The following is a 576716-nucleotide window of genomic DNA, read 5'->3' as shown; positions in this document are numbered from 1 at the left end:
AAACGGCTGCAATATAAAAAAAAAAGAGTGCAAATTTTCAGGGGTTCTGAATCCTTTCCGTACCCGCTGTATGTCATTATATGAGACAATATTTTATGGGTTCACAGTCATAACGGCCCTCCGAGGGAAGCCATAACTACAATGTGGCCCGCGACAAAATACAAAATTACTTTATTTCTCGACTGTTCTGGAATTTCGATTGTGTCATTTTGTTGGCGCTTTTTTCGATCTTTTGTCTGGCTTGATTTTATTGGGGCAGATTCTGTTAGATTGTTTTTTCATGGAACAGCTCTGGAGGTAATTAACCAAAAATTGTGATTGGCCTCAATTAATTATTTAACAAAGGAGGTAATTACTACTATCACACAGGGCCAGGTAACATTGAATAGTTTTTTTTCCCTTAACCATTTAAAAACAGCATTTTAAGTTCAATTGGGTCATATTTATCTATTTTCATTTGTTTGATAATCTTCAACATTTAAGTGGGGGAAACTATGCAAAAATCTAAGAATTTGAAAGCGGGGCAATACTTTTTCACGGCGCTGTATTTTGTCAGGAACGACAAAACGACCAATGATTTGGCCCTACAACGGCAAAATGAAACATCTCACATGATTATTTTTGTTCTTATGTGTAGTGTGACATATGAAGAAGTCTGTCAACCAGTATGATTACATCTTGAAACGGTGCATTACCTGCCTTGCTCGCCGTTGTCAACCTTTATTCGCGCGCACAAACCAATGTTTCCCAAAACGTTAGAGCATAAATCGACAGAATGGCAGTACGTCGACGTACAAACGTGAGCGCTAGCACTAGCTAGCAAGTTTTGTTCCCTGCTTGCGAGCCATATGAAATGTACCTGAACATTACCTCAAGCTCCCCTTGAAGAACGGATACTCCAAATGTCCGCCGAAGAACCCTGCGATGACACCAAACCTCTGGGCTGCTCCATGTGTTGTTTGAAGGGTTATCATTTCCCGAAACATCGGTGCTAATCTTATTAGCATGTCTAGTTTTTCTTATCACTGTATGCGAGCACTTAGCTTAGCAGACATTCATTGTTCAATTATTTCTGTTACGTGTCAGATTTACAGGAAACTCCAGCTTGGAGTGACAAACACCTTGAAGCAAGAACATTGTGCCTCTGACTTGGAAAACGTTTTTCGAGTTTAAACTATTCACAGTACGATTGTGATGGGTGGAATGAGGTGCGCAGTGCACGTTGGCTACCAGAGTTCTTTTGCCCGATACATCACCAGTACCTTTGTGATGTGACTATTGCGCATGTACACATCGCAATGAAAATGATCAAACAATACTGTATATCGTACAGGCCTAGTTTGTCTACTTTGTTTACCTCAATGCTGCAAATCAGGAGATGCCTAACAGATTTTCATTGTTCCTGTGACAGTAACAATAAAGCTTCTATTCTCTTCTATTCTATTCTATTCTATTCTCGCAATACAATGACCCTCAACATAAAGCCGGAACTACAACGGAATGGTTTAGATGAAAGAATATTCATGTGTTACAATGGCCCGGTCAAAGCCCATCTGTGGCGAGACTTGAAACTAGCTGTTCACAGTCGCTCGCCATCCAATCTGGCCGAGTTTGAGCTATTTTGGAAAGAAGGAAGGGCAACAATTTCAGCGTCTAGATGTGCAAAGCTGGTTGAGACATTCAACAAAAGACACAGCTGTAATAGTAGCGAAGGGTGGCTCTGTTAAGTATTGATGCAGAGGGGCTGAATAAAAATGTACACCACTTTTTTCAGATTTTTATTTATTACATTTTGAAAACTATGTACAATTTCAGGTCTACTTTACAATTATGTGCTACTTTTGTGTTGGTCAATCAGATAAAATATTAAATTTGTTGTTGTAAGGGCGCAAAATGTGACAAAGTTCTCGGGGTATTTTTCAAGGCACTGTTGTTTTGTTATTTGGTCAGTAATTAGACATACTTGTGAACGGTCTGCACACTTAAATCGACCAGTGTAAGTGGTTAATGTAGACATATGTCTCATGAAAAAGTATTTTTGATCACTTGTTGTTAATTGCTGAATACTGCTTAATCTGGGTAGTCACAAATTTGAGCATTGTCGCTACCTCGCAATCAGAGTCGGCAAAGGTCCGATCCGGGGCCGTCTCCAAAAGATTATCGTGACCCGGTATCCTGTGTTGTGGGCTATGTTAAATGATTCCAGTTGATCCAACCTGTTCAGTATTTCCATTCACAAATCCTTGCATATTGTCAACAGTTGGCTGAGCAAGTAACTGGATTATAAATGACAATAGCACTGCTAATTTAGCAGCGATGTGGAAAGCAACTGAGTGACATTTGTGCATATTTAGTGTGAACGTCAACGTCGTGCTAATAGCTAATGCTATGTTGTTACTTCTGTAGGGCTGATGAGTGGGTTTTGAAGGGAATCTCAGGCTATATCTTTGGCCTTTATCTGAAGAAGACGTTCGGAGTGAATGAATACCGGCACTGGATCAAAAAGGTATCCGCTTTGTTTGCATTTTGTCGTGTTTGAATTTTATACTGTTGATATTGTTTCACAAACTTGGACACATTTCTAATAATATTTGGATATTCGAGCAATCTGATGCTGATTAAGTTCTACTGTGTTATTGTAAAATGTAATTCCCTCCAAAATATACTGAGAATAAGGTAACGATGTAATGTAATAACGAAGCCTGTCTGGTCACAGTGGATTATCGACGGGTGTACCTTTTCAAGTCTCGCTGCGATGGCTTTCGAGACAATCTTGATATCTACATTAATCAGTGATAGGGGCCAATAATTAGCCGGGAATAACTTTATCCATCCGTCCATTCATTTTCTGAGCCGCTTATCCTCACGCGGGTCGCGGGCGTGCTGGAGCCTATCCCGGCTATCTTAGAATTCTGTGATGTTTAAAGGAACATCAAGGCTGTCTTTAATTTGTGTATATAATTGAGGAATGTTTCGAGCCTTAAAGTTTCAATTTATTTTTGGTCTGGCTTGTTCGAAGATTTGTATAAGCTGCTATAATAATTGTATGTAAGATATTTCCTTTATTTTTAGCGGTGACAGTTGCCGTTTGAATCTTGAATGGCTGTAATTCATGACTTTTCTTTATTGTGCTGAAGTTGGTTCGCAAGAGGTTTTCCTGATTTATTATTGTACTCAAAGTTAGTGTATCTTCACTGTTGTTGTAGAAAATCAATTAGATAACGTCTAATTGATGTTTTGCCTTTTGAAGTTGGTTTCTAAGCGTATCTGTCGGATTAATTGCATATTCTTCTTTGAGGTGTTATATTGTTTTATAGTGTATAGTAATTTTAAATCAATTGGGCACTATGTATTCTTCGTTGTTTTTTGGGGCTTTTTTCGGGAGATGTTTTTGGTATTGTGTTGAAAATTGTCTTTCGAGAGGGTGATAGGGATGCTATATTGAAGTCCAGCAAAGCCAGGGTACATAGAAGGGTAACGGACAAACACTGAACATAGAAAACAAGGGGATAATATGGTGTGTGTGTGTGTGTGGTGGTTGTTTGTAGTGCACAAGAAGAGTTTTGAGCGACCTGTGTGTTTCGTGTGTGTGGAAACAAGCAGCGCAGGAAAGCAGACAGATAGGAGTGAGAATTCATGCGTGATTCTGTTTTTTTGCTTGTCTAAGCAAAAGTGGAAAGAATGAAACAAAATACAATACGCTATAAAATATGACTGCTATAAAAGGGGAAAAATAGGTCAAACTGTGAAAGTAAACCAAAAATGGCGGGCTTTCTGTTGGGTTTAGGCTATGACTCCAAGATACTTTTTGTTTTTTTTCTTTTTGTCTTGGGCTGTCACATCTATCCATCCGTTTTCCTTACCGCTTACTCGCACTTGGGTCGTGTGTTGCTCAGGTGACCCAAGGCGAGAGGCGGAGTACACCCTGAACTGGTCGCCACCCAATCGCAGAGCACATATAGACAAACAATCATTCGCATTCATGGTCATCAATCAACCTAGCGTGCATTTTTTTCGGAGGAAACCGGAGTACCCGGAGAAAACCCACACAGGCATGGGGGTGAACATATTTGAATTTGAACATCCGCCTTCCAGTTTTAGTAGGACTAGGTGAAACATACAGACGGGGTTGCGTCATTGAAAATTTGTAGGGGGCGCTACTGAGCCATTTATTTATTTTTTAAATTGCACTAAAAGAAAAATGTAAATGTTTGCCAGGCTTCATGTGTTTGCAAAGTTTGTATGCATGTTATAAGCCTCCAAACTGTTGGTTTCTTGGCGAACAGCGCGGCGAACAGCACGTCGCTACGGCAACAGCATTTGTCGAAAACTCACAAACTTTGTATTGTGACATCATGAAGGCCTTAACAGTCTTCTGAGCAAATGTTCGGTAGATTGGATAAATTGGATTAGGTAGATTGGATATTTTTATTAATTCATTTTTTTACCAGAGCTGCCTTTAAGTTGTGGACTGTGTTATGTGTGTGAAATTTAGACAAGATAGCATCTGAAGTCTACTTCCAACAGCTTTTGATGTCACAGCGAATCATCAAAATACGGCACACCACCTCAACCACGCCTTCTGTTGCAACGTCAGTTCATTTTTTTTTACGAAGCATGATTGTCTTGAGGCGGCACGGTGTACGACTGGTTAGAGCGTCTGCCTCACAGTTCTGAGGACCCGGGTTCAATCCCCGGCCCCGCCTGTGTGGAGTTTGCATGTTCTCCCCGTGCCTGCGTGGGTTTTCTCCGGGCACTCCGCTTTCCTCCCACATCCCTAAAACATGCATAGTAGGTTAATTGAAGTCTCTAAATTGCCCCTAGCTGTGAATGTGAGTGTGGACGGTTGTTTGTTTGTATGTGCCCTGCGATTGGCTGGCAGCCAGTTCAGGGTGTTTCCCGCCTCCTGCCCGAAGATAGCTGGGATAGGCTCCAGCACTCCCGCGACCCTTGTGAGGATAAGCGGCTCAGAAAATGGATGGATGGATGGATGGATGATTGTCTTGAGGCTTTACTGGCAAAATTTCAGGTGGATGTGGTCAACATGCTGGGAGCAGAAAATTACATTTGTCGCCACCAGGTGGTGCTATATGTATGCAGGAAGTGATTTATGAAACTTGACATTTGGGATTTTTTTTGGTGCATGTACAGGGGAGTTATTAAGCATTTGCTGTTTTGTGGGGAAAGCTATTTGATATGCAAAATGTTATGCCCCGCCCCATCATACAGTATGCCGAAATGAAAAGCTTTTCACACCTTTTAATGTCACAGGTCTTGAGATGCCATTGACCAAGTTTTAAGTCAATCAAATGAAACCTCTCGGACAAGTTAGCCAAGGTGAGACCAAAGTTAATGTACAAAAATATGGCAAGATTACACATTCGGGGGGTTCCTACGCAAGTATGGAAAGTATGAAAAAGTATGGAATTTCATAAATATCCCGTTCTCGAAACGTATGGAAAATGGAAACTGTTTTCTGTAAAAAATATTTGTTTCCAATACTGCTCAATAGCTCTACAATGTTTGTGTGAGACCACATAGTATTAGACGATGGTCTTGGTGAATAATCAGAATCATCTTTATTTGCCAAGTATGTCCAAAAAACACACAAGGAATTTGTCTCCGGTCGTCGGAGCCGCTCTAGTACGACAACAGACGGTCAATTGACAGAGAACAATTTTGAGACATAAAGACATTGACACAAAAAAACAAAAACAAAAAGTCACTGAGCAGGAAAGGGTTGGTAGTTATCTGGTAATGCTGGTACATTTTTTTTTCTTTTTTTTTTTGACAATTGTGCAAAAAGATGGAGTCCTCTAGCACTTAGAGCAGTTCGAAAGACGAAGATTGCAATACTCCGGTGCAATGACCATTGTGCAAAGTCCCTGTCAAAACATCATGAAATTATTCCAAATTATTGATGATACGTGCAAACATAGCAACCTGACACAGTCAGATTTTCTGGTAAGTAAACGTGACGTACTCTGAGGACAGAAATTAGCGCATTTAAAAACAATGAGTGATTTAAAATTGTTTTTATTTTTTGGTTATTAAAACACCTTTGATGACTGGGATGCGCTTGTCGGCACGGCGAGGAAGGTTTAATGCGTCTCCGCCACCTCGTGGTGAAAGGTAGGGCTCCCTCGCCGTGCGCCAGTGTCTTCGGCAAGCAGGAGAAACAAGAGCGGGGGGAACAAAGGGGGCTCTGGCCTTTTTACGCCCAGGAGAACACGGCTGGCCCAGGGAGACCGCAGGAAGACAGACTGCGTTTCTTAGTATTGAATTTCATCCTAGGATTATTTGTGGTTTTAAACCAGTGGCCAGCTCTTGCATTGTCTCACACACACACACACACACCCGCGCACACACACCCTGGTTAATCTATGCAATGAGTGTTTCAGCCCTATGTGGTGGCTAAGAGCAGTTAAAATTTGTGTTGTGTGAGGTAAAACATCTGATTCAGTTGACAAACAGATTTGACAGCAAAATCATCAGTGGCATTGGCATCATGGTATACACTTGGGCATTTGTGCAGGGTTCGTAAAATATCAAAACAGACATTTAAATTCGGTGAAAACTGGGCACAGTTCGGGGTTTGCAGTATCCTAAGTCCTCGCCACATCGGGTGAGGTGGGCGTGCTGCCTGGCCCGGTCGTCGGCAAGTTGGTCGGGGTGAGACGAAAGGAAAAACTTCTCCAAAACCGATCCCAGCTCAGGCCCCTTTTATGGCCGGAGCGGGACAAAAAGGGGGGGGATTTACACCACCACCCGCCACCCCTTTCTACCACCTTCACGACCACAGAGGGGGATGGACTTCCTTTTGAAGTTATTTTTCCATTTTAGTATTATTTTGTGGTTTAAAACCAGTGGAATAAAATATTAATTATTGGATTTGAGATGAGACCATTTCCTCACCTTGCATTGTTCGACACTCATCCTCTTTCATACCTGTAATGAATGCTTCAACTGTTGTGTGGTGTGGAGAACATTACTATTTTCCATGTGACATTTGTGGTGTGGGGTGAAACATTTCATCTGGTTCAGTTAACAACAGATTCGACATTAGACATTCAAGTTTGCAGCAATACAGTCACTAGTGGCGTTCATGTAAAGTTCTTAAAATATTAACTCCCAGTCGAGTCACAGACTGTCTGTAATGTCGTTCCGTCGCCCGTGGGTATCGCTGTTGCCTGGTAAAACTCCCAAGTAGCGTACTCAACAGGGTGGATTGCCTTTGTTGGTGCAATCCTTCGACTGGCTGGAAGCTAATTAACTTAGTGTCCGGGGGCGAACTTGGCATCCTTGGGTCTCCGCTTTGACGCACCAGGCAGCCGTAATTCACTTGGCGTCGGCATGGCAACGCAAATATCTGTGTCTTGTTTTTGATGGTTTATGGCTGTTGATTCATTCAGCGTCTGCATGTGAAGCCTATATTTGCCTACCTCGGCAGGGAGCGGCGGTAGTGCAAGGCTGGGGTGCAGGGTGGCATCTTTGCGTGGCGTGTCCGCTACATATCCCCCCTTCGGCGGCTTGATCCGGCTCGATGGCGGATGTAGGCGACGTCTCGTTGAAAGATGGCACAGGTTGTGTTAAATAAATTGTAGAAGTTATCATTTATTTGCTAAGCTTGCATTAGTATTATGGACGATTTTGAGAAAGGAAGATGTCTCGCCTTCAAGAAGATGACTCAGCAGTAAGCATCAGAGAGAAGGACGTCTTGACCAAGGACGTGGCAGGTGTTGGTCTCATGTCTTCACCTTGAAACCCTCCTCTTAGTGTGTTGTGTCTTGTAAATCAGAAACCTCCCTATTTCAAATAAATACAGGAGCGACGGGAGAGATTGTTTAGAGCGTGATGAGAGGCTGTAATCTGAACAATCTCCCATATGCCCTCCTCATGAGTAAAAGAAACCAGCGTCTTCATTCCTTTTTATAGGTGTTGGGTGAGATAGATCCAACAGGTTGGCAGGAACACACACAACAATGCAGTTACCAAAGTACAACCTTAGTGCATATCACCCCCCTTATGGCTATAACAGTTGTTCATGCCAACTTCCAACATAAGATCAGCCTCTATGGGTGTTGGGGTCAGGATTGACGTGTGTGGATGGATGTGTGTAGGTGTAACTATTGGGATGGCAGTGAGACCAGTAATACGGGGCATTGGCGAAGCTAAAACTAAGGGTAAACATTAACTAGCTGTAGAGTTCTCAGTAAAAGTCTCACAAAAAAAAAAAAACGAGGAGAAACTCAACACTGCTCTACGGAGGAGAAAGTAAGACAGAGAAAAGTTAGCTAGCTTCAACTTGGCACATAGGGGGCACAGCGGTCAGGTGTAGAATCATGTCCCCTATTTGGAGTTCGTCCTGTGAGGTTTTCTGGTCATAATACGCCTTCTGGCCTTCCGCACTTCTCCCCAAGTGTCGCTGGGCAAAGGCGAATGTGGCCTTTAAATGGGCGTGTCGGTCGGTCATGTGTTGGTGAGTTGTATAGGTGGTGGCTATGTTGGCCTCACCAAGTTGGTATAGCAAGTGCAGAGGCAGTGCCATGCACCTTCCGGTCATCATTTAAAAATGGGACACTCCTGTGGACTCGTGTGGGGTGACCCTGATGGTCATCAATATCAACGGGAGTTTCATGTCCCAGTCTCTGTGATTTGAGGTCACAATTTTTTTAAGAGACTCACCACTGTGCGGTTAGCGCGCTCGACCTGCCCCGATGACATTGGGTGGTGGCTGATGTGCAGCTGGGACTTGATCCCAAGGAGCCGCCACAGTTCTTGTACCACCTCGCTGGTGAAGTGGGTTCCCCTGTCTGAGTTGATCCGAAAGGGTAACCCATATCTGGAGAACACGTGGTTCATCAGCAGGTAGGCGGTAGTTTGTGCCGTGTCGTTTGGTGTGGGCAAGCATTCTATTCATTTGGTGAATGCGCATTTGACTGTGAGAAAGTATTTCCTTGTGTGGTCTTGACCATTGGTCCCACCCAGTCAATCTGTAGGTCAGACCACGGGAATACAACTCCTCTTTGTTGGAGAGGTGCTCTTTGGTTGGGGTTGGTTGGATGAAATTGGCCGCATATGAAGCAGCCTTTGATGTAGGCTGCTACATCTTTGTGCATGTGTGGCCAGTATACTGCTTCCCACAGGACTGTGGTTGTTGCTTTGACGGGGCGGTGTCCTGCACAAGGTGCGTCGTGGGCGTAGGTCCACATCACCCCCTTTTGGCCCTAATGGACCACAAACCTGGGCAGGGAGTGGTCCCTGGGGACATAAACAAGTAGGACCTTGACGAGACGCATCTTGTCCCGTATTAGCCGCAAGGTGTTGGTCGGCGGTTATGTCGTCAGCAGAGACTGGGTTTGTGTCAGGTTCGGAGAGCCAATTGGAGAGCTTGGCGAGTGCCGGGTCTCCGGATTGTTGGGCGGTCAAGTCAAAGTCAAGAGTTGCAGAGGCACCAGGCATTGGGTTGACGGAGTCATACGAAGTGTCATCGTGCGGTGGCTGGTGCAGCGGAGGCGGTTTGACAGTGCATGATTACCGACACTGATGGGTTGGGTGGGGGGGGGGGAGCCAGGAGGCATCAAACTGCTACGGGGTACCATGAATGACGCCTTGCTTCGCCAAAGAGTAAGTCAAGTCGTTATAAATATTATCCGGTTCCTGAACACGAGAGTGGCCTCGGACTTTCTTCCAGTAGACGTGCATGTTGTTCGAATTGACTAGATGGTCGGACGTAATGAAGAGATTGCGGTGTTCGACCGGTTTTCGCCCCGACGTGCAGAACTCATTACGTTGCCAGGTCTGTAAGTGGCAGGTGAATGCGAGATGTGCGTAGTTTGAGTCGGTACAGATAACCAAGGAGGTGGTTTTGTGTTGGTTTGCACAGGACTGTGGTTGTTGCTTTGACTAAAAATAAAATAAAGGCTAAAAATAAACTAGCTTTTGGATTCATTCACGTCGTCGACGCGTGGTTAAATGTCTTGACGTCATTGATCGGATCGTCGAATTATGACATGAAAGCCGATTAGCCGATCAGCATAAAATGCTGCTATCGGCCGATACCGATAATACCGATCAGATGGGCGTAAAGTCTAATTTATTCTCTTACACTAGGACCCTTGCAGCGGTCGCTGCTCGTGCTCTAATTATACTGTAGCGTCAGGAATTCCCAACATGCTAAGCTGCGTTATAAGAATGCTTTGTTCTTGTTAATTATTCCCTAATAGCATTAGTTATCCCCTTGTAGTGTTATTAGAGTTGTGTTCATTTTACCTTTTTTTGACGTTTGACTATTTAGCACCGTGAAAGAGTGTCGCATTGGGACCATTGACTCTGTGCCTTATTATAGCAGCTTAATGGCTAGTGTCTGTAATGACAGGTTGAAATAAAGCTTAATGTGGAATGTAACATTCAGCTTGGCCATATGGCTCGACCATATGTGGCATGGAGGCAAATAATTGCAAGTGGCAATTTTAGGATGACCTGGGCTGATGTAATTGAGAAAAGCAATTTTTGGTTTTGAAACAAAATCGTTACAGCCCTAATATTTATTTTGTCACAGGAGCTGGACAAGATTGTGGAATATGAACTGAAGATGGGAGGCGTTCTTTTGCACCCAACATTTAGTGGAGGCAAAGAAAAGGACAAGTAATACATTTGTATTTGATTGCAATCACTATGAATTGTTTGACTGATGGAAGTGTAATGAAAGTGTTTGATGTAGAATGCTGAAACCAGTCCTCTTTCTCCAGCCAAACCCCTCACCTTCACTTCTCCTTGAAGCACCCACACACATTGTCGTGGGAGTACTACAAAATGTTCCAATGTAAGGCTCATTTGGTGATGAGGCTGATTGAAAACAGGATCAGCATGGAGTTCATGTTGCAGGTGAGTTACCTTCTATTTAACTTAGGTATTGTATATATCGGTACGCTCTGCATGGGACAGTGTGCCCTTTAAGACCGCGATTTTCCAGTTTAGTACTTGAGCTATGCACTCGGGGCGAGTTGAATAAAACCACACATGGGTTTTATGCGGTGTCTGGCCTCCTCTAAATTATCGGAGTGATCGATTCATTTTCTTCACCTCAGTATTATGTTGTGTTTGTTTTCCTGTTCCACTAACCAAGCGCAAAACCCCCTTTTAAATATAGGATCTGAGCTGTTGGTATGTTAGGTATGCAAAACCATGAAGATGACAAACTGAACTCCGGTCCTCCTCGCTATCCCTTATCAAGTGGCAAACCCTTGCGGATACAAATTTCTCACCACTTGAAGGAGCACAGAAAAACAACAGAACATTGTAGTGTGCCTCCATCCGGGTGCTGGTCACCACTGGCGCCAGACTGGATGTGTGAAGTCTTCACATTTCAACCACAAATACGACTTAACGGTGACAAATGATGTCTAATAAGTCTCTGGGAAGTTATTGGCGTGGATTAGATATTTCAGGAAAGCATTATGATGATGATGTCACGTCATACAACTTCCGCTTTTGAGGATGGTCGTGTTGGTTGGGTGAACGCAAGTAATCAGCACGAAGGCTACCGAATACAGAGCGACTTGGTCAATCCTTTCTCTCTGTTGTGTATATTTGTACATGCAAAAATAAAAAATTGTAATGGACAAACTTTTTTTTTCCCCAAAAAAACACAGGCCATGCAAAAACATTTACAGATAAATACTAAACACTGTATGTAAAAACTCAAGAGGTGTTCATGAAGTCATGTATTTTTTAATTTTTTTATTGAACTTTTATTCATCCAGGTAATGCCGACCTGGCTGCAGACAGCAGAGTAAAACAAAGCATAATAAAAGTAAATACATATACAAATTTATAGGAATGAGTTCCATATTACATTACAGTCCGTCATAGTACATGGTGAATAAAAGATCCATAAAAGGCATTTGAGCGGGTATTATCTGAAGCTTGATTACTTTTATGACATAAAAAAAACTTAATCTCCTGAATGACAAGACATTGGAAGAACTTGTCTTTTTTAATAAAGATTTGTCGACAAAGGGCTGTGAAAAAGTATTAGCCTTTGCATAGTTTCCCCACATTAAGATCATCAAACAAATGTAAAAAATGGACAAATATAACCCAAGTGAAGTTAAATGCTGTTTTTAAATGGTGATTTCATTTCCATCCATCCATTTTCTTCCACTTATCCGAGGTCAGGTCGCGGGGGCAGTCGGTTTAGCAGGGAAGCCCAGAGATCCCTCTCCACAGCCTCCAGTTCTTCCGAGGGGATCCCGAGGTGTTCCCAGGTAAGCCGAGAGACGTAATCTCTCCAGCGTATCCTGGGTCGTCCCCGGGGTCTCCTCCCGGTGGGACGTGCCCGGAACACCTCACCAGGGAGAGACGTCTTGGAGGCATCCGAAACAGATGCCCGAGGCACCTCATCTGGCTCCTCCACTTGGGGCAGGATCTCATCCCTGACCTGGAGAGGGCACTCCACTCTTTTCTGACTGAGGACCATGGTCTCCGACAAGTCCGACTTACTGCCTGCAATGTGGACCAAACACTGGTCGTACAGGGACTGGACAGCTCGTATCAGGGGGTTCGACACCCCATACTCCCGAAGCACCTCCCGAGGGACACGGTCAAATGCCTTCTCCAAGTCCACAAAACACATGTAGACTGTTTGGCGAACTCCCTTGCACCCTCGAGGCCCCTGCCGAGGGTGTAGAGCTGGTCCCACTGTTCCACAGCCAGGACGAAAACCACACTGCTTCTCCTGAATCTGAGATTCAACTTCCCAACGGACCCTCCTTTCCAGGACCCCTGAATAGACCTTACCAGAGAGCCTGAGGAGTGTGATGCCCCTGTAGTTGGAACACACCCTGCGGTCCCCTTTTTTTAAAAGGAGGACCACCACCCCAATCTGCCAATCCAGAGGCACTGTCCCCGATGTCCACGCAATGTTGCAGAGGCGTGTCAACCAGGACAGCCACCTCGGTAACCTCAACCTCAGAGATTGGAGAGCCCGCCTCAGAGACCCCTGACTCTGCTTCCTCATGGGAAGGCGTGTCGGTGGACTTGAGGAGGTCTTCGAAGTATTCTCCCCACCGACTCACAACGTCCAGAGTTGAGGTCGGCAGCGCCATCCCCACTATACACAGTGTTGATGGTGCACTGCTCTCCCCCTCCTGAGACACCGGATGGTGGACCAGAATTTCCTCGAAGCCGTCCGGAAGTCGTTCTCCATGACCTCACCAAACTCCTCCCATGTCCGAGTTTTTGCCTCAGCGACCACCAAAGCTCCATTCCACTTGGCAAGCCGGTACCCATCCGCTGCCTCAGGAGTCCCACAGGCCAAAAAGGCTCCTTCTTCAGCTTGACGAAGAATGTACATTGAATGTATGTGCGGAACATGGTCCACTCGGACTCAATGTCCCCCGCCTCCCCCGAGACATGGGTGAAGTTCTGCCGGAGGTGGGAGTTGAAATTCCTTCTGACTGGATTCTGGCAGGCGTTCCCAGCAGACCCTCACAATAGGTTTGGGCCTGCCAGATCGGACCGGCATCTTTCGCCACCATTGGAGCCAACTCACCACCAGGTGGTGATCAGTTGACAGCGCCGCCCCTCTCTTCACCCAAGTGTCCAAGACATGCAGCTGCAAATCCAATGACACGACCACAAAGTCAATCATCAAACTGCGACCTATGGTGTCCTGGTGCCAAGTGCACGTGTGGGCACCCATATGCTTGATCATGGTGTTCGTTATGGACAATCCGTGGTGAGCACAGAACTCCAATAACAGAACACCACTCGGGTTCTGATCGGGGGGGCCGTTCCTCCCAATCACCCCCTTCCATGTCTCACTGTCATTGGCTACGTGAGCATCGAAGTCTCCCAGCAGAACAATGGAGTCTAGAGCCAGTTTCTGTAGCCGGGGATCGGATCGCCAAGGTCCCCGTCGTGGGCCACCGCCCAGCTCGCACTGCACCCGACCCCTATGGCCCCTCCCACAGGTGGTGAGCCCACGGGAAGGGGGACCCACCTTACCCTTTCGGGCTGTACCTGGCCGGGTCCCATGGGTGCAGGCCCGGCCACCAGGCACTCTCCTTCAAGCCCCACCTCCAGGCCTAGCTCCAGAGTGGGGCTCCGGTGAATCCCGGACGCGGGAAACCTAAATCCATTAATTTTGTTCGTCATTGGGGTTTTTCGAACCGTGCTTTGTCTGCTCCCGCAACGAGGACCTGTTTGCCATGGGTAACCCTACCAGGGGCGTGAAGCCCCAGACAGCTTAGCTCCTAGGATCACTGGGACACACAAATCCCTCCACCACGTTAAGGTGATGGCTCATGGAGGGAGTGATTTCATTTATTAAGCAAAAAAAAATATTCAAAGTTACCTGGCCCTGTGTGGAAAAAAAGACATCATTCAGATGTCTTTTTGCAAATGTAAGACACGCCTTTGTCCTTTTTGGTCAGCAGTGGTTTTCGATCACTCATCGGTCCGTTAACAACAAAAAAAACAGATCCACCCCCGGGGCCTTGCCACCAAGGAGCTTTTTAACCACCTCGGTGACCTCAACCCCAGAGATAGGAGAGCCCGCCTCAGAGAACCCAGACTCTGCTCCCTCATGGGAAGGCGTGTCGGTGGAATTGAGGAGGTCTTCGAAGTATTCTCCCCACCGACTCACAACGTCCCGAGTCGAGGTCAGCAGTGCCCCATGCCCACTATACACAGTGTTGATGGTGCACTGCTTCCCTCTCCTGAGACGCCGGATGGTGGACCAGAATTTCCTCGAAGCCGTCCGGAAGTCTTTCTCCATGGCCTCACCAAACTCCTCCCATGCCCGAGTTTTTGCTTCAGCGACCACAAAAGCTGCATTCCGCTTGGCCAGCCGGTACCCATCAGCTGCCTCAGGAGTCCCACAGGCCAAAAAGGCCCGAGAGGACTCCTTCTTCAGCTTGACGGCATCCCTCGGGGATTGCCGCCACGACAGACACCAACCACCTTACGGCCACAGCTCCGGTCGGCCGCCTCAGCAATGGAGGCGCGGAACATTGTCCACTCAGACTCCATGTCCCCCGCCTCCCCTGGAACATGAGCAAAGTTCTGTCGGAGGTGGGAGTTGAAACTCCTTCCGCCAGTACCTCACAATACGTTTGGGCCTGCCACGTCGGACCGGCATCTTCCCCCACCATCGGAGCCAACTCACCACCAGGTGGTGATCAGTTGACAGCTCCGCCCCTCTCTTCAACTGAGTGTCCAAGACATGCGGCCGCAAGTCCGATGACACGGCCACAAAGTCGATCATCGAACTGGGACCTAGAGTTTCCTGGTGGCAAGTGCACGTGTGGACACCCTTATGCTTGAACATGGTGTTCGTTATGGACAATCTGTGATGAGCACAGAAGTCCAATAACAGAACACCGCTCGGGTTCTTATCGGGGGGTCGTTCCTCCCAATCACGCCCTTCCAGGTCTCACTCTCATTGCCCACGTGAGCATTGAAGTCCCCCAGCAGAACGATGGAGCGCTCTCCAGCACCCCCTCCATGGACTCCAAAAAGGGTGGGTACTCTGAACTGCTGCTTGGTGCATAGGCACAAACAACAGTCAGGACCCGTCCCCCCACCCGAAGGCGGAGGGAGGCTACCCTCTCGTCCACCGGGGTGAACCCCAAAAATAACGCGTGACGGCACACATTATCTAAATTTAACGGAAATTGACCATGGGTCCGCATGAGACCATAACTCGGTCCGGACCGAGGTCCGCGATTTGAAGACACCTGCTTTTGATGCTTGGGTATGAGGTGGACAGCCAGGCCACAGTCTTGTCATCAACTGCTGCCAGATCACATGGCCCATTTGAAGACTTTAAAGGAGGCAAGCTGGTGCGATGTAGTTAGCCGTTTGTTGTTCTGTGCCATACCCCTGACTGCTGTAGGAGCCATACCCCATTTCTGCGTTGTTCTGCGGAATAGGCCATGTGTCTGAAACTAATCCAATTGACTTAATGTTCATCGTTATTTGAGACTGTTTTATCATGTCAAATGGTTTATATGTGCAAGTGTTAACTTAACTTCCTGTTTTAAGCTTGTAGCATTTTATTTTGACGGGGACACAACGGAACTCAGCATTTTGGCACGAAAAGTAATTTCACATGGCACCGGTGATTTGTTTTGTTTTGTTTTTTAATGCATGGAACAAAATGCTATAAAACGTTGATTCCTTTCCTTACCCACCGATGAGGCACAACGTTAGTCTTTTTGATACTGTGAGATGTTTATGTGAATTTTGTCCCAATTCATTGTGATGTAAAGTTGCTACGGTGAAGTTTTAGCTCAATGTGAAGCTTTTTTTTTTTTTTTGTCCTCGGCTCTTAAGTTGGTTTGAAGACTAAAATAAACACTAAAAACCATCAGTGCAAAAGTGCAACCAACCGTTTACCTTGTTATCTGTCTCAATGTTAGCGCAGACATTTCGTTTCACTCACCCAATTGACCGAGAGTTGACTTCACTGAAGCTCCGCGCGGCGTTGGCTGAGGCTCGCAGTACGTCAGACGCTGCACATCGTGAAAGCCTCGTTTGCACAATGTAATCTTATTCCAAATGTTGCACTGAGGCGACTGGTCATTCATTTGAACAATGTTAAGACACCCTTTTGTTCGCCGACACCGTTGGGCACAAGCACATCTTAGTGTTCTTCTTCGTTGGTTTTTGCCGCTTCTTCGTTGGTTTTCGCCACTTCTTCTTCGGGGTTGGCGGACCAGGCATCAAAACTGGACCGCAATTTTTTTAATTTGAACGATTCCGTGAGAACTGTAACATTAGTCCCGGTTCCAATTGATTCTCAATGCCCAACCCTAGTTAAGCATGACTTAGGCTATCCAACATTCAACATTTTTCTGCACACAAAAGGTATCTGAACCTTCACAGGGGGAAAAAAAGTATCCTAATTCCCCTATTGTACACAGACTGCACAAGAGGCGAATTCTACACAGATGTTGGTCCTGTAGTGCAGGTTGTTGTCTCATCACCTTTGCATGGAAACGAGTTGTGTTGTTGTCCGAGTTCTCCTAGCTCTCAATAGTAGCTGCGACCAGGATACTAGTGTATTATGGTCACAAAGTTGTTTAGACATAGTCTCCCTTGATTCTTAAACAACCTCACCAACAGTGAATTCATCAGAAAATGCATAACAAAAAATGGCAGCTCACTTTTGTTTCTGTCTTTCCTTAAGGTTTTCAACAAACTATTGAGTCTGGCCAGCACAGCCTCGTCACAGAGATACCAGTCTCACATGTGGAGCCAGATGCTTCTTTCTACTCATGCCTTCTTGAAATCCATCTCTAATGTCTCCGGCAAAGATATTTCCCCTCTTATCAAACAATGGGTGTATCCTTTAATTCACAGAAGTCAAATTCATGGTCCGCAGCCCAAATCTGCCTTGCCATGTCATTTTCTGTGATCTGCGAAAGCCTGAAAATGATGCGCTTTCATGATTTATTTATTTTTCTTGCTCGGTTAAATAATTTGCATTGTTTTCTTTACTTTTAATGTCATTTTCCTTGACTTTTAAAATCATTTTCATTACTTGTTTTTATTTTATTTTTTTATGCACGACAAGCATTTTTTTATGACTGAAAAATATTTGGCAGGAAATACTAACAATTAATAATAAAATCTAATAATAATTATTATTTTTTTGTTCTTAACTTGTTCATAACCAGAGATCAGAGTGCTGTAGTAAAGTTCTATGGCAGCTTTGTATTCAACAGAAAGAGGAATGTTTTGGAGCTGGAGATCCGCCAAGACTACACATCCTCTGGAACTCAGAAATATGTTGTGAGTATTTTTTCATACTGAACATGGAAATATTTTGTTCTCGGGATAAATCAAAATCTTCTAAAAGCTCCCGCACACGGTGCAATGCGCTGAAACCAGATTGAATGGATCATTGGAAAAATGAAATTTGCCAACTCACCCTCGCACAGTGTACAATAGGATATACAGTGGGTACGGAAAGTATTCAGACCCCCTAAAATTTTTCACTCTTTGTTATATTGCAGCCATTTGCTAAAATCATTTAAGTTAATAGTTTTCCTAATTAATTTACACACAGCACCCCATCTTGACAGAAAAAAATTTAATATTGGAAACTTTTGCCGATTTATTAAAAAAGAAAAACTGAAATATAAGGTAGGCATACGCCTCATGCATATATATATATATATATATAAATGTATGTATGTCCATCCATCCATCCATTTTCTGAGCCGCTTATCCTCACAAGGGTCGCGGGCGTGCTGGAGCCTATCCCAGCTATTTTCGGGCAGGAGGCGGCGTACACCCTGAACTGGTGGCCAGCCAATCGCAGGGCACACATAAACAAACAACCATTCGCACTCACAGTCACACCAACGGGCAATTTAGAGTCTCCAATTCATGCATGTTTTTGGGATGTGGGAGGAAACCGGAGTGCCCGGAGAAAACCCATGCAGGCACGGGGAGAACATGCAAACTCCACACAGGCGGGGCCGGGGATTGACATATACATACATACACATATACATACATACATACATACATATATACATATATATATATATATATATATATATATATATATATATATATATATATATATATATATATATATATATATATATACATATATATATATATATATATATACATATACATATACATATATATATATATATATATATATATATATATATATATACATATATATATATATATATATGTATGTATATATATATACATATATATATATATATATATGTATGTATATATATATATATATATATATGTATGTATATATATATATATATATATATATGTATGTATATATATATATATATATGTATATATATGTATATATGTATATATATATGTATATATATATATATATGTATGTATATATATATATATATATATATATATATATATGTATGTATGTATGTGTATGTATGTATATATATATATGTATGTATGTCAGTGCATGTCAGAGCAAATGAGAATCATGAGGTCAAAGGAACTGCCTGAAGAGCTCAGAGACAGAATTGTGGCAAGGCACAGATCTGGCCAAGGTTACAAAAAGACCACAGTTCCTAAGACCACAGTGGCCTCCATAATCCTGAAATTGAAGACGTTTGGGACGATCAGAACCCTTCCTAGAGCTCGCCGTCCGGCCAAACTCAGCAATTGGGGGAGAAGAGCCTTGGTTAGAGAGGTAAAGAAGAACCCAAAGATCACTGTGGCTGAGCTTCAGAGATGCAGTCGGGAGATGGGAGAAGGTTCTCGAAAGTCGACCATGACTGCAGCCCTCCACCAGTAGGGGCTTTATGACAGAGTGGCCCGACGGAAGCCACTGTCATGTCAAAGCTCGTTTAAAGTTTGCTGAACAACATTTGGACAAGTCAGTTAAATACTGGAAAATGTAGTCTGGTCTGATGAGAGCAAAATGTAACTGTTTGGATTCCATAATTCACACCACGTTTGGAGGAGACATGGCACTGCACATCACCCTAAAAACACCATACCAATAGTGAAGTTCGGAGATGGGAACATGATGGTGTGGGGCTGCTGATCAGAAAATGGTACTGGTAAACTTCACATTATTGAAAGAAGGATGAATGGGCAAATGTACCGAGACATTCTTGACAAAGGTCTGCTGCCATCTACGAGGATGATGAAAATGAAACGACAGTGAACATTTCATCAGGATAATGATCCAAAACATACTGCCAAAGAAACGCTCAATGGGTTTCAAAGAAAAAAAATAAAGTTGCTAGAATGGCCCAGTCAATCACCTGACTTGAATCCAATCGAAAATCGATGGAAAGAACTCAAGGTCCATAAAAGAAGTCCAGTATTGGTACCTTGTACCCTGTACCTGGTACAACACTGCTATGTATCATTTTATAGTGTTAATGAAATGACCTTTAACAAATAGTGTGTTGATTCATACAGTACACTGTCTTCTCAAATGTTTGTCTATCCTGCAGGGTCCCATCAAGGTGACGGTGCAGGAACTAGATGGATCATTCAACCATACCTTGCAGATAGAGGAGAGCAGCCTCAAACATGATATTCCATGTCACTCCAAGAGCCGAAGGTGCTGTAAAACATCAACCAAAAATAACCAGAGTAACAATGAAATTGTTCGTTATCATTTTTCATTTTAACTATAGAACGTTTGATTTTGGAAACGACAGCATGGCAATATAACGGCTTCCTGACAGTCAGGCTAGGTTGAAGTCTCAGTTGGAAATTCCCTGTGTGTATTTTGCAATTTACTGTGACCTCCCGCAATAGGTGAAATCCGCTATGTGGCAGCTCTTTAGTTATTTATCAGAATCATCAGAATCAGAAAAACACAAGGAATTTGTCTCCGGTAGTTGGAGCCGCTCTAGTAAGACAACAGACAGTCAATTGACAGAGAATGCTTTTGAGACATAAAGACATTGACAAAAAAGAAACAGTCACTGAGCAATAAAGGGTTGCTCGTTATCTGGTAATGCCGGTACATTTATTTATTTATTTTTGACATTTGTGCAAAAAGATGCAGAGTCCTCTAGCACTTAGAGCAGTTCGAAAGACTAATATTACAATAGTCCGGTGCAATGACCATTGTGCAAAGGGCGCCGAGACTTCAAGCGAGTTGTGCGATAATCTGGGAAAATGTTGATTGTGCAAATCTTGCAGATACTACTCAATCAGTGTGCAAATGGAGCAGATGCTACTCTGCATGAGTTGGTCAACAACAGATATGCAAATAGTGCAGCGTGGTGAGACTACTACAGTGAGTGCATGAGTAATATATAATTGGCTCCACAGAAATGTGACAACACACTCATGTTGGAATGGAATTGTGGGTTAGGTGTTTAAGAAGTTGATTGCAAGAGGGAAGAAGCTGTTGGAATGTCTGCTAGTTCTAGTTTGCATTGATTGGTAGCGCCTACCTGAGGGAAGGAGCTGGAAGAGCTGGTGACCGGGATGTGGAGGGTCTGAGAGGATTTTGCACGCCCTTGTCTTAGTTCTGGCAGCGTGCAAGTCCTCAAGGTTGGGTAGGGGGGTACCGACAATCCTTTCAGCAGTTTTGATTGTCCGTTGCAGTCGGAGTTTGTCCTTTTTTGTAGCAGCACCAAACCAGACTGTGATGGAAGACCACAGGACTGATTCGATGACCGCTGTGTAGAACTGCCTCAGCAGCGCCTGTGGCAGGCCGTGCTTTCTCAAAATCCACAGGAAGCACATCCTCTGCTGGGCCTTTTGAGGACGGAGTTGATGTTGGGTGCCCACTTCATGTCCTGAGAGAATGTAATTCCCAGGAACTTGAAGGTCTTGACGGTTGACACAAGGCAGCTGGACAACGTGAGGGGCAGCTGTGGCGAAGGATGCCTCCTGAAGTCCATGATCATCTCTACAGTCTTGAGCGTGTTCAGCTCCAGGTTGTGTTGGCCGCACCACAGCTCCAGCCGCTCCACTTCTTGTCGATATGCAGACTCGTCACAGTCCTTGATGAGGCCGATGACAGTGGTGTCATCTACAAACTTCAGGAGTTTGACAGCCGGGTGCGTTGAGGTGCAGTCGTTCGTGTCGAGAGAAGAGCAGCAGAGAGAGGACACAACCTTGGAGTGCCCCAGTGCTGATGCTGCGTGTGGCTGAGGTGGCCTGCCCCAGCCTCACCTGCTGTGTCCTGCCCGTCAGGAAGCTGTAAATCCACTGGCAGATGGAAGGTGAGACAGTGAGCTGGAGAAGCTTGGATGAAAGGAGTTCAGGGATGATGGTGTTGAACGCTGAGCTGAAGTACACGAACAGGATCCTCGTGTAGGTCCTTGCACTGTTGAGGTGTTCTAGGATGAAGTGCAGTGCCATGTTGACTGCATCATCCGCAGACCTGTTCGCTCGGTAGGCAAACTGCAGTGCATAGTATAGCAGTGGTCCAAAATGTTATTTTCCCTGGTGGGACAGTCGATGTGCTGCTTGTATTTAGGGAGTTCATGGTTGAGTTTAGCTTTGTTAAAGTCCCTGAGAATAATGAGGGGTGAGTCCGGGTGTTTTTTTTCAATTTCGTACACTTGTTCGGCGAGCGTTAGCAGTGCGGCGTTCGTGTTAGCTTGAGGCGGGATGTAAACGGCAGCCAGGATGAATGATGCAAATTCACGCGCCAAGTTGAATGGTTTACAGTTCAAAAACAGCGACTCCAAATGCGGGCTGCAGTGTTTGCTGAGCTCCGTGACGTCCGTACACCATTTTTCGTTGATATCGAAGCATATCCCGCCGCCTTTTGTTTTCCCCGATGATGCGGTCTGCTCGGTGAAAATGAAAACCCGGAAGCATGACGGCGCCATCGGGTACAGCCTCACAAAGCCAAGTCTCCGTAAAGCACATGGCGGCGGAACGTCCGAAGTCTTTACTGGTCTTTATCAGAAGATGAAGCTCGTCCATTTTGTTGGGTAGGGAGTGTAGATTCGCGAGGTGGATGGACGGAAACGCCAATCTGTACCTTCTCTTGCGGAGTTTCACCTGGATGCCGGCTCGCTTCCCTCTGTGGCGTCGCCTCCGTTTCCATGCGCCGAGGACCGCGGTCGCTGCTTCGGTGAGTAACTGAGCGGATTTGCGAAAGTTGGTGAAAGAAAGTCCGGAGTAGCCTCCTTTATGGTTAGCAAGTCTCCCGTTGTGTAAGTGAGTCGTGTAATGTCTCCAAAGACGAACAAAAAACACAAAAACAATACTAGAGAGCTCGTAACCGAGACGACCACAATGGTAGGCGCCATCTTGTAAATCTATTTATTTATTTATAAGACGTATGAATCTCCCCAATCCCGCATTTATTAATCTTGCCCACACACTTAACCTCGACCATACTCATAAACATTTCCTGTACTCTTAAACATACGTAATAAATAAATGACATTTCAAATAAAGGTACTCACCTTTTAAGTTGTGTATTTTGAATGTACTGCACAGCTGGGAAGAACATTACATCGGTCACCCTGGTATTTTTTACGTTCTTCTTTATGTACCGGACCAAAGATTCAACTCAATTCTAATTGCAAAACATCTCCCTTATTTGAACAGGTCAAGAAGTTCCATATTTTCTGCTCGTTACCTGCGACTGGTCACATCTTCCTCTGCCACTAATTGCCTGATACCCTGTTTGGGTGGCATCGTAGGAAATAAAGTATTGTCATGTCTTCCAATGATGCAATGATCTCACATTTATTGAAAAAGAAACTAAACGTTACTGTGAGACGTACACCGTCAATAAACTCTCTCTCAGCGTGCCCCCACCCACGCGGAGAAGGTATGCATTCCAAGAGACTCAGAAATCTCAGTGCGCAGCTGACTAAGCTTTTGTACTGTTTAGGTATATTATTCTTTGTAATGTTTTCATGAATTTTCATGTTTTTGTTTTTTTTTGGGGATAGAAAATGCTTATTGTTCCATGACGATTAAAGTATTTTAATAAATAAATCCCGTGCTAAGGCGAATTATCAACAATATGATTTAAAAAATCTGCATTCGATGGACTGATAGGTGATAGGTGAGGGATGACTGTATCCCTCTTCCACCTTTTGTGTTTTTTTCTGGGTACTCAGAGTCCCTCCCGCTTCAGACAAAAAAATGTTGGGGTTAATTAAAGAGTCTAAATTGCCCACATGAATGGTTCTCTATATGTGCCTGTAATTGATTGCCGACCAGTCAGGCGGGATACGCTCCGAATGTATTGGAACGGCAAGGTCAAGGCCTCCCCATCCACCTCTCGCTCACCTGAAGGATATCTACACAGGACTCAAACGCCATTAAATCAAACTGCACTTAAGCACATGTACTTATTCCCATTACCTTTGCACTAGTTGTTGTTCTCACCGTCACATTTTGTCTGCACTATATGTATGTCTGAAAAGAGACATACAGTCCCCTCCAAAAGTGTTGGAACGGAAAGGTCAATTCCTTTGTTTTTGTTGGATACTGAAGACATTTGGGTTTCAGATCAAAAGATGAACGAGACAAAAGAATTCCAGCTGTCATTTCATGGTATTTACATCTAGCTGTGTTAAACAGCTCAAGACAGAGCACCTTTTGTTTTTCAAGTGAGCAAAAGTATTGGACCAGACATTATTGAATTAACTTAAAGTGAATAACGTTTTATATTTGGTGGCATAACCCTTACTTGGAATAACTGCATCAAGCCTGTGACCCATTGACTTCACCAGACTTGCATTCATTTGAAATGCTTTTCCAGGCCTTTCCTGCAGCCTCTTTCAGTTTTTGTTTCTTTCTGGGGGTTTCTCCCTTCAGTCTCCTCTTCAGGATGTAAAATGCATGCTCTATTGGGTTAAGGTCCGGTAATTGACTTGGCCAGTCTAAGACCTTCCACTTTTTCCCCCAGATGAAGTCCTTTGTTGTGTTGGCAGTGTGTTTTAGGTCATTGTCTTGTTGCATGATGAAGCTTCTCCCCATTAGTTTGGATGCATTTTTCTGTAAATTGACAAACAAAATGGTTTTGTGGACTTCAGAATTCATTCTGCTGCGACTATCATGGGTTAAATCATCAATAAAGATGAGTGCGCTCATTCCAGAAGGAGCCATGCAAGCCCAAGCCATGGCATTACCTTCACAGATGAGCTTGTGTTTTGGATCGTCAGCAGATCGTTTCTTTTCTCTGTCACCCTGGGATCCGTATTTTCCTATTATTGCGATATTTTGAAAAAATTATTATTTATTTTTTATTTTTCTTTTTTTAGAAAATGGCCTCTGAAAACATGTACAGTATATTGTATTTTTTAAACGCCATTAGTTGTACATACTGCCAAAAGCGAGCCAGAAGCTGAGTTGCAATACAGTACTAACCCTAAACCCATACAGTTAACTAGTGACTAGAGCAAAAGTCAGTAGCATTTCCTGTCCCTTACCTAATATGTTCCATGTGGGAATTTAGTACACCTCTGTACTGTACCAAAAAAAATAAAATAAATCAGAATAGGAATACATGTAATTTTGTACGAGGTGTCTGCGACCCACCCAAAATGGATCCGCGACCCACCAGTTGGGAATCACTGTATCGGTAACAGATAACTTTGTCAACAAAATTCAACCACCATTCAACCATTGGCTTGAATTCCCAATGGTCTAATCACCTGGTTTCCTTATCACAAATATGTTTTTTTGGTTTGTTTTCTGGAGCTCATTGCATATTGCACTTGTCAACTGATTCAATTCGCAACTTTATTTGTATTTATTTTTGTATTATTTGTGTTTTGAATTCAACGGACTCACCGCTAACTGATTTCCCTCACTTGTCATCAGTGATGACTCTGGGAATCTGACGGTCGGATTGACAATATCACAGCTCTGTTTTTCCTGTCTGGGTCATTTACAGATCAGTTATAACGAGACAGGCAGTGTTCGGTGTAAAAATAAACAAATCCAGCAGTCGCTTTGGCAGATGGAAAACTGTAATCTGTGTGAATAAAGGAGTTAGAACCTTGTCAAGGGATGTCAAATGTGTCTTATTTGGTGGTCAATTAAAATGTTTTATGTTTTTTCCATAGAAACAAGAAAAAGAAGATTCCTCTGATGAATGGAGAGGAAGTGGACATGGATTTATCAGCCATGGAGTAAGACAATTTATACAGAAATTGCCGTTTGCTTTTCCAAAATAGTGAAGTGCAAGAGAAAAGACTGACAGACGCATCTAGAGAGGTTTCTTGTCAACTCAAGCCAATTCTCAACGAAATTTCTTCTGACGTTCAAATGAAAGGGTCGCAGCTTGAAGCTGTTTCACCTTTTCAAACTCTGCCGGTGAGGACTTTGCTGCTCAAACTTGTCCTTCTAGCACTCGTGTTGTTCAGCTGCTGAAAAAAAAAACATTTCCATCCGAAGTAAACTGAATATTCTTATTTACCCATAAAACGTAAACCTCAGGATGAATGGTTCGCTTAAGTGCGCTGTGATTATCTGGCATATTAGGGCTTTGTGAGGGTCACTCTGAAACATTTGTGCTTTAATCGTGCGTCCGCGCGTGTGACGCACAAATCTGTGATTCATCACTATGTTCGTACTTGTTTTTATTTGTTCTCTGCAAACAAATTTAGCTCCTCAGACAATGCGTACGGACAAATAATCCGTGATCAACTTTTGTGAAAAAGTCAAACTGACATCTTTTACCCAAAATGCACAGCGTATTGGAACTACAGTAATTTATAATAATAATAATAATAACCTTAATGATAACTTGAACCAGGACTTTGCCAATGAATTGACTTTCCTAAATAACTGTGAAAATGACACCTCTCATCACTTTTAGCCTTGTTCCGTTCCAGTGATTGTAACGTGCATGAATGTGTGTGTCCATCGCTGCAGCTCTCTGCGTGCAGTCGATGTCACTCAACGAGCAGAAAATGTGATCAGACCGCTCGCATTTCGTAGTTTTTCCAGGGCCATCATTATTCTGATTTATATATTTTTGTGATGTTTATGTGATGTAAATTGATTGATTTGCAGACACACATTGCCACAATATATTTTGTGCCACATTCTCCAATTCAACTAAGGAATTAATTAAAAACGATGAACATCATTTCTATATGTTTTCGGTTTCTGTGTTTAGCAAGCTTTCCGATGATACCAACATTTTAAGAAAGTTGAGAAAGTTTTGGAGCCATAATTGTGACTAAACCGCCACGCACTGGCTGAGATGCGTCAAACGAATGCCTTTTTACGGGGAAATAGGGGCACGGCTTATGGAGATTGCAGCCTGCGGGCATAAAATGCTCATTTAAAATCAGTTCTCATTTACTCACATAAGCACGGTGGTGTGAGGGAAATTGGCCAGGACGCACGTGTCATGAATCTGACCATGATTTTGCTTTACGTTCAACTTGTGTGCAGAGTGAGAACATTTCTATGCATTCAATTAGTGAATGAGGCTCATTGACTTTATTATCCTTAAGTCAATTTGTAACCTGGTTGATAGTATTGTAGCGTATATGGGTCAAATAAAAATGTAATTGATTTAGGAGAAAAGAATGAGCTGGAAGCAACGCCTGCGTTACTTCCGGTTTATCGTAATTAAAAAATGTTTTAGCTTGAAAGGGCACCATGTCGCTTTTTATGTGGATGAAATTTAGGAAAAGCGACGAGAAACCTTGTTATCAGTCTCATAATCTGAAGGTTGCTAAATTTTGATAAGAGTTCTATACTGGATGAACTTTTGATAAGAGTTCTAGACGGCCAGAGGTTTCTTTCCTCGAACCCAAACACACACAACAATGCAGGTAGTGAATTTTATGGAAAATGTTATGATCTAACATGGGGAATCTACAGGGAAACGACACAGAAAAACACAAAACAAACAAAGGAAACTGACTTGTGATGTGAGATTGGTAGAATGAGCGTGTAGTGAATGCATATAGTTGGGGATTCCTTAATTTCATTTGTTTAATTTAAACCCAAATATGCACTAATCTGTACTTTTAGTAGATCGCCTGGGCCAGTCTTCGGCAAGTTGGTTGGGAGAGACGAGCTGACACAGAGAGCAGAGTTCCGGCCCTTTTATGGCCGAAGCGAGCCAAAAGGGGGTGGTTTACCCCTCCCTCCTTCCTTTCCCACCACCTTCGGGACCGCCTCTGAGTGTTAATTTTCCATTTTGGGATTATTTCGTGGTTTAAAACCAGTGGAATAAAATATTAATTATTGGATTTAAGATAACGAGACCATTTTCCCGCTTTGCATTGTCCCACGCCCATCCGCTTCAATACCTGTAATGAATGTTTCAAATATTAGGTGATTGTTGATAACACTAATATTTGCAATCTGGTGTGGAGTGAAAACATTTCATCTGGTTCAGCTGACAACAGATTCGACATCCGACATACAAGTTTGCAGAAATACAGTCACTAGTGGCGTTCATGTAAAGTTCTTAAAACATTAACTCCCAGCCAAGTCCAGGAGAGACTGTGTTTAATTAGCCCGCGTCTGCAGTGCCGTTCCCTCGCCTGTCGGTGTTACTGTTGCTCTGTCCAAACTCCCAGCCTGGATGACAAATGTCTTGTGGCACGCAGCAGGGAGGAACTGCCTTTGTTGGTGAGGCTCTGCAAGATGGCTGGGGGTGGAAGTTAATTAATTTAGCGTTCTAGTGCGAACTAGGTATCTTTGGTCTCTGCTTTGATGCTCCGGGTGCTGGTAATTCACTTAGCGCCGGCATGCCAAAGCAAATGTCTGTGTCTGATGATTATGGCTGGTGATTCACTTAGCGTCTGTATGTGAAGTTGAGTCTCGCCACTCCGTGGTTGTCTATCTCGGTGGGAAGAGCGAGTCTCATCGGAGACTGGGGTGCTGGGTGTCATCTTTTCATGGCGTGTCCGCTACAGTATGCATTTGCTCATTGTCCATTTGGAAGATCCATTTGCGCCCAAGCTTTAAATTCCTGGCTAATGTCTTGAGATGTTGCGTCAGTATTTCAACAGAATCCTCTTTCCCCATGATGCCGTCTATTTTGTGACGTGCAAAAATGCCTTCTGTAGAAAGCAACCCCACAACATGATGCTGCCAACCCTGTATTTCACAGTTGGGATGGTATTCTGAGGCTTGAAAGCCTCCCTCTTTTTTCTCCAAACGTACCAATGCTCATTATGGCCAAAGAGTTAAATTTTTGTTTTGTCAGACCACAGGACTTGTTTCCACAAATGAAGTTTGCAAACAGTAATCTGGCTTTATTTATTTTGAATAATCGCTTCTTCCTGGCAGAGTGGCCTTTCAGCCCATGTCAGTACAGTACTCGTTTCACTGTGACACAGAACCTGTCTCCTTCGTGAGTGATACGATGGCTGGACATTCCTATGGTGTTGATAGTTGCTTACAGTTGTTTGAACAGATGAATGTGGCAAGATGAATCTGGAAATTCCACCCAAGGATGAACTCTCTTTCTGAAGTCTTGGCTTGGGAAAGTCTTCCCATGATAATTCACATAGAAGCAGTGTGTTTCAGGTGTGCCTTCAAATACATCCGCAGTATCTCTAATTCTCTCAAATGTTGTCAATAAACCTGTCGGAAGGTTCCAAAGAAAGAGGATGACAGTGGGTAATCATAGAATCCTTTCTTTTTTTTTTTGGTTCACAAACATAAGATGTTTTATGAATGTAACGTCACAAAACTGGAATAATGGTGAAGTTAAACATATAACCTGAAATTTTAAAACCACTACTTAAATGCTTTGTGTCCATTTCTCTTCTTTTGGATGAAGTGCTGACTCTCCTCTTCTCTGGATACGGATTGACCCAGACATGTCAATTTTGAGGAAGGTAGAATTGGAGCAAGCCGACTTCATGTGGCAATACCAGCTGCGTTATGAAAGGGATGTGGTTGCACAGGTAAGTTAATATAATATACTCACAGGTAATGGTTTTAGTTTTATATTTTGCAAATAGTGTTTAACAGTAGATTAGATCAAAACACAAGTTAAAAAAGTCTTTCAAAAGCGAGTTTCATTTGAGTTGTACTGTAGGTGAAGGGATTAAAAAATAGTATTGAGGTACTAGCGACAGGACTGAAAGGTTACTGTTACGAGCGTTGGGCATCATTAGAATTTGAGCGATTCCGGTCCCAATTCCGATTCCTCATTTCGATTGCAAACGATTGTCAATTCTGATTATTTTAGGGGGCTGGGTCAAAAAGACTTGCATGGTTTAAATAATGGTTGTCCAAATTATGAATATCCATTTTCTTGGCAGCCTGCAGCATAGACTAAGATGAACATTTGACTCAGGGTTCTTGAAAACCAGTATCAATATCAAACCTATGAACCAAAAGACAATGTGTGTGGAACTAACCCAATTGACTTAATATTAATTTATTAAATATAGCATTGTTAAAATATAGCATTGTTAAAATAGTTATTTGCAACTGTTTTATCACTTGAATTGGTTGATATGAGCAAGCGTTGCAACGGAACTCAGCATTTTGGCACGAAAAGTAACTTCACCGGACACCGGTGAATTTTGAAAAAGAAAGTAAACCTACAGCCATAAATAGAGTAAGACAGTGTTCATGGACAGTATTCAAACCCCCTTAAATGTTTCACCCTTTGTTATATTGCAGCCATTTGCTAAAATCATTTAAGTTCATTTTTTCCATTAATGTACACACAGCACCTCATATTGACAGAAAAAAACTGAATTGTTTAAATTTTTATTAAAAAAGCAAAACTGAAATATCACACAGCCATAAGTATTCACACCCTTTGCTGTGACACTCATATATTTAACTCGAGTGCTGTCCATTTCTTGTGATCATCCTTGAGATGGTTCGACACCTTCACTGGAGTCCAGCTGTGTTTGATTATACTGATTGGACTTGATTAGGAAAGCCACACTTGTGTCTATATAAGACCTCACAGCTCACAGTGCCTGTCAGAGCAAATGAGAATCATGAGGTCAAAGGAACTGCCTGAAGAGCTCAGAGACAGAATTGTGGCAAGGCACAGATATGGGCAAGGTTACAAAAAAATTCTGCTCCACTTAAGGTTCCTAAGACCACAGTGGCCTCCATAATCCTTAAATGGAAGACGTTTGGGACGACCAGAATCCTTCCTAGAGCTGGCTGTCCGGCAAAACTGAGCAATTGGGGGAGAAGAGCCTTGGTGAGAGAGGTCAAGAAGAACCCAAAGATCACTGTGGCTGAGCTTCAGAGATGCAGTCGGGAGATGGGAGAAGGTTCTCGAAAGTCGACCATCACTGCAGCCCTCCACCAGTAGGGGCTTTATGGCAGAGTGGCCCGACGGAAGCCTCTCCTCAGTGCGAGACACATGAAAGCCTGCATGGAGTTTGCTAAAAAAAACACCTGAAGGACTCCAGGATGGTGAGAAATAAGATTCTCTTGTCTGATGAGACCAAGATAGAACCTTTTGGCCTTAATTCTAAGCGGTATGTGTGGAGAAAACCAGGCACTGCTCATCACCTGTCCAATACACTCCCAACAGTGATGCATGGTGGTGACCGCATCATGCTGTGGGGGTGTTTTTCAGCTGCAGGGACAGGACGACAGGAAAGATGAATGTTTCCAAGTACAGGGATCTCCTGGACGTAAACCTTCTCCAGAGTGCTCAGGACCTCAGACTGAGCTGAAGGTTCACCTTCCAACAAAACAATGACCCAAAGCACACAGGTAAAATAACGGAGTGGCTTCAGAACAACTCTGTGACTGTTCTTGAATGGCCCAGCCAGTGCCCTGACTTAAACCCAGTTGAGCATCTCTGGAGAGACCTGAAAATGGCTGTCCACAAACGTTCACCATCCAACCTGACAAACTGGAGAGGATCTGGAAGGAGAAAGGACAAAGGATCCCCAAATCCAGGTGTGAAAAACTCATTCCCAAAAAGGCTCATGGCTGTATTGGCTCAAAAGGGTGCTACTACTAAATACGAGCAAAGGGTCTGATACTTATGGCTGTGTGATATTTCAGTTTTTCAATAAATCGAGAGGGCGCTCGTCTAGAAATGGTGAAAGCCTCCTTTGCACAATATAATCTTATTCCAAGTGTTGCACGGAGGCGACCACCGCCACCGCCGTTGGGCAGAAGCACGTCTTCGTGCGCGTTCTTCATTGGTTTTCGCCGCTTTCTTGTTCGGAGTCGGCGGACTGTAGGCATCGAAACAAATTTTTTAATTTGAATAATTCCTGGAGAACCGGAATGTTAGTCCCGGTTCCAATCAATTCTCGATGCCCAACTCTCACTAGTAAGAAATGAAAAGGCTAAAAATATATTTCAGGGCTTAAAAGGATGGATAGAGTGGTACCGGGTAGCCACAATAAATATTGTTTTATTATATTATCATGTGATTAAATGAGAAGATTCAAGTGTGAAGTTTATTGAAACATTCATCATGGACATGAATGCAAGTCGTTTTGGGTTTTTTTTTACTTTTTCCGACTTCACCAAAACCAGGAGGCAGGAGCACATTACACTCGGATTGGGGGGGAAAAAGTCTTAATCGTATGAGTATACTTGAAAAATAGGTCGACACAGATGTCTCTGCCTCGAAGCACTGCCGCCGCCATACAAGCCACATTCCATACAGACATCCACATACACTATATTGATAAAATCATTCTCTTACCTGCCTTGACCATGGCTTGGATGCAACTGCTCAGCCATGGAAACCCACTCCATGAAGCCTCTCTGCAGTGTTCTTGAGCTAATCTTAAGGCCACAAAAGGTTTGGAGGTCTGTATCGATTGATTCGGCAGAAAGTTGGCAACCTCTTCACACTATGCGCCTCATCATCGGCTGACCCCGCTCCGTCAGTTTACGGAGTTTACAGTTTTCAGCTCTGAGCCCTTCCCAAATGCCGGAACTTCTCACTGTATCGCCAAGGGAGAGCCGGACACCCTGCGGAGTAAACTCATTTTGGCCGCTTGTCTGTTATCTTCTTCTTTTCTTATGGTCAGCTTGTGACCATAAGGGAGGGAGGGAAGCTCGATCGACTGGGCGGGAATATAGATCGACTGGTAGATTAAGAGCTTTGTCTTGCATTCTATGACAGACCAATGCAGTGTCTGCATCATTGCAGATGGTGCACTATTCTGCCTGTTTTTTCCTGTCCTTTTCAGCTGCGTGGCCATGCAGAATGGTGGATCTGTATGCCTTTTGTGCTGGAACAGCGTGTTCTTATTTGTGGACCCACTGAGGACATGTAACAACTAACCAATAGGACAAGATGAGAAAGCACAGAAGAAGGTTAGCGTAGGCCAGGATGTGGGGAAATAAGGCAATGCTACTGATGAGTGGTGTGGTGGAGTGCTTTTATAGTGTCTAAACACCTGTAAGAACCTGTGAGTTGATATCCTGATAACAACCTGTGTTGTTAGTGGTCCCAGCACAAGCAATTAAAGCCTATAGCGTGTCTATGGAACTTATTAGTGAATGAACACCATATCACATGCATGTTAGTGAACTGGTGTATCCAGGAAGGGCCGGCCCGGCCTCTCCACCCGCAAGGGGGGTCCGAGTCATCGCACCCATTCCGTGGGGGACCGAGTCAGGGGGACGCCACCCACTCCCCGGGACCCAGGGCAATACCCCAGCCCAACAAAGCGCCCTGACCAGTCCCCAAGCGGATCAGACCACCACCTGCCGCTGCCACCACCCCCGGAGAGCAGAGGTGCCAAAACCACCAACAGGGCCGAACGCAGGAGCCAGCTATCTCCCGAAAAGGCCGCAGCCCACCAACACCGAGCCTATGTCACTCGTCGTGGTGCCATGATACCAAAAATTTGATTTCGATACTATACATGGATAAAAAATAGCTTGATAGATACTAGGACTGAAACGATACCACAACAAAAATCTAAAACATCAGTTAAAGCAGTAGAATGAAAACTGACAGAACAACATGAAATACTTAATATACGAATTATTACTAATTAATATTCATATAATATGATATATAATATAATATAGGGTGGCACGGTGAACAACTGGTTAGCACATCTGCCTCACAGTTCTGAGGACGCGGGTTCAAATCCGGCCTCGCCTGTGTGGAGTTTGCATGTTCTTCCCCATGCCTGCGTGGGTTTTCTCCGGGTACTCCGTTTTCCTCCCACATCCCCAAAACATGCATGGTAGGTTAATTGAAGAATATTATTGCTACAAAAAATTATTTCTTTCATTGCTAATGTTTAGCTTCATTTTTCCTATTTGCTAGGAGGAGGCCATATCTGCTCTTGAAACGTTCCCAACTCCTGCTTCCAGACTGGCTCTCACTGACATCCTTGAACAAGAACAGTGTTTCTACGAAGTCCGCATGCAGGCCTGCTTCTGTTTGGCGAAGGTATCTGATACTCTACCTTATATCACTGTCATCTAAAACATTTTGAGATTCCATCCATCCATCCATCCATTTTCTACCGTCCATTTTATCCGAGTTCGGGTCGCGGGGGCAGTAGCTTCAACAGGGAAGCCCAGATTTCCCTCTCCACACCCACTTCCTCCACCTCTTCCGAGGGGATCCTGAGGCGTTCCCAGGCAAGCCGAGAGACTTACTCGCTCCAGCGTGTCCTGGGGCGTCCCCGGGGTCTCCTGCCAGTGGGACGTGCCCGGAAGACCTCACTGGGGAGGCGTGCGGAAAGCATCCTAAACAGATGCCCGAGCACCTCATCTGGCTCCTCTCAATGCGGAGGAGCAGCGGCTCTACTCTGAGCCCCTCCCAGATGACCGAGCTTCTCACCCTATCTCTAAGGGAGAGCCCGGACACCGTGCGGAGGAAACTCATTTCGGCCGCTCGTATCCGGGATCTTGTTCTTTCCCACCCACAGCTCGTGACCATAGGTGAGGGTAGGAACGTAGATCGACCGGTAAATAGAGAGCTTTCGGCTGAGCTCCTTCTTCTCTTCTTCGCCTTTCGGCTTAGCGCCTTCCTCACCTCAACGGACCGATACAAAGTCCCCATCACTGCAGACGCTGCACCGATCCGCCTGTCTATCTCGCGTTCCATTCTTCCCTCACTCGTGAACAAGACCCCAAGATATTTAACTCCTCCACTTGGGGAAGGATCTCATCCCCGACCTGGAGAGGGCACTCCACCCTTTTCCAACTGAGGACCATGGTTTCAGATTTAGAGGTGCTGATTCTCATCCCAGCCGCGTCACACTCTGCTGTGAGTTGGTGATCACGGCTTGATGAAGCCAACAGAACCACATCATCGGAGTCCAACCTTCACTGGAAACAAGCCCGACTTACTGCCGGCAATGCGGACCAAACTCTGACACCGGTCGTACGGGGAACGAACAGCCCGTATCAGAGGGTTTGGTACCCCATACTCCTGAAGCCCCCCCCCCACAGGACTCCACGAGGGACACGGTCGAGCGCCTTCTCCAAGTCCACAAAACACGGCGGATGGTGGACCAGAATTTCCTCGAAGCCGTCCGGAAGTCGTTCTCCATGGCCTCACCGAACTCCTCCGAGTCTTTGCCTCAACAACCACCAAAGCTGCATTGTGTTAAACATAAATAAAAACAGAATATAATGATTTGCAAATCATGTTCAACCTACATTTAATTGAATACATTACAAAGACAAGATATTTAATATTCAAACTGATCAACTTTATTGTTTTTAGCAAATAATCATTAACTTGGAATTTTATGGCTGCAACACGTTCCAAAAAAGCTGAGGCACGTGGCAAAAAGGACTGAGAAAGTTGAGGAATGCTCATCAAACACCTGTTTGGAACAGCCCACAGGTGAACAGCCTCATTGGGAACAGGCGGGGGCCACGAGTGGGTAGAAAAGGAGCTTCCCTGAATTGCTCAGTCATTCACAAGCAAAGATGGGGCGAGGTTCACCTCTTTGTGAACAATAATTTATAATTTATTCATATGTTGTAATATTTTTCTCAATTATTTTGTGTATGTTCCATGATTAAATGAGCAAGTCAGTTCTACCAAACCAACGACTTTGGAAGAACTTGAAGGGCGAATACGAAACGTTGGGTCTTCCATCCCACAAGAGTTCCTTGTGAAATCAGTTAATGCGGTTCTCAGGCGCCTTGAGAAACTGGCGGCTAATGCTGGCGCCCATATCGAATTTTAAATAAATCTCCATGCAATACACTTTCTTCTCATGTTAATTTCTTGTAAGAATTATAGTTCAGAAATAAAGTACTTAAAAAAAATAGGGAGTTACTTTTCAATCACCCTGTATATGTATTTTGCGTATGTGTGTGTGTGTGTCTGTGTTGACTGGTGCCAGGTGTGTGCTGAATAGATGGAAAGAATACTTTGAGGAGTTGAAGAATGAGGAAAATGAGAGAGAAGGAAGAGTAGAAGAGGCAAGTGTGGTGGACCAGGAAGTGGCAATGATTAGTAAGGGGGAAGCTAGAAAGGCATTAAAGAGGATGGAAATGGAAAGGCAGGTGGTCCTGATGACATTCCTGTGGACGTATGGAAGCATCTAGGAGAGGTGCCTATGGAGTTTTTGACCAGCTTGTTCAACAGAGTTCTAGCGGGTGAGAAGATGCCTGAGGAATGGAGGAAAACTATCCTGGTGCCCATTTTTAACAACAAGATGGATGTGCTTCTATATAAACACTGATCACTAGTGAATGTGAACTCTAAATGCTTCAGCAAACTCAGAGATTTTGGACAGTCAAACAGTTTGGGCATTACCCCTTCCTGTTCCAACATGCCTGTGCACCAGTCCACCCTAGATTCACTGAGCTCCTGAGAGCGACCCATCCTTTCACAAATGTCAGTCTGCATGCCTAGGTGCTTGATTTTATACACCTTTGGCCCTGGCAGTGATTGGACTGGGGAGCTGATAATAGAGCAGGCCACATATCGTCAGAATATTTAAAGGTCCTGTATTTTTGGCTAATTAGACTTCGAGTGACTTTGTAAGTAGAAATGTGTCAATTTCATTAAAAAAAACTAAAAAAAACACGGTGTTGAATTATTAATGCCCAGAAAAGGCCACTACTTCAGCTACCGTATTTTCCGCACCATAAGGCGCACCGGATTGTGAGGCGCAGTCTCAATTACGGGGTCTATTTCTGTACTTAAGCCATACATAAGGCACACAAAGAAGGTAATGGAAGCAAAACAGTGAGTTTGGTTGAACTTTATTCGACTACGTATTTAAAAATACACTCATGGGAGCACTGTGAGTCTGCGCGCGGGAACTTGCAGCGCTTCTGTCTGGATGAACTCGAAGTGTCGGTTTCCTCTTCGAAGAGCACAACCCATCGCCCAGGTGTGAGGGAACCGGCCGGCGCGGCGGACCTTTTGGCGAGGCAGCGAAGTCCGCCGGTGTGAAACGCGTCCTCCTCTTTCTACTCGGCTAACCTCGCTAGCCGCCGAGCTAACGTGCCGCCAGCTAGCTGGTCACAACGCGGCGGAGGGAGCTCCTCGTCGGCGGCGCACGAAGGACGAAGTGACTGAATCTGCCGGCTCCGTCGAAGACTAAGCCCAGCCGCGCACAGAGCACAACCCATCGCCCAGGTGTGAGGGAACCGGCCGGCGCGGCGGACCTTTTGGCGAGGCAGCGAAGTCCGCCGGTGTGAAACGCGTCCTCCTCTTTCTACTCGGCTAACCTCGCTAGCCGCCGAGCTAACGTGCCGCCAGCTAGCTGGTCACAACGCGGCGGAGGAAGCTCCTCGTCGGCGGCGCACGAAGGACGAAGTGACTGAATCTGCCGGCTCCGTCGAAGACTAAGCCCAGCCGCGCACAGGCAAGTGTTATCATGTGTGCCAATGGGCCTCCACCTCTGACGGCTGGGCCTACTCCACCACCGACGGCTGGGTCTCCTCCACCACCAAAGACGGCTGGGCCTCCACCACCACCAACGACGGCTGGGCCTCCACCACCACCAAAGACGGCTGGGCCTCCACCACCACCAACGACGGCTGGGCCTCCACCACCACCACCACCGACGGCTGAGCCTCCACCACCACCACCGACGGCTGGGCCTCCACCACCACCACCGACGGCTGGGCCTCCACCACCACCACCGACGGCTGGGCCTCCACCACCACCGACGGCTGGGCCTCCACCACCACCGACGGCTGGGCCTCCACCACCACCACCACCGACGGCTGGGCCTCCACCACCACCACCACCGACGGCTGATGCGGAAGCTGGCAGCGTAAAGCTATATGCAAACATTGCCAATAAAAGAAACAGGGGGCTGCCAAACCCCGCAATACTAAAGCACCGGAAATGGAGGGCGTTCCAAACCGTTAATAACTCTAAATTAATATGGGACTCAACACGTAAACCAAAAGGCATTCTTTGTGCACATTTAAATATACGAAGCATTTTAACGAAAAGTGATCAGGTCAATCACCTTCTCACTGACTCAAATATTGACTTCCTCTGCCTATCTGAGACATGGCTCCATGAATCTTCGCCCTCAGCGATACTATCTGTACCTGGTTATAGAATGTTTAGAAACGACAGACAGGGTTCTAAGGGAGGAGGTGTTATGATTTATGCCAAGGACACTTTTAATTGTAATGAAATACATGTTACAGATGAGAATGGATTAGAATTTCTTGGACTAACTGTTTCTTTGTCACAGCAAATGTCTTTTATTCTTGTAGTTATTTATAGGCCTCCCTCATCAAATGCCGCTTTCTATGAAAAGCTGGAAATGTTACTGAAACAACTCAATCTTGCAAAAGAGGTGATAATAATGGGTGACCTAAATGTTAATTGGGAAGTTAACAAAGTTAGGAAAAAATTGAAAAGGGTTATGGATGATATGGATATGACTCAGGTTATTAATGGCCCTACGAGAATTACAAACTCCACCCGAACTCAGATTGATCTAGCCTTTACTAATAGGCCAGAAAGGATCTTGAAGCCATACAATATGCTCACAGGATTGTCTGATCACAATCTTATAATGGTTTCAAGAAAATTAAATAAAAAGCGCTTCAAACCCTTGGCCACCACTGAATCCAATAGGATACCAAAACATGAACAACAAAATTTCCAAGATTCCATCCAAGAAGTACACTGGGATGTATTACTCGCTGGTAAAAATTTAGATGAGGATTGTTCTAAATTTGCCAACAAAATACAAGAAATTATTATACAATTTACACGGATAATTAAACTAAAAGCTAGAAAGAATGGCCTGCCTTGGTTAAACACATTTATTCTGAAACTGATGAAAGAACGCGATCATTCCTTGAAGTTGTCGGTCAAATCAGGATACAATAGACAGCACTTTATCTCACTGAGAAATAGGGTAGTGAAAGAAATAAGAAAATCTAAAGCTGACTTTTTCATTACTGCTCTGAATAGTGCGAAGGGAAATTCAAAAATAACCTGGAATTATATTAAAAAACTATTGGGTGTCACACAAAATAACAAAACAAAACTAATGCAAATTCAATTAAATGGAAACATCCTGACGGAACCTCTAGTGATGGCTGATGCTTTTAACAACTACTTCATTGAATCTGTGTCAGAAATCTCTTCTAAGTTTGCAGTAAAACAAATGAAGGAATACCCTGCATTGTCTACAACGCAGTTCTTTACTATTACAAATATTACTGAGACCAAAGTTATCGATTTAATTCATTCACTCAAACCATCTAAGGCAAAGGATGTTTTTGGAATGGACACGAGCATGCTCAAAGATCTAGGTTCAACTCTTGCTCCTCCTATTGCCTCAATCATTAATCTTTCAATTTCATCTGGTCACTTTCCAAAGGCCTGGAAATCTGCTATTGTTACCCCTGTCTTTAAATCCGGTGACTCAACTTCTCTGAATAACTACCGACCTATAAGCATTCTTCCGGCCATTTCCAAAGTTGCAGAAAAATGGGTGTCAGAGCAGATTGTCCATTATTTAATCAGCAGCTCCCCCTCTCTCCACGCCATGCAGTTTGGTTTCAGATCCAAGCATTCCACTGAAATGGCTACATGCCTCTTCATTGAGAAAATAAAATCTTCTCTCGACAAGGGTGGAGTTGTAGGGGCGGTGTTCTTGGACCTCAGGAAAGCTTTTGATACAGTAAATCACTCTGTTCTTCTTACCAAGCTCTCAAAATTTAACTTCTCTCGCAAAGCTGTGAGCTGGATTGAATCATATCTGCATGACCGAACACAATCTGTATCAGTTAACAACTGCAGATCAGAGTCTCTTAGGCTAACCTCTGGAGTCCCTCAGGGATCAATATTGGGCCCCCTTTTATTTAGTCTTTATATCAACGATTTGCCCACTGTTTGCTCTGAAGCAGAGTGCGTAATGTATGCAGACGACACAGTTTTCTTTGTTCATGGTCGCTCCAAAGATACTGTTGCTGCTAAACTCACTAATACAATGTCCTGTGTCACAACTTGGTTGCAGGAGTGCTGTCTACAGCTAAACGTTTCTAAAACTGTAGGCATGTATCTCACTAAAACAAATAGAGTATCACCTGACCCCGACATACTTGTTAATGGAGAAAAAATGCAAATTGTCAGCCAATACAAATATCTTGGGTTAATAATTGATTCACAGCTTTCCTTTAAAGCCCATATTGACAAATTGTGTAAAAATATCAAATTAAACCTCGCAAATTTTCGTGCAATTCGGAATGAAATGTCAACTGAAGCTGCAAAAATTTACCTGCATTCGATGATTCTTAGTCACTTTAACTATTGCATAACCAGTTGGTCCCAGGCTGGTCAGAATGCAAAAAAACCATTGGAAGTTTTGTACAAACAAGTAATTAAAGTGATGGATAAAAAACCAAGGCACTATCATCACTGTGCAATTTTAAAAAAATACAGTCTTTTAAACTGGGACCGTCTTCACATATTTGCAGATTTAAATTTGATTTATAAAGTACTGCATGATCTGGCCCCAGCTCCTCTGGCTGAGTTCATCAGCCAAAGAAACAGCTCTGAGCGTGTCACTCGAGGCTCTGTCAGAGGTGACTGTCTCATTCCTCTGCGCAGGAGCACTTTCAGTAAGTCAGCCTGGTCAGTGAGGAGCGCTGGTGAGTGGAACTCAGTACCTAAGGAGGTTAAACTGCTTACAACATACAAGGCCTTCACAAAAAAACTGAAAATGTGGCTAGTTAACACCTATAGCTGCCAACACTAAAAGACAAGTATGTTATGTTGTCTTTTTGTTATGATCAAAAAAATTATGGTTTTATTCTCTCTTAATAGTATAGTTTGATTATGTATCCTGTATTATAATGTCTTGTAGATGTATTTTACTGCTTTTTTACATCATGGCCAGGGGACTACAGATGAAAACTAGCCTTCTGGCTAATTCTGGCTTTTTTAACCATGTGTACTTCATGTGTTTTATGAAATTGCATTGTCCCCTTTCAAAAATAAACTGAACTGAACTCACATTATTATTTGAAAATCCATCGAAGTCCTCATCTTCTGTATCTGAATTGAAGAGCTGGGCAATTTTACCATCGAACATGCCGGGTTCCCTCTCGTCAAGGTTGGAGTCGGTCTCGTTGCCGGGTGGGCTGTTCCGCAATGATGCCGGCTTTCGCGAAAGCTCGGACAATCGTCAAAACGGATACCTTAGCCCAGGCATCCACAATCCATTCGCATATGGTGGCGTAACTCTCCTGGCGCTGCCTCCCCGTCTTAGTAAAGGAAGGCAGCTTCTATGTTCACCCTTGTTTTGTCTCGGGGTCTGTCATTTCCTTCTTTTTTAACTTTTGTTGCTAACCTCAGCCTTTTGGGGGGTTTACTCTGACAGTAGTTAACTCTTATGACCAAAAGTTATTATCATTACGTTTGCCATATATCGCCTGATATGGCTGTTTTTGTTTTTTTCCTCGCCTCCTTAACAAATGAAATCATCATTTAAAAACTGCAGTTTGTATTTACTTGGGTTGTGTTGGTGTTGACTATATGATGAATATGCAAAGAAATCAGGAAGGAGGCAAATATCTTTTCATGGCATTGTATGCATGTATATGTAAATCCAGTTTGAATGGACATTGTTGTTCTGCGCGTGTAATACTTACAGATAGCCAATGCTATGGTGAGCACATGGCAGGGCCCGCCAGCGATGAAGAGTCTGTTTACCAGAATGTTCTGCTGTAAGAGCTGCCCCAATATCGTAAAGACCAACAACTTCATCAACTTCCAGAGCTATTTCCTGCAAAAGGTAGTGTGTCCCTATTAAAAGGGGACTCAAATATTTTAATGTTTGGGTATTATACTCACTGGTAATATGTTAGGTTTAGAGCAAACAGAGTGGAAATGTTATGTTAAAAGAGACTGTTGATATAAGCGACAGCTTTTATGTATTTCTTAGTTTCTGTGATTTATCTGGTGGCAGTAGATTTTATGTGGCTGCACCAACTAAATTTAGAAAAACATAAATTGCTTTGAAACATTTACAACGGTACCACATGCAACTTCAGTCTCATTTGTAGATTTTCACCAGGCCAGATTTTATTCAAAGCAAATAAACAACAACAATACAACACATCAGTATGCCTGGTAAAGTAGAGGCATTGCCATTTATTAATAGTGGAACATAAGGTCTCATTGTTGCATACATGAATTATGATTGGCTATTACGACTCCCTATCTATCTTTGAACAATATTTATAATTTTTTATTTATCATTTATCACCAAATGTACCCTCTTTCTGTGTTCCTTGCAAGACGATGCCTGTTGCCATGGCATTACTCAGAGATGTCCAGAACCTCTGTCCCAAAGATGTCCTCAACTTCATACTTGACCTTATCAAGTACAACGACAACAGGAAGAACAAAGTACGGACACCGCAACACACCCTGTTACCGAAATTCTCAATACAGCCAAAACCTTCCTTACTTTTCAGGATTTTACATTTTGTAGTAAGATAAGATAATCCTTTAATGATCCCCAGGGGGGGAAATCAGGTGTTATAGCAGCAAATAGCAGTTTGTTGTAAAAAAATAAATAAAATAAATCAATAAAATACGGAATAAATAAAAAAATAATATGAAATTTATATACATATCTAGTCTGAACTTCTCGACCTCACACAGCAGCTCGGGCTCCTTCCCTGCCAGTGAGGTGACATTCCACGTCCCTAGAGCCAGTTTCTGTAGCCGGGGATCGGATCGCCAAAGTCCCCGCCTTGGGCCACCGCCCAGCTCGCACTGCACCCGACCCCTATGGCCCCTCCCACAGGTGGTGAGCCCACGGGAAGGGGGACCCACGTTACCCTTTCGGGCTGTGCCCGGCCGGGCCCCGTGGACGCAGGCCCGGCCGCCAGGCGCTCTCCTTCGAGCCCCACCTCCGGGCCTGGGAAACCCGAGTCCATATTTTGTCTTCGTCATAAGGGGTCTTTGAGCCGTGCTTTGTCTGGTCCCTCACCTAGGACCTGTTTGCCATGGGTGACCCTACCAGGGGCGTGAAGCCCCAGACAACTTAGCTCCTAGGATCATTGGGACACGCAAACCCCTCCACCACTATAAGGTGACGGCTCAAGGAGGGGGAGTCTACTCTGTGTCTTCCTAAATAGGGAATCTGTATTTTGGGTTATCATAATGTGGAATTACTTTACATGTTGACAGCTGGCTGAAGGAAATGTGTAGTGTGTATCACATGCCAATGTGATTTTTTTTGAATTTAAAATTTGTGTTTCCTACTAACACTCTCATCTTTTTGATCTTTTTCCAGTTCTCTGATAATTACTACCGTGCAGATCTGCTTGAAGCACTGACCAACTCTTTGACCCCGGCCATTAGCATCAACAATGAGACGCGCACAGTGGACAATTTAAATGCTGATGTGCGTCTAATCTTGGAGGAGATAACCAGATTTCTTAACATGGAAAAACTATTGCCAAGCTACAGAAGCACGATTACTATCAGGTAGGTGCTGCCTCATGCATTTGTGTGTTTGCGTACATGGGTGCTTATGTCGGGGCTGTACGATATATTGTTTGAGCATCATCATCTCAATTTGTGTGTGCGCAATAGTCACTGCGATGTTGGTGGACTTAATTAATATGCATTGAATCAACTGTAATATTAAAAAAGACCAGCAGAGAGACTTGTTTGGACACGCAAATAGGATTAGCGCTGACGTTACAGTAAATTATAACCCTTCAAGCAGCGCGGAGCAGCCCAGGCTGTTGTACTGTATACTAATCTCCTTGTATGATAACTATGAATGAGGACACGGGAAACAATGTCCACCAGCTGTGTTTCCTGTATCCCTCTTCTGTGCTACTCTATGCTTTGGCTGCTCTGAAGAGACAACTAAACTACACTTTCTTGACAATCAATTTTGTTTGACACTCAAATCTGTTTTAGCATAATATGCATTCATGTTTCTTTATTTGAGTGTCAAACAAAATTGATTGTCAAGAAAGTGGTCATGACAATACAGTATAACTGGGCATGAAAAGTAATTATTTCAACTTCATGTCTGTGGTGTTAGCTACTCAATGCTACAGTGCATTTACATATTGGTAGACTTCACACACAAATGACTCGGTATACTTTTTTTGCATCATTTCATTTCTACTTAAACTACTATAAACTGCCCAAACGACATCATCGTCAACCCAAGCAATCATATACGGTTGCACTTGCGCTCCCACATAAACACAACAGCTATAATACCCCAAAATTATGTTCAATGGCCAATGTGCTGAAAAATCGCTAAATTTATTAGGGTGGGTGTCATCGATTAACACGGTGGAGAAGGCTGCAAGATGTCCTCGTCACTCGCTCAAGCCAAGCAATCATAAAGTTGCACTTTCTCACATGAACACAACAACTATAGCAGCCAAAAATGATATGCAATTGTTATTTCATATGCTACAAGATTGGGAATGAATTATGCGGTCATTGATTAAAATGGTATGACCACGTCGTGATGACCATCTGTGTTGCAGTTGCAGTCAGCTGAGCCTCATGACAAAAAGCCTTGAATACATCACAAAATCAAATGCCAAATCAGTTGGGCTTCTGGCACTGACGTCACGAGATAATGAGAGTGTTTCTTTTTTAGTTTACTTTCATTTTGTATTGAAGTTCATTTCTTGGTTTACGTAATTTTGCTTGTTGGATTTTTGTTTAAATAATGGTATTTATACTAGATTTATTGTCACAAAGAAAATAAGCTCCAAGGGTTGTTGTTTTTTACCGCTGCACGCACAGATAGGCAATATGGTATGGTATGCTTTATTGTCAATCTCCATTATGTGTCTAACATACAGAGGGCTGACATTTCTTTCTCAAGACCCTCTGTCACAAACAAAAACAAAACAAAACAATAATTTCTTTCTTCTCCATATATTGCTTATCTAGTTCAAGTTTTTTCCAACTGTTACTCTTTTTTCCTAGTTGTCTTAAAGCCATTCGCCAACTTCAAAAAAATGGTCACATCCCGAGTGAAGCATCACTCTTCAGGTCTTATGCAGAGTATGGACACTTTGTTGATGTTCGTGTTGCTGCATTAGAGGCTCTGGTGGACTACACGAGAGGTAAGATATCAACACATTGAGAGCAGTTATCATTTGATCAGCTTTGGAAAACGAGTGGAAAATGCAAATTTGACAAAGTATGAGTTAAGAATAGGCTCTTGGCTTCGACAATAAATTCCCCATTTCGGGAGCAAAATTAGTACAATAAATAGTGAAGAAAAGAACAAAAAATCCACTCAACAAGGAAAGCGGTATTGTTATCATGTATTTTTTTACGACCAGTTGAGCCTGAGGTCTCGTTTGCAGTGGTTACCTGGCCAAGCAGTCAGCAGCATTTTTGTTTTATATTTGGGTTTCAGATCAAAAGATGACTATGACACAAAAGTTCAGAATTCAAGCTTTTATTTTATGATATTTACATCTCGATGTGTTAAACAACTCAGGACAGCGCACCTTTAGTTTGAAGCGACCAAAAGTATTGGAACATAAATGATTCAAGTGAATAACATGTAATATTAACATATTAATATATATATATAATAGTAACACAACCCTAACATGCAATAACTGCATCAAGCTTGCCACCAAATGACTTCACCAGACTGATGCATTCTTCATTTGAAATGTTTTTCCAGGCCTCTACTGCAGCCTCTTTCAGTTCTTGTTTGTTTCTGGGGTTTCTCCCTTCAGTCTCCTCTTCAGGAGGTAAAATGCATGCTCTCTTGGGTTAAGGTCCAGTGACTGACTTGGCCAGTCTAAGACCTTCCACTTTTTCACCCTGATGAAGTCCTTTGTTGTGTTAGCAGTGTGTTTTGGTTCATCATGCAACATTGTCTTGTTGCATGATGAAGCTTCTCCAGATTAGTTTGGATGCATTTTTCTGTAAACTGCCAGAAAAGATTGTTTTGTACACTTCAAAATTCATTCTGCTGCTACCATCATGAGGTACATCATCAATAATGACGAGTGAGCCCGTTCCAGAAGCAGCTATGCAAGCCCATTACCTCCACCGTGCTTCACAGATGAGTTTGTGTGTTTTGGATCATAAGCAGATCCTTTCTTTCTCCATACTTTGGCAGAGGTTAATCTTGGTCTCATCAGTCCATAAAACTTTGTTCCAAAACCTTTATGGCTCATCACTGGACTTTGCAAAAGCCAATCTGGCCTTCTGATTCTTTTTGCTGATGAGTGGTTTGCATCTTGTGGTACGGCCTGTATATTTCTTCTCTCGAAGTCTTCTTCGAACAGTGAATTGTGATACCTTCAACCCTGCCCTGTGGAGCTCGGCAGTGATGAACACCGACTGGTGTCTTTGGATGTTTCTTCACAGCTCTCACAATGTTTCTGTCATCAACTGCTGTTGATACCCTTGGCCGACTTGTTCGATGTCTGTTGCTCGGTACACCAGTAGTTTCTTTCTTTTTCAGGACATTCTGGATTGTTGTATTGGCTATGCCCAATGTTTGTGCAATAGCTCTGATCTATTTTCCCTCTTCTGTCAGCTTCAAAATGGTTTGCTTTTCTCACATAGATAGCTCTCTGGTCTTTGTGTTTGCTTAACAGCAAATGCAGTTTTCACAGGTGAAACCCAAAGCCTAAAATAAGCACTATCTAATGTTTGGGCAGCCGTGGCCCAATGGTTAAGATCATCGCCTTCCACCGTGGGGGACCTAGGTTCAAGACCCCGACTCGACCGTGCGCCGACATCCCCCGGACTCACGGCTGTGGTGTCTTTGAGCAAGACACTGATACCCCGAAATGCTCCCCGGGCGCTTCAACTGCCCCCTGCTCCAGTGTGTTCCAGTACCTAACTCTGTGTATGTGTTCACAATGCAGAGAACAAATTTTGTGTGCATGCATGCATGTTCATCACAATAAAGATGATTGTGTTTTGAGGAGCGAGGAACAGTTGTGGGAATAAACAGAAACCACGCCACATCAGTTGACCCATTATTTATGGCATATTCAAAGGGTGAGTTAAATAAAAAGGTTCGCTATTTTAAAAATCACTAAGCAAACAAAGCAAATCGCAGATCACTACAAATCACTACAATCTGAATCCAGTAACAATAATTTTAAGGAGAAATGGGAATTGCTACGGTGCCCTGGAAGTGCAAAACAATATCACAAACTGTGAAACACTTTTACATTTCAGAAAACAAATTTACAAAAGCAGAAACACTTTTACATTTCAGGAAACAAATTTACAAAAAAAAACGGAACATTTTTACATTTTAGAATTTTTTTTTACAAAAGCCAAAACAATTCTACATTTCAGAAAACAATGTAACAACACACGTTAAGAGATGCTAAACTGGATTAATACTTGTCCAATATCCACTGCCCTGCCATATATGAAAATGACTGCCACGGGGTAATCAGAACAAACATTAGCCTTGACCCAATAACTAGATTCATTTCAAATGTATTCAGAAATAAGGGTAGCATATTTGATGATTTTAGTACTAAAAGAACAAGCGTCACCCCACGATAAATACAAAGTGTGTTTACATATGATCAAAGTGAATTGAACTGTTATGGTGTCCAGTGGTCTGTCATTTTTTTGGGGGTCAATTTTTGCTTGTACAGTGCACCCCCCCCAAATACTCGTGGATCGGTACCTGCGGTTTCGCTGATCTGAAGATTTTTGTTTGTTTGTTTTGTTTTTTTGTGTGGGTGGGGGTCAACAACCCTGAAAACGCTGAGTGCCGGTTTATCTCCTCTTATTCAAGAATGTTTTTGGGTTCAAGAAAAACAAATTGGGGATTTTTTTCTTTTCTCTTTTGCAATGCAGTTGTAATGCGGCAATTATCTGTGGTCCGGTCTTATTCTCTGCAAATACCGAGGTTCCGCTGTATAGTCATTTGTTCATGTTGTCATTTATTTTGCAGTTGAAAAGAGTTCAGTTGAGCTCCAGTGGCTTCTCAACCTGGTTCAGAACGACCCAGCTCCTTATGTCAGGTTCGTAAGCATACAGGCTCTCTGGATATACTGATACTGTGGGACTGGGGGTCCTCGGTTTACAAAAGTACGTTGTAGGTGGATGGAAGTTGTAACATGCCATGGTCGTTCACTAACCTACTGTAACGCAGTAGTAAATTCATGTTAGTGATTTGTCCCCTCGCTTTTTGTAAAATAATGAACATGGGCTTTGTGTTATATAAGGTTACTCCTAATCAGAATACCTTTGCTTTGCCTCCATGTCCTGTCTTAAATCCACTTCAGTGTTCCACTTATTTCATGAGGCTTACTGCTTTCAGACCTGACAAACTAGCGCAACTTATCAATGACATGAATCCTAACTTTTGACTTCATCTCTGTAATTATCCGCGCAGTTTCACCTGCACTCATGACTCTCCTCGTCGCCACCTCGCCTTGAAAGAAATCCTGCTGATTTTAGAAGTCGTCTCTGAAAAGCCAAAAAACATTTACGGTGTAATGCTTATGACACTTTTTTTCTGAGAAATCAGCTTGGTTTAAAAGTAAACGAGATTTACTTTTTTGACGATCTTCAAAATTACCTGACACACAGAAAATCCTTCCATTGCAGCTTATCCCTTCTTCGGCCTCAGAGCAACTTCCCACTTTTCTGATACAGCGCCGCCCTGACGAATAACCCAAGTGCATTTCAAGATGACACCCTGCTCGTGCAACACTGTTTCAATAACACTTTTCTTAATGTCAGAAATTTTAGCGCCAGAAGTGGCCCAAAATTAGACCGAGGCGGCTGCCTTTAAATATTCCATTAATCCGTCGCTATAGAGTGGTTCACTTATTGCGGATTGAGTGCATCACAGATTTTTTTCATGTCAATGTAGTGCATTTACTCACCTGCGCATCTCTGATACAGTTAGCCTAATTGGCTAAATGATTTGGATGTAGCAGCAATGACTCATGTAAGGACAATTTGGCATCTTATTCTTAGCAGAAAAAGATGGTAATCTCAACTCATACATTTGGTAAATCACCAAATAGCTTGAGGATACAAAGAACATGCCTAAAAAGCCACTGTTGAAAAGACAACCCACAGTCAGAGTTTTATGAAATAAATTCACAAATACCAACCAGCCTGTCTCATCCAAAAAAAAAAAAAATCATATGCCAGATTTCCAGCACCACGCCGGAGCAATAAGCCATGCGTTCGAAGACGCAGATTGATTGTACTTTATGTGGCCCTGCTAATTTTGTGTCTGAGAGGCGGGACGCACATCAAACGAGATCCCTGTATATATTATGTATATAGTTTATCTCTCTCTCTCTCTCTCTCTCTCTCTCTCTCTCTCTCTCTCTCTCTCTCTCTCTCTCTCTCTCTCTCTATATATATATATATATATATAAAAATATATAAATGTGTGTGTGTAATTTAATATGCTATGCGAATGTGGGGTTTTGTGTTTTTACGCTGCATTAGTAACCAAAGACTATGTTTTATGTAGATTTGAACCTTTTTACCATTTGTTGTTCTGTCAGACATAAGATCCTAGCCATGCTTTGTAAGAATCCACCCTTCACCAAGACAACAGAATCAACTATATGCAATGAAGCTCTGGTGGACCAGCTTTGGAAGCTTATGAACTCAGGTGAGACCTGCTCGTCTGTCAAAAGACTTTCTCCACTTCATGCATTCATATACATCAGAGGAATGAACAGAGGCAGAAATTGAGCAGCGGCTGTTTTTTTACAGCATGAGTTGAGTTGAGAGGAGGCAGGGAAACAAGAATTAAGAGTGCAAGGGTACACTCGCAAAGGAATGTAAGGAATACTAGTAAAGAAAATGAGTGAAAGCAGGGAAAGAAGTAAAATTTTGACATATTTCAATTTTATTGACAATTCAAAGGCAAAGTGGAGGGGTCACCAACGCGGTGCGATGTGTCTTAATTGCTATTCTAAATTTATATTTTAAAAAAAATAAAATAATAAATGCTCTTTTGCTATTTTTAATTTGGTGTAAATTTGGAAATGACAATATTAAAAAGTTCAAAGGTCATATTGTTGTAGTGCGTGACCAAACCGTAGTGTTGGTAGAAAGAAGCTAGTAGGCACAACAACGTTGAGCTAATTTAAATCCTTCATGTCTCATTTATGGAGCGACTATGGTGACGCCAAAGCAGCACAATGTGGAGAGACATTTCAGAAAGTGCCACACAAGCTTCCATGCTTACTACCCATTAGGCAGCGCACTACCAGCTGGAAAAAGTCAGGGAGTTGATGGCAGCTTTTTTTCACGCCCAAAAAGTAACAAAAGCCTCACTTCTTGATGAAGAAAAGAAGGCACTTTCAGACGGGGAGTTTTTCAAAGAAGCCATGATGATAATTGCAAAAACAGTACTTAAAGACAATCAGTCTGGAACCGATGTCATCTCCTCTCTCGCCGATGTCCAATTGGGGGCAACTACGATGGTTAGACGAGTGTTGGCTATTTCTGAGAACTTGCCTGATCAGCTGGACCGGGATCTGGCGAAGTGGAGGTGGTTTAGCATCCAGTGTGATGAGTCTGTGGACAGCAGCAGTACAGCACAGCTAATGGCGTTTATCCGGATGGTGTTTGATTTCTCCACAAAAGAACTTTTGACAGTACTGCCCTTAAAGACAACTACAAGGGTAGTTGAAATCTACAAGCCAGTGAAGGATTTTTTTTTCGTAGAAAAGAGGTACCGTTGGAAAAACCGGTATCGGTGACTACAGGCGGGCCTCCTGCTATGATCGGCCGACATACAGGATTCATTGATCGCTGTAAAGGTGACACACACAGTCCCCAAAGTTTCTGCATTACCACTGCACCGTTCACCAGTAGGCGTTCTGTCCAACAGTGATCGGGCTTTGAGCAATTGATGATTTCCGTCGTGAAGATCATAAACAGTATTCGCTCCAGAGCTCAACAGCACAGAACATTCAAGGTGCTTTTGGAGGATCTGTCAGCTGAATATGTGACCTGTTACTACACACGGAAATCTGATGGCTCAGCATGAGATGATTTTATTTTATGATTATTTACTTAATTTTTTCCCACTTTTGAGAGAAATCAAAGTTGTCGTGCAATCCAAAGGCGAAGACACTTTGCTGCTGGAGGATACTGAGTGGACACTTGACCTCACATTTTTAACAGGCATTACTGTGAAACTGAACCATTTGAACTGTGATCTGCAAGGCAAACGAAAGACCTTTTACTGATATGATAAGTGCTATTAATGCATTTAAAGATTTCCCGAGGGGAAAAAACAGGAGCTGCACTTTCCTTGTGTGCAGATGGTGCTGAAAGACAATGCTTATGCATCTGAGACTTTTGACAAAGATGTCATAAAACACACTTGGGCATGAATTCGACAACAGGTTTAGTGAGCTTTGTGTAGTGACTCTGATCCAGTTGCCAGAATCCCCCCCCCTCCCCCGCACAACTTGATAAACTGCAGCCTTCCAAGCATCCCTGCTGTGAGACTGCCCCAAGGAGACGCCTCGTGGACCCAAAAGTAATTAACATCTACCCTCGAAGTCTGAACTGCCAAGCATCAAAGGCCTTCAGATGTTTCCACCGGACCATCTGTCTGTGAATAGGAAGAATTGTTGGGACAAGGCAAGACCCGCTGGCGTCGAGAGGAACTGCAAAGTCGAACCGGGGGGACTCTTATTTGATGTTTAACCAAGGATAAATGTCTGTTTTGATATTTCACGAACTCTGCAGAAATTTTCCAAATGTATGCCTTGATGTCTGTGTCACTGTGTCAACTTTACAAGTGCAATTGCGAGATTTTGAGAATTGTCTTGATTTGACTCCAATCAGCATAAAATGGGATTTGAACCATAAGCAGTTGATTTTCCAAGACTAAAGTATAAACAGTCAGTCCGATATGCTTGACCTCTGATGGGTGTGGTCTTCTCCGTCTCTCTTGCACACGACCCCCCCCCCCCCCCCCCCCCAGTGTATTTACCTCTCTCCCTCTCTCTGGTGTTTTTGCTCTGGTGTTTTTTTTCTCTCCTCTGGCTTGGTGGCATCTCGCACTCAAGCATGCTTATTTTAGTTCTCTGGTTTCATCTGTGAACCAAGGGGTAAATTTCTTTGGACGCGTTTTAGTTCTGAATGGCACTACGGTGTCGAGAGTGTTACACAAAGCCACATTAAAAGTGCTAGTGTTGTTAGCACCACGCTGGTGTCTAGGCCTGATGCGGGTCAGCTGTCTAAAGCTAGCTTCAATGTCGGGGGTTCTGGCCCCAGGAATTCACATTACACTAGCTGGGTTTTTTAAGCTCGACATTACGAGTGATGGAGTCACCTATGACTAATGTGTGGGAGCCAATAGACTGAGCAGGAATGGGACTCCACAAAGGAGTAAATCTGTTGTGCATCTGAACAGGCTCGCCGCGGTTAGCGACACGCTTTGGGCTAATGCTAACTCCCGGAACTGTTCAAATTTAAGAATTTCGGTTCCCAGTTTCGGCGCCCTAGTCCTCCAGCTGCGAATAAGAAGTGGCGAAAAACAACAAAGAAGCGGCATAAACCAACGAATAAGAACGCGCACGATGACGTGCTCGTGCCCAACCGCGGCTGCGCCGAACAAAAGGGTGTCTTAACTTTGTTAAAATGAATGACCAGTCGCCTCAGTGCAACACTTGGAATAAGATTATATTGTGCAAAGGAGACACGCCGCGCCTCAGCCTACACCGCCCGGAGCTTCAGTGAAGTCAACTCTCTCAACTGGGTGAATGAAACAATGAGATGTCTATGCGACATTATTGAGACAGCTAAAACGGTAAACGGTTGCTTGCACTTTTGCACTGATCGTATTTAGCATTTATTTTAGTCTTCAAACCAACGTAAGCACCGATGACAAAAAAAAAAAAAAGTTTAATTTCACATTGGGCTAAAACGTCACCGTAGGACCTTTACATCACAATGAATTGGGACAAAATTCACATAAACGTTGCCGCACAGGATCACAACCACTAACCTTGTGCCTCATCGTTGGGGAGGGAAAGGAATCACCAGCATTTTATAGCATTTGGTTCCATCCATGAAATAAATAAATCAATCACCGGTGCCGTGAGTAGTTACTTTTTGTGCCAATATGCTGAGTGCGTACCCTTCAAAATAAAAGTTCAAAACAGGAAGTCAAGTTAAAACTTGCACATATAAACATTTGACGTGATAAAACTCCCAAATAACTATTTTAACAAGGCTATATTTAACTTTTAGCTGAAACAATTAATGAATATTAAGTCAATTAGACTCGTTCCACACGCATTGCCTTTTAGTTCATAGGTTTGATATTGATACTGGTCATAAAGAACCTCGAGTCAAATGTTCATTTTAGTCTATGCTGCGGACTGCTAAGAAAATGGATGTTCATAATTTGGACACCTTTTCTTTACACCATGCAAAGTTTTTTGACCCAGCCCCCTAAATTGTCAATTATTTCAATAAGTATTAGAATTAAATGGCTGCTTTTATTTTCTGATTAATTGGCCATTCTGGTGTTACAGAGAACTGAATAATTTTCCATGATACGTGTTACACAAAAATTGAACACCAAGCAAAATATTTTCATATCTGACTCACACACGGTCCCCGGGAGCACAAGTGCTTCTGGTTATTTCTTTTTCTTTGTGAACACGCTTTGAAGAATGAGAACGGTGCCGCCCACTACTGACACAGAGGCAGTGGAGAGCACTCTTTGAATTACCAATACTTAAAACACCGATACATGATACTACACCTGGTATCATTTCATTTGGGATGGCAAGTTATCCCGATACTTAGCACCAGTGTACTGTGTAACCCTAGTGCACTGTGACATATTCACTTTGTGTTCAGTTAAACCATGTCAGATCCTTGACCTATATAATCGGGTGACTACTTTGCAGTCAACATTTGCTCATTTTTACCAATCATCGTCAATTGGCAGGTATGTGATTTTAGCCTATATTGGCGTTTGGATTTATTCAAGAAATTAATTTGTCCAACCAGCGAAGCTTGCGTTTCTTCCGGTTTAGCGTGATTTGACTCTTAACGTTATAAATCAGGCTATTTTGTCTCGTAAAGGGCACCACGTCACTTTTTGTTTGTATAAAAAAGCCAAAGTGAAAAACCTTTTATCAGTCTCATCTAAATCCTAGATTACAGAGGTCTCCTTATTAAACTCAAAACACACACAAAACACAACAAAGAGTGGAATTTTATAGAACATTTAATGAAATCTATTGGGAAACACACAGAGGCTAACTACCGGCAGAAAATACAAATAATGGTGCAAAAAAAAAAAATAATTGGCGCACGAAAAGGTAAATAGAACACTGTGTTGTGGGACTAAAGTTGAAAACGTGAGCATTTAAAGCGTTCAGTCCGGACGAGAGAGACAGCGAACCAAGTTGGGATTTTGTGGGAAGCTAGTAATTTCCCGAAGTTATTAGGCACTAATGCTGTACATCCTAGCAACGCTTATTGTGCGGTACTCACCACCGTAGATCAGCTGGTCGGTGGGGGTGGTCGTCAGGAGGAAAATGAAGCAGGTTTAGTTGTAGAAAAATGTGGAGAAAAATAAAACAAAAGAGGCGGAAGAAGAAAAATTGTTGTCCACTCGGGGTGCACCCATAACTTTCCTGCCGATTGAACTGGTGGTGGGCCAAGCTCCTGCTCTCATCAGTGTGCGTGCGTGACCGTTACGGGATGCAGGTAGTTGCTCGCTGAGGCTCCACCAACCGATCGTGGCTAGGGGCTTACTCAATCGAAAAACGCTGCTGGCTAAATTGAGGTGGGCGTTCGCGCACATGGTGACGCCGGAGGACAAAAGAAAATAAAGGGGGGGGGGGGGGGGGACACACAGAGGAAAAACAAGAGAGCCAGATACAAAAAAAGCTAGACAAGAAAGAGAGGAGAAAAAAAACGAGGAGGCGAGAGTCAGGGGTTAAATATCCAGGGGACATGTCTAAGAGGACATAGGACCAGACAAGACCACGCCCATCGACTTGAATTGAGTCAACAAATTTTGCCAAAAAGGTGGTGTAAAAATCATATCTTAATATAAAATACTCGCAACTTTGTACTCTTTATTCATAGATCAAGCATATAGAATGACGGTTTCGTCTTGGCAAATCAACTGCTTATGGTTCAATCACATTTTATGCTGCTTGGCTTCAAACCAACACAAACAGTTCTCAAAGTCTCGCAGCCACACCTGTGAAGTTGACACACAGACATCAAGGCATACATTTGGAATATTTCTGCAGAGTTCGTGAAATATCAAAACGGACATTTTCTCTTCAGTTAAAAACAGCTTTGAATCGAGGTTCACGTGTTGCAATACTCTCAAACGCCAGTGGGTGGTGCCTTGCATGCATGTTTGAATATTAAGCAAATAGTTCATTGCTGTATTTTGCATTCCCTGATCGGTCCCAGAGAGAGGTTCCCCCCTTTTGGCTGCTGTCAGTTCAAAGAAAATGATCCCTTGATGACTGCAAACCAAGATTTCGAGGGGGCCTGCTCATTACTTTAGGGTCCACTTGACATAAGCCCAGCCTTCCTCCCAGTGGCTTTCTCACAGCAGGGCCGCAGGGAAGAATGCAGCTTATCAAGTTGTGGGGGAGGTTTTGGCAACTGGGTCAGAGTCACTACAGTGATCTTTCAATTAATTTTCTTGTCTTCTCCACAGGTACCTCTCATGATTGGCGCCTGCGTTGTGACGCTGTGAACCTCTACTACACATTGTTTGGTTTGACTCGGCCTTCCTGCCTGCCCCTCCCTGAGCTTGGTCTTGTGTTGAACCTAAAGGAGAAGAAAGCTGTACTAAACCCCACCATCAAGCCTGAATTGATGGTGGGTGCTGTTATCGACACACCTGCCAGTATAGGAATCCATGGCGTTGGCTTAAATTACCCACCTGTAAGTACTATGCGAAAATCAACTTGATGACACAAAATGGTGAAGGCAAAATAGACTGTTTATGCAGGACAGATGACAATTTACTTGTTCTTATTGAGGGATTACAATATATAAATACAGTAAATATAAGGTCTACACACCCTTGTTCAAATGCCAGTTTTTTGGTGATTTATGACAATGAGACCGTATCAGTCATTGAGTCACTTTTTTTAATCGTGTCACCTAGAACCTGTACAGCTCAATTAAAAATAAGAAAGCTTTTCGAGAGGGGAAGTAAAAGTTGGCAACTGAGCTAATGTGGGAGCAAAAGGTTGCACACCCTCTTACCAGTAGGGATTAGCTGTGCTTGGAATGAACCAATCACTCTCAAATTCATATTAAATGGGAGGAACCCGACAACAACACGCCCAGCGCCAGACTCACACCACCACCTGATGATACGCCTCTCCGTTTAACAGCGTCAAATGTGAGGAAGACCCTGTAAAGGCTGCATGTCCTGACAACATCCCAGGGTGGATACTGAATGACTTGTGTCCACCGGCTGGCAGAGGTGCTGTAGTACAGAAGCGTATTGCTGCCACACCAAAAAAAAAAAACATTATTTCACTATCACGTTATAACGTGATATGGTTCACGTTCTAATGTGATAACTTACACGTTATAACGTGAATAATTTCATGGTATAATGTGAAAAGTTTCATGTTATAACATGAAATGAATCACATGAATGAATCACATAACGTGAAAAATATCATGTTAAAACAGAATAAGTTCTACGTTCTAAAGTGCAAAAGTTGGCCTCGCAGAGGACGTCAAGTTGTGGTCACTCACATTCTTCCAAGGTGGCGTGAAGGAAACAGGAGCACACAGCTAGAAGTGGCCTCTACCATTGAGTGTTGCGCAAAACATGGATTTGCTGAGCTTTTTACAAAGTCGTGGTGTACCTGAAGATTTCCTCTTACGCAAGGAGCAAGAACATGTAAGTTTATTCTTAGTGTCCTATTGTTTTTCACTCTTGTATGCTAGCTAGGCAACTCATGTTAGCACAAGTTAGCTGAAGGAAACTCCGGTGTGAAATTAATTGGAGTGTGTTTCCAAATTCATTGTTTGTCCGCTGAAGTAGGCATCCTCGAGTCTTTGGCATGGCTTCTCAACTGGTGGGTGGGTCAAGAACCAAGAGTGGTCCACGGACTCGCAGTCACCTAAAAATAACACGGAGTCCTCGGTTTACGACAGTGCCGAACGACGCTCAATGAATTAGTTTGCGTACGAATTCACTATGTCGTAACATGGCACAATAACACTACTGTTTTTTGTTTGATTCTTATGGCCTAGAAGTGTTTTTCGTCAAAATATTTACTGTAATTACTTTACTACTGGGTGTGAGTGATAGACAAAATCAGGTCACGTCGCCGCCGTTGAAACGGAATTATGTCGTAAAGCAACCACGTAAGCCCCCCGTCCAATGAGCTATTTCACGCGCATCCCAGTTTGGAAAACAAGTACGAATGCATCAGAAATGCGATGACTGAGGGTATTACGGTAATGGAATTGTATTGTGATTTTTTTTTTGTACTGGTCAGTTGTATGGGGCGAGAAGCATATCTGCCTGATCCTCTATGAACGAACCCTAACGCTCTAATTGACTATGTTAACAAATACAGGCTCGTGGAGGTCGCGGCTAGCAATATGCTTTCGGTGGTATGTCAAACTCATTTGAAACGACGTCTTGGGAATGTGAATATCACCACAGCATGAAACAAAGCATACTATAGTTATGTTTAAAAATGAAAGGCTATTTTGAAACAATACCTTTTCAATTTGACTCTGCAACAATGGGGAATTGTGAGTCCCTGGGTGAAGACAGAGGACCACTCGCAGCTCAGTTGGGGAAGGGGGATCCATTCAGTATAACATCCATCAGATAATTTTGTGTGGCAATATTATATAAATTAAAGATAGCCATATAATTATATAATGTTAGCCTATAATGCATGTACTCTATATCTATCTTGTTTGTCTATCCATCTATCTGTACATATACAGTATATATACTGACAGATAGTTGTTGGTACCCCTCTGTTAATGAAAGGAAAAATAAATTGCATGATAAATTAAAATGGAAATTATATATTGCAAAATATCACAATAGTATAGCAATACGAGCATATCACAATAATCGAATTGTGACTCAATTATCGTGATAGAATCGTATCATCGGGCAAATGCTGATCCCCGCTCCGGGTGTCCTCAGTATTTGATATGACTTGTAACATTTTTAGATTGCAACACAATTGCATTACACAATGGTATCAGTCTACATGATGTAAGTGTGCATATGTCAATGAATGTGCATACATTTGTTTCTGTTTTGATAGATTGATGCCGCAGTCATTGCCTTCATCGATGACAACAGTCTGGCTGGCTACATCCCAACATATGGAGATCGCATAGCAGCAAGACGCTTCTGTTTGGAAAACAGAGGTGCAAATGAAGGAACAAGAGAATCCCCCCCAAAAAATTCACTGCTTGAAAAACTAAAGAAAAACATGGGTGTTGGAAATGAGGATAATGGAAGTGATCATGAGGAGACTACAACTGAAAAGCGGAAAAGAACCTACACAAAAAACAACAAATGGCCTGAAAAGCCGACCAGAAATGTTGTGTTGGGGTGGATTCATGAAGGTAAACAAATAAGGAAACGCAAAGGAGGGGGAACGAGGACGCTTGATGTGTCCAAAGAGTCCAAAAAAGCTGACATATTACAGTACATTTTCATTCCAAATGTAAAAAGTAGATTTGGAAGATGTGACATATTAGACTATCAAGAGGAAGCTGTACTTGATGAAGATATCACAATTGGAGACCTCTACAAAGTGCGAAGAATGGGCGTGTTAAGATTTGACCTTTTCACTAATAGACTGAGACCGAAAGCTCTGATGCAAATATTGATGGACAGCTGAGAGACACACATGAAGATGATCTTTAAGCCATCGTCATTCAGTCGGCTGATTTGAAGGAGTTAGATGCAGATGTAATTTCTGACATATCTGAGGCGATGAACTGGCCATCCCATCAGTCACTCTTACCGCATGAAGCACAGCAACATTCAACACTCCAGACACAGCATATACAGGTGATCAAGCAAGCAAGTGATTCTACAGCTCCATATGATCGTGACTGTGTCATCACCATAAAACTTCACAGAGTCCATCTTCTGGAGGAGATGATTAACCAGTTTAAGGATGCAGCACTGCTCAAACACCACTTGAAGTACACTTACATCGATGAAAAAGGAGCTAATGCAGATGGTGTTTCAAGGGATTTCGATGCTGCATTTTGGACAGAGTTAATGGACCACACAGCTGAGGGGGAGGACGTTAGAGTTCCATCAATGTCTCCTAGAGGGCAGGAAGAAAAGTGGAAATCCATTGGCCGAATTCTGCTGAAAGGATATGAAGGCCATGGATGCTTTCCTTGTCGCCTTGTCCCTGTTTTCACGGTGGCAGATGATATGCTCTTTGAAAGTATCCTCCTGTACACAAGTCAATCAGGTAGAGATCTGATAACCATTGCCTTAAAAGATGATCTTTAAGATGAGGACAAAGATGAACTATTAGATCTTCTGGACCGCTCGGATGTAATAACTCTTCCGACAAAAGAGAATTTGAAAGGCATCCTTCTAAAAGTGGCACACAAGCAGTTGATCCAAAAATCAAGATATGCAGCAGACAATTGTTAGCACCCCCCTAAAAGAAGCCTTTGTGAACCCACAAGATCTCTTACAAATCTATCAGGATAAAAAGCTCTTGAAGCTGCTGACAGCATCTCCGACTACTCAAGCAGAGAATCAAAGCTTGCGTTTTCTGGAACAATACATCAGAGGACTGGATGATGCAGGACTTAGAAAATTGTGAAGGTTTGTCACAGGGTCAGATGTTATCTCTGTTGACAAGGTTGAGATCCTGTTCACACAAGCAGATGGACGAGCAAGACGTCCAGTAGCTCATACCTGTGAGCCGGTTCTGGAGCTGCCATGAACACACACTTCTTACCCAGAATTACGTACTGAAATGGATAGAATACTTGTTGCTGAAAACTCCTTTCAGTTCCGCGTAATTTAGGTCAGTAATAAATTCCTCTTTCAGGGCCCAAGCCACAGTGAGAATGTTTACAATACACAAAGCTGTTTATCTGCCGTGTTCATACAGAACATACTTGTTCCTTTGAAAGTTGTTACCTGTTGATTACCAGAGAGCAATAAGTACAAGGGGATAATTTTGTCATGTTGAAGTTAAACCTCACCAACAGTCTGGTGTTACACTGTTTTGTGGAGACGCAATTTGTGATTGCTGTTGGGCATGTTTTGACCAAAATCCAAATGTAATTGGAAATAAATACACAGCTGCAAATGTGGAACTGAATATTAATTCTTGCTTTATTTTGTTTGTAATCATGATGGGTGAGGCATGAAGACTTATCTCGTTGGTTCTTTAGAAATGAGAAATGTTGAAAAACAAGTACAGTAACCCTATCTCAAAAATGTTTACATTTCTAATTAACGGTGTACCCGTCCGTCTCTTGCCCAGAGTCATCTGAGATAGGCTCCAGCGAGGCTGCGACCCTTGTGAGGGTAAGCGGTACGGCAAATGGATGGAGGATTTCTTAGACATCCGATGATTTAAAATGTCTGAGCCAGAATTCATTTGGGATCACCATGGCATCATCATACCCCAACAATAAAGTGGACAGTGTGCAATTCAAATATAAATGTCACCATTTGATACACTGTATCAGATTACAGTGTTCTCTGGTTTTTCACGGTTAATGGGGACCAGCCTGACCCCCTGCGAAAGGTGAAAACCCGCCAAGTAGGATTAGCCCCCACCCGCCCTCCCCAGGAACTTTCGTGGATGTGTATGTGGGTACCAGAATGTTTAAAATATGTCAACGGTATTTATACTTTACATATTTGAGACAAAGATTACAACAGTACACGTTTTTACTTAAATCTTTAATTATAAAACCTTTTCCAGTAATTAACATTCATTGTACAGTAATTTTGTCCTGATATTATTAGTGTCCAAACTCACTGTCTTTTCCCTGCAATCAGAATCATCTTTATTTGCCAAGTATGTCCAGTATCAGTACTGATACCAGTATCAATATCAGCAATCCACAATGTCAATGCAGCTTCCCTTTTCACAATTCTCTTATTACGCGGAGTTACCACACATTTGAAGGTTATTGAAGCGGTTTTGCGGATGTTTGCTTCCTCTTTCTTGATGGACCGACCGCACTGTAGATTCATTCACGCCGTAATGGCGTGCCACAGATGCATAACTTCTGCCCTCTTTGATCAAATCTAAAAATCTCACTTTTTCGCTGATGGTCATCATCTTCTTCCTCTTGGGCGCCCCGGAGGAAGCTTTCACAGGGGCACTGCGCTTAGGCAGGCATTGTAAGGGCTTAACTCATCAAAAACGTTATCGTTTAAACAAAAAAAAGTTATCACGAACACAACTCTTAAGACACAGTATGCGAGACAGTCAACAGCGTGGACGAGAATGGCGAGACACAACAAGGGAAGATGCTGGGTGAGGCTGCGATGATGCCTAGCCAATCAGCTCACGGGATAAATCCACTCGTGCTCTCATTGGTCGATGTCGCGCCGGGAACCGATCACGCGCCTTGTATGAGTGCCCTTACAGTACAGGCATGTACAAAGCCTCTGAGTCAACTCATCTCTTTGTTTGGCATGCATGGAAACCTCTCGCGCGCATCAACATGAAACAACGCGTCTTTCCGCAATATGGTTGCCGATATGGCTGTATTTTTTTTAATGAATATTTTGGAAAAACCCGCGAAGCACTGAAGCCGCAAAGCGTGAAGCGCGAAGTGTCGAGGGAACACTGTATACTGTAGTTTCAAGCACATTCTCGACAGTCTCTTTTGCCAGACAAACGGGAACCAAACAACAGGACCCCAGTCTTCATGTTTTATTTCTTCTTGGTGGATCAGCAGGTTCAGCGCAGACGAGGACCTCTTATGTTTATGAGAAGGACAAATGGTGTAGCATTTCAGGCGTCTGGCAGATTTAGCAAAATATTTGTAAAGCCGCAGACACTATTTGTGCTCAGAACTAAGGACAGGAAGTAAAAATCCATCCATCCATTTTCTGATCTGCTTCTCACTCGGGTCGCGGGCGTGCTGGAGCCTATCCCAGCTGTCATCGGGCAGGAGGCGGGGTACGCCCTGAACTGGTTGCCAGCCAATCGCAGGGCACATACAAAACAAACAAACAACAATTCACACTCACATTCACACGTAATGGCGATTTAGAGTCTTCAATCAACCTAGCATGCATGTTTTTGGGATGTGGGAGGAAACCGGAGTGCCCAGAGAAAAGCCACGCAGGCACGGGGAGAACATGCAAACTCCACACAGGCGGGGCCGGGGATTGAACCTCAGAACTGTGAGGCTGACGCTCTAACCAGTCGGCCACCGTGCCGCTGAAGTAAAAATGAACAGAAAAAAATGAATTATAGTGATTAACCTCATAAATAGAAATGTATAGGTTTTTAAGTATGTCTGCTCTCAGGAAGAGATACAGCTCTATGGCCTCATCTGCTGTGGTGGGTGAGTGTAAGATATTTTCTGTCCTTATAAGGCAGCACAAGTTGAATACAGTCTCATCACAAGGATATGGTCCTCTCTGTTGGCGTTCTTGTTTATAGGCCTGCACGGCCTTATGAGAGAGGGGAGTCCCGGGCGGGCTTGAGCAGGCTGACGTGAAATGCAGGGTGGACCCGCATCGGCCATGGGACCCTAAGCTTCATAGTGACAGGGTTGATGACCTTTGTGATGGGGAAGGGCCCGACAAACCTGGGAGCAAGCTTCCTGGACTCCACCCGGAGTGCAATATGCTTGGTGGAGAGCCACACTCATTGACTCACTTTGTAGTTCGGGGCCGGTGTCCTCCTACGGTCAGCTGCGGTTTTGTAGGACCGTCCTTGGCGGAGCAGCATCTGGTGGGCTCGCTCTCAGGTCCTCCTGGAGCATCTCACCAAGGTCAATGGAGCTGGAACCGTGGATTCTGGGGCTATGGCAGGAAACAGAGATGGTTGGTAACCATGCACAATGTGAAAAGGCGATAGACCAGTGGATGCAGAGGGGATAGTGTTGTGAGAGAACTCAACCCAAACCAGTTTCTGAGACCAGGATTGTGGCTCCTGTGAAGCGAGACATCGGAGCCCAGTCTCCAGGTCCTGGTTCAGCCTCTCGACGGAAATGCCAATCTGTATCCTCTCTTTCGGAGCTTCACCTGGATGCCGGCTCGCTTCCTTCTGTGGCAGCGCCTCCGTCTCCATGCGCCAAAGACCGCGGTCGCTGCTCCGGTGAGTAATTCAGGGGGAAAAAAACTGAGCAGATTTGCAAAGGTTGGTGAAAGAAAGTCAGGAGTAGCCTCGTTGATGGTTAGCAAGTCTCCCCTTGTGTAAGTGAGTCGTGTAATGTCTCCAAAGACGAACAAAAAACTCGAAAACAATACTAGAGAGCACGTGACCGAGGCGTCCACGCACGTAGGCGCCATCTGTCGTTGCCGCCTACCCGTCTTTTCACACTGTCCCAGGTCAGTGTCAGCACTTGGTCATCAGGAGGGGGTGGAGTCTTGTGTGCAAGGGTGCTGTTGTGTGCCTCAAAGCGAGCAAAGAAGTCATTCAGCTCATTTAGTAGAGAGGTGGAGCTGTCGCAGTTCTGTGGTAAGGCTTTATAGTCCGTAATCGTCTGAATACCTCGCCACAGACTCATTATACAATCTAACTTGTGTGATACGAATTACCCCCCACAACCAATTCTATCAAATTCCACAATCTTACTCTCCCTCAATTCAATTGCCACATTAACACACCCCACTAACACACCTCTATAAACTCCCAAATGAACATCATAATACAACCTACTTACATACTAACACCTACCCCATTTAACATCTACCCCCCCGTCCCCCTCTACATCCTTAATTCCTAATATTATTATCTCACCCACCCATTCAATCATATACTTCCCTAACCCCTAAACTATACCACCTCCCCTTACATATCATTCCAATCCCAACCTTATTCCCTCCATAAATCCCACCTCTGCCACTTACCCCCCCATATTATTTCCCCCCCTACCAAACCTATCCCACCCCCCACATCGTTCCCCCTTCTTCCCCACTTACGTACCGTTTTTCCTAACCTGCCCGTCCCCTGCCTGAGACTAAACACCCACGATGTAAATAGCATAACGGTGAGATGGTCTGAGGCGCTGAGGTGGGGGAAGCGCCTTGTACGCCCTCTCAGGGGGGTAAAAACATTGTCCAGAGTGTTATTACCCTGTGTTGGAAAGTCAATGTTTGTGTCGAGTTTAGGAAACACAGCCTTGGTGTCAGCATTGTTAAAGTCCCTAGCTAGGATGAGGAAAGCATCTGGGTGGGCCGTCAGCTGTTCACTGATATGATGGTATAGCTCATTTAGCGCCTCACTCCTGTTATTGCTGGAGTTTGGAGGAATATTTACTGCCACAAGCAGTATGGCAGTGAATTCCCTCGGTAAATAAAACGTCCGGCACTTCAGAGCCATAAACTCCAGTAACCGGTGTGCAGTGTTGACTGACCAAGATGGCGTCCTGGCATCCGGCGTCGTCGATGTAAACACACAGTCCGCTGCCGCGCGTCTTACCTCCCACAACAGTTCTGTCCGCTCGGTAGCATGCTAGCCTGTCGACCTGAATGCCGCTGTCTGGAACGCTGCTGTTAAGCCATGTTTCCACAAACACAAAAACACAGCACTCTCCCACAGTCTTACGGGTAGAGCGGAGCAGTCGAATGTAATCCAGCTTGTTGTCCAGAGAGCGTATGTTGGCTAACATGATGGAGGGAATAGCCTACCTCCGCGCTTGTCCCGTTTCCCCATCCTCCTTCGCCGTTCATGGCGCCTCCACACTGGGCGTGACGCAGGAGTGGGGGTCGCAGCTGTTGTAGTCACCCGGAGCAACCCAAAGTTCTGTTGCTCCTCAGTGAGAGTAGAGTTTAACTCCGTGAAGGTAGTTCTGCTGATGTCGAGCAGAAGCTTGCGACTGTATCTGCATCTTGGAACATCTAGACATGATGAAGATGGACTAAAACATGAAAACACCGTTTGTTTGGGACCGAGATCAGCCGCTACGTATGCTCGCACCGCAACCTTGGGAAAATCATAAATAAAATAAAAATAATAATAATTAACCCAAAAACATTCCAATTGAGCATCTCTGGAGAGACCTGAAATGGCTGTCCACCAACATTCACCATCCAACCTGACAGAACTGGAGAGGATCTGCAAGGAGGAATGGCAGTGGACCCCCAAATCCAGGTGTGAAAAACTGCATCATTCCCAAAAAGACTCATGACTGTATTAGCTCAAAAGGGTGCTTCTGCTAAATACTGAGCAAAGTGTCTGAATACTTATGGCTGTGTGATATTTCATCCATCCAGCCATCCATTTTCCGTACCGCTTCCTCCACACCAGGGTCACGGCCGTGCTGGAGCCTATCCCTGCTATCTTCAGGCGAGAGGCAGGATACACCCTGAACTGGTCGCCAGCCCATCGCAGGCACATATAAACAAACAACCATTCGCACTCACATTCACACCTACGGCCAATTTAGAGTCTTCAATCAACCTAGCATGCATGTTTTGGGGACGTGGGTAGTGGAAAGTTGTGTCTGAGCCAGTCTCGAAACACAGTAACCCATAGAATATACAGTGTTGATGTCTTTTGGAGGAGCATAACGATGACAAAACAGGAGGAGTTGATGAAAAAAGTAATGCGCAGGAAAGCACCATTTATCAACGCAGTTTATGGCTAGTCCGCTCATGGATGATATTAGTTGGGTGATGAGTGGTGCCTTTTCTTTTTTTTTTTTTTTTTGCAAAAATATCAAAAACAATAAAATTTTTCCAACGTTGTAATTATGAGGTGTTGTATGTAGAATTTTCAGGATAAAATCCATTTTGGAATAAGGCTGCAACATAAAAAAAAATGTGCTCAAAGTGAAACACTGTGTTCCAGACGCAATGGAGAAATCGAGGTCTCATAATGAGCGACTAAGTCAGCCGAAGATGCGTTTTCAAGTGTCCCATACAATTTGTTTGTGTTGCTACCTGAATGCACAGCATTGAGAACTGTTGAGAGTTGCAAAACCCACAAAAACAGCTACAGTCTCTTTCAAAAAAAAAACACTACTCCTTAAGACTTTTTTGTTTTAATGCGGGGTATACACATACAATACAATCATATACAATTGGGTTTACGCCCGATTCTCGGATGTCTCTAAAAGATGATCCTGAGCGAAGCGATTATCCTGTGGTCTGGGATGTGGTAAGACTGATCGTTTGGAAGGTACAGAATACACTGTAGCTGCTTTGTTTCTTTCTTTTGGTAGGAGGAGGAAGAGCCTGATCCCATTTCACTGGGGGTGTGTGGGGTAGGACAGCCTCCTCAGGGCATCAAGAGAAAGGCCGAGACTCAGTTGGGCTCCCCTCCAGAGCCCGGACAAGCAGTGCAGCATCAAGATGATGATGGTCGAGTCGGGCGCTACAAGATCAGAGTGAGGATGGCGGCGGTGGTGATGGGGATTTATTTGTGTTTTTTTTCATAGATTGCACAGTCACTAATGTTTTGTTCTGGTCGATTGTAGTTTAACATGGAAGATGAAGATATTGACATGGAGACTGTGCACGATAGTCAGGCCTTCATTCACCATCACCTCAATCTGCTGGAGAGACCCTCTACACCAGGTGAGATAACACAATAATAATGTATTTGTTTGTTGAGTTGGTTTACCATAACAGATGATGCGTCTCTTTCAAGGTAAAGAGCCGGCATTCATCGAACAGTCAACGCTCTCCATGCCAGCCACGCCTTTACCGTCCTTATCCAAAGACACCCTGTCCTTGCCTTTGAAACACAGAGGTGAGCATGGCCACCACCACCACGAGCACAAGAAGAAGAAGAAGAAGAAGCACAAGCATAAACACAAGCACAAGCATGAAAACAAGGACAGAGAGAGGGGTAACTGGCATCCCTACAGCAATAGCCCAGTCAGTGGCAAGTCCCTGCACTCGCCATCGCTATCTGAATAAAATGTTTTCATGAAAGCTATTTACCCATCACAGTGTCAGATTTTGATGTCAACTGAGGAGATGCAGAAGACAAATCACTTCATCACTTTCAGGTGAATCATTTCTGTGAGCAAACATTTTGTTTCCTGTTCTCCTTGGCAAAATTCTTTTGGGGGGGTAGGTAGGGTGTTTCACATCTCTTATTTAACTCGATAGAAAAGTGAACTTTACCTTGCTCATGTTTTAGACAATGTTAGGAAAAGAACATTTGGAATTTAAAATTGAGATAGCCAAGCGTGTATGTTGATATCCAAAATGTATACCTGTTCTGAATAAAAATGGCCTCATCTTCCAATGTCAATTCATCCTGTGAAACCTTCTGCTCAATTTTTAATGAACGTGTAGTCATTGCAAGGTCCTTTTTGTAATAAATAGTTGTTTTTGGTATGTTTTTGTTTGAAGTTCTTCTTGCAGCTATTTAATTCCAATAATCAAATTACTTATTTTCTCTGTATATATACATATATATATATATGTATATGTACGTATGTGTATATGTATATGTACGTATGTGTATATATATATGTACGTATGTGTGTATATATATATGTACGTATGTGTATATATATATATATGTGTGTATAATATATATATGTATGTATATGTATATATATATAATATATATGTATATGTATATATATATAATATATATATATATGTATATGTACGTATGTGTGTATATGTATATATATATAATATATATATATATATGTATATGTACGTATGTGTGTATATATATATGTATGTATATATATGTACGCATATGTATATTTTCCACCATAAATTGCTAATAAATTATTTAAAAATCAGATGTGATTTTCTGGATTTTTTTTTCTTCCTCATTTTGTCTCACGTAGGTGGGGTATATCCCTATGATGAAAATTACAGGCCTCTCTTATCTTTTTAAGTAGGAGAACTTGCACAATTGGTGCGTGACTAAATACTTTTTTTGCCCCACTGTACTCTCTTCCATCTGCTCATGGTCTTTTGTTTAGTGTTCAGAGCAGTGCCATCCCAGCCCCGTGGTTCATCTAATGTCATCTTGCCCAAGTATTCATATTCTGATGGGTGATGTCGCTGTCTCATGCTTGGTGGATACTGTGTCTATGGTGTCCACCATAACAGAGAGTTTCTTTCAGGATCATTTTGCATCTTGGAATCATGATCGCCTGCGGTCCTGTCATTGGCCAAGCCATTCCATATGTTGGCTATTTGGAGCGTTATGTGACCCTCTCTAAGGAGGTAATGTCCCACTGTGGGATCTTGGTTGCCAAGGACCCCCCTGGAGCTGTGACTTCACCCCCTGGAGTCTTGGGGATGATTGTAATTCGCCGTTATTGACATCTTTTCGGGGCATACGCCCGCTCTTTGTTTGAATCACCACCTGTGTTGCAGGCCCCCAGTCATTGAGGCCCTCCAGAAGTACCATCAAGCTGCTGCCCAGGGTAAAAAAGACCCTACTGGTTCCATTAGGGTGCAAGGAAAACAAGCCCTTTGTATCCCTGGTGGAGTAATGAAAGTCGTGGCCAGCACTGCTTCGCCACATTTTGCGGATCAGGTTGTGCTGTTTGACATCCTTCTGTACCCACGGACTTGTCTTGGTGCTCTTAGTGGCGCCCAAGTTGTGAGCTTGTCCACAGGGGTAACCGAGGTGAGGCCTTGCTATGATAGCCTATCAAGCAGCCACCTGCTCGACCTTGGGGGCAGCCCCACGAGTGGCTCTATACATGTTGACGGAGGAGGAGCAGGGTGAGGTGAGGTCTGTGTTGCTGGAGTACAGTTCTGTATTTGCAATGCATGATGGAGACTTGGGCTGCACCAACCTTATTGACATCCCGCGCCTTGATGACGTCCCGTTTAGACAGCAGTATTGCCGTATTCCGCCCTCTGAATATGAGGCAGTGAAAGCTCCTATTTACCAGCTTCTGGAGGCGCAAAGCAGTAGCCCCTACGCCTCACCCATTGTTTTGGTTCGGAAGAAGGACGGAAGTCTGCGCTTGTGTGTCGATTACCGTCTTCTGAACAGCAAAACAAGAAGGGATGCTTTCCCACTGCCTCGCATTGAGGAGAGCAGGGATGCACTTTGTGGCGCCTGCTGGTTCTCGACACTTGATCTCGCTGTGGGTGTAACCGGGTTCCTGCGTCAGAACCAAACAGGCCCAAGACAGCCTTTTGTCCTCCTTTTGAACTGTTAGAGTTCAATAGGATTCCCTTTGGGCTGTGCAATACCTGAGTACGTTCCAGCGGCTCACGCAAAGGATGTTTGGAGATGAGTAAGCACAGTCCCTCCTCCTGTACCTTGATGATATTGTCATCTTCTACTCCTCAGTTGCACAACATCTGCAGCGGCTGGAAGTGATACTTGGCCGGCTTCAAAAAGAAGGCTTGAAGGTCAAACTGGAGAACAGCATCTTCTTTCAGAAGGAAGTGAAGTACCTGGGCCATGTTATTTCAAGCGAGTCTCCACAGGCCCTGTGAAAATTGAGGCTGTTTCCAAATGGAAACGGTCCTGTCATGTTTTAGAGCTACACTAATTTTTGGGTTTTGCCAGCTACTACCAGCACTTTGTAGAGGGTTTTGCGCAATTGGCCAGTCCTCTGCACAAACTAGTGGCTGAGCTCACAAACAAAAAGTCCAGAAAAGGTTTTAAGCAGGCTTTGGGAACTGCCTGGACACCACAGTGTGAGGCCAGTTTTGAAGCATTGAAGTCAACGTTGGTTTTGGACTTCTCCTGTCTTTTCATTTTAGAAGTGGGCGCCAGTCACAATGGTCTTGGAGCAGTGCTCTCACAGGAGTCTGACCGAGGGGTTCAGCCTGTGGCTTGTGCCAGTTGTGGCCTCAGGCCTGCTGAGCGTAACATGGATAATTACAGCTCCATGAAGTTAGAACTCCTGGCGCTGAAGTGGGCTATGACTGAGAAGTTCCGAGAATATCTGTTGGGGCACAAGTGGCTGGTCTTCACAGATAACAATCCACTGATCTACTTGTAGTCTGCCGAGCTGGGAGCCACGGAGCATCGCTGGGCTGCACAGCTGGCCGCATTTGTTTTTGACATCAAGTACCGGTCAGTTTGCAGTAATCGAAACGATGATGCACTCTCCTGGCAGTATCTGTCTGGTTCTGGCTTGGCAGAAGCTGTTGTGCCAGGCACCGTAGTCCCCAGTGCCCTCCAGCATGTAGTATGTCTGGACCCGAGAGTGGTTGCCTCTCAGGGGGTAGTATCTGCTTTTACATCATCCTTGCTTGTTGACATTCAAGCCTTGCAGGAGGCTGACCCCCTTTTAAAAGAGGTATTGGTGTTTTGGCAGAGGTGGGCTCGGCCAACATGCGCTGAGAGATCGCAGGTGTCCAAGCCAGCGATGACACTGTTGAATGAGTGGGACCGCTTGTTAGAAAGGGAGGCTGTGCTTTACCGGCTAATTTTCCAGCCTGGTAGTGGGAGCGAGCTCCTCCAGCTGGTTCTGCCTACAGTCCTTAACCAAGTGACCATGAATCATTTACATCAGGAGCATGGTCCCCAGGGCATTGATCGGACCATGGACCCGGTGAGGCAGCACTCCTACTGGCCGGGAATCTCATGAGACATCAAACGGTGGGTCCGACAGACTCTGGGTCAGTGTCACAGAGCTTCATGGGTCATTAGTTTAGTCTCCCTTGATTATTTCTTTTCTGTTATCTTTGAGTTTTTCTGTGTATTATATTCTGTCCTTGTACATTTGGTAGCCGATTTTTGATCATGGGTGGCTTATGTTTTTCTGAGTTGAAATGTTCTTTTTTTTGTAGTGATATGAAGAATGCCTTCATTGTATATATTTGTTGTGTTCTTCGTTTATTATTTGACAGGTACTGAGGGCATCCGAGCGGCAGCGGTCCCCTGGCGTTGGTCCCTTTTTCACTTATTTTGGTTTGGTGTCTCACGGGTGCTGTGTAGTCTTGGATCCTCCCCTTTAAGTTACCGCTGCCGTGGTAAGACCCCCAGTCCTGACGGTATTTTTTTTTTTTTAGTTGCTAGGTCTTCTCCCACTACTTTTCTTTATGTAGTCAGCTAAATATTGTAATTAATTTGTTTTGTAAAATGGGGGCACGGTGGACGACTAGTTAGCGCATCTGCCTCACAGTTCTGAGCCCCGGGGTTCAAATCCCGGCCCCACCTGTGTGGAGTTTGCATGTTCGCCCCGTGTCTGCGTGGGTTTTCTCTGGGTACTCCGGTTTCCTCCCACACCCCAAAAACATGTGTGGTAGGTTGATTGAAGACTCTAAATTGCCCGTAGGTGTGAATGTGAGTGCGAATGGTTGTTTGTTTATATGTGCCCTGCGATTGGCTGGCGAGCAGTTCAGGATGTACCCCGCCTCTCGCCCGAAGATAGCTGGGATAGGCTCCGGCACGCACGCGACCCTCGTGAGGAGAAGCGGGACAGGAAATGGATGGATGTTGAGTCAAATATTTTAACATTGGAACACGTCTCGTCCTGTGGACTTTTCACGATCCGCGTGTCCTGTCTTCTCCCACTACTTTTCTTTATTTAGTGTTATACTAGGCAGAGAATAGAAGACACATCTTATGAATTGTCGTACAAAGCATACAATAGAATTCTTATGTTATTAATTATAGGATTCATAGATTTAGTATTCAGGATGAGATTGCTTACACAGTAACCTTGGAAACATTTTAGCTTGTGCAATATGCTTGCAGTGTGTGTGCTTGGACAACTTGTTTAAAGGATTTTGCAAAAGAGGAACGTTCCAGTTGACAGCTACAGGGAAAGAAGGCCGGAAGACACCAGGTGAGGATGACCGGGAGAAAAGCCAGCTGCGAGGAGGAACACCCCCCATCCCTCCCCCGTACTTTTGTTGTAATAATCCAATTGTGGGGCGACTCGGGAAAGATGCACCGTTTTCTCTCCACCCTGCAACGCAAACGCAAGGCTCGGCTCTAGGCAGGAGAGAAAACGCCCAGAAAGTCTGTCGACGTGATTTGCTGAACGTTTGAGTTTCTTGATTGGTTTTACTTTTCCTGAGAGAAAACGAAAGCACACAAATTGGTGTGAGTGGTGTGAGTTTATTCATTTGTAATCTGCATAGGATATGAGCTCTACCACCCCAACATTAAACAGCTAAATATTCAATTAATTTGTTTAATAAAATATTTGAACGGTGGCACAGAGCGTCAGCCTCACAGTTCTGAGGACCCGGGTTCAATCCCCGGCCCCGCCTGTGTGGAGTTTGCATGTTCTCCACGTCCCTGCGTGGCTTTTCTCCGGGCACTCCGGTTTCCTCCCACATCCCAAAAACATGAATGAATTGGAGACTCCAAATTGCCCGTAGGTGTGAATGTGAGTGCGAATGGTTGTTTGTTTATATGTGCCCTGCGATTGGCTGGCGAGCAGTTCAGGATGTACCCCGCCTCTCGCCCGAAGATAGCTGGGATAGGCTCCGGCACGCACGCGACCCTCGTGAGGAGAAGCGGGACAGGAAATGGATGGATGTTGAGTCAAATATTTTAACATTGGAACACGTCTCGTCCTGTGGACTTTTCACGATCCGCGTGTCCTGTCTTCTCCCACTACTTTTCTTTATTTAGTGTTATACTAGGCAGAGAATAGAAGACACATCTTATGAATTGTCGTACAAAGCATACAATAGAATTCTTATGTTATTAATTATAGGATTCATAGATTTAGTATTCAGGATGAGATTGCTTACACAGTAACCTTGGAAACATTTTAGCTTGTGCAATATGCTTGCAGTGTGTGTGCTTGGACAACTTGTTTAAAGGATTTTGCAAAAGAGGAACGTTCCAGTTGACAGCTACAGGGAAAGAAGGCCGGAAGACACCAGGTGAGGATGACCGGGAGAAAAGCCAGCTGCGAGGAGGAACACTCCCCCCCACCCCCCCATCCCTCCCCCGTACTTTTGTTGTAATAATCCAATTGTGGGGCGACTCGGGAAAGATGCACCGTTTTCTCTCCACCCTGCAACGCAAACGCAAGGCTCGGCTCTAGGCAGGAGAGAAAACGCCCAGAAAGTCTGTCGACGTGATTTGCTGAACGTTTGAGTTTCTTGATTGGTTTTACTTTTCCTGAGAGAAAACGAAAGCACACAAATTGGTGTGAGTTTATTCATTTGTAATCTGCATAGGATATGAGCTCTACCACCCCAACATTAAACAGCTAAATATTCAATTAATTTGTTTAATAAAATATTTGAACGGTGGCACAGAGCATCAGCCTCACAGTTCTGAGGTGCGGGGTTCAATCCCCGGCCCCGCCTGTGTGGAGTTTGCATGTTCTCCCCGTCCCTGCGTGGCTTTTCTCCGGGCACTCCGGTTTCCTCCCACATCCCAAAAACATGAATGAATTGGAGACTCCAAATTGCCCGTAGGTGTGAATGTGAGTGCGAATGGTTGGTTGTTTGTATGTGCCCTGCGATTGGCTGGCAAGCAGTTCAGGGTGGACCCCGCCTCCTGCCCGATAATCGCTGGGATAGGCTCTTGTATCACGATGAAACAAAACAATTTCCTGAATATTTCATGATCCATTGTTGGAATTATTATTATGACTTTACTGCTCTCATTATTTCTCATTACAATTGTCTCTCCATACCTGGACATCATCATTGATGGTGACATGAATTTATATTCAGTGTCCCCTTCACATTTGAAGGCGGGCTTCCTGTCTGCAGCACATACAGTGTTGATACATTTCTATCAACAACAAATTAGTAGAATAAATCGTTTTAGAAGATGAGGAGCCAACAATCAAAATGATTCCATAGCTGTTAAACACATGACTCTTCGGGTAAATTGTGTTTACAATTTTTAGATCAAACCTTATGGATCCATTCTCTCTTACAGTCCAAAAGAAGAAAGTTTCCAAAAATACGTTTGTTGTCATTTATTTAACTGACCTCTGCGTGTATCTGGAGATGTCTTCTTAATTCACTAAACAAACTGCTTTCCATATTTAAACATGTCAGGGGATGATATTCTCTCTAATAAGTGAAGACGTTCTGTGGTGATTTATTTTCCTTCATTCTTTATCCCTGCAATGTCTTGGCATTTGAATGAATCAGCCCACGATTGACATATCAAGACGGTGTTTTGGACATGACATAATCAGATACACCTAACTATTCCAAAGTACATAAGCCTGTATGATAAAGAGCCGGAGCTACACCAAACACATCAGCTAATAGCTTATTTGTGCACGTTAGCAAGACATAAACTGTGTTTGTTCTTGTCATTTGTGAACTCAAGAACTTCCTTCATCACCACTCACCTCCAAGAGTAAAAATGCCAAAAACATCGTCGAAACTCAGTACTGAGGTTTGGCGCTACGCAGCATTGAGCGCCATCTATTTGGTATTTTCTTTTTCTTTTCTTTTTAAAAAAATTATATTTACTTGACAGGGAAGCTTGGAACATTGTTGAGTTTTGCCTATTCTATTGATCTCAAATTTATCTTAGTGCAAATATCCATCCATCCATCCATTTTCTGAGCCGCTTCTCCTCACTCGGGGCGCGGGCTTGCCGGAGCCTATCCCAGCTGTCATCGGGCAGGAGGCGGGGTTACACCCTCAACCGGTTGCCAGCCAATCGCAGGGCACATACGAACAAACAACCATTCGCACTCACAGTCACACCTACGGGCAATTTAGAGTCTCCAATTAATAGTGCAAATATGCAGTACATAAATCAAGTGCCGTGTTTCTGTTCATTTTCTTTGGCCTCACCAAACTCCTCCCACGCCCGGGTTTTTTGCCTCAGTGACCACTGAAGCTGCATTCCGCTCGGCCAGCCGCTACCCATCAGCTGCCTCCGGAGTCCCAAAGGCGAAAAAGGCCCAATAGGACTACTCCTTCAGCTTGACTCCCTTACCGCGAGTGTCCACCAGTGGATTTGGGGATTGCCGCCATGACATGCAACACCCACCTTACGGCCACAGCGCTGGTCGGCCGCCTCAACAACGGAGGTGTGGAACATGGTCTACTCGGACTCATTGTCCCCCACTTCCCGGGACGTGGGCAAGTTTCTGCCGGAGGTGATAGTTGAAACTTTTTCTGACAGGGGATTCTCCCATACTTTCCCAGCAGACCCTTACAATACGTTTGGGTCTGCCAGGTCGTAAAGACATCTTCCCCACCATCGGAGCCAACTCACCACTAGGCGGTGATTGGTCGACACCTCCGCCCATCTTTTCACCCGAGTGTCCAAGTCACGCGGCTGCAAGTCTGATGACACGACGACAAAGTCGCTCATCAAACTTCAGCCTAGGATGTAGGATGGGTCGCGCACTGCAGCACCCCCTCCATGGACTCCAAAAAGGTTGGATACTCTGAGCTGCTGTTTGGTGCATAGGCACAAACAACATTCAGGACTTGTCCCTCCACCCAAAGGCGGAGGGAGGCTACCCTCTCGTCTACTGGGGTGAACTCCAACGTACAGGCATTGACCCGGGGGGCAATCTGTATGCCCACACCTGCTCGGCGCCACTCACAGTGGGCAATTCCAGAGTGGAACAGAGGCCATGTTGTTTGTGGTTCACTTAAAAAAAATATTACAGTACAGTATATGTGGTGTCTCAAAACTGGTAAGAACACTAGGGTTTGCAGTTTGTCTGTTGCAGTGAGTTGGTATGTGTGTTAGGGTCAATTCCCAGTTGTGAACCATCAACTGTATTTTGTTCTTGATTGTCTAGTTCATTCGCATTTGGCTGTGTCACTCGGTGTGCGGCGGGCCAAATGCTTATCCTTTTCTCAGACTTCCTGCAGCGGGAGCATATTTTAGCTGGCTGTATCTGTAATTACTGTATGTTCTTTTGGTCACTTCCACCAGCGATAGGTGAGGATAAGGACATTCATCGACTGGTAAATTGTTGATTGATCCTCTTTACCACAACAGACTGATGCAGAGTCCGGATCACTGCAGACGCTGCCTGTTGATCTCCCACTCCATTCTTCTCTGGCTCTTGAACAAACCCCCAAGATACTTGAACTATTTCACTTGGGGCAGGATCTCATACCTGACCTATATAAGGTATGCCACCATTTTTCTGTTTTTGCCTAAGGTAGTACCAAGGCCACATTCTGCTTGGTCTCCAGGCACCCATCAGGACTCCTTTTTAAGCTGGTATCCACCATTGGGTTTGGAGATTCCGCCACGACAGGCACCGAGCATCTTACTGCCACAGCTCTGGTCGACAGCCTCAACAATGGTGGCACAGAACATGGCCCACTCAAACTCTATTTTGCCCACCTACCCAGGAATGTGGTCAAAATCCTGCCGGATGTGGGGGTTGAAACTCCTTCTGACAGGGGACTCTGCCAGCAGATCCGTGCAATACATTTAGGACTGCTAGGGTGGACTCAAAACCAACAGACCACCAGGTGGTGATCATTTGACAGCACTACGGCTCTATTTAACTAGAGCGTCCAAGACATGCCCACAAAGTTGATCACAGAACTGCAGCCTATGTTGTTCTGGTGCCAAGTGTACAGATGGACACCGTGGAGATAAGTGTCTCTAGAGAGAGACAAAACCCACATGTCCTGTGCTGTTGAAGCCGTGCATGTATGAAAGTCACGGAAGAAGCAGGATGACTTTGCGGCCCTCGACAGAGCGGGCCAGCTCTGTAAAGAAGTCACTATGAAGCTCAGCGTGATGGCTGAAAATGCAGTCCATTGTTTAGGGGCAGAGTCCACAAATTGTTTTTCAAAGGGCGCAATTTTTGCATTTATTTGGGGGTCGAGTGGCCTCTAAAGGTCGAGAGCAAGTCCAGTGTCCCAGAAGCGACCCCTGGCGGGCCTGCTTGGTATCGCAGGTACAGTCCCCTCTTTTATAAGGTCGTCAACCGGTTGCGGTTGTATTCGATGGGTCGGAGTGCGGCCGAGATGCAAGTCTGTTAGGCTGCACTCTAGTGAGTCTTTAGCGAATGACGCGCCGTGTTTGTTTAACACTGCCCGCAAACGCCGTCCTTCATTATCGGACTTAGGCCGTCAGCATCTGCTAGGACCTGCTGTACGTGAGTTTCAACGTCGGGATAAGGGAGTAGGAGACTATCGCACGGTGTCACGGTGTCGCAGGCGAGTTTGTTCGCGATGGGTTGGAGTAGGTGAAGTCATGGGTGATCCACTTTCGGGTGCAGCTGGGATTGTACTGAGCGTATGGATCACCAGATGTTGGTCTGTAGCCAGGTCCACACTGATGACCTCATCACCCTCAGTAGGACCCACTGGAACGAGAGCAATGTGTCACAAAGGAACAGTGAGTTGGACTCCACCAGAGCTCGGCAATGGGAAGAGGTCTAGTGGAAGGTGACCAATCACGGGGACCGTGAGGTTGAAGTCGTGGAAGTCGGAGCAGATCAAGAGGCCAAGCCTAGTGGATCTGGGGATGTGAATGTCGTTCCGTGTGTGGTTGTGAATCCGCAGCATCTAGGAGGGGTGTGGCATGCAGTGACAAACCCAGGTCATTAACTCCAGCGAAGGCTGAACGAACGCATGTGGACCGGTTACGGCTTGGTTAGCGCGTGCGACCAGTCGAATACGGAAGTTGATAGTTGATGCTTTTACTATAACTTCATTTTCGCTCAAAACTTCGCAAGCGTCGTGGATGGTTTGTCCCGACTTAAGGTTTAACGGTTGGACAACGCGTTTGGCGGCGCCGCCATTAGCGTGCGACCACAAAACATCGCTAATAGTGTCAACTTGAACGGCCAGTCGGACAAGTACATCCGCCCCCACTTAAGCTTTATGCGGAAAATTGGGGACTACGAGGAAGCAGTGAGTTAATGAGCGATGGTTCCATTGCAGGTTGAGGGCGCATACGCCCACTGCAGTGACGGCAGACGGTGGCACGGTGTTAAGGGGAAAGCGAAATGTTTTCAGCGTTCACTGAAGGTCAGGATGCTTAAGTCGTAGGTTGTCAAAAAGTGCCTGCGAGCTTGCCGATTTGTCAGCCCACAAGGCCACGATGACGTCGTCTCTTGGGCAGTCATGCAAATTAATTCCGCCAGCAACATTGGGGCCGTAGCGCTCTTCGTGCGGTGGTCGGACAAGACGGCAAAGAAACGTGTCAAGTTCTCTAAGTCGGATCAGCGGTGGCGACGTGGCTCCGGGGGACTCTGCGATGTCGTCAATGGGGGTGTCGTTACTTGAAGGAGGACACCAGGCACCCAGGCACCGGCCTGAGGACACTTCCCGAGTTGGTGGTGGTAATATCTGTTCCACCTGCGCCCACAGCTGAAGATTCTTGTAATCGGGACTTTCTGGAAGCTCCGCCATGGATTGCGTTGCGCGCGCAGTAGCTTGTACTCGGTACGCAACTAACTTGTTTGTAATGTAGGCTCGTTTGAGCAATGCGTGTAGTTTGGAATAGAGGCACAATATTGGCGATGTGCTTAAATTGTGTTCGCAAATTACGGTGTGAGGTTTGATCACGTACTTGAAAGGTGTTTGAGAATGTGCACAGAAGCAGTGATCGAGTAGCCCGAAAGTGATGACGCCATCCAGCGACCCGCGCACAATTGATTTGATTGAATTAAATTGCTGCGTGAGAGTTGGCAATTCAATTGGTGATTTAAAATAGTTGCGAAGGGCACTCGGTGGAGTGGACGAATCAGCTTGTTGACTCAATTTGAAACTAATTTAACCAATTAATTGATTTAGTTTGGGTAAATAAAGTATTATTAGTTCTAATTTAGTGGGCGGCTGGTTAGAGCGTCAGCCTCACAGTTGTGAGGACCCGGGTTCAATCCCCGGCCCCGCCTGTGTGGCGTTTGCATGTTCTCCCCGTGCCTGCGTGGGTTTTCTCCGGGCACTCCGCTTTCCTCCCACGTCCCAAAAACATGCATTCATTGGAGACTCCAAATTGCCCGTAGGTGTGAATGGTTGTTAGTTTGTATGTGCCCTGCGATTGGCTGACGACCAGTTCAGCAACTTGTGTGATGGCGATCACTGCAAGTCAATTCAATTGGTGAAGCGATTTATGCCTTCAGCTGATTCGCATAATTGTTATTTAACTTTGGGTAAAAGTCAAATGTACTTCTGGTTCGACTTGCGAATGAATCGATTGCTTGTATGGCTCGTACGGGTGTGGCTTTTAGGCCGAGTGAAGAGGCATTCAAAACAAGAAGTGTTTTAAAGAGAGAAAAATTCCCCCCAAAAAATCCCTTCCATTTGTAATCTATCTGTTGAAGAGTGTAACACTTACCTCAATATTATTATCACCAAAGACGGAAGGAGCAGGTGCAACTCAAACTTTGATTTAATTATTGACAAAACACATGGAAAAATGTATCCAATGGTTGAAGCATCATTTATCTCTTAGAGGGAAAATTGTAAACATTTTAAAGCTGATGGTATTAAAAATGATATATCCAAAATGCTCTTTCATTTTATTTGGAATAACACACATCAATATTGAAAAAACCTTTTATGACAAGGGTGGCCTTAACTTCTTGGACTTTCACACCTTAAATAATACATTCACAATAAATGGACTCAAACAGTTCATTAATAACTCGTTTTCAAATTGGAACTTCATCCCAAATTTTATTTTTTCAAAATTGCGAGGCCTAACTTTCCTTTTACTCTGTAATTATAATATTCCAAAACCCCACACTAACCTCTTCTTATTCTCTCGTGGTCAGTGACATTGAAACACAATTTTTCTCCACGTCGATACTACTTATGAAAGAACAAAGACAGGATCTCCTTTTATCCCAATTGGTTTTTCGATAACATTCTTTTGGTTAGTCAGTTGTTTGATTCAAATAGCTCACTTGTGACATACCAAGAATTTGTTATTTTTCCTAATAGTGTTCTAAATGCAATTTCCGATGGTGTCATTTGTTATTTAAATTTGAGCCAGGTCACAACTGAAGTCTAAATATATTATCTGCTGACGCAGCAAAAATTGCTGGGATATGTTTCCCTTCAAAATCGTCACCGATGTAGATTATTTAAAAACAAATGTCGCATCAACTCTGTACGTGTGTTTTTTTTAAATTATTGGAATAATCTTGACTGAATAAAGATTTTGAATTTACCTACAAAATATTTGATGGACAATAAAATGAAAGAAGTATCATTTCAAATCATTGATAGGTTTGACCCATGCAGAGTCCTTGATACTGTATGTCGCTTTTGTGAAGGAGCCCCTGAGGACGGGTTTCATTGGTTTTGGGACTGCCCATTCTCTGTTTATGATGGAAAGATATGTATACTTTGATTTTCACTGATACTGTACCACATTTTCCCCGAGTCTTTGGCTTCTTCAACTGTCCATTGGTGAATGAAAAAACATTCCTATATTATTAGTCTGATAATACTCTTGGCTAAATGGCATATTCACAAATCTTGATACACTGATCAAAAATGTCTTTTCTGCATATTTGGAAATTAAGTCAAGCAATATATTAGGACTGTTGAACATTCCATAAATGTGAAGGCACATCAAACTTTGAATTTGTGTTTCAGTAGTATGTATGTCACCCCCTCGCGTTTTCATTTTGTATGTTCCATATTCGAAATAAAAAGTGAATTCATGTCCACAACGAAGATTCGTAATTGTAAAAATGAGAGCTGTCTTCATAAGACTTGGCACTCACAGGTTTTAAATTCATAAAACCCGAAAAAATGTATTCATACTCACATAAAGAAATATTTGTGTTTCACACTCCCATAAACAAAAGTTGTAACCCAAAAATTGTTGATTCATACTCATAAAAAAATCATGTGCACAACATTATACAAATACAAATTGTTAGAATCATGCCGACATCTTTTTGACAGCTATCTTACTCCAGAGAAGACATGATACCATGTTGACGTAATGACAAATGTGCACAATTAAGACAATATCGCTTCATATGAAAGAAACAGATAAGGGAATGTTCCATAAAAAGTACAAAACTATAAAAATGAAACTGTTCAAAGTAAATCTAAGTCTAACTATGAGTCTAAGCTTTGCAAAACATCAGACAAAGTAATAGATTGTGCCACAAGGTGGCGCTTCAAGGTCATATTTGGAAAACTGTCATATTTGAGACGATGGCAAAATAGCACGTTACCACAGAGGGCCAATCACATGCGTCGACTTTAGAAGGAAAAAACTGTGAGCTTTTGTGGCTATTTTCCATTCATTCATTCATCTTCCATTCCGCTTCTCCTCACGAGGGTCGCGGGCACGCTGGAGCCGATCCCAGCTGTTTTCGGGCGAGAGGCGGGCGACACCCCGAACTGGACGCCAGCCAATCGCAGGGCACACATAAACAAACAACCATTCGCACTCACATTCACACGTAAGGGCGCTTTAGAGTCTTCAATCAACCTAGCATGCATGTTTTTGGGATGTGGGTGGAAACCGGAGTGCCCGGAGAAAACCCACGCAGGCACGGGGAGAACATGCAAACTCCACACGCTGAGTGGCGCCGAGCAGGTGCGGGTATACTTATTGCCTCCTGGCTCGGCGCCTGTACATTGGGCTTCACCCTGGTGGACGAGAGGGTAGCCTCCCTCCGCCTTCGGGTCCTCACTGTTCTTTGTGCCTATGCACCAAACAGCAGTTCAGAGTACCTACTCTTTTTGGAGTCCTTGGAGGGGGTGCTGGAGAGCGCTCCCACTGAGGACTCCATCGTTCTGCTGGGAGACTTCAATGCTCACGTGGGCAATGACAGTGAGACCTGGAAGGGCGCGACTGGGAGGAACCATGTTCCAAGCCTCCATTGCTGAGGCGGCCGACCGGAGCTATGGCCGTAAGGTGGTCGGTGCCTGTCGTGGCGGCAACCTTGGTGGACACAGGTGGTGAGGGATGCCGTCAAGCTGAAGAAGGAGTCTTCTCTGGCCTTTTTGGCCTGTGGGACCCCAGAAGCAGCTGATGGGTACCAGCTGGCCATGGAGAATGATTTCCGGACGGCTTCGAGGAAATTCTGGTCCACTAACCAGCATCTCAGGAGGGGGAAGCAGTCCACCATCAATACTGTGTATAGTGGGGATGGGGCGCTGCTGACCTCGACTCGAGACGTTGTGCGTAGGTGGGGAAAATACTATGAAGACCTCCTTAATTCCACCGGCATGCCTTCCCATGAGTAAGCAGAGTCTGGAATCTCTGAGGCAGGCTCTCCTATCTCTGGGGTTGAGGTTAAAAAGCTCCTCGGTGGCAAGGCCCCGGGTGTGGATAAGAGCCGCCTGGATTTGCTAAAGGCTCTGGATGTTGTGGGGCTGTCCTGGATGACACGCCTCTGGAACATCACATGGACATCAGGGACAGTGCCTCTGGATTGGCAGACTGGGGTGGTGGTCCATCCTTTTTAAGAAGGGGGACCGGAGGGTGTGTTCCCACTACAGGGGGATCACACTCCTGAGCCTCCCTGGTAAAGTCTGTTCAGGGGTACTGGAGAGGAGGGTCTGTTGGGAAGTCGAATCTCAGATTCAGGAGGAGCAGTGTGGTTTTTGTCCTGGCCGTGGAACAGTGGACCAGTTCTACACCCTCTGCATGATCCTCGAGGGTACATGGGAATTCGCCCAACCAGTCGACATGTGTTTTGTGGACTTGGAGAAGGCGTTAGACCGTGTCCCTCAGGGAGTCCTGTGCTTCGGGAATATGGGGGTACCGAACCCACTGATACGGGCTGTTCGGTCCCTATACGACCGGAGTCAGAGTTTGGTTCGCATTGCCGACAGTAAGTCGGATTCGTTTCCGGTGAGGGTTGGACTCCGCCAAGGTTGCCCTTTGTCACCGATTCTGTTCATAACTTTAATCGACAGAATTTCTTGGTGCAACCGAGGCATAGAGGGGTCCGGTTTAGTGATCTCAGTATTGCATCTCTGCTTTTTGCAGACGATGTGGTTCTGTTGGCTTCATCAAGCCGTGAGCTCCAGCTCTCAGTGTGAAGCGATTGGGATGGAAATCAACAAGTCTGAGACCATGCTCGTCAGTTGGAAAAGGGTGGAGTGCCCTCTCCGGGTCGGGGATGAGATGAGTGATGTGGACTTTGTATCAGTCCGTTGTGGTGAAGAAGGAACTAAGCCGAAAGGCGAAGCTCTCTATTTACCGGTCGATCTACGTTCCTACCCTCACCTATGGTCACGAGCTGTGGGTCGTGACCGAAAGAACAAGATCCCAGATACAAGCGGCCGAAATGAGTTTCCTCCGCAGGGTGTCCGGGCTCTCCCTTAGAGAGAGGGTGAGAAGCTCGGTCATCCGGGAAGGGCTCAGAATAGAGCCACTGCTCCTCCACATTGAGAGGAGCCAGATGAGGCGGCTAGGGCATCTGATTAGGATGCCTCCTGGACGCCTCCCTGGTGAGGTGGGCACATCCCACTGGGAGGAGAACCCGGGGATGACCCAGGACATGCTGGAGAGACTATGTCTCACGGTTTGCCTGGGAACGCCTCGGGATCCCCCCCCCCCCCCGGAAGAGTTGGATGAAGTGGCTGGGGAGAGGGAAGTCTGGGCTTCCCTGCTAAAGCTACTGCCCCTGCGACCCGACCACGGATAAGCGGAAGAAAATGGATGAATGTATGGAAGTTTTCCGGTTTCATCCGTGAGCCAAGAAGTCAATCACCTCGGACCCGTTTTAAGACTTAATGGCGCTACGGTGTCGAGAGCGTGACACAGTGCCACATTCAAATCATTTGTGAGATTTTCAGTAGGACCCACACAAGAAGGAAGTGAGGCAATTGCTGAGGGTAATAGCACAGCGATTGCAGTAGTCGTTGAATTAATATTACGGCTGCTATGGCATTGGTTGTGGTCACAATGTCATGGATTACAGTTACAAATTATTGAGTTACTCCCCTAAACTGCTTTGACTGAACCATTACTTTGAATTGTATTTGGACATTCTAACACCATTTTAACAATATCGTTTGCAGATTTTGTGGCCACATCCAATATGGCCGACGCGCTGACATATGGCATGAAAGGGCCACTGTTTATGTTGACGTTTGTATGCATTTGACAGCCTCGGTGTGCAGACGCCGAACGTTGAGGGTCACGCTCCAGAAGTGATCGAGCGATAACGCATTTTAGTTCGCTGCAGTTGGGTTCGGATTTGTATTCTATATACGAGGAGGACTCAAATCGATATTTCGTATTTTATTTGAAAATAAGCCTGATTTTTTTATTATTCGCCCGGAGTTCCCAATATTTTTTGTTGCATGCAGCAAAAAATGACATCCAGAAAAGAAAAACGATCTTCATTGTAGATCTTGTGGGTTTTCTGTATGGAAACTTGTTCCAATGCCTCTTGAGTTGCTGAGCGCTGCCATATAGGAGGAAGGGTCAGAAGATGAAGCTGTATTAAAGCTCCGCCTCTTAACGAATCTATTTCCTTTGGAATCCAAATGTATATGTAAAAAAAAGAAAACTTTCGATGCAAAAAACAAACGGGCAATTGTGCTTTCGTCTCCTCTCCATCTGAATCTCATCTCCAGAGAGTTGCGATGTTCCGGCCGAAGGTAGGAGTGCACATGTGGATCGGAATTAGTCACTCTCTGTTATCTTGCCGTGGAAACGTTGTTCTTTCATCATGAAGTGATCTCAACGGGCATTCACTTTCGATTTTCTAGCTGTTGAAAAGCACGAAAGTGTCAAATCCGCATTCGTGTAAAGCGGGTGGAGTGCAAAATATCGAACGACGACGACTGGCTGAACGAAGGACACTTTGGTCCCGTTGCTTGGGAGGCTTTTTTGAATTCCAGAGTAGCCAGTTTATATTTGGTGGTCTCCCTATTTTTCAGTTTGGGAGGATTCTGTGGCTCCTGTCCGTCACCGATGTGTGTTGGGGATTTGGCCACGACAGGCTGAAGCCCTCGGGGGAAGACCCCGCGGGCACGGGAAGAGCACACCGTGAGTATCTTACTCCAGCAGCACTTGAATCGGGTTCGATTCCGCATGCATCTGTACACGCGAGCACCCACACCACACGGATAGCGATGTTTAATATCACCGAATTCCTTTCAGATCTTATACTGAGTCCAATTCAAGTTGGGAATATCACTTGATCAATAATGGGCTAAGACATCCCTCACTGACATTCCGTGGATCAATTATTTGACTAATATGAGTATTTGAGTTATTGGCAGTTGTTAGCCATCAAAAGGTCACAACTGCTTCTCAGAAAGAAATATCCAAAGTCATATTTTTCAAACTTTGAATGCCAAATTGTGTTTACCTGAGGCGTCCTAAATGAACTTTCATCATTTGCAACATATTGATAAGATGCTAATTACATTTTTGGCGATATTGTAGGATTGATTTCCCCTGTTGCTTAAATATGCCTTCTCCATGAAAACTAACACAAATGCATAATCTTCAGAGTTCCTTTTTTTGGGTTTTGGTTCTTGTTCTTTCGGTCACGACCCACAGCTCGCAACCATAGGTGAGGGTAAGAACGTAGATGGACCGGTAAATCGAGAGCTTCGCCTTTCGGCTTAGCTCCTTCTTCACCACAACGGACCGATACAAAGTCCGCATCACTGCAGACGCTGCAGACCAATCCGGCTGTTGATTTCCCGTCCCGTTCGTCCCTCATTCGTGAACAAGACCCCAAGAAACTCCTCCACTTGGGGCAGGATCTCATCCCCGACCTGGAGAGGGCACTCCACCCTTTTCCGACCGATTCGGAAGTGCTGATTCTCATCCCAGCCGCTTCACACTCGGCTGCGAACCGATCCAGTGAGCGTTGGAGATTACGGCTCGATGAAGCCAACAGAACCACATCATCTGCAAAAAGCAAAGATGTCACCAAACCGGACCCCTCTACGCCTCGGCTGCTCCAAGAAATTCTGTCCATAAAAGTTCTGAAAAGAATCAGTGACAAAGGGCAGAAACGAGTCCGACTTACTGCCAGCAATGCGGACCAAACGCATCGTACGGGGACCGAACAGCCCGTATCAGGGGGTGCGGCACCCCATACTCCCAAACCGTCCACCACAGGACACCCCGAGGGACACGGTCGAACGCCTTCTCCAAGTCCACAAAACACATTTAGACTTCTTGGGCGAACTCCCATGCACCCTCGAGGACCCTGCCGAGGGTGTAGAGCTGATCCACTGTTCCACGGCCTGGACGAAAACCACACTGCTCCTCCTGAATCTGAGATTCGACTTCCCGATGGACACTCCTCTCCAGCACCCCTGAATAGACCTTACCAGGGAAGCTGAGGAGTGGAATGCCCTTGTTGTTGGAACACAACCGGGGGGACCACCACCCCAGTCTGCCAGTCCCCGATGTCCACGCGATACAGAGGCGTGTCAACCAGGACAACCCCACAACATCCAGTGCCTTTTGGAACTCCGGGCGAATCTCATCTACCCCTGGGGTCTTGCCACCGAGGATCATTGTAACCACCTCGGTGACCTCAGCCCCAAAGATAGTAGAGCCCACCTCAGAGAACCTAGACTCTGCTTCCTCATAGGAAGGCATGTTGGAGGAATTGAGGAGGTCTTTGAAGTATTCTCTCACCGCTCACAACGTCCTGAGTCGAGGTCAGCAGCACCCATCCCCACTATACAAAGTGTTGATGGTGCATTACTTCCCCCTCCTGAGACGCCGGATGGTGGACCAGAATTTCCTTGAAGCCGTCCGGAAATCACTCTCCATGACTTAACATGACTCCTCACATGTCTGAGTTTTCAACCTCACACACCAGCTCGGGCTCCTTCCCTGCCAGAGAGGACTGACTCACTGAAGGACTTAACAATACTTAAATAATATTTACAATGAACTTCAACGGACCAAACAAAGATTGATGTGGATATAGTGTATATTACTTATTATATATAATATATATATATATATATATATATATTTCAACTTGTTCTGTTGTCCGGACCGTGAGCTGGTTTAATGCGCTGCACAGCTGATGTCATGTAAATAAGTGCTTCTCCCCCCGTCAATCACCCACAGCTTTGGTTGTGGAACAGTTGCGTAATCTTGTCACCTTTTCTCACTCTTTGCATCAAAATTACGATGGTGGGAGCAATGATGTGTGTGTGTGTGTGTGTGTGTGTGAGTATGCCCCCAATATCAAACTGCCGCTCACTTTCACGTTTACATACACGCACGCACAAATGCACGCACGTGCACACACACACACACACACACACACACAGTTGCCTTCATGGACCACAATCACAGCGGTATATGTGGAGAAAACCAGGCACTCACTGCTCATCACGTCCAATTCAGTCCCAACGAAAACCTTCTCCAGAGTGCTCAGGACCTCATACTGGGCCGAAGGTTTACGTTCCAACAAGACAATGACCCTAAGCACACCGCTAAAATACCGAAGGAGTAGCTTCAGAACAACGCCGTGACTGTTCTTAAATGGCCCACCCAGAGCCCTGACTTAAACCCAATTGAGCATCTCTGGAGAGACCTGAAAATGGCTGTGCAACAAACGTTCACCATCCAGCCTGACAGAACTGGAGACGATCTGCAAGGAGGAATGGCAGAGGATCCCCAAATCCAGGTGTGAAAAACTTGTTGCATCATTCCCAAAAAGGCTCATGGCTGTATTGGCTCAAAATGGTGCTTCTACTAAATACTGAGCAAAGGCTCTGTGATATTTAAGTTTTTCTTTTTTCATAAATCTGCAAGAATTTCAACAATTCAGTTTTTTTCCTGTCAGTATGGGGTGCTGTGTGTACATTAATGAGGGGAAAATGAACTTAAATGATTTTAGCAAATGGCTGCAATATAACGGAGTGAAAAATTTAAGGCGGTCTGACTACTTTCCTTACCCACAGTATATGTTGGGATGGCTGTGAGACCAGCAATTCTCCGGGGTAAGGGAGAAGCCAATACTAAAGGTAAAAACTAACTTATGTGTAGAGTTCTCAGCCAAAAACAAACAAAACAAAACAAAAGAAAAAAAAGGCGAAATTCAACAAAGTTCTAAAGAAGAAAGGGAGAAAAAAATGAGCTTCGACTGAGCACAGAGTCAGGTGTAGAACCCAATTCATCATTCAAGGAGAAGGGAGGTGCCAAGTAGAGGTTCTAATCTTTACGAAATAATGAAATCTTAATCTAGGTTCAAGAGGAGGTGGAGAGGTCCGAGGGGCAATCTAGGTCAAGGAGGACCTCCTCCACTGTCCATATGGAGTTAGGTCTGGGTTCAGCCGTTCTTTTTCTATGGTAAATTTTGGGCCGCGCATTTGAGCACTGATTTAGAAGACTGCAAGTTTTGAGTATTTCGATAGAGCAGGTATGCGATGCTGAAAGTCATGCAGTACCCGAGACCAGGAGTGCATGAACGGGGGCTCGGGTGTTTTAACTATCATTGAAAATTACAAAAAATGTTTGATTAAAGTGATTGCCTAAAAGGTAGTGCAACAAAATATTAAGTTAAGGGTACCATCATTTTTGTCAAGGCCTGATTCATGAGTTTGGTTTTTAAAATAATTCTGTTGAACCAGAATTCAAAAACAATGTTTGATTTTCATTGGATAATTTTATTACATTTTTATTTATTACTAATTTTGTTGGATTCAAGTTATTTCTGTGACTATTGTGGGTTTTTCTTTCATTAACAGAAGGCTACCAACAATTTTATCCACACGTGCAAAAAACAAAGTAAAAAAAAAAATGAACTGACCTAAAACTGTCAAAATAGCATAAAGATAAAGATAAAATACAATAAATAATAAGAAAACCATGAAAATAAAATGAACGTTTAAGTGTAGATGAAATGGCTTCCAAAATTACTCAGTGATATATATCGTAATTGCTTGTGTATAATGCGCATCCATGTATAATACGCACCCCCAAAGTTGACCTCAAAATTCTGACCCTTCTACCTATGTATAATGCATTTCTACAATGCATGATTTTGCTTCTACCCATATGATCAAAACATGAAGTATTATCTGTATTTTGTTAGTTTTTTTCAAATTATTCTGAAGCACTTTATTTGAACACGTAACCTTTTTTATTTACTTGCTCTTATTTTGAAATTCACAGCCCCACTTTTATTTAGTAAAAGAGAGAGGTTGTGCTCATATGTTTGATTACCCAGACAGAATTTGTAAGAGTTGCACAATTCTTTAAAGAAAACATGAAGGTCCAGGCGAAACATTTTTTCAAAATTTCTTTTAAAGGGATTTCGAATTAAACTGTCAAGCATTTCAGAAAAGCATTGTCCTTAAACAAATCATAAACATAAAGAAATTAATGATGGTTGTTGTTCAGTCATCAGTCGTATTTAAACAAAACAATATTTCACAAATTCTGCCTGGGTATGTAAACTTCTGAGCACAACTGTACATATATGCAGTCATATGTACCCCTGTCATATTGGAATGAAAGTGTAGGCTACACCTTTTTCATAACCTCTAGGTGGCGGTGGCATACTAGAATGTAAGTGTACACCTTTTTCATAACCTTTAGTTGTTGGTGGCATGTTGGAATTAAAGTGTATAGCTTTTTCATAACCTCTGGATGGCGTCATACATTTATATAGTGTGAAATTTGTAGTAGTGCCCCTACAAATCTAACATACAATGGACACTATGTGTCCCCTACGGCTACAAAAAGTGGGAGATACGTGTCGCACCCCGAGCGAGAGACACAAAAAAGTCAACAGAAGCCATGTTAAAATCAACAGGAAGTGATCTTAGATTTTCTTTGAAATAGAATTTTGGGCCTTTTCTGGACCATTTTTCCACATTCACATGAACTTGCCCTACAGCTTTCATCCGATTGACTTCAAACTTGGTTTGTAGTATCTCCAGACCTGGGATATGAAAAGTTGTTCCTTGCACATAGTCCAAAAAATCCAAAACTTCACGTTTCATAATAGTCACGCCCTGAAATATCTGTAAGACAATATTTTGTTATACATACATGATAGTGCCACCTAGTAACAACAACAAATGTCTTCCTTCCCATTTTAATGTACTGCGCCGAGCACGTTGAACAGATCCACCTAAAATTTTGTCAGTTAAGACATTGCTCATGCTTTGAAAAAAAAAATTAAAATTACTTTTCAGCATAAGGTGTGACATCAAAAGGTGCTGTAACTTCACTCTAGATGGTTGTATCTTTTTAAAATTTCACACACTTGATGACAGTCCCCACTTAAAGGCATCTGGGGGGGGGAGGATAATCCTACTAATAGCACCACCTACTATCACAAGCAAATGACGTGTCATACGTTGTTGTTTTCCTGCTAGCAGGTTAATCCGATCTACCTATTTGCTAGGATGACTGTTAAGGCCTTCATGATGTCACAATACAAAGTTTGGGAGTTTTGCAGTGACGACGTGCTGTTCGCCAAGAAACCAACACGTTTTGAGGGTCCTAAACATGCATGCAAACTCATGAAATTATTTCAATATTTAAGTTTTTCTGTACAATTTTTTCAAAATGGCTCAGTAGCCCCCCCTATAAACTTTCAAAGCAGCAGCCCGGGCTTTACGTTTCACCTACATCTACCAACATTGGGAGGCACATGGAACAGCCCAAGATCTACAAAAAGGTCTCTCGGGGCCATACCCTAACCCAACAGGAAGTCCGCCATTTTTTATTGACTTTCAAAGCCTGATCTATTTTTCATCGAGTACAGCCGTCATGTTCTAACGAACACCACCTAGAGATTTGATCCGATTGACTTCTAACTTTGGATGTCTCATCTAAACATATAGAAGATGAAAAGTTATGAAAAGCTTTGCATTTCTTACAATGCTGTTGCCGACATACTGTTTGCCAAGAAACCAATGCTGTTTGGAGGGTCAAAACATGCACGCAAACTCATGAAACTGCACACACATCAAACCTGGAAAACAATTCAACATTTTAGAGGTTAATCGTACAATTTCTTAAAAATGGCTCAGCAGCGCCCACTACAAAATTTCAACAAAGCATCCGCGGCTGTACGTTTCACCGAGGTCTACCAAAATGGGGAGGCATACTGAATGTAGCAGCCCAACACCTACAAAAGAGTCTCTTGGAGCCACATCCCACACCCAACAGGAAGTCCGCCATTTTTGTATTTACTTTCAAATTCGGACCTATTTTTTCCACTTCTACAGCCGTCATATTTTATATGAACTCCTCCTACAGATGATATCCAATCCACTTTACATTTTGGCTGTCTCATCTAAACATATTGAAGATGAAAAGTGATTCAAAGCTTTCCATATCATCTAATGCCGTTGTTGTGTTGACATGCTGTTGTGGCGAACAGCATGTCGCTGTTTTGTTGTGCTCCAAATAATTGTGAACTGGAATGAAATGATATAATCTGAAAAGTGCGGTGCAGTGGATCAGCAATGTGTCAGTCCCCCAACGTGGAGCCTTAGTAGAGGCTCGCAGCTCTATTTATTATTATTATTATCAGTATCAGAATCATCTTTATATGTGAACAACACACAAGGAATTTGTCTGTGGTAGTTGGAGCCGCTTCAGTATGGCAATAGACCATTTTGACAAAACGACATAAAAACACAAACGCACACTAGAGAGAGCCACTGAGCAATGAAAGGTTACCAGTAATGTGATAATGCTGATACAATTAGAGCTGTGCAAATGATGCACTAGCAATTGAATGACAAGAGGGAACAAGCTGTTGGAATGTCTGCTTGTTTTACTTTGGTTTGATCATAGCGCCTACCTGAGGGTTAGGGTCTGGAAGAGGTGATGACCAGGGGCCTCATGTACAAAAGGTGCCTTCTTTTTCATGGCAGAGTTCCGATATATCAAGAGTGAAATGTCCGCGTGAGGAAATGTGCGGTGCCTCACGTCAACTTCATGTTTCTCCAGCTGATGCTGGGAAACTCTTATTATAAAGTCTGCACACCAGACACACATGAACAATTAGCACTGATGAACAATTCATGCCCAGCAACATTTGAGTTCAACAATGTAAAAGAGGCAAGGAGTCGCAATTCACTCGTTAACCAGTGTATTTAATGAATCACTGATATTTGTGAGGACACCTAATAATTGATCAAGGTGATCATTTCTCATTTCTTGTGACGAGGACGTCGCTGAAAAAAAAGTCCTTTGAATTGACTTAATTTGAACATGTATATTGGTTGCACATGATTAAAATGTGTTAAAATGAAGTAATTTTTTTTACAAGAGGGGTAATTTATGTGGCGGCACGGTGGACGACTGGTTAGAGCGTCAGCCTCACAGTTCTGAGGAGCGGGGTTCAATCCCCGGCCCCGCCTGTGTGGAGTTTGCATGTTCAGGGTGCAACCAGTTGAGGGTGCAACCCGCCTCCCGCCCGACGACAGCTGGGATAGGCTCCAGCACGCCCGCGACCCGCGTGAGGAGAAGCGGCTCAGAAAATGGATGGATTGATGGATGGGTAATTGATGTCATTTTAATCACGTTCAACCGATGTCCATGTTCAAATGAAGTCAATTCAAAGGACTCTGTCACCATAATGTATGTGGACATCTCTAATTAGGGCCCCTTTCCCATCTGAAAATATACATTTTATGGATTTGATATCAATATGAGCTCACAAGTACGTCATGATTCTCATGGGTGAGCAGCGAACTTTTACTGTTATATAAATGTTTTACATTACATATCATATTCTGCAACGGACAATCAAAACTGCTGAAAGGATTGTCGGTACCCACCTACCCACCCTTGAGGACTTGCACGCTGCCAGAACTAAGACAAGAGCGTGCCAAATCCTCTCGGACCCTCCGCACCCCGGTCGCCGGCTCTTCCGGCTCCTTCCCTCAGGTAGGCGCTACCGATCAATGCAAACTAGAACTAGCAGACATTCCGACAGCTTCTTCCCTCTTGCGATCAACTTCTTAAACAGCTAACCTACAATTCCATAACAACATGCTGGCAATTTTTTGACTTGAGTTCGTTGTCGCATCTCTGTGGGGCCACTGATGTATTACTCGTGCACTCGCTGTCGTCGTCTCGCCACGCTGCACTATTTGCATATACTGGCCACTCACGCCAGAGTAGCATCTGCTCCATTTGCACACTGATTGAGGAGTATCTGTAACATTTGCACAACCGACATTGTCCCAGATGATCGCGCTACTCGTCACTTTAAACCGCATCCACTCCTTGAAGTCTCGGCGCCCTTTGCACGGTGGTCATTGCACCGGACTATTGCAATATGAGTCATTCGGACTGCTCTAAGTGCTAGAGGACTCTGCATCTTTTTGCACAATTGTCTTTCTGTCTCCAAAGTGTTCTCCGTCAATTGACCGTCTGTTGTCGTGCTAGAGCGGCTCCAACTACCCGAGACAAATTCCTTGTGTTTTTGGACATACTTGGCAAATAAAGATGATTCTGGTTCTGATTCTGATATTCAAATGAAAGTATACCTTTTTCACAACTCCTCAGTACCAGTATACCATGTGAAATATTTTTTTCATTTAAATTATAGTATACCAGCAGTATTTCTATTGTGCTCTATCGACTGGGGGGCGGGCCAATGTGCATGCACGAGAAATTACAAAATATTTTTTTTGTTTTTGTTTTTACAGTTATCGTTTTAGGCCAGGGAGCATTTATTAACAACCCCCCACCCCCCAAAAGAATCTGATATGGTGAATCGTGTGTGATATGAATATGAAAAAAAACCAACCCACAAGGCACTGAATTCGCAATCGGTGAACTGCGATATAGCGAGGGAACGCCGTACACCCCGGAAACTGGCTTTTCTCCATCAACCAGTCCCACAACCCATATTGCAATAAAGTTGTAAAGTTGCAATGATTGAAGAACTGCCGTACACTATTGAAATTAAATCAGTTCTTCACTGTTGGAGTTTGATACATTGCTTGGGCCAAGCACTCGTATTTATATAAATATCTGTATTTTACTCTATGACTTGCACTCAGTGTTGCGTCAAAGCACCAACAATCCAAAACAGACAATAGTCATTTTCCAGACAAACTCTTCTCAACCTTTACCTTTTTGTGTTGTTTTTTTTTTGCAGTGCGGTATGTGCCAACATCTAGTTCCTGCAGAAACAGGTGTTTTGAGCTGGTTGAGATGGACCCACCAAACTGCCGCTGTGACAATCTATGTAAGACCTACAATAGCTGCTGCTCCGACTTTGACCGTCTCTGCCTCAGGACAGGTAATGGATGATTCCTATCACTTTTCACCCAAATGCGTCAGCAGTAGACTGGATTTGGACATGACATTCAACCCTCTTCATTAGCACTCCACTCGTCACAATTTGAAATTGATTTCATTCACACTGACAGTTTCTTCTCGCTCTCTGAGTGACTTTAGGCACTTGCTCGTGCATTGTGTACATTCACGTCGTTTGACTCGCTTTGTTGATATTGCTATAATGGAGCATTTCAAACTTTTATTTAAAACTTCACAGTTACTTTCTTTTGCGGCAAGATTGTATGTGACATTTTAAACAACTAATGTATCATCTGCCGTGCCAACAAATAGGGACAAAAAGGAAATGGAAAAACTTCACGTTTTGCATCCAAATGCAGGCTGGCACTCTGGCTTTGTCCGAATGACACTTGGATCTATTGTGGAAGCTTGCAGGATGCATCCTCACTCCGCTACTCTCCTCTCTCTACACAAACGACTGCACCTCAACGTACCCGGCTGTCAAACGCCTGAAGTTTGCAGACAACGCCACTTTCATTGGCCTCATTAAAGACGACGACGAGGCTGCGTATCGAGAGGAAGTGGAGCGGCTGGAGCTTTGCTACGGCTGACGCAACCTGGAGCTGAACACGCACAAGACTGTAGAGATGATCGTGGACTTCAGGAGGCATCCTTCCCCACAGCTGCCTCTCACGCTTTCCAACTGTCCTGTCAATCATCGAGACCTTCAAGTTTCTGGGAACTACTGTCAGGACCTGAAGTAGGAGACCAACATCAACTCCATCTGATTCTGATTCTGATTCTGATCCTCAAGAAGGCCCAGCAGAGGATGTACTTCCTTCCGCTTCTGAGGAAGCACGGCCTGCCACAGGAGCTTTTGAAGCAGTTCTACACAGAAGTCATTGAATCAGTCCTGTGTTCATCCGTTACAGTGTGGTTTGGTGCTGCTACAAACTCCGACTGCAACGGACAATCAAAACTGCTAAAAAAAATCATGGGTACCCTACCCACTCTTGAGGACTTGAGGGCTGCCAGAACTTGGTCTCTCTGAGTCAGCACAACAGAATGGTCTAACAACAGTACGACCTGATTAGACAAATCCAGTAGGGGGCACGAAACAATTGTAGCGGACATGCACTCTGCAAATTGAGGTGCCAAGAGACTCGGAACCACTTGAGAACCCCACTCCTCCACGCTGCCCTGCTGGGAGACTGCAACTAGGACAATGCCTGGTGTACGATAAGTGGACCTCAAACTAAGTAGCAGCTTCCCGTCAAATCTTGATTCCTGTCTTCAAAAGACGCCTTCCCGGACCAAATGGTTGGGGGAGACTCTGTGGTTAATATTCAAACCTACACGTGAGGCGCCACCTGCTGGCGTCGAGAGGAACTGCAAGCACCAGAACTTGTGGACGTGGCCTTTGATGTTTGTTAACGGAAGATAAAATGTCAGTTTTTATATCTTGGAAACTCTGTAGAAATATTCCAAATGTATGCCTTGGTGTCTGTGTCCCCATTCTCACTTTGACAGGTCCTCTGCAAGATTTTGAAAGCATGATTTGAAATCAAACAGTACAAAATGTTGTATTGAACAATAAGCAACTGATCTGACACGACCAAAGTTGAAACAATGATCCCATGCGTGAGAGTACAAAGTCGATAGTGTTTTCGATTAATATGATTTTCAACCCATTGACTCAAATTTGTAGACAAGATTCAGGCTGATGGGTGTGGTCTCCTCCAAGTCCTACGCCCCGCCCCTGGGGTATTTAGCTCTAAACTCACACCTTCCTCTGTGAGTTCAGGCTCGTCTTGTGTTTCCTCTCTTCATACCTTGCCGGCAGCTCACCAGCCGGGCTGGCCATCGGCCACCCATTTTCCGTTTCCCCTTTTGTGCGGGCACACGGCTCGGTTAAACGCGAGCCGCGATCGAACGGACATGGCTTCCGAGCCTTAACGTGGGCGTGGGCCTCCGCTAAGCCCCTACTACGAAGGTACCGGGCCCGCTCCCAGCCAAGCGGGATCGCTCTGAAATTGCCTGCGAGCCACGAAAGAGGCAGGAAGCGAGATGTCCGGTTCTCCCAAAAAGGCGTGACGACCCGCCATTTTTCTTCTCCCGCCTCTCTTGTTCCCTTTGTTTTTATTTTTCTCCATCTTTTTCATCTGCAGCCAAATCTGTCGCCTTGCTTCCAGAGCCTCTTCCAAAGACCAGGGGCCTCCCGTACAAAGACTTGGATTTCCTACTAAAACATGGCGTACGCACAAAAATATCCAGATGTACGCAACTCTGTGTACTCATGAATCCAAGCACATTTCCTTCGTACATCCCAATCGACGTGGAAATGAGCGCACACGTCGGAGTAGCCGACTCCTCCCTGTCCACGCCCATATTTGAATATGCAAATCACATTTCAATGAACCCTGCACCCGAGATCCCCATCTCTGCACGATCAGAAAAAAAGGCAAATGAGCAAGGTAATGAAGAAAATCTTTTGTTCTGAATGTGAAGTTGCTCAATGAAGCGGAGGCACGCAAGAAAAACCTCTTTGGCACGCTGTCCACCGGCGTTAACAACACACGAAAGAGGAGCGACTGGGACAGCGCGTGTGCGGCCGTCAATGCTGCGGAGACACAATAGCGCGCGCGCGCACGCTGAACTAAAAAAGAAGAAGAATCGCTGCTCTCTCAGGGGTGATGGGATGGCACGTGGCTGACTAGGATCAGCCCACAAGGTTAATAGCATGTATTTTTTGAACGCATTACAAATGAGTTCCTACAGTAACGTACACTCAGCCCTGTGAGATCAATGTTCTATGTGTGCTATTTGTAATCAATCTTTTGAATTCAAATAGAAGCACATCAGCAATTCAAAGAGGATATCAAAAACTTTGTCTCCTTTTTGATGACTCCATTTATTATTTGAATACACAGGAGAGAACATGCACACTCACAAACAAAATCATGTTTTTTTTTAGGAGAAGAGGGGTAAGTTATGTCAATTTCAACACATTTTAATCATGTGCAAACGATGCACATGTTCAAATGAAGTCAATACAAAGGGCATGTGCCGGAGTCACGAAGCGATTGTGAGGGCAACGGCGGCATCAGCGATCGCCTTGATCAGTTAATAGGTGTCCGCACAAATATCAGTGGTTGTGAGTCCTTGCCTCTTTTCCATTGTTGAAATCAAATGTTGTCGGGCATGAATTCTTCATCAGTGCCAATTGTTCACGTGTCTCTGATGTGCACATTTCATTCCAAGAGTTTCCAAGTGTCGCCGAAGCACCGAAAGCTGCAGAAACGTGCGTACGCCAGTCACGCAGTTGGCGTGAGGCAGCGCCCATTTATTTCCACGCTCACGTCACTCTTGATACATACGAGCTTCATACGAAATCCCAACTTTGCCTTCTCCCGCATGAATCACACGATGTCCTCCTTTCCATTTTCTTATGCCTCATTTTCTTTCTTTCTTTTACCTTCAGTGTTATTTTCTTTCTGTACTTTGTAGTTGTAGTTGTATGTTTAATTAAATATACCATCAAATTCCACTCTTGGTCGTATTTTGTGTGTGTTCTGAGTTTAAGTAAACCTCTGTAACATAGGACTCAAAATGTCGGAGAGTGGAGCGACCTCCAGATCACGAGACTGATTAAAAAAGGTTTGTCTTCATTTCGCCTAAAGGTAAACTTGTAAAAAGTGACGTGGTGGGCTTTCCCGAGACATTAGTTTGATTTTAACAGTACAATTTAAAAATTACGATATACCGGAAGTCACGCAAACGTCGCTCCCGGTTTATTACTTTCTCCTAAATTAATGAAATTCTCATTTGCTACATATTGGCGCAACCCACGCAAGGAGATTTCAAGTTTTTGAATTCAGAACACACAAAAATACAATATATTTTCAATAAGAGCGACACATCGCCCGCCATCTTGTGTGCGGCATGTCTAAACGTAATCTGTGTTGAGCAGCATTTTGTACCGTAGTCACAGCGTTGTCGTGCTTGTAAACGTGAGAAAACTAAGATTAGCCTCTCAGTAAAACTGGAGTGTTAATTCTTTTTTGTGTGTGTGTGTGTGGGGTGGTCGGGGGGGGGGGACATGTGGCATCTGCGGGGGCCGCCATTTTGTCTGTCTGCTTTGTGTATGCATGATCCTGTCTGGGGCTTCACGCCCCTGGTAAGGTCACCCATGGCAAACAGGTCCTAGGCGAGGGACCAGACAAAGCACGGGTCACAGACCCCTTATGACGAAGACAAAATATGGACTCGGGTTTCCCTTGACAGGGGTCACCGGGGCCCCCCTCTGGAGCCAGGCCCGGAGGTGGGGCTCGACGGAGAGCGCCAGGCGGCCGGGCCTGCACCCGTGGGGCCCGGCCGGGCACAGTCCGAAATGGTAACGTGGGTCCCCCTTCCCGTGGGCTCACCACCTGTGGGAGGGGCCATAGGGGTCGGGTGCAGTGCGAGCTGGACCTTGGCGATCCGATCCCCGGCTACAGAAACTGGCTCTAGGGACGTGGAATGTCACCTCTCTGGCAGGGAAGGCGCCCGAGCTGGTGTGTGAGGTCGAGAAGTTCCGACTAGATATAGTCGGACTCGCCTCCACACACGGCTTGGGCTCTGGTCGCAGTCCTCTCGAGAGGGGTCGGACTCTCTTCCACTCTGGAGTTGCCCACGATGAGAGGCGCCGAGCAGGTGCGGGTATACTTATTGCTCCCCGGCTCGGCGCCCGTACGTTGGGAGAGGGTAGCCTCCCTCCGCCTTCTGCCGGGGGACTTCAATGCTCACGTGGGCAATGACAGTGGGCGTGATCGGGAGGGCCGTACGTTTGGGTTTCGGCCTGTGTTCCCTGACGAACTGTAACTTATGTAGCATTGCCTTCACACGAATCATCAGGACAATTACTCGTGTTCTCTGTGAACTATTCATAAATATCACATTGCAGAGTGGTGCCCCAAAATTGTGACTAAAATAGCTTTTAGTCTAACTTACTTTGCAAAGTTGTGTCTTCGAGCGGAAGTCGGCTGGGAATATCCATCTCTCGATCAAACGGTTCAATAATTTGACCTTGAATAACGTGATATTCACGACAATAGCAGGGGGCGAAGGACAGGACGGGCTTGGGATTGACCAATCACAATCGTTTTTGCATCTGCAAATTTGTGAAGAGTAACATTATATTTGAATTGAATGGAATCCTACTTAATATATGAAGCATAAAGTGGACATTGGTGGTGACAGTCATAATTTAGCCAAGCAGACGGTTCATTTGTGACACGTCCATGACCCCCCCCACTGTAACCTGATTGGCTCCTACGTCCTAGGAGCTTGATTTAGATTCCCATATAGTTTCTAGGCAGGACACGCCCCACTACAACATGATTGGCTTGCGGGAAGGGCCGGCTCCGCAGATGTCACGAGAACATCCATGTATCACATCTGGAAGCAGTAGGGCATTTTCGACAGGGATACAACAGCCATTCATACTGGAGCCAGTAATATTGTCCTGCCAAGAAACGCATCAGGCGTGCATCTCATTTACTTCCTGATTGATGACAACTTCCTCTCTAAACAGGAAATGGGGTCTGTTTAAAGGCGAGAAGCGATTTTACAGTAGAACTGCCACCAGAGGGCTCTGAAACAACGAAACAAAGAACCCTCAGCAGTATAATGACGATTAATTAACAGCATTTAAGTCACCTCCACGTGCCTCCATCTCCAGAAGAATCTTATCAAACAAAGAGATATTCAGCTTCTGTGTGAAGTTTGAGGCTGAACCCAAAATGCACTCTAACCTTTCCAGGTGAATTGAATTTGACCTTTCTTAAACTTTAGAACGCACAACTGCAACTGTTCAATGTTTCCGTTTTTTCCTGCTATCGTCTGACAAGCTAAATGTTTAAAATTCACATCAGGTGTTGATGATGTCATCCACGAATCGACCAAAACATTTCCAAGAAGACTCACCTCAATGCCTTTTTGGGACTCTTTCAGTCTCTCTGTGTCTTAACTACATGATATAGACCATTTGGCATTCTTTATAATTGACTGTGTGTGTGTGTGTGTTTTGAGGAGAGGTGCTGTGCCGTATCGCCTATCGATCACTGGCGTTGCATGTATCCAGGCAATACATTGGTATAAGCCGTTGGTGAGAGTTTCTTTTCCCCCGCAAGCAGACGGTGGCTACGGGTGCAGTAAAGATCGCTGTGGGGAGATTCGGAAGGAAAACCGTTCTTGTCACTGCTCAAATGACTGTCTCGCCCGAGGAGACTGCTGCACCAACTACAGGACACGCTGTAAAGGTAAACAATATGTCTATGTTGACATCAAAAGTCATGGAGCATTTTCAAGAGAATCATTCAATTCTTGGGGGCGCCGCTGAACCACAGTTTAGAAATTGCATCGTAAACATGTTCCATCTGTAATATTTTGCCAGGCTCGATGCGTGTGCCAAGTTTCATGAGTTATTGGGGATGTTTAGAGCGTCCAAGCGGCGTTGATTTCTTGGCGAACTGTGCCGCCAACGGTATGTCGGCATGGCAACATCATTAGACAAAATGAAAACCTTTGAATAAGTTTGAATCTTCGATATATTTAGACGAGACAGCCAAAATTTAAAGTCAATGTGTAGAAGTCCGTAAAAGTACGGTCAGAATTTGAAAGTCAATTAAGAATGGTGGACTTCCTGTTGGGTTGAGCTTCTGGCTCCAAGAGAACTTTTTGTAGGATTCCGGCTGTTACTTATGCCTCCCAATTTTGGTAGGCCAAGAGGAGACGCACAGCCGGAGCTGAATTTTTGGAAAATTGGAGGGGGCACGACTGAGCTCTAAACCTGTCAAATATTGAAGTGTTCGTGAGGCTTGATGTGTGCGTAAACTCAGTTCTGAGTTTGCATCCATGTTTCGATCCTCAAAACAGCATTGGCTTCTTGGCAAACAGCACGTTGCCACGGCATCAGCGTTTGTTAAACACAAACACTCGCAAAGCTTTTCTTGTGATATCGTGAAGGTCTTAAGAGTCTTCTCAGCAATATTACGGAGATCAGATTAACCTGCTCGCAAGTATGATACATGACATGTCCTTTTGGCCAGTAGGTGGTGCTATTAGTAAGATGAAATTATTATTTTCCGTAGATGCCTTTAAGTGCGGACTGTCATCAAGTGTGTGAAATTTTGAAAAGATAGGACCATCTGCAGTGACGCTCCAACAGCTTTTGATATCACGGTGACTCATTAAGGTTCGCCACGTCACAATTTGTTTTGCCAAAGCACGATCGATGTTTTTGAGGCTTAACGGACACAATTTCAGGTCGATCTGCTTAATGTGCTCGGCGCAGTCCATTCAATTTTGAAGGAAGACATTTGTTATCGCCACTAGGTGGCGTTAGATTTGATTTGATTGCAAAATATTGTCATCCAGATGTCTTCAGGCCGTGACGATTATGAAACGTGAAGTTTGGGATTTTTGGGAGCATGTACAGGGGAGTTAGGAAGCATGGCCAAGGAAATTTGATACGAAAAATTTGATGCCCTACCCCTGTCACATAGTATGGCAAAATGTACAGCTTGGAACAACTTTTAATGGCCAAGGTCTGGAGATGCTACACACCAAGCTTGAAGTCAATCGGATGAACGCTGTTGGACAAGTTCACCAAAGTAGGACCCCTGTGAATATGGAAAAAGGCTCCAAAAACGGCCAAAATTCCTTTTAATGAAAACACTTGCTGTTGACTTTTTTTGTACATCTCGGGGTGCCTACCAATTTTGGTAGCGGTGCGTGACACGTAGTGGCTTTTTTTTTTTTTTTTAAGAGGTTTTTTAGGGGGCGCTACAGAGCCACTTTTTAGTCATCCATAAAACAATTTTCAATGCTAAACTTTTTCATCAGGCTCGATGTGAGTGACAAGTTTGGTTCGAATGGGGTACGGTTAGCTTTGAGGCATAATAATCATAATAATAATGATAATAAACTCGAGGGCAGCGACACCCCTGGCCACGCTGGGCAACTGGCATGTTCATGTATTGGCACATCGCAGATCCATTGAATATAAATGCGCACCACACTTTTCAGATTGCTATTTGCCGAAAACCGCACATCATTACATTCCACGTAACGATTATTTGCAGCACCACCACCACCACCACCACCGACGGCTGATGCGGAAGCTGGCAGCGTAAAGCTCTATGCAAACATTGCCAATAAAAGAAACAGGGGGCTGCCAAAGCCCGCAATACTAAAGCACCGGAAATGGAGGGCGTTCCAAACCGTTAATGAATCTTCGCCCTCAGCAATACTATCTGTGCCTGGTTATAAAATGTTTAGAAACGACAGACAGGGTTCTAAGGGAGGAGGTGTTATGATTTATGCCAAGGACACTTTTAATTGTCATGAAATACATGTTACAGATGAGAATGGATTAGAATTTCTTGGACTAACTGTTTCTTTGTCACAGCAAATGTCTTTTATTCTTGTAGTTATTTATAGGCCTCCCTCATCAAATGCCGCTTTCTATGAAAAGCTGGAAATGTTACTGAAACAACTCAATCTTGCAAAAGAGGTGATAATAATGGGTGACCTAAATGTTAATTGGGAAGTTAACAAAGTTAGGAAAAAATTGAAAAGGGTTATGGATGATATGGATATGACTCAGGTTATTAATGGCCCTACGAGAATTACAAACTCCACCCGAACTCAGATTGATCTAGCCTTCACTAATAGGCCAGAAAGGATCTTGAAGCCATACAATATGCTCGCAGGATTGTCTGATCACAATCTTATAATGGTTTCAAGAAAATGAAATAAAAAGCGCTTCAAACCCTTGGCCACCACTGAATCCAATAGGATACCAAAACATGAACAACAACATTTCCAAGATTCCATCCAAGAAGTAAACTGGGATGTATTACTCGCTGGTAAAAATTTAGATGAGGATTGTTCTAAATTTGCCAACAAAATACAAGAAATGATTATACAATTTACACGGATAATTAAACTAAAAGCTAGAAAGAATGGCCTGCCTTGGTTAAACACATTTATTCTGAAACGGATGAAAGAACGCGATCATTCCTTGAAGTTGTCGGTCAAATCAGGATACAATAGACAGCACTTCATTTCACTGAGAAATAGGGTAGTGAAAGAAAGAAGAAAATCGAAAGCTGACTTTTTCATTACTGCTCTGAATAGTGCGAAGGGAAATTCAAAAATAACCTGGAATTATATTCAAAAACTATTGGGTGATACACAAAATAACAAAACAAAACTAATGCAAATTCAATGAAATGGAAACATCCTGACGGAACCTCAAGTGACGGCTGATGCTTTTAACAACGACTTCATTGAATCTGTGTCAGAAATCTCTTCTAAGTTTGCAGTAAAACAAAGGAAGGAATACCCTGCATTGTCTGCAACGCAGTTCTTTATTTACTATTACAAATATTACTGAGACCAAAGTTATCGATTGAATTCATTCACTCAAACCATCTAAGGCAAAGGATGTTTTTGGAATGGACACGAGCATGCTCAAAGATCTCGGTTCAACTCTCAATCATTCATCTTTCAATTTCATCTGGTCACTTTCCAAAGGCCTGGAAATCTGCTATTGTTACCCCCGTCTTTAAATCCGGTGACTCAACTTCTCTGAATAACTACCGACCTATAAGCATTCTTCCGGCCATTTGCAAAGTTGCAGAAAAATGGGTGTCAGAGCAGATTGTCCATTATTTAAACAGCAGCTCCCCCTCTCTCCACGCCATGCAGTTTGGTTTCAGATCCAAGCATTCCACTGAAATGGCTACATGCCTCTTCATTGAGAAAATAAAATCTTCTCTCGACAAGGGTGGAGTTGTAGGGGCGGTGTTCTTGGACCTCAGGAAAGCTTTCGATACAGTAAATCACTCTGTTCTTCTTACCAAGCTCTCAAAATTGAACTTCTCTCGCAAAGCTGTGAGCTGGATTGAATCATATCTGCATGAGCGAACACAATCTGTATCAGTTAACAACTGCAGAGCAGAGTCTCTTAGGCTAACCTCTGGAGTCCCTCAGGGATCAATATTGGGCCCCCTTTTATTTAGTCTTTATATCAACGATTTGCCCACTGTTTGCTCTGAAGCAGAGTGCGTAATGTATGCAGACGACACAGTTTTCTTTGTTCATGGTCGCTCCAAAGATACTGTTGCTGCTAAACTCACTAATACGATGTCCTGTGTCACAACTTGGTTGCAGGAGTGCTGTCTACAGCTAAACGTTTCTAAAACTGGAGGCATGTATTTCACTAAAACAAATAGAGTATCACCTGACCCCGACATACTTGTTAATGGAGAAAAAATGCAAATTGTCAGCCAATACAAATATCTTGGCTTAATAATAGATTCACAGCTTTCCTTTAAAGCCCATATTGACAAATTGTGTAAAAATATCAAATTAAACCTCGCAAATTTTCGTGCAATTCGGAATGAAATGTCAACTGAAGCTGCAAAAATTGACCTGCATTCGATGATTCTTAGTCACTTTAACTATTGCATAACCAGTTGGTCCCAGGCTGGTCAGAATGCAAAAAAAAAAACCATTGGAAGTTTTGTACAAACAAGTCATTAAAGTGATGGATAAAAAACCAAGGCACTATCATCACTGTGCAATTAAAAAAAAAATACAGTCTTTTAAACTGGGACCGTCTTCACATATTTGCAGATTTCAATTTGATTTCTAAAGTACTGCATGATTTGGCCTCAGCTCCTCTGGCTGAGTTCATCAGCCAAAGAAACGGCTCTGAGCGTGTCACTCGAGGCTCTGTCGGAGGCGAGCGTCTCATTCCTCTGCGCAGGAGCACTTTCACTAAGTCAGCCCGGTGAGTGGAAGGAGGTTCAACTGCTTACAACATACAAGACAAGGCCTTCACAAAAAAACGCAAAATGTGGCTAGTTAACACCTATAGCTGCCGACACTAAAAGACAAGTATGTTATGTTGTCTTTTTGTTATGATCCAAAAAATGATGGTTTGATTCTCTCTTAATAGTATAGTTTGATGATGTATCCTGTATTCTATTGTCTTGTAGATGTATTTGACTGCTTTTTGACATCATGGCCAGGGGACTACAGATGAAAACTAGCCTTCTGGCTAATTCGGGCTTTTTTAACCATGTGTACTTCATGTGTTTTATGAAATTGCATTGTCCCCTTTCAAAAATAAACTGATAAACTGATAAACACAACAGCGTGACAATAGGGCAAGCGTTGAATACATTTTTATCTTCAACATGTTGAGATGATACAGCCGAAGTTTGAAATTGATCTTATAAAATCTGTACTTTGTAAAAATATGACGACTGTAAAAGGGGGGGGAAAAATTGGTCAGAACTTATTGTCGGGTTGAAGGTATGACTCGAAGAAACCTTTTAGTTGGTCTTGGGCTACGACATTCACCTCCCAATTTGGGTAGATCTCGTTGAAATGTACAGCTGGGGCTGCTTTGTGGAAATTTGGTAGTGGGCGCTACTGAGCCATTTTGGAATAATTGCACACCATACCGATAAAATATTGAATTGTTTGCCAGGCGTGCAAAATGACATGAGTTTGTATGCATGTTTCGACCCTCAAAACAGCGTTGTTTTCTCGGCGAACATGTCACCGTTATAAGAAACGAAAGGACTTTGAGAACTTTTCATCTTCAATATGTTTAGATTTAACATCCAAAGTTGAAAGTTGATCGGATTGAATCTGTAGGAGGAGGAGTTCAAATGTGATAGGCCGCAAAAGGCCAAAAATAAGTCCATCCATCCATTTTGTGAGCCGCTTCTCCTCACGCGGGTCGCGGGCGTGCTGGAGCCTATCCCAGCTGTCATCGGGCAGGAGGCGGGGTTACACCCTGAACCGGTTGCCAGCCAATCGCAGGGCACACATACAAACAAACAAACAACCATTCGCACTCGCATTCACACCTACGGGCAATTTAGAGTCTCCAATGAATGCATGTTTTGGGGATGTGGGAGGAAAGCGGAGTGCCCGGAGAAAAGCCACGCAGGCACGGGGAGAACATGCGAACTCCACACAGGCGGGGCCGGGGATTGGAACCCCGGTCCTCAGAACTGTGAGGCTGACGCTTTAACCAACGCTACAGAGACATGTTTTATTCATCACATAAAACTTTAAAATAGAAAATGTTTTGCCAGGCCCAATGTGCATGCAAAGTTTGTTTCAAATTGGCTTGTTTAGGCCATGAAATCGTGTGATGGTTCCATAATGATAATAATAAAGAACAAAGAGTAGGAGACCTGCAGGAGTCGCAACAACTTGAGCCGCATATAGCTATGGAGGGCGCTCGCAAGCCCAGGCACGTTGCGGATCCACTGAACAGACCGCACATTGATCGTCATGGAAAGTGGTTCATCATTTTCATGATTCCACTTCACTTCAATGGCTGCATGTGCAGCACAACATAACTGCGTGGCCAACAGCATCTCTCCACGCCAACAGGGCTAAATTCGAAGAAAAACTCCAGAACCGGAGCCTATCCCAGCTATCTTCGGGCGAGAGGCCGGCCGGGTACACCCCGAACTGGTCGCCGGCCAATCGCAGGGCACATGGAAACAATCAATCATTCAATTTAGAGTCTTCAAGTAACCTAGCGTGCATGTTTTCGGGATGTGGGAGGAAACCGCAGTGCCTGGAGAAAACCCACGCGGGCACGGGGAGAAAACATGGAAACTCCACACAGGATTCTAACCCGCGTCTTCAGAACTGCGAGGCGGACGTGCCAACCGGTCGTCCGCCGCGCCGCCACTTTTAATAACTTATCATCATCGATATCTTTAGACGAGATACCCGAAGTTTGAAGTCGATCACATATAATCTCAAGGAAGAGTTCTTCAAAATGAGACGGCTGTAAAAGGGGAAAAATAGGTCAGAATAGGAAAGTCAATTCAAACGGTGGACCTTGTTCCGTTGCTCACGGGCTCTTCCATATGCCTCCCAATCTTGGTAGACCGAGGTGACGCGTACAGGCCGGGGGCTGCTTCGTTGAAAATTGGTCGGGGCCCTGCTGAGCCAGTTTAGAAAAATTGCAACAACAACAAAAAAAGAGTTCGATATTCAATTGTTTGCCAGGCTTGTCAAAACAGCGTCGGTTTCTTTCATTCAAGAGTTCATTTCCTTGTGCCAGTAGGTGGCGCTATTAGTACGATTACATTCTTTTTTTCCCATAGATGCCTTCAAGTGTGGACTGTCATCAAGTGTGTGAAAGTCTGAAAAGTTAGGACCATCTGGAGTCAAATTGGAACAGCTTTTGATGTCATCGTCAAAATTCGCCACGTCCGCGCCTTCTGTGGAACATCACTTTCTTTTCTTTCGATAGACGTGGCATGATCAAAGTCTCAGGCTTAAACGACAACATTTCAGGTGGTTGTCAACATGCTGAGTGCAGTACATTCAAATGTAGATGATGACATGTTTGTCACCACTAGGTGGTGCTATATGTATAACAAAAACGGCAAGAACTTTTGATGCGTGTGCCACGTTTGCCAGTAGGTTGCGCTACGACTGTGAGTCAATAATTGTTTGGCGATGTCTTCTGGAATGGACGCTGATCAAATGTGTGACTTTTTGAAAACATGTCAGCATCTGTGGTCCAGTTAAAACAGCTGCCGTTGTCGTGTCGCAACAGCATTACGTGGAATAAAAAGCTTTGAATCATTTTTGAATCATCGACATCTTTAGAAGTTTGAAGTCAATCGGATCAAATCTTTAGGAGGAGAGTACGTGATGATGATGATGGCCGTAAAAGGCGAAAAATAGGTCAAAGTTCAAAGTCAATTAAAAATGGTGGACAACCCTATCCGGCTCCAAGAGACTTATGTGGGTCCGGTTGGCTGTTGCATGTGCTTTCCAGTCTTTGTAGACCGACGTGAAAGGCACAGCCAGGGCTCGCTTCGTTGGCATTTTGTTTTCTGAGTTTGCGTGCATATTTCGACCCTCAAAACAGCGTTGGTTTCTTGGCCAACAGCACGTTGCCACGGCGACAGCGTTTGTCAAAACCTCCCAAACCTTGTGTCGAAACCTAACATGACGAAGGCCTTAACAGTCTTCTGTCCAAATATGAGGTGGATCGGATTAACCTGCGAGCAGGAGAACAACAAAGTGTAAAACGTCATTTTCTTGTGCGAACAGGTGGTGCTATTTGTACCAACCTTTTTCCGTAGATGCCTTAACACGAGAAAACCCAGAGTTTTCTCGCTCCTGCTAGCCTGTCAAAAGGCTTAAAATGAGCAATTCAACGGCCGCCCTCCTTTTGTGATGCAAGACTTTGGCCCACAGTGGATTCAGCACGCAGGTCGCAAGCTGTTTTCCTTATTTAAATTGGGGAAGACGAGCGATCCGATCAGAGCAAAGCTCATTTACGTATCGCGTAATAACGAGAAGTCCGAACATCTCAAATGTCCGGTTGAAAACGCCAACTGGAACAGCTTGAAAGGACATTTTAGGCATTTCCAAAATGATTTTGCAAAGGACATCAAATACGATCCAAATGAAATGAAACAAACTGATGCAAGGCAACCGTCTCTTTACGAATTAGACAAACACGATTGCCTGCCTGAAAATTCAGCGGAGAAGAATTGCAATTCCCGCCCCAACGGTCAACTTTTCTCTTTGCAGTCTTTGCAGTCACCGTGGGAAAATGAATGAATGCAGAGCCGGATACATCAGAATGGGGCTTTTTCGTGTGGTGAAAGCAGGAATCGCACCTTGAAAGTTTTCGGATCGAAAATAAGCCATTTTAGGACTCGAGGTGCTTAGCTGGCTCAGTGTTAGCGTCTGCTCCGTGCTCCTTGTGAGCATTTGTATTTGGTATTTGTGCGTTTGACTGTTTTGTCCAACTTTGGATAAGACACACAAAGTTAGAAGTGGATTGGATGAAACCCGTAGAGGGAGTGAGTTGAACTATGACCTCTATGGAAGGCAAAAAAGAGGTCAAAACAAAACAAAGGTGGGCTTCCGGTTGGACTTAGAGTAAGGCTCCGAGAGACTTTTTTGTAGGTGTTGGGCTGTTACATATGCCTCCCAATTTTGGTGGACCGAGGTGAAACGTAGAGCCAGGGCTGCTCCTTTGAAATTTTGTCGGGGTCGCTACTGAGCCATCTTTCAAACCTGGAATATATTGAAAGGTTTGCCGCATTTGATATGTGTGCAAAGTTTCCGGAGTTTGCATTGCATGCATGTTTAGACCCTCAAAACAGTGGTGGGTTCTGGGCAAACAGCGTTTGTTGAATACTCACAAACTTTGCATTGTGTCAACATGAAGGTCTTCTGAGCAAATATCAAGTAGATGGCATTAAGCTGCTCGCAGGAGAACAACAAAGTATGAAATGTCAATCATCAAGTGTGCAAAATGAATGGTCTTCTCTTGGATGGCAGCAAGTACATACAGTCATTCACGTGTCCACTTTTTCTGACATTTTTGTTTGTTGCTGTGCCGTGAAATGTTTCAATTGTAAAATATGTTCCTTGGCTCCATAAAGTTTGGAAATCACTGCTCCAGTCAGATCAGTCAGGTCAAACCAACATGACAACATGACAGAAATAATGGCTGCTAACTTACTGTCCTTAAGCTACTTTCTTGTAATTCAATTACTTCACACTTCGACAGAACACCTGCATGTTCGCTTACAACCGTTAGTGCTAGCACTAGCTTGCTAGGCTACATAACGTTTTGTTGCCTGCTTGCGAGCCGTATCGTATTCAAAGTACGAGAACGTCCCTCAAGCGAGCCTTAAACCAATGTCCTCTCCTGTCCTGAGCACCGGTGACCACCAACGCACGTTTTGCCCATTTTGTTCTTACAAACACACGGCGCGATCCATTATTGTTGTCGTCGCCATGGTAACGAGTGTACCCGGTCGCGTTTGAGTTGACAAGATGAAGCCCAGTGATGGTAAAAAACGGGATGCGGTGGAATCGGAATACAAGATTTGATTGCAGTAGTCTGACATAGTGCAGTTGTGAAAGAGCAAATTTGTCTTGTAGTCTGATCCGGGCATTACACGGCTGACATGGTTTTTTTTAAATAACTTTATCGGTGGTCAGATATTTACAGTACTACGTCAAAAAACACGCGACAAGGCTAAAAATTAACTACTGTATTTTCACGAGCATAAGGCGCCCTTAAAAGTCTTCCATTTTCTCCAAAATGGACTTAGAATACCTTATGTGTGCACCGAGTTCCAACATCTAGAAATGTTGTTTAGTGATGAGCGCTCCGCTTGACTTTTTTTTTTTTTTTTTTAAGCATTTCCTGCCGACACGCTTCTTACACAGAGGAAAAGCGGATGTGGCTGAAGACAGGGGAGGGGTGCGTGAAGTAAGATGCTAAAGCCACACCCCCAGTAGGTATATAGCTTTTTTGGTTTTGTTTTGTTTAGTTTTTTATTTGAATTTGAATTTTTTTTTTTACCGCTTGACTGACTGGGAGCATTTCCGGGGTGTGCATTGTGCAAAACAACATCGGTTTGGCTAAGGACCCCCGAAAACGCACAAAGCACAGTTGAAACTGCAAGTTATCAGTTATGCGGAGGAACATGGGAATCGAGCAGCCGCGAGAGAATTCAAGATCAACGAATCCACGGTTCGCAAGTGGAGGAAGCAGGAAAACGAGCTTCGCCAAGTCAAGAAGACGAAGCTGAGAAAAAAAAGAAAAACACAACACGGAAACAAGGCGAGGTGGCCCGAGTTGGAAGACCAACTGTTGGAAGACCAACTCGAGCAATGGATCAATGAGCAAAGAACAGCCGGGAGAAGCGTCTCTACCGTCACCGTTCGACTGAGTGCAATAACTCGGGGCCTGCCATCATTGGCAATGGACAGCCTTGTCAACGGGGCGTTCAAAGTCAAGTTGCCAGCGGCGTGGGAGCCATGGATTATTACACGGAATGAAAAGCTTGTATAAATTATTATCTTCAATATCTTGAGATGAGACACCCAAAGTTTGAAGTCGATCGGATTAAATGTGTAGGAGGACTTTGTTCAAATGTGACCTCAGTAAAAGGGGAAAAATTCGGTAAAAATTGAAAGTAAATGGAAAAATGCCGGACTTTCTGATGAGTTTAGGGAATGGCTACAAGAGACTGGGGCTGTTACAGATGCCTCCCAATTTCGGTAGACCCAACTGAAATGTACAGCCGGGGCTGTGTTTGTTTGTAGGGGGCGCTACTGAGCCATTTTTTAAAAAGTGCACAACAAAACTGTCAAATATTCAAATGTTTTCCAGGCTTTATGTGTGTGGCAGGTTTTACGAGTTTGCATCAAAACAGTGTTGATTTCTTGGCGAACAGCACATTGGGCCGCCGTGGCCCAATGGTTAAGATCATCGCCTGCCACCGTGGGGGACCTAGGTTCAAAACCCCGACTGGACCATCCGCCAACATCCCCCGGACTCACGGCTGATACGCCGAAATGCTCCCCGGGCGCTTCAGCTGCCCCCTGCTCCAGTGTGTTCCACTAACATGTGTATGTGTTCACTGTGATGGGTTAAACGCAGAGAACAAATTTCGTGTGCATGCATGTTCATGACAATAAAAGATGATTCTTCTTCTTCTTCTTCTTCTTCTGCCTTGGCAACAACTTTGTATTGTGACATCATGAAGGCCTTAACAGGCTTCTGAGCAAATATTAGGGAGCTCGGATAAACCTACGAGCAGGAGAACAACAACGTATGAAACCTCATTTCCTTGTTCCAGTAAGTAATGCTATTAGTAAGATTCTAAATATTTCCATCGATACCTTTTTAGTGCGGAAGTGTGTGAAATTTAGAAAAGATAAGACCATCTGGAGTGAACTTACAACAGCTTTTCATGTTATGGAAAATAATACAAATTTGCCATAATTTGTTTGCCTTACCAATCAGGATCAACATTTCAAGTGGCTCTGCTCAACGCAGTACATTCAAATGTGGAGAAAGACATTTGTCGATGATACTAGGTGGCGCTATACTTCTAACAAAATAGGACCCTCGCAGCGGTTGCTGCTCGGGCCCTAATAATAATCATGAAAAAGAATAATCCCTACGATTCCAATAATTCCTACGAGTACAATAGGATCCTTGCAGCGGTCCTAATGAAAGTTCGTTCTTACGATTACAATAGGACTCTTTCAGCGCTCTTTGCTTTTTAGAGTTGACATTTACCCATTCACCAGATTTACTAAAATTGTACTGCTTGCCACATATTGCTCAATTGGAGTGTGTTAGTCAATATGAGAAAACATAATATCGAACCTTTTGTGTCGCTCTTTTTTCTTCAGGAGATAGTTCATGGCTCCAGGATGAATGCGACGATATGAAGACCGTTGAATGCCCTGCAGGGTAGGTTCTTTTAAGCGCCTCATTCAGTTACATTATATCAACTATATGTGGTTTTCTTGAACGTTATGTCCATATGGCATCTAATAAATGTTTTTACTGTGCTCGTAGATTTGTGCGCTCACCGCTCATCATTCTTTCGGTGGATGGTTTCCGAGCTTCTTACATGAAGAGAGGGAATACTGTCATACCTAACATTGAGAAGCTGAGTAAGGCAAGGGTGGGGTGCATTCTTTGGATCACTTTGGTCCAGGAAAAGACAAAAACTATTTTTCATATTTTTCTGTCAATCACGATTGATATCCTGTGAATTATTTATTATTATTATTATTGCTCTTCCTTTCCCAGGAACATGTGGAACCCATGCACCATTTATGCGACCTATGTACCCGACCAAAACCTTCCCCAACCTCTACTCACTGGCTACGGTACATGTCATTTCTTTCAAGTCCACTTCGACACAACCTCTTGTTATATAACGCTGGCAATGACCCCCAACGTCCACAGGAACATTGCTAATCCTGATTGGCCGGGGTCCATCTGGAGAGGCCAAGGCTGTCAACCACACATCACCACATACTTAGAGTAGTCCTTTCAACTGCTAATTCAATGCAGGAACGCAGGGGGTTGAAGTCAGTGACGTGTGGTGAGGTTTAGTCGATTTTCCGACGCAACAACAGAGTTCAAAATGCACGGCAAAACATTTGTCAAGAATAGCAGCGCCGGAAAAAATTCATACACAGAAAATGATGCAGGTATTGCTGCACGCGATAAATATAATTTCAAAACTGTACTTTTGAGTTGAGGCACATATTGGTCTGTCAATAATAATATATATGTATCAGCATGGGCAGCACAGTCGATGACTTGTCAACACTTCTGCCTCACAGTTTTGAGGACCCGGGTTCAAATCCGGCCTCGCCTGTGCGGAGTTTGTTGTTCTCCCCGTCCAGGGCAGGGAAGCCACCAGCCGCCTCCTCATGCTTACTCTGGGTTCTAGTTCTGTAGCTTCACACTCGGTAGAATTTAGGATACTTGCGGGTGAGATGACGTGGCGTTAAGGGGTATTTTTCGAAACAGGCTTTCAGAGCTCCCTCGAAGAGCTTATCTCCTTAGCCGTTCGTTTGGACAACTGGCTATGTGCAAGAGCACGAGAGAAGGGGCTAAGGGCACGTAAAATCACATGCTCCGTGAGCATTGCGTCTTGCCCGCCTTCTGAACCTCAGATCGCCTCCTCGTCACCCCCCATTGCACCAGATGAACCGTGCAACTCGGCAACACCAGGTTAGACCCCCAGGAACGTCAGCGCCGTGTCACCCAGCGTTTATTGCTGTAAATCAGGCCATTTCATATCCACATGCCTGCCCTTGAGACTAAAAGGCCAGGATCACCACGACACGAGCGCCGTGGTGAGCCAAACCGCCACGTCCCCAAGCTCTCCCTCCCGTATGACCGTTCCTGCATGTATTCCCGGCTCCGTTCAGAACACACCCGTTATTGCCCTCATTGACTCCAGTGCGGATGATCATTTTATTCACGAGGGATTGGCACATCAGCTCCGACTCCCTCTCGAACCACTCCAGTCACCCAAAAAAGTCACTGCCCTGGATGGGCAACTCTTCTACCCTGTCACCCACCAAACAGCTCCGTTCACATGACTCATCTCAGGAAACCACCGTGAGGACAATTCATTATTCATTGTAACTTCCCTTGAGTTATTAAGCATTTCCTGTTTTGTGGCAAAGGAAATTTGATAGGCAAAATGTGATGCCCCACCCCCATCATATACAACGTAGTATGGCAAAATGAAAAGTTTTTCACAATTTTAAATGTCCGAGGTCTGGAGATGCTACACACCGGTCAATCAGATGAAAGCTGTAGAACAAGTTCACGAAAGGATGTGGAAAAATTGTCAAAAAAGGGCCAACATTTTATTTTCAAAACAATCATAGCTCACTTCCTGTACATTTTAGGATAAGGCTTCTGCTGACTTTTTTGTCAGGAGCTAATGTTCTTTACATTTGTAGGGGCGCTACAGAGCCATTTTTAATGATCGCATATAACAACTTTAGTGTATACATTTTTTCAAAAAGGCTCGATGTGCGTGCAAACTTTGATTCGAATCGGGACATGTTTAGGCCCTCAAAAATGTGATTGATTGAAAGAATAATAATAAGAAAAAGCTTACAATATCCAAGCAGTCGTCAACTGGCACACTCCCACCGCCCACAAAGAACTACAACACTTCCTGGGATTCGCCAACTTCTATCGCCGCTTCATCTGCAATTACAGTCAAGTCGCAACGCCTCTTACCAGCCTCACCTCCACCAACTAAGAGCGCAGGTGGAGACAGGCTTGAGTAGTCACAGATGGAAAGTTGGATGAGTCTTCAGAGATTGCAGAAGTTTGAGTTGAATTGACGTGGGATTGAGGATTTTAGTGATGCGAAACGGACCAATAAAGCGTGGAGTGAGTTTGCGGGATTCAGTCTGGAGTGGGAGGTCCCGGGAGGAAAGCCAATCGGTCTGACCCACCTTGTACTCAGGCGTAGGGGAACGACGAAGTAATAACGGAGGTTGTAAACCGTAACAGGCCATGAATGGAGACCGACTGGTGGCGGAGCTGGTGAGGGAGTTGTGGGCATATTCAATCCATGGAAGGAATGAGCTCCAGGAGGTGGGTTTGCGTGCGGCAACGCAGCGAAGAGCTGACTCCAGAGACTCATTCGCCCGCTCCGTCGGGGATGAGATCCTGCCCCAAGTGGAGGAGTTCAAGTATCTTGGGGTCTTGGTCACGAGTGAGGGAAGAATGGAACGGGAGATCGACAGCGTCTGCAGTGATGCGGACTTTGTATCGATCCGTTGCGGTAAAGAAGGAGCTAAGCCAAAAGGCGAAGCTCTCGATTTACCGGTCGATCTACGTTCCTACCCTCACCTATGGTCACGAGCTGTGAGTCGTGACCGAAAGAACAAGATCCCGGATACAGGCGGGCGACCGAAATGAGTTTCCTCCGCAGGGTGTCCGGGCTCTCCCTTAGAGAGAGGGTGAGAAGCTCGGTCACCCGGGAGGATCTCAGAGTAGAGCCGCTGCTCGTTCACATCGAGAGGAGCCAGATGAGGTGGCTGGGGCATCTGATTCGGATGCCTCCCGGACGCATCCCCGGTGAGGTATTCCGGGCACGTCCCACCGGGAGGAGACGCCGGGGACGACCCAGGACACGCCGGAGAGACTACATCCTTCGGCTGGCCTGGGAACGCCTCGGGATCCCCCCGGAAGAGATGGATGAAGTGGCTGGGGAGAGGGAAGTCTGGGCGTCCCTGCTAAAGCTACTGCCCCCGCGACCCGACCTCGGATAAGCGGTAGAAGATGGATGGATGGATGGATGGATTAAGAATTCAGACCTTCAATATTTACTAAGACAAATAGATAAATCTAGTTAAACACAAGACTGTGACTATATAGTAGTTAAGCTAAATATAAACAAAATCATCATTTCTGCTACCTTCCGTGGTACTTTCTGTTGGTTGTCCCAATCTCTAAACCCTATATTTCAATCCATGAAATACTTAAAATCATTTTGTCATTTTTTCCAGTGGTGTGTTTTAAAATATATATTTGGTTTAATTTAAACAGAATGAAAAATATTTAGATTCATTTTGAAGTTGTTTTTTTAAATTACAAAACATGCTTTAAAAAATGCTGTCCCACACTTTCATGTCACAACCGTAACACGAGTCGTTTTACCACATGGGCGGAGCCTGGTTTTAGCCACACACCTGAATTTCTGACCAGGAAGTGACACTGCATCCCTGTCCCTCATGGCTGCATGGTGAATGATTACCGCTCATCATTCACCATTCACCATGTACCGGAAATGTGTTCCAAAGTCTGAAAATCAGCATGGTACATTAATAGGTCTAGGTTCAAAACCCCGACGGGACCATCCGCCAACATCCTGCGGACTCACGGCTGTGGTGTCCTTGAGCAAGACACCGATACCCCGAAATGCTCCCCGGGCGCTTCAGCTGCCCCCTGCTCCAGTGTGTTCCACTAACATGTGTATGTGTTCACTGTGATGGGTTCAATGCAGAGAACAAATTTCGTGTGCGTGCATGCATGCATGTTCATGACAATAAAAGATGATGATTCTTCTTCTTCTTCTTCTTCTTAATAATTGTCACAACCGTACACATATTATCTTCAAGTAACTCCAGCACGCCTGCGACCCTAGTCAGTGTGAGCCCTGGGCTTGTTCCTTATGTCCAGTCTGCTCTGTAATTATGTCTTCGTTACTGTCATCGCAGAAAAGCTCGCTTCATAAAGATAGAATGTTGGAAATATTCAGTTGATCTTTTTTTTTTTTCTTTCAAAAAACTCCCAACGGCTTATCTTTTAGTCCAGGGTGCTTGGTCTTCACATGTCGTTGGCTAGCTTGTCGCCACATACAGTATTATGCAGAGCGGACTCGGTGCGTAAGATAGATCAAGATAAAACCCATATTTTAAGTAGGACTCCTGATATTTTCTATTAAAATAAGCTTTCTTTTTCTTTGAGGTCAGACGCTCTTCTTCTGGCTCCTTGGGTGGCCTTTATCCTTGTAAAAAGAAGCTCTCCAAAGACGTTTGATTTTTACTCATTTTCGCTAGTTTGCGCCCTTATTTTTAGTAACGTGACCGACGTGCAGTATGGTGTTGTTTTGTTCGGGAATGTTTCGTTCAAAAGAACAAAGGGTCATGGGCATGCTGGAGGCTATCTCAGCAATCTTCGTGCGAGAGGCGAGCTACACCCTGAACTGGGCCAATCGCAGGGAACAAACAACCACTCGCACTCACATTTGCACATACGTGCAATTTGGAGTCTTCAATTAACCTACCATGCATGGTTTTTGGATGGAGGAAACCGGAGTACCTGGAGAAAACCCACACAGGCACCGGGAGAACATGCAAACTCTACACAGGCGAGGCTGGATTTGAACCCGGGCCTCAGAACTGTGAGGCAGATGTGCTAACCAGTGTCCACCGTGCCGCCCAACCGGTAAATTGATTATTCAAATTCTTCACCATGACAGACTAATACAGAGTCCGCATCACTGCAGATGAGGCACTGATCTGCCTGTCGATCTCCCACTCCATTCTTCCTCACTTGTCAACAAGATCCCGAGATAATTGAACTCCACTTGGGGCAGAATCTCTTCCTCTTTTTTTTTTCTCTCTTTTTTTTCTTTCAGAATTCAGATTATTTTCAGAATCTCTTCCTCGACCCAAAGAGAGCACTCCACTGAAGACCATGGCCTCAGATTTGGAGGTGCTGATTTTCATCCTAGCTGCTTCACACTCAGCTGTGAACCGCTCCAGCGAAAGTTAAAGATCACAGCTTGCTGAAGCCATCAAAACCACATCATCTGCAAAAAGCAGAGATGTAATACTGATGTCAACAAACCGAACCACCCTCAACACCTCGGCTGCCACTACAAATTCTGTCAATAAAAGTAATGAACAGAATCAGTGACAAAGGACAGCCTTGGCAGAGTCCAACTCTCACTGGAAACTGATCCGACTTACTATCAGCAATGCGGACAAAAGTTTGACACCAGTGGCACAGGGACTGAACAGCCCGTATCAGGGGCGTACTCCATACTCCCGAAGCACCGCCCAGAGGACTCCCCGAGGGACACAGTCGAACGCTTTCTCCAAGTCCACAAAACCGGTTGGGCGAATTCCCGTGCACCCTCGAGGACCTTGCTGAGGGTGTAGTGTGGGTCCACTGTTCTTCGGCCAGGACGAAAACCACACTGCTCCTCCTGAATCTGTGATTTGTCATTCATCATCATCAGTAGGTACCTGGCACAAAACCTCTTTGCAGGTTCTCCTAGAGGATACTGGTCTTGAAAATGGCACAGAGCTTGCATCTTGTGTCAGAACTTGTTTAACACAGGCTCCCCTGCACCTATACTACGGGAATCCTGACCGGCTCTCAGTTTAAAGGGTTAAAGTTCCACGTAATCCTTGCGCATTACAAAATGGACTGTAAACAGTGACGGCTGCTTGCTTAAGCCGGTGTCAAGAAAGATTTGCCTCGATTCTAACAGTTGCCTATGAAACGCCAGTTAGCTCGCGCTTTGGCAGAGTAATCTTGGCAGATTTCGGGCGACGCTCTAACCGCACTTCTTTCAAACATTCTCTTAATGATGTATTGCAGTTTGTACTAATTTGACAGTCTGTATACGACTGTCAGGACCCGTTATTAATTTATTTTATAGCCAAAATAACCTTTCAAGGGTAGGAGTAAAATGATTATAGGCTTCATTGGTATAGTGTTATAATGTAGGCCAACATAGTCAACAAAGTGCCTATCAGTCTTAAAATAAAAGGAGAGGACATTTTTATGTCATTACCAAAAGTCTTTAAAGAAAAGAATATAGCAAGGGCTTACCGTAATTTATCGTCTATAATGCATATTTTTTTTCCTCAAACAATTGTCAAAAGTGCGCATTATACATAGGTATAGGGGAAAATGAAAAAAAATTCACATTTTCTAAATGTATGACGCCATTTAGAGGTTATGAAAAAGCTGTACACTTTATTTCGAATATGCCACCGCCACCTATGTACAGCTGTGCGCAGAAGTTTACATACCCAGCCAGAATTTGTGAAATATTGTTTTTTTTTTTTAAATACGACTAATGACTGAACAACAACCATCATTCATTTCTTTGTTTTGTTTAATGATAATGCTTTTCTGAATTGCTTGACAGTTTAATTTTAATCCCATTGAAATAAAATGAATTGTGTTTCGCCTGGTCCTTCATGTTTTCTTTAAAGAATTGTACACATCTTACAAATTCTGCTTGGGAAATCAAACATGAGCACAACTGTGTGTTTTCTCATTTACTAAATGAAAGTAGGACGGTGAATTTAAATAAATAAAAAGTATTACGTGTTGAAATAAAGTGCTTAACTTCAGAATAATTATTTGAGAAAACTCACAAAATACAGATAATACTTCATGTTTTTAATCATATGGGTAGAAGCAATATCATGCATTGTAAAATGCATTATATATAGTTAGAAGGGTTTTCCAGAATTTTGGGGGTGCGTATTATACATGGGCGTGCATTATACATGAGCAATTACGGTACAAACTTCAAATCATAAAAATAAAAACAATAAAGATCACAAAAAGGAACTACCAATGAAATATCTACCCACTCATAAATGAGATGAAACATTTCCTTTGACATAAAAACCAAATGAACCAAAAGACATTAGTCCAAGGAAAAAGTTTCATTCTATTCCATACATAGTCTCGTTCGATGACATACAGTTTAAAAACAGTCCGAGTTGTGAAAAATCCAAAACATGGAAAAATAATCTAAATAAAATGGAATCTTCGATTGATCGGATCAGCCACCCCCTTGACAAGGTTCTTCTTGAAAATTAATTAATGGATCAGGAAAGGTTTAAAGGATGGATGCGCGTGGGCTTTTTGAGGTTGAAGCTCCTTGAGGCGTTGCAGTAACCCATTGTTTGAATTCAACTAATCCTTTCAGAAGTTTTTCAAGCCGCCTTCAGAAACTCTGCATCTTGCGTCTTACACAGAGATAGAAAGAAAATGACAACACTTCTACCCAACATCCTGTTGCTGCTAACCAACAGGTACAAAAGAGCCTAAAAAGCTTTTTGAATTCTGAATTTATAGGACAGCTGATGCTTGGTGCCAATTAAAGTCACCAGTGTTTCCGCCAACGAGCACAGACAGCACCTTTTGGTTAAATGCACACCTGCAAGCATCTGAAGGAGAATATAACAACCTAACCCGCTGCCTCACAGAGATACGCCACACACCGCACCAGATTTGCATTGGTTAGGAAAATAGAGCCCAAAGAGTCTGAATACTTAACAAGATGAATCCCCACATTCATTCCACTATAAACAAATGTGCCCAGGTGCTGAAACCAATGCACTGAGTGAATCCTCTTGTCATCCAGTCTCTTTGGGGACGAGAAATGCGGAAAACCAGCAGCATGCTGTTGCTGCCCCGTGCGCTTCAGCTGCACCCTGCTCCAGTGTGTTCCACTAACCTGTGTATGTGTTCACTGTTAAATGTAGAGAACACATTTTGTGTGCATACATGCATGTTCATAACAATATAAGGTGATTCTATTCTATTCTATTCTATGCTACACATATTGATATATTGAGACCAGGAAAATTAGGATTTGCGGTCCATGTCCAATGTTAATTTTCAGCCCACAAAAAATAGACAGCAGACCCCAAATGGCCCGCTGACCTAGACTTCCAAGGAATTTCTAAAGATGCATTTTCATAATGCTTTTTAATGATAAATTCTAGCTGTAATGAGTTGGTTTCTCACCTCTTTCACCAATCCCTTGTTTTCTGTCTACCATCCAACCCGACAAGTATGTGAAGAAGGCCAACCCAAGAGAGTCTTGGTTCTGTGAAACCATTTCTTTCTCAATTTTGAGATTTTCATTGCATCTCAGTTAATGTGTGAGGAGCATGGTACTGGTCCTAAATTTCAAAAATGAATTGCTATTATCTTTTGTTGTGAATTAGAGCTACATAAGTAATTATTGAAAATAAGTTTTTTCTTTCATATTTTGGAAATAAAAAACAAAAATAACACATTTTGCACTAAACAATCTTTCTGACTTTTAGGGTCTCTATCCAGAGTCTCATGGTATCATTGGTAACTCCATGTATGACCCTGTCTTTGATGCCACATTCACCCTGAGAAGCAGAGAGAAACTTAATCACCGCTGGTGGGGAGGACAACCAGTTAGTACTGTCCTGATTTAATATAATCCTAATCTATCATAAACCATGATTTGTGTAGGCCTCTGTCTACATCCACTCACTTATTGGCCTGTATTTGTGCCACTAATATGATCTGTCTACATTCATCAGCTTGATTGATAGATCCCAAAGTGATACTGTTTGTCTCTTAGATCTGGAGCACAGCTCTCAAACAAGGAGTGAAGGCATCCTCCTTCTTCTGGCCTGTGTAAGTTATTTTTCATGTAACACACAAACTGAAAAACTCCATGTTCTTTAATACACAAGAATGTTTTACCCATCCTTTCCTACCATCCCTTCATGCTTGAGCCACTTGCATGCAAATTTGAGTGTTTGGGGCTAGCTGTCATCCATCCATTCATGTATCTCTGCTTGGTCAGGTCACGGAGGCAGCAATTTTTGCAGGGAAGCCCAGATTTCCGTCTCCCCAGCCACTTTGTACAGCTCTTGCGGGGGGATCCCGAGGCGTTCCTAGGCCAGCTGGGAAATATAGTCTCTCCATCGTGTCCCAGGTCATCCCCACAGCCTCATCCCGATGGGACGTGGGTGGCATCCTAATCAGATAACTGAACCACATCATCTGGCTCCTCTTGATGCAGAGGAGAAGCGGCTCAACTCTGCGCTCCTCCCAGATGACCAAGCTTCTCGCCCTATCTCTAAGGGAGAGCCCAAACATCCTGTGGAGGAAACTCATTTTGGCCGCCTGTATCCGCGATTTTGTTCTTTCAGTCACAACCCACAGCTCGTGACCATAGGTGAGGGCTGGAACATAGATCGACCAGTGAATTGAGAGCTTTACATTTTGCCTCAACTCCTTCACACCGACAGACCTATACAGAGTCTGCATCAGTGTAAACGCTGCGCCAATCTGCGTGTTGATCTCCCACTCCATTCGTCCGTCGCTCGTGAAGACCCAGAGATACTTGAACTCCTCCACATGGGACAGGATCTCTTCCTTGACCCAGAGAGGGCGCTCCACCATTTACCGACTGAGGACCATAGTCTCAGATTTGGAGGTGCTGATTTTCATCCCAGACGCTTCACACTTGGTTGCAAACCGCTCCAGTGAGAGCTGAAGATCGTGACTTGATGAAGCCATCAGAAACACATCATCTGCAAAAAGCAGAGACTGTAATACTGATGTCACCAAACCGGACCCCCTCAATCCCTCGGCTGCGCCTAGAAATTGTATCCATGAAGGTAATGAACAGAATCAGTGAAAAGGGGCATCCTTGGCAGAGTCCAACCCTCATTGGGAACCGTATTCGATTCATTGCCGGCAATGCGGATCAAACTCTGACACCGATCGCATAGGGACCGAACAGCCCGTATCAGGTGATTCGGAACCCCATACCCCCGGAGCACCCCCCTCAGGCTTCCCCAAGGGAACGCCTTCTCCATGTCCACCAAACACATATCCCGCTGAGGGTATAGAGCTGTTCCACTGTTCCACGGCCAGGACAAAATCCACATTGCTCCACCTGAATATGAGATTTGACTTCCTGATGCACCTTCCTCTCCAGAACCCCTGAATAGACCTTACCAGGGAGGCTGAGGCGTGTGATACCCCTATAGTTGGAACACACCCTTCAGTCTCCCTCCTTAAAAAGGGGGGAACCACCAGCCTGCCAATCCAGAGGCATTGTCCCCAATGTTGCAGAGGTGTATCAACCAGGACAGCCCTACAACATCCAGAGCCTTTAGGAACTATGGGCGAATCTCATCCACCCCCGGGGCCCTGCCGCCAAGGAGCTTTTTAACCACCTCGGAGACTTCAACCCGAGACAGAGGAACCCGCCTCAGAGCTCCCAGACTCTGCTTCATCATGGGATGGCGTCTCGGTGGAATTGAGGAGGTCTTTCGAAGTATTCTCCCCACCTACTCACAACGTCTCGAGTCGAGGTTAGCAGCGCTCCACCCCCACTATACACAGTGTTGCACTTCATCCTCCTCCTGAGACGCCAGATGGTGGGCCAGAATTTCCTCGAAGCCATTCGCAAGGGGTTTTCCAATTATCTCACTGAACTCCTCCCACACCCGCGTTTTTGCCTCAGAGACCACCAAAGCTGCATTCCGCCTGGCCAGCTCATACCCGTTAGCTGCCTCCGGAGTCTCACTGGCCAAAAAGGCCCGAGAGGAGCCCATCTTCAGCTTGACACCATCCCTTACCACTGGTGTCCACAGACGGGTTTGCCGCCACGACAGGCAACAACCACTTAACGGCCGCAGCTCCGGCTCTACTATGGAGGCAAGGAACCTGATCCGCTCATTTAGTTCTCCTCCTCCCCCGGGATGTGGGCGATTTACTGCGAGAGGTGGGAGCTGAAACTCTTTCTGACAAGGGACTCTGCCAGACATTCCCAGCAAACCCTCACCATATGTGTGGGTCTGCCAGTAAGACCTGCATCTTCCCCCACCATCGGAGCCAACTCACCACCAGGTGGTGATTGGTTGACAGATCCGCAAGTCCAATGACACGACCACAACGTTTATCACTGAACTGCGGCCTAGGGTGTCCTGGTAGCACATGCATATGTGGACACCCTTATGTCTGAAAATATGGTGTTCATTATGGAGAGTCCGTGACGAGCACAGAAGTCCAATAACAGAAAATAGACCCCCTTAGCCCCTCCCACAGGTGGTGAGCCCTTGGAAGGGGAACTCATGTTACCTCTTCGGGCTGTGCCGAGCTGGACCCCATGGTTGCAAGCCCAGCCACCAGTTGGGGCTTGTTGTCTGGAAGTAAAATCATAAAATTTTAAGACAATATCTTTGAGACAATATCTGTCACTTGAGCCCAATTAGCCAACTCCAAGTGATGCCTCTCATGTCAAAGTGAAAATGTGAAACAAAAGTGAGAGTGCTTATAACCATTTATCTGATTTTTCCTTCCTAGCACTATCCCACTGGAACAGCGGATACTGACCATATTGCAGTGGCTCCACCTTCCTGAGGTAGAGAGGTGAATATGAATGAATATATACACACACACGCACACACACACACACACTTACACACACACATACAGACACACGCGCACACTACTCACATCAGAAAATTGAGCTTTTGCATCACTGTGTTGTCGTTCTTTTTTTTTTTTTTTTTTTTTTTTTTTGAATTTTCCCTTCTCTCTTTTTTTTTTGTCCTGTTGGGCTGTTAGGCCAAGCAGAATGGAAGATCTGTATCCCTTTTATGCCGGAACAGTTTTACTGTGTCAGAGTGGAGTTTTTAAGCTTCTGCTGTGGTTTCTTAGTATTATAATTGAAGTTTATTGAGAATCAGAGTCGATCAGTCGAACAGAGCAAAAATTCTAGAGGAGAGAGTGGTGCTGCTTTGACAAGGTAGGAGGAATCACTTCAAAGAGCGTGAGCATGATATCGTAGAATTTTCTCAAATTCACACAAGTTGATGATAAACATTAACACAGTACTCATAATCTTTGATGGTAAATATTATTAGGCCAACTTAAGCTGTCATGCAATTGTAAATTTTTTTCAAAGCACGAATAAGTGGCCTAAAATACAAAACTCACCTGCAGTCATCCATCCATTTTCCGTACCGCTTATCCTCACTAGAGTCGCGGGCGTGCTGGAGCCTATACCAGCTGACTATACACCCTGAACCGGTCGCCAGCCAATTGCAAGGCACAAATAAACAAACAACCATTTGCACTCACATTCACACCTATTGGCAATTTAGAGATATCAATTCACCACAATATCCGGAGAAACCCCACTCAGGCATGGGAAGAACATGCACACGTTACACAGGCGAGGCCGGATTTGAACCTGGCTCCTCAGAACTGTGAGGCAGATGTGCTAACCAGTCCATCACCGTGCCGCCACAAAACTCACTTTTTTTCAAAATAAAATTAAAGTATGGAGGGAGGGAGGATAGGAGGGGGGGGGGGGGGGGGGGGTGTGAGGGGGCGGGGGCCGGACTGTGTTTGCGGTGGACCCCAAATGACTACCTACAGCCCTGGGCTGAGACTGCTGACATCGCCGGCCAGCAGCACAGCCAAAATGGGATCAGTGGCTTGTGCATTGATGAAAATTGCAACTGGCCAGCTAATTAAGTAACGTGAATAGCATCAACATTTCAGACATAGCTCACGGTAATATGATTCAATTCAGCGTCAAGCAAGGGCTGCGGGTGGCGCAGTGACGCATGCTCATCAGGGCTCTCTCTTCCCCAATCCTGCAGCGGCTTGTCTGCAGCTCCTCCTGCGAATCCCCCACTCAGTGCCGAATTTCAGCATTTTATGAAGCTGAGGGAAAACTACCCATTGGTAGCAGCAACCACTCTATGTACTATAATGAACTGTGAGAGAATGCAATTCACACATGCCGCATCTGCATGTGCCTGTTTTCAAACATATCGACAAAAATCCGGAATAATCACCGTTATCTGCATTCAGCAGTGTTGTTTTTGCCAGCTATTTCTGTTGTATTCTTACTTTTAGTCTTATGGCCAAAAATGCTTATTAGTCTTAGTCAAATTTTAGTCATTTCAATACGTGATAGTTATGTCCTGTTTTTGTTGATGAAAATTTAAAAAGATTTTGGTGTAGTCTTAGTCCAATTTTTTTTAGAATCAATAATACTGTCATGAGCCATCCTGCAGTACTACGGTTGGAGCTTGGGTGGCGCTTTGCGCCATCTCGCCCTCTCTGTCTCCCCTCCCATGTCTCTCTTTCCAGCACCTTCCTCGGCCATGCACGTGTCACCAATCAGCCCTCGTTACCACCTGCATTGAAGCCTGCCTGAAAACCTTGCCAGAGTATTACAGCTTCTCCAGCGGTGCAACGGCTCCCCAGTCTCCACGTAAGCTACACAATTCTTTGTCTCCTTTCTGACCTCCGTGTCTCTCCTTGTCCTCAGTGTTCCCTCCGTGTTCCTCGCTAAGTGAATTCCTACCGCCAAGCCAGCCGCCTGCCCTCGTCACCGCCTGCCACACATTCTCTGCCTCAACAACCCGACAGCTCACCTCAAGGACCATCTACATTTCCCTTTTTCAATAAACTGTTCATCACAACATCTCAGCCTCCGCCTGCTCTTGGGTCCAGTCTCCATCTGTTCATGACAGAATACTCTGGCCAGCCATGGACCCAGCAGCCCTGGAGGCGCTAAAACATGCATTCACCCTCCAAGGTGCCCACATAGGACAACACGAGAAAACGCTTCTAGAAATCATGGAATCCATACACTCCCTCACTCAACAAGTCTCCCTCCTGTCTTTGAAAATACAATCCAACCTTCTTCCCGTAAGTACAATTAGTACAATTGCTCCCTAGTTTTCAATCTTCAACCGTACAGTTATACCACCGAACAATCCAAGGTCGCATTTATCACTAACCTCCTCCTTCGACAAAGCAGTCAAATGGTCCACCGCGTTATGGCACAACTCCTCCCCAGTACTCCAGTCAGTTTGTTTTCCGCTGAACTTTAAAAGGTATTCGATTACCCCGTTCAGGGTAGAAAAGCCACCGGTTGCCTGCTTACGCTTACTCAGTGCGCTAGTTCCGTAGCTGTATACTCCATCAAATTCAGGATACTTGCGGGTGAATGCGGGTGGGATGACGCTGCGCTGAGGGTAATTTTTCTTAACGGTCTTTCGAAGAAACTCAAAGATGAGCTCGCTGCCCGGGACGAACCCTCCTCTCTCGAGGATGTCATCAAACTCACCCTCTGCCTTGATAACAGACTGCGAGAGAGAGCACGAGAGAAAGTGGTCCGAGTGCGTAAGCTCACTCCCACCGTGAGCACTGCTCTGTCAGCATCTCATCCGCCTTCTGCACCTCCGACTGCCCCTTCATCACCCCCCACTGCACCTGATGCACCCATACACACTGGTAACATAACATAGATCCCCAGGAATGGCAGCGTCGTGTCATCCAGCAGCTGTGCATTTATTGCCGCCAATCAGGTCTTTTCATGGTAACTTGCCCCCTGCGACCAAAAGACCAGGCTCGCCACGTTCCGAGAGCGCAGTGGTAAGCCAAACCACCATTTCCTCTCTCGCTCCCTCCCGTATGACCGTCCCCTGCTTGCATTCTCACAACACACCCATAATGGCTCTTATTGATTCCGGTACAATAACTTTATTCATGAAGGATTAGCACATCAAGTCCAACTCCCTCTCCAACCACTAAGTCTCCCAAGAAAGTCACAGCCCTGGATGGCCGAGTCATCTTCCCTGTCACCCACCAAACAGTGCCATTCACCTTGCTGATTTCTGGAAATCATCTCTCTTTTTGTTATCCCTTCCCTTGAGACCCCATTAGTCCTCGGAATTCCCTGGCTCCGAAAACATAACCCCGCCATAGACTGGCCGCACTTTTCTATCACCGGATAGAGTCCTCACTGCCACTCAGACTGCCTGCTCTCTGCTGTACCACCTTCTTGTAAACCACCACCATCTGCTTCGCCGGTTGACCTCTCCTGTGTCCCCAAAGAAAATCATGATCTCTCTCCGGTGTTCAATAAAGACCTGGCCTTTTGTCCAATTCCACCTCTCCTCCGTACATTTTTTAGGCTACATCATTGCCAAAGGACAGTTGCAACCAGACCCCACCAAGATCCAAGCAGTCATTGACTGGCCCATTCCCACCACCCGGAAAGAACTACAACGTTTCCTCGGATTCACCAACTTCTACCGCTGCTTCATTCGCAACTACAGCAAGGTCGCACTTCCCCTCACCAGCCTCACATCCACCAGCTGCCCCTTTCAGTGGACCCCGCCAGCATCCCAAGCTTTCAGCCAACTCAAAACCCTGTTCACCAGTGCTCCCATCCTACGCCACCACGACCCTTCCCTCCAATTCGTGTTGGAATTTGCCGTCCTCTCGCAGTGGGACCCAACGTCCCAGAAACTTCATCCCTGTGCCTTTTTTCCCCCCGTCGCCTGTCCCCTGCCGAGGGGAAATACGACGTTGGCAACCGAGAGCTGTTAGCCATCTTATGGGCATTGCAAGAGTGGAGGCACTGGCTGGAGGGGAATGAAGTACAGTTTAATCATATGGACTGATCACAAGAACCTTTCCTCCCTCCGTTCCGCCAAACGCCTTAACCCTGACAAGCTCGCTGGGCCCTCTTCCTAAACCGATTCAATTTCAGCCTCTCCTTCCGACCTAGATCCCACAACAACAAACCTGACGCCCTTTCACGCATGCACTCACCCCCCTCCAGCCCTGCAGAGCCCGAGACTATCTTCCCTTCCTCCTGCTTCGTCGGTGCTGCCTCTTGGAAAATTTAGCAAATAGTCAAATGCACTCAAAGGACTCACCCTGACCCCAAGACCGGACCTCCGAACCCTCTTTTCATACCTGATTCAGCATGTTCTGACGTCCTTCGGTGGGCCCATAACTCCAAGCTAACGTGTCATCCCGGCATCACCCGCACTATCCAATTCGTTCAACAACATTTCTGGTGGCCCAGCCTGGTCAAAGACACCCGGGAATTCGTCCAAGCCTGCTCCGTCTGCGCCTGAGGGAAGGCTTCACATCTGCCTGCAGCTGGTCTACTGTACCCCTTACCCATCCCATGGTCCCACATCACTTTAGATTTCATCAGAGGCCTGCCTCCTTCTGACAGTTGACGATCGATTTTCTAAATATGGCCATGACATACTCCTTTCCAAACTACCATCTGCTTTTGAAACTGCTAACCTCCTTGTTCATCATGTTTTCAAACTCCACGGTATCCCCCATCGACATCGTTCAGTTCTCCTCCCTGGTCTGGAAAGAATTTTGTGAAGCAGTGGGCGCAGCAGCCAGCTTGTCTTCAGGTTACAATCCACAGACCAACGGCCAGACGGAGCGGGAGAATCAATCCCTGGAGTCAGCCCTTCGCTGCGTTCCCGCACGCAACCCCACCTCCTGGAACTCGTCCCATGGATTGAGTGCGCCCACATTAGTTATACATGAACTAATTTGTATGATTTGTTAAATATAGTTGTCTGAAAAATTATGTATTGAGACTCCTCCATGTCTGGTGTTATCGCTAGCTGAAAAAGTCTGACTGAAATTTAAATAAAAAAGGTAATTTTCTTCTGATTTTGACAAATGGGTTTCTTGTAAAACAAAGAGATCCTTTTTTAATTTTGTGATATAATCCATAATCTTAATTCTTTTTGCTTCGGAACAAATGCCATTTGCATTCCATGAAACTAAAGTGATGTGTGACATATTAATGGTAAGTGTGCAATTCCAAGTGAATGTGGGACAATCTTTGTGAGTGAGTGTCCTGCTCTCTTCCACCCCCGTCCCTGTCCTGTCCTGTCCTGTCCTATCCAAACATTGTCCTTTTCTTCCATCACAGGGTGTAGCACGACATTCCCGTCCAAAACTCGAATCCAATATGACACTGAAGTAGGCATTTATTTTATTTTACTCCCCTTTAAAACCTTGTTCTGCCCAACTGAACTTTTCAATAAATATTCATCATATTACAAAGTGGCAGTCTTAATAAAAAAAAAAAAAAAAACTCCACTGTTGCACAGTAAAACTGTTCCGCCATAAAAAGGATACAGATTATCCATTTTGCTTGATTTAGCAGCCGAACAGGACAAGAAATAAAAGGAGAAAGCCGTTTCGCTCGTCACGTCACGTTGTCATCGTGAAAATAAGGGAGCATCAACGAAATCATTTCATCCTCATCTTTGACAAAAACAACACTGGCATTCAGTGAGTTTCGTAACCAAACACTGAAGACACGTAACATTTGACAGCTCTGCATTTAATAGAGCAGGAGCCCACCGAATATTTACTTCCACTCATTTTAGGGCACGTTCCCCTTTCCTTTCCCCATTTCTGATATTTATTTTTAAGTATTGACATTATATTCTAAATGTTTCATCCTGTTACAGACCCTATGTTTATGCTGTGCACTTAGAGCAGCTGGACACATACGGACATAAAATGGGACCCATGAGCCTCGACGTGAGTATCTTTTTTTTGTGTCAAAACTATATCAAGTTGTTTGAGGATCATGACTCTCTTTGTGTGTTCCAGTTGAATAATCCTCTGAGATTGACTGATAGGATCGTAGGTCAACTCATGAATGGACTGAAGCAGATGAAATTGCACCGATGTGTCAACATCATCATCGTTGGGGATCACGGTATTAATGCACTCCACCTCAAGCAGAAACAATTCATTAATAGGGGAAATATTGTACAATGACATGAATGTTCATTCAAGGTTATCCGGGGAATAGTACCCTCATTAAATGCGTGTCGAAGCTGTTTTTAAAAATGTCAAGTACACAAACACCTACTCTGCTTTTCTGTTGACAGGTATGGAAGAGGCCCATTGTGATCAAACGGAGTTCCTCAGTAATTACTTGACAAATCCTGATGATTTCATTCTTATCCCTGGATCCTTAGGCAGAATACGCCCTAGGTTCCTGGACAACCCAAAATGTAAGAGACGAAGATAAAGATTCATACTTAGTTTTTGGGTTTTTTAAAGCTGGAAACTGCACACATTTTGGCAAACTTAGTTAACAAATACATCTGTCAATATAATTTTTCTACGACAACTCAACAAAAGCAAATTGCTGAATGTAAATAAGATAAGCTCAATGTTGCCACAGTCAGCTTGAAACAGTAACTTAGTTACTTTACCGATGACATATTTTAAAAGTAACTCCGTTAGATAACAAGTTCCTTTATTTGTTACATTGAGCAGCTGCCGAGTGGCAGTAGTATCACTTGTCCACAGTAACAAAGTGCATTTACTTCACTGTACTTGGCAATACACTCGACATACTGTAATTTACAGAATGACATCAACATGAAACAGTAACTTAGATATAAGTGTGGAGCCCGAAGCCACTTATTGCAAACAGTCTTGCTGAAGTCGAGGTTTACTTCAGAAAAGACAATAACAAACGATTGCCATGATCTTATAACAGTGAGCCAAATGAGGGAGGTGACTGAACATGGCACACGATTCACTTTTCATGCGACAAAACTAATAGTTCATGAATAATAATAAAATAAAGTCCGTGGATGAAAGACACAATGAACCACTGTACATTATGGAACACATGTATTAAAAGGGAAGTACAGAGTTTTCAACCTCAGCCTGAGTGAGGCATGCTGGGATTATCAATGCTACAGAAAAATCAACCCTGTCAGAGCTCGCTTACCCAGTGGCTCCTTTCACTTATACTAGCTCATTTTCCCTGACCAACTCAGATTCAAGGGTTAAAGCCCCCCAGCCCCATTAGCCTCGGGTATTACAACCCCAATTCCAATGAAGTTGGGACGTTGTGTTAAACATAAACAAAAACAGAATACAATGATTTGCAAATCATGTTCAACCTATATTTCATTCAATACACTACAAAGACAAGATATTTCATGTTCAAACTGATAAACTCAAGTATTTTTAGCAAATAATCATTAACTGGGACAGGTGGCAAAAAAGAGTGAGAAAGTTGAGGAATGCTCATCAAACACCTGTTTGGAACATCCCACAGGTGAACAGGCTGATTGGGCACAGGCGGGTGCCACGATTGGGTAGAAAAGGAGCTTCCCTGAATTGCTCAGTCATTCACAAGCAAAGATGGGGCGAGTGCGTGAGAAAATAGTCGAACAGTTTAAGGACAATGTTCCTCAACGTACAATTGCAAGGAATTTAGGGATTTCATCATCTATGGTCCATAATATCATCAAAAGGTTCAGAGAATCTGGAGAAATCACTGCATGTAAGCGGCAAGGCCGAAAACCAACATTGAATGCCCGTGACCTGCGATCCCTCAGGCGGCACAGCATCAAAAACCGACATCCATGTGTCAAGGATATCACCACATGGGGTCAGGAACACTTCAGAAAACCAATGACAGTAAATACAGTTCGGCGCTACATCTTTAAGTGCAACTTGAAACTCTACTATGCAAAGCAAAGGCAGTTTATCAACAACACCCAGAAACGCCGCCGGCTTCTCTGGGCCCGAGCTCATCTAAGATGGACTGATGCAAAGTGGAAAAGTGCTCTGTGGTTCGACGAGTCCACATTTCAAATTGTTTTGGGAAATTGTAGACGTTGTGTCCTCCGGGCCAAAGATGAAAAGAACCATTCGGACTGTTATGGACGCAAAGTTCAAAAGCCAACATCTGTAATGGTATGGGGCTGTGTTAGTGCCAATGGTATGGGTAACTTACACATCTGTGAAGGCACCATTAATGCTGAACGGTACATAAAGGTTTTGGAGAAACATATGCTGCCATCCAAGCAACTGTCCCAGCTTTTTTGGAATGTGTTGCAGCCATAAAATTCTAAGTTCATGATTATTTGCTAAAAACAATCAAGTATATCAGTTTGAACATTACATTTCTTGTATTTGTAGTGTATTCAATTAAATATTGGTTGAACATTTGAAAATCATTGTATTTGTTTTTTATTTATGTTTAACACAACGTCCCAACTTCATTGGAATTGGGGTTGTAGATGGAATATCGTGTTTGATCAGACTGGCAATTCCGTGGGAGACACAAATTCAAAGGTCCCTTTGGTTTGCATTGCGTCTTCAAAAAGGCCCATTTGGTGGTTGTGAAAAGGATTAACACTGTGTAATTCATTTTTTAATCGAATTTACACTATATTGCCAAAAGTATTCACTCACCTGCTTTGGTTTACATATAATCTGAAGTGACCCCTTTTTAATCAATAGAGTTTAATATGACGTCGGTCCACCCTTTACCACTGTAAGCTTTTATTTTTCTGAAAAGGCTTTCCACAAGATATAGGAGTGTGTTTATGGGATTTTCTTTACCATTCTTCCAGAAGTACATTTGTGAGGTCACGCAGTGGTGTTGGACTCTCAGTCTGCACTCTTAATTCATCCCAGAGGTGTTTTATTGGGTTGAGGTCAGGACTCTGTGCAGGCCAGTGAAGTTAATCTCTCATTCATGTCTTTATGGATCTCGCTTTGTGCATTGGAGCACAGTTCTGTTGGAACAGGAAGGGGCCGTGCCCAAACTCTTCCCACAAAGTTGGGAGCACAAAAGTGTCCAAAAGCTCTTGGGATGCTGAAGCCAATTTTCGACAACTCCATGCTCCCAGCTTTATGGGAACAGTTCTTCCATTTCTTACATGGTTGTGCAACTGTGCACAAAGCAAGGTCCATAAAGAAATGGATAAGAGAGTTTGGTGCTGATGAACTTGACTGGCTTTAACAGACTGCTGACTTCAACAGGATAGAACACCTTTGAAATTAATTAGAGTCCAGACTGAGAGCCAGGCCTTCTCGTCCATCATCTGTCTCTGACCTCAAAAATGCGTTTCTGGAAGAATGGTAAAAAAAAAATCCCATAAACAGACTTCTAAACTTTGTGGAAAGCCTTCGCAGAACAGCATAAGCTGTTGTTGCCGCAAAGGGTGGACCGACGTCATAGTTAACCTTACGGATAAGGAATGGTATATCACTTAAGTTCCTGCAAGTTAAGGCAGGCGAGCCAATACTTTTGGCGATATAGTGGATGTGTTTTGAAGTTTTTGAAGTCGTCAAAAGAAGTATTAATTCCTTCAATTTGCATCACGTCTCACACAGTGGTCTAAAAAAGGGCTCTTCTATATTTCTATCACAGCATCCATGCTGCTTATAAGCCAACTTCAAATGACTTATTGCCTTTTATGGACTTGTTTTTAACAATTTATCTGTTTTATGGGAAAGCAAATTATTCTTGGAAGGGCTATTAATAAACAGCCTTACTGGGAGTAAACAAAAAAACAACCCCATATATGGACACGGATAGCCACGTCCTGTAACAAGGCTTTTACGCCTTGAACAGAGCAGTAACTAATTCTATATAAAGCATAATATGAGTATTACTTTATTACTTATTACTTACTTTACTCAATCTGTGCATAAAGTATGAACTTTACATACATAGTATAATTCTTTAAATGTTTCAAAGGGGAAATTACTTTCCACATGACACGTCATATATTCCGAATTATAACTCATTTCTAAGGGTTCACTCCTCATAATATTTCAGTAATTAAAATGAAAAGTGTAAAATTAAAATAGAAAAAGTATAAATCACTTGATTCTCCTAATTTCCCAGCATACAATAATGGGCCTAAGAACTTCATCCTAACACATATCATAAAATGGGTATCTTTGAGCATGGGTGCTAATCTTATGTTCTTAGGTTCTTATCTTATGTTACCAAAGCAATTACGAATATAATATATCTGAGTATAATATTACAAGCCAGCAGTTTTGTTTTTTTTAAATCTGTATCCGTAGGTATGAATGGTTGTTTGTTTATATAGTATGTGCCCTGCGATTGGCTGGCGACCAGTTCAGGGTGTACCACGCCTCTCGCCCGAAGATGTTTGGGATCGGCTCCAGCATGCCCGCGAGCCTAGTGAGGAGAATCGGTATGGAAAATGAATGAATGAATGGATCTAAGTGACAATGCAGTATACAATTGACAAGACACTTGGTAACTGATTGACTCTCTACTGGCATCTGGTGGACAAGGTTAATGTAGCATTCTGCAGGGGCAATTGGAATGTGACAGGCACTTCCTCTCTCGTGGCATCTGGCGGGCAAACTTACATCACATCCTTAAATCAAAATCCTCGTACCATAAATGTCACAACACTCAACATCCACAATGCACAGTTAACACGGTAGGTAAATACATGTATGTTGAGTTCATTTGGGTAAATACTGCAGTTGGTTCGACAGGAATATTTGGTGCTTCAAGGCCTTTTTTTTTTTTTTTTTTGCCTTCTGCAATTTCTTCATGGAGATTTTTGGCTTTTTGTTTTTCCAATGAAATTGTGGTGTTGATGAATTGCGTGTTTGGAGACGTTCATCAGTGAAAGTGGTGGGAAGCAATGAAAAATGGTAGCTAACACATGGTAGGGTTTTCATTTTGACCAATTAGAGTCAGCGGTAAATTAATCCAGCGTATAAAGCCGTATATACAGCTATATATATATATATACACATGTCTATAGCTTTAATAAGTGGGGTATAATTCAGACTAAATAGGTCTGACAGTCTGGGATCCGTGAGTTATGTCACCCCCTCGGCTGTAATTCAATATTACAACAACCGAAACCGTCACTTCGATATGACGTAGGGGGCCCCTTGTTTGGGATGATTCTGCACCATTCTCCAACACTTTTATTTTGTTTTGAACGAGAACCCGTGGGGAAAAGGCTTTGCTCGGACATTGCTGGATTTCCTTTATTTTACGTCAGGCACCTTGTCGTGCAGCTAAGGGGTCCTCGGGCGGCTATATGGATTTTGGTTGTGGCAGAGAGCTTTTCGAGTTTTCTTCTGTCATTTAATCCTGTCTGCATTTGTGATGACAAAATCAGACAGAAATATCCCAAGCAGTACAATGCAGACAGAGTGAGTCATTCTCTATTATCGCTGCATTGTTTGGTGCATGTATTTTACGTCAGGCACCTTGTTGGGCAGCTAAGGGGTTCTCGGAAAGAGCTTTTGTTCATTATTATTGTTTTCGTTTAGACAGCCATTATTATATGATTATTTTCAGATACAGAAATGCAAAATGTGTTACGGGAGCTTTTTACAAAAGACGGGACCATGCTCCACCCATTGCTAGGTAAAATGCATCATTTCCATGCCGTCATTTCCACTCCATCATTTCCGGTGCACCGCCAAGTGGGCCAGTACGGGAAATGAATCGGGCATTCACTACGTTTAAAAAATAAATAAAATACTGAAAAATACATCAAGATGTTAGAGGAGTTGATAGGCTTAATCAGCATTGTGTCATGTTCTCTAGTAGTGGGTTGGGTGAAAAGGCCTTTTTAAAAAAAAAAAAAAAAAAATAGTTACATACGGGGTGGCATCGTAAGGTGGACGACTGGTTAGCACATCTGCCTCCCAGTTCTGAGGACCCAGGTTCAAATCCAGCGAAATTAGTTCCGCCCGCAGGGTGTCCGGGCTCGCACTTAGCGAAAGGGTCAGAGGCTCGGTCAACCGGGAGGGGCTCAGAGTCGAGCCAGATGCGGTGGCTTGGGTATCTGGTTAGGATGCGCTCTGAGCAGCGTGTGTGTCTTATGGTGGAAGGTCATTTAGCAGCCCAAACAGCACCCTTCCGCTTCAGCTACAGCCAGTGGCTGCTTCTTTCATTGGGCCTGCCCTCTAATCCCTGCCCCCCTGAAGAGCCTTATGGTGGACATTGCAACAAATCCCCTGCAGCTGACTTCCACTGGACACACCCTAACCTTCCATCCCCGTCCCTATGCCTCCACTGCTAGATCAATATTTCCTCAAAAGAGTCTCCCCATGGGTAGGTAGCCTATACAATGAGGACATGGTGGCAGAAGTTGGATCATAGGACGAGATCAAGACCCTGGTAGGTCTGTGCGATCTCAGATGGAAACGTTTAGTCTGTGATGTAGATTGACACACATTTCCCAGTCCCTCTGTCTTGTCAGCAGGCAGGCAAGAGGGTGTGAGGACTTTCCTTGCTTTTCACCTCCACGGACATATGATGTGAGGCCAAGCACCTCAGTACCGATTGTGCCACCAGATATATCTCCCCATCAAGCATCAAGCAGGTCTTGCAACCCACCAAGATATGTTTGACAGTTGCTCGTCTATACAGAGGTGACAGTCTGGTTCCTTTTCAAGCATTAGTTGTAAGTTTGTTGGGGAAGGCAGTTTGTCACAGGTGGCTCTGATGATGAAGCTTAGCCTGTTTATTTCAATGTTCCATTGGTCGTTTCATTTAATTTTTGGACTGCTTCACAGATTCCCATCCCATCCAACGGCCTTGGTGACCTTGGGAGACTACGCTGGCACTGGCACATCTGGGTGCTTCCTCCTGCCATCACTCTTCTTACACCACCAGGTGCCGGCGTTCTGTTGGTGTAGCCTTCAGCCAAGTTGGTGTCGCTGATCTCAGGCTCACTCCTTCTGTGCCAGGTTGTACTTTGGCCACGATTTCCCTGTGCGTGAGGGAATTCAAACTTCTGCAACCGCCAAGGCTGCGTTCCACTTTCTCCCTGCTCAGAGTGTTAGCCCGTTGTCTCTCAGCAAGGGATCTTTGGACTCTTGGAGCATAATTTCCAGCCTTGCTTTGGTGCATTTATACTACACTTTGATGTTGGCAGGGCACGAGCTCAGTTCCCATAAAGTCTTTTAACTCTGTGCTCACCAGTCTCTCCATTCGTTTGGCATGGTGATTGGCCACATGAGGCGGGTCAATAGACCAAAGCGGAAATGCCACCCTTTTAGGATCCCCGGAAGAGCAATGCTGTTGATTTTCTTAAGGCCACTAATTGCGTCTTGCCGGAGTTGCTCCAGCTGGTCGGAGTCCTTGAGGTCTGCAGTGTACCGTCGTCCAGGCTTTTCTTTTCTTTTCATAGACTCTTGGGGTATTTGTTTGTTATTTATGAAGAACCTCTCATTAGTGAGCTGGCCGTTGAGAATGGAGATGCTGTGAGATTTGTCTGGTTTAATTTGTGCTTTTGCCCACCCTATATTATCCTGGAGTTTATCCAGCAGGCGCCTGGTAAAATGCCTTGGTTGTTGTTATGATGGTCATGTCATCCATGTCCCCCTGATTGGGGGAAGACAGTTCTTCATTGTTGCCCTTGAACCACCCACCTTGATGATCTAATGATGAGCCAGGGGGGGAGATGGCGCATCCTGTCATGATGCCGATTTCGTGGTGTTTCCTTGCGTGCTCACGCAGAAATGGAAATTGGCTTTGACCAGCATTGTAACATTTTTGGGTACGTAAAAGATATAAAATGTTGCCCACGGAAGGTAAGATCTCGGGAGATCACATGCAGTATAGGTCCTTCTTGGCGGTTTAAAGATGATGTTGGTAGAGAAGCAACACACATAAGCTTTGAGTGAGCTGCACAGTCTTTAAATGCAGCCGATAAATAATGGTCCAAATCCAAATTTCCATGAAGTGCTTACAATAATTCAACAGTTCACGTTGTCAAATGCCTTTTAGGCATCTAATGATATGATTATGGCTTTATTTTGTTTTGCTGGGCTGTCAATTCAATTCAAGAGTGTACGCATGTTATCTGACATAGTATTTTGAACAAATCCTTAATAGCAATTCAAAAAAAAAACCTTGTCCTGGGTGAATTAATATAGGAATGACATTTTCAATTCAATGACATGGTATGACTATAGTGCGCATTTCCTCAATCCCTGGAGTCCTGTGAGTATTCCAGTTTTTCATGTTCTTGTTTCTAATGTTCATTGATGCCACAAGGCTAAAATAAAGTGCATAGTTAAGGCAGAAATTGTTTAAAAAGCTCCACATTTAACAGAGGGCTTCAAAGCTTCTTAGAATATGTCCTTTAAAATGATATCATGAAACACTGATAAGTGTCTCGACCATGAACCGAAACCAGCATATGCAGCACAAAAATAGAGTTTTCTTACTGTAGTAGGGTGGTTTACTTCATGAGGTGATGATAACGGGAAAGCTACTACTCTGAGAGGTCTATCATATCAAAACATAAACTAGGGATGAATAGTTTGATATATATATATATATATATATATATAAACCTGTCATATTTTAGCTCTTGTTTAATGGTGGCTTCAATTATTCAAAATCTTCCGTCTGAGTCAATAATGGAAGTATTATGGGTGGTTGCTCATCTGTTTGTAAGTTGATATTTATTGTGCTATTTTTTGTTGAGTTTTTATGACACAATACTTTTTGTGGCCTTTTTTTTTTTTTTTTTTACTTGCCCTCGACAAATTCCCTGTATAAGAAATATAAACTAATACAAACTAAACTAAATGACGCATTATTGAAAATATCTAAACTAATTAAAACTAACTGAGTTTGTAAAACAAAAATCAAAATGAAATTAAAAACTTTTTTTACAGAACCATTCAAGTGCTTCATCCATCCATCCATCCATCCATTTCCTGTACCGCTTGATCCTCACAAGGGTCGCGGTCGTGCTGGAGCCTATCCCAGCTATCTTCGGGCGAGAGGCGGGGTACACCCCGAACAGGTCCCCGGCCAATCGCAGGGCACGTATGAACAAACAACCGTTCGCGCACACATTCATACTCTTATCAATCAACCTACCATGCATGTTTTGGGGATGTGGGAGGAAACCGGAATGCCTGGAGAAAACTCAAGTGCTTCATCATTCAGTTAAAGATTCCCTGAGGTTCACGTTCACTCAACACGTTCACCGAAGGACTGTGCGTTGTTGTCACGGATTGTGAAGTAGGAAAGACGGGGAGACTTAACTTCAGCTAAGTTATTACCTACCGCTCTCGAACACCCGGCTTCGGTTGTGACTCGTGAACATGCGTGCGGCGAGCTCAGCTACCGCACATATCCTTCCGCATCCCCTCGACGTTCACCCGCCGGCCGGCGATTCTTGTCTGCATTCCATCGCGGTGGACAGCGTCGCTGACACCAGCACCCAAACTTCCTGCTCACCCACTGACTGTTATTTTCATCTGATTAGTGTAAAGCGACTTTGAGTGTCTTGAGAAGTCTTATAGAACCTTAATGGATTATTATTATGATTATTATTAAACAAAAAGCTTTAATAATCTCATTAGCGAAAGAGGGGATATGTATGTGTACACATATGCATTTATTATTAATTTACATTGATTTTAAAACAACACATGGTGCTTGTTTTCATGTGCTTGAATGACTCAACATGAGCCGTTAGCTTGGAGAAACGGATGCGAGTGAAAGCTAACCCTGTGAGGACGAACGGTTAAAATCACTCATGAGTACGTTCACCGCATAATATGTCGTTCCGAATCACTCACTCATTGTACTCGTCCGCAGTGAACTTCTGCCCGAGTCACTCATGGCAGGACAGTTCACTGCATACGTACTAGTACGTCTCTCCTTGACAGATCACGAATGAAGAAGTTCAACAAACGAATCACTCGTGTCTCACAGTACATTCAGTTCACTTCCAGTTCAAGAGTACATTCAGTTCAGTAGTACATTCATGCGCGGTGCTGCCTGATACTGGCTGCTCATTGGTCATTCGCCGAAGTGAGTGACAACGCTGGCGAATCACAAATGACATGGCAGTACGTTTAGTGAAGTCCCGCCCCCACCTGCACACTGGCCGGCCCTTTGTCATTCACCGAAGATTCAGAAGTGAGTGACAGAACGCTACAGCAGTTCCGGTTCCACTCCCAGCCGACTCGTCCGCAGCTCAACGGACGAATCATTTCATAAACTGATTGAGTTCAGTGTGTTCACTCAAAAGATTCGCTCTTTTGAACGAAACAACACTACTAACTATAATGAAAAATCCCAAACTATTATAACCCTGCGTCACTCACTGTTTTGCTTGACATGTTTCTTTTCACAGTTTTCTCTTCTTTTTGCTCATAATAATAATAATAATCATCATATTCCTAATCATATTCATAATCATCATAAAAATACATAAATGATTTTTTTTCCTGAAGGCAACCAGCGTTCTACTGCTGATTACTAAAGAATGGAAAGAAACAGAGACAAACCTTTTTTTTCTGGTGAAAGAAGAGAGTCTACTGTTTCTTTTCGTAGGTTCTGGGCTCACAATTATGATATAATACAATATTCTGTGGGTCTTAAAAGAGCAGTCGAAATGCTGTACAATGAGGCGCAATATGGGGTAGTCTGTTTTAAAAGCGGCTGCCATAAATTAGTTAAGGCTTGTATACATAAACTATTTGACTTGATTGTTCTCTCATTGTTTTTCAGATGACCCCAGGGCGATTGTTGCAAATCTAATTGTAAGTATAGTACTTTGTTTGAATGGCAAGGATGAAAAATGGATCCATTTTAAGAATAAATTGTGAATGTTTCAATACATGGTTTAAATTACAAATGCTTAGCTTTGCATTCGTAAGTTAAACAATTTGACAATGTGATGATTGTTTTGTAAATGGTCACACTGCTTGTAAATACTTTTTTCTAGTGTAAGAAACCAGACCAGCATTTTAGGCCTTATTTAAAGCAGAATCTGCCAAAGAGACTGCACTACGCCAATAACCGACGGATTGAGGATGTACATCTACTGGTGGACAGGAAGTGGCACATTGCCAGGTGGTATTTAATATCTGTCCATATTTACACCTCTTTCAATTTTAAGGTTTGATGTCCATCCATCCATCTTTTTCCTACTCGCCGGGGTCAGGTCATGGGAGCAGCAGTCTAGGCAGAGAAGCCCAGATTTTACTCTTCACAGCCACTTTGACCAGCTCTTCCAGGGGGATCCCTAGGCGTTCCGAAGATAGCCAGGAGACATGGTCTCTCCAGCGGGTCCTGAGTCTTCAACGGGGCGTCCTCATGATGGGACGTGCCCGGAATACCTCACCAGGGAGCTTTCGAGGAAACATCGTAACCAGATGCCTGAGTTATAAGAACAAAGCTCTCTGGGTCTGATGTCGGGTGGAAGGGGGTTGGGGGGGTTCCTTCAATGACGCCCTACCAGATCTCAGTTTCACTGCCCACTTGAACAGGTCCCCAAGTAGAACACGGCAAGTGTGGGTACTCTGAGCTGCTATTAGGTGCATAGGCACAAGCAATAGTCAGAACCTGGGCTACCCTATTACCCACCAGGGTAAACCCCACCATACAGGTAGCAAGCCGGGCAGCAGTACGTATGACCACACTTGCTTCACGCCTCTCTCCGGGGGGAACTCCAGAGTGGAAGAGAGTCCAACCCCTCTTAAGAGGACTGAAACCAGAGCCCAAATTGTGTTGACACTGTCCCGTCTCCTGTATATCTAGTTGCTCCTTCCACTTACATGTCAGAGAGGTGGCATTCCACGTCGCTAGAGCCAGCTCCTGTAGCTGGAGATTGGACCGCCACAGCCCCTGCCCTCCGGCGCTCCGGCCCTCGCCTCCAGCCACCACCAAGCTGGTGAGCGAATAGAAATGGTGACCCACATTGCTTCTTAGGCCTGGCTCCAGAGGGGTTGCGTGGTAAACCGTGGCCAGGCGAGAGAAAACAAGGTCCAGGTAATGTGATCAACTTAATTGTCCTGAACCATGCTTTGTCTGGTTCCTCACCTCGGACCTGTTTGCCCTGCGTTACACTACATGAGGCATCAAGCCCCAATAACAGGGATCCCTTGAAAATTGGGACACACAAACCCATCCACTACAAAAATGTGACAGTGTAGGAGAAGGAGGAGAGGTTTGATGTCAATCCATCCCTTCATCCATTTTCCATACCGCTTATTCTTCAGTGAGTCTAGCATGCATGTTTTTTGAATGTGGGAAGACGTTGGCTTACCTGGAGAAAACCCTTGAAAACGTATTTTCTGTGGATTTCCATTTGCTTTTATTTCGTCAAGTCAAGTTTATTTGTATAGCCCTTAATCATAAGTGTCTCAAACGGCCCACAGTTGACAAAGATCGTTGACATCCCCTGAACCCCCCAACAAGGAAGAACTCCAAACATTTTTGGGGAGTAAAGAAGAAACTTTGAGAAGTGTCCGTATATGGAGGGATCCCCCTTCCAGGATGACTAGGCTCCAATGGTTGTCAAGTGGGCAACATTTATCACTTAGTATTGTGGTGTATAATGTTAATTAAGATAGACACATAGCAACATAGTCCAAGTTTGAGTACCAAGGCACTAAGTACCAAGGCACTGAAAGACATTTACAAATTAGAAGGCAATGTGGGGAGGTGTGTGCCTGTGTGTGCATGCGGATGTGCATGGATGGGGGTTCAGAGTTCAGGCGGGCAGAGGACAAGAGTGGTAGAGGGGGCAGAGCGGGCATAGAGTTCAGCCTCCTGACAGCCCGATGAATAAAACTGTCTTTAAGTCGGCTGGTGCTGGCCCGCAGACTCCGCTGTCTCCTCCCTGATGGCAGCTAACTGAATAGGCTGTGAGATGGATGGGTGACATCCCCCGCAATGCGGAGGGCTTTGCGGGTGAGGTGGGTGCTAGAAATGTCCTGCAGGGAGGGAAGCGAGGTTCCAATGGCCTTCCCTCACTATGGGATGCAGGCTCTGATGCAGCTGGTAAGGATGAGCTCTATTGTCCCTCTGTAGAACGAGCACAATGATGGGGGTCGGGGCTCTGGCTCTTCTCAGCTTGCGCAGGAAGTAGAGACGCTGGTGAGCTTTTTTGGGCAGTGAGGAGATGTTGCTGGTCCAGGAGAGGTCCTCAGTGACGTGCACTCCCAGGAACTTGGTGCTGTACACCCTCTCCAACACAGCACTGTTGATGTTCAGGGGAGCATGCTGGGAGTGCACTCACCTGAAGTCCACAACAATCTCCTTGGTTTTCTCCATGTTGAGGGAGAGATTGTTGCCTGTGCACAACCCAGACAGGCGGCTCACCTCACTCCTGTAGTCAGTCTCATCCCCGTTGCTGATGAGACTCACCACAGTTGTGTCATCTGCAAACTTGATGAAGAGGTTGGAGCTGTGTATCGGTGTGCAGTTATAGGTGTGCAGTTATAGGACCCCCTTACATAGAGGGGGTCCGGTTTGGTGGCCTCAGTATTGCATCTCTGCTTTTTGCAGATGATGTGGTTCTGTTGGCTTCATCAAGCCGTGATCTCCAACTTTCACTAGAGTGGTTCGTAGTGAAGCGGATGGGATGAAAATCAACACCTCCAAATCTGAGACGTTGGTCCTCAGTCGGAAAAGAGTGGCGTGCCCTCTTATCTTAACTTGGAGTCTTGTTCACGAGTGTGGGAAGAATGGAACGGGCGATCGACAGACGGATCGGTGCAGCGTCTGCAGTGATGCGGACTTTGTATCAGTCCATAAAGAAGGAGCTAAGCCGAAAGGCGAAGCTCTCAATTTTCGTTCTATGTTCCTCCCCTCACCTATGGTCACGACCAAGATCCCGGATACAAGCAGCCAAAAGGAGTTTCCTCCGCAGGGTGTCCGGGCTCTCCCGTAGCGATAGGAGGAGAAGCTCAGAGTAGAGCCGCTGCTCCTTCACATTGAGAGGAGCCAGATGAGGTGGCTGGGGCATCTAATAAGAATGCCTCCCGGATGTCTCCCTTGTGAGGTGTTCCGGGAAGGTCCCATCACTGGGAGGAGACCCCGGGGATGATCCAGGACACTCTGGAGAGACTATGTCTCCCAGCTGGCCTCGGAATGCCTCGGAATCCCCTGGAAGAGCTGGATGAAGTGGCTCAGGAGAGGGTAGTCTGGGCATCCCTGCTAAAGCTACTGGCCCCGCAACCCGACCTCGGATAAGCGGAAGAAAATGGATGGATGGATGGATGGATATTTATTAATATGTGTAGCGTATATGGGGGTTAAATAATTTTTTTATGAATTTGGAAAAAGATTCTAAGGAAGGTAAACGCCTGCGTTCACTTCCGGGGTTAGTTCGATTTACGCGTTAACGTTAAAATCAAACTAATTTGTCTCGTAAAGGGGCACCACATCACTTGTTATATGTATAGAATTTAGGGAAAGTGACAAGAAACCTTTTTATCAGTCTCATATCTAAAGGTTGCTACATTTTATGAAATGTGAGTTTTAGATGAGATTGTTAAACTCAACCCACACAAAACACAACCAAGAGTGGAATTTTATAGAATGACATCTACAAGGGATCAAGAGGGAAACACAAAAAGGGGTCTCACTAAAGAAAGAAAATAACACTAATAATGATAAAAAGAAGAAAATAGGCGCACGAAAAGGGAAATAGAACATCTTGTGTTGGACGAGAGTTGAAAACGTAAGCGTTTAACGCGTCCAGTCCGGATGGGAGAGGGAGAGGACAGAGTTAGGATTTTGTGTGAAGCTAGTAATGTCCCCCAAATTATTAGGCCCTAATATTCTACAGTCTGACAAACACTGGTGTGTTTCTCACGAACGTAGATCAGCTGGTGGGTGGTGGGAGTCTGTCTCAGTCGTCTCGGGAAGCACGGAGACAGGTTTGGTTTCCCTGCGCCCCAAACCACACGTGAATTGTGTCGATTCCTTGGGATGGCTGGATATTACAGAGCATTCTGTAAAAATTTATCTCATGTGGTAGCTCTGCTCATGTGATTAGCCAGGCCTAAAATTCCGTTTGTGTGGTCCGAGGAATGCCAAGTGGCATACGGAGCTGGCAAAGCGCTCCTCTCCAGTCCTCCTGTGCTAGCTGCCCCAAGTTTTGAGGATCCCTTTAAGCTGGAGGGGGATGCCAGCTCTTTTGGTTAAGATGCAGTGCTTCTGCAGGAGGATGAGCACAGAGTTAATCAACCTATTTGTTATTTTTCCAAAAAACACACCAGTAACGTGATAGTACCATTGAGAAGGAGGCCTTGGCCCTTCTTTTGGCGTTGCACCATTTTGAAGTATACCTCGGTTCTAGTTCTGTGCCTACTACAGTGTTCTCTGACCACAACCCGCTTGTGTTCTTGACTCAGATGCAGAACTGCAATCAGCATTTGATGCGCTGGTCACTCTTAGTGCAGAATTTTAACGTCGCGATCCGCTACCGAAAAGGATTAGACAATGTCATGGCTGATGCGCTATCCCACTCTTATTGAATCAAACATGAATTCGGGGATATATGTTTGATTTTTAGGTGGGGAGGTGTTACAATCATGTTTAGTTGTTTTGTGTTGTACTGCTCATGACTGTTCTTTCTTGGGAGATTGTTCCCCTTTGGTGGGAATGTGGGTGCAGGGATGTGTGTGACCTGATTGTGAACAGGTGAGACCTGCTGATTGGCTGCATTAACTTGATTGCCACCAGGTGATTGGCCAGAAGAGGGACCAGAGGTCTTTTTAACCAGCAGATGGTTGCAGTACGGGGGTTCCTGAGCTTCCCCTTCCAACTTGGCCAGCCGCCGCTTTTGTAACTGTCGGTTCCATTGTCAATTTGTAGGATGGAGAAGCCATTTTTGTTCAATCTCCTTTTCTCCTGTGTTGGGTTAGGAGTGAGATAGGAGTGTCTTTTATTTTTCATTGTTTTGAGAACAGACAAATAGGCTTGTTTAGTTTTGTTTTTTGTTTGGTGTGTTCGCATATTTCTCCCTCTGAAGCCTTAATAAACATTGTAAACCGTGTGACTTGGTGGCTCTGGTTTGACTTGGGAGTTGGAAGACAGGAAAAATCCGATCAAGTTCAGTTCTGGATTTCCCCTAGACCCGGAACATAACAAATGTGAGATCTACGGAGTACTTTGAACTGGATTAGCTGTATAAAAGTATCTATATATTTGCTTTGATATAATATAAATATATTTTTTTATTTACATTTCTTTTGTTTTGATTTTTTTTCTGGATTAGCTGTAATTTTTTTGTCATTGAGATTTCCATTTACATTGTATTTCTGCAGGTTTGCGCCCAGTATTCATTGTCTTTTTCCCATTTTACGTTAGTTAAGTGTATTGAATTAGTATTAATTCATTCTAATTAATTTGTATACTTTTGAAAGGAGTTTTTTGTTTTGTGGGAGAAGTTCCATTTTCTGACCAAATCTGGTAGTTCTAAAGTATTCATGTGTGTTCAGAATCTTTAGGAATGTTGTTCTCACTTTATAGTATTGAACGAATTGACCACCTCTAATTTGAAATTCTTAGAATCAGCTTTCACATGACATGAATGCATTCTTTTTGAATATGTAATCAGTAAATTCCACTTTGTTCCCGTGTGCTGCAGTAAAGGGGTATTTTGTTCATCTCAAAAACGGGATTGTGCCAGATTGGGGAGGAATAATATGGTGCTGACTGAGATTGTGTGCTTTCGAGACTTTCCCACCAAGCTGATAAAGTGGCAGCAATAATGGGATTCTTAAAACAATGGTGGTGTTTGAGACTTTTTGCTATTGCAGTCTATCTGTTCTACTTCCAGCCAAGATTGTTGTTCAACATTTTGAATGTAACCATTTAATAAGGTACTGTATTTGGCTTGCTAAGTAATAGTGTTTGAAGTTGGGTGTGACACGTCCCTCTTCTGTTTTACCTTTCTGAAGGGTAGATAGGCGAATTCTAGTTTGCTTATTTTTAGAGTAAAAATGCAAAACTCATTTACTGCCATTGACGGTTGTTGAATTCAAATAGCAACATTAACATGGAGCACTGGCAGTGAATGAGTATGGCAGAGTCGAGCGTTTGGAACCACTTTAATGTGGGTTTGAATGGGATCGTTGAAAATACATCGTTAATTTGAGGTAACGTTTTCATTTTTACCATAGCCATACGGCCTAAACATCAGATAGGTAGGCTGTTCCATCATTTTAAATCATCCCAATTGTTTTTCCAGTCCAGGTGTACGTGATTTAGATTTTGAACTCTGTAAATTTTGCCGAGATATGAATGCCTAGATATTTGATATCCCCTGTCGGAATATGAAAGTTTGGATTTTTCTCTGCAGGATTCCATGAATTCGTCGTTATAAGGGAGTATTGTTGATTTTGACAAATTGATAGCGTATTCTGTTAATTGTGAAAATGTCTTCATGAGGTTAAAAACTGTTTGAAGTACTGACTTGTGTTCTGGTAAATCAAGAAGGATATCATCTGCATGTAGATGGATTTTGTGTTCTGACACAGGAGTACGGCTACCTTTATTACTAGTGTTCCATCTGATGGATGGATGGATCATTGTTAAGTTTGTCAGTCACCTGACGTTGCGCCGAATATTTAATCAAACCTGCTTGGTCATTATCTATTATCGACGGGAGAATTTGTTCTAGTCTGTTGGCTAAAGCCTCCGAAATTCTTTTGACGTCCATATCAATTACTGGCAGCGGTCGTTAATTAGCTGGATGACTTTCTCAGTCTTTTTTGGAACGTGTTGCAGCCATCAAATTCTAAGTTAATGATTACTTGCTAAAAACAATGAAGTTGATCAGTTTGAACATTTAATATCTTGTCTTTGTAGTGTATTCAATTAAAGATATGTTGAACATGATTTGCATATCATTGTATTCTGTTTTAATTTATGTTTAACACAACGTCCCAACTTCATTGGAATAGTGGTTGTAATTTGTAATAACCCGAGTGTGTTTCTTCCTGCGTGGTATGTTTAACTTTCGATTTATATGTCGGTGCAGTCGTTTACATTCTTCATTTATAATTGTTGGATTTATCTTACCCAACATTATAAAAAATAGACACAAAAGGAATGAAGACGCTGGTTTCTTTTTCTCATGAGGAGGGCGTATGGGAGATTGTTCAGATCACAGCCTCTCAACACGCTCTCAACAACCCCCCCCCCCCCCCCTCGCTCCTGCTTTTATTTGAAATAGGAGGGATTTAGAAATCATAATGTTCTAAGCAATAAGACACAACACAAAATATTTGATAATAAGAGGGTTTTTCCCAGACATAGTATTCTAAGTAATAAGACACAACACATAATATTGAACCAACACCTGTCACGACCCGACCACATCCGATCACGTCCTTGGTCCAGGCGCCCTTCCATCGGATGATGCTGAGTCTTCTTTTTGAAGGCGAGACATCTAAAATTGTCCATTATACTAATGCAAGCTAAGCAAATAAATGATAACTTCTACAATTTATCTAACAATAATGTTCCATCATCTAAATGAGAGCTAATCCTACCGAAACTAACTTTATTTTCTTATTTCAGGAAAGCACCTGAAGTTAAGAGACTTTGTGGCTTCTTTGGTGACCATGGATATGACAATAAAATCAACAGTATGCAGGTACGTGAAAATAACTAAACAACCCTAACCCTACTGTCAGTGATTTAATAATATATGTTTCAACTCCCATTTCAGACAATCTTCTTGGGATATGGGCCTTCCTTTAAATTCAAGACTAAAGTTCCAGTCTTTGAAAACATTGAGCTTTATAATGTTATGTGCGGTAAGACATTTTTGATACCTTTGTAAGTAAGTGAGAGGAAGAGAGAATGTGAGAAAGGGGAAACAACAAGACTCAATCAACTGAACTCAGTTTTATGCATACAGTATAACACTTTAAGAACAACTGCAGCTGAGACAAAATGCTGCACATAAATGTAAATCGAACAGAGCAATACCATTTAACATAACATAATTCAGAAACAATAAAACAATGATAACGCCCGAAGATAGCTGGGATCGACTCCAGCACGCCCACGACCCAAGTGAGGATAAGCGGTACAGGAAATGCATGGATAGATTCAAAACAATGAGAACGTTTCCATCCATCCGCTTTCTGAGCCACTTATCCTCACCAGGGTCACAGATGTGCTGGCACCTATTTCAGCGGACTTCGGGCGAGACGTGGGCTACACATAACTGGTCGCCAGCCAATCGCAGGGCACATATAGACAACCGTTCACACTCACATTCACACCAAAGGACAATTTAGTCTTCAATTAACCTACCGTGCATGTTTCTTGGAATGTGGAAGGAAAGCGGAGAGCTGAGAGAAAACCCACACAGCCACGGGGAAAACATGTAAACTCCGCACAGGGAGGCCGGATTTGAACCCTGGACCTGAAAATTGTGACGCCGATGTGCTGACCAGTCCAGTTTAGTTTTTTTGTCCCCCGCTTATCCGGGGTCAGGTTGCCACACAGCAAAGGATAATGGTACACCACCAGATCAAGACCGTTTAACATAACATAATTGAAAACAATCAAACAAACATACATCAAGATAAAGAAGACCCTAAAACAAGGTGACTCTGGTGGTGAGGCAAAGGCAGTGTAGAGAACCATATGGTTAAAGCTGAGACAGGAAGAGTGTTGTGTGGTGTCCAATGAAGAGTTGAGACACGCCCTCAGTGGGCAGGAGCAAGAAGACTGGACCGCTACAGCCAAAGTCATCCGAGAGACAGGCGGGAGAGCACTTGGTGTGTTTTCTGGTAGGAAAGGAAAACTGAAGTGCAGCCGAGCATTGGCAAAGGCCAAACCAGAGACATATGATGACATGTATGTCAGGTGAGACAGCAAGGAAGGAGAGAAATATCTGTCCACCTTATTCCTGGTGGGGCTCACGAGGAAAGGATCATGGAAGTAGCAGTGAGCCATTCAGTCCTCCCTTTTGTCTGTCGTTTTTTTTAACATTTATTCTTTGCTTTTTCTCCACGATTATCAGCCCGAAACAATGAAAAAATGTCCTTGCGCAGCTAGGGAACTTGTTGTGCTGTTCGCAGTTACTCATAACCAGAAGAAGTTTAATCTGTGGCTACGAGAGCAATGTTTTGACATGCACCCTGGCTGGACACAGAGACAATGTTGTTGTGAGAACAGTTTTCACTTCCTTGAATGAGGACCCCAGAACGATGTCATGTGGCTGAAAAACCTTCATTGGAAAAGACCAGCAACAACGTTGTACATGTGGTCCTTTCATTTTGTGGACAAAAAGCCCACGGATGAACATGCGCATTGCGGTTGGGTTCAAAGTTGGGTTCAACAAACCTACGGAGGTGACACGCCGGGTGTTAAAGAGGATTGAAAGCAATGCCACAAGAAAATCAGGTAGGATTTTTAAGTGTATGAAGGTCACAACACTACTATTAATCGGGTAACAAATGTAGTTTGACCTTTTTTCTGAACCGTTAATATATTATGTGTGTTTGGACTGCTGGTCAGTATTAACATAAAAACACCATCGTTTTAGCACAGAAATAACATTGATCAGCCATTCAGTATTGTAATCTTAATCTGCATTAATATACACCACACTATATGAATAACCTATTTGAGTATTAACATGATATGATTCAAAATTTATAGACAAGGAAGTGTAGGACTAGATAAGGTTTTATTTTTGACTTCCTACTCCCTTTAAACGTAAACTGTTGAACAGACATCCTGATGTTGTCCACGAACAGGATCCTCGCGTAGGTCCCCGGGCCATCGAGGTGTTCTAAGATGAAGTGCAGTTCACAGACCTATTTGCTTGGTAGGCAAATTGCAGGGGGTTCAGCAGGGGTCCCGTGATGCTCTTAAGGTGGTCCAGCATGAGGCGTTCAAAGGATTTCATGACCACAGATGTCAGGGTGACAGACCCGAGAATGCAGGTTTCTTGGGGACTGTATGATGGTGGAGCATTTGAAACAGGATGGTACTTCACACAATTCCAGATATCTACTGAAGAGCTGTGTGAAGACTGGAGCGAGCTGCTCCGTACAGACTTTGAGGCAGGATGGGGACACATGGTCTTGGCCCGCCGCTTTGTTGATCTTTTGTAGTTTGAACATTCGTCTTACATCTTGTTCATGGATGGTCAACCCAGAAGTCAGAGGTGCGATGGTGGTTGGTGGTTGTGGTGCGGCTGTGTGAAAGTGTCCTTTTCAAATCTTCAGTTGGTGTTCAAGTCGTCAGCCAGTCCTTTATTGTTCTCCGCTTGTAGTTTGTTAGCAATTTTAGTTCTTGCCAGACGGACTTACTGAACAAAAATAGAAACACACGCTCTCATTTTTCCTGAGCTGGACTCAAAGATCTAAAACTTTTTCTACATAAACAAAAAGGCCATTTCCGTCAAATATTGCTCACGAATCTGTCTAAATCTGTGTTAGGGAATATTTCTCCTTTGTCGAGATAATCCCTCCCACCTCACAGGTGTGGCACATCAAGATGTTGATGAGACAGCATGATTATTGCACAGGTGTGCCTTAGGCTTGCCACAATAAACGGCCACTCTGAAATGTGCTGTTTTATCACATAGCACAATGCCACAAGTTCTGAGGGAGTGTGCAATTGGTATGCTGACTGCAGGATTTTTTCCACCAGAGCTGTTGCCCGTGAATTGAACGTTCATTTCTCCAAAGGCGTTTCAACAACAGCTCTGGTGGACATTCCTGAAGCAGTGATCAGATGAGCCCAGAGCTGCACAGGGGCTAGCACGGTCTGCATCATTTAGAGTGGTGTCGCAGTGGTCTCGAATGTTGTTTCCCCTGGTGGTGCTGTTTGTATTTAGAGAGTTTGTGGTAGACTTTAGCTTAGTTAAAGTCCCCAAGAATAATAAGGGGTGAATCTGGTTGCTTTTTAATTCATTAATTCATTCATTCATTAGTTCATTTAATTGTTCAGCAAGCGATAGCAGTGTGGCGTTTGTGTTAGCCCTGAGAGTCAACACCGGCGAGGATGAAAGAAGCGAACTCGCACGGCGAGTAGAATGGCTTCGGGTTAAAAAAACAGCAACTCCAAGTCCAGGCTGCGGTTTGTGTTCAGTTCCGAGACGTCAGTACACCACGTGTCGTTGATATAGAAGCATATTCCGCCACCTTTTGTTTTCCCCGATAGCTCCGTGACACGGTGCCCTCGATGTAGTTGGAAGCCCGGAAGCATTACGGCACCATTGGGGATGGGGTCACATTGCCAAGTCTGCGTGAAGCACAGGGCGGCAGAACGTCCGATGTCTTTACAGGTCTTTGTGAGAAGATGACGCTCGTCCATTTTGTTGGGTCGAGAGCGTAGATTTGCCAGGTGAATCGACGGGAGCGGCACTAAAGCGATAAAATTGGCATTTCAAAGGGTCACGCGAGGTCATATCGGGGGCATGTCAGTGCAAGTCAGGAAACACTGGAGCTGACATATGGTCAGAGGGAGGAGTCGATCAGCTTTTTGCAAAAAAGTATATGGGCATATGGGTATAGGGCAAGGGTCACACGCGCTCATCCAGGTCTGGAAACACGGGGTTAACATAGGGTGAGTGGGCCTAGTCTATCAACATTTGGGGGGGGGGCTTTTGCCAGAACTTAAGCACGCACAGAGGGAATTGGTACTTCAAAGGGTTGTAAAAGTGTCATGCGGTATAAGTATGCATTGTTGTAAAACAATCATGTTGGCGTAAGGTAACGCGCGGTCATCCCGAACATGTCAAAGCATGTCTACAAACACGTGTTCAGATTTGGGTTCAATGGTTACTGCTAAAATCGATGCCAACTTTTCTAAACATGAAATAATTGTTGCACTAATCCAATGGCTGAACATACTATTATCCCAGACCTTTGGTCTTTGGTCTTTCTATTGCAACAGCTGAAGCGACAGCTTTGAAACCACTAAAAAGGCAGCATTCATTTACCTTCTTGTTCCGGGGGGGAGATACAAGTTTTAAGGTCTTTAAAATAGCATTTTATAGATCACATGTTGGTTTTAAGAGGGTCGGGGAAAGCAGATTATGTGTCATCAACAGTTATTCCTGCTAAAGTCTATACAAACATTTCCAGATATGTAAGACAGTAAATTGTTGTACGATTCCAATAGCTGAAGACCATAACCCAGACTTTTGGTTTTAAAACTAATTATCCAAAAATGGTGTTATGTATATGCATTAAAATAATGTCAATTCAACAATGATATGGTTTCACAGTCATATTGGCCCTTTGAGGGGGCCGACACTCACAAACCAATACGTGTACTCATCATTAACTTTACAGGTACATGGTAGACAACTAAAATAGGAATTTTTCTGTAAGTTTGATAGATCGATGAAGTCAAACAAGTCTGGAATAAGATTAGTATACGTCGCAATAACGTTTAAAACACTAAAAAAAACAGCATTTACCAGCAAAAATGCTGTCTTGAAGAAATACTGTATACAGGAAGCCCTCAATTTACGAACGAGTTCCGTTCCTACGCTGGCGACGTAAGACCAATTTCCGCGTAAGTCGGATTTCACCGTTAAAGTCGACATTTATGGCGAAATACTTCTGTTACGGGTATTGTCCCACGTGATTGTGACAGCAAGCTCAGCGTGTGTGGGCGTGTGCGTCGATGTGTGAGTGAGACGGGACTGCGCAGGCGTCGTCCGGCGGGACCGTGAAGGAGGAAGGAGTGTGCGGAGGTGCGAGTGTCTACAGTGGCAAGTGTCGTGACGGCGACCGGGGAAGAGTAGCGATTAGCGTGGACCCGTTGACGTCGAATATAATAAATCCATTCAAGCAGCAAATCGGTGCTTCGTGCCTTTATCGTTGCCGCCACCCGGCTCGGCTGTGCGACGAGAGAAGGGAGTGAACCCCTGCGTCTCCCGACTTCGTATAAAGGAACTAAAATACATGCTGTACTTACCATTACTGCTGAGAGTGTGAAAAAGGCAAAGATACTCCCACCGCACAAACACAGACGCGCACTATGCACTAGCTAAGCAGAAACACTATGGTGCCGGGACAAAATGGCGGACGAGGCACGGGCGTCGTAAAGTCGAAACGTCGTAGGTCGAGTGCGTCGTAACTCGAGGACTTCCTGTATACTGGTAATTAGAAATGTGCGGCTTGCTTTGCTGAAAAAAAAACTATTCACCATAATTTATCGAGATCTAACTTTTGCCGTTTTAACCGACAAGCTATTATTTCAATGGCATTTTCTTACAATATTTTAACAGCAGATATTTGCATCAGAATGCATACACAAGGCGCTCGGTCCATCTCATCACAGCGAACCTAATCAGCCAATATTTGATGAACATAGCAGTCCCGACCCCGACGGCTGTCACTCTGCTGTCCAGAGTCTGTTTACTGCGAGATCAAATCCTTCGCTTTTTGAAGGCAACGATCTTGCCCACAACTTTTACTGTAACAAGTTCCTCATGAAACTTGCACACCTCAGTGACATGTTTCTGAAACTCAACAAAGTGAATTTGCGGTTGCAGTGCACAAATAAACACCCGCCACATCTGGCAGATAAAATCACATCATTCATCAAAAAACTTGAGATGTGGCTGCGTGAACTCATTTGAAAACCTGAAATCATTCATTGAAGACAACAAGCTGCAGAACACAGTGATCTCATATATGGAAGTACACATCCAGATGCAGGATCCAAAAGAACATGATTGGATCCGTGATCCCTTCAGTGCATCACCACCTGCCAACTTAAGCACATCAGAGGAGGAAGAGTTCATTGATGTCGCCTTTGACTCAACAATGGAGCTGCAGTTTCAGTCAAAGACACTATCTGCATTTTGATTGGAGTGAAAACAAATACCCACTTCTTGAAAAGAGAGAGCGAGCCACACTCCTTCCTTTTGCTACGTCCGACCGAAGTGAGATCGGGTTTTCCGCGGTGGCCTCAATCAAAACCAAATTACAGATCAAACCTGGACATTGAAAATGAACTCAGAGTGGCAATCTCGAAATTGCAACCCAGATTTGATAAGATCTGCAGCATGAAGCGGGCCCACATCAGTCACTGAAAAGATGGGAGAATTAGAGGTGCACAACAAACCTTTAGGTTGTTTTTTTTTTTTTCCCCCTCTCAGGGAGTTGGTCCATGTTTTAAAAAACAATTTTTGCAGAGGCATTTTTTCAAAAATTCATTATGAGCAATGTTGAATATTTAAAAAAAAATGTTACACTGAACATAATTACACAGTTAAGGTGCTTAAAAACAATTACACTTATTAACAACCTGCATTTTATGCCAGTTCACATTTATTGTTTCAAAAAACGTTGAGTTTATATTAATTACAGTGTGTGAAATAAACTGCAATTGACTCTGAATACAAAATGTGCACGTATGTCCCTTTTTTGTTTTTGTTTTGTTTGTTTGTTTTTGTTTTGGGGGGCACAAATGTTGTTTTTATTAACCACAGTGGGGCCCAGCAGAGAAAGTTAGGGAACTACTGGTTTAGGGTATGGCTAAGGTTTTTTTTAAATGCACAAATAATTTTGAAATATAAAAATGTTTGCCAGGCTTGATGTGTGTGTAGTTTCATGAATTTTCTTGCATGTTTAGACCCTCAAAACAGTGTTGGTTTCTTGGCGAACAGCGTGGCCCCTATCATATAGTCTGGCAGAGCAAAAAGCTTTGAACAACTTTTAATGTCCCTGGTCTGCAGATGTTACACATCAAGTTTGAAGTCAATCGGATGAAAGCTGTAGGACAAGTTGGCGAAAGTATGACCCCTGAGAATGTGAAAAAATGGTCACAAAAGGGTCAAAGTATTTATTTTCAAAAAGTCAACGCTCACTTCCTGTTTATTTTAGGACATGGCTTCTGCTGAGTTTTTTGTAGGTCTCCGGGTGCTACACGTGTCTACAAATTTTGGTAGCCGTAGCTGACACATGGTGCGGGGGACAACTTTTTTTAGAGTTGTACGGGGCGCTACACAGTCATGTTTTAGTAATCATATAAGAAAACTCATTTTTTATAATTATTATTTTGACAATTGTGCAAATAATGCAGTGTCTTGGTCAAAGTTTGAAATGACTAATAGAACAGTAGTCTGGTGCAGTGACCAAAGTGCAAATGGCGCACAGACTTAAAGAAATGTATGCAGTTCAAAGTGACTCGTAGTGCGATATTCCGGAACAATGTCAAATGTGCAAGTGGTGCAGATGAGCTCCAGGTCGTGTAAGGCACATGAGTGGCCAGTATTGGTCAACAACAGATATGCAATTAGTGCAGCGTGGCGAGACTACTACAGTTAGCGCACAAATAATGTATAATTGGCCCGACAGAGATGTGACTACAATCAAGATAAATTGGCAGCATGTTACATTGGAATTGTAAGTTAGCTGTTTAAGAAGTTAATGGCAAGAGGGAAGAAGCTGTTGGAATTTCTGCTCGTTCTAGTTTCCATTGTTCGATAGCACCTACCTGAGGGAAGGAGCTGGAAGAGGTGGTGACCAGGATGTGGAGGATCCAAAAGGATTTTGCATGCTTTTGTCTTAGTTCTGGCAGTGTGCAAGTCCTCATGGCTGGGTAGAGGGGTACCCACAATTTTTTCAGCAGTTTTAATTGTCCGTTGCAGTCGGAGTTTGTCCTTTTCTGTGGCACCACCGAACCACACTGTGATGGATGAACACAGGACTGATACGATGATGGCTGCGTAAAACTGCCTCAGCAGCTCCGGTGGCAGGCCGTGCTTTCTCAGACGCCGCAGGAAGTACATCCTCTACTGGGTCTTATTGAGGATGGAGTTGATGTTGGTCTCCCACTTCAGGTCCTGAGAGACTGATTCCCAGGAACTTGAAGGTCTCGACGGTTGACACAGGGCAGTTGGACAGCGTGAGGGGCAGCTGTGGCGCAGGATGCCTCCTGAAATCCACGATCATCTCTACAGTCTTGAGCCTGTTCAGCTCCAGGTCGTGTCAGCCGCACCACAGCTCTAGTCTCTCCACTTCCTGTCGATACGGACACGTCACCGTCTTTGATGATGCCGATGACTGTGGTGTCGTCTGGAGTTTGACAGCCAAGTGCGTTGAGGTGCAGTCGTTCGTGTAGAGAGAGAAGAGCAGCGGAGAGAGGACACATCCTTGGGGCGTCCCGGTGCTGGTGGTGTGTATAGATGTGGTGGTGTCTTCCAGCCTCACCTGCTGTCTCCTGCCTGTCAGGAAGCTGTAAATCCACTGGCAGATGGGAGGCGAGACGCTGAGCTGGAGAAACTTGGAGGAGAGGAGTTCGGGCATAATGGTGTTGAACACTGTGCAGAAGTCCATGAACAGGATCCTCGCATAGGGACCTCTGACGCGCTTGAGTTGGTCCAGCACAAGGCGTTCAAGGGACTTCATGACCACAGATGTCAGGGCGACAGGCCTGTAGTCATTCAGACCCGAGATTTCAGGTTTCTTGGGGACTGGGATGATGGTGGAGCGCTTGAAGCAGGATGGTACCTCGCACAGTTCCAGAGTTCCATATTACTATTCTATTACTGAATATTACTATACTGTTTCCTAGGGAGGCACGGTGGATGTCTGGTTAGTGTGTGTGCCTCACAGTTCTGAGGACAATCCCCAGCCCCGCCTCTGTGGAGTTTGCATGTTGTCCACATGCCTCTGTGGGTTTTCTCCGGGCACTCTGGTTTCCTCCCACATGCCAAAAACACGCATGTCCTTCAGGACCTGGACAACCTGCTGTGATTGATGGAACCATGAATTCTGCTCTTTAACAAAAAATCCTGAAGGAGAATGTTCAGCCATCAGTTTCGAGCTGAAGCGCACTTCAGTTCAGTTCAGTTTATTTTTGAAAGGGGACAATGCAATTTCATAAAACACATGAAGTACACATGGTTAAAAAAGCCAGAATTAGCCAGAAGGCTAGTTTTCATCTGTAGTCCCCTGGCCATGATGTAAAAAAGCAGTAAAATACATCTACAAGACATTATAATACAGGATACATAATCAAACTATACTATTAAGAGAGAATAAAACCATAATTTTTTTGATCATAACAAAAAGACAACATAACATACTTGTCTTTTAGTGTTGGCAGCTATAGGTGTTAACTAGCCACATTTTCAGTTTTTTTGTGAAGGCCTTGTATGTTGTAAGCAGTTTAACCTCCTTAGGTACTGAGTTCCACTCACCAGCGCTCCTCACTGACCAGGCTGACTTACTGAAAGTGCTCCTGCGCAGAGGAATGAGACAGTCACCTCTGACAGAGCCTCGAGTGACACGCTCAGAGCTGTTTCTTTGGCTGATGAACTCAGCCAGAGGAGCTGGGGCCAGATCATGCAGTACTTTATAAATCAAATTTAAATCTGCAAATATGTGAAGACGGTCCCAGTTTAAAAGACTGTATTTTTTTAAAATTGCACAGTGATGATAGTGCCTTGGTTTTTTATCCATCACTTTAATTACTTGTTTGTACAAAACTTCCAATGGTTTTTTTGCATTCTGACCAGCCTGGGACCAACTGGTTATGCAATAGTTAAAGTGACTAAGAATCATCGAATGCAGGTAAATTTTTGCAGCTTCAGTTGACATTTCATCCCGAATTGCACGAAAATTTGCGAGGTTTAATTTGATATTTTTACACAATTTGTCAATATGGGCTTTAAAGGAAAGCTGTGAATCAATTATTAACCCAAGATATTTGTATTGGCTGACAATTTGCATTTTTTCTCCATTAACAAGTATGTCGGGGTCAGGTGATACTCTATTTGTTTTAGTGAGATACATGCCTACAGTTTTAGAAACGTTTAGCTGTAGACAGCACTCCTGCAACCAAGTTGTGACACAGGACATTGTATTAGTGAGTTTAGCAGCAACAGTATCTTTGGAGCGACCATGAACAAAGAAAACTGTGTCGTCTGCATACATTACGCACTCTGCTTCAGAGCAAACAGTGGGCAAATCGTTGATATAAAGACTAAATAAAAGGGGGCCCAATATTGATCCCTGAGGGACTCCAGAGGTTAGCCTAAGAGACTCTGATCTGCAGTTGTTAACTGATACAGATTGTGTTCGGTCATGCAGATATGATTCAATCCAGCTCACAGCTTTGCGAGAGAAGTTAAATTTTGAGAGCTTGGTAAGAAGAACAGAGTGATTTACTGTATCAAAAGTATGTTATGTTGTCTTGGGTTCTTCAGCAGGATAATGATCCGAAACACACCAGAAAGTCAACTTCTGAATGGCTTAAAAAAACAAAACTAAGGTTTTGGAGTGGCCTAATCAAAGTCCAGACTTGAAACGCAGTGGCATGACATTACAAAGGTTGTTTATGCTCAGGAACCCTCAACTTTTGATGAATTTAAACAATTCTGCAAGGAAGAGTGGCCCAAAATATCACCAGGGAGATGTCCAAGACTCATTGCCAGTAATAGAAAACACTTTTTTGAGTTTATGCTGCTGAGGATGGCCCACCAGTTTTAGGGGGCCATTACTTTTTCACACAGGCCAGGTAACTTTCAATAAAACAAAATTTCATTAATAAATGAAATCATCTTTTTTAAAAACAGAATTTTAAGTTCACTTTGGTTTTATTTGTCTGATAGTAAGATTTGTTTGATGATCTTAAACATTAAAGTGGGGGGAAAAAATGTGTTCAGGGGGCCAATGCCTTTTCACGGCACTGTACCTCATGGTATGCTTTTGGGCCATAAAATCACAAACCTTGTACATACCTGAATGTTGACAGTCTATTCGTTCTAACTGTAATTCGGCAACTTATTCAAAGTCTCGTCTTTTATTGTAAAAAGTTCAAATAAAAACTAAGACCCTAAAATTGCGCGTTGTGGGGGCCTCCTTTGCGCGGTATGGTTTTGTTCCGCGTGTTGTGCTGGGGCGAGTGGTCATTGATTTTGGCAGGGTTGGGGCGCGGTTTTGTTTGCCTCCGCCGCAGTTGGGGGCGGGCGCGTCTTCTTGCGTGCTCTTCTTCGTTGATTCTCGAGGGTTCTTCATTGGTTCTCGCCACTTCTTCTTCTTCGGCTGTGAGCGAGTCATTCTGCAAGGCCATGCAGCTGAACAGGCAGGTTATAAATAATTACAAAAAAATGTTATGTTGAAAACTCTGTGTGCTGCCTTGACCCAGGACTCCATGGAGGAACAGATGTTGTTTCTCAATGGGAAAATTAAATAAATACATAAATAGGGAAACTAAAATAATAATAATAATAAATAAATAACTTTAATTGATGTCATTAGAATTTACATTTTGTATTTTTGGAATGTAACAATATTTTGTGCAAATTACCTCCATCAAGAGAGAAATGATTCATGTCTTTGTTTTGCTGGACCTGTGTAGCATGTGTTAGGTCTACAGGGTAGTTAAGCACACACCCTTTGAGTCAAATGAGGACGGGGTGAGTGGCAGTGATGACCAATGGCTACCAGAAGAAAAAGAGGCTTCAAGATTTTTATTACCACTCTGAGTTGAAGTTTACTCTCAAACTTAACATAAAGCAAAAGATACTTACATGTTGAGTATTTAAAACAACCACACAGCTTTGTCTGAGGAAAGCCAGCAAGGTCAATGCTGACAAACGAAGCAAAACGCCACAGAATTGAGTTTGTTTATGAATATGAGTGATAAACTGTATAACCCAGGCCATCAAACGGCGCAATATTTCAATTTATACATTCCTATGATATATTTGTATCTATTTGACGTTCTTGCACCGAATAAAAATACATAATGAAATAAAAGGTACTCACCATTTTCTCAAGACTCGAGAAGTTTTTGCTCACTGAACACTTTATTTATTTGGAGGACTACTTTTACTTGAGCCATGTTAGTATAATTAATAGCACTTATTCCTACATCAGTACATAATAGAAAATATCAGCAAACAGACAGTACATTGTACTTTGACAGACAAGTAAAGTAAGTAAAACAATCCAAATAAGCCAACTCGCTACAACCAAATCTACCCTAGGGCACAAATAACGTGACCTAACTAACCTATTACAAACCGAGCATTTGACACAGCCAGAAGAAGTTGTGGAAGGGGATTTATTAGGGAAATGACATTGTCACAGCATCAGTATTCACACATACAGCCGATCCCAGCTACCTTCGGACGGGAGGCGGGGTACGCCCTGAAATGGTCGGCAATAGCAGGGCACAAACAAACAACCATTCGCACCTACGGGCAATTTAGGCTTCAGCGGCCGTGGCCCAATGGTTAAGATCATCGCCTGCCACCGTGGGGGACCTAGGTTCAAGACCCCGACTGGACCATCCGCCGACATCCCCCGGACTCACGGCTGTGGTGTCCTTGAGCAAGACACCGATACCCCGAAATGCTCCCAGGGCGCTTCAGCTGCCCCCTGCTCCAGTGTGTATGTGTATGTGTTCACTGTGATGGGTTAAATGCAGAGAACCCATTTCGTGTGCGTGCATGCATGTTCGTGACAATAAAGGGTGATTCTTTATTCAGGCATGGGGAGAACATGCAAACGGCCACTGCGCCGCCAACATTTATTTTATTTTATCTAAATTATATTGTATATCTTCTTTCTCTGATTATGGGCGGCACGGTGGCCGACTGGTTAGCACATCTGCCTCACAGTTCTGAGGACCTGGGTTGAACTCCGGCCTCACCTGTGTGGAGTTTGCATGTTCTCCCCGTGCCTGCGTGGGTTTTCTCCGGGTCCTCCGGTTTCTTCCCACATTCGAAAAACAAAAGTCTTTTCAAGTCAGTGGGCTCAAGTCTGAGTGAAGTCACGAGTCATTGCTGTTCAAGTCCAAGTCGAGTTGCAAGTCTTGTGACATTTTGTCCAGTCTAAAGTCACCTAATTCATGACTTAAGTCTGACTCGAGTCCAAGTCATGTGACTCGACTCCACACCTCTGCTGCACGGTATTGTGTACAAACACACGGTAACAACATTGGCACTCTCACGTCACCTTCGGTTCTTCTTTCATAATGTTATGCGAGCTGATCTGCTTTTCCCATTTGCGTGAATGGCTTGCGTCTTCTGCAGACGTTTTCTCCGTAATGCTTCCAATTGTTTTAAACCCTCTTCGCCGGTTTTATTGTGTGTGCGCATGCGTGCGTGTCTGCGCATGTTAATTGTTAGCCTCTGTGTCTGTGTTGTTTTCCATCGTATGCTTGCTTGATAGCGGCTATGTTTTTCTTTTAAACACACGTGCCCTTCTCTTTGTTTTATGCTTTAATTTTCAAGTAAACTCCAACTGGTAGTGGCAATGTATAGCTTGACGCCTCTTCTTAAAGAATATTGAATTATATCAGTCAAAGTGGTGCTTGTTGTCAAGTGAGTATGTGGAGCCACCTGTCGCAAGACACCACTTGTTTCTCATGTTTGGGCTCGCATGTCAAAGCAGAAACTCGGCCGGTTATCAGCTCATTCTCGAAAAGGTTGGGTCACTTGTATCTCCAGGCTCCACTGTACTTTGGGCTCTAGCGGCACATACTTCCAATGTTAGCAAATAGCGCCACTATATTTTTATTGGATTCCCTGTTTAAAGTAAGTCTATTGGTCTGTTTAGCTGACTGTAAACTTCTTTTTTTGTTAATCTCAGATCTTCTAGGTCTAACACCAGCACCCAATAATGGAACACATGGCAGTCTGAACCACCTCCTGAGAAACCCTTTCTACAAACCCGCAATGCCAGAGGAAGTTTCAAAGCCAACCACTTCAGCTCTTGTTCATGTTGGAACAGAGGACCTTGGCTGCAGCTGCAATTACAAGGTCAGTCATAATGATGATGTCGCCGATCTTGGCCCGTGTTTCTTTCGTTAATAGCTGACGAGAAGATACGGTATAGTTAAGCATTACGTAAATTCGACACTCAACACATATGGATACTTATAGTACACCGTGGACTATACCGTATGCTAGTACTAATTAATACAGTAAATACACAATTCAGTACAAAGTTTTAACTTTAAACAGTTAAATCTTGCTCAAGGGACCTCAAAAATGAATTAAATGAATTAAAAAGAGCATTTTCTGGTGTTGATATACTTCGCCAAGTATATAGTTATTTAATGTTGGAAAGCATTGCTGCAGTTCTCTCATTAAACATGTTTTCATTCTTGGGAAATTGTATCATTGAAATACAGGAGTATCAAAAATGAAGAATCGGGACATTTCACCAAATTAGCCATCAAGCTAACTTGGAGGCACATTTGAACAAGTGGTGATTTTCAACATTTCTGATACAAAACTGTTCATACTTGCATAGTCACTTAAGTGTCTTACTATGTCTCTGGTGGTACTCTTCTGTCTCATGTTTAATGTTCAAAGGCTTTCAAATACTTCCTTAATTTAAACTCTTAATTTCTGCAACCACATCCAGAATAGGAAGCCTTATTTCAGGAAAAAAATAAATAATCTATGACTATTTTTCAGTGGAATGATGTTCCAGATTTGTTCTGGACACCACAGAATACACTCTAGTACCAGACTAAAAAATATTGCTTTTTGATGAAGCTCAAAACTGTGGCTGGACGTGAAAGCTTTTTATCTACATAAAGCATGGTGAAGGTATTTGTATAGGTGCTGACTAACAATGCACTTAGCCTTACTTACGCTTAAACAGAGTGTGTGTGTTTATATATATATTGAATTGTTTGGTCGCAAGCCCGATGTTGCCGGGAATGACGGCAATGCTTCAGTAAATTGCTATACAGGGCTGGAATAAATACTCCTTGAAGGAATAACTTTGTCCAACAAATCCCAGGCTCCTTCAACACAATCCAACCTAAGCACTTCAGACCGGTCTACTCTGCGAAGCCGTTCTCTTAAATCTTCCGCACAGTGGTTCTTTGAAGGATCAGCCTGAAGAAGGTTTGCCTTTGAATCTTCCTAATACAATGGTCACTGAGCCCATATGCAATCACTCCTTGTTGTGAGATATTGCACTCATCGAACACCAGGGTAAGATCAATTATAGTTTGGGTCCTTTGATCTCCTCTTGGAGGTTCTTTAATCAGCTGTTTCACATAAAAAGGTTTGCTAAACCTATTAAAGGCACCATAAGTGGGGCAACACTTGTTCGATACACCTGTGTTAAAGTCACCCATCAAAATACTTTCATTTTTTCGTGTACTACAGCTATTCGGTACATTTTCCAAATTCTCCAAAAATGTACTTTGATCCGGTGGTCTACTGCGAACACCCAATAATAGAGCCTTTGTCTTGTTGAATCGTCGAGTCCTTTCAGACACAGCACAGACAGGAACTGTGGGGAAATGTCGTTGGGGCTTGAAAGGCCATCTGTTCGAGGCTGGCTGGGTGAGTTTTTTGATATGGAGAAAGTGGGAAAACATGGTTTGTGCTCCCTGTGGTGACAGGCCCCCAGTTTGGTGGCGCAGGTCACTCAAAATCAGGCCTGGGCTGTCTCCAGTAAGGGTAGGGGTCAAGACGCAACGTCTCATTTCACACTACAGTTCCCCCCATTGGTGAGTCAAACTCATCTTCAGGATGTTCGAGGCGGTATGCCAAGGCGTGAGGAGCCTGGTGGTCACAACATTGGAATGTACAACTACACAGAGTTGATGCATCCCACCCCCCTTTAGTCACTAAGCCTGAGAAGCCTCACGGAAGTGGAAGGTAATGCAGGAGCAAAGCGAGAGGAAAGCAGTGCACCACCAACACTGTGTATAGTGGGGATGGGGCGCTGCTGACCTCGACTCGGGACGTTGTGAGTCGGTGGGGAAAATACTTCGAAGACCTCCTCAATTCCACCGACACGCCTTCCCATGAGGAAGCAGAGTGTGGGTTCTCTGAGGCGGGCTCTCCTATCTCTGGGTTTGAGGTCACCGAGGTAGTTAAAAAGCTCCTTGGTGGCAGGGCCCCGGGGGTGGATGAGATTCGCCCGGAGTTCCTAAAGGCTCTGGATGTTGTGGGGCTGTCCTGGTTGACACGCCTCTGCAACATCGCGTGGACATCGGGGACAGTGCCTCTGAATTGGCAGACTGGGGTGGTGGTCCCCCTTTTTAAGAAGGGGGACCGGAGGGTGTGTTCCAACTACAGGGGGATCACACTGCTCAGTCTCCCTGGTAAGGTCTATTCAGGAGTGCTGGAGAGGAGGGTCCGTCTGGGCGTCCCTGCTAAAGCTACTGCCCCCGCGACCCGACCCGGATAAGCGGTAGAAAATGGATGGATGGAAGCTGGTCAAAAACTCCACAGCACCTCTCCGAGATGCTTTCATACCTCCACAGGAATGTCATCAGGACCAACTGCCTTTCCGTTTTTCATCCTTTTTAATGCCTTTCTAACTTCCCCCTTACTAATCATTGCCACTTCCTGGTCCACCACCGCTTCTAGTCTTCCTTTTCTCTCATTTTCCTCATTCATCAACTCCTCAAAAGTATTCTTTCCATCTGTCCAGCACACTACTGGCACCAGGCAACACATTTCTATCTGTAGCCTCAATCACACTAACCTGCTGCACATCCTTCCCATCTCGGTCCCTCTGTCTGGCCAACATGTATAGTTCCTTTTCTCCTTCTTTATTGTCCAACCTGGCATACATGTCATCATATGCCTCTTGTTTGGCCTTTGCCACCTCTACACCTTTGCCCTACGTCGCATCTCAATGTATTCCTTTCACCTCTCCTCTTTCCTCTCAGTGTCCCACTTCTTCTTGGCTAACGTTTTTCCTTGTATGATTTCCAAGTGTCCTTCTCTCCTTTCCTGCCAGAAAATGCACCATGTACTGTTCTGCCTGTCTCTCTGATCACCTTGGCTGTAGTGGTCCAGTCTTCTGGAAGCTCCTCCTGTCTACCGAGAACCTGTCTCACCTCTTCCCAAAAAGCCGCACAACACTTTTCCTTTCTCAGCTTCAACACATAGTTAGTTCTCTGCTCTGTCTTTGTCTTCTTAATCTTCATCCCCACCACCAGAGTAATTTTACACACCACCATCCTATGCTGTCTAGCCACACTCTCCCCTTTCACTACCTTACAGTCGGTAACCTCCGTCAGATTACATCGTCTGCAAAAGATGTAATCCACCTGCGTCCTTCTACCTCCGCTCTTGTGCATAGCCGCTAATCACATTATACATAACACCCTCAATTTTAAGTTTCAGCCTCATCACTCGATCTGATACTCTTTTCACCTCCAAGAAATTCTTTGCTAACTCTTCCTTTAAAATTACGCCTACTCCATTTCTCATCCAATCTACACCATGGTAAAATCATTTATACCCTGCCCCTAAACTTCTAACCTTACTGCCATTCCACCTGGTCTCCTGGACACACGATATATCAACCTTTCTCCTAATCATCATATCAACTAACTCCCGAGATTTTCCTGTCATAGTCCCAACATTCAAAGTCCCCACATTCAATTCTAGGTTCTGTGCTTTCCTCTTCTCTTTCTGCCTAAAAACCCGAGTTCCACCTCTCCGTCTTCGACCCACAGTAGCTGAATTTCCACTGGCACCCTGCATGTTAACTGTGCCGGGTAGCGGACGTTGTCAACCCGGCCCACAACAAATCCAGTATAGAATTCTTGAGATGAACGCTCATATTTGTTTGGCAAGGTTTTAAGCCGGATGCCCTTCCTGACGAAACCCTCTGCATTTATCCGGGCTTGGGACTGGCCAAGGGGGTGTGTGTGTATATATATATATATATATATATATATATATATATGGTGCGATACCGGACCAGCTACGTAGAGAAGTCACCATGAAGCTCAGTGTGATGGCTGAAAATGCAGTCCATTGATTAGGGACAGAGTCCACAAAATACGTTTCGAAGGGCGCGTTAGGGGGTCGAGTGGGCTCAAAAGGTTGAGGGAAGGTCCCGTGTCACAAGAGCGACCCCTGGTGGACCTGTTTGGCATCACAGGTGCGGTCCCTCCTTTTGTAAGATCTTGTGGGACGTGACCAATCACGGGGACCGTGAGATTGACGTCTTGGAAGTCGGAGCAGATCAAGAGGCTAAGCCAAGTAGATCTGTGGATGTGGATGTCGCTCCATGTGTGGTTATAAATTAGCAGCACGGTGGTCTGGGAAGCGTCAAGGAGGGGTGTGACATGCAGCAACAAACTCAGGTCGTTAAACTCCGGCAAAGGTTTAAAGAATGCATGGGGACAAGTTACTGATTGGTTAGCGCGTGCGACCAGTTAAACAGGGAAGTTAACAGTCGATGCTTTTACTATAACTTCGTCATCGCTCAAAACTTCGCAAGTGTCGGGGACGGTGTTTGTGTTTGAAAAACACGGTTAGCGGAATCGCTATTCGCGCGTGACCACAAAACAATGTTAATGGTGTCAGCTTGAACGGTCAGTCGGACAAGTACATCCGCGCTTGGGGACTACTAGGAAGCAGTGAGTTAACGAGTGATGATTCCATTGGGCGCACACACCCACTGCAGTGATGGCAGACCGCGGCACGGTATTAATGGGAAAGCAAAAAGTTTTCAACGTTAATTGAAGGTCAGGATGCTTAAGTTGTAGGGTATCAAACAGTGCCTGAGAAATTGCCCATTTGTCAGCCCACAAAGCCAGAATGACGTCGTCTGTCTGACAGTCATGCAAATTAATCCCACCAGCAACATTGGGGCAGTAGCTATCTTCGTGCGGGGGTTGGACAAGATGGCAGAGAAAGGTGTCGAGTTCAGCGGTGGTGAGGTGGCTACAGGTGTCGTCACTTGAAGGAGTGCAACCTGACAGGTCGCTGTCCTCCGAGTGGTCCAATACCAGGTACCGGTCTGAGGACTGTTCCCGAGTTGGTGGTGGTAACGCCTGTTCCACCTGCGCCCACAGCTGAATATTTTTGTAATCAATTAGTGACTCAAAGCGGCAGAGCAGGTCTTGACCCATGAGCAGGGGGACGGATTCAATTGGCGACCCGTAGACCGGATGGGCTAACGTCATGGGGCCAATTGTCCAGTGAAGCATAATTAAGGTGTTTAGCTCGGTGTTGATCACTGAAAATGCGCGGATAGTTAGTGCGCTTTGTTGCAGTTTAAGGTCACAGCCACTGGCTTGTAGCAATGTCAGAAGTTGATTGAACACGGCGTGGGACATAACAGTGATGTCTGCCGCGGGGTCAATCAGAGCTTCGCAGACAAGTTCATGCTCAAGTGTAACGGTTAAATAGAACTTCCGAGAAGTACCTTTAGCGGTTCGTTCATCCAATAGCTGTCGGAATGGCAGAACGTTATTTAGTAGCGTGATGTCACTCGCCTGGGTCTAGTGGGACGATTAAGAAGGCACAAGAGGGGTCTAGGGATTGGCCGTCACCAAGTGGTCCACTAAGGTTATGGCGAGGTGAGGTTGTCGTGGAGTCGACTGGGGTCACAGAGCCACTTGGCGGGTCATTGGGGGAACAACGGAGGTTACCTGGTTGACCTTGTGTCCTCTGTGGCTCTGTTCGACTCAGTCCGGCCTGGTCCTACCGATGGGCTTTTTGTCCTTGGACAGGCTGCAGAGCACCTCAAGTGATTCTTCTACCACGCCATTAAGTTACCTTTGTGAGTTGTTAGTTCGGGAGCCCTTTTCCCAGTTGTCACTAGTCATTTTAGGGTCTCGGTTAGACGAGTCAGATTTAGACTGGTCATTGCATGTACCCTGTTTCGACATGTAAGTTTGGCACAAATTAGAGTTGCCGTCAGTCCATGATTTTGATTTATCTTTGGATTGGCGTTGTTGGTTATGAGGACCATTGTTGTACGTAGGCCGAGATTGGTTGTTTAGATTAAACGACTTTAGAATTCCTCTAACAATCAACCTCATTTACAAATGCATCAGCATTTTTTTAAGCCATTAAAAATGTATTTACTTTTCTTTGGAGTTGTTGATATTTCAGATGTAAGTGGAATAACAGCTAATATTACCACCAAAGTCAATCAACTGACATTGATTTTGCTAACTTACTTTTGCAGGGCTGAACAAGGGCAAAAAGGCCAGAAAGAAAACAAAACCACGGACACGGTAAATCACAAACAGAATACTGTACCACTTCTCGATGCAGTAACAAGGGTGAGGAGAGTATCATAATGCTAATATTTGCTTTGTCTCTATTATCCACATTAATAATTGCCAGTTAAATGGTGGATCAAGCAGAAGATGTCAAATCACTGCGTTGTTTCAAAGTTCGAATAAGTCACATTTCAAATGTGGGAAGAAAATCCATTGTTGTACAGTTTGCATTTCTTGTAACTCTCTGCTTTCTCAAAAATTAAGTGACAGATCTTGGGAGAATACCAAAGCAACCTTGGTCTCCAGCTAAAGTTGCTACAGTAATGCCACATTTTAAAGGGATGATTAAGGATGGGAAACTAGCAACGAAGGTTCAGTGCGATCAGTCCAAAACTGCTGAGCATCCTGCTTTAGCAAATAGCACTGCTCAGAACCTCAGAGACTCCGTAAGAAATCGCGGCACATCTTAAAAAAAAAAACAAGTAACAACTCAGTAAGTACTTGTTTGAATTTTTTGTATGAACAAGTTAACATTCAAGAGTTCCTGATAATTTAGTTTATACAGGTACTGTAGTTATTGTCATGTTGTGACAAAACATGAAAATTCAACTTCTCTCGTTGTTCAATGACACTTCTACATCTGGTTTTGCCTATTATCTATCCATTTAAAAGCTGTAACTTCATGTGGATAAGATCCTCTTCACATAATAGCTTTGCGTATTTTAGTAACATGCCAGTCAATTGTTATAAAATGGTCCTCAAGGATCAGGTGTGGCTTTGCATTTCACAGTATTGTTGTGTGAAATAATTGTTTTTCGCATGTGACCTGCAAGACCCTTAGAGATAGGGTAAGAAGCTCGGTCATCTGGGAGGATCTAAGAGTCGAGCCGCTGCTCCTCCACATCGAGAGGAGCCAGATGAGGTGGCTGGGGCATCTGATTCGGATGCCTCCCGGAAGCCTCCTTGGTGAGGTGTCGATTGATTGATTGATGCATTTGGGGGTGGGGGGGTTTGGGCTGGGGCTGGGGCTGGGGCACAAAAAGATATTTGTCCCCCTCACCTTTCATATCAAAGTTACACCACTGATTCCTAGCAGCTCTGGCTGACTATATTAACAAAATATTGTATCTTATCTATTCTTATATTACAAAACTAAATAAATACCATATTATCAGAGGATGATTGCACAGTTTTTTTAACTAAAGCATTCTGATACAAATAATGATTTTCATAGGAATATTTTTTTTATAATTATGTACTGTATTACAAAAGAACCCTCATCCATCCATCCATTTTCTGAGCCGCTTCTCCTCACTAGGGACGCGGGAGTGCTGGAGCCTATCCCAGCTATCATCGGGCAGGAGGCGGGGTACACCCTGAACTGGTTGCCAGCCAATCGCAGGGCACATACAAACAAACAACATTCGCACTCACATTCACACCTACGGGCAATTTAGAGTCCCCAATTAATGCATGTTTTTTTTTTTTGGGATGTGGGAGGAAACCGGAGTGCCCGGAGAAAACCCACGCAGGCACGGGGAGAACATGCAAACTCCACACAGGCGGGACCGGGGATTGAACCCCGCTCCTCAGAACTGTGAGGCTGACGCTCTAACCAGTCGGCCACCGTGCCGCCTACAAAAGAACCAAAGAACACATTCATTCCCATTGAGTCAGTGTCCCTGAACGCACCTCGTACACTCACGCAACTACAGCGTGCCTGCCTGATGTAAACATGAATGGCGGTCGCAGCCACATCGTATTGGTTGCCAAATACGGCATTCATCCCCCGACATATGAAGCCACGTTTTTTCCTGGAGGTCCCGACAAAACCTGCCACTGTTGAATGAAAATGAACCGTGACTCAAAAACTGTTGACAGTCGCCAGAATGAGCACGTTCACAATAACATTCATGAGGCAGAAATGAACTCATTTGAGTTCACGTTCGCCCAAAATATGAACTAGTTCATGAACTTTGGTTCATTGAACTCGTTCAGGTACAACACTGGCCATGTGCACAGCCAAAACAACAACAAAAAAATCTGCAGTTTACCACAAGGTGTTTTCTCAAGTTAGAAGTTGGCTGAAATTTTCAAGAACGGGCAGTCACAAGACTACCCTGCATGCTGTTGTTTTTCGCAGTTTTTTTTTGATTGGCCGGCAAAAGCCAATAGAAGTCTCTGTGTGCAGTCATGTGACTGCTTTATGCCGTTGTATTGTTGAACTTGGTTGGATTGGTGCAACGGCGCCTGATGCGTAAGACAAAGACGAAATCTAAAAATAGATCAAGCACCCAATAATTGATAAATAAATGTAGCGAGTGGCATGTAAGATAATTGTAGCACAGTAACAGTAATGTTGCTTATTAATATAAATACTCAAGTAAAAGTAAAGAGTATGATGTATCAAAACTACTCTGACAAATATCATTTATCCAAAATGTTACAAGTACTTGAGCAAATGTAACGGAGTAAATGTAACATGTTCCTACCCACCTCTGACTGCATGTCAGTAGTACTATATACAGCAATTGATTAGCATCACCCTTCATTCAGGTATGAATTTGAAAACCATTTTCGACACATAAGACTAGATGGTTGTAGCATTTAAGCTACTCCAATTTCCTGCCGTGCCAATAAAGGGAATAATCAGCCCCAGAGGAGTTCAAAGTTGGACAATCACACCCCAAGTGTGGGGTTGTGATTGTGTGTTTGTCCTGTCAATTTCGACATCATCTGCGGGCGTCAGATGAGTCACAGTAGGCATGGCCTTGTCACACTCCACCTCTGCTCCTTGCCTCAGTTCAGTGGCGTATCACCATCAAACTTCTCAATATTGTCCATGGCGAAAGTGCAGTTTCTTGAGTTGCAGTTGATTCAATGCGATCCGATTCAATTCAAGGACGATATTGGTTTAGAATTTAGAATGATACCATCCAATATGATTCAGTAGCTGGAAATCGATTCAGTAACCTTTGTGCCATTTTCCCCCCGAGAAAAGAGGTGTTTAATTGGTGTTAGAATTATAAAGGGGTCCTTGGAAAAATATCTCCACTGTAAGGTGTCCCGAGCTGGACCCAAAGTTTGAGAATCCTTGTTCTAAACAGTTAAATAGGTATGGCTATGAACGAAGCACAGTGAGGTTTTCATGAGGTAAATATTTGAAAGGACTATGTTGCTAATACTGTACATGGAGAACTAAACAAATGAACAAACCTGCTCTTTGTAACACAAATGTGAGCCTGAAACAGCATCCAATAGTTGACATCGTCACTCGTTCTCTTCTTGTTCGCCCGAGTTTCCCCTCCTATACTCTGCTGTTTTGTTAACAGCGAGTGAGCCCAGCACTTGAAAGGCTTCAAAGTGTCCAGCGATTTGCCGCAAGTCACACACATGCATCCTGACTGACAATTATGCGCTAGCCGCCTTCTCATCCGCCATCCACCAGACAGACGGACGACTTAAACTTAAAAAAAAGTGCTTAAAAAAAAAATACACACACATATTGTGGCGTCTCGTCCAACCACTAGGGGCACTATGAAAAGGAGTGACTAGATGCGGGGTGTAGAAAAGGAAACTAGGAAGAAAAGAGACAAAGAAGAAAGTAGCATTGACAGTGCTAACTGCTATGTGCTAACTGAAAAATTAAAAAGTAGAAGAAAGTTTTCTTGGAAATACAACACATGCACACCTCCAGATAAAGCCTGGCATGCTTAAATCCAGTACATTATTTCCTAGTATCGATACAATCGATTGATTACCTTTTAAAACGATTTAAATCGATACATTTACGTCCGGAAGGCTAACTTGCCAAGCACAGATCCATCCAGTTGGATCGCAAAACTATAAATCGTTACATCGACATAATAAATGAATCGTTACACCACTATTGTTTACACTATTGACTTTCCGCTCGGACCCATCGGCAGATACAGAAGGTGAGAAGTACACAAGGAAGTTGGCTGCCGGAAATCAGGAGAGAGTTTATGCAGTAAATAGGTCTCGGTGAAGGCAAACGGAAGATGGCGGCATAACAGATGACATCAGACCCGTTGCCATTGCTGCAAATCTGGTAGTCAAAGGACGTTGTGGTTGTGTGACAAGATGAGATGCAGCTCACAGACCACTCTGAGACACTTGAGGCACTGTTAGTTATAGGGGAGGTGTTCATCATGGGGTCTGCGTTTTTGTTTTGTTTAGCCGAGTAAGGTCTTCTGTTGACCGTTTGCTAAGCAAATCAACCATTTTAGACTGAAATCTTTCGGGAAATACAGAACAGAAAGGATGGAAAATGGTTACAGATCAAATTTGCCCTCGATGGACAATTGAAAATCCTCAAAACTAAAGAAGGACGCAATATAAAGTGTCAGTTTCACAGAGTAATAAGAGAGCGCTACAGTATTAACATTCACAAGAATTGTTCTCTTCTTTCTTTTCCCTCACTATATGGTTTAATGGAAAATACATTTCAACATTTTGTTTTTGCTCACAATTTTGGGGGAACCAAAGAAATACACATTTCAGAGAACGAAAACAAATTACTAAGGACAAGAAGAAGAATATGTAAATCACTGAAAGAAAGTAACAGTGTAAGGTTACAGATGTTTGTATACATCCTGAGATAGCCAACAATGTTCACGCAATTCCAATTCCATTCATTCCATAACATGAGATACATTTACAGGGAACACTCAAACAACCTTGGGACCTTACAGAGTTAGAATTTGGGAATCTGGGAAGCCAGTCATCATCATTCCTTTTCCTTCAAACCAATCTGTATGATAATAAGCGATGAAATCACAGGTCCCCAGCCTTTTCTTTTTCAATCACAAATTGAAATCACAGCACTGGAGCCTGGTCTTTTCCAGTCTTAATAATTGGAATCACAGGTCTACAGCCCGGTTTCTTTCAATCCCAAATCAACACGGCTCGTATACTTATCAATCCATTTGTCACTGGTCCTCCTCAGGGATAATACCTCTGCTACCTGTTTGCTTTATTTATAGGCTTATTCACATAATTGTGCTCTCCCGGCACCAATTTTACATTTGAGCTCTCCCGAGTGCTCCAAACTCTTGGTTGTTATCATAAAAATAACTCACGAAATAAGACTGAACTTCGGGTAATCACGTGTTATTTCCAAATAACCAAAACCCTAGAAATCATAATTCTGTTCTTGGAGAAAGAATCATTTTAAGACAGAAGAGAGATAATAGAAAAGAAAGAACCTCATACACACAGCAGACTTACATAATTCCAGATGGTGTCACCCTTCTCCGGGACTCCAGTTCACAGACCTTCCAACATCCATCAGCAACAGTAATCAGGTTTTCAATAGAACCTCACCTCAGGAATTTTGGTTGGAGTGACATTGGCATGTTCTCAGTCTGGAAAGGAGTCTCCATGAAAGGTCTCTCGCCATCCAGGTCACAGCACCATTTGACCAAGAAATTTGTAGCAATAATCAATAATCCAACATTGAGTCTGCTGTGATGATGTAAGTTTAATGAAGCAAGTCGGCTTGGGTGAACTGATCAGATTCAAAAAGCATCTCTTGTCATTCCATTAAATACAAAGAAAGTGGAGCGCTGTTCCAGTAAGGTGCTTCATCCACACATCAATAAACACACTCATATAAAAACATTTGAGGGAATAAATAATAAAGTTCTAGGCATTGATAAAAGTGATGATACATTATTAACACTATTTAAAATAGTCACTGCTTTTTAAGTTTCTGTATCTGCTTGTCCTTGCTTTGATGCAACTGTGTCACCTCCCTGAGGGCAGTAGTTGAAACAGTGAGTTGGCTGGGTCAGAACAGTCCATCCATTTATCCGTTTTCCATACCGCTTATCCTCACTCGGGCTCACGGGCGTGCTGGAGCCTATCCCAGCTATCTTTGGGCGAGAGGCGGAGCACACCCTGAACTGGTTGCCAGCCATTCGCAGGGCACATATAGACGCTCACGTTCACCCCTATGGACAATTTAGAGTCTCCAATTAACCGACCATGCATGTTTTTGGGATGTGGGAGGAAACCAGAGTACCCGGAGAAAATCCACGCAGGCACGGGAACAACATGCAAACTCCACACAGGCAACGATGATGATGACACTCTGGTTTTTTTTGTCTGCTGCAGAGTTTCCAGTGAATCGTACAGTCACACAGTATAGAAGGATACTTTCTATGGTGGAACAGTAAAAAAAGCACAAGCAGTTTGTTGCAGACAACATACTTTTTAAAAGTCTCAGGAAGTGTAGTTGCTGCTGCACCTTCTTAACAGCAGATGTGGTGTTGTATGTCCATGTCAGCCTGTCTTACGTTGTAGATGATGGTTACCAAGTATTTAAAAAAGGTGACCCAATAATTTAAATAAGGTGATCTGACCAAATGTGTAGGAGGTCCACGTCGGTGAGTTGAACCCTGAAGAATGAAATTGGTCTGTCTCTTATACACTAGAGTTAAAGAGAGGGGAGCAGGAACTTGGGAGACAGAAAATCAACATGCAGAATATAGGTAAGAGTCAGTGAATGAAATGCAAATACAGGCAAATGGAGAAGGGGAGGTTGGAGTCTTAGTTCCTGAAGGAGCCTTACACCTCACTAGGGAATGTTTGTGATCAAATCAAGGCATGGTGGCAACACTATCTCTACAAAACCCGGATTTTCCTCATCTACACCACGATGAAAGCGTGCCAAGCCTGTGTACTGAACACCCTTCTCGATGTTAGTGAAGCATGGATCCTCTATTCCTGTCAGGAATGCAGACTGAATGCTTTCCACTTACGCTGCCTTAAAAGAACTCCTTGGCATTACCTGGAAAGATCACATCAGCAACAAAAATGTACTTGACCAGGAAGAGATACCAATCATGCTTGCGTTTCTGAAGCAGAGGCTTACGCACTGTCTGGGGCATGTCTCCCGCATGGACGATGGCTGCATCCCAAAGGACATGCACATATACATGTACATTGAGAATTGGCCACTGGTTACAGACCTACAGGACGACCTACCCTGCACTATAAAGATACAGTATATGCAAATGGAACCTGAGGGCAGGAGACACTGACCCATCAAACCTGGGGACGGCAGGTTTAGACCATGTCATCTGGCGATCCACAGTGAAGGCAGGCATTATGCAAGCTGAGGCAAAAGGCCAAATGGGAAGAGGAGTCGCAGACAAAGTAGATTGCCACCGACCTCACAAGCACACAAGCTAATAACTAAATGTAAAATAAATGCAACGGAACCTGCCACTCACGCATCTGACTATACAGTCATATCAGGCACTGCAATGCAACCACAAACTAAAACGGCGCAAAACTCCATTGACTTACGAGAAGCAAGGATGCCAAGGAGGACAGTAAACTTCAGTGTTATTTAAACAACTAGAAGCCTCTTTTTTGAAGAATTGCTTACTATCTGCCAAATTGCTGCTTTTTGCGAAGTGAGTTGAGTTCACTCCCACCATAAAAAGCTTGGATCTAAATTTTTGGCTTCAGAGTCAAAGCAAAAAATCCGATGAACAACTTGAAAAATTCAAAAATCACATCACTCGTATCGCAACTGTATGTGGATATCTACTGTAATCTTTTGTTTATCGAGACAATGAAGTTGGTTTAGCGCTGCATGTGGCATTTACAAATACATGTAGAGTTTGCGATTAATATGTTGATCACTGGAAAGAGATTTGTTTTTTCTCTAATCTTTTTGCAGTCTCGAGTAAAAAGGCGTGACCAAAGAGGGGTGAAAGTGACCATTGCACGAGGCTATAATCTGGAGTCACTCTGGCTCTGTTTCTTACAGAACCAAGTAGACGAGCTAAATCAGCGACTGAGGCAAGCTACTGATGGTGAGTGTAAACCCATGCTGAAAATTACACCATTACACAAACTTTCTCATACAGTATCATGAAAGTGTCTCCAAACTTTTGACCTATACTGAAGCAGGGCTTGACATTTAAGTCTGGCCAACCTGCCATTTGGGGATCTGTTTCCACTGTGGCACAGCTACTCCCACTAGCTTCTTTGGTGGGTTGAATTACAACCCCAATTCCAATGAAGTTGGGACATTGTGTTAAACATAAATAAAAACAGAATACAATGATTTGCAAACCTATATTCATGTTCAACCTATATTTAATTGAATACACTACAAAGACAAGATATTTAATATTAATCATATTATTATTATATTATTATTGTTGTATTATATAATATTTATTCAAACTGATAAACGTTATTGTTTTTAGCAAATAATCATTACCTTAGAATTTGATGGCTGCAACACGTTCCAAAAAAGCTGGGACAGGTGGCAAAAAAGACTGAGAAACTTGAGGAATGCTCATCAAACACCTGTTTGGAACATGCTAACAGGCTAATTGGGAACAGGTGGGTGCCATGATTGGCTAGAAAAGGAGCTTCCCTGAATTGCTCAGTCATTCACAAGCAAAGATGGGGCGAGGTTCACCTCTTTGTGAACAAGTGCATGAGAAAATAGTCGAACAGTTTAAGGACAATGTTCCTCAACGTACAATTGCAAGGAATTTAGGGATTTTATCATCTACGGTCCATAATATCATCAAAAGGTTCAGAGAATCTGGTGAGAAATCACTGCATGTAAGCGGCAAGGCCGAAAAAGTGAAAAAGTGTTCTGTGGTCCGACGAGTCCACATTTCAAATTGCTTTTGGAAATTGTGGACGTTGTGTCCTCCGGGCCAAAGAGGAAAAGAAACATCCGGACTGTTATGGACGCAAAGTTCAAAAGCCAGCATCTGTGATGGTATGGGGCTGTGTTAGTGCCAATGGCATGGGTAACTTACACATATGTGAAGGCACCATTAATGCTGAAAGGTAAATACAGGTTTTGGAGAAATATATGCTGCCATCCAAGCAACATCTTTTTCAGCAAGACAATGCCAAACCACATGCTGCACGTGTTACAACAGCGTGGCTTTGTAGTAAAAGAGTGCGGGTACTAGACTGGCCTGCCTGCAGTCCAGACCTGTCTCCCATTGAAAATGTGTGGCGCATTATGAAGCGTAAAATACGACAACGGAGACCCCGGACTGTTGAACAGCTGAAGGTGTACATCAAGCAAGAATGGGAAAGAATTCCACCTACAAAGCTTCAACAATTAGTGTCCACAGTTCCCAAACGTTTATTGAATGTTGTTAATAGAAAAGGTGATGTAACACAGTGGTAAACATGAACCTGTCCCAGCTTTTTGGGAACGTGTTGGAGCCATAAAATTCCAAGTTAATGACTATTTGCTAAAAACAATAAGGTTTATCAGTTTCAACATTAAATATCTTGTCTTTGTAGTGTATTCAATTAAATATAGGTTGAACATGATTTGCAAATCATTGTATTCTGTTTTTATTTATATTGAACACAACGTCCCAACTTCATTGGAATTGGAGTTGTATATTCACTTATTTGTACTGCGCTCTGCTACTTTTTCTGTCTCATTCACTCTGCCTGCCTGCCTCTCCTCCTCCTCAGTCCTGACACACACACACACACACACACACACACGCACACACACACACTTACATATACCCCTCCCCCGATCACGCAAAGAATGACAGCACTTGTTTTGCCGGCAAGTTTTAGAGTGCATATTTGAGACTTTTACCGTTGTGTAATTTGAATGCAGCCCAATGGGGGGCACAAGTCAGTGCAAACTGTAGGCCGGTCCCAAGCCCGGATAAATGCAGAGGGTTGCGTCAGGAAGGGCATCCGGCTTAAAACCTTGCCAAACAAATATGAGCGTTCATCCAAAGAATTCCATACCGGATCGGTCGTGGCCCGGGTTAACAACGTCCGCCACCGGCGCCGTCAACCTGCAGGGCGCTGTTGGAAATTCAGCTACTGTGGGTCGAAGTCGAAGTCAAAGAAGAAGAAGAAGAGGTGGAAAGCGGGTTCTTCGGCAGAAAGAGAAGAGGAAATCACAGAGCCTAGAACTGAATGTGGGGACTTTGAATGTTGGGACTATGACAGGAAAATCTCGGGAGTTGGTTGACATGATGATTAGGAGAAAGGTTGATATATTGTGTGTCCAGGAGACCAGGTGGAAAGGCAGTAAGGCTAGAAGTTTAGGGGCAGGGTTTAAATAATTTTACCATGGTGTAGATGGGAAGAGAAATGGAGTCGGGGTTATTTTAAAAGAAGAGTTGGCTAAGAATGTCTTGGAGGTGAAAAGAGTATCAGATCGAGTGATGAGGCTGAAATTTGAAATTGAGGGTGTTATGTGTAATGTGATTAGTGGCTATGCCCCACAGGTAGGATGTGACCTAGAGGTGAAAGAGAAATTCTGGAAGGAGCTAGATGATGTAGTTCTGAGCATCCCAGACAGAGAGAGAGTCGTAATTGGTGCAGATTGTAATGGACATGTTGGTGAAGGTAATAAGGGTGATGAAGAAGTGATGGGTAAGTACGGTATCCAGGTAAGGAACTTGGAGGGACAGATGGTGGTAGACTTTGCAACAAGGATGCAAATGGCTGTAGTGAACACTTTTTTCCAGAAGAGGCACGAACATAGGGTGACCTACAAGAGCGGAGGTAGAAGCACACAGGTGGATTACATCTTGTGCAGACGATGTAATCTGAAGGAGGTTACCAACTGTAAGGTAGTGGTAGGGGAGAGTGTGGCTAGACAGCATAGGATGGTGGTGTGTAAGATGACTCTGGTGGTGGGGAGGAAAATTAGGAAGACAAAGGCAGAGAAGAGAACCATGTGGTGGAAGCTGAGACAGGACGAGTGTTGTGCAGCTTTTCGGGAAGAGGTGATACAGGCTCTCGGTGGACGGGAAGAGCTTCCAGAAGACTGGACCACTGCAGCCAAGGTGATCAGAGAAGCAGGCAGGAGAGTACTTGGTGTATCTTCTGGCAGGAAAGGAGAGAAGGAGACTTGGTGGTGGAACCTCACAGTACAGGAAATCATACAAGGAAAACGGTTAGCTAAGAAGAAGTGGGACACTGAGAGGACCGAGGAGAGGCGAAAGGAATACATTGAGATGCGACACAGGGCAAAGGTAGAGGTGGCAAAGGCAAAACAAGAGGCATATGATGACATGTATGGCAGGTTGGACACTAAAGAAGGAGAAAAGGATCTATACAGGCTGGCCAGACAGAGGGATAGAGATGGGAAGGATGTGCAGCAGGTTAGGGTGATTAAGGATAGAGATGGAAATATGTTGACTGGTGCCAGCAGTGTGCTAGGTAGATGGAAAGAATACTTCGAGGAGTTGATGAATGAGGAAAATGATAGAGAAGGGAGAGTAGAAGAGGCAAGTGTGGTGGACCAGGAAGTGGCAATGATTAGTAAGGGGGAAGTTAGAAAGGCATTAAAGAGAATGAAAAATGGAAAGGCAGTTGGTCCTGATGACATTCCTGTGGAGGTATGGAAGCATCTAGGAGAGGTGGCTGTGGAGTTTTTGACCAGCTTGTTCAATAGAATTCTAGTGCGTGAGAAGATGCCTGAGGAATGGAGGAAAAGTGTACTGGTGCCCATTTTTAAGAACAAAGGTGATGTGCAGAGCTCTGGCAACTATAGAGGAATAAAGTTGATGAGCCACACAATGAAGTTATGGGAAAGAGTAGTGGAGGCTAGACTCAGGACAGAAGTGAGTATTTGCGAGCAACAGTATGGTTTCATGCCTAGAAAGAGTACCACAGATGCATTATTTGCCTTGAGGATGTTGATGGAAAAGTACAGAGAAGGTCAGAAGGAGCTACATTGTGTCTTTGTAGATCTAGAGAAAGCCTATGACAGAGTACCCAGAGAGGAACTGTGGTACTGCATGCGGAAGTCTGGAGTGGCAGAGAAGTATGTTAGAATAATACAGGACATGTACGAGGGCAGCAGAACAGCGGTGAGGTGTGCTGTCGGTGTGACAGAAGAATTTAAGGTGGACGTGGGACTGCATCAGGGATCAGCCCTGAGCCCCTTCCTTTTTGCAGTGGTGATGGATAGGCTGACAGATGAGGTTAGACTGGAATCCCCGTGGACCATGATGTTTGCAGATGACATTGTGATCTGCAGTGAAAGCAGGGAGCAGCTGGAGGAACAGTTAGAAAGATGGAGGCATGCACTGGAAAGAAGAGGAATGAAGATTAGCCGAAGTAAAACAGAATATATGTGCATGAATGAGAGGGGTGGTGGGGGAAGAATGAGGCTACAGGGAGAAGAGATGGCAAGGGTAGAGGACTTTAAATACTTGGGGTCAACCGTCCAGCGCAATGGTGAGTGTGGTCAGGAAGTGAAGAAACGGGTCCAAGCAGGTTGGAACGGGTGGAGGAAGGTGTCAGGTGTGTTATGTGACAGAAGAGTCTCTGCTAGGATGAAGGGCAAAGTTTATAAAACAGTGGTGAGGCCAGCCATGATGTACGGATTAGAGACAGTGGCACTGAAGAGAAAACAGGAAGCAGAGCTGGAGGTGGCGGAAATGAAGATGTTGAGGTTCGCTCTCGGAGTGACCGGGTTGGATAAAATTAAAAATGAGCTCATCAGAGGGACAGCCAAGGTTCGATGTTTTGGAGACAAAGTTAGAGAGAGCAGACTTCAATGGTTTGGACACGTCCAGAGGAGAGAGAGTGAGTATATTGGTAGAAGGATGATGAGGATGGAGCTGCCAGGCAAGAGAGCTAGAGGAAGACCAAAGAGAAGGTTGATGGATGTCGTGAGGGAAGACATGATGGCAGTTGGTGTTCGAGAGGAGGATGCAGGAGATAGGCTCTCATGGAAAAGGATGACGCGCTGTGGCGACCCCTAACGGGACAAGCCGAAAGGAAAAGAAGAAGAAGACCGTTGTGTAATTTGCATCTTTGTGTACTAAACAAAGATATATGCAACTGTTAACTCGGGTTGGGATTGATAAACTGATGCGACCGGATATCCAGTCGTAAAGACGAGAGATACGACTGTATCGGTAGCAAACAAAATCTGCCAGGAGTCTTTCAATACACAGTTTTAGGGCTGTGGTCCGGATATCGTGAGGTTAGGAATCGGTTGCCTGATGCTTTACTGTTTTCACCTCTTACAAAAAGTGCGACAGCTCTTGCACTGTGCGCCACTGATACGTATGTTTACAACCAAAAACAGCAGTGGTGTGGACGAGCGACACTACTAGTTTAACTTCTTTTCTCCAAAGCCGCACTATTTAAACATCAAATAGCTTTTCTGTCATAAAGTTACTTTCATGGTCACAGCGACAGCAAAGTAGCGTTCACAGACGGACCACCGGCAGTTTTAAAGAAATGCAACATCACGTTACGTACCTTCTTATCCGAAGTCCACCATCTACACTAAGGTTATTATTCATCCATCATCCATGCATCCATCCATCCATTTTCTTACGCTTATCTGAGGTCGGGTCGTGTGGGTAGTAGCTTTTGCAGGGAAGCCCAGACTTCCCTCTCCCCTGCCACTTCATCCAGCTCTTCCGGGGGGATCCCGAGGCGTTCCCAGGCCAGCCGGGAGACATAGTCTCTCCAGCATGTCCTGGGTCGTCCCCGGGGTCTCCTCCCAGTTGTTTTTTCGGTCATGACCCACAGCTCGTGACCATAGGTGAGGGTAGGAACGTAGATCGGGTGGTAAATTGAGAGCTTCACCTTTCGGTTTAGCTCCTTCTTCACCACAACAGACCGATACAAAGTACACATCACTGCAGACGCTGCACCGATCCGTCTGTCGATCTGGTGTACTGCTGTTCCATTCTTCCCTCACTCGTGAACAAGACCCCAAGATACTTGATCTCCTCCACTTGGCGCAGGGTCTCATACTCGACCTGGAGAGGGCACTCCACCCTTTTCTGACTGAGGACCATGGTGTCAGACTTGGAGTTTTTGATTTTCATCGCAACCGCTTCACACTCAGCTGCGAACCGCTCCAGTGAGAGCAGGAGATCAGAGCTTGATGAAGCCAAAAAAACCACATCATCTGCAAAAAGCAGAGATGCAATACTGAGGTCACCAAACCGGAGCTCCTCTACTCCTCGGTTGCGCCAAGAAATTCTGTCCATAAAAGTTATGAACAGAATTGGTGACAAAGGGCAGCCTTGATGGAGTCTAACCCTCACCGGAAACGAATCTGACTTACTGCCGGCAATGCGACCCAAACGCTGACACCAGTCGTATAGGGTCCCTATATACAGCCGGTATTAGTGGTTTCGGTACCCCATATTCCCGAAGCACCCCCAACAGGACTCCCCGAGGGACACAGTCGAACGCCTTCTCCAAGTCCACAAAACACATGTAAACTGGTTGGGCGAACTCCCATGCATCCTCGAGGACCCTGCCAAGGGTGTAGAGCTGGTCCACTGTTCCACGGTCAGGACGAAAACCACACTGCTCCTCCTGAATCTGAGATTCGACTTCCCGATGGACACTCCTCTCCAACACCCCTGAATAGACCTTACCAGGGAAGCTGAGGAGTGGAATGCCCTTGTTGTTGGAACACAACCGGGGGGACCACCACCCCAGTCTGCCAGTCCCCGATGTCCACGCGATACAGAGGCGTGTCAACCAGTACAACCCCACAACATCCAGTGCCTTTTGGAACTCCGGGCGAATCTCATCTACCCCTGGGGTCTTGCCACAGAGGATCATTGTAACCACCTCGGTGACCTCAGCCCCAAAGATAGTAGAGCCCACCTCAGAGAACCTAGACTCTGCTTCCTCATAGGAAGGCATGTTGGAGGAATTGAGGAGGTCTTTGAAGTATTCTCTCACCGCTCACAACGTCCTGAGTCGAGGTCAGCAGCACCCATCCCCACTATACAAAGTGTTGATGGTGCATTACTTCCCCCTCCTGAGACGCCGGATGGTGGACCAGAATTTCCTTGAAGCCGTCCGGAAATCACTCTCCATGACTTAACATGACTCCTCACATGTCTGAGTTTTCAACCTCACACACCAGCTCGGGCTCCTTCCCTGCCAGAGAGGACTGACTCACTGAAGGACTTAACAATACTTAAATAATATTTACAATGAACTTCAACGGACCAAACAAAGATTGATGTGGATATAGTATATATTACTTATTATATATAATATATATATATATATATATATATATATATATATATATATATATATATATATTTCAACTTGTTCTGTTGTCCGGACCGTGAGCTGGTTTAATGCGCTGCACAGCTGATGTCATGTAAATAAGTGCTTCTCCCCCCGTCAATCACCCACAGCTTTGGTTGGACGAAAACCACACTGCTCCTCCTGAATCTGAGATTCAACTACCCGATGGACCCTTCTCTCCAGCACCCCTGAATAGACCTTACAAGGGAGGCTGAGGAGTGTGATCCTCCTTTAGTTGGAACACACTCTCTGGTCCCACTTCCAAAAAAGGGGCACCACCACCCCAGTCTGTCAATCCAGAGGCAATATACCCGATGTCCACACGATGTTGCAGAGGCGTGTCAACCAAGACAGCCCCACAACATCCATTGCCTTTAGGAACTCTGGCCAGATCTCATCCACACCCGGGGTCTAGCCACCGCGGAGCTTTTTAACCAACTGTGTGTCATCTGCATAGCTATGATAGTCAAAATTAAAGTTCTGAAGAATTTAACCCAAGGGTAGCATATACAGGCTGAACATGAGGGGTCCAAGAGCTGACCCTTGAGGGACCCCATAGGTCATTGCCATTCGATGAGATTGAACGCAATGGTTACAAAATCCCTCGTTTCCTCCAGGGAGGACCTGAACCATTTAAGGACTGTTGTCCATGTTTCCAACCTGTTCAGCAGTATATTCTGATCTACTGTATCAAAAGCCGCACTGAGGTCCAACAAGACCAGAATTGACACCTTTTCTGAGTCAGTATTCAACCTTATATCATTTAGCACTTTGATAAGAGCAGTTTCTGTGCTGTGATGAGTTCGGAACCCTGATTGAAATTTGTCAAAAAGTCCATTTAAGTTCAAGAAATTGCTGAGTTTCTCAACAATCTTGGCTATGAAAGGGAGATTTGAGATGGGTCTTTAGCTTTCTAACATGGAAGCGTCCAGCGTTCATTTTTTTTTAGCAACGGCTTAATGGCAGGTACTTTACAAGCTTTTGGAAACTTGCCTGACTGAAGTGAGCAATTGATTATTTGCTGCAAATCAGCTCGCACAGACTTCGGCATAGCGTTGAAAAAGATTCGCAGATAAGGTTCTTCATGGGATGGTTCTTCACATCTTAGTGGATGGTGGTTTCAGGCGAGGGGGGATGGGAGCAAGATCTTGGCTTGATGTGCGTTGGATTCCAATATTGACAATTGTCTTTATCCTGTCCATCACACCTAGCAGAGAATTTAGGCTTGTACAGAGTGAGTTTTGCATTGGGCTTTGCTCCAATGGGCCAGGGAGGCGTGTGGGAGATTCAACGTGCTGGCTCCTCTCATTTGTCATTCTCCCCTCCTATTGTTTGGGTGACGCTGATGAATCCGTCTGCGCCTCGTGTTGCCTTATCTCCTGTTCCTCCGATTGTTTGGGAACAACTGCATCTTTTTGTCCTTCAGCCGTGTCACCAAGGCCAGTGTTTTATTTTTGGGCCGCTGATTGACGTACACAGTAAAAGATGTTGGCAGCCAATAAAGTAAAGTGTTCTGTAAATTGACTGTCTGTTGTACTAGAGCGGCTCCAACTACCGGAGACAAATTCCTTGTGTGTTTTGGACATACTTGGCAAATAAAGATGATTCTGATTCTGATAACTTAACCCCTTGTCTATTTAGACAGAAACCATCTGCCTCTGCAGAGGCGTGTCAACCAGGACAACCCTACAACATCCACAGCCTTGAGGAACTCCGGGCGAATATCATCCACCCCTGGGGCCTTGCCTTGTCGGTGGAATTGAGGAGGTCTTCGAAGTATTCTCCCCACCGGCTCACAACGTCCCGAGTCGAGGTCAGCAGCGCCCCATCCCCACTATACACAGTGTTGATGGTGGACTGCTTTCCCCTCCTGAGACGTCGGATGGTGGACCAGAATTTCCTCAAAGCCGTCTGGAAGTCTTTCTCCATGGCCTCACTGAACTCCTCCCATGCCCAAGTTTTTGCTTCAGCGACCACCAAAGCTGCATTCCGCTTGGCCAGCCGGTACCCAAAAAGGCCCGATAGGACTCCTTCTTCAGCTTGACGGCATCCCTCACCATTGGTGTCCACCAACGGGTTCGGGGATTGCCACCACGACAGGCACCGACCACCTTACGGCCACAGCTCCGGTCGGCTGCCTCAGCAATGGAGGCGCGGAACATGGTCCACTCGGACTCGATGTCCCCTGCCTCCCCCGAAACATGAGCAAAGTTCTGTCGGACGTGGGAGTTGAAACTCCTTCTGACAGGGGATTCCGCCAGACGTTCCCAGCAGACCTTCACAATACGTTTGGGCCTGCCACGTCGGACCGGCATCTTCCCCCACCATCGGAGCCAACTCACCACCAGGTGGTGATCAGTTGACAGCTCCGCCCCTCTCTTTACCCGAGTGTCCAAGACATGCGGCCGCAAGTCCGATGACACGACCACAAAGTCGACCTAGGGTGTCCTGGTGCCAAGTGCACGTGTGGACACCCTTATGCTTGAACATGGTGTTCGTTATGGACAATCTGTGACGAGCACAGAAGTCCAATAACAGAACACCGCTCGGATTCTGATCGGGGGGCCGTTCCTCCCAATCACGCCCTTCCAGGTCTCATTGTCATTGCCCACGTGAGCATTGAAGTCCCCCAGCAGAACGATGGTGTCCCCAGCGGGAGCGCTCTCCAGCACCCCCTCCAAGGACTCCAAAAAGGGTGGGTACTCTGAACTGGTGTTTGGTGCATAGGCACAAACAACAGTCAGGACCCGTCCCCCCACCCAAAGGCGGAGGGAGGCTACCCTCTCGTCCACCGGGGTAACCCCAACGTACAGGCGCCGAGCCGGGGAGCAATAAGTATACCCACACCTGCTCGGCGCCTCTCACCGTGGGCATCTCCAGAGTGGAAGAGAGTCCAACCCCTCTCGAGAGGACTGGTACCAGAGCCCAAGCTGTGCATGGAGGCAAGTCCGACTATATCTAGTCGGAACTTCTCGACCTCACACACCAGCTCGGGCTCCTTCCCTGCCAGTGAGGTGACATTCCACGTCCCTATCGCCAGCTTCTGTAGCCGGGGATCGAATCGCCAAGGTCCCCGCCTTCGGCCACCGCCCAGCTCACACTGCACCCGACCCATATGGCCCCTCCCACAGGTGGTGAGCCCATGGGAAGAGGGACCCACGTTACCCTTTCGGGCTGTGCCCAAGTTACCCTTCCAGGCGCTCTCCTTCGAGCCCCAACTCCAGGCCTGGCTCCAGAGGGGGGCCCCGGTGACCCGCGTCCGGGCAAGGGAAACCTGAGTCCATAATTTGTCTTCTTCATATGGGGTCTTTGAGCCGTGCTTTGTCTGGTCCCCCACCTTGGACCTGTTTGCCATGGGTGACCCTGCCAGGGGCATAAAGCCCCATACAACTTAGCTCCTAGGATCATTGGGACACACAAACCCCTCCACCACGATAAGGTGACGGCTCAAGGAGAGGCAGACAAAGATAACCCAAGTAAAATGTTTTTAAATGGTCGTTTTATTTATTAAGGAAATAATATATATATGCAAAGCTACCTGGCCCTGTGTGAAAAAGTAAGAGCCGCCCTAGATAAATCACATATTAACTGTGGCTAATCACATTTTTTGGTTCATTTTCATTTACAACGACTGATTACTTCCGGTCAAAAGGGGGTAGAGTAGCCAAATATTGTACTCAAGTAAGAATACTGTTACTTTAGAATAATATGACTCAAATAGAAGTAAAAATAATAACTTGAGTAAGTACTCAGTGAAAAAAACTACTAATTACTGACTAACTCGTAACTTCTGATTAATGTTTTAAATCAGAGCATGAGGAAAAGCAGGAACCAGACAAGGGTGTCCACTTTCACCAATGCTATTTCCAATATTCATTGAAGAAGAAGAAGAAGAAGAAGAAGAATCACCTTTTATTGTCATGAACATGCATGCATGCACACGAAATTTGTTCTCTGCATTTAACCCATCACAGTGAACACATACACATGTTAGTGGAACACACTGGAGCAGGGGGCAGCTGAAGCGCCCGGGGAGCATTTTTTTGGGGTATCAGTGTCTTGCTCAAGGACACCACAGCCGTAAGTCCAGGGGATGTTGGCGGATGGTCCAGTCGGGGTCTTGAACCTATGTCCCCCACGGTGGCAGGCGATGATCTTAACCACTTGCTACCGGTTTACCTCAGAGTGCTAATATTAAAGGTATCTGCTTGCCGGTGACAGAACACAATCCATTTGTATGTGGATTATATTCTTTATTTACAGAAACCCAAGTCATCTCATTGTTTCATTTTCACAATCATCAGATTACGCTACCAACTGGGCAAAATCAACAATACTCCTAATAACAGCAAACTCGTAGAATCCTGCAGATCAAATCCCAGATACCCCATTCCTATAAGAAACATTTAAGTATTTAGGTATTAATATTTTGCCAGAACTCACAGAGCTAACAAATCTAAATTACACACCACTTCTGGAAAAATTTCAGCTGACTTCGGAAACATCAAAACTAGGCAAGAGAAACCTAGTAAAAATAAAGTATGTGGGGTGTCTGTGAACAAATCGTAATTTAGTAACAACTCATTTTACGAACAGTACAACCACAACAATTCCTGAACAGTCATGTCACTCACATAACTACTTCTTCTTTTCCTTTCGGCTTGTCCCTTTAGAGGTCGCCACAGCGTGTCATCCTTTTCCATGTAAGCCTATCTCCTGCATACTCCTTTCGAACACCAACTGCCCTCATGTCTTCCCTCACGACATCCGTCAACCTTCTCTTTGGTCTTCCTCTAGCTCTCTTGCCTGGCAGCTCCATCCTCATCATCCTCTACCAATATACTCACTATTTCTCCTCTGGACGTGTCCAAACCATTGAAGTCTGCTCTCTCTAACTTTGTCTCCAAAACATCGAACCTCGGCTGTCCCTCTGATGAGCTCATTTCTAATTTTATCCAACCTGGTCACTCCGAGAGCGAACCTCAACATCTTCATTTCCGCCACCTCCAGCTCTGCTTCCAGTTGTCTCTTCAGTGCCACTATCTCTAATCCGTACGTCATGGCTGGCATCACCACTGTTTTATAAACTTTGCCCTTCATCCGAGCAGAGACTCTTCTGTCACATAACACACCTGACACCTTCCTCCACCCGTTCCATCCTGCTTGGACCTGTTTCTTCACTTCCTGACCACACTCACCATTGCTCTGGATGGTTGACCCCAAGTATTTGAAGTCCTCCACCCTTGCTATCTCTTCTCCCTGTAGCCTCACTCTTCCCCCACCACTCCTCTCATTCATGCACATATATTCTGTCTTACTTCGGCTAATCTTCATTCCTCTGCTTTCCAGTGCATGCCTCCATCTTTCTAACTGTTCCTCTACCTGCTCCCTGCTTTCACTGCAGATCACAATGTCATCTGCAAACATCTTGGTCCATGGGGATTCCAGTATAACCTCATCTGTCAGCCTATCCATCACCACTGCAAACAGGAAGGGGCTCAGGGCTGATACCTGATGCAGTCCCACCTCCACCTTAAATGTGTCTGTCACAGCTACAGCACACCTCACCACTGTTCTGCTGGAGATGTACGAGGACATGTCCTGTATTATTCTTACATACTTCTCTGCCTCTCCAGACTTCCGCATGCAGTACCACAGTTCCTCTCTGGGTACTCTGTCTCTCAAGGCAATTAATGCATCTGTGGAACTCTATCTAGGCATGAAACCATACTGTTGCTCGCAAATACTCACTTCTGTCTTGAGTCTAGCCTCCACTACTCTTTCCCATAACTTCTTTGTGTGGCTCATCAACTTTATTCCTCTATAGTTCCCACAGCTCTGCACATCACCCTTGTTCTTAAAAATGGACACCAGCAAACTTTTCCTCCATTCCTCAGGCATCTTCTCACGCATTAGAATTCTATTGAACAAGCTGGTCAAAAACTCCACAGCCACCTCTCCTCGATGCTTCCATACCTCTGCAGGAATGTCATCAGGACCAACTGCCTTTCCGTTTTTCATCCTTTTTAATGCCTTTCTAACTTCCCCCTTACTAATCATTGCCACTTCCTGGTCCACCACCTCTTCTAGTCTTCCTTTTCTCTCATTTTCCTCATTCATCAACTCCTCAAAGTATTCTTTCCATCTATCTAGCACACTACTGGCACCAGTCAACATATTTCCATCTGTATCCTTAATAACTCTAACCTGCTGCACATCCTTCCCATCTCTATCCCTCTGTCTGGCCAACCTGTATAGATCCTTTTCTCCTTCTTTCGTGTCCAACCTGGCATACATGTCATCATTGTTTGGCCTTTGCCACCTCTACCTTGGCCCTGTGTCGCATCTCAATGTATTCCTTTCGCCTCTCCTCGGTCCTCCCAGTGTCCCACTTCTTCTTACCTAACCATTTTCCTTGTATGATTTCCTGTACTGTGAGGTTCCACCACCATCCATCAGAGTCACCTTACACACCACCATCCTATGCTGTCTAGCCACACTCTCCCCTACCACAACCTTACAGTCAATAACCTCCTTCAGATTACATCGTCTGCACAAGATGTAATCCACCTGCGTGCTTCTACCTCCGCTCTTGTAGGTCACCCTATGTTCCTGCCTCTTCTGGAAAAAAGTGTTCACGACAGCCAATTGCATCCTTGTTGCAAAGTCTACCACCATCTGTCCCTTCAAGTTCCTTTCCTGGATGCCGTACTTACCCATCACTTCTTCATCACCCCTGTTTCCTTCACCAACATGTCCATTAAAATCTGCACCAATCATGACTCTCTCTCTGTCTGGGATGCTCAGACGTCTAACTCCTCCCAGAATTTCTCTTTCACCTCTCGGTCACATCCTACTTGTGGGGCATAGCCACTAATCACATTATACATAACATCCTCAATTTCAAGTTTCAGCCTCATCATTCGATCTGATACTCTTTTCACATTCAAGACATTCTTCGCCAACTCTTCTTTTAAAATAACCCCGACTCCATTTCTCTTCCCATCTACACCATGGTAAAATAATTTTAACCCTGCCCCTAAACTTCGAGCCTTACTGCCTTTCCACCTGGTCTCCTGGACACACAATATATCAACCTTTCTCCTAATCATCATGTCAACCAACTCCCGAGATTTTCCTGTCATAGTCCCAACATTCAAAGTCCCCACATTCAGTTCTAGGCTCTGTGCTTTCCTCTTCTCTTTCTGCCGAAGAACCCGCTTTCCACCTCTTCTTCCTTTGACTTCAACCCACAGTAGCTGAATTTCCAACGGCTCCCCGCAGGTTGACGGCGCCGGTGGCGGACGTTGTTAACCCAGGCCATGACCGATCCGGTATGGAATTCTTTGGATGAACGCTCATATTTGTTTGGCAAAGTTTTAAGCCGGATGCCCTTCCTGACGCAACCCTCTGCATTTATCCGGGCTTGGGACCGGCCTACAGTTTACACTGGCTTGTGCCCCCCATCGGGTCCACAATTAATATAAGACTACTATACAGCATCCCACTTTACTTCATATTGCCATGCATGATTTAACGGGGCCCATAAATTCACATGATGATGCCTTTTTTTTAATTATTATTTGTTTTTTACACAGTTCTAAATAATGTATTTAGTTCTAATTTGATTTATTACATATTTCAAAAGGCGGCACGGTGGACGACTGGTTAGAGCGTCAGCCTCACAGTTCTGAGGTGCGGGGTTCAATCCCCGTCCCCGCCTGTGTGGAGTTTGCATGTTCTCCCCGTGCCTGCGTGGGTTTTCTCCGGGCACTCCGGTTTCCTCCCACATCCCAAAAACATGCATGAATTGGAGACTCTAAATTGCCCGTAGGCATGACTGTGAGTGCGAATGGTTGTTAGTTTCTATGTGCCCCGCGATTGGCTGGCAACCAGTTCAGGGTGTACCCCGCCTCCTGCCCGATGACAGCTGGGATAGGCTCCAGCACTCCCGCGACCCTTGTGAGGATAAGCGGCTCAGAAAATGGATGGATGGATGGACATATTTCAAAAGCAGCTACATTGTGACCTAAAATTTGGATTCATTCCTTGTCTTAAATCACGTAACGAGGCATGTTTGGATTATTGAAAAAAGACTTTAGTTAAAACTCTAGTAAGTCTGGGAAACCACTAGCCACAGGGGTTGGTGAGCAAAAAAGTTAACATCAAGCCCTGTACTAAAGACAAAATGTATGACAGTGATAAAGCTTTGAAAGTGCAATAAACCAGAAATCCAAATCCAAATAATTCATCGAGTCATCTTGACTTTAATAACCACATCTGCATTGTGAAAAATGTAACCAAGCTGTGAATGTAGATGGTACTTATTTATCATATTCTATTTTTTAAAATTGGAAATCTACTGTTTTATATAATTTCATTGTACATTGCAGCCTGTCTGTTCCTGAACTGTATTATTTTTTTAGACAGTACGAATATGCCTTAAGGTCCGTCTGTAGTACAGTACCATGCCAAGTATTGCAATACGCACCACAGACCTTTTCATTGCTCTAATCCTATGATCTCTCTCTCTCTCATTTACTTTTGATTTATTTATTTTTTAGACAGTAGGAATATGCCATACGGTCGACCTGCAGTACAGTACAATACAAAGTATTCCATTCTGCACCAGACTGACTATATCTGTGGCTACAACGAGGATCTTGCAATGCCTCTCTGGACATCATACAGCGTGAGCTCACAGGTACTGTATATGTAATTTGTTTTTGCCAAAGTGAGTGTGGATAATACTTTTTGTTTGTCACTTCTTGTTTCACATCAGATCATTAAATATTAAGGTTATCATAGCATTTAATTAGAATAAGTAATAATGATTGTTTTACTGAAATTCTTATTATTTTAAGAGTATTTTGATGAGTGCCAAATAAAGCTTTAATCTTTTCAAACTTCCGGTTATGTCTATATCAAAGCAAGAATTATGTTGATTTAAACGGATGACCAACACAAATTGGGGCAAAGGCTGAGGTCAGTTTTGAAATCAGTTTAAATGTTTTTTTCAGCATATTCTTAAATTCATGAAATTATTTTCATTACTGCTGAGAATTTACAATTTGGCTGTGTGTGTATATTTGTTGACAGTTTTTGTTGTTAGTTTTTTTTTTAACACTTAAGAAACAAGCTTTTGTTAGTCCTGCAATGGGGTCCCGGGTTCAAATCTGCCCTTCCTGTGTTGAGTGTGCATGTTCTCCCCATGCCTGTGTGGGTTTTCTCCGGGTACTCCGGTCTCCTACCACATTCCAAAAAGGTTAAGTGAAGACTAAATTGCCCGTAGGTGTGAATGTTAGTGTGAATGATTGTCTATATGTTCCCCGTGATTGGCTGGCAACCAGTTCAGGGTGTACCCTGCCTCTCGCCAGCAGTCAGCTGGGATCTGCTCCAGCATATCCACAACTCTAGTGAGGATAAGAGGTGTAGAAAATGGATGAATGGAAGGTATTACGACTGAGGAGAATGAGAACAGCAGTGTATGTGGTAACAACACATGAATAAATATTATATGCAGATTAATGTAAAGTAAATGGGTACTACATATATACAGAAAAGAAAGGGAACAGCAGCAATAGTCAGCACCATTCCATATGGCAGGGATCTTAAATTAAAATTCGAGGGGGTCCAGTTATAAGTTTTCTCAGGCAAAAGGACTGAACCTCAAAAATGTTTTATTGCGTAGCCGACTTGCCAAACAAAATAAAAATTCGAGGGAGTCCAGTTGCAAGTTTTCTCAGGCAAAAGGTCTGAACCGCAAAATATTTGGATTGCGTAGCCGACTTGCCAAACAAATTCAAATTGCACATTTACTTTTCCTTCTCACATTAATTTGTTGTTTTGCAAATAGGATATTTTGTTTTCTGTGGAAAAAAAATATTTTGATCCGACTAAAGGATGACAATGCATTAACATATCTCACACAATAATTCTATCCCCTAAAAAGTGATTTTTCAGCACACATCAAAACCCTTAAAACATCCTCCACCCATTATTACTGGAGCCTATTCCAGCTATCATTGGGCAGGAGGCGGGGTACACCCTGAACTGGTTGCCAGCCAATCGCAGGGCACATGCAAACAAACAACCATTCGCACTCACATTCTCACCTCCAGCCATTCAGAGTCGTCAAATAACCTACCACGCATGTGTTTGGGATGTGGGAGGAAACCGGAGTACCCGGAGAAAGCCCACGGAGGCACGGGGAGAACATGCAAACTCCACACAGGCGGGGCCGGGGACTGAACACGGTCCCCAGAACTGTGAGGCAGACGCTCTAACCAGTCTAACAGTTAACATTTAAATACAAAGAAAAACAATAATTTAAAGGTCCCTGCTATCAGATCAGATCTTTGATGGCCTTTTATCAAGTTTGTAGGATAATTTGGTTTGAAAAGGGCCAGAACGGCATGATGCACAGGATAAGGATACGCCAGTTTGTATCCCCCAACCGAGCGTATGTCGTCGTTGTGTCCCTGGACAACTTAACCCACATTGCCCATGAATAGATATGGCGGAATGTTCAGTGGTGGTCGGATAGGTCGTAGGGGCAGAATGGCAGCCACACTTCGATCAGTAGCTTACTATCATTATGGTGTGACTGTGGAGTGAATGAATGTGTGAAATTGTCAAGTGTCTTTGAGTAGCATGAAAAGCGCTATATAAGTGTAATGCATTATTATCATTTTTATTATTATTATAGAAAGTCATTTTTTCCAGCTATTCGAGTTGGTCTTTTCTTTTTGGCAGTTGAAAGGGCCAGATTTCTCATTAAAATGTGACATGTAAATGACCCCTCACATTATTCTGTTGGAGGAGTTTGTGTGTCCCAATGGTCCTAGGAGCTAAGTTGTCTGGGGCTTTATGCCCCGCACAGTCGCCCATGGCAAACAGTTCCTCGGATGAGGGACCAGACAAGGCACTGCTGAAAGACCCCTTTATGATGAGAAATATATTTGGGGCTCTTTTTTCCTTACCTGGACGCGGGTCACTGGGGTCCGCCTCTGGAGGTAGGGCTTGATGGCGAGCACCTGGTAGCCTGGTACAGCCCAAAGAGGCAACGTGGGTCCCCCTTCCCATTGGCTCATCACCGGTGGGAGGAGCCAAGGGGTCAGGTGCAGCCCCCCTGATCTGAACTCAAGTGGTGCCTTGTAATTGGACTTCTGTGCTTGTCACGGCCTGTTCATAACCAACACCATCAGAGTCCGACATAAACAGTGGTCTAGGGTCACTACTGCCACTGCGTCGGACCACCAACAATGTATAGACACTGGCCCGCTCGGGCCATTAGCATTTCTAAGTCACTGAATATTGTCGGCCGTCGAAAATGGCCCAAAACTGCACTTTCAGTGTCGATTTGAAATTCTTTTATCACCGAAACATCCCATCCAAGACAGGATGTTGTGATGACGCAAGAAGAAACCACGACCAGCACCACCTGACTGGATAAACGGGTACGCAATTTTTATTTTTATTTTTTAAAACCTTTCCTGTCCAGCTGCATGGCCTTGCAGAATGGTGGATCTGTATGCCTTTGTGCTGGAACAGTTTTGTCGTGCAACAGGGGAGTTTGAAATACTCCCTCTGCTTAATTTTGAATTGTTTTTTAAATTATTCTGTTTATTGAAAATGTAGCCGGACAGAAAAGGTTTTTAGGGGACAGACGGGGACAGAGTGGACAAGGGCACTAGGGGTGAGAACCACAGCAGAACAACAGTGAGACAGTCTAGATATTTAAACACAAGTAACATTACAACAATTATTTGTAGATTGGCGAGTGAGGGTGGAGGGGGGACACCCGGTGAGGACATGCACTAACTAACCAAGAGAACCAGATAAGACAGGACAGAAAAGGGTAGGACAGCATGTGTGAAAATAAGGAAGGCAGTGCTACTGTCGAGTGGTGCAGTGGGATTCTTTTTTCGTGTCTAAACACCTGTAAGAACCTAGTTAGTCAGTTAGTATAACCTGTGTTGTTATAAGTGACCCCAGCACAAGTAATTAAAGTCTCTCGTGTTTCTATCGAACTTATTAGTGAATGAACACCATATCACATGCATGTTAATCAACTGGTGTACTGAGTTGCTGAGCTGGCGGGCTCTTCTATCCCTGGGGTTAAGGTCACCAAGGTCGTTAAAAGCTCCCCTGTGGCAGGGCCTCAGGGATGGATGAGATCCGCCCAGAATGCCTAAAGGCTCTGGATGTTGTGGGGCTGTCCTGGCTGACACGTCTCTGCAACATCGCATGGACATCGGGAACATTGCCTCTGGATTGGCAGACCGAGGGGGTGGTCTCCCTTTTTAAGAAGGGGGACCGGAGGGAGTGTTCCAATACACGGGGATACACTCCTTAGCCTCCATGGTAAGGTATATTCAGGAGTTCTGGAGTGTATCCGGCAGATTCAGGAGGAGCAGTGTGTTTTTTGTCCTGGCCGTGGAACAGGGGACTAGCGCTAAACCCTCAGCAGGGTCCTCGAGGATGCATGGGCGTTTGCCCAACCAGTCTTCATGTGCTTTCTGGACTAGGGGGAAGGCATTCGACCATGTACTCCATGGGGTCCTGTTGAGGGTGCTCCGGCAGAATGGGATACCAGGCCCCTAATAGGGGCTGTTTGGTCCCTGTATGACCGGTGTCAGAGTTTGGTCAATAAGTCGGATTCGTTTCCAGCCAGGGTTGGACTCAGCCAAGGTTGTCCTTTGTCACCAGTTCTGTTAATAACTTTGAGATATAGAATTTCAAGGCTTTGAGGGGTAAATTTTGGTGGCCTCTGGATTGCATCTCTGCTTTTTGGAGATTATCTGGTTCTGTTGGCTTCATCAATCCATGATCTCCAACTCTCACCGGAGCGGTTCACAACCAAGTTTGAAGCGGTTGGGATGAAAATCAGCACATCCAAATCATAGTCCTCAGTCGGAAAAGGTTGGCGTGCCCTCTTTAGGTTGGGAATGAGATCCTTCCCCAAGTGGAGGGGTTCAAGTACCTTGGGGTCTTGTTGACGAGTGAGGGAAGAACGGAATGGGAGATTGACAGGGGGAACGGTGCAGCATCTGTGGTGATGCAGACTCTGTATTGGTCTGTCATTGTAAAGAAGGAGCTGAGCTGAAAAGAAAAGCTCTCGATTTGCGGGTTCATCTATGTTCCTACCCTCACCTATCGTCACAAGCTGTGGGACATGACCAAAAGAATAAGATATCTTGTTCTTTCGGTTACAACCCACAGCTCGTGACCGAAAGAACAAGATTGCGGATACATCCATCCATCCATCCATTTTCTGAGCCGCTTCTCCTCACGAGGATCGCGGGCGTGCTGGAGCCTATCCCAGCTGTCATCGGGCAGGAGGCGGGGTACACCCCTGAACTGGTCGCCAGCCAATCGCAAGGCACATAGAAACAAACAACCATTCGCACTCACAGTCATGCCGACGGGCAATTTAGAGTCTCCAATTCATGCATGTTTTTGGGATGTGGGAGGAAACCGGAGTGCCCGGAGAAAACCCACGCAGGCACGGGGAGAACATGCAAACTCCACACAGGCGGGGCCGGGGATTGAACCCGGGTCCTCAGAACTGTGAGGCTGACGCTCTAACCAGTCGTCCACCGTGCATTGCGGATACAAACAGCCGAAATTATTTTCCTCTGTAGGGTGGCTGGATGGATGGATGGATGGATGGATGCATAGCTGAAAATGAACTTAGCTCTGATGGGATCACTCATCTTCCCCAATTTTAATATGGAAAATACCTTGGTTCTGATTGGTCCATGTCACAGTGTCTGTGAGCATCTAGATTCTAGAAGCTTGGGACGGTCAAGAGTTTGATCGCGGGACTTGAACTCAACCCGCATTCGCTTAATTTGCGCCACATCGATGTACTTCCCCCACCTCGATCCTCTTCAGGGGATGTTGTGGCCACGCACAGCACTCTGTCACCGGATGCGAGTACGCTGACGAGGAACGAGGCGGGGGAAGTACATCGATGTGGCGCAAATTAAGCGAAGGCATGATGAACATAGGAATGATTTTGAAACACAATTTGGATTGTTCGCCCAATAATAGGGAACATGATCTGAAAGGCGATCACAAGGTGAGTGAAAATTAAAAGAGAGGAGGATACTGTATTTTGTGGTTGCGCTCATCATCTGCTTGCTCCCATTCATAGCAATTGAACCTGCTTGCGACTGTGACCGCGAGCTTTGCTATTTAATCCACTAATGTTACATTAAAAATTAGAAGTATATTGTAGTTAAGTATTGTTTAAGCCACACAGTTATGGAAACTTCCACAATGGAGTTGGGATTAACTTTCTGAAGAATATTTGATTTTCATTTGAGAGAATGCCGCAAGTGTGTTCAGCTGTTAAATCTGCCCAAGGTGACTACTTTAATGAGTCAAAGGTTTAGAATACATTTTTGATGACATGATTTCATTTGGAACTTGAGTAGTTTTTTTTGTTCTGTGCGTTCATTTAGAGTAAAAGGGGAAAGTGAACTGCATAAATTTCAATTTTAAAAAAGCTGGAAAAATTGGGGTGTTCTAAAACGTTTGACCAGTAGTGCAAGTGAATGTGAACAGATGCAACAAAAAGCAAGAGGAATCTTATCTCTAACTATAATAATAGTAATAATAATACACACGTGATACTTCAAACATGGTCCTCGATGTGGTCGTTCAGGTTGAAGTGTCTGCTTTGCCTGAAGTGCTGACCAACTGTGTTCGGCCAGATGCCAGAGTCCGATCAGCCTTCGCCCAGTCCTGTACAAACTCCAAGGCAGAAAAACATATCACGTACGCCTTCCTATACCCACCGCGTAAGTGAAAAGGTTATTCTACTTTAGAAACTGAAAGAGCAACTATTTGAATAAGCTTTCATTATTGTAAATCATTGATGCGATTGCTAAATGTGTTGCCAAGTCCTTCTTAGCGCAGGTACAGTATATCCAAATTTGAGTCATGGCTGTTAACATGAATGCAACTAAATTGCTCAAGTACGAGTGAACGCCGAGTTAAAATACATTACAATATGTCGATTAAATTGTTGGAACACCTGAAAAATAGTCCTCCAAAAATGGCAGAACATTTGTGGTTTATTTTCCCTCTTCTGGTTATACAAATTTGGCTGCAGTTAACAATACTGCAAACCACACCAATAAGAATAAACATATTGTTCAATTAAAATCTTTGACAGTATCACAGCTAAAAAGCATATATTGTATATAAATTGACATTTTAGGGTTATGAGAAGCCAAAACATAGATATTTGCAGAAAGATGTATGAAAAGAAATAGGTTATATAGAATAAAGTGATAAATGTCATAATAGATGAAACAATTTTTGGATTTTTTATTAATGGAAATATGCATGTCATGTCATTTTTAACTGCCTTGTAATGTCTCTTTTGTTAGCCTGTTGCCAAGATGTTAGATTGATTGCTTCAGATTCTTATATCTGTATATACAGTATATAAAGTATTCTCTCGCTTGCCTTGACTACATTCGATTCCCAATCCATCGGGTTCAATATGACGTCGGTCCACCCTTTGCAGCTATAACAGCTTCAGCTCTTCTGGGAAGGCCGTCCACAGGGTTAAGGAGTGTGTTTATGGGAATGTTGGACCATTCTTCCAGAAGCACATTTCTGAGGACACACTGAAGTTGGACGAGAAGGCCGAGCTCTAATTCATCCCAAAGGTGTTATATCGGGTTGAGGTCAGGATTCTGTACAGGCCAGTCAAGTTCATCCACACCTAGCTCTCTCATCCATGTTTTTATGGACCTTGCTTTTTGCAATGGTGCCACGTTAGAAACGGAAGAACTGTTCCCACAAAGTTGGGAGCGTGAAATTGTCCACAATATTGGCTCCTTAGTTCCAGCAGTTGAGCTGGGCAGCGGCCCTAAGGCAGGGAAGGAGCCCAAGCTATGTATGTAGAGCCAGGCACTGTGTGACGTCACCTCACAAATGCATTTCTGGATGAATAGTGAAAAATCCCCCACACACACACTCCTAAACCTTGTGGAGAGCCTTTTCAGAAGAGTTCAAGCTGTTATAGCTGTAAAAGGTGGACCAATGTAATATTCAAACCCACGGACTAAGAAGGGGATGTCACTTCAGACCATAAAGTATGTGAGTCAAGACAGGTAAGTGAATACTTTTGGTATATACACACACACACACACACAGCTCTTATGCCTTTACGCCGGTAGCTCATGTGCCCGAACGCTATTAGCCATTAGATTGTGGAGGCGCTCATCATGTCACCAATCAAAATATATTGCGATCCTCCATACTTAGTGTATACGGAGCATAATGAATGAAATATGATGTTATTAGATCGTTGTTTTTGAGTTTTAATATTCGTGTGGCCTTTGACACTGAAACACAGTAGTGCAATCAAACAATGCTTTCAGAAAATATGTTTAATTCTGTATTAAATAGTTGATTTCAGTTTCAAATTATGATATTGTTATTTGTTCAAATGTATTTTCTATTTTGACAGAATTATCTACAGGCATCGACAAAAAATATGAAGCTGTGTTCATAACCAACACTGTTCCTATGTATCCTGCATTCAAGAGTAAGACTCTCGTTCAGCATAACCTGTACACTTCCTTCCCAAAGTAATTGAACATTGAGGCCAATTTATTTATTTTTGCTGTAGACTGAAAACATGTTTTTTTTTGTTTTTTTTTTACATCAGTTGATAAATATGGCATATGTAATATAACATTTTTTACTTCTCTGGTGTTTGCATCTGAAACTGATACGCAAGAAGAGTCTTTCATGTGAGCAAAAAATATTGGAATATTTGTTGCCCAGTAGTATCCGATTACATTCCAACCGCTTAATGTATACACTGAGTTTCAGATTTGGGTATTGCATGTGAAGACTGCATTTATGCTAGTTAGAGGAGTAACCAATATGAAAAGCAATGAGAAAACTAACTAGTCAAACTGGAAGCTGAGAATCAGCCATGACACAAACCACCAACTGAAGAAACCACTGGTCTATTATGTATCATACATTGAACGGGTAAATCAAGTAAAAGAGCAGCACTTGATAACGGAAACATTTTGAGAACTAAAAAGAAAGACACTCAAAGAATTTTTCGTGACATCAGGGTAAAGGTAAAGGAAGTACAAGTCAAGGTATCACAATGTACTGTTTTCAGACGATTTAGTAGTCCAAGTACAGAGGTTAAATTAGAATATGCAAACCACTCATTAGCCACACAAATAGGAAAGCTTGGCTATAATTACTAGGTTTACATTTCCCCATGAGAGCAACCACAGAAAGTATGCTTGCCTTAAATGCAGTCACATTCTTCCCACCAAACCTGAGCATTTACACAATGGCATTATGAGATGTACAGTAGCAGATGATGCTCAAATTCAATCTAACATTTGAAAAAAGCCAGTTGTCTATCGTGCCATTCAGCTTTGGAAGAGCTGCCCCCTCCACAAAGGATAATCTAACGAGTTCGCATTCAAATACCATTCAAGAATGCATATGTGATCTTAGACTTACTGAGCTCCTCCTGTGTATTTCTACACATTGCGCAGTTCTTTTTGCACCATTTTTAAGTCGTTCTTCAATGTTCTTCTCCAATTGTTCCGTGGTCGGCCTCGTTTTCTTTTCCCATCTTGGGGTGGGTAATTGTTGTTTTTACATGGCGGCTGTTAGGCAGTCGCAAAATGTGTCCTGCTAATTTAGGGCGACAGATTTTCGTGGAGTGGTCTGGACTTTGCTCTTTGCAGGATTACGTGATTTCTGTACCTCACTTTCAATATTCTTCGAAGACATTCACTGGCGTTGAGGGCAGTAGGCACAACAATGGAATAGTACAGGCGTATTTTAGTTGCTGAAGGAATTGTTGGTCTTGATCAGATATTATTGATTCTTCTGAAGACAGAAGCTGCTTTACGAAGTCTAAAATTGACAAAAGTCAACATCGCCGCTTTTGTTAATCATACTACCCAAATACACGGGCAGCCGTGGCCCAATGGTTAAGATCATCGCCTGCCACCGTGGGGGACCTAGGTTCAAAACCCCGACTGGAGCATCCGCCAACATCCCCCGGACTCACGGCTGTGGTGTCCTTGAGCAAGACACTGATACCCCGAAATGCTCCCCGGGCGCTTCAGCTGCCCCCTGCTCCAGTGTGTTCCACTAACATGTGTATGTGTTCACTGTGATGGGTTAAATGCAGAGAACAAATTTCGTGTGCATGCATGCATGTTCATGACAATAAAAGATGATTCTTCTTCTTCTTCTTCTTCTACCATTTGAACTGGCTGCTGTGGCACATTGACAGGGTTGTGCTGACTGTTCCAAGTCAAATGTTGTGAAATGTGTTGGCTGATTGAGGGTTTCTTTGAAATGTTCCAACCATCTGGCATTCTGTTCTTCGGCCATCAGGAGTTTGTTCTTGATTGGCATTCTGGTATTGCTTCTAACGCCGGTCAACTCCCGAACAATGCGATAGAGCGTTTTAACAGTGTGCTTCCTTGCTGCTGCTTCTGCCTCACTTCCTTTTCTCTCCAGCCATTCTTTTTTGTCTGCTCTGCAACTCTGCTTGACCATGCGATCCAACTTCCTGGACTCGGGTATTACTCTTTCAAGTGCTTTTTTTTTTTTTTTTTTTTTTGCTTCCTTTGATCTTTCTGCATGCATGTACTTTCCTGAATCCATTTTCCTCTCGTGTTCCTCTTCTCCTTCCAATTGTGGTATCAGCATTTTTTTTTCAGTGTTTCCTTGAATTAGGACCACAGTTCTCCTTGATATTGTTGTTGTTGTAAGATTTTAACTCTATTTGCAATCTCGAGTTTGGACGCTGATGCATGATTAGCAGCTGAGCAATAATCCAGTCTGACAATTATAGACTTATGACTGGTTTGTTTTCTCTTCTGTTTTGCTCAGTTGAATGAATGATGAACAAGACCCCAACATACTTGAATTCCTCCACCTGGGCCAGGTTCTCATCCCCGACCTGGAGAGGGCACTCCACCCTTTTCCAACTGAGGACCATGCTCTCAGATTTGGAGGTGCTGATTCTCATCCCGGCGGCACGGTGGACGATTGGTTAGAGCGTCTGCCTCACAGTTCTGAGGTCCGGGGTTCAATCCCCGGCCCCGCCTGTGTGGAGTTTGCATGTTCTCCCCGTGCCTGCGTGGGTTTTCTCCGGGCACTCCGGTTTCCTCCCACATCCCAAAAACATGCATGCTAGGTTAATTGACGACTCTAAATTGCCCTTAGGTGTGAAGGTGAGTGCGACTGGTTGTTTGTTTGTATGTGCCCTGCGATTGGCTAGCAACTGGTTCAGGGTGTACCCCGCCTCCTGCCCGATGATAACTGGGATAGGCTCCAGCACGCCCGCGACCCTAGTGTGGAGAAGCGGCTCAGAAAATGGATGGATGGATGGATTCTCATCCCAGCCGCTTCACACTCGGCTGTGAACCGCTCCAGTGATTGTTGGAGATTACGGATTGATGAAGCCAATCGAACCACATCGTCTGCTAAAAGCAGAGATGCAATACTGAGGCCACCAAACCGGACCACCTGCGCAGAGAAATTCTGTCCATAAAAGATATGAACAGAATCGGTGACAAAGGACAGCCTTGGCAGAGTCCAACCCTCACCGGAAACGAGTCCGACTTACTGCCAGTAATGCGCACCAAATTCTGACACTGGTCGCACAGGGACCGAACAACCCTTATCAGGGGGTTCGGTACCCCATACTCCTGAAGCACCCCACACAGGATTCCCCAAGGGACATGGTCGAACGCCTTCTCCAAGTCCACAAAACACATGTAGACTGGTTGGGCGAACTCCCATGCATCCTCGAGGACCCTGCCGAGGGTGTAGAGCTGGTCCACTGTTCCACGGCCAGGACGAAAACCACATTGCTCTTTCTGAATCTGAGATTTGACTTCCCTCCTCTCCAGCACTCCTGAATAGACCTTATCAGGCTGAGGAGTGTGACGCCTGTAGTTGGAACGCAGCCTCTGGTCCCGCTTCTTAAAAAAAGGGACCACCACCCCAGTCTGCCAATCCAAAAGCACTGTCCCCGATGTCCACGCGATGTTGCAGAGGCGTGTCAACCAGGGCAGCCCAACAACATCCAGAGCCTTTAGGAACTCCGGGCGAATCTCATCCACCCCCGGGGCCTTGCCACCGAGGAGCTTTTTAACCACCTCGCTGACCTCAACCCCAGAGATAGGAGAGCCCACCTCAGAGACCCCAGACTCTGCTTCCCAATTCCCATGTCGGTGGAATTGAGGACGTCTTGGAAGTATTCTCCCCACCGGCTCACAATGTCCCAAGTCAAGGTCAGCAGTGCCCCATCCTCACTATACACAGTGTTGATGGTGCACTGCTTTCCCCTCCTGAGACGCCCGACGGTGGACCAGAATTTCCTCGAAGCTGTCCGGAAATTGTTCTCCATGGCCTCACCAAACCCCTGCCATGTCCAAGTTTTTGCCTCAGCGACCACAAAAGCTGCATTCCGCTTGGCCAGCCAGTAGCATCAGCTGCTTCAGGAGTCCCACAGGCCAAAAAGGCCCGATAGGACTCCTTCTTCAGCTTGATGGCTTCCCTCACCGCTGGTATCCACCAACGGGTTTGGGGATTGCCGCCAAGACAGGCACTGACTACCTTACGTCCACAGCTCCAGTCGGCCACCTCAGCAATGGAGGTGCGGAACATCATCCACTCGGACTCAATGTCCTCCACCTCCCCCGGGACTTGGGTGAAGTTCTGCCGGAGTTTGGAGTCGAAACTCCTTCTGACGGGATTCTGCCAATCGTTCCAAGCAGTCCCTCATAATACGTTTGGGCCAGCCAGGTCGGACCGTTATCTTCCCCCACCATTGGAGCTGGTTCACAGCTCCGCCCCTCTCTTCACCCGAGTGTCCCAAGATATGTGGCCGCAAGTCTGATGACACGACCACAAAGTTGATCATCGAAATGCGATCTAGGGTGTCCTGGTGCCAAGTGCACGTGTGGACACCCTTATGCTTGAACACGGTGTTCGTTATGGACAATCCGTGGTAAGCACAGTAGTCCAATTACAGAGCACCACTACAGTTTTGATCGTGGGGGGGAGGGGGGGTGGGGGTGTGCATAGGCACAAACAACAGTCATGACCATCCCCCACCCGAAGGCGAAGGGAGGCTACACTCTCGTCCACCGGGGTGATGTACAGGTGCCGAGCCGGGGGACAATAAGTATACCTACGCCTTTCACCGTGGGCAACTCCAGAGTGGAAGAGAGTCCAACCCCTCTCAAGAAGACTGGTACCAGAGCCCAAGGCATGTGTGGAGGCGAGCCCGGCTATATCTAGTCGGAACTTCTCAACTTCACACACCAACTCGGGCTCCTTCCCTCCCAGAGAGGTGACATTCCACGTCCCTAAAGCCAGCTTCTGTAGCCAAGGATCGCCAAGGTCCTCGCCTTCGGCCACCTCCGACCACCTGACCCCTATGGCCCCTCCCACAGGTGCTGAGCCCATGGGAAGGGGGACCCATGTTGCCCTTTCGGGCTGTGCCCGGCCGGGCCCCAATGGGTGCGGGCCTGACCACCAGGCGCTCGCCTTCGAGCCCCACCTCAAGGCCTGGCTCCAGAGGGGGCCCCCGGTGACCCGTGTCCGGGCAAGGGAAACCTATGTCCATTTATTTTATTCATCATAGGGGTTTTTGGAGCCATAACCTTTCTTAGGACCTGTTTCCCATGGGTGACCATGGGTGTGAAGCCCCAGAAAACTTAGCTCCTAGGATCATTGTGACACACAACCCCCTCCACCACGATAAGATGATGGCTCATGGAGGGCTTCCTCCTACATTCCTACGTTCCTACCCTCACCTATGGTTACTAGCTGTGGGTCGTGACCGAAAGAACAAGAGCCAGGTTACAAGCGGCCAAAATGAGTTTCCTCCACAGGGTGTCCGGGTCCTTAGAGATAGGGTGAGAACCCCGGGAATCGGAGTAGAGCCGCTGCTCCTCCACATTGAGAGGAGCCAGATGAGGTGGCTTGGGCATCTGATTTGGATGCTTCCCCGGTGAGGTGTTCTGGGCACGTCACACCGGGAGGAGACCCCGGGGACGACCCAGGACATGCTGGAGAGACTACATCTCTTGGTTGGGTTTGGAGACTTTTTCTGGGACAGGCTCACTAATCTTCTAGAAGAACAAGAAGGCAGCATTAAAATGAACTTGACGTCCACAGAAACATTTTGTCTGACAATTTAAACAACTATGCAAATAAATAGATTGGGAGATCATTCATCAAGTGGCAAAGTAACATTCACCACTAAAACAAAAAAAATCATCATTCATCAGGGGCAAGAAGTAGAATGTTTGAAATGAGCCAAGTCAACATATCCACTCCAGATACAAAGCCGATCAAGCATGTAATTTACCTGCTAAAGAGGAGACTAAAGGGAGTAACACCCCCAAAAAATCAAAGACAGTAAAATCATTACAAATAAGTTTGGTGATTTCAGGACGTCAAGAGACATGATGCAGTTGTTGCACGCGATAGTTTTGCAATTAGATATAAAGTCACTTAAGTGTATTTTAGGTCTATCCATTCTAAATGCTCTTGTCTTTTGCTACATATGCTGTCATGCTATCTTCTAAGTTGTGTATTAGGTCCAAATGTGCATTCCTGGAAATAAACATTGAACCAAAGATCGATTTGGATTATCTTTTGATCAAACCCAAATGTTTTAGACTACAGCCAAAAAAGGAACTGGCTTCACTGTTCAAATACTTGCATGTGTATGTGACTGTACCATAATGTGTCAGTAGATAACTCTGTGATTCTCAACCAATGTGCCAGGGAACATTCGTATGCCGTATTAGTCTTCAGGTGTGCCGTGAGAAATGATCGAATTTTACGTAATTGCTCAAAAAGTTATTTGTTTACAAGAAATAATGTATCTTTGTTCATCTATTTATGCCAGTTCGGCTTAGTGACAGACATAAAATAAATGCTCTTCTATTAGATGGCAGGAAGTAATTAATGTATCCACTTTTTGTGACATTTTCTTTGCTGGTGTGCTGTGAGATTTTGCAATTGTAAAATATGTTCCTTGGCTCCATAAAGGTTGGGAATCACTGGTCTAACTGATTATGTATTATGATTTTCGATCATTTTCAAACTATTCACATGTTTTTTTTCTCTGTATCCTTCAATTCCTTCATTCAAACCATTCACACGTATCACCTTCTTTTTCTCAGAAATATGGGCTTATTTTCAGCAAGTCCTTTTGAAGAAATATTCGACTGAAAGAAATGGGATGAATGTTCTCACCGGACCAATATTTGATCAAGACTTTGACGGCGTAAAGGACTCGACTGACAAGATTAAAGAGTAAGATGTGTTTCTTCTTTTACTCAAAACCAGTGGTTAGGTCCTTTTAAGATTATGGATCATTTTTGCACCTGGACCCTTAAGTCAATGACACCCGAGGCAAATTGTATTTAAATGCTGAATAGCTGACTTGAAATGTTGGAAATTTAAATGAAGTGAAGTGAACATGAGATTTGAAAAAATGAAAAAACCTGACCTTTACAAGAAATATAATCAGAATTTAATAAATACTAACATGCTAGCAGTAAGAACGGTTGACATGTAGAATGTGTGACTTAGACTATTTCAAAATGTTGGCTCATAGTACAGTAGTACCTCAATTTCGTTTTTCAAGATACAAGCCATTGCTCGGCTGATTTTTCTTGACCTTGACTCGTGGTCAAGGATTTGAGTTATGAGTAGGCTTTACACGATCAGGATTTTTGGGGCGATCACCGATCGGCGAGTTTAAAAAAAAACGATAACCGACCACCGATCCGATCACAAGATGGAGGAATGTGTCTATTTAAATGACCTGTTCATTTACTGTATATACTTGTATACTTAATTGCTCAAAAATATATTTACAAGAAATAATGTATATCTTTGTTCCTCTATTTATCCCAGTGAGGCAAAGTGACAGAACAACAAATGAATGGTCTTCTATTGGATGGCAGGAAGTAGATACAGTCATTAATGTATCCACTTTTTGTGACATTTGTGTTTGTTGGTGTGCCGTGAGATTTTTCAATTGTAAAATATGTTATATATATGCAATTGACAAACACAGCGCACTGCACTCTATACGCAATGGTGAGTAACGTGTTGGAATATGAGGAGGAGGAGGATTTCGACGTACAGGAGTACCCAACTGAACTTTGCATCGTCAAAGCGTACGTTTCAAACCTGACAGTGCCGATGACGAGCGGCCAAGTAGCAGCAAGTACAATAGAAAAAGAGAGCGGCCACTGGCTCGATGTGATGCTATGTCAAGAGCATGTCTTTTTAGACACTTGTGGCTTGAAATAATGGCACTGGTGCCAATACTTTTTAGCACGACTATGCGTATTATGCATTCCTATGTTTCAGTGACATGGCACATGCTTCTACATAGTCTGCAGTATTCCTATATATTGTGTGGCTTTATAGCACGCCGCACAGAAAGTCTTTGCCGTGTCTGTTGGCTTGTCATTTTGGCAAAAGTACAGATGACAGTCCTGAAAAGTACTGCATGGATCTTTTTTTCCCGACTGCCCAGTGCATAATAACCACAATGGAGTCGTAGGTATATACAAGGAAATCCTCACCTCTCGTCTGCGCTGCTTCACGATTTAGTTCTCTTGCTGGCGGTTGAGGTCCCGATGGCCGTAGGAAAAATCGTTGGCACCGCAGCTGATTTCAGCCTCTGCCTAACGACACTTGTGTATCCAATGCTTTCTGCTAAGTCTTTCTCTAAACGCGTCGGTTCGAAGTGATCGGCACTGTTTGGAATGCTTGCTTGGGATCCATAGCTGACCAGCGACCAGGTTTCTTCCCGTCGACAGTGGCGGTGCTCGACTTTTATCCGTGGCCGAGGCTATTTCAGGGGGTCCACAGACTATGTATGACGATGAATTTGTTTCTCGACCAATGAATTGCAATCCGAGTCTCGAAATGTTGCAATGTACATACTAAGCACATAGAAGATGAGGGTTGTGTGCATAAAATGAAGTTTATTAACAATGTTTACAACACAATGTACACAGAAACACAACTGCAACAATTTTTCAATAATCACAGAGTAACCCACTCACACACACACAATTACCCACTCCCAGTTACTCACGCACACACACGAGGTATTCACTCACACTGTCTCTGTCCACCTGACCGTTGCCTGACTTGCTTCACTTTAAAAAGAAGTTATAGATCTTGTCGTCCTGTCTTTTCATTTCTCAACCCTAGGAAAAAAAAAAGGCCAGTTTTGTTACTCTTAGCATCACTTACAGTTGCACAATGTTATCAAATCCCACTTCAAGCCTAAACAATGTCAGGGGAAATAAAACACTGTAGATCTAAGTTTAATATTAAAACTTTCAGCTACTCAGTGGTTCCCAACTGGTTTTGCCTCAGGACCCAAAATTTAACTTAGTCATTAAGTCACAACCAACATTTCTGACATTCCTTAGCAACTCAAATTGATTTCACAAAAAAATAGCCCAGTAATACAAAAGCCTTTATGCTCTGTTGAAAACATGAAAACAGTTGATATTTTATATATATATATATATTAGACTTCACACCGATTTGATCGGTGTTATCGGTATCGGCATTCTATGCCGATCAGCTTTCATGTCATAAATCGCCGATCCAATCAATGACATCGTCGATTGGCTCTGCACAAGACATTTAACTCAGCGTCTTCGTTGCGTATGAATCCAAAAGAGAGTTTATTTTTAGCCTTGTCAAGTGTCTTGTTTCGCAGTACTGTAACTATCTGATGGCCAATAAAGTTTTTTCAATCTTGTCGGTGAAAAAAGACGTCGTCGGTGTCGGACTATTTTGCGGTGTCTCAGACAAACAACACGTAAGTTATTTGCAGTCTGTGCACAACTGAAGTACGTCGTGGGCAACGTCATCTAAATGCTTCAACACAAATTTGATCGAGCACCTGAAGAATGTACGTGACGAGCATGCCGCGTTCATGCAACCCAGCGAGGGGGGGGGGAGCGTCAAACGGACTCAAACTCTGGACAACACCCGTCCATATAGCCGGGACAGTGAGAATGTTAGAGTAAGCATGTCATTAACAGCATTTATTAAAATAATTTAATTGCAATAAAGTAATTGAATTACAGTAAGTTAGCACACATGAATTCGGCCAGTTGTAATGTTGATTTGACCCCTCGAGGTCATTGGTGTTTTAACTTTTGTCGAAAACGCGAGAGAATAATTTGAGCTGGGACGCGGCTCCAGCACGCCCGCAACCCTTGTGAGGATAAGCTGTACAGAAAATGGATGCATACAATAAATGAACAATTCATGTCAATAGACACATTGCTCCATCGTGTGATCGGATCGGTGATCGTTTTTTTTAAACTTGCTGATCGGTCCAAAAAATCCTGATCGTGGAAACCCTAATATATATATGAAGCATGAACAAACATGAAATATGAAATAAAAAGGCACCCTTTTTATGAAGTAAATAAAAAGGCAGACCTTTGTTTGTCGTTGAAAAGGGCAGACTTCTTGAATCAAATCAAATCAAATCAAACTTGAATAAAAAGGCAGAATTCACATGACTTACAGGGAGGCGATACCTATTTAAAACAAGCTAGCTACACTGGTGATACTTGTGACATTTCAGAAATCAAACTGAAATATAAAGGCAGAATTCACTTGAATTCCAGTATTTGTGCTTTTTAAACAAGTTACACTTGTGGTGGTCATTAACAGCACTTTTGTGATGCCCTCACAAAAAAAGCACTCCACTAGTTTGTCTTAAATGTGTTTTGAGGTAGCCTGTTGTGCAGTTCAGTACGAATGAAATAAGATGCTACATAGAAGAGAAAAAAATGCAACAGCAACACTTTTGAAACTGTAGCGGCACCCTCCCCTTGAGCCGTCACCTTATCGTGGTGGAGGGGTTTGTGTGTCCCAATGATCCTAGGAGCTAAATTGTCTGGGGCTTTATGCCCCTGGCAGGGTCACCCATGGAAAACAGGTCCTAGGTGCGGGCCCAGACAAAGCACGGCTGCAAAACCCCCTATGACGAGTACAATAAATGGATTCAGGTTTCCCTTGCCCGGACGCGGGTGTTAAATATATTCTAGAAGTTATCATTTATTTGCTTAGCTTGCATTAGTATTATGGACGATTTTAGATGTCTCGCCTTCAAAAAGATGACTCAGCATCATCCGATGGAAGGGCGCCTGGACCAAGGACGTGATCGGATGTGGTCGGGGACGGGACAGGTGTTGGTCCAATGTTTTGTGTTGTGTCTTATTGTTTAGAACATTAGGTCTGGGAAAAACCCTCCTATTTCAAATAAATGCAGGAGCGAGGGGGGGGGATTGTTTAGAGCGTGTTGAGAGGCTGTGATCTGAACAATCTCCCATACGCCCTCCTCATGAAAAAAAGAAACCAGTGTCTTCATTCCTTTTGTGTCTATTTTTTATAATGTTGGGTAAGATAAATCCAACATTAAATTGGTCCTTCGAGCTGGATGTCAACACACCCGAGGATTCCAGTTGTGGAGCCGACTTCCAGTTAAGAGACCGTGGCCACGGCAAGTAAGACCCTTTACGGGACTGGTCTTCGTCCTCCTCAACTGGGATCTGAAGGTTGACGACAATCCACAGGATTGAAGACGACTGGTGAGTGAAATTTAAAAATTTTTTTTAGGAAAAAAGGACGGCAGAGTCCTGTACGTACTTAAATTCCGTGTTTAATAAACCTTGTGTAATATTAGTCACTGGCAAGTAATGAGGGACGGCGGAGTCCGACAAATTCCGCGAGGACGGCGGAGTCCTGTACGTACTTAAATTCCGTGTTTAATGAATAAAGAAACTAGGAAAGTTTCGTGGCGTCGTAGTTAAATTCCGTATAGGACGGCGGAGGCCCCCCTCTGGAGCCAGGCCCGGAGGTGGGGCTCGAAGGCGAGCGCCTGGTGGCCGGGCCTGTACCCATGGGGCCCGGCCGGGCACAGCCCGAAAGGGTAACGTGGGTCCCCCTTCCCGTGGGCTCACTACCTGTGGGAGGGACCATAGAGGTTGGGTGCAGTGCGAGCTGGGCGGTGGCCGAAGGCGGGGACCTTGGCGATCCGATCCCCGGCTACAGAAGCTGGCTCTAGGGACGTGGAATGTCACCTCTCTGGCAGGGAAGGAGCCCGAGCTGGTGTGTGAGGTCGAGAAGTTCCGACTAGATATAGGCAAGGCCCCGGGGGTGGATGAGATTCGCCCAGAGTTCCTCAAGGCTCTGGATGTTGTAGGGCTGTCCTGATTGACACGCCTCTGCAACATCGCGTGGACATTGGGGACAGTGCCTCTGGATTGGCAGACTGGGGTGGTGGTCCCCCTTTTGAAGAAGGGGGACCGGAGGGTGTGTTCCAACTACAGGGGGATCACACTCCTCAGCCTCCCTGGTAAGGTCTATTCAGGGGTGCTGGAGAGGAGGGTCCATCGGGAAGTTGAATCCCAGATTCAGGAGGAGCAGTGTGGTTTTCGTCCTGGTCGTGGAACAGTGGACCAGCTCTACACCCTTGGCAGGGTCCTCAAGGGTGCATGTGAGTTCGCCCAACCAGTCTACATGTGTTTTGTGGACTTGGAGAAGGCGTTCGACCGTGTCCCTCGGGGGCTCCTGTGGGGGGTGCTCCGGGAGTATGGGGTAGCCAACCCCCTGATACGGGCTGTTCGGTCCCTGTACGACTGGAGTCAGAGTTTGTTCCGCATATCCGGCAGTAAGTCGGACGCGTTTCTGGTGAGGGTTGGACTCCGCCAAGGCTGCCCTTGTTCATTCTGTTCATAATTTTTATGGACAGAATTTCTAGGCGCAGCCGAGGCGTAGAGGGGGTCCGGTTTGGTGGCCTCAGTATTGCATCTCTGCTTTTTGCTGATGATGTGGTTCTGTTGGCTTCATCAAGCCGTGACCTCTAACTCTCTGGAGCAGTTCGCGGCCGAGTGTGAAGCGGCTGGGATGAGAAGCAGCACCTCCAAATCTGAGACCATGGTCCTCAGTCGGAAAAGGATGGCATGCCCTCTCCAGGTCGGGGATGAGATCCTGCCCCAAGTGAAGGAGTTCAAGTATCTTGGGGTCTTGTTCACGAGTGAGGGAAGAATGGAATGGGAGATTGACAGGTGGATCGGTGCAGCGTCTGCAGTGATGCGGATTTTGTATCGATCCGTCGTGGTAAAGAAGGAGCTAAGCCCAAAGGCGAAGCTCTGGATTTACCGGTCAATCTACGTTCCTACCCTCACCTATGGTCACGAGCTGTGGGTCGTGACCGAAAGAACAATATCCCGGATACAAGCGGCCAAAATGAGTTTGCTCCGCAGGGTGTCCGGGCTCTCCCTTAGAGATAGGGTGAGAAGCTCGGTCATCCGGGAGGATCTCAGAGTAGAGCCACTGCTCCTTCACATCGAGAGGAGCCAGATGAGGTGGCTGGGGCCTCTGATTCGGATGGCTCCCGGACGCCTCCCTGGTGAGGTGTTCCGGGCACGTCCCACCTGGAGGAGACCCCGGGGACAACCCAGGACACGCTGGAGAGACTACGTCCTTCGGCTGGCCTGGGAACGCCTCGGGATCCCCCCGGAAGAGCTGGATGAAGTGGCTGGGGAGAGGGAAGTCTGGGCGTCCCTGCTAAAGCTACTGTCCCCGCGACCCGACCTCAGATAAGCGGTAGAAAATGGCTGGATGGATGGATATCAGTACAACAACAGTTTAGAGACATAACAAAGGGCAAAACGTGAAGGATAATCCCCCATCCTCCTTCACGTCATATTTCATTTAAGCCAACAGAGCTTGAAACAGCTCGCTGGCCGATTGTCTGCTAGTTTCATTCGTCTAAAATCATTGGAGAAACACGTCAATATAAGCAGCAACCCGAATTAAATGTACGCGTCAATGTGGAGTGGCTGTTGGAAGCTGACACTGGTCATCTGGAGACGCCATGAGATGGAACTTGTCCATGTGTTTGTTTGTGCCAGCGGGCACATTGACAAGTTACAAGGCCACGGTCCGGCCTCTTGGGGTCCTCATTCGCTATATTGTGGCTCCTCTTTCGTCACTGCACTGGCTGCTTATTGAAACAGTGCATGCGCTGGGTGATAAGTTTTCTTTCGGAGAAGAGGGCTAAATGATGTCATTTTAACACATTTTAATGATGTGCAACCGATGTACGTGTTCAAATTAAGTCAATTCAAAGGACTCTTTTTATCCGTCTGCACTCAGTGGAAGTGACTGTGAATTATGCATATTTCATGGGCATTTTATTTTGAAATGCAACACCAAATTTGGATGGGACTTCTTTTGTTGGAGACCTGAGGTGGTCTAGTGTCCCCCAGAACTGGACTGGTGTTGTGATACCTCATTTATATTTTTTAAATGAATGTTTTAAATCAGTGGTAGTGACAGTGAAATATGCAGAGTTGAGGGGACTTTTATTTAGAAATGCCACATCAGATTTGGATGGGACCTCTTTTGTTGGAGATCTGGGTTGGTCTAGTGTCCCCCAGAACTTGACTTGTGTTGCGATACCTCATAGATTTTTTTAAAATGATTTGTTTAAATTCAGTGGTAGTGACAGTGAATTTTGCATATATCAGGGGACTTTTATTGGGAAATGCCACATCAGATTTGGATGGAACCTCTTTTGTTGGAGACCTGGGGTGGTGTAGTGTCCCCCAGAACTGGACTGGTGTTGCGATACCTAAAGGATTTTTTAAAATGAATTTCGGAACTTAGTGGTAGTGACAGTGAAATATGCATATTTCAGGAGACCTTTATTTTGAAATGCCACATCAGATTTGGATGGAACCTCTTTTGTTGGAGACCTGGTGTGATGTAGTGTCCCCCAGAACTGGACTGGTGTTACGATACCTCACAGATTTTCTTTAATGAATGTTATAAATCAGTGGTAGAGCCACTGCTCTTCCACATTGATAGGAGCCAGATGAGGTGGCTCGGGCATCTGAGTAGGAGGCCTCCGGGACGACCCAGGACATGCTGGAGAGACTACGTTTCCCGGCTGGCCTTGGAACGCTTCGGCATGCCCCCGTAAGAACTGGATGAAGTGGCTGGTTAGAGGGAAGTCTGGGCGTCCCTGCTAAAGCTACTGCCCCCTCGGATAAGCGGAAGAAAATGGATGGATGGATAAAAATGGTGACGTGTTAAATACTTATTTCAGCCCCTATATACACACACACACACACACACAAAGTGGTATGCAAAGGTTTGGGCACTCCTAAGGAAAATCACTGCATCCATTTGTCCCTTGCAAAGCTTTTGAAGCAGCAACTTTATTTTACCATATGTTTGTTGTACCTTATGGAAACAGAAACATCTCAGTAGTGAAATCCTTTTTATTGGTCCAACAGAATTTTTTTTATGTGCATTTAAACATCAATAGGCCTGTACATAAATTTGGACACCTAAAGAAATAAGGCCATTAATATTTAGTAGAGCCTCCTTTTGCTGCAATAACAGCATTTAGACGCCTCCTATAGCCACAAACAAGTCCCTGAAGTCTGGCATGTAGTACTTTGTTCCATTCCTCCATCCAAAATACCTCCAGCTCAGTCAGGTTTCTTGGCTTCCATGCGTAGATAACATTTTGCGTAGATATCATTTTCAATGATGTTAAGGTGTGGCCATTCCAAAACATTGTACTTGTGTCTCTGCATGAATTCCTTGGTGGATTTTGAACAGTGCTTAGGATCATTATCCTGCTGAAAAATCCCACCCCGGCCGAGCTTCAACTTTGTGACAGACTCTTGAACATTCTTCTCGAGAATCTGCTATTAGCGAGAGGAATTCATGTGGCCATTCACTTTAACAAGGTTTCCAGTACCAGTGCTCGCCACACAGCCCCACAACATGATGTACCCTCCACCAAATTTCACAACAGGCAATAGGTTCTTCTCATGGAATTCAGTGTGTTGTTTTTCACCATGCATACTTCCTCTTGTTCTGACCAAATAACATGATCTTAGTTTCATCTGACCACAGTATTTTTTCCCCAAAATGCTTTCTGGCTTGTCCAGATGTGCTCTTGCATACCTCGTGCGACTCTTCTTGTGACGAACACTCAGGAAAGGCTTCTTGCGCATCACCGTTCCAAAGAGCTTTTGCTGGTACAAAGCACGCTGGACTGTGGAGCGATGAACAACTACACCATCAGCAGCCAGATGTTCTTGTGGTTCTGTGGAGGTGGTCTGTGGCTTGTCTGTGGCCATTTTAACCATCCTTTGTCTGTGCCTTTCCTGTATTTTTTTTCAGCCTACCACATCTTTCCTTCACAAGGACTGTTCCTGTAGCCTTCCATTTCTGCACTACATTTATGACTGTGGAGACAGAGAGTCCAAACCTTCCAGATAACGTCTTGTATCCAAATTCATAATAATGAATTATCTTAGTTCATAATAATGAATTATCTTAGAGTTGCTTCGAGGCCCCCATGCTGCCACACTCTCAGAAAGAACCTAGGACAAGCGCAAATGTGTTAAATCGACTTTTTCGTGATTGGTTCCACCTATTTTTGTAACTGATGGTCTAAACAGCTAATCAAAGCAATTCTGTGCTGTAGCCTGTCAGATATAAATCCCTCCAGGTCTTGAAATGAATGTGAATAAAAAGGTGCCCAAGCTTTTGCACATCATTTTATTATAAGGAAACTATGTAATGCTACTCTAAGAATTCAGTCTGGAAAACACTCAAAAGTATTGGAACGGCAAGGTCAATTCTTTTGTTTTTGTTGTATACTGATGACATTTGTGTTTCACATCAAAAGATGAATATGAGATAAAAGTTCAGAATTCCAGCTTTTATTTCATGGTATTTACATCAAGATGTGTTAAACAATTCAGGACAGAGCACCTTTTGTTGGCATTTTACCTCCTTAAGAGAAGACTGACGGGAGAAACCCCCAGAAACAAACAAGAACTGAATGAGGCTACAGTAAAGGCCCGTAAAAAAGAAAACAGTTCGAATTAACAATGCAACAGTCTGGTGAAGTCAATGGGTCGCAGGCTTGATGCAGTTATTGCAAGTAAAGGTTATGCCACCAAATAATAACTGTTATTCACTCTAAGTTAATTTAATAATGTCTGTTCTAATACTTTTGCGCACTTGAAAAGTGGTTGGCTTCAAACAAAAGGTGCGCTGTCCTGAGTTGTTTAATACATCTAGACCATAAATACCATGAAATAAAAGCTGGAATTCTGAACTTTTATCTTATATTAATCTTTTGATCGGAAATGTCTTCAGTATACAACGAAAATAAAGGAATTGATCTTGCCATTCCAATACTTTTGGAGGAGACTACACACACATATATATAGACAACCCCAATTCCAATGAAGTTGGGACGTGTTAAACACAAATAAAAACTGAATACAATGATTTGCAAATCATGTTCGACCTATATTTAATTGAATAACTACAAAGACAAGATATTTAATGTTCAAACTAATAAACGTTATTGTTTTTAGCAAATAATCATTAACTTAGAATTTTATGTCTTGTCTTTGTAGTGGATTCAATTAAATATAGCTTGAACATGATTTGCAAATCATTGTATTCTGTTTGAATTTTTGTTTAACGCAATCTCCCAACTTCATTGGAATTGGGGTTGTATACCGTGTGCAGATTTATTATGCAAGTAAGTATTTTGACCCTCTCATAACCTTTAGGCATATTTACTAGCTCCCAGCTGGAGAAACCTGAATGCTTCATGGATTTAAGCATAGGAGGTGCTTTGCATTTGTGCAATGAATGTGGGTGTGACCTCAGGAGATCAACACCCCATATAAAGGTGGACGTCATTTTTAGGCAGCTTCTTTTCTTTCGGCAAAACGGGCCCAAAAAAGAGGTTTAACTGACTCTGAAAATTCAAATATGATCAAAAGACTTACACATGGATGCGGCACTTTTGAAATATCAATGATTTGGGGCGGGTTCACAGAATCATCAAACATTTTGTTGAGAATAGTCAACAGGGTTGCAAAAAACGTGTTGGGAGAAAAAAACGCAAATTCACTGCCAAGGATTTGAGAAGAATCAAGCGTGAAGCTACCAGGAAACCATTATCTTCAAGTTCTGTCATGTTTCAGAACTGCAACCTACCTTGATTACCTCCAAGTACAAGATGTTTAGTGTTCAGAGACATGACTAAGGTAAGAAAAGCTGAAAAAAGACAACCACTGAGCAATACACATACAGTAAGCTGAAGCCTCTAGACTGGGCCAAGAAATATCTAAAGACAGATTTCTCAAAGCTTTTATGGACTAATGAAATGAAAGTGACTCTTAACGGACCAGATGGATGGGACCGTGGCTGGCTCACTCACGGGCACAGAGCTCCACTTCTACTGAAGACAGGCTCAAAATGATATTTTAGAGATTTTTTTTTCTGTGACTTCGTGACTTGGACCTAGCAGTTTGAGTGGTGTTCCAGTGCACCTTTCCTGGTCAGAGGATGGAAAACTCCGACTTCCCACTTTCCTGGAATGCAGCATTATAACAGAGAGCTACAGATAATAAAAGAAAGATAATTGTTCATGCATCTTTGTTCTTTGCTGAATGACTGAAAGTTTGCCTGTAAGTGTTATTTTATGCCCCGATTTCATACTGTGTACTCGAGAATGTTTAGTTACAGTGCTTAACAGCAATTCATATATTCACTAAGCTACTGTTAGCATTAAGCTAGGGCATCTAGCACATTCGCTAAGCTAGCATTAGATTAGCGAAGCTAATACATCACATTAGCATTATGCTAGCCCTTCATGTCATTTGAATATGTTAAATATCATGATTGTTTTTAATATCTTCAATTGTAGCTCATGAGATAGATACCACACATTTGTCTGTTGTTGTAGTTTTACAGGGATTCCTGAATTAATGAGTGAAAAGGAAACTTCATCTTGTTATTTGGGAACTGTTAGCTATCTGCTGAGTCGTGTAACAGGCCAAAGGACGCCACACACACGCAGGAGCAGAATACTTTCAGTTTTTCATCAGAGAAAGCCCTTTCCACTGGGAGCTGTGATGAGCCGTGGCCATGGTCTGGCCTCTTGGGGTCCTCAGTCGCTATTCTGTGGCTCTTCTTACGTCACTGTACTGCGGCTCTCTGCCGATGTTCTGTGGTCAGAGTCTGTTGTCTGGTCTCAGTGGAAATGGCTCCTTGAGGTGTTCCTTCACTTGGCTTCTCTGTGCCCAGCCATAGGTCGTTACATAATTATTTTTAACCTGCATGTGTGTGTGTGTGTGTGTGTTTTTGTGGATGAGGGGTGGGAGGGGATTGATTTAAACTATGTAAAGCACGTTGAGTTGCATGTCTTTGTATGAAAAGTGGTTTATAGATAAAAATGTGATGGATTTATGGATTGATTTGTTGATTGATTGATGAGACATTATATCTTGGAAATGTAGAAGTATTTGAAAAATATAAACGCTTCCAGAGAGTTCAGAAATAGTGTTCCATATTGATATTCATCTGTTTTCTAACTTAAATCGTTTAACTTTTCTGAGAAATCATAAACATGATCACTGATCAATGTCTTCACATTGGTGAATATCATTAATAAAATGAGAAAAAGTAATTTGAGCAAATTATTTTTTCAGATGTATCAAACTTTAGCCCTTTGCAATAATCAGTAGACTGGAAGTAGCTCTCAGTTTCAAAAAGGCTGGGGACCCTAGCTGTACAGTACTAAACAAAGTCAACATATGTTCAATAAGCAAACATTTGGTAAATTGTCACTAATCTCATAACTTCTTCTTAACTGCAGGTATGCGCATGGTACAATAGCCATCCCAACTCACTTTTTTGTGGTTCTAACCAGCTGCTTAGACTTCAGAGAGCCTGCAGATTCTTGTGGTGGCCCCCTCAGCTCTGCCGCATTCATCTTGCCACACCAACCTAACAATGATGAGACTTGCAATGTAAGGAACACCACTCGTCTTTATACTTTGCCTTACTCCAACTCGGAAGTCAAGAATGAGTATGTAAATGTCTAGTCAGGTCATTTGTGTTTACATACAGTATTGCACCAGTTCACAACAAAGGTTATATCAGGATATCACTTTCTACATGGAGGATGTTGACTAGGATGCAGAAAGGACCCAAATGCACGATGGATAGGTTGAAAAAAATAACAGGAGATTTATTGAGTATTCAACAGGGATCTTCTAAAACAAAAAATAAATCAGACGCAGGAGTCACAACAGTCTATAAGAGTGACAAAAAAAAGAAATCATAGCAAAGCTAGAAAAAAACAACACTCTTGCTTTGTTATCTGATCTGATTTGGCAGAACTCAGAGCCCTGCTGGGCTTATATTCCATTAAAATGTCTTCAATGTATTCAGGGCCTAAACCATTGTGTGATTTGTAGACCAGTAGCAGAACTTTAAAGTCTATTCTAAAGCTGACTGGGAGCCAGTGTAGAGACTTTAGAATTGGAGTAATATGTTCTGATCTCTTCGTTATTCCATACCGGATCGGTCGTGGCCCGGGTTAACAACGTCCGCCACCCGCGCCGTCAACCTGCGGGGTGCCGTTGGAAATTCAGCTACTGTGGGTCGAAGTCAAAGAAGAAGAAGAGGTGGAAAGTGGGTTCTTCGGCAGAAAGAGAAGAGGAAAGCACAGAGCCTAGAACTGAATGTGGGGACTTTGAATGTTCGGAATATGACAGGAAAATCTCGGGAGTTGGTTGACATGATGATTAGGAGAAAGGTTCATATATTGTGTGTCCAGGAGACCAGGTGGAAAGGCACTAAGACTAGACGTTTAGGGGCAGGGTTTAAATAATTTTACCATGGTGGAGATGGGACGAGAAATGGAGTCGGGGTTATTTTAAAAGAAGATTTGGCTAAGAAAGTCTTGGAGGTGAAAAGAGTATCAGATCGAGTGATGAGGCTGAAACTTGAAATTGAGGGTGTTATGTGTAATGTGATTAGTGGCTATGCCCCGCATGTAGGATGTGACCTAGAGGTGAAAGAGAAATTCTGGAAAGAGCTAGACGAAGTAGTTCTGAGCATCCCAGACAGAGAGAGAGTCGTAATTGGTGCAGATTGTAATGGACATGTTGGTGAAGGTAATAGGGGTGATGAAGAAGTGATGGGTAAGTACGGCATCCAGGAAAGGAACTTGGAGGGACAGATGGTGGTGGACTTTGCAACAAGGATGCAAATGGCTGTAGTGAAGACTTTTTTCCAGAAGAAGCACGAACATAGGGTGACCTACAAGAGCGGAGGTAGAAGTACGCAGGTGGATTACATCTTGTGCAGACGATGTAATCTGAAGGAGGTTACCAACTGTAAGGTAGTGGTAGGGGAGAGTGTGGCGAGACAGCATAGGATGGTGGTGTGTAAGATGACTCTGGTGGTGGGGAGGAAGATTAGGAAGACAAAGGCAGAGAAGAGAACCATGTGGTAGAAGCGGAGACAGGACGAGTGTTGTGCAGCTTTTCGGGAACAGGTGAGGGAGGCTCTCGGTGGACGGGAGGAGCTTCCGGAAGACTGGACCACTGCAGCCAAGGTGATCAGAGAGGCAGGCAGGAGAGTACTTGGTCTGTCTTCTGGCAGGAAAGGAGAGAAGGAGACTTGGTGGTGGAACCTCACAGTACAGGAAATCATACAAGGAAAAAGGTTAGCTAAGAAGAAGTGGGACACTGAGAGGGCTGAGGAGAGGCGAAAGGAATACATTGAGATGCGACACAGGGCAAAGGTAGAGGTGGCAAAGGCCAAACAAGAGGCATATGACGACTTGTATGCCAGGTTGGACATTAAAGAAGGAGAAAAGGATCTATACAGGTTGGCCAGACAGAGGGATAGAGATGGGAAGAATGTGCAACAGGTTAGGGTGATTAAGGATAAAGATGGAAATATGTTGAGTAGTGGAGGCTAGACTCAGGACAGAAGTGAGTATTTGCGAGCAACAGTATGGTTTCATGCCTAGAAAGAGTACCACAGATGCATTATTTGCCTTGAGGATGTTGGAAAAGTACAGAGAAGGTCAGAAGGAGCTACATTGTGTCTTTGTAGATCTGGAGAAAGCCTATGACAGAGTACCCAGAGAAGAACTGTGGTACTGCATGCGGAAGTCTGGAGTGGCAGAGAAGTATGCTAGAATAATACAGGACATGTACGAGGGCAGCAGAACAGTGGTGAGGTGTGCTGTAGGTGTGACAGACGAATTTAAGGTGGACGTGGGACTGCATCAGGGATCAGCCCTGAGCCCCTTCCTTTTTGCAGTGGTGATGGATAGGCTGACAGATGAGGTTAGACTGGAATCCCGGTGGACCATGATGTTTGCAGATGACATTGTGATCTGCAGTGAAAGCAGGGAGCAGATGGAGGAACAGTTAGAAAGATGGAGGCATGCACTGGAAAGTAGAGGAATTAAGATTAGCCGAAGTAAAACAGAATATATGTGCATGAATGAGAGAGGTGGTGGGGGAAGAGTGAGGCTACAGGGAGAAGAGATAGCAAGGGTGGAGGACTTTAAATACTTGGGGTCAACCGTCCAGAGCAATGGTGAGTGTGGTCAGGAAGTGAAGAAACGGGTCCAAGCAGGATGGAACGGGTGGAGGAAGGTGTCAGGTGTGTTATGTGACAGAAGAGTCTCTGCTCGGATGAAGGGCAAAGTTTATAAAACAGTGGTGAGGCCAGCCATGATGTACGGATTAGAGACAGTGGCACTGAAGAGACAACAGGAAGCAGAGTTCGAGGTGGCGGAAATGAAGATGTTGAGGTTCGCTCTCGGAGTGACCAGGTTGGATAAAATTAGAAATGAGCTCATCAGAGGGACAGTCACGGTTCGATGTTTTGGAGACAAAGTGAGAGAGAGCAGACTTCGATGGTTTGGGCACATCCAGAGGAGAGAGAGTCAGTATATTGGTAGAAGAATGATGAGGATGGAGCTGCCAGGCAAGAGAGCTAGAGGAAGACCAAAGAGAAGGTTGATGGATGTCGTGAGGGAAGACATGATGGCAGTTGGCATTCGAGAGGAGGATGCAGGAGATAGGCTTACATGGAAAAGGATGACGCGCTGTGGCGACCCCTAACGGGACAAGCCGAAAGGAAAAGAAGAAGTTCTGAGCTCTTCGTTCTGGTCAGAACCCGAACTGCAGCATTTGAAATGAGCTACAGCTGTTTAATGATCTTTGGGGGAGTCCAGTCAGAAGACAATTACGATAGCCAAGCCTACTTGAGATAAAAACATGGATGAGCTTCACCTGGTCTGCTCGGCAGGCGTAAGCCTTCACTCGGGATATGTTCTTCAGATGGTAAAAGGCTATTTTTCGGATTGGTTTGATATGGCTGACCAAGTAATTGAACCTGATAAAAGACACCCAGATTATCCGTGGGGACTTTAACAAAGCAAAACACCCGGTGAGGACATGCAATAACTAACCAAGAGAACCAGATGAGAGAGGACAGAAAAGGGCAGGACAGGGCAGGTTGTGGCAAAATGAGTAAGGCAGTGCGACTGTCGAGTGGTGCGGTGGGATTCTTTTTTAGTGTCTAAACACCTGTCAGAACCTGTGAGTTGATATGTTAATATAACCTGTCTTGTTATTAGTGATTTCAGCACAAGTAATTCAAGTCTATAGTGTTTCTATCAAACTTATTAGTGAATGAATGAACACCATATCACATGCATGTCAGTCAACTGGTGTACGGAGTTGCTGAGCCGGCACATCAAGGAAGGCTGAAGGGTGTTAGAGGATTAATGGGGGCCGTACGTGTATACTGGACAAACGCAGAACCAACCATGCACAAGAAGAGCGACACAGAAAACAGGTGAATTACGATACAGCTAAGCCTGCCAACCGTGTCCAGTGAACCAGCTAGAACAAAACATAGCAGCTAAAAGAACAAACATAGCAGTTAGAGCGATTTTGAAAATGTGCCATTTGAAGGGCGTAAAGAAACCAAACATTCATACTGAAGGAAGTGAAATTAGCAGAGGAAGTGACAATCACATGTTATCAAAGAAGCTCGTCATTGGTGTCTGACAAGGTACAAAATAGTGTCGATTGTCAAAGTGGGAGCATCAATACACATATTGAACACAATAATTATGGCAAGTAATGCTAAACCACAGAGGAGGTGTTTGAAACCCCCAGGAGAAGTCATCTTCTTCTTCTATTCTTCCGCAGAGTTACGCAAGTGCGTGTGTGTGTGTGTGTGTGAGGTATCTGCGCGTCAGTTCAGATGATTGGTCGTTGCTCGGTCTTTATGACCTATCTTCTGCTCCTCTATAACCTATGCAATCAGTTACCAGCACTGATTGTAGCTAAAAGTGTATACTAAAAGTGAATCATCAAGACACTATTCAGCCACATCGAACTTATGCAGCAAGCAGCTTCTGTCCGGTCGCGGTGAGCATTCAGCTTTATCAGGCCGGGCTTCCCGGCCACCTACTGCAGAAGGTGAAGGAGGAGGAGGAGGATTTGGGACCACAGGAGGCACTTGCAACCATCTTTCAGTCTGACGCGCGAACCCACATAGCGCCCTCAGCAACTTTCACAGCCGTTGTAAGTTACCAAGAGGACTTGAAAGGGTCCAAGCCAGCTCTGATGTCTTCACGTTTTTCGGCAGAAGTTCTTGATCAACACTAAGTCGCCAGGTTTGATATTGTGCGAGGCCCGTCAGCCGCTCTGGGCAGTGGTGAGAAGAGCAAATTAGACAAAGACGTGCAATACCTGATCATGTTGTCTTCGCAAAGATGTGTGTCCATTGGCAAGCCTGGAGGATTCATTCTGACATTTGGAGGCCCTGCAAAGAAGATTTCAAAGGGAGACTAATTGTGCCGAGGACGCACACGCATTCTCATAGACTGTACATTAACATGATTGATAGGCACTTCATCCAAATTAATTTACTTTCTTCACAACATTTACTCAATTTGGCTTTCAAAATCCCATTTTCTTTCTCGACTGCACCACCAGATTGAGGGTGGTAGCAATAATGTGTTCTGAGGTCAAATCGTAGTCTATCTGAAAGCTGGGTCACGTCATTTACAAAGTGTGTGCCATTATCGGAGGAAATTTTTCAGGAATTCCCCAACTGGGAATAATTTCAGTCAGTAGTGCTTTTGCCACAGTGGATGCAGATGCATGTTTTGCCGGGAAGTCTCTCCAACGTGTCCTGGGTCGTCCCCGGGGTCTCCTCCCGGTGGGACGAGGCGTCCGGGAGGCATCCGAATCAGATGCCCCAGCAACCTCATCTCGATGTGGAGGAGCAGCGGCTCTACTCTGAGATCCTCCCGGATGATCGAGTTTCTCACCCTATCGCTAAGGGAGAGCCCGGACACCCTGCGGAGGAAACTCATTTCGGCCGCTTGTATCCGGGATCTTGTTCTTTCGGTCACGACCCACAGTTTGTGACCATAGGTGAGGGTAGGAACGTAGATCGACCGGTAAATCGAGAGCTTCGCCTTTCGGCTTAGCTCCTTCTTTACCACAACGGATCGATACAAAGTCCGCATCACTACAGACGCTGCACCGATCCGCCTGTCGCTCTCCCGTTCCATTCTTCCGTCACTCATGAACAAGACCCCAATATACTTGAACTCCTCCACTTGGGGTAGGAGCTCATCCCCGACTTGGAGAGAGCATGCCACCCTTTGCCGACTGAGGACCATGGTCTCAGATTTGGAGGTGCTGATTCACACTCAGCTGCGAACTGCTCCAGTGAGAGTTGGAGGTCACGGCTTGATGAAACCAACAGAACCACATCATCTGCAAAAAGCAGAGATGCAATACTGAGACCAGACCCTCTCTACGCCTCGGCTGCGCCTAGAAATTCTGTCCATAAAAGTTATGAACGGAATCTGTGACAAAGGGCGGAGTCCAACCCTCACCGGAAACGAGTCCGACTTACTGCTGGATATGCGGACCAAACGCTGGCGCCAGTTGTACAGGGACGTATCAAGGGGTTCGGTACCCCATACTCCCGAAGCACCCCCCACAGGACCCCTCCAGGGACACGGTCGAACGCCTTCTCCAAGTCCACAAAACACATGTAGACTGGTTGGGCCAACTCCCATGCATCCTCGAGGACCCTGTCGAAGGTGTAGAGCTGGTCCACTGTTCCATGGCCAGGATGAAAACCACACTGCTCCTCCTGAATCTGAGATTTGACTTCCCGACGGACCCTCCTCTCCAGCACTCCTGAATAGACCTTACCAGGGAGGCTGAGGAGTGTGACCCCTATAGTTGGAACACAGCCTCTGGTCCCCCTTCTTAAAAAGGGGGACCACCACCCCAGTCTGCCAATCCATTAGTCTGTCCATTAGTTGTCAAGAACATTCCTCAAGGCCAGGCAAGGCTCCAACTACCGGAGAAAAATTCCTTGTGTGTTTTTTGGACATACTTGGTAAATAAAGATGATTCTGATTCTGATTCTGATTCTGATAACTGTACGGTTGAAGGTTGAAACCCTGGGAGCAATTAAGAAGGAACTGGTACATGCACTTAGGTCCCCGAAGTAGAGCTCGGGCTGAGGGACATGAGGTTCTTTGTACGGGAGGAGGGGTTCAGCAGGAGTATTTACTGGTGCGTGGTCGGATTGCATTTTCGAAGAAAGGAGGGAGACTTGTTGCGTGAGGGAGTGTTAAGATTCCATGATTTCTTGAAGCACTTTTTCCTGTCGCTCTATGTGGCGAGTGCATGTTTTAGCGCCTCCGGGGTTGCTGGGTCCATAGTATTCTGTCACGATCGGATAGAGACTGGACCCAAGAGCAGGCGGAGGCTGAGAGGTTGTGATGAACAGTTTATTGAAATGGAAATGGGGATGGTCCTTGAGATGCACTGGCAGGTTGTTGAGGCAGAGAATGCGTGGTAGGCAGTGACGAGGACGGGCGGCTGGCTTGACAGCGAGGTGGCAGAGATCCACTTGAGGAGGGACACAGAGGATACGCTGACTGACAAGGAAGAACACGAAGGTCAGAACGATGACAAGGAATTGAGTAGGCTTACTTGGAGACTGGGGAGCCGTGGTACCGCTGGATAAGCTGCAATACTAATATGAGAGTTTCCGGGATCTGGCAGGCTTATATGCAGGTGATGATGAGGGCTGATTGATGACAGGTGTGCGGCCGAGAGGGTGAGAGGAGCGTAAAATGCCACCCAGGCACTCCGGTTTCCTCCCACATCCCAAAAACATGCATGAATTGGAGACTCTAAATTGCCCGTAGGTGTGAATGTGAGTGCGAATGGTTGTTTGTTTATATGTGCCCTGCGATTGGCTGGCGACCAGTTCAGGGTGTACCCCGCCTCTCGCCAGAAGATAGCTGGGATAGGCTCCAGCACGCCCTCGACCCTAGTGAGGATAAGCGGAACAGAAAATGGTTGAATGGATGGACATTTGAGATTGCTCATATGATTTGCAAGATAATCATATTTTCTCAAATATAGTTGCAATTATGGGGACCCAAAAAATGGTAAAAAATTTAATTGTCATTATTTATAGCTTATTAGGGCACAGATATACTGGTCTGGCCCGCTTGAGATCAAATTGGGGTGAATGTGCCCCGCGAACTAAAATGAGTTTGACACCCCTGTTCTAGGATAATCTTCCATCCATTTTCTGTCGCGCTTCTCCTCACGCGGGTCGCGGGCGTGCTGGAGTCTATCCCAGCTATCATCAGGCAGGAGGCGGGGTACACTCTGAACTGGTTGCCAGCAAATCGCAGGGCACATACAAACAAACAACCAATCGCACTCACATTCACACCTACGGGCAATTTAGAGTCTCCAATTCATGCATGTTTTTGGGATGTGGGAGGAAACCGGAGTGCCTGGAGAAAACCCACGCAGGCACGGGGAGAACATGCAAACTCCACACAGGCGGGGCCAGGGATTGAACCCGGGTCCTCGGAAATGTGATGCTGACGCTCTAACCAGTCGTCCACCGTGCCTAGGATAATCGTATAAAACATAAAATAATCTGGTATTTGTTGTCCTTGGTTGTGAAGGGACAAATCGGGACAAAAAAAAGCCTGCTTCTCTTTGTGTGTGTGGCAGGCCTGCGTGGAAAAAAAAAATCACTTTATTGAGATTGAGTCCAGAGGTTAAATTAGAGAAAAAGGAGGGAACCCCAACACTAATACTTGCTTCTCAATGATCCCTTGCAGAGCTCAGATGAGGAGTTTAACTGGGTGGAGGACCTGATGAAGATCCACACAGCCCGCGTCAGAGATGTTGAAATCCTGACAGGTCTGGACTTGTATCGCAGAACCACGCGCAGTTATCCTGAAATCCTCTCACTGAAAACGTATATGCAAACCTATGAGAGTGAGATCTAAATTGTACATTATACTTTGCTGGATTTGAACATTTTGATCACACTGACTTGGATGTAGATAGCCTATGGAACTGCACAGTGACTTTGATTCCCATCTTTTTCATACCACTGAGCTCCTAAATTTGTCATAAATTATAAAAGTCAGCTAGTAGGGAAGAAAATGGGTCTGTTTATATATATATAGAAATATATATGTTGTACTGCCATGAAGAAGGAATAGGCCCTAATCTGCCACGCTGGCCCAATGCGTGTTGGCAGCTTGTTCAGAAAACACTTGAAGCTGGACATGGAATAAAAAACGTAAAACGTGCATTAATTCGCTACAAGAAAATAATTTTTGGTTTGAGGATGGAACGATGTGTCACAGCTGCCAAGAAATCATACACCGAGTTAAAGAATTTGATACAAACCTATACAGTGACCCTCACCGAATGATTACTAGAAAACTACAAGCAGACCCAGTTCCATGTATCCCGAATGAAGAGGTTGAAAATGCTATTAGATCACTGAAGGCCGGAAAAGCTTGTGGTCTGGATGACATTTCTGTTGAAATGCTTCAAGCAGAAGGGAACCAACTTCATAAGATCCTTGTAAAACTATTTCAATTCTGCTTGGACTTGCAAGAAGTATCGGCGACATGGAAAGACGCAGAAACCATTTTGCTACATTAATCAGCCGATAAAATGGACCTAAGAAATTATCCCTCAATAAACCTGCTCTCAACGATTTATAAAGTCTTTGCAAAGATATTGGGCAAACCAATTGCAATCAAACTCAGTGAAGCACAGCCGATACAACTAGCGGGTTTTTGTAGCGGTTTTAATACACATACAGACAGTTCAACAAATAATCCAACGACACGAGTACGAAATGCCTCTGTGTGTAGACTTGATCGACTATGAAAAAGCGTTTGACTCAGTCGCCACCACTTCGATATGCAGGCGCTAGTAAAGCAAGGGATAGAGCCGATCTATATCAACATTCTACAATCAATATACAACGATTCTTCAGGTTCAATACGAAGTGATGATGAAAGAGTGTGAATAAGTCTGGGAAAAGGGGTCAGGCATGGCGACACACTGGCTCCGAAGCGATTTACAGCTTGCCTTGAAGAAATATTAAAAAGCTCAATTGGGAAAAAGAAGGACGAAAAATGAACGGCGCTTATTTCAGCCATCTTCGTTTTGCAGACGACATCATTTTATTGTCCGACGATGCTGAACAACCACAGCGTCGTATTCCGGAATTAGAGTTAGAAAGCCGTCGCTCAGGTCTGAAAATGAACAAAATGATATCAAAATGGAGGACTATGTCCTAGACGCCGTCGACAACTACATCGATTTAGGCCAACTTGTAACAATGGATGGAAATACAAGCACTGAAGTTGAACGCCGAATAAAACTCGCCCGGCAGGCTTATGGAAGGCTTTGTGTTATATTCAAGAACAATCTTCCCATTTGCTTGAAAAGACAAATATTTTACCAGTCCTCACTTACGGGAGTGAAACTTGGACTACGAATGCCGAAGTTATACAAAGACTACGTGGAACCCAAAGGAACACGGAACGCCAAATGTTGAAAATAAGCATTCGCGACAAGAAAAGATGCAGTCGGATAAGACGGCAGACGCGAGTTCCCGACCGTCATTGGAAAATTAAAAAGCCTTAAATGGAAATGGGCTGGCCACGTTGCGCGAAGAGCTGACGAGAGGTGGACCGCAGAAACTATCAATTCCATACCACTGGACACGAAGCGACCACGGCCGAGACCCAAAAGTAGATGGATAGATGAAATCCTTGAACACACCGGCAACACATTGCAAAATGTCCTAGCAGTTGCAAACGTGAAGAAGAGGCCTTCATCCTGCAGTGGATAGATAATGGCTGATGATGATGATGATGATGATGACGATATGTAAATTTTGATTGTGTGTTATCCAATTGAAAGAAACCTGTGAACATCAGAACACCTATTTTAGTTTGAATTGTATATTTATATGCCATTGATAGTTTTCCTGTACCGGCACGCACTTGTGGACATGGCCTATGCTATGCTCGAAGTATGGTGGCCGACCAGCAAATGCGTAGCAAAACGCCACATCACGAGTAAAGAACTAAAGAAAAACGATGCAAGATAAAAATGCTGCAAACACACACAAAAACACACGCACACAAATCCGAAAGGACTGGACCGTCCTGAAGGTTGCGCCCCCTAGTGGCTTGGCATACTTCCATTGTGTCATGTGAACTTGCAGCATTTCTCTCTTGCAGTTGTTTTGGGATATGTGTGTGTATGTGTTATTTTTTTTGTGTTTGCAGCATTTTTCTTTTGCTGTTGTTTTTTGTGACAGCAGCTTTGTTTATCTTGGGGCAATTGTCTTTTCCTGTTTTTTGCTGTGATTGCAGCATTTTTAACTTGCAGTGTTTTCCTTTTGCAGGTGTTTTATGTGCTTGTGTGTTTTTCATTTTGCATCGTTCCTGTTTGCAGCGCGTTTGCCCCTTTCGGCCTCCGTATGTATTGTTTTGTTCCGGTGTTAATATATTGAGTGTTTGAAAAGATACATTTGATAGCCAACATTAAAGAATGGTGAATTACTGTGCTCTGTTGGAATCAGGGCGAGAAGACAGAATATTTGCCAAGAAAAAGATGGAGATTGTGGCTTTAACGAATCCACACACCAGTTTTTATTCCTGCCAAATACCCAGTCCGTACAGTCCATTGTTTGTTCTCAATACTTCGTTGAAGGTAAGCTTTAACACTTAGCAATGTCAGAAAATGCATTTTACAAACTGTACAGAACATATGAACTTTTCAATGTTTACATTTTACGTCAGTATTCTGAAGTAACACAGTTTTTTAAAATATATCTCTTATGTTGGAGATTGTTGCTGTATTATACCAAACAAACTATACATGTCAGAAATGTAGGATTCTTGAATTACCAGAAAGGCAGCTCACTCCCACCATACGAATCGTTGTCTAGCCTTGACGCCAATGTTAGGCAAAGTCAATGCTCTTTGAGCTAAAGTAAGCCAAGCTGTCAACGATTCTGGGGCTTTAAGTGGTCCACTTTTCTTCACACACAGTTAGGCTATGAGATGTCTGCAGGGATCGCAGTTGTTTAGGATGCCCCCTGTCAAAGTTTCTCAATACTCTATCAGTCTTTTAGCCCTCATTTTAGCATATCTAAGGAGGTTGTACTATTTAAAACATAGTTGATATTAAATGATTAGGGTTATACAGAAAAAAACGGATAAACAAAACCCAACATGAGTCAGTCTACTAGATCTCATGACTGAAAGACTGAAAGCTGCCTATATTATACATACATGCAAATCAAGTCACCTTTCGGCAGAATTCGAGGTTTTGAACTCAAAATAGGCCATTTAACGTAAATCGTAGCGCTCCGATGAGTTTTTCCTGGAGGGGAGGCAGGGGGTGCTCGCCGTCGCTGATGTCATAGGCTAGGCGTGGGCAAACTACGGCCTGCGGGGCACATCCAGCCCGTTGATCATTTCAATCCGGCCTGCTAAATATTGGTACAGAATCGCCCAAATCATATAAAAATCATGACAACATTCATTTGACCTTGTCCTGTAATGCCGAGTGGTTCCACCAGGCTGTGCTGTAATGCTCAGTGGTTCCACCAGGTTGTCCTGTAATGCCCAGTGGTTCCACCAGGGAGCACAGTAGGTACAGTGATACATTTCCTTGACTTTGGCTGTTCTGTTTTTACTCTGCTTCTACTCCGAACCCAAAGAAAAGAAAAGTCGACAGCGAGTTCCGAGTGTTTAATATACAACCCCAATTCCAATGAATTTGGGATGTTGTGTTAAACAAAAATAAAAACAGAATACAATGATTTGCAAATCCTGTTTAACCTATATTGAATTGAATACGCTACAAAGACAAGATATTGAATGTTCATGTTGAAGATCAAAGTTCAAAAGAATACAATGTTAATGCCCGACCGTGTGAGGAAACCTGAATATGTTGGACTCCTCGTGAATGCAATCAGAAGTCTCCACCTATCCAGGTACTCGATCTACTTCTCAACCCCCCTGTTCAACATGGCGTTATTCGTCCAGTCCTGTCAGAATGTCATGAAGTCTCTGTTGTATGCAGAAGCTTCTGTTGCCATTTCCACAAGGCCTTCTCCATTGGCAATTTGCCAAATGGTGCCTCAGTTTATGTCGTGTTTTTGAATTCACGAACAGCAATAGGAGAAAACGGCCAAGAATTATTACTCATTTCTTAATGTTAGGGTTTGCATTGCTTCACACTTGTATTTTTTTGGGAGGTATGGATTTTCCCTCTGGCGTAATTCAACTCCCAATTGTGCATTCTTCTTTTCGGTGAACAAAGCGTCCAAAGTCTATTGCAGTACTAAAGCGCTATTCCCCGGCTGAACAAGGTTCTTGAGACAATCGTCTATACTATGTATTACTATTGTAATTGTTATATATTCTTATTATTATTATATATTGTTTATATATTATCTCTAATAATATGCGCTATGCCACTGTGTATTTTCTTTAAACTCATATTCCCACCAAAGGTTCAAATCGTATAGTTTAAACACATGTTGACTTATCAACTATTCCCCTCCCTTCACACACACACACACACACACACACACAGAAAGAGACAAGCAGAAGAGCGGGAATCGGAAAGACCAAGACAGGCAGGTGTGAGAGAGAGAGAGAGAGAGAGAGAGAGAGAGACCCCCGGCTGTATCAAGTTTTCCTTTGCTTTGCTGTAGCAGACAAATGGGTGTATCCCCTGATTCCTTTCGAAGCACAGCTGGAACATACCTGGGTCCTCTGGGGCAAGACCGCTTTGATTTCCCCAAGTACAACTCTTTAGAATTGTAATTGTCATTTTTCTTTCTGTTCGCCTTCCCGACCATTCGGAGCTATCGAGCCTCATCTCCTTATCTGCAACGTCTTCCACTAAGCCCTCCCACAAGCGATAAACCTGACAAGGCAAACATGGACCCTTCCAATTCTTCTCGTCCCTACTTTGCATGTTTACATCAACCACTTACACAATGCGTTGTGTTCATAGTGCCACCGTTTAAGCTCAACATAAACATACTGATGTCTGTAAAGCTGTTTCCCAGGGTGCTATCATCTAAATCCAGCACCCATCTATTTCTTTATATTTATTTGATTTTGACGACCGTGACATGTAAATTCTTCCCGTCATGCTGACGTGTCCTGAAATGTTGTTTTTTTGGAAACTAAACACCAAATGAGCAGCCCACTTTTGCTGATAACACTTTATGGAGTTATGATCATTAAAACACAGGTAATTCTTTGAAAGAAAGGTTTAGAAGATAAAAGGTTAGCTAATTCTACATTCGGATTAAGTTAAACAGTTTAAACAATCCATTTGCTCAATAAATTGGTAAAAATTCACAAAACAATTTATAAATAATCTGTAGATGCTCATGTTCTTGGCATATGCAGTTTTCAACAAAAAACATTTATTTGAATCAGTAGATTGTGGAATAAGTACATAATAATAAAAAAAAATCCATGCATTTCTCTTACATATTTGTAAAATTTGACACATAATACAAAATACATTTTCCTAAAATATAGAGGATTATATGAGTTGAAATGTCTGCAATTTGTTAAATAAGTACCGAAGTTGGATAGCCTTCTGCAGGACAGAAAGACAAACCGCTAGTAATCATTATCAGTAAGTTACATGAAACATAAAACAGACTGAAGTATTTGATCAAAATTCAACTCACATATTAGGATTGTTTTTTTTTTTGTTTTTTTTGAACCTGTCCTGTTCAGCTGCATGGCCTTGCAGAATGGTGGCTCTGTATGCCTTTGGACTGGAACAGTTTTGCTGTGCAACAGAGGAGTTTGTTCTCCCCAGGCTGACTTGAATGCCGCACTGCTATCGCTCACTGAACAAGTAAACAAACTTGAAAAAAAGCACCCAGATTCACCCCTCATTATTCTTGGGAACTTCAACAAAGCTAAACTCAACCATGAACTCCCTAAATAGAAGCAACACATTGACTGTCCTAGCAGGGGAAAAACATTCTAGACCACTGCTATACTACGCTAAATGACACATACCGTACTGATCACTGCTTAATTCACTTTATACCAACATACAGGCACAAACTTCAATGTGCGAAGCCTGTGATGAAAACAATGAAGCAAAGTTAGAACTTCAAGACTCTTTAGACCACACAGACTGGCGTGTCTTTGAAACTTCGACATCGCAGCCTGGATGAATATATAGACTGTGTCCCATCCTATATCAGTTTCTCTGAAGATGTGTGTGAACCAACAAAGACACTTCACATGTTCGATAACAACAAGCCATGGTTTACTGACAAACTTCACCAGGCTAAAGAGGACGCCTATCGAAATAGGGATAGAGCCCTGTATAATTGCGCTAGAAACCAGCTGACGGAAGAAATTAACATCGCAAAGAGAAATTATGCAGATAAAATGGAAAAACAGTTTACCGCTAACGATTCTAAGTTAGGCTGACGTGGATTACGTTCGCTAACCAACTAAAAGTGACCATCCCCTCAAGCCAAGAACAATAAAAGACTAGCTGATGACTTGAACACCTTCTACTGAAGATTTGAAAAGGCCACTTTGATACCCTGCACCCTCTCAGCGGCACCACCGACCACTTGTCCTGTGTTGCTCAGATATTTGAAGTGGCACCTGTTCGCGCAACGGCTGGCCATGTGACAAAGCGCCGCATACCCACACGTACCGGGCAGCTCCCCCGCAACTGTTGGCATTTTCTTTTTCACCACAGGGTGGTGCTCCAACGCTTGGGTGTCCCCCGCCACCATTCTAGAATGGTCTGCCATTCTGTAATAATTGGCATAGCCGAAGTTTTACTCACGACATATATATATATATATATATATATATATATGTGTGTGTATGGATATATAGTATATTTATTTATGTATGTACCTATAGACGTCTTGTATTGTAAGTACAACATGACGAGGACACACACTGATCAGTACTAATCGCGTCCTTACCAACAGACCCCACTGTCCTACTTTGCTTACTATATTACAGAACTAGGACTTTAAACCCCTAACTTAAAAATAAGCTTTTTCTCGCTACCGTTTGTCAGTCCCGAGATTCCCATCTTGGGAGTGCTGTTGCTTCACTGTTCAGTAACTCTAAGGAGACCCCTTGTCTGAGCTTCACCACAGGGGTCTCTTGTCTTTATTGATAACAGAACCTTCCAAAGGAGGAATTCTGTTCGAGCCACCAGTCTGTGGCTTGCAAATATACGATTTATCAAGCTATTGCTAATTAAGTTAGTCCAGACCTTCTATTTTTTGGTCGTTGTACCCAGAAGGGTGTCCGGATTGTTGAGGTGTTGTTGAGTTACTTCTCTTTGACTTGAGAAGGTAGGATGAGGCATGACGGTATTACTCATGGCGGCCATTTGTCCTTTGAGAGAAGGTTTGAAGTTCTGTCCTTTTTGGGGAGTCTACAATATATATATATATATATATATGCGGCACGGTGTACGACTGGTTAGAGCGTCTGCCTTCTGAGGACCGGGGTTCAATCCCCGGCCCCGCCTGTGTGGCCGGTTTTGCTTGTTCTCCACGTGCCTGCGTGGCTTTTCTCCGGGCACTCCGGTTTCCTCCCACATCCCAAAAACATGCATGGTAGGTTAATTGACAACTCTAAAATTGCCCGTAGGTGTGAATGTAAGTGCGAATGGTTGTTTGTTTGTATGTGCCCTGCGATTGGCTGGCAACCAGTTCAGGGGTGTACCCCGCCTCCTGCCCGATGATAGCCGGGAGAGGCTCCAGCACGCCCACGACCCTAGTGAGGAAAAGCGGCTCAGAAAATGGATGGATGGATGGATATATATAAAAATAGAAATGAGCTCATCAGAGGGACAGCCAAGTATTCACACCCCTTCAAGTTTTCCACATTTTGCTATGTTACAGACTTAATACTATATTTTCACGACCATAAGGCACACTTAAAAGTCTTACATTTTCTCCAAAATGGACGGGGCGCATTATAATGCGGCGCGCCTTATATATGCACCGGGTTCCAACATCTATAAATGTTGTTGTGTGATGAGCGCTCCGCTTTTTATTTATTTATTTTTTTTTTTTAAGCATTTCCTGCCGACACGCTGCTGACACAGAGGAAAAGCGGACGTGGCTGAGGACAGGAGAAGGGTGCGTGAAGTCGGACGCTAAAGTTCCGCCCCCAGTAGGTATATAGCGCCGGGGTGTTTTATTATACCACTTGGGAGCATTTCCGGGGTGTGCATTGTGCAAAACAACATCGGTTTGGCGAAGGACCCCCAAAAATGTCACCTACGAAGAGAAAAACTTATGAAGCACAGTTTAAACTGCAAGCTATTAGTTACCCGGAGGAACATGGGAATCGAGCAGCCGCGAGAGAATTCAAGATCAACGAATCCATGGTTTGCAAGTGGAGGAAGTAAGAAAACGAGCTTCGCCAAGTCAAGAAGACGAATCTGAGTTTCCGCGAAAAAAAACAGTTTGAGTCACCTCCACACCGACCCCCCCTTTTGATAAAGGACGGCGTTTACAACAGCATCCTTTTCATTGCAAATCTGAAACTCAGCGGATTGCCAATCATCCATCCATCCATCCATCCATTTTCTGAGCCGCTTCTCCTCACGCGGGTCGCGGGCGTGCCGGAGCCTATCCCAGCTATCAACGGGCAGGAGGCGGGGTACACCCTGAAATGGTTGCCAGCCAATCGCAGGGCACATACAAACAAACAACCATTCACACTTACATTCACACCTAGGGGGAAGTTAGAAAGGCATTAAAGTGGATGAAAAATGGAAAGGCAGTTGGTCCTGATGACATTCCTGTGGAGGTATGCTGTGGAGGAACAGTTAGAAAGATGGAGGCATGCACTGGAAAGCAGAGGAATGAAGCTCAGCCGAAGTAAGACAGAATATACGTGCATGAATGAGAGAGTCGGTGGGGGGAGAGTGAGGCTACAGGGAGAAGAGATAGCAAGGGTGGAGGACTTTAAATACTTGGGGTCAACCGTCCAGAGCAATGGTGAGTGTGGTCAGGAAGTGAAGAAACGGGTCCAAGCAGGTTGGAACGGATGGAGGAAGGTGTCAAGTGTGTTATGTGACAGAAGAGTCTCTGCTTGGATGAAGGGCAAAGTTTATAAGACAGTGGTGAGGCCAGCCATGATGTACGGATTAGAGACAGTGGCACTGAAGAGACAACTGGAAGCAAAGTTGGAGATGGCGGAAATGAAGATGTTGAGGTTCGCTCTCGGAGTGACCAGGTTGGATAAAAATAGAAATGAGCTCATCAGAGGGACAGCCAAAGTTCGATGTTTCGGAGACAAAGTTAGAGAGAGCAGACTTCAATGGTTTGGACACGTCCAGAGGAGAGAGAGTGAGTATATTGGTAGAAGGATGATGAGATTGGAGCTGCCAGGCAAGAGAGCTCGAGGAAGATCAAAGAGAAGGTTGATGGATGTCGTGAGGGAAGACATGATGGCAGTTGGTGTTCAAGAGGAGGATGCAGGAGATAGGCTTACATGGAAAAGGATGACGCACTGTGGCAACGCCTAAAGGGACAAGCCGAAAGGAAAAGAAGAAGATAGTGTCCAACCTGGCATACATGTCATCATATGTCTCTTGTTTGGACTTTGCCACTTCTCCCTTTGCCCTACGCCACATCTCAATGTATTCCTTTCTCCTCTCCTCGGTCCTCTCAGTGTCACACTTCTTGTTAGCTAACCTCTTTCCTTGTATGATTTCCTGTACTTTGAGGTTCCACCATCAAGTCTCCTTCTCTCCTTTCCTGCCAGAAGATACACCAAGTACTCTCCTGCCTGTCTCTCTGATTACCTTGCTGTCGTGGTCTAGTCTTCTGGAAGCTCCTCCCGTGCACCAAGAGCCTGTCTCAGCTCTTCCCGAAAAGCCACACAACACTGTTCCTTTCTCACTTTCCACCACATGGTTCTCTGCTCTGCCTTTGTCTTCTTAATCTTCCTCCCCACCACTAAAATCATCTTACACACCACCATCCTATGCTGTCGAGCCACACTCTCCCCTACCACTATCTTAAAGTCAGTAACCTCCTTCAGATTACATCGTCTGCACAAGATGTAAACCACCTGCGTGCTTCTACCTCCACTCTTGTAGGTCACCCTGTGTTCCTGCCTCTTCTGAAAAAAAGTGTTCACTCCAGCCATTTCCATCATTTTTGCAAAGTCTACCACCAGCTGTCCCTCTAAGTTCCTTTCCTGGATGCCATACTTACCGATTACTTCTTCATCACCCCTGTTTCCTTCACCAACATGTCCATTACAATCTGCACCAATCGCGACTCTCTCTCTGTCTGGGATGCTCAGAACTACTTCGTCTAGCTCCTTCCAGAATTTCTCTTTCACTTCTAGGTCACATCCGAACTGTGGGGCATAGCCGCTAATCACATTACACATAACACCCTCAATTTCAAGTTTCAGTCTCATCACTCGATCTGATATTCTTTTCACCTCCAAGACTCTTCTTTTAAAATAACCCCTACTCCATTTCTCTTCCCATCTACACCATGGTAAAATAATTTAAACCCTGCCCCTAAACTTCGAGCCTTACTGCCTTTCCTGGACACACAATATATCAACCTTTCTGCTAATCATTGTGTCAACCAACTCCCGAGTCCCAACAGTCCCAACATTCAAAGTCCCCACATTCAATCCCCGCTTTCCACCTCTCCTTTGTCTTCGACCCACAGTAGCTGAATTTCCACCGGCGCCCTGCAGGTTAACGTTGTTAAGCCGGGCCACGACCGATCCGGTATGGAATTCTTTAGATGAATGAATGATATTTGTTTGGCAAAGTTTTAAGCCGGATGCCCTTCCTGACGCAACCCTCTGCATTTATCTGGGCTTGGGACTGGCCCGAGGTTTGCACTGGCTTGTGGCCCCCATAGGGCTGCATTATTTCCCTCACATGATTAATAAAGTAAATGTATCAATCAGTTTTCCTGTCTATCTACATCTTGATTCGTATTAAATATAAAGAGGAGTTAAATGCATTATTTTCCATACCTGATTAATAAAATTCAGTAGTTCATTTCCCTAAACTTAATAAACAAGCGTCAAGATTATTGAATCCAGCATTCCCTGGATTTATGTATGTCATGGTGGGACCATATTTCGCAAGACGGCAAGCTGCAGAACCCTTACTGAACAATGTACTTTTACAACACATGCATGAATTTTTTTTTTTAAACTGGGTTCCTCTCATACAGTACAGCTCAAGTAAAGGGTTCTGTTAAGCATCTGCTCATGAATAAATTGAGGCTTTGCATCCTGTGCACAGAGTGGCTTTTCTTGTCAACACATAAAAGTAGGATTAAAATTGAATGACTTTTAAATTATTTAAAGCCATGTTTGATCATGAAGAGAATATTAGACAATGAAAATAAGTACATTATTGTAAAATCTTTACTGTAGATACACTCCATAGCTAAAAGTATAGATCACCTGCTTTGACTCAGATATGAATTTAAGTGACATCCCATTCTTAATCCATATGGTTTAAATTGACATTGGTACACCCTCTGTAATTATATCTTAAACTTTTCTGGAAAGGCTTTCAACAAGGTTTAGGAGTGTGTTAATGGGAATGTATGACCATTTTCCCAGAAGTGCACTATTGAAGTTACACACTGGTGTTGGACAAGAAGGCCTGGCTCTAAGTCTCCACTCTAATTCATCTAAAAGTGTTCCATAGGGTTGAGGTCAGGATTGTGCAGGCCAGTCAAGTTCATCCACATAAAACTCTTTCATCCACTTCTCTATGAACCTTGATTTGTGCACTGATGCAGTCATGTTGGTACAGCAAGGGGCCATCTCCAAACTGTTCCCACAAAGTTGGTAATGTCCAAAATATTAGCCCCTGAGCTCCTGTGAAAGGAATTCTGAATGCTTCAGCATATCAAGAGATCTCGGATAGTGAAACAGTTTGGGGACTACGCCTTCCTGTTCCAACATGTCTATGCACCAGTGCACAAAGAAAGGTCCATAGAGACATGGATGAGAGAATTTGGTGAAAATAAACTTGACTTCCCTGCACAGAGTCCCGCCCTCAACCCCATAAAACAGCTTTGGGTTTATTTCCAGTGGACAGTGAGCCAAGGCCTTGTCGTCCAACAACACTGTTTGACCTCACGAATATGCCCCGGGAAGAATCGGCAAAAATTCCCATAATGTCACTCCTAAACCTTGTTGAAAGCCTTTCCACAAGAGTTCCAGCTGTTGCAGTTGCAAACGGTAGAATTGGAATCAGCTTGATTGCCCAAGTATGTTACAAAACACACAAGCAATTTGTCGAGACTCTAGACCTAAATCATATTAAACCATATGGATTTCGAATGGAATATCACTTAAAATCATATGTGAGTCTAGTTTTGGCAATACAGTGTATGTATCCAAAAGGTTCACATACTTTTCTTGCACTTGTTTTACACCAGTATCAGTTTACCACTATAGGAACTGACAGGTGTGTTTTGGTGGGCAGTAATTACTTAAAAAAAATATAGTGTCAAAATCGCTATGCTTAGTTTTGCCTGTGAAGACTTCATTTACACGAGTCAGAGGTGAAACTAAAATCAAAACCAAGAAATAGACATTGAATGCGAAACAGCAACAACAACAGAAACATTTTTGAGAGCTAAGTTAAATAACGAGTAGTCACATCAGCAACAAACCTCCAGAAGGCAGGAGTGAAGATACATAGGCTGAAATAAGTATTTAACACGTCACCATTTTTCTCACTAAATATACTTCCAAAGGTGCTTTTGACCTGAAAATCTCACCAGATGTTGGGAACAACCCAAGTAATCCAGACATACAAGAAAGTAGAACAAATAAGATTAGAAATTAAGTTGTGTGTAAAAATGTGAAATGACACAGGGAAAATGTGTTGAACACATTAAGAAAGGGAGGGGCAAAAGGCATGGAAAGCCAAGACAACACCTAAAATCTATCAATAATCTTAACAGAAATCCAGGCCCTTGTCAGTGCAAGCGAATTTTCAGATGGTTCAGTCCTAATTGATGGCCTACAAAAAGGTCTCATTGCCAAGGTGTGAGTCAAGACACATCTCATGATGGGTAAGAGTAGAGAGCTATCTCAAGGCCATCGCAAACTAATTGTTTCAAAACATAACGATAGCATTGGTTACAGGCGCATATCTAAGCTTCTGAATGTTCCATTGAGCACGGTTGGCGCCATAATACGTAAGTGGAAAGCCAATCATACGACCATAAATTTGCCTCGATCAGGTACTCTTCGCAAGATTTGTGACAGAGGAGTGCCAAGAGCCAAGGACCACCTGTGGAAAGCTTCAAAAATACCGGGAGTACTGTTGTCACAAAAACAATGAGTAATGCACTCCGCCGCCATGGCCTGTATGCACGCTCACCACGCAAGACCCCATTGCTGAAAAAAAGCATGTCAAAGCTCGTTTAAAGTTTGCTAAACAACATTTGGACAAGCCAGTTAAATACTGGGAGAATATAGTCTGGTCAGATGAGCGCAAAACACCACGTTTGGAGGTGAAATGGCACTGCACATCACCCTAAAGAAACCATACCAACAGTGAAGTTCGGAGGTGAGAACATTATGGTGTGGCGCTGCTTTTCAGCAAATGCTACTGGTAAACTTCACATTTTTGAAGGAAGGATGTACCGAGACATTCTTGAAAAAAATCTGCTGCCATCTTGGAGGATAGTGAAAATGAAATGAGGGTGGACATTTCAGCAAGATAATGATCCAGAATATACTGCCAAGGAAACTCAATTAGTTCCAAAGAAAAAAAATAAAGTTGCTAGAATGGCCCAGCCAAACACCTGACTTGACTCCAATCAAAAATCTATGGAAAGAACTGAAGCTCAAGGTCCATCAAAGAAGCCCACGGACTTAGAATATACAGGGTGATTAAAAAATAACTCCCAATTTTTTAAATACTTGTAATTTATTCACGTTGTAATATTTTTCAAATTTTTTTTGTGTATGTTCCATGATTAAAGGAGCAAGTCTATTCTACCAAACCAACGATTTTGGAAGAACTTGAAGGGCAAATACGAGAAGTTATGTCTTCCATCTCACAAGAGTACCTTGTGAAATCACTTGATGCAGTTCCCAGGTGGCTTGAGAAACTGGAGACTTTAAACTGAGGCATGGGAGGCCTGCAGTTCTTTAGAAGTTGTCCTGAGTTCCTTTGTAGCCTACTGGATGAGTCATTGCTGTTCTCTTGGGATAATCTGTGTAGGCCGGCCATTCCTGCGAATGGTCACCACTATTCCATGTTTTCTCCATGTGAGGCTAATGGCTCTCCCTTTGGTTCGCTGAAATCCTACAATTTGAGAAGCCAATTTTTCACAGCACTTCCCCGGCGTCAGAAGCTGATTCTAGGGACGTGGAATGTCACCTCTCTGGCAGGGAAGGAGACCGAGCTGGTGTGTGAGGTCGAGAAGTTCTAACTAGATATAGTCGGGCTCGCCTCCACACATGGCCTGGGCTCTGGTACCAGTCCTCTTGAGAGGAGTTGGACTCTCTTCCACTATGTACTTGCCCACGGTGAGAGCCGACGAGCAGGTGTGGGTATACTTATTGCCCCCCGGCTCGGCGCCTGTACGTTGGGCTTCACCCTGGTGGTCGAGAGGGTTGTTTGTGCCTATGCACCAAACAGCAGTGAAGAGTACCGACCCTTTTTGGAGTCGTTAGAGGGGGTGCTGGAGATCGCTCCCACTGGGGACTCCATTGTTCTGCTGGGGGACTTCAATGCTGACAGGGGCAATGACAGAGAGACCTGGAAGGGCGTGATTGGGAGGAACGCCCCCCCCCCCCCCCCCCCCCCCAATCAGAACCCGAGTGGTGTTGTGTTTTTGGACTTCTGTTCGGATTATCCATAACAAACACCATGTTCAAGCATAAGGGTGTACACACGTGCACTTGGCACCAGGATACCCCAGGTCGCAGTTCGATGATCGACTTTGTGGTCGTGTCATCGGACTTGCGGCCGCATGTCTTGGACACTCGGATGAAGAGAGGGGAGGAGCTGTCAACTGATCACCACCTGGTAGGAGTTGGCTCTGATGATGGGGGAAGATGCCGGTCTGACGTGGCAGGCCCAAACGTATTGTGAGGGTTTCCTGGGAACGTCTGGCAGAATCCCCTGTCAGAAGGAGTTTCAACTCCCACCTCCGACAGAACTTTGCTCATATTCCGGGGGAAGCGGGGGACATCGAGTCCGAGTGGACCATGTTCTGCGCCTCCATTGCTGAGGCGTCCAACCGGAGCTGTGGCCGTAAAGTGGTGCCTGTCGTGGTGACAATCCCTGAACCCGTTGGTGGACACCAACAGTGAGGGATGCCGTCAAGCTGAAGAGTCCTATCGGGTCTTTTTGGCCTTTGGGACTCCTGATGGGTACCGGCTGGCCAAGCGGAATGCAGCTTTGGTGGTTGCTGAAGCAAAAACCAAAGGCCATAGAGAAAGACTTCCGGACGACTTCGAGGAAATTCTGGTCCACCATCTGGCGTCTCAGGAAGGGGAAGCACTGCACCATCAACAGTGTGTATTTTTTATTTTATTTTTTAATCAGTTTATTTGAAAGGGGACAATGCAATTTCATAAAACACATGAAATACACATGGTTAAAAAAGCCAGAATTAGCCAGAAGGCTAGTTTTCATCTGTAGTCCCCTGGCCATGATGTAAAAAAGCAGTAAAATATATCTACAAGACAATATAATACAGGATACATAATCAAAGACTTACTATAGTATTAAGAGAGAATAAAACCACAAATCATTTGATCATAACAACAAAAAAAACATCATAATGGCGGGGATCGGGCGCTGCTAACATCGACTCTGGACGTTGTGAGTCAGTGGAGAGAATACTTCGAAGACCTCCTCAATTCCACCGACATGCCTTCCCATGCAGAGTCTGGGTTCTCTGAGGCAAGCTCTCCTATATCTGGGGCTGAGGTGGTTAAAAAGCTCCTCGGTGGGAAGGCCCCGGGGGTGGATGAGATTAGCCTGGAGTTCCTCAAGGCTCTGGATGTTGTGGGGCTGTCCTGGTTGACACGCCTCTGCAACATCACATGGACATCGGGGACAATGCCTTTGGATTGGCAGACTGGGGTGGTGGTCCCCCTTTTTAAGAAGGGGACCGGAAGGTGTGTTTTAACTACAGGGGGCTCACACTCCTCAGCCTCCCTGGTAAGGTCTATTCATGGGTGCTGGAGAGGAGGGTCCGTCGGGAAGTCAAATCTCAGATCCAGGATGATCAGTGTGGTTTTCGTCCTGGCCGTGGCACATTGGACCAGCTCTATACCATTGGCAGGGTGCTCGAGGGTGCATAGGAGTTCGCCCAACCAGTCTGCATGTGTTTTTGTGGACTTGTGGACTCCCTCGGGGAGTCCTGTCGGGGGTGCTTGGTCCGCATTGCTGGCAGTAAGTCAGACTCCTTTCCGGTGAGGATTGGACTCTGCCAAGGCTGCCCTTTGTCAACGATTCTGTTCACAACTTTTATGGACGCAGCCGAGGCGTAGAGGGGTCCAGTTTGGTGGCCTCAGTCTTGCATCTCTGCTTTTTGCAGATGATGTGGTTCTGTTGGCTTCATCAAACCGTGATCTCCAACACTTACTGGAGTGGTTCGCAGCAGAGTGTGAAGCGGCTGGGAGTTAGAATGAGCACCTCCAAATCTGAGACCATGGTCCTCAGTCAGAAAAGGGTGGCGTGCCCTCTCAGGTCGGGGATGAGATCCTGCCCCAAGTGGAGGAACTTGGGGTCTTGTTCACGAGTGAGGGAAGAATGGAACGGGAGATCGACAGGCGGATCGGTGATGCGGAACCCGAGACTTTGTATCGGTCCGGAGTGGTAAAGAAGCAGCAAAGCCGAAAGGCGAAGGTCTCAATTTACCGGTTGATCAACGTTCCTACCCTCACCTATGGTCACAAGCTGTTGGTCGTGACCGAAAGAACAAGATCCCGGATACAAGCGGCCGAAATGACTTTCCTCCACAGGGTGTCCGGGCTCTCCCTTAGAGATAGGGTGAGAAGCTCGTTCATCCGGGAGGATCTCAGAGTAGAGCTGCTGCTCCTCCACATTGAGAGGAGCCAGATGAGGTGGCTGAGGCATCTGATTTGGATGCCCCCGGAGGCCTCCCCGGTGAGGTGTTCCGGGCACGTCCCACCGGGAGGAGACCCCGGGGACGACTCGGGACACACTGGAGAGACTGTGTTTCTCTGCTGGCCTGGGAATGCCTCGGGATCCCCCCGGAACAGATGGATAAAGTGGCTGGGGAGACAGAAGTCCTGGTGTCCCTGCTAAAGCTATTGCCCCTGCGACCTAACTTCGGATAAGCGGTAGAAAATGGATGGATGGATTTTGATTGATTTTTATTGATTTCTTATTTATTTTTTGACAATTGTCCCAAACTATGCAGAATCCTCTTGCACTTAGAGCAGTTTGAATGACTAATATAGCAATAGTCCTGTGCAATGACCATTGAGCAAAGGGGGCCGAGACTTCAAGGAGTGTATGCAGTTTAAAGTGACAAGTAGTGCGATAATCTGGGACAATGTTGATTGTGCAAATGTTGCAGATACTCCTCAGTCTGTGTGGAATTGGTGCAGATGCTACTCTGGCATGAGTGGCCAGTATTGGTCAATAACAGATATGCAAATAGTGCAGCGGGGACGAGACTACTACAGTGAGTACACGAGTAATGTATAATTGGCCGGACAGAAATGTGACAACAAACTCGACAAAAAATATTGGCAGCATGTTGCAATGGAATTGTAGGTTAGGTGTTTAAGAAGTTGATGGCAAGAGGGAAGAAGCTATTGGAATTGATCGGTAGCACCTACCGGAAGGAAGGACCTGGAAGAGCTGGTGACCGGGATGTGGAGGGTCCGAGAAGATTTTCATGCTCTTGTCTTAGTTCTGGCAGCATGCAAGTCCTCAAGGGTGGGTAGGGTTGTACCAACAATCTTTAGAGCAGTTTTGATTGTCCGTTTTATTCGGAGTTTGTCCTTTTTTGTAGAAGCACCAAACCAGACTGTGATGGAAGAACACAGGACTGATTCAACAACAACAAGCTGTGGTTCACTGCCAAATTTAAGCAGCTTCGCCAAACCAAGGAGGACGCATATCAAAGCGGGGACAGGGCCCTGTATCATCGCGCTAGAAACCAGCTGACTAAAGAAATTAACATTGCAAAGAGGAACTATGCAGCAAAGTTGGAACAACAGTTTAGCGCTAACAACTCTAAATCAGTCTGGCATGCATTGCAATCGCTGACCAATTACAAGCGACGACGCCCCCCAGCTGAGAACAATAGCACACTAGCCAACGACTTGAATACCTTCTACTGCAGATTTGAAAAGGACACTTCACACCGCACACCCACCCAGCCGCACCACCGACCACAATCACACCACCGACTTCTGCGTTAACCATCCACGAACAGGTTTGAAGACACATCTTCAAACAACAAAAGATTAACAAAGCGGCAGGCCCGGACCATGTGTCCCCATCCTGCCTCAAAGTCTGCGCGGACCAGCTCGCTCCAGTCTTCACACAGATATTCAATAGATCTCTGGAACTGTGCGAAGTACCATCATGTTTCAAACGCTTCACCATCATTCCAGTCCCCAAGAAACCTACAATCTCGGGTCTAAATGACTACAGGCCTGTCGCCTTGACATCTGTGGTCATGAAGTCCTTTGAACGCCTCGTGCTGGACCACCTCAAGAGCGTCACAGGTCCCCTGCTGGACCCCCTGTAGTTTGTCTACTGATCAAACAGGTCTGCGGATGATGCAGTCAACATGGGACTGCACTTCATCCTAGAACACCTCGACAGTGCAGGGACCTACGCGAGGATCCTGTTCGTGGACTTCAGCTGAGCGTTCAACACCATCATCCCTGAACTCCTTTCATCCAAGCTTCTCCAGCTCAGCGTCTCACCTGCCATCTGCCAGTGGATTTACAGCTTTCTGACGGGCGAGGACACACGCAGCATCAGCACTGGGGCGCCCCAAGGTTGTGTCCTCTCTCCGTTGCTCTTCTCTCTCTACACGAACGACTACACCTCAGCGAACCCGACTGTCAAACTCCTGAAGTTTGCAGATGACACCACTGTCATCGGCCTCATCAAGGACGGTGACGAGTCTGCATCTCGACAGGAAGCGGAGTGGCTGGAGCTGTGGTGCGGCTTACACAACCTGGAGCTGAACACGCTCAAGACTGTCGAGATGATTGTGGACTTCAGGAGGCATCCTTCGCCACAGCTGCCGCTCACGTTGTCCAGCTGCCTTGTGTCAACCGTCGAGACCTTCAAGTTCCTGGGAATTACAGTCTCTCAGGACCTGAAGTGGGCGACCAACATCAACTCCGTCCTCAAAAAGGCCCAGCAGAGGATGTACTTCCTGCGGCTTCTGAGAAAGCACGGCCTGCCAGGGGAGCTGCTGAGGCAGTTCTACACGGCGGTCATCGAATCAGTCCTGTGTTCTTCCATCACAGTCTGGTTTGGTGCTGCAACAAAAAAGGACGAACTCCGACTGCGACGGACAATCAAAACTGCTGAAAGGATTGTCGGTACCCCCTACCCACCATTGAGGACTTGCACGCTGCCAGAACTAAGACAAGGGCGTGCAAAATCCTCTCGGACCCTCCGCACCCCGGTCACAGCTCTTCCAGCTCCTTCCCTCAGGTAGGCGCTACCGATCAATGCAAACTAGAACTAGTAGACATTCCAACAGCTTCTTCCCTCTTGTGATCAACTTCTTAAACAGCTAACCTACAATTCCATTACAACATGCTGGCAATTTTCTGACTTGTGTTCGTTGTCACACTTCTGTGGGGCCAATTCTACATTACTGGTGCACTCACTGTAGTTGTCTCGCCATGCTGCACTATTTGCATATCTGTTGTTGACCAATACTGGCCACTCATGCCAGAGTACCATCTGCTCTATTTGCACACTGACTGAGGAGTATCTGCAACATTTGGACAATCAACATTTTCCCAGATTATCGCACTACTCGCTTGAAGTCTCGGCGCCCTTTGCACAATGGTCATTGCACCGGAATATTGCAATATTAGTCATTCGAACTGCTCTAAGTGCTAGAAGACTCTGCATCTTTTTGCACAATTGTCAAAAAATAAAAGAAAAATGTACTGGCATTACCACATAACTAGCAACCCTTTATTGCTCAGTGACTGTTTTTTGTCAATGTCTTTATGTCTCAAAAGTGTTCTCTGTCAATTGACTGTCTGTTGTCGTACTAGAGCGGCTCCAACTCCCGGAGACAAATTCCTTGTATGTTTTTTGGACATACTTGGCAAATAAAGATGATTCTGATTCGGATCTGATTCTGATTCAATGACCGCTGTGTAGAACTGCCTCAGCAGCTCCTGTGGCAGGCGGAATTGATGTTGATCGCCCACTTCAGGTCCTGAGAGACTGTAATTCCCAGGAACTTGAAGGTCTCGAGGGTTGACACAAGGCAGCTGGACAGTGTGAGGGGCAGCTCTGGCGAACGATGCCTCCTGAAGTCCACGATCATCTCTACAGTCTTGAGCGTGTTCAGCTCCAGGTTGTGTCGGCCGCACCACAGCTCCAGCTGCTCCACTTCCTGTCGATATGCAGACTCGTCACCGTATTTGATGAGGCCGATAACAGTGGTGTCATCTGCAAACTTCAGGAGTTTGACAGTCAGGTGCGTTGAGGTGCAGTTGTTTGTGTAGAGAGAGAAGAGCAGCGGAGAGAAGACACAACCTTGGGGTGCCCTAGTGCTAATGCTGCGTGTGGATGAGGTGGCCTCCCCCAGCCTCACCTGCTGTGTCCTGTCCGTCAGAAAGTTGTAAATCCACTGGCAGATGGCAGGCGAGACGCTGAGTTGGAGAAGCTTGGAGGAGCCTGATACGGTCTATTTGGTCCCTGTACGACCAGAGTCAGAGTTTGGTCCGCATATCCGGCAGTAAGTCGGACTCTTTTCCGGTGAGGGTTGGACTCCGCAAAGGCTGCCCTTTGTCACCGATTCTGTTCATGACTTTTATGGACAGAATGGAATCAGTCAGTTGGACCTGGTACTAATAACTGGTTTTCGATTCCCACCCATAGTCAGCTCCACCCCACTATCACCCCCCCATTGGCGGATGTTTGCCGGTCCGCGAAATACATGTATATCCTTGAATGGGTCCGTGACTGAAAAAAAGGTACCTTTCGAGAAAATGTATCATTTTTATTAGTATTATTATTAGTAGTAGTATTTCACCTGTCCTTGTAGAAAAAATGAATGATAAAAATCAAGCAGTTACTTGGCTGTTAAACTGATATCAAAACTTGGGATGTGTTTACATTTCAGACTACGGAAAACAACAGCTTTAACATGCAGCATAGTTTTGTCACTGTCCAAACATGGATATTGCAGCCCATTCGAACTTGAGAAAACACCTTGCGGTAAATTGCAGGTGTTTCAGCTGTGCATACGGCATCATTAGCCCAATTTTATGGTCACAAGTACCGTATTTTCGCAACCATAAGGCGCACTTAAAAGTCTTAAATTTCATCCAAAATGGACAGAGCGCCTTATAATGCGGCACGCCTTATGTGTGCACCGAGTTCCAAAATCTGTAAATGTTGTTGTGTGATTTTGACGAGCGCTCCGCTTGACTGACTGGGAGCATTTCCTGCCGACACGCTGTTTATATAGAGGAAAGACGGACGTGACTGAGGACAGCATGCGGACGTTACAGTGGGAAGGTTGCGCGTGAAAGAGGACGCAAAAGGCACGCCCCCAGTCGGTATATAGCGCCGGTATGTGCATTGTGCAAAACAACATCGGTTTGGCTAAGGACCCCAGAAAATGGCACCTCCGAAGAGACACGCTTAAGAAGCACAGTTTAAACTGCAAGCTATTAGTTACGCGGAGGAACATGGGAATCGAGAAGCCGCGAGAGAATTCAAGATCATTGAATCCATGGTTCGCAAGTGGAGGAAGCAGGAAAACGAGCTTCGCCAAGCCAAAAAGACGAAGCGCCAGGCGAGTTACGCCACCATGTGTGAATGGATTGTGGATGCCTGGGCTAAGGTATCTGCTTGACTGTTGTCTGAGCTTTCACGAAAGCCGGCATCATTGGTGAACAGCCCCCCGGCAACGAGACTGACTCCGACAATGACAAGAGGGAACCCGGCATGTTTGATGGAGAACTTGCACAGCTTTTCCTTTGGGACACAGAAGATGAGGACTTTGATGGATTTCTGGATGAGGATTGATCAAAAAATAACGTGAGTACATTGTTAAATACTTCAATAAAGTACAACTGAACTCAGTTTTGCTCCCGCTGCCTTTTTAAAAACATTCGCTAGCATGCATGCTAGCGTATGTTTTACCATGCCTGCACCGAATAATACGGTGCGCCTTATGTATGTGTTAAATACAGAACTAGACCCCGTAACTGAGACTGCGTCTTTTTATACGGTGCATCTTATGGTCGTGAAAATATGGTAACTGTAAAACAAGCGGTGTAGTTGTACACTCTCCTGAGTTTGGTGCAGGCAGTGTGGGTTCTGTTCCCACTCAGTGACGGTATGAATGTGAGTGCGAATGGTTGTCCGTGTCTATATGTGCCCTGCGACTGACTGGCGACCAGTTCAGGGTGTAGTCTGCCTTTCGGCCGAAGTCAGCTGGGATAGGCTCCGGCGCCCCGCGACCCTAACCAGGATAAGCGGTGTTGAAAATGGATGGATGGATGTAAAACAAGCATCTTCTGGGGTATGTTCTGTTTTCTCTCTCTGTCTGTCTCTCTCTCTCACTCTCACACTCACGCACACCCTCTATCAATAAGTCTGGTCAGCAAATAGCTTCTGTCAGGGTTGCTGTCTCAGCACCCTGAACCCCTCCCTGTGTGTGTGTGTGTGTATGTGTGTGTGTGTGTTCGCAGGTGCAGGAGTGGAGAAACGAGTTGGAGCTGGGACCAGCTGCAATTGATTATCATCAATGGTGTACTTAAGCCGGCGTGGCGGTGGGCACTGAAGGAGCACTGGAGACAAAGGAGAACACAAGGAGCGAAGTATGATTTCGGGAAGTCGAGTAACTTACGTACAAGAGTGTAAAAGTCGGCCTGTGTACCACAATAACGTGTTAATACTCTGCCGATGGTTTCCTGGATCCGGCAGGCTTTTATGCAGGCAGTGATGAGTGCTGATAGAGGACAGGTGCGTGGCCAAGGTGGTGCTGGTTGCTGGGGGAGAGAGAGAAAGGGAGGCGAGGCACAAAGCGCCACCCAAGTTCCAAAAAAGGGAACTGCAGGAAACAACCATGCATGTTTTTGGGATGTGGGAGGAAACCGGAGTACCCAAAGAAAACCCACGCAGACACGGGGAGAACATGCAAACTCCATACAGGCGGGGACGGGGATTGAACCCGGGTCCTCAGAACTGTGAGCCTGATGCTCTAACCAGTCGTCCACCGTGCCGCCAGGCCTAAAAAAAAACAGAGCAATTCGCCAGGACGACGAAAATACTGAACAATGGTTTTTTAATGGTATCTGGTGTTCTTTTAACATAAAATACAACTGGTTATTAAGAGTTTCTTGCTTTCTAATGGTATCTGTAACTACAAGGTGGCCATGGCATTTATCTCCCTTTTGGAGGCGCTCCTAGTCCATTGGCTCGGCAGGGGGCTGGTGATACAGCTGACAATTGTAAACTATCAAGTTCTGGCAGGTCTTCCCAGTTTTAACCATTGCAGCAGACTGGCCGGCAACCATGAGCCAATTTACATTAATCATATGTCACCCGCTGTTATTTGAGTAAGGACCACCAGAGTTGTATCTTTTGGGCTTCCCAACTTTCCAAAAGTAGCTTCCAAGAGGCCAGCATATTTCACTATTCACTTCATTAAATGCTTATTTATGAAGAACACCACTAAAAGAATAATTCAGAATATTAATTACTTACAATGCTAATACTCCACACGGTGACCTTGGATTTAAGAAAGCAGAGTTTACCAACACCTGCACCCCAAATCATGACTGACTGTAGATATTTCACACTGGACGTCAAGCAGCTTGGGATCTGTTCTTCACCCGTCTTACTCCAAACCCTTGGACCTTGATTCCAGAATGAAAGGCACACTTTACTTTCATTGGAAAAGAGGACCTTGGACCACTGGCCAACAGCCCAGTCCTCCTTCTCCTTGACCTTGACCCAGTTGAGATGCTTCCTACATTGGCTCAGTCTCAGAAGTGGCTTGACCCAGTTGTAGCCCATCTCCCGGATGCCTCTGAATGTGGTGGTTTTTGAAGTTGTGACTCCCGCCTCATTCCCCTCTTTCTGGATCTCTGCTAGATTCTTGAATCTTCTCTGTTTGATAATCCGCTGAAGCCCACGGTCATCTCTTTTGCTGGTGCATCTTCTCCTGCCACATTTTGTCCTTCCACTCGACTTTCCATTGATATGCTTGGACACAGCACTCTGTGAACAGCCAGCCTCCTTAGCTATGAACCTTTGTGGCTTACCCATCCTATGGATGGTATCTGGCCAGTTGTCAAGTCTGCGGTCTTCTCCGTATTGAACCCAACTGAGACAATTGAACCAAACTGAAGCAATTTAATGACACCTGGGGAAACCTGTGCAGGTGCTTTGAGTTTAGGAGATGATTAGTGTGTGACACTCAGTTTAAAACATTTACGGCCTGCAAAATTTGGGCTGATTTCTTCACAGTATTCCAATTTTTGGAATTCCTGATTTTGTGGGTTTTATGAGCTGGAAGCCCAAATTATGTACAAATAAACAAAGAAATACTTGAAATTGTTTCAATTGTGGGCCCTGAATCTGTAATCTATGAAAGTTTCACTTTTTGAACTTTTTGGAATTATGAAAACAAGCATTTCCATTATACTCCAATTTTTTGGAAAGGGTTAGTATATGTAGTGTATGTAAGGAAGAGCCGGGCACCTGCTAATTCCATTGTCGCTGTCCCTTTGCTGTGCTACATTTGAAAGAAAGACTTCAACATGTTTGGAGTAACTTAAATTGTCAATTTTCAATGTGTTTGCTCTGTCCTAATTCCAATGAAGGTGGGACGTTGTGTTCAACATGAATAAAAACAGAATACAATGATTTGCAAATCATGTTCAACCTATGTTGAATTGAATACACTTCAAAGACAAGCTCTTTAATATTTTATTGTTTAACACAACGTCCCAACTTCATTGGAATTGGGGTTGTATTTAGGATTTCAATAGTTAAAAAAGTTTATATTTCAAATGCTTCTTAAAATATTCATCCTCATATTCCGTCGTCTAATGTTTACGAAGTAAATTCTGACAGTTAAACAAAAGATCAAAGTACATTTTAATCCTTGCTCCCTGTCTCCCCATGCATGTATTGGAAGGAAAGAATGCATGTTATTTAGAATGTCTTTTTCTCATGCCTGTTTTCTCCGACAAAGGCAACAACAGCATGAGCATTAGACCAGAGCTGAGGCTGGAGTCTTTAAATCCTGATGCGCTTCAAAGCCGGGAGAGAGAGCAATTCATCTTCTTATCTTTGACTCAAAACAGCCTTTTTGTGTGGAGAGGGAGAGAGGGATGAGGCGGGGGGGCGGGGGGTGCTGTCGAGTAATTTTCCGTTTAAATGTTCCACTCCACAACCATTTGCATAAGCAGCCCTGCGCCTGTGATAAGAAGATTGGTAATTTTCAAAGGCTCTGTCGGGATTGAGAATTAAAAGCCTTTCTGCGCTATCTTCCCTCTTGCAGCTGGCCACCAAAGATTCTCTCGTCTCTCATGCATTTTTTGCCTAAACTACGCGTTATAAACTTTCTCTACCATCCTCTCCTTTGCTCACCCTGACAGTGCAAGCTTTATCCCTCTGTATATCCTCAGTCCTATCCTATCATTGTGCTACAGACTTCCTACTGTTTTGTGTCATTTCTGCTCGCCTATCTCTGAGCAACAGAAATGTGAATTGACACAAATCATGCATTCACTTTTTAAGATGATCACTGCAATGTTATTGCAAAGACAAGAAAATTCTGTTTGACTGGTTGCATTGTTGCTGTAATCTTATAATTATGGGCTGGCTTCCGGAGCTGTCCAACAGAGGTAGTGCTTTTTAAGCAATATTTATATCGTATTTATATAATATACAAATACAAATCGTTCCATTTATTGAGGTGAGTCATGCCACTTCATAATACTGTCGTCTTCAAAACAAAATGTCCTGTTCATTAAAAACAAAAATACCAACTACAATCAAATGTCATTTCCATTTTGACATATATTGAAATAAATTGTTGAATAAAACAAAACATAACCTGTCATGAATTCCAGGAGGGGGGTAAGTTTTCAATACAAACTCAAAGAACCACAAGAAAGAAAAATGTATTTTTGTCCTATTATTCAGGGGCTTCACACTTTGAATGTGTGCCAGGGCCGACATTCACTGTCCACTTTTCTTATAGCAGCGAATTTGGAGCACAACATTTTTGTACAAACTCGGCTCTTACTGCTGTCAGATAGTCATGATGGGAACTTCTCCTCAAGCAAAATAGAAAGTTTAAACTTGAACTCACAGCAGTGAACTTTGAGTGACCCAGGAGCAGGCTGGGTAGTGGAAGTATTCTCCCATGTTGCTAGTTCATGGAAGTGGGGCAGTTCTCACGTCAGGGTTTCAGCCAGAAAACCACTTGAGGCTAGACTCAGAGGAAGGATGGTAATACATTCTCTAAGGCAAATATGTGGACTTTTCGCCTACACTCCATGCCTTATAAGGCACTTCCTCTCTCTGTGTGTGTGTGTGTGTGCGCGCGCGCGGCGTGCGTGTGGACATCCACTTAATGCGTCGTAGTCATGTGATTGTCTGAGAAGAAGTGTTTTGTTGTGTTATGTGGAATATTTATGTTTTGCGCTAATTGAAAACATGCACAAATGAGGTTCAACAGAGCCAGTCAATTTGGGTTAACTTATTGGGTCGTGAACACGTGAGATTAATTCTCTCACCCACATTAAAGAATAATATTCCAAAACATTTGAAGCAAGGGGTTTAAGAAGTTGATCGCAAGAGGGAAGAAGCTGTTGGAATGCACGCTATGGTCTTAGTTCTGGCAGCGTGCAAGTCCTCAATGCTGGGTAGGGGGGTACCGACAATCCTTTCAGCAGTTTTGATTGTCCGTTGCAGTCGGAGTTTGTCCTTTTTTGTAGCAGCACCAAACCAGACTGTGATGGAAGAACACAGGACTGATTCGATGACCGCTGTGTAGAACTGCCTCAGCAGCTCCTGTGGCAGGCCGTGCTCCCTCAGAGGCCGCAGGAAGTACATCCTCTGCTGGGCCTTTTTGAGGACGGAGTTGATGTGAAATAATATATCAACCTTTCATGTCAACCAACTCCTGAGATTTTCTTGTCATAGTCCCAACATTCAAAGTCCCTACATTCAGTTCTAGGCTCTCTGCTTTTCTCTTCTCTCTCTGCCCCATCGTGTCCCTTGGGGAGTTCTGTGGTTGCTCTGGGAGTATAGGGTACCAGACCCCTAATACGGGCAGTTTGGTCCATGTATGACTGGTGTCAGAGTTTGGTAAGCATTGCCGGCAGTAAATCGGCCGTACAGTGGGTACGGAAAGTATTCAGACCCCCTTAAAATTTTCACCCTTTGTTATATTGCAGCCATTTGCTAAAATCATTTAAGTTCATTTTCTTCTCATTAATGTACACACAGCACCCCATATTGACAGAAAAAAACGGAATTGTTGAAATTTTTATTCAGACCCTTTGACACTCATATATTTAACTCGGGTGCTGTCCATTTCTTCTGATCATCCTTGAGATGGTTGTACACCTGCATTGGCGTCCAGCTGTGTTTGATTATACTTATTGGACTTGATTAGGAAAGCCACACACCTGTCTATATAAGACATAGTGCATGTCAGAGCAAATGAGAATCATGAGGTCAATGGAACTGCCTGAAGAGCTCAGAGACAGAACTGTGGCAAGGCACACATCTGGCCAAGGATACCAAAAAAATTCTGCTGCACTTAAGGTTCCTAAGAGCACAGGGGCCTCCATAATCCTTAAATGGAAGACATTTGGGACGACCAGAACCCTTCCTAGAGCTGGCCGTCTGGCCAAACTGAGCAATCGGGGGAGAAGAGCCTTGGTGAAAGAGGTAAGGAAGAACCCAAAGAGCACTGTGGCTAAGCTCCAGAAATGCAAACGGTAGATGGGAGAAAGTTCTAGAAAGTCAACCATCACTGCAGCTCTCCACCAGTCAGGGCTTTTTGGCAAAGTGGCCCGACGGAAGCCTCACCTCAGTGCAAGACGCATGAAAGCCTGCATGGAGTTTGCTAAAAAAAAAAAAAAAAAAAACCTGAAGGACTCCAAGATGGGGAGAAATAAGATTCACTGGTCTGATGAGACCAAGATAGAACTTTTTGGCCTTAATTCTAAGCAGTATGTGTGGAGGCAACCAGGCACTGCTCATCACCTGTCCAATACAGTCCAAACTGTGAAGCATGGTGGTGGCAGCATCATGCTGTGGGGGTGTTTTTCAGCTGCAGGGAGACTGGTTGCAATTGAAGAAAAGATGAATGCGGCCAAGTACAGAGATATCCTGGACGAAAACCTTCTCCAGAGTGCTCGGGACCTCAGACTGGACCGAAGGTTCACCTTACAACAAGACAATGAACCTAAGCACACAGCTAAAATAACAAAGGAGTGGCTTCAGAACAACTCCGTGACTGTTCCCAGCCTGAGCCTTGAGCATCTTTGGAGAGAGCTGAAAATGGCTGTCCACCAACGTCCACCATCCAACCTGACAGAACTGGAGAGGCTCTGCAAGGAGGAATGGCAGAGGATCCCCAAATCCAGGTGTGAAAAACCTGTTGCATCATTCCCAAAAAGACTCATTGCTGTATTAGCTCAAAAGGGTGTTTCTTCTAAATACTGAGCAAAGGGTCTGAATACTTATGGCTGTGTGATATTTCAGTTTTTCTTTTTCAAACTGGAAAAAATTCAAAAATTCAATTTTGTTTCTGTCAATATGGGGTGCTGTGTGTACATTAATGAGGGAAAAAATTTACTACAATTATTTTAGCAAATGGCTGCAATATCATACTGAATACTTTTTGTACCCACTGTATTTCCAATGACAGTTGGACTCTGTCAAGGCTGCCCTTTGTCACAGATTCTGTTCACTACCTTCATGGACAGAATTTCTCGGTGCAGCGAAGGTGTTGAGAGGGTCCGATTTGGTGACATGAGTATTGAGTCCCTGCTTTTTGCAGATTATGTGGTTCTGATGGCTTCATCAAGCCAACTCTCGCTGGAGCAGTTCACAACTGAGTGTGAAGTGGCTGGGATGAAAATCAGCACCTCCAAATTTGAGGCCATGGTCCTCATCGGAAAAGTGTGGAGTGCCCCCTTTGGGTCGGAGAATAGAGCCAGCCTCAAGTGGAGGAGTTCAAGTATCTCTCGAGGACAGAGACTCTGCGGTTCTTGTGGTTGGAAGGTGGGGACACAGAGAGTGAACCCAAAGAGTACCACATGAGGGTTTACCTCTTTGGAGCAACCTGATAGTTATTTTAACCAATAAGTTCACACCACGGAAGGAGACCGAAGTAAGAAATCACAACTTGAGTTAAGTAACTTTGCAAAGTGAGAGCAGCTACAAGAACAAGCACCACGCTTATCTCTCCCAACTCCTTTGAGGTGCCTGTCCTTGTGCAGCTCTTTTTTATGAAGGCTTGAGTAGGTGGTATCACATTCCATGACCTTTTAAGGATGTGGTCAGTGTCTGGAGGTGTGGGGGTTTTATTGTCTTGATGAATGTGCACAGTAGCACTCCTCCAAACTGCTCCTGCTTCTAGTGAACAAGGATGCAATCATCTCAATGCAGTTACAGCAACAGTGTGTTTTTATGTGATGATGTATATACAATTTTTCCATCATTTCCTTCCTGTTTATTAAATAAAAATACATTACTCATCGTACTGTCACGTTTCACATTGATTTTCATGACAATACCCGCAACATGCGGCACGGTGGCCGACTGGTTAGAGCGTCAGCCTCACAGTTCTGAGGAGCGGGGTTCAATCCCCGGCCTCGCCTGTGTGGAGTTTGCATGTTCTCCCCGTGCCTGTGTGGGTTTTCTCCGGGCACTCCGGTTTCCTCCCACATCCCAAAAACATGCATGAATTGAAGACTTTAAATTGCCCGTAGGTGTGAATGTGAGAGCGAATGGTTGTTTGTTTGTATGTGCTCTGCAATTTGCTGGCAACCAGTTCAGAGTGTACCCCGCCTCCTGCCGGATTTTAGCTGGGATAGGCTCCAGCACGCCCGCGACCCTAGTGAGGAGAAGCGGCTCAGAAAATGGATGGATGACACTTTTCTGGCACTTTTTTACATATCTTTGCCGACCGAGCAAACAGGTCTGCGGATGATGCAGTCAACATGGGACTGCACTTCATCCTACAACACCTCGACAGTGCAGGGACCTACGCGAGGATCCTGTTCGTGGACTTCTGCTCAGCGTTCAACACCATCATCCCTGAACGCCTTTTCTCCAAGCTTCTCCAGCTCAGCGTCTCGCCTGCCATCTGCTAGTGGATTTACAGCTTCCTGACGGGCAGGACACAGCAGGTGAGGCTGGGGCAGGCCACCTCATCCACACGCAGCATCAGTACTGTGTCCTCTCTCCGCTGCTCTTCTTTCTCTACACGAACGACTGCACCTCAACGCACCTGGCTGTCAAACTCCTGAAGTTTGCAGATGACACCACTGTCATCGGCCTCATCAAGGACGGTGACAAGTCTGCATATCGACAGGAACTGGAGCGGCTGGAACTGTGGTGCGGCCGACACAACCTGGAGCTGAACACGCTCAAGACTATAGAGATGATCGTGGACTTCAGGAGGCATCCTTCGCCACAGCTGCCCCTCACGCATAAAAGACTGCCTTGTGTCAACCGTCAAGACCTTCAAGTTCCTGGGAATTAGAGTCTCTCAGGACCTGAAGTGGGCGATCAACATCAACCCCGTCCTCAAAAAGGCCCAGCAGAGGATGTAATTCCTGCGGCTTCTGAGAAAGCACGGCCTGCCACAGGAGCTGCTGAGGCAGTTCTACACAGAGGTCATCGAATCAGTCCTGTGTTCTTCCATCACAGTCTGGTTTGGTGCTGCTACCAAAAAGGACAAACTCCGGCTGCAACGGACAATCAAAACTGCTGAAAGGATTGTCGGTACCCCCCTACCCACCCTTGAGGACTTGCACGCTGCCAGAACTAAGACAAGAGCGTGCAAAATCCTCTCGGACCCTCCACATCCTGGTCACCAGCTCTTCCAGCTCCTTCTCTCAGGTAGGTGCTACCAATCAATGGAAACTAGAACTAGCAGACATTCCAACAGCTTCTTCCCTCTTGCAATCAACTTCTTAAAGACCTAGCCTACAATTTCATTGCAACATGCTGGCAATTTTTTGTCTTTTTGTCTTGAGTATATATTACTCATGCACTCACTGTAGTAGTCTCACCACGCTGCTATTTGCATATCTGTCTCGTTGACCAATACTGGCCACTCATGCCAGAGTAGCATCTGCTCCATTTGCACACTGACTGAGGAGTATCTGCAACACTTGCACAATCAACGTTATCCCAGATTATCGTACTACTACTTGCTTGAAGTCTCAGCGCCCTTTGCACAATGCAAAGGTCATTGACTATTGCAATATTAGTCATTTGAACTGCTCTAAGTGCTAAAGGACTCTGCATCTATTTGCACAATTGTCAAAAAAACGAAAAAAAAAAAAAAAACAAATTAATTTTAAAAATCTTCTCTTCCTTTCTGCTTGTCCCCTTTCGAGGTCGCCACAGCGACGTCATCCTTTTCCATGTAAGCGTATCTCCTGCATCCTCCTCTCCAACACCAACTGCCCTCATGTATTCCCTCATGACATCCATCAACCTTCCCTTTGGTCTTCCTCTAGTTCTCTTGCCTGGCAGCTCCATCCTCATCATCCTTCTACCAATATACTCACTAATTCGCCTCTGGATGTGTCCAAACCATCGAAGTCTGCTCTCTCTAACTTCGTCTCCAGAACATCGAATCCTGGCTGTCCCTCTGATGAGCTCATTTCTAATTTTATCCAACCCGGTCACTCCGAGAGCGAACCTCAACATCTTCATTTGTTCTGCTTCCTGTTGTCTCTTCAGTCCCACTGTCTCTAATTCGTACATCATGGCTGGCCTCGCCACTGTTTTATAAACTTTGCCCTTCATCCTAGCAGAGACTCTTCTGTCACATAACACACCTGACACCTTCCTCCACCCGTTCCAACCTGCTTGGACCCGTTTCTTCGCTTCCTGACCACACTCACCATTGCTCTGGACGGTTGACCCCAAGTATTTAAAGTCCTCCACCCTTGTTATCTCTTCTCCCTGTAGCCTGACTCTTCCCCCACCAACTCTCTCATTCATGCACATATATTCTGTCTTACTTCGGCTAAGCTTCATTCCTCTGCTTTCCAGTGCATGCCTCCATCTTTCTAACTGTTCCTCCACCTGAAAGTATAGGCTTTCTCTTGATCTACAAAGACACAATGTAGCTCCTTCCGACCTTCTCTGTACTTTTTCATCAACATCCTCAAGGCAAATAATGCCTCTGTGGTACTCTTTCTCGGCATGAAACCATACTTTTGCTGGCAAATACTCACTTCTGTCCTGAGTCTAGCCTCCACTACTCTTTCCCATAACTTCATTGTGTGGCTCATCAACTTTATTCCTCTATAGTTCCCACAGCTCTGCACATCCACCCTTGTTCTTAAAAATGGGCACCAGCACACTTTTCCTCCATTCCTCAGGCATCTTCTCACACGCTAGAATTCTATTGAACAAGCTGGTCAAAAACTCCACAGCCACCTCTCCGAGATGCTTCCATACTACCACACGAATGTCATCAGGACCAACTGCCTTTCCATTTTTCATCCTCTTTAATGCCTTTCTAACTTCCCCCTTACTAATCATTGCCACTTCCTGGTCCACAACACTTGCCCTTCTCTCTCATTTTCCTCATTCATCAACTCCTCGAAGTATTCCTTCCATATAGCTAGCACACTGCTGGCACCAGTCAACATGTTTCCATCTCTATCCTTAATCACCCTAACCTGCTGCACATCCTTCCCATCTCTATCCCTCTGTCTGGCCAACCTGTATAGATCATTTTCTCCTTCTTTAGTGTCCAACCTGCCATACATGTCATCATATGCCTCTTGTTTTGCCTTTGCCACCTCTACCTTTGCCCTGTGTCGCATCTCAATGTATTCCTTTCGCCTCTCCTCGGTCCTCTCAGTGTCCCACTTCTTCTTAGCTAACCTTTTTCCTTGTATAATTTTCCTGTACTTTGAGGTACCACCACCAAGTCTCCTTCTCTCCTTTCCTGCCAGAAGATACACCAAGTACTCTCCTGCCTGCCTCTCTGATCACCTTGGCTGCAGTGGTCCAGTCTTCTGGAAGCTCCTCCTGTCCACCGAGAGCCTATCCCACCTCTTCCCGAAAAGCTGCACAACACTCGTCCTGCCTCAGCTTCCACCACATGGTTCTCTTCTATGCCTTTGTCTTCCTAATTTTCCTCCCCACCACCAGAGTCATCTTACACACCACCATCCTATAATGTCTAGCCACACTCTCCCCTACCACTACCCTAGAGTCTGTAACCTCCTTCAGAATATCTCGTCTGCACAAAATGTAATCCACCTGCGTGCATCTACCTCCGCTCTTGTACGTCACCCTATGTTCCTGCCTCTTCTGGAAAAAAGTGTTCACTCCAGCCATTTGCATCCTTTTTGCGAAGTCTACCACCATCTGTCCCTCCAAGTTCCTTTCCTGGATGCCGTACTTACCCATCACTTCTTCATCACCCCTATTTCCTTCACCAACATGTCCATTAAAATTTGCACCAATCACGACTCTCTCTCTCTGTCTGGGATGCTCAGAACTACTTCGTCTAGCTCCTTCCAGAATTTCTCATTCACCTTTAGGTCACATCCTACCTGTCGGGCATAGCCACTAATCACATTATACATAACATCTTCAATTTCAAGTTTCAGCCTCATCACTCGATCTGATACTATTTTCAACTCCAAGACATTCTTATCCAACTCTTCTTTTAAAATAACCCGACTCCATTTCTCTTCCCATCTACACCATGGTAAAATAATTTTAACCCTGCCCCTAAACTTCGAGCCTTACTGCCTTTCCACCTGGTCTCCTGGACACACAATATATCAACCTTTCTCCTAATCATCATGTCAACCAACTCCCGAGATTTTCCTGTCATAGTCCCAACATTCAAAGTCCCTACATTCAGTTCTAGGCTCTGTGCTTTCCTCTTCTCTTTCTGCCAAAGAACCCGCTTTCCACCTCTTCTTCTTCTTCGACTTCGACCCACAGTAGCTGAATTTCCAACGGCGCCCTGCAGGTTGACGGCGTGGTGGCGGACGTTGTTAACCCGGGCCATGACCGATCCGGTATGGAATTCTTTGGATGAACGCTCATATTTGTTTGGCAAAGTTTTAAGCTGGATGCCCTTCCTGACACAACCCTCTGCATTTATCCGGGCTTGGGACCGGCCTACATTTTGCACTGGCTTGTGCCCCCCATAGGGCTGCATTTAATTGAAAAAATAATAAAATTAAAAAAAATTACCGGCATTACCAGATAACTAGCTACCTTTTATTACTCAGTGACTGTTTTTCTCAATGTCTTAATGTCTCCAAAGTGTTCTCTGTCAATTGACCGTCTGTTGTCGTACTAGAGCGGCTCCAACTACCGGAGACAAATTCCTTGTGTGTTTTTTGGACATACTTGGCAAATAAAGATGATTCTGATTCTGATTTTAATATTGTGTTGTTGAGTTGTGTGTTTTCATCTCTTTTTTGGTCTACTGAAAATGTGTCGTGCATACCGACAGCTGCTTCTTTAGCTAGTTTGTCTGCATATGCATTTCCTCTTGAAACCGCATCCGTTTTTTTTTCTTTGTGTGTGCTGCACACTTGCACACTGCTATTGCTTCAGGAAGTAACACTGCTTCAAGCAATAAGGTGAGAAGCTTTGCATGTGTTACTAACTTTCCGGCTGATGTCATTCCTCTATTCTTCCGTTGTGCATCAAATACATGTAAGGTAGAAAATGCATATTGACTATCTGTCTTTTTTTGTGATGAGCCATCCACATAAATATGCAAGGAATCCTGCAGGGGCAGATCTTTAAGATCTGTCCTTGGTAGTTTAGCGGCTTGGCTGTCTTCCAAACAATTGTGTTCCACGCCATCTAATGATGATGGCTGTAATGTGGCTGGATTTCAATTTTGTGCATCTCTGTAATGTTATGTTTGGTTATGGTAGCAACAGCGCTATACATGCCAATTGCCTAGCAGGCGATAAAAACATCGTTTTGCTTTGCGGGAGAGCAACTGAGACTGCATGTGAAAGTTTTGAGTGTCAGCTTATGAACCAACACAATATTGGCTGATGCCTGCACGGCCATTGCAGCTGCAACTGCAGCCTGCACACAAATTGGCGTGCAACTGCATCCGAGGCTAGTTGAATAGTATACTAGTGGGGTGAGTTTTGCTCCATGTTTTTGCAACAAAACTGAGGTCATGTGACTGTTTCGACAATCAAATGTCTGTTCAAATGGTTTTTCATAATTTGGTAATGCCAATACTGCTGTTCCTGCGAAAATTCTTTTCAATTCACAAAATACTCATTCTCCTTCCTCTGTCCAATGAATTTTGTCTGACATTGTCATCAATCAAATTTTGCAACGGCGTAATTAGGTACCCAACTCCTGCAATAATTCCACAGCCCCAAGAAGGACAACATTTGTCGTTTTGTTTCAGGTTGTGGAGCTGACAAGATGGCTTCTTTTCTCATTGAGTCCACATGACGACCGCTTGCCGTCAACATATGACCTAAATGTTTCCCTTCTGTCACACAAAATTTGAATTTAGCTTTGGTCACTTTATTTCTCGTTTTGGCAAGGTGTTGCAACAGAGCCAATGTGCCTTTTTCACAGTCCTGGTCATTTTGTGGTGCCACAAGAATGTCATCCACGTAAGTCAAAATCTGACTTCCACATAGAGGATCAAATGTGCCCAAGCGAGTGTTTATTGCTTGGGAGAATATTGTGGGACTTTCACAATATCCTTGAGGTAACCGGGTATATGTGTATCTTTTTCCTTCAAATGTACATGCAAACCAGAATCTGCTATCTGGGTGTACTGGTATAGAGAAGAATGCATTACTCAAATCCACAACAGCAAATATTTTTGCGTTGGAATCTAACTTATTTAACAGCGTGTGCGGATCGGGTACACTTGGTGCTCTAACAATCACTGCTGCATTTACCATCCTCCACCCTACAGATGGGGGTGCTTTCTTGACCGGAAATATTGGTGTATTGCATGGTCAATCGGAGCATTCAATTAACACTTTTTACTTTTAGCAAGCCATCAATTACTGGTCTCATACCTTCTTTAGCATCTTGCTTTAATGGATATTATTTTTTTGCATGGACGATATTCAATTTCCACTGGCTCACTTGTTGTCATTAAGCCAACATCTGAGCTGCTTTTTGTCCATAATTCATCAGGAAGCTGGCTTAGCTGCTCTGTGATAAAAAAAAATAATAATAATTCTGTCATACCTCTTGTATTTGTATTTTCTGCAACGTGCTGCGCTGGCATCACTCTTAAATGCCATCCTAGGTACATTCTCCGCATCTGCAATGTTTTGCTAAAGTCTGTTCTTTTCCCAGACCTTGGCTCTCAATCTGTAGCTCTTTGCCCTCTCGTTGCCATGAGGCCTACATTTGCCCATGGCTCATGTTTACTTTGCATTCGAAACGTGTACAATTGTATGATTACAAAACAGTCTTTCTGCCTCGTCACTGAAAGCGACTGCTACTACTGCACTAGTCTAATTCCAGTACAAATCTAGCAATTTGTAGCAGTTTGTGGCCCTAATTGTATTACTTCATGTTCGTATTTGTTGTCAGGACCAGGGGTCTCCTTGTATCGCAATGTGATTTTTTTGGGTCATTTCATCTTCAGGCTTATTAACCTTACTTTCAGCACATCGAAGCAATTCTTCAGCTGCCCACACAGGGGGCCCATTCACCAAATCCAAAGTCCAATAGAAATGTGCAGTCCCATGGCCCTCATACACCTATATATTGTTTTCTTTTTGCAATCATTCCATCTTTGAATGGGACAACTGCAATGTTTAATACTGTCATTAAATCTCTGCCCAATAAATTTACTGGGAACTGTAGGGCCAATCCAAGGGGTTTCCTGTTTCTGGATCATAGATAACTCGCGGTTCTGTCAGGGTGTCTATATTTATTGCTCCACTAGCAACTCTAACAATGATGTTATCTTTATAGACATTTCTACATGGTGTTTTTTTTTCTTATTATCACTATTCAACATGCTCCTGAATCGCACAAAAACACGTGACTTTATCCAGCTACTTTTTCGAATTAGTTTATATCATTTTCTATTTGTATATCGCTAACACAGACATCTTTTACAATTTGTCTGTGTTCAGACTTATCTAGCCAAGACCAGTGTCCTCCTTTGCCACAATTCCAGCAAGCTTCCGCATTCAGTTTTGACTGATTCCGACTCCCTCTTCCACTATTACCAGTGTAATTGATTTCATCTTCTCCTTCAGTACACCAGAATGTCTCTGTCTTCTTCACTACATTCTTTTTCTTTTTCTTTCGCACTACACTTTCAGCAGGTCTGGCATGATTCATTAACTCATCCAAGCTTTGAGTGGCCAGGTTTACATCATAGTCATGGACTTAATACTGCACCCCTCATTCTGCTCCAATTGCTCACACCACCAGTTTTACTTCCTGTATGTGCCAGTGTGGCTGCAAGAGGCGGATACAGGCTTATCACATTCTTGTTTACAGAAGGTGGAGGAGAGCCAGTATATGCTGGAGGCTCCTCCTCCCACGCAGGGACAGATAAGAGAGGAACAGAGGCCTCAGGTGCTCCTCCCTGTTGTCTGCGTTCCTGCTCCATTGTCTTAATTTCTTATGAACAATCTTTGTTTAGTATCGAACTGAGCTTTTTTCCGTTTTTGCGCTTCTACTGCCCAGCTAATAGCTGCTGCTATTTCTTTATCGAACTTTACCTGTTTTTTGGTACTTTCTGTTCTTAGTTTCTCTTCTTTCAACTTGTTTACCAATCCAATGGTCCCTGGTATTGTCAATTTTCCACTAGCCAAAGGAGAGAAGGATGTAGATCTCAGCCACAAAGATGTTCCGGTCCAGACAGTGCTTCGAGTGCTTTCGTTCACCGGAAGAGAAATCATGGACACGACGTGCGATTCTCTGAACGGTGGCCTCCGTGTATAACCCACTGTGGTTCTCGGCCCCATTCCTCTAGTCAGATCAAAACAGTCCATACCATTTTGTGATATGGACTGTTTTGGTCAATTTTACACCAAACAGGGCCACAAAGAACAAAAGTGGTACGGTCTGCTCTTCACGTGCCTCTGCTCGAGAGCAGTACAAATTGAGATATTGGAAGACATGATGACAAATGCATTCATCAACGCCTTGAGATGTTTTGTAGCCATCTGAGGAAACAGTAAGACAAATAAGATCAGATCATGGATCCAACCTTGGTGGTGCGAGGGAGTAATTGCAGAAAGGCCTAAAAGAACTCGACGAAGAGAGGGTGACAACATTCTTGTCGGAACAACAGCACGACCAGCCAGATGCAAGTCATGTTGGAGGTGTCTGGGAGCAGCAGCTACGTGCCGCGAGGAGTGTTGAGTTCAGTCCTATCGGAGAGCACAGGTAGACTGCTCGATGCCTCTCTCAGAACCTCCTTTTATCAAGCCATGTCCATCATTAATAGCCTTCCTTTGACTGTCGACTGTATCAATAATCCCACAAGCCAAGAGCCCTTGGCACCAAATCATATGCTCAAGTTGAAATCCTCTGTCCCACTGCCCCCACCAGGCAGATTTCTCAAAGAGGACGTATAAACTAAGAAAAGATGGAGGCGGGTGCAGTATTTGTCAGTGCAGTTTTGGTGCAGATGGAAGACAGATTATATCGGCAAGATTATCCTCAGGCAGAAGCGGCGTGCTCCAAGACGGAATGTACAAGTTGACGACATAGTGAGGCTTGTGTGTGTATGTAAGGATGATGATGTATTTGTTCGCAAAGCATCTATACAGATAGGTGAGCAGAAATAGAGTCAACAAGTCATCTGTTGTTGAACGTCCCGTCCAGAAAGTTTGTCATTTTAGGAGAAAGCAGTAAGACTCCGTGTGTCTTAAAATAGAAGCTTTATCATTTCGACATGGAGCGTATATTGGATGTTAAAACCATAATGAATGTGTTAAGAAGTCGGAGGATACGTTTGCATTCTCCTTGGTTGCCTCAGGATCCGTTTCAAGTGAAACGGGCGAATGTTACAACTACCGATGTTCCTATAAAAATGGGGCACCGTGTCGTTGATTAGCTTACAGCAGGACAAAATGACAAAAATCCTCGTGGATCAATCGTTTTCCACAGTTAAGTAGAATTAGTTCTCAATTACAGAGGCCAATGTTTTTGACTGAATCACACACAGTACAAAATAGGATGTTTAACATAGAGAAAATTGAATCAATCACATGGAATTTTGACTTTCCTACCAAATTAAAGACAAGCCTACGTAACACAACAGGCTATAGTGTGAATGGCTGAACTCGTGAGATGAGCGTTCACGAATTGATGCGTTGAGAGAGAATAAAGTTGGGACGCGTGTGAGATTGTTAACGTAACCCCAAACTACTATGCACCAATTCATACTTATTCTGGTAGCTACTGCAATGTTTACTCTCAATCGTAGATCACGTGGTTAGCGGTCCAGACATGCTCTTCCTCGGTTGTCCCAGGAGGAAAGCAAGGAGGTTGAGTTGAGGAAAAAGGATGGACACCAAGGAAACAGAAGAGAACTACAAAAGGAAAGTTGATGTTCTCGCTGCTTGCCCTCGTAACTTTTCCTGCCATTTGGACTTGTTGGCAGGCCATGAATGCCAGGAGTTTCTTTCCTTGCCCCCGCCAGCAGCAGGCTGGGAAAAACAGAAGCAGCATCGCAGGCTTCAGTCATCGGACCGAACTTTCCTCGGAGTACGTACGCCGCGTGGCAACAACAAAGGAAAAGGGGTCGGAATGGCCGAAGCTGCAAGCTTGGAAAGCTGCACCAGGAAGCGGGAGAGACGAGAGAGTGCGAGCTGAGCAGGAGGCGAGAGTTTCTCAGAAACGTAGGAGAAAAAGACCATGACCATCGACTCAGATTTCTATTCTAAATTGACATTCTATATGCGTGAGGCAGTGCGGCACTAACCAACTGACCGACTGGTTAGAGCGTCAGTCTCACAGTTCTGAGGACCCGGGTTCAATGCCCGGCCCCGCCTGTGTGGAGTTTGCATGTTCTCCCCGTGCCTGCGTGGCTTTTCTCCGGGCACTCCGCTTTCCTCCCACATCCCAAAAACATGCATGCTAGGTTGATTGACAACTCTAAATTGCCTGTAGGTGTGAATGTGAGTGCGAATGGTTGTTTGTTCCTATGTGCCCTGCGATTGGCTGGCGACCAGTTCAGGGTGTACCCCGCCTCCTGCCCGATGACAGCTGGGATAGGCTCCAGCACGCCCGCGACCCGTGTGAGGAGAAGCGACTCAGAAAATGGATGGATGGATGGATGGATGGATGGATGGATGGATGGATGGATGCGTGAGGCATGCCCTCAGCATGGGTTGAAACTCAGCACATTTTCAAATCATCTTTGAAATTCACGCAGAGATTAAGCATACAAAATGATCTTCTGCAATCTTAGTTCTGTCATATCCAATAGTGTTGTCCAACACAAGGTCATTTCATATGTTTGGCTTCAAACACAATTGTGTCTTTGGTCATCACTGGGGGGTGATCGTGCTCCATTTACGAGGAGTGGGGTGAAATCTCCGTGGCACCAAACACCTGTTTCTGTGTTTACTGACCAGCATCTCGAGGGCTCGTAAAAGAAGGCCTGTTCCATTGTTCTCCTCAGTCATCAATCATTTCCTTCTCCTCCCAAGGCACAGTGTGAGGATCATGAGAAGAGCTCCAGTCCTCCTCGGTCATCCTGGTGTCTCACACAATGAAGTCCTTGTTATTTTTAAGTTTAGCGAGGGGGAGAGAACAAATTTGATCTGATTGTCAAATTGACATCCTGTGGTCGGTGGGCTTTTCCCAAGGAAGAGGGGAGTTATCGTGGGGTGGATTTGGCCAAGCAGAATAGACCAGTCTTTGTCTCCTGTGAAGGTTGATATCCGTTACAGATATATAATTGAAAGTACCATTGATTTCTCTAGGGGTCTTGCCTGCCCATTATTGGTATGTGCATAAATCAAAGGCACGGTGGACGACTGGTTAGAGCGTCAGCCTCACAGTTCTGAGGACCCGGGTTCAATCCTGTGTGGAGTTTGCATGTTCTCCCAGTGCCTGCGTGGGTTTTCTCCGGGTTTCCTCCCACATTCCAAAAACATGCATTCATTGGAGACTCTAAATTGCCCGCAGGTGTGAATGTGAGTGCAAATGTTTGTTTGTTTGTTTGTGCCCTGCGATTGGCTGGCAACCAGTTCAGGGGTGTACCCCGCCTCCTGCCCGATGACTGCTGGGATAGGCTCCAGCACGCCCGCGACCCTCATGAGGAGAAGCGGCTCAGAAAATGGATGGATGGATGGATTATTCACCCCGGTGGCAGGGTGGCTGACTGGTTAGCACATCTGCCACACAGTTCTGAGGCCCCGGATTGAAATCCGGCCCTGCCTGTGTGGAGTTTGCATGTTCTCTCTGTGCCTGTCTGGGTTTTTCTCTGGGTACTCCAGTTTCCTCCCACATCCCCAAAACATGCATGGTGGGTTAATTGAAAAATCTCTAAATTGCCCGTAGGTGTGCGTGTGACTGTGAATGGTTGTTTGTTTATACGTGCCCTGTGATTGGCCGGTGAGGAGTTCAGGGTGTACCCCGCCTCTCGCCCAGAGTCAGCTGCCCGCGACCCTAGTGAGGATAAGCGGTATGGAAAATTGATGGATGAATGGATGATTTACCCCTTAACCCGGATGTTGTCTGCTGGGCTGATAAGGAAGTCGAGCGATGAGACGAGCGGGAGCGGTGAACTCAAAGAAGAAACGCGAACGGCGCAAGAAAACAAGTTACTGGCATTCTGCAATTGCTCAAGGGCACACGCACAGTAAATAGAACTCCAATATGTTGGACTAAACCTTGTGTTTAAGTCAACTTAATACCGAATGGTCGAAGTGTGAAACGCCATTTAGCATAACAATAATCTGTTTGCATAACGTGTAAAAGCGAGTCACCTTGTACTCGGCTTTTGATGCACATGCACATGAGCACATGCGCTCCTGTCAATGCTACGTTTGTACGACCAAATCTTACGTCGTCATTCATAAAAGATTTGATTTTATGCTTGGCTCATTTTTGCTGTGTTTTATAATGGTTGCTAAGACCGTTTGTGTACAATTTGACCATTTACTTTCAATTGCTTTAGATAAGATGTACATTTATTGTGGTATATTTTATTATAGTAACAATAAGGTATATACATTTGGAACTATTTAAGATGGTTAATCAAATGTTACTTGAATATTGTAAGTAGTTTTCATGTCCATTTTTTTTTTTAGTTTCCACGGTGTTCAGTGGCGTTCAATGAAAGTGCAATGATTAAAACACTTGGAGGATTGACCAGGAAGTAGTGACAGGCGGCACATCAAACGGCATTTCAAAACATAATATACTATACGTTTTCAGATGTTATTTTTAAATTTCCAAAAAAAGAAAATGTTTTTTGTTCTTAACCTCTCGATGAAAGTGTGTTGCAATTTTGCAGTAATAGGAAAATGCAGGTCCCGGGATGATAACAGTTGAGAATCGCTGCAAGAGTTCTGGCTTTTCTGGTCAACTCCTTCCGCAAGATCTCCTCCAATTACATTCCACTCAGTTTGGCTGTCTTTAAGATCAGATTTCTTTTTTAAAACGGGAGTGATTCCAGTTCCAGCTGCTCTACTATAGACACGAGCCAAGGTTTTCTCATTGTGCATAAGCTTAGGGACTTCAGAACTTGCTCTGACTCATGCTTATCAATTTCAGTTACCCTTCTGATTGACCCTTTTTTCTTGAAGTAATCAAAAACCTTTTCGTCTATGTGTGTGTAAGACAACCCAGTAACCATGACAGAGTTCGGCACTTTTACATTTTCAGTGTCAACAATCTCCCTTTTGAATTTTTAACACCAGTGCTCTTAATTTTCAGCCTTAAATTTTAGATTTCAATCAGTGGTACATTTTCAGTAAATTGCAATTCACTAACCAACCACGAGGTGATGCTGTAATGGTGTTTATATATGGAAAGAGTCAAACACAAGGCTCCCAGCGAGCTTGCCAACTTTTAAGATGGAACCATTATACACAGATAAGGCAGATGACTCTCGATAACCGAAGGAGCTGAGTGCGACCATAAATTAAAATTTTTTTAACAAAAGTGCTTTACCGACAGAAAGTCATATAACAATAGCACAACTAAATTTTTAACAATTCATGAAAATAAAATGGGCCCTTCATTCATTCAATGCCAGCCATTTTAGAACATTTTGAAAGATTTTTTTCAAAACCCACAGAATATTGTGTTGGACGATTATATGTACAGTATATACACTACACTGAATCTACCAAAAGAAAGAAATGCAAAGCAAATTTATTTATATAGCACATTTCATATACAAGGTAACTCAATGTGCTTAACATGATTAAAAGCATTTAAAAACAAAGGGAAAAAAAACATCTTATAAACATTTAAAACAAAGAGAAAAAAATCAATAAAATAAAAATACAATTAAAACAGCATACAGTGCAAGAAATATCATTTAAAATTGGAAATGCTCTGAAAAGCATGGGAAAAAAGAAGCGTTTTGAACCTGGACTTAAAAAACATGCACGCTTGGGGCTGACGTCACTTCTGTTGGCAACTTCTTCCATTTGTATGCAGCATAATAGCGAAATGCTGCTTCACCATGTTTGCTTTGGACTCTGTGCTCCACTATTTGACCTGAATCTGTCAATCTCAGAGCCCTACTGGGTTTATATCCCATTAGCATTTCATTCATGTATTCAGGACTCAATCCGTTTAGTGATTTATAGACCAGTAGCAGAACTTTAAAATCTATTCTAAAGCTGACTGGAAGCCAGTGTAAAGACTTTAGAATTGGCGTAATATGCTCTGACCTCTTTGTTCTGGTCAGAACCCGAGCCGCAACATTCTTAATGAACTGCAGCGGTTTAATGCTCTTTTTAGGGAGTCCAGTCAGAAGACCATTACAATAGTCAAGTCTACTTGAGATAAAAGCATGGATGAGCTTCTGCTGGTCTGCTTGACACATGCAAGCCTTCATTCTGGATATGTTCTTGAGATGGTAGAAGGCAGTTTTAGTAATTGATTTGATATGACAGGTTGAAAGTCAGGTCGGAATCTATCAGAACATGAAGGTTTTGGACTTGGTCTTTGGTTTTTAAAGAGAGTCACTCCAAGTATTTACTAATAGAAATCCTCTTTTCTTTATTGCCAAAAACAATTATCTCCGTTTTGTTGTGGTTTAATTGAAGAAAAGTTTGGCTCATCCAGCTATTTATCTGTTTTAGACAGTGACACAACACCTCAATTGAACTGTAGTCATCTGGAGACACTGCTCGATATAACTGTGTTTCATCTGCATAGCAATGATAGTCAAGATTAAAGTTTTGAAGAATTTGACCCAAGGGTAACATATATAGGCTGAACAGGAGGGGTCCAAGAACTGACCCTTGAGGGACCCCTTAGGTCATTGCCATTCGATGAGATTGAGCACTTCCAATGGTCACAAAATCACTCCTTTCCTCCAGGTAGGACCTGAACCATTTAAGGACTGTTCCATTTAGTCCTAGCCACGTTTCCATCCTGTTCAGCAGAATATTATGATCTACCGTATCAAAAGCCGCACTGAGGTCCACCAGGACCAGAATTGACACCTTTCCCGAGTCAGTATTCAACCTTATATCATTTAGCACTTAGATAAGATCAGATTCTGTACTGTGATGAGTTCGGAAACCTGATTGAAATTTGTGAAAAAGTCCATTTAAGTTCAAGAAATTGCTGAGTTGATTAAAAATAACTTGGCTATGAAAGGGAGATTTGAGATGGGTCTATAGCTTGCTAACATGGAAGCGTCCAGCGCTCTATTTTTTCCGCAGAGGATTAATGGCAGCGACTTTAAGAGCTTTAGAAAACTCGCCTGACTGAAGTGAGCAATTGATTATTTGCTGCAAATCAGATAGCACAGACTTTGCAATACCTTTGAAAAAGTCAGATGGTATTGAGTCAAGACAGCTCGTTGATGGTTTCAGCTGCTGAACCGTTCTCGCTACAGTTTTTTGGTCAATTGTATCAAATTCTGACATGGTAACAGAGTTTTTCCTGGGTGGCTTCAGATGTCCTATCATTTGATCATTTTGCTGATTTGTGCTAATATTTAACCTGATGGATTGTATTTTTTCACTAAAATAACAGGCAAATTCATTGCATTTATGTGCTGTTAGGAGTTCTGGAGCTCTCTGATTCGGGGGGGTTGTGAGCTTGTCAACCACAGCAAAGTTGAAGTGTTGAAGTTCTTAATGATGATTTCAGGAAAGTGTTTCTGTCTAGCCCTGACTAACGCTTAGTTAAAAAGACAAAGACTTTGTCTGTAGAGGTCATCGTCAATTTGGAGTTGAGTTTTTCTCCACTTCCGTTCTGCTTTCCTACACTTTGATTTCGAGGTCTTTACCATCATTGTGCTCCCCCACGGTGTTCTAGGTCGCCTCAAGATTGTCTTAGTTTTAAGAGGAGCGACAGCATTCGTGACATTTGAGATTTTACAGATGAAATGATCCAAAAGTTTATCAATTGTCTGTGGCACAGCTGTGGTCTCCATAAACTTAGTGGTGGTGCTCTCATTTATGTACCTTTTCTTAATAGACAATAGAGGTTGTCTGAACTTTTGGAAGAATCTGTAATTCAAAGAATACACAAAAATGGTCAGAAATAGCCAGATCCTTCATGTCAATTGATAGAATTTCAACCTCCTTAGTGATGACCAGGTCTAAGATGTGACCTTGAGTGTGGGTTGGACTCTTAATATGTTGAGTCAAATGTGTCTAGCAGAGAGTTCTTTAGATTTTTTTTCAACATGGCCGGCACGGTGATCGACTGGTTAGCACATCTGCCTCACAGTTCTGAGGACCGGGGTTCAAATCCCGGCCCCGCCTGTGTGGAGTTTGCATGTTCTCCCCTTGCCTGGGTGGGTTTTCTCCGGGTACTCCGGTTTCCCCACACACACCAAAAACATGCACGCTAGGTTAATCGAAGACTCTAAATTGTCCGTAGGTGTGAATGTTGTTTGTTTATATGTGCCCTGCGATTGGCTGGCGACCAGTTCAGGGTGTACCCCGCCTCTCGCCCGAAGATAGCTGGGATGGGCTCCAGCACGCCTTTGACCCTCGTGAGGAGAAGCGGTACAGAAAATGGATGGATGGATGGATGGATGGATGGACCGGCAATATGAATGTTCAAGTCTCCCGTTATGACAAAATAGTTGCAGCCAGTACAAATAACTGACAGCAGTTCTGAAAAGTCCTCCATAAATGTTCTGTTGTATCTTGGAGGCCTATAAATTATTAAAACAATAACCTTTGGGTCACCTTTAACTAAAAAACAGAGATATTCAAAAGAGCTAAAATCACCCAGTGTAATTTCTTTCCACTGAAATAATGATTTAAAAATAACAGCAATACCAGCGCCTTTTTTCGCTCTTCGACAATTGTTCATAAAATTAAAATTTGCTGGTGTTGGCTCATTTAAAATGGTATTACAGCTACCTTTTGTTAACCACGTTTCATTTAGTAACAACAAGTCCAGATCATAGGTTGTAACGATGTCCTTCATCAACGTTGATTTATTACCCAGTGACCTGATTTTGAAAAGAGCTCGTCTCACAGAGATGACTGGAGACAACGGCTTGATAGATTCACATTGTATCCTCACCAAGTTTATAGTTCGACTTTTTTTGTGTGCCATATTTCTTTGACCAACTTTCTGTCTCTTGTAATTACATAGATCAAAAATGCCTCATCTCCGTAGGGGTCTGACTTTTTCTGGAAAAGACCCCAAAGATATCAGTCAGATTCACAGATAAGGTTCTTCATGGGTGGAGGAGGGGCCCTTCGCATCTTAGTGGACGGTGGTTTCAGGCGAGGGGGGACGGGAGGAAGATCTCGGCGTGGCGTGTGTTGGATTCCAATATTGCAGCCGTGGGACCGAGGTTCAAGACTCCGACTGGACCATCCGCCGACATCCCCCGGACTCACGGCTGCGGTGTCCTTGAGCAAGACACCGATACCCCGAAATGCTCCCCGGGCGCTTCAGCTGCCCCCTGCTCCAGTGTGTTCCACTAACGTGTCTGTGTATGTGTTCGCTGTGATGGGTTCAATGCAGAGAACAAATTTCGTGTACATGTTCATGACAATAAAAAGTGATTTTTCTTCTTCTTCTTCTTCTAAAAATATTGACAATCGTCTTCGTCCTGTCTGTCACAACCAGCAGAGAATTTCAGCTCGTAGAGAGTGAGTTTTGAAATGACTCCCTTCTTTCACCAGAAAAAGAAGTTAATTTCTACCTTTTTCCGTTCTTTAGTAATCAGCAGTAGAATATAGGTAGGTTTTACTAAATTCGGCCATTTATCCCAGAAACCGAGAAATTATTATGATTATTTTTTTTAAATGAAACAATATAAGGCGCAGGCGGAATTGTGGAAGACTGGTTAGAGCGTCTGCCTCACAGTTCTGAGGACCGGGGTTCAATCCCCGGGCCCGCCTGTGTGGAGTTTGCACGTTCTCCCCGTGCCTGCGTGGGTTTTCTCCGGGCACTCCGGTTTCCTCCCACATCCCAAAAACATGCATGGTAGGTTCCTTGACAACTCTAAATTGCCCGTAGGTGTGAATGTGAGTGGGATGGTTGTTTGTTCCTATGTGCCCTGCGATTGGCTGGCAACCAGTTCAGGGTGTACCCCGCCTCCTGCCCGATGACGGCTGGGATAGGCTCCGGCACGCCCGCGACCCGCGCGAGGAGAAGCGCGACAGAAAATGGATGGATGGATGGAATACAAGGCACAGTGGCTTCCATGCATACTTTTTGCTTTCATGACACTCCTGTTTTTATTTCATGAACCAGCTAAAACAACATTTACACAAAAAACAAAAATCTTTCAATGAGCTTGAAAAAAAAAACATAGAATGAATTTCCATATAATTAAATGGTTTTCTCTTAGCATTAAGCAGTTTTGTTGGTTCATCATTGGACTTGTGTTGGGTCAAAGTAATTTTACTGTGGTTAATGTAAATAAATTACTTAACTTAATTGACTTGGGTTGACTAAACTTAGTTTATGTAAATAGGTTTCGTCCAACTTAACTCATTCACTGCCAGCCCTCCCAGTTAACATGGATATTTGACTTCTAAAGCCATCAGTGGCAGTGAATATCACAGGTTTGGACAAACTCAATTACGAGGATTGGGCCCAACTTAATTTACTTGGGTTGAATAAATGTATAGGTTTCATCGAACTTAATATAATAGGTTTGGACAAACTAAAATGACACTATTCAAGCTAATCCAAGTAAATCAAGTTGTATGTAATCCTTATAATATTATTAAATTGTCCATAATAAATTACTAATTAATAAATGGCTGACAGTACATTGAGTTCAGTTCAGTACAGTCCGTCCCCCGGCTGCACAGCGCTGCCAGATGCTGGCTGCTCATTGGTAATTCGCCGCAAATTCTGAATGAGTGACGCGCTGGAGTTCTCCTTTGGCGCAGCGAAACTCAACTGAAAAAAGAAAAAATCCCACTGTTGTGAAACACTTACCTGTTGATTTTTTGGCATCTTCTTCTTCTTTTCCTTTGGGCTTGTCCGTTTAGGGGTCGCCACAGCGCGTCATCTCCTGCATCCTCCTCTCGAACACCAACTGCCCTCATGTCTTCCCTCACGACATCCATCAACCTTCTCTTCGGTCTTCCTCTAGCTTCATCCTCATCATCCTTCTACCAATATACTCACTATTTCTTCTGTGGACGTGTCCAAACCATCGAAGTCTGCTCTCTCTAACTTTGTCTCCAAAACATCGAACCTCGGCTGTCCCTCTGATGAGCTCATTTCTAATTTGATCCAACCCGGTCACTCCGAGAGCGAACCTCAACATCTTCATTTGTTCTGCTTCCTGTTGTCTCTTCAGTGCCACTGTCTCTAATCCATACATCATGGCTGGCCTCACCACTGTTTTATAAACTTTGCCCTTCATCCTAGCAGAGACTCTTCTGTCACATAACACACCTGCCACCTTCCTCCACCCGTTCCAACCTGTTTGGACCCGTTTCTTCACTTCCTGACCACACTCACCATTGCTCTGGACGGTTGACCCCAAGTATTTCAAGTCCTCCACCCTTGTTATCTCTTCTCCCTGCAGCCTCACTCTTCCCCCAGCAACTCTCTCATTCATGCGCATATATTGTGTCTTACTTCGGCTAATCTACATTCCTCTGCTTTCCAGTGCATGCCTCCATCTTTCTAACTGTTCCTCCAGCTGCTCCCTGCTTTCACTGCAGATCACAAAGTCATCTGCAAACATTTTGGTCCACGGGGATTCCAGTCTAACCTCATCTGTCAGCCTATCCATCACCACTGTCAGCCTATCCATCACCACTGATGCAGTCCAACGTCCACCATAAATTCCTCTGTCACACCAACATCACACCTCACCACCGTTCTGCTGCCCTCGTACATGTCCTGTATTATTCTAGCATACTTCTCTGCCACTCCAGACTTCCGCATGTAGTACCACAGTTCCTCTCTGGGTATCTGTCATAGGCTTTCTCTTGATCTACAAAAACACAATGTAACTCCTTCTTACCTTCTCTGTACTTTTCCATCAACATCCTCAAGGCAAATGATGCATCTGTGGTACTCTTTCTAGGCATAAAACCATACTGTTGCTCGCAAATACTCACTTCTGTCCTGAGTCTAGCCTCCACTACTCTTTCCCATAACTTCATTGTGTGGCTCATCAACTTTATTCCTCTACAGTTCCCACAGCTCTGCACATCACCCTTGTTCTTAAAAATGGACACCAGCAAACTTTTCCTCCATTCCTCAGGCATCTTCTCACGCGTTAGAATTCTATTGAACAAGCTGGTCAAAAACTCCAGAGCCACCTCTCCTAGATGCTTCCATACCTCCACAGGAATGTATTCAGGACCAACTGGCTTTCCATTTTTCATCCTCTTTAATGCATTTCTAACTTCCCCCTTGCTGATCATTGCCACTTCCTGGTCCACCACACCTCTTCTACTCTCCCTTCTCTATCATTTTCCTCATTCATCAACTCCTCGAAGTATTCTTTCCATCTAGCTAGCACCCTGCTGGCACCAGCCAATATATTTCCATCGTGATCCTTAATCACCCTAATATACTGCACATCCTTCCCATCTCTATCCAGTTCCTTTCCATCAAAAATGTTTTTTTTCTGTGGCTGAAAACTTCTCAACTTTCGGAGAAATTTGCCCTTTTGATCTTGTTAAAGTTTTCCCATGTGAATCACGCGGATCATAAATGGTGTGATGTAAGTAACCCTACCCTTAATTTGACTGGCACTCGTAAACCTTTTCCATTTCACCGCCCCAAATCGGCCGCTTCAGCAGACCTGTACAGCACCATGGCTGTGAGCGCAACGCGATTCTCTCTGCACCTTCAAGCGGGCTTGAACACACATCCGCCCAGCGAGTCACGGTTGCTCCGTGATTCGAGAGGTTGGAACGGGACAGCATTAATGCGGTGACTTGAATGTTTTAGCGCCATGTAGTCCGACATGGTTGCTAATTCTGTTGTACTTCTTTTCATATTGTTAGCATCGCCCAAATGTAATGCCAAGTTGCTGTTGCCTAGATTGTATAATCCATCCATCCATCCATTTTCTACCGCTTATCCGAGGTCGGGTCCTGGGGGCAGTAGCTTTAGCAGGGACGCCGAGACTTCCCTCTCCCCAGCCACTTCATCCAGCTCTTCCGGGGGGATCCTGAGGCGTTCCCAGGCCAGCTGAAGGACGTAGTCTCTCCAGTGTGTCCTGGGTCGTCCCCGGGGTCTCCTCCCGGTGGGACGTGGCCGGAACACCTCACCAGGGAGGCGTCCGGGAGGCATCGGAATCAGATGCCCCAGCCACCTCATCTGGCTCCTCTCGATGTGAAGGAGCAGCGGCTCTACTCTGAGATCCTTCCGGATGACCGAGCTTCTCACCCTATCTCTAAGGGAGAATCCGGACACCCTGCGGAGGAAACTAATTTTGGCCGCTTGTATCCTGGATCTTGTTCTTTCGGTCACGACCCACAGCTTGTGACCATAGGTGAGGGTAGGAACGTAGATCGACCGGTAAATCAAGAGCTTCGCCTTTTGGCTTAGCTCCTTCTTTACCACAACGGATCGATACAAAGTCCGCATCACTGCAGACGCTGCACCAATCCGCCTCTCAATCTCCTGTTCCATTCTTGCCTCACTCGTGAACAAGACCCCAAGATACTTGAACTCCTCCACTTGGGGCAGGATCTCATCCCCGACCTGGAGAGGGCACGCTAACCTTTTCCGACTGAGGACCATGGTCTCAGATTTGGAGGTGCTGATTCTCTTCCTAACCGCTTAAAACTGAGCTGCAAACTGCTCCAGTGAGAGTTGGAGGTCACCGCTTGATGAAGCCAACAGAACATCATCAGCAAAAAGCAGAGATGCAATACTGAGGCCACCAAACCGGACCTCCTCTACGCCTCGGCTGCGCCAAGAAATTCTGTCCATAAAAGTTATGAAAAGAATCGGTGACGAAGGGCAGCCTTGGCGAAGTCCAAACCTCAACGGAAACGAGTCCGACTTACTGCCGGATATGGGGCCCAAACTCTGACTCCGGTCGTACAGGGACCGAACAGCCCGTATCAGGGGGTTCGGTACCCCATACTCCCGAAGCACCCCCCACAGGACCCACCGAGGGACACGGTCGAACGCATTCTCCAAGTCCACAAAACACATGTAGACTGGTTGGGCGAACTCCCATGCACCCTCGAGGACCCTGCCAAAGGTGTAGAGCTGGTCCACTGTTCCACGGCCAGGACGAAAACCACACTGCTCCTCCTGAATCTGAGATTCAACTTCCCGATGGACCCTCCTCTCCAGCACCCCTGAATAGACCTTACCAGGGAGGCTGAGGAGTGTGACCCCCCTGGAGTTGGAACACACCCTCCGGTCCCCCTTCTTAAAAAGGGGGGCCACCACCCCAGTCTGCCAATCCAGAGGCACTGTCCCCGATGTCCACGCGATGTTGCAGAGGCGTGTCAACCAGGACAGCCCTACAACATCCAGAGCCTTGAAGAACTCCGGGCGAATCTCATCCACCCCCGGGGCCTTGCCACCAAGGAGCTTTTTAACCACCTCGGTGACCTCAACACCAGAGATAGGAGAGCCCGCCTCAGAGAACCCAGACTCTGCTCCCTCATAGGAAGGCGTGTCGGTGGAATTGAGGAGGTCTTCGAAGTATTCTCCCCACCGGCTCACAACGTCCCGAGTCGAGGTCAGCAGCGCCCCATCCCCACTATACACAGTGTTGATGGTGCACTGCTTCCCCCCCCTGAGACGCCGGATGGTGGACCAGAATGCCTCTAAGCTGTCCAGAAGTCTTTCTCCATGGCCTCACCAAACTCCTCCCATGCCCAAGTTTTTGCTTCAGCGACCACCAAAGCTGCATTCCGCTTGAACAGCCGGTACCCATCAGCTGCCTCAGGAGTCCCACATGCCAAAAAGGTCCGATAGGACTCCTTCTTCAGCTTGACGGTCTCCTGCCGCCACGACATGTACCAACCACCTTACGGCCACAGCTCCGGTCGGTCGCCTCAGCAATGGAGGCGCAGAACATGGTCTATTCGGACTCGATGTCCCCCTCCTTCCCCGGAACATGAGCAAAGTTCTGTCGGAGGTGGGAGTTGAAACTTCTGACAGAGGATTCCGCCAGACGTTCCAAACAGACCCTCACAATATGGTTGGGCCTGCCACTTTGGACCAGCATCTTCCCCCACCATCGGAGCCAACTCACCACCAGGTGGTGATCAGTTGACAGCTCCGCCCCTCTCTTCACCCGAGTGTCCAAGACATGCGGGCGCAAGTCCGACGACACGACCACAAAGTCGATCATCGAACTGCGACCTAGGGTGTCCTGGTGCCAAGTGCACGTGTGAACACCCTTATGCATGAACATGGTGTTCGTTATGGACAATCCGTGACGAGCACAGAAGTCCAATAACAGAACACCGCTCGGGTTCTGATCGGGGGCGGGCCGTTCCTCCCAGTCACGCCCTTCCAGGTCTCACTGTCATTGCCCACGTGAGCATTGAAGTCCCCCAGCAGAACGATGGAGTCCCCAGCGGGAGTGCTCTCCAGCACCCCCTCCAAGGACTCCAAAAAGGGTGGGTACTATGAACTGCTGTTTGGTGCATAAGCACAAACAACAGTCAGGACCCGTCCCCCTACCCGAAGGCGAAGGGAGGCTATCCTCTCGTCCACCGGGGTGAACCCCAATGTACAGGTGTCGAGCCGGGGAGCAATAAGTATACCCACACCTGCTCAGCACCTCTCACCGTGGGCAACTCCAGAGTGGAAGAGAGTCCAACCCCTCTCGAGAGGACTGGTACCAGAGCCCAAGCTGTGCGTGAAGGCAAGTCCGACTGAGCACAGAAGTCCAGTAACAGAACACCGCTTGGGTTCTTATCAGGGGGGGCCGTTCCTCCCAATCACGCCGTGCCAGGTCTCACTGTCATTGCCCACGTGAGCATTGAAGTCCCCCAGCAGAATGATGCCGGAGCCTATCCCAGCTATCATCGGGCAGGAGGCGGGGTACACCCTGAACTGGTCGCCAGCCAATCGCAGGGCACATACAAACAAACAACCATTCGCACTCACATTCACACCTAGGGGCAATTTAGAGATGTCAATTCACACTACCACGCATGTTTTTGGGATGTGGGAGGAAAGCGGAGTGCCCGGCGAAAACCCACGCAGGCACGGGGAGAACATGCAAACTCCACACAGGCGGGCCCGGGGATGGAACCCCGGTCCTCAGAACGCCAGATGCTCTAACCAGTCGTCCACCGTGCCGCAGATTGAATAATGTCATATTTTATTAAGACTGTCACTTTGATGGAACGTATGTTGTACAATAACTGATAAATCAGATTTTTTTTTTCTCAAATTGAAGATTTTATCGTTGCCAGGTTGTCTTTTGACATAACAATGCGTGCATTAAAGCATTTGGCAGTTTGCAGAAAATGTTGGTCAAACTGGAGAATGGAGGGATTAAGAGGTGCATCAAAGTGCTATGCACTGAAGAAAGATTTGACTTCCACTTGTTTCTTGAAGAAGGTTTTTGTAATTTTTCAAATATAAATGTATAGATTGAAATTTAAAATGTGAAATTATGTACTTTTATTAATCTGCTAAATGGAATGGTTACTATGTTTTTTCAAACTTTTTTCTCAGTAACAAACAAATTGAGTCTGCAAACGCAGTTGGAAACCAGAGCTGAACTCTGCCTGACTAATTCATTTTCAGTAATCCCATATTCTTAAACAATTGAAAAACATTCATTTTGCACTACCAAAAGCAAATTTAGTAGTGCGCTCCACAAAAAAAAAGGAAAAAAAAAACCTCATTTGATGAACGGTGCACTTTTTTTCCCCCCCCCCAAAGAATAGTCAAATTGATACTACTGGACGAAATGCTGCCCAATCAATGCTGCTCACACTACACTGGCTGCTTTTGACTCCCTCTTCAAAGCCCACTACGTCGTCACTGTTTCCTATGATGAAGCACTTGCAGGTTTTGACACATTCATTCAAACCACTGTAGCAGACACGCCACGGAAAGATGACACCCAGCACCCCGGTCTCCGGCGAGACTCGCTATTCCTGCCAAGATAGACAACCACGGGGTGGCGAGACTCAACTTCACATACAGACGCTAAGTGAATCACCAGCCATGATCATCAGAAGCAAGACACAGACATTTGCTTTGGCATGCCGACGCTAAGTATATTACCAGCACCCGGAGCATCAAAGCGCAGCGTTCGCACCAACCAGCCCGGAGCATCTCACCAACAAAGGCCTCTCCACCCTGCTGGGTACCGCGCCACTTGGCCAGCCAAGCTGGGAGTTTGGACAGAGCAACGGCGACACCCACAGGCGACGGAACTGCACTGCAGATGTGGGTTCATTAAACAGTCTTTACCGGACTTGGCTGGAAGTTAATATTTTAAGAACTTTCCATGAACGCCACTAGAGACTGTATTTCTGCAAACTTGAATGTCTGATGTCAAATCTGTTGTCAACTGAACCAGATGAAATGTTCCATTCAACACCACACAAATGCCACATTGAAAATAGTAGTGTTCTCAACAATCACATAACATTTGAAAGATTCGTTACAGGTATAAAAGCCGATGGGCGTGGGACAATGCAAAGCGGGAAAATGGTCTCATTATCTTAAATCCAATAATTCATATTTTATTCCACGAGTTTTAAACCCACGAAATAATTCCAAAATGGAAAATTAACACTCAGAGGCGGTCCAGCTCCCCTTGTGGCCCCGAAGGTGGTGGGAAAGGAAGGTCACCTGTTGCCTAGGCAACTGAACACCCCAGAGAGCTTGCCTCAATCTATGATAGAAAGAGGGTTTTGAAGTTAAAAGCCTGCGTTTTCGCTCCTTTTCGAAACGCCGAAGCCGCGATCCTGCTTTAAAGCTTAATGCCTGGTATTTTCAACCAGTTTTGAGATTTGCAATGTGAGACTCTTAACGAGTGTCACAACGGAAGCCGCTGCATTGCTACACAGCAACACCGCCACATTCCGCCAGCAAACGTGCACAACACATTCTGACGATTTAAACTGACAACCGCTTACAGTAACCACAGTTAATTCACGGATTTCTTTTACAAAGTGGAGTTTATTAATTAACTGCTTGTCTGTTTTTAATCACTTTGGGTTTTAATTGTTTTTAAAAAAAAATGTAAAAAGAAAAAAATATAGAAACAAATTTCCTGAAGGTTTTTTTGATTTTCTTTTGTTTGTTTTGTTTTTTTTGTCATTTATTTTTGATTTAAAAAAAAAAAAAAAACATTTTAAAATTATTTTTGAAAAATAGATATATTTTTTTATTTGCTTGAATTTTTCTTTCTTTGAATCGTTTCTTTTTTCTTTCTAATGGCTTTTCCCTCTGCCTAAATCCCACACCATTACTAGCCATACAAGCAATTAATTAATTCACAAGCCTCATTATAAGTACATTTGACTTTTACCCAAAGTTAAATAAAACTTATGTGAATCAGCTGAAGTCCTAAACTGCTTCACCAATTGAATTGACTTGCAGTGATAGCCATCACACACTGTTAAATTAAGTTGCTTAACGAAATAACTAAAATTCATTTATCCAAACTAAATCAATTAATTGGTTAAATGAGTTTCAATTCAATTCAATTCAATGAGTTTAGTTTAGTCAACAAGCTGATTCGTTTGCCCTTCGCAAATGATTTAAAATCACCAATGAAATTGCCAACCCTCACGCAGCAATTTCATTCGATCAAATACATTTTGTGCGCATAGCTTGACGGCGTCAATACTTTTGTGCTACTCGATCGATCACTGCTTCTACACAAACACACAATTCTCAAACACCTTCAAATGACGTGATAAACCCCCGAATTTGCAAAAGCAAATTCCATCCACCTCGCGAATCTACACTCCCTACCCAACAAAATGGATGAGCTTCATCTTCTGATAAAGTCCAGTAAAGACTTCGGATGTGCTTTACGGAGACTTGGCTTTGTGACGCTGTACCCGATGGCGCCGTCATGCTTCCCGGCTTCCATCTTAACCGGGCAGACCGCAACATGGAATCATCGGGGAAAACAAAAGGCGGCGGGATATGCTTCAATATCAACGGAAAATGGTGTACGGACGTCACGGAGCTCAGCAAACACTGCAGTCCGCATTTGGAGTCGCTGTTTTTGAACTGTAAGCCATTCTAAGCGCCTCGTGAGTTTGCATCATTCATTCTCGCTGGCGTCTATATTTCGCCTCAAGCTAACACGAACGCCGCACTGCTACTGCTCGCTGAACAAGTCAACGAAATTGAAAAAAAACCCACCCGGACTCACCCCTCATTATTCTCGGGGACTTTAACAAAGCTAAACTCAACCACGAACTCCCTAAATACAAGCAGCACATCGACTGTCCTACCAGTGAAAATAATATTTTGAACCACTGCTATACTACGCTAAAAAACGCATACCGTGGCAAACTTCATGCACCACTGGGCTCGTCTGATCACTGCTTAATTCACTTAATAGCGACATACAGGCAAGAACTTAAATGCGCGAAGCCTACAGTAAAAATAGTGAAAAAGTGGACCAATGAAGCAAAGCTGTTTAGACTGCACAGACTGGAGTGTCTTTGAAAATTCAACTGGCAATCTGGATGAATGTAAGGACACTGTCACATCCTATATCAGTTTCTGTGAAGATGTGTGTGTGTACCAACAAAGTCATTTCGCACAAGCCGTGGTTCCCTGCCAAGCTTAAGCAGCTTCGCCAAGGTAAGGAGGACGCATCAAAGCGGGGACAGGGCCCTGTGTAATCGAGCTAGAAACCAGCTGACTAAAGAACTTAACATTCCAAAGAGGAACTATGCAGCAAAGTTGGAAAAACAGTTTAGCGCTAACGACTTTAAATCAGTCTGGCATGCATTCCAATCGCTGACTAATTACAAGCGACGAGCCCCCCAAGCTGAGAACAATAGCAATACCTTCTACTGCAGATTTGAAAAGGACACTTTCACACCCCACACCCACCCAGCCGCACCACCGACCACTATCCCACCGCCGACTTCTGCGTTGACCATCCGCCAACAGGATGTGAGACACATCTTCAAACAACAAAAGATTAACAAAGCAGCAGCCCAGACCATGTGTCCCCATCCTGCCTCAAAATCTGCGCGGACCAGCTTGCTCCAGTCTTCACTCAGATCTTCAACAGATCTCTGGAACTGTGCGAAGTACCCTCCTGTTTCAAACGCTCCACTATCATTCCAGTCCCCAAGAAACCTACAATCTCGGATCGAAATGACTACAGGCCTGTCGCCTTGACATCTGTGGTCATAAAGTCCTTTGAACGTCTGATGCTGGACCACCTCAAGAGCGTCACAGGTCCCCTGCTGGACCCCCTGCAGTTTGCCTAACGAGCAAACAGGTCTGCAGATGATGCAGTCAACATGGGACTGCACTTCATCCTAGAACACCTCGACAGTGCAGGAACCTACGTGAGGATGCTGTTCGTGGACTTCAGCTCAGCATTCAACACCATCATCCCTGAACTCCTTTCCTCCAAGCTTCTCCAGCTCAGCGTCTCATCTGCCATCTGCCAGTGGATTTACAGCTTTCTGACGGGCAGGACACAGCAGGTGAGGCTGGGGGAGGCCACCGCATCCACACGCAGCATCAGCACTGGGGCGCCCCAAGGTTGTGTCCTCTCTCCGCTGCTCTTCTCTCTCTACACGAACGACTGCACCTCAGCGCACCCGGCTGTCAAACTCCTGAAGTTTGCAGATGACACCGTTGGCATCGGCCTCATCAAGGACGGTGACGAGTCTGCATATCGACAGGAAGCGGAGCGGCTGGAGCTGTGGTGCGGCCGACACAAGCTGGAGCTGAACACGCTCAAGACTAGAGATGATCGTGGACTTCAGAAGGCACTCTTCGCCACAGCTGCCCCTCACGCTGTCCAGCTGCCTTGTGTCAACCGTCGAGACCTTCAAGTTCCTGGGAATTACAGTCTCTCAGGACCTGAAGTGGGCGACCAACATCAACTCCGTCCTCAAAAAGGCCCAGCAGAGGAAGTACTTCCTGCGGCTTCTGAGAAAGCACGGCCTGCCACCGGAGCTGCTGAGGCAGTTCTACACAGCCGTCATCGAATCAGTCCTGTGTTCTTCCATCACAGTCTGGTTTGGTGCTGCTACAAAAAAGGACAAACTCCGAATGCAACAGACAATCAAAACTGCTGAAAGGATTGTCGGTATCCCCCTACCCACCCTTGAGGACTTGCACGCTGCCAGAACTAAGACAAGATAGTCCAAAATCCTCTCAGACCCACCCCACCCCGGTCACCAGCTCTTCCGGCTCCTTCCCTCAGGTAGGCGCTACCGATCAATGCAAACTAGAACTAGTAGAAATTGCAATCAACTTCTTAAACAGCTAACCTACAATTCCATTACAACATGAGTTTGTTGTCACATTTCTGTGGGGCCAATTATATATTACTCGTGCACTCACTGTCGTAGTCTCACCACGCTGCACTATTTGCATATCTGTTGTTGACCAACTCATGCCAGAGTCGCATCTGCTCCATTTGCACACTGACTGAGGAGTATCTGCAACATTTGCACAATCAACATTGTCCCAGATTATCGCACTACTCGCTTGAAGTCTCGGCGCCCTTTGCACAATGGTCATTGCACCGGTCTATTGCAATATTAGTCATTCAAACTGCTCTAAGTGCTAGAGGACTCTTTTTGCACAATTGTCAAACAAAAAACAAGTGTATTACCAGATAACTAGCAACCCTTTATTGCTCAGTGACTGTTTTTCTCAATGTCTTTATGTTTCAAAAGTGTTCTCTGTCAATTGACTGTCTGTTGTCGTACTAGAGCGGCTCCAATTACCGGAGACAAATTCCTTGTGGGTTTTTTGGACATACTTGGCAAATAAAGATGATTCTGATTCTGATTCTGATAACATCGCACTACTTATGAGTGAAGCCGAGCACAAAACCTTTAAAGATTGAAATCTCGCTCGAGCGCTTGGCTGCATGAAGCTGAACTTGGTGGCCCAACTCAAATGGAGCGACCGCGAGGACGCTCTGGTGAACTGAACAGCATAAACAAGTCCAGTTAACTGCACAATTAAAAGACACCACCAGGCGCTTAAACTTGGCTGAACTCCTTGACGTTGAAATGCAATGCGATGATGCAGAGGCTGCACAGTGGCCGTCGAAAGACAACGGCGAATTAAACTATGACGATGATAAACCAACCCAAGCCCCTACCTCGAGCGAACTAACTTCCAGAGGTCAGCATAACCAGCTACAAGACGCTTATGCCGAGATTGCCCACTTAAAGGCTAAATTGGTAGAATTAGCCGACCAAGTGCTTGAATTACAGGCCGAACATCAGCGAGCAACTATTGTGCTGCGACAAGCTTCCGATGACATCCAGCAGCTCACCGAACGCACCGAAACACTCAAAGCAGAATGCTCCAAAGAGATGGAATAGTCCTATGGGCTCAAGACACAGATGGCAATCAGGAAGACGGAGCTGTCCCGCCTCTAGCAACAGCTCCGGGACCAAGAGGATGCGTTAGCCCATGTCAGGCGTGAGCTACAATTAGCTCGACAGCTGTCCGCCGACCCTCTGACTCATCCCAGTGCTCCGGCCCCTGCTACAGACAGCCTGGGGGCCTCCCTCGCCAAAACTGTCACAGAGCCCGATAAAACATCTCCTACCTTCGGGCCAGAATCCACCTTCAGGGACGGCCGTGCTGCTTCCTCACGGGTGGCGGCCTCAACTTTTTGGCTCACTCCCGACTCTCCCTCCACCCTTAACTGTAGCTTATCAGATAGCCGAGAAGGCAGGAGCTTAATTGAACGACAACCGGCTCATGTGCTGGCCGATTACCCGGCCCTCTGCCAAGCATTGTCTCAAGAATTTGATGACCCGGAGGCCGCAACCGGCTTATCTGCAGGCCTCACAGTTAAACAGGGGAGACTTGAGACACCCCAAGCTTATTACTGCCGGTTGCGCAATCCCTAAACCCCTCTTGTGCCGTCCTAATCGTCCGACTCGACCCTGGCGAGGCCCCTGACTCGCGTGACATCACGCTACTAAATAACGTTCTGCCATTCCGTCAGCTTTTGGGTGAACTTAAAGCGTGGCCTCAAGCGTTTGCGGTCCCGCCCCATCTCTTCCCATGGTCCTTTGCGGGATCCGACAGCGGCAGAGCGCCGCACCCTCGTTACGTGAATCTCCACGGCCGTTGAGAAGTGGACCTCACGCTAGAGTACACCCAAACAACAACTCATGTCAGGATGGCCGGGCGAATTGCTTTCACCTACTCACAACGCAAAGCAGTGTGATGAGGATACACTTCCAATATTTCCTCTAAATGTCCTTAGATATAGAATTTATGGCATGTGCATGTGTAGTGGTAGGTTAAGCAGTAAAAAAAAAAAAAATACTTAAAAAGTAGACTACTGATGTAGGCGTGCATGCTCATACTTAGGATAATATGATTCAAGTCAAAGTAAAAAGTAGTCTTCCAAATAAGTACTTGAAAGGTTGAGTATTCTGGCTCGTGCTATACAGTTTATCATACACCTTCATATTCATATACAGACTCAATCGGTTAGCCTGTCTGTGGCATTTTGCTTAGTTTGACAGCAACAACCTCGTCTTCTTTCGTAAGACAAAGCTCCGTGGTTGTTTTACACACTCAACATGTAATACATGTTTAGTGTCACAGTACACTTCAAATGAGAGTGCTAATAAAACTCTCGAAGCCTTTTTTTTTTTTTTTGAAGAAGAAGAAGAAGAAGAATTGTTTCGTATCTGCCAAACCACCGGTTTTTGTAATCACTGTCATCATCATGTCGTCTTATCTCCATTTTTTGTGTAGAAGTCATGCCATAAAATAGCCCGGACATCGGTTCGTATCTTGAAAAACTTGTAAGTCAGGTCATTCATCTCTCAAGGTATCAATGTATTGATAGTTTCAACCAAAAATGTCCCCAAAACTATGATGTCTAAATACTTTGATCATATTTCAAATGTTTACGAACATTGTTGTACTCTTAAAGAGACGGCAAAGGTTTTTCGAGCTGAGCATGCACATACACAACGTACACTAGCTGTATGGAAGTCAAAAACAATCAACGACGGACTGTGCAGAAAATACCGTCGTTTTTAAAGTCGAGGCGGAAATATCTCTGAAAAACTTCAATCGTGGATGTTGGTAAGACGGCAGATGTGTCACGATCGCATTACTGATAATACGACGCGTCTGTATTCTCGAAATGATGAACTAAACATTGTGTGGCTAATACTCGGCAGATGCAGGAAATATGGAAGTTGAATTTGATAAAATACTGATTTTAGAAGTTCAATCCTGTCAAAACCCTTAAAACCTCGAATCAGGGATGTTAGTCAGTCAGCGTATGTGTGCTAATAAATACGATGATTCAACCACTCATTTGTTGCTCTACAGTCTGCGTTCAAAACGAAAGGTAAACTGTTCATTACTGATTGAGTTTGATTTGATTTATTTTTCATCCAGAACATAATACAACGTTTTGATCATACATCTGTTACGTTTAGGTTAAGGCTAAATTGACGATTTATAACTACTGTATTACCTTACTCATTTTGAAACATGATATTGATGTTGATAATAAATTAAAAAATCTACTTAAGTTGTTAGGTTAGTTAGGTTTTTGAAGTAGCTTGGAAATATATTGACTGTAACGTATGCATGTGGGGGGGGGGGGGGGGGGGGTCGGAGACCTTGGAATTTCCCGAAGCTTATGTATGAAAGTCTTATGACTTCTCTTTCATCCTAAGGGAGGGACGCCCGCCCGCCCGCACGCACGCACGCACCCATTGTACTCAGAAATGAAGCCTGGAGGTCTCCAGAGAATTGAAGTCACTGTATTTATGATTGTAAGAACAGAGACTGCAAGGATGAAAAGAATATCGGACTGGAGTAAAGTGAGCAGAAGAATTGCTTCAGGATGAATGTATATGACATTGTGCAGATATATGCATTGAAAGTAACAAAAGAACGTGAAAATAAATGTCTCCATATCGTGTCAGCAGTGTGTTCGGTTAAAGACTGCGCATGCGCATATGCTACGAATTAACAAGCATTTGGTTTATTTGCAAATTGAAGAATATGATATTTGCCGGTTTTTTAAGAGGAATACCATCACAACATGTTGATCTTAATGTTTTTCTTGGCTGTTGTTTTTGAACACGTTTAGAAAGCAACAACTTGATACGAGCACAATCGTACTGTGAGAACGAAACAGGAGAAGTCGTGCGTGGTGGGAATATTTCGCTGATGACGTCACCATGTAGCAATTAATCGATCTGAAGAAACCCGCGATCGAATGTTACTAAAGTCAAACGATGACTCGAGACAAAGTAGAGAAATACCTCCTTTAAAAAGTAATCGAGTATTTTCTATTACAATATAATGTATCATGCCACGGTAATTCGGAGAATCCGACTGAGTAATGTTGTCAATATATCGATTTGGGTTGAAAATGACGTACTATAAACTTCATCTGTTTTGTTTAAATAATGTAAGAAAAGTACTGTACTGTTGAAAAGTGGTTGAAATGCAGCATAGTCATGGATATGCTGGAAATCATTGAAGCTAACAAAAGCACCAACGCTTGTGAGTTGATGAGCATGGAAAGGTTTCAGTGTTGACTGGCTGTGACTGGAAGTGTGGGGGGAGGGGACCCGCTTGGGGCGGGGGGTCACTTCCGATCTACTTCCGGCAACAAACAATGACGTCACTCCCGACACACTTCCAGCAACGGGTGATGACGTCACTTCCGATCTACTTCCGGCAACAAACAATGACGGAACTTCTGGCACTTCCAGCAACGGACGACGACGTCACTCCCGACACACGTCCGGCAACAAATGACGACGGCGCGTCCGACGCACTTCCGGCCATTCCTCTTTTTGACATTATTTTTTCAGAGCAGCGATTCTTAAAGTGCGGCACAAGTGCAACTTGTTGTACGCGATCTTCCTCCAGTGGTACGCAAGGAACCACTGAATAAAATGCTCAAACTGCATCATGTTATACCGGCTTAAACTTTTTTTTATAATCCAGCACAGTATATTTGTTAACTAAATATAGTTGAATTTAACATTTTCAAAAAAAATGTTTATAAACATTTATTTAGGTACTGTTTTTTGTTTTTTTTTGTTCTTATGTGCAAAATATTTTACTTGAATTGATTTATCAGCTCAATGAGCTCAAACTGTGCCCAGCATTACATTTTTTAAAAATGTGCAATAATCTGGGACAATGTTGATTGTGCAAATGTTGCAGATACTCCTCAGTCAGTGTGCAAATGGAGCAGATGCGACTCTGGCATGAGTGGCCACTATTGGTCAACAACAGATATGCAAATAGTGCAGCGTGGCGAGACTACGACAGTGAGTGCACCAGTAATGTAGAATTGGTCAAAAAAGTCAAAAAATTGCCAGCATGTTGTAATGGAATTGTAGGTTAGCTGTTTAAGAAGTTGATCGCAAGAGGGAAGAAGCTGTCGGAATGTCTACTAGTTCTAGTTTGCATTGATCGGTAGCGCCTACCTGAGGGAAGGAGCCGGAAGAGCCGGTGAATGGGATGTGGAGGGTCTGAGAGGATTTTGCAAGCTCTTGTCTTAGTTCTGGTAGCGTGCAAGTCCTCAAGGGTGGGTAGGGGGGTACCGACAATCCTTTCAGCAGTTTTGATTGTCCGTTGCAGCCGGAGTTTGTCCTTTTTGGTAGCAGCACCAAACCAGACTGTGATGGAAGAACACAGGACTGATTCGATGACCTCTGTGTAGAACTGCCTCAGCAGCTTTCTCAGAAGCCGCAGGAAGTACATCCTCTGCTGGGCCTTTTTGAGGACGGAGTTGATGTTGGTCGCCCACTTCAGGTCCTGAGAGACTGTAATTCCCAGGAACTTGAAGGTCTCGACGGTTGACACAAGGCAGCTGGACAACGTGAGGGGCAGCTGTGGCGAAGGATGCCTCCTGAAGTCCACGATCCTCTCGACAGTCTTGAGCGTGTTCAGCTCCAGGTTGTGTCGGCCGCAGCGCAGCTCCGGCCGCTCCGCTTCCTGTCGATACGCAGACTCGTCACCGTCTTTGATGAGGCCGATGCCAGCGGTGTCATCTGCAAACTTCAGGAGTTTGACAGCCGGGTGCGTTGAGGTGCAGTCGTTCGTGTCGAGAGAGAAGAGCAGCGGAGAGAGGACACAACCTTGGGGCGCCCCAGTGCTGATGCTGCGTGTGGATGCGGTGGCCTCCCCCAGCCTCACCTGCTGTAAAGGAGTTCAGGGATGATGGTGTCGAACGCTGAGCTGAAGTCCACAAACAGGAACCTCGCGTAGGTCCCCGCACTGTCGAGGTGCCCTAGGATGAAGTGCAGTCCCATGTTGACGGCATCATCCGCAGACCATCCATTTGCACAGTGTTAATGTTACAGTCTTACAATAATCCATTTTCTGAGCCGATTCTCCTCATGCGGGGCGGGGGGCGTGCTGGAGCCTATCCCAGCTATCTTCGGGCGGGAGGCGGGGTACACCCTGAACCGGTCGCCAGCCAATCGCAGGGCACATACAAACAAACAACCATTCGCACTCACATTCACACCTACTGGACATTTTGAGTCTTCAATCAACCTACCACGCATGTTTTGGGGATGTGGGAGGAAACCGGAGTGCCCGGAGAAAAGCCACACCGGCACGGGGAGAACATTGAACCCCGGCCCTCAGAACTGTGAGGCAGATGTGCTAACCGGTCAGCCGCTGCGCCGGCATCTTACAATAATATTAAATATAAAGTTGATAGTTTTTTGAATACTTAGGCCTAGTATGCTGCAGTATTTCTGGTCGTGATGTGGGTACTTGAAAGGCTCAGTATTTTGGGGGGAAAGCGTTTGAGAACCACTGCAGCGCAGTCTTTTAAATTGCTGGTACGGAAAGAAAATGCGCAGCCAGAATCTAATACCCCCAGAAACCCAGATTATGTATTGATTGGATTCATACTGTGACCAGAAAATATGATTCCACAAAATGATATACCACGCAGCATTTAGTAGCCATTACTGTACGATTATTATTGATGCTCTTGGACTCCAGAAGATGGGGCTGCTGGCTGGCTTTTGTAATTTGAGGTCGAAACCGCCCAGCCCGTTCCACACCCGACGAGCTTCGAACGCAGGAAAGACCGAATTCGACAGGAAATGAGCCTTTTCTTCGCCTTCAAAGTTTAAGTGCTCCCCGGGGAATACACGGAGACATTTTATTTTGAAAGTACACACCGGAAGACGTTTTGGTAAAGCGTCGACGGGATTTCCAAACAACGAATGCGGTTGGTTGCTTCAAGCAAGGCAGAGCAACGACAACAAAAAAAAGAAAAAAAGAAAGAAGGAAAGAAGGAAAGAAAGAAAGCAAGGAAGGCAAGAAGGCAGAGCTGCGAGCGGAGCTTGTCTACGGCGGCGGGTCCGGGGTCGCGCGCGAGCCCCCCTCCGTCAAAGCCACACGCTCACCTGGAACCATCCAGACAGACTTGGAATATGGGCAAAACTCCGAGGAAGTCATTCAAGCAGAGCGGATGTTTGATTGAGCGGGAGCGGGAGCGGGAAACCGCCTCGGAATACTCTCTTCGCTGACAGAAAGAACAACCGGAATCCAACGGACAATTCCCAAGTCGGTGGGGCTTCACCAATCCCAATAGCAACAATTTCAACATTAGCCATTTTTTTTTTTTTTTTGGGGGGGGGGGGGTGGGGGACACCCGTATCGAAGGACTTATTGTGTTATTGCCACACTAGTGTGTGCTTTTCTTTGGTGGAATTGGTGCCCAGTGACACTTAATGCATCCAAAGGAGAAGTGACTTGCTCAAGGTACACGGAAATCAATTTGATTTTTGCCTGTTCAATCAAGTTTTGTTGAATGTGTGCGGTGCTGGGGGGGGGGGCTTGGGGGGGCATATTGACTCCTGACACAGCGATTGCCGCGTAGATTTATTTACTCGAATGTCGCGCTTCGGCTTTCGATGAAGCAGAATGCGCGGTGGGCATTCGCCTTCTGCGGTCCAACATAAACAACGTCTCATTTAAGTCACAATGTTGACACATTTATTTTTTTGGCTTAGTTTGACATTATCTGGCAAAAGATAACTAGTATAGTCAAGAACTTTCCCCCCCCCCAAAAAAAGAAAAAAAAAAAAACCCAATCAGAAAGAAAAAGGCGTGTCCTAGCACATGACCTTCATTTGCCTTGTCTTGAAACTCAATTAAGCTTATGTATATTTTAGTCGTATTTAGGTAATTGTGCCAATTCATTGGACAGCCTTTTCATAATCCTTACACTTGTATGCAAAATGAAATAATGTGTTCCAAGAAATTTGTCTGCTTTTCAAACTTTAAGGCGGCATTGCTCAATAAATGTACAAGCATCCCAAAAAAAAAAATATATATATATATGTTATTTTTGTGTGGTATATTCTCAGTTGTCCACATTCTTCCTATAAATCCTAAACACGTGTAAACGCACTCTTTGGATCAGACACGTGAAAGCAGATTATTAATATCTGATGAATTGTGCTGCTCAGGTTATGTGAATCCTTACAGGGCAAAGGAGTCAGCATTTGTGAGGTATATCATATCATATTTTGTCAAACGGCACAGACGAAATGAGTTCTCGAAACGGATGAGACCGAGCTAAACGTGCCAGGAGAAGAAAAAGTGCTATAAATGTACACAATTATCCAACGTGGTAGACAATGTTTTCGATATTTGTGTCTATTGACTGACAGTTTGAAGCATTGATACTTGAAACAAGATTTACTTCAGCTCTTTTATTTAACAGAGCTAATGATGTCAAATTCAAATGTTTGTAATTTTAAATACCAAATTGAGAGGAATTGTGAGCCATTTAGGTCTGAATTTTGGAATTAAAATGTGTATCGGAACAGTTTCGCCCCCTTTTTGAAGGAGCCGGACATGGCGCGCTGAGGTGTCTCGTCGCAAAGAATCCAAATGCAGATATAGCAGTTCGTCAGAAAAACAGACACGGCAATTCTGTGACTGGCGCGGTTGGCTTGTAGTCACAGGAATTAGGCAGCGAAGCCATTCATGCATGTTTTTTAACCTAGATGTCCCTCTTCTTTTCTCCATCTTGTGTCTTCCCGTCGCCATTCAAATCCAAGTGTATAGCCAACTCCCCGAAACTCATCTTCACGCGTGCTCTCAGGAAACCTGATATCTGAATTCGCGACATCAGAGCACGGAGAGGCGACGACGAGGAGGCGGGGGGGTCGTTGAAAGATGAGAGATAAATAGATGGGTGAAGACGGATTGAAGGCATTCTGTAACTAGAGCGCCGCAGACACGCCGCCATGCTATTGGGCGGCCTCTGAGAAGGACAGATGACTTTGTGTGCGAAACCCACGAGTACATTCGGTCAGCGAAGCGATCGTGCTGACGCCAACACCTCAGTAACTCACCCCCAAAGTAACGCTTACCCACGTCACCAAATGTCCTCATGCTTTGTCAATCTTACAATTGAGAGAAATAGGTTTTCTTTGAGCAACTACTGCAAAATTCAACGGGGGCCCATTGAAGAGCTTGGAAAGGGTACGAAATGACTCCTGGCCCGTCATTTACGACACGTAACGTTTACAAGACATCTGTGTTGCAGTTTCGCCAATGAGGAGTTTACGTGTTGTAAAAACTGGACGAATCTGAAGTGATGCTTGAGTGTTTCTAATCACATAGTCATTGAAAATATGTTCGATTGGGTCACTTTCATATTCATTTCATCAATAAGGGTAAAGACACGTGGGCAAATGGGAAAAAAAAAAACAATCTCATTTAGCATTTTCTAATGCCGCTTTAAGCCCTATTTGCAAAAGGTTATTGGTTCAAATTTTAAGCTTTCATAGTAAATGCAATCCTTATTGACAGAGGAATTGGGGGTGGCCAATTGCAATAGGATAAAGACATAAACAGCTTCATAACAGTCATGTGAATTGCACAATTTACACGTGTTGCCCTTCAAACTGTATATAAATTGTCCTCACCACTCATTAAATCCAGTGTCCGAAACGAAATTCAATTTAAAAAAAAAAAAAAAAAAAAAATGCCTGGAAAATATTTTTTCCCAGGCCAAAATAGTAAATTATTTTACATAGGGCTGCACAATATACCAAATAATTATCATCATCGCGATAATGGCACGTGCAGTATGTGTATGTATTTTATTATTGGCTTGAAAAATGTCAACTTACTTTGTGCTTTTTCCACTGAAGTACATTTACAAGTGTGTACTTTTGAACTTTTACTTAAGTAAGGGAATGGCCTACAAGTATCGGTACCTTTACTGAAAGCTATAATCCACAACAATTCCCCCCCCCCCCCCATTTCAAAGAAAAAGTCATTTTCACCCAAGAGGAGATGAGACAATGGTGATGAAGCCATTCAGCTCCTCGAACATCTTGCTGTATTTGATTTTTTGCCATTTAGTGAATGCCCTATTCATTTCCAGCGCTGGCCCGGTTGGTGATGCGCTGCAAATGACAGCAAAGAAATGATGGCGCACGTTTCCTTCAAAACATAGAAAACGTGTAGTAGAATCACATAAGGGACATTACACACATTGCCTGCGTCATATTGAAGCGACGGCGCTGTTCTTTTGTTGTAATGCAGAATTCGGGCTTAGGGGGGCGCCATAAGTTATATACTACAGCTTTAAATAATGAATACCAGTACAGCAATTTGGCTGATATCATTTGTAAAAATGATTTAAAAAAAAAAAAAAAAAAAGAGGCTTCAAGCTGTACATTGCCACCATCAGTTGGAATTGACTTGAAAACTAACCATGAAATCAAAACGTGACGAGATACGAGGCCAGGGGGCAGGGGTCGAGCATAGTGTTGTTTAGTTCGCGAACGTACTGAACCGAATCAGTTTCTGAAATCATTCCTTCTTTGAGTTTGGCCGGCGGCGGGAGCGGAAAGGCAACTGCTGTGGTGTTCTGTCGCTCACTTCTGAATCTTTGGCGAATGACCAATGAGCAGCCAGCGCGCAGGCGGCGATCCGCCAAGGAGGGACGTGCAAGTACGTATGCGGTAAACCGTCGTGCCATGAGCGAAGTTCACTGCAAACTAGTACGATGAGCGATTGGTTCGCTCAAGGAACGACGGATTATTCAGCGAACGGACTCATGAGTGATTTGAACCGTTTGTCCTCACGGGGCTAGCGTTCGCTAGCATCTGTTTCTCCGAGCGGTAACGGGTAATGCGGAGTCAGTCAAGGACGTGGACACAAGCACACATGTGAAATTAAGAAATGTGTATGTATACACGTGCACATGTATCGGTCCATAAATGTCGGAGGAGGAGGGAACGGGTTAGGGTTATCTGTCATATGATGGGAATTTTGTGAAACGTTTGGCGAAAATAATGAAATTTGAGACAAGGACATTTTTGGAAGATGGAAAATATTTTGTAGTTGTAATAGATGAGATTGGTGGAGAAATGCGGAAGGAGGAAGGAACAATGTACAATATGTCATAATAGGCCAATTTTGTGGGTCAAAAAGGAGGAATATTTTGGTGGGAATGAGGAATTTTTTGGGAATGTTGAAAATCAATCCCACGGTGAATAGAAGGAGCTGAATATTTCTCATTTTAAATGGGAAGGATGTGAAACTTGTTTTGTTGAATGTCTGTTGAGAAATAAGGAAACTGGAGCTAAAACTTAAAAAACTTTGAATTTGAAATTTTGTGAAATTTGGGGAATGGGAGTGGTTCACAGGTTGGCTTGAATGAGCGGAACACGCAGAAGTTGAAATGGTGCAAATTGGTGGAGCTAAATTCGTAACAATTTGGAGCTCTTAGGGTTAGTTAATAATACATGAGTTTACGGCTGTTAATGTTAAATGATGTTAAGGATTATGTCACAACACAAAATGAACTCACTTCAAATTCAGAACTGGCCAATCAAAACAGAAAGATATTGTACTTCATCTTTTCCTGGAGGATGCATTTGGGAGGAGCCTTTGAAGTTGGTAATAATGAAAAAGGAAGTGATTTGAGTCCGTTCTCTTCCAGAAGGAGAGCGCTTAAAGAGGAGGATGCTGTTCATGCGGCACAGCTTGAAGCAGGCATCAGCTGCAGCTGCAGGTGGGCCTGGCTCAAGTTGGAGGCTGAAACAAAAGAGCAAAGAAATGAGGCAAATCAACATGAACTCGAGCGGTATAAATACATGTTTTTATGCGTGAAGAAAATTGGATTATTTTGCCTTATTGTACTCTTCAGAGTCTTCCAGAGTGCTTCATTTATGTTCAAATCAAAAGGATTTTCTGCGGGACCCGGGGGATCCCCCCAGACCCTCCTGCAAAGTTATTACATTTATTTGGGCACCTTTTTCATGACCTTGGTATATCCTATATGGTATTTGTATGTCTTATATCCTATATATATATATATATATCATCATCATCATCATCATCATGAAGGCCTCTTCTTCACGTTTGCAACTGCTAGGACATTTTGCAATGTGTTGCCGGTGTGTTCAAGGATTTCATCTATCCATCTACTTTTGGGTCTCGGCCGTGGTCGCTTCGTGTCCAGTGGTATGGAATTGATAGTTTCTGCGGTCCACCTCTCGTCAGCTCTTCGCGCAACGTGGCCAGCCCATTTCCATTTAAGGCTTTTTAATTTTCCAATGACGGTCGGGAACTCGCGTCTGCCGTCTTATCCGACTGCATCTTTTCTTGTCGCGAATGCTTATTTTCAACATTTGGCGTTCCGTGTTCCTTTGGGTTCCACGTAGTCTTTGTATAACTTCGGCATTCGTAGTCCAAGTTTCACTCCCGTAAGTGAGGACTGGTAAAATATTTTTCTTTTCAAGCAAATGGGAAGATTGTTCTTGAATATAACACAAAGCCTTCCATAAGCCTGCCGGGCGAGTTTTATTCGGCGTTCAACTTCAGTGCTTGTATTTCCATCCATTGTTACAAGTTGGCCTAAATCGATGTAGTTGTCGACGGCGTCTAGGACATAGTCCTCCATTTTGATATCATTTTGTTCATTTTCAGACCTGAGCGACGGCTTTCTAACTCTAATTCCGGAATACGACGCTGTGGTTGTTCAGCATCGTCGGACAATAAAATGATGTCGTCTGCAAAACGAAGATGGCTGAAATAAGCGCCGTTCATTTTTCGTCCTTCTTTTTCCCAATTGAGCTTTTTAAATATTTCTTCAAGGCAAGCTGTAAATCGCTTCGGAGCCAGTGTGTCGCCATGCCTGACCCCTTTTCCCAGACTTATTCACACTCTTTCATCATCACTTCGTATTGAACCTGAAGAATCGTTGTATATTGATTGTAGAATGTTGATATAGATCGGCTCTATCCCTTGCTTTACTAGCGCCTGCATATCGAAGTGGTGGCGACTGAGTCAAACGCTTTTTCATAGTCGATCAAGTCTACACACAGAGGCATTTCGTACTCGTGTCGTTGGATTATTTGTTGAACTGTCTGTATGTGGTCCATAGTATTAAAACCGCTACGAAAAGCCGCTTGTGCTTCACTGAGCTTGATTACAATTCGCTTTTCCAAAGCCTTTATAAATGGTTGCGAGCAGGCTCATTGGGCGAGAATTACTTCGGTCCCTTTTGTCGCCTGATTTTTGTAGCAAAATGATTTCTGCGTCTTTCCATGTCGCCGGCACTTCTTGCAAGTCCAAGCAGCGTTGAAATACTTTCACAAGGATCTTATGAAGTTGCTTCCCTCCTGCTTGAAGCATTTCCACAGAAATTCCATCCAGACCACAAGCTTTTCTTTTCCAAATTCTTGAACTCGCGGCTGTGACATTGTTCCATCTTCCATTTTCAAACCAAAAATTCTTGTGGCGAATTAATGCACGTTTTATGTTTTTTTTATTCCATGTCCAGCTTCAAGTGTTTTCTGAACAAGCCGAACGTTGTAAGTTCTCAATTCTTCTCGTATCTTTTTCCAAATGGTCTCGCACAGTTCAACATGTTCAATGTTGTTGATAATGCTGCCCCTTTTCTTCATTTCTCGCCGCTTTTTCATGAAGTCGAGAGGACCTTTAGATATTCTGGATGTTGTCCTCTTTCTCTTTGTGTGCAGTTTGAACAATCCCGTTTACAATTTCATCGTTGTGTGTTGACAGATCTGTGTCTTGTTCAACAAGTTCTATTAAGCGTTCTCCTCTTTTGTCTATATATATACACACACACACACACACACACATATCATGGGGTGCGACCAAAGAGCGCGACCAAATCATGTGCTGGCCAGTGCAAAAGTTAGTATCGAGTCGGACCATTTTTGCAATGACAATATTTGTTCCGATATATTGTGCAGCCCGATGTAAAATGACGTAATATTTTGGCCGGTAAAAAAATACGCTTGGCTGGTGGATTTTGTATTATTTTTTTCCATCAAGCGGCCAACTTGGGCACGAGTCAAAGAGTTCATTTCGGACACCGACCGTATGCTTTCTTCTCGACCATGTCGAAAAAGACAACATTGGAATTTCCGTTTACTATGCATAGCGCCTTGCGTATTTTCTCTCCCTTGCAGTTTGACCTCGCTCCTTCTTTCATGCTCATCAATCCCCCGGCCTCTTATCTCAGTTTGACACTGTTTTACGTTTCTTCTTTCCGTCTACTTCTCAGTTCTATTCAACTCGGTCAACTTGGCCTCCGTTTCACAAAGCGTCTGTATCCTCTCGTGGTTATTTCTCAAATGTCATCTCCTCTACTATTTGAAGATGGAACATTGTAACTCACCTCTGTTCATCCGTGCATGGCTTTTACAGTCTTCAGCTTCGGTTAATTCTTCTCCTTGATTAGTGATTTTGAGGTATGCCTACAGCAGCTAATTGAGAGTTTGACTATATGTCCATCCATCCATTTTCTGTATCGCTTCTCCTCACGAGGGTCCGCCGGCGTGCCGGAGCCAATCCCAGCTATGTTCGGGCGAACTGGTTGCCAGCCAATCGCAGTGACTATTTGTCCTGTTCAATAAAGGGCTGAAAGTGAATTTGAAAAACGTGTTGGTCGGGGCACTCGTAAGTAGGCTTTACGCGATCAGCCAGTTTAAAAAAAACGATCGCCGATCCCATAACAAGATGGAGCAATGTGTCTATTTAAATGACTTGTTCATTTACTGTATATACTTGTGTACTGTATACTGAGTTTCTTCAAAAATATCTTGTCAGGTCAAACCAACATTACAACATAATGTAATGGGTGCTAAGGTACTGTCATTAAATTACTTTATTGTAATTAACTTCATACACAGCGAAACCTGAGAGCATGATTCGACCGAACGCCGGCACCACCGTTGGTGCTAGCACTAGCTTGCTAGGCTACGTAAGGTTTTGTTGCCTGCTTGCGAGCCGTATCGTATTCAAAGTACGTGAACGTACCTCAAGCGAGCCTTGAACGAACGTCCTCTCCTGAGCACCGCTGACCACCAGCACACGTTTTTCCTCATTTTGTTCTTATAATACACATGACGCCATCCATTGTTGTTGTCGTGGCCTCGGTCACCTTGGAGTTGAGCAGATGAAGCCCAGTGATCGTTAAAGACGGGATGCGGTGGTATCGGAATAAGATTTGATTGCAGTGGTCTGACATAGTGCAAGTGTGAAAGAGCAAATTTGTCTTGTAGTCTGATCCGGGCATGACGTGTTGTCTGTCCAACACTGCCAACATATCTTCTTTTTTTTTTTTTTAAAATGACTTTATTGGCTGTCAGAAATTGACAGGAGTGCATGTACATCCAAAGACGCGCAACAAGGCTAAAAATAAACTCGCTTTTGGATTCACACAGCGTACACGATGCCGACGCAGAGTAAATGTCTTGTGCCGAGCCGATCGATGACGTCATTCATTGCTCCGAGGGATCACGGTCGACGGTAGAGGATTCCCCGTCATAGCGGGTGGCATTGGGTGATTGGGTTTTCACGTCATTGTTGAGGAATCGCATGAACCCCCCAAAGGAATTTAAATTGAGGGCCTCGATCGACTGCCATCTTTAAAAAGAAACATTTATTTCATCCTTCTTGCAGTAATGTAAATATTGAGGTCTGGTGTCAGCTTCTTGAAATGTGCATGTTTTGTGGCAGTCAACCAAATTTGGAATTTGTAGTTTCTTTTTGGTCACCTGTACAGGTTTAGACACATGTACACCGTATAGGTGGTGCTTCAATGGTAATTAATTGGTATGGCTTTTAAGATTATGTAAAAAAGAATTTCAAAAAAAAAAAGTCTCAATAAGACAAATTTATCTCTTAAAAATTTGGAGCGTCTTTAATAATGTGTCATTTAGTTGGACGAATGACACTTTTTTTTTTTTTTAAGCAGGTCCTTTCGGTTCAGCTCCCCAAAAAGCAGGCTCTAAAGTAATAAAGTAATTGATTCTAAAATTATGTGTACAAATAATTACTAATACAAAAAAAAACTGTGCAATATGTATTATAATTTGTTATTGATTTACATACTCGGAGCGCTACAAAACGTAAACTATGAAATACAAACACGAAGGACCGTCCCAAGAAGTGCGGCATTTTTGTGTGTTGTTGAACTATTGTCGTAGACGCACTTGCAGGTTTCCTTGCAACACCGTACACGTATGCGTCATTCAGCTTGTTTCTGGACCCTGCTCGATATGCTATTTAGATTTTGCAAAGTCTGTACTCAGCCCTCAAACTAGCTATGACAGTTAAAAATGTGTCCGCATTTGACTTCATATTATTTTTTTTTTGCCTTAGCTGCGTATAGTTTCTCACTGTATAGCAATGCTCTCTCGCACTCCAGTTTGTGTGCCGACTGCTGCGTGTCTGTAACCCCCCCCCCCCCCCCCCCCCCTTGAAGGGAGGTTCTTTATAAAGGCCGGATCTTTGGGGTGGCTCCTCAAGGCTGCGTGTCTGTGACCTCCCCCTTCCCCCTTCCCCCTTCACCCTTAGTGTGGACACACAGATGCTGGCAGACATCTTGATCAATCACATGCAGCTTTAACAGAAAAAAGACAACCGGCTCCGGCTCCCGTCGTTCACCGCAAAGAGATCCGGACGGGCCGTCCGACACGTGACCCGTGTTAATTCCGCAGCTTCTAATGGCCTTCAGATAGCTGACTAGCTAAGCAATCAAGATGGCCCCAGCGTGCGTGGCCGGCCTCATGCTTTTCGTCTTTGCATTCCATCTGTCACTTCCAGCCCAAAGTGTCAACTTTCTGACAGATATTACGAAAACCTCGGCTGTCCACGGAAAATCTACATCCGTCTAATCCAAATAATTCGAACTCTGAGCCTCCCCTGCAGCGCTGTCATTGTATTCATCGCTTGCACAATTCTGTTATTGATCAGTATTACTGCATTATTGATGAAGGATTCTCTATACTTTGTACATTTGTGCATATTTCCTGAATGTATGTTTTATTGTTTTTTGTTTTTTTTTGCTACAGTCTTCCATACAGTATTCGCCCACTACATTGCAATTCATCATTCACATCCCTGCAGTATTGCATTTTTTAAAAAAGGGATCGCTTGTTAATGTTTTCTTTTTTTCAGTATATTTACTTGCAGTTGCACATGCACTTTTCAGCTGTTTATTGGATGCCGGGAGAACAATTAAACACACTCACGCTAATTCTGCTATCGGCCACAGCTTCCACCCAGACACTCGCGCACCCCACCAGGCCCGGCCGCTTAAAAGCCACAGTACACAATACGTACATTCAGTATTTTCCAGACATTGTTTTTTTTTTTTTTAAGCTTTAGAATGTGCTTAAAACTTGTGTTGAAGTATGTTTTAAGAAATTGGATTATGTCTAAAGTAGGGATGTCCCGATCTGCTAGTATATGACAATGCCCGTCGATCACAATAATGATCGACCGCATGGACTGGAAAAAGCGACCAAAACTATCTCTGAGCTGAGATGCAGTCTTTCAGATGAGCTCAGGAGAAAGGAGTCGCTGATTTCACGACATCCTGGCCGGCTATTTCAGTGCTCTCTCATCAACATTGGCTCAAGCCCCCATCAGAATCAGAACCCTACTTTATTTGCCAAGTATGTCAAAAACACACGAGCAATGCATCTCCGGTAGTTTAGTTGGACCAACTCGAGTACAACAGATGGCCACCGTGATTAAAATGTACTTTTACTTCCTAAAGGCACACTACGGAGAGTCAATGCCGGTGTGCAAATAGTGCAGTCCTCGAGCAACTTAGAGCAGTTTGAAGTCACTTAATAGTGCGATAATCTGGTACAGTGACAATTGTGCAAAGGGTGTCGAGCAATTTAAAGTGATTCGGGAGCCCCCGAGGAGGACACGCTTGCGTGGAATCCAAGAACCTGCCCAAGACCATCCTGCTCAACCCCACGGCGTGGTGTCACCGAGGTCGAGGTCGAGGTGGTGTCGCGTGGAAAAAACCACCAGCGAATTGCCGGTTCTGCAGAATAGATTCGCCGCCCCGGCAGATGATTCCGCCGCGCCCGCGGGCACGTCTACGTCGCCGGGGACGATTGGGGATGGCGCTGGTCCGGTGGTCGTTTCTCGTGGACCCTTAACTAATTCCCCACCCAGAGTGACGTCCTCTGTTGGGAATCCTGGAGCAGGACACTCCCCCCCCCCCCCCCTCTCTCACGGCTGCCGACATCCAGCACGCCGTCATTTCCGCTTCCAGCTAACCCTCGTTTAAACTTCCCACACGCACGACATCCCCTCACAGGCCATCAGCCACGCTACACGCTGTTACTCCGCTCACACATGCACATTCCGCTTATCACCACCGACAGGGTGCAGTACAAACAGCAACAGAGAATCATACCCAAACGAAAAGAAACGCTGGACTTTACCGCAATATCATGAAAAACACAGGAAATCAGCTATAATACTCAACATGGCACTTTTAAATGTACGTTTTATTTCACTGTTCTTTATTTGACCGAAACCTGGCTGGGCACAGACGCGCCACCAAATGTTAGCTTGGTTATTTATTTTTTTTCAGTGTGGGATGGCAAGAGGGGGGGGGCACGGGGGGCACAGCATCCATAACAACAAATACATTGGCCACCGCACCGATTTGACTTGACCAATATTACACTTTGGAACATCATGCCATTGTTTTGAACAGTCCCCCTATTTTATGTGCAGTAGACCTCCCATGAATGTTATCTATCATTCATAGTAAGTATGAAATGATTCTCTGAGCCGGCTGTTTTAATCTTCATGTGGATAACATTTTAGACTAACTTGCAAATGTCCTTAATATTTGTTATTTGAACCAATACATCATGCAGCCAACTCACAATATGGGACACACGCGACTCACGGATTGACCACGCGTGTGTCCCGTATGGTTGACTTGGCCGTCTCCGCCCACTGCGTGTTTTTTGAATATTATTCAACGGGAGGCCTCTGAAGTGGTTCCAACATTCCTGAATGTTTTAAGCCCACGTCACCTGCCCCGTGTAGTTCCGCGGTGGCCGATTTGAATTGCAAACTCCGAACAAGCCTGGCCCCGGTCGAAACTACAGAGGTACTGACGCAAGGAAAAAACGGATAAAAAGGGAATGCAGTGTCGCAGAAAGGAAACCAAAACCATTGCGAAGTACAAAAAATATATGTCGCAATGCTGTCAAAAGTTCGAGAAAGGCATACATCGCAAAAATAATCAATGAGAATGAGGAAGGATATCTGACATTTCTTGCTGTTCTTTGCGCACGACGCACACATTGCCTTTTGCGAATAAAGCGCGTTTTGTTGAAAGCATTGAATCCCATAGCTTTTTTTTAGGCTAAAAACGGACAAAAGATGGGACGAAGTCATTTGTAAATGTCCTTGTTCCTGTGGTGCTAATGAAAGAAGTCGAAATGATTGCATCTTTCGCCGCAATTTTTGTCTCTGCTGCAAAAGCAGGCATTTTTGTCTGCAACAATCGCAAACAAATGTTTTGGGAGTGTTTGCCAACAACATTGCTGTGCATTTATTTTTGAGGGTGCGATTGAGTTCGACACCCTTCTTACAGTATATTTGTTGGATTGTAGCTTCTCTTTAATTGAGGCAACAATGAATTATTGTCACGTGTCAACATGCCCAAAAACATCAAACTAGGTGTCCTCTCCACACAGGAAGAAAGAACGCTGTTTCGTGTGTGTCGGTGGAAGTTCCACATCTGATTTTTGATCGACAGGGCAAGCAAGTAAAAGCAAGAACGTTCACTTTTATATTTCCATGGCCAAATACTGTCTACGGTATGTAGGATATGTACGGTAGATGTCCATGGCCGTAAACGCTTCTGCTCGATGGCACTCATTGAATTGTGGGTAGGTTGAAGTTTTGGCTCGACAGGCTCGCTCGCCCAATCGCCGATGGAGAAGCAACCGGTTTACATTTGCGGTTGAAGCAGGAGTGGAACGATAAGACGGCAACGCCCACGTCTGCGTTGGACGCGAAGTAAATGGAAGGGCGGAGAAATCAGGTGAGAAGTCGTCTCTTGGCAAAACGACAATTGCGGCCTTGACAAAATGTCCGGATGAGGCATTGATATAACGATAAAATGAATCGACGCAGATGAAATCCATCCAACCATTGTGTCTTTTGTGTGCAAGCTCGTCGCTTGCACTCTTCGAACCCCAGGTGGCAGCCATAAATTTCCCCCGTTGATTTGTAGTGCACATGGATTTTCGCCTGCCTCGAAGCCCCAAACTAAAATAAGCTTTGTTTGGCAGCTGATGCACTTGTAAATCTGCCTGTGACATTTTGATAGTGGATGACACACTGAGAGGAGAGCAAATATCATTACAATGGGAAAGCATTCCAATATGCCACTCAAAGCGACTTATCGACAAAACCGGTGTTCCAAGCCGACAAGCTGTTAGAAAGCTCACAAAGCGGCTCGAGATGAGAAAAGGGGAAGTTTTCATCGAAAAACAAAAGAGTTCAAGGTTCTGTGCGCAAGTGGTCTCGGTCCGTCTATCTGGAGGTCTCCCATAATTTTAGCCGTTATGGCCAAGTGGAGGAAGCCGGTGCCACTTTGCGTGGCAATGACAGGAAACATGGATCGTCTGTCTCGAAAGGAAGCTTCGCCACCCCCCCACCCCGACACACACACACACACACACACACACACACCAGCTGAATGATGATCAAAAAACAGCGCAAGTCACTACTTCCTTGTTCCCAGAGCCAGATTCGAATGCAGGGACATTCATTCATTCATTCATTCATTCATTCATCCATTCATCCATTCATCCATCTTCCGTTCCGCTTCTCCTCACACGGGTCGCGGGCGTGGTGGAGCCTACGCCAGCTATCTTCAGGCTAACGACCATTTGCACACACATTCACACCTACGGGCAATTTAGAGTTTTCACTTAACCTAGCATGCATGTTTTGGGGAGTGCCCGGAGAAAAGCCACGCAGGCACGGGGAGGACACGCTAACTCCACGCAGGGGGGGGGGGGGGGCGGAGATCGAACTGTGAGGCAGATGTGCTTACCAGTCGTTCTCCGTGCCGCTAATGCAGGGACGCCAACTGCTCAATTGATAGAAATGGTCATAGTCCACACATCACTCAGTTACAACCACTTGGCTGTGGAGAATTTTGGGAATTGTACTACGAATGATCATTTTTGGGGGGGTGGTCAATGACTCATGTTTTTCTTTTGCACTATTAACAGAAGGACTCGCCAACTAAAGATGATTGCATTGTTTCGGCTTGTCCCGCCGCCAGTGTCCTCTCTAACATCAAGTGCTTCGTGTCTTCCCTCACTACATCTGTCAACCTTCTCTTGCCTGTCAGCTCCATCCTCTCCAGGCTTTCACCCATATCTTCACTATTACTCCTCTGAACATGCCCAAACCATCTTAAGTCTGCTCTCTCTAAACATCGAACCTCGGCTGTCCCTCTGATGAGCTCATTTCTCACCCTATCCAACCTGGTCATTCCTAAAGAGAACCTCAACATCTTCATCTCCGCCATCTCTTCAGCGCCACTGTCTCCGAAGTGTATATCACAGCTTATAAGCCGTCCCTTCATCTGAGCAGACACTCTTCTGTCTCACAACACACCTGACAGTTTCCACAACATGTTCCAACATGCTAGGATCATTTTTTTTCTACCTCCCTTCCTCACTCACCATTGCGCTGGACGGTTGACCTTGCGTATTAAAGTTCATTGCTATCGGTACCTCACTCTTCCTCTTCCACCCCAATCATTCATGCGCATACAGTGTAATCTCGACAGAACGGATGAATAAGGCCGGGGGGTCTTCCGATATAGCCAATTGTCTGTTACATTGAAGCACTTTTTTGAGGCCATATGCAAACATATTACTGTACAGTACAAAATTAGGGTTTTGTAGTTTTTTTGTGTGTGGCTGAAAACGCCCAGGGCAGTACAAAGTTAGCGTAAATAAATATAAAAAAAGCTTGAAAATGTTTGAAAGTTTCACATTTTATCCAAACTTACCACGCCGGTGTGGTTGGTCATGTTGACGTACAGTACTCATCACAGGTGAGTCTCTTTCATGAGCTGCAAGGAATTAGTGTGCTTGCTAGTTCCAAATCTGTTGCCAAAGACGAACGGCTTGACAAAAAAAAAAACTGTTACTGTACCAAAAATAGCATGTTTCAGACTCCAAAGACTTTTTATTATTATTATTATTTTTTTTACTCCTCAGCGATAATGCCGATGGGGGTGGGGCTGCTCCCCTTTTCTCTGTGGTCTGCCAACCGGTCGGGCCGTGCCCGCAGGAGTCTAGCCTCTTACTTCACACACTCAGCACATTTTTACTACTCCCACTGTACATATTTCGCACATTGGGCACATTTACATCTCAGTCAGGGTCCCCTGGGGAGCTGGCACAAGGCATGAGGAAGCCGGTTCCTGGCACATCTGTGCTGGTCTCTGCCCTGCTTGTCCTTCAGTTTTAATGCATCATACACCCATCAGTGGGGGGAGGGCAGTGTCGGACCGGGGAGGACAATCAGCCAGGTGTTCCGGCACTCCAGCCTGCTCTCTGGCCTGCCTTGCCTTTGCCCCGCAGATTTTTAATGCACCACATATATTTGCGTATTCTTTGGGGAGCTGGTTGGCCTGGGTGTGGGTGACGGTTGTGGGCCATCATTGCATTGTGACCGTCTCACCTCACCCCAACCAGTTTCCCCAATTTTAATTCACGACACCCCACCACACACGATCATGGATACAGGGATAATGGTTGGCAGTTGGGGACTTGGTAACCACAGTAATAGGGTGGGAAGTGGGTATTCACATTGGCTTGACTCCTGATCGACTTCGTGGTCCTGTCATCGGACTTGCGGCCGCATGTCTCGGACACTCGGGTGACGAGATGGGCGGAGCTGTCAAATGATCACCACCTGGTGGTGTGTTGGCTCCAATGGTGGGGGAAGATGCCAGTCCAACCTTGCAGGCCCAAACGTGTTGTGAGGGTCTGCTGGGAAGGTCTGGCAGAATCCCCTGTCAGAAGGACTTTAAACTCCACCTCCGGCAGAACTTCACGCACATCCCGGGGGAGGCGGGAGACATTGAGTCCGAGCGGACCGTGTTTTGCGCCTCCATTGCTGAGGCGGACGACCAGAGCTGTGGCCGTAAGGTGGTCGGTGCCTGTCAAGGCAGCAACCGCCGAACCCGTGGTGGACACCAGCGGTGAGGGATCCTGTCAAGCTCTGTAGTTTAGGTAGATCAGTGGCAGCTGGTGCACTTCGGACGTGGGCCTTCGCTTCGTCGTCAACTCCACCCCCCTTGACGGATGTACATCAATGGGGAAGAAGGTCCATCAGAAAACCCCACCCCCACTCGACACCCCACCCAGTTGACATATGAGGAAGTTTGCTCACCACCAAAGAACCCGGTTGACGAATGTACTAGGATGGATAAAACGTACTCCAATTGTGACTGGTGACCAAAACAGTGATGAGAAGCCCTGTTTAGCTTCTATTCCAACATTCAACTCTGTCGCGAGCCGACCGGGCGAAATTATGATGACGTCTTTGTTTAAAATTGTGTAAAACGACACCAGACGCCAGCTTGATCGGCAGTGCCTGGTAGACATGCGACATTGCTGTTTGAGTCCTTTTTAGAGCCAGTTTAATAGATGAAGCTGGACACTTTGAGCCTTTAATGGTGGCAATTCCTACCTACTATTTTAATAAACCAGGCTCACTCAAGTCAAATATGGCAGACAAAAGTGCTACTCTGGTTCTGACGTGAAATTTCTAGTCTTCAGTATAGCAGTTCACGATCATGATTTATCAAATAATATGGCTAAAACCTTAAAACTCTCAATGAGACACATCGCATTCACCATATAGATGCGTATTATTTCAACTCCATCCTCTCGCTAGCTGTGTCGGGTCCGAGCCAGCGGTGCAGTTGTTTAAGTGGCCAATCAATCGTTGACGCCATCCAGGCACAAGGATTGTCCGACTTACTGTCGCAATGTCCAGTTTGTCTTGAAAATGATTTTTCTTTGTCGTCTTCATGGGACGTTATGTAGGAAAAATCCACTCAAGTCGCTCTAAACCAGGGGTTTCAAACTCATTTTAGTTCGGGGGGGTCACACTCCCTCAATTTGGTCTGAAGCGGGCCGGACCAGTATATCTGTGGCCTTATAAGCTGTAAATAAGGACAAGTCATTTTTTTGGGCTGCACATAATTCCAATTACATTTGGGAAAATATTCGCATTTCTTTATTACGAGCTTGTTGCAAATCTTTGTTTCAAATCATAAGAGCAATCTCAAATGTCATAAGAAAATGAGTGCATTTTCAACAATATTAGGAATCTGCTTGCGTTTCGTCGATCTACTGTGTATACGGTATGTAGCTATTTATAAAACAAGTTATTTAGAATGTCCATACATTTTCACATCTGAAAAGGCTCAAGTGACTCATCAACTCCTCACCGACTGAAGTGGTCGAGCTTTCGGAATGAAAATGCAGTTATCCCCCGTCCTTGTAAATGTGTACAGGCAGATTGACAGAGTGAAACTAAAAAATGAAGACAAAAGAAATGTATTCGCGATGTCTATTAAGGACATGCTTATCCGCAGTGAACGCAAAATAGACTTATTGAATAGTCACCCAGTAACTCGCCATAAAATGCTGAAAACAAGGAATCTATATGAGTTGAGCATAAATCTGCACAAACAACCACCACGTTCCATTGTCGCTGCTCAGGCTGATTTCTGGATTTTAAGGACCTTTTTATGCACGAGACAAATATTTACAGTTTAGTGTATTTTAATAACTGTGGACATTGTCTACTGTCTTGTGATTTTTCAAGTATTGTGTCTAACTAAAATTGTGCAGTATAGTCTGATTTCAGAATCAGAATCATCTGTATTTGGCAAGTACCAAAACACACGAGGAATTTGTCTGCGGTCGTCGGAGCCGCTCGAGTACGACAACAGACGGTCAATGCAGATAAAACAATTTTTGGGGACAATTGTGCAAACGATGCCGAGTCCTCTCGCAATTTAGGGGCGTTTCATTTGAGTTTCCGTCTAATTAAAGTCATGTTATTCATATAACAGTATACTCCGGAGGGATGTTCTGATGTAAACTAGGGCTAAAGTTTTGAATTTAATTTTATTTTGTTTTAGCATTGTAAGAGACTGGACAAGATTCAAATCCCCATTTTTCAGTTTGTACGGTATTTGTTGACAGACCATCTCATTGCGATACAGAAAGGAAAAGACAGCACTGCATAGTCCAAAGAACAAAAAAAGTTGAAACGTGAGCATCGGACTTCCGAGGGAAAACCGTACATGCGATGCGATAGAAATGGCAGGGATACAAAACGATGGTCGTTAGGATGCTTTGGAGAGTCGGGGGAAACTCCTCCGTTAGGGTTTCAGTCAGTTGTCAAAACGTGTTGGAGCCACCTGACGGCTAATTGAGGCTGCTTTTTTTTTTCCGTTGGGTTATTCGGCTCAGTCATTTCGTGTCTTTGGAAAGGACAAATCGACGGTATTTTCTGCGGGAGATACTGCACGTGGTGCCGTAAGCCTCCTCCTCTGTTTAGAGATGGTTTTTTTTTTTTACCTTAACATAGATGACTCCTCTTTCAAACCATCTATCTTCTCAATCCAGAATATGCACATCTATGTCCTCAAAAGAGTGTGGTTTCTCTTTGAGGTGCAGGTAGACAGTGGAGTCTTGATCTGAAGAGATGGCACATCTGAGTTGCGCCATGCCATGCCATGCCATGCCATGCCATGCCATGCCATGCGCCTGCTCAGTGCTTGCTTGGCTTCCCCAATATATAAAGCTTTTGTCTTAGTACAGGTACAAAAGAAAAAACAAAAGAGTCTACTCCGAGGTTACAAGCAGTGTGAAATCCTCACTGCACTTGAATGCATCCACCAGATTGCTTTTCTGGCTATGGGTCTTTGGGGTGGACCAGCATTTGTCTAAGGGTGTTACCGGGTTTGAAGTGGACTGGAATGTTGTTCAGTTGGACCTGATACATCCCGAATGACTATTGTTTTGTCTGTCACTCTTTCCTTTCACATCCACCATCACAAATGCCCAGCTGGGATAGCCACAGGCCTTCGGGGCCTCCCTCCCGATGCTCGTTCTCTTTGGCCTGTGGACCGCTTGGAACATTACCAGCACTGTGTCGTCGTGTTCCGATGATGCCCAGTTTCTAAGTGGTATTACAGTTTGCGCTGTTTTAATGTTTTGTGTTATCCATTGGTCTTGCTCAATCTATTATAAAAAATTGCAATTGCCATAAAAACATGCCAAGGGTCTTTTTAAATAGTATCACAGATTTCACTTTGTTGTAAATGTAACGTCAACGATGGAGGGGAGCTTACTGTATTCATCAGGGTCCACGTTCTCTCAAATGTGGACTCCAAAAAAGGAACTCATGGTCCTTGACATGCTCACGTGTGAACTTGATGTTATTGTCTACCAGTGATGCTCCAAAATGCCCACCATTTTGAGTAACGAGCAATGTCATGCATAACCGTCTGCAGGCAAGTCATCAGATGACAGTTACGATCGGGTCGAGAATGATTCTTAACAAGCAAATCATTTGTGGCTGATGACTTGAAGAGGCAGCAGCCCATCTGTCCAATAGCATTTGACCAAAGAGGCAGATCGCTTCTTTTGTAACATCTTGAGGAAATGGACTGTCATCGTTCAGCATACAGGCGGCACGCTGGCCGACCGGTTCGAGCGTCGGCCTCACGGTTCTGAGGACCCGGGTTCAATCCCCGGCCCCGCCTGTGTGGAGTTTGCACGTTCTGCGTGGCTTTTCTCCGGGCACTCCGCTTTCCTCCCACATCCCAAAGACATGCGTGCTAGGTTCATTGATGACTCTGAATTGCCCGTAGGTGTGAATGTGAGTGCGAATGGTTGTTTGTTTGTAAGTGCCCTGCGATTGGCTGGCGACCAGTTCAGGGTGTACCCCGCCTCCTGCCCGATGACGGCCGGGATAGATGGATGTTCATCATACGATCCACAGTGAAAGTGTAGTAAATATAAAAGTGCAAAGAAATGCACGGCTTCACTAGTTTTGTTATTTTCCTTCGTAAAAATTTTATTTGATTGTTGTTCCTTTTTCATTTACACATTAAGAATAGTTTTACCGGTGTGTTAAGCGCGCAATGCATTGTAGGTGAATTTTTCATCCCGAAATGCACCGTCCCAAATCGTCACGGAGGTAAGGACTGACTCACTGAAGGAGTTAAAATAGCTTTAATATTATTGACAATGAAAAGTGAGAGCTTTCAACTTGAGCTTCTGACGTTCACGTAAGTGCTTCTCTGAGAAAATGGAGCTGGACCAAGTAGTTCTGAGCATCCCAGACAGAGAGAGAGAGTCGTGATTGGTGCAGATTGTAATGGACATGTTGGTGAAGGAAACAGGGGTGATGAAGAAGTGATGGGTAAGTAGGGCATCCAGGAAAGGAACTTGGAGGGACAGATGGTGGTGGACTTTGCAACAAGGATGCAAATGGCTGGAGTGAACACTTTTTTCCAGAAGAGGCACGAACATAGGGTGACCTACAAGAGCGGAGGTAGAAGCACGCAGGTGGATTACATCTTGTGCAGACGATCTAATCTGAAGGAGGTTACCGACTGTAAGGTAGTGGAAGGGGAGAGTGTGGCGAGTCAGCATAGGATGGTGGTGTGTAAAATGACTGGTGGTGGGGAGGAAGATTAAGAAAACAAAGGCAGAGTAGAGAACCATGTGGTGGAAGGTGAGAAAGGAACAGTGTTGTGAGACAGGCTCTCGGTGGACAGGAGGAGCTTCCAGAAGACCAGACCACGACAGCAAGGTAATCAGAGAGACATGCAGGAGAGTACTTGGTGTATCTTCTGGCAGGATAGGAGAGAAGGAGAATTACAAAGTACAGGAAATCATACAAGGAAAGAGATTAGCTAAGAAGAAGTGGGACACTGAGAGCACCGAGGAGAGGCGAAAGGAATACATTGAGATGCGACACAGGGCAAAGGTAGAGGTGGCGAAGGCCAAACAATGATGACATGTATGGCAGGTTGGACTCTAAAGAAGGAGAAAAGGATCTATACAGGTTGGCCAGACAGAGGGATAGAGATGGGAAGGATGTGCAGCAGGTTAGGGTGATTAAGGATAGAGATGGAAATGTGTTGACTGGCGCCAGTAGTGTGCTGGATAGATGGAAATTGTGATCTGTAGTGAAAGCAAGGAGCAGGTTGAGGAACAATTGAGGAAAAAACTGAAAACGTGGCTAGTTAACACCTATAGCTGCCGACACTAAAAGACAAGTATGTTATGTTGTTTTTTTTGTTATGATCAAAAAAATGATGGTTTTATTCTCTCTTAATAGTGTAGTTTGATTATGTATCCTGTATTATATTGTTTTGTAGATGTATTTGACTGCTTTTTGACATCATGGCCAGGGGACTACAGATGAAAACTAGCCTTCTGGCTAATTCGGGCTTTTTTAACCATGTGTACTTCATGTGTTTTATGAAATTGCATTGTCCCCTTTCAAAAATAAACTGATAAACTGAAACTGAATTAGAAAGATGGTGGCATTCACTGCAAATGAGCGGAATGAAGATTAGCCAAAGTAAGACAGTGTAGCGTATGTTAGTTGAATATAAAGGTAATTAATTTCGGAGAAAAGAATAAGACGGAAGCGACGCCCGCGTTACTTCCGGTTAAGCGTAATTTCAAGTTTATTTTGAACAAATTCTATCTAGTAAAGGGGCACCACGTCACTTTTTATGTGGATACAATTTAGGGAAAGTAAGTAAACCAAGATTTTGAGAGGACCTGCTAATTACTTTAGGGTCCAAAGCATCTTGTTGTGGGAGTCTCACAGCAGGGGGGGCTTCGAAGGATGCAGTTTATCAAACCGTGCGGGGTCTCTTTGTCACCTCCGTTTGTTGGGAGCATGTCCGCTACAACAGAATATATGTGCATGACTGAGAGGGGGGGAGGGGGAAGAGTGGGGCTACAGAGATAGCAAGGGTGGAGGACTTGAAATACTTGGGGTCAACAGTCCAGAGCAATGGTGAGTGTGGTCAGGAAGTGAAGAAACGGGTCCAAGCAGGTTGGAACGGGTGGAGGAAGGTGGCAGGTGTGTTATCAGAATCAGAATCAGAATCATCTTTATTTGCCAAGTATGTCCCAAAAAAACACACAAGGCATTTGTCTCCGGTAGTTGGAGCCGCTCGAGTACGACAGCAGACGGTCAATTGACGGAGAACACTTTGGAGACAGAAAGACATTGACAAAAAACAATTGTGCAAAAAGATGCAGAGTCCTCGAGCACTTAGAGCAGTTCCAATGACTAATATCGCAATAGTGACAGAAGAGTCTCTGCTAGGATGAAGGGCAAAGTTTATACAACAGTGGTGAGGATTAGAGACAGCGGCACTGAAGAGACAACTGGAAGCAGAGCTGGAGGTGGCGGAAATGAAGATGTCGAGGTTCGCTCTCGGAGTGACCGGGTTGGATCGAATTAGAAATGAGCTCATCAGAGGGACGGCCGAGGTTCGATGTTTTGGAGACAAAGTTAGAGAGAGCAGACTTGGATGCTTTGGACAGGTTAAGAGGACCGATAGTGAGTATATTAGTGGAAGGATGATGAGGATGGAGCTGCCAGGAAAGAGAGCTCGAGGAAGACCGAAGAGGAGGCTGCTAGATGAAGTGAGGGAAGACACGAGGGCAGTCGGTGTTCGAGAGAAGGATGCAGGAGATTTACAGGCTTACATGGAAAAGGATGACGCGCTATGGCGGCCCCTAACGGGACAAGCCGCAAGGGAAAGAAGAAGTTTCTGCTTCATTTTATTGACTGGTCATTTAGTCTCATTTTGGATAATACACTTTCTCACCATGTATTTTTGATCATTTAAAAAAATATATTTGACCTATTTATTTCTTGGTTCATATACTGCTCAGTTTTGACAATGTACAATACTGGGGTTACAATCACACAACCATGTAACTGTCTGTAAAATATGTGGTGTTGTGAGTTCCAGCAAGTGGCATATCGGTTCCGGAATAAGTGCGGATCTGTTTTGGAGGCTCTGATCACGCAGTAATCGTTGGCTCACTGCTTCCACTGCATCCTGAGTCGGAATGCAAGTGAACAAAGAGGTACCATTGAATGAAACCCCAATTCCATTTTTTTGTCCAACTTTACAGTAGGTCTCTGACTTTCTCAAAAAGGTCAATGGAGTTTCGGACATGATATGGTAAATGGCTGACCGAGGGTGGTAAACATACTCAGCAATGTTATGAGTTACACAGTTGATGCTGCTGACATTGAGTCTGAGGGTTGCCCCTTCTTTGTGTATATTTGGTTGCTAGGAATGGATGGAATGGAAATTGGATATGAGCAAATAATACAAAATAAATAATGGGGAAACCCGGCACATAAAATAATGTGTATAAAAAAAATATATTTTGCTTGATTGAACGTCTTCAAAGTGTGGCAATTGGATGTACATTGGATGTGCAATGTTACCTGTATCTGCCCATTCTGTGCATTCGAAACCTGGGACAGCCCACCTGAAAAACTGCTCTCCACAGTATTTAAAGACACAAAATCAGCCACCGCAATTAGTCTCGGGCTTGATAAATAGAATAGAATCATAAATAATAGATTAGCTTCCACATCAGTATGTGTGTGCCATCAAGTTTGCGCGCGTTTTTGAGTGTGCAAACCTTTCGCAACTCAGGCCCTATGTACAGTATATACAAATGATTCAAAAATTCACAAACGTGCCTCACTGTTTCAAGACTTTTCGAGGGGTCTTCTTATTGTTCTTGTTCTTCTTCAGCCAGGAACACAAGACACGAATTATGTTCAAATGAATGGCGCAGATATGGAAATGAATTGCGATCAAATGATGTGTTGTAGCAGATGCCCATTGTCAGTTGGGCTGGGTCAGCTCCCCACATCCATGCTTAAGGGCAAGTGATATCATGGAGATAGTGGACGAATAGTCAGAGCTGTTCCGTGTCATATGATGGTAAAATGAGATACCTACATAGTTGGTATTGTAGTACATTAAATAAATGAATAAACATGAAAACTGTTTTCAATTCAGAAAATACCACCATATTCTCATTTGAAGACAATTATGAGTGGAAAAAAATACTTTGTACTATTTTACGGTCAAATGAGAATTTTAAGTGATGTTTCATAGCAATTTTAATCATTTTCCAACAGACGCATAGCTTTTCCAATTAACTCATTTAATCAGAATATGATCGAGCTTGATTTGATTTGGTATCCGGAGCAATCGCCTTTCATATTAATGTGATTACTCCCAGAACAAAGCCGCCATTCTACTCAGACTTATGGCAGCGTGGTGGAAAAAAGACCATCATGGCCATCAGTAACATGCCCACTGAGAGTTAGGGTGTAAGGGAGGAGAGATAACACCCAAGCATGCCCACAGGCACATGCATCAAAGCTCGAATCTTGCTCTTCCTTTTCTTATTGTTGGATGAGCACTGTTATTACTGCAGCCAGATTCAAGGCAAAATTAGTCTGTTTGTCACGGTCATGAGCCCATTAGTACAAATCCAAAACATCTTGGGGAAAGGTTGTCATCTGAATATACAACGAATGTGTTAAACATCAAGAAAAAGAGAATACAATGATTTGCAAATCATGTTCAACCTATATTTAATTGAATACACTACCAAGACAAGATATTTCATGTTCAAACTAATAAACTTTATTGTTTTTAGCAAATAATCATGAACTTAGAATTTTATGGCCGCAACACGTTCCCAAAAAGCTGGGACAGGCTCATGTTTACCACTGTGTTACATCACCTTTTCTTTTAAGAACATTCAATAAACATTTGGGAAGTGAAGACACTCATTGTTGAAGCTTTGCAGGTGGAATTCTTTCCCATTCTTGCTTGCTGTACAGCTTCAGCTGTTCGACAGTCCGAGGTCTCTGTTGTCGTATTTTACGCTTCATAATGCGCCACGCATTTTCAATAGGAGACAGGTCTGGACTGCAGGCAGGCCAGTCTAGTACCCGCACTCTTTTGCGACGAAGCCACGCTGTTGTAACACGTGCAGAATGTGGTTTGGCATTTTGTCTTCCTGAAATAAGCAGGGACGTCCATGAAAAAGACGTTGCTTGGATGGCAGCATATGTTTCTCCAAAACCTGTATGTACCTTTCAGCATTAATGGTGCCTTCACAGATCTGTAAGTTACCCATGCCATTGGCACTAACACAGGCCCATACCATCACAGATGCTGGCTTTTGAACTTTGCGTCCATAACAGTCCGGATGGTTCTTTTCCTCTTTGGCCCGGAGGACACGACGTCCGCAATTTCCCAAAACAATTTGAAATGTGGACTCGTCGAACCACACAGCACTTTTCCACTTTTCATCTGTCCATCTTAGATGAGCTCGGCCCCAAAGAAGCCGGTGGTGTTTCTAGGTGTTGGTGATAAATGGTTTTTGCTTTGCATGGTAGAGTTTTAAGTTGCACTTCCAGATGTAGCGCCGAACTGTATTTAATGACATTGGTTTCCTGAAGTGTTCCTGAGCCCATGTGGTGATATCCTTTACACATTGATGTTGGTTTTTGTTGCAGTGCCGCCTGAGGAATGGAAGATCACAGGCATGCAATGTTGTTTTTCGGCCTTTGCCACTTACATGCAGTGATTTCTCCAGATTCTCTGAACCTTTTGATGATATTATGGACCATAGATGACGAAATCCCTAAATTCCTTGCAATTGTACGTTGAGGAACATTGTCCTTAAACTGTTTGACCTTTTTCTCACGCACTTGTTCACAAAGAGGAGAACCTCGCCCCATCTTTGCTTGCGAATGACTGAGCAATTCAGGGAAGCTCCTTTTCTACCCAATCGTGGCACCCACCTGTTCCCAATTAGCCTGTTCAGCTGCGGTCTGTTCAAAACAGGTGTTTGATGAGCATTCCTCAACTTTCTCAGTCTCTTTTGCCGCCTGTCCCAGCGTGTTTGGAACGTGTTGCAGCCATAAAATTCTAAGTTCATGATTATTTGCTAAAAACAATCAAGTTGATCAGTTTGAACATGAAATATCTTGTCTTTGTAGTATATTCAATTAAATATAGGTTGAACGTGATTTGCAAATCATTGTATTCTGTTTTTATTGATGTTTAACACAACATCCCAACTTCATTGGAATTGGGGTTGTATATTTATAATTTCTAATGTGCCTGCGCATGAAAACATGAAGCCTGTGGCCATATGTGGTACATACCATGCTGTGTCTGTACCGCGCTGAGTACGTTCAAATGAACTAGGAGCAAGCGAGACACTTTTAAAATATCCTCACCCTCGATTTTATTCGCACCCACATTCACTCTCTTGAGCAACCCGCTTTTATGGTTTAATAAATGTGATAAAGTACAGTATACTGGATGTACAGCATCAAACGCCTACACAGGCTCGCTATTCAGGGCATCCATATATCCAATTGTTCATTGTGCTTGGGTGAGTCGGCAATTCAAATTTTTTTGCGATGAACCGTCCAATCGGGTTCGCCGAGACTTCAAGCGAGTAGTGCGATAATCTGGGACAATGTCGATTGTGCAAATGTTGCAGATACTCCTCAGTCAGTGTGCAAATGGAGCAGATGCGACTCTGGCATGAGTGGCCAGTATTGGTCAACAACAGATATGCAAATAGTGCAGCGTGGTGAGACTGCGACAGTGAGTGCACCAGTAATGTAGAATTGGCCCCACAGAAATGTGACAACAAACTCTAGACAAAAAGACAAAAAATTGCCAGCATGTTGTAGTGGAATTGTAGTTTAGCTGTTTAAGAAGTTGATCGCAAGAGGGAAGAAGCTGTTGGAATGTCTACTAGTTCTAGTTTGCATTGATCGGTAGCGCCTACCTGAGGGAAGGAGCTGGAAGAGCTGGTGACCGGGATGCTGAGGGTCCGAGAGGATTTTGCACGCCCTTGTCTTAGTTCTGGCAGCGTGCAAGTCCTCAAGGGTGGGTAGGGGGGTACCGACAATCCTTTCAGCAGTTTTGATTGTCCGTTGCAGTCGGAATTTGTCCTTTTTTGTAGCAGCACCAAACCAGACTGTGATGGAAGACCACAGGACTGATTCGATGACCGCTGTGTAGAACTGTCTCAGCAGCTCCGTGCTTTCTCAGAAGCCGCAGGAAGTTCATCCTCTGCTGGGCCTTTTTGAGGACGGAGTTGATGTTGGTCGCCCACTTCAGGTCCTGAGAGACTGTAATTCCCAGGAACTTGAAGGTCTCGACGGTTGACACAAGGCAGCTGGACAACGTGAGGGGCAGCTGTGGCGAAGGATGCCTCCTGAAGTCCACGATCATCTCTACAGTCTTGAGCGTGTTCAGCTCCAGGTTGTGTCGGCCGCACCGCAGCTCCGGCCGCCGCGCTTCCTGTCGATATGCAGACTCGTCACCGCCCTTGATGAGGCCGATGTCAGCGGTGTCATCTGCAAACTTGAGGAGTTTGACAGCCGGGTGCGTTGAGGTGCAGTCGTTCGTGTAGAGAGAGAAGAGCAGCGGAGAGAGGACACAACCTTGGGGTGCCCCAGTTCTGATGCTGCGTGTGGATGAGGTGGCCTCCCCCAGCCTCACCTGCTGTGTCCTGCCCGTCAGAAAGCTGTAAATCCACTGGCAGATGGCAGGCGAGACGCTGAGTTGAAGTCCGTGAACAGGATCCTCGCGTAGGTCCCCGCACTGTCGAGGTGTTCTCGGATGAAGCGCAGTCCCATGTTGACGGGATCATCCGCAGACCTGTTCGCTCGGTAGGCAAACAAGAAGGATACATATGTGCAGTACATATTTACATTCTACTGTAAGGAATTCCTATGTTTTGTAGCGTGTCAGCATTGTCTCGCGCAGCCTCAGAGAGGTACAGCCTTTTCCCAAATGTAAGTCCAGAGCAAACTCGTTGGATCCCTTAGCCCGAGTCAAGCGTGTGGCTAGACCTTGTCTATGCTGAGCAACATTGTGAGTCGAAAACCACATGCTGCTACAACTACAGGTAAGCACAGTCAAGTACAAAAGTACTTACTTTTAAAATACTCGAGTATTCCAAGTTTTTTCCATTATAATGTTTACGGAACATTCATTCAGAGAATCTGATCCCGAGCCCTAATTTGTTCATATGTTGGTCTGTTTATTGACATAGAGAGACCACCCCACCCAGGTGGCATGGGAACACGGGTTCGCACACAGAAATATTATTCATCTTTCTGACAGGTGAGCCCTTCAGGTTCCTCGTGAATTTTAGGCACTATATTGAGGATTGTTTGTAACAACAAGGATGAAAAGTCCTTCCGTTGTTACACACCTGGAGACAGCCTGTCAACATATCGGTTAGCCATGTGACCGAGAGTTAAAATACAATTTCAAAATCTATACAGTATTGTATGGATTAGCAAGCAAGTGGGGTATTTTTCAAATTTAAGAATAGGGTCTTTACCAGTTTTGTATGAAGAATACTTTTATTAAAGCAACAGCTTGATACTAACACGATCAGATTGGGAGAGCTAAGAAGGAGAAGTTGTGTGCATACAACATCGTGGGAATAATTGGATGGTAATACACAACGTAGCAATTCATTGATCTGAAGATACTCGTGATCGAGTGTTACTTCAGTAAAAATATGACTCCAGAAAAAGTCGAGAAATACTTACTTTTAAAAGTATTTCTTACCTGACAGTCTCATGTTGCATAGTTATTGTTTTGGAATGAAAATGACCTCTGGCCTATGAAGCGAAATGTGGAGAAAATAACTGCAACTAACACAAGCACCGAGACTCGTTCGTCAATCAACACGGAAATGGGTTAAATATTGTCAAATCCTACTGCGGTGAAGTGAATGGGTTAAATGGCGCAGGGGTAAAGCATCTCACACTTCGTTCAAGTCAAGTTTCCAACTCATTGAACACTTTGGGTGTGTGTGATCATTCTATTGAGAATTGTTTTCCTCTTTCGGGCCTTCCCAACTTCCAAAGTTCAGCAAGCTGAGCAACATAAAAGGAAGAGGGTGAGTGTTCCCGTGCTTTCATTTGAGTGCATAGTGAAGCAATTTTGCCGATTGTACCGTGGCCCGCGATAGCACCGTCCCTCGGTAAGCGAATGTGTTACAGAGCCACGAACTGAGTGAGTGACGAAGCACTTGACCAAATCTTTGTCGTGAACGGATTCACTCAGTCGAGTCAAAATAACTCACGAGTGAGAAATCATTTTCCATGTGACTGTTCATTTTTCCATCGATTTGGATTTGTGTCGAATGGATCGATTCGGTCACCGAGCAGGCTCGATTGGCATGCTGACGTCCGAACACGGATTTGTGCAGCTCTGCGCCTCGGCTAATGGAACGTCTTTGCTCTTTCAATTGGTGGGCTGGAAGGAAGGGATAATCTGCTTCCTATTCTACAGAAGAGCGCTCCGGAATATCATCTTTCGCTCCAGTTCTCTCACTGAGACTTGCCGTGTCCAAGCGACTCCTTATATTGACACTTGGCTCACTTGAATATTTTGTAAAATGTTATCAGTTGTTGATAGACATGTTCATCGTGTTTTATGTATAGATTGCTCATATAGATTGCCCGTTGGTGTGAATTTGTGTGCCAATTGTTGTTTGTCTCTGTGTGCCCTGCGATTGGCTGGCAAACAAATTTCAGGCTGTACCCTGCCTCTTGCTCAGAGTTAGCTGGGATTGGCTCCAGCATGCCGCCGACCCGAGTGAGGAGAAGAAAAGGGTTGGCTGGATCCTTTTTAGGAGAGAGAGAGATCTTTGGTTTTTTTTTTGTATTTCATCATTTGACTTAATTCAAATGTGATTAATGAATTACAAAGCCTTGAATGAATAAGATCAATGTTTTCATTGACTCCCACCACTATTAAATATCATTGAATTTAATTTGTTTGACGTTCTTGGAGCTCTACACTAACTTCTGCCTTTTTCAGTTGGTCGCAGCATTTTTTTGGAGGAGGCACAGCATGACTCTGGCTTACGATAGTTTCGATTGACTGTGACTTGAGATATCATATTTGCAACATATGTTACTGTGAACGAGAAATTTGTCCGCAATAAGCAGTAGCAGACAAAACGGGTATATTCCATAAATAAATAAATCTTTAAAAAAAAAAAAGGTTTTACATATATTTGATCATTTGTTTGACTCCGATAGCTCACCAGTAGTCCAGACGAGTTAAAGGCTGACAGTTGTCATTTGAAAGGAATAAGTAGCGAGCCAGCGTCAATATCGGTATGTGCGGTTGTCACCGGCCAGGCACAACGGGGACTCGCATGCGTGGTGCGCGTGTACGAGAGTGCAGCCAATAATATTGCAGCAGGTCGCTTTTAACTCAAATGGAATTCATAGCAACGATTGACACGGCATGACAGGCCTCTCTCTCTCTCTCTCTCTCTCTCTCATGTAGGAGGAGGAGATAGCAGTGGAAACAAGGCAACTTTCAACGATGAAAACATGCACTCACGTAAATGCGACAAGATGACATTTTGAATCACACAAGCTGAACGAAAGGTTGCAGTCTCGAGCCCTGTGATGGGGGAAAAAACAATGAGTGAACGCGTTTGAATATAAAATTTGTTAGCAAACGAGCAGAACTTGACATTTTGTAACAATGGCGTTGTTTTCCAAACTGTGCATCAAATTACAACTCAATACTTTTGTTGGAACGTTGTAAAAATGATTTTAAGGAAGAACTTAACTTGTGGGTTTCTGAGTTCCATGACAGTATGAAGTGAAGTGGGACACTTACACTGTCTTTCTGCATATTAATGGTGGATATGAGACGGAACAGCTGCATATACAGTACATCTGTATTTGTTTCTCAAAGATAATTTACATAACTCTACAACCACACAATTGTGGACAAAGGGGTCAACAGAGGGACTTGCTGTCGCTTTGGTTCGCTTCTGTCATCGTCTTAAACTCAGAAGATCATGACGACCGCGCATAGGCTTTTCCCAACACGGAGCGACGTTTGCCAAGCGAAAATACACCCAAATACAAGCAAAAGCAGCACAGAGCATGCTGTGACGAGACACCATTAGACGCCGGCGGGCGGGAGCAGCCTCACTTGCGTGGGGAAGGATCCATACTGTCTCAAATGTCCAGCGCTCTGATGCCAGAAGATCCTTTTGATACTTAAGTCGTTTGAGTCGCATCAGAAAGGAAATCGGTGCTATGGATCATGAGCAGACACACAAAAGGAGCACGTCGAGGCACAATTCCCCAAGAATTGTGGTGACCACAATTTATTTGTGGCGGCTTGTATCTGGGAAAACTCTGTAGTATAGTAGCATAGCACAGCATAGTATAGTCTTGTATAATTTGTATGTATTTAGAATCTCTCATTGGTTGTACTGGTTGTGAGATCATATTTAGTGGGGTTGATATTTCACCATGTAGCTCGATATTCGGTGGAAAGATGAGAACACATGGTTCAGAAATCAAAGATGATCTGCTCGACTCTTCAGTGTGTTGTGTATTGCCTCGCATCTCCAATACAAAGTCAAATGGGGCGGTGCGGTCTCATGTCTTTTCAGTGACCTTTACGGCAGCGAATGGAGAGAAGTTAAAAACATGACATGACTTATTGCATTGCTTTTTAAGCTACATACTTTGAACAGTACATGCTGCAGAAGACAGATGATACTATGTTCATCCATCCATCCATTTTCTGAGGGGCTTCTCCTCACGAGGGTCGCCTATCCCAGCCGTCATCGGGCAGGAGGCGGGGCACACCCTGAACTGGTTGCCAGCCAATCGCAGGGCACATACAAACAGACAACCGTTCGCCTACGGGCAATTTAGAGTTGTCAATTAACCGACCCTGCACAGGAAAGCGGAGTGCCCGGACAAAAAAGCCACGCAGGCACGGGGAGAACATGCAAACTCCACACAGGCGGGGCCGGGGATTGAACCCGGGTCCTCGGAACGGTGAGGCAGACGCTCTGACCAGTAGAACACCGTGCCGCCTGATACTATGTTAAAAAGTCCAAATCATACAATCGAAATTGGAGTATTTTGGACAACAAAAGTAATCAAATGAATTTGTATATTATTATTAAAAAATGATGATGATTCCAAAGATCAGTGGTTTTCAACATCAAGGAATTCCAAGCCATTCTAGCACTATTTGTACATTAAGAACCAAATAAGCAGTTGAAACTGTAAACTGTAATGTTGTTTCTTTGATTTCACAGGTTGCTGGGACTGAAGCCATCTGCCCATTTATGGATCTTTGAGAGGAAACGTTTCTCACCTTTGTTCAGCTCTTAAACCTCTTCGCTCTGCAATTCCCCCCCAAAAAGTCGTCATTCAATCTGGAATATCCTTCCGTTTATCTTAAAACAATGTCGAACATTCTTTTTCAGTTTGCCAATTGCCCACTTCGAGTGGTGATGCTGTATTTTGTTCCTATTCTCTTGATGGGAGAGCGGTGCCTCTCATCCCCTTCAGGGTCAGAGTCCAACTCCTGTTCTACATTGGTACAAAGCCGTTTATTTGGCTTCTTCCTGTCATCATCGGTATTCCCCGCTGTTCCTTGCTCCTGGATCCTGCAGAATCCTGATCCACGGCACTACACCATCTTCATCAAGATAACAAAACCTACTAAGGACTGCATGCCATTACAGCATCGTATCTTCCAATATGACTCCTTCCTGGAGACCACGCACACCTACCTAGGAATTGATGGCTTTGACGAAGTTGTGAGGCTGTGCGACACTTCTGCCCCGATGGCCTTCCTCGAGGCTGACAAGCAGTTTTTTCACATGACAAGGGGTCCTCATCAGAAAGGTGAAACCACGACAAGCGATTTCAAAGTGGAGTACCTGCTTGTTGGAAAAAATAACCCCAGCATGGCAGCCTGTCAGTTGCTGTGTCAGTGGCTGGAGGACTGCCTGGCCCCCGGCACATCGAGCAGGCCGTGTGGCATAATGCAGATGCCGTGCGCGTGCTGGCATCCGCCACCGCAGCACAGTGAGGCCAACAGCTGTCACTACAATGGAGTTTACCTGGAGAAATGTTTGCACAAAGCAGGAGAATTTGGCAAAAATGCTCAAACAAAAGGTGAGTCGAAAATGATTGAGCTGAAATTTGAATTTGATCATTCCTGTTGTCACAATGAGAAACAGGACCGATTTCAGCTCAACATGCAAGCTATGTCACACAAGTCATAAAACAGGAAGGATTTGTAATGTCATCACATTGACTGGGGCAGTTGGGGGAATTAGCATTTGTCAGAAGGAGACAGTGGATCAGAAAATCCTCGATGCATGGTTTACGATTTCATCTGGTAGAAGTGAGCTCTGTGACCTTGCAAGGTCATACAGTATTTTGCGCCCGTTCGGTCCAAGCAGGGACACTCAATCGGCTTCTGGGAGAAAGCTCGACATAGAGCAGACTAAGAGGCTGATATCGGATAGTTCAGCGAATGGGGGATGGTGAGGTGGGGGTCATTGGGGAGCTGCTGATGTAAACAAAGACAAGAGAGGACAATAGAAGGGGAACTAGAAAATGGAATAGGATAAAAGTTGAATTGTTGGTTACTTGATGCTCCCTCCCTTTTCCAGACAGGATGTAGCCTGACATCCCTATCCTGCCTTTGTCAGCAATATTGCCTGAGGGTTGAGTCTTGGCTTCACTGTCTCCATCTCCTTTTTTTCTTTTCTGTTGTTACATTTTTCTGGTCCTCCTCTTCGTTTGAACCGTCACTACCCCCCAGTCTTTCTGTCCTGAGGCTGATAATGGGCTGATACTGAGCCATTCATGGGAAACCAACCAAGCCAGGAGAGATGTTGCTGTGCGTATCTTCTGTTAAACTACATCATGCATGTCTCATTTCGTATCACCTATTTCTTGGATTGTAAAATTGTTCAACAGGAAGATGCCTGGGAATATTCTCACTCATCCAGGTCATTCGATTCTCAGGGCATTGAATCGATTGCAACTGGACTGTTCAGTCCAATCCAGTCCAGTTGCAATGGAGTACATGCCCTGAGAAAGTTCAATAGAAAGGTTTGGGCTTTAAGGTGCTTTAGATTGTTTTTTTTTTTTTTAATTCCATCCAGTGTACTGTCAGTGGATAGTGTTTTACTTGCCTGACTTCTGTGCCGGTAGCGTTGGTGCAGTTCCCACTTCTCACACAGTGACGGTGTGAATATGAGTTTGAATGGTTGTCTGTCTCCGTATGTTTCCTGTGACTGACTGCTGGCATTTTCTCAAAGGCCTGCCGCAAACTTTGCGGTGCGGTCGAACCCGATTGGACGGTTCATCGCAAAAAAATTAGAATTGCCGACTCACCCAAGCACAATGAACAATTGGATATATGGATGCCCTGAATAGCGAGCTTGTGTAGGCGTTTGATGCTGTACATCCAGTACATTGTACTTTATCACATTTATTAAACCATAAAAGCGGGTTGCTCAAGAGAGTGAATGTGGGTGCGAATAAAATCGAGGGTGAGGATATTTTAAAAGAGTCTCGCTTGCTCCTAGTTCATTTGAACGTACTCAGCGCGGTACAGACACAGCATGGTATGTACCACATATGGCCACAGGCTTCATGTTTTCATGCGCAGGCACATTAGAAATTATAAATATACAACCCCAATTCCAATGAAGTTGGGACGTTGTGTTAAACACAAATAAAAACAGAATACAATGATTTGCAAATCATGTTCAACCTATATTTTATCAAAAACACTACAAAGACAAGATATTTCATGTTCAAACTGATCAACTTGATTGTTTTTAGCAAATAATCATTAACTTAGAATTTTATGGCTGCAACACGTTCCAAAGAAGCTGGGACTGGCGGCAAAAGTTGAGGAATGCTCATCAAACACCTGTTTGGAACTTGGCACAGGTGAACAGGCTCATTGGGAACAGGTGGGTGCCATGATTGGGTAGAATTGACTGAATTGCTCAGTCATTTGCAAGCAAAGATGGGGCGAGGTTCACCTCTTTGTGAACAAGTGCGTGAGAAAATAGCAGTTTTAGGACAATGTTCCTCAACGTACAATTGCAAGGAATTTAGGGATTTCGTCATCTACGGTCCATAATATCATCAAAAGGTTCAGAGAATCTGGAGAAATCACTGCATGTAAGCGGCAAGGCCAAAAACCAACATTGAATGCCTGTGACAAAAAACTGACATCAAAACTGACATCAAAAACGATGATGTGTAAAGGATATCACCTCATGGGTTCAAGAATACTTCAGAAAACCAATGTCAGTAAGTAAAGTTCGGCGCTACATCCGTAAGTGCAACTTGAACTATGCAAAGCAAAAGCCATTCATCAACAACACGCAGAAACGCCGCCGGCTTCTCTGGCCCGAGCTCATCTAAGATGGACTGATGCAAAGTGGAAAAGTGTTCTGTGGTCCGACGAGTCCACATTTCAAATTGTTTTTGGGCTGTGTTAGTGCCAATGGCATGGGTAACTTACACCTCTGTGAGGGCACCATTAATACTGAAACAGGTTTTGGAGAAACATATGCTGCCATCCAAGCAACGTCTTTTTCATGGGCGCTCCTGCTTATTTCAGCAAGACAATGCCAAACCACATGCTGCACGTGTTACAACAGCGTGGCTTTGTGGTAAAAGAGTGCGGGTACTAGACTGGCCTGCCTGCAGTCCAGACCTGTCTCACATTGAAAATGTGTGGCGCATTATGAAGCGTAAAATACGACAACGGAGACCCCGGACTGTTGAACAGCTGAAGCTGTTCATCGAGCAAGAATGGGAAAGAATTCCAGCTACAAAGCTTCAACAATGAGTGTCCTCAGCGCCCAAACGTTTTTATTGAATGTTGTTAGAAGAAAAGGTGATGTAACACAGTGGCAAACATGAGCCTGTCCCAGCTTTTTTGGAATGTGTTGCAGCCATGAAATTTTAAGATAATGATTCTTTGCTAAAAACAATCAAGTTAATCAGTTTGAACATGAAATATCTTGTCTTTGTAGTGTTTTTGATAAAATATAGGTTGAACATGATTTGCAAATCATTGTATTGTGTTTTTATGTATGTTTAACACAACGTCCCAACTTCATTGGAATTGGGGTTGTAGTTAAGTATTGTTGTGAAACAGTATTTGATATTTTATATACTGTAGTTATATGGCTTGGGGGCGGCACTTCAACTCCCGTTTGCTTAAAGCCGGCAAATGTATTTTTAGCGTGCGTGGGAGATGATTTGCATTTTGATTGGCTGTAATCTGTGACGGTGGAACGGCGTGCACCGGCAATTCAACTTTTGAATTGCAGCACAACCAGCGGCCAACCGATTCGGTTCAGACGGGTTCGGCCACTTCACTCGGTGTGCGGCAGCCTAAAGTCCCCTGGGATAAGCTCTAGCTCCTTGCAACCGTGCACAGGGTCAATGGTATACAAAATGGACGGATATTACATTTGATGTTGGTATATGCATCGAAAGTAACATCAGCACATAATAGCTTCATTTTCCTTTTCTTCCTCCCCTGGGAAATGTCTCTGTGACTCTGCAATCCGAGGTTCAAAAGGGATTAGGAACCATATGATGCACTTGAACAGGGGAGCAAATGGTCTGTGAATATCTGGAAGGATGGATGTCTGGGTAGATTCAATTGTTGGAAGAAGATAAAGAGTGGCTGGGGAAGATGTCATGGTTTATTGTGGAAATCAGCTGGCAAAGGGTGGAATAAAAGTGTTTATGGATGTGAGTGATGAATGTAAAGATAACAGATATCAAGATGTGAGAGACAGATCAGCAGAGGAGAATAAAGGAGAGTGACTGAAGAGGCTGAGAAGGGTTCAGAGGGAAAGTTGAGGAAAGACACTGGCTCTATCTCGCTGGACCTGTTTGGTCTCAACAACTGAAGAGTTAATCGAGTTACCTCAAGCCTCCTCCACTCCCTCTGCGCAAAAGGGAGTGAAAACCTTCCTCGTCGCAGACAAACGAGTGGGAACTCATTCCGACAATCAAGCACGCTTGAAGTGTGCTCTTGATCTCCCGCTCCCAATAACTTAACACACATTTGAGACTAACATCATAATAGACTGCTAAAATAGAAGCTTGTTTATGGTAAGGAAGTTATCGTGGGTAATACCTTGCTTTAATCGTGTCTAAACATTGCTCGGCAGTGTTAGATGAATGAATATGTATGAATTTTTGAAATTGAAATGAAGCAGGTGACAATTATTCCGCATGACTTGAAGAACAACTCGTTCAAACAAACGAGTCAAACGTCTTTTGAGGGAGCTTATTGAGTGGAATCACATCATGAACGGATTCTTGACTTTCTGAGCTGTGAGCCTGCGGTGTACATTCCCTGTTCTCTGCAAATAGTGACACTCACAAGCGGGGACAGTGCCTGAGCGCATGCAGGGACTGGCGACGATGCCGCGCCGCGGTTGGCTCTGTGGGGCACGGCCGTCCCTGTCTTGCTGGACAGCAGTTGCAACGGTCCGTCAAAATATTTTCGTTCAAACGGACCGTGGTGCAAAAAAGATCGGGGACCGCTGCCTTACAAAACTACACCAAATCAACTGATCGTGTGGTCCCATACTGCCCCCCCACCCTATCATCTTCCTCCTCATCATCGTTGCTAACGGCAGTGTGTGCCGCCACAGTCACGGTCTTGCCCTTTTGCCAAAAATGTAAAATAAATAACATTAACATTTCCTCATGGGATTATAAAACAAGTATCTCTAATTACATGTATATACAGAATGAAAGGTATGAGAAAACCTCCAATGTGTTTCAATCCATGTCTATTGCTACGAGTATGTATTTATTGGCTGTTCGCCAGCTGTGAACTGGCTCAGAAAAAGACTAATGCAGTAAAATGTAAAGCACATGTTGAAAGACCTAAAAGGGGAAAGAAAACCAGTTGTAAGGTCATTAAACAAACACAAATATTTTGTATTCCTTTATTTGTTAGTAACAGATTGTCGTTAACGTTTGTCTACAAATGGACATCCAGTGAGGCCAGTGAGGTCAGTGGGTCATGAAAAAAACAAAAAAAAAGAGCACCAAGCAACAATGACCAAAATTGATATGTGCACTTCCTGGTTATTATGATTGTATAAAGACAAAAGTGTAATGGGCTTAATGAGTAGTTCAGTTAGATCCTTTATGCACTTGTAGCCACAGAGTTTGACTTACTAGAAATCACAAAGGTTACCATTAGTAACACACTACTTCATCATGGATTCAACTCCTGCAGTGCCCGAAAGGTCCCCCTGCTTAAGCCAGTACATGTCCAGGCCAGTCTAAAGTGTGCCAGTGACCATCTGGATGATCCAGATGTCATGTGGTCAGATGAGACCAAAATAGAACGTTTTGTTATCAACTTCACTCGCCGTGTTTGGAGGAAGAAGAATGATGAGTGCCATCCCAAGAACACCATACCCACTGTGAATCGTGGGGGTAGAAACATCATGCTTCGGGGCTGCTTTTCCGCAAAGGGGGCAGGACAACTGATCCATATTAAGGAGAGGACAAATGGAGCCATGTACAGTGTTTGGTTTTGGATAAGAACCTTTTCTCCATAGGGGCATTGAAGATGGAACGTGGCTGCGTTTTCCAGCACGACAATGACCCCAAACAAACTAACGAGTGGCCCCGTAAGAAGTATTTGAAGATCCTAGAGTGACCTAGCCAGTCTCCAGACCTCAACCCAATAGAAAATCCGTAAAGGGAGGTCAAAGTTCATGCGACAGCCCCAAAACATGAGAGATCTGCATGGAAAATTCAGCCAAAATACCTCCTAGATTGTGTGCAAACATAGTCAACCACTACAGGAAACATTTGCAAGCAAAGGTTTTATTCAAAAGTATTGAACGAAACTTCTTGATTGTACAAATTTACAAATAACATTGTTTAAAAATCATAAAATGTTATTTCCTGTATTTATTTTCATATTCAGTCTTTCACAGTTGGAGTGTACCTGTGATGACGTTTTTAAGTGGGATAACTACTCCAAATACTCCCCCCCCCACCCCCGCACTGTATGTTTGCTCGTACAATCGAAAAGCTAAGGGTGCTGCTCATTCATTTGGAACAATGTCGGGCTGCACAATTGATCAAATTTGAATCGTGATCGCGATTTTGGCTGCCACGATAAAATGCGCCGGATCGTCTGTGATTTTGTTTTGTACATTTAAAATGCGGCCACTGCTGCATGCCCGCAACCTCGTCGGCCAGCTGCCAGTGGGTTAGGGTTTAGCGCCGGCACCTCGAACTTCAAAGTAAAAGCCTAAAATAGCATTGATGTCCAATGTAGTCATGTATGAAGGTTTGATTTTGAAGTTGGCCCTCTCAGCACGTTGCCTTCTATGCATAAACTGTATTTGCTTCCGTTAAGTTGCAATTTGTAATAGCATCGAGAGAGAGAGAGAGAGAGAGATTTTTGGGGGTACATTTCTTTCTTTTTATTATTATCTCTCATTGATTCTTATTTTACTGCGATTGGCTGGCGACCGGTTCAGGGCGTACCCCGCCTCTCGCCCGGAGATAGCTGGGATCGGCTCCAGCACGGCCGCGGCCCTTGTGAGGAGAAAGCGGTATGGAAAATGGATGGATGGATATTCTTTTTGTATTCATTCCCATTCCGCCGGCACGGTTCTCGTAGTTCTCGGGACTGGGGTTGAAATCCCGGCCCCCCGCCTGTGTGGACTTTGCATGTTCTCCCCGTGCCTGCGTGGCTTTTCTCCGGGCACTCCGCTTTCCTCCCACATCCCAAAAACATGCATGAATTGGAGACTCTAAATGTGAGTGCGAATGGTTGTTTGTTTGTGGCTGGCGACCGGTTCAGGGCGTACCCCGCCTCTCGCCCGAAGATAGCTGGGATCGGCTCCAGCGGCCCGCGACCCAAGTGAGGATAAGCGGTAAAAAGAAAATGGATGGGTGGATGGCTATATCCGTTCCCTTTTTGCTCGTGTGTCACCTCCTCCTCTTCCTAAAAAGAGGAAAAGTTGGGCTTTCTTTTGCGATCGCTCTCCTTTGATTGCAATCGGCATTTTGTTTGCAATCCACTTCCTCATGTAGGGGAAGGCACTCGCTGCTAATGGGTGTGTCAGAGGTCAACAATATTCTTCTTTGTAGTTCAGGGTGGCGATCCCAAAGTAAACTTGATATTGTGATATTTTGTCAATGTTATATGGAATATTACCATACCGCAATTATGTGATCATAGATACAGGTGCATCTTAAATTAGAATAGTGTATAAAGCATATTTTAGTGAGGTAGTTCAATTAAAAAAAGTGAAACTCATTCTAGAGGTACACTACACAGACTCAGAGTGAAATATTTCATGATTTAATTTCATATATACGTACAGTTTCTATGATTATAGCTTGCAACAAATGAAAACCCAAAATTCACCATCTCGAGAAACGAGAATATTATGGAACAAACAATGCAAATGATCTTTTTAATGCAGGAATTTGTTTATTGAATGTACTGTATGTCATGTACAGGTACTGAAATAAATGGACTTTTCTACCATATTGCAATTGATTGAGCTATACCTGTATATTGGGAGAAAATAAGATGAGAAGGGACATTTGTTGACAAACATGCAGCATCAGCACAGTCACAGATTTGGTGTGATAATCCATTGTAACTCAGTTTTAGCCAACATGAAAGAATCTCAATTTCCTTGACATGACCAAGATGCAATCCGATGGTGCAAATATTGGCACTTGTTCTAAAGTTATGGACTAAAAAAATATGTGTTCAGAAAAAAATCAGCCTGAAATAAACTCAGTAGTCATTTTCGGCTCATATTTGATTTTCAGACAGATTTTGGTCCACCCACATCAAACCTGCCCAACTGACACACCGGCTTGCTAATGTCAGCGAGAGAATGACGAGCAGCTTTCCTTGTACGAGTACATGTTCTTGGTTTCTTCAAAAATGTCTGCTATCGGTCTGTCCCCTCTTTATCTTGTCAAGTCAAACACGACCGGATACGCTCGTTACCTCGGCCACGACAACAACAATCGATGGCGCGTGTATTCTGTCGGTGAAAAAAAGAACAAAATGGGGAAAAAAATCATGTGGCGGTGGCGGTGGTCACCGGTGCTCGGGAGAAGACGTTCATTCAAGGTTTGCTTGAGGTATGTTCACATACTTTGAATACGATACGGCTCGCAAGCAGGGAACAAAACGTTATGCAGCCTAGCAAGCCGGTGCTAGCACTAACGGTTGTACGTAAACATGCCGGCGTTTGCTGTCGAATCGTGCTCTAAAGCTTCGGTGTGTCTGAAGTAATTGAATTACAATAAAGTCATTTAAAACAATAAAGTCATTTCATCACAGTAAGTTAGCACCCACTATTTCTGTCATGTTGTAATGTTGGTGTGACCTTACTTGAATCAGAATACATGACCTGACGAGAATAGTTTGGAAGATACTCAGTATACAGGACACAAGTATGTACAGTAAATGAACAAGGCATTTAAATAGACACATTGCTCCACCTTGTGATCGGATCGCTGAACGGCTAACCAGTCGTCCACCGTGCCGCCAGAGCACCCCATATTGACAGAAAAAACAAAAACTGAATTGTTGAAATTTTTGCAGATTGATTGAAAAAGAAAAACTTCAATAGCACACAGCCATAAGTGTTTCGACCCTTTGTTGTGACACTCATTGAACTCGGGTGCTGTCCATTTCTTCTGATCATCCTTGAGATAGTTCGACACCTTCATTGGAGTCCAGCTATGTTTGATTGTACTGATTGGACTTGATTAGGAAAGCCACCTGTCTATATAAGACCTTACAGCTAACAGCTAACAGTGCATGTCAGAGCAAATGTGAATCATGAGGTCAAAGGAACTGCCTGAAGAGCTCAGAGAGAGAATTGTAGCAAGGCACAGATCTGGCCAAGGTTACCAAAAAATGTCTGCACTTAAGGTTCCTAAGAGCACAGTGGCCTCCATAATCCCTATACGGAAGACGTTTGGGACGACCAGAACCCTTCCGAGAGCTGGCCGTCCAGCCAAACTGAGCGAGTGGGGGAGAAGAGTCTTGGTGAGAGAGGTAAAGAAGAACCCAAAGATCCCTGTGGCTGAGCTCCAGAGATGCAGTCGGGAGATGGGAGAAAGTTCTAGAAAGTCAACCATCACTCCAGCCCTCCACCAGTCGGGGCTCTATGGCAGAGTGGCCCGACGGAAGCAAGACACATGAAAGCCCGCATGGAGTTTCCTAAAAAAAAAAACACCTGAAGGACTCCAAGATGGTGAGAAATAAGATTCTCTGGTCTGATGGGACCAATATAGGACTAAGCGGCATGTGTGGAGGAAACCAGGCACTGCTCATCACCTGTCCAATACAGTCCCAACAGTGAAGCATGGCGGTGGCAGCATCATGCTGTGAGGGTGTTTTTCAGCTGCAGGGATAGGACAACTGGTTGCAATCAAAGGAAAGATGAATGCGGCCAAGTACAGGGATAACCTGCACAAACACCTTCTGCAGAGTGCTCAGTACCTCAGACTGGGCCGAAGGTTCACCGTCCAACAAGACAATGACCCTAAGCACACAGCTAAAATAACGAAGGAGTGGCTTCAGAACAGCTCCGTGACTGTTCTTGAATGGTCCAGCCAAAGCCCTGACTTAAACCCAATTGAGCATCTCTGGAGAGACCTGAAAATGGCTGCCCACCAACGTTCACCATCCAACCTGACAGAACTGGAGAGGAGAACTGCAAGGAGGAATGGCAGAGGATCCCCAAATCCAGGTGTCAAAAACCTATTGCATCATTCCCAAAAAGACGCATGGCTGTATTAGCTCAAAAGGGGGGCTTCTACTAAATACTGAGCGAAGGGTCTGGATACTTATGGCTGTGTGTGATATTTCAGTTTTTCGTTTTGAATAAATCTGCAAAAAGGTCAACATGGGGTGCAGTGTGTACATTAATCAGGAAAACAATTCATTTCAATGATTTTAGCAAATGGCTGCAATATAACAAAGAGTGAAAAATGGAAGGAGGTCTGAATGCTTTCCGTACCCACTGTATAAAATAGGAGTATATGCTACTTCCTCGTAGGCCGTCAAGCAAGTACGAGAGCGCTGTCGTCCCTGCGCCCTGCCTCGTGGTGACCTCCAACAAAACGACAACTTAACACTTGTGGATTAGCGTGCATATCTGTGTGTGGGGCGCATGTATTTGGCTTGACGTGATAGGGTTTCCTTGTAGTCTGCTCCTAACTCAGCTGTCAAGACACGGGTGGATAAACTTGGTGTCGGGGCGGAATATGTAACTCAAAAATTCAGGACTCTTTCTCAGACATATTTTAGCAAATGGGCGGCTAGCAAAAGATTTACTTGTTGTATAATTTCGTACTTGAGGAGCGGTCAGAGACTCCAGAGACTCAACCATTTGAATACAAGTACATTTTCCATATGCCCCCTTCAGTAAGTCATTTTAGTACATTGCTTAATGTTTACACGTATTGGATGTGTCGACATACGCATGTGGAATTGTCACTCCAGAAAGTGCTAAAACAAAGTGCTGGTCCCTGTTGCCCGAGGGTGGGTGGCTGACTGAGCAAGAGTATAGAGCTGAGATGTCCATTTGATTGTGTGTGAACATGCCGGCATGAAGGTGGGGCTCATGGTGCCATGGGTGCAATGTGGGTCAAAATGATGATAGAAATGCTTGCAACACACTTTTTGCAGGGAGACTCAAAGAAGTAGTTTTTGGCACTGCCAAAGGAAAGAGCTATATATATATATATATATATATATATATATATATATATCAATACATTACTTTGAATTCCCCAATTTCAGTCCTTTCAATTCCTAGATTTATGAATTGCTGTTTTTGTATTGAGAAACGTAAGCATTGTTTAGATGTGGACATGCAGTACTTGAAATTTGATCATGATAAAGCTAAGTCTGCTTTTAAGCAGCCAGGGCCATCTCGCCCAGATGGGAACATAGGCAACTGCAAAGGGTGCCGCGGCGTCCGGGGGATATCAGAAAATTGGGGGCGGGGGGGAAATTACCTTCAACATAATTACATTCAAATGAACTATTAACTGTTAAAATGGAAATGTAAAACAATACCCATGTTAGGAAGCTCACATGTGTGTTGCCATTGTTTAGTTCTCTGATGGTGTTTTTTTTTTTCATGTGAGTATGAAATGTCTTATTTTTTTGGCGGTCCGTGAAGATAAAACTGAAAATGAAGTCAATGTTTTGTTTTCTTCTCTCTAGAGTTGCAAGGATTATTCGATTAATCGACGACTAATCTATTAGCAAGTTAAGGAGTAAAATTTTTTTTAATCGTTAGAGACCTTGTTTAACTTAAAATTGTCCAAATCCTCGGAATTCAGCCTCTAAACAGTAAATATTATTATAGTTATTGTAAGAATAGGGCAGACTGATTATCTTTGTGTTTCATCAAAATAAGACGTTTGCAAACATCTTTTACTTTTGAAAACATTTATGCTTATTTTCTGACATGTTATGGATCAAACCGGAAACTGAATCACAATCAATTTGTTTGTGCATTTTCTGCACTGTCATTATAAAAAATAATATCCCGTTTTGAATCCATTTTTTAAATCCGATTCATCGTTTAATTAGAAAAGAAATAATTGACAGATTCATTGATTATTAAAATAAACGCTAGTTGCAGCCCTATTCTCTCCGGATGTAGCTACTAACACCTCAAAGATTTTTTTGGGTGGCCGAAATTTTTTACTTTTTACTTTTTTTTTTTTCTTTTTTGAGGGAGAATCAACCACAAAAATACTTATTGGCAGTTTATTACCATTTATTGAGGAATTTTGGGGGATTAGAAAAAATAAAAAACATAATTATAATGGCCGTCATAAATGATTTATGATTTTCGGGCATCCACTGTATTCTCGATTTACTGAGAAAAATTACTTACGAGGCGTAAAATGTAGACCTGTTTAATGGAATACAAAGCTAATATACAGGTACTCACAGGAAGTGTGACTTTTTTTGTCGGACTGTATGAATGGCAAGGGTTTTTTGTTTTTGTTTTATTTATTATACTTATTTGTGTGCCCTCAAGGGGAACTCCAACTCCCACTCCAATATATACTTTCGTGTTGTACACCACGCACAGAGCCAGATCACACAAATGGAAGGAGAAATTCAGCGTGAAAGTGGTGCGCAACGAGTGCTGCACCACTTGAGCTGGGCCGGTGGGGACGCTCAAGGCACCTTGACAGTAGCCATCTAGCAGACACGCATCTCCAACAACTCGTTGCCATTTTCACATTTTTGACCATCATGCGACTTTCACCTGTGTCCTCCGACTCCAAAGCCCAAGTCCTCACAGACTGAGCTCCTGCTGCCCCTTCTGCCATCAATTGTAAGAGCATTTAATTTGTCTGTCAGTCACTATACGTTACTGGTATAGATAGATAAGCAAATATTTATTTGTTATTAATAATCATTTTAGGACAAACTAATTGAAATTGGATCATTTCCTGCGGCACCGCTAAACATTTGTTCATGGCACACGAGTGTGCCACGGCACCCCGGATCGGAAGCATTAATTGTGTTTACCGTAATTTCTCGTGTATAATGCGCAGCCATGTGTAATACGCACCCCCAAAGTTGACCTCAAAATTCTGGAAAACCCTTCTCCCTATGTATAATGCATTTTTACAATGCATAATTTTGCTTCTACCCATATGATCAAAACATATTATGTTTTATTAGTTTTATTAAAGTTAAGCACTTTATTTGAACACTTAAAATGTACTTGCTCTTATTTTGAAATTCACAGCCCTACTTTTATTTATTAAATTAGAAAACATACATTTCTGCTCATATGTTTGATTACCCAGGCAGAATTTGTAAGATGGGTACAATTCAATTGTGAAGTCTATGCAAGCTGATTTGCAGCAAATAATCAATTGCTCACTTCAGTCAGGCGAGTTTTCTAAAGCTCTTAAAGTCGCTGCCATTAAGCCTCTGCTAAAAAAAATAGAACGCGGGACGCTACCATTTTAGCAAGCTAGAGACCCATCTCAAATCTCCCTATCATAGCCAAGATTGTTGAGAAATTTCTTGACCTTCATGGACTTATTGACAAATTTCAATCAGGTTTCCAAACTCATCGCAGCACAGAAACTGCTCTTATCAAAGTGCTAAATGATACTGACTCGGGAAAGGTGTCAATTCTGGTCTTGTTGGACCTCAGTGCGGCTTTTGATACGGTAGATCAGAATATACTGCTGAACAGGTTGGAAACAAGGGTAGGACTACCATGGAACAGTCCTTAAATGGTTCAGGTCCTCCCTGGAGGAAAGGAGGGATTTTTTTAACCATTGGAAGTGTTCAATCTCATCGAATGGCAATGACCTATGGGGTCCCTCAAGGGTCAGTTCGTGGACCCCTCCTGTTCAGCCTGTATATGCTACCCTTGGGTCAAATTCTTCAGAACTTTCATTTTGACTATCATAGCTTTGCAGATGACACACAGTTATGTCTCGCAGTGCCTCCAGATGACTACAGTTTAATTGAGGTGTTGTGTCACTGTCTAAAACAGATAAATAACTGTCCATCCATCCATTTTCTACCGCTTATCCGTGTCGGGTCGCGGGGGCAGTAGCTTTAGCAGGGACGCCCAGACTTCCCTCTCCCCAGCCACTTCATCCAGCTCTTCCGGGGGTATCCCGAGGCGTTCCCAGGCCAGCCGAAGGACGTAGTCTCTCCAGCGTGTCCTGGGTCATCCCCGGGGTCTCCTCCCGGTGGGACGTACCCGGAACACCTCCCCAGGGAGGCGTCCGGGAGGCGTCCGAATCAGATGCCCCAGCCACCTCATCTGGCTCCTCTCGATGTGGAGGAGCAGCGACTCTACTCTGAGATCCTCCCCGATGACCGACCTTCTCACCCTAGATAAATAACTGGATGAGCCAAATATTTCTTCAATTAAACCACAACAAAACGGAGATAATTGTTTTTAGCAATAAAGAAAAGAGGATTGCTCTTAGTAAATATCTGGAGTCACTCGCTTTAAAAACCAAAGACCAAGTCCGAAACCTTGGTGTTCTGCCAGATTCCGACCTGACTTTCAACAGTCATATCAAATCAATTGCCTCCTACCATCTGAAGAAGGTTTGCATGTGTCAAGCAGACCAGGAGAAGCTCATCCATGCTTTTATCTCAAGACAACTTGACTATTGTAATCGTCTTCTGACTGGACTCCCTAAAAAGAGCTTTAAACAGCTGCAGCTCATTCAGAATGCTGCAGCTCGGGTTCTGACCAGAACAAAGAGGTCAGAGCATATTACGCCAATTCTAAAGTCTTTACACTGGCTTCCAGTCAGCTTTAGAATAGATTTTAAATTTCTGCTACTGGTCTATAAATCACTAAACAGTTTAGATCCTGAATACATGAATGAAATGCTAATGGCATATCAACCCAGTAGGGCTCTGAGATCGACAGACTCGGGTCAAATAGTGGAGCACAGAGTCCAAAGCCAACATGGTGAAGCAGCATTTTGCTATTATGCTGCATACAATTGGAATAAGTTGCCAACAGAAGTGACGTCAGCCCCAAGTGTGCATGTTTTGAAGTCCAGGTTCAAAACTCTTCTTTTTTCCCATGCTTTTTAGAGCATTTCCACTTTTAAATGATATTTCTTGCACTGTTCCCTCTTTTAATTGTGTTCCTTTTGTCTTTCTTTTAAATGTTTATAAGCTGTTTTTTTTTTTTTTTTTAGTTTTTATATGCTTTTAAACATGTAAAGCACATTGAGTTACCTTGTGTATGAAATGCGCTAAATAAATACATTTGCTTTGCTTTTAAGAAAACATGAAGGACCAGGCGAAACACATTTAATTTCATTTTAATGGGATTCAAATTAAACTGTCAAGCATTTCAGAAAAGCATTATCATTAAACAAAACATAACTATAAAGAAATTAATGATGGTTGTTGTTCGGTCATCAGTCATAATTAAAAAAAATAAAAAATAAATTAAAAAAACAATATTTCACAAATTCTGCCAGGGTATGTCAACTTATGAGCACAACTGTACATATATGCAGTCATACGTACCCCTGTCATATTGGAATTAAAGTGGAGGCTACACCTTTTTTATAACCACTAGGTGGCGGTGGCCTATTATAATGAAAGTGTACACCTTTCTCATAACCTCTAGGTGGCGATGGCAATTTGGAATGAAAGTGTACAGCTTCTTCATAACCACTTGATGGCGGAAGACATTTATAAAATGTGAAAGTTTTTTTTCCATTTGCCCCTATACCTATGTATAATGCGCACTATTGAATTTTGACATTTTTGGGGGGAAAGAAATGCGCATTATACACGAGAAATTACGGTGTAAATCACTGAATATAGTGATTTATGTAACTTGGGTCCACTATTGTGTACATGTTAGATATGTGATGTTGAAGCCTTGCTCATTCTTCTTTGTCCGTGTTGTCGAAACGGAAAACCAGTCTGTGTTCTTCTACTCCCTCTTGGAGGGGTCTTATTTGTTCAAAATCAGTGGGTTTTAAATTTGAACACCAAGTACCACCTAAAAGAAAAAATACTTAGCTCGCCAAGTACCACCATAACGACCAACATGAAACTACAGTTACATAGTAGGAAGTGTTTATTGAAAGAGTGAAAGAGGTTCAATTTCTAAAAAAATATATTTGATATGATTGTACGCCACTGGAACATTATCCACAGTTTGGACAAACTACACTTAAATATAGGGGGAGGAAAAAACTACTTAAAGGATTCAATTTAAAATGTACAGTGGTTCACATAAAGTTAAATACAAATGTTCAAGATTAAATGAAAATACTTAACTGTACTTAAATATGTACTGCACTTGAAAAGTAAAAAAAAATACAGCACTAGATTTTAAAAAAGTTTAAAGTGGCTGTATGCATAGCTACAAGCTTAATAATATTATGTTTGATTGTATTTCATGTTTTGAATGTAAATTGTATTTGTATTTAATCCAATGATTCTTTAGTGGTACTCGTACAACACGTTGTGAATCACTGTTATAAATTATTTGTAGAGATTAAAACTATTCGGTAGGTGTCTACATTTGCCCTATATACACCAATTATTGGTTGAATATACTCTATGTACATGTGGCTAGCTAACGTCGTTCCTGCTTTTCATAGGCAATTCAAATATTCCCTTTGAACCCCATTGGAAATTAGATTTTTAAAGTAAAATTTCATGAAATTGTTCATTGTCTAGCAGTTAAACAAAGTATGTAATTATTTTAAACTTAATGTCAGTGTTTACGTACTCATTATTGTTATTATTATTATTATTATTCATTCTTCATAAGCATCTCCACATTGTTGCATCTATTGATCAACATTTCACTGTAAAGACTTAGTTGTAACTTGTCTAATATGCATATCAGGAAAAAAAAAAGAAAAGATTATACTGTACCTGCATAGTAGCCAACATGTATCTATCAGGTATTTCATTGTTATATTTTAAATTATAATAATGAGATTATTTTCCATTTTAGCTTGTATTTTAAATTGGGTGACAGGCGGAATGGCGGACGACTGCTTACCACATCAGCCTCACAATTCAGAGGTCCTGGGTTCTAATCCGGAACTCCCGTGTAGAGCAGCAGGTTGTCCGATAACTGAAGAGTCTGTGGTCTCAAAGAACAAATCTGCCATTTTGAACATTGCCAGAGCACTTTTGGGAAATCCTTTCTCTGGACAGATGAGTCAAAGATAGAATGATCTGGTCACAATTTGGAGAAAAGCCATCACTGCATATGAAGTAAACAACCTCCTTCCAATGATGAAGCATGCTGGTGGAAATGTGAAGGTCTGAGGCTACTTCCCACTTCTGGGCCTGGACGACTCCACAGTATCTTAAGAGCCATGAATTTTCCAGGCGTATTAAAATCCATTCTTGACCAGAATCTCCTGCCACCATGAAGGGAGTTGAAGCTGGGATGGGAATGGAATTAACAAGACAATGAACCAAAGCACTCCAGCAAAAGTACAAAGGAATGGCAGAAAAGAAGGATTTGTATTGGGAATTGGCACAGTCCAAGTCTTCTCCTTCTCCTTGTCCCGTTAGGGGTCGCCACAGCGGGTCATCCTTTTCCATGTCAGCCTATCTCTCCAACACCAACTGCCCTCACGTTATGTCATTATTGTGGGAGGAAAGGCTGATATCGTCTCCTCCTCGCTCTGCGACATGCTTCTCCTCCTTAGTTCACGGGGAATGTCGAGCCTCGCTCCGGAGCCATCGAAGAGCTTGCACAAAGTGCCGACAGGTTATCCCGACTGCAAAAAACAAGCGCCTTGCCTCCGAGCCAGCGCAATCCGGTTGTCCATGTTTAGAAAGCAAAAGAAGTCGACTGAGGTCCAAAAGCACAAATAAACAAGGTAAAAAAGAGAAAAGCTCCACCGTGAGCTGAACCTGCTGAAACAGTCGATGCCAACTATATGTTGTCATTTCGCCTCAATTCCAGGTTTCTCTTCGGCTCGGGGGTTTGTTTCATATTTGTGCTTTAAGAGCTATTTCATCACTGTTTCTTACTTGACAACGATGAGCATATTACATGCTAAGAGGTTTTTTTCACATGCAGTATGACTGTGGGAAATTATGCAACAGGGGATGGAACAGTGATAGTGTTTTCTGGCAAGCATATTGTCACCATATACCTTCTACAAGTTTCTGAAAGAACCCTTGATATTAAAACCTGTCACTTCTGCCCCAAAATACTCGATTAGTGAGGGACTGTGAATCTGTGAAGGGTGAAATTGGGTGTGAATGAGAAAATAGAGAATTGACGGTGTACTCCACTCTCTTGACTGCGAGGACATGTTCTCACTGTCTCATTGTGGTTCAGTAGATTTGAGGGCATAGCGATTTGCTATTAGCATCCATTGTCATCTTTGGTGGCTCTGTGGTGGCCTCTCTTTTTTTTTGTTTTTTAAAGACGTTGATGTTTAAAGTTCCCGCGGGTGCTTTGAAACAGTCACATTGCTCATTCACGCAAGCAAGGCGGAAGTGCTTTGAGTTGATTTGCGGAAGTCGTTTGTGCATATACAGGACTACGGTCATTAAATAGAAAGATTTTCCTGACGTACTTACAATAAAACAAAGGGGAACAGCAACATATTGTGATTTATGTTATTTGAGCTCTCATTTGACTGGTATCATTTCAGCTAGTCTTTTAAATGATGACTGTGTCAATGTAAAAATGTCTCAACTGTATGAATCCCTGTTGCAAACAGTAAAATACTAATGCTAGAAAAGGAGCGCTGTGAGAAATCTTTTGGGAAATGTGTTCATAACACATAGCGGGATGAATAAATGAACAAACCTGCTCTTTGGAGCACATCGCGAGCCTTGGAAACGGCGTCCTGTAGTTGACGTTGTCGCTTGTTCTCCTCTTTTATACCACAAAGTTCGCCCCCTCGCTTGCACTTGGCTGTCATTCTTTCAAACGCTCCGAATATTTCTTCGATAGCCACAATAATTCACGCTTTCTGCAGTGCTGTCAGCATTTCTATTGGACACACGGTAATCACATTCACAGCACTTTACACTCACTCTTGATCTCTGCTGAGCGATGTATTGATCACGAACCTTTTCTTTAGGGGCTTTCCCATCAAACAGCAGAAGGTTCCATTGGCCCATGTGGTTTGTGTTTCCCTTGCACTCCTTAGTTCAGGGAACTTTGAGCAAATGAGGCTGATGTTCGTTACTGACAACTCCTGGATCTAAAAAATGCTGGTATTTCAAGCTTTCCATGTCATATTTTTTCATCTTAATCTAAGTTTCAAATATACCTTCGATACCTTTGAATCCTAACCCTTTATCCAGGTGAGGCACTTGTGAGCTGATTCACATTTGGAATGCCAACCAATTCAATCAATTCAAATCTATTTATTCGATTTTATTTATTCGAGACGACATACCGAAATAGATTGTGAAATAGAAATAGATAGCTTGCAGATGACTATGGACGATGGGAAATGCAATCGGGACATCAGCCTGAATCCTGACACAGTTCCACTACAGATTTGAGAGCATTCAATCGCATCTATCGTCATCTGCAGGTTTCTGCATGCATCCATTTTCTGTCAGTAGGGTCACAGGCGTGCCGGAGCCTATGCCGAGAGGCGGGGTACACCCCGAAATGATCACCAGCCAATCGCAGCGCACATACTGTTCATTCACACCTAGGGGCAATTTAGAGATGTCAATTAACACTACCACGCATGTTTTTGGGAGGTGGGAGGAAAGCGGAGTGCCCGGCGAAAAGCCACGCAGGCACGGGGAGAACATGCAAACTCCACACGGGCGGGGCCGGGGACTGGACCCCGGTCCTCAGAACTGTGCGACAGATGGCTAACCAGTCGTCCACCTCCATTTGTTTATATATATTTATTTTTTCAAAAAGACCATTTTTCCTAATGTCTTGGCATTCAGGCGATGACATTTTTATTCATGCAAGTTCTCCAGCTTTCGAGAATATCCCCTCCCATACCTTTTATGGATCTTTTATTCTCCATGTGCTATGATGTAATGCAATATTTCACATTGTACAGTTTGGATATGTATTTGCTTCCATTTTGCTTTGTTTTACTCTGCTGTCTGCAGCCAGGTTGGCATTGTAAATACCTTACCTGGAAAAGGTTCAATAAAGAAATGAAAAAAAATACGACTTGATGGACAGCGCTTCGTCAGTTTTCAAATACAGCAGTGTGAAGTATTTGGTATCTGTAAATGTGTTTGCATGAAAAAAACAGACCGGATCGGACCATCAGAGCGTCCCCGCCGGCAAGGCTCACGCCGGAGTTCGTCTCCTCTGGCCCGGCCGAGGAGGACGCACGTGGCCGCTCCTTAGCAGAACCGCGTCGGCCAGCAGTGGTCCTTGGCGGTGGCGAGCACAGAGTTGGTCCAGCCTGCTCCTTGTCCACCAAGTGCGGCTCAGCGGGAAAATGTAAAGATCGGTGTTTGGAAGCCTCACGTCCCTCAGCCCCAGCTGAGGAAAACGCACAGGCCCGCTTGGCTTTGAATCGAATCGGACAGCGGCGGACCTTGCCGACGGGGCAGCGGTGAGGTCCGCCGCTGCCACGCTATATCTGTGATTCGAAGTTTTGCTTTTCAATGTATTTCAATCCTCTTGTTTCCAGCCTTGCGTAACGCCGCATAATGGAGCCTCTGTGAATGAAAACGTAAATGCCTCCAGAGGTCTGTCAACCAATCAGCTTTTCGTCACCACAGCCCGCCCCCTCAAAGAGTTCCTGATAGACCCTATCTACCAGGAGGAACGATATAATCCAGGGGGAACCTTCCGTATAGCCTGGTAGTTTTTTTCCGGTGGGGACAGAGGGGGGAACTCAGGGAAGTTCCTGCAAAGGTTCCTGCGGTAGGAAAGCCCCTTTCGTTAGTGGCTAACGAGCTAAGCTAAACTCGCGGGCTTGAGGCTCCAACATGCAAGAGGTGGCGAGTCTCACACACGCACGCACGCACGCACACGCACTGTGGTTTCTCGGGAAGAAGGAAAGAAAAGAGACGGAGAAGAATTGAGTACAGTAGAAGAAGAAGTGAGCATTGGAAGATGAAAGATCGCACTTAAATGCTGAATTTTCAGGTCGAATGGCAGCAAAGCCTCCATTTCACCGTAACCGCTTGGGAATCCACAAAAAACAATGTGTGAACTCAAAGCCATACTCTCCCAACTGTCTGTGTATCTGAACACAGCGTTTACAAAAATCAGTAATCTGAAGCTTTGGCAGGGAAAATCAACAAATGTACAATCTGGTAACAAAAATATTCATGTATTGATTTACCATTGATTGATTGACACAATAAACATACCTTGTTCCTCTATCAGGGGGGTTGCTAAGCGCAAAATACTGTACATTTATTTCGCTGCGTGTTGACTTTTTACTTTTCCGTCCTTTCGTTGCCGTTTCATTGCTTGCTCAAAAAAGGAAGTCCTTTCAAAATAAAAGGCAATCAGGACCAAAATAGATTGCAGTTATCCTTAGCAACTTAATACATTCACTCGGGGTTTTATTTATATATATATATATATATATATAGTCATCAGAATCATCTTTATTTGCCAAGTATTTCCAAAACACACAAGAATTTGTTTCTGGTAGTTGTAGCCGCTCTAGTACAACAACGGACAGCCATTTTGACAAAAAAAACCCACTTTTGAGGCACTGAGCAATGAAAGGTTCCCGGTAATGTGGTCATGCTGATACAATTTGACAATTGTGCAAATGATGCAGTCCTCTCCCAATTTAGGGCCGTTTGAAATGACTAATAGAGCAATAATCTGGCACAGTGACCATTGTGCAAATGGTGCAGAGTCTTCAAGAAATGTAATCAGTTTAAAGTGACTATTAGTGAAATCATCTGGACCAGTGACAATTGTGCAAATGGTACAGATAGTTCTCAAGCACATGACTGATCAGTATTGGTCAACAACAGATATGCAAATAGTGCAGAGTGATGAGACTGCAACAGTCAGTGTATGACAGACGCTTTTTGTGGCAGCACCTAAGCAGACTGTGATGGATGAACACAGGACTGATTCGATGACTATTGTGTAGAACTGCCTCACCTGGCAGGTTGTGCTCCCTCAGAAGCCACAGGAAGTACATCCTCTGCTGGGCCTTTTTGAGGAAGGAGTTGATGTTGGTCTACCACTTCAGGTCCTGAAGTACTGTAATTCCCAGGAACTTGAAGGTCTCGATGGTTGACATAGGGCAGCTGAGGCGAAGGATGGTTCCTGAAGTCCACGATCATCTCTATAGTCTTGTTCAGCTCCAGGTTGTGTCGACCACACCAAAGCTCCAGCCGCTCCACATCCTGTTGATATGCAGACTCGTCACCGTCTTTGATGAGGCCTATGACTGGTGTCACCTGCAAACTTCAGGCGTTTGACAGCCGAGTGGGTTGAGGTCCAGTTGTTCTTGGAGAAAGAGAAGAGCAGCAGAGAGAGGACACATCCTTGGGGCGCTCCGGTGCTGATGGTGAATGTGGAGGAAGTGGTGTCCCCCAGCCTCACCTGCTGTGTCCTGTCCGTCAGGAAGCTGTGAATCCACCAGCAGATGGCTGGCGAGACACTGAATTGGAGTTTGGGGATGATGGTGTTGAACGCAGAGCTGAAGTCCACGTACAGCATCTTCATGTAGGCTCCCAGCCTTGTCTAGGTGTTCTAGGATGACGTGCAGACCCCCTGGGAGGCAAACTGCAGGGGTTTCTCTTTTCTTTTGTCAGATGGTTTGTCGCGCGATTGTGCAGGGCTCTGTCCCCACTTCAATAGGCGTCTTCTTTAGCCTGGCGAAGTTGCTGAAGTGTGGCAGTGAACCACGGCTTATTGTTATTTATTGTGCGAAATGTCTTTGTTGGTACACGCACACACACATCTTCACAGAAACTGATATACGATAGGACACAGTCCGTATATTCATCCAGGCTGCCAGTCGAAGTTTCAAAGACACTCCAATGTGTCTTGAAGTTCTGTCTTTGCTTCATAGGAGTAGTTTTGCTCATCATTTCTTCATTTTGAGGAGCAATTTTATGCAGGTTAATCGCACAGAGACCCGAAGCAAGGGTTTGATTAAATCATAAAAATATGTCAATATAACGGGGGAGGTGACTGTAGGGCTGCAGCTAATGAATATTTTAGTACTCAAGTATCTGACTGAAAATTCTGTCGAACAATCGAGTATTTGGATAAACTATATTTTTGCTTGGTTAAACAGCAATTATCAATACAAAAGAGAAAATTATATATATATATATATATATATATATATATATGTAGATATATTTATAATGTATGACAAATTAGTTTCCTTTTTTGAGTTTTGATTTCTTAAATTCACACTCTCTGCGATTGGCTGGCAACCGGTTGTGGGCGTGCCCCGCCTCCTGCCCGATGACAGCCGGGATGGGCTCCGGCACGCCCGCGACCCGCGTGAGGAGAAGCGGCTCAGGAAATGGATGGACGGATGGATAAATTCACAATGTGCATAAAAGATAAGGCATTATTAAAAAAAAAAAAAAAAAAAACATTAACAGCCTTTGTGCATCTTCACCTCAGCAGCTAGCATTTTAGCATTTTGTGACATATTAATACATTAGTTTCATTCATGAGCTTAGACCAGCTGACTAGGAATAGGACAAATATTCTTTGTACTGCTTGAAGTTTTGGAAGTGTTCAATTTGTTCGAACTAAAATGAAGAAACCTTGAGAGAAAACCAATATGTCCTTCATCTGACTTCACCAAAAACCCTCCTCTGTTCGGGTACATGACCAATTTGACTCTTATTCCTTCCTTATTTCCCTTTTGTTTTTCACCGACTTCAAGTTTTGCCACTCACAGATGATCATATGGTAGCAAACTGGCAATACTGTATGTCTGTCACACAGCGACGACACTGAGCAAAAGCACCTGGAAGTAACGTTGTGGTTGCGTAATGTACTTGTCACCTTTGTCATAAACAAAGCCACACACACTTTTGGGAAAGTTCATTTTCTACACAAACTAGTTCAAAGTTGAGTTCACTGTTCCAAAAATGTCCAGAGAGCATGTTACGTATGAAGGAAAGCGGGGGTGAGTAGTTCTTTGAGGCAGAGGGGGGACAGCAGGGAGACTTTGCATTCGATCCTGTATTGGACAGGAAGTCAATGGAGAGATCTGAGGATGGACGTGATGTGGTAATACTTCCGCACTTTCATCAGGACACTGGCGGCGCTGTTCTGTATCTACTGCAACTGCTGTCATCTTTTTGGGGATCCCGATGAGAAGTCTGTTGCAGTCGTCCAGGCTGGAGGAGAAAAAGGCGTGGGCAAGCCTCGGAGTGGCATCGGAGTGAGTGGGGAGGAGTTATGCAATGTTTCTGAGGTCTTGCAGAGGTGTTCGATGCGGGTCTCGAAAGTCAGGTGCCCGTCCATTTTAACGCCAAGGTTAGTGACTGTTGCTGAAAGCTGAATGTCATGGCCATAAAAAGCCATGCAGGTGATGGAGGATGACCCGGTCAGCTGAGGGGTGCCAATGAGAATGGTTTCCGTTTTTGAACTGTTCAATTGAAGGAAGTTATCCGTCATCCACGCCTTTATCTGCCAAGCCGCGGAGGCGAATGTTCTCTTTGCGTCCGGTGTCACAGATCATCACCTCCATAGTAGCGAATAGGCTACACTTCTTAGCATGCTTCTTACAAGTGTCACGAAGGGAGGACGAGGAGTGGATAGGCGAAGACCATGTCAAAGCCATGCCAATTCCTAAGTCATGCAGTCGCAAAACATCGAAATCAGAGATTCGGTGAAACGATACACTTGTCACGTCGGTCTGGCTGGAACCGCGTTTTCGCGGAGAGTAACCAACTTTGAACAAAAAAATAACAGGCCAATTAGTACGTGTTTAGAGAATTAAATAGCAAATAATACACGTCCACACGGGACGCCGCGTCGGAACTGGAAATGAATTCGTATGTCACTGCACACGTCACTTCAGAACGTGAGCAGGTTGAAAGAATCATGCATTGTGCCAGTCATGTCATGTGAAAGCTGATTACAAGAATTTCAAATTAGAGCTGGTGACTTCCTTCAATGCTATCAAGTAAGAACAGCAATCAGAAAAAAGATTCAACACACATGAAGAATTTGGAACGATCGCTTTTTGTTCAGAATAGCAGAACAAAACAAAAAAACTCCTTTCAAAAGTATACAAATGAATCCCAAGTACTAATTCAATACACTTACCGATCTCAAAATGGGAAAAGACCTCTTAGTGTCTACTGACAATGATTACTGGCCAAAATATGCAGAAATACATTTACAGCTAATCCAGTTCAATGTACACATTACACATTACGCAATATAGTATGCATGCATTGGGCTATTCAAAATCCAACATACATACTGTTTGCACTAATTGTACTGAAAAAGCTCCAGACACTTATTTCTATGCTCTTTGGCATTGTACACCTGTACAGAGCTTCTGGTCACTTGTTACACAGAAACTCTCCTCAGTTTGAACTGTAGGATTTAGCTGCAGGGGGGGGGGGGGAGGTGCTGGCCGGGCCTGCGGGACTCGAGCCTCTTACTTCACATACTGTGCACATTTTTATTACTCACGCATTGGGCACATTCACATCCCATTCAGGGTCCCTTGGAGGGACTGGCACAATGCATGATGAGGCGAACGCCAGGCCGGGAACTGGCACATCTGTGCCGGTCTCCGGTCTGGTTGCCCCATTCTCTGCCCTGCCGCTCCTCCGGTTTTAATGATCATACACCCGTCAGTGGGTAGTGTCGCACTGGGGGACACACACGCCCAGGTGTTCCGGCACTCCGGCCTGCTCTCTGGCTCGCCATCCCTTTCCGCGCCGAATGCAGCACATACCTTTGCACGTCGTTTGGGGAGCCGGTTGGCCTGGGTGGGGTTGACGGTTGCAGGTCATCATTGCCCCGTGACTGTATCGCCTCACCCCCACCAGTCTCCCCAATTTTAATACACGACACCCCACCACACATGATCACGGTGCAGGGGTAATGGTTTCCAGTCGGGGACCTGGTAGCCATAGTAAAATGGTGGGTGGTGGGTATTCACATTTCTCTTGGCTTCACTGCTGGGGAAACCCGCTCCCTTTTGGGTCCCCTTAGGGTTAGGGTTAGGTTAGGTTTGGTTCCTCTCCCCTCTCCTTTCATCCTAGAGGGCCAGTGGGACTGCTTCGGTTGGGCGAGGGGACCGTCCTGGGGAGTGGGTAGCGCCCCCCTGGCTGGGTCCCCCGCAAGTTGGGCTTGCTGGCTTGACCCCCCCCTTGCGGGTTGAGGGGGCCCTTGCCCACCCTTCCTCAATGTGCCGGCTCAGCAACTCCGTACATCAGTTGACTAACATGCATGTGCTGTGGTGTTCATTCACTAATAAGTTCCATAGACACGCTATAGGCTTGAATTGTTTGTGCTGCGACCTCTAATAATAACACAGGTTATATTAAGTTATCAACTCACAGGTTCTTACAGGTGTTTAGACACTATAAACATCATCCCACCGCACCATTCATCAGTAGCACTGCCTTGCTCATTTCCCACATCCTGTCCTGTCCTGTCCTGCCTTTTTCTGTCCTCTCTCATCTTGTTCTATTGGTCAGTTGTTGCATGTCCTCATGGGATGTTCCCCACTCATCCACCAATACGAACCCGATTTAACTGTTGAAACCTTACTTGTCGTCAAATATCAAGACTAACTATTGTTCTGCTGTGGTTCGCACCCCTATTCCCCTTTTCTGTCTGACTGCATTTTCAATAAACATCAGACATTTTTTTTTTAAATTTAAAAATAAGCAGAGGGAACTATTCAAACTACCCTGTTCCAACACAAAAGGAATACAGAGCCACCATTCTGCACGGCCATGCAGCTGAACAGGACAGGTTCAAAACAAAAAAGTCTGGAAAGGGATGGCGTGACCCTGAAGTTCTAGTCAACAAACGCACCTTTGTGTGTAATACCGCAGACCAGAAACCCCAAACAGTTCTTTCCATACCTCTCCCAATATGTTGAACTTGTCAGTCTTCTCGAAAAAAAGATGTGGGTCACCAAGACCAGAGCAGCACGGAAGTCAGTCTCTATGGTAAAATGAGGAAACAAAAATCATCACGAATCTTTCTCGTACCCTATATGAATGCCCAAAGAGCTCTGGTTAATACAGTGCAGTTGATAGCTTCCACAACCAATTCAAGTTTGTATACACTGGATAAATTGTCGTCAGTGTGCGCAAAATGGTTAGGTGCAAGTGACAACGATGTCTTAAATTACAAACTATTGCTTTTAAAGTGTGAGATGTACCTGTAGTCAAATCGGATTGGGCAAGTCTTTACTCCCTGCGCCAATTCGATACTTCCACTGAGTCCTCCATCATTGCTTCATGGAGCTCTCGAATGATCCTGTGTTTATCTGTGGCTGTTTTGTGACAAGCTTCTTTATCATCACGTCTGGTCTGGAGATCTTTGGACAAAGGAGGAATGACCAACTCTTCATTTCTGACGTAACTGGAATTGGAAAAGCGGAGCACGAAAAATAAAACCACAAGTGATGGCCAAACAGAAAGGATGATTTTGTCCAAAATTCATACCAGCTTGTAGAAATATGCTCACACTAAAATGAGAATGCAAAGTCATTTGAAATACTTATATGGCAGTTCTTTGGTCAAATGACCCCTGAGACAATTGTATGCGCAAGTGGATCAGAGCAAGGCATGATTGAAATTTGTACAGAGCCCCTAAGGTGACATGAAGAAAAACATCACTGTTCCGTTGCAATAGACTATGCGTTCCGACACGATGTGTATTGTGAAAGAACATTTTATTTATTTATTTTGGATACGCCTGAATGTTCTTTCTGGGTTAACTTCATGCACAGGAGCTTCTAAAGTAACTCTTTTTGTAGACATAAGCTCAGGAAGGCACAATCTTCTTCTATATTTTTCAGTCCTACCTTTGTCAAAACATTGTGTGACTCGGTGCGACATGGACAGCTACTGACTGCATCAGTGTTACCGCTGGGGCCGTTGAACGATATTTCTCTTTATATTTGCAGATCCACCACTTGTTTAAACCATCCATCCATCCATTTTCCATGCCGCTTGTCCTCACTTGGGTCGCGGGCGTGCTGGAGCCAATCCCGGCGAACTTTGGGCGAGAGAGAGGCGGTGTACACTCTGGACTGGTCGCCAGCCTTTGTGCAAATTGTTCATCTGGCATTGGGAAGGCTGAAACAAGTCAGCATGAAAATGTTTCTCTCAATCAGATTGACAACAAAGGTAACAACAATGACTTAATAGTAGGGATGACACATTGGAAACAGGACACAAGGCAATTTCGAAATGCTTCACTCGATTGGCACCCGGCAACCTTCGAAGTTAGCATAAAAGTTTCACTGTGTAAAGCCAGTCTAAGGAAATGCAATACTCATGACTCAATTACATCAACCATACCGTTCTGCAGTCAATGGTTGCAAGATGGATTCTTCAGGCACAATTTCGAGTGTTACAACTTCATTCATCTCCCATACAAATTTGTTGAATTTGGCTTGTTTTTGATGGAATGATCCAGGGAAGAGCTGGGTCATGCACCAAAGTATTTGTCAGGCCACACACAATCATTTCACCATCCACTTCATTGTCTTCATTGCACACGCACACGCACACACACACACAATAGTAGCACTGGTGCGACCAACCTTTTCAGTTCATGATTTGGTCACACCCTTTTTTGGAGGAGGTACAGCAACTGTGGCATACCATAGTTTTGTATGAAGTAAACATTTACAGTGACTCAGAGATCTATTTTCAAAAATATTGAACTGTGGACAAAACGTTTGTCTGCAGCAACCAGTGGCAGACAAAACAGGTCAATTCATTCCAAAAACACAAAACAAAACAAAGGCTTGACTTTGATTTGACCTTTTAAGCCACTTCTTATTGTGAGGGTTCCTAAGCCTCTTCCCCAGGGAAAACCACTTATTTTTTAACATTACCGCAACCACATGATTGCATAAGTATACCATCACCATATCAAATGACCATTTATGATTATTCACACTATTTTGCAATGTATTTACTAGCAAAACAAACTAATTTACCTATTTAAAATCATAGTCCCAAACAGAACATGGATAAATCATTACTACTCCAATTATTGCACTTTATTTTAATGAATTTATTTTGTTTTCCGATACAATCCTCTTTAAAGGAGTGTGAACTTTTGAATTTTGGACATATCTTCATATGTCTATGCTATAAACAGGGTTGGGGAGGGTTACTTTAGATCAGGGGTGTCAAACTCTTAAATTTCCCTCAGAGGGCCATTAGAACAGCGAAACCATATAAATGTTTAATCACCAAATCATATTATTACCATTACACAACAAATTGAGGGATAACTAGTTTTGAAATCAGAAGACAAGGATAAGAGATTGTTCAAGTATTGTTTAAGTTCCTGTAGAAGAAGGGTTTGGTAACAGAAAACTGCAATATCTCAACATTATTGTTTATTATTACGACAATTTTGAATTTGAGCAAAAATCGCAGAGCTTGACGAGCATGATTTGCTTTCGCGGGCCACATAAACTGATGTGGCGGGCCGCATCTGGCCCCCGGGCCTTGAGTTTTACACCTATGCTTTAGATAGACAGACAGACAGACAGACAGATTTGCCAGCTAACCTTTGCACATGATTGTATTTGTTACAACGAGTGAAATGAAAACAAGAGCCAAATTCAGCAGGCGATCTTTGCAGTAAGCATAGAAGCTCCCCCAACTGAGCAATAAAGGGTTCATAGTTATCTGGTAATGCCGGTACATTTTAGTTGTTATTTTTGACAATTGTGCAAAAGATGCAGAGTCCTCTAGCACTTAGAGCAGTGGGAATGACTCATATTGCAATAGTCCGGCGCAATGAGCATTGTGCAAAGGGCGCCGAGACGACTTCAAGGAGTGGATGCGGTTTCAAGTGGCGCGATAATCTGGGACAAGGTCGATTGTGCAAATGTTGCAGATACTCCTCAATCAGTGTGTAAATGGAGCAGATGGATAATATTGTGAATAAAAAGAAAAGTTGCGGATGACTTGCGATGGGAGGAGTTTACCGGCCTACCGGACTTAAAGGTAGGTGCGGGCTATCGAGCTAGCTCACCAACAGTCCAGATGCATTGACAGCCCACACGTGTCATTGAAAATGAATAAGTAGCGGCCGGGCCAGCGTCACTATAGGTACGTGGTGGGCACTGGCCAGACACAACCGCATACTGGCCAGTCTGTGATGCGCAAATGCGGGGCGCTTGTACACGACGATCCTGCGGGTACGAGGATGTGTCCTATCTGTAAGAAGCAGTTAATTATGTTGCAGCAGACAGCCAATCCATTTGAACGCAAATTGAATTCCTAACAACAATAGAGATCTCTCTCTCTCGCTCGCTCGCTCTCATTCTTTGTCTAGCTCTATCTCTCTCTTTTTGGGAAATCTTTTTCTGACAGAATAAATGAGGAAGCAATCTTGTCTTTGTGGGTTTTTATGACAAAAAAGAAAGAAAAGTCTTTGCAAAGAGAGGAAAAGGTAGAAGTCTTACGAGTTGTCACCCCTTACTGAAGCCCAGACTAAAATCCCCTTTGTTATATCGAAGTGAGAGAGAGACAGAGAAAGAAAACAAAACAACTATCTTTTTCCAGCTGCGCTCAACTTATCTTTACCGAATAGCAGCGAGTAGTCACAACATAGCTAGGAACAATTAATACGCACAGTATGACCCGGAGGAGAGCGAGTATTCACAACATAACAATAAAGCCTGTGACGGTTGTATAAAATGAATCAAAGTAATATTTGGTATATTTAAAACGTACATTTTCCAACACAGGGAGCATACAGGAGGAGAGATTGCAGTGGGAAAAAAAGGCGACTGTCAAGCATTAAAACATGACGAAATTTTGAATCGCACAAGCTGAAAAAAAGGTCGCACTCTCGAGCCCTGTGTAATCAGTCAGCCAATTTAAAGGGTGACACGAAATTGCTGTGCTGTTTGGTGACATGGTGTATACTGCATTAAACATAGACCAGAGGAAGTGAAGGAGAGTTCTCTGGAAATTAGAAAGAAAATTAGAGACAAGCAGGTTAAAGGTAAAGACTATGAGACCATCTCCAAGAAGCTTGATATTCCTGCGGCTACAGTTGCACATATTATTCCGAAATTTAAGCCGACCTCCTTAGATGTGACCGCAGGAGCAAAACTGATGACAAAACTGAAGAGACTGATAATATGAATGGTAACAAAAGAGCCCAGAAAAACCTCAAAATATATTAAAGATATTAAACTCCAAGGCAAGGTCAAGGTCCATCAGTGTCAGATTGCACCATCCGTTGTTGTTTGAGCCTAAGTGGACTTCATGGGAGAAAAGAAATAATAAAAAAAGCGAGACTGGAATTTGCCAAACTGCATGTTGACAAGCCACAAAGCTTTTGGCAGAATGTCCTATGGACAGACGAGCCAAAACTGGAACATTTTTTGCAAGCCACATCAGCTCTATGGTCACAGATGCAAAATTGAAGCTTAACAAGAATAGAACACTGTCCCTACTGTGAAACATGGAGGAGGCTCTCTTATTTTCTGGCGCTGCTTTGTTGCAGTCCTAAATCTGTGCGGGGTACAATAAAATCTCAAGATTATCAAGGTATTCTAGAGAGAAATGTGCTGCCCAATGTCAGAAAATTTGGTCTCAGTCGCAGGTCACAGTTCTTGCAACAGGATAATGACCCAAAACACTGAGCTAAAAACACCCAAGAGTGGCTAAGAGCAAAACATCGGACTGTTCTGAAGTGGCCTTCTATGAGCCCTGCTCGAAATCCTAATGGAACATCTGTGGAAGGAGTTGAAATATGGTGTCTGGAGAAAGCACCCTTTAAACCTGAGACAACTGGAGCACTTAGCTCCAGTTTTCTCTCATTGAAAGTTACAAAAATCTTTTGATTGCAGTGATTGACTCAAAAGTTTGTGCAACAAAATATTAAATGAAGGATACCATCATTTTTGTTGAGGCTTGTTTCATGAGTTTGTTTTTTGAACCACGACTGATTTTCATTGTTTAATTTTCCTATATTTTTTAAATGATTACTTTTGACAAATTCGATTTGTTTCTATAACCAGTGTTGGTTTTTCTTTCATTATAGTGCAAACATTAGAAGAATCATCTTTTATTGTCATGAACATGCATGCATGCACACGAAATTTGTTCTCTGCATTTAACCCATCACAGTGAACACATACACATGTTAGTGGAACACACTGGAGCAGGGGGCAGCTGAAGCGCCCGGGGAGCATTTCGGGGTATCAGTGTCTTGCTCAAGGACACCACAGCCGTGAGTCCGGGGGATGTTGGCAGATGGTCCAGTCGGGGTTTTGAACCTAGGTCCCCCACGGTGGCAGGCGATGATCTTAACCATTGGGCCACGGCTGCCCAATGAGTGCAAACTCATTTCCGTGTTTTGTTTCCAGATACATTGACTATGTTTGAAGCGCTGGAAGACTGCAAAGACTGAGGACAATATTATAATATAATTGTTGGGATATGGCTTCAAACTCTTTTTCACCTTCTAAATGTTCCTAAAATTTGTGACATCACAGGGCTGGGGCGTATACCACACTTTCGAAACACCAAGGAACCTTATTCCATGCAGTGGCCATTTGGCGGAATTGGACCTCCTTGTTCATAAATAACTTCACCGATTTCTCCCAGTATAGCGTGCAGTTGGCCATGAAGCTATGCCCAGAACTTGAAAAAATACATCTTCCCTGAAGTGTAATGTGTTTTGTTATTTGGGCAACGTGTCTTGCCGTCTGGCACCCACACGTGAAACGGACGACATCTGCCACGCCGCGGCCCATTGCCAGTGGTTATTGAAGCCGCTGGAGGTTGAGCACAACAGCATTCGTGCCGTTAGCCTTACAGCCTCCCTCGAGGAGGACGGAAAAATTCATCCAGGGAGACCGGAGAGCAATGCGCGGCTTTCGGCCGCTTATGGAGCACATTGTCCGCCCGATTTCAGAAGAGGTTCAAATTGTCATGGCGGCGCGGTTTATGGTCATGATGTGAAATCTCAGCGTGAAAGCGTGCGATATCTCGGGCGCTGGAAGGAGAAGGAAGGTGGTACGTGTATTTGATTGACAGGAGAGGCTCTCGGCGACACGGCCGCAGCATCTGCAAGCTGAAAGAATTTTGAAGCCTGATTTCACGTACTTTGCAATTTCGTTCAGGCTTGTTAACACGATTCTTCTTGTTTCTCCTGTTTGTTTGCACTTCAACAGTGGGTTCGTGAATAGAATTGTTTATTCACCTTTGCATGTAAAGCATATATTTATATACATATAGCGTTGTACCTGAACGAAAGTTCATGAACTCGTTCATTTTGTGCGAACTTGAACTGAACTTATTTCATTTCCGCCTGACGAACATAATTGAGAACACACTCATTTGGTGGCTCTTTTTTAATACAGTGCATCATTGTAAAAATGGATTACTCGGAAAATTATTTGTATCAGAACACTTTAGTTAAAACTGTACTATCACACTGTCAATTCTTGCTATGAAATATGGCTGAACGCTCATATTTGTTTGGCGAAGTTTGAAGCCGGATGCCCTTCCTGACGCAACCCTCTGCATTGGGACCGGCCTACAGTTTGCACTGGCTTGCGCCCCCCATAGGCCTGCATTTTGGCTAGTTGGACGAAAATATTCGATTTCGATTTAAGTGGTTTTAAAAAGGTCATCGATTGATTTCATCGATACTTGGGAATAATGCATTGGATTTACACATGGTAGACTTTATACTGTATGGATGTGCATGTGTGTGTGTGTGTGTGTGTGTGTGTGTTTTTTATCTCCTCAGTGTGCAGGAGATGAGCATGCGCAGTACAGGAAATATGACGGTAGCAGGTGCCACTGAACAGAGCACTAAACTTAACGAGTGGAATACGCAAAGGGTGAATCGAAGCAACTGGACTGTTCTTGTTTGTTGAAGAGGTTTGGGAACGCGCCTTGAAGCTTAAATCACAAGTATGGATGCAATTTGGTTTTGCAGTAATCAAAACGATAAAGGAGAAAACATGAGGGGCATGCAATAACTGTTTGCTGAAGTCATGGAATATAATGTGAAAAGCCGCAGCAGTCACCCAGAACCGAGAAGCGAGCGAGGCCAAACACCAATTTGTGAGAGGTTTTCGTCGTGATAGAACAATCGAGAGTAAGAAGGTTGGTGAACCCGCTGAATATGAAATTCCATCACGGACATCCTGCAGCTATTGCAGCAAAACACTAACAGGAACACTTCAGAGACAAGAGAGTTCATCGAGCAGGCATACTACAGAGCACTGCTTCTCAAACCTCTCATACCAAGTAGCAGCTCAAAACATTCGTAGCCCTCCGAGTGCCACCATCGTGACCGACATTAAACACAGTAGGGTAGTAGGCAAAAGTCTCCATAACAATCGAGAGCTTTTATTGCGAAAAAGTAGTTATCTACAGTGTATCATTTATTGTAAGCCGCTGTAAAATTATGCACAGTTTGAACATTAACACTGTACTTAAATATAGGAAAATAAACTACTTAAACAATCATTCAATTCAAACCTATTGCACATAAAAGTTAAACATGGTCCCTTAAGAAGTGTCTAAAACAGTTACACTATAAAACATTAAATGCAAGTGTATTGTGCTTAAAAGTGAAATACAACTCTACTTTAAACTTGGTCTTAAAAAGTTGAAGACACTGTAACATGATGCCCAGTTTGAATGATTCTTACATGTCACGAGAGTGAGCCCACGGACGACAACTGGTACGTATACCACCCTTTGGGTGTTTCACTCATGACAGATGCTAACTTGGACATCACAAGCTTTTCAGAGCTACGTAACCACTATGTGACACATCGCGCCTAGTACGTAGGTACCGTATTTTCACGAGCATAAGGCGCACTTAAAAGTCTTACATTTTCTCCAAAATGGACGGGGCGCCTTATAATGCGGCGCGCCTTATGTGTGACTTCGATGAGCGCTCCGCTTGACTGACTGGGAACATTTCCTGCCCGCACGCTGCTTACATGGAGGAAAGGTGGACGTGACTGAGGACAGCATGCGGACGTAAAGGGGGAGGGGTGCGCGTCATGGAGGACGCTAAAGGCAAGCCCCCAGTAAGTATATAGCGCCAGTATGTGCTTTGTGCAAAACAACGTCGGTTTGGCTAAGGACCCCCGAAAATGGCACGTACGAAGAGACACGCTTACGAAGCACAGTTTAAACTGCAAGATGACAGTGGTGTCATCTGCAAACTTGAGGAGTTTGACAGCCGGGTGCGTTGAGGTGCAGTCGTTCATGTAGAGAGAGAAGAGCAGCGGAGAGAGGACACGACCTTGGGGCGCCCCAGTGCTGATGCTGCGTGTGGCTGAGGTGGCCTCCCCCAGCCTCACCTGCTGTGTCCTGCCCGTCAGGAATCTGTAAATCCACTGGCAGATGGCAGGAGAGATGCTGAGTTGGAGAAGCTTGGAGGAAATCTGTTCAGGGATGATGGTGTTGAACGCTGAGCTGAAGTCCATGAACAGGATCCTCGCGTACGTCCTTACACTGTCGAGGTGTTCTAGGATGAAGTGCAGCCCAATGTTGACTGCATCATCCGCAGACCTGTTCGCTCGGTAGGCAAACTGCAGGGGGTCAGCAGGGGACCTGTGACGATCTTGAGGTGGTCCAGCACGAGACGTTCAAAGGACTTCATGACCACAGATGTCAAGGCGACAGGCTTGTAGGCTTAGAGCCGAGATTTTAGGTTTCTTGGGGACTAGAATGATGGTGGAGCCTTTGAAACAGGATGGTACTTTGCACAATTCCAGAGATCTATTGACGATCTGTGTGAAGACTGGAGCGAGCTGGTCCGCGCAGACTTTGTGGCAGAATGGAGACACATGATCTGGACCTGCCGCTTGGTTAATCTTTTGTTGTTTGATGGGGCGAGGTTCACCTCTTTATGAACAAGTGTGTGAGAAAATAGTTGAAGAGGTTAAGGACAATGTTCCTCAGCGTACAATTGCAAGGAGTTTAGGGATTTCCTCATCTACGGTCCATAATATGATCAAAAGGTTCAGAGAATATGGTGAAATCACTGCACCGAAAACCAACATTGAATGCCCGTGACCTTCGATCCCTCAGGCGGCACTGCATCAAAAACAACATCAATGTGTAAAGGATATCACCGCATGGACTCAGGAACACTTCAGAAAACCAACGTCACTAAATACAGTTCGGTGCAACTTCAAACTCTACGATGCAAAGCAAAAGCCATTTATCAACAACACCCAGAAACGCCGTCGGCTTCTCTGGGCCCCAGCTCATCTAAAATGTACTGATGAAAAGTGGAAAAGTGCTCTGTGGTCCGACGAGTCCACATTGTGGACGTCGTGTCCTCCGGGCCAAAGAGGAAAAGAACCGTCCGGACTGTTATGGACGCAACGTTCAAAAGCTTCAACGATTAATGTCCTCAGTTCCCAAACGTTTATTGAATCTTGTTAAAAGAAAAGGTGATCGAACACAGTGGTAAACATGAAGCTGTCCCAGCGTGTTTGGAACGTGTTGCAGCCATCAAATTCAAAGTTCATGATTATTTGCTAAAAACAATCAAGTTTATCAGTTTGAACATTCAATATCTTGTCTTTGTAATGTATTCAATTAAATATAGGTTGAACATGATTTGCAAATCCATCCATCCATCCATTTTCTGAGCCGAGGGTCGCGGGCGTGCCGGAGCCTATCCCAGCCGTCATCGGGCAGGAGGCGGGGTACACCCTGAACTGGTTGCCAGCCAATCGCAGGGCACATACAAACAAACAACCATTCGCACTCACACTCACACTCACACCTACGGGCAATTTAGAGTTGTCAATGAACCTAGCATGCATGTTTTTGGGATGTGGGAGGAAACCGGAGTGCCCGGAGAAAAGCCACGCAGGCACGTGGAGAACAAGCAAACTCCACACAGTTTGAACCACGGTCCTCAGAACTGTGAGGCTGACGCTCTAGCCAGTCGGCCACCGTGTCTCCGATTTGCAAATCATTGTATTCTTTTTTTTATTTATGTTGAACACAATGTTCCAACTGGAATTGGGGTTGTATATATATTTGGAGTTCCACTGCCATCCACCCTCATAGATCATAGATCTTCCTTTCAGGATAGTGGATGATGGCACAGTGCTTCTTTTTATACCATGACAGGAAATGGTCATCCCACATATTTTGCAAAGGCATTTTTTTACACCTTCAGGCACCCTAAAGGGGCCAAAAACACCACTCCGCCACATCCATGCTGACATCGTGGGTGACTGGTTAGAGCGTCTGCCTCACAGTTCTGATGACCGGGCACACAAAGAATAAATCAATTCAATCCCCGGGGTTCCCCGCCTGTGTGGAGTTTGCATATTCTCCCCGTGCCTGCGTGGGTTTTCTCCAGGCACTCCGCTTTCCTCCCACATCCCCAAAATATGCATTGCAGGTTGATTGAAGACTCTACATCGCCCGTAGGTGTGAATGTGAGTACGAATGGTTGTTTGTTTATGTGTGCCCTGCGATTGGCTGGCGACCAGTTCAGGGTGTACCCCGCCTCCTGCCCCATGATGGCTGGGATAGGCTCCAGCGCTCCCGCGACCCTTGTGTGGATAAGCGGCTCAGAAAATGGATGGATGGAGGTGAGCGTAATATACAGTCCCTTTATCTTCTTCTTGGGACTCCAGAGGCTTTGCTTCTTGCTCATGAGTTGCTTTTTTACTGCGACTCTCTTCATACAATGCATTTCCTAGATTTGCCTGTATCTGAACAAACCCATTTGCTCTCATAGTCATTTTCTTCGTATTTATTTTGAACAATAATCTCACTTATGTTTTCTTCAAGTGTCTCGTGCCAGTCTTTTCATTCCTTACGCAAAGCAATTGACTCACATATGCTTTTCAACAGTAGAAAGATCCTTCGCTTTTCCCCATACTTGATCAAAACTGATATTTGCTTTATGATCTGGAGCAACCTCTTCAACCCTCCCGCTGTATTTTGAAGACACGTCCAATAATAGTCCAATGTAAACAAAAAAACAAGCTAATCTAAGAGGGCAACCACAACCACCAAAGGTGAACAATAAAACACGACTCGATTCAGGGTGATCAAACTGTGTCAGTTTTTCAGTGGCGTTGTGGCACAAAACTGGATAATAACGGATCCCAACTGCAGCTATCGTAAAGGCAACATACTGTATATTTTGAGTTTATTCAGTCAAAGATGAGGCAAAGTCTTGAGCTGTGGTCGAGGCCTGAACTGTCCTGTTCTCCCAGAGGTGGTTCACTTGCCCACACTTTTTGGAAAGGGACATGTTAGCGTCGCCCTTGTTTGGTCAAACTTTGTCGCATGAAGAACATTTGAAATGAATGATACAAAGGTTGTTGCAATTACGTGTGCTGAAGTATTGGACATCGGACTACTGACATTTGAACTGCGGATGGAGAGTCAAAGATTCCACAGCAAAATATCAAACATCCACACGGCCGAGCATAAACTCTGTTTTGCCATCCTAGTTTTTCAAAGTTCGCCCGCCTCCCATTCACACACCCACTGCTGTCGACCACATTACCCACACTTCTCTATCATCCCATCCAAACTTTATAATTGCACACCTCTTTCATTTCCCGGCCATAATAAGACTCCCGGCACCCACTCCACCAACTCCTTATCCACCTCTACCAGCGTTTTTCTCACTCTGTGAGTCACAATGTTGTCACCATCCTACACTGTGTGGGGAGGAAGACAAGGGCTTGATGTATGAGAGCATTGTAAAGCGTGGGCAGACTAAACTGCACTGCTCAGAGATGTGCGTTTGTGTGCGCTTCCGTACGTTTGTACGTGTGCCAAAAGAGCCGAAGCTTATCGGTCCGTGATCCCCGGATCCCCTCTGAATAGGTTCCTTTGGCTTAGGCGTAGCCCTTATGAGTGTTTAATAAACTGCCAAAGTTACTTGGACAAGGACTTAGAAAATAAAGAAATAAATAATGACGCATAGATTGTCGATGGATGTAGAATGTGCAGAGAGGAACTGCACACAAGAGCAGAGTGGGGGCGAATTTGAGTCATGGATACCAAGTCTTGGACAGGTCTTATATAATGACCCACTGCCTTCAAAAAAACAACCTAAAGTTTGAAAGCATCCATCCATCCATTTTTGTGGAGCCTGTTGTGGCTGGGTCACGAGGAGCTGCTCGCCAGCCAATTGCGGGGCAATTTCAAAGCATCGCTCAGCTAATCTGAAACAGGAGCCTGATAGATGAAGAAAGGACATTTGTAAACAAGTTCTGTGACTTTGCTAAGTTGCTGTGTGACATGCAACAAAGATGTGTCAGTCGACCAAAAAAAAACCCTACCGAAGTGAGCTGTCACCCCAATTGGGGAAAAACAGGGGAATCTGATCCACATGCTGGAGGACCTTAAATAAAAAGAGTTTTTTGTTCTTTGTTTTCAATCGCTCCCTCGACAATAGGGCATCCATCTTCGGAATTGAACTGTCTGCTCGGCTGACCTGAAACGAAGGAGCATCCGACATGATGTGTATTTACTGACATTGGCGTTGTGCGGATGAAAGAGAGGGGGTTCATACCTTGTGTTCCTGTTATATTTCAAAATAATACTTATGAAGCTGTCTAATAAAAGTAATCATGGGCAGAGGTGCGTAGTAAGGCGCTACATTTACTCCATTACATTTACTCAAGTAACATACGGGATTAATTGTACTTGTCAGAGTGTTTTGAATGCACCGTACCTTTTACTTTTACTTGATTCTATGTTAAGAAGAATCAATACTTTTACTCCGTTGCAACCATCGACGTGCCTCTCGCTACTTCCGTTTATTCATGATCGCATGCGCGATCTATTTTTAGAGGTCCTCTTCGACTTCCATATAGGGCGCCGTTGCGCCAATCCGCTGTCATCACTAGTGTCATTTGACTCCAGTTCACCAATCAGACGGCACGAGGCAGTCACATGACCTCACACAAAGCCTTCGCAGGCCAATCAAAATGACTCATTTTGGGGGTAACAAAAAAAAAAACAGCCGCGTGAGTGTTTACTTTACAGACTCCGAAAAACAACATCTTTATGATGCAGATGATGATTATAATGATGTAGTCTTGCGTCTGCCCAAACGCGGATATTACAGCCCATTTCTAACTTGAGAAAACACCTTGCAGTATGTTTCAAATGCATCTGGAAACATTAGCCCCATTTTATGATCATAAGTCACTGTGAAACATGCTTCTTGGGGATACTGTGCCATGCTCTCTCTCTCTCTCATGCGCACACACTATCAATAAGTCTGTTCAGCAAACATCTGCTTCATTGAAGTGACGAAAGCAAATAATGTTTCTGTCGGGCCCAATGCACGTGTTGTTGGTTTCTGGGCACTTCAAAATTGAAATGGTGGCAGTTGTGTGCGGACTCCCATATAGATTATTCATTTTGATTTTATTTGACCTTCATGGTCCCATTTAACAAGAAAATCAGATGCTACTCACCAGTTAGTCTTTCCCTGAGTAGTTTTTTCACTGAGTACTCGAGTAAATATTTACATTGACTACTTTTTACATTGACAGGAGCCATATTATTCTAAAGTAAAGTAACAGACTATCAATTGAGTTCAATATTTGGCTCCTCAACCCGGCTCTGGCCATGGGTGCATTTCAAAGGAATTTACATGGTTTTGTTTTATGTTCAAAGAAATTGAACAAGATACTAGCGCTTCACAGAACCCATTTTCAGTCCGAGACGAGACATGTCACTCGGGCTGTGGCCCGGATGTTCCTGTAACTTCTTATTTGAATGTCCATGCATAGCACTTACAGAAGTGAATCTCTACATCTGAATAATAATCATATTCATAATAATGGTCAGTGAAAGAGTGGCAGTACGTCTGCCTCACAGGGTTCAAATCTCAGTGGTACTTCGTGTGGAATTTGAATCCGCTCCCTGTGTTTATGTCAGTTTTCGCCGGATACTCGAGTTTCCTCTCACATTTGTATTTTTAGGTTAACAGAATACTATAAAGATTGTCAGTAGGTTGTTTGTCTATAGAGCATGTGGCCTGCAACTGACAAATCAAATCTCTTCTCGTCGTTTTTTGAAAGATGGTTCATCTGAATAGCAAACTGCACATTTAGCAACCCTTCACGGTTGGGCTGTTGTTAATGATAGTCTTGGCAATTTATGCTGAGTGCACTGCAATCAAGTGTAGAACTCGACACTGCACCCAATCTGCACAATTACCCATCCCTTCGCTTCCCCCTGGCCCGCACTCACATTGCCGCACTTAATCGCGTTCGGTTTGTTCGGAGGCGCCATTGTTCGCATTACTACGACTTCCCTAACTGAGGATTATTTTGTGTCATTCTGGTTATTTTCTCTCATGCGAGGCGCTGGTTATCATTAATATGCAAATATGTAGGAGGAATAATTGGCTCGATGAGACAACGTGTCCGCATTCTTTGTGTGCTTGCACAAGAGAAAATATTGCATTATTTATTCAATGACAGAAAACACTTTGACCAGATGATTGACGATTTCTTTTAACATGAACACTTCCTCAAATGGTAACAGTAAGAAGGGGCCTCCATCCCGGTGAAAACTGCGCACGTGCTCTTCTAGCCATCCATCTTTTTTTCGACTGCGTATTGGTTATCTTCACGAGGGGGGGGTGGTTACACCCCGGACTGGCGGCCAACTCATCGCAGGTCCCAAAAAGACAGATGCCCTATGACAGTCAAATTCACACCTGTTGACGAATCAGGCTTCAACGAACCCGAGGTGGATTTTTTTCTCACCCGTGGTCCTGAGCCGCTTGTCCCCCGGGAGAACGCTGGCTTCCGTTGGACAGGACTGAATGAAGACTTGGATTTATGGAACAAGCCTTAGTGCCGTGGCAGCCGCTTACAAAGCCAGAACAAGGAAAAAACTCCTGGAGGGCAGATTCTAAAGGTTTCATGGAATGAACCCAGCCCTCTGAATGTCAGCCTCTCAATAGTAAATGGTCTCAGCAGGCTGATTAGCCGTGTGTTTCATCAAAAGGAGACATTTGCAAACATCTGCTTTTCATTTGGAAAAGAATCATCAACATTTTCCGATGTCACGGAGCAAACAGCAATGGAATCATAATACAGGCTGATTGAAAAGTCACTCCCTATTTTGCAATACTTTTACATTTATTCATATGTTGTAAGATTTTTCTCACTTTGCCATGATTAAAGGAGCAAGTCGATTCGACCATGCAATGCACTTTCTTCTCGTGTTCATTTCTTGCCAGAATTATAGTACTTAAAAATAGGGAGTTACTTTTCAATCAGCCGCTATATAAACAGCGGAACCATAAAACGGACCCCCGATATAACGGATATCGGATAAAATGGACCGTCCATTTTTAACTTAACAACATTTTTCCGTTCCAGAATTGTCTGCTGTTGTTGAATGACGCTGTGGCGCCATTGCAGGCAGAGAATGGGACTGATGTGACAAAAAAAATAGATCCAATTCCAAAAGACGTGCCTACGATGCGGCCATGTCGAATGTGGGGCAATGACGTGGCGGCCATGTCGTGATGGTTATATCTATTGGACCATACAGCGCAGCCAGAGTCTGGGGGAGGGGGGGGAGAGAGAGAGAGAGAGAGAGAGAGGCATTTTACGTCCTGATCAGAACAACATATACCCTAATTACACAAGTAGCAGCTTATTCCAAAAATACAATTGAATGTTTTCAATAAATGCATTCACTTTAATACGGAACCCGATTGAGGTTTTAGCACGTTGGCCTGCCTCTCCGCAAACGTTCCGGTTTCTCGCGTGGCCCCATCGGAAAATGAGTGACTCACCTTTGGTCTCGCCAAAGAAACTCATGAATAGGATTTCCATGTGTTAAATAGTGTTACTTCTCATACTTACCTCGACAACACGACATTGTTTTGTACGCCGCTTCGTAATTGCCCGCAACCCTGCCTTGCATGACTGCGGTCTGGTTCTCTGTGCGACGTCACGCACACACCACAGGATACGACGTGCGACAAAGTGAACGCCGAGTTTCCTTTGTGCGATTAACATATTGGTGTCGGCGACCAGTCCAGGGCGTACCCCCGCCTCTCGGCCGAAGGTGGCTGGGATAAGCGCTACAGAAAATGGATGGATGGACATGGATTCGTTTTCGAGCCCATGGCGACGGACTTTGCCCGGAAGCGACGTCCCTCGAACCGGCGGTCGGTTGTTCACGGGGCGTATCGGCAAACAACCATTTAGACGGGTAATTTGAGTCTTGAATCAACCTGCCGTGCATATTCACAGCTTGTAGGAGGAATCGGAAGTACATGGGGGGGAACATGCACACCGGACACAAGAGGACCGCAGATTTTTGCAGCACATTGGAATTCATCAGCATGTGCTGTATGCACTTAGCTTGGGTTGGGTTGCAACTTCGTCAATGGAAATGTTCATGCTCATACATAACAATATGTGCTCCCTTCCCCCACTTGCACTTCAATTCCCTCCCCTCGTCTTATCTATCCTATTACTTTTTCTTCTGTCTGTCCCTGCCTCCCTTCATGGCCTTCCGCCCCCCCGCCCGCTCTCCCCCTTTCACTGCCTGTTATCTCCAACATGCAGTTGACCGCTTCTGTCCTCTGGGTGTCAGCACTTGCCTTTCCCTCCACTCAAGTGGAGCGCTTTATGTGAACTAGCCACCCTTACTGTGTCAACATTTTATTTCCACAGGTATTTTCTCTGTCCACATTCTGTCGTTTTAGTTCCTTTTTTTCCCCTCTCACTCCCTCATGCATAAACTCACAATAAAACACACTCAAAAATCAATCAACGTGGAGCAATTGTACACAAGAGCTCTGTTTGTGAGCGTGTGTTTGTGTGTGTGTTTGTGTGTCTGCGCTAGTTCGATATTTTCTGGAGATGAATGTGTGCGTGTGTTGGGGATGGAGGCACTAGTTTGGTGGCAGATGCTGGTGATAAACCAACCAACCAGGAGATAAACCATCCGCTCGTCCAACTGCTCGAAATGGAAGCAGAAGATGGATGTCGAGAAGTTCAATCATACAATCAAAAGGCGTCAACTTCATATGTGCATCAAAACGAAATGAAACGAAATGTCGTGGTATACTGAACAAGGAGGGGCTTACGGTCAATTATGCATTTGGGCATTAATGCAAAGTGGATGAAGATGAATGCAAATCTTCAAGTGTGTGGATACATAAGCACGCTTCAGAAGGACTGAGGACAAACAGAAATGTCCTTTCAACGGGAGACGACACCAAGCTACTTTCCAATTTTGCCCGTGATTGTTGAGGAAGAAGAAAAGTCCGTCATGTCAGGGAAAAAAAAGAATCCGTATGTGTTCGCAATAAACCCTTCATCATTCAAAAGAGCGGATGGAGGTTGCTCTCCATGATCATGTGCTCTTGATTTTCCCAAACACATGGGAATGCAGTTTTGCTGATTTGTAGTGCTTGAAAATCGGGGAAAGAGAAGTAGATTTAAAAAAACAAAAACAGCGACAACAATGCATTGTAACAAAAACTACAAATTCCTGCTGAATATTCCGTAAATCTAAAGTTTTCAAGTTTAGTGGAAACGTGGCGTCGTTTACCATTCATTGTGTCGTGTTTTTCCTGTGTCGAGGCCGCTCGAGACCAGAGGGATCAGGAGCGATTCAAGGGGGCAAATACGCTATTAAGTTACAAGAAGGTATTATTTTACTTCCTCGCTGCGCCATTTATGGGATTTTGTAGTGAGCGTGACCTTACAGGATTTGAGTAAAACAACATTTCATGTTTTCTTTAATCAAGTAAATGACACAATCCATCAACATTAATCAACATCAACATCAACATTGGCTGTTTGTCGTCTGTCTCTGTTTTCATTTGCTTGGTGTAATTTGATCAATTAGGCTTCTTTCAGATTTGAGGCACTTTTCAACAAGAATGTTGCGGGTTGCTGCTTTCTAGTACAACCTAAATCGTTTCATTGTAAAACAAACAAACAAACAAGCCGCTTCTCCTCACGAGGGTGGCCTATCCCAGCTGTCATCAATAAATCAACGTTGATTAATGACATCGTTACAACCTATGATCTTGATTTTTTCTTTATTAAATAAAACGTGGTAGACAGAAAGTAACTGGAATACCATTTTTAAATGAGGGAACACCAGCAAATTTGGATTTTATGAACAAGTGTCGAAGAGGGAAAAAAGTGATTTTTAAGTCATTATTTTACTGTAAAGAAATTATACTGGGTGATCTTAGCTCTTTTGAATACCTGTGTTTTTTAACTTAAAGGTGACCCAAATTATTGTTTGAATCAAATCAGAATCAGGATCATCTTTATTCGCCAAGTATGTCCAAAAAACCCACAAGGAATTTGTCTCCGGTAGTTGGAGCCGCTCGAGTACGACAACAGACGGTCAATTGACAGAGAACACTTTGGCGACATAAAGACATTGACAAAAAAAAAAAAAAAAAAAGTCACTGAGCAATAAAGGCTTGCTAGTTATCTGGAAAATGCCGGTACAATTTTCATTTATTTTTCGACAATTGTGCAAAAAGATGCAGAGTCCTCGAGCGCTTAGAGCAGTCCTAATGACTAATATTGCAATAGTCCGCTGCAATGAGCATTGTGCAAAGGGCGCCGAGACGAGTAGCGCGATAATCTGGGACAATGTTGATTGTGCAAATGTTGCAGATACTCCTCAGTCAGTGTGCAAATGGAGCAGATGCGACTCTGGCATGAGTGGCCAGTATTGGTCAACAACAGATATGCAAATAGTGCAGCGTGGCGAGACTACGACAGTGAGTGCACCAGTAATGTAGAATTGGCCCCACAGAAGTGTGACAACGAACACAAGTCAAAAAATTGCCAGCATGTTGTAATGGAATTGTAGGTTAGCTGTTTAAGAAGTTGATCGCAAGAGGGAAGAAGCTGTCGGAATGTCTGCTAGTTCTAGTTTGGATTGATCGGTGGCGCCTACCTGAGGGAAGGAGCCGGAAGAGCCGGTGACCGGGGTGCGGGGGGTCCGAGAGGATTTTGCACGCTCTTGTCTTAGTTCTGGCAGCGTGCAAGTCTTCAAGGGTGGGTAGGGGGGTACCAACAATCTTTTCAGCAGTTTTGATTGTCCGTCGCGGTCGGAGTTTGTCCTTTTTGGTAGCAGCACCAAACCAGACTGTGATGGAAGAACACAGGACTGATTCGATGACCTCTGTGTAGAACTGCCTCAGCAGCTCCGGTGGCAGGCCGTGCTTCCTCAGAAGCCGCAGGAAGTACATCCTCTGCTGGGCCTTTTTTTAAGGACGGAGTTGATTTTGGAGTTGGAGTTGATCAGTGAGTTTAAACCAATTGGCATCACAAGATGGAGGAATGTTTCTATTTAAATGACTTGTTCATTTACTGTACATACTTGTGTAATTAATTGCTCAAAAAATTATATTTACAATAAATAATGTATCTTTGTTCCTCTATTTATGCCAGTGAGGCATCGTGACAGATAGAACAAACGAATGGTCTTCTATTAGATGGCAGGAAATCATGTAAGACTTATCCACTTTTTGTGACAGTTTTGTTTGTTTGTGTGCCGTGAGATTTTTCTATTGCAAAATATCTTCCTTGGCTCCATAAAGGTTGGAAATCACTGCTCTAGTCAGATCGTGGATTCTAATCAGCCAGGTCAAACCAACAGGTCAGGTCCTGAGAGACTGTAATTCGCAGGAACTTGAAGGTCTCGACGGTTGACACAAGGCAGCTGGACAACGTGAGGGGCAGATTTATTACTGTACTTAAATTAGTGTATCTTAACTGTTGTTGTAGAAAATCTGTTGTTTTGGATAAGATAATGTTTCATTGATGTTTTGCCTTTTGAAGTTGGATTAATTGCATATTCTTCTGTGAGGTGTTTCATTTTGTCCTCAATTCCATTTTCCAATTTTTGTTCTTGTTTTTTTTAATATGAAGAGTCTGATATGATTCGATCTTTCCCGGTTTCCCTCAACAGCGATGGGGATATGATTGGGGAGTCGTTGAATTTCAAAAACTCAAATCAAAATCCGGGTCCTTCAATAGCGGCATGTTGGTGGGGGTCCCACACTGGATTCAACTTTTAGATTGAGAGAAATTGTGGGGCATTGTGGCTGATGGTTGGATGTATTTTGGAATTGTTTGAAAGAAACAAATCTATTCTTGAGAAAGAGCGGTGAACCGACCAGAAAAATGTGTATTCTCTTTTTGTACGTTTTTTCAGCCTCCATAAGTAGACAAGACCAAAGTCGTCCATATGCTGCTCTAGTATGTTGATTGGGACGTTGTGGCCGATTGCTATTTTGGAGATTTGAGCGATCTATTAGGGGATTTAGCGTAAGGTTAAAAATCACCTCCCGTGTTAATTATCGAATTGACTGACAGGTTTAACAAGTGAAAAAAGACTGGATCGTCTTTATTTGGAGCGTATACATTGACGATTGTGTAAAGCTTGATAAATATTGCCCGTATAATTATATATCGGCCTTCTGGATCTGCTCCTGTACTATATATTGTAAAAAGTAGTCTTTTATGGACTCGTATTGAGACTCCTCTTTGTCTACCACATTATAAAAGGCCGAGATAACCCGAGTGACATTAGAGTCAATGAAGCATTTTTCTTCTGACTCAGTAAGGTGTGTTTCTTGTAATGGGAGGAGGTCTGTTTTAAATTTAGTGGTATAATCCATAATCTTAATTCTCCTTGCCTGCGATCGAATGCCATTGACATTCCATGACACAAAAGTTTAGTGCGACATATAATGTGTGCCTGTATCATAATTTTAAATAGATTTGGTACTATGCATTCCTTCTTGTTGGTTTTTTTTTGACAGTTTTCGGGAGATTTTTTTGGTATTGTGTTGACAAATGTTATTTCGAGAGGGTGCTAGAGATGCTATATTTAAGTACAGCAAAGCCAGGGTACATAGAAGGGTAATGAAAAAAACTGAACAGCAAAAACAAACAGTGATAAGGGGAGAATATGATGTGTGTTGGTTTGTAGTGCGCAAGAAGAGTTTTGAGCGACTTGTGTGTTTCGTGTGTGTAGAAACAAGCAGAGCAGGAAACAGGCAGATAGGAGTGAGGATTCATGCTGGTGGCAAAAGTGGGAAGAAGAAACAAAATACAGTCCACTTTTGACAATTCATAACGACAACAGATCAAAAGAAGGACTTATCGAGAAGAGCCAGGTCGTGACGTTGGCATTGACAATTAGCCAGACGCGTTTGCCTTTGTCACAGTGATTCTTCATTAACGGGTGCAAGATTTTACGCCTCTCGTTGATTTCCTTGGGGAACTGATCGTTCGTTCCAAACGAAGTCCCTTTGAGCTCCCGACCTTTGGATTTTACAAACACTTTTTGCCGAAAGTCTTCAAACTTTGCAATGAAGGGACGTGGTCGGTTTCCTGGGGGAGGGCCTCCCAATCGGTGAACACTGTGAAAAGTCATCTCGTCGACTGTATCTTGAACGCGGACGTCATAGACTTCTTAATCTGCACCCGTCTTCCGGAGCATTTTATGGAATGCCCGAGAAAATGAGATTGTCGCGCATGCTTCTTGATTGAATGTCCAGCGTAGTTTATTTCATGAGTTTACATTCCAGTCTAAGAGTTTGTAGTTATGAGGACATTGACATCATGTTTGATCGGAGCGCAGTATTATCTAAACTTAGCTCCTTGACCAGTTGTTGTGTGAATTCCAAGCTCTTTCTGAATTCGCCGATCCCCTGGCGAAGCAAATCAAGTGCAATTGACAATTTCTTGTCGATTGAGAGGAGGACACTCGTCTGTATCTCCGTCGAATCAAGTCAATCCTCAGTTACAGTGGAAGAATCCGTTTTTTTTCCCTCATCAGCGACAGCTCAACGCGATGGCTTGGATCCTCCATGACTGACGAGTTGGCGTTGACGTAGCTGCGCAGATGGCAAGTGGGTCTCCACAAGTTACCGCTGCTAGCGCTGGCGAAGGAAAAGAGAAAAGAACGAAACGACCATGCGCCATTGAAAAAAGAAAAAGACTTGTGAAAAGATACATTTGATCTTGTAATAGCTGCTTTTTCAAATATATGCCGCCATGTTTTTCGTCTTCGGAAATCACCCAATCTCTCGCGTTGTCACAGCATGCTGTCCGTTCTCCCCTCAACAAGCTGTCTTGACTCAATACCATCTGACTTTTTCAAAGCTATTGCAAAGTCTGTGCTAGCTTATTTGCAGCAAATAATCAATTGCTCACTTCAGTCAGGCGAGTTCCTAAAGGTCTTAAAGCAGCTGCCATTAAGCCTCTTCTAAAAAATAGAGCGCTGGACGCTTCCATGTTAGCAAGCTATAGACCCATCTCAAATCTCCCTTTCCTAGCCAAGTTATTTTGAATCAACTCAGCAATTTCTTGAACTTAAATGGACTTTTTCACAAATTTCAGTCAGGTTTCCAAACTCATTACAGTTCAGAATATGCTCTTATCAAAGTGCTAAATGATACAAGATTGAATACTGACTCGGGAAAGGTGTCAATTCTGGTCTTGTTGGATCTCAGTGTGGCTTTTGATACGGTAGATCATAATATACTGCTGAACAGGTTGGAAATGTGGCTAGGACTAAATGGAACAGTCCTTAAATGGTTCAGGTCCTACCTGAAGAGGAAAAGGGTTATTTTGTAACCATTAGAAGTCTTCAATCTCATCGACTGGCAATGACCTATGGGGTCCCTCAAGGGTCAGTTCTTGGACCCCTCTTGTTCAGCCTGTATATGCTACCCTTGGGTCAAATTCTTCAGAACTTTCATTTTGACTATCATAGCTTTGCAGATGACACACAGTTATATCTAAAACTGCCTTCTATCATCTGAAGAACATATCCAGAGTGAAGGCTTGCATGTGTCAAGCAGACCAGGAGAAGCTCATCCATGCTTTTATCTCAAGACGAATCGACTATTGTAATGGTCTTCTGACTGGACTCCCCTCAAAAGAGCATTAAACAGCTGCAGCTCATTCAGAATGCTGCAGCTCGGGTTCTGACCAGAACAAAGAGGTCATAGCATGTTACTCCAATTCTAAAGTCTTTACAGTGGCTTCCAGTCAGCTTTAGAATAGATTTTAAAGTTCTGCTACTGGTCTATAAATCACTAAATGGTTTAGGTCCTGAATACACGAAAGAAATGCTAATGGTATATAAATCTGAGATCGACAGACTCAGGTCAAATAGTGGAGCACATAGTCCAAAGCAAACATGGTGAAGCAGCATTTAGCTATTATGCTGCACACAAATGGAAGGAGTTGCCAACAGAAGTGACGTCAGCCCCAAGTGTGAATATTTTTAAGTCCAGGTTCAAAAGAGCTTTTTAGAGCATTCCAGTTTTATTTTATTTTTTTTTTCTCTTTGTTTAAAATGTTTGTTGTTTTTTTTTCTTTAAAAAAATGCTTTTAATCATGTAAAGCACATTGAGTTACCTTGTGTATGAAATGCGCTCTATAAATAAATGTGCTTTGCTTATTCCATACACTTACCAATCGCAAAATGGGAAAAAGACCTCAGTTTCTACTGACAAGGATTACTGGGCACAAATCTAGAGAAATGACCAAAAAACAGTAATTTACAGCTAATCCAGTTCAAAGTACTCCATCGATCAATATAGTCAGCATCAAACGGGCTCTTCAAAATCAAACATAAGCACTCATTGTACTGCAAACGCTCTTTGGCATTGTACACCCGTACAGCTCTTCTGGTCACGAGTTACACAGAAACTTTCCTCAGTGTTGAACCGTAGGATTCCGATGTCTCCTAATCTTTTTCTGCTGCGTGGTTTAAAAGATATAGATCTTCCAAATGAATATGCTCAACCCATACTTGTAATTCTGTTGAACTGGAAAAATAAAAAAGCTTTCAACATTAACCAAATGGCAAAATATTGTCGCAGAGTATATAAGACTCAAAAATGTCTCTGCCAAATATAATAAGCAAATGGGTAACTTGAAGAAAAGTTGGTCCGCCCGCCCCCCCTCCTCCCATTTGGGCCCCGCCTTCCTCTCCCCTCTCTTGGCGCCCTCGCCCGTCCTTGCTCACGACGAGCGCTTAACATGGGTTCGCTTTGGCGGGCCATGACTGTTTTTGGGTGGCGGTTGGCTCCTGAGTTGGGCCCTATTGGTGGCTGGGGCCCCCGTGCTTCCGGCAGTGGGTCGATGGTGCTGGGGCTGCTGTGTGTGTGTGTGTGTGTGTGTGTGTGTGTGTGTGTGTGGTGGCGGGGTACACCCTGAACTGGTTGCCAGCCAATCGCAGTTATGTACCATTCATGCAGATGAAAAAATTTCTGTCCTTGTCTTTAGGGGATGGAAGTTTACTTCGTGTGCTATTAAATGTGTTACAAATTGGCCTGGGCAGTGCACAGATCTTTTATAAAAATATGGGTATCAGATCAGGAGGATAAACAACAAACTTACACTTTATAATGTAACTCAAGTGCATTAAAATGGACTTTTCTGTGGTTGCTGTTTTTGGTGTATTTGTCTTTGTGTCTTAAGAATTTTGGAGTTCTCATAGTATCTGGGAACAGCGCAGCAGTTTGTGTGGAGGGGGCACACAAATTACTGTGGGGTTAGGAGTCGGGGGCAAGAATGAATACTCGCTGTTTCATCAATTCTTCTTCTTATCCTGCTCCTTTTATCCATGTGCACATTTACTTATTTACTGTAAATATTGGGTGATTTCTTCTGCAAAAGGCTTCCTTCAACTTCTTCGTATCGGAAATACTGCATGAGATAATATGAGAAGCAATGGTGCAACAATGATTGGCATTGATGTTATGGCATCCGCAGAAGGTAGGCCAGGCATATTTGCATGGTATAAGGATATACAATTTGTGATGTAATATATATTGTGAATTTGTGATATATTACCCAACATTTAGTCCTCCATTTTTGGAAATTTCACTGACATCGTTTTTCACTATTGACACATTTTCCCCAGGCCTGTTGGACGACTGAAGAACAGAAGAAAAAGAAAAGTTTTGGCTTTTATTTTTACTGAAATGAAAGTTAAAGTCAAACACAATAATGACCCATATTTTGGTGTACTGATGTAGGTGGTTCATATTGTTGCTGTCTCAGACTTGTCCTGCAATCAAGATGCCTGAATTTCTAATGCCTGCTTCCCCTCTCGTCCTTGCCTTACCTTCTTAGGTAAAGACCTGCATATTTCTCGCAGTCAGTACCTTCGTTCAGTGGACAGTCGCAAGCTTGATGATGGAGACAAGCCCCGTAGTGGACAGCAAAATCCTCAGACAGGTAAGAGAGTTTGATGAAAAGAGGTCCTTTGCAGTTGTTGGTAAGCATATTGTCTCTGTCCAATATAGACTTATCAAATGCATTCGGTTAAATATATATATATATATATATATATGTGTGCCTCCGTGGGTTTTCTCCGGGCACTCCGGTTTCCTCCTACATCCCAAAAACATGCATGCTAGGTTAATTGATGACTCTAAATTGCCCGTAGGTGTGAATGTGAGTGTGAATGGTTGTTTGTTTCTATGTGCCCTGCGATTGGCTGGCAACCAGTTCAGGGTGTATGATTGTATAGTTCACTCAGCGCCACACTCCTGTTATTGGAGCTGGGGGGGATGTAAATAGCCACAAGCAGTATGGCAGTAAATTTCCTCGGTAAATAAAACAGCCGTACATAAACTCCAGTAGTGGTGAGCAATGTTGACTGACCAAGACAGCGTGCTGGCACCAGGCAACGTCAATGTTAAGACCGAGCCCGCCGCCGCGGGTCTTATCTCCCTCGATGGGAGCTCTGTCCGCTCGGTAGCATACTAGCTGGTCGAGCTGAATGTTGGGAACGCTGCTGTGAAGCCATGTTTCCACAAACACAAAAACATAGCACTCTCTCGCAGTCTTACGGGTAAAACGGAGTAGTCGAATGTAATTGTGGGAATTGCCGGCTTGTGCGGTTTGTGCCGCTAGCCTTGCTTGGATACCTCCACGCTTGCCCCACGTCTGCTTCCTCCTTCGCTGTTCGTAGCGCCTCCACCGTTGGCGCGATGCTGGAGTAGGGCTCTGAGTTGTTGTAGGCGCCCGGAGCAGAGCGCAGTTCCGTAGCTCCTCAGTGAGAGTAGACTTTAACTCCGTAAAAGTAGTTCTGCCTGTCACATTTTGGGTTTTTGAAGGCGTGGAGGACCCAAGTGCAGGGAAGCAGGGAGGCAACGTAGTAGTGCAAGAGTATCAAAAAATGATATTTAATTCCAAAAACAAAGGAAAACAAGGCTCATGCAAATATCTAAATACTAAATTAAAGTCCAAAATCTAAACACAAAGTAACAAAGAAACACTTGAGTCAACCCAAAACAAGAAACAGAACATGACTGGTGAAATAACTGAGTGACACAACTGGCGACTATGACGTGACACAGACAGTGACAGTGACAGTGACAATGCACCAACAAGAACTGAAAGAAACCAGGGAACTAAATACAAACAGATTGACGAGACAACCAGGAACACTTGGACAAGACACGAGTGGCTGGAGGGATCGGATTGGTCGACACAAGGTAGAAGGTTGACAAGAACAGGTGGACACAATGAGTAAATGAGCACACGACGAAAAACATGGAACACAGGAAAACATGAAGCAAAACCAAACACAATAAAAACCAAAACACAGACCTTGAATGACAGTGCCTATGTCGAGCAGAAACCTACGACAGTATCTGCGGCTTGGGACATGTAGACTTGATAAAAACGGGCTAAAACACTCTGACATAGACTAGAACTGCGTTAGCACGCGCTGCCAATACCACTTCAAAAAAAAGTATAAAAAATACAAAATTTAAAAAAAAGCCGCAACGCTACTTTTAGATCAGGGGATGAGGAGCGCCTGGTGTACTGGCATGTTTTAATAATAATCATTCTCACGATTACAGCGGTTGCTGCTCGGGCCCTAATAATAATATCAATCCATCCATTTTCTGTACCGGTTATCCACACCTTGGTCGCGGGCGTGCTGGAGCCTATCCCAGCTATCTTCGGGTGAGAGCCGGGGTACACCCTGAACTGGTCGCCAGACAATCACAGGGCCCATATAAACAAACAACCATTCGCACTCACAGTCACACCAACGGGCAATTTAGAGTCTCCAATTCTTGCATGTTTTTGGGATGTGGGAGGAAACTGGAGTGCCCGGAGAAAACCCACACAGGCACGGGGAGAACATGCAAACTCCCCACAGGCGGGGCTGGGATCCTCAGAACTGTAAGGCACACGTGCTAACCAATCGCCCCCGTGCTGCCTAAAAATAATTCTTAATTAATAATAATTCTTATGATTACAATACGGACCTCGTAACGGTCGCTGCTCGGGCATCCATCCACGAATCACATCCATATAGTTTTCTGTCATGTCCGAATCCTATGAATGTGTGATTTTCAACGCAAAAAAATTTCATCTTTGTCGGAACCAAAGAAAATCTCATCTGAATTGTACATTTAAAAAAAAACGAGGTATTTCCCAACAACGTAATCTGAAAAGAACAAGGATTATCTTGCGCAAAACAATGAGAAAACACAATTTTGGTGGTCCTCCGCTAAATCCATGCACCCGAAATCTGGCACTGCGAAATGGAAAGAAAATGGCGGCCGTTTTTCTGGATTTAAATACATATCTACTGATAGGGCCTCGTAGCAAACTAGGCACATGGGTTTTCCTTTAAATTCAGTGAACATTAAATCTGCTTCCTATTTTACCTGAAAGACAAGTCAATCAACCTAGCACGCATGTTTTTGGGATGTGGGAGGAAACGGGAGTGCCCGGAGAAAACCCACACAGGCACGGGGAGAACATGCAAATTCCACACAGGCAGGGCCGCGATTTAAACCCTGGTTCCCAGAACTGTGCTAACCAGTGGTCCACTGTCCCAGCGAAACGTTTTATCATTTCCAAAATGTATCAAGGGACACAATGTGGCCTGGGGCCACAAGATGCCCATCCCTGATCCATGAGGTAATGTAGCAAATGCTACAACTATTGCTAGTATGCTATATGCTAGTAGTATTCAGAATCAGAATCATCTTTATTTGCCAAGTATGTCCAAAAAACACACATGGAATTTGTCTCTGGTAATTGGAGCCGCTCTATTACGACAACAGACAGTCAATTGACAGAGAACACTTTGGAGACAGAAAGACATTTGAGAAAAACAGTCGCTCGTTATCTGGTAATGCCGGTACATTTTTTGGTTTTTTTTTGTTTGTTGTTGTTGTTTGTTTTGTAATGTCTTCCAATGATACATAACGAGATGTTAGTCCGTTTAGTGGTCAAACAACGAACATGGCGACTCCTTCAAAAAGAAGACAAAAAAACACAACTCAACTTGCTAGCAAAAGCGATTTTCTCGACTCCCACTCATACAGGCAGCGGCCATCTTTTCAAACAGCAAATCAGCGCTCAGCAAAACAGAACAGGGCATGGCTCGCTAAAACCCCATCCTACAGTAACACATAACAATAACGCACCACGTCACACATTTCGTGACAGTATGTTTATCTCTATGCGGTGGTTAGCATGTAGCCCAGTCTACCCGTCGTTGTATGTCCTTTTATTTTATTTCATAAATAAAAACAGAATACAATGATTTGCAAAACACGTTCATCCTATATTTAATTGAATACACTGCAAAGACAAGATATTTAATGTTCAAACTGATAAACTTGATTGTTTTTAGCAAATAATCCAAGGTATGTATGTATGGATTACTTGGGTTACAATTCAACATATTCAATTTCGTTGATACCCCTTTTCTTCATTTCTTTTTCATTAAGGCGAGAGTAGCTTTAGATATTCTGGATGTTGTCGTCTTTCTCGTTGGCGGCGCTACTTTGTGTGCAGTTTGAACAATGCCGTTTAGAATTTCGTCATTGTGTGTTGACAGATCTGCATCTTCCGCCGTTAGAACAGCTTTAAAGCGATAAGCCAAACGTATTTGAAACTCATCGCTTCTTTCTTGAATTAAGTTTCATTTGGTAAGCTTGCCCTTTAGAAGTTTCTTTCGTTCAAGTTGGCAGTTGGTTTGCACTTTGACCCGAACCAATCTGTGGTCACTTCCAATGTCAAATTTGTTTAGGGTGGTGCAAGCCGTAAATACCCCTTTGTCGTTGGACAGGAAGTAGTCTGCGATGCTAGCGTTACCTTTGGGGCTTTTCCATGTCCACTTTCTGTTCCATTTCTTGTTAAAAGAACGAATTGATAAAGTATAAGCCTTCTTGTTCAGCAAATTCTATTAAGTGTTCTCCTCGTTCATCTCTTGATCCCATTCCGTAGGATCCAATTGATTTCTCGCCAGAGTTAAGGCCAATCCTGGCGTTAAAGTCACCCATGACTATTCGAAATTTGTGCTTCGGTTAACTATAAAGATGGGATAAATGCTTCCACCTCAAGGTCGGTGTGGCTGATGGTCGGCGCAATTGAAGCGAGTAATAGAGATGGTACATGTGGCGAGTCTATCGGAAACACCTTTGACGCTGGTAACGTAATTGCCGATACTTTTATTCATAATGTAACCTACTCCACCATTGCGTCCACTTTCTGATCCTCTGTAATAAAATAGATGGCCATTATCGAGAGTCAACGTAGCTTCATCTTTCCGACGTATTTCACCAAGTCCAATTATATCTCATGTTGTGGCTCTTCTAATCGATAATCGTCCTTTAGCGTTCGCACGTTGAGTGTCCCAAAAATAAGATTTCATGCTTTGTCTTTTTTGCTTCTTTCTTGCTACTTCTCACGATTGTCCTTTGGGTTGACTTAAAATGTTTGTAGGACTAACCGTATTCTGGTCTATCATAGCCAAGTCCGTTGTACCGAAGCAGCCATAATTAACCCGGTGATTCTTAGCACCCTCTGCCGCCAAGCTTGTCTGTCTGCTGCCGTAGGCAGAAGCTCTTGAGGGCCATGCTTTTTGTTGGACTGCCATGAAGAAGGAATAGGCCCTAATCGGCCACGCTAGCCCAATGCGTGTTGGCAGAGTGCCCAAATTTAGTCCCCTAATTTTACCTAGAGTTAAGCCCCTAAGCGACGACAACGCATCGGGCATTTAGGGATATATTTAGGGGATATATATATATATATATATATATATATATATATATATATACACACACACACACACACACACACAGTAAACAGTAAACCGAAAGAATAAGCTATCTCAGCCAAACCAGCGAATATGAAAATATTACCTGTGTACACATTTGAATACTAATTGATAAGTTGTGTGATCCCCATCCGAAAGGTTTTTTTTTAGGCCATTGTCCTATTGAGTTGCAAATGCAAATGTCCAAGTTATACGTTTGAATGCTTCAAACACATTTTTAGAAATATTCTCCTATATTATCTGCGGAATTGGCCATCCTGATCCATCCATCAGGAAAAAGGTGCATGTTTTAAGGGGACCGCTGCACTGTACCATGTGACAAAACTGCCCCTCATCACACTATAGTTCCTCAGAGGCTAGATCCTGCATGCTAATTAGTTATGGACCTCTCCTTTCCTCTTTTTTCTACGTTCCCATTCTTTACCCGCCCTTCCTCCTCAGTAGACTCAACCTCAGGTGAGGAGTGGTCAGCATGGAGTGTGTGTTCTGCCACATGTGGGGAGGGCTGGCAGAGTCGCACTCGTTTCTGTATCTCCTCCTCGTACAGTACCCAATGTAGTGGGCCTCTGCAAGAACAGAGAACTTGCATCCCTGCTGTTTGTCCAGGTAAGTTCCCCTTCCCTCTCTGTCCAGTCAACTCCCTGCACTCGCCAAGCCCTCTCCTTCATGCTTCATAGTCGTCACGCAGTCCAGTATACAAAATATGCTACTTAAGAATGCGAATATTTGTTGGCATTTAGCAACAGAAAAATGAATTGAAATGTATGATCATGTAAAACATTGAACATAGGAAAGTTGCTGCATGTCAATCATACTGTAGCGTCTCTGTTTGCAGTGGCCGGCGCTTGGGATGAATGGTCACCATGGAGTTTATGTTCGTCAACATGTGGCAGAGGTTATAGATCCCGAACACGAACCTGCACCCCTCCCCAGTTTGGGGGAGACCCCTGTGATGGTCCAGAGAAGCAGACCAAATTCTGTAATATAGCTGTCTGTCCAGGTGAGAAACACAATGCATCTGTTATCTCGAAAACATTCTGAATCAGTCATCTTTATTGGACATGTACTGGTATGTTAAATTTGTCGTTGGTGTCACTCGCACAGTTGTCAAACAGTCCAGCCTGCCACTCCGAAGCAAAACACTTCGTCTTTCTTGCTATCGGTGACAACATGGAAAATTGTCTTCACTTTTAAGAATGTTGAGAGATTGCAAAAACCCTTTTAAGAAAAAGTTGAACAAACTAATTTCCATTTGTCGTGTACTGTGTACTGTATGTATGGAGTAATATGATGAGGAGATGATACATTTACATGGTTTCACAGTCATAATTAGAGGCCTCATCAAAAATGAGTTTGACACCTCTGCTTGTACCAGAGCCAAAAAGACGCTGTAACAAAATCTATATTTAGGACATGCAGTACAGCGGAACTTCGGGTTACGAATGAACAATTCAATTACGTCCAAAATTGTCACGGGGAAATGACCTCTTATTTCCATACTATTTTCAAGCGTTTGTGACTGAAATCGCTCCAACGTCACCAAAGAAAATGAGTATCGGATCGGACTGTATCTAAAATGTCCGATGTCGCAACTCTTATACAAGCAGTCTATTCCATGCGCCGCGCCAGCCCACGTGATCACAACCACAGGCTGCCAAGGTGCCACAGCAGTCGCAAGCAGTAAAAGTGGATGCTACTGGCTTGAAGTCGTTTATTGACACTCCAGTTGAAGTTCACTGTAAAACTAAACACACATAACAAAGTAACTACACCTATTGCATGTTCAAATACACGACAGACTTTGTGTCTTCATTTTTGTTCACAAAGATCGCGCTACCTCCAAGCTAACACGTAATGAATGAAAAACGAAAATTAGCATCGAACTTGCGCCACTTTAATCTCTCTCTCAAAATAATGAATATTGGTACGCAAACGCACAAAGACGTACATATAGACAATATAACAATACTCTCTGGCATATATTCTTCAAACTGTGAAAAAGGGGTTAGTTATATGAACAATATTGGATTGTGACTCTGTTGACTTTCTCTGCTCCTGCAAGTGTGCAGCTCATGGCGTGCGCCACACTGCCCTTCAGAGGCCGAGACGTGCACAGCAGGAATAGCGATCCCGACGAGGCACACAGTGACCAACCGCTGAGCTCCTCGTTCTAATTGCGTTGGCAATAAAACTTCAAGAGTTCAAAAGTACATTGCCGCATATGTGGAGAAAGCAAATAGTGTTCCCACCATATACTGAAAAATATATACAAATAAAATAAATAACTGAATGAACTTTAAAAGTGCTTTCAAACTCTGGCATGGTAAATCGAATTTTTCCTGGGTGGATTTAGGTGTTGCATCAGTTGATCATTTTGCTGATTTGATATTTGACCGCATAGATTGCATTTTTTCAGTAAAATAGCAAGTAAATTCATTGCATTTATTGATTGGGAGGAGTTCTGAAGTGGTTTGGGAGCTCGTCAACCACAGCAAACACAGTGTGAGTATTGTTGAGGTTCTTACTAATTCTGATTCTAGAAAATGTTGCTGTTTCGCCCCTGACTAACTCTTGGTTCAATTTAAAAAGACATTTGTCTGTAGAGGTAGGTTTAGTTTTTCTCCACATACTGTGATTTCAATTGTCTCTGCATTTCCAGTTGGTGACACAGTAATGGCCTCCATAAACTGAGTGCTGGGACTCTCATGTACTGTATGCACCTTTTCTTAACAGACTCAGAGGTCGCCTGAACCTTTGGGAGAATGTTCAGTTCGAAGAACACACAGAAAATAGCCAAGTCCTTCATGTCAACAGATAAAACATCAACATCCCTCGCGATTACGAGGTCTGAGATGTGACCTTGAGTGTGGGTCGGACTCGATATGTTGAGAGAGTGCAAATGTGTCCAGTATAACAGAGAGTTTTTATATTTGTTTCCCCCATGTTATTGTCAGCATCCAATCCAATCCAATCCATTTGATTTGTAAAGCACATTTAGAAACAACAGAGTTGCTGTACATCAGAAGATGTAAAAAAGATAAAAAAAGATATCGAAAAATAAAGCACCAGTAACAAAACAAATGCGGGACATAAAAACACTACAGCTTACAAAAACACAATAAAATAACAAAATGAATCCACATACTGCAAAGTCTTATACAGGCTCTGAGAATGCCAGGGACAACGAATGCGGTTTTAAATGGGATTTAAAAGAATAATGAGAATGGGATCGAATCTAACCGGGAGGGCCAGCTCATTCCGGAGTTTGGGGGCTGCGTTTCAACCTTGATTTTGGGACGAGATCTTTCGCAGACCTCACGGACCGTGTTGGAGTGCATGAGTGTAAAAGGTCAGAGAGGTAGGATGGAGGCGGCCCATTCAGTGCTTTAAGAGCAAACAATTGAATTTTAAAATGAAGTGAAGCCAGGACAGGTGAAATGTGTTCTCACCTTGGTGCTCCAGTTAAGAGTCGAGCAGCAGTCTTCTGGACCCATTGGGAATGAGCGAGGGAAACCTGGCTGACACCAACATATAGAGGGATGACAAGAATTAAGTCTGGTGGAGACACACGCATGAATAAGCCTCTTGAAATCATTAAAGGAAAGGAAAGGCTTAACCTTCGGTCAAATTCTCTGACCCGACCCCGCTTCTGGAGGGGGCGGTGCGGGGTCCTCAGCCCCCGCGGTGCAGGCGCAGCGATTGCACATGCAAGACGGTGTCAATCCAATTGCATGTGTCCGCAGATACTCACCTCTGGGACTTGTTCGCTTGGTGTGGGGCCACTCGCTCGTTGCGATAAAGAACTCCTAACTATGCGAACTTCTTGGGTATTCGAATCGAATGCGTTATTGTTTTCTTTCACTCTCTCCCTTTTGTTTTTTCTGTCCCTCCCCTTTGAAAACTTTGTTCTGTCTGACTGAAATGTTCAATAAAAATCCACCAGAATACAAAGAACCACAGTGTCAGCTAAAAAACCACTGTGGCACAGGAAAGTTGTTCCAGCATAAAAGGGACGCAGATCCTCCTTTCTGCTTGACCTAACAGCCGAACAAGAAAAACACCCAAAAAGGTATTAAAAAGGACACAGGGTGTGTGACAATTGTTTTATGTAATATCAGATAAATATTGATGGATATTAAAGTCTCTGATGACAAAATAGTTGTAGTCGGTACAGATAACTGACAGCAATTTGTCATTGTGTCTATAAATTATGAAAACAATAACCTTTGGATCACCTTTTACTAAACAACTGAGAGAAAGAGCAATAATGTTTATTTAGAGTTTGATTTCTCTTATTTCGATATGACACTATTTTTAACCACGCACAGGTAAAACAAAAAGTATAACTTCATTTTGGAACTGGAACAGCTTGCATTTCCATTCATTTCAATGGGGAACATTATGGTTTGTGAAGGGGGGGTAATGGAACGAATTCAAGGGACTATCTCATCTTGTGAAAACAGCCACTTGTTTCATAGTTCGGTACTCACAAATGATGACCGGAGGAAAGATTCCCCCCCAAAATAGACTCAGTCGTCATTGTAGGCTCGTTTTCTGATGAACTATTTGATTTTCAGCCAGATTTTGGCCCGCCCACATTTTGGTCACGTCAGCCAGGAGCAGGTGACATGTATTTTGCTGTTGAAGTTTTGCCTATATTGAAAGTCTGGATGGGTTTTTTCAAGACCATTACGAAATAGTGAAAATAGTGATAGTGAAACATGTCGGAAGGCTTGTTGAAATGCTTCCAGGAAAGAAGACAGCCATGACATCCCACATAAAGTAGATTAATTTCCGCATATATAAACGGGTTTCGTCAGCTCAATTTGGGATTGATTGCGTCACAAATGCCTCGAAGACGTTTGAAAAGAATGCCTATGCGTGACAAAGGTGCGTCTGTGTGACAGACGCAGACTTTGGCAGGCTGTCAAAATGTCGGATGGCGAGGGTTTCCTGGCCACAAGCATAACGTGGCTTAATGTCCCAAACCTGAGATCGATTGTCACCGAAATGTATGTGGACATTTCTATTTATGCCCGCTTACGCCTCTGAAAATATCAGAACGATCGGTCGGATATTTTTTCTTCAGCCCTGCGTCCTCCCACATTCATTTCCGCACATATAAACTGGTTTCATCAGCTGAATTTTGTATATATTGCACGACCAATCCTTCTGTTTGGATGAAGAAGAGAGTTCTGTCCGTGGCATTAGCTGACAGACGTGCACTTCGGCTGGCTGTCATAACGTCAGATGACGAGGGTCACAGAAACGCTTTACGTGGCGGAATGTTCCAAAACTGTGATCAATTCTATTTATGCCCACCTACACCTCTGAAAATATCAGGACAATTGGCCGTATATTTTTTACTTAATGGACGCGAAGCGTTTTCATGTCAGACATACATCATCCCACGTTAGTTAGTACTTTACAGATTCATTTCTGCATATATAAACTGACAAATGCCTGTTTTGTGATACTTCAGAATCAGAATCCTCTTTATTTGCCAAGTATGTCCAAAAAACACACAAGGAATTTGTCTCCGGTAGTTGACAGTTTTGGGACATTAAGCCACACATATGATTGTTTGCAAAGAGGTGGCACTTGCTCGCCGTGGTGTCTATCATTTTATCCGATGACACCCGAATAAATTAGTGATTTTTCAGCACATTAAATTAGCGGTTGAACATAAGTTTGGGGTGCTAGCTGTTGTTCGTGTGAGATAGCTGTTGTGCATATGAGAGTGCAGCAATATATGACCATAATACCAACCCCTGAAAAGTTGTCACTTTGGAGGTGAGGGGATTCCCTGGGCGGCATGGCACAAATGGTAGGAGGATGCGCTGAAGCCGAAGGGTTGCTGGGTCGTTGTGTCCCTGGGCAGGACACTTAACCCACATTGCCTACGAATGAATGCGGTTGGAGGTTTGGCGGTGGTCGATGGGGGTGCAGGCGCAGAATGGCAGTCATGCTTCTATCAGACTGCCCCAGGGCAGCTCTGGCTACACAAGTAACCTTACCACCGCAAGGTGTGACTGTGGAGTGAATGAATAATGTCTGCAATTGGAAAGCCTCTTTGAGCGACGACAAAAGCGCAATATAAGTGTAATACATTATTATTATTATTATTATTATTATTTTCATGATTATTATTAGTGTTATTATGATTATTATTCCACCCGACAGCGACGATATATAAAATATGACTAAAGACTGCCACTTTATTGTATAATACATTCCTTTTTCCACAATGGCTATGCAGTGAATTTGGTGTCCCCTTCTGCCACTGACGTCACAGCAAGACTTGGAGGGGGTCGTGTCGACTTTGGTGATGACAAAGGGACGTTCCAAAGGCAATTCCTTCAATTGCGCCAAAATGGATTGATATGATTGGAAATGACTGCCGGTTTCATTTTCTTGAGGGAAAAAATACATAAAATCAACTTGTTCGTGAAATATGGACAATTAAGAGGCATACCTCGTTTAAATTCATAACCTGAGGTTCCACTGCATACTAAAATTTCCAAAGTGCAGAGGGTTAATAAGCAATATAAGGTGTGCAATAGTTCAGCAATACTAATTAATCACAGCCCTGTGAAAATGATGTACAATTTCTGCCACCAAAATGTTTCAGCCGAAAATAGCCCAAAAGTGCATTTTTTGTTTCTGACCGAAATACTTTTTTAACAGAAATAAAACGAACGAAATAACATGCGTAACATGTCAGATCACATCCTTATCGTGGTGGAGGGGTTTGTGTGTCCCAATGATTCTAGGAGCTAAGTTGTCTGGGGGTTTATGCCCCGGGCAGGGTCACCCATGCCAAACAGGTCCGAGGTGAGGGACCAGACAAAGCACAGCTCCAAAGACCGCTTTGATGATAGAAAACAGAGGAAACCGTTTTCCCTTGCCTGGACATGGGTCACCGGGGCCCCCCTCTGGAGGCAGGCCTGGTGGTGGGGCTCGAAGGCGAGCGCCTGGTGGCTGGGCCTCCACCCATGGGGCCCGGCTGGGCACAGCCTGAAAGAGTAACGTGGGTCCCCCTTCCCATTGGCTCACCACCTGTGGGAGGGACCATAGGGGTCGGGTGCAATGTGAGCAGGGCGGTGGACGAAGGCAGGGACCTTGGTGATCTGATCCCCGGCTGCAGAAGCTGGCTCTAGTGACTTGGAATGTCACCTCTCTGGCAGGGAAGGAGCCCAAGCTGGTGTGTGAGGTAGAGAAGTTTCGACTAGATATAGTCAGGGTCACCTCCACACACGGTTTGGGCTCTGGTACCAGTCCTCTTTAGAGGGGTTGAACTCTCTTCCACTCTGGAGTTGCCCACGGTGAGAGGCGCTGAGCAGGTGTGGGTATACTTATTACCCCCCGGCTCGGCGCCTGTACATTGGGGATCACCCCGGTGGACGAGAGGGCAGCCTCCCTTCACCTACGGGTGGGGGGACGGGTCCTGACTGGTGTTTGTGCCTATGCACCAAACAGCAGTTCAGAGTACCCACCCTTTTTGGAGTCCTTGGAGGGGGTGCTGGAGAGCGCTCCCACTGGTGGCTCCATCGTTCTGCTGGGGGACTTCAATGCTCACGTTGCCAATGACAGTGAGACCTGGAAGGGCATGACTGGGAGGAAAGGCACCCCCGATCAGAACCCAGTGGTGTTCTGTTATTGGACTTCGGTGCTCCTCACGGATTATCCATAATGAACACCATGTTCAAGCATAAGGGTCTCCATACGTCCACCTGGCACCAGGACACCCTAGGTCGCAATTATATGATCGACTTTGTGGTCGTCTCATCGGACTTGCGGGCGCATGTCTTGGACACTCGGGTGAAGAGAGGGGGTGAGCTGTCAATTGATCACCACCTGGTGGTGAGTTGGCTCAGATGGTGTGGGAAGATGCCAGTCTGACCTGGCAGGCCCAAACATATTGTGAGAGTCTGCTGGGAACGTCTGGCAGAATCCCCTGTCATAAGGAGATTCAACTCCCACCTCCAACAGAACTTCACCCACGTGCCGGGGGAGGTGGGGAACATTGAGTCTGAGTGGACCATGTTCCGTGCCTCCATTGCTGAGGCGGCCAACCAGAGCTGTGGCCGTAAGGTGGTCGGTGCCTGTTGTGGCGGAAATCCCCGAACCCGTTCGTGGACACCAGCAGTGAGGGATGCCGTTAAGCTGAAGAAGGAGTCCTATCGAGCCCATTTGGCCTGTGGGACTCCTGAGGCAGCTGATGGGTACAGAGTGGCCAAGCGAAATGCAGCTTTGGTGGTCGCTGAAGCAAAAACTCGGTCATGGGAGGAGTTTGGTGAAACCATGAAGAACGACTTCCAGAAGGCTTTGACGAAATTCTGGTCCACCATCCGGTGTCTCAGGAGGGGTAAGCAGTGCACCATCAACACTGTGTATAGTGGGGATATGGGGCACTGCTGACCTCGACTTGGGACGTTGTGAGTCGGTGGGGAGAATACTTCGAAGACACCACAATTCCACCAACACGCCTTCCCATGAGGAAGCAGAGTCTGGGTTCTGTAAGGTGGGCTCTCAATCTCTGGGGTTGAGGTCACCGAGGTGGTTAAAAAGCTCCTCGGTGGCAAGGCCCCGGGGGTAGATGAGACTTGCCCGGAGTACCTAAAGGCTCTGGATGTTGTGGGGCTGTCCTGGTTGACACGCCTCTGCAACATCACGTGAACATCGGGGACAGTGCCGCTGGATTGGCAGACTGGGGTGGTTAACTACAGGGGGTTCACACTCCTCAGCCTCCCTGGTAAGCTCTATTCAGGGGTGCTGGAGAGGAGAGTCCATCGGGAAGTCGAATTTCAGTTTCAGGAGGAGCAGTGTGGTTTTTGGAACAGTGGACAAGCTCTACACCCTCAGCAGGGACCTCGGGGGCGCATGGGGGTTCGCTTAACCAGTCTACATGTGTTTTGTGGATGTTCAACTGTGTCCCTCAGGGATTCCTGTGGGTGGTGCTTCAGGAGTATAGTGTACCGAACCCTCTGATACGGGCTGTTCGGTCCCTGTACGCCCAGTGTCAGAGTTTGGTCTGCATTGCTGGCAGTAAGTCGGGCTCGTTTCTGGTGAGGGTTGCACCCCGCCAAGGCTGCCCTTTGTCACCGATTCTGTTCATAACTTTTATGGACAGAATTTCTAGGCGCAGCCGAGGTGTAGAGGGGGTCCGGTTTGGTGACCTCAGAATTGCATCAGATGATGTGGTTCTGTTGGCTTCATCAAGCCGTGATATCCAACTCTCACTGGAACGGTTCGCAGCCGAGTGTGAAGCAGCTGGGATGAGAATCAGCACCTCCAAATCTGAGACAATGGTCCTCAGTCGGAAAAGGGTGGATGGTTCAAATTTTATCCTCACTAAATTTGTAGTTCTACTTTTTTTGTGCCATATTTCTTTGACCAACTTTTGGTCCCTTGTAATTACAGGGCTGAAAAATGCCTGATCTCCATAGGGGTCTGACTTATTCTGGAAAAGACCCCGCAGATATCAGTCAGATTCGCAGATGAGATTTTTCATGGGTGGAGGAGGGGCCCTTCACATCTTAGTGGATGGTGGTTTCAGGCAAGGGGGGATGGGAGGAACATCTTGGCGTGGTGTGCGTTGGATTCCAATATTGACAATAGTCTTCATCCTGTCCGTCACAGTAAACAGGGCATTTAGGGAAGTAGCGAGTAAGTTTTGCTTTGGGCTTTGCTCCAATGTGGCAGGGAGGGGTGTGGTAGATTCAACATGCTGACTCATCTCATTTGTTATTCGCTCCTCCGATTGTTTGGATGACCCTGATGAATCCGTCTGCGCCTCGTGTCGCCTTATCTCCTGTTCCTCTGATTGTTTGGGAACAACTGCATCTTTTTGTCCTTCAGCTGTATCAACAAGGCCAATGTTTTCCTTTTGGGCCACTGAATGACGTACACAGTAAAAAAATATTGGCAGCCAATAACCTAACACCTTGTCCAGTTAGACAGAAACCATTTGCCTCGTATAGAGGCACCCAAAAAAAAACCACAGAAATTGTCAGTGAAACTCACGGATAGTGCAGTACACATTTGTTTGAGCCACTTGCTTAATTGACTGAGCCTAGTGAAACGTTCATCTCCAAATCGTACACGTTGGAGAGGTCCACTTATGAAAACCTCAGCATCCAAATATTGCACTTTTGTTAGGACATCAACGAAATTTCGCTTCAGTACCTCTGATTGCTGCTTGACAACATCCAAGGCCCCTGTGTGTATAATGACAGATTTCACAGTTGGGTGCTGATTATTGATCTCCAGGATTTTTTTAGCGATATCAGACACCATGTCATTGGTAAAAAACACAGTACTTTGGTGTTCTTATCACTGCAAAAACGTTTAACATCCTTGACATGGCCATCACCAACGATAAACGTTTGGGGTGCCATTTTTTTCTTGTATGATTTAGTTTCATACCTTTCAGTGGTGGGGGGGATGAACATTCTTGGCCAGGGTCTTGTAAAAGTGGCTCAAATCTATTTGTAAGTCTAACCTTTATAGAGTAATGATTACGTTGTGAAATTCAACAGTATGCAGAAATACTTTTATCCTATTACATAATATACAGCAATAAATGTCCCCGGTAATGTTTTTGACATCATTTTATAAATATGTTCTGGAAGTCAATTTCTATATGTTGGCAGCTCTGCAGTCATAGCCATGAATGTAATTTTACTGAACGAAGTCCCACAACAGATACCAATCAAATCAAAGTAACAAAGAAACACTTGAATATCTAAAACTGGAAACAAACTATGACCTGTGAGTAAGACGTGGAATAGAAAGGGACAATGACACCTGACAATGACATACCACAATGATGAAGACAACTGGCAACTATGACATGGCAAAGACATGTGACAACAACAATGAACCGACAAGAACTGAAAGAAACCAGGGAACTAAATACAAACAAATTGACGAGACAACGAGGAACACCTGGACAAGACACGAGTGGCTGGAGAGAGCTGATTGGTCGACACAAAGTAGACGAGAACAGGTGGACACAACAACCTAATGAGCACACGACAAACATGGAACACAGGAAAACATGGAACAAAACTAAACACAACCCAAACCAAAACACAGACCATGACAATCTCAGATTCAAGAGGAGCAGTGTGGTTTTCGTCCAGGCCATGGAACAGTGGACCAGCTCTACACCCAGGGACGAGGGGTCTTGGAGGAGTGTTGATGCTGCTGAGCGAATTCGGACTGTCTTGTGTTTTTATATCAGTTCCATTTGTAGATTATGTAATTTATTGTCCAGTCTCAGTGAGCGCCTGAGAGCAAACTGAATGGTAGCGGTGCTGTGTATTGGGTTATCTCTCAGCTTAGTTGTTCGACTGCCGTGACAACCGCGTTTCCATTTCCGATTAAACCGCTCCTCCTGCTCCTCTGTCGATTTAAGCTGCTATGCGAGTCCTCTGCTTCATAGTTCGCTGGGTCTTGCCGGGAACTGTGCTCCGAGCCTCCAATGAACGTGACGCTTGCGGTAGTTCCGAACTACTGCGGATATTGACTATTTTTGGTGTTGTCGGTCTGCCCCGACAGCCGCGTTTACAGGTCCAATTAAGCCACCTGCGCTTGCTACGCTGTCGGTTTACGCACGTCCGCTGCTTTGTAGGCCGCTGGGTCTTGCTGAGTGCTGTGCTCCAAAACGGTGGTGACCGTCTTAGTTACTGAATGATCACAATTTCTGCAAGTGCTGGCAAGCATATGCTAAATTACTTTGGATCGTGACTATATACAGAGCCCCCCCCCCTCCCCGGTGCCAAGGTATGAGAAAAATTAAATCCATTGGTAATCTGTTCCCTCAATTTAGTAATCTGTACCCTCAATTTAGTAAATTTTCCCCCTCAGTTTAGTCATCTGTACCCACAGTTTAGTAATCTGTATCCTCAATTTAGTAATCTGTACCCTCAGTTTAGTAAACTGTACCCTAAATTTAGAAAAATGTCTGGGGCTACGTATCTGTATCTGTCAAGTAAAGTAAATTCTATTTGGATGTTACATTCTTACTGGTGTGAATTCTGTAAATTCATTGTCATGTCGTGATATATCCTACATCCAATTTTTTCAACTGAAAGGCAATAATATTGCTGTAGTTCGAGGGGGTTGATCATTATACTAGCAGTACTAGCAGGACCGGCTACAATTAGCCTGTGTGTTTCCTTTCACTTTCCATGCATTTAAGCATTTGCAATCACACTATCATGACAACCTTTTTATCCCCGACATGTTTTGACTTTAATGTGGTCTTTTCTGGCACATAGGGGCCACCAAAGGGGTCCTAGTTGAGTTGAGTTCTCGCCAGAGAAGTGGAAGTTCGCAAACAGACAAATGCGTCTGTGATGGATCAAGCAATGTAAGCAATGTATACAGAGCTCCAGACAGTTGTTAATGTCTGTTAGGGTACAGATTGGTAAATTGAGGGAACAGATTACTAAACTGAAAGGAATGGATTATTAAATTGAGGGTACAGTTTACTAAACTGAGGGTACAGATTACTAAATTGAGGGTATGGATTACTAAACTGAGGGTAAAGTTTACTAAATTGAGGGTACAGATTACTAAACTGAGCGTACAGTATACTAAATTGAGGGAACAGATTACTAAACTGAGGGTACAGTTTACTAAATTGAGGGTACAGATTTCTAAACTGAGGATACAGTTTATTAAACTGAGGGTAGGGATTACTAAATATGGTCATGAGGAACGGCCATCTCACGGGTGCCCCCAAGGAGGGGCTAATTCCACGCCCAGAGAATTAAACCTTGATAAACTGAGATCCAGGGGTTTTTCGGGGGCTTTTTCGTCGTTCTGGCAAAGTAAGCAGCTGTTATGACACTAAGGCTTGTTCAACAAATCGAATTAGCCCAAACGCCAAGTGTCTCGAAGTCTTCATTCATCCCATGCCCGATGACTCTTACTCTCGTCAATCTCCCCCCTCCCTGGGGCCCTTTGTTGTGATAATGAAAACAGTCTTTTGTGAAGATCTGGCCCCGGTTGTAAATACCAGACAGGTTTCTGTCAAGGACGAGCAGGAAACCCCAATATCCATATAACTGGTTAAAGGATGTCCTTTTGATGTAGAAGTACAAAGAAAAGAAAATACAGGTCTCCCACCATTTGTGACGATTTCCCTGAGCAGAGTGACACAGATTGGCTTTGTGATTTAGCTTTTGCTGTGGACATACTGATACACATGAATGAGCTGAACGTGAAGCAACATGGGAAAGACCAGTTTGTGCATAAAAGGTATACAAACATCAGAGCCTTCAAAACCAAGCTAGCTTTATTCTCAAAGCAAATCTCAAACAAGTCATTTGTTCATTTCCCCACACTGGCTACGCTGAAAGAGGCCCCTTAACCTGTGAAAAAAATACAGCAAATCACTGGACGACCTGCATGGAGAATTCTTCCGTCGGTTCTCTAATTTTGGAAAAATTGACAAGTCACTTCAGCTTCAGTGTCATGTCCCTTACACAAGACCCTGAAACAGTGCCACAGGAGCTGCAGTTGGAAATGATTGAGCTCCAATGTGATACTCTCTTAAACGAGAAGTTCAACTCTCTTTAACTGGATGAGTTTTATGCTTCATTAAGCGCAGACAAATTTCCAAAAATCCGGAAGATGGCAAAGAGGATGCTGGTTTTCTTTGCCTCTACATATGTGTGTGAACAGACTTTTAGTGTGATGAACACCACCAAAGCATCCTAGAGATCCCAGCTGAGTGATGAACACCTCAGATCTGTTCTGAGAATGGCCACAACAAAACTAACACTAGACTTTGATGCACTGGCAAAATAAGGTGATCAACAACACTTCCGATTAAAAGTAAATCTAAGTATTAACACTACAATGTTTTTTGTTTAGTTTGTTTGATATGTAAGCATCTGGTCCTGGCTTGGCCCGTCTGTCAAATTTTAAAAACCAATGTGGCCCCTGAGCCAAAATGTTTGCCCACCCCTGCTCAAGAAGGATCTTAAGGACTTTCTATAGAATTTAAAAAAAACTTTTTAGTTGAAGAAAAAAATCTTTGGTGGTAAATATTAGTAGGGTAACTTTAGATGTCAGATAATTGTAACAGATTGCAAAACCAGCACAAAGTGGTCTAAATTGCATAATTGGGGATGTGGGGGTGTGTTGGTGGGGTGACTGTTTGCCCTGGGGCCCCAAATGACTAGCTAGCTACGTACGGCCCAGCTTGAGTAAGTGCCAACGCGCTAGGCATGACAACCAAGCTGTGATAAGCGGCTCGTACATTGTTGAAGCAGGCAGCTAGCTAGCTGCAAGAACTAATGTGAATTGCAGAACACATTGACCATTGACGCTTCAAACGTACAGTACGTCGCGGTAAATAAATATGCATGCTTCAATTCGGCGCCAAGCGGCATCGGGTCTTGTCTTCCCCGATGTGCCGGTACCTCACAGCTCGGAAAGGCCCTGAGCATGACTGCTTTGCCAGCAGCAACTGGAGGGCAGATTGAAGCATTTTACAAAGCTGGGGGAAAACTAAACCACTAACTCCACCACCCACGGCAGAATGAGCGTGCTCACTTCAACTTTTATTGGGAAGGGCTTTTGCGTGGCCAATGTGGCCAATATTGGCTTCGTCACATCCCGTTTCAAGTAGTCACTGGCGAGGTGGCGAACAGGCAGCGCAAACCCTGGTATGCTATACAAAATCTGCTAAAAAAATGTTTTTGTTATCCTCTGTCACTACACTGTCTGTCTCCTCAGTCTCAACTGCCACATTAAGATTTTCAGGCGTGCCTGTACCCTCACCACTGTCTCTCTGTAAATCACATTCTCACTCTTCACCGCTTATACGTTCCATTTCGATGTTACATATAATACATTAAACTGATGAAAGCCACACACTAAGAAGTAAAAACGATTTCAAAATGTAACTCTAATCTCGCCATGTTCATCAATTTCTGAATTGAAGGAGTCAGTCAAGGTCAGACACTGTAACTCTCCATGTACCAACCTTTCAAGGAGGTATTTCACTTTATACACGACAAGAACAATATGTGGAAAATATGAAAATGATTTTTTAGTCATCATTTCACCAGTGAAGCATTGAGGAGGCTCAGTTACGATACGTTCCTCTGCGGCTTAGCAGCTTTAGTCACGGGCTGTCTTGAATCTGTGAAGGGAATCATCATCACAAAACAATCTAAGCATTCTGGAGTAAACTTTGCTGATCAATGTCAAAAGCTTGGTGTCAGTTATGGGTCCTCCAACAGGTTAAAGACACAACTAAAACATCCAAAAATGCCTAAGAACAAAACTATGTTTCAGCGTGGTGCCAAAACTTGATGAAACTCATAACTTTTTATCTTTTTGTGTTTTGCAAATGTTCTGTCCTGACAATTCTCAGTGGATGGTGTGTGGAATGAGTGGTCAAGTTGGAGTTCCTGCTCATCTTCCTGCTCTAATGGGACCATGCAACGGACAAGAGAGTGTAACGGCCCGTCATATGGAGGTTCTGAATGCAGAGGAGAGTGGCTTGAGACTGTTGACTGCTTTCATGGGGAATGCCCTGGTAGGGGAAGGACCATGATCAAGACTATGTTTAGTTTGCTTTTGTTTTTTTAAACTGTATGCTTGTGTATACGCATGACTCCTGTGTGTTTAGCAGCCAAATACCATTTTTTGCAAGTGGTCTAACATTGCAAATATCCTTTCAGTGGATGGGAGCTGGCAGCCATGGTCTCTGTGGTCAGGGTGTTCCAAGACCTGCGGTGGAGGTAGCCAGCAGAGAAGCAGAATTTGTTATGGGCCCTTTTTTGGAGGGCATTCTTGCCCTGGAGAACGAGAAAAGGTCCGACACTGTAATGAAAAAAGATGCCCAGGTAAGTAAAAGATAACATTCTGCGTGATGCTTTCTCAGTTGGATAACATTTGAGAAATGTAAAAACCTAAAATCTTTGAGCCTTATAGATACATTACCAGTCAAAAGTTTGGACATAGTTTCTCATTCAATAGCATGAGAAAGAGTGCCCAAACTTTGTGTCTAGAATTTTGTGATGATATAGTCCAGTTCAACAAATGTACTCATATTTTGCTGCCATTAGAATCTCATGAAATATGCGTTGAGGACAACTATTCCAACATTGTTTGGAAGATGACTCCTGCTGGAGATACAGCAGCAGTACGATGTCCTCCCAATGCAATGGGTTAGCTTCGACCATCGAGACACATATCCTACTCTCCAATCAAACATTGGAAATTACAAGACACATTGGCAGTATACAACAATAGTTACTTCTGTCTCATCACAGGGTTGATTTTGCGTCGCTGCATCCTCGATGAGGAGGGTATTGCATTCTGGGAGAATCCTACCTATATGAAGTGCATTTCCAATGATTATCGCAGCATACAAACTTTGGTGAGTTTCATATACAGTATGTTTTTGAGAAGCTGAAGCACTTAGAGCTTCCATTATGTGGCAATAGCAGAGATCAGATACTCAGTCCACCTGGTTCTGCCTAAAAATTATGTACAAGTGGAACTTATTGCGATCATGATGAGATGAAGCCAAATGAATCACTTTTAATTTTGATCTCTTTCATCACAAAAGAGTTATAACCAGTTATTAGTTATCATATATAATCACTCAAACTATTTGTCGCTTAATTTTCAGTACAAGTACGTACTTAGCAAATGCTCACCTAGCCTCAAGCCACCACATTAGGGATTGTAAAACTGATAATGAAATCATCATAATTATCAATTGTGAAAATATCAAAGTTTCATATATCAGAAGAATATTGCAGGGTGCATTTTACCTTATTGCTTTAGTAGGTAGGAATTTGATCTCGATATTTTTAAGACGAATGTAATAGTGTGAAATTCTGTGCTATGGTCTGGCATCATCACAATAATGCCTACTGTCCATAGATCTCATTTCGCTTATGTTTCCTTCCATTACCTTGACATTTTTTTTCTATAAACGCTCAGTGTAAAAATGATTGTCATAAAAACAATATACATTACATGTCAGTGCCCTCTCCAGTGAAAGACATGATTCAGCTGTGGGATGGTACTGTACATCCCACAGTATGCGTTTCTTGTTCCCTCCACCTTCATATACAACCACGTTTCCTTCCATTTCTCATTCACTTGTCCTCATGAATCAAATCAAAGGCACAAAGCTTCAAACGTACAACCGTAGCGGTGGCGTTTCAACTCTGTAGCATGTATCAATGAATCATGTGTAACTACTGTATTGATGTACAACCCCAATTCCAATGAAGTTGGGTCGTTGTGTTAAACATCAATAAAAACAAAATACAATGATTGGCAAATCATGTTCAAGCTATATTTCATTAAATACACTACAAAGACAAGATATTTCATGTTCAAACTGATCAACTTGACTGTTTTTAGCAAATAATCATTAACTTAGACTTTTATGGCTGCCACACGTTCCAAAAAAGCGGGGACAGGTGGCAAAAAAAGATTGAGAAAGTTGGGGAATGCTCATCAAACACCTGTTTGGAACATCCCACAGGTGAACAGACTCATTGGGAACAGGTGGGTGCCATGGTTGGGTAGAAAAGGAGCTTCCCTGAATTGCTCAGTCATTCGCAAGCAAAGATGGGGCGAGGTTCACCTCTTTGTGAACAAGTGCGTGAGAAAATAGTCGACAATGTTCCTCAACGTACAATTGCAAGGGATTTAGGGATTTCATCATCTACGGTCCATAATATCATCAAAAGGTTGAGAGAATCTGGAGAAATCCATTTATCAAAAGCCATTTATCAACAACACCCAGAAATGCCGCCGGCTTCTCTGGGCCTGAGCTCATCTAAGATGGACTGATTGCAAAGTGGAAAAGTGTTCTGTGGTCCGACGAGTCCACATTTCAAATTGTTTTTGGAAATTGTGGACGTCGTGTCCTCCGGGCCAAAGAGGAAAAGAAACATCCGGACTGTTATGGACGCAAAGTTCAAAAGCCAGCATCTGTGATGGTATGGGGCTGTGTTCGTGCCAATGGCATGGGTAACTTACACATCTGTGAAGGCACCATTAATGCTGAAATGTACATACAGGTTTTGGAGAAACATATTCTGCCACCCAAGCAATATCTTTTTCATGGACGCCCCTGCTTATTTCAGCGAGACAATGCCGAATCACATTCTGCACGTGTTACAACAGCGTGGCTTTGTAGGAAAAGAGTGCGGGTACTAGACTGGCCTGCCTTCAGTCCAGACCTGTCTCCTATTGAAAATGTGTGGCGCATTATGCAGCCATAAAATTCTAGGTTAATGATTATTTGCTAAAAACAATAAAGGTTATCAGTTTGAACATTAAATATCTTGTCTTTGTAGTGTATTTAATTAAATATAGGTTGAACATGATTTGAACATGAATCTCTAAAGTACTCCTGTAAACGTCATTGCCTCCGATCAAATAAGACGTCCGTCGGCGTTCTTTTCATCGTTGTCGTTTGCCAATCACTTTCACTTTTGGCAGTCAGATTTGCACTGACACACAGTTCTTCGGCAATGTGTCTTCAATTAATCGACGACAACCATAGCTTCCAAAATTAGCAAAAACAGTTACTAGTACTTAAAATGCGCGAACGGATGCTTAAGTATCCATGTGATTCCTTTGAAACTGGTATCTGATTGGGCAATGTTGTATCCCCACACCAGCAACACGGAGTACTGTATAGTTCATACAAATAAGAAGACGCTGCTCATGGAATTACGTACACGTTTGGCTGAGGCTGTTGTGCATGTCAGTCTCATGCTGACTTCAAATTGATCCTGTGGACCAGACGCCTGCTGGCCTGGAACTTGACATGTCTGGCCTAGATGGTAACTGACTTGGCATTAAAGGCTGTTTTCTCTGTGTACTTCTGTTCTCTCTGCAAGTTCCACTGAGTTATTTTAGTCATGATGTCCTGCAATATTCTTGGCCACCACACTGACTGATTGTCTCTTTGCATTTTGCCAACCCCTGGTGCCTGTCATGAATCCTATCTATTATCTTATTACTCATTGAGCTGGAAGTAACAATACGATTTCCCCTGATAGTAACTGCCCCTCCCACAGACAGCTCCCCTCTTACATAGTTAAAGTCCTTAACTGACTCAGGCATCTGCTTCTCATACTCAGCCCGCCCTGACTGAATAAATTCCCTCTCTACCTGAAGCTGGGGGTCATCAGCGGTGCATTCTTTAACCTCTTCCACCCTCTGTGGGGTGGCTGGAAGATGTTTCAAGATGGAGTGTGTGTGTGTAGCCACGTCACTGCTGTACACATTGTCTCTCTCTCTCCTCGACTAAAGCCTCTGGAAAGAGCATCCGACACTGCTAATGTCTTTCCTGGAGCATATACAGTCTCTGTAATAAAGCACTTCAGTCTCATGAGAAGTCTCTGACATCTGATAGGAACATTGCCCAAGTCTTTAATGTTCCTTAATGGTACTAAGCACTTGTGAATCAGTCTTGAGTTAAAACTCTCAAGTCCTAACAGGTATTTTTTCTAAATGTTTGTATGCCAAAACACTGGCAAGACATTATTTTGCTATCAGTGCGTACCTTGTTTTAGGATCATCTGAGTGTTCTAGAAGAGTATGCCACAGTTTCCAATCCTCCTGTGCTGGTGAAGCGGGACAGCTCCCAGTCCATAACTGCAGGCATCAGCCAACACCTCAGTAGGTCTGGTCGCATCATAAATGGTGAGTACAGATGCTTACGTTAAGGCCATCTTCAGCGTCTGGAAGGCGGACTGTTGTGCAGGCCCCCACAGCCATCCTACTGTGCCTTTAGGCAGCTTATACAATGGTTGACATGTAGTGGATAGTTCGGGGATGAACTTTCCCATGTAGTTCACCATTCCCAGGAACCTCTTGAGCAGGGACATGTTCTGAGATTTTGTAAAGTCTTTTATCCCCGCTACCTTTCTCGGATCAGGTCTGACCCCGTTTTCGTTAACAATGTGTTCCAGAAAACAAATCGGCCTGTTTCAACTTGTACTTTGCTTTGTTTAGTTTGAGACCTGCTGCCTCAATTACTTTCAGCAACTGTTCCAAGCATCTGTCATAGATCTCCTCAGTTTCACCATGAACAAGGAGGTTGTCCATATCAACATATGTTCCTTCTAACCCCTGCAGGTTCTCGGCCATTTTCCATTGGACAATTTCAGGTGCGCTTGTTATGCTAAATGTGAATCTTTGGAAGGTGTACTTTCTAAAGACGGGTGTCTTCGAAAGGCCTACCTCCCAAAAGGTGTGATGAAGGTGGTCAACTTGCGGCTTTCTTCGTGCAATGGAATCTGGTAGAACCCACTTGCACCATTCAATGATGTGAACACTTTTGAACATTGAGAGCCATGCCATAATTTCCTCATCTGTTGGGAGTACATACTGTACTTTTTTACGTTTCACAGCTGGATTCAATCTTCTTGGTTCTGCGCAGCATCAAACGTCTTTTCTGTTTGGCTTTAGGACTGGAACCATAGCAGCACAAAACTCTGTGGGTTGTGAAACCTTCTCTATGATGCCTTCTGTTTTGAGCTGTTGCAGATCATTCACTTTTGGTACAAGCGGCAGTGGTACTCATCTAGCACAGTCTACTGCATACCGCTGGGCATCCTCATTTAAAATAATTTTTACAGGTTCCCTCTTCAAGAGACTTCTGGTTCCAAAGACAGCTTTCACATTTCTGAACAAACCCATCATAACTGCTTCCGGTCAGCTGAGCAGACTACTGCAGTTACCTTTTATGACATACACATCCATCCATTTTCCAAACCGCTTATCCTCACCAGGGTTGCAGGTGGGCTGGCGCCTATCTCAGCTGACTTCGGGAAACAGTCAGTGATTTGTCTGACTTGGTCGCCAGCCAATCACAGGGCACATGACATACAGTCCACCGTTGCACGGCAAGGACCCCTCCCACCGGGAGGAGGCCCTGGGGATGACCCAGGACACCCTGGAAATACTGCCTCCCAGCTGGCCTGGGAACACCGCTGGATCCTTCCGCAAGAGCTTGTCGAAATGGCAGGGTAGAGGGAAAGTCTGGCCTTGAAAACATTTTTAAAAATCCATACATTGTTTTGGAGCTGAAGGAAATTTGTTTGTTTGTTTTCTTTGTTGTAACAAAGCTTCTTGCCAATGAATCTTATATTGTTGGAAATCTTGTTTATTACCATTTTAAATTGTGGCACATTTGTAAGCAACATGTATTTGTGGGATGAGTAGCATTGCAGCTTAATGTGCATTGTGCCTGTGAAAAATCTGCCAAATCTTCTCTGGCAATATCAGACTATTTTGCTGTTGCTATCGACTCGTTTGGTGTTTGGTGGACAGGATGATAAAAGCTTGATATAACTTGAATTTAAAAGGGAAATAAACTGGCTCTTCAACGGTATAAGATATCGGGCCAAGAAGCATTTTTACGACAAAGAAACAATCTACCCAACATAACTTACCTATTTTTGTTTGTTTTGCTTTTATCAGAATCAGAATCAGAATCATCTTTATTTGCCAAGTATGTCCAAAACACACAAGGAATTTGTCTCCGGTAGTTGGAGCCGCTCTAGTACAACAGACAGTCAATTTACAGAACACTTTGGAGACAGAAAGACATTGACAAAAAACAACAACAAACAACAATTGTGCAAAAAGATGCAGAGTCCTCTAGCACTTAGAGCAGTTCGAATGGCTATTATCGCAATAGTCCGGTGCAATGACCATTGTGCAAAGGGCACTGAGACTTCAAGGAGTGGATGCGGTTTAAAGTGACGAGTAGTTATTAGGAGTAAATCAGTCATCATCAGATTCAACGTAACATACAGTACTTTGTTTCTAATGCATATGTTTCCTAAATAAATAGTATTGTTGTTTGCGTATATTTGGGAAAAATATAAACACCACAAACAAGGTATGTCATTTTTAATCTGATGATTATAAATCTTAAATCGTTATACTCTGTATTTAGGATATACAGTACAGCAGATCCGAACCGAAAATAAATTATATATTTTTCTAAAGCTCACTTGAGTTTTTTTACAGCTAACAATGCATGTAACACTGTTACTCTAAGATAGATATTGACATTTATATTCATGAGATAAAAGTTTGTTTTGGTTTCCTAAATATATTGGTCTACATGGGAATGGAGGAATGAGCAGTAACTCTTTACACTTTGGAGAAGGCGCTTGATGAAGTTCAGTTCATTGCCTTGAATTGGTTTACGGGAAGATCTGACACATTCAATATGGCTGACATTCTTACTTATCCCAGCAACAGGCCAACCCACTCAAGGTGGGGTCTTTGTATATTTTTTATGTATATGACAGCAACAGGCTACCCCACTCAATGAAGCATCTACTGTATGTCCAGTATATACCGAATGACTATGGATGCAGGACATAATCTTCGACCCAATTGATTTGAATACCAGCTACCAATTCTTCCAGTGTCAGTGTCACATGAACAATGAATAGCGACTTGATTGGCTGCATGTTTGATGAATTGAGAGAATCCGTGTATCAGTTGTTCTTTCTATTTTCAACTTCTTTTTCTTTCGGCTTGTCCCGTTAGTGGTCACCACAGCGCGTCATCCTTTTCCATGTGAGCCTATCTCCTGCATCCTCGTCTCTCACACCAACTGCCCTCATGTCTTCCCTCACGACATCCATCAACCTTCTCTTTGGTCTTCCTCGAGCTCTCTTGCCTGGCAGCTCCATCCTCATCATCCTTCTACCAATATATTCACTCTCTCTCCTCTGGACGTGTCCAAACCATCCAAGTCTGCTCTCTCTGACTCTGTCTTGAACATTGAAACATTGAACTTTGGCTCACCCTCTGATGAGCTCATTTCTAATTTGATCCAACCTGGTCACTCCTAGAGACAACCTCAACATCTTCATTTCCGCCACCTCCAGCTCTGCTTCCTGTTGTCTCTTCAGTGCCACTGTCTAATCCGTACATCATGTCAACTTTGCCCTTCATCCTAGCAGAACACACCTGACACCTTCGGGCCACTCGTTCCAACCTCCTTGGACTCGTCTCTTAACTTCCTGACCACACGCACCAATGCTCTGGACTGTTGACCCCAAATATTTAAAGTCCTCTACCCTCGCTATCTTTTCTTCCTGTAGCTTCACTCTTCCCCCGCCACCCCTCTCATTCATGCACATATATTATGTCCTACTTCAGCTAATCTTCATTCCTCTCCTTTCCAGTGCATGCCTCCATCTTTCTAACTGTTCCTCCACCTGCTCCCTGCTTTCGCTGCAGATCACAATGTCATTCTCTGAATTTCCTCATTCATCAACTCCTCAAAGTACTCTTTTCATCTATCCAGCACACTGCTGGCACCAGTCAACACATTTCCATCTCTATCCTTAATCACCCTAACCTGCTGCACATCCTTCCCATCTCTATCCCTCTGTCTGGCCAACCAGTATAGATCTTTTTCTCCTTCTTTAGTGTCCAAACTGGCATACATGTCATCATATGCCTCTTGTTTGGTCTTTGCCACCTATACCTTCGCCCTAACTCCATGTATTCCTTTCTCCTGTCCTCACTCCTCTCAGTGTCCCACTTCTTCTTAGCTAACGTCTTTCCTTGTATGATTTCCTGTACTGTGAGGTTCCACCACCAAGTCTCCTTCTCTCCTTTCCTGCCAGAAGATACACCATGTACTCTCCAGCCTGTTTCTCTGATCACCTTGGCTGTAGTGGTCCAGTCTTCAGGAAGCTCCTCCTGTCCACCAAGAGCCAGTCTCACCTCTTCCGGAAAAGCCGCACAACACTCTTTTCTCAGCTTCCACCACATGGTTCGCTGCTCTGCTATTTGTCTTCTTAATCTTCCTCCCCCACCACCAGAGTCATTTTACACACCACCATCCTATGCTGTCTCGCCACACTCTCCCCTACCACTACCTTACAATCAGTGACCTCCTTCAGATTACATTGTCTGCACAAGATGTAATCCACCAGCGTGCTTCTACCTCCGCTCTTGTAGGACACCTTATGTTCCTGCTTCTTCTGGAAAAAAGTGTTCACTCCAGCCATTTGCATCCTTGTTGCAAAGTCCACCACCATCTGTCCCTCCAAGTTCCTTTCCTGGATGCCGTACTTACCCATCACTTCTTCATCACCCCTGTTTCATTCGCCATGCCCATTAAAATCTGCACCAATCATGACTCTCTCTCTCTGTCTGGGATGCCCAGAACTACTTTGTCCAGCTCCTTCCAGAATTTCTCTTTCACCTCTAGGTCACATCCGACCTGTTGGGCATAGCCACTATTTATAATGTAATATGATACAAAACAATTTCAAGTTTAAGCCTCATCACTCGATCTGATACTCATTTCACCACCAAGACATTCTTGGCTAACTCTTCCTTTAAAATCATCCCTACTCAATTTCTCTTTCCATCAACACCATCGTAAAATAATTCAAACCCTGCCCCTAAACTTCTAGCCTTACTGCCTTTACACCTGGTCTCCTGGACACACAATTTATCAACATTTCTCCCAATCATCATGTCAAACAACTCCCGAGCTTTTCCAGTCATATTCCCAACATTCGAAGTCCCCACATTCAGTTCTAGGCTCTGTGCTTTCCTCTTCTCTTTCTTCCGAAGAACCCGCTTTCCACCTCTCGTTCGTCTTCGACCCACAGTACCTGAATCTCCACCGGTGCCCTGTAGGTTAACGGCGCCGGTGGTGGACGTTGTAACCCAGGCCACAACCGATGTGGTATGGAATTTTTGGGATGAACGCTCATACAGTATTTGTTTGGGAAGGTTTTAAGCCGGATGCCCTTCCTGACGCAACCCTCTGCATTTATCCGGTTTTGGGAGCGGCCTACAGTTTGCACTAGCTTGTTTCCCCCATAGGGCTGCATTCTTTCCATTTTCAACTGCCGATTGGAAATAAAAAAAAAAATGAAAAAGTTATTTATTATTATTTATTTTATTTAATGTAAGACACAGACTCACACACACAAAAATGGTTTGTTTTTACATGAACTAGACGTACCAGTAAGTATTAGTGCAAATGAGTTAGCTTGTTAGCCACCACAATTAGTAAGGACCATGACCATGAGCCATCGAACGAGTCATCAGCCATATTACGTGTATATCAAGGACAAACATGTTTTGAACTTCTTCCTGGCTTTCACCTGGATATTGACCTCATAGTATTTTTTTGTGCCATCTGCTTTTATATTTTAATTTAGAAGTAGATTTATTTATTTTTTACACTTAATTTTTTGAGATGTTGACTTTTACGTCTAATTAAAAAACTATTTTGATGGAAAGAAAAAGGAAAATATTTATGAAAACATTCCAATTCAAACTCAGAAATTCCATTTCCATTTTTGTCAAATTTCAAATTAACCATCCATCCTGCTAATCTCTATAAGTAATAATTACACTTTATGCTATTTTGTTATAATTCACAAAAATGTTACGGTCTGGCTCTTTGTGTTAGACTCGAGATCATTTATCTAAAGCGCAGCGAGGCCTCGTGGGGGATGGAATCTCTGAAGTGATGGCTAAACTGAGAGTGACTTCCAGTGATGGCACCAGCTACAGTGGTGATTTGCAGGCTATTTTGGACGTGCTGAAGAACATGACTGAAATCTTCAGGAGGGCATACTACAGTCCCAGCAGTGCAGACATGAGGGTACATTTTTATTAATTAGTTTGAAATGAAATGCTTTGCTCCCCCTATGAGTATTATCATTGATATGACAGAAAATACATACAGTAGAAATTACGAACTTAGTTTGTTCCGTGACCCCGTTTGTAAGCTGAAACGTTCTTAAACCAAGGTAAATTGAAATGAATGCAAACGTAATTAATCGATTCCAGCCCCCAAATTCAATTATACTTCCCTTTTTTGATCAGTCTGTGGTTAAACATAAACATAGTGCAATATAGAAATACGTGAAAACACTAAATAAGTATGATAAAAATGTATTGCTTGTAAACCACAACTAAGAGAAGGAGGATTATAACTACTCATTGAAGAAGAGCCGTCTTCTATAATAACTCAGGGAAAAATGTGTCTGTTTCTTTTCTAATTCATTGGTTAGTTGTGGCACAACAAAGCAATCCAGAGAAACTTTTCTTTTTCGTTCAATGTTTTTATGAGAGCCGGTGAAATTCTGTAAATAAAATACATACTGTGAATTGTATATTTGGACGAAAACAAAATGATTTCCAGACTTTTTTTTAACCACGTCAATCACAAACGCTTTTAGATTAGTGATTGGATGATCGAGCATGTTGAGGCGGAACCTTCGCCTGAAACAGAATTCCGCCTTACACAGCGGAGCAACTTGTTCTCACCTTACATCCAAGCGTTTTGCACAAAGTCAATGATCATCACGCAGCGCGAGTAGAAACGCAACATCGATTCTTCCGTTCGCCCATACCAAGACCGCTCGCTAACCCAAAATTTTGTGCGGAACCTAAATTGTTTGGAAACAGAGTGGTTCGTAACCCGAGGTTCCACCGTACGTTATACAGTGGAACCACCTTTAACGGAGCCCGATTTAACGGATATCAGAAGTAGCGCAGTGGTATCGCGAGCCACATGGCTAATTTACATACGCCAGGACGCATGCAAATTGAATGTAAATTAGCCATCTGCTTGCGCACAGGCTCGCTGTGCTCTTGGAAACAGCAGGCCAGGGTGTGAATCCCGGCTGGAGGAGATACGTTTCGAGAAACTTTCAAACTTTTCTAGTTTTTATCCATTTATTTACATTAATTTTGGAGTGGTGGCACGGTGGAGAACTAGTTAGCCAGTCCAGGGCGTACCCTGCCTCACGCCCAGAGTCAGCTGGGATAGGCTCCAGCAGTAAGGATAAGCGGTATGGAAAATTCATGAATGAATGATTTTGTAGTGTATTTTGTATTTCAGGCCATACAAAAGTATACAACAATAATTTTGCACTGTATGGTTGTATTTAGGCCAATTTGCTATAACGGAGTCCGTTAAAATCAAGGTTCCACTGTATATTAAACTGGAGGATTTTTGTCAAAATGAACAGGAAAGAACAGTGAACTGTGGTTGCCCAATTAGTCGCCACACAGAAATAGGATAATCAAATTTCAGTGAGCAGGCTAACATGAAGGCTGAGTCACCTCAAAGGGGAACAAACACATGTTAATAAACACGTTTACTTCAGCCTGATTTTTCTGCAAATCATTTTTACTGACAATATTATTATTTTAAAATATACATAGAGAAAATATTGTTTTAATGGGATATCAATATGAAATTATCTAATCGGAATGTTTATAAAATGTACCCACACTGAATAATAATTTTTAATTCTAAGGTATAATATTTTCAAATGTTTGATAGTATATGATATACTTTGTCTGATTTTTGTGTTTCTATATATATATACACACACATATATTTTTCTTTTCTAGAACTTTGTCCAGTCAGTTAGCAATCTGCTAATGGAAGAAAACCGAGCACGATGGGAAGAAGCTCAATTGGTAATGGTCATCTTTTTGTAATTGCATTCACAGTGCTTCAGAAATCTCACTTGATATTGTGTGTGTGTGTTTGTGCGCGCGCGCGTGTGGGCACAATATATATATATATATATATATATATGTATACCAAATGATGTGTGAAATGAGTTACTAATTCAAAAATAAATTATATCATATACGCATTATTTAAATTGCTTTCGTATTCCGCATACTCAGAACACTACAAATAAATGAACTTTAAAATACAATTCAACTTTATTTATAGAGCATTTTAATAAAATATATATAATACAAATATGAGGAGTATTTGTATCTCCTCCTCCTCCTCCTCCTCCTACTACTACTAATATAAATAATAATAAATATAAATGGCTGGTACCCTTGTGAGGAAAAGCGGTAAAGAAAATGGATGGATGGATGGATAAATGTCATTCTTTTATCATTAAAATATACAAAACTAGCTCTCTTCACTTTGGCATTTTGGTATACAGGAGGTCCAGCCCTTGTTTTTTTTTTTCCTGGTGTTGCACAAATAAGCACATTGTGTGAAGCTGTTCAACAATGAGAGCGAGGAGATGACGGGAGCGTCAGCGATTTCATCTCTCTTGGATCGTTTTATGCAATTATCATATTTTATGCTCACTTTCAAGCACAATCAAAGCTATATTAGCAATAAAAAAGAAATAATGGCTGACGATTGAGGATGATTTCGTGCTCATGTAAATACGTATGGGCTCGTGATTGGCTTAAATGGAGATGACGGTCGCTGCATCAAAATGTGTCTGGCGCTTGGCAGAGTCCATCCATCCATTTTCTTCTGCTTATCTGGGGTCAGGTCACGGGGGCAGCAATTTAAACAGAGAGGCCCACACTTCTCTCTCCCAGCCAATTCGTCCGGCTCTTCCGGGAGGAAGCCAAGGCGTTCCCAGGCCAGCCGGGAGACATAGTCTCTCCAGCGTGTCCTAGGTCTTCCCTGGGGCCTCCTTCCGACGGACGTTCCCTGAACACCTCACCAGGGAGGCGTCCTAAACAGATGCCGGAGCCATCTCATCTGGCTCTTCTCGATGCCGAGGAACAGTGGCTCTACTCTGAGCCCTTCCTGGATGACCGACCTTTTCACACTGTCTCCAAGGAAGAGCGCTACACCTTACTGAGAAGAAACTCATTTTGTTCCTTCAGTCATGACCCACAGCTCATAACCATAGTTAAGTGTAAGAACATGGATCGACCGGTAAATCGAGAGCTTTGCCTTTCTGCAAGGCTCCTTCTTCACCATGACAGACCAATACAGAGTCTGCGTCACTGCAGACGCTGCGCCAATCCGCCTCTCGATCTCCCACTCCATTCTTCCCTCACTCATGAACAAGAACCGAAGAAACTTCACCTCTTCTGCGTGGGGCAGGATCTCATTCCAGACCTAGAGAGGGCACTCTACCCTTTTCCAATTGAGGACCATGCCCTAAGATTTGGAGGTGGTGATTTTTATCCCACTTCAGTTGAAAATCGTGGCTTGACGAAGGCAACAGAACCACATCATCTGCAAAAACTAGAGATGCAATACTGAGGCCAACAAACAGACACCCCTTCAACACCTCCACCACCTTATGAACATAATAAGTGATAAAGGCTAGCCTTGGCTGAGTCCAACCCTCACTGGAAATAAATCTAACTTAATGCAGGCAATGCGGACCAAACTCTGACAGCAGTCATACAGAGACCGGCAGCTTGAAACAAGAGGGCACGGGGAGAACATGCAAACTCCATATTCCCAGAGCACCCTCCACAGGATTTCCCGAGGGACACGGTCGAACGCCCTCTCCACAGGTCCACAAAGCACATGTAGACTGGTCTGGCAAACTCCCATGCACCCTGCTGGTCCACTGTTCCACAGCCTGGATGGAAAAACCACATTGCTCCTCCTGAATCTAAGATTGGACTTTTCGATGGACCCTCCTCTTCAGCTGAGCCCCATGGGTAAATTCCATCAGGCGCTCACCATCCCCACCCCCAGGCCTGGCTCCAGAGGGGTGACCCACTTCAAGGCGGGGGAAAATGTATTCCACAGCTTTGTGTGGCCCCTTACCTAAGACCTGTTTGCCATGCATAACCCTACCATGGGCATGAAGCCCCAGATGACATCAGTCCTCGGATCATTGGGACACACAAACCATGATAAGATGATGGCTCAGACAGGACAATCTCATTCTTAATTATTTCCACACGCTTGAAGCATGCTGCTAGTTTGTTGCACGAACCCACCACTTGTTGATTTCAGCAAGGCATCCGCGTTGTGTCCAAAAGACGTGACTGACGATTAATCAACGTCATCGCGGCGTGGTAAAGTCGATGCATCGACTCGTCGGTTCAACCCCTACTTAATATGCATGATGGGTTGAGATCAGAGGTATTGGTTATCAGTTGATTGAGCACAGCTGTATGCCACATGGGCACCAGCCAATTCTGGCTGAGTTGTCGTTGATCAAATACTTATTTCACTCATTCAAATCAACATTTTATCATTTGTCTTTATCATTACCAGAATAAATAAATATTAATACACATTTCAGATTTTGTTGTTCATTTCTTTGAAAGAAGGCAAACTTAAAATTTCGCAGGGGATCAAATAATTGTATAGTCAAAATTGAAGACGAGTGCTTTGAAACCACAGGGCCACAGTTAACGTCCTGCTGTGGATGAAAATACATTTTATAACCTTCATGTTTGTGGTATGGTTCTCTGCATGGTGTGGAAGAAAAATACACAGCAATGTATGAGTTGAATTTGCATTCAGATATCATAATAAGTATTACAAAATAAATAAATAACTTGTTTGAAATAACCATTTTGTTACATTTTACATTGTCTCCCACAGCTGGGCCCGAACATCAAGGAGCTGTTCCGCCTGATTGAAGATTTTGTGGATGTCGTTGGTCTGAGAATGAAAGACTTTCAAGACATGTATGAAGTGACTGATAACATAGGTAAGTCTTGAGACTATTCATGTCCATTGTCACTCCGTTTCTTGGGTTAGGGTTTTTGCAGCAATATAAAAAAAAATGGGCAAAAGATGACCCAATGGTGGCACAACTGCTTAAACTTCTGAAATTCCACACTCGTGCTATCAAGTCTTTCCACCCAATGCATATACATAACAGTAAACCTGATTAACAATGTAGTGTGTGTATGTGTGTGTGTATATACATATATATATATATGTATATGTACGGCACGGTGGACGACCGGTTAGAGCATCAGCCTCACAGTTCTGAGGACCCGGGTTCATGGATGGATGGATATATATACACAAGCCCAGTTCCAATGAAGTTGGGACGTTGTCCATCCATCCATCCATCCATCCATCCATTTTCTGTCGCGCTTCTCCTCACTAGGGTCGCGGGCGTGCTGGAGCCTATCCCAGCTGTCGTCGGGCGAGAGGCGGGGTACACCCTGAACTGGTTGCCATCCAATCTGCAGGGCACATACAGACAAACAACCATCCGCACTCGCATTCACACCTACGGGCAATTTAGAGTTGTCAATTAACCTACCACGCATGTTTTTGGGAAGTGGGCGGAAACCCCACGCAGGCACAGGGAGATTTGTACTGTAGCTTGACCAGGAAGTAAAAACAGTTGTGAAACTTAACTTCATTTGTGTGAGGGGACTTCGGCATCGGCAGTTTATTAAGTTTCTTGAAGAAACTGTTGCTGACTTTTAGTGTGATGAACACCACCAAAGCATCCTCGAGATCCCAGCTGAGTGATGAACACCTCAGATGTGTTCTGAGAAGGGCCACGACAAAACTAACACTAGACTTTGATGCACTGGCAAAATAAGATGATCAACAACACTGTTCCCATTATAAGAAAATGTAAGTATGAACACTACCACGCTTTTTTTTGTTTATTATTGATTCATTGGCTTGGCCCGCCTGTCAAATTTTAAAAGCCAATGTGGCCCCTGAGCCAAAAGGTTTGTCCACCCCTGGCCGAGTAAGCTTCGAGTGTGTACATTCCTCAGTGACGACATGAAAATAATTCAAGGAGAATCTGCTTCACAAAATGGTATCTTCCTCTTTTTAATGGAGTATGTTTCAGGTGTTCTGCAGCATGCTTCCGATGTTTCCTATTTCCTTTGGCTTGAACACTGCTGTATCGGAAAACAAAAATAATGTTCTAAGATTTACAATGATTGATTCATTAAATAGGTGACATGAGAAGTACTCAGCAAGTGGGGAAATGTCCCTGTGCGCGTCCTCAAACACCACAAAGTCAGACAGGTGTCAAAGAGTCTGAAACAAGCAGGTGACCCTGTTCAACACATTGTGATCACTGTGTTTAGCTGTGCTGAATGGTATTCTGTTCGAAATACTTTAGTCATCATAGTTATCATGACTCACAAGTTGAATGAACTGTGGGTCCTGGTGTTCACTGTCATTGTTTTGGTGGCTTTGGAAAAGCGAGTTAGGTTCCACCTATATATCAACAACAGCATATAAAATTGTCCAGAATCAATTACCCATTCTGCCATGCTCCTCCTTCCCGTATATCAGATTCTGTGGAATCTGTCGTCATCTTCGTACGTCACGTTGCTTGCCGCCACTCGTGTACGTGCCATGTTGCTCGTCGAAGCAGCCCAGGCACAGTCTGGGTACGAACAGACAATATATGATACGAAGAACAATGACAAACAACATCTACGTTTATGTTATGTAACACCAGTCCCATGCAGTTAATGTATTAACACTCTCGTTAATGTGGCGGTAGTACTATGAGCGTGGTCTTGGGTACAAAAGAGTCATCCTAAAACTTTGAAGTAAATTACAAATTTATACTACAAATACTACAAAACATGAAAGATGTTTTTGTTCATCTAAATGTAAACAAGAGTTGTAACGATGACTTTCCCCAAATCATGGCTACTTAGTCACGACGATCAGCCGGGCTGGCTTGTCTAGTGTTAATACCTATGACAGGGAAGCCCAATAGAAGACGTTGTTTGAGGTCATGTGACTTTCTTGTGTCATTTGATTGGTGAACTAGACTTAAACGTCACTAGCGCTTAAATTAGATTAATGCAAACAGCGGCCAATGCGGAAGTCAAAGTCATAGTCTTGCGCACAAAATAGTTGATAAATAAGTAATAATTGATAAATAAAAGTTGCCAGCAACATTTAGATCATTGTCACGGAGTAAAAGTACTCTTACCACTAGCTGCCAGCGTTCAAGGAGAACGAAACAGCCTATGACTACAGCTACCCCCACCACCGCAGGAAAAACTCACCGGATCTATATGATTCACGTAAATGGCTTATTTTGATTTCAAAACGGTAAATTTCGCCAAAAGGCGACTTATTCGCATGTATATAATGTGAAGTTTACCAGTACCATTTGCTGAAAAGCAGCCCCACACCATCATGTTCCCACCTCCGAACTTCGCCGTTGGTATCGTGTTTTTCGGGTAAATGTGGTGTGCATTATGGCATCCAAACAGTTTGATTTTGCTCTCATCCGACCAGACCATATTCTCCCAGTATTTAACTGGTTTGTCCAAATGTTATTCAGCAAACTTTAAACGAGCTTTTGACATGTTTTCAAGCAATGGGGTCTTGCGTGGTGAGCGTGCATACAGGCCATGGTGGCGGAGTGCATTACTCACTGTTTTCCTTGTGACAACAGTACCTGCTAATTGTAGGTCTTTTTGAAGCTCTCCACAGGTGGTCCTTGGCTCTTGGACAACTTTTCTGATTCTTTGTACGCCAGCTGCCACCATAAAAATGTGCATTTTCCATCTCTTAAAAAGCTCTATAACATTTTAATGCCACTGGTTATGGCGCCTGTATCGCCAGCATTGTCAGGAATGTATGTGCAACAGGTTTGGTTCTAGAGGCTACAAATACCGCCCTGAGAAGCCAAAAGCAGATCAAGTGCCATGCGCTTTTGGAGGGCTACTTCACAAATTGCATTAATTTCCACACGTGTAGCCTCAAGAATGGTCAGGGTAGTGTTAACAAAACGAGAAAAACCATAACTTAGATTGTGTTCTTTAAATTGGGCCTGTCTGTGACAACGGGAACAGGATGTGGCAGAGATAATGTATGAGTGGTCTGTCAAAACTAGACTTTCCACCGATCTGATCGGCCTGATCGGTATCGGCCGAAATTAGCATTTTATGCTGATCGGCCGATCGGCTTTCATGTCATAATTCGCCGATCCGATCAATGACGTCATCGATCGGCTCTGCACAAGACATTTACTCCGCCTCGCCGTCGCGTATGAATCCAAAGTTTATTTTTAGCCTTGTTCCGTGTCTTGTGGCGTAGTACTGTCACTATCTGACGGCGTCTATCTGAAGTTTTTTTCAATCTTGTTGGTGAAAAAACACGTCGTCGGTGTGGGACTATTTTGTGTGGTGCCTCGGACAAACAACACACAATTTGCAGTCTGTGAACAACTGAAGTACGTCATTGGGAACGTCATCTAAATGCTTCAACACAACAAATTTGATCGGGCACCTGAAGAATGTACACAAGGAGGAGCATGCCGCGTTCAAGCAACGCAGTGTGGAAAAAAAAACAAGAACAAAAAAACCAAAGGAGAAGCCAAACGGACGCAAACTCTGGACAACACCCATCCATATAGCCGAGACAGTGAGAAAGTTAGAGTCAGCGTGTCATTAACAGTATTTATTAAAGTAATTTAATTACAGTCAGTTAGCACCCATAATTTCTGTTATGTGGATGTTGTAATGGTGAGTTGACCTAAATTTATGTCAGTGGCCAATCCTTGAATGCACCGTAGAGGTCATTGATGTTTTAACTTTTGTCTAAAATGATAAAGAATACGTTTGAAGATACTCAAGTATACACAAGTATATACAATGAATAAACAAGTCATGTAAACAGAGACATTGCTCCATCTTTTGATCGGATCGGTGATTGGTTATTGTTTATTTAAAGTCCAAAAATCCTGATCGTGTAAAGCCTAGTCAAAACAGTAGGGGTGCATGGTCTAACACGGTCTAACCCGTGTGTCGTTTTAGCATAACAAAAGAAGAGACGCCGAGGGAGACCAGGGCCCATCCACACGCCGTCATCAGAGGTTGCCCCGCACTGTCGCACAAAGTGCGCTCAGTGGGAGTAGACAGTGAGTGAAGGTCAGCGTGAGGAAGGGAGGGGGTGTGTGAGCAGCGGTGAGGGAAGAGGAGAGGTGGAATGATGGAGGAGGTAGGCGCGATGCAGCCTTGGCGGCGGGATCTGGACTTGCATTCCCTTGAGAGACAGGGTCAGAGATGTTGGTGTGTGCCGTACGCGGTGGCAGAAGGTAGAAGAATGGCATCAAGAAGAGCTGCAACCTTGTCATGGTGAAGAATATGTTTGCCGTCAGATTTAAAAAATTTGCGGTGGCGCCAGATGGCGCCAAAGTCATGGACCACGACAAAGGCATAACGGGAGTCTGTGTAGATCAGGGGTGCTCACACTTTTTCAGCAAAATGACCAAGTCAAAATGATCTACCTATTATAAAAATGCAAAACATGTATATACTAAGAAATCAATTGAAGATTCTTCATATGTAATTTATATTATATTGATATCTTCAATATAAATCTGTAAATTTTGGTCATTACCTTACTCCTGCCTCTCCTGCCCTAGCACGTCTCCTGGCATGTCCTCAACCTCGAGATTACCCTTGAACAAGTGCAGTCATGGCAAGGTACGCATTCAGCGATGCCTTTGCTGATTCATCCTCTTTCTTCTTCTTTTGGTCGCGTCCTTTTGTCTCAGCATGCTTGGCACGTCACATGATTTCTGCCAGGCGGTTGTTTGGGCAGCCGCCAATCAGTGTAGAGGCCATGATTCTGGTCAATGGGGAACGTAGACCATCCATAAATGCTGCCTTCAAAATGGACTCGAAAGGGCTCTTGTCACCGTCGAAACTGGCCGGTTTAGTAAGTCCAGAATGGCTCTCACAAACGCCCATGAGATGGTGCAAGTATTCAGGTGCTTTCTCATCTACCCCTTGGATGGAAACCAGTTCAGTGTGTACCATCCATGCATAAATCTGAGCCACTTATCCTCCTCCTCAGAAAGTATGATGACATTACCCAGACACTGGCTCCTGCTCCACTTGAGATGCGATTTCCATTTCCATCCATTTTCTGAGCCGCTTCTCCTCACTAGGGTCGCGGGCGTGCTGGAGTCTATCCCAGCTATCATCGGGCAGGAGGCGGGGTACACCCTGAACTGGTTGCCAGCCAATCGCAGGGCACATAGAAACAAACAACCATTCGCACTCACATTCACACCTACGGGCAATTTAGAGTCTCCAATGAATGCATGTTTTTGGGATGTGGGAGGAAACCGCAGTGCCCGGAGAAAACCCACGCAGGCACGGGGAGAACATGCAAACTTCACACAGGCGGGGCCGGGGATTGAACCCCGGTCCTCAGAACTGTGAGGCTGACGCTCTAACCAGTCGGCCACCGTGCCGCCCGTTTTAGAGGTTATGTTTGTTCAAAACCTTTAGATCTTGTTTCATGATGGCATTTCTCCATCTTTAACTCAACTTCCACGCCGAGTCTCTTTCTCTCTCCCCTGATACATTTCTTCTCGACTGTCTGGACTGCGCACTATCAGTGATTACCACCTGAGATGATGATTTGACGGGGGGGGGGGGGGGGGGGGGGGGGGCTGAACTCGTATCTGATTGGTCGGTATGGTTCGTCACTACCGTAAAGCTTGTAATGCTGTGCTGCTTAAAATAAAAGCGCCGTTTATGTCTTGAATCATAACCTTACTCTTTTTGCTATGGTGGGCGTCCGTGTGGGTCCATATGGGACTGCTTCTGGGTCTGGACCCGGAGCCTTATAGCCTACATAGCCTACATTGTAGGCTATCATGACCGCCCACAACGCGCTGTGTAGCAGAGGGCCGCCTGTGTGTGTGTATGTATGTGTGTGTAGGTGTGTGTGTGTGTGTGTGCGCATGTGTCGAACGCTTTCTCCAAGTCCACAAAACACATGTAGACTGGTTGGACGAACTCCCATGCATCCTCGAGGACGCTGCCAAGGGTGTAGAGCTGGTCCACTGTTCCACGCCCAGGACGAAAACCACACTGCTCCTCCTGAATCTGAGATTCAACTTACCGATGGACCCTTTCTCCAGCACCCCTGAATAGACCTTACCAGGGAGGCTGAGGTCTGCCAATCCAAAGGCACTGTCCCCGATGTCCACGTGATGTTGCAGAGGCGTGTTAACCAGGACAGCCCTACAACATCCAGAGCCTTGAGGAACTCCGGGCGAATCTCATCGACCCACGGGGCCTTGCCACCGAGGAGCTTTTTAACCACCTCGGTGAATTCAACCCCAGAGGTAGTAGAGCCTGCCTCAGAGAAGCTCTACTCTGCTCCCTAATGGTAAGGCGTGTCGGTGGAATTGAGGAGGTCTTCAAAGTATTCTCCCCACTGACTCACAACGTCCCGAGTCGAGGTCAGCAGTGCTCCATCCCCACTATACACAGTGTTGATGGCGCACTGCTTCCCCCTCCTGAGACGCTGGATGATGGACCAGAATTTCCTAGAAGCTGTCCGGAAGTCTTTCTCAATGGCCTCACCGAACTCCTCCCCTGCCCGAGTTTTTGCTTCAGCGACCACCAACGCTGCATTCCGCGTGGCCACCCGGTACCCATCAGCTGCTTCAGGAGACCCACAGGCCAAAAAGGCCCAATAGGACTCCTTCTTCAGCTTGACGGCATCCCTCACCGTTGGTGTCCACCAACGGGTTCAGGGATTTCCACCACGACAGGCACCAACCACCTTACGGCCACAGCTCAGGTCAGCCACCTCAGCAATGGAGGCGCGGAACATGGTCCACTCGGACTCGATGTCACCCACCTCCCCCGGAACATGAGCAAAGTTCTGTCGGAGGTGGGAGTTGAAACTCCTTCTGACAGGAGATTCCTCCAGACGTTCCCAGCAGACCTTCACAATACGTTTGGGCCTGCCATGTTGGACTGGCATCTTCCCCCACCATCGGAGCCAACTCATCACCAGGTGGTGATCAGTTGACAGCTCCACCCCTCTCTTCACCCGAGTGTCCAAGACATGCGGCCGCAAGTCCGATGACACGACCACAAAGTCGATCATCGAACTGCGACTTAGGGTGTCCTAGTGCCAAGTGCACACCCTTATGCTTGAACATGGTGTTCGTTATGGACAATCCGTGATGAGCAAAGAAGTCCAATGACAGAACACCGCTCGGGTTCTGATCGGGGGGGGCCGTTCCTCCCAATCACACCCTTCCAGATCTCACTGTCATTGCCCACGTGAGCATTGAAGTCACCCAGCAGAACGATGGAGTCCCCAGCGGGAGCGCTCTCCATCACCCACTCTAAGGACTCCAAAAAGTGTGGGTGCTCTGAACTGCTGTTTGGTGCATAGGCACAAACAACAGTCAGGACCCATCCCCCCACCCGAAGGCGGAGGGAGGCTACTCTCTCAACCCCAACATACAGGCGCCGAGCCGCGGGACAATTAGTATACCCACACCTGCTCGGCGCCTCTCACCGTGGGCTACTCCAGAGTGAAAAGAGAGTCCAACCCCTCTCGAGAGGACTGGTACCAGAGCCCAACCTGTGCGTGGAGGCGAGTCCGACTATATCTCGTCGGAACTTCTCGACCTCACACACCAGCTTGGGCTCATTCCCTGCCAGAGAGGTGACATTCCATGTCCCTAGAGCCAGCTTCTGTAGCCGGGGATCGGATCGCCGAGGTCCCCACCTTCAGCCACCGCCCAGCTTGCACTGCACCTGACCCCTATGGCCCCTACCACAGGTAAGGGGTCTTTGAGCCGTGCTTTGTCTGGTCCCTCACCCCAGACAACTTAGCTCCTATGATCATTGGGACACACAAACCCCTCCACCACGATAAGGTGACGGTTCAAGAAGGATTTTTAGAGTACATTAATATAATCCATCCAACCATCCATTCTCAACACCGCTTATCCTGGTTAGGGTCGCGGGGCGCTGGAGCCTATCCCAGCAGACTTCGGGCGAAAGGCAGACTACACTTGAACTGGTCGCCAGTCAGTCGCAGGGCACGGACAACCTTTCGCACCCACATTCACACCGTCACTTAGTGGGAACTGAACCCACACTGCCCACACCAAAGTCAGGCGAGTGTACCACGACACCATCGGTGACCATTGATATAATAATTATGTAAATATAAGATAACCTATCCCAGCTATCTTCGGGCGAGAGGCAGGGTACACCCTGAACTGGTCGCCAGCCAATCGCAGGGCACATATAAACAAACAACCATTCACACTTACGGGCAATTTAGAGTCTTCAATTAACCTATCATGCATGTTTTGGGGATGTGGGAGGAAACCAGAGTACCCGGAGAAAACCCACGCAGGCACGGGAAGAACATGCAAACTCCCCACAGGCGGGGTCAGAATTTGAACCCCGGTCCTCAGAACTGTGAGGCAGATGTGCTAACCAGTCGTCCACCGTGCCGCTCCTATGAAAATAGTTCTGATTATTTATTGATATCACAAATAAATCACTGTTCTGCATTGCACATAAAATCCATATATGGGAAGACAAACAGTGTCATATGTTGGATCTGTTGGGGCACTGGGCCCTGAACTCCAAAGTTAGAGCTATCAATCTAGCTATCAATCTATTTGGGGTGTAACGATTCGTTTTAGCAACGATTTTCGTGGTTGCCGATTTGATTCAAGGATGATATTGATTCATTTAGAACGATACGACCTGTAACGATTCATTGGCTGGAAATCGATTCAGGAACATTTTCGCCAAAAATTCATCCAGCGTGACTGTGAAATGAATACCTGAATACTGCACAGTGTAGATTAAATTTTGTGGATGCTTGTTGTGTTCTTGTAAGGGCATTGGGTAAAAAATTATTATGGTCATTAAAATATAAGTATTTTCCAGATGTACAAATGTACGAAGACGTTTCGCATGTTCAATAACAACAAGCTGCGGTTCACTGCCAAACTGAAGCAACTTTGCCGGGCGAAAGAGGATGCCTATCAAAGTGGGCACAGAGCCCTGTACAATTGTGCTAGAAATCAGATGACAAAAGAAATTAACATCCCAAAGAGAAATTATCCAGAAAAGAAGGAAAAACAGTTTACTTAAGTCAGTATGGATTAAAATCGCTAACCAACTACAAGCCACCATCCCCCCAAGCAGAGAACAAAAGAGAACAAGCTGACGACTTGAACACCTTCTACTGCAGATTTGGAAAGAACACGTTTACACCCCACAACCACTCAGCTGTACCACCATCGCAGCTCTGACTTCTCCGTTAACTGTTCATGAACAGGATGTGAGACGCATCTTCAAACTACAAAAGATCAACAAAGCAGCATGCCCAGACCTTGTGTCCCATCCTGCCTCAAAGTCTGCGTGGACCGGCTCGCTCCAGTCTTCACACAGATCTTCAATAAATCTCTGGAACTGCATGAAGTACCATCCTGTTTCACACGCTCCACCATCATCCCAGTCCCCAAGAAACCTGCAATCTCAGGTCTGAATGACTACAGATATGTCGTCCTGACATCTGCGGTCATAAAATCCTTTGAAAGCATTGTGCTGGACCACCTCATGAGCGTCACAGGACCCCTGCTGGACCCCTTGCAGTTTGCCTATCAAGCAAACAGGTCTGTGGATGACGCAGTCAACATGGGACTACACTTCATCCGAGAACACCTCAACAGGATCCTGTTCGTGGCTTTCAGCTCTACGTTCAATACCAAATCCCGGAACTCTTCTCCTCCAAGCTTCTCCAGCTCAGCGTTTCGCCTGCCAACTGCCAATGGATTTACAACTTCCTGATGGGCAGGACATACCAGGTGAGGCCGGGAGACACCACCTCATCCACACGCACCACCAGCATCGGGGGGGCCCCAAGGATGTGTCCTCTCTCCTCTGCTTTTCTCTCTCTCTACACGAACGACTGCACCTCAATGCACCCAGCTGTGAAACTCCTGAAGTTTGCAGACGACACCACTGTCGGCCTCATCGAAGACGGTGACGAGTCTGCGTATCGACAGTAAGTGGAGCAGCTGGAGCTTTGGTGCGGGCGACACAACCCGGAGCTGAACTTGCTCAATTCTGTAGAGATGATTGTCGACTTCAGGAAGCATCCTTCACCACAGCTGCCCCTCACGCTGTTCAACTGCCCTGTGTCAACCGTCGAAACCTTCAAGTTCCTGGGAATTACAGTACCTCAGGATCTGAAGTGGGAGACCAACATCAACTCGATCTTCAAAAAGGCCCAGCAGAGTATGTACTTCCTGCGGCTTCTGAGAAAGCACGGCCTGCCACAGGAGCAGCATTCATCGAATCAGTCCTGTGTTCATCCATCACAGTCTGGTTTGGTGCTGCCACAAAAATGGACAAGCTCCGACTGAAACGGACAATCAGGACTGCCGGAAAAATCGTCGATACCCCCCTACCCACCCTTGAGGACTTGCACGCTGCCAGAACTAAGACAAGAGCATGCAAAATCCTCTTGTACCCTCCACATTCTGGTCACACCTCTTCCAGCTCCTTCCCTCAGGTAGGTGCAATTGATCTATGCAAACTAAAACCAGAAGACATTCCAACAGCTTCTTCCCTCTTGCCATTAAATTACTAGAGGCTAAGTGACTCTCCGTAGTGTGTTTTAATGTTTTTATGTTTCAAAAGTATTTATTGTCAAAATGGCTGTCTATTGTCGTACTAGAGCGGCTCCAACTACCGGAGACAAATTCCTTGTGTGTTTTTGACGTACTTTTGACAAATAAAGAGGATTCTGATTGTTTTATGTCTTATTGTGTACCGTACTTTATGTGTTTTCCAATGGACTATGAGTCTGCTTTATAAAAGTTGATAGATTTGTATTGCTTTGCAATAAAACAATGGGGGAAAGCAGAAACTTATTTTTCATTATATTATTTCCGCTATGATTTTACTTGCTGAGCCATTGTTTTCCAAGAAAAGAGATGTTTAATTGGTGTTAGAATTATGAAGTGGTCCTTGGAAACATGTCTCCACTGTAAGGAGTTCCTAGCCGGACCCAGTTTGAGAATCCCTATTCAAAACAGTTAAATAGTAGCGACTAAAACAAAGTATTGTGAGGTTTTCATGAGGAAAATATTTTAGCAGTAGTGTTAATAATACACAGAGAGCTAAATAAATCAACAAACCTGCACTTTGTAGCTCAAACGTGAGCCTGAAACATTCTCGCTCGTGTCCTCCTCGTCTGCCGTCCACGAGACAGAAAAACAACACACACACACACATACTGTGGTGTCTCGTTCAACCACTAGGGGCACTACGGAAAGGAGTGACTAGTTTTGGGGCGTAGAAAAGGAAATGAAGGAGAAAAGAGACAAAGAAGAAAGTAATCTTGACAGTGCTAACTGCTGTGTTAACGGCAATGCTTAAATCCAGTGCGTTATCAAAACAATCGACTGATTACCTTTTAAAACAATTTAAATATATATATACGTCCTATCTATATATTTCTTTATTTATCTATCTATCTAGCTGAACATTAGCAACTGGATTTCTTTCCATTTGCTTTATTTGGTGTTGTTAACATCACAGTGTATTTATATGAACCAGCTATTATTTGCAGTGTTCTGCAGTCCTCATTCATGCATTCTTTACTGGTTTGTTTCATCCAGACTAATTGAGTCCAGGGTATTATTAGGTAATGCATTAATAATTTCTGTCATCTCTGCTACAGTTTTGAGCATCCACAAGCGTCCAATGCTGAGTAACGCAGATATCAGCTTCCCAATGAAGGGCTGGAGGGGCATGGTGGACTGGGCCCGCAACTCAGAGGACAGAGTCACTATCCCAAAACACATCCTGCTAACAGGCAAGCCAGGTGAGTGTTGTACACACTATACAAGCTATTTATAGGGTGGTTGATTGATGTGCTTTACTACGAAAATCATTATTGCAAATTGAATGGTTCAGTTGTTGTCCTCAGTCCTTGGAGCAGGAACACCTCTGCAGTGAAAGGAGGAAAAGAATAAGACTGAATGAAAGGAAGAAAGAAAGAAAGAAAGAGAGAAACAAAGGAAGAAAGAAACAAAGAATAGGTAACTAGCATAGTACAGAGGTAGGGATGAACCAAAGCAAAATAGTGTAACAATCCGGTATATGCGCAACCTTCTTCCGCATTTGGCAAAACGGGTCTGAGCACGTCCTCTTGGTTCGGGTGAATGGCGAAGAGGGCCGTGACAAGGCAACCGTGGGGACAATATCTTTTATCAGAATCAGAATCATCTTTATTTGGCAAGTTTGTAAAAAACACACAAGGAATTTGTCTCCGGTATCTCTAGTACGACAACAGACAGTCAATTGACAAAGAATACTTTTGAGACATAACAACATAAAAACACAGTCACTGAGCAATAAAAAGTTACCACTATAACTATGTTTTTTTTTTACAATTGTGCAAAATGATGCTGAGTCCTCTGGCAATTAGAGCAGTTTGAAATGACTAATAGAACAATAGTCTGGTGCAGTGACCATTGTGCAAATGGCACAGACACTTCAAGAAATGTATGCAGTTTAAAGTGACTAGTAGTGCGATCATCTGGGACAATGTCAATTGTGCAAATGGAGCAGATACTTCTCAAGCACATGAGTGGCCAGTATTGGTCAACAACAGATATGCAAATAGTGCAGGGTGGCGAGACTACTACAGTGAGTGCACGAGTAATGTAGAATTGACCCCACAGAAATTGGCAGCATGTTACAATGGAAATGGAAGTTAACTGTTTAAGGAGTTAATGGCAAGAGGGATGAAGCTGTTGGAATGTCTGCTTGTTTTAATTTGCATTGATCGATAGCGCCTATCTGAGGGATGGAGCTGGAAGAGGTGGTGACCAGGATGTGGATGGTCCAAGAGGATTTTGCATGCTCTTGTCTTAGTTCTGGCAGTGTGTAAGGGTGGGTAGGGGGGTACCGACAATCTTTTCAGCAGTTTTGGTTGTCCGTTGCAGTCGGCATTTGCCCTTTTTTGTTGCAGCACCAAACCAGACTGTGATGGATGAACACAGGACTGATTTGATGTCTGCTGTGTAGAACTGCCTCAACAGCTACTGTGGCAGGCCGTGCTTCCTCAGAAGCCGCAGGAAGTACTGCTGGGCCTTTTTGAGGATGGACTTGGAGAAGGCATTCGACCGTGTCCCTCTGGGAGTCCTGAGCGGGGTGCTTCGGGAGTATGGGGTACCGAACCCCCTGATACGGGCGAACCCCCTGATACGGGCTGTTCGGTCCCTGTAAGACCAGTGTCAGAGTTTGGTCCGCATTGCTGGCAGTCAGTCAGATTCGTTTCCGGTGTGGGTTGGACTCTGCCAAGGCACATGACGCATAACACACAACACTTTGTCACTGTTTCTGTTCATAACTTTTATGGATGATTTCTAGGCGCAGCCAAGGTGTGGAGGAAGTCCGGTTTGGTGGCCTCAGTTTTGCATCTCTGCTTTTTGCAAATGATGTGGTTCTGTTGGCTTCATTAAGCCGTGAGCTTGAAGTCTCACTGGAGCGGTTTGCAGCGGAGTGTGAAGCGGCTGGGATTAAAAACAGTACCTCAAAATCTGAGACCATGGTCCTCAGTTTGAAAAGGGTGGAGTGCCCTCTCCAGGTCGGGGATGAGATTTTGCCCCAAGTGGAGGAGTTAAAGTATCTTGGGGTCTTGTTGACAAGTGAAGGACGAATGAAACGGGAGATCGACATGCGAATCGGTGCAGCGTCTGCAGTGATGCAAACTTTGTATTGGTCCGTTGTGGTGAAGCAGGAGCTAAGCTGAAAGGCGACGCTATCAATTTACCGGTCAATCTACATTCCTACCCTCACCTATGGTCACGAGCTGTGGGTCGTGACCAAAAGAACCAGATTTCGGATACAAGCGGCCGAAATGTGTTTCCTCCGCAGGGTGTCCGGGCTGTCCCTTAGAGATAGGGTGAGAAGCTCGGTCATCCTGGAGAGGGTCAGAGTAGAGCTGCTGCTCCTCCCCATTGCGAGTAGTCAGATGAGGTGGCTCGGGAATCTGATTAGAATGCCTCCTGGATGCCTCCCAGGTGAGGTGTTCCACCGGGAAGAGACCCCGGGGATGACCCAGGAAATGCTGGAAAGACTATGGTCTCCTGGCTGGCCTGGGAACGCCTCGGGGTCCCCCCGGAGGAGCTGCATGAAGTGGCTGGGCAGAAGGAAGTCTGGGCTTCCCTGCTAAAGTTACTGCCCCCGCAACCCGATCTCGGCTAAGCGGAAGAAAATGGATGGATGGATAATTTAACCCAGATTTTTTTAAGTACACTGTGAAATACACTGTTCGTCAACATATTCCGTATCTCAGTCTGTAGGCCATACATCATGACTGGCCTCACTACTGTCTTAGAAACATTCTCCCTCATCCTAGCAAAGACTCTTCTATCACATAACACACCTGAAACTTTCCCCCACCCATTCCAACCTGCTTGGATCCATATTTTCACCTCCTTTTCCCATTCACCATTGCGCTGGAGTGTTGACCCTCAGTATTTAAAGTCCTCCACCCTCACTATTAGGGTTGTTTGCATCTGTTCAGCTCGTGGTACTGGACGGGGAGGAGGTCTCATGATGGTTCACCACGAGAAGTGGAACGTCTCGCCTGTCTCTCACACACATCGCATCATTAACCGCTGACTTAATCCTGCTTGGTGACTTTTAATTTTGATTTTGACAATATAAATAGCCCCTACACGACATAATTCATATCCATTTTTGGACAGTTTTGGTTGACAACAATATGTTGATTTCCCTACCTACTCTTAAGGACAGGTTCTGGGCCTCGTTTGCTTTCTTTTTGAAAGGGGCAACACCCTTTCAACTGTTCTGCAGCCGACCCACCAGCTTCTTTTCACAAACTAGTCTCATTTAATGTCAATATTTTACTTTCAAAAAGCAAACAATCCCGTTTTGTCTCACTCCATAACATAAAGGACATTCATTTATCTTCTCTCACTGCTGGTATTGAAAGTCTCCCAAGCATTAACTACTCATCCACCCTTGATGAACCTTTCACACCCTGCAATAATGGACCACAAACTCCTGGATTCCCTAGCTCCCTTACTAATTTGGAGTGTGTACTTTAATCACTACTGCTTGGTTCACACCTGAACTCCATAAACTGAAAGTTAAAGGACGTCAACTAGAATGCCTCTATAAAAAATGGCCTCACTATCCACAAGAATAGAGTATGTACACAACTCACAGTCTACACTATAAAGACATGCTCTCCACTGCAAAAATCCCATGACTACTCAAGCAACATTTCTCCATAGTCAACAACACATTGTGCCCACTTCTATTCCACAGAACAAGGTAACTCCATAAGGACAGTTTTAAACACAAACATTGCCAATATCCACCTACAATTAGCTCTCATCTCCCCTCGCTGGTCCGACCACCGTCAACCGTCCACTTTCGAGCTTCAAACTGCCCTCTGCTTCTGAAATACAGCACTTTATCGACCAATCTTAACCATCCACTTGCCAACTCGACTTGTCTTGGTGAAGCCTGTTTTCATTCGCTGACCCCTTTCATAACTGCCTCTCACAGTGAACAGTGAAATCACTCTCTCATTTCAGGTTACACACATTAACTCCATCACCTGGTCTGCCTACTTTCACCTCCGCAACATCTCCCATCTCCGTCCATCCCTCAAACAATTCACAACACACCTGACCTACAACAACTTTACGAGCTGGCCATTACCCACCACATCTCCTACAAGATCCTCTTTCTCACATTGAAAGCCATCAATAACCTGGCCCCTCAGTATCTCACCGAACTCTTCCAGATTAACAGAGCCGCCCGTTATCGTAGGTCATCCTCCTCTGTTCAATTTTGCTCCACCTCCCAGCCTTGCATCCTGTATATCCCAGCAAAACTCAGGCTGCTCCTTCTGGCCAGGCCCTAATGTTTGTAATCTCAGACCTATGTTGTTTTGTCAGTGGTTTGTGTGCTTGTATTAGAATAACAGCTGGTTGGTCTGAATGTCTGCGGTGGGGGAAGCGGGACATGTTGTATGACTCTGGGATGTTTGCATAAATATGGGGAGCTCCCTTATGGGAGCTCCCCATATTTATTTGCAGTCCACATATTGTTTGAACTTGGGTATTGTTCTTTTCCTCAGCAACTGGTTTTGATAACCCATAATATGACACACCGACAAAAATAAATCAATAAAAATAAGAAGTGGGTGTAAAAGCCAAGATGAGGCTGAGTCCTAGCCTGTCATGAAGTCCAATGTGGCCAGTTCCGAAATGAAGCTGATCTTCACTGACTGTTCCTGCAGTGAGACCATTTTTCACGTTCTAATAGACACACCCAATTTATGCAAATATTGTGCATTTTTAAAGTACAAATTAAGCTTGCAATGCTTTGTTCAAACCAACTAACCTCATTTTGAAGATATTATTTGAATCACTGATTTCTGTTACCTCCAGGCTACTTTTCCTTTTGTTGGACACAGACAATCTGGCTTATATGCATTTCAGCTATGCAAGAGCACATTTAGATGAATAGGAAACATATTACTAACCTCCTTTACACACATACATGCACGACTCACTTGGTTCACCCCGGATGCCCGCGAAAGCTCAGCTGTTGCCTGGGAGCTACATTCTCCGCCCGCAGCCTGGCACGCTATGAAGCGGCCATATCGTGTCCTAGAAGAGAGGAGCTGGATGTTTTCAGATGGCTCAGCAGATGGAAGTTGTATTTCACCCTTGACACATCAGCGGGAAAGAAGGGTTTCTTCTTGCCGAAGGCCTCTCTGTATGTGTACCAGATTCGGTCCTTCCCTTCTATCTCGCTATCGGTCCGGTCGGTCCGGTCTTAGTGGTGTAACGGTTCAATCGTTAAATGATGTATCGATTTATATTCCTACAATCCAACTGGATTGATCTGTGCTGGGCAAGTTAGCCTTCCGGACGTACTGTAAATATATCGAACGCTAGCTGTATGGAAGTCAAAAACAATCAACGACGGACTGTGCAGAAAATACCGTCGTTTTTAAAGTCGAGGCGGAAATATCTCTGAAAAACTTCAATCGTGGATGTTGGTAAGACGGCACATGTGTCACGATCGCATTACTGAAAATACGACGCGTCTGTATTCTCGAAATGATGAACTAAACATTTCACGGTTACATTACGCCTGTAATGTAACAGATGTGTGGCTAATACTCGGCAGATGCAGGAAACATGGAAGTCGTATTTTTTCAATTGAAAAGGATAAAATACTGATTTTAGAAGTTCAATCCTGTCAAAACCCTTAAAACCTCGAATCAGGGATGCTAGTCAGTCAGCGTATGTGTGCTAATTGCATTCTAAATACGATGATTCAACCACTCATTTGTTGCTTTACAGTCTGCGTTCAAAACGAAAGGTAAACTGTTCATTACTGATTGAGTTTGATTTGATTTATTTTTCATCCAGAACATAATACAACGTTTTGATCATACATCTGTTACGCTTAGGTTAAGGCTAAATTGACGATTTATAACTACTGTATTACCTTACTCATTTTGAAACATGATATTGATGTTGATAATAAATACAAAAATCTACTTAAGTTGTTAGGTTAGTTAGGTTTTTGAAGTAGCTTGGAAATATGTTGGCTGTAACGGATGCATGTGGGCGGATGGAATTCCCGAAGCTTACGTATGAAAGTCTCATGACTTCTCTTTCATCCTAAGGGAGGGAGGGAGGGACGCCCGCCCGCACGCACACGTCACAGCCTCAGTGATGTACAGCCTCGTTCCAAAAAACCGAAGTCCAGACCGAACTCAATGGATCCCTTACCCTAAGTCAAGAGTGTGACGAGACCTTGTCTTGTTTGTCTGTTTATTGACCATCCAGGTGGCGTGGGGAAAAGGACGCTTCACACAGGCGTACAATTAATCTCTTTGTCAGAAGTGAAGCCTGGAGGTCTCCAGAGAATTGCAGTCACTATATTTATGATTGTAAGAACAGAGACTGCAAGGATGAAAAGAATATCGGACTGCAGTAAAAAAAAAAAAAGAAGAATGGTCTAAATGTAGCAGCAGTCATGTGTATGCGGTAAATTGTGTAGAAATATGCATAAACTGTCAAAAAGCCCCAACCCTAGTTCGTTGATGAACATGAAAAATGATTCAATATTATAATATATATAGATAATATAATATTTTGCCAAGTGAATGGATTAAATGCTGCAGCAGTAAAGTAACTCACACTTCATTCCTCTGTTATGTTGAAATAATGTCGTGTAATATCGTAGTGGAGTCAAGTGAGCTAAATAATTGCCTCAGGAGATCGTGCGCATTGAAAGTAGCGAAAGCATCACTCGTAATTTGTTCGTGAATATGCAAATAACTATAATGAAATAGTGCGATCGATCAAGAGAGCACATACGCAGACACACCTCTGGAAAAATGAAGCTGATGTATTTGCTCCGGATGAGAAGAACACAAAGTGCAAGGCTGAAAAGTCACTCGGTGGCGTGCGCCCGCTGACCTATCGGCCCTCCGTGTGAGTTGCCAATGAATTGATAGATTGTACATTTTGAAATATACACGCTAGGAATTAACAAGCAAGTGGGTTATTTTGCAAATTGAAGAATATGATATTTACCAGTTTTTTAAGAGGAATACCATCACAACATGTTGATGTTAATGTTTTTCTTGGTTGTTGTTGTTGTTTTTGAACACGTTTATAAAGCGACAACTTGACACGAGCACCACCGTACTGTGAGAACGAAACAGGAGAAGTCGTGCGTGGTGGGAATATTTCGCTGATGACGTCACCATGTAGCAATTAGTCGATCTGAAGAAACTCACGATCGAATGTTGCTAAAGTCAAACGATGACTCGAGACAAAGTAGAGAAATACCTCCTTTAAAAAATAACCAAGTACTTTCTATTACAATATACTGTATCGTGTAACGGTAACTCGGAGAATCCGACTGAATAATGTTGTCGATATATCGATTTGAGTTGAAAACGACGGACTATAAACTTCATCGGTTTGGTTTAAATAATGTAAGATCGTACTGTAGAGAAGTGGTCATTTGTCTGTCCATCTGCCCTTCCATCCATCCATCCATCCATCCATCCATCCATCCATCTCTCTATCGATGAAATGGTTGAGTTTGTTACTACCAAAGAAGGCTCGAGCAGTTATTATATCCAAAGTTTTGCATCGTACCTTTTCCACCTTCCACTGCGAATGTTTGGTGTGTGTAATTACACGGAAACATGTACAGTAACTGTTCGTGTTGTGTTCGTTTAAGCAGGCGTTGTTTGTCTATCGTTGTGTCTCACATAATCCGTTACAGTAAAATATGGTGACCAATTTATGCATACCTCCAGGTAATTCCAAAAGGTTCACATACCTTTTCTTCCAACTGTATGTAGGAGGATGAGAAAGTCAAGAGGTCTTATTTGTTATTATATGGAAGATGGTGGAGCAGTTACCTTGGCAACGGCACGTGGGAAATTGTGTCATTGAGGCAAAATGCCAAAAGGGAAAACAACACTGGCAGAGCAGATCACAGCATTTGACTGCTTTGAATGCTTTTCCGGAATGGTATACATTTACTCAACTACAAATATTCTAAACCCATACATGCAGTACATACCTTACCTAAGCATCTGTTTCTTAAAAAGTTCCGTTGCTGACTTCTGCATCAACCAGATGAAGGTTCAAGTGTGGGTTTACCCAGACCCGTCGCCAGACCTCAGTCTTAAAGGGGAACCACATGAAATTCAGTTGGTGGGGGCAGACAATTACTATTACCCTACGGACAGTTCATATTTTGGATAATCCTACCGCCTACGCTATTTGCAAAGCCCTGACACGCATAATCATCCTTTTAAAGCTAACCAATTGCAACAGCACCATTCCTCATCATTTAAAGCAGTGGTATCAATATCCGCCAAACACTCAAGCGCTCGACTTCTGAGACGTAACACCAGAAGCGTCTCTCACACTGAAACTGAAAAGCACCATGGCGGGTGCACTTTAAAGGCTTAACAGAGGTACACACACATTGCCAACACACACACGCACACACAAAACACTTCAAACCTCCTTTGAGTAGTGTGTCAATTAGTGTTGCACCAAGTACCAATACCAGTGCGAGACCAAGGTATTTTGACACAGCACCAGTACTCCACCCAGTTTCGTTTTTTTTTTTACCGGTCCTAAAAAAAAATATATATATATATATGTAGGCATTGATCTATTTTTTTTTAACGTTAAGAGTGGGCTTAAAAAATTCCATTATTTTTCAAGATTTGAATTATAAAAATAAATATAAAGGTATTTGAAGTTGTTTTGGCTTTTAGGGGTATTGTTGATTTCTGCCTTGGTATCGTGTCAGTACTGGTTTCGAGGTGTTTTACGCAGGTTAACGTACGGAAGTCAGAATTTTGCTATCGTAACACCATTAGTGTCGCTATAGCGGTATAGTAGTGTCTTTGCACTGACAAAGGAGCAGCCCATTGGTTTATATTTAATATAGACAGTGGCCTGAACCAATCAGCCTAGAGGACAAAAGCTGCCCCACCTCTTCCAGGCACTCTGTCATGAAAGAAGGCGGTGTGCAGATGTTGAGTGCAAAGAAATTGAAGAATCTCCTTTTAGATGATGCAAATGTTCTAACATCACAGATATGTTCTCTCGAGGGGCTGCTGCGGTCTCCACGTCTGTGACGCAACAGCAGGTTCGACCGGCGCCCGGCAACAGGCAGGGAGAGGAGCAGCACAGATGCATGCGGGCTTTTGAAAGCAGGAGAGTGCTGCCATTAAGGTTGTAACGTTTGATAATAAACAGACTTTCAGATGATGGAGGTCATGTTAGCTAGAATCCATTATCCATCCCCGCATCCATTTTCTGAGCCGCTTCTTCTCACGCGGGTCGCGGGCGTGCTGGAGCCTGTCCCACCTATCATCGGGCAGGAGGCGGGGTACACCCTGAACCGGTTGCCAGCCGTCTCTGCTAGACTCTTGAATCTTCTCTGTTTGATAATCCGCTGAAGCCCACGGTCACCTGTTTTGCTGGTGCATCTTCTCCTGCCACATTTTGTCCTTCCACTCGACTTTCCATTGATATGCTTGGACACAGCACTCTGTGAACAGCCAGCCTCCTTAGCTATGAACCTTTGTGGCTTACCCATCCTATGGATGGTATCAATGATGGTCTTCTTTGCCAGTTGTCAAGTCTGCAGCAGTCTTCTCCATATTGAACCCAAGTGAGACAATTGAACCAAACCGAAGCAATTTAATGACCCCTGGGGAAACCTCTGCAGGTGCTTTGAGTTTAGGAAGTGATTAGTGTGTGACACTCAGTTTAAAACATTCATGGCCTGCACAATTTGGACTGATTTCTTGACAGTATTTAATTCTTTGAGTTCCTGATTTTGTGGGTTTTATAAGCTGCTGTGAGGATGTACGGTGTGCAATGCATGGAGCTGGGAGTTCCTGTTACCATTAATGTATACCCAAATATGCACCAATCTGTACTTTAGTAGACCGCACGTTGGATTTACGTTGCGTGGAACACAATTTAGGGAGGCTGGTGGATCTCCCGAATGCTTGGCTGGTCCGGGTCAAGGAACAGGTGGATTTGATGGAAAAGGGAGGAGGGGAAAAAAAGCAAAAGCAAAAGAAGAGCTTCGAGTGCAGGGCGGCCGGAGCCCTTGGACGGCTTTGTCCTCTGACCTTTAAAGGGTAATGTAAGGTTTTGTACTGTAGGTGTTTGATGTATATGTATCTCCGTAAGAACATAAGAACATGTTTTTCTTTGGCCGAGACAGGAACGCATCAAGACAGTTTACTTTGTACCTGTTTAATGTGACACTTCCAGCTAATCTTGCCCTCGATTAATACACACAGAAAGGTTTTTGTTCACTCTCTCTATGTTTACCTCTTCTGTTTACACCTGAATTTGACCGTTTTATTTACAGCTCCCACGTCAAAAATGTTTTACTTAAATTTATTGATTGCTTGTTATTATCAAACATTAGTACATTGAGAGTACAGATTAGTAAACCGAGGGTACAAATGTTAGATGTTATAATCTTTTATAATCTGTCATCGACGAATAATATGAATTTCAGTAGTTCACATGCTTTGCAGTTCACATTTTTGTTCAAATTAAAAAGATGCTAGTAAATATGTTCTTCTCGTACAAACAGGTTCAGATGACACCTCAGCATTTGTAACAAGCATTACACAGAAACTTGGGAACTGTTCTGCACCATGAATTGAGGGTTCCACACAAAGTCCCAGTACCATATGCCATGAGACTCTAGCCAGACAAGTAGGCGGGTGAAAAGACACTAGAGTTGGATCCGTAATCCAGGGTGATATTCAGATTTATGAAGATCCCCCCTGAATGAACTACTAAGTGACTGCTTCCATTTTCAAAACCGAGAGGATATTCAACCGAATGAGGATGCCACATGCTCCTGTGATACAGTTTGTACAGTAGCTTTAGCAGAAAGAAGCGCTACCGGTGACGCGTACAGTAACTGCTGGATTGTAGGATAATGCGATACTAGCTCGTCTCATAGTAGAGCATTTATAGTTGCCGAGTCATGTTGGCCGCCTCCATTCTAAAAAGCAGCAAGGATGACCTGCCTTTTCTTCAAACCAAGACCACTGCACCATTGAGATTTTCATATCTGACCCTGACCAAGTTTTTTTCTCTCCTGATCTCCCCGTCTCTCAGATTCAGATGACTCCTCGACATTTGTAACAGGTATCGTTCTGTACAGAAACTTGGGAAGTGTTCTGAATTTGCAAAGGTAAGTTTAAAAAAACTGTTCTTTTGCATTGATTCTTTTAAAATAGATCACATTTTGTAGTTTTCCCACATAATAACAATGTCAACTATGAGGGGCCGTCCAAAACTAATGAGTCCAATTTAATTGAACCTACTAGTACTTTTTTTTAAAGCCTGTCATTGTTGGATTCCCATCAGAAGCAGAGAGCTGCGATTGCATTTCTTGCTTCGGAAGGGGAACTATGTGTGGGGTTCGGGTTACGTCATCAATGATTACACAATGATTGACGTCATCCATGGTAACTCTCTGTTCCCAGGATTCACCGCTGAGGATGGTCTGCTGCTCCTTTATTTGTCACAAGGATCACTCAAAGCAGGCTCTTTTCCTAACCCTCTGATCCTGGACACCCACTTTTTCCCCATGCACATGTTCCAACAATTTTGAAAATATTTGATGATGGTTCCCCTTCCAAAGCAAGAAATGCAATCACAGCTCTCTGCTTCTGATGGGAATCCAACAATGACATCGTTTCTAAAATGACTGACAGGAAGAGGACAGGTGTAAACAAAACTTGTTTTGTAATAAACCTTCAAACAAGCGTTTAAACTACAAACCAGGGACATTTCAGAAACAAATCGATTATTCGTAGGGTAAACTAAATTGGTCTCATCACTTTGTGACTGCCCCTCGTAGAATAGAGAGCACCACCTCGGGCGCAGTCCTGCGGCAAAGCTGAACTGTGAACTCTCGTGGGGGGTCGGGGGGTCGGGGGGGACGCTCAAACCCTAATTTGCTCCAAAGGGGCCTCGCAGCGCCTTGCATGGCATTGGTGTATGTGAGGCTTTAACAAAGAGTGAACAATTTAAGGGGGTCTGAATACTTTCCAGACGCTCCTTGATGGGGTATGTTAAATCTGTCAATTTATGCCGCAGTCCCATTTGTATCCATCCAATAAGTACTGAATTTCTTAAACAAAAGTGCACATGGTGATTTAAGTGACTGCATTTGCATACGATATGTTCAATTGCTTCGGGTAAGAAATCTGGACTTTGTGGCTGCATAATCCGTTATGATCTGCTAGGCAACACACAGAATTGGAGAAATTAAACCTTGAATCTCATCAGTCCTCCCACCTTTCTTCAGAGTTTTTAAACGGCTTTCATCTTCCTCAGCTCCTCTTCACAGTGCCATTTCATTTCATTCTTATCTTCTTTCATTTTTTTTGCGTTTCATTTGCCCCTCCGGCTAAATGAGATGAGTTTGAGGGAAGAGACTAGATGACATGAAAGATTAAACTGACTGATTATGTTTTGGACTGGTGAGAGGGCGATTGTGCATAAATCATACACTGATGATGTGAAGAATCAAAAAGGTGAGCAAGATTTTAACGTGTTGGGCTGTCCAGAAGCATTTGGCATCCCACTTCCATGGGCAATTGATTTCCTTATGATTGTCTCTTTCCTCATGAAAAGTAGAAATCACAAATAGGGAGGAAGGTGTAAAATAAAATGGCATAAAATGTTGGGAAAGATTGGAAAAATAGGCTGTGCCTCGAATGGGGGAAACAAAAGAATCATGAAATTGGATTGCCTTACCTGGGAAATAAACTGAGCAGTTAAGTATACCTGCATATCAAGAACTATACCGTATCAGTCTGTCTTATACACTAAACATATGTTTATTCATTGTGGTTTTTGAATTGCACTGTATTTTACTGAGTGCTATATTTTAGTTACCTAGTTTAGCTACGCGAGACAAAATCTAAGGTCAATTCTACACGAACGACTACCATAAGAAATGTGCAGGTGGGTGTGCTGAGCCTATCCCAGCTGATTTTGGACGAGACGCGAGGTACACCTTGCCAATGACAAACAACCGTTCACGCTCAGATTCACACCTATGGACAATTCTGACTTTTCAATTACCCTTCCACGCATGTGGGAAGAAAACGGTGTACCCGGAAAAAAACCTATGCGCTCGCTACTCGGTCACCGTGCTGCCCCGTTAGGTTAACCGAAGACTCTAAATTGTGAATGAATGTCTAAATGAGCGGTCCCCAACCACCGCGGGCCATGTGGTACCGGGCCGCACAGGTATAAAAAAAAAAATATGTTTGGGGGGGTCGGAGCGAGAGATGGGGCACCCCCTGTTAAGTATTGCTATACAGTGGGAACGCACCCTTACGCCATGAATGACGGTAGTCAATGTGCTGTTGAGGTTGACGTTCTCTGTTGACGTCACCATAGAGCGACGCGCGCAGTGAGGATGCGAATGCATAAGAAATATGCCGGCCGGAGGCTGAAAGGGGATGTTCACGGTGTGAACTGGTTAGCACATCTGCCTCACAGTTGTAAGGATCCGGGTTCAAATCCGGCCTCGCCTGTGTGGAATTTGCATGTTCTACCTGTGCCTGTGTGGCTTTTCTCTGGGTACTCCGGTCTCCTCCCACATCCTAAAAAGATGCATTGTAGGTTAATTCAAAACTCTAAATTGCCCGTAGGTTTGTGTGAGTGCCAATGGTTGTTTGTTTATATCTGCCCTCCAATCGGCCGGCGGCCAGTTCAGGGAGTGCCCTGCCTCTCGCCTAGAGTCAGCTGGGATTGGCTCCAGCACCCCCGCGACCCTAGTGAGGAGAAGTGGTACGGAAGATGAATGAATGAATACAAATCTTTTTTTTTTTTTGAAAAAGACACGGTACGATCCATGCAACAAATCTAAAGGGTCTTGTAAAATGTGGGCTGTACATGTACAGGTATTGCCTCATAGGTTCAGCGACTAAGTGAAAGATATTTTGGGGGGGAGAGGCTAAATATTGTCACAGTAACATTTTGTTTTCTTTTTCTTTTTGTCCCTGTAGAAACAGCACATTACTCAACTCCAAGGTTGTATCAGTCACTATTAAACCCACTCCTGCTTCCCTTTCTGCTCCAGTTGCAGTGGAATTTTCTCACTTGTACAACGTGAGTGCCAAACCAGTGTTTCAGAGGAGCAAGTCAACAGAGCAGTTAACGTCGTTTTATATTGACTGTCCGACTGTCTCATCCAATAGGGCACCACAAACCAGACGTGTATATCCTGGGATGACAATGAGAGGTAAGATAAGTTTTCACATTTACTTGAACTTTCCTAGCGTTTAGGCTACACTTGACTGTGCTAAAACTGTAAGTTGATTGTTTGTATTCAGTCAGCATAAACTGAATGTTTATTGCATTTGCGGCGCATATCGGTGTTAAAAAAAACTTTGTGTTAAGGGGTTGGAGGATAAACGTTTTTGTTCTGTTCGAATTGAAATGGGAGTGTTTAGATTAAAGTATTAAAATAGGGCAACACGTCGTTGATTAGCTACAGTAACAGCAGGGCGATATGACGAAAAACATCGGTGGATCAATCTTTCTGAAAGTTTTGCCAACGTTACAGTATGTAAAATGAGTTCTCAATTGCAGAAGTCGATATCTTTGAGTCAAACGCACACAGTACACAATAGAATGCCTGATATGTGGATCACTTACTGTCTGAACTACAGGGAAAATGCAAAAGGGAATTAACTCCACGATAAAAGAAGAATAACACAACACGTCGGGAATGGACTTATAGAGCGAATGGCTGAACTTAAGCATGAATGAACTGATGAGTGTTGAGAGAGAATAAAGTCGGGACCCAATGCAGGTTGAGGAGGACCTCCTCCACGGTTCGGACTGGGTCATTTCCGGGTTCGGCCATTACTTTTCTATGGAAGACCTTGGGGGGAGCAATGGAGCACTGTTTGACGAAACCCTGTAGTTTCTTGGTCTTTCGGTAAAGGAGGTAGGCTATGCCAAAGAGAATGCAGTAACCAAGGCTGACTAGGGCTATTAAGATATTGTCCGCTGTTGACCAGGAATGCACGAACGGGGGTTGGGGAGTTTTAGCGTCAGTACTAATGCCGCGTAAGGTGTTGTCAATGTAAGTAATGTCATTTGACTGAGTTCCTTCAAATTGTATTTGTTCGAGCGTTTCAGGGTCCAATTCGAATTTGTGTTGCCCGGAAAAGTTGGAAATTGCAGTTTTGCTGTGGTAACTGTCGGACGACAGATGATAAAGGGCGAAATTCTCGATATGCAAAATTCCATCTTCGGGGACGTCGATGATTGGGAGCGTGACAAAAAAGGCTATTTCTTCGAACTCAGGATTGACATACAGAACTGTGGCGCTCCCAAGGGAAAAAGCAAGATGGACCTGGATCGGATTAGTGGGGCCTGCTAGGGCTTTAGACAGAATACTTTCAACAAAGCTCAGAGTTTGGTTCAAGACGACGCTGTGAGCGTTGACAACTACGATGGTCACTCTTAGCGTGTTGCTTCACAACCGGGGATTGGTTACTTGTTTCGCCGTGCTTTGTCGTGCGGTAGGGATCTCAGCATGGAGTTCCCGAAGTTGTGTCTTGACAATATTTAGGCTAATAGTGTCAATGATGGGGACACTGTGGCTGCATTTCTTTTCAGTCGTTATGTTTTTGGTTTGCGGCGGCGGATTTCACCGGTGCCCTAGTCGGGCGTCTGGGTTGGCGGGCTTGGTTTCGTCCCTGTTGTGGCGAGGATGAGGTCATGCAGGTTGGACCGGCTTGACCGTGGGATTTCCTTAATTGCATTGTTCATTCTCGATACCCATGCGCTCAGAGTCTATCTCTCAGTGTTTTGGGGCACCGCTGGGGGAAGGACCGTGTTCCATCGATGAGAAGCGACCGCTCGTTTTGAGAGCTAGTCATCTGGCCATATTCAATCTGCTGAGTGGACTTTTCGGGGCTGATAAGAGAGGGCTTGTCCTCTGTTGAGCAGTCATCAATCATCCTTACTCCCCCAGTCGAACTTTGGGTCTCGAGAAAAAAATGCAGACCTTTTCGGGGCAATCTGTCATCTCTCCTTACTGGGCAATCTTTGTTCGTGGGTTTTAGGCGGTCTTACTTGGTTGAGTATCATTGTGAGTCCAAAACAGACATCCTGCCGGCCTGTGGCCTTAGCAGAGGAATGTTGGGAAGGTTTCGCTGAGTGGATTAAAAAGCAGGACAGGCCAGGCCAGGCCAGGCGCTGTGGTTTCTGGCCTGAGTGTCGATATCTGTTCCACATTATTGCATTACTTGGATTTGCTCGTAAAGATTTTGCATTCTGTGGTGGCCACCAAATTTCACTTTATCAATGAATGTTGTGCAGGGTTCATTTTGTTTACACACCAATTTTTGGGGATTGTAGTTATACTCAACAACCTGCAATGAAATCCAATCTGAACTAATTTTGTATGAAGAGGCGGGAGGAGTTGACAAGAGAAACAATCAGAACGATGTGGTCCGGAAGTTATGCGAATGTACAAATGTGTTCGAAAGAAAACAAAAATGGCAATGCCTGCAAGGAAGAAGGGAGACAATCTATGGCTTTAAAACTGAATTGTCATACAAAGGGGAACAAAGCCAAGTGCGAGGATGAATGAAAAAAACATGAGCAACACGATAGAGGCCTTTCCAGTCCAGTCCTCTGAAAATTCATGCACCGGCAAGCATGTTAAGCAATTACAAATAAGACTTGTAGCGATCATTTAGCATATGCAAATCTGCTCGTCCGGTAACTTTCTCACTGCGTTGCGTTTCTTTTCGATGACGGCTCTGATAAGTCACTTGAAAATGCAAGCGCTTGTGTAAACAACAGATCCCATTTTATGGGGAATGTCTTTGTCACAGTGCCAGAGGCTCAAATGCCAATTAGAATACAGCATTTGGTAGAGCCGTGTAATAAACGACGCCCTGTGAATTGAAGCGCACGCGCCGATTCGAGGTGCGTTTGACACATTTGAAGAAAGGTTGGGGTAACAAGAACATTTGAACTCATTGATATAGAAGACTTCAGATGATCACAGCGGACCACGGAGTGGAAGGAAACTGAAAGTGTCCCAACAAACCGTCTCAGAAGCTATTTTAGATGTTTCAAAATACAAATGTGATGCTCGAGAGCAACAGACAAAGAAGAAGCCTACGGTATGGCGCGCAGGATTACTCTTTACAACAGTCGAGGTTGAAGACTTTATTCTTATGATGGAGACCATGGAAAACTCACAGCCCCCCCCCCCCCGAAAAATGAAAATAAGGATTATGATTGACTTTATGAAGCTGAAGTACAGAAATTCAAAAGCCGATTGGCTTCTGTGCATAAGGTATTCATTGATATTGCCTTGTGGACAAAAAAAAAAAAAAAAGACCACAAGTTCATGTAAATTTGTGTTGAACAAACACCGACACATGTCGAACAAGTAGCCCGTCCACACGCTGCACAAATAATGACTTGAATTAGGCTCATACGGAGACAGCAGGCCTGATGCTATTGTAACTTGTGCACTTTTTGTGCTGATTTCACAGTATTATGGCTAAATAAAGGTTTGGTCCAAATAAGGTAGTTCTGTGTCCGTGTGTGAATCGTATGCTCAAACTTGAACGTTCTTTGACACACTCGGCGAACAGAATGGCTTTAAAACAAATGGACCAAATTACTTATACGAACTAATTATACACTTGTTTTATTTTCTGCACAGCACGGTTAGCAAACGGTTGTTCGTTTATATGTGCTTTGCTGGCCGGCGACCGGTTCAGGGCGTACCCCGTCTGTCGCCCGGAGTCGGCTCGGACGGGCTCCGGCGCGCCCGTGACCCCGGTGACGAGAAGCGGTACAGAAAAGTGGATGAACGGGTAAATCTGCAGCAGTTTTCGTCAACTGGAATGAGACTGAGACAAAAATAAAGACTAAATTGTGACTTAAAGTAAATGATGTATTAGAGAAAAGGAAATAAAAAGTTGCAGATCTGCTCCGTGTGGAGATCTTGCCAAACGCAAATACTTCCACCCCCGAGTTGACAACTTAGCCAAACATCCAAGTTTTTAGAAGTTAACGCCATTCACACTGGTAGCTAGCGCGAATGTAAACATCAGACAAAGATAAGCCAAGTAAATATAAAATGCTGTTTTAAATGCTGATTTTATTTATTCCGGGAAAAACAAAACTATTCAGAGGTACAGCGGAAGGGGGGGGGGGGGGGGGAAGAAATGCGAACCCATTGATTGGAATTTCTTACATTTCTGCATACATAAGTCATAAATTATAGTCGGAAGTTCATCTAAATCAAGAGATTGCACTTCAGCTCGCAGATGCCTCTGGTGGGGTTTTTTTTTGGACAACATAGGGAGGCTCTCTCCAGTGGCATTCATCGTAAAGACAGCTCGAGCGACCGTTGCTAAATGAACAAAAAAGGAACGACGCATATTTAGCAATAGGAGATACATCCTATATATCCCAAAAATTCATGAGCGTCTTCATAAAACATCGAAGCAAATTCTTTTTTTGTTTGTTCTTCGAAACAATTATGACCTTTTGATGGATAACAACTGCCAACAATTCAAATACAGTACTCACATCACTAACATTAATGGATTTTCAAAAGGGAATTTACCGTTATGAATCAAATTGTATGAAAATGAGCCAAAGAGTTTCTGTTTCTGCCATTTATCTTTTGATGAGTCCAAAATACACCTTACATCTTGTCCAAGTCAGATGCAAATCAAGGAATGATTGACTGCACGATGACTAAATGAAATAGATCACAACCCGCGAAAACTGTGCACTTGGCATTTTCCATTTTATTGAACAATGTTACCTCATGTTTGCGAAACAGTTCAAATCATTCCACTGAATTTGGATGGTCGTGAGATGTTTTGATCTCTTTGAGATACGTGCTCCTAAATGTTGTCCAATTGTGCGCATCATTGTTTAGCCGCTCAGCAAAATGTAATGAGAAGATCATCCACCAATCTGGGCTTGATATGAAATATAGGAAACTGTAAACAGCGAGTCGCACTCCATTGCGCAGTACGTGCAAACATCGTGCCCTCCCTCGCCAACGAAGGGTGACGAGAAACCGATTTGAGCTTCTTGAAGTGAAGATGCTGAAATGAAAATGCAACCATTGACTTCAAACCAGAAATCGATGTCAAAAGACTATCCTTCTTCTGTAAACAAAGGGACAGGCTAGTTCTTGTAAAAACAATCCATTTTCACATATCCTGATGTACTATTTTGTACATAATTCTGTTCTAGATGTCTGGATAAGTAGTGTTACTTGATCAGCATAAAGAGCGCTATGTTTTTTGTTTTGTTTTGTTTTTGGGGGGGGGCATGCAGAAACCTGCAGCGCCTCGTCATCACCGCCATTCACGTGTGTTGCCGCATTTTAGATTGCAAATAACGGAGATAAAATGGATGAAGTAGCGGGTGTGCGCGCAGCTTGCGGGCTCCTGACTGCTTTCGTAGCCTTTTAGCATCTCCGCATTGACTGCATCGCCTCCTTTTGTGCGTCCGTGTCTCCGTAGCTCCTCTCTGCTGGGATCCTGGTCCGCTCGGGGCTGCAAAGCCGTGCTCGTCGATTCACTCCGAACCAAATGCCTGTGTGACAGGCTGTCCGCCTTCGCCATATTAGCGCGACTTCATCCCGAAATGGTAAGTGTGGACGTTCCTTGATTTCGTCAAAAGAGCGAGTAGCGGAGACTGTGTCTTTTACTGTGGTGTCCACGCACCAGCCTTTTTTTTCTCCCCCCCCCCCCCCCCCCGCCCCCCAGGGCGTCATTGTCATGACATTATCAACAGACCCTCCCCCTCTCCCCATCTTTGTCACTATCGCTCTGCCTCGCCAAGCCAAAGCAATGCTGCGAAAAAAAAATTAAGTCATGAACTAGCTTTCCGACCATAAGTAGCTAATATTTACGTCACAGAGTAAAGGTTAGGGTTGTTTGTCTGGGCCAAGGAGGGGGGGGGGGGGGGGGGGGGGGGGCAGCTGATGCAAGATTTGCACTATGCGGACCACCGGTTACGTATATTCACAATATTTCAATCTCGAGATTCAAAGTAGTAGTTTACTTGTGTGGTGCAACATCCCATGATAATGTGAGCTTGGTTTCAATGATTTGGCGTACGCTCTACGGTTAAAGCCCCACCCAGAGCATTATTGAAAAATAATTGAAGAAATAAGACAACTCTATTTCTTCACCGTGTGGCTGGCATTGGGCACAGCCAAGCAGAAATGTGCCATCTCACAAATCCGAATCGGACTCAAACGAAAAGCCGCCATTCTCTGCGGTGAGTGTTGCTAACATTGCTGTTAGTGATGATTCGACCGCAAATTTCTCGGAAAGCTTTTTGGAGAACAGCGTGGGTTCCCACGAAGACGTTAGAGAGCACCGCGCTGTTCGGACCTCGGCCCGTAAAAGCCGTAAAAGTCACAGAAGGCGCGGTTAGGCCAAATGAAAGCCAAAGCCGAGCCATTGGTCGAGATGCCCGCCGTGTGCGCCGTTTGAAACCGTGACGATGCTCTGTCTGTCTGTCTGTCTGCGCCCTGTAATTATAGGATATTTTCCCTGGCAAAGATGTTTAATTATAAGCTGTAAATACAAGTAATAGTAGCATCATTTCATTATTCTTGGAAGTACAAGGCAAAACAGTGTGAATTTTCGTATCCATTGTTATTTGCTAAAAACGCACCTATTTGGAGCTTTCCGCTCTTATTTATTTATGGCACGGAAGCCCTAGCAGAAAGATAGAAATATCATTTTTCATGACATATTATTCTATATTAGTCTAAAAAGAAATTGCATATGCATGTAGCGACGACTCTATCGTACCTTCTTCTGCCTCCTAGGCTAAACTTAGCTCCGGCTTTGCGCATATTCACAACGCAAACTTGGTGGAAACGTGTGTGACAACAGCCAATCAAAGTCGTCTTTTTAATGCTCCACTTTCGTTCGTGTAGCAGCCTTTGTGCGGAAAGGATTTTTTTTGCGTCCGTCCATACATTCGTTTAAAAGTTCATTTTGTTTGTTTGATCTGTAAAAGACAAAAATAGAACATTTGGTCATGACGTTGACCGTCACACCGCTGTTCCAACATTGCGTGTCATTGTTGCTCTTCTGCGCTTGACAATGCGAGGCTGTTCTTTGGTCCTCTGCTGGTCGGAGTTAGACATTACACCCTACGAGCCCGTCAAAGTTGTTTTCAACAAATAACCAGCGACAAAAACATAACCCCGCTCTGAGCATGGGCAAGACTGTAAACTACTTCTTTGTGTTATTTTAGATTTTTCTACATTTGTTTTGATTTGGAGTAAAACATTTTTTAATATTTGTTTTATTTTTTTTTATTTGCAGTAATAAATATGTGAATAAACTGTTACTCTCTCATTTATTTAGTTTTCAGTAAAGATGCTTTGAACCTGGAAGATGTAATTAGCCAGTAGTGGAGGAGACTGACATCACGCTGATTATGCCCATCAGCTCCTCTAACATCTTGCTACAGTTTTCACTATTTGATTTTTTATTTGTTTTTATATTTCGTGAATGCCGGACGCATTTCCCGCACTTGGTGGCGCACCGTGAAATGAAGCGTTTTACCTTGCGCCTTGTCTTTTGTAAAAAGCTCCCAAAACAAATGATTTTGCATTTCTGTGGAAAAAAAATCATCCGACAAAAATTACTGTGAAAACAAAAACAGCAATAATAGAAATAATTGCCACGAACGAACAAGCGCCCCTTAGCTGCGCAACAAGGTGCCTCGTGTCAAATAAACAGCAACGTCCGAACAATGCGTTCACATAACGCGGAAATAATCGTGGCTTTACAACAATTGCAACAAATACTTTTTCCCCCACTGGCTGTCCTTCAACACTAAATCAAAACTTTGTCGAATCATCACATACAAGGGGCCATTTCTGTTTTTTTGTAAGAACTGAATTCCAGCCAAGGGGCGACAGAGCTTTAAAACTGGCAGTTTCAAAACAATATTTCAAAAAACAGTCATAATAATCGAGATCAGACGATATGAAAAAAATATGTCGTGATCATTTCGGGGCCATATTTCCCAGCCCGAGTTGTGATGTCACTTAAGCAAATCTCGCCGAAGCCCTGCATAATAGGAAAGTACGACGACTTTTGGTTTCGACAGGGCCAAAGAAGCCCTCAAATGCCAAAAGGTGGTTGAAAGCTCTTTCTCATACAAAAGGAGAACGACGAAACTGCTTTGGGGACTGTCACACTCCTTTTGCTCCTATTTCTTTTGGTCTGCCTCACAGGGCCATTATGACTGTGAGACCATATAAGTGTATGCTTGTCTCACGCGCCACAAATTGATGGAGCACTAGTTTCGAATCAGAAGCCGGTAAAAAAAAATGTGTTCAACTGTTATTACATTTACTTGAAAAGGGGGCTTGGGAACAAAAATGCTTACAGCAGCTGACTGTTGTTAAAAGTGGAGACAATTTGCAATTTTGGTATTTTAGTCGACACAGATGATTGCCTTTCGCGGGCCACATAAAATGATAAATATAGACAATTATCAAAATTATTTTGCTCTTGGCGGCACGGTGGGCGACTGGTTAGAGCGTCTGCCTCACCGTTCTGAGGAGCCGGGTTCAATCCCCGGCCCCGCCTGTGTGGAGTTTGCATGTTCTCCCCGCGCCTGCGTGGCTTTTCTCCGGGCTCTCCGCTTTCCTCCCACATCCCCAAAACATGCCAAATAGTACTGTGATTTATTTATTGATTCATTTTGAATGGAGTCATTCCATGACTGTTGACTGCCTCGAACTTTCTAAACTAGCTGCTTTAGTTAAGGATGATGGGGGGAGCCCAACTCCTCTCTCCCCCCTGCAATCTATTTTTTCAAATATCCATGGGCCTCATGCCAATTATCCGCTGTGAATTTTTTTGCTCGTTTCTAAATGGCTCAGCCAGTCTGTCCGTAACTAGCCCGCTACGGCCCCAGAATAATAAACACGTCGCTCCTTTTTTTCACTTGTACTTTCGATTTTCATTTTTTTCCCCCTGATGCCGCATTACATTACATACATAACCTATTAGTCTCTTGCTGTTATTTCTCACACCTACTTTGGTCACCCCAAATTTGCTGTAAGCATTTAGATTAAAAAAAAACACACACACACACACAACATGGACTACATTTAAAGGGAAGAGCTCCTTCGCTTAACACAACTACAACTGTATGTGTGTGTTAAATGGATGATATATTGGATTGGATCGGCGGACAAATGAATGTCCAAAGTCTATGCGCACCCCTGGCCGATCGTCAACAGATCATGACAAAAGTATTGTCAAATCCAAGTACTGTATGCTTTTACACATTTCTACATACATTGGGTTGTTTAAAAAGGAGATATTGTTCAAAAAATAAATAAATTGGTGACTCAAATTTGAGGGACCAATATGGGCTTGAAAGGCCTGTGCTGAGTGACATGGCCCAAAAGTGGTTTTTGTTTTGTTTTGTTTTTTTGGGCTCAATGGTTGAAAGCAAAAGTAACTGTATCTGCAAAGCATTGCAGTGTCAGCGGGTTGACTGCAGGATTTTGAGCCGCGAGCCACCTTTTACCGTTAAGGGCCTATCTCATTGGCCTTGAGACTAGCTGGCTACTTAGTGGCGACTCAAGTGTCCGCTGGTTTCAAAGACGTCTCTTGGAGTCTCCTGGAGACGAGCAATGTCGCCAAGGAGTGCGGCGTGGGGGGCAGTGTTCGTGCCCGTGCCTCTACCTTTGCGACTGGTCGGGGCGTTTCGGTTGGGCTCGGGACCTCCCTGGTTCCTGAGGGGTCGGTGGCATCCCCCTGGGTGGTTCCCCTGCTGGACGGGCTCGCTAGCTTTGCCCCTCCTTATGGGTGGAGGGGTTTGGCCCCACCCTTCCTCAATGTGCTGGCTCAGCAACTCCGTACACAAGTTGACTAACATGCATGTGATATGGTGTTCATCAGAATCATATTTATTTGCCAAGTATGTCCAAAAAACACACAAGGAATTTGTCTCCGGTAGTTGGAGCCGCTCTAGTACGACAACAGACACTTTTGAGACATAAAGACATTGACAAAAAAAAACAGTCACTGAGCAATAAAGGGTTCCTAGTTATCTGGTAATCCCGGTACATTTTTGTTTTGACAATTGTGCAAAAAGATGCAGAGTCCTCTAGCACTTAGAGCAGTTCGACTCACTAATATTGCAATAGTCCGGTGCAATGACCATTGTGCAAAAGGCGGCGAGACTTCAAGGAGTGTATGCGGTTTAAAGTGACGAGTAGTGCGATCATCTGTGACAATGTCGATTGTGCAAATGTTGCAGAGACTCCTCAATCGGTGTGCAAATGGAGCAGATGCTACTCTGGCACGAGTGGCCAGTATTGGTCAACAACAGGTATGCAAATAGTGCAGAGACAACTACAGTGAGTGCACGAGTAATATATAATTGGCCCCACAGAAATGTGACAACGAACTCAAGTCAAAAAATTGCCAGCATGTTGTAATGGAATTGTAGGTTAGGTGTTTAAGAAGTTGATCGCAAGAGGGAAGAAACTGTTGGAATGTCTGCTAGTTCTAGTTTGCATTGATCTGTAGCGCCTACCTGAGGGAAGGAGCTGGAAGAGCTGGTGACCGGGGTGCGGTGGGTCCGAGAGGATTTTGCACGCTCTTGTCTTAGTTCTGGCAGCATGCAACTCCTCAAGGATGGGTAGGGGGGTACCGACAATCCTTTCAGCAGTTTTGATTGTCCGTTGCAGTCGGAGTTTGTCCTTTTTTGTAGCAGCACCAAACCAGAATGTGATGGAAGAACACAGGACTGATTCGATGACCGCTGTGTAGAACTGCATCCACAGCTCCTGTGGCAGGCCGTGCTTCCTCAGAAGCCGTAGGAAGTACATCCTCTGCTGGGCCTTTTTGCGGATGGAGTTGATGTTGATCTCGCGCATCAGGTCCTGAGAGATTCTCAAGAACTTGAAGGTCTCAACGGTTGACACAAGGCAGTTGGACAGCGTGAGGGGCAGCTGTGCTGAAGGATGCCTCCTGAATTCCCCAATCATCTCTACAGTGTTGTGCGTGTTCAGCTCCAAGTTGTGTCAGCCACACCACAGCTCCAGCCACTCCACTTCCTGTCAATACGCAGACTCGTCACCGTCTTTGATGAGCCCGATGCCAGTGGTGTCATCTGCAAACTTCAGGAGTTTGACAGCTGGGTGCGTTGAGGTGCAGTCCTCTGTGTAGAGACAGAAGAGCAGCGGAGAAAGGACACAACCTTGGGGCGCCCCGGTGCTGATGGTGCGTGTAGAAGAGGTGGCCTCCGCCAGCCTCACCTGCTGTGTCCTGCCCGTCAGGAAGCTGTAAATCCACTGGCAGATGGCAGGGGAGACGCTGAGCTGGAGAAGCTTGGATGAAAGGAGTTCAGGGATGATAGTGTTGAACGCAGCGCTGAAGTCCATGAACAGGATCCTCACATAGGTCCCCGCGCCGTTGAGGTGTTCTATGATGAAGTGCAGTCCCATGTTGACTGCATCATCCGCAGACCTGTTTGCTCGGTAGGGAAACTGCAGGGGGTCCAGCAGGGGACCTGTGACGCTCTTGAGGTCTCTGGAACTTCGCATAGTTCCAGAGATCTATTGAAGATCTGTGTCAAGACTGGAGCGAGCTGGTCCGCGCAGACTTTGAGCCAGGATGGGGACACAAGGTCTGGGCCTGTCGCTTTGTTAATCTTTTGTTGTTTGAAGCTGCGTCTCACATCCAGTTCGTGCATGGTCAACGCAGAAGTCAGAGGTGTAATTGTGGTCGGTGGTGCGTCGTGGTGGGTGTGGGGTGTTAATCTTTCAAATCTGCAGTAGAAGTTGTTCAAGTCGTCTGCTAGATTTTATTGTTCTCAGCTTGGGTGGTTGGTCGCTTGTCATTTGTTAGCGATTGTAATGCATGCCAGACTGATTTAGAGTCGTTAGTGCAAAACTGTTTTCTAACTTTACTGCATAGTGTGTCTTTGCAATGGTAATTTCTTTAGTCAGCTGGTTTCTAGCACGATTATACAGGCCACTATCCCCAATTCGATATGCGTCCTCTTTAGTCCGGTTTGTTGATATTGAATGTGCGAAATGACTTTGTTGGTACACACATCTCTTCACAGAAACTGATATAGGATATGATGGTGTCCGTATAGTCATCCAGGCTGCCAGCTGAATTTTCAAAGACACTCCAGTCTGTGCAGTCTAGACAGCTTTGAAGTTCTATCTTGGCTTCATTGGTCCCCTTTTTCACTATTTTCACCGTAGGCTTCGCACATTTAAGTTCTTTCCTGTATGTTGGTATTAAGTGAATTAAGCAGTGATCAGACGAGCCCAGAGCTGCGCGAGGTATAGCACGGTATGCGTTATTTAGCGTCGTATAATAAATTGCCCTTAAGTGTGAATGTGTGTGCGAATGGTTGTTTGTTCCTATGTGCCCTGCAATTGGCTGGCGACCAGTACAGGGTGTACCCCGCCTCTTGCCCGAAGATAGCTGGGATAGGCTCCAGCACGCCCGCGACCCTAGTGATGATAAAGCGGTACAGAAAATGGATGGATGGATAGCAGTGGTCTAAAATTTAATTTTCCCTGCTAGGACAGTCAATGTGCTGCCTGTATTTAGGGAGTTTGTGGTTGAGTTTAGCTTTGTTAACGTCCCCGAGAATAATGAGGGTGAGACTGGGTGTTTTTTCCAATTTTGTTTACTTGTTCAGCGAGTGTTAGCAGTGCGGCATTCGTGTTAGCTTTAGGCGGAATGTAAACACCAGCGAGAATGAAAGATGCAAACTCACGAGGCGAGTATAATGGCTTACAGTTCAAAAACAGGTACTCTAAATGCGGGCTGCAGTGTGTGCTGAGCTCCGTGACGTCCGTACACCATTTTTCATTGATATAGAAGCATATCCCGCCGCCTTTTGTTTTCCCCGATAACTCCATGACGCGGTCTGCCTGGTGAAGATGGAAGCCGAGAAGCATAACGGCGCCATCGGGGACAGCCTCACAAAGCCAAGTCTCCGTGAAGCACAAGGCGGCGGAATGTCCGAAGTCTTTGCTGGTCTTTGTCAGAAGATGAAGCTTGTCAATTTTGTTGGGTAGGGAGCATAGATTCGCAAGGTGGATCGACATAAATGGCAATCTGTATCCTCTCTTGCGGAGCTTCACTTGGATGCCGGCTTGCTTTCCTCTGTGGCGTCACCTCCGTCTCCATGCGCCATAGACCCCAGTCGCCCCCCATTCCCCCACCCCACCCCGGTGAGTAACTCGGGGGGGAAAAAAACTGAGCGGATTTACGAAAGTTGGTGAAAGAAAGTCCGGGGTAGTCTTTCCTTGTGTGACTCACGTAATGTCTCCAAAGACGAACGAAAAACACAAAAACATAGACAATACTAGAGATCACGTAACCGAGGCGTCCACACGGGTAGGCGCCATCTTGGAAACTCCTTGGCAATACACACACACCCACACACACACACGCTCACACACTGCAGCTGACACAGCAGCTGAAATAATTATTTAGCATGTCACCATTTTTCTCACTAAATATATTTCCAAAGATCCTGTTGACATGAAAATTGTTGGGAACAACCCAAGTGATCCATACATACAAAGAAAGTAGAACAGATAAGATCAGAAATTAAGTTGTGTGAAATGACACAGGGCAAAGTATTTAACATGCCAACTAGTATTTATTTAATACTTTGTAAAAAAGCCTTTACTTGCAATGACGGCTTCAAGATGCCTCCTGTATGGAGAAACTAGTTGCACAAATTGCTCTGGTGTGATTTTGTCCAATTCCTCCACAGAAACAGTAAAATCTTAAAATCTTGGCGGTTCTGTGGACTTCTTTTATGGACCTTGAGTTTAAGTTCTTTCCATAGATTTTCAATTGGATTGATTGGCTGGGCCATTCTAGCAGCTATATGTTTTTCCTTTGAAACCAATTGAGATCATATTTTGGATCATTATCCTGCTGAAATGTCCACCCTCGTTTCATTTTCATCATCCTCGTAGATGACAGCAGATTTTTGTCAAGAATGTCTCGGTACATTTGCCCATTGATCCTTCCTTCAATAATGTGAAGTTTACCCAGACCATATGCTGAAAAGCAGCCCCACACCATCATGTTCCCACCTCTGAACTTCACTGTTGGTATGGTGTTTTTAGGATGATGTGCAGTGCCATTTCTCCTCCACACGTGGTGTGCATTATGGCATCCAAACAGTTGAATTTTGCTCTCATCAAACCAGACTACATTCTCCCAGTATTTAAGTGGATTGTCCAAATGTTGTTCTGCAAACTTTAAACAAGCTTTGACATGTTTTTTCCCCCAGCAATGGGGTCTTGCGTGGTGAGCCTGCGTACAGCCCATGGCAGGGGAGTACATTACTCACTGTTTTCCTTGTGACAACAGTACCTGCTAATTTCAGGTCTTTTTGGAAGCTCTCCACAGGCGGTCCTTGGCTCTTGGGCAACTCTTCTGATTATTCTTTGCACTCCTCTGTCAGAAATCTTGTGAGGTACACCTGATCAAGGCAAATTTATAGTGGTATGATTGGCTTTCCGCTTACGTGTTATGGCTAACTAGAACATTCAGAAGCTTAGATACGCACCTGTAACGAATGGCATCGCTATGTTTTGCAACAGTTAATTTGCGATGGTCTTGAGATAGCTCTCTGCTCTTACCCATCATTAATGCATCTTGACTCACAGCTTGGCAATGAGACCTTTTTGTAGGCCATCAATTTGGACTGAACCATCTGATATTCATTTGCACTGACAAGGGGCTGGATTGCTGTTTGATTATTGATCGATTTTAAGTGTTGTCTTGGCTTTCCATGCCTTTTTACACCTCCCTTTCTCCACGTGTTCAATATTTTCCCTGTGTCATTTCAAATTATTCCACACAACCTAATTTCTGAGTTTATTTGTTTTTGGGTGGATTACTTGGGTTGTTCCCAAAATCTGGTGAGAAAAATGGTGACGTGTTAAATGCTTATTTCAGCCTCTGTGTATATATATTGTATTGTATTTTTTTATCTTATTTTCACGACCATAAGGCGCACCGTATTAAAAGGTACAGTCTCAGTTACGGGGTCTATTTCTGTATTTAACACAAACATAAGGTGCACCGTATTATTGGGCGCAGGCATGGTAAAACATACGCTAGCTTAAAACATACGGTAGCATAAATGTACGCTAAAACAATGTTTTTAAAAAGGCAGCGGGAGCAAAACTGATTTCGCTATTTAACAATGTACTCACGTTATTTTTTATCAATCCTCATCCACAAATCTATCAAAGTCCTCATCTTCTGTATCCGAAATGAACAGCTAGGCAAGTTTTCAATCAAACACAGGAGGTTCGAGTCAGTCTCGTTGCCGTGTGGCTCCTCAGAAATGATGCCGGCTTTTAGGAAAGCTCGAACAACAGTGCAAGCAGACACGTTAGCCCAAGCATCCGCAATCCATTCACAAATGGTGGCGTAACTCACCCTGCGCTGCCTCCTAGTCTTAGTAAAGCTGTGTTCGCCATGTCCTCCATCGCTTCCACGCCGCTCGCAACTTCACTTTGAACGCCCTGTTTACACCGATGTCCAGCGCTTCGTCAAGCTTCCCGGAATGATGGCAAGCCCCGAGTTATTCTTTGCTCATTAATCCATTGCTCGAGGGTATCTTCCACCTCGGGCCACCTCGCATTGTTTCCGCGGAAACTCAGCTTCGTCTTCTTGACTTGGCGAAGCTCGTTTTTCTGCTTCCTCCACTTGCGAACCGCGGATTCGTTGATCTTGAATTTTCTCGCGGCTGCTCGGGGGTCCTTAGCCAAACAGATGTAGTTTTGCGCAATGCACACCCCGTAAATGCTCCCAGTCAATAAAGCGGTAAAAAAAAAAAAAAAAAAGAATAAATAAAAAACATTAATTAATTAATTAATTTAAAAAAATAAAAAATTAAAGAACACCCCGGCGCTGCATCCCTACTGGGGGCGTGGCTTTAGCGTCCTTCCTCTGTCCTCAGCCACGTCCGCTTTTCCTCTGTGTAAGCAGCTTGACAGCAGGAAATGCTTAAAAAAAAAAAAAGTCAAGCGGAGTGCTCATCACACAGCAACATTTATAGATGTTGGAACTCGGTGCACACATAAGGCGCGCCGCATTATAAGGCGCCCTGCCCATTTGGAGAAAATTTCCGACTTTGAAGTGCGCCTTATGGTCGTGAAAATACGGCATATATATATATATGTATAAGGCGGCACGGTGGACGACTGGTTAGCACGTCTGCCTCACAGTTCTGGGGACCGAGGTTCAATCCCCGGCCCCGCCTGTGTGGAGTTTACATGTTTTCCCCGTGCCTGCATGGGTTTTCTCCGGGCATTCCGGTTTCCTCCCACATCCCAAAAACATGCGTGCTAGGTTGATTGAAGACTCTAAATTGCCCGTAGGTGTGACTGTGAGTGCGAATGGTTTTTTGTTTCTATGTGCCCTGCGAATGGCTGGTGACCAGTTCAGGGTGTACCCCGCCTCTTGCCCGAAGATACCTGGGATAGGCTCCATCACGCCCGCGACCCTAGTGAGGATAAAGTGGTACATAAAATCGATGAAGGAATGTACTATTACTAATATTTACTGCTTAATATTTTTTAACATAGATCATTATACACTTGAGACAATGTGAGTCCCAGGATGCATATATGGAAACAACAGATTCCCCATACGGGAACAATGTGGGATGTGGGAGGAAACCCACATCCCACATTGTGGGTTTCCTCCCAAATCCCACATTTCAAATTGTTTTTGGAAATTGTGGACGTCGTGTCCTCCGGGCCAAAGAGGAAAAGAACCATCCGGACTGTTATGTATGCAAAGTTCAAAAGCCAGCATCTGTGATGGTATTGGGCTGTGTTAGTGCCAATGGCATGGGCAACTTACACATCTGTGAAGGCACCAATAATGCTGCAAGGTACATTCAGGTTTTGGAGAAACATATGCTGCCATCCAAGCAACGTCTTTTTCATGGACACCCCTGCTTATTTCAGCAAGACAATACTAAACCACATTTTGCACGTGTTACAACAGCGTGGCTTCGTAGTAAAAGAGTCCGGGTACTAGACTGGCCTGCCTGCAGCCCAGACCTGTCTCCCATTGAAAATGTGTGGCGCATTATGAAGCGTAAATTACGACAACGGAGACCCCAGACTGTTGAACAGCTGTAACTGTACATCAAGCAAGAATGGGAAAGAATTCCACCAACAAAGCTTCAACAATTAGTTCCCAAGCGTTTATTGAATGTTGTTAAAAGAAAAGGTGATCTAACACAGTGGTAAACATGACCCTGTCCCCGCTTTTTTCGAACATTTTGCAGCCATAAAATTCTAACACCTGAAGGACTCCAAGATGGTGAGAAATAACGTTCTCTGGGCTGATGAGACCAAGATAGAACTTTTTGGCCTTAATTCTAAGCAGTATGTTTGGAGAAAACCAGGCACTGCTCATCGCCTGTCCAATACAATCCAAACAGTGAAGTATGGTGGTGGCAGAATCATGACGTGAGGGTGTTTTTCAGCTGCAGGGACAGGACGACTAGTTGAAATCGAAGGAATGATGAATGCGGCCAAGTACAGCGATATCCTGGACGAAAACCTTCTCCAGAGTGCTCGGGACCTCAGACTGGGCCGAAGGTTCACCTTCCAACAAGACAATGACCCTAAGCACACAGCTAAAATAACAAAGGAGTGGCTTCAGAAATATTCAGTGACTGTTCTTGAATGGGCCAGCCAGAGCCCTGACTTAAACCCAATTGAGCAATTGAGCATGTTGTGTGTGTGATCCACACACAACATAGATCGATATGATCCAAGGAGTCCCAGCCATGAAGTAATGAGTCCCTGCAATTTATCATCAAGGAATACAGATACAGTAATCCTCCGTGATGTCGCGGTTCTTGCTTCGCGGTCCCACTATATTGCAGATTTTTTTTTGCAGTAGGTATATAGTGCCGGTATGTGCATTGTGCAAAACAACATCGGTTTGGCTAAGGACCCTCAAAAATGACTGCGGTCAAGCCAGCCTCCACTCGTAAAGTAGCAATCAAGCCAGCCGCCACTAATTTTGTTCATACTAGGCAATACCAATGGGATTATGTTGGAGTGGCTTCGGCTCAGTAGGGGGTGGCTTTGGCTCAGTAGGTAGAACAGGTTCGAATCCCTGCTACGACTGTCCGCATGTCCAAGTGTCCATGGGCAAGACACTGAACCCTAAACCCAGTAGGCCTGGCAGCGCCTCGCATGGCAGCAGTCGCCCATTGTTTTACGAATGTGTGTGTGAATGTGAGGCTTTGTAAAGCCCTTTGGGCACTGTGATGATGTAGATAAAGTGCTCTATAAGTGCAGTCCATTCACCATTTATTTTTCCCAAGATATCAAATAAACTACATTTTTTAATGTATCTCAAGATTCAAATTAACTTTGCTGGTTGCATTCCTTAACCGAAGACCACTGACGTCCGTATTATTGGGAAGCTTTTATTTTGAAGGTGGCTTTCGCCGCGAGTTGGCGACCTATTACCGTAATGCCGAGTATGAACAAAATTAGGGGCGGCTGGCTTGACTGCTCCTTTACGAGTGGAGGCTGGCATAACCGCAGTTAAGCCAGCTCAGCTCAGCTGTGAACCAGGGCATGTTGTTATTACACATCAAGGTGCAGGTTGGCACTATGCTCTCCTCACAGAATTTAATATATGAGGTCAAAGTATCCGTACACTCATCCAGATTGTCCTTCGGACCCCTGAACCCCTCCCACTCTGAAATACTCGAAATCTTTTGTATAGGAATATTTGAGTGTTGTGAGGCTTTTCGGGAAGAGGTGAGACAGGCTCTCTGTGGACAGGAGGAGCTTCCAGAAGACTAAACCATTACACCCAAGGTGATCAGAGAGACAGGCAGGAGAGTACTTGGTGTATCTTCTGGCAGGAAAGGAGACTTGGTGGTGGAACCTCACAGTACAGGAAATCATACAAGGAAAGAGGTTAGCTAAGAAGTAGTGGGACACTGAGAGGACTGAGGGGAGGAGAAAGGAACACATTGAGATGCGACTTTGGGTAAAGGTAGAGGTGGCAAAGGCCAAAAAAGAGGCATATGATGACATGTATGCCAGGTTGGACACCAAAAAAAGAAGAAAATGATCGATACAGGTTGGCCAGACAGAGGGCTAGAGATGGGAAGGATGTGCAGCAGGTTAGGTGGATTAAGGATAGAGATGAAAATGTGTTGACAGGTGCCAGTAGTGTGATGGACAGATGGAAAGAATACTTTGAGAAGTTGATGAATGAGGAACAGCCACTGTTTTGTCAGGAGAAAATTTGCTCTGGGGTAGGGAGGAGCTCCCCTCCTTTTCTCTGGGGTCTTCCCGCCAGTCGGACCGAGCCAGGCCCACAGGAGTCTAGCTTCTTACTTCACACACTCAGCAAATTTTTATTACTCACACTCTACATATTTCGCAAAATGGGCACATTCATATCTCATTCAGTGTCCCCTGGGGGGCTGGCACAAGGCATGATGGGGCGTACGCCGGCCCGGGTTCTGGCACATCTGTGCTGGTCTACTATGCGGTCGCCCCACTTCTCTGCCCTGCCAGTCCTCCAGTTTTAAGGCACATCCACCCGTCAGTGGGGGGAGGGAAGTGTCGGGCTGGGGAGGACATTTGGCCAGGTGTTGCAGCACTCCGGCCTGTTCTCTGGCCCCCAATGTCTTTCCCCTGTGGATTTCTAAAGCACCACATACATTCACACATCTTTTCGGGAGCTGGGTGGGGGTGGCAGTTGCAGGTCATCATTGCCCCATGACCGTCTCGCCTCACCCGCACCAGGCTCCCCAATTTTAATGCACAATACCCCACCACACGCGATCACAGTACAGGGAGAATGGTTGCCAGTCGGGGACCTGGTAACCATAGTAATACGGTGGGTGGTGGGTATTCACATTTTTCTTGGCTTGACTCCTGGGGCCTGCGCCACCCCACCCCCTTTGGTGGGCGGGCCACGGGGATAGGAGTCCCCCCCTTTCCTCTCCCCCTTCTGCTGGTGCCCTCACCTGTCATTGCTCCCTGCAGGCGCTTGACACGGGCTCGCTTTTGACAGGCTGTGACCTTTTCGGGTGGCAGCTGGCTCCTGCGTCGGATGGGCCATGTAGGTAGTCGTGCTCTCTGCGGGTGGCGGGGATGGCGAGAGGCGCTGGTTGGGGGGAAGGGGTTGAAGTGGTGGGGGGTGGTCCCTTGACCCTCCCTTTGGGACTGGTCGGGGTGCTTTGGTTGGGTTGGGGAACCGTCCTGGGGATTGGGTGGCATCCCGCATGGGACAGGCTCGCTGGCTTGGCCCCCACATGCGAGTGCAGGAGGGCAGGTCCACCCTTCCTCGATGTGCCAGCACAGCAACTCCGGACATCAGTTGACTAACATGCATGGTGTTCATTTCCTAGTAAGTTCCATAGACACGCTATAATAGGCTTTAATTGCTTGTGCTGGGACCACTAATAATAACACAGGCTGTATTAATATGTCAACTTACAGGGTCTTCCAGGTGTTTTAGACACGATAAAAGTATCCCACCGCACAACTCATCAGTAGCACTGCCTTGCTCATTTCCCACATCCTGTCCTGCCCTGCCCTTTTCTGTCCTCTCTCATCTTGTTCTACTGCTTAGTTGTTGCATGTCCCCACCCCCTCCCGTCCTCAAATAAGAACACAATTTGACTTCGTAACATTACTTGAAGTCAAATATCCAGACTGTCTAACTATTGTTCTGCTGTTCTGCAGCCCTATTCCCTCTGTCCGTTCTGTCCCTCGGTCTATCCCCTAAAACCATTTTCTGTTTGGCTCTATTTTCAACAAAAAATTAAATGATTACAAAAATAAAAAATAAGCAGATGAAGTATTTCAAACTCCCCTGTTGTACAGCAAAACTGTTCCAGCACTAAAGGCATACAGAACCACCATTGTGCATCGGCATGCAGCTGAAAAAGGACAGGTAAAAAAAAAAGGAGGAAATTTGCTGCTTTATATCTAGCTGTACAGAAATTAATTCTGTTGCGCATCCCTTTGATACTTTTCTGTCAGATTGGGCAAGTTGGATTCTTCCTGAAATCGTATGTATTGTTGTTTAGGTGTTTAATAAAAGGAAAGAGTCATTATTGAACCAAATCATCAGCATATCAGGTGGTAAACCATTGATGAGCTGCAGATGTGGTAGCATCTTAACTAACTACCTTTTTTAGTTTAGTAAGCCAAAATATTTTATTAATCCATTGGAATGTCAAATTATTCTCTTTTATATCATTACATATTTCTTTTTACATAGGGCCAAAGACCAAATCTTATCCCTTTACAATACCTGACCAAAGGTAGCTGGAGTCATAGTTGAAATCCGAACACAAGGTTTGGGTCTGTGTGTTTCAACTTTGAAATGGGTTCCCTGACTCCAAATAATTGATCACTTAGGAGGGACAACAACTATAAACTGTGATAGTTTGGTCGACTGTTTTTGGAAATGATTCTTATGATGACTATTCATTTTGCCAGAATATACACAGATAATGACACATTTTCTTTTTTTCAGAACATGGATAAGACACAGCTCCCATCCGTGACACTGATTGTGGGCTGTGGAGTATCTTCGCTTACATTGTTGCTCCTCATCATCATCTATGTGTCGGGCTGGAGGTGAGAATATTTGTCTTTTGAATTTTCTTGAAGGGGAGCTAAACCCAACATGTTTACATTTTACATGGGCATATCCTTTTCAGCTGCTTGTATTCTAAAATGTTTAAAATATCACATATGGGAGCTGCCATCTTTAGGCTGTTTCACTCTTGCGAGAGAATGTGACGTGTATCAGTCAATTGCTGCCTGCTTTATTTATTAACCACACAATACAGTTAGTAAACATTCAGCAACAACAAGCTAGATTTTCGATTTCATTACATGTACAAAAGCTACACAATAAACCATGATTATAAAGCTCATTTACTGTACATGTACTTACCGAATTGTGAGCTGATCTAAACTTTTTTTGCTGATCTTTCACATCTAGAAGTTGATGTACAACGATTTTACACTTCGCTACACTCTGATTACCATTGTATGTTTCTCAGTCGTGTTGTACACAGGATACAATAATTTAATCCATCACTGTCAACAATGTGTCAGCCAACACAGTTCGATGCCTTGCTCTATTAGTAGACAACCCGCGACGAGTGTTGGCACTGTGTCGTGAAACCTCTTCGGTATTCCGTTCCTGCTCTCGTACAGTGCAGACACTTTTTTACTTGTTCTGCTTGCTTCGCCTCCTTTTACATTTTTCTTGCTGATGAGCTTATTTTTCTTATTCCAAAGAAATTAGAATGAGCTACTCCTGGATATTGTGAAACTTGGTGGTCGTTACGTTTTGTAGATACAGTCAGTCGTTTCCATATTCCATATATATTATATTATTTTTATAACTCCTCACCATTACGTGAGCGTGGCCTGCAAATTAGCACAAACCTGCTTTTAGCAACAAGACCAGCAACAAGATGCCTCCCTTTTCTACTTAAGAATATCACAAACTGCTACAGATGATAGTGGTCCTGGAAACAAAAACTCACTGCCTTGAAGTATATGTGGAAGTAAATGGACAGTCGGGGAATGAAACCACTCTACCGATGTCTCAAAATGGTTAGCAGGAGCATGCTAACAGACAGCCAGTTAGCGCCACAAAGAGGGAAGATGGGGATCGTGGATACGGTAATTGATCATCCATCAGTTCTCCCTGGAATTTACTGGGAGCAAAGCCTAAAGATATGTGACAGCATCCAAAAGGGAGGACAGAACAACAGAAGAAGAAGAAGAATCACCTTTTATTGTCATGAACATGCATGCATGCATGCACACGAAATTTGTTCTCTGCATTTAACCCATCACAGTGAACACATACACGTTAGTGGAACACACTGGAGCAGGGGGCAGCTGAAGCGCCGGGTTTACCAAGGAATCTGGCTGGCCTGCGTTGAGTGCTTCTTCAACCCCGAGAGAGTGACCATGGACGGTCACGACAGCAAAGGGCAAAAAAAGTCAATGCAAAACATTGACATCAGACTAACACATACAAGACCCTGGCAAAGGCTCAGCCCCCACCACAACTGAAAGGTATGAAACTAAATTATACAAGAAAGAAATGGCACCCCAAACGTTAATAGCTGGTGATGGAACTGTCAAGGATGTGAAACGTTTTTGCAGCAAGAAGAACACCAAAGTAGTGGGTCTTACCAACGATATGCTGTCTGATCGTTCTTCCAAAAAAAATCATTGAGCTCACGAATGAGCACCCAACTGTAAAATCTGTCATTATACACACATGGGCCCTGGATGTTGTCAAGCAGCAATCAGAGGTACTGACATGAGATTTCTTTTATCACTTAACAAAAGTGCAGTGCTTGAATGCCTCTCCCAATTGTATGAGCTGGAGATGAACGTTTCAGCAGGCTTTTACAATTAAATAATCTGTACTGTGCTATCCGTGAGCTCCATTGACAATTTCTGCATTTATTTGGAGCACAGACATCTCTACAAGGCAGACGTTTTCTGTCTCAATAAACATGAGGTTAAGTTATTGGCTGCCAACATTTTTTACTGTGGAGGTCATTCAGCGGTCCAAAAGGAAAACATTGGCCTTGTTAACGCAGCTGAAGCACAAAAGGAGCAGAAGGAGTCTCCAGCTGTACTTAAATAATGGGAGGAACAAGAACTAAGACGACACAAGTCCCAGATGGAGTCACCAGCGTCACCCAAACAATCGGCGGAACGAATGAGGAATGAGATAAGGAAGCACTTGGAATCTCCTGCCCCATTGGAGCGAAGCCCAACGTAACTCTCACTATCATCTAGCCTAAATTAGATGTGACAGATGGGAAGGGCCCCTCCTCCACCCATGAAGAATTTTATCTCCAAATCTGACTAATATGTGCGGGGTCACAGCTGCAAATCAGATACAAACAACATTCGTCTCCAGAATAAGTCAAACCCCTCTGGGGAGCAGGCATTTTTCATCCCTGTCATTACAAGGGACAGAAAGTTGGCACAAAGAAAGCAGAGCTACAAGCTTCATGAGGATAAAATGTGAACCTAACAAACCTTTGTCTCCAGTTGTCTCTGTGAGACTAGCTGTATTCAGTATCAGGTCACTGAGTACATGAATCAATATTGATTAATGGCATCGTTACGACCTATGATCTAGACTTTTTCTTACTCAATGAAACGTGGTTAACAGAAAGTAGCTGTGATAGCATTTTAAATGAGGCAACACCAGCACATTTGGGTGGTATTGCTTCCATTTTTTTATGATAGCAGCTGATATTGCTGCTATTTTTAAATTATTATTTTAGTGTAAATAAATCATACTGGGTGATTTTAGCTCTTTTTGTTTGTCAAAGGTGACCCATAGGTTATTGTTTTAATAATTTATAGACCTCCAAGATACAATGGACAATTTATGGAGGATTTTTCAGAACTGCTGTCAGTTATTTGTACTGACTACAACTATTTTGTCATAATGGGAGCTTTTAACATTCATGTTATCTGGAGCTCGTGACCATAGGTGAGGGTAGGAACGTAGATCGACCGGTAAATTTAGAGCTTCGCCTTTCGGCTGAGCTCCTTCTTTACCACAACGGATCGATACAAAGTCCGCATCACTGCAGACGCTCCACCGATCCGCCTGTCGATCTACGTTCCATTCTCCCCTCACTCGTGAACAAGACCCCAAGGTACTTGAACTCCTCCACTTGGGGCAGGATCTCATCCCCGACCTGGAGAGGGCACGCCACCCTTTTCCGACTGAGGACCATGGTCTCAGATTTGGAGGTGCTGATTCTCATCCCAGCCGCTTCACACTCGGCTGCAAACTGCTCCTGTGAGAGTCGGCGGTCACGGCTTGATGAAGCCAACAGAACCACATCATCAGCAAAAAGCAGAGATGCAATACTGAGGCCACCAAACCGGACCCCCCCTACGCCTCGGCTGCGCCTAAAAATTCTGTCCATAAAAGTTATGAACAGAATCGGTGACAAAGGGCAGCCTTGGTGGAGTCCGACCCTCACCGGAAACGAGTCCGACATACTGCCGGATATGCGGACCAAACTCTGACTCCGGTCGTACAGGGACCGAACAGCCCGTATCAGGGGGTTCAAGAACGTTCCCTTAGATATAGGGTGAGAAGCGCGATTATGCAGGACGGGCTCAGAGTCCAGCTGCTGCACCTCCCCATCCAGAGGAGCCAGCCCCTTTCGTGGCTCAAATGATGACTAAAATAAAATACAGACAGTTGTTTAAAGGTGAGGATTAGTCTTTTACTGTAGCCTAAAGTGTATTTATAAGCACCCAGGACACAGTTCCAGGAAGGTCACTCCCCTCCTCCCATTCTTGGAGGGAATGGGAGGATATTCCCTTAAAAGGAAGCGCACTGAGTAAATGTGTTTCCATATTTACACAACCAGAGGTCAACAAGACTAGTTTTCGTAATTGCTGTATATAATCAAGTCAAAATGAGTTGAAATTAGTTAATTCCAACAACATAGATTCCTGTACCGTATATTGGTCTGCCCATATTGACGCCTCCCTGGTGAAGTGTTCCGGGACAACGAAGTGGTTGGAGAGAGGGAAGTCTGGGCATCCCTGCTTAAGCTGTTGCCCCCGCGACAAAGTAATTAAAGCAAATATGCAAAGCAAACTCCGGTTTTCACATGTACAAAATAATTACTTCGAAACAATTTGGATGAATATTTTATTCAGTTATGATAGAAACCAGTGAAAACCGCAAATGTTTTATTTTTGTTTCCTCTCATTTTCTTGCAGATACATTCGGTCGGAACGATCTGTCATTCTAATCAACTTCTGCCTCTCAATTATTTCCTCCAATGCCCTTATTCTCATTGGACAGACCCAAACAAGAAATAAGGTAAGAACAGCTATGTTTGTTTTGAAATTTGAGGCAAGACATTCGGCATTGTATCATCACAGTGAAGTCTTTATGAAACATAAATCCCCAATCGCTTTATTTCCTGTTGTTCCAGGTTTTATGCACCATGATAGCTGCGTTTCTTCACTTTTTCTTCCTGTCATCATTCTGTTGGGTCCTGACGGAAGCATGGCAGTCATACATGGCAGTGACGGGTCGTCTCAGGAATCGCATTATACGGAAGCGTTTTCTCTGTCTTGGCTGGGGTTAGTCTTCCATCTCTTATCTATCCATGTTTCAATTGTAATAGTTTTGCTCATTCGTTTTATTTGAATACCACCTTTTTAATCTCCCAGGTCTCCCTGCTCTTGTCGTTGCAATCTCAGTGGGTTTTACCAAGGCAAAAGGCTATGGAACACCAAGCTAGTAAGAATAGTTGTCTGTATATGATCTCCTGTGTACTGCATGTTGATCTACAATGTTTATGGGAAATATTGACAATATACAATATTTCATGTTTCTACCACTTTTTCATATACTGTGTAGTCGACACTACTTTTACACTGTTTTTGTGTAACCCATTTCTTTCGATCATTCCCTCTTTTTTGTTTACCTCGTCATGTTTCCCACTTTGTACTTCTTTGCGCTTACATCACTCCAGTGTTGCCTCAAAAATTATGACTTCGTCTCACATTCTATCCATCCATCCATCCATCCATCCATCCATCCATTCCGCTTATCCGAGGTCGGGTCGCGGGGGCAGCAGCCTCAGCAGGGAAGCCCAGACTTCCCTCTCCCCAGCCACTTTCTCGAGCTCTTCCGAGGCATTCCCAGGCAAGCCGAGAGACGTCGTCTCTCCAGCGTATCCTGGGTCGTCCCCGGGGTCTCCTCCCGGTGGGACGTGCCCGGAACACCTCACCAGGGAGGCGTCCTGGATGCATCCTAAACAGATGCCCGAGCCACCTCATCTGCCTCCTCTCAATGCAGAGGAGCAGCGGCTCTAATCTGAGCCCCTCCCGGATGACCGAGCTTCTCACCTTATCTCTAAGGGAGAGCCCAGACACCCTGCAGAGAAAACTCATTTCGGCCGCTTGTATCCGGGATCTTGTTCTTTCGGTGATGACTCACAGCTCGTGACCATAGGTGAGGGTAGGAACGTAGATCGACCGGTAAATTGAGAGCTTCGTCTTTCGGCTTAGCTCCTTCTTCACCACAACAGACCAATACAAAGTCTGCATCACTGCAGACGCTGCATTGATCCGCCTCTCTATCTCCCGTTCCATTCTTCCCTTACTCGTGAACAAGACCCCAAGATATTTGAACTCCTGCACTTGGGGAAGGATCTCATCCCCGACCTGGAGAGGGCACTCCACCCTTTTCCGACTAAGGACCATGGTCTCAGATTTAAAGGTGCTGATTCTCATCCCAGCCGCTTCACACTCTGCTGCGCACCGCTCCAGTGAGAGTTGGAGATCACGGCCTGATGAAGCCAACAGAACCACATCATCTGGAAAAAGCAGAGATGCAATACTGAGGCCACCAAACCGGACCCCCTCTACGCCTCGGCTGCGCCTAGAAATTCTGTCCAAAAGTTATGAACAGAATCGGTGACAAAGCGCAGCGTTGGCGCAGTCCAACCCTCACTGGAAACGAGTCCAACTGACTGCCGGCAATGCGTACCAAACTCTGACACCGGTCGTACAGGGACCGAACAGCCCGTATCAGGTGGTTCGGTACCCCATACTCCTGAAGCACCCCCCACAGGACTCCACGAGGGACACGGTCGAACGCCTTCACCAAGTCCACAGAACACAAGCAGACTGGTTGGGCGAACACCCACGCACCCTCTAGGACCCTGCCGAGGGTGAAGAACTGGTCCAATGTTCCACGGCCAGGACGAAAATCACACTGCTCCTCCTGAATGTGAGATTCAACTTCCCGACGAACCCTCCTCTCCAGCACCCCTGAATAGACCTTACCAGGGAGGCTGAGGAGTATGATCCCCCTGGAGTTGTCACACAACCTCCGGTCCCCCTTCTTAATAAGGGGGACCACCACCCCAGTCTGCCAATCCAGAGGCACTGTCCCCGATGTCCACACGATGTTGCAGAGGCGTGTCAACCAGGACAGCCCCACAACATACAGAGCGTTGAGGAACTGCGGCCAAATCTCTTCCACCCCCGGGGTCTTGCCAGCGAGGAGCTTTTTAACCACCTCGGTGACCTCAACCCCAAAGATAGGAGAGCTCGCCTCAGATACCCCAGACTCTGCTCCCTCATGGGAAGGCGTGTCAGTGGAATTGAGGAGGTCTTCGAAGTATTCTCCCCACCGATTCACAATGTCCCTAGTCGAGGTCAGCAGCGCCCCATCCCCACTATACACAGTGTACGCACTGCTTCCTCCTCCTAAGACGCCGGATGATGGACCAGAATTTCCTTGGAAGCCGTCCGGAAGTCGTTCCCCATGGGCTCACCAAACTCCTCCCACGCGCGGGTTTTTGCCTCAGCGACCACCAAAGCCGCATTCCGCTTGGCCAGCCGGTACCCATCAGCTGCCTCAGGAGTCCCACAGGTAAAAAAGGCCCGATAGGACTCCTTCTTCAGCTTGACGGCGTCCCTCACACCAACGGGTTTGTGGATTGTCGCCACGACAGGCACCGACTACCTTTTGGCCACAGCGCCGGTCAGCCGCCTCTGCAATAGAGGACGTGGGTGAAGTTCTGCCGGAGGTGGGAGTTGAAACTCCTTCTGACAGGGCATTCTGCCAGACGTTCCCAGCAGACCCTCACAATACGTTTGGGCCTGCCACGTCAGACCGGCATCTTCCCCCACTATCGGAGCCAACTCACCACCAGGTGGTGATCAGTTGACAGCTCCGGTCCTCTCTTCACCCGAGTGTCCAAGACATGTGGCCGCAAGTCCGATGACACGACCACAAAGTCAATAATTGAACGGCCACCTAGTGTGTCGTGGTGCCAAGTGCACATGTGAACACCCTTATGTTTGACCATGGTGTTCGTTATGGACAATCTGTGGTGAGCACAGAAGTCCAATAACAGAACACCACTCGGGTTCTGATCGGGGGGGCTGTTCCTCCCAAATCACGCCCTTCCAGGTCTCAGTGTCATTGCCCACGTGAGCATTGAAGTCCCCCAGCAGAACGATGGAGTCCCCAGGGGAAGCGCTCTCCAGCACCCCCTCTAAGGACTCCAAAAAGGGTGGGTACTCTGAACTGCTGTTTGGTGCATAGGCACAAATAACAGTCAGGACCCATCCCCCCACCCGAAGGCGGAGGGAGGCTACCCTCTCGTCCACCTGGGTGAACCCCAACGTAGAGGCGCCGAGCCGGGGGGCAATAAGTGTACCCGCACCTGCTCGGCGCCTCTCACTGTGGGCAACTCCAGAGTGGAAAAGAGTCCAACCCCTCTCAAGAGGACTGGTACCAGAGCCCAAGCCATCTGTGGAGGCGAGCCTGACTATATCTAGTCTGAACTTCTCAACCTCACACTCCTTCCCTGAGGTGACATTCCACGTACCTAGAGCCAGCTTCTGGAGCCGGGGATCGGATCCCCAAGGTCCCCGCCTTCGGCCACCTTGGGGATCGGATCCCCAAGGTCCCCGCCTTCGGCCACTGCCCAGCTCACACTGCACCTGACCCCTATGGCCCCTCCCACAGGTGGTGAGCCCATGGGAAGGGGGACCCACGTTACCCTTTCGGGCTGTGCCCGGCCGGGCCCCATGGGCGCAGGCCCAGCCGCCAGGCGCTCGCCTTCAAGCCCCACCTCCAGGCCTGGCTCCAGAGGGAGGCCCCGGTGACCTGCGTCCGGGCAAGGGAAACCTTGATCCATATATTTTGCTCGTCATAGGGTTTTTTGGAGCTGTGCTTTGTCTGGTCCCTCACCTAGGACCTGTTTGCCAAAATTCTGACTTCGTCTCACATTCTACATTTCAACAATTCATTTAATACTACTTTTCAGTTCAGTATAAGCTCTTCAGTATTCACATGCCATTTCTGCATACAGTAGATTGCATTTTCTAGTTGTATGATACTATCCATATCTACCTGCTCCTCTCTTTTAGCTGCTGGTTGTCTCTGGAAGGAGGGCTTCTCTATGCATTTGTTGGACCAGCTGCCGCTGTTGTCTTGGTATTCTTTCTTCTCTCTCTGTGCTGTTTGCCTTTTACCAACTTTGCATCAAATTACCTCAAAACTCAAGCCTTTCACTATATTGTAACTCAGCATGTAACTCGGCATTAGAGATTGTTTTGTCAGTGCGTCCTTGGGGTTGAACTGACTATTTGACTAGTCGATGCGTAGGCTTTACCACTCCGCAATGACGGTTAGGGCTTGAAGTCGACTAAATGCAATAACGTTTTTGCATTAACAGAATGGACGCCTCACTGAAAGTAACAGGGGGTGGGTCCGCGCAGCAAAGTAGCAGCGGTGCCTAAAGCCTGTAGAACTATTTTAACCAGAAATGAGACCAGTAGCATAGTCACTAAATCAAAGCAAAGCAAAGCCGATTTATTTATATAGTGCATTTCATACACAAGGTTACTCAATGTGATTTACATGATTAAAACATTTGAAAACAAAGGGGAACAAAACACCTTATAAACATTTAAAACAAAGAGAAAACAATTAAAATACAATTAAATCAGCGTACACTCCAAGAAATATCATTTAAAAGTAGAAATGCTCAAAAAAGATGTATTTTTAACCTGGACTTAAAATGCACACAAAATGTTTTGGCAACTTATTCCATTTGTGTGCAGCATAATAGCTAAATGCTGCTTCACCATGTTTGCTTTGGACTCTGTGCTCCACTATTTGACCTGAGTCTATCGATCTCAGAGCCCTACTGAGTTTATATTCCAGTAGCATTTCATTCAGGACCTAAGCCGTTTAGTGATTTATCGACCAGTAGCAGAACTTTAAAATCTATTCTAAAGCTGACTGGAAGCCAGTCTAAAGACTTGGGAATTGGAGTAATATGCTCTGACCTCTTTGTTCTGGTCAGAACCCGAGCTGCAGCATTCTGAATGAGCCGCAGCTGTTTAATGCTCTTTTTAGGGAGTCCAGTCAGAAGACCATTACAATAGTCAAGTCTACTTGAGATAAAAGCATGGATGAGCTGCTCCTGGTCTGCTTGACACATGCAAGCCTTCACTCTGGATATGTTCTTCAGATGGTAGACAGCAGTTTTCGTAATTGATTTGACATGACTGTTGAAAGTCAGGTCGGAAGGTTTCGGACTTGGTCTTTGTTTTTTAAAGAGAGTGACTCCAGGTATTACTAACAGCGATCCTCTTTTCTTCATTGCCAAAAACAATAATCTCAGTTTTGTTGTGGTTTAATTGAAGAAGATTTTGGCTCATCCAGTTATTTATCTGTTTTAGACTGTGACACAACACCTCAATTGAACTGTTGTCATCTGGAGACACTGCTAGATATAACTGTGTCATCTGCATAGCTAGGATGGTCAAAATAAAAGTTCTGTAGCATTTGACCCAAGGGTAGCATATACAGGATAAACAGGAGGGGTCCAAGAACTGACCCTTGAGGGACCCCATAGGTCATTGCCATTCGATGAGATTGAACACTTCCAATGGTTACAAAATAACTCCTTTCCCCCAGGTAGGACCAGAACCATTTAAGCACTGTTCCATTTAGTCCTACCCAGGTTTCCAATTTGTAAAATATGCAAGTCTATCCTCAAATATAATGGATGTACAAGTGTTGAGCATACCCATTTGAAAAGGCAATCGCTAACGCTAGCTGGCGAGCAGCCTTCAATTAGAAAATTCCCCAATTGCCCTACTGTAGCAGAGAAAAGACAGAGAATATAATTTAGCGCCTGCCTAATTCAAGGATGTCAAATTCAATCGCAGAGGGGGGTAAAACTCAAAGCACACTTTGGGTTGCAGGCCGAACATGATAAGCATTTATTGAACGGACTAAAATGAAATGTTTTCTTTTTAACACAAATCCGAATCAAAACAATATCACTCTAAAATAAATGACGTTCAACTTAAAATAACTTCAAATAATTTTGCTGTGCTTAAAAATACGTTAGAATTATACAAATTCCAAAATGTATGCTGCAAAAAAACCCTGAAAAAATATTTAAAGTAAAGGTATGGTAAAAGTCGTAGTTAAAATAATACATTGAAACTTAAAATTCTTTGCTCTTATGCCATTTTGCCAGAGCGTGATACTTGCTATCTGAGATTCTCAGGATGGACTGCAAGTGTTCATCAGTATGAGAGGTTTTGTTCATTTTCATCACAGAGAAACCCTAACAGCTTATCACATCGATACGGTATATGCTAACAAAGATACACAGAGTCCGAGCTGCATGTAGCGGGAGCTACAGAATATCTGTGGGTTGCCTATCATTTGGTAAGGCCCGGAACACACACAAAGACAATCGGCCTGTTTTTGTGCTGATTTTGCCCCTTCCCAACCAAGCACGTCAAATGCCAGACAATTTTTAGTCTTATAAGATAATCCTATAAGATTGTCTTTAGGTCTAATGTGTGTTAAGAATTGATTCGTCCCAACTTTAGGGTCTAAAACAAGTCGGGGCCGACAATCTTAATTAATGAACGTGTTCAATATTTGTGACGAAAGGTCTTCCTGTGTGTGGGCGAGAAACGACTTCTCCTGAGTCATGGCGCCGTGAATTTTGACGTAGAACGGAATATAGCCAATCGAGAAGCGCCCTGATTCAACAGAAACGACTGTAAATAAAAATGAGCATAAAATCTTACCCGCTGTCGTTTAGTTTTTGTATAAAAGTGGGTTCCCCAGCCGGCAAGAATTGTTTTCCAAAGCAATTCGTTTTTTTTTTTTAGGACAACGCCACTTCGGAAAAAAATATCGGCGCAAAGCTCCGCGGATGTGGTTCTTGTGAGCTCACGTGTGATCACGCGAGATTTCAAGTTCCCTGCGTGGTGTTCTGTGTTGATATTATCAGCACACACAAAACGACGAAAACTATTAAATGCCAGATTTCTTTATCTTGATGTGTGGGGTCTGTCACAGATAAAACATCTTTTAAGATTTAAAGTCTTTCTGTGTGTACCAGGCCTAAGGCAGCTGTTGAGCTACAGTGGGTACGGAAAGTATTGAGACCCCCTTCAATTTTTCACTCTTTGTTATATTGCTGTGTGTCACAGCAAAGGGTCTGAATACTTATGGCCGTGTGACATTTCATTTTTCTTTTTTAAGAAATCTGCCAACATTTCAACAATTCCGTTTTTTTCTGTCAATATGGGGTGCTGTGTGTATATTAATGAGGACAAAATGAACTTAAAGGATTTTAGCAAATGGCTGCAATATAACAAAGAGGGAAACATTGAAGAGGTCTGAATACTTTCCATACCCACTGTACATTTAGGTACTTGTAGCTTGCGTGTCATCAACTGCGAGCGTGAGGCAGGTAAACAGTGAGTTGACAACTGAAAAAAATATCAACGACGTCATCGATCATTCGACATCAACTCAGTTTTCATCAACTGAACGTCAACTACAAAAAAATAGGAAGTCGTTCAACCCCTAGTATGTCCTTGCAATGATAGGTCTTTGTGTGTTTTTCATCTTATGCTGCGTTCATACTGGACACTCGTGGAAGTTTGATCGCGGGTGTTCGTTCACACCACGTGTCCCGGAGAAACGAAGGGGCCGAGGCCAGTGGTCTTCACCGGGCCGTGGGCCATCTGGTAACTGGTCGCACCGCCCCAAGAAAACAAAACAAAACAAATGATGAGCGTCTGATCTGGACATTACGTCTATGCCCCCTCTGTCACCCCATAGACGATCCAATTCCATGATCAGTCGCCGCCGCTGCTCCTGGCCAGTGGGAACACTGGGAAACACAATTTGTGTTGAGTTAGGTCTGACAGCTGTTTTTGAGTGCAGAATCCAAAACCGATCTCAGTTTTTATCTATCGCGTCAAGTTTCTGAACTATAGGATCCCCGTTTTCTTCAAAAAATCTGAAAAATGTATGTATCTATGGAAATAAGACACTAAGGTGGAATAGTTACAAGCTTTGAAAACTAAAAAAAACAGCATCAAATGAAATAGAACTTACAACGAACGGTATGCCCATGGTTACAAGGTCAAGAGAAAAGCTAGAACAAATCCTCTTAATTCCTACTATGCTAGCTTTCTGTATGTAGCTATTGATAGTACTGAGCTCTTGGGAGCTGCACACACCGCTCACGTGACTGCACAAACAAGTTCCCACATAGCTGTAGATGAGTCCAATCGTAATCAACTGGCAAGTCTTACTGCAGCTAATCAGTGGAATTTTGCTTATCTGGAGGGGAAACATGACGTGCTAGAAAAAAAAATGTTTTGCAATCAGCATGCCAATTTTATTTGTAATCAGCATAAAAATCTAACGCAACAGAATTTTTCCAGAAGGCAGCAGCACCCCCACGCCACCCCCTGTCGCTGGCCGAGACGTCACCGTGACTGCCGAGAATGATCGGTCGCGGTGACTCCGGCAGCCGGGAGAGCCAAATATTGCTTGTGCTTTCACCAGGAAGATGAAAACATCTGGGTGATGTTTCCAGACAACGTGACAACCATTTCACCCAGACGTCACTGATATAGGCCTATATACCGTATACTGTTACTGCATATAACATAGAGTGTGTGTGTGTGTGTGTGTGTGCGTGTGCATGCGTTTTATACTATATGGAGAGGGTAAGTTGATCGTGAATGATAGCAGAGAGAGCGAGACTCCATGTGTCATTTATTGATGCAGACACAGAGGCACGAACGCAGAGACACTTTTAAAGCACACGCATCCAAGTCTGCAATGGATTCATTGATTTTTGGGAAATAAAATAAAACAATATCATTGAACCACAGTGTTTTATTTTTAGAATAAACCATTTTTCATCCACATTAACCATGCCATTTTACCTCGTCTACAAATGAACTGGCCTATCTGCCTAAACAAAAAGTTTGTGCAGTCATTTTGGCCTCCGAATATGGGACACGCGTTACATATCGGGGGCCAAAATCTCGTTTGGAGCCAGCGGGCCGGCCTTGGGCAAATGTATGCAACGCATTTAGCAGCTAACCCGACAAAAATAAACCTGACACAAAGAGCGTTAATGCAGCGTATAACGTCCAATTCGCGTCCAGTGTGAACGTAGCATTTGTTTTTCCTTTATGATCTTCATACATGTTTAAGATTTGGAACCTGCACTTCTTTTCCTTTCTTTTTTAGCTCTTGCATTGAATTCTATATTCACTTCTTCATTCGCTCGGAATGAAATGCTCACCCGTTTTAGAGCAGTTTACAGCAGACACTATCATTTTGAAATCACAAAAAGAAGGTATTTCCTATAATGGCAGTTATGTGCATAATCATTATTAGTATAGCAATAATACATGATGTACGACAACACGATTGGACATCATTTCATGACATATTAAGTGATACAGAATGGTGTATTGGCAAAATATGTAGTGAGGTTTTATTTCTCTCAATGATTCTTTCGGTACTTTTTTCATCGCCTATGTTTTTTTTGTAATAATGAAAACTATTTCTGCCGTCCCGTATTCATAACATATAGAAAATGTATTTTTTACGGAATATTGAATTTAAATGAACTTTTCCCGTCTCCAATTTTGATTGGGTGTGTGATCTTTTTCTGATGTTATTTACATTGAACGTAGTCGCTAGAACTTTGTGCAGTGTTGATTTTGTATTGATTTTTTGCATTCTGTCGATCATCAATCATGATCACAGTATTTCTGCATGCTGTCAAAAAAGAAAATGTCTTTATATGTATTAATTGTACACCTCTTCTTTTGGCAGGTTAACATGGTAATTGGGATTCTCGTTTTTAACAAACTGGTGTCCAAAGACGGCATTACTGATATGAAACTAAAGGAGAGGGCGGGGTATGCCTTATACCACACTTTTACACTGTCACCTATAAGCAGCCTGGTGGTGTAGCTCACTCAAGGAATTCTTGGGCCAGATTCATCAGCATGTTCATACGAATTACATTTGTTCTTCGAATGGTGCTTAAAATAGTCCAAGTCATATTAATGAAGCATTCTTGAACTTAAAGTCACATTAATGATGATATATAGGATTTAAAATCCTATCCCTATACTAGTATACAACTGTAGGATGCGATAAACAATTACATGTTCAATAATGATCCATTAAATTGTGTGTAAGTATTCTGTGGAGTGTTCTTCAGAAAATACACATTGTTATTGGAAAGCGTAAATGTGTCCTCCAGAACGGTTCCAAATGGATTCTTAATCGATGGCACAGAGAGAAATGTCATTTATATCATTTGTGTATCGTGACAGATCGCCAAAGTATTAAGCAGAAGAAAAGAAGGATGATGTGATGTGAAGAGTTCCATCTGGTTGTAGGTGCTGCTATAAAGATGGTGATCCGTGCCATTTCTCTAGACGTATCCAGCTGTTCTTTGTGTGCAGTTGTGTGAAAATAGCATTCATGAATTCCATATGTTTGTCTCCTCTTTGGTCGTTTCTAGTAACGGGAAGCCAGGGCTTCGCAAAAACCTTCAAAGAGAAATCCAGTGTGTCGCAATTTCGAATATTTCATTTCATTTTAAACTACAAAATCAGTATTCTGACTTCCAAAAATTACAAGCGAGAACACCAGACAAACAAATAATATAATAGTAGCACATTTTCAGATTTTTAGACACGTTGTATTGGCTATAAGATCATATTAACACAGATATCATCTCATAAATGACCCAATGAATTGCATCCACGTGTGCATACATACATTTTACATGAACATGTCTGAACGGATCCTTGAAATGTGCACCCTGCACTCGAACTGAAATCATAATTCAAAAACACATAGCGAGTTTCTTCTCCGCTGAACACCATGAGTTGAACACCAAGTGTTGGATTCTCGTGGATGGACAAACTGTCCCAAATGTCATCCTCCTTAGTGAACGTAAAACACTTGATCCCAAACAGCATTTCAGGAGCTCTCCTCCGTATGGCAGGCTATTCTGTCCACATTAGCATTGTTGGTATATTCAAATGTTTTCTTTCTTCAATGATCTCTTTGTTCAACTGCATCTGTTTTGCTGTCTCAAATGTCATTTTTGAGTTTGCACAGAATCCCCTCTCTCTCACTCAGGGCTCCTCAATCAGGAACACACTAGCCTCAGAAGCTATCAGTGATTGGGTAATCTATTGGATGCCCTGGTTCTAGCCCTGCCCATAAGCACATCTGCTGAATCCAATTGCCGACACCCATAGTTTTCTTATCTCATTCGCTGCCGTGGATTTTTAGAGTACTCAACTGGAATCCAAAGTTTACTGCCACCGGCAAATATATGCGTCAAATGCATTTTTCAATGTGTAGGCGTCGAAGAGGGTCTTGTGCAGCTCGTCTTTGAAATTCAAGGTTCGACATAACTTTACGGCCAAACTAATACCAGTAGATGGCGGCTTTGCATCGCTTTCCATTTGAGCTCGTGACAGCTTTTCAGAGCGGGGACTGAAGCTCGGCTTGTCGCTTCTATTATGAGGGAGCGAAACGCTAACACGTTTGAAGCCAGACAAGTTTCGGTATCTGACGCTCGTACAGACTATGTATTTGTATGGTACAAACGGAGTATTGTCTCACAGTGGGTCATAGAAAGCGTGTGTCAAAATTGTGAAAAAAGATGATGCAGTTCAATGTGTGAATGAGGAACGCCGTTGAAGAAAAGTCCCTGACATAATAATTCGAGCCATGCCAAAAATCAGGCCTTTAACTGTTTTGGTCGTATTGTGTGTGGTGTGCGGCAATAATTTCAACACACACACACAACACCACACGCATAAAGATTCTGTTCCCCAACAGTCTCGAAACAAGTCCTTCGAGGCAGAAGTCTCGCACAAAAACCAAGACAAACAGACACTTCCGGGTACTTTTCCGATGTTACATGAGTGTTTCCGAAGGTTACCGGAAGAAGGACTGTTGACTTCTCAAAAATACTTCTTGCCGTTCATGCCTAGATCAGACTACAGGATTTTGGCCCAGATATCGGCCCAGTCAGCTATCGCAGCCGATTTCCCAGACATATTTTGTCGAACCACAAAAATTCTTGTAGTGTGACATAATCCACGACCGACGATTTGGCCCTACGACGTCAAAATGAAAAGTCGAGCAAGGTAGATTTTTTTGGGCTATCTTCTGTGTAGTGTGACATATCAACGACGACTCTCCGACAGCGCACCTTGACGTCGACCAATAGGATTGCGTATTGTGACCGCCGCATCCCCTCCCATGCTTGCCGTTGTCAACATTTATTCACGTGCACAACCCAATGTTTACCGAAGCTTTAGAGCATGATTCGACGGAACGCCGCCATGTTTACGTACAACCGTGGCGCTAGCACTACCTTGCTAGGCTACATAACAGTTTGTTGCCTGCTTGCGAGCCGTAGCGTGTTAAAAGTACGTGAACATACCACCAGCAATCCTTGAATGAATGTTCTTGTTATGTTTAACACAACGTCCCAACTTCATTGCAATCGGGTTTGTACAAAAAACGTTTTCACTCATGGCCACTTGGTTGTTCCTCAGTCAGGGCACTTCTTTGGTTGGCTACATTCCAATTCACGTCACAATTCATGGCGTCATTACTGGGGAAATGTCGGCTTCCCCCACATACATGAAGAGGTTTGGTCCTAAATATTTAGCCGACTCAATATTTAAGATTATTGGCCCCAACCCAATTGAGACCCAGTTATGGGGACAAATCAACGCTTAACACACCTCAGACCTAAGGATATTCTTATAGGATAATCTTATAAAACATAAGATACTGTAGATCTGGCGTTTAACATGCTTGGTCAGGAAGGGGCAAAATCGTGACAATCACAGCCTTGTTTTATGTCAATCTGGCAACGAGGTGGATTTCAGTACTGGCTTACACATGCAGCTGATGACAATTGTGTTCACCTGGGTCCCTGCTCCAACTTCATCCATCCATTTTCCACACCGCTTATCCTCACAAGGTTTGCGGTCGTGCTGGAGCCTGTCCCAGCTAAGTCCGGGCAGGAGGCAAATCACACCCTGAACTGGTTGCCAGCCAATCACAGGGCACATTGAAAGAAACAACCATTCGAACTCACATTCATACCTATGGATAATTTAGAGTCTTCAATTAACCTACCATGCATGGTTTTGGGATATGGGAGGAAACCGGAGTACATGGTGGAAACTCACGCACGCATGGGGAGGACATGCAAACTACACACAGGTGAGGCCGGATTTGCACCCGGGTCCTCAGAACTGCGAGGCGGATGTGCTAACCGGTCGTCCACCGTCCCGCCCTGCTCCAACTTGTCTCTCTGCAATCCTGCACACGAACACATAGACAGTCCTAATGGAGGGGAGCCGGCAGGAGACCGTTTTTTACGAGGAGCACAGTGGCTCATAACTTGAGGGGCACTAGCAGAGAATTTAGGGGGCGCACGCTGTAGACCAATTTGCAAAGTAAATATTCACATTTCCTCCAATTTTCACTGTATTACTGATGAATAATAATAAATCAGAAACTGCAATAGAAAGTTTCGCTTGTCTGCAAAATCTACATTTTGTAGTGGACTCAATAATCCATCCACCCATCCATTTTCCATACCGCTTATCCTCACTAGGGTTGCGGGCATGCTGGAGCCTATCCCAGCTGACTCTGGGCGAGAGGTGGGGTACACCCTGAACTGGTCGCCGGCCAATCGCAGGGCACATGTAAACAAACAACCATTCGCACTAACATTCACACCTACGGGAAATTCAGAGTCTTCAAATAACCTACCATGCATGGTTTTGGGATATGGGAGGAAACCGGAGTGCCCGGAGAAAACCCGCACAGGCACGGGGAGAACATGCAAACTCCACACATGCGAGGCCGGATTTGAATCCGGGACCTTAGAACTGTGAGACAGATGTATAACTTATTTCAATTTAATACTTTTTGAAACAAAACAACACTTTTGGTCAACTGCCTCTTATTCCTTATACAGTATAAAAATGTAAACATACAAAATGGCAAAAAAACAAACACAAAAAAAAAAACCCCACAATTTGTCTAACAGTTGAGTTAAGCCAGTAACGCTTAATCCAACTGTTTGGTTGGTCAAGACTTTTCATTAAGTGGCTAAACTACATATCTTTGACCACAGAAAAGGGCTGCAAGTCCTAAGCAATAAATGCTCCCAGTCCAAGGTGTGTCCAGCAAATCAGGATGCAATCAGAAATATTGTTTGTGTTTCCTTTAAAGTACATTACAACTTTTACAATTGCAACGCTTGCAGAAAGTAAAATGTCACTCTCTCATTGTTGTATTTCACGGTGAAACCAAATGTAATCGATTTGAATGAAGCCGGTGCTTCTTCCAATTTCCGTCTCTCAAATCCTCCGCTTGTGGTAGTTTTATCGTGTCCATGAGCTGCACTTTGAAGTGGGATGCAGTTACAACTGTGAGTCGGTGTACGTGCAGCAGGCATGTGCACACACACACACACACACACACACACAGAGCATGAATGCAAAAACCGAAAAACAGCAGTCCAGCAGGAAGTATTGTACCGTGCAGAGCTTACCGAACAATACTCGGTTTTACAGAGTGTCGTCCCATCCCTAGAAACTAGTAGGCATCCTTATGTCTCGAGAGACATGGTCGATCACTCTTTGTTCGTTATTTTTGCTGGGACCAGCATCTTTAGTGGTTCAGCAGTGCAATCCTGGTGCGACAGTCTTGACACGACAACCCTGTTTCACTCTGCTCAGGATCTTGAAGGGTTTTGATGAGGTGCCGTTGTTGTCAGGATTCAGGTTGCAAGTTGGACCCAGATGCAGAGAGGACAGGGAGATGAGTTTGTGAATAAAGGTTTATTGCAGCTTGGAAGCGAACAAAGGAACTCCAAGAACTAAATCCGGGATTGGCAGGGTTCCAACGAGGACCGGTCTGGCAGGGTAGGAGTCCGTGTTGTCGGTGGGCCGCAAGAGGTGAGCTCCCTGCAAACCGGTGTTTGCAGGGAGCAAGGGCAGATGGCAGACTGGGGACAAAGAACAAGAATTAGGTAGCGGTAACTCACTCGGTCTTCAGGAAGCTAAAAGATAGGCAAGGTGGCTAGGCTACGAACTTGGCGATAGTCTGGCGACGAGTTGGAGTCCCCCAGCGTCTTAAGAGCAGTTAGGTGTAATTAGGATGACAAGGTGCAGCTACTAGACTGCAAAGCACTCATGACACACACACACACGGGCTGGACTCAGGCTGCTGAAACAGCAGCCCTGACAGTTGTAGCTTAGTGTCCCCTGCATTTCCTTGTGGAAGGAGGGAATGATACTACTCAAGAACTCAGCTTAGCAAGCTGAAATTGATTAGTCGATAATGTGCAATACCTGAACAATTCATGTGTCAATCTGCAGATCTGGTTTTGGTGGACCCGAATGGACCCGAACTCCTGACTATTATTATTTGTTGGAGAGTGTTCCAGTTAGTTAAGGCAGAAAATTGAAAAGAAGATCAGCCAAAAGTAGTGCGGAATACCTTAACGAAGCAGATGAATGAGTGGCAGATCCTAAGAGGACTGGAGAGAAGGTAGCATGAGATCCAGAATTATCACATGCACACACGGCTTTGACAAAGTGTTTTTGACGCCATGAACCGTCTTAGATTTGTTTTTGACAATAATACCATCGGATTTGATAAAGAGGAGTGTGAGGCAAAGTGTTTGTATACCCATCAAGTGCCTTGATGGGTATACAAAATGTTTTATGATTTGTCCTTCTGGTGAGCAGCTGCTATTTAAAGTAACCCGTTTTTGCCTGTCTAATAGCCTGAGTACATTTATTCCTGGATGACCTGTCTTGTGTTCATTTTGACGTCTTAGCTAGTCGCTACAGTCGGTGTTTCTGATGGATAAGCTTATACAAATGAGGACTTAACCGTGTACTAAGTGATATTTAACTTATTGTCTCAAGAGGAACATGTTTTTTTTTGAGAATAGCACTAAAGTAAGGCCAGACATCTTCAGCGTGAGGGATAGTGGACTTATTCTGTGCCATTGTAATAATGCTCGATCATATCAAAAAGTGTCTCGAGTGATGTTTCGAGACAATCAGAGGCTGTTGTCTCGGCAGATTTGCGAACCAAAGCTATGCTACAGTGATCACAAAGGCTTTGACAGAACACGCCAGATGAGGTCTGTTGGTGAGTCTGAGGTCAATTAGTGTGCCAGAGTCCACCTGTCCTCTGCGGCCGAAGTGAGTGAATTTTTTAAGTTGCTTCATTTCTTCAACAAGCACTTTGTTAAAGCCGGGTGTGCATCTGATGAATCGGCATCTCCTGCTAATTCTTTTGCCATGGCAGGATCCACAAGTCAATGACTCGCTTCGACACACCGCCCCGTTCTCCTCTCATTCTGTACTAATCTCTGACATACTGTCTGAGCTGCTCAACCTGTACACTCGTACATCTCCGGGACTGGACGGGCTAGTCCTATTCTTTTTTTAAACTGGAGCACATCATCTACCTTCTTTTCAACCTGTCACTCCAAAGGGTACTGTTCCCCAAAGATTAGAAATGTGCTCCAGTTATCCCATTCTTTAAGGGCCGTAGTCTCCTATTTTTTTTTTTTACACACCTGGCTCGCACGCCGTCAAGGTCGCAGATTCTGCCGCAGTGACTTCTGCCACACCTCCCACGCGTACCCGTATCATTTGCGCGGCTGAGAGGCATGACGTTGCAGTTCAAGGGATATTATTCCTGGAATGTGGAGTTTTTCTGAGAAACGCGAATGCCATTGAAATCCACACACACTCCAGATACGGAAGTTAATCATCGCCGCGCATTGTTGATGACATGCCCGCCGCTTCATTCATCAGCGATACTGTGCTCCTGACTGAACGAATTGGCGTCAGTGATATGCTGTCACCGGTATATTGCACATTTTTAACCTTAGTGTGTAAAAAAATCAAAATGTTTAGTGTGTCACTAAACGAGTGGGAGGAGCTAATGTGCTCAATCGGTTGAGCGCATCAGCGGGAGGGTGTCCCACGGGTTTGCCTCAACGCAAGGGGAGGACAAGGGAAGAACATCTAAGAGAAATGAGCGTATATTCGATAAAACATACATTATGTGGTGACCGTGTCCTCCCTTTAACTGGTGTCAAATTGTGAACGTACCAAGACACGCCAATTGACAATATTGTGCTGCCATCCCCGTATTTGTATGGCCCTCCTGTTGTCATATGCAAATTTAACAATGTAATAACCTTCAAACGAATGTCGGTGGTAAAAAAAAAAAACGACAATTTTGTGACAGTGGCAGTTTGACTACTTTTGATAGCTTTTCGGGAGTCTATTTAACTGCCTCCAAACTTCAAGTGCCACATGATGTTTCATCTTCACGTGGCACTGTACTTACGATAGCCTCCAGAGTGCGGAGAAAGAAAGGTGCTGAAATCGACGGCGGTGAACGCCCACGATCCAGGGTTGCTCCACCCAGAGTGCGTATTTGACCTACTGAAGTGGAGGGAAGAATCTGTGCAGCCAGACAAGTGAGCCACTGCGCACCTTTTCTGCCTTAAGCACACAGGAGGAGGATATGCCCTTGAAGACCTCGTGACATTTATCGTGCACGCGTGACGGCGTTGAATGTTTCTGTAGACACAAACACATGACTTGGTTAGCTTGGTTTGGGACCACTCTGTCAGTAGCTCTTGTGACTTTGCATGTTCCCTCACTTGCACTCAGTTTCTATGGGTGTTGCGGTATTACACGGCCACTCGCCCCGCACTCCAATTTCACTGCCAGTTTCATTAACCCTGCCCTCTTCTGTTCTTGTCCTGTCCACATCCTGTCGTGTCCTTTCCTATGCTATACGGTCCTGTCCCTTACTCACAGGACCGAGCACTCAGCACTACTGTTCTCTATTAAAGACGACTCCAAGTATTATGTTTTGTTTTGTTTCTTTTACAGCCAGTGTCCCATCATGACTTGTTTTTCTCTCTGTCATTTCTTTTTCTCTGTCTCCATTATCCATCATAACCCAAATATCCACATATATACAGTAGAGCTCGCCTGTTGCGCAGAAAAGAAACTTCTCCAGCATCAAAGTTACACAAATCTTCATTGCTGTCTGCACCCCAAAAACAAATTCATTTCCATCCCTTTTCTTTTCGCGAGCTGCTGAAGCCTAGCCCAGCTATCTTCGGGTAGGGAGACGGGTTACACCCTGAACCGGTCGCCAGCCAATCACAGGGCACATAGAAATAACCAACCGTTCACACTCACGTTCACACCTACGGCCAATTTAGAGTCTTCAATCAACCTAACACGCATGTTTTGGGGATGTGGGAGCAAAACGCACGCAGGCACGGCACGGGGAGAACATGCAAACGCCACACAGACCGTGCCGGGATTTGAATCTCGGTCCTCAGAACTGTGAGGCACATGTGCTAACCAATTAATTTGACCTCACAAAATTAGACCTCAAGAAAGGTTGAACTTTATGCTGACTGTAGGTTTCATCCCAATATTTCGGACTCAATTAAATACATTGACTGTAGTGCGAGTCATTTGATTCAAATCTTTTGACCAATAAGTTTATTTCCCAGATAAGGTCTTGACTACCTTTATTCCATCCAGCCACTCACCCACCTTTAACCTTTTGACTTTCCTTTCCACGTCGATTTTAGAATTTTTTATACGTTAGTTTTGATTGCTTTTTAATATCACTGCCTACGGTATACATAGAGCTGGTGTATTGCCCTTTCACTTGAAATTGAATTTCTTCCACATGTGGCTTTTAATCTGGACATCCACAGCCTATACATTTCTATTCCCTCCATTTGTTAGTTGAAATGATTGTTCATCAGGAGACTTATGGAACTAAACGTGATGGTTAGTGGTAACCATCCAACATTTTCAGCATTCTATTTGGTCTGCTGAAAACAGTTCATTTACATATGACTGATGATTTGAGCCATGGCGGCACGGTGGCCGACTGGTTAGAGCGTCAGCCTCACAGTTCTGAGGACCCGGGTTCAATCCCCGGACCCACCTGTGTGGAGTTTGCATGTTCTCCCCGTGCCTGCGTGGGTTTTCTCCGGGCACTCCGGTTTCCTCCCACATCCCAAAAACATGCATTAATTGGAGACTCTAAATTGCCCGTAGGCATGACTGTGAGAGCGAATGGTTGTTTGTTCCTATGTGCTCTGCGATTGGCTGGCAACCAGTTCAGGGTGTACCCCGCCTCCTGCCCGATGACAGCTGGGATAGGCTCCAGCACGCCCGCGACCCAAGTGAGGAGAAGCGGCTCAGAAAATGGATGGATGGATGGATGGATTTGAGCCATGGTAAAGTACAAATAACAATAATAATAATAAGAATGATTTTTACTTTCTAACAGGGCTTGTGAAGAGTATGTTGGCATCACTGCTGTGCTCTGCTGCGCGAAACTGTACTGGACTGAAAAATCAAACCTTAAGATGCCTTTAACAAGAAAGAATTAACAGCACCGTGGTTGCTAAAATAATTGCAAACAATCAGAATTGCAGAGTGCACTGAAATACCCATAACGTGCTGCAACAAAACTAGTACGATACTCTAAAGATCCGCCAATTGCACCCTTTCACTGACTTTCCATATGGTACAGTACCAGTACTTTTACAGTTTCTAGTTGTTCTTAAATTGTATTATGGTCATTATTATCGATCTATCTATCCATCCGATTTTTGCTTTTCTGGGGATAGGGTCAAGGGGGTAGCGGCCTAAGCATGTGAACCCAGACTTCCCTCTTTCCAGTTTCTTTGTCCAGCTCTTCCTGGGGGATCACAAAGCGTTCCCATGCCAGCCGTATTCTAAATTAATGCACAGGCCCCCTTATCGGGCTCCTCTCGATGTGTAGGAGAAGCGGCTCTACTCTGAGCTTCTAACCCTATCTGGAAGGGAGCGCACCGTACAGGTGGAACCCATTTGGCCGCTTGTATTCATGATCTTCTTTCAGTCACAACCCACAGCTCATGACCATCGGTGAGAATGGGAACCTAGATCAACTTGTAAATTAAGAACTCTGCTTTTCGGGTCAGCTTTTCTTTTCTGTTTTCTCAGACCATTTCAGAGTCCCCGTCACTGCTGACACTACATCAGTCGGTCTGTCAATCTACCCTTTTAAGCCCAAGGACCACTGTTTCAGATTTGGAGGTGCTCATTCTCCTCCGAACCTCTACAAACATGGCTGCGAACCCATCCAGTGAGGGTTGAAGCCAGCAGAACCACATCATCTGCAAAAATCATATACTTAATACTTGGCAGAGTCCAAAGCTCTCTGGAAAGAAATCCGCAATGTGGATCAAAGTCTGACAAAAAAAAAGTAGTCTTTTAGGGACTGAACCAAACTGATCGGTGGTACAACACCCCAAACTCCCAGAGCACACCCCACAGGACTCCCCGAGGGTCACGGTCGAATGGCTTCTCCAAGTTTACAAAGCACATATAGACGTGATGTCCGATAACCTCAAAGACCCTGCTCAGGGTGTAGATTTGGTCCACTGTTCTACAGCCAGAACGAAAAGCACACAGCTCCTTGTGAATCTCAAGTTCAACTTCCCCACTAGACCTTGAAGGGAAGCTGATGAATGTGACCCATTTGTAGTTTTTCATGATTTCATGAAAAAGAGGATGACACACTGGTCTGCAAATACAGACTCACTATCCTCAATGTCTCCACGATGTTGCAAAGGCATGTCAACCAACACAGCCCCACAACATGCAAAGCCTTTAAGAACTCCGAGTGGTTTTCATCCACTCTTGGGGCCTACTCCCAAAGAGCTTTTTAACCACCTTGGTGACAACGACCCTGGAGATAGGACAGCCTACCTCAGAGTTCTTAGACTTGGCTTCCTCACTTCGAAGGCATGCTGGTGAAACTGAGGAGGTCTTCGAAGTGTTCTCCTGATCGACCTACAATGTGCCGAGGTGAGGTCTGCACGACCGATGCCCAGTATGCACAGTGTTTATTGTGCACCGCAGCGTCGGGCAGTGCATGTTGGACCTGGGCCTTCAGTGGGACTTAAATGACCTAATCCACCACTATCACGTCACAATTTTACAAAATAACATACAAAACACAATATAACAATGCGTAGCATTACAGAGAGAGAGGCATTCCGCATATTTGGGATGAATACCAATATTACGAAATCAAGAAGCATAGTTAACCCTTTATACTTTTCCAAGCAACTCCAAACGTCTACAATACAATGTCATTTGGAGCAGTTCATGCTCAATATTTATCTAATAATGAGAAAAAAATATCATAACTTTGAGATGATTATTTATAGCTCATTAAAATCCATCCTCCTTTCTCTGCGCCTCCGAGCTAGCTAGTTTGCCTTAATACTGCTACTCTCGAAGTGCAGAATAAACCCTGAGCCCCTCCCACATGACTGCGCTTCCCAGCCTATCTGGAAGGGAGTACACCCTGCAGAGAAAATAAGACGGCCAGAAATGAAATTGGCCAATCTATCCTCATGTACTCTTTTTCTGCGACCCTTTTAGAACATCACAAGACTATTTAGCTTAACCAGTCAGAAGAGTGCACTCACAAGACTATTTACTCTAGCTCAAACAATCAGAGGATGGAAAAAATGCTGCCATCACTCTAAGCCTGCAAGGCCAAGAGTGGTGTACCTAAAATCGGATTGGCAAAAAAACAAAAGAAAACAAAAAAAACAGCCATTGCAAAATTACTTCTATTCACGTTCACAAGGTTTAGTGCCTTTCCTTTATTATCCATCCATCCATTTTCCTTACCGCTTATCCTCACTAGGCTCACGGACGTGCTGGAGCCTATCCCAGCTGTCTTTGGGTGAACGGCAGGGTACACCCGGAACTGGTTGAGGGTGTACCCGATCGCAGGGCACGCATAGACAAAAAAAACAAAAGAACATTCACACTCACGTTCACACCTACGGGCAATTTAGAGTCTTCAATTAACCTACCATGCGTGTTTTTGGGATGTGTGAGGAAACCGGAGTACCCGGAAAAACGCCACGCAGGCACGGGGAGAACATGCAAACTCCACACAGGCGAGGCCAAATTTGAACCCGGGTCCTTTCTTCCATGTCTTTCTCCCGCTGTCTGTGTCACTGTATCTTTTGTTTATATCATGTAAATAGCTTTTTGTGTTAAAAAACCCTTAAAGACAAGATTGATTCCTCACTTATTCTGTCAGAAAAGGATTTGCCAAAACAGTATGTGTCATGGGCCAGCACTTATGGCATTGAAGGCCCTGGGGAGATTACATTGACACGGCAACACATAGAAGCTGAAATCTGATTGGACAAAGAAAAACATACCCATCTAAAATATACCCTAGACTACTGGAAGCTCAGCAGCCAAGAGAATGGCCATAAAATGAGCATAATAGCGTGTTGAAAATTAATGGAAACAATTTAATTGTAGTTCTGTTCATAACTTTTATGGACACAATTTCTAGGCACAGCCGAGGCGTAGGGGGGGGTCCGGTTCGGTGGCCTCAGTATTGCATCTCAGCTTTCTGCAGATGATGTGGTTCTGTTGGCTTCATCAAGCCGTGACCTCCAACTCTCACTGGAGCAATTCGCAGCTGAGTGTGAAGCGGCTGGGATGAGAATCAGCACCTTCAAATCTGAGACCATGGTCCTCAGTCGAAAAAGGGAAAAGGGATGAGATCCTGCCCCAAGTGGAGGAGTTCAAGTATCTTGAGGTCTTGAGGTTCACGAGTGAGGGAAGAATGGAACCAGAGATCGACAGGCGGTTCGGTGCAGCGTCTGCGGTGATGCGGACTTTGGATCGATCCGTTGTGGTAAAGGAGGAGCTAATCCGAAAGGCGAAGCTCTCGATTTACCGGTCGATCTACGTTCCTACCTTCTCCTATGGTCACGAGGTGTGGGTCGTGACCGACCGAAAGAACAAGATCCCGGATACAAGCGGCCGAAATGAGTCTCCTCCGCAGGGTGTCCGGGCTCTCCCTTAGAGATAGGGTGATAAGGTCGGTCATCCGGGAGGATCTCAGAGTAGAGCCGCTGCTCCTCCACATCGAGAGGAGCCAGATGAGGTGGCTGGGGCATCTGATTCGGATGCCTCCCGGACGCCTCCGTGGTGAGGTGTTCCGGGGACGACCCAGGACACGCTGGAGAGACTACATCCTTCGGCTGGCCTGGGAACGCCTCGGGATCCCCCCGGACGAGATGGATGAAGTGGCTGGGGAGAGGGAAGTCTGGGTGTCCCTGCTAAAGCTACTGCCCCCGCGACCCGACTCGGCTAAGCGGTAGAAAATGGATGGATGGAATTTCATTGTAGTTGTAAATTTAGGTCAGTGCTTCTGGTAGTATTTAGTCCAGCAGAGAAGGCCTTACCTTCTCTGCTGGACCTCACTGGACACTGCTTCCCCTGCCTCAGCTGCCAGATGGTGGAGCAGAAATTCCTCAAATCCAATCTGAAAGTCGTTCTCCATGGCATCATTGAACTTCTCCCATGCTTCAGTTTTTGTCTTAGCAACTGCGCAGCTGCATTCCACTTGGGCTGTGCTACCCACCAGCTACCTGCAGGGTCCCACAGGTCAAAAAGGCAGAGGAGGGTCTCTTCTTTAGCTTGGGTTCAGGAATTACCGCCACAAGCACTGACTACCTTATGTCCACAGCTCCTTTAACAATGGAGGCACACAACATTGTCCATTCTGACTCATTGTCCCCCGCCTCCCACGGGACCTGGCCAAAGTTCTGTTTAAGGTGGGACCCTGACAGATGTTCCCAGCAGACCCTCACAGGTCAAACCAGCCTCCTCCCCCACCCTTGGACCCAAAACAGGTGGTGATTAGTTGACGGCTTTGCCCCTCTCCTCACCCAGAGTGTCCAAGACAACACACGTCGGATGACACAGTCGATCATTCAACTGCAGCCTCCGGTGTCCCGGTGGCAAGTGCATGTATGGACACACTTACATTTGAACATATTGTTTGTTATCGGCAATCCATGATGAGCACAAAAGTAGAATAGCAAAGTTCACCAGGAGATGAGGGAGTCCCCAGCAGGAGCGTTGGCCAGCACCCCATTCCAAGGACTCCAAAAAGGTTGGGTAGTTTAAGATGGTGCTTGGTGCATAGGCACAAACAACAGGCCGGACCTGTAATCCCCATCCGAAGGCGAAAAGAGGCTACACTGTCGTCCACTGTGGTGAACCCCAACATACAGAAAATAAGTATCCCCACATCTGTTCAACAACTCTTGAGTAAAAGAGAGTCCAACTCCTCTCAAGAGGGCTTGTTCTGGAGACCAAGAAAGTTGAGACAAGGAAACCTGATGTTGAAAGACAGGGGACTGGGGTCAAAAGCCATACGTGTACATTTTGGGAGTCTGGTGACTTTGTGGTGTATGACCAATTGTCTTCTGAAAGAGCTTGCTTTTGGTTAGTGCACTGCCTCTTTAATTGAGTGCATGCACATGGTATTGAGGTCTTAAAGGAGACATTTTGCTTTTTTTGTTTTTTTCAGTGCCCATGTCTCAAAATAACATCTGTGACAAGCTTTCGTGAAAACACCGCAAGAATCAAGATTTACATTTCACTTTAAAACCCCTCTTTTGCCACACTGAAATGACTTTTACCACTGCTCACCCCGCCCCGTTTTCTGACGCGCCAATGCTGAGTATGGCTTTCGGTTCCTTGAGGGCCATGGACGGAAGTACTTTGTGGCTACTTGTTGAGGCCCAAGTCCCAAAAAAAAAAAAGCGCAAAGTGCAAAGTCCATGCAAGCCCACACGACATCACCAAGTTGCCAAATTTCCCTTCAGTCAGCTGGTGTCCGGATCAATGTATGTGCTTTAATCAGAAGCTATTGCTAATCTGTTCACTGAACAAAGCTCAATGCAACTGTGTTTACCTTTGAACTTGGAAAGGATTATGTTACAGCGGCACGGTGAATGACTTGTTAACACATCTGCATCACAGTTCTGAGGACCCAGGTTCAAATCCGGCATGTTCTCCCTGTGCCTGTGTGGGTTTTCTCCGGTGACTCTGGTTTCCTCACACATGACTGAAGACTAAATTGTCCGTAGGTGTGAATATGAGTGCGAATGGTTGTTTGTCTCTATGTGCCCCGTGATTGTATGGCGACCAGTTCATGGTCTACCCCGCCTCTCGCCCAAAGTCAGCTGTGCCCACGACCCTAGTGAGGATAAGTGCTATGGAAAATGGACGGATGCATGATAATGTGAAAGCGTTAGCCAACGGTTGATTGAAAATGGTGAATCTTCAATCGGCCTAGCTGCCGAGTCATGGCCAAAGAAACTCAACGTGGGTCGAGTATTATGTGACACATGTATGTCAACCTCACTGTTATACGGGGCAAGCATCGATCTTGTTCAGAGACTAATTATCAGATATAGGCAACTCATACGAGCTTTTGTTAGTGGTGTAATTATTTGTAGCCATCTATTCTCAATACGGCTTATCCTGTTCAGGGTCGCGTGGCGCTGGAGCCTATCCCAGCTGACTTCAGGCGAAAGGCTGACTCCACCCTGAACTGGTCGCCAGTCAGTCTCAGGGCACACATAGACACGGATACACACCGTCACTGAGTGGGAACTGAACCCACGCTGCCTGTACCAAAGTCAGGCGAGTGGACCGCGACACCATCGGTGACTATTTGTATCCAAGAAATTCAAATGTGAATTTTCCCTAAAGGCCCGCAGGAAATCCAGTTGATCCAATTTTGTCATCATTCTACACATGCAATCAAGAAGGAGAATCACCGTGCATATGTAATATTCAATGTTCTGTAATACAAGCAGATGAATGATTCGCTGGTAAAATGTCAAGCGCCCAGTACGGAGTCCCAACCCCTTCAGGCGAACATGATTATTTTGAACATGCGCTGACAGTCTTGTCCCTTTCTACATCTTCTGCTGAGTTGCGCACATAAAGCCAAGAAAAACAGTCTGAGCCGGCTCACGGCCCTGAGAGAGAGATTGTGCGAGACCACTGTGACTCATCGTTCGCGTGACTGTTTTGGTTTTGCGTGCTTGTACACGTACATGTGTATGAATCTGTGTATGGGTGCATTTGTATCTGTTTGTGTTGTTGTTACAGCGTGTTAATTTGACTTTGCAGTCAGATGACAGTGCCACTGTACAATATGACGCTCAAATGTGCCAAGTGTGGAGTTATCTCGTCGGCTGACGTATCCACCACAGCTACCAGTAACGCCATGTTAGTCCCGCTAATTATTTTTCCTTAACTCTTCCTACCTCTATCTTCTCCTCAACCTTACACCTCTCCTGTTCTCCCTCACTTGATTGGTTCTGTTTTCATTATCAGACTCTCATTTCCCCCTCAGATGTATGTATCCAATGCAGAATATGCACCTGCCGCTCCTCCAGTATCGGAACCCTGACACAAATTCTGTCATTTTTGTAGTAGGCACTTTGTAACATCTGGTTTGACATAAAAAAAAAAAGACAAATATGAGACGAGATCAACGCTGAGGTTTTATGAACGTGTATTTTGTATCTGGGTCAGATATACAACTTTAGCATTATTTGTACGGTAACAAAATAGGTGAGCTTTACGGAACAGACTTTTTCATGATGTTTGACTTCCTTCAGCGTCCACCTTTGCAGTTAAAAGCATGCTCTACGGGGTTTTCGTCTTGGCCAGTCTTAAACATGTCACTTCTTCCCCCTGATGATCTCCTTTGTTGTTTTGCCGGTGCCTTTTGGCTCCTTTTCTTGCTGCCTGAACTATGATAGTTGCATCTTTATTAATGGTAAGATTTCCCCCCTCTATGCTTCTGAGATCATTTTGCTACTGACATTATGGTGTTCATCAGTGAAGGTTTGTGAGCCCATTCCAGAAGAAGCCATGCAAGCCCAAGCCATAACATTCCTTCCACTCGAAACTTGGTGGAGGTAATACAGGCTTGCGTGGCTAGATGAGCTTGTATATTGAGAATTAGGAACATTTCTACAAACTTTAGCCTTTCCATCACTTTTCTAAATATTTGCCTTCGTCTCATCAGTCCATAAGACTGGAACCCAGCATTGACATCAGCTCGCTTCTGTAGTTCTCCAGTCTGACGTTCCTATTCTTGCGCCATCTCATACATCTTGTCATGTTTGTGACCCTCACACCTGCCTTTTGGAGGTTGCTGCTGGTGTCTCTACAGGTGTCTTAAGCGGGGGTGCACTTATGCCGATAATCAGGCCAAATTAGAGCCTTCTTTTGACTTGGTTGATCTTCCATCTTTTCTTTCATCACATTTACTGTAGCGGCACTTGTTTTTCGCCCATAGACACCTTTATGTTTTCTATCTTGGGGACACTTCCAAACGAGTATAAAGGTAGTCTCCACAGGCAAAACTCCAATCTGCAACTAAGCGTGGACATGTAGCACTATTTATTGTTTGTCAATCAGTGCGGTACAATACGCTTTGGCAACATACCACAGCTGCCAGTCACATGTTCCACGACTTCTGCTCACAAAAAAATGGAGGGGTTCCAAAAAAGTGTCCTCTTCTAATCATCTAAATTGTCTATCCAATCCAGATGGAGAATAACCGGAAATAAAACCTGAAAAATTAAGCCTTCGTCTTATAGTTTGATGTCAAACCAAAATGTTTTAGTTTACAGCAAAAATCAAGGATTTGGCCTTCCTGTTATAATATATTGAAATATATTTCAAAGGGGAGTCAAGTTTGGGATTTGAAAAATAATTTGGTGTTTTTTTCCTCTGCGGTGACAGACGAGCATATTCGTAAAGTGTTCGGAACAGAGTTTAAAGTAACAGTTGATTGTGTGTGTGCGTGCGTGTGCTTTGTAGATGGGTATTTTATTTTCAACTGCATGATCTGATATTAATGTGTTGGAACATCAGTTTTAATCTCCCACTATGCCATACCTATCCCGATTCCTAACACTGATGATCCATGTGTAAGGTATGAAAAATACTAGCACAGCTGATTTGATTTTAGCTTGTTATAATTCTTTATATGAAAACCGTTTACTATGTGTTACTACTTTTTAAATGGACATCAACCGAAGAGCACCAAAACAATTTTGCCATGAACAGGAAGATTTTAGATGGTGTCCTAATGCCGTCACCTTTTAGCGCCGTAATTGTTTCTGACTCTTCACTGATGATAACTTCTACAATGTCAACACAATATGTCACAGGACTAAATATTCACATGTAAATATTTTGTCATTTGGCAGTTATTGTTGTTACACATAAATGGTCCTATGACAAATTGTCAATTATTATATTTTATTAATTTATTAAGTATGTATCTATATATATATATATATATGTGTGTGTGGAGACAGCGTTTCACTCTCAGCATTCATACCGAGGGTATTTGAAAATATTTGACTTAACATACAAGAACATACGACATTCATGACATAAATGTCCGTGGGGGCGCATCTCCAAGGGAACTGCCAGCTTGGGGCAGAACGGTCTGCAAAATTGGCAAACATGCACGGCGAGCCTTGCACTCGCACACATATTCCGACATTTGCGCGTATGAAAATAGAGGCCAAAAGGTTGCTATTAAATTCAGCTGCCCTCAAACTCATTTCTCAGCCATAAGTAAATAACATTTCGTTGTCATTGCATCGTGATTAATATGATAAGGATCTTTTGGACAGGTTTGAATTAGAATTACCAACAAGGTCAAGGAACATAATGAATGTACTCAATCACATTTGGGCTCAACTGTTCTTTATGAAAAAATTTATATCTTTGTTGTTTTAAAACAAACAATGCTGACTTACTGTATAACTTTGGTAGCATCTAAACCTTTTAGATACTGTTTTATGTATTGTATCCTTTTTTTCCCCTTCCCACCATATGGACAATTTAGCTGTTTGACTTTGACAAACTGGTAAAAAGCATATATTTTGTTTACTAATCGGTTGAATTTTCACCCAGTATGTTTTAGGCTAAGAGTGATTCAAGGCACAGGAGGAATTGGAGTCCAAATGTATATCATGTAATAGCAATGCAATAACAATTGATAGACTCGGTTCACACACGTAAGAATGGTTAGCCCAATTTAAGACGAAATGTATTTATCTACAGTAGCATTAATACATAATTCCACAATACCCATTGTTCTTTGATCAGATGCTCTTCATTTTGGACAGGGCGTTGCTAAGGCTTCAATGTCGACCAATACCGCGAGGTTCTACTGATTGGATATCTGGAATATCTTATCTATTACAAGATAAAAGGGCCTTTGTTATTTTTTCCCCCCTTATGTCAAAGTTATGTTGACAAGAACAAGTTGAAAGTTAAACACCCAAAAAAGTGAACCTTCCTGAAAATAACTGTTAACGAAGGATAGCTCTTGATAGGATGCCTCTGTCCTGCTTGTCCCTTTCTGGTCTTCTTTCCTTTCTGGACCAGCCTCATGATACCCATTTCCCCTCACTACTCACCCTTCCTTCCCTTCCCTATAAAAGTAGATCTTCTACAGCTTGTTTGAGACACCTTGAGCATACATGCATGAAATATATGTAAATATATATGTATGTGTGTGTGTGTATTATACACACACACAAATATGTATGTGTGTATATATATATATATATATATATATATACACACACACACATACAGCGGCTGAAATAAGTATTGAATACGTCACCATTTTTCTCGTCACCGCGCGAGTATAAAGAGGCCTTTACCCATCATTAATGCGTCTTGACTCTCACTTTGGCAATGAGACCTTTTTGTAGGCCATCAATTAGGACTGAACCATCTGATTTTCCCTTGCACTGACAAGGGGCTGGATTGCTGTATGATTATTGATCGATTTGAGGTGTTGTCTTGGCTTTCCATGCCTTTTTACACCTCCCTTTCTTCATGTGTTCAATACTTTTTCCGTGTCATTTCACATTATTACACACAGCTTCATTTCTGATCTTATTTGTTCTACTTTCTTTGCATGTCTGGATTACTTGGGTTGTTCCCAACATCTGGTGAAAGTTTCATGTCAATAGCACCTTTGGAAATATATTTAGTGAGAAAAATGGTGACATGTTAAATACTTATTTCAGCCACAATATACATATCTATATATCTATACACAAACCCAATTCTAAAGAAGTTGGGACGTTGTGTTAAACATTAATAAAAACAGAATACAATGATTTGCAAATCATGTTCAACTTATATTTAATTGAATACACTATAAAGACAAGATATTTCATGTTCAAACTGATAAATAATCATTAGCAAATAATCATGAACTTAGAATTTTGTGGCTGCAACACGTTCCAAAAACGTTTGGGAACTGAGGACACTAATTGTTGAAGCTTTGTAGCTGGAATTCTTTCCCATTCTTGCTTGATGTACATTTTCAGCTATTCAACGGTCCGGGGTCTCCGTTGCCGTATTTTACGCTTCATAATGCACCACACATTTTTAATGGGAGACAGGTCTGGACTGCAGGCAGGCCAGTCTAGTACCCGCTCTCTTTTAATACGAAACCACACTGTTGGAACATGTGCATAATATGGTTTGGCATTGTCTTGCTGAAATAAGCAGGGGCGTCCATGAAAAAGACATTGCTTGGATGGCAGCATATGTTTCTCTTTCAGCAGAAATGGTGCCTTCACAGATGTGTAAGTTACCCATGCCATTGGCACTAACACAGCCCCATACCATCACAGATGCTGACTTTTGAACTTTGCGTCCATAACAGTCCGGATGGTTCTTTTCCTCTTTGGCCCGGAGGACACGGCGTCCACAATTTCCCAAAACAATTTGAAATGTGGACTCGTCGAACCACAGAACACTTTTCCACTTTGCATCAGTTCATCTAAGATGAGCTCGGGCCCAGAGAAGCCGGCGGCGTTTCTGGGTGTTGTTGATAAATGGCTTTTGCTTTGCATAATAGAGTTTCAAGTTGCACTTACGGATGTAGCGTCAAACTGTATTTACTGACATTGGTTTTCTGAAGTGTCCCTGAGCCCATGTGGTGATATCCTTTACACATTGATGTCGGTTTTTAATGCAGTGCCGCCTGAGGGATCGAAGGTCACGGGCATTCAATGTTGGTTTTCGGCCTTGCCGCTTACATGCAGTGATTTCTCCAGATTCTCTGAACCTTTTGATGATATTATGGACCGTAGATGATGAAATCCCTAAATTCCTTGCAATTGCACGTTGAGGAACATTGTCCTTAAACTGTTCGACTACTTTCTCACGCACTTGTTGACAAAGAGGTGAACCTCGCCCCATCTTTGCTTGCGAATGACTGAGCAATTCAGGGAAGCTCCATTTCTACCCAATCATGGCACCCACCTGTTCCCAATGAGCCTGTTGACCTGTGGGATGTTCCCAACAGGTGTTTGATGAGCATTCCGCAACTTTTTTGCCACCTGTCCCAGCTTTTTTGGAACGTGTTGCAGCCATAAAATTCAAAGTTAATAATTATTTTTGAAAAACAATGAAGTTGATCAGTTTGAACATGAAATATCTTGTCTTTGTAGTGTATTGAATTAAGTATAGGTTGAACATGATTTGCAAATCATTGTATTCTGTTTTTATTTATTTTTAACATAACGTCCCATCTTCATTGGAATTGGGGTTCTATCTATCTATCTATCTATCTATCTATCTATCTATCTATCTATCTATCTATCTATCTATCTATCTATCTATCTATCTATCTATTTATCTATATGAGCGCATTGGATGTATGGTGTGCCTATGGCACAAAAATGTGTTGAAATGCAAGGCTCTTAATGTTTTTTTCCAATGGATTAAAATAAACAGGGAGCTTTGATTAGTGTATTTTATGGGAATTATGTTTTGAACATTAACTACACTTATGGAAAACAGTACACAGTAATCCCTCGTTTATCGCAAGGGTTACGTTTCAGAAAGCTCTTGCAATAAATGAAGTAGCGAAGTAGCAAGCAATTATTTATTGTATTATTATATACATTTAAAATTTTTGCATGTGAAATTGAATGCCAATAAGTGATACTTTAGAGAGGTGCAGGTATTTTATTTTTCCACTTGAGATTACCACACACACACAGACACACACACACATGCACACATTCTACATGAGTAGATGCATATAAAGGGTGGGTGGGCTTTGCTTGAGTGACGTGAACAACAGCCCACGCGGACATTGGCACTGTGCCTCACTGACGATCCTGGCAATGTAGTTAGCGAAAAGCATTATGGGAAGTAGGTTGGCAGATCCTGCTGCTTCACAAAATTCTTTGAGGTCATTTTTTTTAACTACAGCACTGTAGTCATCGGAAATCAAGCTAAACATTGCTCTTTACTTGCATGTGTTTCATTGTCCATATTGTTATGAGTGTGTGCACTATGTACGTCAGGCTAAGGTTTGTTATTTGTGCGTTTATTTCATGAAACTCTGTTTTAGGCTTGTGTTTTAAACAGTGGCATTCCGATCATGTTCTTTTAATCTTCAAGCAGTTTGGTGACTCCCCAAATGTGCGAGATGAGGTCGCTCAGTAAAGTTTCTTTTTCTGCAAAAACTAAGAGCCCATTTGACTGTACGTGAGTCATTGCTGCCACATTCAAATCAAAATGGCCAACAAGGCTGACTGTATCAGAGATGTGCACGACACTAACCCTGTAAAAAAAAATGCACTGAATCCGCCATAAGTGAACCAGCATTTAACGAGGGATTACTGTGTTTGTTTCAATGAATGCATAAGCTACACCAGAATCATCTGCTTTCTGGGTTTTGTTGATGAAAGGTCGTCACTGCTGTCTTTGACTGCTGCCCTACTCCCATCTTGCAGGGCTTCACTGTGGAGCTCCTGTGTGGTTTTGCCCCTTCTGGCTCTCACATGGATGTCAGCTGTACTTGCCATCACAGACCGGCGCTCTGCACTATTCCAGATTCTTTTTGCTGTCTTTGATTCTATGGAAGGCGTTGTCATTGTCATGGTGCACTGCATCCTGCGACGAGAGGTACCTTGACATAATCATGGCGACAACACTGTCCATTTTACTGTCCTGTTTTTTGTTTTTGGTTTTTTTCTTCAAGACAATTGTGACTGCCTTGCTCTTTAAGTGTTCAGGTTCAGTGCATTCAACTACTGTGTTGTTACTCTTAAGAGGACGATTTCTAAAGGTTTTGCACTCATTCCGTCACCATGCTCTTGCTCCCAAATGTCTCATTAACATTTAGGAGTCAAGGGGTGGCCTTTGTCAGGTGCTATTTTAATTTTTTTACTTTTTCCGGTCCAGCCCCAGCTTCCAGACAGCCCATTCAAATCCATCCATTAGATAACACGAAACACCTGATGCTGTCATTAGGGCGTCAATGAGCTCTACGCTCGTCACCATCGTCATTAGATGAATGACACAACGTTACGAAACTGCTGCTCGTGTTTTTGGAGTGCCTTATAATAATGAAAGCTATTTCCGGCACAGAGCTGGGATCGAATAACATCGACTGTACTGATAGAGCCACCAAGGGGAAATTCAGTTACGATTATTATTTTGATTTGATCATTTGTACTATTTATAATGGAAAATTGATGAGTTGGAGCCTATCCCAGCTCAATTTCGGAGAGGCTCCTCTCATGGCCTGGTCAGCAGTCAATCGCGGGCGGGCGGGCGGGCACATATTGGCAGGCAATCTTCTGCGTGCATCAATGATTTATCGTGAAAGAATCATGAACTTCATTTCAGACACCGAACGGTCAAGACGGCATTCAAAAGTTTGAAAACTATTACTCGGGAATATATTTTTTTCTGAGAAATAAGGGTGACATTTTGTCGGATTCAAAACTAGCAATAATTCAAATACTCCGATCTGTGACGCTAATTGATTTTCAAAAGGAAAAGTTACCATGATTGCTCAAATTATATGAAAATGACCCATATTTAGTTTGAAATCTGAAAGATCGAATCAATATAAAATAGCCAATAAAACCCAAAGATAAGCGTCAAATGTCCAGTCATTCATGAAGTTGGGCTCATCCAGTCTTTAGGAAGTGTTTAACATCATCACCAGAAGTAAAGCCAGGAGCTGTGCTGTGTTAAACAGGTTCAGGAGGCAGTAAAGTGCCGTGTGGTAGACCGCCAGGAAGATGGGAATGGGGATTCTGGTGGATCATTCCAGAATGGACATGCTCAGCTTGTGGTACGCATATGGATTTTCTATCTACCATGCTCGACCTGTTAAGACGACATGTTTTGTACTCGGTCATTTTGATGAGGGTCCTTGTAGCATTTAGCATCAACTATAAATACAAAACATCGGATATGCCTGTTTTGAACAAAAAGATGGGAATCATTTTACACGTGGAAGAAATTCAAATACTGAATGTATTTTTTTATTGATGGGTTGACTTGTAGTCTATTGCCATTCACGTCTATCTATCTATCTATCTATCTATCTATCTATCTATCTATCTATCTATCTATCTATCTATCTATCTATCTATCTATCTATCTATCTATCTATCTATCTATCTATCTGCCGACTGCTCGATCTACAGTGGGCGTAAACATTTTTTGCACATCCGTTTAAATTCCAGGCTGTTGTTTTTTACTCAGCGCACACCTGCCACCATTTAAAGTGTCTCTGATGTTCTAGTAGGTCTTACTGACATTTTTGTAGCAAAAGCCGGGGTCCACAGAGAGCTTCCACAGCATCCGAAGAATCCAATTATTTCAAGGTATTAGTCAGGGGAGGGGTACAAAAGAATTGGGAAGGCATTGAATATACTATGGAACGCAGCGAAGACGATCATCATCAGGTGGAGAAAACGAGGCACAGCAGTAACATGACCAAGAATAGATGTCCCTCCAAAACTGATGGAAAGACGAGGAAGCTTTGGGGCTGATTTGTTTTTAGCTGGAAGGTGGGGCCTTCGTCACGGCCTTCGTCACGGCCTTCGTCACGGCCTTATGCGCACTTCCAAATACCACTCGGTGTTAGCATAAAACCTTCAGGCTCCCATTAAAAAAACAGAACAAATGTTAGGAAAAGCCTACTAGAACAGCTCAACTTCATTTGGCGTTCATCTGAGGCACTTGAAATGGTGGCAGGTGTGTGCTGACTCCCATTTAACATGAGTGTCAATGTTATCGGTAAATTCAGAACACAGCCACGTCCCCAGTCGTGAGGGTGTGCACACTTGTGCAACCCAATGATCTCAGATGTTTATTATTCTTACATTCAAGACTACAAAAATAAATGGAGTTGTACAGGGTATATGTCAAGTTGGAAACATGATTGTATTTATATATATTTTATATCACAAATGCCTGGCATCTGAACCGGGATTATTATTATTATTATTATGTATGACACCTTTTGGATAAGACTGTATCTATGTCATCTTATCTGTATAATCTGTTTTGGCGATTTGGAATAAAATGTATTTCCTTTGATATTTTGTCACCAGACTGACTTTGAGAAGGATGTTGATATGGCCTGCAGATCAGGTAAATGTGTTTTAGTGTTCGACTTCATTTCATAATTGCCCTTTTGAATCCTTTCGAGGAACTTTCTTCACAGAAGAGAAGTGTGTTCATACATTTTGGAGGTCGACTTCCTGGGCTATTATATATCGTAATAGCTGAGTCCCTTCCAAACAGCCTATTGAGTTATTAAAAAAAAAAAAACAAACATGTTGTCCTCTAAATCAACTGGTAGTAGCTAACAGTAAGATTTGTGTTTGAAATATTTGCATTCAAAAATATGCCCCAATGAAAGACATTTGGGATATTAGAGAAGCCATCTGCGTACCTCAGCCAGAAACCAAACTTTTTCTGAAAGGTAATAAATATCAGACGATAGCATGAAGTAATGTTCCCCCTCGGTTTCTCCAGGTCTTTTGTGTTTGCTGTTGACGGTCGTGCCTGTGACTGTGCGGATGCAGTGAATTGTACGTGTGTGTGCGTGTGTGTGGCGGGTGGGGATTCTCATTGGTTTAGACGGAGCTACTGTGAGATGCGTCCTTTAATTCCGCAGTAGTGAAGGTGAGATGAAGCTTCGTGAGGCATGGAACCACTTAAGCCAATTGAGAGAAGGTTGATCTCAAAGCTTCACGGGCGCACGAAAGCACCTGCTCGCCAGGTGGTTCATCATCGCTTGCCGCTCCTTAACCAACCGCATCATGTTTGTGTCTGCTATGGTTCGTGGGGATGACTATGAATTGCAAACGAATGTATGAGCAAATTACTCGACATGAAATGTGGGAAATATTTTGGTATGGAGTGTGTTGTACTGTATTCTGTGTGCATACATTTTCCAAAAATGAAAGTCTCGTGTGATACGGCAGGTTGCATTTCCAATTGTTTTGTCACATTTGCAAAAAGGGCATGGGCGATGCAGGCAGAGGACAGTGCAAGTGCTTGTGGAACTCGGAAGAGGGCACTGAATAACTTGGACAATGACATACGGAGCAGAGAACAATGTATTCTTTTTTTTTTATTCACTCAACAGTTTTTGGTTTTAAATTGTATATATTTGTACAATTTTTGACACAACCTCTCTCCGGCCTTCGAAAAAGACCTCTTCGCATGGTACAGAAGATCCTACAGTCATTTGGCCTTTCCCAGTAAGGTGTTGTTATTCCTCACAACACGATGAACACCCAAGAAGAAGTGAAAGAAGTGAAAAATACAGTTCTTGTTAAGCAAACGTAATGCGTGGGAAATATTGTCGGATAGGTTCGCCTTACCTTATTAGGAGTCGGCAAATCAACTAAGCCTTCCCACAAAGGGAAACTCCTATTCTTCCTAGCTGGCTCCACCCTCTCACTTATCCTTCTCATCCTCCCTCTCCGAAAGATTTCATCTCTCTTTCGCTCTCTCTCTCTCTCTCTCCAGACTGAGCTGACCGCAACGCTATTTCCCCAAAACACACACTGTTCATTTTCATCACTATGATGCAGCCTTTTCTTGCCTCTTTTCTCCTGCCTCACTGCGAGATGAGCAACCACCATTTTCGAGCCGCGATAAGTGATTTTTCTCACCATCGCCCAGCTTTGTCTGCAATGCCCAAAATGTACGGTGCAGAACAGACTTAATACTTGTTCGACGGTGTTAAAAATAGATACACAGTGTATCCACGTTTACTGTTTGACCCTTTTTCATTTGCTATGAAAATGAAGTGTTTTATTGTTTTTGAAGGATAAATATTAGAGTGGATAACTTTTGCTTAAACTCGTATGACAATTTTAACATATTAAAGTACATTTTGAATGGAGGCGACAGTTTTGACTGAAGTTGACCAAATCAAAAGTTGGCTAGCATCACACGTCAATGTTCAGCATTTTGCTTTTTAAATTTAGGTCTAACTATAGACCTACATCCGATTTTGTCCTCAATTTCCCAACCGTTTTCAAATCTTTTTTTCTATTCATCTAGGTACTGTGAAGAACTCCTCCCTCCAGGAAGAGGAAAAGGCCTCTTCTGGGGCTCTAACCCTTCAAAGGGGATCTAACTTCAATACCATGCCAGCCAGTATGGCCAAAGTCCACCTCCAGAACAGGGCAGACTATACCAGCCACACACTGACTCTACGCAGAGAGAAATGTACCACTAAAGGAATAAGCACTGAGTTGCTAGGTGCCAATTCCATTTACATCTGTGACAGTGAGCTCTTTAAGCAGCTAGATGGTGAGCGTCCACAAAGGAATGGAGAAGGAAGCAGTTGTGAGGGCACTGGCAAAGCTCCGGGGCCAGTCCTTTTACCAACCAAAAATACGAGCACCCTAAGGCCGGCCAAGGGCGAAGAAGAGCAACCGACCAAGTATCAGAAAAGTGGTGAGCAGCTGCCTCAGACAAGGCTCGTCCACCTGGCTAACTCTGTCAGTGGTGAGCCAGTGCTTGGATTTGGACTGAAGAGCCTGCCTGCTGACCAGATCAGTGTGTCATGCTCAGAGAGAGATTCCCCTGCGCACAACCTAGAAAACCTGTCAAGAGACTCTCAGGTGGACAGTAGCACCTGTAATGGAGCAGAATCTGGAAACTCTGTTGTGATGACCAAGAATGAAACTGTATCGACTCTTTCCATGAGCTCCCTGGAGGTGAGTACACTTACTTCCATGAGCTTGTCCTAGCAATACACTTTCATATTTTATACTTGAAAATGTTTGAAAATTTACTGTTAAAGAGACGCCGGCACGGTGGCCGACTGGTTAGCACATCTGCCTCACAGTTCTGAGGACCAAGGTTCAAATCCCGGCCCCGCCTGTGTGGAGTTTGCGTGTTCTCCCCGTGCCTGGGTGGGTTTTCTCCGGGCACTCCGATTTCCTCCCACATCCCAAAAACATGCGTGGTAGGTTGGTCGAAGACTCTAAGTTGCCCGTAGGTGTGAATGTGAGTGCGAACGGTTGTTGGTTACTATGTGCCCTGCGATTGGCTGGCGACCGGTTCAGGAAGTACCCCGCCTCCCGCCCGAAGATAGCTGGGATAGGCTCCAGCAGCCCGCGAACTTAGTGAGGTAGGTAAAGAGACATAATTCTGTGTGGGTGTCAGTTATTGATTGTGCTGCTACAATCCCCAACAATCCCTCAACATAATTCCACCGACAGTTCAACAAAGAAAAGCAAAATGATAATAATGATACCTTTTTCTCACATGAATTTCTGTCAATAAATAAATAAATATACACAATAATGTGTGTTCAAATGGACAGCAATAACTTGAATACAGAAATGGGGGATTAAACTGTTCTAAGATGCTGGCAGGATTGCACGGTATACCGGTACTTCTGTGCAGTTCGACAGATAGTGAAAAGTTCTCTAAAAGAGATGGCAAGGGAGCTTGCTTGAAGATGTTTATTTGTCACTCCTGTAAAATGTGTGTATTTGTATGTGGAAAGAAAGTAAGCCAGATGAGCATGGATGCAGTAGACTGTAAGATACTATATTCAGCCTCCATATAGCAAGCGCGAAGGGATACCACCTAAAGCAGCTATGGAAGACAAAAGTGAGATCCACAATGCACTACAACCCCAAGTCGAAGTTTACTGTAAAACTGAAACCTAAAACAGATGAATTATACATTGTGTATTTAAACACCAAAATGTTCAAACCAAACCAAACCATATAATATGACAGACTGACGGTAGCACCTATGAGAGTGCAAAACTCCTTCCAAAATTGTGAAATGAATTGAGGACCCCTATCAGATACCACATTCTTGGGGAAACCATGGAACTTGAATACCTGGTGTATCATTAACTCGGCAGTGTCTTGAGCTGAGGGGCGTTTCAGGAGTGCAATGAAGAGTGCCATTTTAGAGAACCTGTCCACGACTGTGAGAATTGTGGTATTTCCTTTCGAGGCCGGTAATCCCGTCACAAAGTCTACGGAGATGTCTGACCAAGGACGTTGTGGTATTGGCAGGGGTCGCAACTCCCCAGAAGGACGTTTACGAGAGGCAGCACATACCTGGCAAGCATTGACATAATTGGTAACATCCCTTCGAACATTGGGCCACCAAAAAGCGCTGTTCGGCCACAGATTGAGTCTTGGCAATGCCTGGGTGACATACAGTCCGGTTAGTGTGAGCCCAGTGGATCACTCTTCCCCTTAAGGTCAGAACCACATAAAGCCTGTTCTCAGTGTTCTTCAGGGCCTCCTTTACCGCAGTCTCAATGTCCCAAACAAAAGCAGAAACTAAACATGACTTCGGACAAAGAATTCTCTGCGCAGAAAATGCGCGATAAAGCATCTGGCTTACCATTTTTAGAACCAGGTCGGTAGGATAACGTGAAATTGAATCTAGTGAAAAACAGATCCCATCAAGCCTGCCTCGCATTTAATCTCTTAACAGACTTAAGATATTCCAGGTTCTTGTGATCTGTCCATACTAAAAACAGAGTATGTGCCCCCTCTAGCCAGTCCCTCCACTCCACCAAAGCCACCTTGACTGCGAGAAGTTCACGGTCACCAATGTCATAATTTCTCTCGGCTGGGGTCAGTTTTTTTGAGAGATAAGCGCAAGGATGTCATTCACCATCCTTGACACATTCTGGGAGAGCACTGCTCCTATACCGGCATCAGACGCATCAACTTCTACCACAAACTGCTGTTTGAGATCTGGCAAAGTGAGGAGGGGAGCGGAGGTAAAGCTCGATTTAAGTTTCTGAAAAGCTGCCTGACAAAGCAGGTTCCATACGAAAGGTCTGTCTGGCGAGGTAAGATCATGCAAAGGCGAGGCTATAGAACTGAAATTTCTAATGAACTTTCTGTAGAAATTAGCAAACCCTAAGAACCTTTGTACGTCTTTGCGTGACGTGGGAGTGGGCCAATTAGTCACGGCATCAACTTTGCAAGGGTCCATTTTGATTTCACCTGGAGCCAGCACGAACCCCAGAAAAGAAACACGCCTTTTGGAACTCCCATTTCTCAGCCTTGACATATAGTTCATTCTGCAGTAACTGCTGCAACATAGAGCGGACATGAATGATGTGAATCTCCTCATCCGGGGAGAATATCAAAATATCGTTCAAATATACAAAAACATACACATTCAACATGTCACGCAAGACATCATTGACAAAGTACTGGAACACAGCTGGAGCGTTAGTTAGTCCAAAAGGCATCACCAATGTCCCGTTGGTGTGTTGAATGCTGTTTTCCATTCATCCCCCTCCCTTATCCTGACTAGATGATACACATTTCTCAAGTCTAGTTTGGTGAAAACCTTGGCCATCTCCAAGAACTCAAAGGTGGTGGAGATGAGAGGAAAAGGGTACCTGTTTTTCACAGTTATGTCATTGAGACCCCGGTAATCGATACAGGGTCGCAGAGTCTTGTCCTTCTTGTCCACAAAGAAAAATCCGGCTCCCGCAGTCTACTGCATCTGGCTTATGTTCTTTCCACATACAAGTTGGGCGAATAATCCCGGCTGCCAGTGATTCATACACATATTCCTTCATAGCCTTGTGTTCCAGCCCTGAAAGAGAGCTTAACTTCCCTCGTGGAGGTGTGGTTCCAGTCATAAGGTCTGTGGGGCGGAAGGGATTTGGCCTTGGACTTGGAAAAAACGTCTTTAATGTCCTGGTGATCTTGCTCATAAAACTGCCGTCTGCAGCATAGGCGTTGTGGTGGCGTTTTATTTGAAAGGTTCTAAGGTACATACGTCTAACGAAGAGGGAGTTGAGTAAGTTTGCGTCAGAACCAGAGTCAATTATTACAGGTGTATGAATTTCTTAATCAGGAGAGCATAGTGTCACTTTAGGAAGAACCCGGGCAGGGTCTTCCTTAATGAAATTCTGTCTCACCTCTCCCATGCCCTTGCTACCGGCACCGGCAACCTTGACGTGACAGTTGCTCACGGAATGACCCAACTGCCCGCAGTACAAGCACCGCCCTTCCCTCAGCCGGCGTTGACGTTCTTCAGGGGAGAGACGGAACCTGCCCAGTTGGATGGGTTCATCCGTGGTGACGCTAGCCAGTGGATTGAGACTGGCAACAGGGGATCTGCTTTGGTTTAGCTGGTCACCGAGGCTCGTCCTCCAAGTGCGCGGTGACGCAGCCCTCCGCCGAACTCCGTCCAGCTCACGATCCAAAAGCTTCTTGTCGATCTTTACAGCGAGAGCGATGAGAGTGTCCAAGTCGGTCGGCAGGTCTAGTGGGACCAAATGATCCTTGACGGCGGGGGGATAGTCCATGAAAAAATGCATCGTGCAGTGCCCTATTATTCCACTGACTCTCAGCTGCTAAAATGTGAAACTCCATCGCGTAATCTGAAACCCTGCGCTTGCCTTGTCATAAGGTTACAAGGGAGCAAGCTGCCTCACGATCTGGTGTGGAAAACTGAAACATTTGCTCCATAGTCTTTACGACTATGTACCAGCTGGTTCCTTCTTTCGAAGCATATTCATTAGCACTTCAAACTGTAAGGCTACGTGTCTCACCATATTGTCCTGATGCTCTGACAGTCCCTCTAGATGAAGGTGGAGGGCAGCAAGCTGCTCATCCTGCTTTGAGAGGCGTTGACCCTGCGCTTGAAGGGCTTTGCGCACCGGGTCTGAGTCTGCTGGGTCCATGTTATGGCCATTCGTACTGTCATGAACGGAACAGGCTCTGGTCTTATTGTGAGTCTGTCACGTGGAAACAAGGAATGCTGGAACGCGACAAAAAGGTACAACGAACTGGCGACTAGAAAGAATGAGAAACGAGGTTAAATGCAAGAGGATATTAGGGTGAACGAGGCACAGGTGGTGAAGATGCTCTCAGGAGCAGGTGTGTATGAGACAGGGGGAAGACAACAACCGGAACACACACCCATGACAGTGGTAAGGGAGAGTGTAGCTTGACAGCATAGGATGGTAGTGTGTAAGATGACTCTGATGCTGGAGAGAAAGATTAACAAGACAAAAGCAGAGCAGAGAACCATGTGGTGAAAGCTGGAAAAGAGTTTTGTGTGGCTTTTCGAGAAGAGGTGAGACAGGCTCTTGGTGGATAGGAGTAGCTTCTAGAAGACTGGACCACTACAGCTAAGATGATCAGAAAGACAGGCAGGAGAGTACTTGGTGTGCTTTCTGGTAGGAAAGGGGAGAAGGAGACATGGGAATGGAACCTTAAGGTACAGGGATATCATATAAGGAGAGAGGTTAGCTCAGAAAAAGTGGGACAATGAGAGGACCGAGGAGAGGAGACAAGAATCCATGGAAATGCGACGCAGGGCGAGGGTAGAGGTGGCAAAGGCCAAACAAGAGGCATATGATGACATGTATGCTAGGCTAGACACTAAAAGAGGAGAGAAAGATCTATATCGGTTGCCCAGACGGAAAGTTAGAGCTGGAAAGGATGTGCAGCAGGTAAGAGTGCTTAAGGATAGAGATGGGAATGTGTTGACTGGTGCCAGTGGTGTGCTGGATAGAAGTTGATGAATGAGGAAAATGAGAGAAAAGGAAGAGTAGGAGAGGCAAGTGTGGTGGACCAGGAAGAAGCAATGATTAGTAAGGAGGACGTTAGAAAGCCACGAAAGAGGATGAAAAATGGAAATGCAGTGGATCCTGATGACATACCTGTGGAGGTATGGAACCATCTTGGAAAGTTGGCTGTGGAGTTTTTGACCAGGTTGTTCAACAGAATTCTAAGGGTGACAAGATACTTGAAGAATGGATTAAAAGTATGCTGGTGCCCATTTTCAAGACCAAGGGTGATGTGCAGAGCTGTGGGAACCATAGAGGAATAAAGTTGATGAGCCACAAAATGAAGTTATGGGAAAGAGTAGTGAGGCTAGACTAAGGACAAAAGTATTTGCGAGCAACAATATGATTTCATGCCTAGGGAGAGTGCCACAGATGCATTATTATTATGATTATGATTATGTAGTGAGGAAAGACATAAAGACAGTTGGTGTTAGAGAGGATGATGCAGTATATGCACTGTATATCAGAGTCAGAATGATCTTTATTTGCCAAGTATGTCAAAAACACACAAGGGATTTGTCTCCAGTAGTTGGAGATCCTCTAGTACGACAACAGACAGTCAATTGACAGAAAATACTTTTGAGACATAAAAACACAGTCACTGAGCAATGAAAGGTTACCAGTAATGTGGTAATGCCGGTACAATTGTATTTTTTTTTGGGACAATTGTGCAAAAGGATTCTGAGTCCTCTCGAAATTAGAGCAGTTTGAAATGACTAATAGAAGAATTGTCTGGTGCAGTGACCATTGTGCAAATGGCGCAGAGACTTCAAGAAATGTATGCAGTTTAAAGTGACTAGTGGTGTGATAATCTGGGACAATGTCAATTGTGCAAATGGTGCAGATACTTCTCAAGCACATGTGTGGCCAGTATTGGTCAACAACAGATATGCAAGGAGTGCAGGTTGGCGAGACGACTACAGTGAGTGCACGAGTCATGTATACTTGGCCTGACAGAGATGTGACTACAATCTCAAGAAAAAAATTGGCAGCATGTTACAATGGAATTGTAAGTTGACTGTTTCAGAAGTTAATGTCAAGAGGGAAGAAGCTGTTGGAATGTCTGCTTGTTTTAGTTTGCATTGATCGATAGCGCGTGTCTGAGGGAAGGAGCTGTGGAGGGTCCAAGAGGATTTTGCATACTCTTGTTTTGGTTCTGGCAGCGTGCAAGTCCTCAAGGGTAGGTAGGCGGGTACTGACAATCTTTTCAGCTGTTTTGATTGTCCGTTGCAGTCTGTTTTGTAGCAGCACCAAACCAGACGATGATGGTTGAACACAGGACTGATTTGATGACCGCTGTGTAGAACTGCCTCTTCAGCTCCTGTGGCAGGCCGTGCTTCCTTCGAAGCTGTAGGACGTACATCCTCTGTTGGGCCTTTTTGCGGATGGAGTTTATGTTGATCTCCCACTTCAGGTCCTGAGAGACTGTAATTCCCAGGAACTTGAAGGTCTCGACGGTTGACACAGATCAGCTGGACAACGTGAGGGGCAGCTGTGCCGAAGGATGCCTTCTGAAGTCCACGATCATCTCTACAGTCTTGAGCGTGTTCAGCTCCAGGTTCTGTCGACCCCACCACAGCTCCAGCTGCTCCACTTCCTGTCGATACTGTATACAGTATATACAGTTTTAGAGGTGGAACGGTTCACAAAATTCACTGTTTGGTTCGTATCTCGTTTTTTTTTTGGTGACGGTTTTCGGTTTGGTTCAGTACACATTAACTTTTAATAAAGTAAATTATGGCTTGTATATTTTGTATTATTATCCATCCCTCCATTTTCTGTACCGCTTAGGCTCACTAGGGTCGTGGGTGTGTTGGTGCCTATCTCAGCTGACTCTGAACTGGTCGCCAGCCAATCGCAGGGCACATGTAGACAAACAACCTTTCGCACTCACACTCACACTCACACGGGCAATTTATAGTCACCAATTAACCGACCATGCATGTTTGTGGAATGTCGGAGGAAACCGGAGTAGCTGGAGAAACCCCATGCAGGCATGGGGAGAACATGCAAACTCCACACTTGCGAGGCCGGATTTCAACTCGGTCCTCAGGACTGTGAGGCAGATGTGCTATGCAGTTGGCCGCCATGCCGCCTGTATAATTATTATTATTTTCATTATTTTTATTTATCAGAACTATATCTTTGTTCGTCTATCTATCGTTTTGGGACAGTCAGAACAATTAAATGCTCGTCCATTGTAGGGAAAAAGGTACAATAAGCTTGTGTGTCCACCTGTTGCAATTCATACAACAGAATAAATCATGGCTGTCTATAAATATGTCAGCTTTGTGTTTCACTAAACAAGCCCAGATTTCACACTATTTGTGACGAAATTGAGACAAGATCATTATTTCCGTCTTCATACTTTGGATATTTTTGTGTGCTGGTTCACCGTGAGATTTCTCAAATGTAAAATAGGTGCCTTGGCTCAAGAAAAGTTGGAAAACACTGATCTAATCATTACTCTCCTAAATCAAAGCTCAACTTATAAAATAAAACAAGTCTTATATGATTATTATATCCACTGACATGCTTGAAGAAGAAGAAGAAGAATCATCTTTTATTGTCATGAACATGCATGCATGCACACGAAATTTGTTCTCTGCATTTAACCCATCACAGTGAACACATACACATGTTAGTGGAACACACTGGAGCAGGGGGCAGCTGAAGCGCCCGGGGAGCATTTCGGGGTATCAGTGTCTTGCTCAAGGACACCACAGCCGTGAGTCCGGGGGATGTTGGCGGATGGTCCAGTCGGGGTTTTGAACCTAGGTCCCCCACGGTGGCAGGCGATGATCTTAACCATTGGGCCACGGCTGCCCAAAGCTAACAAAGCTTGTACGAACATAGCAATTTGCATTGAGTTGTGATCTCTCCAATGCAAGATCTCTGGTGCAGAACATGAATGACTTGGAAGTCCGTTTTATGCACCAGAGATCTTGCGTTGGAGAGATATAAACACGTTACGCTGGTCTCACGTTCGTCTGGGATCTTATGTAAATAAATGAAAGACAGTCGAAACAGTATCTGGTGCTGGTAGTTCATTTCTTTAAGGTCCTCACACGATACTTCATAAACAAGCAGGGAACAAAAAGTACAAAAAGTGCACCGAAGAGGAGCATCGTATGCCGCCGGAACGTAATTACGAATCCCATTGAGTAACACTTCATTATTATTATTATTACTTATTACACTTGTTTCGTAATATGTAACTCCCATTACTATTGTACTTGTACCTCGCTGCAAGATGATTGGCTGCTGTATCACTGGAAGAGCTTGACGCAAACGGTGTGTCCTGCCTCACTGACTTCTCGAGTGAGAGTGAGTCAGCGCGACGCTGCAGCCATGCGAGCCGCCATCTTCCAAACTATTTTGACCGCTCCACCCATGTGTGTGTGGCTGAAATACAGAGGCTGAAATAAGTATTTAACACGTCACCCTTTTTCTCACTAAATATATTTCCAAAGGTGCTATTGACATCATTTTCACCAGATCCAATCCAATCCAATCCACTTTATTTATATAGCACAATTTAAACAAACACAAGGTTCCCAAAGTGCTGTACAATGCAATAAAAACACAAAATAAGGATTAAAAACAATAAAATAAAATGATTAAAATGACATAAAATGAAATGCACTGCCAACACAACACATATACATCACATCAGACACGCTAACTGGTGATAAAAGATGGGTTTGAAGCAAGTATTTAAAATGAGACAGTGCTGAGGCTTGTCTGATGTGGGGTGGCGAAACATTCCACAGTTTTGGAGCTGCGACAGCAAACGCTCGTTTAAGCCTGGCTCTCTGCTCTGTCAGGAGTAGCTGGTCAGCTGACCTGAGAGTGCAGCTGGGACCATACAGGGGTGCAGTAGCTCAGAGAAGTACGGTGGGGCAAGGCCATTCAAGGCTTTTAAGCAAATCAAATAATTTTAAAATGAATCCTAAAACGAACAGGCAGCCAGTGGAGTGAAGCTAAAATGGGTGATATATCCTCAAGACATTCTTGTGCCAGTTATTTTGAACCAGGTGAAGACGAGCAATGGAGGACCCACTAACCCCCATAAATAGTGCATTGCAGTAATCCAGCCGAGTGGTCACAAAGGCGTGGATTACTATTTTAAAGTGCTGTTTCTGAAGGACCCATTGGATTTTTGCTAGCTGCCTTAACTTGAAAAAGCTAGATTTTAATTTGGGTGTCAAACTTAAAGTCTGTGTCCACTTTTACACCCAGGTTGTGAATGATGGACTCTTGATATTGTGCTAAGGGACCCAAATCAACTAGGGGGGTCAAAGAAGTTCCACCAAAGATCGTGACCTCTTGTCTTTTTTTTCATTAAAATTTAAAAAGTGAAGAGACATCCAGGCCTTAATATCATATAAGGACTCATGCAAATCTAGCTTAGCACAGTAGGAGTCTGACGTTTTATGTGGGGCAAAGATCTGACTGTCATCTGCATAGCAATGAAAAGTTGCTTCCTGAGAAATGAGCCGAGTGGGAGTAAATAGAGGGAAAATAAGAGAGGGCCGAGCACAGAACCCTGTGCCACCCCATGTGGAAGGGGAGCAGTGGAGGACACAGAGTCAGCAAGACTAAAACAAAAGGTTCGCTGAGACAGGTAGGAGCAGAACCATTCAAGTGCTGTGCCTCTGATGCCCACCCACTGCTCGAAACAAGCAATCGTGATGCCATGTAAAAAAGCTGCAGTCAGCTCTAAAAGTACTAGGGAAACACAGTGGTCAGTAGGAAAAAAGATGGAATTAAAAATTCTTAAAAGTGCTGATTCGGTGCTGTGCAATGTTTTAAAACCGGATTGGAAAGGCTCAATAATATTTTCCCATAAACTGGGAATAGACAATCTTTTCCAAGATTTTAGAAAGGCAAGGCAATTTGGAGATAGGCTTAAAATTTGCCAAAACTGGGATTTTTTTTTAACAAAGGTTGCACAACGGCATGTTTAAGATTAATGGGAACCACTCCTGCAGACAGACTACTATTAATAACTGCAGTAAATGATGGCCCAATAGATGGGGAAAACCTCCTTAATAAGTCGGGGAGGGACAATATCACTTGGTGAACCCGAGGGCTTCAAATGACCAACAATTTCGCATGGTCACAGGCTCAAAATGGTCTAAAATAGCAGAGCAGGGGACAAACTCTGAAGGATAAAAGCTAAGGGGTGAAATAAGTGCTCTGGAAGAAGCGACTATCAGGGAAAAAGTGAAGAAGGTTTTCACACATAGCCGGGGAACCCTCAATTCCAACAGTCTGTGATGCATTCGAGGCAGAGTTGATACCCTTAAACAGCACACAAGGCTTGTGGGAGTTTAACAGAACAATATCAGAAAAATATTTTTACTTAGCCTCTTTCACAGTGGATTGGTAATGACGCCAGGAGTCTCGCAACATTTGAAATGACCCTTTTTAATAATTTGTCCTTTTTCCAGTTTTTCTCAGCTCTTCGGCAGGCCTCTCTGGAAGCACGGGTTGTTTCATTCAGCCGGGGCTAAGCCTCTGTTTTAGTTTTTTGCCTTCTAGTTTTTAATGGAGCCGCAATGTTCATAGCAGTGTGAGAGGTGTCCAGGAACCAAGAGTTCGGAGCCTCAGTGTCATGAACACACTTACAGGTATGGCATATATTTGACTGAAGGCAGTCGAGAAGTAAGCAGCAGTGGAAGAGTTAATAACTCGACATCTGCGAGCGGTAGCGTGAGGTTTGACTGTTTGACAGCAAACAGCAGTTTCAAACAGTACAGGCATAGGATCAGAGAAAAAAAGCATTACAGATCTCCAGATTAGAAACAGACAAACCATAGGATCAAACAAGATCAAGTGTGTGACCACGTTCATGTGTTGGCCCAATTACAGACTGGCCAAAATGAAAAGAGTCTGATGCTTCGACGGTCCCTCTAAAGGGTTCTTTGGGCAACACAGGTGAAAATTACAATCACCAACAACAAGAACCCGGTCATAGAAAAGCCAGTTAAAAAGTCATAAATTATATTTAGGAGGCAGATTAACTACCGAATCCGAATCATCTGGGGCATCTGATTCGGATGCCTCCCGGACGCCTCCCTGGTGAGGTGTTCCGGGCATGCCCCACCGGGAGGAGACCCCGGGGACGACCCAGGACACGCTGGAGAGACTACATCCTTCGGCTGGCCTGGGAACGAGCTGGATGAAGTGGCTGGGGAGAGGGAAGTCTGGGCGTCCCTGCTGAAACTACTGCCCCCGCGACCCGACCCGGATAAGCTGTAGAAAATGGATGGATGGATTAACTACCGCACACAACACCGTGTGTGAATGTCCCAGTTCAAACCAACTCAGTTCAAAGCTGGCGGGGGGTGATAGTGATATCTGTTTGCATTTAAAATCACTCTTAAAAACTGTCGCAATTCCTCCACCTCGGGCCAGATGTCCGGGGAGAATTTAAATTGCAGCACTCGTCAGATAAAAGTTCCGTAAAGACACAGGACTCACCTGGACTCAGCCAGATCTCTGAGATAAAGAGGAAGTCCAGTTCCCGAGATATGAAGAAATCCTTAAGGATACATGTTTAATTCCCAAGCGATCTGGCATTGACCAGGCTGACTCTAGCAGGAGCTTGTGGGTCAGGGTGAAAAGCTGACGAGGAAGCCCGACACAGGGCGCACATACTTCAGATTCACTCCCCCGGCGACGTCTCCTTGGAAGACAGCACCGGTTGGCAGGCACACACAGCAATGCAGTTACCAGAGTACAACATTAGTGCATACCACTGCCCCTTTTCAGCTGTAACAGGTGTCCATGACAGCTTCTTTCTCAATGTTTGTGTCTATATGTGAATATAGATGTCAACGTTGTTTCTATGTGGTGAGGTCAAGAGATTGTGCAGTTGAGAGAGACAGGGGAAAAGACTACCACGAATGTTGACGAAGAGTCTTTGTAGGGCTCTTCAAAAATAAGAGAAAGAGGAGACGAGAAGGGAAAAAGAACCAAAACGTCATTCAGCTCAACTCCCTCCAAGCAAACAGAGGGAGTCTCCAAAAACAAGAAAAAGGGAAAAACAAAAACTCTACTATAAGGGGTGAACCACTCAAATAGTAACCAAAAGGAAGAGGTGAGAGGCAGGTGTTCTAGTCTGTACAAAGGAAAGGAAACTTAGTCTAAGTCAGAGAGGAAACAAGGAGGTCCGGGAACTTTCGGTCAGAGGGGGAGGATCTCCTGCACGGTGTTTGAGCAGGGACCTTTTCGAGCTCAGCCATTCCTTTCTACCGGAAGACCTCAGGCAAGCATTGGAGTGCTGTTCTGAGCAACGCCGCCGCTCCTGGGTCTTTTGGTAGAGCAGTGAGGCTCGGCTGAAAATCATGTCGTGGTCGAGAATGGTTAGGGCCACTAAGTTAAGGTCTGGAGCACAGCCGCAATGTGCAAACAGGGGTTTTGACACCTTAGTGTTGGTGATGTCAAATGCCTGAGTTCCTTCAAATGTAATTTGTTCCAGCATTTCAGGGCCAAATTCAAATTTGTGCTGTTTGAGAAACATAGAAATCACAATTTGGCCGTAGTAACTGCTGGATGGTAGGTGGTACCAAGTGGCATCCTCACTATGCAACATGGCATCTTTGAGGGCATCTTTGATTCGCCAGCGACAAGAACGTTTTTTCTTTGGAACTCAGGATTGACATGCAGAGCTGTGGAGCTTGTAAGGAAAGACCTGAGGTGGGCTGGATTGGTGGGGCCTGTCAGGCCCATAGACCGAGTGATTTTAGTAGAGCTGAGGGGTCAATGTGGGAGAATTCTATCTTTTGCGAAGTGGTCTAGAAAGGGCGCAATTTCACATAGTCTGTCATTTATCACCATGTCAGCAATCTGTGTGTGAGCATAAACCGTTAGAAGCGCAGCCGACATCATGGTTATGGCCTGCCTATTTTGGTTTAAAATTACACAGCAAATGTTGAGAACTAAAATGGCTACTTTTAGCAGATTGCATAGCAACCAGGAATTGACTACTTTGTTAGCCATGCGTTGTCGGGTGGTTGGGATTTTGGACTGCAATTCCCGAAGTTGTCTCTTGATAGTAGTAAGGCTACAAATGTCACCAGTGGGGTCACTATGGATGTGTTTTATTTTGGTCGTTATGTTAGCGGTTTGCGCGAACAGCGTATTTGGTGTCACCTGTGTCTTGGTTGAGCATCTGCGTTGGTGGACTTGGTGTCGCAAGGATGCTGTTACGGAGGCTGGACTTTCTTGCCCAGTCCGGTCTCACCGTGTTGACCATCCTTTGTTTCGTGCATCGTGGGCGGAGTCTTGTGTGACTGTGTGACCCCCCCCTACAGCCCCCTTTGCTGCGTGGAGTCACGAGTGGCTGAGAAATGTGCTCCAAGGAGGCGCAGTAACAAAAGTCCATGATAATCCAAATGAACAGGTGCAAAGCCAAGGAGAAACCAGAGTGAAGCTTGCGCAGCGCGCTGGAAGAAAGAATTGAGAGGGTGGCTGCCAAGGCGAGCCACGGAAAGATTAAATGAAAAGCAGGCTACTTCAATATCACAAACGATATAGAAGAGAAGAGGAAGGCTGGGAACTTGCACAGAAGGAATCACACATCACAAGTGGTCATTGCAGGTGCAATATAAGAGTTGGGTACAAGGCGTTGCCCTGGAAACGAAAGGGTGCGCGGGTTGGGAAAAACGATGACACTGAGGTGCGCTTTGCAAGGTGTACAGAAAAAGTGCACAGGAAGTCTGAGGTCTCTGATAAGAGACGATGCCCACATGCCCTTTGCTGTTGAAGCCATGCGTGTGTGAAAATCACAAAAGAAGTACAATGACTTAGCGGCCACTGAGAGTGACGGCCAGCTAATCAAGAAAGACACAATCAAGGTTAGAGTGACAGCTAAATGGATGGACCAATGATGAGGGCCGGGGCCCGTAATATGTGACTCATAGGGCGCAGTTTTCCCTCTCACCGAGGGGTCTTGTGGTCTCGAAAGCTTGGAAGAATGGTCGCGAGAGCGCCGACTGGTGGACATCTTCAGCGTTTCCGGTATGCACATCCCTTTCGTCAAGCTGTCATCTGGCTGCGATTTTGGTAGCGGCGACGCATCCAGGAGGCTAAGCCCCCCTTTCATCAACCTGTCATCTGGCTGCGATTTTGGTAGCGGCGACGCATCCAGGAGGCTCAGAGCGTAGCACTGGGAGGATTCTCTATTGTGTTCTGGCCGCTTCAGGGCCGGCGCACCTGTGCATAAATCTCACGCCTAGTACAGTCAATTAATGGCATGAAACGACTTAGCAGATCTTGTCCAATGAGCAAGGGTACTGACTTGACAGGTGACACGAACACAGGATGAATTATGGAATGTGGCCCTATTGTCCAATGTAACCACACTAGCGAGCTTATGTGAGTGTTCACCAAAGCAAGGGCGCGAATTGTCATTTTGCAGTGTTGAAGGTTGAGTGTACGGCTGTCTTGCTGTACGTTGTGACGCAGTAGGTCAAACACATCCTCGAACATGACAGTGATGTCTGCTGCAGTATCCACAAGTCCATCATATTGGAACGTACCTTCGAGTGTGGTTATCAAGTAAAATTTCCCTGACGTGTCATTCACGGTGAGTTTGCCTAGAAGACGCTGAATGGCTGCTTGTCTTTTTTGTTTGACAGGTAACTGGAGTCATTCAGTTAGTAACAGGGCATGGTCGGAGAGTCTCCAGGTCGGATTGTCAAACTGGGTTTTGGTCCGTGAATTTTGATTTTAGTAACAGGTGTAACACCTGGTCATCGCAGTGGTCGGTTATGTGCTTCCCCACGGTCTGTTGGACGGGACGCTTGTCATCGCCGATTGGAGAATCTGCCAAATGCACAGAGACGTCGGGCTGGCCGAGCTCGTGGGTGTGGCCTCCAAGCAGGGGCTCAGGCTGTCGTGGGTCTTGCTTCATATTATGCGGATAATCTCAAGGATAGCATGTGCAACTGTACCCAATTCTTTGTTAGCGACCCCTTGTGGGGTTGCGAAGGAGGATACATGACTTTTGGGCTTGTCGCGTTCGAGCGAACCGGACCAGGCGTCATTTTTTTCCAGCAAATGTTCAAAGTTTTGCCGCGCGTCATTATTTTGGTAGCTCAAACCAGAAATATTGTGATCCGACAGCTTTGTGGTGGTCTTTTTATGAATAGCGAAGCCTTTAGCGGCTAGGTCGCGCAGTTGTGAGCTGGACAGCGTGCGTTGGCATGTTGCTACCCCCAAATGTTGCTTTACATACGGATGCATGTTTTCAACAACAAGAGTTTTAAAATGTATGTCTTCCTCCATGTTGGGTTTGTTTAAATGTCCGAAGTACGCTTTACGCAAACGACGGTAATAAGCTTGTGGCGTTTCGAGGCTCTCCTGTTTAACAGTAAGAGCGCCAGGAAGCCGGTTGGGGCCTCTGGATCATCAAATTCTTGGGACAAAGCCTGACAGAGGGCCATACATGTGGCGGTTGTCGTTCGATTAAGCTCCTTACTTCTTGGTTAAATGTAACTTTAATAAGGTACAATCTATCATCTGTAGTAGCGGAAGGAAATTGTTTAAGGTAAAAGTCAATGTCTCTCAGGTACGCGGCTGTGTCAGATTTAGGTTCGAATCTTGGAATCTTTTCAGCTCATACCTGTAGTGACGCCAGGTTAAGAGGCAAACGCAGGCAGAGCTCCCGACGTGGCAGTGCCAGGGTCGGAAAGGGGCGTGGCGAAGTGGCAGGGGCCGTTGACCTCCCAGGGAGGTCGGAACCAAGCTCTGCTTTGTCGCTCCTCGGAGGCAGACTGACAGGTGTGCGCTCATTGATGTCATTAGACAGTGTTTGCTGAAGGAAGATTGGCAATTCATTTGCGGGATGTCTGCAATTCCTGTCGAACAAGTGTTATATCAGCATCCTGTTCTAGTCTGAGCTTTTGAAGACGGCACGTCAGATTCTGGTGCTGTCAATTGTGACATGAGTTCACACGAGTACTCAACGCGTTTAGCGCGCTCCTCTTTGAGCATCTCAAGCTGCGTTTCGACATCAACGAGGCGGGCTTGTGCCAGGTTTAAACGAGTGTTGGACTTAAGTTGATTTGTTGTTGCTGTTCAGCTTCTAGTTTGAGTTGTATTCTGTTTTCTTCCGCATCGCACCTGCGACACTACAACGATGCAACTGAGCGTTTGAGATAGATTTTTATCTCTTAAGGTTTTATGCTCAGTGTCAGTCATAAGTTGCGCCATGTTGCTATTGAGGGCTTCAAGGCTAGCATCTTTGACAGATTCTGCATAGCCTGGGACGAGGTCTTTGGTAAGGTTACTTACTTACAAGCTGTGTTAACGAGTTGAGACTGTCAGAATGGTGTGACTTTTTACAAGTTCTGCCATAATTGCGTTGTGTATGGAGTAGCTGTACTTGGCACGCAACAAGATGGTTTGTTATGTAAGCTCGTTTGAGCGGTGTGTCTAATTTGGAATAGATGCACAACAAAAGCGATGCAATTCATTGTTTCAACAATTAAATAGCATTCGCAAACTATGGTGTCAATGTTCATCACGTAACTTTTAAACGTATTTGAGAACATGCGTAGAAGCAGTAATCAAGTAGAACAAAATGATCACATTTTGTATACAAATTAATTTGATCGAATTAAAATTGCTGCGTGAGGTTGAGCAATTTAATCTTTGATTCAAAACCGTTGCGAAGGCATCTCGTCACTGCATATCAATTCAATTTGTGAACGCAAGTTAGGACGTTAGGTAATTCACATAAGTCTTATTTAACTTTGGTAGAAGTTAAATGTACTTATAATTAGGTTTATGAATTAATTAATTGCTTGTATAGCTTCCAATGATGTTAGCTTTGGCAGAGGAGAGAGGCAAAGCAGAAGAAAGTTCAAAAAGCAAACATTTCCAAAGGCAAATTTGTTTTGAAACAAAAAAAAATGTAGTTTTTGTAAATAAAACCCAAAGTGATTAAAAAGAGACAAGAAATTAATTAAACCACTTTGTAAAAGAGTATGTAACTGTGGTTACTGTAATGTGCAGTGGGCATATGCGAACGGAAGACGGTGTTTATCACTTGGGTGATGCAGGGCATCCGTTGCTAAAGCTTGTCATACTCTCACGTTGGAACTCTCAAAATTGGTTAAAAGACACAAAGCTTCAATGTGTGTTAAATCAAACGAGCGAAAACGGGAATGTTTAAATTAATAACACTCGCGATCGTGAGTGGATGCAGTACCTTAGTGTCGAGTTAACGGGCCAGCGGTTGCTAGGCGACGCAACGGCGGCGGGACAGTGCGGTGGTTCGGGGCGCGCAGCGTGGTTAAACTAGTCAAAAAAGCACTCGCGAAACAGCAGAAGAGCATAATGTGGTGCGACAGACACAAACTAAGGGGGATCCCGAGGCATTCCCAGGCCAGCCGAAAGACGTAGTCTCTCCAGCGTGTCCTGGGTCGTCCCCGGGGTCTCCTCCCGGTGGGACGTCGCCTGAACACCTCACCGGGTAGGCGTCCAGGAGAGATCCGTATCAGATGGCCCAGCCACCTCATCTGGCTCCTCTCGATGTGGAGGAGCAGCGGCTCTACTCTGAGATCCTCCCGGATGACCGAGCTTCTCACCCTATCTCTAAGGTAGAGCCCGGACACCCTGAAACTCATTTCGGCTGCTTGTATCCGAGATCTTGTTCGAATTCCAAGATTCGACCCACAGCTCGTGACCATAGGTGAGGGTAGGAATGTAGATTGAGCGCAAAGCCATCCGGAAGTCTTTCTCCATTGCCTCACCAAACTCCTCCCATACCCGAGTTTTTGCTTCCAACGACCACCAAAGCTGCATTCCGCTTGGCCAGCCAGTATCCATCAGCTGCCTCAGGAGTCCCACAGGCCAAAAAGGCCCGATACGACTCCTTCTTCAGCTTGACAGCATCCCTCACCGGTTCTGATCGGCGTGGCCGTTCCTCGCAATCACGCCCTTCTAGGTCTCACTGTCATGCCAACATGAGCATTGAAGTCTCCCAGCAGAATGATGGAGTCCCCAGCGGGAGCGCTCTCCAGCACCCCCTCCAAGGACTCCAAAAAGGGTGGGTACTCTGAACTGCTGTTTGGTGCATAGGCACAAACAACAGTCAGGACCCGTCCCCCCCCCGCCCGAAGGCGGAGGGCGGCTACCCTCTCGTCCACCGGGGTGAACCCCAACGTACAGGCGTCGAGCCGGGGGGCAATAAGTATACCCACATCTGCTCGGCACCTCTCACCGTGGGCAACTCCAGAGTGGAAGAGAGTCCAACCCCTCTCAAGCTGTGTGTGGAGGCAAGTCCGACTATATCTAATCGGAACTTCTTGACCTCATACAGCAGCTCGGGCTCCTTCCCTGCCAGAGAGGTGACATTCCACGTACCTAGAGCGAGCTTCTGTCGCCGGGGACCGGATCGCCAAGGTCCCTGCCTTCGGCCACCGCCCAGCTCACACTGCAACCAACCCCAATGGCCCATTCCACAGGTGGTGAGCCCATGGAAAGGGGGACCCACGTTACCCTTTCGGGCTGTGCCCAGCCGGGCTGCAAGGGTGCAGGCCCGGCCACCAGGCGCTCCTAGGTTACAGAGGTTTATTTAAACTCAGAACACACACATAACATGACCAAGAGTGGAATTCTATGGTATATTTAATGAAACACACAACTACAACTACAAACTACAAAAAGAAAATAACACTGAGGGTAAACGAAAGAAAGAAAATAAGGCGTACGAAAATGGAAAAGAGGACATCGTGTGTGGTCGCTGGGCTAAAATAAATGAGCGTGTGAGCATTTAATGCGTTGAGTCAGAGCGAGAGAAGGCAAAGTTGGGGTGTCGTACGAACCTAGTAATTTCCCCACAATTATTACACACTGATGTTGTACATCATAGTAAGGATTGCAGCGTCGACCCACGAACGCAGAGCAGCTGGTCTTTGGGGGTGATCAGGAAGGGGTCTTTTGAAGACAGGAATAAAGATTTGACGGGAAGCTGCTAATTAGGTTAAGGTCCACTTGACGTACACCAGGCATCAGAATCAGAATCATCTTTATTTGCCAAGTATGTCCCAAAAAAACACACAAGGAATTTGTTTCCGGTAGTTGGAGCCGCTCTAGTACAACAGACAGTCAATTGAGAGAACACTTTGGAGACATTAAGACATTGACAAAAAAACAGTCACTGAGCAGTAAAGGGTTGCTAGTTATCTGGTAATGCCGGTACATTTTATTTATTTATTTATTTCTTTATTTTGACAATTGTGCAAAAAGATGCAGAGTCCTCTAGCACCTAGAGCAGTTCGAATGACTAATATTGCAATAGACCGGTGCAATGACCATTGTGCGAAGGGCGCCGAGACTTCAAGTAGTGGATGCGGTTTAAAGTGACGAGTAGTGCGATAATCTGGGACAATGTCGATTGTGCAAATGTTGCAGATACTCCTCAATCAGTGTGCAAATGGAGCAGATGCTACTCTGGCATGAGTGGCCAGTATTGGTCAACAACAGATATGCAAATAGTGCAGCGACAACTACAGTGAGTGCACGAGTAATATATAATTGGCCCCACAGAAATGTGACAACGAACTCAAGTCAAAAAATTGCCAGCATGTTGTTATGGAATTGTAGGTTAGCTGTTTAAGAAGTTGATTGCAAGAGGGAAGAAACTGTTGGAATGTCTGCTAGTTCTAGTTTGCATTGATCTGTAGCGCCTACCTGAGGGAAGGAGCCGGAAGAGCTGGTGACCGGGATGTGGAGGGTCCGAGAGGATTTTGCATGCTCTTGTCTTAGTTGTGGCAGCGTGCAAGTCCTCAAGGGTGGGTAGGGGGGTACCCACAATCCTTTCAGCAGTTTTGATTGTCCGTTGCGGTCGGAGTTGCAGTCCTAGTCGCCGTCTCACAGCAGGGCAGCGTGGAGGAGCAGGATTCTCAAGTGGTTGCAAGTCTCTGGCGCCTCGATTTGCGGAGCGCATGTCCGCTACAATATATATATATATATATATATATATATATATATATATATATATATATGTTAAGTTGATTCAATACAAAGTAGGCCTCGATCAGTGATTCTCAACTTGTGTGCCGTGAGCGCTCTTCAGGTGTGCCGTGGGAAATTTTAGGTAATTGCTCCAAAAATTAGTTATTTACAAGAAATAATGCATCTTTGTTCGTCTATGTATGCCAGTGAGGCATATTGACATATTGTCACTTTTTGTGACATTTTGGTTTGTTGGTGTGCCATGAGATTTTTCAATTGTAAAGTATGTGCCTTGACTCCATAAAGGTTGGAAATCACTGGCCTAGATTGTAGCCACATTTCTTCATCAAGCCTCCTGCAACTGCTAGGACATCGCTGGTGTAATCCACCTATATTCCGGCGGATTACTTTCACTTTTCACTACTTAACATTAGTCTGTGGAGTACCAAATAAGTCATCCATGAATGTCTGCGCAAATTCTGAGAGTATGAAAAATGCGCTGGCCCCTAAATTGTGGATTAATTAACAATTAGCTGCGCATCGTTAGCCTCAACTAGTCCGATCAACTTAACAAAGCGGGCATGGAATGAGGGGAGTGGCGCAAAGTGAAAGTCGATCTTAGTCGCCAATGTTGTGTCCAGTAACGTACTGGACACTGTGTGCCAACAGTACTTTATTCCAACTCATTATTATTGTGCGCAAGTCTTTTGCAACACCGCTATAACACCTGTAGTGTATTGTAGTGTGTACTTCGTCCACCTGGCTGCACAGAGAGGGCTGGGCTGTTGTGACTCCTTTAGAAATGACAGTAAGACATTTTGTTTAAAATGTAATATCTGGTTTGCAGCACAGATAGGAAGTCAGTTACCGTGTTACCTCGGTGTTTACGTTTTTGCACTTTGTAGTACAAACAGGAAGTTTGTTTCCTAAATTCCACAGTGTTGTTCTGTTATTATATTTTAAACAGCAGCTATTTTGTCAGGGAAAAGTTTTACTTATTTTACATACAGTGTTTAGTTATTTAATTGCTGGTTTGCCGATCAGACCGGACACTATTAACAATCATGCCTAATTAAGGGTCATAATTAAATAGTCGAGTCGTTGCTGTCATAATTTACCCCCCACAAGACAAAATAAAAATCTAATCCCGTACGAACCCTGGGTCAGAAATCGTGATCTGAATCCAATCGTGATCTTGGTGTATCGTTATAGTCCTAATATATATTTGGGGTTGGACTTTGACGCTTTAATTGTGATTAATTACTTGCATTGCATTTTAATCGCATTTTGTTTGTGTACCAAAACGAGGAACTTTTGTCTAGGTTTGGGGATCGTTTGAATTCGAGCGATTCCGGTTCTTCATTTCGATTCCGGTTCCAAACGATTCTCAATTGTGATCGGTTAGGCTGGGTCAAAAAAGTTTGCATGGTTTATATAAAGGTTACCCAAATTATGAACATCCATTTTCTTAGCAGCCTGCAGCATAAATTAAAATGAACATTTGACTCGACATTCTTTATAACCAATATCAAACCTATGAGCTAAAAGGCAATGTGTGTGGCACTAACCCAATTAACTTAATATTCATTAATTATTGTTCCAGCTAAAAGATAAATCTAGCATTTTTTAAATAGTTACTCGTGACTGTTTTATCACGTCAAATGGATTGTATGTGCAAGGTTTAACTCGACTTCCTGTTTTTAGCATGTAGCCTTTTATTTTGAATGGTATGCACCAGAACTCAGTATTTTGGCACGAAAAATAACTTCACACGACACCGGTAAAAACTCATTTCAAATGAGATGCAAGAAAAAGAACCAAATGCTCTGTCAAATGTTGATTCCTTTATCAACACACCAATGAGACACAAGGTTGGTGTTTGTGATACTGTGAGACAATGTTTTTGTGAATTTTGATGTAAAGTTGCTAATTTGACCTTTGGTGATGTTTTAGCTCAATGTTAAGCTTGTAATGCGAATGGCTCTACTTTCTTTCCAGTATGGTAAAATAATTGACATTTTATTTTTGTGTCTGTCATCAGTTCTTACGTTGGTTTGAAGACTAAAATAAATGCTAAAAACCATCAGTGCAAGAAAGCAACCCACCGTTTCAACTTGTTGGCTGCCTCAATGTTGGCATAGACATATTTTTTGGTCACTCACCCAATTGACTTGTCTGAAGTTCCGCATGGCGTAGGCTGAGGCTCCAAGCGGGAGGGAGCGCGTCAGACTTTTACCCATCGGGAAAGTCTCCTTTGCACAATATCATCGAAATCCAAGTATTGCACTGAGGTGACTGCTCATTTATTTTAACATCGTTAAGACGCACTTTTGTTTGCCGCTGCCGTTGGGCACAAGCATGTCTTTGTGCGCGTTCTTCTTCGTTGGTTTTCGCCGCTATATATATGTATATACATATATATATATATATATATATATATATATATATATATATATACACACACACACACACACAGTGGGTACGGAAAGTATTCAGACCCACTTCAATTTTTCACTTTGTTATAATGCAGCCATTTGCTAAACTCATTTTTTCATTTTATTTCCTCATTAATGTACACACAGCACCCCATATTGACAGAAAAAAACGAAATTGTTGAAGTTTTTGACCCTTTCCTCAGTATTTAGCAGAAGCCTCCTTTTGAGCTAATACTGCCATGAGTCCTTATGGGAATGATGCAACCAGTTTTTCACACCTGGATTTGGGGATCCTCCGCCATTCCTCCTTGCAGATCCTCTCCAGTTCTGACAGGTTGGATAGTGAACGTTGGTGGACAGCCATTTTCAGGTCTCTCGAGAGATTGGGTTTAAGTCAGGGCTCTGGCTGGGACATTCAAGGACAGTCACGGAGTTGTGCTGAAGCCACTCCTTGGTTATTTTAGCTGTGCGCTTGGGGTCATTGTCTTGTTGGAAGGTGAACCTTCGGCTCAGTCTGAGGTCCTGCGCACTCTGAAGCACTCTTGGCCTCATTCATCTGTCCTTCGATTGCAACCAGTCGTCCTATCCCTGCAGCTGATAAACAGCCCACAGCATGATGCCACCATCATCATGCTTCGCTGTTGGAACTGTATTGAACAGATTATGATCAGTGCCTTGTTTTCTCCACACATACCGCTTAGAATTAAGCCCAAAAAGTTCTATCTTGGTCTCATCAGACGAGAGAATCTTACATAGCAACATCTTGGAGTCCTTCAGGTTTTTTTTCTTTTTTAGGAAACTCCATGCGGGCTTTCATGTGTCTTGCTTCCGTCGGGCCACTCTGCCATAAAGCCCCGACTGGTGGAGGCTGGTTGACTTTCTAGAACTTTCTGCCATCTCCCGACTTCATCTCTGGAGCTCAGCCACAGTGATCTTTGGGTTCTTCTTTACCTCTCTCACCAAGGCTCTTCTCCCCCGATTGCTCAGCTTTGCTGGACGGCCAGCTCTACGAAGGGTTCTGGCCGTCCCAAACATCTTCCATTTAAGGATTATGGAGGCCGCTGTGCTTTTAGGAACCTTAAGTGCAGACATTTTTTGGTAACCTTGGCCAGTGCCTTGCCACAATTCGGTCTCTGAGCTCTTCAGGCAGTTCCTTTGACCTCATGATTCTCTTTTGCTCTGACATGCACTGTGAGCTGTAAGTTCTTATATAGATATGAACTGTGTGATATTTCAGTTTATCTTTTTTAATAAATCTGCAAAAATGTCAACAATTCCGTTTTTTTCCGTCAATATGGGGTGCTGTGTGTACATTGAGGAAAAACATTTACGTAAATGATTTTAGCAAATGGCTGCACTATAGCAAAGAGACTAAAAACGAACAAACAAAAAAGGAAAATATATAAAAAATAAAAATTTCAAATATTTATGAAAGAAAAAAAACTGATTGAAAAATGTAAGGGGGTCTGAATACTTTACATACCCACTATATATATATATATATATACATATATATACCTACTCCATACGTAAGTTGGATACATTTCAGGCATTTTGAATTAGACAACAAGCATCTTATTTTCATGGGCAAACAAAACCGCATCCAAAAAAAGCCTGGCTGGCCATAAGAAAACCCTGGAGGTTGAAAAGGTTAGGAGTTTATTCCCAATTTATAGTGCTGACTGCAGTCCCAAGATATGGCAACATGGTGAACAGCACATAGTGGCCTCAACATCTGTCTGCTGGTGTCTTTTCACTTGAGGGCATAACACACTTCCACACATGGTGTGTGAGGCAGCAGCTGCCAGAGCAACTGGGCAGCCCGAAGGTCACGTTTTCCTTCACTATTCAGCGACAGCTGATTTAAAGGTCACTCGGTCACAATCTGTTAAATGCAAACTTTCGCCAATGGGGCCGGAATGACCGGCGACAAACCTTGTTTTCTCCCTTCTCCTGTGGGTCGCAGAAAATCCCTTATTCACTGTCCACCACAATAAAATGTATTTAGGATACTCGAGCATTTGTCTTCTCGTGTGGCTCATATCTGTACACATCTTTAATATGTCTGTATCATCTCCCCCCAGAGGCGAAAATCACGCTATGCAGAGCTTGACTTTGAGGTAATTTTAGTCTCTTTTATTCAAATACAGATCTACGATTTGTCTCATTAGAATCATCAACTGTAGATGTTTGAATACATTCATTATTCACTGTTTGGTTTGGAGCTTTATTAGAGGGATTAGAGATGAATAAGAAGAGGGTAAAAAAGTGGAATTGATGGGCGTCTGTGCTATTTCCCTTGTGCGTAATGTACAATGTTCCTGTGTAGAAGATAATGCACACCCGGAAACGCCACCAGGACATGTTTCAGGACCTGAACAGGAAGATTCACAGTGCAGACATGGATGTAGAGTCGACACCTGTTGATGCCAAAGCTGCCAAAAGATGGAGTGTGTCCTCGACCAGCAGCGACAAGACCAACATAAGTGTAAAGAGTTTCACGTTTTTATGTTCTGCACCCCTCCCCCACTCCCACACCCACCCTTCTAATGATGTTCTCCTTTCACCTAATACTAGCCAAAATCAACAACTTGGGTGGAGTTGTATGTCCGCACTAAGCCCTGACCTTAACCAAGTAAAAAATCATTTGGGATCATGCTTTTCAGGATAAACTGGAAAAAGACAAGTTATTGTGGGAAACCTTCCCAGAGGAGTGCACTCTATAAAAAAAAAAAAAAAAAAATCAGAAGGAATGTCAACTCCATATTTTCCTTCCTTCCTCGTGGTCTACTGGTTAGGTGTAGCTTTGCCCATATAGGGCTCTATTGGCGTAGTCGGCGCATCTGCGGTGGAGCACATATCAGAATCAGAATCCTCTTTATTTGCCAAGTATGTCAAAAGCACACAAGGAATTTGTCTCTGGTAGTTGGAGCCGCACTCGATAAAAAAATACGACAATAGACTGCCATTTTGACAAAAAAAACACTTTTGAGACAAAAACACACTACGGAGAGTCACTTAGCCTCAAGCAAATTAATGGCAAGAGGGAAGAAGCTGTTAGAATGTCTGTTTGTTTTAGTTCGGATTGATCGAGGGAAGGAGCTGGAAGAGGTGGTGACCAAGATGTGGAAGGTCCAAGAAGATTTTGTATGCTCTTGTCTTAGTCCTGGCAGCGTGCAAGTCCTCAAGGGTGGGTAGAAGGGTAGCAACAATTTTTCCGGCAGTCCTGATTGGCCGTTGCAGTCGGAGTTTGTCCTTTTTTGTGGCAACACCAAACCAAATGTAATGGATGAACACAGGACTGATTCAATGACTGCTGTGTAGAACTTCCTCAACAGCTCTCGTGGCCAGCCATGCTTCCTCAGAAGCCACAGGAAGTACATCCTCTGCTTGGCCTTTTGGAGGATGGAGTTGATCTTCCCCTTCAGGTCCTGAGAGACTGTAATTCCCAGGAACCATAAGGTCTCGACAGTTGACACAGGGCAGTAGGACAGCATGAGGGGCAGCTGTAGCGAAGGATGCTTCCTGAAGTCCACGATCATCTCTACAGTCTTGAGTGTGCTCAGTTCCAGGTTGTGTCGGCCACACCAAAGCTCCAGCCGCTCCACCTCCTGTCGATATGCAGACTCGTCAACGTATTTGATGAGGCCGATGACTGTGATGTTGTCTGCAAACTTTAGGAGTTTGACAGCTGGGTGCGTTGAGGTGCAGTCGTTCGTGTAGACAGAGAAGAGCAGCAGAGAGAGGACACATCCTTGGGGTGCCCCGGTGCTGATGGTTCGTGTGGATGAGGTGGTGTCACCCCCAGCTTCACCTGCTGTGTCCTGCCCATCAGGAAGCTGTGAATCCAACGGCACATGGTAGGTGAGATGCTGAGCTGGAGAAGCTTGGAGGAGAGGAGTTTGTGGAAGATGGTGTTGAACGTAGAGCTAAAGTCCACAAACAAGATCCTCACGTAGGTCCCCCGCACCGTCGAGGTGTTATAGGACGAAGTGCAGCCCCATGTTGACTGCGTCATCCAAAGATCTGTTTGCTCGGTCGGCAAACTGCAGGGGGTCCAGCATGGGTCCTGTGATGCTCTTGAGTTGGTCCAGCACAATGCGTTCAAAGGATTTCGTGACCACAGATGTCAGGGCGACAGGCCTGTAGTCATTCAGACCCGAGATTGGAGGGTTCTTAGGGACTAGAATGATGGTGGAGTGTTTGATACAGGATGGTACTTCACCCATTTCCAGAGATCTATTGAAGATCTGTGTGAAGACTGGAGCGAGTTGGTCCGTGCAGACTTTGAGGCAGGATGGGGACACAAGGTCTTGGCCCGCTGCTTTGTTGTTCTTTTGTAGTTTGAAGATGTGTCTCACATCCTGCTCATGAATGGTCGACAGCGAGATTGCTGTCTGGTTTTTGACCAGCGTATTGCCCCATACATGTACTGTATGTCCACTCTAAAGAGAAGACAAATCCCCTCCATTATTCTTAGCAATATTTATAGTGTGCCCCTAATGCGAAGTTCTCTTAGCTGATAAGCTACTTGAAGGAGGATCTGAAGGAGTGTGTCACTGCTTGGTGGTCAATCTTTTTTCTTTGTGATAAAAGAGGGAAAATGGTAGCAAGCGCACTAATGCTAATTGCGATTGCTAAAAATTTGGCATTTTGCTGTCTCAAATTCTGTACACCAAATTTCTAACATACACACAGTCCCAACATATGCAGTTTAAGGATCAAAGTCCATCCCTCATAAATGAGAATAAAATGCATGTTAGTATCAATAAATAAATAATCAATAGGAGAATTGATTCTAAAAGTTTCGATAGTGACAGCCCTCGTTGAGACCATGTCTAACTCCAGCGCATTAGGAAGACCGCTGTTGTAACATAGTTTGAGTGAATTTGATTGGGGCACATGCAAAGTGATTTTGAGCTCTGCAGATTTGTGGTGCATGTCCGACGTAATCCCTTCTTAAATATGTGAACAGTGGGAATCAAACTGTCTGAGTCATTGTAGAACTCAATTCATTGAATTATTGTTATTGTTATTATTGTCATCATTATTATATATTTTTTACCCAATGGCCGACATGCAGCTGGCATGAACAATCGAGAGCGGGGGATAAATACATGAGGTCCGTGCGGACCTCATGTATTTGCATATAGAAGTCGTCAGTGGTTATCATCAGCTCATTCTGTATGTAATCAGGGTAACCGCTCACGTACAGTATGTTGCCACACCGGCCAAGAGCAGTGACATTGCCCTCATCAAGCACGGATCGCTGTGTCCTCTTCCGCACACAGATGTCTCTATGCGAGATGCTGCATTTAAAGTAAATGAGAGGAGCCGCTTTGATTGGTGGTGAATGAAGTCAGCTTTGTTCACTCCCACAGCGGCGCAGACCGCTTGCGCGCACCTGCGAAATTACCAAAACGGTCTAACCCGCCTCCAGGCAGATTTTTACGCTTCCTGGCGCGCTGGATTTACACCGGTCGCAAAAATAGAGCCCATCGTGGTTCTGGTTGGTTCTACTTTAGTCTGTTGTTGGTGAGACAAAATTGTTTTACTTGCATGAGTGCAACATATGCATACATAGCATAACTATATTAAGAAGAAGAGTATACATTTATATTGTTAGTTAATAGTGATGGGTAAAAGTATTGATTCATCTGTTGCCTTACCTGGTGAAACAAATAATATTATTATTATTATTAACCCTAACCCTATTATTAGTAGTAGTAGTAATAGTAGTAGGAGTAGTAAAATTACAGTCTAGGCTAGATAGGACAGCTTTCCGAGCTCGAGCTGTCCTATTTATCCCATGTGCATGAACGAATGAAGCCCGGAGGAGAGGCTAAACATGTTTGAAGACAACTAGAACAGTCCAGTTGGGATTGATTCAATGCCCTGAGAATATAACATTCAGTTTTGAAATGATCTTATTTATGAAGGAAAAAACTCCAAACATTTCAGGCCCTATGTGAAAAAGTAATTGTCTCCTGAGTCCAATAACTGTTTCCACCACCCTTGGCAGCAATAACTGAAATTGAGCGTTTCGGTCTTTCGTAACACTGTAGAGGAAATTTGTCTCACTCTTCTCGCAAAATTCTTTTAACTCAGTCATATTTGATCATGAACTGCCCGTTCAAAGGACATACCACAATCACATTGTCTGGACTTTGACTTGGCCACCCCAAAACCTTCATTTAGTTTTTATTAGCCATTCTGATGGCACGGTGGATGACTGGTTAGCACATCTGCCTCACAGTTCTGAGGACCGGGGTTGCCCGTAGGTGTGAATGTCAGTGCGAATGGTTGTTTGTTTATATGTGCCCTGCGATTGGCTGGCGACCAATTCAGTGTGTACCCCGCCTCCCTGCCCGAAGATAGCTGTGATAGCTCCAGCACGCCCGCGACCCTAGGGAGGATAAAGGGTACAGAAAATGAATGGATGGATGGATGGACGGATAGCCATTCAGCGGTTGACGTGCTGGTATGTTTCAGGTTGTTGTCCTGCTGCATAATCCAAGAGCACTGGAGCTTGAGGGCACAAAATGATTGCTGATCAGTTACCTCCAGGATTTTCTGGTAAAAAGAACAATTAATTTCCCATTTATCACAGCAAGTCATGCAGGTCCTGAAAGGAGCAATACATAGCGCACTGCCACCACGTTTGACTGTTGATGATGATGTTTTTATCAAATGCTGTGTTACTTTTATGCCAGCTGTAACAGTGAGAGAAGCATTTGTTTTCTTTTTTGTCAGCAAAGGTTTGGGCCTTGGAACTCTCCCATGGATGCCATTTTTGTGCAGTTTCTTTCTTATGTTTGAGTCATGATCACTGACTTTAACTAAGGCCAGTGAGGCCTGCAGTTCTTTGGATGTCATTCTGGGTTCTTTTGTGATCTCCTGGATGAGTCATCATTGCACCCTTGGAGTAATTTTGCTTGGCAACTATTTCTGGAAAGGTTCACCATTGTTCCCAGTTTTCTCCATTTGTGGATAATTGATTTTACCGTGGTTTGTTGGAGTCCTTTTTAAGGAGGGGGACCGGAAGATGTGTTCCAACTATAGGGGGATCACACTCCTCAGCCTCCCTGGTATGGTCTGTTCGGGGTTGCTGAAGAGGAGGGTCTGTCTGGAAGTCGAATCTCAGATACAGGAGGAGCAATGTGGTTTTCGTCCTGGCCGTGGAACAGTGGATCAGCTCTACACCCTCAGCAGGGTCCTCAGGGGTAAATGGCAGTTTGTCCAACCAGTCTACATGTGCTTTTCGGACTTGGAGAAGGCATTCAACCGTGTTACTCTGGCAGTCCTGTGGAGGGTGGTCCTGCAGTGTGGGATGCTGGACCCCCTAATACAGGCTGTTCGGTCCCTTGACGACCAGTGTCAGTTTGGTCCGCATTGCCAGCAATAAGTCGAATTGGTTTCCAGTCAGGGTTGGACTCCGCCAAGGATGCCCTTTGTCACCGATTCTTTTCATAACTTATGGACATCCAAGGTGTTGAAGGACTCTGGTGTGGTGACCTCAGTATTACATCTCCGCTTTATGCAGATTATGTGGTTCTGATGGATTGACCAAGCCGCGATCTCCAACTGAAGAGGTTGGGATGAGAATCAGCACCTCTAAATCTGAGACCATGGTACTCAGTCAGGAAAGTGTGGAGTGCCCTCTCTAGGTCAGGGATGAGTTACTGCCCCAAGTGGAGGAGTTCAAGTATCTCGGGCTTTTGTTCACGACTTAGGGAAGAATGGAGTAGGAGATCGACAGGCAAATCAGTGGAGCGACTGCAGTGATGCAGTCTCTGTATCGGTCTGTGGTGGTGGAGAAGGAGCTGAGCCAAAGGGCAAAGCTCTCAATTTACCTGTCAATCTACGTTCCTAGCCTCATCTATGGTCAGGAGCTGTGAGATCAAGATCACAGATACAAGTGGGTGAAATGAGTTTCCACCGCAGGGTGTCTGGGCTCTCCCGTAGAGAGAGGGTGAGAAACTCGGTCATCCGGAATGGGCTCAGAGTTGATGCCTCCTGGACGCCTCCCTGGTGAGGTGTTCCGGGCACGTTCCACCGGGAGGAGGCCCAGGGGACAACCCAGGACACGCCGGAGAGCGAGAGATGCTAAATAACTGGAGGCGGGGGAGCTATTTGCAAAGGTTTGTGTAAGTCGCAATGTGAGAGATGCAAGCTTCAAGTTTCAAGCAAGTCCCGAGTTACTGTGGCAAAAATTCAGCAAATCCATCCCGACTCAGTTTATAGCATGTCAAGTCATCACTTGATTTGAGCAAGATATGTCAAGTCTGTCACAAATCGCTCGCTTACATCACGGTGGAATAATAAAATGTTTTTTCACTGATCATAACACAAAATTTGCATTTACACCTATAAAAGCTAAATGACCAACAACTTTAGAGTATGAATTAAAATTGAGATATGTTATACAGTTCATACGTTGTTTTTCTTTCTAACATTTGCATGAGTGTAACTTACTGTGATGATACATTTTGAAATATATCTATGTAATCATCAGAGTTAAAACAATTCATGAGCTGTTTTTGGTGTCTTTATGTTTCCCCAAATATATTCGTGTGTGTGAATGGCTAAATGGGAGACAATGAGTTTGTACACATTGTACGTTGCCACTATATAAAGTTCAGTGCATTGCCTTGCTTTACGGACGGATCTGCCACATCAAATATGGTGAACATAGTGAGGTCACAAGATAATACCAGACAAGTCGACGTTTATATATACATATGTATGCTAACACATTCACACCCGTCGTTTTTGAATGGCATAGTTTCCAGTTTCAGTCTCCACGTTGTCTAATATTTCAACGTCTTATCAAATCAGTGCATAACCAACATGAAGTGTTGTGAATGTTTGAACAGCTATCGGTGAGCTAATTGTGCAGTTAGAGGTTAGCATAGCTTACCTGCATGCAGGTTTAGTTTCATGGTGGCGGATGACGTTAGACGTAGTAGATGCTGTCAGACTTTCTCTGTGCAGTATGTCGCCGTTCTCTTTTTCTCGATTTTAGAGGGGGAGGGGGGCAGAGTACTTTGAGAATCCCTGACTAGTTCGAAAGTTCGGCCGGAGACATTTTTAGGTCTCAAAAAAGCCCGGCTAAAAGAAAACGTCTGGTCTCCCGAAGTCAGCTCATGCTTATTTTTTTTCAAGCTAGCTAGCTAAAACATGTCCTTTACACGAAACGATATTTTAAAATATGTTGACATAACATTACCTTAATATTTTGACTTCTTTTCCTCCTCCGCTTTTCTTGTTTTGTGGAACTTTGCGTCCGAGGGCTGAGCTGTCCTTTTCATCCATCCATCCATCCATCCATCCATCCATTTCCGTTACCGCTAATCCTCACTAGGGTCGCGGGTCCTTTTCATGATGTCAAAAAATTGTCAATAAAATCACCTGTCCTGTTCTGACTGTTCGCTCGTTCGCTGACTTGAGATGCGCCCCCATGTCATGTGACGTGACTTGCCAAGTGACAAACATAGTTAGTTACTTTAGTTTATTTTGTAATTTTATTTGTTATTTTCAAGACAGAAACGTAAAGGGGGTGCCAGTGGGGGTCACCAATTATTTTATGATTTTATTTAAATATTTTTCCCGAGGAGGAGGGTGCTGGCAGTGCGCCCCTCCAGCAGATGGCGCCCTAGGTGACCGCCCATGTCGCATATGCCCTGACTGAATTATTGAGATATAGCTTAAATCTCTTTTTCACCATCTCAGCCGGCCAGACTCGTCGGGCAGGGCTAAAACGGGGACGCACCGTCCCAAGCAGGGAGCAGCCTGACGATATAATTACCAAGCACCCTTGTTCCATGCAGTGGCCATTCGGCGTAATTGCCACTTACTTATTCATAACAACTTGGCCCATTTCTTCCAGTATAGCCTGCAGTTAGCCATCAAACTATGCCTATAACTTAAAACAAAATCCATCTTCCCTGAAGTGTTTTGTGTTATTGTGTGTGCCGACACATAGCGAGGCAGCGACGAAGCAGACCACGCCACCACGGCAGCCCCACGACACCCTGCCAGCAATGGTGTTAGGGCCGTCAGCCTCAAAATTGCAGGGCGAGGAGGAGGATGAAAAACATCATCAGGGGAACCGATGTGCATCACACTGCTGTCCCTGCATATGGCGCACCCTTTGGCAGCCACAGTAGCGTGATGCACAGCCCGCTGAATTTCAGCAGAGGCAAAGGAGGGAACATAGTCCCAGCACGGCTGCCGCTCAATGGCGCTGGGGCACGGAGGCTTCCTGGCTGCCACAGAATGCCTCTCTGCGGTCCGTGAGAATGTGCCCAATGTGCATCACTAGCAATTCTCCTCTCGCATTTGATTGACGGTTTTCAGAGTGTTCAGCGACACGCCCATAGCGTCTGGAAGCCGAAAGAACTATTTTACCATTTTGAAGCCGAGTCCATGTACTTTTTTTTTTTATTCATTCAAATTTGTCCAGTTTGTTTACAATACTCTTCTCTGTGGTGTGTCAAATTTACTAGACGTTTTTTGGGTGACGTAATTAAAAACTCCAAATTGCTAATTCATTTGCAGACCACAGAGTTAAAGTATACAGCTCATGCTCCATTTTGTAAGCCCCACAATTCATATGTTGTCTACTTGTTGAGCTCATACATTTCTTATTAACCTCAATGACATACAGTAGATCAAGGTTTGATTTATACTGCGGGTAGATGTACCCAATTCTGACTTAGTCCCTCTTCGGCCTGCCGCTGAGCAGCGAGACTGAGACCCCTGCGGCCTCTTTGCGGCACCCGGGATGCCGATGGAGGGAGCCGCCCTGCGAAGGGTGGCGGTGGGCCATCTGGCAACCGCTGAGTTTCTCATGCGACGCACGCTCACGGCGAAGGTCAACTAAACTGAGAAGTTCATGAAGTGATTTCATTCAGAACGGTCAATAAAAGGATGTGTTTGTTTGAACAAATTGCAGACAACACACTCCTCAAGCCATTCGGTAAGTCCCCAAGTTGCTGAGTGATCCAGTGAATATGACTGGAGTGCCACTCTTTAACACACAAGCCACAGTCTGATTTTCATGAAATAAATTTACAACGTATCGAACAAATGCAAATAAAGAGCAACGTGTAGCTTGAGTTTCTCCAACTACAATACTGTAGTTAAAAAGACCACCGAGAAGCATTCTGGGAAGCAGCAGGCTCTCTCTCTCTCTCTCTCGTTGGGTGAGAGGCGGGGTACACCCTGAACTGGTCGCCAGCCAATCGCATAGCAACACACAGCCATTCGAACTCACATTCACACCTATGAGCAATTTAGAGTCTTCAATCAACCTACCATGCATGTTTTTGGGATGTGGGAGGAAACCGGAGTACCCAGAGAAAACCCAGGCATGGGGAGAACATGCAAACTCCTCACAGGCGAGGCCGGGATTTGAACCCCGGTCCTCGGAACTGTGAGGGGGATGTGCTAACCAGTCCACCGTGCCGCCATATCCCTCTCTCTCTCTCTCTCTCTCTCTCTCTCTCTCTCTCTCTCTCGCTCTCTCTCTCTCCATCCATCCATTTTCCGAGCCGCTTCTCCTCACTAGGGTCGCGGGCGTGCTGGAGCCTATCCCAGCTGTCATCGGGCAGGAGGCGGGGTACACCCTGAACTGGTTGCCAGCCAATCGCAGGGCACATCGAAACAAACAACCTTTCGCACTCACAGTCATGCCTACGGGCAATTTAGAGTCTCCAATTAATGCATGTTTTTGGGATGTGGGAGGAAACCGGAGTGCCCGGAGAAAACCCACGCAGGCACGGGGAGAACATGCAAACTCCACACAGGCGGGGCCGGGGATTGAACCCGGGTCCTCAGAACTGTGAGGCTGACGCTCTAACCAGTCGGCCACCGTGCCGCCCTCTCTCTCTCTCTACATATATATATATATACACACACACACAGACACAGCAGCTGAAATAAGTATTTAACACATCACCATTTTTCTAAGAAAATATATATCTAAAGGTGCTATTGACATGAAATTTTCACCAGATGTTCACCAGGTAATCCATACATACAAGAAAGTACAACAAATAAGCTCAGAAATTAAGTTGTGTGTACATTGTAATAATGTGAAATGACACAGGGAAAAATTATTGAACAGACCAACTGGTATTTATATAATACTCTGTACAAAAGCCTTTGATTGCAATGACAGCTTCAAGACGCCTCCTGTATGGAGAAACTAATCGCATGCATTGCTCTGGGGTGATTTTGGCCCATTCCTCTCTCTACACAAGCAGTCTTCAAATCTTGAAGGTTCTGTGGGCTTCTTTTATGGACCTTGAGTTTCAGTTCTTTCTGTAGATTTTCGATTGGATTCAAGTTGGATGGGCTGGGCCATTCTAGCAGCTTTATTTTTTTTCTTTCTTTGAAACCAATTGAGAGTTTCCTTCGCAGTATGTTTTGGATCATTATCCTGCTGAAATGTCCACCCTTGTTTCATTTTCATCATCCTCATAGAAGGCAGCAGATTTTTGTTAAGAATGTCTCGGTACATTTGCCCATTCATCCTTCCTTCAATAATGTGAAGTTTACCAGTACCATTTGTTGAAAAGCAGCCCCATACCATCATGTTCTCACCTCCGAACTTCACTGTTGGTATGGTGTTTTTAGGGTGATGTGCAGTGCCATTTCTTTCTCCAAGCGTGGTGTGTGTGCATTATGGCATCCAAACAGTTCAATTTTGCTCTCATCCGACCAGACTATATTCTTCCAGTATTGAACTGGCTTGTTCAAATGTTGTTCAGCAAACATTAAACGAACGTTGACATTATTTTTTTTTCAGCAATGGGGTCTTGCGTGGTGAGCGTGCGTACAGGCCATGGCGGCGGAGTACATTACTCACTGTTTTCCTTGTGACAACAGTACCTGACAACTAGACTTTACACAGAACTGATCGGTATCGGACGACAATTAGCATTTTATGCTGATCGGCTTAACGGCTTTAATGTCATAATTTGCGGAGACATTTACTCCGCGTCGCCATCGTGTACAGTGTATTTGAATCCACAAGCTAGTTTATTTTTAACCTTGTCATGTGTATTTTGACATACTACTGTAAATATATGACCACCAATAAAGTTATTTAAAAAAACATGGCGGCGGTGTGGGACAGACAACACGTTTGAGACAGACAACATGTAATGCGTGGATCAGACGACAAGACAAATTTGGTCTTTCACGATTGCACTATGTCAGACTACTGCAATTAAATCTTGTTTTCCAATACCACCACAACCCGTCTTTTATGATCACTGGGCTTCATCTTGTCAACTCAAACGTGACCGGACACACACGTTACCATGGCGACGACAACAATAATGAATCGCACCCTGTGTTTATAAGAACAAAATGGGGAAAAACTTGTGTTGATGGTCACCGGTGCTCGGGAGAGGACGTCCGTTTAAGGCGTGCTTGAGGTATGTATGTACGTACTTTTAATATGATACGGCTCGCAAGCAGGCAACAAAACGTTATGCAGCCTAGCAAGCTAGTGCTAGAACTAACGGTTGTGAGCGAACATGCAGGTGTTCTGTCGAATCATGCTCCAAAGTTTTGGTGTGTGTGAAGTAATTTAATTACAATAAAGTAATTTAATTACAGTAAGTTAGCACCCATTATTTCTGTCATGTTGTAATGTTGGTTTGACCTGACTAATTTAGAATACATGATCTGACTGGAGCAGTGATTTCCAAACTTTATTGAGCCAAGGCACATATTTTACAATTGAAAAATCTCACGGCACACCAACAAACAAAAATGTCAGAAAAAGTGGACACATGAATGACTGTATGTACGTCCTGCCATCCAAGAGAAGACCATTCATTTGATCTTTCTGTCACTATGCCTCACTGGCATAAATAGATGAACAAAGACACATTATTGATCCATCCATCCATTTTCTGTACCACTTTATCCTCACTAGTGTCGCGGGCGTGCTGGAGCCTATCCCAGCTATCTTTGGGCGAGAGGCGGGGTACACCCTGAACTGGTCGCCAGCCAATCGCAGGGCACATATAAACAAACAACCATTCGCACACACATTCAGACTTAAGGGCAATTTAGAGTCTTCACTCAACCGACCATGCATGTTTTGGGATGTGGGAGGAAACCGCAGTGCCCGGAGAAAACCCACGCATGCACGGGGAGAACATGCAAACTCCACACAGGCGGGGCCGGGATTTGAACCCCGGTCCTCAGATCTGTGAGGCAGATGTGCTAACCAGTCGCCCCCCCTGTGCCGCCTACATTATTTATTGTAAATATATTTTTGGAGCAATTAAGTACATATACAGTACTTAGTATATACAGTAAATGAACAAGTCATTAAAATAGACACATTGCTCCATCTTGTGATCGGATCGGTGATCGGTTATCGTTTTTTCAACTCGTTGATTGGTGATCGGCCCCCAAAACCCTGATCATGTAAAGCCTACTGACAACATCTGGTGAAAATTTCATTTCAATAGCACCTTTGGAAATACAGCAGCTGAAGTAAGTATTTAACACGTCACCATTTCTCTCACTAAATATACTTCCAAGGGTGCTATTGACCTGAAAATTTCACCAGATGTTGGGAACAACCCAAGTAATAGAAAGAAAGCAAAGAAAGTACAACAAATAAGATCATAAATTATGTTGTGTGTAAAAATGTGAAAAAAACACAGGGATAAAGTATTGAACACATGAAAGCCAAAACACCTCAAATCTATCAATAGTCCAACAGCAATCCAGCCCCTTGTCAGTGCAAATGAATATCAGCTGGTTCAGTCCTAATTGATGGCCTACAAAAAGGTCTCATTGCCAAGGTGTGAGTCAAGACACATCTCATGATGGGTAAGAGCAGTTAGCTGTCTCTAGACTATCGTAAACTAATTGTTTCAAAACATAACGATGGGGTTGGTTACAGGCGCAAAGCTAAGATTCTAAACGTTCCCGTAAGCACGGTTGAGGCCATAATACGTAAGTTGAAACCTAATCATACCACCATAAATTTGACTTGATCAGGTGCTCCTCGCAAGATTTCTGATAGAGGAGTGCAAGGAATAATCAGAAAACGGAATTACAGAAAAACATTACAAAATATGCAATCGGGACGAGTGCCTGGCCCGGACGGAATGTCCGTCAAATTCATTAAACGTTTCAGGCCAATTTTAGCGCCTCTATTTTTCAGAGCAGTCAAGGAGATAAACAATAAATGTCCAATAAGTAGCCATATGGGCGGCACGGTGAATGACTGGTTAGCACATCTGCCTCACAGTTCTGAGGACCGTGGTTCAAATCCCGGCCCCGCCCGTGTGGAGTTTGCATGTTCTCCCCGTGCCTGCGTGGGTTTTCTCTGGGTACTCCGGTTTCCTCCCACATCCCAAAAACATGCATGGTAGGTTGATTGAAGACTCTAAATTGCTCGTAGGTGTGAATGTGAGTTCGAATGGCTGTTTGTTGCTATGCGATTGGCTGGCGACCAGTTCAGGGTGTACCGCGCCTCACATCCGAAGATAGCTGGGATAGGCTCCAGCACGCCCGCGACACTCGTGAGGATAAAGTGGTACAGAAAATGGATGGAAGGATCAATAATGTGTCTTTGTTCATCTAGTTATGCCAGTGAGGCATAGTGAGTGAGGATAAGCGGTACAGAAAATGTATGGTCAAGGAGATAAACGATAAAGGTCAAATAAGTAGGCATATGAACACAGCTTCAATTAAATTCTTACTAAAATCAGGTAAAGACCCCGCTCTCCCGGCTATTTATGAGCCCTTATCACTGATTAATGTCGATATCAAGATTATCAGGAAAGCCCTCGCAACAAGACTTGAAAAGGTTCTCCCGTCGATAATCCACCATGACCAGACATGTTTCATTATAGGTAGAAGTTCCACAAATAATGTCAGACATCTATTGAATTTGATAAGCATGTCACAGCGTAAAAATCTTAATGCAATCATCATGTCACTTGACGCAGAGAAAACTTTAGATAAAGTTAACTGGGCTTTCCTGTGTGCAGTTCTTTGCAAATTTGGCTTTGGAGACTCATTTGCACATTGGATAGCAACATTATACAACTCGCCAAAAGCGACAGTCACCACAAATAAGATTACATCACAAAGTTTTACTTTACAAAGAGGAACCAGACAAGGCGTAAGAATGCTAATATTAAAGGTATCTGCGCGCCAGTGACAGAACACAAAATCAATCTGTATGCTGATGATATTGTTCTGTATTTACAGGAACCCAAGTCTTCTCCTCAGTCAGTCTTCAATCTCATTAAAACATTTTCATAAATATCAGATTACTATCAGATCAACTGGACAAAATCAACAATACTCCCAATAAAAGCAAACTCATGAAATCCTGCAGATCAAAACCCAGATTACCCCCTTCCTATAGGAAACATTAAATATTTAGGTATTAATATTTTGCCGGAACTCTCAGAGCTAACCAATCTAAATTACAAACCACTTCTGGAAAAAAATCTCATCTGATTTAAGATGCTGGAATAACTTGCCTATATCACTACTGGGAAGAATAGCCTCAATAAAAATGAAAACCTTACCTCAAATCAAATATTTATTCTCAATGATTCCATTTAAATGGTTTAAAACATTAAATTCTGCCGTAATAATTTTTTATTCAAAAAATAAGAACAATAGAATTAGTTTATCCACTCTTCAGAAAAGTAAACAGGAGGGAGGCCTAAATGCTCTCAACTTTAAACACTATTATTGAGCTAACCAATTACAATACCTCATCAAATGGATGCACCACAATGAGGGTTTGCCTGGATGGGTGGCATTGGGTCCCTGCGGCCACCTCCGGGTGGTCGGTTGTCATGGCTCCTCGGTGGGGCCGCCGGACCACCCTGGGTCCCTCGTGTGGGACGTGTCCCGTCCGCCGGGGTGATCTCGGGTGGACTTATGGGCACGATCCCACCTCTCGATTGGGTGGGGACCTCAGCTACTGCGGTGCAGGCACAGCAATTACAGGACACTTCTGATAGTCATTGTGCATGTGAAACGGTGTCAATTCGCTTGCATGTGTCCGGAGGCACACGCCCCTGGGACTTTTGTCGCTGGGTGTGGGGCCACTCACTTATTGCGACAAATAACTCATGAATATGCAAATTGCTTGGGTATCCCTTCACTCACACTCTCGTCCTATAGACGTTTGTAATTTACATAGCCACTCCCACCACACTTCAATTGTACAGCCGGCGTCACGAGCCTTGTCCTGCATGCTTCTTCTCCTGTCCTTGTCCTGTTCTATCTTGTCCTGTCCTTCCCTCACAGGGTGTAGCACTACTGCCCCATACAACACTCATATCTAATGTGTCATTTTTCTAGATATATAAGGATTTACTTTTCTCATCTTGTTTACAGTTAGTGCTTTGTCTTTTGTCTTCTTTTCTCACTCCCCTCTAGAAACCTAGTTCTGTTCGACTGATCGAGTCTGATTCTCAATAAATAACCATTATAATACTAAGAAACCACAGCGGCAGCTTAAAAACTCCACTGTGACATAGTAAAACTGTTCTGGCATGATGGTATGGGGCTGCTTTTCAACAAAGCAGCCGCTGTATATTTTGGTGAGAAAAATGGTGACGTGTTAAATACTTATTTCAGCCGCTGTCTATATATTTGTGCGTGCCTGCATACAGAGGCACTTTTTTTTTTTACTGATATAAACATCAATTTCCAGATAAAAAAAACACTTACGCTTCATTACAGTCCCTGGGATCACAGATTATGACGAAACCCAGTCTACACTTTTAACATTGTAGCATTTTTCTCTTTTGCTGTCAACTCTCAAAAGCATTCCGTCCCATTTTTTGACAGTTTCAAAATCTTCCACATCCACCACAATCATGGCACGGCACGTTTACCTATACCGCCCCCACGCATTGTATCATGACCATCCCGTTTTGTCCACGGTTCCCTGAAATGTGGCCACCGTGGCCGCCAGGTATTTTGTGAAAACGTAGCTTAAGCAAACATGATGTAGCTTTCTGGTTAGTTCATTTGGGTAGCTGTCATTCTGTAGCAAAAGACTAACGACAGTTATGTACTAAGCAGACATGGTTGCTGTTTATTGATGCAATTTGTTGGGAATGCTCAGAAGGAATACACTCCCAGCCAATAGTATTGAAACACTGAGGCCAATTCTTTATTCCTTTATGTTTCCTGTAGACTGAAAACATTTGGGTTTGACATCAATTATGAGACAAGAGATCAACATTTTACTTTTTATTTCTAGATCTGATATACAAAACGTGTTGGACTGACAGATGTTTGATTGTTGTTTTTTTTTCTGGCATGTGCCCGACTACTTTGATGATGCGAATGTCAAATGTGTGTTTGTATTCAATGTCTCGGCTCAGTTTCAGATGCGGGTTATGCATGTGAAGACTATAATCATGCACGTAACAACAGGAAAACCATAGAGCTGAGAAACAGCCATGGCTCAAACCTTGGCCACAGCCAAGTCAGCCTTTTGGGATGTCCTGTAGAAGAAAGGATCCACGGGTGTACGAAGTAACAGACATCTAATGTGTTGAAGGAAAACAGCAGTTGATGACAGAAACATTGTGAAAACTGTAAAGAAAGCCCACAACAACTGTTAACACAGTTAAGCACCAACCTCCAATATGGGTGGTGTGACGATATCACAATCTACTGTTTGCAGAAGACGAACGCAAGTGTAGACTCTACAGTAGAACATTCAAATGATTCATTCCAAGAAGACTAGGAAGGCCAGGTGAAAATTCACCAGAGTACTCAGACTGGCCTTAGAACAACTAAAAGCACCACAAAACAATGCAACTGTTTGGTGACGTCAACGGCATACAGTTATTGATAAAGGATTTGCAACTACATATTTAATATGATTGATGACAGTCTATGATAATTGTGTATGTTCCAATATCTTTGCTTTTCTCGTCTAAGTTATATATCAGATGCGGCTGTAAATATCCGAAAATAAAAGCTGATTTCTTGATCTCGCGGGAACTGCACGAATTGATTACGCTGTACTAATACTTTAGAAGGATAGTGTATCTCTCAATCATCCCTGGACTTTTATTTAAAAAGACACTATAATGCCTTCTTGTATCCATCTGTTATGAAGTGATCTTTTTCATTTTTATCATTTTACTCTTAGAATAATAAGTGCGTAAGGAACAAATATATTGGCAACATGGAACATTCAATTCCAAATCAAAAGATGACGGAAAATGTGTTCTTCACAAAGTAATAGTACAGGGGCTCCTCAGTTGTCCGGTATCCCATACTCCTGGAGCACACTCCACGAGGGACACGGTCGAACGCCTTTCCCATAAAAAGTCCACAAAACACATGTGGACTGGTTGGGCGAACTCCCATGCACCCTCCAGAACCCAGAGCTGCCAACCTATGGAAATTCACTTCCAGAACAATTTGCCCAAATTTGTCTGAATTTCCATATTTTCAAAATGTTGTCAAGCACATTACCGCGGTACACTTATTGCAGTATATAACGTAATACAACCCAATTCCAATGAAGTTGGGACATTGTGTTAAACATAAATAAAAACAGAAAATACAATGATTTGCAAATCATGTTCAACCTATATTGAATTGAAGACACTAAAAAGACAAGATATTTAATGTTCAAACTGATAAATAATCATTAGCAAATAATCATTAACTTAGAATTTGATGGCTGCAACACGTTCCGAAACAGCTGGGACAGGGTCATGTTTACCACTGTGTTACATCACCTTTTCTTTTAACAACATTCAATAAACGTTTGGGAGCTGAGGACATTAATTGTTGAAGCTTTGTAGGTGGAATTCTTTCCCATTCTTGCTTGATGTACAGCTTCAACTGTTCAACAGTCCGGGGTCTCCGTTGTCATATTTTACGCTTCATAATGCGCCACACATTTTTAATGGGAGACAGGTCTGGATTGCAGGCAGGCCAGTCTAGTACCCGGACTCTTTTACTACGAAGCCACACTGTTGTAACACATGCAGAATGTGGTTTGGCATTGTCTTGCTGAAATAAGCAGGGGAGTCCATGAAAAAGACGTTGCTTGGATGGCAGCATATGTTTTTCCAAAACCTGTATGTCGTCGTCCACAATTTCCCAAAACAATTTGAAATGTGGACTCGTCGGACCACAGAATACTTTTCCACTTTGCATTAGTCCATCTTAGATGAGCTCGGGCCCAGAGAAGCCGGCGGTGTTTCTGGTTGTTGTTGATAAATGGCTTTTGCTTTGCATAGTAGAGTTTCAAGTTGCACTTACGGATGTAGCGCCGAACTGTATTTACTGACATTGGTTTTCTGAAGTGTTCCTGACCACATGTGGTGATATCCTTTACACATTGATGTCGGTTTTTGATGCAGTGCCGCCTGAGGAATTGAAGGTCATGGGCATTCAATGTTGGTTTTCGGCCTTGAACCATTCAAGTGCTGTACGTCTGATGCCCACCCACTGCTCCAAACGAGTAATCAGGATATCATGGGCCACAGTATCAAAGGCTATAGTAAGATCTAAAAGTACTTAGACAACACAGTGACCAGAGTCAGTAGCTAAAAAGATGTCATTAACAACTGATTCGGTGCCGTGCAATGTTTTATAAACAGATTGGAAAGGCTCAATAATATTGTGTTTATTAATAACCTCCATAACCTGGGAATAGAACAAATTTTTCCAAGATTTTAGAAAGGCAATTTGGAGATAGGCCTAAAATTTGCAACAACAAAAAATGGGATCCATCCCAAGTTTTTATTCAAATGAATGGGAACCACTCCTGCAGACAGACTACTTTTAATAACTACAGTAAATGATGGCCCAATATAAGGGAAAACCTCCTTAAAAGGTCAGGCAGGGACAATATCACTTGGAGAGACCGAGGGCTTCAAATGACTAACAATTTCCTGCAGGGTCACATGCTCAAAATAGTCTAAAACAGCAGAGCAGGGGAGAAACACTGACGGATCAAAACTAGGGGGTGAAATAAGTGCTCTGGCAGAAGCGACTTCATCAAGGAAAAGGTGAAGAAAGTTTTCACACACAGCCGGGGAACCCTCAATTCCAACAGTCTGTGGTGCTTCAAGGCAGAGTTGATAACCTTAAACAGAACACGAGGCTTGTGGGAGTTTAACAGGACAATATCAGAAAAATATTTTTACTTAGCCTCTTTCACAGTGGATTGGTAATGACTTGTAATTTGTCCTTTTTCCACATTTTCTCAGCTCTTTGACAGCCCTGTCATTCAGCCAAGGGCTCAGCCTCTGCTTTAGTTGTTTGCCTTCTGGCTTTTAATGGAGCCGCAATGTCCATAACAGTGTGACAGGTGTCGAGGAACCAAGAGTTCAGAGCCTCAGTATCATTATACACACAGGTATGACTGAAGGCAGTCGAGAAGTAAGCAGCAGCAGTGAAAGAGTTAGAACTCATCTGCGAGCTGCAGCGCGAGCTTTGACTGTTTGGCAGCAAACAGCAGCTTCAAACAGCAGTACAGGCATATGATCAGGGTAAAAAAGCATCGCAGATCTCCAGATTAGAAACAGACACACCATAGGAGAAAAAACAAGATCATGTGTGTGACCACGTTCATGTGTAGGGCCAATTACAGATTGGACGAGGTTAAAAGAGTCGATGATGCTTCGAAAGTCACTCACTAATGGGTTCTTGGGGCAACACGTGAATATTACAATCACCAACAATAAGAACCCGGTCATATTTAGGCATAATATCCGCCAAGAACATAGAGAAGTCCGTTAAAAAGTCCTCGTTAGTCTTGAGGTGGCCGATAAACCACCGCGCACAACACCGTGTGTGAATGAACCAGTTCAAACAGACTCAGTTCAAAGCTGGCGGGAGGTAGCAGTGATATCTCTTTGCATTGGGAATCACTCTTAAAAACAATCACAACTCCAGATGTCCAGGGAGAATTGAAATAGCAACACTCGTCAGGTAAAAGTTCCGTCAAGACACAGGACTCACCGGAACTCGGCCAGGTCTCGGAGATAAAGAGAAAGTCCAGTTCCCGAGATATGAAGAAGTCCTTAAGGATAAAAATTTTATTCCCAAGTGATCTGGCGTTTCCCGGGCCAAACCTAGCAGGCGCCAGCGGGTCAGGGCGAACAGCTGATGAGGGAGCACAGAGGGCGCAGATACTCCAGATTCACTCCGCATGGAGCGCAAGGAAGGCCACATCGGAGCCCGCCGTCACCAGACAGGCAGGAACAGGGTCCAGGGAACGCTGAGCGACACATAGGCGAGAACCAGCTCCAAAACCACCTCGATAGGGACGTGCCAGAACGGCCCACGGCCTCACAAGGCAGCCACCGCGTTTTCCCCGGCGTTGGTGCCTTTTCCACCAAGGCGGTGGAGCAAGAGCGCGTCGGAGATATGACGGGATATCCGATAGAAAAGGAGGCTCTGCTCCTCGCTCCCGTAATAGTCCAATTTACGCACATTTACAGCGGTGAGCCTCAGATCTAGTAGCGTTTGGCGATCATATACCAGCAGAGAGTTGACGGTTTGTACAAGTGTTTGAAACAGAAAAAAGGCATACAACAGGTGGAGCAGCTGACGGCCTGCCTGACACACTGCCGCCATCTTGCCACCACCTTTCGTAGAAAAATAAGCCACCCTGTGCAGAACAAATGTTTTGTTCAAGAAACGTATCGTGTTTATATTTTTTGCTTTTAATGCACTTCCGTGACTTAACTCATTTAACATTTTAATATAATACATCGGAACATTTTCATGGTATTACACACACAATGTACTATATAAAGGTCTTAGCATAATTGATATTTTTTGAGTTGGCTCAAGTCACAAATACACTAACGAATGATAAAATAGTTAATATTAAACTGTGTATTTGTGACTTGAGCCAACTCAAAAAAAAACAACAAAAAAAAAAAAACGGTCGACAACTGGTTAGCACATCCGCCTCACAGTTCTGAGGACCGCGGTTCAAATCCCGGCCCCGCCTGTGCGGAGTAGACTCTAAAAATTGATAAAAATGAATAATGATAAAATATTGCTTCCAACACTATTATCCACACCTGGATATTCTCTGGCATGCTGAAACGCTTCTGCCAATGACCTCTGCGTCTAAATTGGAGGTCTGGCAGCGGAGCCAAGGGGTGGGGCGGAGGTTTGTCTCCTCTCTCCGTTTCTGCAGGTCATTGTTTTTCGTGGTGTTGCCACTGTACCTTACAGCCTTTTTGCAAACAGCGCAGATTGCTAATGTGTCATTTTCAACCTGAAAATATCACAACATGGCACTTGTGTTCTTCTGGCGTTCTTCTGCTCACAGTGCTGTGGATGGCACAGGTGTGCGTGTGCGTGCTGTGCTCGTGGGTGGGCGCAGACGGCGGCTTGCTCGCTCGCGCTGCTAGGTCACGTGACGGCACAAAACATGAGAGGGGGGAGGAGGTTGCCGCTCGCCAGTTGCCATTCGGCACTGACTGCTGCTAAGTCATGTGACGGCTCATCGAAACACAAGCCGGGAGATGAGGAGCGACAGAAACGGCGAGTCTGGCATCGCCTGACGCAAGAGTGAAACTGAAACTATTGTATGGATATTTTCAGGCCGGTATCGAGCCCATCCAATACCGACTCGATATTATTACGATCGATCTGCCCACCACTGGTCGATATGCCAAAGAGGTTAGAATTAGCCTTTGTTTTTGTTTTTTTTGAAAGAGAGATGGCACAACATTTTGTGGACGAATGGTTCTTTTTTTAGGATAAGCGGTTTAGAAAATGGATGGATGGCTGGTTCTTTTGGGTGCAATGAGCCGTAGATATTTTTCAGACGCCCCACACTGAATTCAAGCGAGAGGACACTGACCGCTGTGAAGCATGGTGGCGCAATGTTTCTCTTTCATCAATTGGAATTATCCAGAATACCTGTAGAGATCATGTTGGCTCATGGCAAACAGGAAATGCCCTTGAAATGGGTGTTTCGACAAGACAACAACCGCAAACTGGAGTTGCACAATATATCGTTGAAGTATCATCGTCGCAAAGTACGCACATGTGCACAATAGTCACATCGCAGGGTCCTGCGCAATCTTGCTGGATTCATATGCAGTCGATCAACTGTAAAATTAATGAGCGACCAGCACAAGAACCTGGTTGGACATGCTCATAAAATTAGCACCAATGTTACAGTAAATTAGAACCCATCAAAGAATACACACGGAGCAGCCCGGAGTGATCTAGTGTGGCACAAAAAGGATAGATGTTTTTGAAAAGCTCACAAATTCATAGACGGTAGCTGCAACCAAATGTTATTGGCATCATTGCGTTCGTATTGAAATAGCATTTGACACAATCGAGTGTGGAAAACAGCGGCCGTAATGCGGTGTCCGTTTTCGTTGCTGCATTTCTGAAGGCGCTAAAGGATGTTAACTTCCACTTTCTCCAACGTCGCTCTGTCGATTTGGTCGTGTTTGATCTGTGAACTCCGAGCATTACATTGAGAGGATGAATACCGTCTTTGCGGCTGAACTGCGACAAAGACACATGCCTATCCGACGGGTGTGGTTTCAGCAGGATGCGGCGACATTTCAGTGAGCACCTCATTTCCAGGTTTGCTGACATTGCTCGGCCCCCTTGCTCCCCTGATTTGTCCGTGTGTGATTATTGTTTGTGGGGACACCTGAAGGTACGTGCGGATGCGCATAGACCCCGTACCTTAGACAAGTTGAAGGAAGCCATTTGCATGGAAGTCATCCAAATCAACAGAGCCATTTTGGCGCGTGTGGAAGCCAACTTCCATCAACACCTTCAGAAATGCTTTCGCCAAACCCATGTTGTTTTGCACAATGCACATATAGTCGGCGCTATATACCGACTGGGGGCGTGCCTTTGGCATCCTCTTTCACGCGCACCCTCCCCCCTTTAACGTCCGCATGCTGTCCTCAGTTACGTCCGACTTTCCTCTATATAAGCAGCGTGCCGGCAGGAAACGCTCCCAGTCAGTCAACAACATTGACAGATTTTGAAACTCGGCGCCCCGTCCATTTTGGAAAAAAAAAAAAAGACTTTTAAGTACGCCTTATGGTTGTGAAAATACGGTACTTAAACTTTTTTTGTGGGGGAAAAAAATGAACTTTTCTGTATCTCTCGTCAGAATTTGACGAATGAATGAATGTCGCGACGGATTCGACTTTGGGGCAGGGGGTAGAGCCACGGCATTACTGAAGGTACAAACTTCAGGTATACACAACAACGGGTTTTTCTTAAACTCGTGCACTCAAGCCGGCACGGTGGAAACTGGTTAGCACGTCCGCCTCACAGTTCTGGGGACCGGGGTTCAAATCCCGGCCCCGCCTGGGTGGGTTTTCTCCGGGCACTCCGGTTTCCTCCCACATCCCAAAAACACGCGTGGTCGGTTGATTGAAGACTCTAAATTACCCGCAGGTGTGAATGTGAATGCGAACGGTTGGTTGTTTCTTTGTGCCCTGCGATTGACTGGCGACCGGTTCAGGGTGTACCCCGCCTGCCGCCCGAAGATAGCTGGGATCGGCTCCGGCAGCTCGCGACCCGCGTGAGGAGAAGCGGTGAAGAAAATGGACGGATGGATGGAGAAATGCACTCAAATACAGAAAAACTAATGCAGATGTTAAAACATAGGTGTAAAATAACGTTGATTAAAAACAAATGGATAGTGTTCGGGATGTGCTTATGACTCTACGGTATAACAGGGCTAAAGAAATGAACTTAATGTCTGGCTGGACGATTGCTCAATACTACAGTGCATTTAAATGCAGATAGGCTTAATACAAATGACTACATCTACTTTTGTGCTCTACTGAGCGTAATTTTTCTCCAAAGGGAAAAAGAGAAATGTGTGCTGGTTTTCACAGTTATGTGTATGTTATTCTGTATTTTTTAACATCGCAGCGCAGGGTCCAAAAAAAAATCGCAAAGTCATTAACTGTTGCGATAAACCCGTATTGTAAGTAGGACTCCCGATAAAGTGTTGTTTAAACAAAAGAACAAATCTATTCAGTAAACGTAACGAGCTGAGTGAGTTTATGAAATGATTTCGTTCTTTGAGCCAGACAGAACAGAAACAGAAGCGTTGGAGCCGGCTGGGACCGGACACGGAAGCGTTCGGTGCAGTCTCGACGTGTCATTTGAGATGCGGCGGAGAAGATCCGAAGATCGATTTTCAAAATAAAACACAGTGACACGTGAATTGCAATACAACAGAAATGATATAAACGGGTCATTCTTGGTTGGGGACCACCGGTGTAGAGTACAACTACGGTAAATATTATTTCAACGATTCTCAGGAAAGTAAAAGTAACCATTTTCAGTTTATACCTCCATTTTTTTAGGTCAAGAAAATCTGGTAATATCTAATATCCACTGATATCCGTTTTCCACTATTCTTTACAGGAATAACGCATCAGATCCCTTTTGCCCCCCCTTTTGTTTTTTTAAATTAGAATACAATATATTTGGAAATAAAAGCTGTTATGAGTTTTGAGCGCTATAGCTCACACATTCAACACACAGCTGTCGATCCTCAACTAAGTAGTACAAAACTAAAGTGTTCTCTCCTGTCATTAGGAGAAGCAGCAGACCCCAAGTAAGAGGGCATGGGAGGGCATACAGAAGACCCACTCCCCAACATCCTGGGGAAGAAGGGACGACCCGGTGACAGCGGTGACCTCCCCTTTGGAGATGCAGACAGTGGAGTGGGAGAAGACGAGCGCAACTATTCCTTTGGTAGGCCAAGACATCATGGACCTGCAGACGGAGGTGTGAGAAATCAAACATTTCCTCAACTCATATTTCACATCAGTCTCGGACAAATGAGCAACATGCCACGTTCTGCTGGTCGAGGACAAAGGAGAGATAAGAAAAAGACAATGAAAGCAGGAAATGAATGCAAGATAACTGCTATCATGTTGTTTCATTTCACGGTTGGACTGCGTTCTCATCAGAAATGAACTGTCCCCCTAATATGGAGATGAGTACCAAACTGGCTCACGTAGGGGACAGTTGGCCATGTCGGAGATTCGGCAACTCCATTGTGCATTATACTCCAAGGTTATGTATGACCTGTTGTCTGGTGTGTATGTAACGGTTGTAATGTAATTAGTCATGTCTTCTTTCCATTCAGTGTTACTCCGTCACTGTTGCACTTCTTTCTCCAAATCAACACTGCTGTTTTACATGGCTCACGAAAGGTTTTCCCCCATGTCGGTGGAAAAAATGGAGGCCATACGGCCGAGCGCCCAGCACCGTGCTCCTCCCCCATAATCCTTTTGGCTCCAACACTTTACCACCCCGGCACGGTTGGCACTGGTGATACAAGTGAAGAGGGAATGTGGATGGCCCAAAAAAAAAAGAATACCCCTCTGAGATTTTTGCAGGCGTTGCTATCTAAGCGGGTCTCAACATCAATGCCACCCCTTGAGGATCCGCTCGTCGGTCAACACATCCAACTGTGCGCTATTTGTTGACGAAGATAGGCAGGCGAGCTTAGTACAGCTAATATGAAATGTTTAACATCGGATTAAAAAAGGAGTGTATTTATGTTTAATAATTAAAGATGGCTGTGCGACTCAATCGAGAAATATATTCCGTACGTTATGATACATGAAAGCACAAGGCTCATTTGGAGTCAAGATGTACAGCATTGTCATTATTTCAATTCAGCCTTTAAATCCACTTCATACTGTGCTTACTGAAAATAAGAGCATTATTAGGAGATCCTTCTTCTCCCTTCCCTGTCTTTCCACGATACCGGACTATATGCGTGTTCCGTATACAAATGTAACCTGTGTGTTTTTGTATCGCACCCATTTTACTCTTGGAGTTCCTTGCTGTTCTCTAATCTGCCTGATCGTCCGTCAGCCTTTCTCACACCTCCTAACTTGCCTTTTTTCATTTACCTGGTCTCATCTGTTTGTCAATGTACAGTTTTCAGAGCACAAAGTGAATGTGTCTTATTTCTAATAAAAATATATATGTACTTAAAAGCAGTCATCGTGATTGTAGCTCTTGCTTACTGTGCTAATAGAAATACCGGTTTTCTTATTCTCCTTTTTTTTCTTTGAATGTGACATAAATTGTATTTCAATGTACTGTATATGTTCATCAGAAAGCAAGCTAGGTATACCATTATGTATTAGCACGATATAGGCAAACATAGGAAGCAGTTTGCAAAAACGTCCAATGCTACAACAACTTACTTAGAGGGCGTTATCCAAGGTTTGGAAATGCTAGCAAGATCTCAATCTCGCCTCATTTCATGTCCCGCCCCGTCCCCGGCCCCGGCCCCGGCCCCTGCCGCCTTGTGTCTGCACGAAGAAACTCCCCCAGTTCGCTCAACGAAAAAGAACCATGAAGAGTGCAGCTCGGTCAGCCAGGAACGAGGAAGTGAGCCGGACCCAAGAGTTTTTGAGTGGGAGGGCCAGAAATGTTCTCAGGTCGCCGCAAAATCAAATCGCGGAGGGGGAGTCTAATGTTTTACCCCTTGAAAACCGATCGTCAATGGGGGTGCGTAAATATTTTCCAGATTATTCCAGACACACGTGGGGGTTGGCCAAAGGCACGGCCACCCTTCAGTTTAAGGTGGCCACCCCCTGACCTTTGTCCCCCTCACTCAGACTGCACCGCGAGCGCAAACGTTACACAACCAGCCGCGTATTTTCGTTATTGCTTGGAGGTCTCAAAGTGACGGTTGCTTTTCCCAGTTGACTAAGCCAACAGATACGTGCTGGATAAATTGCCACAAGCATAGGGAGAAGATCAGAACTCGACAAGAAAGGCCCAGAGCAAACCTTTTGCTGTCAAACATCATAGCCAGCAGCTGTGAGTGTGCGCTTTGCTTCCTGTTGTCTCTTTTAGTGGGTTTAGTTTTTAGGGGCCTGTGATGTCATTTTCCATTATTTGTGTCTAATTGTCAGACCATCTGTTTCATTACCTCATTCGATTATGCTGCCTATCCACATAGAGACCTTTCACCTATTAAAGGACCTTGATTTTTTTTGGGTGCCACACTTTTGGCTTCTTGTGTTTCTAACATACTTTATGAACCGGCCAATAACACATATATCTGGTTAGAGAATCTGCAGTTGCAGTTCCTTAGAACTGTACACATGTTCAGAGCTTAAGCCATAGACAGAGGTGCACATCATTTTGATCTGGTTGTCGGTTGGTGTTCATTTTCTTTTCCCAGGCACACGTCAATGAATGAACTCAGACTTATTTACTTAAGGGACTTGCCCGATCCACTGATTTGGCACAGTTCTCTAGGGCAGCAGTGCTCAATCTTTTTTTGCACCACGGACCTGTTTCATGTAAAGCCGTATTTTGACGGACCGTCGTCGCAGAAACGCACGTGAAGCCCGCCACCTCGTGGGCAGCCCCTCCGCGTTCAGCGCCTTGCAAGCGGCGCCGTTTATGAGGAATCTTCTCGAGTGGCACGCACTCGTGGCAGAACGCAACTGAACTGAGAAAGGAGCAAATCAGTTCATGGAGTGATTTCTTTCAACTAAGTTTGGCCCCAGGCCGTGACCCTTCGATCACGGGCCGAAGTTACATTTCCATCAGGTAAACCCTGCTTTTCCCGATGGAAAACCTTTTTTTTTTTTAGTAGTTGTATGTTTCTCATTAGTTGAGACAAAAATGTGGCGACCGCTCAAGCCATCTCATTCCTGACCACGCCTTGAACCAGCAAAATAATAACATCAAGCGTTCATCACAACGCTCCGCCTGTCATTCGTGTTGAAATAGTACGAACGTGTGCTTTTGTACGCTGTACGGAGCACAAGGAAGAGTGCAAAGAAAAGTATGCGTGATACTGTACAGGATGTGTGCATTTAGCACTTTGTTAAGAGTTGATTCAGTACTGTGATGAGTTCGGGAGCCCGATTGAAATTTGTCAAACGGTCCGTTTGCAATTGGATTTTTTAATCGCTGGCTTGATTTCAAAACAACTTTCTCCACAATCTTGGCTATGAAGGCGAGGTTTGAAATGGGTCTATAGCTTGTTAGCATGAAAGCAGCCAGCGTTCGATTTTTTAGAAGAGGCAGCCACTAGAAGTTAAAGTGAGTGCCGGTTCGATATTGGGGGGGATACAAACACACCCGCACAGACCATTGCTCCCACCGTCGTAATTTTGATGGTGACAAGATGACCGACGCAACTGTTTAACTCGCAAAGGGGGGAGGGGCACTGACTTACGTGACGTCACGCTGAGCAGCGCGTTAAACCGGCTCACAGTCAGACGAAGTTGAAACTTCTCACTTTTCATTGTAGACGTTATTTCAAAGAAGTATTGTAAGTCCTTCATCGAGTCAGTCCTTCACCTCCATGACCGATTTCAGTATGAATAGGTAACCCACAATGCATTGCGCACTTCACAAGCCGGTAAAACAGTATTGTTAATGTGCGAATAAAAAAGTAACAACAATCACTATCAATACACTTTTTCCAAAGGGAAAAACACAAATAGTGTGGCGATGGTGAAATTGTGCATTTCTTCGCCCTTTGACGGCGCTGCACCGTCACTGTGCATTGTAGACTCAACAATCACAAGCTCGCGTTTAATCACGTGCACCCCGCACGTCGAATGCAGTATGGCTCCTCTGTGCTGCGGTCTGCGATGTTGTGCGGGGCGTTCGCGAGCGGTCAAGAAAAGGGAGCAGACGCGTCTCGATGACGTGTCCTTCGTTGTGCCACAGCTGCAAACGCCCAACGTAAATCCAAAATAACATGCATTCATTTGATGCTTTCTTTGTTGTATCTTTACAAATCAATTTACTTTAGAGTTGTCAGTGTCAGTTCCCAAGTGAGGAAACAGTGAGGAAGGCCAAGCAGGTTGGAACAGGTGGCGGAAGGTGGCAGGTGTGTTCTGTGACAGAAGCGTCTCTGCCAGGATGAAGGGCAAAGTTTATAAGACAGTGGTGAGGCCAGCCATGATGTACGGATTAGAGACAGTGGCACTGCAGAGACAACACGAAGCAGAGCTGGAGGTGGCGGAAATGAAGAGGTTGAGGTACTCTGTAGGAGTGACCAGTTTGCGACGATGAATGAATCGGTCGTCGGTCCCGACTTCCAAGTGAATAAGTTGCCAACAGAAGTCAGCCGTGGCCCAATGGTTAAGATCGCCTGCCACCGTGGGGGACCGAGGTTCAAGACCCCGACTGGACCATCCGCCGACATCCCCCGGACTCACGGCTGTGGTGTCCTTGACCAAGACACCGATACCCCGAAATGCTCCCCGGGTGCTTCAGCTGGCCCCTGCTCCGGTGTGTTCCACTAACATGTGTATGGGTTCACTGTGATGGGTTCAATGCAGAGAACACATTTCGTGTGCATGCATGCATGCATGTTCATGGCAATAAAAAGGGGTTCTTCTTCTTCTCGGATCAAATTAGAAATGAGCTCATCAGAGGGACACGGGCAAGGTTCGATGTTTTGGAGAAAAAGTTCGAGAGAGCAGACTTCCATGGTTTGGACACGTCCAGAGGAGAAAGACTGAGTATATTGGTAGAAGGGTGATGAGAGTGGAACTGCCAGGCAAGAGAGCGAGAGGAAGACCCAAGAGAAGGTTGATGGATGTAGTAAGGGAAGTTGGTGTTAGAGAGGAGAATGCAGGAGATAGGCTTACATGGAAAAGTATGACACGCTGTGGTGACCCCCGACGGGACAAGCCGAAAGGAAAAGAAGAAGACAAGATGAATAGGGTAAAATTCTGAAAAAAGCTCTTCATTAAAATGCTGTGAACTAAAGTGGGCTGGTCTGAGCCATGAAACGCCAGGGCTGAAAACGAGTCCCACTCCAGCCGACTCATCAGCATTGTTGATGAGGCCGTTGACTGTGGCGCAAAGGGATGGTATTGTACATGGGTAATGCATTCAGCGTAACTGAAAAATGGATAGGGTGTTTGATATCAAAGACAGCTCAGAATGCAAAAGAGGGCACAAGATGACTAGCGTTTGCATCTGGGATTCATGAGGTGACGAAATAGGATGGATGCAATGCTTGAGGTGGATCACAACGTTGCTCTTGAGTCTGGCTGGGAACCGCCAGGTATTTCGCTCACAGAGGGCTTCAGACGAGAGCGAGGGGGAGTTAGCAATCTTGATCATTTCTCAGCCGTCCCACCAGTGGGGGTCGGGCCATCCTGTTTGGCCGGAACGTCTCTCTCTCTATTTTATTATTTAACATTGAATTGCTCAAGTTCTAATTTTCGATTGTTCCCATTTGTTCTGCCAGAAGACACCAAACATAATTGCTTTAACACGAAGCCTAGGTTAATAACCCAATTAAGAGTCAATATAATAAATAGCAAATCACAGATCATCATCATGATCATACATTCATGTGAATATGTAATGATGTGTGTGCGGATATATATCTAAATATATACAGTATGTGTGAGTTTCATGAAAATCTAGGACACAAAGGAGAAATCTTATCTGAATGTCATCTGCATGCTTGTGTACATTAAAAACAACTGCCGCTTTAAAAAAGTGCTGTACATAAAATGAAACCTCCACCTTGATAAAATCGTTGGTACCCCTTTGGTAATGAAAGAAATAACAGAAATAGATGAACAATTACAAAAGTAAGAAGAAATAAAAAATATTGAGAACATGAACCAATAAAAATCAGACATTGCTTTTGAATTTTGGTTCCACAGAATTATTTTCAAAAGCAAACTGATGAAATTAAATGAAGTGAAATGATTCTACCCTTCGAAAAGATGATAAATAATTTGACCATAGCAACATGTTCAAACAATCTTTGTCCTCTAATTAGCATCCCAGGTGTCTTCAAACTTGTAATCAGTCAGAGTTGTCCCAGGAGATTAGAAAAAATATAGAGACATGCATGTTAAAGATAAAGGCTCTAAGATCATCTCCAAGCAGCTCTATGTTCCTGTGACTACAGCTGCACTTATAATTAAGAAATGTAAGATCCAAGGACTGTAGTCAACCTCCCTGGATGTGACCGCAGAAGTCAAATTGATGAGAAATTAAAGAGACGGATAATACGCATGGTAACAGAAGAGACCAGAACAACCTCCAAATAAATTAAAGGAAAACTCCAAGATCAAGGTGCATTAGTGGCAGATCACATCATCCATCGTTGTTTGAACCCAAGTGAACTTCATAGGAGACGACCAAGGAGGACACCACTGTTAAAAACAAACAATAAAAACATGATTCTGGAATATGTCAAACAACATGTCGACAAGTTTGGGAGCGTTTGGGAGAATGTCCTATGGACAGACGAGACAAAACTGGAACTTTTTGGCAAGGCGCATCGGCTCTATGTTCACAGACACAAAAAGGAAGCAGACCAAGAATGGAACAGTCCCGACTTTGAAATATGGAGGAGGCGTTAATAATAATAGTAATAATAATAATAATACATTTCAAGCACCATTGAAGAAACCCCCAAGGACACTGGTTAAAATCACATGGAGAGAAAATAATATAAAATTGCATGAAAATAGTGCGGCATGTTGGACGACTAGTTAGAGCGTCTGCCTCACAGTTCTAAGGACCGGGGTTCAATCCCCGCTCTCCCCGTGCCTGCGTGGGTTTTCTCCGGGCACTCCGGTTTCCTCCCACATCCCAAAAACATGCACGGTAGGTTCATTGACGTCTCTAAATTTCCCCGAGGTGTGAATGTGACTGCGAATGGTTGTTTGTTTATGTGTGCCCTGCGATTGGCTGGCAACCAGTTCAGGGTGTACCCCGTCTCCTGCCCGATGATAGCTGGGATAGGCCACCCGCGTGAGGAGAAGCGGCTCAGAAAATTGATGGATGGATGGATGAAAGATAAAAACGTACATACACAATAAATAACACAATAAACATGGCAGTGGTAATGCAGGCTAAGGAAAGGGAGTATTCAAAATCTTGAATAGGTGGGTTTTGAATCTGAATTTGAAGAGAGGAAAAGAGTCCATTTAGTGGATGGCAGGTGGCAGAGAGTTTCAGAGTTGGGGAGCAGAGCGGCTGAAAGCTCTGCTTCCCATGGTGCTAAGGCGGGCAGGGGGAACAGTGAGGTGAAGAGCGAAGGAGGATCGGCGAGAGTGAACTGAAGTGGCAATATGGGGGAGGTCAGGCAGATAAGGAGGGCCGAGATTATTTTTTTCATTAACAGAGGGGTACCAACAATTTTATCCATGTGTGAAAAATACAATAGAAATACTACTACTAGTACTAGGGATGTCCCAATCAGATTTTTTTTTCCGCCTCCTGCCCGATGATAGCGGGCATGGGCTCCAGCACGCCCGCGACCCGCGTGAGGAGAAGCGGCTCGGAAAATGGATGGATGCTTTTCTTGTATTTTAGATTTTATTCAACTTTATAACTACTGCATACTTACATTTCAACTATTTTCTATGGTAGTTGCCAGTGACAGTTCCAAATAACTGCTTTCTGATCTATTCAATAATGAATCCAATATCTACCTAACCAAAGGATGCAAGTACTGTGGTTATGGTTTTATTCTCTCTTAATAGTATAGTTTGATTATGTATCCTGTATTATATTGTCTTGTAGATGTATTTTACTGCTTTTTGACATCATGGCCAGGGGACTACAGATGAAAACTAGCCTTCTGGCTAATTCTGGCTTTTTTAACCATGTGTACTTCATGTGTTTTATGAAATTGCATTGTCCCCTTTCAAAAATAAACTGAACTGAACTGTATATTGCTGTCTGTTTGTCACACACGCACGGCGTATGCCAAATTATATTTTGACCAAAAAAACAATCTACATTCTTTCATCTTCCAACTGAACCATACCCCATCGAGCCAGATATGATAACTGAAGCTTCATGGGTGCCATTTTTGCTTCTCTGGTTGGGGATATGAAGATCATATCATCATATCTGATGTCGTTTAAGCAAGGTCTTTTTTGCTTAAGGCATGCTGGGAAATGGGTATTAATTAAACAACTAGTGAGTAAAAGACATTTGAGTTCTTTTTAACGCTCTCTTTTGCTTTCCCACTCTCATATATTTAAAGTCTTGCAATTTCTTTTTCCAGCCTCGATTAATTATTTACATACTGAAGTGCAAGGCTTCGAACCATAATGGTTGGTAAATTAGAAGCAGCCCTTTTATAATTAATGCAGTAAATGCATTTTCCGAGTGCTCTGACTATATTCAGCAGGATTGTTCCAGCTTGTCACTGTTTTTTCTGTGGAGATTTATTTCATAAAATCTTAACAACTCATTTGTAAAATAATAAATAATGCTCAATCATTTTAAGTTAAAGGGTAGATAGCAAAAAGTGAGTTAAGACAATGGGGAGAGTATTTTGTACAGTTGTTGACTGATGACTGAATCACATTTCTCTTGGCTTGACTACCTGGGGCCTGGCCCCTCCCCCTTCAGTTGTCAGGCCGTGGAGAGATAGGGGTCCGCCCCTCATCTCCCTTGGGGCCCCGCCTTCCTCTCCCTTCTCTTGACGCACCATCCTTTCTTACGACGGGCGCTTAACATGGGCTTGCTTTTGGTGGGCTATTTTTGGGTGGTGGCTGGCTCCTGCGTTGGGCCCTGTTGGTGGCTGGGGCCCCCATGCTCTCCGGAGGTGGTGGGGGCGGTGGCGACGGTGGGGCATGGGGGGTGGGGGGTATAGGACGCTTGGGGCGGTCATCCGGTGCCTGTGCCCCTCCCTTTGGGACTGGTCGGGGCACTTCGGTTGCTACTGGACGGGATCACTGGCTTGGCCCACCCTTGTGGGTGGAGGAGGCCGGGCCGGGCCGGCTCTGCAGCTCCGTACACCAGTTGACTAACAAGCATTATTTCTCACATCTTGTCCTGTCCTGTCTCATCTTGTTCTCTTCGTTAGTTATTGTATGCCCTCACCGGGTGCCTCCCATCCAGAATACGAACACGATTTGACTGTTGTAATGTTACTTATGCTCAAACATCTACACTGTCTAACTATTGTTCTGCTGCGGTTCGCACGCCGATTCCCTCGTCCACTCTGTCCCTCTGTCTGTCCCCTAAAACCTATTTCTGTCTAGCCGCATTTTCAGTAAACATCAGAATAATTAAAACATTAAAAAATAAGCAGAGGGAGTATTTCAAACTCCCCTGTTTCAGTAAAAACGGAATACAGATCCACCATTCTGCAATGGCATGCAGCTGAACAGGACAGGTTAAAAGAAAAGAAAAGGCTAAAACAGAGTAAAAACCACAAAGTTAAAAATGGTCATATTAAAAGTATTTTAAAAGCCAGGCAAAGGGTTGTTGGTGATAGGGTTGATGTCTCCCACACGCTCCAGCGAAGTCCAGCCTTGTCGCGTTGTGGCAACAACTCCTTCACACCCACCCATGCACGACCACCAGGGGATGAGTCATGTAGCGACAGGAAACACACGCAGGTCGCCAACGACACAGTCCTCAACTTGGAGTGTCACTACTTCTTTTTCAGCTCCTCGCTCTGCCGTTGTGGTTATGCCCCGTCGTGACACCGTTCTCCTGTTGTGGCAAAATGTCTCTCCCAGACCCAGTTTCCTGCATTGTCTGCCCCGTTCTCCACCTTTGGGTGTACCTTTGCCCTATGTGTTCCAACTTCGTGTATCTTCTTCCTTTTGTGCATTCATCCATGTGTCTTTATCCTCTTGGCTTGCAGTTATTGTCCCGTCTCCATCAGCCTCCAAATGATGATACTTCCAACTTGGGACATGAAGATGCCATGCCTCTGACTGAAAGGCAAATAGTTGAAAGTGAGGTGGAAAGAAATTACCTGATGCAGACAATTTGTCTGACCCCTTAGTGTGGTGGAAGCTACAAAAGGGCATCTTTCCAAGATTGTCCCAGCTTGCCCAAAAATACTTGTGCATTCCAGCCACCGGCACCCTCTCTGAAAAGATGTTTCGTGCCGGGGTTAATATTGTCATACGTACCAGGGCAGCCTTAAAAGCTGAGATGGTGAACCAGCTTGTTTTCCTTGCCCAGAACCTACAGTGAAGCCACGATTGAATAATGCTCAACTTGCTGGAGTTATTGTTTTCATGTTGGTTAAATATTTCTACCATATACTGTATATATGACTTGACTGGGCAATAGGTTTGTTTCGTGTCACAGACGTTCTGACAACCTCGTTTTTTTAAAATTTCTTCTTCTTTTCCTTTGGGCTTGTCCCTTTAGGGGTCGCCACAGCGCGTCATCCTTTTCCATGAAGCCTATCTCCTGCATCCTCGTCTCGAACACCAACTGACCTCATGTCTTCCCTCACGACATCCATCAACCTTCTCTTTGGTCTTCCTCGAGCTCTTGCCTGGCAGCTCAGTCCTCATCATCCTTCTACCAATATACTCACTCTCTCTCCTCTGGACGTGTCCAAACCATCAAAGTCTGCTCTCTTTAACTTTGTCTCCAAAACATCGAACCTTGTCTGTCCCTCTGATGAGCTCATTTTTAATTTTATCCAACCCGGTCACTCCGAGAGCGAACCTCAACATCTTCATTTCCGCCACCTCCAGCTCTGCTTCCTGTTGTCTCTTCAGTGCCACTGTCTCTAATCCGTACATCATCTCTGTACTTTTCCATCAACATCCTCAAGGCAAATAATGCATCTGTGGTATTCTTTCTAGGCATGAAACCATACTGTTGCTCGCAAATACTCACTTCTGTCCTGAGTCTAGCCTCCACTACTCTTTCCCACAACTTCATTGTGTGGCTCATCAACTTTATTCCTCTATAGTTCCCACAGCTCTGCACATCACCCTTGTTCTTAAAAATGGGCACCAGCACACTTTTCCTCCATTCCTCAGGTGTCTTTTCACACGCTAGAATTCTATTGAACAAGCTGGTCAAAAACTCCACAGCCACCTCTCCTAGATGCTTCCATACCTCCACAGGAATGTCATCAGGACCAACTGCCTTTCCATTTTTCATTCTCTTTAATGCATTTCTAACTTCCCCCTTACTAATCATTGCCACTTCCTGGTCCACCACACTTGCCTCTTCTACTCTCCCTTCTCTATCATTTTCCTCATTCATCAACTTCTCGAAGTATTATTTCCATCTAGCTAGCACACGGCGTATTTTTAAATACGTACTGTATTTCAGCCGCTGTGTGTGTGTGTGTGTGTGTGTGTGTATATATATATATATATATATATATATATATATATATATATATATATATACATATATATATATATACATATATATTCTTTGTCCAGAATCAGTTGGACAGATATGGTAAACAGAAAAAAATTAGTCAGAAAAACAAAAAAATAGTCAGAAAAACAGAAAACAAGTCAGAAAAAAAAAGCCCTCAAAAAAATGACTCAGAAAAACAGTTTGTTTTTTTTATCCAAGTGAATGCAATACACTTCCGTACATGTGTACTTCATGTGTTTTATGAAATTGCATTGTCCCCTTTCAAATAAACTGATAGTGAATAGTTTCTCGAAACCTTGAGAAATGACATTACATACTTCATTCCGACATTCCGGGCGATTCCTCTATCACCTTAGGTCCCAGATCAAACATCTATGCGGAGAATAGATCCTCAGACAATTACAAGTAATAATTCTACATTTCAGGTACTTCAATTTTCAATTTATCTTTGTTATCCCTCGTCTTTTGTTGTCATGACAACAAAACAAAACAAAACAACAACAACAAAAACAAACAGCAGTGAGAGATCCAAATATAATCAGTCAATTTGGACTGGTTTTGGAGAGTGGGGGGACATCTTGCTAATTCAAAGGTATCTATCAATTATACTTCATAGTTGCATACATTAACTCTATAAGTGTGCATATGAATGTCTGGTGGTGACTGTAAGTTAAATAACTAGCCTAAGCGAAGCAGTGTTATCAGTGCCAAGCGCGTCTTCATTGCAGAAAAATAACAAAAACAAACAGCAATGTTGGATGTGTGTGTCTATATATCGCCAGTAAAGCGCTACTCTCTATCTTTGGGTCCCCCACCATCGATGACCACCATGAGATTTGTTCTCCTTCGGACAGTCTCTGATCCAATGTCTTCCCAATTTCCCTTCTTTCCTCAATGAAAGCATCTTCTTGCGCTGTCCGCGTCCCCTCCCAGCCTCAACCTCCTCAAATCTGTCCACGAGGCCGCACGGCCTGGAGGAGGGAGGCAGCAGGCTGTGTGAGAAGGGGGGGGGGCAGAAGCGCTGCGTGTGGTGGGCCGTGCTGTGGGTCGCAGGAGGCGGTTGTGTTGTTGGTCTTCTTCCAGATTGCATTCTTCTTGATCTTTGTCACAGGGTGATCGATTTGTGGAGGCCACTGTGGAACCCAGTGGAAACTTTATAGCCTGGGCTTTAAGGACTCGAACCATACCAATGGAATGTGGGGAGAGCAATTGCCAAAGGCAAGATTGTTTCAAATACTGTACACCATATGAAATCCTCCGATTTTCAAGGAATAAAAATGTTCTTTACCGTAATTCTTTGTTCGGAGGACAACAGGTCCGTTTGGATCCTGAGGTGATAGCCAGTCCCCCCGTCCTTGATTCTTTGGGTGGAGGCACGACTCGTGAGATGGTCCTGGATGATCAATCACTCCCAAGGTCATTGAAGGTTTTTGTGTATGTTCCTTGATTAAAGGAGCAAGTCTATTCAACCAAACCAAAGACTTTTGAAGAACTTGAAGGAAGGGCGAATACGAGACGTTATGTCTTCCATCCCACAAGAGTTCCTTGTGAAATCAGTGAATGCGTTTCCTAGGCGGCTTGAGAAACTGGTGGCTAATGCTGGCGCCCATATCGAATTTTAAATAAAACTCCATGCAATCCACTTTCTTCTCATGTTCATTGCTTAGGGAGTTAGGGAGTTACTTCTCAATCACCCTGTATTATTTCATTGAACTACCGAAGACAAATTCCTTGTGTGTTTTTTTTTGGACATACTTGGCAACTAAAGCTAATTCTGACTCTGATTCTGATTGATTGTCTGTTATGCCTGTTTCAACAGGTGGATGTCCTCCAAAGACAGGTTGTGCCTCCTTCTTACCGACACCTTTCCAAACCACATTCTTTCGACATTCATGAGGGCTCCCCAGTTTATATTGATGCAATTGGTATTCCCCGGGGTGTCCCCAATGAATACAAATTAGCTGATAACAATTGCTGCTGGATTTGAGAACATATCATTTTCTTCTGCCATTTTTCCTGCCACACCTCCTCAAAATGTCGATCACATAAATGACTTGCATTACAACATACAACGCCTCCCCAACCTCACCCGAGATGCTTTGAAGGCTGTAAATGAACAACTCTCTGCCACATCCATGATGGGTTATCAGAATCGATTGGCCTTAGATTACCTATTATATGATACATTACTTGCTCATGATGAATTGTGTTTGTGGTTTACTTATGATGTTGTCCTCTTCTTTTTCTCAGGTGCACACACGCTTACGGTGCCCCATTGACTGCTTTTGTCTGTCACGAACCATCTGACCTCACATCAGGCCTGAGTCAAGGCGAAGCGTTCCTCACATCAGGGTACCTCATGTGGCCGCCTCCACCACATTCCTCTAATCACCTCCGTGGTGCAACATCGGCTGGATGACTAGCCCTCAAGGATTTGGGTGACATGACAAAGTCATGTTTTTATAATGATATAATACCTGTATATTGAAATAAATAATGAAGGTTGTGTGAGATCTAGACAGGTGTAGCCTGGGAGAATGAACAGAAAAGATTGACTGTATATTTGCAAGCCAAAGTCATTTGGCTTATTTCTGAAGGTTGTAACATCTTTTGTTTGCCTTACAAAGAGTGGAGTTTTCTGGCACCTTCAACCCCTTCCCCCAACCCTCAAAGTACAAGATAGATAGCACCCCTTTGTTTAGGCAGACACCTGGTTGCGCCACTCAAACTATCGCTTTGTTACTTCTTGCCAATAAACGACAGACAACTGTCTGTTTAGTCTCCTGGAACTTCATTGGCTTTTCCTCACATAAAAGAACTCACACTTGGATTTGTATGAAAACTTTTGGCAAATATTTCCCCCCAACTTTAACAACACTGCCAGAACTAAGACAAGCGCATGCAAAGTCCTCTTGGACCCTCCACATCCTGATCACCACCTCTTCGGGGTCCTTCCCTCAGGTTGGTGCTATCGAACCATACAGTACAAACTAAAACCAGCAGACATTCCAACAGCTTCTTCCGTCTTGCCATTAAATTGCTCGAGGCTAAGTGACTCCCCAAAGTGTCTTTTTATGTCTCAAAGTATTTACTGTCCAAATGGCCGTCCGTCTATTGTCATAGTCGAGCAGCTCCAACTACCGGAGACAAATTCCTTGTGTGCTTTTGACATACTTGGCAATAAAGAGGATTGTGATTCTGATTTGGGTACACCTTTTGTCACGATCACCACACATACTTGACACTAATCCAAAGGAAGCTCTTCTTATATATTTAAATGGAAAAGGATTCATTTTCTATGTATTTATTTTGTATTTTTACGGTGACTATTATTATTTACTAATCTATTTGTTGTAGTTTTTGTGAATGTGCTCTCATAATAAAGTTGAGTTTAAAGCATTTGACACTGTTACTGCGATGAGCTTAAAATGTTTTTTTTTTTTTCAACTGGACTACACACTCTGGTTTCAGAGTGGATCTGTCTACAGTGACCACATCTCTGGGTATGATATTACATTATTATTACTATTATTATTCTTATTTTGACAGTATTGCCTTTTGTGTTGTGCAGTGCAAAGGGATCTTAAATCACATCTCCAGTATCCCGGTGTAAGGAGCTGCTCAGGGTCTAACGTAATTTATTGTGTTACTGGTGTTTCACTGTTTGGGACAAGATAGGATAAATCTTTGTCAAACCCCCCCCCCCCCCCCCCCCCCCCCCCCCAAATCAACGATCGACCAGATGGAGGCGCCACCTAGGGGGCTTCCCACAGAGTGCCATTAAGGCGAGCACCGCCAGTGACAGGCTTTGAAACCTAGTTGACTTGTCAAGTTTCTGCTTCCCTAGTTGTTCATTAAATGTAAAATGTGTAAAGATATACATTTTTCAAAGAATTGGCATGTCCTTCATTTTTAGTTCTCAGCCTCGCATGTTATGAATTATGTTAGTAGAAAATATGTGGGCCTACGGTTTAAAACAAACATATATTTATTTTTTTTACAAAGTGAACGCTTACCTGAGCAATTGGAATTTCATGCTATTTCGAAAACAAGTGAGCATTTGTACCACAGTACTACATTTAAGAAAGAAATCTGTCAAAGTAGACTCTTGATGGGTCGTGACTGTAATTCGAACCCATTTTTGTATGCCCTTATGGTTCTCACAGCATATTAAACAGGGTTGGCAAACGCCCTTTGGAGTCAAATTGTTAGATGGATTGGCACCTTCTCTATCATTTTGGAGACCATTTGTGTGAAGGCAGCTCTCCCCTCATTACCAAACCTTGGGTTCATAAACTCTGTCTTAGGATCAATTAGCTTAGATGTGCAGCAAAATATCAAGGGGTGTTTTGCTCGGGCAAAGCCTCAAGGAAACTACAAAAGGTCATTCTGCTCACTTGCTCTCGAAGAGGTACAGGAAATATCACCTTCAATCGGCCAAAATGGCATTTTAGTTATTGCACTACATCAAACTGACCAGACCTATTTTCCTTTTTTCTGAAAATATGTTGCCTGGAGCACTTAAATGTGTAATTTCATAAAGTGTATTACTGTATTATCATGATAGAATTTCTCCTGGTCATAACCCATATTCAGTGGTAAAATGTTTTTTTGCACTGAAAACAAACAAACAAAAAAAAACACCTGGACTGTAGGGAATAGACAGTTGTGGCAAAAAAAAGAAAATAATATATATATATATATATATATTCCTTTGCCTGATAAATCTCTACCCTTTAGACAAGGCATTTAAATATTGCATTATGCATGCAAATCAAGCAGCCCTGAAATTCCCTGGGCAGGGCTTTATTTACAATGACCTTGGTGAAAGGAGGGGGAATAATAGGTTTCATGTCACCCGCAGGTGACATCAAATTCCAAATTAAACGTAAGGATGCCTGGATTTATGTGAACTAAACAAAATGTGAATCACATCAGCAATACGTTTGATAATTATTGTTATTATTAATCCGATTTAGAGACTTTTATCAAATTTACTCTCATAGTAAAAAAAAAAAAAAGATGGATGGAATATAGAACTAAGGAACATATAGAGGGCAGTACAGTGGAGTGGTAAGAACCCTACTAACCACAGTGAGACAATTCCTCCATCCATCCATTTTATTTCCCGCTTATCCACACTAGAGTCAGGGGCTGCTGGAGCCGATCCCAGCTATCTTCAGGCGGCAGGCGGGTACACCCTAACTGGTTGCCAGCCAATCACAGGGCACATAGACACAAACAACCATTCGCACACACATTCACTACTATGGGCAATTTAGAGTCTTCAATCAACCTACCACGCATGTTTTTTTTGGGACGTGGGAGGAAAGCGGAGAGCCCGGAGAAAAGCCACGCAGGCACGGGGAGAACATGCAAACTCCACACAGGCGGGGCCGGGGATTCGGACCCCAGTCCCCAGAACTGGGCGGCAGATGTGCTAACCAGTCGTCCACCGTGCCGGCGTGAGACAATTCATGGTCCTAATTTGTGTTGGATAAGAGTGGAGATTGGAGTGGTAGATTTTCAACCTGGATTCATCCCACAATGTCCAAATTTGTAGGAATGGGAGTGTAACTGGGTGGCTGTCTCATTCACTGCCATTGATGTCTTTTTCAATTTTTTATATATATATATATATATATATATTTATAAATATAAGAGCTCTCAGTGCCTTGAGGAACATAAGGCCGCAATTGTGCTTTCTGTAATCTGTAGGTTTTTAGGGGACCAGGTGATTGGCCTACCGCCCAACCCCAGCACCTGGTATTCCTAGGTGGTCTCCCATCCAAGTACTAAACAAGGCCAAACCTGCTTAGCTTCCAAGATCAACTGGGAGGGCTGGCAGTGAATGAGTTGTGTCAACCCTGTGATTGACTGGTGATCTGTCCAGGGTGTAATCACACGTCTCCCCTAACCCAGGTAGGATTAGCTCCAGCTTCCCTGTGACCCCGAACAAACTGAGAAAATTGATAAATGGATGTTGATGTACACATATACAAAAATAAGCAATGCAGTATTCTGTAATGCCATTGCCATGTTGCCTTATAAGGAACCAAACCATTTTTTTGTGGCTCTTCTGTTTCTCTTTAGGTCCCACCTTCTTAACTGGCCTCTAACAGTAGAGGCCAGTTGACCCAATGACAAAGATTAAGAAGAATGCAGTCTAGAAGAAGACCAACAACACAACCGCCTCCTGCGACCCAGAGCACGGCCCTCCACACGCAGCACTTCCCTCCTACACCACCAGCACCGGACAGCAAAGCACATTTTAACCAGATTTGAGGAGGTTGAGGCTGGGTGCTGAACATGGGAGGGGATGCATAGGGTGGAGAAGATGCTTCCATTGCGGAAATAAGGGACAACACTGTGTATAGTGGGGATGGGGCACTGCTGACCTCGACTTGGGACGTTGTGAGTCGATGGGGAGAATACTTTAAAGACCTCCTCAATTCCACCGACACGTCTTCCCATGAGGAAGCAGAGTCTGGGTTCTCTGAGGCGGGCTCTCCTATCTCTGGGGTTGAGGTCACCGAGGTGGTGAAAAAGGTCCTCGGTGGCAGGGCCCCGGGGGTGGATGAGATGCGCCCGGAGTACCTAAAGGCTCTGGATGTTGTCGGGCTGTCCTGGTTGACACGCCTCTGCAACATCGCGTGGACATTCGGGGATCACTGTGCAGGGGGATCACACTCCTCAGCCTCCCTGGTAAAGGTCTACTCAGGGGTGCTGGAGAGGAGGGTCCGTCTGGAAGTCAAATCTCAGATTCAGAAGGAGCAGTGTGGTTTTTGTCCTGGCCGTGAAACAGTGGACCAGCTCTACACCATCGGCAGGGTCCTCGAGGGTGCATGGGAGTTCGCCCAACCAGTCTACATGTGTTTTGTGGACTTGGCGAAGGCGTTTGACCGTGTGCTTTGGGACTATGGGGTACCGACCCCCCTGATACGGGCTGTTCAGTACAACCGGAGTCAGAGTTTGGCAGTAAGTCGGACTTGTTCCCGGTGAGGGTTGGACTCCGCCAAGGCTGCCCTTTGTCACCGATTCTGTTCATAACTTTTATGGACAGAATTTCAAGGCGCAGCCTAGGCGTAGAGAGGGTCCGGTTTGGTGGGCTGATTTTTGCAGATGATTTGGTTCTGTTGGCTTCATCAAGCCGTGATCTCCAACTCTCACTGGCACAGTTCGCAGCCGGGTGTGAAGCAGCTGGGATGAGAATCAGCACCTCCAAATCTGAGACCATGGTCCTCAGTCGGAAAAGAGTGGCGTACCCTCTCCAGGCCGGGGATGAGATTCTGCCCCAAGTGGAGGAGTTCAAGTATCTTGAGGTCTGCAGTGATGCAGACTTTGTATCGGTCCGTAGTGGTAAAGAAGGAGCTAAGCCGAAAGGCGAAGCTCTCCATTTACCGGTCGATCGAGGTTCCTACCCTCACCTATGGTCACGAGCTGCGGGTCGTGACCGAAAGAACAAGATCCCGGATACAAGTGGCCGAAATGAGTTTCCTCCGCAGGATGTCCGGGCTCTCCCTTAGAGATAGGGTGAGAAGCTCGGTCATCCGGGAGGATCTCAGAGTAGAGCCGTTGCTCCTTCACATCGAGAGGAGCCAGATGAGGTGGCTGGGGCATCTGATTCGGATGCCTCCTGACGTGTTCCGGGCACGTCCCGCCGGCAGGAGACCCCAGGGAGGACCCAGGACACGCTGGAGAGACTACGTCTTTCGGCTGGCCTGGGAACGCCTCGGGATCCCCCCGGAAGAGCTGGATGAAGTGGCTGGGGAGAGGGAAGTCTGGCCGTCCCTGCTAAAGCTACTGCCCCTGCGACCCGACCTCGGATAAGTGGTAGAAAATGGATGGATGAATGGAAAAATAATTGAAAATGCATATTTTTAATTGATTGAACGTTTTAAATAAACAAAGGTTTGTTATTTTTTGGGACCAGATAAATCAAAATTCTGGTTCAACTAATGGTTAATTCTACTGATATAAATACATGAACACAATTGTGAAAAGCAAAATATGAACTACTTACTGTGAGCGGTGAGAATATCAGTTTTGTGAAAATGCGCAATTCAAAACCACGATTTGTTTGAACTCAGTGTTGTTTCAAACAATGTTTGTTGATCAAAGCAAATTATTTATATACCACCTTTTATACATTAAAAATGTAACACCAAGTGCTTTACAGAAATTAAAATGACGTAAAAGACTGAAGCGCTAAGACTATCTGACTGACAAGACGTGTGTTCAACTTACGCACAAAACCGACTTGGCGCGAGCGACTGTGCTGTCTGCCGATTACTGATGTATTGGCGTGTGCATGTTTATGTCCGTGTGTGGTGTTTGAGAGACGAATGCGGGAATCTTGGCCAAGTCTTTGGTGAAAGTGCGTTGTTTGACTGATTACAGGAGATCTGTGGTTCACTATGGATACTGTCAGTATCTGTGTGCGTGTTACTACTTAAGCAGTGCGGCGTGAGCTGTTGCGGCAGGGGAAAATAAATTGTGGAATTTAAAAAAAAAAAATTTTTAGGATTTTGTGATTAACTAGTGTGACGCTGTGATATTGTAGATCAAGAGTTTTGTTTTGTTTTTAAGATGGAGTGAGAATGAGCCCTCGGGACCTGAACGAGTGTAGCATACTGATAACAAAATAGATTCCATTGGGGAGGTGCAAAAGGAGGCTGCTCAAAATGTTAGAATAGGGCAACTCAACGTTCAGACAAAATAATAATACTGATCGGATGACGTTATTTGATTGGGATAATTATCAGTGTGCATTCAAAGTTAAATATAGTACAATTTTAACAATTTCAACATCAAACAGATATTGAATTGTTAAAAGGATTGTATGTTGCAACCTGCAGTTATGACTGTGCGCAACTGTGTGTTTTGTTTTTGGTTTTTAATGTTGTGTCGTCTGTGTGTTTGTGCGCAGCTGTGTGTCTTTTGTGCACATTTCTCCGGGGGAGCAAAGTTCAGCGCGATTAGAAGAATGTAAGCCTTTTGCTTATCTGTCGGCGCACTAATTGGGCACCATTTTGTTTAAGTCTGTCAAAAAACACAGCTTTTTCACAACACTCATACGTGCTTTGCTTTGCGTCCTTCTTACAAATTGAACTTCGTGTGCAATATTCTTTTTCGTTCCCTTGACATTTCTCAAGTCCCAAGTCAAATCCCACCGTTTGGGCTACCAGCAAATATAGGGTTAATCAAAAACTAAATGGAACCGCAACTGGCCATGCCCCAACGGTGCCACCATGTACTTCGCACGGACGTGTCCGCTATTTGAGTCATTACCCAACGCTGGGCTGATCGTGTAATGTGAACATTTTCAATGAACTGAGTTTGTAGTTAGCGTACTGTTAATTACACAATTGTTTCGGGCCAAATTCCGTCCGGTATTAACCGCTTTTTAGTTGTCGAGTTTTTTGTTTTGTTTTTGTATTTTGTATTTTGCTAAAGTGAGCATGGGTGGGATGATGTGTCACTTTATCAAAAGCCGGGGGGGGGGGGGGGGGGGGGGGGGGGGGGGAGTGATGTCTGGAGTCATTTGTTTTTGTTGGTTTTGTTTTTGGTTTTGTGCTCTGGAGGACAAAGGCAGTGGATTCGTTTATTTTTATGTTTAGCAGCGCAAGTCGCATCACACGTTGCATTATTATGTTTGACACATAATTGATTGCCACAATATCTGAATTTATAGATTCTATTAGAGGCAATTCAACAGACCGCAAACACAGCACCAATATTGGCATTATCATCGATGATGATTGTTCTACAAACATTTAATGTCGATAATTTTGAACTAATTATGGAACATTCACCTATTTGGGTTGACATATGAAGCGATATAGACTCAATTGAGCACATTTATAATTAGATCAACATGGTATGATGTCATGGCTTTGCACATGCGGTATACATATTACAAATTAATTTTAACTGTGGTCTGAAAAACAAAATGTCTACATTTCAAACCCCCCCAACCATCAGACGAAAAATGTGATAATGGCACAGATGTTCTTTTTGGGACTCAAATCCTCTCACTCGTTACTCCTCATGTTGACACAGACACGGGCTTTTGGGTACTAAGCTGGAGCTTTAATCCCACCCACATTTTTGCAAAGTGTGTCAAACGAATTTTTGTCACGGGCCACATAGTGGTTATGAATTCCCTCAGCGCCGGGGCCACTACGACTGTGAAGCCATATAAATGAAAGATGACCTCATAGACTGTAATTACATACAGTATACACAAAATTAAAATTAGAACCCGTGTTTTTCAACGATTACATTTCTTTTCAAAAAGGCTCACAAATATCTCAATGGTATTACACCAGAACACAATTAGCAATTCGGATTTGCTTTCACGGGCCACATAAAATGATGGGATGACCAGTTTGACACCTGTGGTCTATAGCATTTTTTATGTACAGTCTCAAAGATAATGATAATATACAAATGTTATATTCGTATAATGCTGATAATGGATATTGGGTGGGACCATATTTACGCTATACTGATAATGTACAGAATGAAATAACGATAGATGCGCTTACAAAATACTGTTTAGATATGGTAGACATGTCAAAGTAAGTAGCAAATTATTTTAAGAATTTAATTACAATTCTTCGAAAGCTTTTCTGACCTATTACAATTTGACTTCGGAACCATCAGCATCGCTGATGGAGCGAGCGGCAAGGAAGGCTTTTCCTCGGAACTCAGGATTAAAATGCAGAGCTGTGGAGATTGCAAGGAAAAACCCCGAGGTGGGCCAGATTAGTGGGGGCTGTCAGGGCCGTAGACCAAATCATTTCAATTAAGCCGAAGGGTCCCAAATGTGGGCGAATTTTATCTATTGCTAAAGTGTCTAGATAGGGGGCAATTTCATATAGGCTGTCATTCATCAACATGTTA

The 576716-nt window shown here is 44.3% G+C and overlaps 3 protein-coding genes and 1 long non-coding RNA gene across 30 annotated transcripts in view; all 4 read left to right on the top strand.

Moving 5' to 3' along the window:
• Positions 1–67355, top strand: part of taf2 (TAF2 RNA polymerase II, TATA box binding protein (TBP)-associated factor) — a 107027-nt gene extending 39672 nt beyond the window's left edge. For 6 of the 7 annotated variants that reach the window (XM_061775456.1, XM_061775455.1, XM_061775459.1 and 3 more), the window contains exons 10-28: positions 2407–2506; positions 10562–10647; positions 10752–10887; positions 17198–17352; positions 17688–17802; positions 19989–20098; positions 25545–25610; positions 29237–29363; positions 33695–33820; positions 41484–41624; positions 42131–42241; positions 43137–43330; positions 44813–44952; positions 47784–47853; positions 49363–49472; positions 55533–55762; positions 66230–66394; positions 66485–66584; positions 66658–67355. In XM_061775456.1, the coding sequence (XP_061631440.1) occupies positions 2407–2506; positions 10562–10647; positions 10752–10887; positions 17198–17352; positions 17688–17802; positions 19989–20098; positions 25545–25610; positions 29237–29363; positions 33695–33820; positions 41484–41624; positions 42131–42241; positions 43137–43330; positions 44813–44952; positions 47784–47853; positions 49363–49472; positions 55533–55762; positions 66230–66394; positions 66485–66584; positions 66658–66929 (2554 nt within the window). In that variant the 3' untranslated portion in view covers positions 66930–67355. Of the gene's footprint in view, positions 1–2406; positions 2507–10561; positions 10648–10751; positions 10888–17197; positions 17353–17687; positions 17803–19988; positions 20099–25544; positions 25611–29236; positions 29364–33694; positions 33821–41483; positions 41625–42130; positions 42242–43136; positions 43331–44812; positions 44953–47783; positions 47854–49362; positions 49473–55532; positions 55763–58140; positions 58448–66229; positions 66395–66484; positions 66585–66657 lie in introns of those variants that run through there. The other variant, XM_061775457.1, reaches the window with a different exon arrangement.
• Positions 20105–22585, top strand: LOC133479030 (uncharacterized). Its single transcript, XR_009788808.1, has 2 exons — positions 20105–21722; positions 22447–22585. It is a non-coding gene; the product is annotated as an uncharacterized LOC133479030 (long non-coding RNA).
• A 16678-nt stretch (positions 67356–84033) lies between the features above and the next one.
• Positions 84034–232905, top strand: enpp2 (ectonucleotide pyrophosphatase/phosphodiesterase 2). 12 transcript variants are annotated; one of them, XM_061776871.1, is made up of 25 exons: positions 84042–84428; positions 84711–84819; positions 93899–94042; positions 100209–100337; positions 112318–112378; positions 112487–112584; positions 112724–112803; positions 121054–121173; positions 121344–121399; positions 124088–124153; positions 130057–130129; positions 130202–130310; positions 130576–130611; positions 140913–140944; positions 141130–141257; positions 148725–148800; positions 148876–148963; positions 162743–162912; positions 176818–176953; positions 192758–192897; positions 198868–199003; positions 200689–200766; positions 207428–207560; positions 220021–220174; positions 228376–232315. In XM_061776871.1, exons 1-25 carry the CDS (start codon positions 84414–84416, stop codon positions 228544–228546), a joined length of 2538 nt encoding a protein of 845 aa, XP_061632855.1. In that variant the 5' UTR covers positions 84042–84413; the 3' UTR covers positions 228547–232315. The 12 variants fall into 12 exon arrangements, 9 of the variants coding, with proteins under 9 accessions (XP_061632857.1, XP_061632855.1, XP_061632852.1 ...); XM_061776869.1 differs by having other exon boundaries at positions 84043–84428; positions 130486–130611; XM_061776870.1 differs by having other exon boundaries at positions 84044–84428; positions 100212–100337; positions 130486–130611; positions 228376–232314.
• A 61907-nt stretch (positions 232906–294812) lies between these two features.
• Positions 294813–569244, top strand: LOC133480183 (adhesion G protein-coupled receptor B1-like). 10 transcript variants are annotated; one of them, XR_009789207.1, is made up of 32 exons: positions 294814–295618; positions 327481–328348; positions 380087–380191; positions 385494–385658; positions 385888–386052; positions 400453–400617; positions 400763–400927; positions 401150–401251; positions 401357–401463; positions 410536–410730; positions 412494–412562; positions 415435–415543; positions 427330–427473; positions 438359–438434; positions 441271–441373; positions 441463–441506; positions 446794–446920; positions 462877–462980; positions 467148–467250; positions 467366–467516; positions 467607–467676; positions 471330–471396; positions 477094–477179; positions 493431–493529; positions 500111–500282; positions 501367–501462; positions 502733–502772; positions 504702–505363; positions 529724–529759; positions 529969–530127; positions 554256–556508; positions 568059–569244. XR_009789207.1 is itself a non-coding variant. In XM_061777926.1 (31 exons), the coding sequence occupies exons 2-31, from the start codon at positions 327631–327633 to the stop codon at positions 554451–554453; spliced, it is 4599 nt and encodes a 1532-aa protein (XP_061633910.1). In that variant the 5' UTR covers positions 294814–295618; positions 327481–327630; the 3' UTR covers positions 554454–556691. The 10 variants fall into 10 exon arrangements, 9 of the variants coding, with proteins under 9 accessions (XP_061633911.1, XP_061633914.1, XP_061633910.1 ...); XM_061777926.1 differs by lacking the exon at positions 568059–569244 and having other exon boundaries at positions 385497–385658; positions 554256–556691; XM_061777924.1 differs by lacking the exon at positions 568059–569244 and having other exon boundaries at positions 554256–556691.
• The last annotated feature ends 7472 nt before the right edge of the window (positions 569245–576716 follow it).

This window comes from Phyllopteryx taeniolatus, chromosome 6 (assembly GCF_024500385.1).
Source record: "Phyllopteryx taeniolatus isolate TA_2022b chromosome 6, UOR_Ptae_1.2, whole genome shotgun sequence".
In the NCBI taxonomy this organism is placed as follows: Eukaryota; Metazoa; Chordata; class Actinopteri; order Syngnathiformes; family Syngnathidae; genus Phyllopteryx; species Phyllopteryx taeniolatus.
This window is presented reverse-complemented; position numbering and strand designations above follow the sequence as displayed.

Excerpts from the sequence above, each read along its gene's own strand:
- enpp2 (XM_061776877.1), top strand. Across the intron at positions 130,612-140,912 it reads GTTCCTGGACAACCCAAAAT|ATGACCCCAGGGCGATTGTT; the intron begins GTAAGAGACGAA and ends ATTGTTTTTCAG. Across the intron at positions 162,913-176,817 it reads GCTGCAGCTGCAATTACAAG|TCTCGAGTAAAAAGGCGTGA; the intron begins GTCAGTCATAAT and ends ATCTTTTTGCAG.
- LOC133480183 (XM_061777924.1), top strand. The coding sequence starts at position 327,631 with ATGTCGAACATTCTTTTTCAGTTTGCCAATTGCCCACTTCGAGTGGTG. Across the intron at positions 441,374-441,462 it reads AATTTTCTCACTTGTACAAC|GGCACCACAAACCAGACGTG; the intron begins GTGAGTGCCAAA and ends CTCATCCAATAG. Across the intron at positions 441,507-446,793 it reads TCCTGGGATGACAATGAGAG|CTCCTCTCTGCTGGGATCCT; the intron begins GTAAGATAAGTT and ends GTGTCTCCGTAG.